General features: G+C 42.2%; 3 protein-coding genes and 1 long non-coding RNA gene across 7 annotated transcripts; 2 read left to right on the forward strand and 2 right to left on the reverse strand.

Annotated features, from left to right (window-relative positions):
• Positions 1–5,279: 5,279 nt before the first annotated feature.
• On the forward strand, positions 5,280–73,101 carry LOC137334227 (uncharacterized). Its single transcript, XR_010966101.1, has 3 exons — positions 5,280–6,031; positions 57,342–57,447; positions 73,032–73,101. It is a non-coding gene; the product is annotated as an uncharacterized lncRNA (long non-coding RNA).
• fezf2 (FEZ family zinc finger 2) lies at positions 13,539–16,251 on the reverse strand. The gene is made up of 4 exons (XM_067999124.1): positions 15,400–16,251; positions 15,111–15,245; positions 14,593–14,725; positions 13,539–13,795 (listed from the first exon to the last, which is right to left on the reverse strand). The coding sequence occupies exons 1-4, from the start codon at positions 16,207–16,209 to the stop codon at positions 13,539–13,541; spliced, it is 1,335 nt and encodes a 444-aa protein (XP_067855225.1). The 5' UTR covers positions 16,210–16,251.
• Positions 53,049–469,752, reverse strand: cadpsa (Ca2+-dependent activator protein for secretion a). Of its 4 annotated transcripts, XM_067998838.1 has the most exons (29): positions 468,921–469,752; positions 392,495–392,608; positions 384,764–385,096; positions 299,054–299,134; positions 291,779–292,015; positions 290,241–290,362; positions 233,039–233,150; positions 226,205–226,344; positions 200,922–200,988; positions 188,060–188,168; positions 181,002–181,214; positions 166,479–166,615; positions 161,744–161,931; positions 160,580–160,750; positions 155,038–155,139; positions 152,830–152,893; positions 152,420–152,543; positions 136,756–136,862; positions 127,216–127,372; positions 126,146–126,287; positions 120,111–120,245; positions 117,403–117,558; positions 116,688–116,835; positions 111,904–111,978; positions 111,096–111,179; positions 109,896–109,928; positions 102,959–103,066; positions 64,967–65,071; positions 53,049–54,338 (listed from the first exon to the last, which is right to left on the reverse strand). In XM_067998838.1, the coding sequence occupies exons 1-29, from the start codon at positions 469,254–469,256 to the stop codon at positions 54,159–54,161; spliced, it is 4,080 nt and encodes a 1,359-aa protein (XP_067854939.1). In that variant the 5' UTR covers positions 469,257–469,752; the 3' UTR covers positions 53,049–54,158. The 4 variants fall into 4 exon arrangements, with proteins under 4 accessions (XP_067854939.1, XP_067854937.1, XP_067854936.1 ...); XM_067998836.1 differs by lacking the exon at positions 160,580–160,750 and having other exon boundaries at positions 111,904–111,975; positions 468,921–469,751; XM_067998835.1 differs by lacking the exon at positions 160,580–160,750 and having other exon boundaries at positions 468,921–469,751.
• Positions 469,753–495,261: 25,509 nt separating this feature from the next.
• Positions 495,262–546,261, forward strand: nampt2 (nicotinamide phosphoribosyltransferase 2). The gene is made up of 11 exons (XM_067999125.1): positions 495,262–495,409; positions 514,518–514,653; positions 515,883–515,986; positions 520,031–520,159; positions 521,529–521,687; positions 534,735–534,865; positions 539,077–539,302; positions 541,869–541,988; positions 542,087–542,227; positions 543,560–543,685; positions 544,721–546,261. The coding sequence occupies exons 1-11, from the start codon at positions 495,353–495,355 to the stop codon at positions 544,880–544,882; spliced, it is 1,491 nt and encodes a 496-aa protein (XP_067855226.1). The 5' UTR covers positions 495,262–495,352; the 3' UTR covers positions 544,883–546,261.
• The last annotated feature ends 30,455 nt before the right edge of the window (positions 546,262–576,716 follow it).

Below are 576,716 nucleotides of genomic sequence, written 5' to 3' on the forward strand. Positions count from 1 at the left end.
GACCACTTTGTACAGGCTAAACGACTGGTTAGATTTATTTATAATTAAAATAATTCCAAGAAGCAAAAAGAATATTGGCTTAATATTGAACAGCACAACTCATATAATGAATATTGTATAGAATGTTACACCACAGAAACAGGCCACTTGGTCCATCAAATTTGTGCTAGTGTTTTTCTCCACAAGCCACCTAAACTAATTCACTCTTTTGTCCACTCACTTTTTCAAGCAAATATTTACATACCTTTTAAAAGATTTTATGGACTCAGTTTCAACAGGTTTGTGGCAGAAAATTCCACATTCCAGCCACCCTCTGCGTAAAGAAATGACTTCTAACCACCCTTTTAATCCTTTTTATGATTATCTTAAATTTTGTATTTTCTTTTTACTGTATCACTGATCAGTGGAAACAATTTCAGGACATACCAGTGCAATTTTCCATACTGTCTGATAGATGCCAGTGTTGTGGCTGTACTTTTTTAAAATTCGTTCATGGGATGTGTGCGTCGCTGGCGAGGCCAGCATTTATTGCTCATCCCTAATTGCCCTTGAGAAGGTGGTGGTGAGCCGCCGCCTTGAACTGCTGCAGTCCGTGTGGTGAAGGTTCCCCCATAGTGCTGTTAGGAAGGGAGTTCCAGGATTTTGCCCTGGCATCGATGAAGGAACGGCAATATATTTCCAAGTCAGTATGGTGTGTGACTTGGAGGGGAACATGCAGGTGGTGCTGTTCCCATGTGCCTGCTGCCCTTGTCCTTCTAGGTGGTAGAGGTCACTGGTTTGGGAGTTGCCGTCGAAGAAGCTTTGGTGAGTTGCTGCAGTGCATCCTGTGGATGGTACAGACTGCAGCCACTGTGCGTCGGTGATGAAGGGAGTGAATGTATAGGGTGGTAGATGGGGTGCCAATCAAGCAGACTGCTTTGTCCTGGATGGTATTGAGCTTCTTGAGTGTTGTTGGAGCTGCACTCATCCAGGCAAGTGGAGAGTATTCTATCACATTCCTGACTTTTGCCTTGTATATGGTGGAAAGGCTTTGGGGAGTCAGGAGGTGAGTCACTCGCTGCAGAATACCCAGCCTCTGACCTGCTCTTGTAGCCACAGTATTTATATAGCTGATCCAGTTAAGTTTCTGGTCAATGGTGACCCCCAGGATGTTGATGGTGGGGGATTTGGCGATGGTAATGCCGTTGAATGTCAATGGGAGGTGGTTAGACACTCTCGTTGGAGATGGTCATTGCCTGGCACTTGTCTGGCGCAAATGTTACTTGCCACTTATCAGCCCAAGCCTGGATGTTGTCCAGGTCTTGCTGCATGCAGGCACGGACTGCTTCATTATCTGAGAGGTTGCGAATGGAACTGAACACTGTGCAATCATCAGCGAACGTCCCATTTCTGACCTTATGATGGAGGGAAGGTCATTGATGAAGCAGCTGAAGATGGTTGGGCCAAGGACACTGCCCTGAGGAACTCCTGCAGCAATGCCCTGGGGCTGAGATGATTGGCGTCCAACAACCACTACCATCTTCCTTTGTGCTAGGTATGACTCCAGCCACTGGAGAGTTTTCCCCCGATTCCACTGGAACAGCTTGGCTAGAGGTGGGGCTAGTTGTGGTGCTCAGGTCTTCAGCACTACAGTTGGGATGTTGTCCGGGCCTGTAGCCTTTGCTGTGTCCAGTGCACTCAGCCGTTTCTTGATATCATTTGGAATGGTTTGCCTTCAGACAGGAGTTGATGCAAGAGCAAAATTTGCTGCATCCTTTGAAGCCACTATTTAACAGCCTGCAGGAACTGGCGAAGAAGGTACAGATGTACATCTGTGACATCAGTCTTCTGGGAGTGCTTTACAGAACTGCAGAGAACCATGGAATGAGTGCATTTTCATGGCCATCTGCGGGTGCCCAAATTAGTGAGGGAGGAAGTGTTGAACAGTGTTCTGTCATGAATGCCGTGACTAGTGCCATGAAGATCTTCTATACTCAATTGGACAGACTGGGTGATTGTTTGGAAACAGCAGTTACAACGTGCTTTATTCACTCTACTCACTGCTCTCATGCAGCCTGCTGCCCATTCTTCTGGGTGTCCATCCCCAGGGCTATGGCAGTTGAAGGATCTAATAAGATGGCATTCTCACAAGATGGCTCTAAATCCTCCACCTCCAGCCAAGCTCCTCAAAGAATTGAGAATGTGTCTGAGAGTGGGCAAATGCTAGCAGCTACTATGTTATCAGATGTGACTCTAGCTATTGTAAGGACATTGCATGACTCTGCAATCAGAGGTTTAAGGCAACAGACAACAGCATTTCTGACAGAGCAGCACCACCCAACCTCAATCTGCCATCACTGTTGCTTCCGCTCAGAGAACATACAGATGCAGCCTAAGGATAGAACAAGCAAATTGTTTAGGGTGACCAAAGGGAAGCACAGGCATAGGACTACATTGCCCATGTAAAGATCACAAAATAAATATTGATCATTTTATTTCTCCTTTTTATGACAGTGTTTGGTAGGGTATGGGAAGATGATAAGTGATGGGAAAAGGCTGAAAGATGGAGGGAATGTTGAACGTTCTTGAGGCAACAATATGTGCGAGTTCTTTGGGAATAGAAGGTTGTTAAGTGGTAGGGGTGGTCCATTTCTGGAAGTAGTCCTCACAAATAGCCCTGCCTGTATATCATCTTTATCCATATTGCCACCCTCTACTTCCTCATGCTCTTCTGTGGACCTGCTCCTCATCCTACTACATGCTCACTCCTCTTTGGATGGAAAAATTATGCAGCATGCAGCAGACAGTGATGATTTTGGAGCCACATTCCATCTCAGGTGTCCAAACATTGGAATTGTAGCTTTAGTATTCTTATGGTGTGCTTGACAAAAAGCTGGGCGATGGCGTGGACCTCATTGTATCTACACTCTGCTACTGTGTGGAGGTTTCTAATTAGGATCCTGAGCCATGAGTGCAAAAGGTAGCCCTTGTCTCTCAAGAGCTATTTGTTCATTCATTCAAGACTAGTAAATAATGCAGGTACCTTGCACTACTGCACAATAAAAGCACCAAGACTGTTCCCTGGATAATAGGCATTGATGTGCAGGGTCCCTTTTCTGTGGTCTGAAATCACCCGAGTATTTATGGAGTGATATCCCTTCCTGTTGATGTGTGTATTGGGATTAATCTGTGTAGTCCCAGTGGCCACCTATATTGCCTTGTGCCCTTGAGAAGCCTGCCAGACAGTGAACGTTCTGTGCCTTCTGCAGTTGGTGTCTCTTTTCTACTGAAAAGATGATAAGGGTATTTCCCCTGGCAAATATAGTGTTAAACAAGTAGAGACTGCTTTTATTTTATTTTTTTCAAAATCTAGCAACAAAGTGTGCAAAAACTCAACCAATTAAATCACTCAAATGTCCAAAATCCAACATTTTTTTCTCAGTAACTGAAATTTCTAATGCCAAAAATAAGGTTTGCAACTTAAAACATTAAAAATTATGTATTTTACAATAACATTATTAAACTTAGAGATACAAAATACAGTCTATATCTAAGTATCTTCAATAATATTTTAACTCAGGGGCTTCAGCTTTTTTCAAAAAGCTAATGCACAGGTACAAAAAGTAATCAAAAAGGTTAATGGAATCTTGGCCTTTATCTCAAGGGGGCTGGAATACAATGGGGAGAAAAGGATGCTTCAGATGTACAGAGCCTTCGTCAGACGACACATTCCCTCTCCCCAATCTGACATAATGCAGAACTTCTGGATGCATTCACAATAGGTAGATTCTGAGAAAGGTATCATCAGGCTTGACCAGCTCTTCAACAAGGGCTAGATTATCCCCTTCCAGCAGTTCTCCAATTCCAGTTCCCCAAATATGACCAATACTGCTACTAACAAAGTAAACACTTCCTCCAGGACCTAGCCAGACTGTAAAAGCTTCAACATGAACCAACCCCCCCCTGGAACTATACCTCAATTCTCCACAAACACATCATATCTTAGTTCTCCTTCAGCTGTGAAAACTGCATTCAGTTTTTGGCACTGAACCTCAGGAAAAGTTATATTTGCCTTGGAAGGGATACAACACAGATTCACCAGAATGATACCAGGGCTTAAAGGGTTGCATAAACTTGGTTTGTATTCTCTTGAGTTTAGAAAATTGAGGGATGATCCAATTAAGGTGTTTAAAACGATAAAGAGATTTGTTAGAGTAGACACAGGGAAACTATTTTCTCTGGTGGGAAAATCCAAAATAAGAGGTCATTACCTTAAAATTAGAGCTAGGCCATTTAGGAGTGAAATCAGGAAGTGTTTTCTCACACAAAGGTTAGTGGAAATCTGGAACTCTCTCCCCAAAAGGCTGTGGATGCTGGATCAATTGAAATTTTCAAGACTAAGATCGATAGATTTTTGTTGGTTAAGAGTATCAAGGGATATGGAACAAAGGCTGATAAATGGAGTTGAGATATACATCAGCCATGATCTAATTGAATGGTGGAACAGGCTTGAAAGGCTGAATGGCCTACTTCTGTTCCTATGCATAGGGAGTTTCAGGTATATGTTTTCTCCCCCGTATCCTCCATCTTAATCTTTGAAGAAGTGGCACAGTAACCATGTCATTCTCAGACTCTTTTAAAGCTAGCACTGAGTTGCCCAATTGAGAGTTGATAACTCACTTGGGCTGCAGTGATAATGAATGCCACTTTCATGCTAAGTGGTTTCAGGTATGCGTCAATGTGAAAGTAGCAGTATAATTCCAGAATTTGGTCACAATCTGAATGCACTAAAGCCAAATAGTACAAAACACGCTACAGAAGGTAATTTTACATCACTTGGACTTGGCACCATATGCAATATAACTAATACAATGTGCATCCAGGCTTAGAAAGTGCTGAGGTAGTCGCTTGGACCAATTGAGCACTATACAAACTTTAATAAAGGTCCTTAATGATATGAGAAAGCTGAAGCTTCCACCCATTCTTTACGAACATTAAAAATTATCTGCTAGCAAAGGGAATCATAGAATCATAGAAGTTCACAACATGGAAACAGGCCCTTCGGCCCAACATGTCCATGTCGCCCAGTTTATACCACTAAGCTAGTCCCAATTGCCTGCACTTGGCCCATATCCCTCTATACCCATCTTACCCATGTAACTGTCCAAATGCTTTTTAAAAGACAAAATTGTACCCGCCTCTACTACTGCCTCTGGCAGCTCGTTCCAGACACTCACCACCCTTTGAGTGAAAAAATTGCCCCTCTGGACCCTTTTGTATCTCTCCCCTCTCACCTTAAATCTATGCCCCCTCGTTATAGACTCCCCTACCTTTGGGAAATATTTTGACTATCTACCTTATCTATGTCCCTCATTATTTTATAGACTTCTATAAGATCACCCTAAACCTCCTACTCTCCAGGGAAAAAAGTCTTAGTCTATCAACCTCTCCCTATAAGTCAAACCATCAAGTCCCAGTAGCATCCTAGTAAATCTTTTCTGCACTCTTTCTAGTTTAATAATATCCTTTCTATAATAGGGTGACCAGAACTGTACACAGTATTCCAAGTGTGGCCTTACTAATGTCTTGTACAACTTCAACAAGACATCCCAACTCCTGTATTCAATGTTCTGACCAATGAAACCAAGCATGCAAATGTGTTAACAAGAATGCAATTCACAATCCACAATATAACTCAGGTCTCAGAATGGTGTACCACTACAACTTAAAAAGAACATAACTTAAAATTAGAGCTACGCTGTTCAGGGGTGATGTTAGGAAGCATGTCTTCACACAAAGGATAGTGAGATTCTGGAATTCTCTCCCTCAAAAAGCTGTTGAGGCTCGGTCAATTTAAAATTCAAAACCAAAATAGATTCTTGTTAGGTATGGTATTAAGGGATATAGCGCAAAGGTGGGTAAATTGAATTGAATGGCAGAACAGGCTTGAGGGGCTGAATGGCCTATTCCAGTTCCTATGTCCTTAGCTGTGGCCTTAGGGTTGGCAGATTGGAGTGTCACATAGCCCTGGAACTGGGAAGTGAGACCCTGAGTGAGTAGTGCTGTGTTATGAGAATTGTATGTTTACAATAGTATTTGTTTTTTTCTATGAACTTATTTTGTGAATATTACAACCATTGAAAAAGAAAACATAAATTTAGAAAGAATAAATCAATAAGGATAAAAACCTGACATTAGTTAGGTTATGCGTTTCTGCAACTATAGTTCGATCGTGCTTGTCAAATGAACTTGTCAGTATTTTTGTAAACGATTCTTTTGTAAAGCTTTTATGTAAGTTGAAGTATTGCCTCACCTTTTCGGGGTCCTATTGCCCCCTGTTGAATTAAATCTATAGTGAAATAGCTTTGCAGTTTGGATTTTTAACTGTTTAACCAATTGGTTTTCTTTAATAAGTTATTTTTGTGTAATTGCTGCAATCAACTCGCAACCACTTCCCTTTCAGCCGGGGAACATGAAATCGCTGCTTGTTAGGTTCTGAAACTGATCTGAAACTAGCCAGTAAATCATTGGAAATGGAAACTGCGTCCCAAAAAGTTCGAATGCTGTTTGTATCATTTTGCTTAGCAAAATATTTAATGTTCAGTGGTGCTGAGAATCCCCTGGGGTTTTGTATTTTATAAAGAATGGTTGGGCAATATATCCTTTATCTAGCATTTTTTAGGAATACATCCAAACGATTTGTCAGATGCTGAAACTCATTAACTTCCCCTTGGCTCTCCCAATGTGTCTGCTGAGCTCATTGTGCCAAGCTCTGGCGCTTTCTCTTCACTAATGCGACGCTTTTTCTGCTCGTTCGGGGAAACAAATTACTTTCCAAAAGATCGCGAGGGATGTTTTGATGAGAATTTCATTTGTACCGAGCTGGAAGGCCCTGTAGTTAACATTTGGTGGACTTAATTGGACTTTTCTTTTTCCCCTTTAAAATCTGAAGCTACTCTACTAATCCCTCATTTGTAATCAATTGTGTTGACTAAACAAAAGTATAGGTCGTTCTTTCTTCCTGTTCCAGACAATCCTTTGTTGAGTTTAAATGCCCTATTATTAAGTGATCCTGGTAGTATAGATGTACTCGATTGTTGACAGTTCATTATTGCGCTTTTGTCCATTTAATCATTCTCTCTGTGTTTTGCATGTGCATGCAATAATGAGCTCCGTTGTCAATTAACATGTTTCTAGGAGCAAAACTGGTTGCTCAGATGTTTTAACAAGAAGCGCAGAGAAAAGGGCAACGCGCTGTCTTGAGGTTGTTTACTTCCCAGCACTTTCTCAATGCACCAGGTTACTGCCAGTCCTGTCATTGACCCGGGTGCCGGGTGTTCCGCGCGGTCCTAGTGCATGATCTATTGAAATCAACAAAGAGCAATGGAAGACGATTTAATACAGGAGTCATACTGAGTTTAAAATTCGTTTTAAAGGACTGCTGATTGTAATTGGTCTTTGGTTCCAATTCATAATATTAGCAAATCTTTAGATCCATAGCACCTCAGAGTTAAACATTGAAACCCACTGTTAATAAACTTATTATGTTACTGTTTTTTACATTTGTGAATTTAACTATATCGATGATGTTTCAGCAGCTGAAAAAGATCATTTCCACTAATCTTGTTGGAGTTAGTCTTACACAGAAGTCAGATCCTTAAGGTACAATGACCTCTGAATTATAACTTGGTGTGCTGAAAGGTTCATAACTCATTTGGATAAGTGTCCTGTAGCAATGCTATGTACAAGGAACCATTGACGATCTAGACTCCATTGCATTGCATCCCCCCAAAAAGTGACACTGTGGCACAGGATGGCCCTAGTTAATATTACTTCCTCCATTGATATTGGTCGATAATTATAATTTTCATGAGCACGTAAAGTTTGTTTTTATAAAGGGTAGAGGGATAGATTGTAACTGGACTTCTGTGTAATGTGGGTGGTACCGCCGACAAGAACTTCCTGTCCTCCGAAAATCGTCACCTGAAAACAACCTTCAGTGAGAACGGCCCAGCTAAATCTGAGCACAATGTTGATTTTCAGCAGATCAGCCGGACACAAATACCATGGTGCAGTCCTTAGAATGGGAAGAATCTAAGTTTATGATTGTTGCAACAGTAATACCGTTGTTCAATGGTCTCTACGTTCGCGTTTTATTTTTTTATAATGTTTACCAATAGTCAAATTGTTCATATGTGATATGGGCTGTCTGTTTTACTTTTGTTTTCAGTTACGAAGAGCCCTTGATGCTAATAATTTGCGAGGGTTAGTGCTTCGCGAGGACCAGTATCACAACCGCTTCTGTAATTATACATTGCAAGAAATGTTAACTGCGGCAACACACAGTCTATCAGTACAAATCCACAAGACCCGTATTTTGAGAGAAGTCAATTGCGTGCAGTTATTTATTGTATTAAGGAGATATTCTTGCCAGATTTTTCTTTCGTCAGAAATATTTATTGAGTTTCTACTGAAGTTTACATACCCAAGAGCGGTATTTTCGTATATCTGCTCCCTAAAGATTTTTTTGAAATATTGTATTTTATACTGTTCACAGATAATGTTCATCTGATGTGCAAAAATATTGCCGTTGTCAATCTCAGACACCGGCCAGTTGCACAGATTAGTTTACTGTCATCATTGGTGTAGGTGTTATTTGTTAGAAGCTTTTAAAATTGTAACTCTGAGCGCTCTGTTATCATATTTAGCGCGAGTAAAAATGTCCATGGTTTGTAGTTTCTATGCTCTTAAAGGAATGGTGTAAATCGAATTGGGGTCATACATAGATCTTGTTTATGCTCAAGTACAATTTTTCAAGTACAGTTGCAAGTACAGTTTTCCCCCAGCAGAATTTCCATATCCTGGAACTTGAAACGCCTAATAATAAAACCGTTTACTTCAAATGAAATTGGGATTATAAATAAACTGTAATCAAAAAGATAAATGCGGGTTTTCTTAAAGAAATATACTGAATAAAACATCAATGCAAAATGAAGCACTTTTATTTGTGTTTGTCCGAGTGCGGGGTGTGTAGGTACAGGTAAACCTGTTATCATTAATCATTAAAGGAAATAATTCTGAAGAATTAATTGTAAATATTCCAGTGAAAATATGAACTCGATATATTGTAACAAAAGTTAATTCTTCAGCATAAAGTGAAGTCTTATTTGATTGTGTTTCACCGCGGAACCATTAGGATTCTTTCCGGGAAATTATCATTGTATTATATAAATTCTAACATATTATATAATTATAATACCCTTGTATTATAGTAGCATCTGCTATAGTGACTTCGGTATTTTCAAGTTGGCACATGCAAACCGTTTGATTTTTTTGCATTGTCAGTGAATATGGAACTATACCAACACAAAATGGTGCTTTAGCTCCGCTACGCTCTACGTGTCTAACTTAGTTTTCGCTTTTGGGAACTTAAAAACAAATCCTATTGTATTCATGCTACATTCCCCATAGACAAATATCAAAGCAAACACAGCTCTCAGCAATAAATGAATCCTGGAAGAAAATAAATCGAAATTTAAGGTCACTCTGTTGCGGGAATTTACATCGAATGTCTCTTAAATTGGCCGGAATTTAGCAGAATAAACTTTTCTTTGTGATCGTGAAGAAGCAAATCACTAAATTGTAGATACCTGCAAAAAGTCATAATGTTGGCATTATAACCTATAATATAACTCTAGAAGTATCATTGTATTTATAAAACTATTGATAGATATGTATGGATACCTATGGGTTAGGTTACATATTTGCTGAATGGATGTACAAAACAAGTACGAATGCATACACGTAGCATGTATGTACAGCAAGTGCGTGTATGTGCATGTATAAGAGTGTGTGTGCGTGTTTGGGATGCGGAGAGGTGCAGCAAGTTTTTGTCTTTTGCAGGTTGTAGTCTCTCCAGGTTTCCTCTTGGCTTTATCTCCCCAGGAAGCAAAAGTATCCATCAATTGCTAATTAAAACATGAGGTGTCAGTCAGCTGTATTTATGAATATGATGTAACTAGGGCTGTAAATAAAGCTGGGCATGTTTATTCCTTCTATCCACCCTGACCTGCTGTGACAAGTTTCCCAATGTGCGCTTATATGCTTAACGAATCTTACCAAGATATATTTTAATATGACATAGTATGTTTGGTTTAGGTAAATTAAAACTCATAGCAGTTACAACTGAAGGCTGCCTTTAGTTTTATTAATGTTTATTAATGTTATTAATGTTGTTAGTGTTTTTGAAAGTTGTCTTCCAAACACCTCAAGATATTGTAACTAGCCATAAAACATAACACCCTGCTATTTGTGAATGATAGTTCAATGAATTTTAAAGCATCGTAAAGAGCCTAGGGTAATAGTAGCTCTGGTCAGTTGAAAGTGTTGTTGCATCACTCAGTTTAATGGCAGTGCATAGTTTTGCACTCTGAGTGCAAACTCTCACTTTGGAATGCAACATCCGTGAATTGTTAATGCGATATTCTATAGAAAGACATCTTTATATGCACATAACGTCGAAATCTACGCCTGTGAACATATTTTATATGTGTGTACATATAGGTTTAACTTTTGAAAAGACTTTCCTTTCGCTGTTAGAAGTAGTTAAAATATGGAAACATATCCCCGAACACAGTCATATCTATTTGTAGCTGCCCGGTAGTTGCTGTATCTAAAAAGGTCCAGAATTAAAATAACTTCTGAGCATTTTTAAGAAATTAAGGGATAACTTCGCGATGAGTTGGAGAGAGCAATTTTCAGATTAGTATTACAGGCCTATGAGAGGTTTTATTTTTCAGAGCCTTTATTTTCAATAGTTTATATGAAAAGCAGCATTAAAGCGTGTATTCGCCACTAGTGACGAAAGTACAAAACAAAGTTAGAGCATGTTTACAAGCATTCCGCCGCAGTTGTACCTGTTCGGTTTGGTCTTTGCAAGCTAGCACACAGATTGCGGATGTGACCGTTATGTTCCAGTAGTGCAGAATAGATCATACAATTGCTTATTTCAGGATGTGACAATTGTCCGCAGTTTCCCTACTAGGACATAGTGCTTTGTAGAAAGAGTTACCAGTATTTAGAAATATCGCCCCTTGATCATGTATTGAAGCGGGTATTTCAGTCTTTGTCTATAGCTGTTGAAAGAATCAAGTCTGAGTGACAGTAACATTTTTTTGCAGAAAGCAGTGGAAATGTTATGAGGTACATTGGAGGCGTTATGGTCACGAAGAAGCTTCGAGAGCCCCAGTGAGGATTTGCCTTGTGTATAAAAACGTAGTAAATAATTTATAATTGCAATTTCCATCATCAGCGTGCAGCAAACTGTAATAGATCGAGCTGTAGTGGAGACTTTTGTGTCTAACGAGGTTCTTTAATATAATTAGCAAACAGCTTTTGTTTCGTTTTTAATTAAAAGAACACGTTTCCCCAAAAGCACATGACGGTATCTATGTAACCCAGTCTACGAGACGCTAAGATTAACCCACTCAATTAACTATAAAAAGGTGTACATGCAATTCCCTTCAAATTATTGGCCTTTTAATCAGTCCCTGGACAGTTTCACCGTTTACTGTTAACGGTTAATTTAAATTTCATTGAGAAACGTGGAGTGAGCAGCACGCAGCTGAGCTGAAATCAGAATTATGTTGGTACACTGTAATAATATTGTTCGTCTAGACGTGGGGAGAATAAATTATCCCGTATTAAAAGGAGCCAGACATGGGAAAAGGAGTTTTTGAAAAACCTAAGTACTTTATTATCCACTGTTACATCAAATTGGCTAATATGGAAATGTCTTCTCCTGAGAGAGCTTGGCTGATTACTGTTAGCACTGTTGAAAGTGTACTGTTTCTGCTTTTGATTTGATCATTTTCTGTGGATCAAGTGTAGGATCATTTCATCACTGTATTCTAAAAAAAAACTAATTTATTGCGGACAGCAGGTCGAGAAGAGGCACTTAATCTTCATGAGTAAAAAGATCAATTACATAAACTTGGTAATTTCGTATTCAATCGCCTAGAAAATGTCCCGTCGCACTAATAACCTCCAATTGCAACTATATCACGTAAATTCACAAGAACAAATGGGGAAATTAATAGAGGCTTTTCTAATCTCATGAAGCCCAAATTCTCTCACCACTGGATTTTATTTCTATAAAACGGCAAATACTGCGAATGGTTTCTATTTCCGAGTTTCTCCTTAATAATAAACTCCCTTCACCAGTCCTGTCTCCTGGTGAACGTATTACACATACCCCCTTAGAGGTCGCGAAGTTGTTGAAAGCGCCATCCAGATATTTCACGAGAACAGACGCATTAGAACTTTATGAAAAGTGCAAACTCGAAGTTCAGCCTTTCCATCTCGAGTGATTAAATTGAATTTTTAAAAATCTGTTTTGTCTTCTTAATTAGACTCTGACGCATACGTTGAGACACATTGCTAAAGCTGTTCTTTCAGAGAGGTGTAGATTTTTCTTTGCGTTAAGCTTCGCGTTTATTTTATTTAATAGGTCAAGTATATTTGCTTAAAATTCAATTAATTTGAACGATATTTGCAAATTACACTTTTATCTCCCTCTTTTAAAAACGAACTTAATGAAATGCTTATGTGACGAGAAGCAATCAGTTTGCGACGTTTATTTGGACAGTGGAATGTTTAGGGAAGACCAAATACTGGGAACAAATCCACTGACCAATCTTCACGTTAAAACCATCGAATTCGCCCATCTGCTGTGCGTGGGGACGTGATAACAGCTTCTGTTTTCCTGGCACAAACACGACTCGGTGTCACTTTTGGATTGCCAGCAAAAGTAACGAAGTAAAAGGTATCTGTTCTTTGAAACTGTTCTATGCTGCATTTGGTGCTAACAGCCCGGGTGTTTCCTAATCTCTACTGCTTTGTGTAAAAAAATGGTTTTCAGAATAAATATAACATTTAAACATGTGGAATATGTTATTGTTGATATTTCATCAAATGATATACGTTAGTATCAGTGCCCAAAGTAATATTCTTTTTGAATAAACAGATCAGCTGTCTCCCCGTTCCATTTATTTGTGAATGTGTGCAATTCCAATAAACGCATAATTGGAAACTTTATTGTTATTTTGCAGATAGATACGTTCAATTTTTACAACAGAATTTAAATTTACAGAAATGCAAACGAAGCAACGGCCTAACAAATACTTTAAAGTTTCAGATTTACCAATCCACGGTAAGTTTCAGATATAAAATACTACAATACAGAAAAAATAATGTGATATAAGACATTTAATTAACATGAATATTTACATTACTATTCATTCACAACACTTTTGGAATATTGTAGGGCCCAAGACATGCTGTCGCTTCTCGATATTTTTTTCTGCAAACAGAATTCAAGCCGTTTAAACATACAAATTCAAGTGTGAAACGTATCTTATGAGTTGTTCACCGTTGCATAACTGTGCGTGAAGTAAAGAGCATTGCAGTGCATCGAAAAATCTCAAATAGATCGTACTTCAAAATGCAATGTACAGAAATGATTGTCCACCAAAAAAAAACCCGAATCGAAGTCTGTAAAACTAGCTTTGCCCCACCCTTGAACGTTCGTTCGCTGGGGCTGTGGCGGAGTTACTATCGTGTAATTTTCTTATATGCTTCTTCAAGTCAAAGTTCCTGCAAAATCCTTTCCCACAAGTGCCGCAAGTGAAGGGCTTTTTGTCGTTGTGAGTGTGCATATGAAATGTTAAATTATAGACCTGATGGAATGCTTTGTTGCAGATATTACATTTAAACTGTTTTTCTCCGCTATGGGTCAGTTTGTGATTCTTGTAGTTTCCTAGCGGAAAAGAAAAAGAAAATCGAAGTTAGTTAAAGTTTCCCCCCCCACCCCTCCCCGGGTCAGGAGTTCACAATTAAGTTAATTTCAGATGAGGGAATTTCTATGTTAAGAAGAAGTAAAGCTTCATTAAGCAGTCTTGTGTTAGTGTGCGCGTATGGGAGTCAAGAAGTTGTCAAACTTTGTCTCAATCAAGCAAGGACTGCATAAAACTGTCAGATTAGGAATTAGATAGAGGTCAAGCTTCTGACCCACAACCCAAATTAAGGAGCCATATTAGAAGAGGGTTAGTTCAAAATGACACGTCTGATTTGAAATAGGTTGAATTCAGCCTGTCAGCTATACCTCAGACACGTTGGAGAAAAAAGTTTCTTAAGGATACTGTTACTTCCGATGACTTTAGATTTTTAAATAAGGAAGACAGGGCTTTTATAACGTGTCTACAACCCGCTAACATTTTCTATAGTCCTACTGAGTCGATAGTCCTATAGTTCTATATTACTGTATAATGAGACAATGTTTACCAATGGGACTTGCCAGATTAAATAAATACATTTTGTTAAATTAGCAAAGAAAGTAAATTATACTAAAGGGTTGAGGTAAAACGGAATCATGGGTGTTATATTGGTTTAGAAATCTGTTAACGTTTTCAGTGAAAATGACACGCATTCATACCAGGCACTAGCAAAACTGTACATCAACCTATGGGGTAAATATGATGGATTCACGGAGCCAAATGGATACCTGCTCGTGTGAGGATTCATTCAAATTAAAGTAGACTTTACTTTGAAAAGTACCTTTTTGGTGAAATCCTTTCCCACAGAACTCACAAACAAAAGGTTTGTAGCCAGCATGGATCCGAATGTGAGTGTTGAGAGTGGAGCTTCGGTTAAAAGCTTTTCCGCACTGGTTGCATTTATGAGGTTTCTCCTAAAAACGAATCATAGAAATCATTCGACTACCGACGGTCGGATAAACATAGGCAGAAATACATAGAACTGAGACAATTTCATTTATCTAACAAAGTCACAAGGCATGCGCGAATTTTAATCCTAAAACAGTACATTCAGAAACTGTTGTATTACATTTAAACCAAGGGACATATACGGAGATTTAAAAATTAACAACATAGAAACTGAAATGACTGATATTACTATTTAAATAGAACCCCGTACATTGTCTATACAGTGCATGTATGTTAGTTTCCATATATCACTGAAACTATATACTAGATAAGGAAGCGGCTAATAAGGCAGTTAATAAATTGTTTGCTGTTAAAGATTGCTGGATAATGAGGGAAGACGTGAGCACGTACCTGTGTGTGGATTATTTTATGTCTGCACAGGGTACTAGCCTGTCGAAATCCTTTCCCACAGACCTTGCACACAAACGGTCTGGCCCCAGTGTGCACTGGCATGTGACGGGTTAAGTTATAATGTGCATTAAAAACCTGGAAAAGGAAGAAAAATAAGACATGAAAATGTAATTTGTTTTTGCAGCCATACAGTTGATGTCGATCTAGTATTTTCTCCCTCTCACGAGAACGGTATCCATTATCAATGGTAAAACACTGCGGTAGAATCGCATTTTAATCTTCACGTTACCTTTCCACAAACTTCACAGGTAAAGTTTTTGGGTTTGCCGTCATTCGAAGTGTTGCTTAGTTTCTGATGATTTTTAATTACATTCTTTTCGACTGGAAAGCTGCTGCTTTCTTTGATCACTTGGTCCAGCTGTCCAGGGATACGTTCTTTGTGAGGAAATTGTGGGGTCGGATATTTCTCTGCAGCCAAGCTGGCAAATTTAGCATTTTCCAACAAAAGAAGTTTCTGGTGAGCAGAAAGCGAGGCTGGGGGCTGAGAGCCCAGGATATGAGATGGGAAGATGTGATGTCCATGAAGCAGCTCTGAAGGGTGGTAGGTAGCGTCCAGATAGTTGAAATAATAAAGGGAGCCGTTGGCTGGCATAGCGACTGTTTGGTTTATGACTTGGGGTTTGATCAGTCTGTTAGTAGCCATCATAGAAGGGCCTAAAGTTAAGTCAGTTTTGCAGCACATCCCACAGTTTGATTTACACATAGCCGTAGAAGTACAGAGTGACCCCCTCAGGTTAGTCTTCCATACCTCAGAATAGTTCAGGAGAGCTTTAGCTTGCAGGTCATAGGGAAATGGCTGGATAGGAAGCATACACGGGACAGGAGAGCACAGTTTCCCAATCTTTTTGCCTTCTGCTTTCTCCAAGCTTTGTCTTTGTTCAATGGGGCTCCTTGGTTCTGAGGTTTTGGCCATGATTCTTTCGATGGAGAAGGCCAGTGCCTTTGGGGTAGCTCCATTGCAGGTAGTGGCGGAGGCTCCATTCCTTGCAGTCTGCCTGGGACAGGACACGACTGTCTCCAAGTGACCGGAGCTTGCCATCCCAGGACTTGGTGTGAGCAGCCGCTGACTAGAGCCGCTCTGATCTCCCCTGCATTCCAGGAAAGCCAAGACACACATCAATTTAATAAGCACCTTGCGTTTGGCATGTCACCCATTTACATTCAAATCAACATCTCCATGAACAATGGCACCGAGGGGCACCAGATTAATGCTCATTAAGCAGCGAAAAAAAAACGAATTACAAGGACAGCGAAAATCTTTGCTGATAGATTTTAAAAGCTATACTCTATGCATAAGTCACCAGTTTGGTACTGGAAATTTCGATCACTAACTTACTGAGGAGTGATGTGCCAGACGCCACCGTCTATTCCTAACGGGTTCTACATTTACTAGAGAGAGCGGAGAAGATTATCCAAGGACTGCGTGTGGCTATGCTGTCACATTTTGATAGCACACACCCTCATCAGTGTGAGATCACTGTCTGTTGCATTTAGCTGACATCACATGAAGTCACTTAGCAAGGTGACATCCAAATAGCATCAGCCCATTCCAATCTCCCACCAGCACCCACAATGCTCGTGGGCGAAGGGGCTGTGGGGGTATGAAAAAATAATTGTGCATTTAATATGCTTTAATCTATCGGCTAGGTCTGTTTACATCGCTTATGGGCTACTTTTTAAATTGTTAGAAAATAGCCAGATCGAATGTTACAGCCTCATTATCAATTATTGTAATTACTTTATAGAAAGGATCATTTCCCAAAGTTATATTATTTTAAAAAAACATGAAACTTTCATTTGAACTCTGTCTCGTCACTCAAGCTCCGGATAAGACTTGAGAAAAGATTTCTTTAATGAATAATAAATGAAGCGTTTCTAACATAATACACCATGCACGGAACAAATAGGCAATTTATGCGCTCCCAAAACAATCGACTTCTTTTAGGCTGGACCTCCCCCCATTCAAAGTCCCAGTGAAAGTTAAAAAAAATAATAGCGCAAGCACGAAATTGTGGGTTATTCTGGTACATCGGAGTGTGGATATTGCACTGTGCTGCGTGGATTTTGGAGGCGGTTTCCTGAGTAAAATTATCCCCGATTTTTTAACTTGCTAGATCGTTATACGGAATGCAACTAAAAGTTCTACGTATTTTACTATCGTTATAAAGATGCATTTCTTTCTGATTCAGTACTCACTATTTGTATAGTTAGGAAAAAATAGTCCAGATTCCACCTGTGGCAAAAGCAGATTGCAATCTCAGAATCTCCCCAGGACCCGATTAAACGTTTTCCTCCTTCACCTATTCAGAGCAGCCAATTTTCCAAAGCGATTCATACTGTTGTGCCCTTGTAAAGCGGCTCTTTCAATTTTAGCCACTAAAGCACCGCGTGGAACCCGGTTTTGTGTTCTTTTTCTGTAGAAAAAAACGCGTTACGATGCGGATTAGGAACCGAAGAAAAAAGACTGCGCCTGGTCAGAGGTAAAAGCGAGCAATGAAAAGACTCATTTTTAACAAGCCTTTTTAGAAAGTTTCTGGAATTTACTCCCAAAAGTTCTGTGTTCTCTCTACAATGGCCAAGTGCCTGTTCATTTGGGGCCGTTTTAATTCTTCTGTTTGCAGACGATTTCACCTGAGAATCACAACAAATTATTATCGCAGAATTGACTGAGACTATACCAAAAAGGGCTAAACAACGAGACGGCATCAAAAGTGATCATGAAAAGAGCTTAACAAACGATCTTCGGACCATCGCTCTTGTATTTGCCCTTGATCGTTTAATATTCTTTCTTGTTTTGAAATCTAAACGAGGGTATTATATTCCCAAATTCCGTCTGTCCTGTGTTGCACCTTATTTCATATTACTGGCTAAAGGCGATTTAAGATTTCGCAGAAAGTGAATAGAGCGGTAAGGGGGTTTAAAGTGTAGTGTATGGGATATATTCCTTTCTAAGGTAATTGTAGGATAAATACTTCACTGAAATAATTAGAAGCAGACAAGAACCCAAAAAGGAGCTGCATGGTGGAAACATCTATTGGATTGATTGTTTCTCTTCTATGAGAAAACAAAATAAATACAGACTGCGTGGCTTTTAAATATTGGTATGTCTTTTTATGTTATGTTGTGGTGCGCTCCCTGCTAACTTTTGTTTTGGTTGTGTGTAACTGGGTATGTGGTTTGACATAATCATATATAAATCGATGCTTCATTATATGTGTTTAACACTATTGTGCAATACGGTGGCGATTCTGTATAATAATGGATCCCCATTGCTAAACTTTAGAAATAATTCATTTTTTAAAAAGACCCTAACTAATTAAACTGAATGGTAAGAGAAAGGAAGATTGACTGTAATGTTACATTTAAGTGCAATGAAACTACAGTACTTATGGAATGTGATTTCAAAAATGTTGCAGCAGCACTCCAAGGGTTAATGTTTAATCAGCGATGCTGTCTGACCCTTTTCTCTTTCTGTTGCACTAATTTAAGGGGCGGGTTGTTTGTTCTGTATTAGAATTGTAAATTCCTGCAGAGCATTAGACAGGTCCTGGCAAAGAGCAGCAAAAAGGGCCAGAAAAGGACCACAGGAATCTTCGAACAAAACACGGACAACGTTGTAGTTGACGCAGTCCTATTCCTGACTTTTGTTTTTGTATTAACCAATTTAAGTCTCAATAATAAATAAAAGCACAACGGTCGCTATTCCATTTCCTGTAATTACTTCAATGTTGTCTTTTTAAACTTTATTATATTTACACAATCTACATTAAACTATGTTTAAAGAGTGACCCTGTTCTGACTAGATTAAATACACGGGCCTCACTACTTTGTTATTTTAATGTAAATACTCAAATTGACATGTTGGTTGTGAGGGAAAGAGACACATTAACTGTAATTTAAGCAAAGATTAGTCGCAAACGACGTGCATTGTCTTCTTTTGACAAAGTCTTGCTCTTTGGCTATGAGATGATTGGAACAATTCTGAGAAACTGGAAGGTGGTTTACTGACAAGTGCAGTTCTTTTGTATCATACAACGGCTGTAATGGCTATGTTCCTGTACAGAGTTAGAATTGGTTGATTGTATAGAGAAAACACTTGCATTTATATAGAGCCTTTCACCACCTCGGACGTCCCAAAGCACTTCACAGCCAATGAAGTGTGGTCATTGTTGTAATGTTGTAATGGCAGCCAATTTGGCTACAACAGTAATAAGATAAATCACCAGATCATGTGTTTTAGGTGTTGGTTGAGGGATAAATGTTGGCCAGGACACCGGAAAAACTCCCCTGCTCTTCTTCAAACAATGCAGTAGAATGTTTTACCTCCACTTGTGAGGGCAGACAGGACATCGGTTTTAACGTCTCATCAGAAGGATGGCACCTCAGCACTGCATTGAGGTACCAGCCGAGATTATGTGCTCAAGTCTCAGAGTAGGGCTTGAACACCGGGCCTTCTGACTCAGAGGCAAGAGGCAAGAGTGCTACCACTGAGCCAAGACTGACACCTATAAGGTGTCGTACTGAAGCCTGCACACAGAGAAAACCATGCTTGGAAACAGATTGGGTGAAAGTATTTAGAAACTAGTGTTAAAACTATATTCTCAGTCCCAGGGCATGTCCGATGAGGTTGTAAGACTGGGGAAGCTTCAACCAACATTTTCATGGTACACAACAAACCCACACCTGCAAGTCGCATTCATCTGAGGATTCTAAACTCTATTTCACCCCATGTCAGTTGTATGTTAATTTATCTCTATTTCCAATTACAGTTTGTTCACGAACAGTTTGGGTTACATGGATCATTTTTTCTGTACTTTTAATATATCACTACACATTACCGCGTCCATTAATTAAGCAACTTCAATACTGACCATTAGTTCAAACGCTTTTAATAAGGAACTCCCCCTCTCCCCATAGGCATGGATACAAAGCTGTTTCGTGCGAATTATGCCAACATTCGAGTTTAGGATAATCGCGTAAATTCATGTGAAGTATATGAATATGTTAACAACGTACACGCATTGTAAAGGGCTTCCCATGGGTCACTTAATTCACCTTTTGGATACAACATTGAAATTAAGGTGTATAGAATTATTCAATCAATGGCGACGAAACTGAGTTCAGCGAAACAGTAGGAATTCAGGTCCTTTTCATTCAATAGCTTAGCTATTATCAGTCAAAATTTCTAATAATGTGCTTGCTATAAGTGTAAGGCGGAACTCATAAAATACCATAGTAAGAAATCGATTCTGTGTGATTCAGAACAGTAGAAAAGTAAAACGACCATTGTATCTCATCCATCAAAGATATTTGCAAACTTCACACTCTTTGGGCTACCCTTTACGTTTGTATGGTTTTAAATTTCTTAACACCTTGGAATGCTACACTTGACTACTCGGTATGTTCTTACATGTTGTCCCAACAGAACACTGACGAAAGGTTATTGACCTGAAACGTTAACTATGTTTCTCCCTCCACAGGTGCTGCCTGACCTGCTGTGTATTTCCAGCATTTTCTGTTTTCATTGCTGTTTAATTATATTGCCTTTCTTTAATATTTCAAGATATGTTAATAGCATGGTTTGATCCGCTTGTGTTTGTTTTTGCTAAGCTTTCACTGTGTGCTTTTTGTTAGACTTGAATTGCGGTTCCTTTTTGTGCCATATGGAAGCGTTTCTTGCTCTCTATTAATGTGCAGCACACAGGTTAGGTCTCCGTGTGAGGTTCTATATGCTATTCTACTGCGTAGAGGTGAGCTCATTGAGCGCAGTCTGTTCGTATCGGGGGAAGCAGCAGGTGCGGATCCTGTACCCTTTTCCACAACATTCTGCTAACACCGGCTCTCGGTTACATAGCAGCTCCTTGTCCTCTTACAATACTCTTTTCTGTCTTATTGTTGTTGTTGAACGTGGTCAGTGAACCTACCCAGTGATCAATTGTTTAACCCCCATGAGCATTCCGGAATGAAATCTGACAAACTCTCCAAGGATGGAGTAAACGAATCCGACTGTAAACACATGCTTTTTACACTTAATTGCATACTGACGTGTGGTTAAGCTGTTGAAAGTATTCATACGGATACATGATTTGAGAAATCCAAAATGATGTATAGTCCTCTCCTTGCACGCTTCGAACTTTACATGTAGCGTATCTCGTCAGCAGCCCACCCAGTCCATACTTATGGCCTAGCGGCTAAAGTTCTGTTTCTGAATGTTGTAAATTGTACAAAAAGCAACAAAAAACCTCTGCAGATGTTGGAAATCTGAAACAAAAATAGAAAAAGCTGGGAACACTCGGCAGGTCAGACAGCATCTGTGGAGAGAATGGAGGAGTTAATGTTTCGTGGGTGCGGATCTTCCTTCAATACAATTGTACCTGGGGGTTGGGGTTGTTGATGTTCATCGCTAATTCAATATTTGCTGTTATGTGATGAAATCTCAATGCAATTATATAGGATCATCTACTGGTAGAATTGTATTATTTAAACCACAACGTGCGATGCCAAGCCAATACATCTTAAGTTAAACATAAAATAGACAGTAAGTGGCTCTATTTTTTAGACATAAATAGCACTTGTAACTATTTCAACTATCAAAAGGTACAGGTAGTTACAAAAATATCTTAACATATCTGTGCCTGTCTTTCCTTAACTAATTCTGCAACTTTTAGTCATTGTAATCACAGACCCAACCTCTAACATTAGAATTGGGGAAAAACTATCTGATCTCTTGAGCTACCTGGTCTGATGTTCAATTGCCACAGAGCGAACCCCTAATATTTGAAGGGAGAAAAAAGTATCTCCTTCACTGAGCTATCGGGTCTGGTGTTCAAATGGCTTCATTTGTGAGCTGTTGAAAAGGAGGCCGGTCTGCTTTCAGGCAAGAAAAATTGTCACTAAAGCATCGCACTGAACATTGCAGCCCGTTAACTCTGTATGGAAGCAGAGTAAAACATATTTAAATTGATTATGTGAATAATGAATCTCAGTCTTCACAGTAGAACTGATATCTTGGGAGATATTTAGGCCCCTCTATAACGTGTTTACAGAATGGCAGCATTGATTTTGCAAAGGAAGTAGTGCTGCTTCTGTTCTACAATACAGAGAATACTAAAATTTTAGTTTGCTTTTCGGTGCATTTAAAACTTTACCAACACGAGCGAGCAGACGGATCGATATAGAAGTGGGCACCCGTATTTTTTGGATTCAAGTCTTGGGGCACTTATGAACCATTATTCCGCTTTTCGTGAATTATATCAAAGTTATTTTATTACAAGAATTTATAAGTTTAGAAAGGTAAGTATTTTTTTTACCTCGAAAATGGTATTGAAAACTAGTTAATTTTCCAAGAAGTACACAGAATCCTGGTTGCAGGTTTCCCCATGTTATAATGGCAGATAATGCCACGATTCGGTTTTATAGTCTAATAATTTGGAAATTGGCAACCTTATCGCACTCCAAGGAGCCTGTTAACAGGCACGTGTAAGGAACAGCCTGTTTGGGTGTTAACTCTGCGGCGCAGGCCTGATGCACATTCCGCTCCCAATCCATAGGTTTGCAGAATCCTCAACCCGAGTTAATTGAGATTTAACAGCAGGGCTGAGAGCACATTCTAGGCTGCTCGTCCGCAACTTGTTCTATAAAGTGGCGGCAAGCAGCAGAGAGATTAGAGAAACAAATAAAAGTGAATGACAGCACCGCACATGATCAGTGCTGATACAATTCTCGTGCTTGGTCTGCAGTTTTGAGTTTTCAAGGCAGCGAACTCCTCCACAAACAGAATTCCAATAGGTGTTTCACGCAACGACACTAGAAAAGTAACGCGAGAGACTCCGTGGAGCAATGGGAGACACTAATGATTCAATTCTAGTCACGAAATCTGATCTGATTTAGAGTGTAGAAGGTGCCGACTATTACCAAATTAAAGTGTTGGTGCGAACATGATCGAACACTAGAGGACTGAGGCGAAAACTGTGATGATTATTTTAGTTTCACAACAAAGCAATAAGTAACATGTGCCACCATAAGATTAAATCCCACCAGAAGTTACGATAGGAAAATGTTCTATATTATATCCTTTGATCAAATTGCCTAAGGATGAAAAAGGGCTTGGGGTACTTGAGGTGGAACATGATTTATGTCTCAATGCTCGCAACTTCTAGCTCCAAATAAATACATTATATTTAATGCACAAAACGCTAATCCAAAATGTAGATCTGACATTAAGTCAATTTATATAATTCACGATACACTGTATAAACAGTTTCACAGTGGGTATTTTCGAGTCAGGGATAGTAGTGACTGTTTGCCTTTTGCAACGAGTCAATGATGCTACACTGTTTGCAACTAAATGCAACTATGCTAACAAAAGAAGGCAACATTCAATTCAACGTGTTCTAAAATTAGTTTTTCTAATATATCAAACGGTATCATTTAGTGTTATAGCGTCGCCTTCCGAGGCTTCTGATACAATACCAGCTGAAAACATTTAATGAATAGTTTACAGTCAGCGTGAGGCAGCCTGGGATTTTAGTGAGATGGAAGTGTGATTCTGGACAGGTTTGAATTAAATCATCCACAGCTCGTGGTTCATACCCTCACAAAGTATTAGAAATCTCATGTGGTGTGCATGATCCCATCTGAATTACTTTGTGGGCCCATAGTAAGTGAACACAAAACGTTGTACAGTGGTTAAAGAAAAACTTCTGACTCCATATAATTTATGTTTAATGAACAAAACGCTAACATATAGATTTGACACCGAGTCAGTTTATATAATTCCTGATACATTGTATAATTTTTTTTAAAGTGGATGTTTTCTAGTTAGGGATGGCAGCCATTGACTGATTTAGTGATAAGCTGTATTTTGCAACCAGACGATGATGCTACATTGTGTGCTAATAGTGGCACTATTCAGAAAGATCTGTAAATAATAATCATAAAATAGTCTCTTTTAATATGTGATTAGATGGATACCAGTTTGTTCTGTATCAATTAACATTTTCTTTTCTGTTGAAGGAAATTAAGCTTTTAGGCACACAGAACTCCTAAATGTTTAGGTAATTCCAGTCATTAAGCAATGTGACATCAGTAGCTAAAGGTCTGCTAACTGATGCCAAAACAACCCCTAGCACTTTCATGTAAATGGGAATGTTTCTTTCTATGATGAACACAGATACTAGTTTTCATATATTACATTGAGTTTTGATTATATATTTAAAGGAGCACTGTGTTAGATCTGCGAGCATGATTTATGTCCCATGAATGGGCTGACTTGATATCCTATCAATAAGTAGTCCCAAATGAGTTCTGACCAGCATCGTATATGGGACATCATGTCCCATTGGCCTTGGTAATAAATTTGCTTCTCTCATACATTTAAGTAGGTATATAAACTATTTTAATTGTAATTATTTGATTGATATACTTAATGTGCATCATAGATTGATTTCGGGTTAATGAGTGCCCTGCTTTATGACGAGTGACTGAAAATCCAGTACGTTTCAACATTTTTTGCATAGCTCTGTTTTTCAATTTTGGAATATTTACTTTAAAACAAAAATTATGTTCGATGTGTCCGGTTTCTTCTGTCTCAACTCAAGATACCTTTCTCATTTGAGAAGATGGGTTTGGAAACTTGCTCGGAGGCCTTCACTAATGCTATTCTGTAGCCAGTTGCTGAGAGATGTGCAGGAGCTGCCTCTAGTGATTGCCCATTACACTGTTATGGTGTCACACACACTATAATATACGGTTCGGATTATAAACTGAAAATTTCTTTACTTTCTTGAATTAGTCACACAAACATATTCTGTGTAACACATTGAGTTATTTATTTTTTTCTTTAAATAAATCTTGAAATAAATTAATACTTGACAAAGCTCTGATCTGAGCTCTATCTCTGGCCAGGTGAAGGCTTGGGCCGTGCGGCTTCTATATGGATGGCATCCTTTCTATTCAAATCAACGTTATCCAAACTTCCCTATGCAATCGAGAACGTTCAGTACGACGACTATCAGAGTTCTATTTGTAGTTGCGTAGAATAAAACAATTTTCAAATTCAAACGGTGCTGTTAAGTTACTAGTATTATTAGAAAGTGAGAATTCGACATTCATAAAAAAATCTTACTCAGATGAACTCTAACCGAATTATTAATAATCATTAAATTTGATTGTAACTTACACACTATGTATTTATCTCGTCTGCAAAACGCCACTGTGGGTTTCCAATTCGTTACACTCATTTGTTGAGTTCATTTTAAATTATTTAAATAAAATGCCCAAACCAATCTATTAATACTCGCAATTTAAAGCAGAAATTAAATAGATGTAACTTTACCTCTAACTTTTCGCATTATCTACCTGTATCAACAAAGATTCGCTTTCTATTGTTAAACACGGCCGATCTATATTATACTTAGAAAGTAAAAATAAATGACGATAAAAACAAACGCAATAAAAGGCAATACAATATCGCCCCGTATTTTCCAGAGCCCAACTGGGCTAAGTATACAAATCGGTTCAAACAACTAGATAACTAGACTTCTTTCCAAATGCCAGTTTTTGCCGAGTTTCGTAATGCTTTAGCCGATGTAAACAGAGTTTCAGCAAACTACAAACATTTACTTTCTGACATTTATTGTAGCATTAATTCTACATGAACGGTTTATTTGAAGGTATTTGTGTCCATTACGTAACCCTGCAAATGAGTTTCCAATCAAACAACTTCATTTCGAAGGTTCTGAAATCAGATAGTGAGGCTAAGTCTCTTATCTGGCAGGTTTCCCCAGCAGTGTTAGATCAGAACACTCCTAGCTTGCAGAATATCCATCTCTAACCCTACTGCACCATTTACTTGTAGTCTAACAGCAGAATCAGCGCTGATAGGAGGAAAGGTCTGATGTGCCTATTTGGAATTGGATTCTGTGTGAAGGAGTGGATGTGTTTATGTGTTTAATAACATCTGCAATTAAGTGGTGATTTGGGTAAATTGTATAATGAACCATTTGTTTTAATGCAGTCGAGTAAAAAGTGTGTTCGAAGCTTGTTTTAATGGGACACGTTTTCCTGTATGTATGAATTAATTGCTTACAATCAATTACCATTACAAGAGAAACGCTACAGATGGCGTTTTGTTAAGTTTCTGTTTACAATAACATCGAACAGTTTCTTGAGGTGCTCGTTGTTAACTGGTTGCTTGATTAAAAAAAGTCACTAAACAGTTACCAGTTTATATTTTAACAGCAAGTGAAGTCTAAAGGGGATTGCGAAATAGATTGTCAGTTTGCTGCAGATTTCGTGAAATCGCCTGTCCTTTACCAATATTGTTTAACGACACTATCCTTATTTCATTATCATTGTAAACGGGCCAGAAATAATAGAGAAAACAAATCCCGAATTATTGAAGGTAGTGTTGGAAACATCGCGGGTATACTATCACGTACATAAGCATCAAATGGATAAATATGCATATAGAAGCATAGATAAGATACACATCAACATCTATTAAGTATTAGCAGCCACGCAGTCAGGAGAGATTCACCAGGAGACAACAATATAGGATTGTATTAGATTCAGATTTTGGTTTTGGACGCACAATCGGAAATGTGGGACATTTTACAAGGTACTTATTTCAGTGTCTGAACCCAATATTCAATATGAGCACAACCCCCACCCAAGGGTCTGGGGAAGAAGATTTAAAAGATGAACCAGCTCAAATCGTGATCATCTAATCTCCTCTCCCATTAATCTGACGTGATACTTGCTCCTGAGGCACTATTTCGCTCAGGCGTGGATGATGTGGGAAATTAAAGATATAACATTTCTACTTCAACTCGAGTTTCAGAGAAGGAGCTGTCAGGATTCTTGATTAAGAGCAAATCACTTGTAATAAAGGCACTGTAAACTACATCAAATTAGTACTTACCTATAACATACAAAAAAGTGTTTTTGACACAATAGTAACAATTCCAATTTACTCTTTCCATCTCCACTTAACGCCACCTGTATTGCTACTGAAATCGCTAATACATTTCCATTTCTGTCACCTTAATGGTCAACATTCGCTGCGTCGATATTTTTACGCAACTTATAGTGGCTTGTTGGCCTATTCATGACCATTAACTACATAAATACTTTTACATCCTAAAAGATGCACATTTTGTAAAATTTAAAGTCTTAAGTTACAAGTATGTTAACACCATAGATTGAATATTAAACTTTTAGAGCATGAAAAGTTTGGTGTCTATACACTTGAAACATATATTGTGGGTACTATTATATGTAGTAGATAATAGCTTGACATTGCCTTCAAAGTACAGGATCCCAATATCTGGTTTATAACAATAAGGATCTATACATAAATCATTAAGAATCATTTTACCATGTGGCTTTTTTCCTTCTACATATGCATTTGACTCAGCTTTATTGTGGCACAGTTAATCTTTTGATCTATGCACTTTATATTTTAATCTTGGACTAACTTCTGTTCAAGATGTTTCTTCATTTGACCTCAAATGATTTTAATCAGACTAAGGAAATCCACTACCAGATTGTATTTCATCTTTAAATTCATTTTTGCAATCTCTGTCTCGTCAGAAACACCAAAATCGCAATATCTTTAATCCACGGAATTAATTTGATCCAAACCTATTTCTTCGTCAGCTCAGGACACAGGACAAGAAAAGGAGAAGATATTTACAACATTAAAACTTAAATATTAGATGAATATCTAAAAAGCCTGAGGATGTTTACATGTTTGAGTATTTTTCATTTTTGATAATTAACAGCCAACATGTACCCTCAGGTGGCACTGATGTCTTGTAGCGACTCCAGGGTACCCACAACTCTCTAAATGATATACATTGCACATAGAATTTCCTAGAATTCCATTCTAAATTTATTTTTTATAGTTGTTTATTATTTTTGTGAATGTCATTGTGCATCAAGGATCTGGAAGTCAGTGGCAGTCAAAATCTACATTTGCAGCCAATGACTAAACAAAAAAAAAGACCACAAACAGAATTATGGCCTTAACCTGTTCATTTCAGTTACTGGATTATTACATTTTCTGCTTATTTTTGCGAACTACGAAATTTAGGATGAAGTACAGTTTAGTAATGAAAAGCAGTAACTTGTTAAAAAAAATCCAACAAAAAAATATAGCTGATCTGAGGTTGTGATTTGTGTTTCCACAGTTGCAAAATGTATCAATATATATGTATGTTTGCAGTTACATAAGTCCATGCATATTTTATAATTATGTTTTCTTGCAGAGCTGCCTGGAATGCACAGGCCTGAATATCACTCAACTGGATAATACAATCAAAATAGGTAAGTAGAAAGAAATAAATGTTTTGCATTTATATAGTGCCTTTCATGACCTTAGGATGTTCCAAAGTGCTTTACAGCCAATGAAGTACTTATTGAAGTGTAGTCACTGTTGTAATGTAGGAAATGCATTGTTGTAATGTGCGCAAATGCCAATTTGCGCACATCAAGGTCTCACAAACATCAATGTGATAATGACCAGATAATCTGGATAAATATTGGCCAGGACACTGGGGTGAACTCCCCCGCTCTTCTTCAAAATAGTGCTGTGGGATCTTTTACGTCCATCTAAGAGGGCAGCTGGGGCCTTGGTTTAACTACTCATTTGAAAGACTGCACCTCCGACTCTGCAGTACTCCCTCAGTACTGCACTGGTGTCAAGCTGGATTTTGTGCTCAAGTCTCTGGAGAGTGACTCAAACCCACAACCTTCTGACTCAGAGGCGAGAGTGCTACCAACTGAGCCATGGTTAACACCTTATTTTTACCGTAGAAAAGTAACTTATTTTTACCACAGTGATTTAGGCTGCAGTTATTCTGCCATTTTTGCATTGATGTGAAGGTTTTGAGTGTGCATCAACACAAAATTGGCAGTATAAAGAAAGACTTGTAATTATAGAGTGCCTTATCACATCTCTCAGAAATGTCTTAAAGTGCTTCACATTACAAGGAATTACTTTGAAATGCAATGGCTGTTCTCATATAAATACAAGTAAAATTCAGATCCTGGTCTGACTCTTGAGTGCACCAAAGCCAAAGGGCATGAGACCCCTTCCACAAGTCTGTTTCATAGCAATTGAGTTTCACATTGAGTGATGTGAAGCCAGGTTTCAAAAGTGCTCAGATTCCCACTTTGGCTCTCTTTATGAAAATGGCATTCAGTCTCTTTAATATTATGAAAAAACAGATGCTACCAAATAGGTCTAGGAAGCAGAGTTATGTGAATACATAACTCTGCTTCCTAGACCTATGTGTAAAACTCTTTCCTGGCAGGCAGACTGTGAATCATTGCTTTTAGTATAGCTCTGGTCTTGCTGGGTATGCTTTGCGCGCTACAGTTTCTAGCCTCAAGACTCATAGAATCATAGAATGTTACAGCATGGAAGGAGGCCATACAGCCCATCGAGTCCATGCCGGCTGTATCATGAGCAATCCAGCTAGTCCCACTGCCCCGCTCTATCACCGTAGCCCTGCACATTTTTTCGTTTCAAGTACTTATCTGGTTCCCTTTTGAAGGCCATGATTGAATCTGCCTCCACCACTCCCTCAGGCAGTGTATTCCAGATCCTAACCAGTTTTTCCTCATATCACCTTTGGTTCTTTTGTCAGTCACCTTAAATCTATGTCCTCTGGTTCTTAACCCTTCTGCCAATAGGAACAGTTTCTCTCTATCTACTCTGTCTAGACCCTTCATGATTTTGAATACCTCTATCAAATCTCCTTTCAACCTTCTATGTTCCAAGGAGAACAATTTCCAGTCTAGCTTCTCCAGCCTATCCATGTAATTTAAGTCCCTCATCCCTGGAATCATTCTAGTAAATCTCCTCTGCACCCTCTCTAAGGCCTTCACATCCTTCCTAAATTGCAGTGCCCAGAACTGGACACAATACTCCAGTTGTGGCCGAACCACTGTTTTATAAAGGTTCATCATGACTTCCTTGCTTTTGTACTCTATGCCTCTATTTATAAAGCCCAGGACCCCATATGCTTTTTTAATCGCTTTCTCAACCTGCCCTGCCACCTTCAATGATTTGTGCACATATACCCCAGATCCCTCTGTTCCTCTACCCCTTTTAAAATTGTGCCCTCTAGTTTATATTGCCTCTCCTCATTTTTCCTACTGAAATGCATCACCTTGCATTTTTCCACTTTAAACTTCATCTGCTACATATCCGTCCATGCCACCAGAGTGTATATATCCTCTTGAAGTCTATCACTATCCTCCTCACTGTTCACTGCCCTTCCAAGTTTTGTGTCATCTGCAAATTTTGAAATTGTGCCCTGTACTCCCAAGTCCAAGTCATTAATGCATATTAAGAAAAGCAGTGGTCCCGGCACCGACCCCTGGGGAACATCACTGCACACTTCCCTCCAGTCATAAAAACAACCGTTCACTACTACTCCCTCTTTCCTGTCATTAAGCCAATTCTGTATCCCTGCATCTATTGCCCCCTTTATTCCATGGGCCGCAATCTTAATAGCAAGCCTACCATGTGGCACTTTATCAAACGCCTTTTGAAAATCCATATGCACCACATCAACTACATTGCCCTCATCTATCCTCTCTGTTACCTCATCAAAAACACTATCAAGTTAGTTAAACACGATTTGTCTTTAACAAATTGTGCTGGCTTTCCCTAATCAATCCACACTCATCCAAGTGATTGTTAATTCTGTCCCGGATTATCGTTTCCAAAAGTTTTCCCACCACCAAGGTTAAACTGACTGGCCTATAGTTGCTGGGTTTATCTTTACACCGTTGGTGTAGTATAACTCCAGCCTTAGTTACTTTTCTTTGAAAAAAATAACAACACACTGGAGCAAAATCTTTAGTTGTCATTCATGCCTATTTTGACTATTTGTCTGAGAAAAATGAAAGTAAAATTCTCCCCACGGTTTTCAGATGTTTCAGGAGAAACTACCCTAACTGATACAACACACAACCCTTGTTCCTAAATTATCCTATTGTTATTCACTAGCAACGTTTGTTAAAATGCAAACTGGTATGGCAGGACTTTAAGTGAACTCTGGCTAAATCAACTTTTGATCCAACAACATCTTCAAGTTAAATTCCCTGAAAGTTTTTCAATGTGCTGCTTTATTCTGTGTAATGTTAATGCATTGAAGGTAAGAGAATTCTCAAGGTTTATCAAGAAAAAGTGGCCTTAAGAAATTTATCTCCTCATTGTAAATTCATCCTCTATCACATCTGTGGCATTATGTATGTCATTACCCATCAGTGTTCTGAAGCTGTCACTTTGAAGATTTTGATGAGAAACTCTGTGCCATAAGTAACATTACAGCTGCTGTCTCCTCAGTAAGTTCTGATGTTAAGTATCTTAAGATGTTATTAACTCAACTGGATCAAAGGTTTGGTAACACAGAGAAGAGATCACTAAGACAAGTGCATTGTAGAACTTAAGGTCAAGTGAGAGTTCCTGGTGCAAAAGGACATGTCGTTACTGTTGAAACTAGGTGTTTCAGAAAATTATAACTGCAATAACCTTCAACTGCTTGATCTGCCTGAGGTATCAGGAAAGCATAACAGTACTCATGTCACCACTAAAATCCTATGAACTTGTTGCAAGACTTCTCTGGGACAGGCATGGCATATGGCATTGTGAAGGGGCACTGCACCCTTTCACCTGGATCCCAGAACTCTCCCCACCTGGAGTTAAAAAAAGTTCTAATGAGCAATCTTTGAATGTAGTGTTAGTGGGAACCTAAAAGAGGGCACATATGATTTTCAGACCAGATAAAGAGATGTGCAGTGTTTGTGCTTTCTCTTTGATGGTATTTCTTGTGAAATTTCCAGCAACATCCTCCTCCCTCACTTTTGTTTCTCTCTTTCACTTGTTTTTCTTTCTCCTCTTACTTTTCACTTTCTTTTTTTCTTCTCTTTCTTATCTATGTCTCCTATTTGCACTTGCAACAGTTTTCTTTTCCTTCTATTTTCTAAAGCACTGGGACTGCCACATGGGAAGACTCCAGGAAACATCAATGAGAAGATAAGGAAGCCTTATGGGTCTCTCAATCAGCAAAGGAGTTGGACTTAAAAAGGAGCTGGAGAGTGAGCTGGTGCCCAGCTTGTGCTAAATATTAGGAGTCGCACAACACCAGGAAGACTTCACCTGACGAAGGAGCAAAGCTCCGAAAGCTTGTGATTTCAAATAAAGCTGTTGGACTATAACCTGGTGTTGTGCGACTCCTTACATTTGTCCACCCCAGTCCATCACCGGCATCGCCACATCATGTGCTAAATATTGGTTGGGACTTTCTTGGCTATCCCAGGCAGTGTTTGCATCAGTAGATCGAAGGGTCAAAGCCTGCACTCTGGCTTCTGTGTAAGTAAATGTGCATTCATCATGCAGGTTGTTTATATTGTAAGGATGGTTTATCGGTACATCTTTTCAAATGGTGATGCAACAACAGTTCTAGTTTGAAATGGCAATAATAAAATATATCCTGCTGCAGAATGGACGTGCATGTGAGGCTTGGAAAGACCTGGGGTTTTTTTAGAGCTTAGCATGCAGCTACAGTCATGATTTAACAGGATGAGAGCACACACTTTATGGCAGGTGTGATTTGCCCATCTACTTGATATAATGAGCTAGTCTTATTTTGGAAGATTTCCCATGGCTAATAAACTTCTTTCTCCTCTGTACCCATGTCCTTTGGCTATTGGATTCAGCATTTACTGTGTTTGACATCTCATGCAAAGCAAACGGTATGCTTTTCTTTAGGGAGGTTACCCTGGTGTCCCAGACAGGGCAACTTTTGCTACACTTCTTCCAAAGCAGCCTTTGAAAATGAAGGTGCTCTGTTGTTGGCCAGCTATTTTAAGTTTGCTGCACAGCAATAATGATTCAGCCCCACTAAATAGCAGCCAGAGCTTTTAATAATAGCAGCTATGCCTTTTTTCCCACCCGTTACTGATAGTGAGCACCTGCCTGCAGTCCCAATCCTGCTCGGGATTGTGCATACGTAATGAGGCCAACCTTGGGAAATCCCAGAAAATCAACTGTATAAATTAAACAGGTCTCATATCTGTATATAGTGCTTAGTTTGCTTAGTTAGGTCACTATCTAAAAATGATTTATGTTGACATGCCTTCATTTTAGTTCCTTATATAGTATACCCTGTTGGGAAAACAATGCCAGTGAAAAAAAACTTTAAAAATGCAGTAGGTTGATGTATAAATGTGCTGCTCTGCAGAGTGTTGAGTCATGGGTACACCATTGTGATTCCCTACATAGTGAGGTCATGACCATGGCCAGGCCATCGGGGGAAGCTACAGAGAAAGGACCATGTATTTTCTTGCCAGGTCACGTCAGTTAACAAGAGACCGATGACTCCTCTAATTGAGTCACATAATTCAAACATAAGCGCTATTAAGATTTATTAAGATTTATGTGTGTTTGGGGACAATATCATAACTTGAATATATTGTCTGTGAGGATTTTGTCAAAGTGGAAACAGTTTTTGTTGTAGAGATTGAAAATCCTTCTGTACTTTTAGTTTTTTAGCACCGATATCAAATATGATCTTAGTTAATCTTTTATATATTATTTTGTTTCCAGTCAATACAATTCCATCCACAGCCGAAGAGGCTGGCACTGGCCCATTGCAGCACATTCTCAGTAGGCCAATTCAGCACTCCTCAATTAAAGTGCAATGAATGGTGCTTTTGTTTCTGGGCCTTTCAGCCACATAGGGTCATTTTACAGAATAAGAAATGATAAATTATGTGCAAATGGATACAGCCTATTGTTGACGAGACATCAATTTGAAATAAAGTGGTTAATCAAGAACCTCTTAAAACTCCTGCTTCGATCAGACTCAGGTCATGTTTGGTTATTATCACCATCTAGCAGTGAAACACACTAATTAATGGTACCTACTAAACTGAACCACAGCAATTTTGTCACTATTTTCTAAAATTAACAAACCATATGCATGTTATAAAGATCAATAAAAAAATTCTCACTGTCCTGTCAAGTGAAGCTTAACATTAAAATTCATTGAACTGTTAATTTCTTTCACAGTGGGTTTTGTGAAGACATTTCTGATAATTTACTTTCTAAGATCAATTTTAAGATGTTCCAACCTAACATTGACACAATTTTAATTCTTTACAAGATAACTTTTTACTTATTGGGGGTCATTTTGATTTTGTGTGAAAGTGTAAAACGGGCGATAGCGAATTGGCAGCCTGTTTTACATTTCTCCCGATTTTTATTTCGGTTGACTCTGTTGTCTATTCTAAATTAAATAATTTCCATAACTGCTTTCTAATGGTCCAAATTTTTCTTTTTAAAGCACATTACTAATTCACATATCAGAATATTGTATATTTAAAAGATAGAAATGCTAAAAAAAGAGGTAGATTGGCAATATTGGTTAAATGGAGAATACTGCTCTAGAGAGGATTCTTGTAGACAAGGAAGAGGCAGAGACAGAGTCAATCAGTTTGGAGCTGAAAGATAAAAAAGAACTTGATACATTAAGTAGGGGTGTACCACAGACCTCCAAATTGTGGAATCAAAGAGGGAATCTTCAGTCAGATTAGAGAGTAAAGTAGGAATAACAAAATTATTGTTCTGGGAAATTTTAGTTATCCACTTATCAATTGGGAGAGAGGGAGTAAATGGAAAAAAGAGAATGGAATTCCTAAAATGTGTACAGGACTCCTTCCTCAAGCAGTATGTTGGTAGGCCGACAAGGGAGGAGGTTTTGCTAGATCTAGTTATGAGTAATGAAATAGATTAGATAAATGAGCTAAATGGGGGTAAGCACCTTGAGAGTAGCGATCACAATATGATAATATGGTCACAATACGATCCAACTAGAAAGGGGAAAAATCAGTACAAAAACTGGAACACCAGATTGTATAAGGGCAGATTTTGGAAAGATGGGGAGTGAGCTAGCTGAGTTAAGGTGGAGAAATTGGTGCACTGGACTGTAAAGCAACAGTGGGATGTTTTTAAAAAAGAGATTGCAAAGGCACAGAGTATTTTCCATTAAAAAAGAGGGAAACTACTAGTAGTTTTAGGATGCCATGGATAAATAAAGAGGTTTAGAAACCAATTAAAATTGAAGAATGGGACCCAGGAGAACTATAGTAATAATAATAATAATAATGAAAAACCTAAAAGAGAATACAAATAAGAAAAGAGGTTAAGAGTGGAATAAGGAAGGCTAAGTATGAGGAAAAAAATTCAAAAAACATCAAAAGGAACAGTTTCTAAAGGAACAATTTTCTAATACATCAGTAAAAAAAAATGTTAAAAGTGTGGTGGCATCCCTGAGAGGAGAGGATTGTCAATTTGTAAAGGATAATGAAAAAATGGCAGAGGATTTGATAAGTACTGTGCATTGGTCTTTACTAAGGAGGATATTGGTGAGGAGGTGAATCCTGAAGTGGTTGAGAGTGAGATGAGTGATACTGTGAAGAATAACATTTTAGATGTGTCAGTTAAGCTAAGGGAAGACAAAGTATTAGGGCTTGACTGGAAACTATATCAACATCCAAGGTTAGATTGGATAGGTGGATGAAGGAAAAGGGGTTGAAAAGATATGGGAACACGATTGGTAAATTTGATTACAACTATTTGCTAATGTGGAGGGTAAACACTGATGTGGACTGGTTGGGCCGAAAGCCTGTTTCCGTGTAGTAACTTCTATGTATTTTTATGTATTGGATATTGTTCCATTAGCAACTATCTAGTAAAATGCCCAAGAGTCTATTCATCATTGATGAACCTAAAGAGTAAATATCAGCAGACTATTCAACCACTGGAGGGACAGCACAGCTAAACCTGCCCTCATCCAGCATCCATATACATGGATTTTCCAGGAGTAGTCACTCAATAGTGGTCAGGAGTGGGAACCATGGCTAGTCCTTCTCCTTAGACCAGGAGGACTGAGACTAATTCTAGCACCCTGGCACAGACATAGAACCTTCCTGATCTATGTGACTCAGTATCCTCCCAAGGTGTGGATTTAACCTCTGAGCCATTGAGTGAGCTCACAGAAATTTTCTAAGTCTTTTAGTGGAAGTGATAATTTCTGAAGACAGGAATGTAATTATATGGTTATTGTACGTACGTACCTACAATTTTACAGCCATGTTAACATATTATCATATGACAATTAACAACGTTTCAGTAACCTCAATATTTTCTTACTGCAATTTTGCAGAAATATTAATTTATGTAGATTATGGAATTAGATTACCAATGAATAAAACATCAGACATATAAAATGTTAGCCCAATGGATACTGCAAAATCTGAGTTTTACAACTTAACATAAAACACCGGGAATTTCTTCGAGGCTCCTCCCGATCAGGTGCTGTAACTTCAGTGGAAGATCGGCCAAAACCTCAGATACACCACACAAATGTGGTTTCTGCCAATCTTCTGCTGCAGTTACGGCAAAAACCCCGAGGAAATACACGGCAAAAATGTTGGTAGCAGTTATTAATGTTGAGGCATTACTGTAGTTAATTATCAATTCTAATGTTACACTCATTAACAGTTTGTTTAGTCACCTTGATAAATGAGTATACTAGCTACATATGGCAGCTAGTTAACATAATTATTAACATAGACAGGAATATTACATAGGGAATAAGTGATGGCTGATGAGTGAATATGTTACAAAGCTATAAGACACTCTTGGAGCTTGGATAGCTATATAAAGTCATTGTTTCACACTTTATAGGATTCTTCCTTTTAAAAAAATTCTAGAAATTTTTCAGCTGTTATTTTCAAAAAGTTCATGTAAAATGTAATATATAACTAGCAGAACTCCTGTGAGGAGTTGGAGGATACACTGTTTTATAACTATAGGAGTGTTTATGCCATGTAAGGGAAAACAGCATTGTCACTGATTTACAGTGACTGAATAAGTCAAATTCTATTTTTATTAGGTGGCGTTCTGGGATTTTTAATGGTGCTTCGAGGTTTGGATTTCATCAAAATGTCCACTGTTCTATGAAAGCTGAAAATGAATGGCATTTGCAAGTTTAAAGCTGAGAATTGGCACACTGTGGCTGCAGTATATACTATCTACAGGCTGCACTGTAGCAACTCGCCAAGGCTTTTTCAGCAGCACTTCCCAAATCTGTAACCGCCACAACCTAGAAGGACAAGGGCAACAGGTGCATGGGAACACCATCACCTCCAAGTTTCCCTCCAAGTCACACACCACTCTGACTTGGACATACATTGGCGTTCCTTCATCGTCGATGGGTCAAAATCCTGGAACTCCCTACCTTACAACATTGTGGGGGCACCTCCACCACACGGACTGCAGCATTTCAAGAAGAAAGCTCACCACCACCTTCTCAAGGCCAAATAGGGATGGGCAATAAATTCTGGCCTTGCCAGCGATGCCCACATCCCGAGAATTAATATATTACAAAAAATTGGCAGGAAAATGATATGCAAGATGTACCAATTGGAGCTAGATATCTGGGGGCCGAAAATCCATAGGGGAACATCCCAATGTAAGTGTTGGGATCTTCCCACCTGGTTCCTCTGGGTCTATGTCAAAATTCAGGACAGGATCCTAATATCAAACACTTGGCACAATCAGGATCCTGCCAATGGTGGGCGCCTGCACTGCTGGGGTGTGTTTAGGGCACCCACCTCCCCTCAAATGTTGGAAAATTGGCCATTTATTGCTGGTCCAGTGTAGGGGCTGGGTTTTCCCCCAGGAAGAAAAATTAAGTGTCCCAATCAACCCCTCTTTGTAACAGAGACATATTTAAATACATTTTTTTAAAGCCTTTCTTTCTTCGGTGTCCATGATCAGATGGGGCTACATCCACATCCAGTAGCTTGGTACACCTGCTTTATGTTGGAAGTGTGTTGAAGGACCGCAGATTTTCAGCTAGCTGATATTTACAGAACTGGGCAGGGGGAGTACGGCTTAACTTCACGAGGGATGGTTCATTTTGGCAGCTTCGGGGATGGTCCTGGGTTTTGGGTGCACTGGGATGGGGGTGGGGTGGGGGAGGTCCTGCACTTTGGTAGCACTAGGGGATGGACCTGGCTTTGGTAGAATTGGGGTGAGGATCCTGGAGTTTGGAACACTGTGGTGAAGCTGTTGGGGTTTGGCAGCATGTGGTGATGCTTTGGTTTGGCTTCACTGTGGAGGGTAAACCTGGGGTTTGGCAGAACTGTAGAAGAAGAACCTGAGGCTTGGCAAACTGGGATGGAATCTGAGGTTTGGCTCATTAGTGGATTCCCAGTGTCTGTTAGCAGTGAGGGGAGGGCAAGAACCTGAGAGAACTGTGGGGGTGGAAGCATCCCAACTCTGGCAGCACATCTAAGAGATCTCTACAAACATTAAATTTGGTGTTTGTGATTGGTTCTTGGAAGTGTATCTCTGTAAATGTACCTCTCTATCTGTTTACTTGCTTCTCTTGGTTTCTGTTTCTCTGTGTCTCACATGCATCAGTAATTAGAATGACTAAATACAGGTGATAATCAGGCGATAAGTAGAAGCTTTGCTTGCTTTCAAAATTTAATTCATACACTCTTAGAAAAGCACTCAAATGAAGAAAAACACTCCGTCTGGCTGTGTCTCTCCCTCTCACTTATTTCTCCCTCTGTGTCATTGTTTTTATCCATCTATCTTACAGTTGTTAATAATTAGAATATTTACATCTTCTATCAATGTAACACCAGTGATAATCAGGTCATAATTAGAAGATTTTTATTGGTCTTTAAAATTTAATTCCTTTGTTTTTTTAAAAATAAGAACATAAGAACATAGGAAATAGGAGCTGGAGTAGACCACATGACCCCTCGAGCCTGCTCTGCTATTTAATCGGATCATGGCTGATCTTCGACCTCAACTCCACTTTCCTGCCTGATCCCCATATCCCTTGATTCCCCCAGAGTCCAAAAATCTGTCTATCTCAGCCGTGATTATATTCAATGACTCAGCATCCACAGCCCTCAGGGCTGGAGAATTCCAAAGATTCACAACCCTCTGAGTGAAGAAATTCCTCCTCATCTCAGTCTTAAATGGCCGACCCCTTATCCTAAGACTACGCCCTCTAGTTCTAGACTCGCCAACCAGGGGAAACAACCGCTTAGCATCTACCCTGTCAATGCCCCCAGAATCTTATGTGTTTCAATTAGATCACCTCTCATTCTTCTAAACTCCCGAGAGTATAGGCCCATTCTACTCAACCTCGCCTCATAGGACAACCCTCTCATCCCAGGAATTAATCTAGTGAGCCTTCGCTGCACCGCCTCTAAGACAAATATATCCTTCCTTAGATAAGGAGACCAAAACTGTACACAGTATTCCAGGTGAGGACTCACCAAAGCCCTGTACAACTGTAGTAAGACTCCCTTACTTTTGTACTCCTACCCCCTTGCAATAAAGGCCAGCATGCCATTTGCCTTCCTAATTGCTTGCTGTACCTGCATGCTAATTTTTTGTGTTCCTTGTACGACGACACCCAAGTCTCTCTGAATACCAACATTTAATAGTTTCTCACCATTTAAAAAATATTGCGTTTTTCTATTCTTCCTACCAAAGTGAATAACCCCATATTTTCCCACATTATGCTCCATCTGCCCTCTTCTTGCCCACTCACTTAACCTGTCTATATTCCTTTGCAGACTCTTTGTGTCCTCCTCACAGCTTGCTTTCCCACCTAGCTTTGTATCGTCAGCAAACTTGGATACATTACAGTCGGTCCCTTCATTTAAGTCATTAATGTAAATAGCTGAGGCCTAAGCACAGATCCTTGCGGTACCCCACTAGTTACAGCCTGCTAGCCTGAAAATGACCTATTTATCCCGACTCTCTGTTTTCTGTCTGTTAACCAATCCTCTATCCATGCAAATATGATACCCCAAACCCCACGAGCCCTTATCTTGTGTAACAACCTTTTATGTGGCACAGTTTACATGCCTGTAGAAGACAGTAAACGAGTAGTAAGAGAAGGGGTGGGGCCGATTAGGGACCATAAAGGAGATCTACTCATGGAGGCTGAGTTACTAAATGAGTACTTTGCATCTGTCTTTACCATGGAAGAAGATGCTGGCACAGTCTCAGTAAAGGAAGATATAGTTGAGATACTGGATGGGCTAAAAATTGATAAAGAAGATAAGTCATCCTGTCTGGATGGGATGCATCCTAGGTTGCTGAGGGAAGTAAGGGTGGAAATTAGCATGAAGAAAGACATTCTATTTGTGCCACTCTTTCTTTCATAGTTTAGTACACTTTCTGAAGTTTATAGAAAATAATGTGAAAACCAACTGAAGCCACAAAGTAGTGGGTCATTTTGTTTTCTTTCTCTCCCTCTCTCTCACACACACACTTCGCCTCTCTGTGTTATAAAAAAAATGCTCAATATAAATTTTACCTGAATATTGTTTTAAAATATGTCCTATAGGTTTTCTCCAATTGATTTTGAAAAACAACCAAATAGATTTTGTCATAGACTTGGCTAGTTTAAATGCTACCTATGCACATAGGAAATGGTACATATTGCACATGCTCAGACTGCCAGAACTGTCTTCAGATAACAGAGTCATTGATCTGGGCAAAAATGTTAAGCCGAAGCCCAGGCTTTTGGGAAATGCTGAGGCCTTAATTAAAAACTTTAAGGAAGATATTAAAAAACACACAAAAAACAATTCAACTGATAATTCTAATCAGGCTTTTGTGGAATATGTCATTTTTGATTTTTAAATTTTGTTTAAAACCTTATTTTGGATATTTCAGTTACTATGAAAAAAATTGTAGTTGAATTTTTTTTCAAAAAGCATTTTTAATGATTCAATTGGTTCACAAACAAATCATGATGGTGAAAACTGAGATGTGGTTTTCCTATTAAAAATGGTAGCATGATGTTAGCATGTATTACCATTGTGATATCTTGACATATGAGTTTTCCATTATAAAGGTGTGACACAGGAAGTACGGTTAATGTGTACAGGAAACGCATGCCATGAGCAGGATTTTTAATAATATTTAGATATTTTGTATTTTCAATTTTTACATTTAAAAATATTCCTGGAATTTTTCAGTTTTCATTTGCAAAGATTAAAAATTCCAGTTCTTTTAAAGTTTTGGCTAATTGTTTATCAACTCTTTCTCCTTCTTTCCTAAAGGTGTTGCTGGGGTCTGGTTCCAGAGAGTGCTGCAGGGCTCTGGTACCTTATTGAAATGACCATTCTTCATATGCTAATTTAAACAATGTGTCAGCAGATTATTCTGCTATGGAGAGCATCGTAGCAGGGTCACTTAGTAGCAATCAGGAATGGAAATCCTGACTGATTTTCCCTTCGTCACCTGGGGTGCTGAGGCTATCTCCACTGCTGCCCTAATTCGACACATGTAAGGAATCTTACAACACCAGGTTATAGTTGGACTGTTGGACTATAACCTGGTGTTGTAAGATTCCTTACATTTGTCCACCCCAGTCCATCACCGGCATCTCCACATCATGGCTACTAATTCGACACATTCAGGGAACTAAACTTGAGACATGGCTTTAAATTGAACTGAATGGTGTCTTTACCCACTGGTCTATCAAGAAGCTTAAAATCCAAGTTTAAGTAGACATAGAGCAAAAAGAGATCAGTTATCATTACTTCAGAAAAATCATGTCCATTATCTCTTGATGCTATCTACTCGTATAGATAATTCGTACACACTTCAGCATTTTGTTCTTCTCTGTTATAATTCAGGCAGATGGTTCTATTTTCTGGTCCTTGTATGTGTGAACATTGTCCACTGTGTCCATGAATAATATTGGAGATATTATGTTCTTTGTGACACTTACAGTTTGCAGATCGCAAGTTGGGTTCAAATGAAGAAGGCCCTTTGCCCATTTGATTTCATCTCTGCAGAATAGCAACCCTACCATCTCCCCATTACAGCATGTGGGTAATTCCTAAATTAGTCAAATATCCTGTTCTGGCCTCAGCCACTAGCACTGGGATCTATTACTTTTCAGTTTGGCTCAGTAAATGCTTATGGTTAACCACAAACCTTTCTGATCCATTTTATTTATTCAACTTCTTCTCAGACTATGTTCCCTGGACCTAGTCAGTCTGTAGACGAACAGCCCAGCATTGTAAGGACGCATCTGTAGCTAATTCTTAACTGTTTGCCTTTATGCGTTTGCTAGACTCTTGATTCACAGAAAATTGTCATTTTGCTTCCATCAATGAAAATATTTTAAACCATTGCTTAACTTTTTGGCAAAATATGTGCAAGCAAATTGATCTCAGATCATTGGATAATGTATATGATATGCCTACGCTAAAAAAACCTAAAAATCCTAAAAACTCTGAGGTTTTTAACAATGCAAGAATCTTTGGAACATGTTTGAAAAACTCTGGATTGGTGTATTGCTGTTGCAAAGGGTCAATCCATGGTCCATTCTACATGTTGGTTCTTACAAAGTACACATCATTGGAAAATACCAGCTGAAATTTGTATATTTGGTAGGAGGCTCAATGGACAGACAATTTGTAAGTATCCTTGGCTAATGGTAGGAAGGTTCAGAAACTTCACACTGCACTCGTGGCAGTATATGCTAATATTCTTGTTACTTTCTTCTGTCTTTCCAATTAGCACGTGAAACAGTTGTCTTTTTAATTCCATGGAATTCAGTGAGTCTTTTGCCTGGATGATGACTTTTTTAGTCAGCGAAGTATCTAACATGCAGACTCTTATCACCATGCATGTTTGATGACACTAAGTTAGGAGGAACAGTACATTGTGTAGATGGGAGCAGGAAGTTACAATGGGACATAGACAGATTAAATGAATGGGCAAAGCTGTGGCAGATGGAGTTCAATATGGGGAAGTATGAGGTAACACACTTTGGAACCAAGAAAGACAAATCAGAATATTTTCTTAATGGCGAGAAACTAGGAATTGTGGCGGAGGAATGGGATTTGCGTGTCCAGGTACACAAATCGCAAAAAAACTAGTGCATAGGTACAAAAACTAATCAAAAAGGCTAATGGAATGTTGGCCTTTATCTCAGGGGGCTGCAATGCAAAGGGGAGGAAATGATGTTTCAACGGTATAGAACCTTGGTCAGACCCCATCTGGAGTATTGCATTCAGTTTTGGGCACCAAACCATAGGAAGGATATATTGGCTTTGGAGGGAGTACAGTGCAGGTTCGCCAGGTTAATTTATGAGGACAGGTTGTACAAACTTGACTTGTATTCCCTTGAATTTAGAAGGTTGATAAGTGCTGTAATTGAAGTGTTTAAAATGATAAAAAAGGATTCAAGAGGGCAGGTACAAAGAAGCTATTTCCTCTGGTGGGGGAATCCAGAACACGTGGGCACAATCTTAAAATTAGATCTAGGCCATTCGGGAGTGAAATCAGGAAGCACTATTTTACACAAAGGGTGGTGGAAATCTGGAATTCTATCCCCCAAATGCTAGTAAATGCTGGGTCAATGAAAGTTTCAAGACTGAGATCAATATATTTTTATTAGGTAAGGGTATCAAGGGATATGGCTCAAAAGCAGGTAAATGGAGTTGAGGTACAGATCAGTTAAGATCTAATTGAATGGCGGAACAGGCTCGAGAGCTGAATGGCCTACTCCTGTTTCTATGTTCTTATGCTCGAGTCTCCAAACAATTGAGAAATTCATTTTGAGTTTCTGCTTGCCTGATATAGGGTGTACATTCTCACATCCCACTTACCTAAGCTTAGAGGACTTAGGTGCAGGCTGCCAAGAACCAAGCCTGAGCCAAATCCAAAGGCTCGATTTTTTAAACAAAAGTGCGGGTGTGTTGGGGGCGATGGGGGGGGGTGGCGGCAAAGAAAATCGCGTTTCCCAGGAGCGGGCAGAAATCCCGGCTCCAACATGCCAAAGAACGTGCACGACCCAGAGTCATCTGGGTGCGCGCGCTGTTCCCAAACCCAGAAGTCCTGCCGGCAATTAAATCCGGAGGGTCGATATTTAAAGCAGCAATTGAACTATTTAACCTAGTTTAAAAATCCAAAAATGCAATTAGCTATGAAGGCAAGCGATTTCAATGCTGCCTCAGCGTGTTTCCCATGCTGTGTGAAACACGCCATGGGAAACGAGTCGTGGCAGCCATTTGGACATTTAAATCCCTGTTTGACAGATGGGGATAAAAGGTCAGTTATTGCAGCAGGGCACTCAGTTTTCTCAGACAAACTTTTGGCTGGGAGATCTTTGTGTTTAGACTGAAAATTCTTGGTTTTCACTCAGAATTGTTCTGTGTACACATATTTACTAACTTTTCAGACCCCCTCATACTGACGCCATCAGGATGGGGGCACGAAGGCTGCATTCACCAGTACATTCGAGGATGAGGAACATCACCATCCTCGCCAGGCAGGGCGTGCACAGCCGCCACTTGTAGCTCTACAACACAGTGCTACGCCACAGGCACCTGCACAAGAGCACAGAGGGGAATAACAAAGGGAGCAACATCGCAGGAGGCACTACCCTCGTCAGAGGGTCTACAGACCGAGGCTCACTGAGGAGCAGTTTATACGGAGGCTGAGAGTGAGTCGCCAGATGGGCACAGACATCTTCAGCCTCCTTCATGCCGAGCTGCTCCCGGCTGAGCCTGGCGGCATCTCATTACCCGTCGCAGTTAAAGTGATCACTGCCCTCAACTTCTTCGCCTCCGGGTCATTCCAGGGTGCCACTGGTGACATCGCCGGGGTCTCTCAGTCATCTGCACATGTGCATAAGGCAGGTCACTGACACATTGTTTCACAGGGCCTCGCAATACGTCAACTTCCCTATGGACGACATCAACCAGACAGAGAGGGCAGTGGGATTCCACCCTGTGGCTGGCTTCCCACATGTACAGGGTGCAATGGATTGCACGTATATCTGAGCACCTCCACATGAGCCAGAACTGTTCATCAAGAGAAAGGGGTATCAATCCATCAACGCTCAGCTCGTTTGTGACCACCGCAAAAGATTTCTTCACGTGTGCGCCAGATTCCCTGGTAGTTGCCATGACTCGTTCATTCTGAGGGAATCCAACATCCCAGGCCTCTTCCACGCACCGAACACCCTTAAGCCTTGGGGACAAGGGATACCCCCTGCACATGTGGCTCATGACACCTCTGAGGAACCACATGCGAAAGGGCTGCTGAAGATGCAATTTTGGTGCCTCGATGGTTCTGGGGGAGCGCTTCAATACACACCAGTGAGAGTGGGTCGCATTATAGTAGCGTGATGTGTCCTGCACAACATGGCGCAACAGAGAGAGGTACCGGTTGATGGGGCCCCATCCCCTCATCCACCATCCACATCTGCCATCCACATTGAGGAGGAGCAGGAGGAGGAGGAGCAGGAGGAGGACAAACCCATGGGCAGAGCAACGGCTCACCTGGCTGCTCGTGAGGCCATGAAGTCACTCATATGTGAACGGTTCTCGTAAGATCCGAAAATGAGAAGCTCAATGGAGGCTAGCCTTCTCTCCATCGTAAACATTCCTGCACTTACCTGCGACACTACCTCAGACATTTCCGCAGTTACCTGCGATACCATCTCAGACATTTCCTGCGACGCTATCTCAGACATTTCAGCAGTTATGTGCGACACTATCTCAGACAGTTGCTCACGTCCCTGTGACACCATCTCAGAGATTCCCTCACGTAACTGTGCCACCATTCAACTAATACAAAAGTTGGACTCCTCCATCCTCTGCGCTATTGTGGAGAGTGTGCGTGGCATCTGTTCCAGTACCTCGCAAATGTGCTGCTGTCCCTTGATCATTCTCCTTTAAAGGATGGCGCCCGGTGTTCAGCATCAGCGTCCAGCTGAGCAGAGCCTGGAGAGGAGTGCGCCCACTGATGCCCCTGTGACCAGTGTCTATTCGTGCTCACTTGTGTGTGGTGACTCATCAGGTGCTAACCCAACTAACTGACTACTAGGACCCACCGAGGTGTAAGTATCTGCGCTGGTGGATGGCTCGTTATGATGTGACGGTGCGCGCTCAGAGGCCGGGAGCTCCTCTGAGGTATCGCCCTCTCCATCACTGCGGTTGTTGAAGGGCCTGTAAGAGAACAGACGGCAATATTAAGCCTCATCACAGATGTGTCACGTTGTGATGAGCATTCTGAGATGTTCAACATGCCAAGCATTGTTAACATCAATTCATGTGTGTGATGAATGTTAAAGTTGTGTTACCAGATGTTTGTGGGTGCCAGTCACAGTGCCCTGATGGACAGGCACTCGAGGGTGTGGCTGATCTGCAGGGTCTCCTCTTCCACCTCTGTGAGGATCACTATTTGTTGTGGCCCCCCTGCAGTCCTCGCCATCTCGCGTGCATTTTGCGCTCTCTTCTAGAAGGGGAGAGATGGTGAAGTGGTCAGCTGATGAATGCATCGGTTTGGGTGAGGCTGACCGTGAAAGAGGTGCATCAGAGGGTGAGTATGAGACAGAGCCATCACACTGGATGAGGATTGGGGTGAGTGGTAGTGGTGGGTCACAAATGGGGAGGTGAGGAAGTGCTCAGGAAGTGAAGGTAAGTTGAGGATGAGCCATAAGTGGGTGTGAAGTGATGTGATAGAGTAGTCTTGGCAGTGCAGAGTGAGTTGGGGGGTGGGGAGGTGGGTGATGTGCAACACGGATTGCAGGAGAATCAGTAAGTGTACTCACTTTTGCTGACCCAGTTAGGTCATTGAAACGCTTCCTGCACTGGACCCAAGTGCGGCAAATGTTGCTCCTGCTGGTGACCTCCTCTGCCACCTCGAGCCAGGCCTTCTTGGTGGCAGAAGCAGCACGCTTCCTCCTGTCAGCCAGGTAAAATAGTTCCCTTCTCCTCCTCACCCCGGCCAGTACCACATGAAGTGAGGCATTGCTGAATCTTGGAGCAGCCTTACCCCTGTGCTGCTCCATTGGGTTTTCTTGCCCTTTGCTCCAGCAAAATCCATTGGAGCAATGGCCCTTTAAATCTAGATGCTGCAGCTGACAACCGGTCATGCTCACTGTGCAGCTTTCGGTTGGCAAACCCGGAAACAAGATTAATGGCATGGGGAACTGTAAGTTTTTATTATTTGGGTTTGACCCCCTCCCCCGCTGCCATCCCGCCACCCCTTTTAAAATCGAGCCCTAAGTGTACATCAGAGAACTGCTGGCGTTTAACCCGCTAAAATTATGCAACTAACCAGCACAAAGTACTGGTAAGCTTTCAGTTGCATCTAGCTTGAATCACCCTACCCTAACTGTAAGGACCATCATTTTGAAGTTCTATTAAAGTTAGTTGTTTGAGTACCGGAGAGGAATGGACTGTATGCTGCTTATTAGATTGTTGTATTCTGAGATAGTGCTGTCCCACAATATCCTTGGCAAAGATGGTGCTTTGTGGGGTGGCTGAGTTTCAGCCTATGCTGAAAGAATTGAGTTTCAAAGAGCTTAAGGGCCTGACGGATGCAGATTATTCTGGATGACTGGTTGTGAGGCAAAAGTGTCTGTGTCTTTTTTGGATGCGAAGACCAATGCTTCACATTTCACAGTGAAGTCACTGTCTTTACTTTCCTTCTTGGAAGTCAACTTGTGGTTTGATTGTGAAAGTGATTCTCCTTTGGTCTTAGCTGGCACCCAGGGAATCCCTATGGGATAAAATGTCACCCAGATGGGAGGATGACACTCTCATCTCGTTATTACACTGCTCTTGTTTCTTCCAGCAGGCATGTGGGACAGAAAAGTGTCAGTAAATTTCCATGTTATGTTGCAAGCTTGGGAGCTTCAGGCAGCAGGCATAGAGGTCAACTTTTTAAATGGAACTCTGCAACAATTGCAAGGCTTGAAGTCTCTCCAATGTTACATAAACTATGAAAGACCCTTTTCCTCTTGTGGATGGAACATTGCCAAAAAGGCCATTTATGACTTTTATTTCAAAATACATCCAACAATAATCCTCTGGTGCTGTGCCATTCAGAAAAAAAGAAATAAATCTGACTATGCTGTGCAGTATAGGAGGTCATGTGCAGCACAACAGGGAAGAGGGATTAGATCAACGTGATTGAAGAATAATAGTGTGTGAATGAGACCTAAAGTGAAGGGGAGTGTGTTTTTTCTAAAGTTGGAAATTTGGATTGATAACTGATCCGAGAATGTTACTATGTCAGGACACTGTCCCTTTACCTTAAGGGCATGTGTTTGAAGTCAACCAGAACAGATGGAATTAAAGTCTCTGCTGTCTGAAAGCTAGATCTTGACTCTGACAAATTTGGCAGACTTAATCTAGATTTCAACATCTCCAAATTTAACTTGACCTAACCAAGGCACCTTCCTGTCCAAAAGAACTGTGTGGGAAAAGGAACTGCCTGGCAATTAAAAAAAAATTACATTAAAAAAAAATGCAATGTTAAAATATCACAATTGGCATGTTCTCTTCTGAGGTCCATTCTTCACACAATATGAACATTGCATCTGACTTGTGCTATGCTTTGTTTGAACTGAGACAGCTTAATGCCGTCAATGTGTATAAAGTGAAAAACATATCCATTCTTACCTTGCTATGCACACAAGCACAACAAATGAAATGATAGTCATGCTTGTCCAGAGATTCATTTGTTCAAATATTGATGAATTAAAATTGTTATTAACACCTCACAGCTTAAGAAACTTGTACAGTGATCAGATACAAAAATATAATCTTCATTCTTTAATATTACTTGTAAATCTTAAATAATTCACTGGTCAATTGGCAAGGTTGAAGTTGCATGTAAGATTGTGAATATAAGGGTAACTTCAGTGTTCCAGTGCTCCTGCAGAAAGACAGAAATAAGGCTACAACACTATAGCGCCACTTCTCCAACTGTGCTCTCTTTGAACTTACTCTATAGAGAATAAATGACAGTATTCAATGGTTTAGTTAAAAAAAGGTGACATTTGACAAATAATAGTGAGTGATGGAGACCCGCCTTACTAATGGTTTATTTTTCTGAGAACTATTGACTTGTGTGTGTCATGGGGCTGGTGTTCCAAGTTCATGCTGCCAGCCAGCACGGCTCTATGCCTCTAAAATTACCCCCCATGTATTGACTGAATTTATGAGTTTAAGTGATTTGTTTTAAATATAAAGTTTAAAAAAATTGTTTAGTAGAGTGTTTGCATGACAGAAGGCTATGCTTTATGACACAGTTGCTGTAATATGATATTGTTCTGTGGCAGTTGGTGAATTCAGTGAAGAGACTTGCAAGGTCCTGTGGCACAGAAGAACACAGTGGTCAAAATTTTCTTGTTGTTTATAATTGTCAAAAAATTGAATGTTGTAGGGATTGGGTGCTGCATTTGGTTAGATAATGACTTTTCACCTTTGGAACCTGGGTTCAAATCTAGCTCGGTCTGATGGGATGAGAGTCCTCACTGTTGCATGCAACAATCCTATACAAATTTAAGCACTCTCAATCCAGTTTCCAATATGCACAAGCCCATGGCACAGATTTACTCCATATCAAATAATGCTATCTGAAACTTGGGAGTGTCCAAATTGGAAATTGTTCCATCCCCAGCACTAGCATCCTTTACACACAAAAAAAATAAAAATAATTGAATGTAATAGAAAAGACTGTAAGTGTTAAAATGTTGGTGTGAGGCAGGCTACCTTTAATCCCTAGGTATACATGATTGTTGCACCTGATGCATCGCATAATTTCAGGAGTCAACATTTTTTTCTGGTTTCAGAAATAATCCTTTGTAAATAAGCCATTGATATTTATGAATGTTATAAAAACATTGAATTATTACAGTAATGGCGTCAACTTGGGTGATACACTGGGGAAGCAGAGCTGAAGTGCACCCGTTGTCTCTGCATGCCCAATTATTGATTCTGCCTGCCTGATTACTGATGCTATGTCTGGCTCTCCCTGCCCAACTTCCAATGCTGTCTGGCTTCTCCCCTCCTCCCCACCTGCCCAACAATTTTTCAGTGCTGTCCCTCTCCTCCGGAATAGTTGATTCCAAAGCTTAACTCTGCAATTCCCAATGCTCTGCATGTCTTCCCCTATCGACCTTCCCATTTGTTGCCCTGTAGTTTGTCTCTTCCCCTTACCTGATTCCCGTTGAACTGCCTCTTTTTCTTTGCCTGATTTTCAATGATTGCACTCATCACATCCATAGTTGTAGAAGTCACCCATGTGGCAGTTTGGAGTCAAGAGGACACCCACAGAACTTGTGCACAAAAGATGTTTCTTAGGTGGTAGTTGAGTCACTGATGCATTTGAATCAGTTTATGCAAATGTCCTGTGTTTCCTTGGCTATCCTGATCATTCTTTTTGGTGGAGTTTTATTGCTGGCAACCTGCTTGTCCATGTTTTCAGCCAGTTGAATCAGTTGATTCAAAATTTTCACCCTTGGTGGAGTCACAGTGACTAATACAACAGCTCCCTCAGCAGCAGAAAATTTGGATTGGCTGCAAGAGACAAAGTCGCTGGATAGCAAGTTTAGCAATGAGCCTCTGTCCTGACCAAGGTAAAGGCAATCATCGAGGATTGGGATGTATATTAACAGTGTGGCAGTGGCTCCCCCTAAGTTGGTACGTTTATTTGTTTTGGCCCCCTTTTCTGTAGCTTTAACATTATTTAATTCAGTCCTCTCAATAACATTTTATCACCAGGATATATTGATTTCCCATGGAATGCCCACAGATGAAAAGTTTGTTGATGAACAAGTTGGAATAAGGTATTGGAGGTAGGATTGGGAGGTGCAGGGATAGGAGTGAACGATCTAGAAGAATGAATATTTGATAGGTTATTAGATAAGAGTTTTTTTATTGTATTCTGTTCAGGTTCTGTGTGAGAGGTGTTAGCACATGTTTATATGAGTCTGATCTATTGTATTTATGTGTGTATATGAGTAAGCATGGATAGGTGAGTAACTGTCTTATTATGTATCTGGGGCATATGACATTATAGAAGTGCACTGTGCTGGGATATGATGACAGTTTGAATGGCAAAATTGTGGAGAAGTAGGCTGGTGATGATCTGGAAAGATATGAGATGCTGTTGATGAGTAACATCTAGGTACTAACAGATAGGATAGTTGTGCATTGATAGACTTAATTGAATGTAAAAAGAACTGATCACAGGATAATAATGAGGATCATATTTCAGAAAATAAAGGTGTACTAGTATTAGGAGTGAGAGGGTTTTAGCATGAATACCATATATGGGCCCAATGTATCTCAAATTGAAAGGACAGATCATAACCTTGGTATTGCGGAGAGAACTTTTTCAATGTGTACTTTTAAGCGGCATACCTAGGCCGACAGTATCCTGGATTATAGGAGAGAACTGTTTCTGGCAACAGCTGTCGCTACTCTGGGCTTCATTTTTTTGAAAGCTTGAGTGAGCAGGGACCTGTTCAGGGAAATAACTAGAGGCAAGCAGGCTGGAGTGAAGATCCTGAGTCTGCTTTGAAAGAGGCACCAGCTATTTGCGCTTTCGTTTATGGTGCAGATGTGGTTGCTCAGTCACTTTGATGTTGTTGTTGTTGTCGGTGGCCCCTTAATCTCACTTAGAGAAATACTGAGAAGGAGATGTGATAAAGAAGATGGCGGATAAGGCATCCTGGTCTTGCTGAAAACTACTTGAAACATAGTTAATGCATTGAAAAATAGAGGTGCAGGAGGAAGAAACAGGGCCTTAAATTAGATGGAAAGTTCTTCTGATTGTGAGTCAGAGATGCAGTTGGGAGGATGAGCATCAAGTGGGAATGATGTGTGGATGTCTGGCAAATAAAATTTTAAAATTAGATTAGAATAAATTTTGGACGAATTGTAATTAATTTGATTACAATTAAGAGTGAGTGAGAACCATGACTGATTAGAATGATGGAAAGAAGTGTGACAGGAAGTGCTGTTTATATGCAAGACTTTTAATATATTATAGATAGAGGAGGTGAATCTCCGCAGGTGTTTCCCCACTTGACCCTCGTAACTTAGGTGGAAAAGTCACAGTTGCCCTGTTAAAACTGCAGTGTTTACGCCATTTCTCTGAGGTCACTGTGGCTCTTCTGCCAATGTTACGGTGGATAAGCAGGAGAACCCCCACGGAAAAGTCACCCCCATAATATATATTATTACTGTAGTACATGAATGATGTGCCAAATTAGTTCTGCACTTAACAGAGATACACCTAGCAATATTCCTGTATATCTCACATTAGAGTTATCACACAATGCAACATGTTTTAATTGAGGTTGATAAACAGATCAATAGTAGGGCTTTAACAGCCTTTCTGTCGTAGCAGTAATCAACAATATCAATTTATACTAACTGAAATAAACCAGTGTTGTCAGGTTACAAGCGTTTGTCTCAGATATTGAACATATATGCAGGTAGTAGCTATAAAATAATTTCATAAATTTGTGATATCCATATTTATACAGATGCTCTGGGTCCATTTTCCAATATATGCGGTCAATTGATCTTTTTGTAGTGAATTTCCTGGATGTTTAATATTGTGTGAAACAGGACCTAATACAAATGTCATTATCATCTTGGTTTACTGGATCTTAGGCACAAATGTACAGTGTCACTTTGAAATAAAATGATTCAGCAGTTTTAGTCAATGTTTACACAGAACTTTCACCCACAGCTGAAATTATTCCAAAGTAAGATTTTGTAGATTATTAGTCACGAAACTTTTTAAACACACTAGTGGTAAGTCAGCTTGAACTCAATACTCCCCCTGGTATTTTCTGTTTCAGTCAGTCAGTTTCATTCTGAACGTTGTGCATACAGAAAAAAATATTGTGTAAGGACATTGCGATGGCACAGAATTGCATTTGGATAACACGATTTAAAGAGCACGAGTGATAGATGTTTGTACAATTAATTTACTAAGAATCCACAGTTTGCCATGTTACAGCTGTGGGCTTTTATAAGGCCAAAGCGAGATGGTTCGTTCCACCACCAGCTACTTCACACAGAAACTAACAGCTTTTGGAGGAAAAGGAGATCCCTTTGTCATGCAGCTACTTCTCCAAATGCATTATACAGCATTATATATACAAGAAACCAACTGTGAAACAAAATATGTGGAAGAAACGGACAGGCTACGTGAAGATAGCTCACACTACTCAAATTAATCATTTGAAAAGAAACTTGTTCAATGGGGAACATTTAAAAATCACTGTAGCTTAAAATAAAAAGGCAGATGAACAGATTGAGTATATTTTTGATTTTTGGGGGTAATTCATTAGGAATGATCCAATATGCATAGCAGATTATTACTTTTCATAAAATAAATAAAATGGAGTGTTTTTAATTTGGGCATAAACACACCATTTCCAAAAGGAAAAACTCAATTCAGAAGTACCTTAACAAAAGAAAACTGTTGTATCACCTTCTTCTGCATGCCTCTTCTGCATACATAGAAATGCATTCAAGAAGGAGGAATTTGATAAGGAAATACACAAAATTGAAAAATGAATGTCAAACAAAAATGCAATTGGGTTATTAATAAAATGTATGGATCACACTAATATAAAGGGCATTTTCTTTTTAAGCAGTTGGCAGCCAGTAAAGAAATATAAATAAATAAATAAATAAAGTTACCTAATTCACTCATCTCCACAACATTTTACCATCAAGATATATATATATACATTACATTGATGAAGCGCCAAATAGGTTCTGCATTTAACAGGGTCACACCTAGCAATATTCCTACATATCTCACTTAACATTATCAAACAATGGTTACTCCATATTGCTTATGAACATATAGAAATTAATTTAGAAATCAATGGTTCAAATAAGTGCTAAATTTTTCACACAGCTAAAATTTCAATCTTACTTATAACAGTTCCCTCATTTCCACTAAGAGGAGTTGAAAAATAAGATCCTACTGTGGCTAACTGAATAACAGAGTGGTACATGCATTTGTCACCAGGCTATGTCAAAATTTCAGCCTCTAAATCTAACTCTGATCTAATCTTCCTCCTCGTCTTCTTCATCACTGTCTTTCATTGTAATCCCTTGGAGACCACCACCTTCTGAAACTGATGCTGTGGCTTCTTCTACAGCGAGTCTGTTCCGCACTGTGTCATAGGTCTTACTGTTCAAGATCGAATCCAGTACTCCCTGCAGCCGAAAGTCTCGGTATGTTTTCTACAAGAGTCCAAAGATATATAGGAACAGGTGTAAAATATTACATTCAATACTTAAAAATGACAACTTCTATTAACTGGCAGAAGCATCATTATATATTAAGAATAATGCTTTACTAATACTATTTCGGACAATTCACAGTAATTTTAAAGTCACATCCAATCAACTGCACACAACAGCACTTTAAATCCTTTTCATACAGTAAACTTAATGTTAAGCATTGCACATCATTAATGTTATAAAGATGTATGATCAACATGCTTACAGATTTTTATGTGAAGTGCCTCTTAAGGATATTTATCACTGGATGGCAAAAATGAAAGTGTCTTAATTACAAATAACTGGGTTAATATAAACCTAAACTAACTATGCACTTATTTTCTTTTGTTCAATGCTAATTTGAAAGAATATTCAACACCTAGTGTATGTGCAAACACAGTGTTTGTGGCACCAAGAGTACTGGACAGAGTTTCTCTGTTCCCGCCCGCAGACATTCACAATCTATCCTGGAGTTAGATAGGATACAAATCTAAATAGTAATGTGACTCTTATGCAAGGCACTGTGCATTTTTTTGTAGGGATAACTTAATTCAACTTGGACACAATTTTCACGATGGACTGAAAAAAGTGATAGCATCAGGAAAGGGAAATATTTGGGCCCATCATGCAAATATCCACAGGAAAATTATACATATGTGAAATATATTACTTTTTCCTTCATTAAGTACATTTCCATCTGAGATGGCAAGTGGACAACATGCTCCCTGCCCTCTGCTTTACTTTCCGAATCCCAGCTCCCAGTAACAGGTCTATCTCTTCAGGTTTTGTTAATGAACTAGATTGGCTGTTCAATCATCAACATTTCCCTGGAATACTGCAGACCTGCCCGGCCCATGTATTGGAGTAGAGTTTGCTGCAGTTGACTGTATTTCAATCTTCCATTGCCTGGAATGTTCTCTTGGAGCCACCTTGACCCCAAACAGATCCCAAAGAGGATAGTCACTAGTTAGTCATTAGAAAACTTACAAGCATAGACTTCAGTCTTCATCAAGTGGACAGCAGATACCATGAGCTCCTTATAAGTGACTGGTGAGGAGCACAATACACCAGAAAATGTGTGAGTGCATTCTTCTTGGACACAGTGTGGACACACACCATAAGCCATTGAATAGTGGTGACACCAGCTGGACATCTGGAGCTTCAGTAGCAGATGCAACTCAATTGTGGTAGCACCAAACCGTGGATATGCATTCTCATATCCAACCTTCAAGTAATGCCTTCAAACAGCTGTCGTTCTATGTCTCAGTTTTTTCATCAGCTGTATGATAGACCTCTGCCTTCAGCATTATGGAAGGACCTCTACAGCGCAGTTTGTGATATGCCAGCCTCGTTAATGTCTTAGAAATCCAAGTGTCATACCACATACCAGACCTACTCATCATCACCTGTTTAATTCAGGTCCTCATGTGAGAGGCATTGGGAAATAGTTACCTCCAGAGGTACTCTGTAGGAGGAAACCCTCCTTCCCAGTCACTAGTTCCCTTTTTTTGCCACAAATCCACCACCCTGCTTGTTCTGGATCTCACACACAGGCTAAAGAAAGCCCTTCAGTTGTATGCCAAGGAATTTTGAAACACGAAGCAGAACTGTTCGGGCACGTCTTATACGCCATAAACTTAATCTGCATTGGAACTTTGCGGTCATTGAAGAAAGACGAGAAAGACTATTGCGCCCGCAGTCCTTCTCAGTGTGGTCCCACATTACTGTGTCCAGTTGGCATCTACCAGGTATTGATATGAATAATCAATTGTGATAAATGCCCCTTGTATCTTCCAATCAATACTTGTTTTTCTTAGTGGCTTTGTTTAATGTTGGGATGCCCAAATTAAAATGGGTCAATTGAGACAAATGCAGCCTACCCTGAAGTTCTCTATGCCTGGGGAACTGTGCATGGCCCAGGGAGACTTCTAAGAAGAGAAACCAAAATGAAAAGTAAAGATTAGGAAGCAAACACTTTGATCTCATTTGCAGGCTGATTAAATACCTTGCTACTGCCATGACAGACTTATGTTCTGCATTTTAAAACTCTGGATTACTGACCTTTATTTTATAGAGTTCAGTAATGAATCCAAATGATGTTTGAATTTAAGCAGGCTGGGTTCTGAAAGATTTAACACTGAGTGACCTTGGAATTTTGTGCCAGTAACTTATTTATTTATTTGTTATTTTTCTCCTTTTATAAAGCAGTTTGACTCACAGTCTCCCTGTGCTCCCATCAATAATTATGATGACGTGCTGAGCCAGTTGTGCTAGCTTTTACTAGCAAAGTGTTCATCTGGCAGCCTAGCCAAGAACTCTTGAAATTTGCAGAAAGGGATGCTTGTGTGCCAGTTAAGGCTGAATTTAAATCTGGTTTGGCATTTAGAACTCTTCCGTGAGAGTTACTAGACTTCAGCAGGGGTAATCTTTGTAGTGCCTTCTGGTTTGAAATTCCATTATGTGATATCAGTACTGAACACATTAATGGGTTTATATGAAATTCTTTGATGAAGGCATTAACACATTTATCTCAAATGAGCTAATACCTATGTTACAATAGCAGACAGAGGAATTTCATTTAATGCATTCATTTCTAATATTGCACAATGTTATTTCAGCCCATTTGTATAAAGTGAATTCTGCAAGGAATACAGAACTTGAAACATACAACATATTAACAGTTAAATGATATAGTAGCATATCTCCTGTGGTGTTGTTTGCAGTGAGTCAGTAGGTGCACTGTTTTTTAATAATGAGGTGTTATGCCATGCAATGTACACTATATTATTGTGAGGGCAACTGATTTAAGGTCATATTACATTTTTTAAAAATGGCATTCTCGGATTTTCATTAATGTTTTGAAGATCAAGTTCTGCGATTCTGTCCAACATTCTGTGAACAACAGTGGCATTGATTATTATTATATGTTGGTTTACTTATGCTTTTAATTTTAATTTTTTGCAGCAGGGGAAGGAGGTGAGAAAGACAGACAGAAGTGAAGAAGAGAGCACTGAGGAGATGAGAAATACAAGGGAAGGTGAGAGAGACAACAGTGAAGGAGGAAATCAAGGTAGGAACAAGTGAAGGAGAAAGGAGAAGACTTTTTTTTCCAGGCTTCAGTATCACCATCCTTAGCAACATTGCGGAGTGCGAGAGGGGGTTTGTAGAGGTGGGCATCCTGTCATAAGTTTAAGCCTTTTTGCATATTTGTGATGTTGAAATTTAGTAGCTGAACTGCCTGAACAGTAAGTAACTTGCGTTGTAGTTCTTAGTCACCAGGAAAAAGGGACATTAATAGTGATTAGTAAGGACCACAGTGCAAAGCAGCTCAGAAAGCACTCTATTTATAAAGTGTGCCACTTTGCATTGTAGGAAAGTCATTTTGCACATACATGGATTTGGGATTTACTGCCCCCCCCCCCCCCCCCCCCGCAAGCTGATTGCTCCATTCTGGTGCTGTAGCTTCTTCACATTCTGCATGCTTTTTCAGTGCTTGCTCTCACCGGCTGCTTCATTGGACCCAAATTCAATATCCCATTTGGTCAGCAGCCCTTGCTTGTTTCCATCAGCTATCTGGGCTGCTTCAACCCACAGTTTCCCCACACTGCACTGAATAGGAGAGACAGGTATGAAAAAGTTTAGTAGGAAAGTGGAGGAGAGAAAGAGGAGAAGGAGAGAGAAAGAGAAAGGAGCAGCAAAGAGCAAAGCAGGGGAGAGAGTAAAGACAGAGCATGGAAAGAGAGAATCAGAAGAGAGAGAAACAGAAGATAGTGAGAGGATAGAGAGAAGCATACCAGATATGGAGAGAATGAACAAGAAAAAGTGAGACAGCAACCCAGAAAAGGAATGAGAGTAAAGCAGAAAAGGGAAGGAGGAGAGAGTGAAAAGGGAAGGAGGAGAGAGTGAAAAGGGAAGGAGGAGAGAGTGAAAAGGGAAGGAGGAGAGAGTGAAAAGGGAAGGAGGAGAGAGTGAAAAGGGAAGGAGGAGAGAGTGAAAAGGGAAGGAGGAGAGAGTGAAAAGGGAAGGAGGAGAGAGTGAAAAGGGAAGGAGGAGAGAGTGAAAAGGGAAGGAGGAGAGAGTGAAAAGGGAAGGAGGAGAGAGTGAAAAGGGAAGGAGGAGAGAGTGAAAAGGGACAGCCAGACACAAACAGGAAAGAAGAGAATCACACACAGATTTCAAAGAGAGAAACAGAAGAGAAGAAAGATGTAGACAGATGGGAATGAGGAGAGTCAAACAGACAGAGGGAAGGTCTAAACACAGGGAAGGAGAGAGAAAGAAAGAAAGACACACAGAGGGAAGGAGGTGACTGAAGGAGAAAGAGAAACAGGAGGGGAGTAAAAGGCAGAAGGGAAGGAGTGGAGACAAAAGGGAAGAAAATGAAAGCAAGACAAACAGGTAGGGGATGAGAAAGACATAAGAATTACTTGGAATTTACAGCACAGAAACAGGACATTTGGCCCAAATGGTCTGTCGGTAAGAGAATGAGGTGAAAGAGAGAGAAACAGAAGGGATGGAGATACAGAGAGAAGTGAAAGACAGGAGAAGGTGAGAAAGACACAAAGGAAGGAGGTGAGAGACAGAGAGATGTGAAGGCAATGAGACATAGAAGGGCAGGTGAGAGAAACAGAAGTGATGGAGGAAAGCAAGGAAGAAACAAGTGAAGGAGAAAGGAAAATAATTTTTTCCAGACTTACCAATATCACCATGCTTAGTTTTTTCATGGAGCCAGTTGCAAAGAAAAGTAAAATGTTTTTTGAACTACTGAATTAAATTGCTTAGATGATACTTACTGTTGAGATTGATGTGTGACTGAGCCACAAGCAAATGTGGGTTTAAAAAGTATAAAAATAAAATTTTGCTCTGGCAAAATCAGGTGTACCCACTCCTGACTTGGCAGCACTGGGTGATGTCCTCGGCTTAGTAGAATTAGGTAAGGGGTGCTGGAACTTGGAAACACTTGGTGGGGGGTGCTGAGGATTTTCAGGACTGGGGGTATTGTGGTGTTTAGGCCTATAGGGGTTCTTTAGGTTTGGTAGAACTAGGGTTTCTGCAGTGCGGCAGACTGGGGTGGGAAGTGTTATGTGGACTGGCAATACTGGAGGAATATTTTTATGGTTCAGGTGGGGTGAGGTGGTTTGTTAGAAATGGCATCCCCCAAATCTGTAAGCATTGGAAGGGGTTCTGGGATGTCACAGAACTGGGTAGGAGTTCCCGGCATCTGGAAATACTCAGACTGGTGGGACTCAGGGTTTGGTAGCACTAAGGAAGTTCTAGGATACAGGTGCTCTGGGAAAGGTCTTGGAGCAGTGCATGAGAGGTCTGCATTCTAGGAGGATTGGGGAGGCCAGATCCAAGGTCCAACATCCCCCATTCACAGCTCCCAGACCCCTCCCAGTGCACCCGTATCTTAGGACTCCGCTAATGCTACCAATGAAAGTGGAAGGAATGGGGAAGGGGGTCCCAAGGATTAGGATTAGGAGTCTTAGAGTAGTAAGGGGGGCATGGCATGACAGATGGGGTGGGGGGCAAGTATTAAAAGGGAGGGGGAAGGGTCCGAAGAGAAAGTGGCCCATCATCCCTCGGCTCTTTTAGTGTCATCCACTGGCTCCACTGTGTTTGCAGCACTGACCACCATTCCTGATCCCCTAACCAACCCACAGCCTGAGAAGTGGCCTCCCCAATGATTTCCCAGCTATTAACCAGGAATCAGTTTCAGCTCAGTTTAAATGCTTACTGAACTTTTTGTGTGTTTCCTGACAGTGCACACTAAAAGTACACTAAGCACTTTCAGATGTTTCCTAGCTGATAGCCTGAAACCCAACAGGGAGACCATTTTTGGGCCTTAGAAAGGTCAACAATGATGGCTGGGAGGGGTGGATACACAGAGATAGCTGAGGCCGTGAGGTAGAATGGGCAGCAAACTTGGTAGGCGTGGGAACTGATTCTTTAGTTGCAGGCAGGTTGGGTCGGAAGCAGCATGGTGCAATAAGCACTTTAACAAACTTACCGGCTAGGAGCATGGTGGGAGGCCAGCTGGGTAGCGGGGAGAGGCAGCAGCAACTTGGGTCGGTGAGAGGCCCGATGTTCACAGGCCTCAGGTAGGCTGACCTGTTGAGAACATCGCCACCTGCAGCTCAGAGATGCAAATCGGCAGCTGGGAGGACCAGAAATTAAGTGAGTCACATGGAAGAATGAGCCAATCAATGGTAAGTATAAGAAATCGGGTTAGAAATAGCAAGTTCAAGCATGGCAGACTGGCGTGACGGAAATAGAGTGACAGAAATAGTGATGGAAAACAAGTGACAAGAAAGTGTTACAGGAGTAAGTGTTACAGTTAGAAAGAAAGAACTTGCATTTATATAGCGCCTTTCATGACCTTAAGATGTCCCTAAGCGCTTTACATCCAGTGAAGTACTTTTGAAATGTAGTCACTGTTATAATGTAGAAAACGTGGCAGCCAATTTGTGCACAGTGAGATCCCACAAACAGCAATGTGATAATAACTAGATAATCTGTTTTTGGGTGTTGGTTGAGGGATAAATATTGTCCAGAACACCGGGGAGAACTCCCCTGCTCTTCTTCAAAATAGTGCCATGGGATCTTTTACGTCCACCTGAGAGAATAGATGGGTTTAACGTCTCATCCGAAAGACAGCACCTCTGACAGTGCAGAACTCCCTCAGCACTGCAGGGAAGTGTCAGCCTACATTATGTGCTCAAGTCTCTGGCGTGGGACTTGAACCCACAACCTCCTGACTCAGAGGCAAGAGTGCTATCACTAAACCACGGCTGTTACAGGAAGTTATGTGATTATATGTGAGCATTTTAATACATTAAAATATCGATATGTTCAATTCAACATTTGCTTTATTTGTCATTTTGAATGGTCAATAAAGAAGCTCATAACAGCTCTCTGTTAGCCACTTCAAAAAATCTTTTACCTAATCTTTCTGCTTGTTTTCTGCAGCCTTTGAAACTAAACTGCTCAATGGTTAAACAATCCTCACCCCCACCAGCACCACTACCATGCATATACAGTGTACATTACAACTTATGTATTTCATTTCATATCATTGTATTAAGCAACACTTAAGCTCAGATATTTCTGATGGAGATACACACAAACACACACACACACACACACACACAAAAATCACATTTACTACAGCAATGGCCCTTTCATTGGCTAATGTACAATGGGAGAGACAGAACTGCTATCATTGAACCAGACCCATATATAGTCATTTTGTTAAAATAAATAAAAGTTAGCCTATATACTTTTGGGGCCTCATGAAATTTATGTGATGTTGAACTAAACCTGTGAAGAAAAAGGGATAGAAATAGCAACCATAAAACATTTTATAAAGGTACCATTAATACATGTAGGATTTCAAGAATTCAATAGCTGATCACTGTCACAGGCTGAAGCAAGCTACTTGGTGTGCTTCAGTCATTTATTTTCTGTGCACCACTATTTACCTGTTGTGTGTATATATGTATGTATTATTATTTATAATGCATGCCCTGTTTCACGTACCTTTAATATTTCCTTTAATCATTTAATTCTTTTTATAATTTTTTTCACTAGTTCAGGAGCACTTCGTTCCATGGATTCAGGCTGTTGCTTCTGTAGTGACACTATGGATCCAGCAGGGTCTACAAACCACTGTCTGTAAAACACTGCTGGAATTTGTACACGGGCATCATAAACAGTATGATTGTAGTTAACTTTGAGATAGAGAACAATTCTTTTGTCTAGAAAAAAGACTGAGGGGTGACCTGACAGAGGTCTTTAAGATTATGAAAGGGTTTGATAGGGTAGATGTAGAGAAGATGTTTCCACTTGCTGGGGAGACCAGAACTAGGGGCTATAAATATAAGATAGTCACTAGGGAATTCAGGAGAAACTCCTTTACCCAGAAAGTGGATAGAATGTGGAACTCGCTACCACAAGGAGTAATAGAGGCGACTAGCATAGATACATTTAAGGGGATGTTGGATAAACATATGTGAGAGAAAGGAATAGAAGGGTATGCTGATAGGCTTAGATGAAGTAGGTAGGGAGGAGGCTCGTGTGGAGCATAAACACCAGCATGGACCCGTTGGGCTGAATGGCCTGTTTCTGTGCTGTACATTCTATGTAATAATGGTGCAAGTCTATGGGAGCGTAAATTTAATTTCCACACTCATGAGTTTCTAATCTCAGCTGCACTACCACAGGAGAGGTCCCAAATGGAACTCACCATAATTCCCACTGCTTGTTTGGCTCCTACCAGTTGGCTCAGACAGGCATCACGATGACATAGGAGCAGGTCACCCAGCTTCTCATTAGGTTCCATGAGATCACAAGGTAATTACAGATGAGGAAGGCAATTCAACCCATTTTAGTTCATCCATCCAGAGATAACCTACTGGAGCATCCAACGGATCTTAAATTATTCCAGAGCGATATTGGATCGGCTGCCGTTGTACACCTCCCATGATTGTCCTTTCCATTGAGCGAGGTGAACAATGGGCAGCCTATCCCATATCACCTGTTTTACACTATCAACAAAAGTTAAAATTACCTCCATACTTCTCCTTTAACTTCAGAACACCATTCATGGAATATGTGCGTCACCCATTTTTCCTTCGTATGAGCAGTACTTTATATTTGTTTGAGATGAGTGACCAGAGAAGAGGAATGAAACTGGGGAAAATATAGAGGGATCTTATCTCTCTTAAAAAAGGTTGGCTCCAATACCTCACCCAAGTGGCCATTTTTCATATGTGAGCCTAGCCGGTGAGTTTTGGCAAGCTATTCCTTCAGAAAGGGGGGGAGGAAAGAACAAAGGTCAAAATATAGTAAACAGAAGGCGCAGAGGAGATTTACTAGAATGATACCAGGGATGAAGAACTTCAGTTATGTGGAGAGACTGGAGAAGCTGGGATTGTTCTCCTTAGAGCAGAGAAGGTTAAGAGGAGATGTAATAGAGGTGTTCAAAATTATGAAGGGGTTTGATAGAGTAAATAAGGAGAAACTGATTCTACTGGCAGGTGGATTGGTAACCAGAGGACACAGATATAAGAAATAAGGCGAAAGAAAGAGGGGAGATAAGAAGAATTTTCTTAAGCAGCGAGTTATGATCTGGAATGCACTACTTGGAATTTGATAGTAACTTTCAAAAAGGAACTGGATATATTCTTGAAAGGGAAAAATTTGCAGGACTATGGGGAAAGAGTGGGTCTAATTGCACAGCTCTTTCAAAGAGCTGGCATAGGCACGATGGGCTGAATGGCCTCCATCTGTGCTGTATGATTTTATGATTCTTTGCTCAGGGATAGTGAAGCTAACTGGAGCACTGTACTGTCACACCAACTGAAATCAGGCAACTCAGTCAGTGCAGATTGTGAATCAAACCTGGGATCTTCTGGTCTGTATTGCTCAGTGACAAGCCGCTTTTGCATGAATCACTGGGGGAACTGCAACTTATTCCTTTAATTCCATTTAAATGTACCTATAGTGCTGGCCCATAGTCAGTAATAAAAACTCCAGTTTGTGCTTCAGAAATATTTAAATTAACTGAAAGTATGCTCCCTAAAGAGTGCGACAGGACCAATTTGTAGTGCCAGCACAAAAAAAGTCAAGTGGCAAAAACTGGCACAAAAAATAAAACTCAGCCCATATTTGCTGCAGTCTCTAAAATAAAGGGACGCTGCCTCTCTAGCTATTTACCCTTAATTGAAAAATTAGTATGGGTTTTGTTGTTTATAGATGAAGCATATTGGTACACATTTGCTGTGAAAATACCGCTGAGGCTAATGGTGCTCGCCGTTATGTATGCACAAATGGTACAGCAAATTCAAGAGAGGGGCAGATGGGCAGTTAAATGCGGAAATCCAAAAGTTGCTGTTCGAGTTGTGCCGCTCTGCCGTTAGCTTTCTGAAAATGGCATCTGAGTGTCTGCCTCACCATTGAAATGCATTGAATGACATGAAGTTGCTGTATTTTCATGGGAGACATGAACTAAACTCACCAGAGAGAGTTAAGTCAAGTCACTATTACAAGTGTGGAGTCTCATTCCTTCAGGTTTTAATTGTTGGAGATTTTAAAAATGTAAAATTAAAAGTATTAAATTTTTTTTGACTTCTCCTTTCTGTCTCTTTTTTTTCTCTCTCTCTTAATCCAATCTTTCTTTCCCTTTATCTGATTTGACATTGAGTTCACCCACTCAAATTTACACTTCCTTCTCAGTCCTTGCGCTGTTAATTTCACAATCCTTCAATCTAATTGGTTAAGGAGATAAACAGTTGCTTGTCCTGTTCACTCAGATCCCAGAAGCCGTTTCCCTCGCACTTTCAGCAACTTGCCACGTAAAAAATTTAAAAACCTAAAAGTGCAAGGACAAGTCTAACTAACAGACAGCGTTAGATGCCCTGCAACAGCAAGTTATCGCCCAATATAGCTGTAGCATTTCCAGTTCTCTACCATCTGAAATGGTTGACAGGTTTACCAGGTTATTGAAATGGTGACATGGTTCTCTGGATATATGCTCACTATCTTAAAAGTCAGAGACTTATTTGCTACATTTATCAAAATGGTTTTCTCACCTTGACGAGCCTGATGAGGATTTTTAGCTGGTAGATGTGAAGCTGCAGGTCCATGCGATCTGTTAGCCAGGTGCAGACAACATTCATGGAACTCGTGTACCATTGCTGAAAAAAAAGGCAACATTCTCCAGCATAAGAATTACAGTGGGTTATATACTGCTGAGATATATATTTAAGTACACTCAGTATTACATGCTAAATAGCAGCAAATGGACGGATATATTTGCTGAGGGTAACGCGTTTGATGAAGTGTACATGGATTTTAGCAAGGCTTTTGACAAGGTCCCACATGGCAGACTGGTCAAAAAAGTAAAAGCCCATGGGTTCTAAGGGAAAGTAGCTAGTTGGATCCAAAATTGACTCAGTGGCAGGAAACAAAGGGTAATGGTTGATGGGTGTTTTTGCGACTGGAAGGCTGTTTCCAGTGGGGTCCCGCAAGGCTCAGTACTGGGTACCTTGCTTTTTGTGGTATATATTAATGATTTGGACTTGAATGTGGGGGGGGTCTTGATCAAGAAGTTTGCAGATGATACAAAAATTGGCCGTGTGGTTGATAGTGAGGAGGAAAGCTGTGGACTGCAGGAAGATATCAATGGAAGGTCAGGTGGGCAGAAAGGTGGCAAATGGATTCAATCCAGAGAAGTGTGAGGTAATGCATTTGGGGAGAGCAAACAAGGCAAAGGAGTACACAATAAATGGGAGGATACTGAGAGGTGTAAAGGAATAAAGGGACCTTGGAGTGCATGTCCACAGATCCCTGAAGGTAGCAGGACAGGTAGATAAGGTGGTTAAAAAGGCAAACAGAATACTTTCCTTTATTAGCTAAGACATTGAATATAAGGGCAGGGAGGTTATACTAGAACATTAGGGATGGGCAATAAATGCCGGCCTCGCCAGCAACGCCCACATCCCATGAACGAATAAAAAAAAACTGTATAAAACATTGGTTAGGCCACAGCTTGAGTACTGCATACAGTTCTGGTCACCACATTACAGGAAAGATGTGATTGCAAGTGTGAGGGTACAGAGGAGATTAACAAGGATGTTGCCAGGGATGGAGAATTTTAGCTATAAGAAAAGATTGGATAGGCTGGGGTTGTTTTCTTTGGACCAAAGGAGGCTGAGGGGAGATTTAATTAAGATATATAAAATTATGATGGGACTGGATAGAGTGGATAGGGAGGATCTATTTGCCTTAGCAGAGGGGTCAGTGACCAGGGGGCATAGATTTAAAGTAATTGGTAGATGGATTAGATGGGAGCTGAGGAGAAATTTTTTCACCCAGAGGGTGGTGGGGGTCTGGAACTCACTGCCTGAAAGGGTGATAGAGGCAGAAACCCTCAACTCATTTAAGAAATACTTGGATGAGCACTTGAAGTGCCGTAACCTACAGGGCTACGGACCAAGTGCTGGAAAGTGGGATTAAGCTGGATAGCTCTTCTTCGGCTGGCACAGACACGATGGGCCTTTCTGTGATTCTATGCGACTCGCCAGGACTTGGCATTCCAGGCACAACATATCTTAAATAACACAACTCAGGTTGTAACTCAGCATCGGCACAAACTTCTTTGCAATTTATGAAATAACTTTAAATGTTGCTCAAAATTTGTACTCAGCTGTTCCAATCACATAAGCAAACAACTCCAGCACAGTAGTTACTTAGAAAGAAAGAACTTGTGTTAATAAAGCACCTTTCACGACCTCAGGATGTCCCAAAGTGCTTTACAGCCAGGGAAGTACTTTTGAAGTGTCGTCACTGTTGTAATGTAGGAAATGCAGCAGCCAATTTGCGCACAGCAAGGTCCCACAAACAGCAATGAGATAATGACCGGATAATCTTTTTAAAAATAAAATTAGTTGTCATAGGGACACATTTACAGGAATAAGCTCACACCATTTGTCCTGATTGTATTCTACCTTAAGCTGATTTGGCTTTAATTTTCAACTGTGAAAAAGGGGAAAAAAAACTAATTCCACTATAGTCAGTGCAGCACAACCTCAGTATCCTAGATTCATGAATGCAGGTCATTTGGTGTTGCAAATACTGTTACACTGTTTAACTATAGCTCCCATGATGGCTCAGTGGATAAATGCACTGAGCCATACAAACCAGGAATGTTCAATGGTTGATTTCCTTTTTTGTGCGGAGTTAGATGGTCTTAGCTGGACACAGTGGTGGAAGTGATACCAATCGGCCTAACCAGCCTTAGATAGGGAATGGAAAAAATGTCTGCTGGAGTTTCTGTTCCTGGCCTATTCCCATGCTGGAATGTGTGTCTGTGGATGTTGGGTGAGGACAGGATCAGGTTCAGCCGCATGGACTCCAAAATCAAATCCTACTGGCATTCACTTTGTGGGTTCACCCATGAAGAATGCCCACCTTGGTGAAGTAAAAAACTGCTGAACTGAAAGTGCAAAAGAATGATGTTAGATGAAGATGACTCCTCAGAAAAATTTCAGTTGATCTGTTTATATTTCCCTCTCCAGGCTGTCGATTCACATAATTAACCCCATCATTTTTTAACATGATCACTCAATAGCTCTGATACCCCTAGTGCAATTCCAGTTGCAACAGCTTGGAATGTCCATTAAACAAAGCAATGTAGGTTTTTCAGAGATCTCCGATTGTGGTTTGTGAGGAAACTGGATGCAGTGGAACATTTCTCCATACTAGTTTGCTCCCCATAATAAATTCTAATCACATACAATATTGAAATTAACAGCATTAAAAATTTCCACTTTTATTTCTCTTTGCTGAAGAGAATTACGGCATTTACCTGATACATGCTTAAAAAAATTATGAGTAAAATGAAAGGTACATTTTTCAGATGCCAACATGTACGGCATTATTGGGACACTGCGCCATTGTGGTGACCTTGCATGCTGGTTTCAGGTTAGGAACAATCAGACCAACCTTGTTGTTCATTGTAATGAAACTACTGTGAATGCTGTAAACCTTACAATTGGATTCATCTTATATCACCTGCCTCCAAAGATAATACTGTATAAACATGAATATGTACAGCACTAATACTGCTTTCAGAGTGGCCTCTAAGAGCAGCCTGTCAGTGGATTGGCACTACATTAGTAGTCTTCTTATTGCTGCTGAAATGGACTGAAGGTACCAAATTGGGCTCACTGAGATCAATAATATCACACCACTATTTATTTTCCAAAGTGTTTTCGTAGAGGTCAACACAACTCTTTCAGTCCTGCACCATACTTATTTCTGATAGCATCTTACAGCACTCTGCAAATTTTCATATGGGATTCAACTGCTGTACACTTCAATCTATGTGAAAATTTTTTCTAGTTCTTCACAAATTTAAGAAAAAATGGCCTAGAAATACAGGCCTAGTAAAAGGGGTGCCTAAGCATCCAATATGGTGAGTGGCTTGCGCATGCACATTCTGTGCCAGAAGTACGCTGCCCGCCATATTGGTAAAGGATCCAGTATAGGTGTCCATAGCCCATGCCTGAAGCAGGCGTTAGACCCTTTGCATACGCACATATAGGGCCTAATGCCTATTTTAGGATTCCTTCCCAAAATTGGGCTGCCCAGGTCCTGAAAGGCCGCCACCAAAAAGGTAACAATTGCAAAAAATACCTAACTGATTGTGAAACTGGGAAGAGCATTCCTGCTCCTCTTGGCTCCACAGCAGTTCCGAAGACCATTACTGGCCCCGACTTGGCCCCCTCCCGATCGCCTCCCTCCCATCCCAGGACCTACCTGAGGGCCGCTGCCGGTGTCGTAGCGGCCCGAAATTGATGTCCACTTCACTGGTTTAATTTAAATGAGGCCCGAAGTTCATGGGCCTCAGGCCTACTAGTTCCGACACAAGGGTTGTTCCCTGCGCCCAGTTTGCACCGACAGGCTGTCGCTATCCAATTTCTCCTCCAATAACTTTCAATGTTTGTCGGGATTGCTTTATTAACATCTATATAGTCTGACCCACTTACATTCTATTTCTACCATGCTACCTGTACCTGGAGATGAATATTGGACCGCAAGTAATACCTTAAGTGGAACAAATATAGCTTTCAGAATTATTCACAAACACCTGAAATTGGCCCATTTTGGCTTAAGAGGTGTTTTTTTGGTAAAAACTATAAAAAGTGCAGCGACAAGTGCATTGGTTCCTTGGAGTAAGATATAGACTTGTACCCACAATTCTCAACATGGTGAATTCTGAATTTTGGCTGTGTGACCAGGGGAGGTGCTGAGTGAAGAATGGGCAGTTTCTTAGGGGCAAGGAAGGAAAATTAGCAGTGGCGTCATTGCAGACTGCTCTTGCACTTCATCTAGTGGCCAGCTGAACAGCGATATTGGGAGAATTGGGGCAAGGTGGGTGGTGCAAGGGGACCTAAAAGACAGAGTAAAAAATGGGGAGGAAAGTCAAAACATCCATGTGTACAAAGATAATAGCATTTCAATTGTCGCACCACAATCTAGGATCATCAGAGCATTTAGCTCAGAGTGGAAGCATGTAAGAAAACATAAGAAAGATCGGGACAAGAGAAGGCCATTCAGTTCATTGAAGCTCACTCCTCAGTACTCTAACTCTCTCATCAAAGCATCCAATTGAATTCCGAATGTCCATGTGTTTTTATTTCTATGGCTCTGCTGGGTAGATAATTCGTAACATTTAAAGAAGTAAAACATTTAAAGTAAAGAAGTTTTTCCTAATATGTGTTTTAAATGGTCTACTTTAAAGTAATATTCTGGTTTACCTTATCCAGACCATGTCATATTTTCCATATGTTGCTTGGGTCTCCCTTTATCATCTTTTTCTACATCATATTTCGAAGTTCCCTACTTTTTGTTCACGGCTCATCACCTTTGAATTGGAGATTAGTCTAGTTGCTCTTCTCTGTACCCTTTCCAATGCCTGTACATCTTTTTTGTGGCATGGGGAGCAGACTGACGACAATACTCCAAATGTGATCTGAGCCAATGCATTGTAAAGCTTAAACATAATCCCTACACATCCTACTGTTCTGGCTATATATTCCAGAATCCTATTGGCATTTTAAATTGCTTTTTCACATTGTCTAATCATTAAAAGTGACAAGCCACTGGGCCAGCTGTGTTCACGATAACCAGGTTGACATGCAGCCCCCTCCATCAGACACCTGGTCAAATACAGGCCCCACTTGTCCTTGTTATTTCAGGTGTAAAAATGCTGTATTCAGGGCAGGGGTGGAAATTGGAACATTACCTGGTTATACTGGGTCACCGCCGCTTTTTCTGCCCAATTTCTGCTGGAAGTGGGAGCAAGTGCTTCTTGTGCTCGCCCCTATCCTAGTGGACATCAGTAAAACAAGCAGTAGTGGTGGGATGAGGTCATCCACCCAAATCACTGTCAGGTCCGCCTCATTTGCCCCAGTGCAATGTATGCCTGCTTTGTCTGGTAGAGACAGAAACCCTCATCGCATTTAAAATGTACTTGGATATGCACTTGTAGTGCTGCAATTTACAAGGCTATGGACCAAGGGCTGGAAAGTGGGATTGGGTTGGATGGCTCTTTTTCGGCCGGCAAAGACATGATGGGCCGAATGGCCTCCTTCTGTGCCATAAATTTCTATGATTCTATGATAAAGCAGGCGTACTTGTTTGCCAGAACCTGAACCTGGTGGAAATGGGCCCATCAATATTTTAAAAGGCTGGTTTCCCGATGGCAATCGATCACAGAATGATTGGTTGCAGTAGGGAAACTGACCAATTTGGAAATGGGGCAGTTTTTCTTTTGCAACTTTTCAACTCTTCAACCTCCACAGATGGTTCTCTAATGCCTTGTGAGGGTCTGCAGCCAGTTTCTATTCCCCATCAGGTGGGCATCCCAACTGCTTTGCAAATGGCACAGGGGCCTGCTCGATTTATACAAATGACCCTTAGCCCTGAAAAATGGTTGGGGTAAAAGTGGTGGGTGAGAGTGCTGCTCTACCATACTTATGATGGCAGGGTGGGACCCAAGGAAATTCGGGCCACAAAATCTATATTTTGGTGTAATTGCATCAAAACATGCTGGGACATTTTCTGTGAGTGAACCTGGATTTTAACTCCATTTATATATACAGCGACAGAAATAAAGATGCCAAATCATGATACACTACAGTCAAAACATGCTTCACTATTGTCACATCACTTCCCCTCTTCGGACTCGACAATGCTATTGACAGGATGCTCATAGGGATCAAGCTGCATTTATTTCAGATATAACAGTGCATCAGCAATACTCTTTTATGAGCCAGGAAGTTGTTGAATGACCATTCTGCACCCTTGCAGGGAGATGGCCCATTCCAAAAGGCATGCATTTTTGTCAATGAGTCGAATGTAACCACATTATCAGTTGAGGTCAGAATAGACAGGCCCTTATATCTACAGTTGTGGGTTCTGCAGCACATAGTTGGCACTTAGCCATTCTTTTATTACGTTCGTCTGAGGATGGTACGGAGTGGATCAAAGTTGTTTTATTTGGCACTGTTGCCACAAAAGAGTGACTGTCTGAGACATAAAACTAGCTTACTAGTCAGAAAAATATCTTCTGGGAATCCAACTCAAATAAATATTTCTAACAATGCACTGGCCACAACATCTGCATCCATTGGCACAATAACTACTGCCCAGATACGTAGATGTGCAGTCTCTTCTGGTTAATATGTATTGTTTCCCTGACTGACTCCTTACAAGCTTGGGGTCTATAATATCTATGCCCACCCTCTTGAAAGGTTCATTAATAATGGGTAGGAATTGCAATGGCACTTTATTCTCAAGAAAAGAGAAGGCTGAGGGGTGACCTGATAGAGGACTTTAAGATTATGAAAGGATTTGATAGGGTAGCCGTAGAGAAGATGTTTCCACTTGTGGGGGAGACTTTTAAGATAGTCACTAATAAATCCAATAGGGAATTCAGGAGAAACCTCTTTACCCAGACAGTGGTTAGGATGTGGAACTTGCTACCACAAGGAGTAGTTGAGGCAAAAAGCATAGATGCCTTTAAGGGGAAGCTAGATAAACACGAATGAGAAAGGAATAGAAAGTTATGCTGCTAGGGTCAGATGAAGAGGGGTGGGAGGATGCTCGTATGGAGCATAAATGCTGGCATAGACCAGTTGGGCTGAATGGACTGTTTCTGTGCACTACTTTCTATGTAATTATTGGGATCCCCCAGTTTAAGCATATGTTAGCATTGGTCACACATTCTACAAAATTCAGCCACGTGTTAAAGATACTGGTTCTCTGCTGCTGCTGCTTCTCTTGCCCACCCTGTCCCTCCATCCAAATCAAACTGGCAATAATAGCACCTTTGATAAGCACAGAGAGTTTACTGGAGGTAAGCAGGCAAAAATTATCAGAAAGGAGCAATCTGGAAGCTGGAAACTCTTCTGGCAATCCAATCAGCACAACGGCACACAGATCCCATGATCCAATTACCTGCAGCTGAGTGCCCCTTTAAATACATCATCTCTGACAGACCAATCCAACTAGGTTTTACTGGCGGGTTGGGTGCTGGGCAGGACTGCCGTCATTTCACGTTAAAATGGCATCAGCGTCCTAATTATGTTACAGTACCCTGAATTGCAAGTATTGATGAGGCGCCTGCCTTCCCCTGGTGGACACTTCAGTCGTCTAAAAACAATGCTCATTTAAAATGGCGGCCGCCGGGAACACAGCAGGAATGGAGCGATTAGTACTATACAGCGATTTTAACTACCTGCTTCCCCGCCCCTGTGGTAGTATTTAATATAGTCAAGCCAGATCTTTTGGTGAAAGACTAGTTTGTGATTGCCTGAAATGGCTAGAAACTGTTACCAGCTCAAAATGAAAAGATATTCAATTTGCAGTGTTTTTGGTTTCTGTGAAGTCTCCCAATAAAGATATCCTTTAAGGAAAATGCTGACAACACCTCAGCAATGAACATGAAGAATGGAGCAAAATACATCTGAAATAGAAGTAATTTAATACTGAAATATTTTCCTAACACTACACTGTTCACAGTTATAGTCATAGGTAATAAGAATGTCTAGTAAAAAAATCTAACAAGTGTTCTCTTTTAATACACAGGACCTTAACTTCAGTAGAGGATGAAGACTGTTAAACAGAACATCATAACTTACACTAATGCCATACTGATCTCTGAATATGTAAAATAAAACTTGATTTGAATAAATCTGCAAGCAGCACACTGATTATGGCATTCATTCGTGAAAATAAGGAGAAGGAAGCACTGGGTTCCTGTGTTCTCGGGGAGCTGGTGTCATTACACTTACACAGGAACATCTGCAACCTTGTTCTACAGCCAGATTTGAAAGGCTGTCTGACCTCCTGCTTCAGCCTCCCTGCTCCCTGCCATGAACCTTGAGTTCACACTCATATTTTACATGTTACAGGAAGCCGCAACTCACTCCAGGGGTGCCGCAAACAGAATGCATCAAGCCAGATGCAGTGCCACAGCTTAATGCACCTGAAGGAGTTGTGTTTCTCATTCAGAACATAAATTCTAGTGGCTTAAGGTCACTGCAGCTTTTGTATAGTCTAAAACAAAAACAGGAATTCTAGTAGGGCTGAATTCTTAGTGGGGAAGTGGAAGGATTACAAGCAACCTGTGACTCTGCCTCTTTCTGCCTTTGCTAGTAATTTTGTGTGTGTGTGCGCGCTACAGAACAGATTGGGGCTGGTATAAAGGCCTGGGACTGTGCAAGAGCACCCTGCTGGGCCCCAGCTGTGCTTGCAATTAGCAGGAGGCATGAAATGATTGTTATTGTGGTGACTGACAGCAATGTGAAGTGACAAGTTTTGTGGGGGAGGCATGCTGCAGCGTGGAAGTTCTGCAATTTTTGTAAACTATTAATGTGTGGGTAAAGAAATGCAGTTTAGTTAATGGTATCCTGTGTTAGAAGATCTCATGGATTTGTTATGCAAGTGCTATATTTGGCTCATTTTATTTTTGGAGGGTTTTCATGAGTTAAGGCTTTTCACTACACTATTCAGCAGCAAATCTGGCCGTTTGCCTCAAATTAGCAAGAGGCCTGTAGTTAACGGATGGAGATTAGGCTTAGAAAATGACACAGCAGGTGCCTGTAGGGTGGATTTGGGGGGTTGAGAAGTCTTTAAATCTGACTACATCACATTATATACTTCCGACAAAAGGACATAGTAATCCTACCTGCTTGCTTTAACCACTGTTGTTTGTCTATTATTATGTGCTTTATTGCTCATGAGAGGAAAACTATTGGCAATACTACTCAATTACCATAGAAACCCACACCAGTGACCCCTCATTTCAGAACCTTCTATCCAACTGAAGGCAATCCAAGCAGTTCAAATCTACTTAGAATTGTGATAAATAATGCACTAGGGAAATCCAGGGCCAGTCTGGTTTCTTCTCACCCAGGCCATAGATTTGCATGGGAAAGCTGAATGGGCATCTTGAGATAATCTCTGGATCCAAGGTGTCAGAGAAATGCTAAAGGATTCAAACTGCTGTAATTGCCTCATTGACACAATGTGAGCAGCAGGGGAGACTACACAACTTGAAAAAGGGGTTACAAATAAAATTCGTTAGAAAGACAGCATAATGCAAACTTCTAAAATGGGAATCGTTTGATGATCGGCTCCTACTGAAGCCGACTCTTCTACAATATCAAAGTAGAGCTTTTGCTGAAGTTTTTTCTAAAAGGCAGCTTTTGTGTACACAATACCCAGTCTAAAATAAATAATACACAGCATACATCCTTGCACAGGGCTTTTCTGCCATGTATACATTGTCTGAGCTAAAAAGGGTGGGTGTAACTCCTACAGAAGTGCACTTTGTATATTACAGTTTCATGTTACTAGGGAACAGTGATCAGCAAAAATCAACCTTTATGGAATGGGGTCTGTCAGGAATTCTTTGTGATTAATTTCATTGCTACAGTTTATCAAAGGTCTTTCAAAAGCTTCTTTCAAAAGCTTCTTTTTTGTAAAAATGGTTCTTGCAGTTGCACTTTGCAATTTTTGTGAAAATGCTGCTATTTTCAGTGTTTTCACACACTGCTGTATGATGCCAATCAGACTCCCTGTGTAAGTGCCATTGTGAAGAGTAATTTGCTGCACTCGGAGGTTAATTCAGTTTTTTTATATAGTTCCTATAGGCATAGAATGTGCAAACATCAAATACCTGGTAAAGCAGAAAAACCTCAATCTTTTTTCACCCTCTCTTCAAAAGATGAATTTGAAAACTGACCTGTAGGTTTAAAATGCTTGATATTTTAAACATTTTAATTACCTGGATTTATTTTTAATGGTGTATCACATAAAAAATAATTGGTTTCTGTGCAGATTATTGTGCTGTGGCAGTGCAAGCTTTTAAAAACAGTTTCTGCATTTTTTCACACAATATTCCCTTTCTTATATTGCATATAGATATGGTACACATATGGCCTTAAAATACAATATAGAAGTATTGACTAGAATTTTTGTAGGTGAAAAACAACTGAAAGCTAAACTCTTAATGTGTCCCAGTAACATCTGAAATGAAAGTACACATTATTGCAGTCACATATTAAAAATAAACCACATCAAATTTGGCCATACTTTGTACAAATAAAAACAACAACCGTTCAACTATTACAGTAAGAACTGATGGATACATTATTAATCTGCATTACCCTAATTGTTTCTTCTCTGTAATTTTTACATAATTTATTATTTGAAATATTTTTCCTGCTGTTGCACACTCACTCATTTACACACAAAAATAAATTCTAAAAAACTGAAGTGTATTAAAATTTAGAAGAATTTGGTGAAGCAAAGACACTGGAACGTATGTATGAAAAACAAATCTATTGTAAAGCAGCTTAAAACCAGCAGAAAGACAACCCTATATTGGATCTTTTCCTGGAAAGGTTTGAGGTAGAAGAAAAGTTTCCCCCAAACTCAGTTCAGGAGCAGAACTTCAATGAAACATGTGTGGTGTCAGCCTCTAGACCAAATGAAATTAAATAAGCGACCTAGTACTCGAGATTCACACTGTGCATCTTAATAGAAGAAACCTCCTAAGTTGAATAGCTTGCCTTTTGGGACCAATTTGTCTCTTTTCACTCTTTATTTTTCCCTTTATACTGACAGATGTACAAAGGCGGAACCGCACTGTGCAGCTCATCTACATGCACCCGCAGCAGCTGTCACTTTTGTCGAGCAAGTTAATCAAACAAATGCCACCATATCCTGCTTTGTACAAGCAAAAACCACACTATAGGGATACACACTGTATACAGAACACTTCATTTCTGAACGAAACCCTTGTTCCTTAAAATAAATCGTTGTCACAAGAATCTTTACTTCTTTCCAGCAGGTATTACGAAACAAATACATTCTATATTATTGTTGAATTTTAAAGACTGCGTCTCCTTGGACACAGTAAACCATGCAAGGCTGTTTAGTGATGAAGATAACTGTGCTTACTGACATTAGCTGATTTGTTTGAGAAAGAAACAATAGAGCTCATTGAACACGAGCTTCAAGTTATTCTAATTCCACACCACAAATTGAGGTTTGGAGGTTAACTGGCACATGATTTGCTAATTAAAAAAAACTTAATTTCCTCCAAACAAAAACCTTTATTAAATGGATATCTCACAACTGCTCATGGCAGAATGCTCTTTGTTAGTGTCTCATCCGCATTATGAAAGCTCCCAGTCTATTTATGTTATTGGACGAAGATCAATTTTTGTTTGGGATCAATGGTGTTTGGCAAACTGAAAGTCATCGTATCACAGTCCGATTGTATTAAGAGCTCTGAAAAATTGCTTTGTGCTTTGTGCCAACAGAACAAAACAATTGACTAAAATCCAATATACTGAGATTGCTGCTAACTATTCAGATTTTTCTAACTTTAAGTTCATAATACTGAATTGGGGCATCGGGAATAAGTCTGGGATGGGGAAACAAATCATAAGTAATAAAACTGAAAGACATTCTCCCTGAAACATATTTTAAACATGAGATAAATAACAGTGAGTAATGAGCTTCCATGATTATCAAACAACATAGACTACAACCCATGCCCATTCTTACAACTTACTAAGTTTGCAGTAAATTGCTGTGGACAATCTGTTATCAGACATCAAAATTAATAGTAGCTACATAAAAATATTTTGGATATCATCACAATGACAGAAGAAGAATTTGAAGAGGCACAGACAGAGGCTTGTCATCAGGGAAGGTGTTGTTTGATGCTGTGTTGAATGGCAGGCTTCAGCTGGTTCTCAGCATTTCGAGGAATCAAATTGATGGCAGGAATTTGAAAGATAGGCTTGGAAAAATCCAAATAGTAAGAGGGGATCAGTAGTCTTGGGAGTAAGACTGAAGACAGTGACATGGGGAGGAGAAACCTGGAGGGAAAAAGAGTGACAAAAATGAGAGGGACAGACTTAAAAAGAGAGCAGCGATAAGTGGAACAGGTCAGTAGGGGGAGAAGAGACTGGAAGAGAAACTGCTGAACAATGAGAGGGAAAGATTATGTTGCGGACTATTTAAAAGGTAAGATAATTTCTTTCACTTGTTTTGTGGGTTGTGGCAGAGTTTGAATTGTGTGTTTTGTGCTGTCTGTGTCCCCATTCTGATATTGTCTATGAGCAGGACTAAAGGGAGGGACAGCCAGATTCTTCTTCCATGTTTCTCTCGTGACCCCTGGAAACCTAATCTATTGGTATGTCATGGATACACCGCCAGGCCTTGAGGCCCTGTGTCTCTCTCAACAGTTTGAAATTGATAGAGAGCTTGGACTATAGGTACTTCTGATGCATGATGCCACATTCCTGGGTCTACCACAATTAACTAGTGTCAGGGCTGGTTCCCAGCACTGGCAGTGAGTATACACCTGACGAAGCATGACTTATTCCTCCACTCACTCACTAGCACACAGCTGGGTTGTTATAGGAGTTCCAATGGTCTCCTTGAAGGACTTGACTTACTGCAGCAGCCAGTCCACTGGGTCTCACAGCGAATTTGTGTGCCCCTTTGCTGGTACCCATTCACATCCTGTTCAACGTGCCTTATAGGATTTTCCCTCCATCCCTCAACTAAAAAAATTAAAACTACCCTCCCTTTTCTTCTTTTTGACTATTTTTCTCCCTCTCTTTTCCCCTTGTTTCTTCCCCTCACAATTACTTCTTACTTCTCTCTCCACTTCACACCTTTTTCCTCTTTTCTTTCTTGCTGCTTTTCTTTTGTATTTTGTTTTCGTATTCTCTCCTGCTGTGGTTCCTGCTTGCTTGCTTCTCCTCTTCTTTGTTTTTTATGCTGTGTTTCTTTTCCCCATCCCAAACAACTGAACTCACCTTTCCCCAGTCTCAGGCTTACACTCTAATAAGTTTTTCTTCTCTCTCCACACACTTTCTCTGTGCTCCACTGATTTTTTTTGACTCTGAGCAAAATGTGTTTCCAGGAGCACAAATGTCCAGCTTTGAGTCGTGCATGCACAAGTTGGCAATGAGGAGGAACTGATAGCCCATATGCGTAACTACAAAGAGTAGTTGAGGTGAATAGCATAGATGCATTTAAGGGGAAGCTAGATAAACACATGAGGGAGAAAGGAATGGAAGATTACACTGACAAGTGGGAGGAGGTTCGTGTAGGGCATAAACACCGGCATAGACCTGTTGGGCCGAATGGCCCGTTTCTGGGCTGTAAATTCAATGTAATATGTAATATGTGTATGTGTGACAAAAACGATGCAAAGCTTTTCTGCATGTTCTTCCATGTCCTATTTTACAGTTAAAACATCTTGTACCATCTTTCCCTGGCAGCTTTGAATAATATATTCAAATGAGCCAAAGCAGTAAATTGGGGGTACTGTTGGCTAGCTTTGGTCCAGTAATGGCACAAAAACATCAATTGTGCCAGTGGCAGAAAATGTACCCTGTAATTGTTTGCTGCATTCACTCATCATCTCACCTGTTGTGGATTGCATGCTGCTGCCTGGGTTTTATTGTAAGTCTTGGAGCAAGAAGTAATTCTCACTTTTTGCATTCTGTTTCAAGAAGACAGCCCATAATAGTTGAGAATGAGATGCAACAGGAGGAACCCCTCCAAATCTCAGACCTTTAACCTACCATGAGGAGGAAGCATAAAAATCCTGGGAAGAGAAGGTGTCTGAGATGGGGAAGCAGGAATGCATGTGCCAGCTAAAGGTTCACCATGCAATTCTACTTCTCTTCCTATAGTGTCCTGCATTAATTGTCTGTGAACTATATCATGAAACTCTCATCACTTCTTCAACTGAAAGTGACATGTGAACTCCATTCCTCAGGACACCATTCTAACCTCTTTTCCTTTGTTCTTCCTCTAGATGTGCTACTGCATGACACAGGCTCCTCAGCACTTCACAGCACACACTGTGACTCTGTATCCATCCCAAGCACCAGCTCAGAGATATACACCGCAGGCAAGTTAGAGAATGAGCCAGAGAGAATTACACTGAGTGATCCACAGAACACAACTGAGCAGGAGCAGCTGGTGGGAATGAGATCTGATGTTGCTGCTTAAATGGGCAATAGCAGCATGAGGGGAAGCAGGCAATCTTGGCGAGAAGGATGACAGCCAGATCGAAGAGGCGAACAGCAAGCTTCAGGGAGTATGACCAGAAAGTCCTCTTAATGGAGAGACAGAGCAGGAGGGCTGGGCTGTTTGGAGTTAGTGGCAGGAGACCTGTCCAGCTTGTGGCTGTGGCAGTGAGTGCCATATTCTTAACCCCTAGGACATCTTTGCTATTCAGGAATAAGTTTAACGACCTCACCAGAGCAGCCAAGGTAAACAACCTGCTCCCCCAACCCTTTCTTGCTGTCTCTTTATATGTGCGCTGCTTCTTTGTTCATTACTCTAATGGTGCTCTACGACTATACTCTGAACCTCTGATCCCTTCTCCCTTCCTGTGTCACCTATTACCTAAAAATGCACTTTCTCTCACAATATGCCATGCCTGAGTAAGTCTCCTTAACTCAAATAATTGGCCTTTCCTGCTTTCTGCCCCCTCATAACCTTAAATGTCAAACAATTGTGACAAAAGTGTTTGCCCAGCCTTTGCTGCAATACACATGTCTTCGCTTGTCTTCACAGAAGGTGGCGCATTGTCATCAGGAATCTCAAGCCATGGGTGGTGATTGGCCCCTCCTCCCCGACAACAGACCTCTGAACGCTCATAAAGAAGCAGCCTTGGAGATTCTGGGAAGCCATTCATCCAAACCTTTCAAGGATAGAGACATAGGAAGGCCAATGGCAGCTGGTGGTTTGTCTGGACCATTTGCAACTTGCCCGTGTACTGGTTTGGGAGCACAAACATACCGGCAAGAAACATGATTGGGCACCTTCAAAAGCTACAGAGGAACTAACATGGTACCCACCTAATATTACAATTTCCCTTCATTTTCTTTTCCTCTAGAAAACCAAAAGCAAGGTGCCACTGAGGAGAAGGAGAAGGATATAAGCGAGCAGGCTTCCACCTTTGCCCAACCAGCCACATCCTCACCCATGCCATCACACTCACTAGCCCTAAAAAAATCTACCTGAGCTGATGTGGATAGTTCTGGTGAGGTTCACACAACACAAGAAAGAATTAGACGTGAAAGTTGGACCTAACAGTGGGCAGCAGAGGCTCCACAGAAGTCAGCCCTGGCTCCCCTGTGTGTGGTCTCAGATCTCTGGGATTTTGCTCCAAACAGGATGCTGGATGAGCATCAACACATGCATTTATATAGCACCTATAACATAGTAAAATACCCCAAGGCGCTTCACAGGAGCATAATCAGACATCAAGCAACATAATGAGATATAAGGAGAGGTGACCAAAAGCTTGGTCAAAGAGGTAGGTTTTAAGGAGCGTCTTAAAGGAGGAGAGGAGGAAAGTTAGAGAGGTGGAGAGGTTTAGGGAGGGAATTCCAGAGCTTAGGGCCTAGGCAGCTGAAGTCACGGCCACCAATGGTGGAGTGATTAAAATCGGGGATGTGCAAGAGACCAGAATTGGAAGAGCACAGAGAGGATTATATGACTGGAGGAGGTTACAGAGATAGGGAGGGGTGAGGCCATGGAGGGATTTGAAAACAAGGATGAGAACTTTAAAATCGAGGCGTTGCTGGACTGGGAACCAATGTAGCTCAGCGAGCACAGGGGGTGATGGGTGAACGGGACTTGGTGCGAGTTAGGATACAGGCAGCAAAGTTTTGAATGGTCTCAAGTTTATAGAGGGTGGAAGATGAAAGGCTGGCCTGGAGAGCATTGGAATAGTCAAGTCTAGAGGTATCAAAGGCCTGGATGAGGGTTTCAGCAGCAGATGAACTGAGGCAGGGGCGGAGACGTGCGTCATTATGGAGGTGGAAGTAGGCGGTCTTGGTGATAGAACAGTTATGTGGTCAGTAGCACACCTCAGGGTGAAATTGGACGCCAAGGTGCGAACGGTCTGGTTGATGTTCAGATGGAGGCACTGAGAAAAAGCTCAGAGGACCTGAGGCAGATAGCAGGGGTCACGGCACATTCCAAAGCCATCCTTAGTGAAAATATCCAAGAAGAATTCAACACAATGCAGTGCTACCTGGAATGAGGGGTAGCACTACTAGCATTTGTACCTGTCTCCCCTGATAGAGAGGCCTACAGCTTCGTCAGTGCATCTCACATGGATGCTTTGACCACTGACTTTCAGGCCTTGGGGAACGATTTGGAGAGAATGATGGCAACCAGCTTCCATTGATCAGTTGGCAGTCAGATCCAAGACCCAGCACAACTAGTGTGCCTAGAATCCATCTTCATGGTGCTTCCTTTGTCCTGGTAGCAGCTCATGTAACCTTTTTAGTCAACTTTCTCAGATGTCTGCTCATGTAAGTGTCAGGACCAGACTGCCAACATGCCTACAATGGTGACATGGCTTGAAGAGTCCTTCTGAAACTCAGAAGCCCTGAGATGAGGACACGTCAGTCTCAAGAGACTCATGATATCACAGGACGGCCAAGCAAGATGGAGTTTAGAAGAATGAGAGGTGATCTCATTGAAACATATAAGATTATGAGGGGGCTTGACTGGGTAGATGCTGAGAGGTTGTTTCCCACGGCTGGGAAGTCTAGAGCTAGGGGGCATAGTCGCAGGATAAGGCATCGACCATTTAAGACTGAGGTGAGGAGGAATTTCTTCACTCAGAGTGGTGTGTGAGGGTTGGAATTCTCTACCCCAGAGGGTTGTGGATGCTGAGTTGTTGAATATATTCAAGGCTGAGTTGGACAGATTTCTGGACTCTAGGGGAAATCAAGGGATATGGGGATTGGGCAGGAAAGTGGAGTTGAGGTTGAAGATCAGCCATGATCTGATTGAATGGCGGAGCAGGCTCGAGGGGCCATGTAGCCTACTCCTGCTCCTATTTCTTATGTTCTTATGATGTCCCTGGCCTGCAGCACCAGGGTAGGTTTAAGAACAGTACATAAAGGCACCAGAGTTACATATGGTGGTAAAAGAAGCACTTGCTGTTAAGTATAAATGTGCACAGTAAAACCACTTTGTGTTCTTAAGTATGTCTGTTCTTTGTTTATCGTATTTGGGAGGATGTTTGGAGGCCAGTTTGCAATGGAATTCCTTCTGTGTCTCTTTACTGAACTGTTGCCCGCTTAAGTAGATCTCTTCTGAGACATCATCTAAGGAGCAGTGTGATTTGTAGACGCTAATGGAAAGTCTTCTAGTTGGTCTTCTTCTCCTTTGGTGTATCCTTATCCTGTGTGCCTCTGTCATTTCATCTACTACAATCCTGTTCTGCTTCCATTATAAGTACATGTACGGGAATGCTCTTAGTGAACCCTATGGTAAGGACAGAACAGTGGGATGAAAAATATTTCCCTGTCTGAAACTGCTAAAAGGCAGCTTGCAGAATCCTTTCTTAGCAGCACAGCTGAGAGATTTTTTAAATTGCTGCAGTCAAAGCTGATGTTTCAGACAAAGTTTGTGGACATTCAAAACCTATGAACTCAACCATTTTCTGATTTGACAAGTCATGCAGGTAACTAGCCCCTCTTTTCCACAGGCTTAAGTTAAGTCAGGTTCAATTCTGGTATAAATGGAAAATTTCTGGGAGAGCAGCTTTCCCTGTCATTTACACACATGAACCGCTTTGGGTTGGATGCACCTTTTGTCAGCAGCCAATTCTACCGTGTATTTTAGAATGGGTGTAACTCAGGCATATCCGAGTTATGCCCCAATTTGCAGCCTTCTACGCCAGAACAACAACACTTTTTGCCCCAAAATGACTGCATAATTTCAGACCCACCCTTTAATACTGCAACATGCTTTCCCCTTATGCTCATATTGTGGGATCTTCTATTTCTACTGAAAAGCCCAAAACTGAGAAGGAGCAAGAGGAGGATAAAACCTGTTTCTTGGCTCAGCAATGTTCAACTCAGCATCATTCACAACATTTGTAGCATCCAACAGCTCAGGCACAGGCATTCCAGAGGGCCTTACTGACTTGGCAGAGGGAAGATGGAGTGAGTCACACATCACTGGCATAGGGGCAAAGTGAGGCTGAAGAAGGCTGACAGTTGTTGAGAGTAGAATATTGTATAATTCACACACTCTTCTTACTATAAGGTATAACCATAGAAGTTTTAAAAGGCCAAAGGTACATTTGATATTTCTGCCTTACAAATATGTATAGTTGTAAGCCCTTTTATGATAGGAATGGAATTTCACACAGGTCTTATCGGTTATGTTTGGATTGAGTAGTTCTTGTTTCCCAGGAACCAACCTTGCAATCTACCCTCGCATTCAGACTCTGGTGGAACACTTGGCTTCAAGCGGAATCCGTCCATTGTAAGTATTGCCTAGAAAATGGCCATTCGAATGATGTATTTTCTGACAGTGTCCATGTACCATTTGAGTGTTTATACCTCTTGCTATTGATAAAAAAACTGCATGAGTGACAACATGTGTGTAACAAATGGTGTTTTGCACTCAGGAAATATCACATACAATTGTGTCTGTTACCTCAGTTGGAACCTAATACCAATGTTCATCCTAACGTATGCTGATGTGTGTTCAAACCAGGTGTCTGCTATTGGCTTGACAGAGATATAAGGGCCAATTTTACAAACCCACATTCCTGGCATGGACTCTCTCCAGCCATGGGTGCATTTCGGGAACTTAATAGATGGAAAAATGTGGGGATTATGCATGTTATTTCCTGCTGTATGTTCGTAATAGGTGCGGCTCTGTGCAAGGAGTGTGTTTTTGTAAAATTGGCCCGGCAGTATATATTGTCTGACCCTAGCGATATTTCCTGCTGGTGCCTGGAAGAACCCAATGGTGTAGAAGTTCAGTGTGGTGGTGACTTTGATTTCAGCTGACGGTGGAAGCCAGATGCTGCTCTGATATGCTCCAAGACTCTATCTTCAGTCCATGCCTTTTATTCATCTACATGCTGCTTCTCAATAATATCACCTGTAGACATGGGATTAACTTCCAAATGTACGCCGTTGATACCCAACTTTTCTTCTCCACCACTGAACTAAACTGTCACCATATTGTCAGACTCCCTGCTGAATATCATCTGCTGGATAAGCCTGAATTTTCTCCAGTTCAGCACTGGCAAGAAAATTTGAGTCTTAGGTGCTGATTCCATCCTCCTTCCCGCTACTCTCTCTAGCTTAATACAACAGTGTGTAACCTTGGTGCCTTATTTTACCCTCAGCTGAGCTTCAAGTCGTTTATTTGGTCTATCATCAAGACTGCTTACTTCCACTTCTGTAATACTGGCTCCAACATCCCTACTTCACCTGCCTTTGTCACTTCAAGGCTTGATTTCTCCAACGTTTGCTCTTCAGCCTCCCAAGTTCCACTCTACATTAACTTCAACTTATCCCGAACTCTGACATTTTATCCTATACTAAATCCAGCACACCTATCACCCCTGTGGTCACCAATCTCCACTGGATCCCCTATTCCAAGCTCATCCTTATTCTTGTTTTCAAATCCCTCCATAGTCATGGACCACCCTTCCCCAGAATCTTCTCCACCCCTACGTTTCAGCACCTTCCACTCTTACGACTCTGATCTCCTCTGTCCCTTTCATTGGGCCACCATTGATGGCAGAGCTTTCAGCCATCATGCCCCTGCACTCTGGAACTCTCTACATAAACCTTTTTACCTTGAAACCTCTCTCTCCACCTTCAGAACCTTTCACTTCAGCCACCTCACCTCCTGCAACTTCTTTCTGACTTGCTGTGCAGTGCCCCTGCTTCCTAAAAAGTGACTTGGGATATTTGTGACACTAAAGGCACTATGTAAGTGTAAGCTGTTTTTGTTGGCTGCCGGATTGACTGCAGGAGGTTTGTGATTACATCCTCAGATTGATTCAGCTTCTGCACACATTGTTCCTCTGTGAGGTCCAGATATCTGGCACATCGGAGGTCCTCACACTGCATTGGCTGGAAGTGAATGCAGATAGCTCACTTCTTGTGCACTAGAATCTCCGGGGTTATGTTTGCTTGACTTCTCCTCCAAAGTACTCAGCAAAGACATACTAGCACGAGACCCGTGATGTTGTGTTCAGTAAGGCTTTCTGTTTTAAAATTCTTTGAGCTCACTCCGATTATGCTCACCAACTCAAACTCTTCAGCTCCCTCTGCTGCTATAACATCTGCTTCAAACATGGGCATTTAGCACACTGTGCAAATGAAGCTGCAGCGAAGCAAATTTGTAAGTTTCCCTTTAATTGCTGCTTAATAAGCGCTTAACAAGCTAATGCTCAGTCAATGCAATAAGATGCACTGCACCTGCTTATTTCCAGGAGCAAATTGTGGAGTGTGGACAAAATTTAGGACACGCTCTATAAATGCAAATCCACAAGTTTGTTATACAGTAACATCTGATTAACGTGTGCATATTAGAGGTTCTTTCTGAAAATCTCAGCAAACCCGACGAACAGGCAGTCGGACCCGCCTGCCAGTATACCGAGTAGCATCAGTTAGAGAGAGATCAGAGATGGTCTCTAACATGCACTAGCTCTAACAACACCCATTGAACCATATTCTAACATGAGTCAGAGCTTACAGGAGAGGAGGGGAGAAAAATGGAAAAAAAAAATCCTTGCCTTATAAACAAAGTTATTCCCATCTTTTTTCACAAGCCTACAAGGACGATTGTTTTGCTTACCCATCCCTTAGGAATACATTTTCTGTGTGATATTAGTTTCAAGGGAGTAGGACTGCTATTAAGGAAGAGGTGGGTACTGATGTTTATAAGTAGTACTGGAATAGGACTGGCATTTTCTACAGAATAGGAAGCAGCAGACAAGTGATGCCAAGAGATCAGTGACGTCAAGAGAGGAGCAACAAAGTAATGAATGAAACCTGGTGACTTTTCTATGGATCAAGATTAACATGACTGTAGCAGCAAAAGTATGATTTATTGAGAATGGATTGTGGGATTTTGTATTTAATAATGTTGTAAATTCTGAAACTTTGAGATGTCAAATGCTATTTCATTCGATTCTTCTTGAGGAGTGGGGAAGAGAAGTGAAACCTATTGTAGAATAATTTGTTCTTAGTTAAAAAACAAAAAAACCCATTATCCTCCTGTTGTAGGATGATGTAAAAGTGAGTTCTCCTTGCAATGGAAGTGAAGGAAGAAGACATATGGGGTGAAATCATGCAGAGTGTGCTACATGATTGCTTTAATTGTTGGTGCTGAATTCAACTCTCTTTATTGAATCTGAAAGCCAGGGTATATTTTTAAAACGTTGGTGTGGAGCTGAAGTTTCAGGAGCTGTACCCTTTGAGAAGTATAGGGTTAAATTATGAGAGATTACATAAACTAGGCTTGTATTCCCTGGAATATAGAAGGTTAAGGGGCGAATTGATTGAGGTTTTTAGGATTTTGAAAGGAATTGATACGGTAGACAGAGTGAAACTTTTTCCGCTGGTGGGGGAGTCTAGGAAAAGGGGACAGAATCTTAAAATCAGAGCCAGATCATTCAGGAGAGAAGGAAATACTTCTTCACAAAAAGGGTGTTAGAAGTGTGGAACTCTCTCCCACAAAAAGCAGTAGATGCTAGCTCAATTACTAATTTTAAATCTGAGATCGATAGATTTTTGCTAGTCAAGGGTAGTAGGGATATGGAGCCAAGGCGGGTAAAATGGAGTTAGGGCATGGATCAGCCATGATCTCAGTGAATGGCGGAACAGGCTCGAGGGGCTGAATGACCTACTCCTGTTCCTATATCCAAATTTCTCACAAGTAATCAAACTATGTTAAATTCCACCAGTGAGTGTGAATCTGTTTTTTTCTACTTTTCAACTTTGCAAATACATTATAAGTGCTCATAATGCTTTGAAAATTGAAGTGTCTGTTTCCAAAATGGTAAAGATTAGACAGAAGGGGCAAGCTGCTATAGGCATAGGCCATTTTCAAAACCCGGGAAGATTAGGCAGCTGGCTTGGCAGCAGGAGGAAGTGGCCTGGGCCACTTTAAAATGAAAGTGGCAAAGATCAGGCATTAGGCATCAGTGTGCTGGCAGGTGGGTAACCTTTTGAAAAACTTTTGAAAAACTTTTGGATAAAACTGTTGGGGGAGAAAGGGATGGTGGTTGAAGAGTGGTTAACGTTTGGTGGTTGGAAAGGGATGGGGATTAAGGTTGATGGGTGAATCAGGACAGGGAGATGAAGGAAGATGAGCAGTCGATTCATCTGGGGATAGGCGAATAGTTAGATAGGTAGTGTTAAAGAGAGTAAGTTAGTAAAATTGAAGGGAGGGATGGTGGGCGTCAGTAGGTAGGGAACATAAATTGTAAGGCAAAAGCGTAAAGAAGTGAACAAGGAAAGGATGTAGGAGAGTAGTAAGGAAAACAATAAGTGAGAAAGTGGTAGACAAAGAAGGGGAATAAGGCTAGAAGAGTGGGAATGCAGAGGCTATGGGCACAAAGGGAGGAGAGTGGAAACATCAAGGTAAGGGATAGAGGGTCATTGGAAAGGGATATGAGGTGAGTCAGTACAGAGGAGAGGAGGCACATAATTAGAAAGCAGACTGTGATGGGAATGACACACAAATGGATAGGAGTAGCTAATGCAGCCTGCACCCATCACAACAAACCTCCCACCCAAAAAAGAAAGATAAAAGAAGAAAAAGGAGTGAAGGAGAGGATTACTGAGAAGCAAGAAAGAGAAAGGGAAAGAGAAGCAGAAGAGGAGAGAGAGACAGACAGAGAACCAGCAACATAAGGTAAGCGGGAGATTGGTGGTAATTTTAACTTTTAGCGCAGGGTGAAAAATGGGTGGTAACAAGTGGACAGCCCGTTTTACATCTCACCTGATTTTCTTCTCTAGTCTACTATAATAGTAGATGTGACCTTAATATAAAAAAAAGTTTTTAATTATACTTCAGACATCACTGACAATCTTTAAAAAGCAGCTGCTCGTTTTCAATTTATATCAAATCTCAGTGACTCATTCTATGGATTGATGTGGTGTCTGCAGTCATACAAAAATAGATTAAGTGGCCTGAGTTTCATAATCGTACTCTTTAAATCTCTACATTTAACAGAACTATAATTTGAATAGAAATTCTGTGAAAGTTGCATTCATTTAAGATACATCTGATGCCCCGATAAATAATCTAATTAAAAAATAAAGAACACAAAGCAATGTTACACTTATGGTAGTTCACACAGCTGAAATAACAAAAATATGGATTTCTGAGCAGGGAGCAATCTGAGCTTATGGAATGTATTAAAGGGAATTAAACCACTACAACAATCTGTAAGTATTGAACAGTTTGAGGGTGAATATCCACTGGGGTGCTCCTGCTCATCCACCGTAACTTTGGTAGAAAAGCAACAAACCCCGGAAAAACGACACTGTTTCTCTGGGGTTTCCGTGGTTCTTCTGCCGAAGTTACAGCAGATGTTTGGGAGAACCCCTGTGGAAATGAACCCCCTTTGTATCTATGCTCGCATGCACTGAGCACTCTCCTTGATGGTTAGAGTTAGCGATTCTGGTGATGTGATGTGCCCTAATGTAGGAAAATAAGGACATTTCATAATTTTAGTCTTTGAGAATCACAGTATCGTTTTATAAAACTAAACATTGTGAGACTGCAAATGTTCATGGTTTATTTGCAATATATTGACTTTTCCTTTTGTGTTTCACAATTTGTTCTAATGGTCTTCTATACTCTATTAATTATGTATTTTAATTTAAAGAGGCAATACTTTCATTTGCATAGCACTTTATCATGTCAAAATATCCACTCATTTCATACTGAGTAATAAAAATTATATTTTATTTTAGATGTGCAAACTTTTAGCTGTTTAATAAAAGATCTTGAAGTAAAATACAATTCAGGCTGTTTGCATGGCATTATTAAATGCTGATATAATTGTGTTTCAAAAGTAACAAATAATACTTGTATTTATACAGCACCTTATCATGTTGAAAAACACTTCACACAATGAATTAATTTTGGAATGCAGTGACTGTTATTTTGGCTATTCTGTGCCAGCACCATCCCACAAATGGCATTAAGATGAACAACCAGCTAATCTTGATTTTTTTTGTGTGATGTTAGTTGAATGAGGAATCATGATGGGTGACATTTTGTTTTTCAGAAATTAAAAATAATTTTAAAAAGATGCAAGTGGGACAAGATTGAGCTTAGCTGTGATGTACACTGTAGTTGAATTGCCTGTCAACATTCACTGTATAGGTTTACGCATAAAGAATGAGTACCAGTGGGTGGCCATGCAGGTGGAGATGCACTCCAGCATGAGTCAACACCTTAAGAAGGGGAAAAATTAGAGGGGATGGGTGAGGAAATTTAAAAGTTACAAAAAAAAGCTTCAAATAAAATCATGTAAATGTGGCCTTTATCCATTAGAACTGGAATTCTATAAATTTGAAGCTGTAAAATTGCATTTCTGTCTCTTGGATGCATATGCATAATATTTCAGCACTTGGCACATTGACATTAAGCCCAATCAATGAATGATTAAGTGCTTACTGGACCAAGGGAACCTAGCATATCTGGTAACTGTTAAGGTCAAGACATATGCAGAGACCAAATCAATGACCATCTAATCCTCCAAAGGCAGATTAAGTATATAATTGACCTATCTAATCCATGTATCATCTCCAGTCAAGTTTTAGAATCTGTCTGTTTCAAACTGGCACCTTGCCTGTAAGAAAACTACCGTACAGATCATAGCAGTGTATCTGATGAAAGCTAAAGAGATGGCTTTTGATCTGTAATCAAGGAGGCTGCTAGATTTAAGCAGATGAGCTACAGCTTAGCACAGCTGTTTAGATCCTTATCTCTACACAGGCTGTTCTTCCTTGACTACATGAAGCAAAAATAAATGAATTTTTGTATTACCTCGATAACCTTAAAAGCTTTACAGTATGATCTGTCCCATTCAGATTACTGTTCGGTAGACCCTTACCATAATATTTTCTAATATCCCCATTCGTCTATATATTGCACACTGATCAATGCCTCGTTATGAATAGAAAATCCATACAAAGCACTCGCCCTATTACATGCTTTCATATGGGTTCCAAACCAATACTATGGAGGGTATATTAGAAGTCTTTGTATGACAACTACATTTGAAACAAAGAAAGAAAAATACAAGCAAAACTGTTTCTGCTTTTTGGTGTATATGACCTACCTTCTATAATAAAGTGAGTATAGTTAGACTGAACAAGGTGCATCTCTTTCACACATGCTACTTACAAATCTTTTGTCTCAAAGAAATATTTCACTTTACTGTTTATTTTTTAAAGTTATATATGTAGGAACAAAGGAACGTACAGAACTGGAATAGACCATTGCAGTCCATCTGGCCAATCTTAGTGAAGTTTGCAGTTTTAGATCCAAACAAAAACTGAGGACCATTATTTGCTTTTTTAGTATATTCAGAAAATTGTGATAATTTTATATTTGCATAATTGCATGAACATCAGGGGAAATTATAATAGAAAAAGAATAATTTAAAAGTGTGTTTTTAGAAGTATATATAAATGTAACTTGCTTAAGATTCCACCCATATTCTTTTGAGTATTTCAATTTCCAGTAAGTTTCCTTTATATTTTCATAACTATTCTTTCTCTTTGCACATTCAAGCACAACTAATGGACTTTATTTTTAAAGATTTTGTTGCTCCATTTTCGCAGCCTGAGATGAGATCATAAGCACATGCCACATTACTATATACTTAAATGATAATTAGTCAGATACTGCTAGGGAGTAAAATTTGTGTGACCGCCACTACCAACAGGTATATTCCGCAACTTGCAAGAAGTTAAAAAAAAGGAACAAAATATTTTACTGCCCCAGTGCGACCTAGATATGATTACTAGTTCACAAGGGAAGGTTCTATAATGACTGCTTTTTTACTTTGGTGTTAACACCAAAAAATACTGACGACATTAGAGAACTCTGTACAGCATTACTGTGCTTACAGCAGATCTGTGATCAGAGGGCAGGATGCAGATATGCGCACACCTTCATTCAACCAACTCATCGTTCTCCTTTATGTTTTAGTGTTCTCCACACATAATATTAAATGAATTATCTATATCAAAGCCTATCTGGCTTGAAACTCCAAATAAAAAAAAACTGGAATTGAAGATTAAACATGGCTACAGAGCCATGCGTTCAAAAGCATGAGCTTGTAAAAAACTAGGTTCAATTTCTCTAGGTAGTAATAGCCTTATGAGGAGCTCTGGTCCAGATTCATTTCACAAAATGTATGACAGCATGGAATGAATCCTTACTGCATTTCCTCGCTCTGAGGCATGGCAAGCTGAACTAGCTGTGACGTGCATACTGACAGAACTGGGCTTGAGTCCAGATTCTACCAAACTACCTCGATACTTTAGAATCACAGGGATACAGCTTAAGACAGACCTTTCTCATGACCTCAACAACAGAGCGCAAAGCTATTATTCCTTTTTGCTAAACCCAGGCATTTATCTTACCTATTGAACTTGAGGCTGGAGAGATTTGGGTGCCAAACCTTCCTTCCATCTGGGAGGGAAGATCTCTCCTCCAAGTTGCCTCTTCAGTAAGAAGAACCATGAAATTCCATCTTACCCCCTCTTGATCTACTGAGGAATCGGGGTGATAAAAATGCATAAAATAGAACTAGTTGATTACCCTGACCCAAATGATGGAATCTGGAGTTTAAGGTGTTGTATTGTCGGAAATATCTGCAGTAAGTGGTACTGATACTGGAGCTCTAGTCATTGTGCTGGTGTAACTGATGTGGAGGCTAGTGTCTTATAGCCATATATTCATTCTATTTCCCAGATGAGTCCCGAGTCTTGAAAAGTTATATCCATGTCCAGGAAGGACAGAGAAAGGCTTTGTTAGAGCTCGATCCTTTTCACCAAATTGTCTCTTTGGAGTGATAATTCATTTTAATGAATTGGAATGGATGTATGTTACAAATTAATTAAAGAAGCCAGGATGTCCTAGTCATTCTAGCACAATTACTGTCATTGGTTGGGTTTGGAATTTGTGTAAGTTGTTTTCTGTCCATCTTTTTACTCAGGCAGCCTGCAGCCAAATAAACACTCTGGTAGCTACAGGATGCAGTTTAGTGAGAAGTTGGTTGGGAGAAATAAATAATTGTAGAGGCAGTAATTAGTATTTGGTGTAAGAGTAGTATGGACATAAAGAGTACTTGAGGTGAATGACTAGTCAATACTTGGAGAGGGGGTATCTGAAGGGAGAGCAAGAAGTTTGTACGATGAGTAATGGGTTTTGGGGGTGGGTGGGGGTAATGGGCATTGGGAGATGAGAGGGTAGTTGGGGGAATGTGCATGTTTGGGAGATGGGTAGTGGGCGTTGGTGTAAGTAGGGTGAAGGATGGGACAGAGGTAAGAGTTATGGTTTGAATATAAATATAGATGGAGAATAGACTTAGATGGAAGAAAGGCCATGGAGAGACAGCAGGGGTCAAGTGAACAGAAGGAGCCATTGAGCAGAGGAGAAAAAGTGGGGGCAATCAGACAGAAGGAGTCATTGGGAGAGGTAGACCATGAAGGAGTGGAGAGAGGCAAGCCAAGTAGAAAGCAATAGACGTGGAGGAGTACACAGAAAGTGAAGCTGAATACAACAAAGCCAGAGAAACAGAGTAAGATCACAGAGGAATGAAGAAAGTAGTTAAAGAGGTGGGGGACTGAAGAGAAGAGGCAGCCACAGATGAGTATAGACAGTGTAAGACCAAAGGGGGAAGAGAGTAGTGTGTAAACAGACAGAGGGAGCCATGGAAAATGTGGGAAAATGTGAAGTCATCCACTTTGGGAGGAAAAATAAAAAAGCAAAATATTATTTGAATGGAGAAATACTACTAAATGCTGCAGTACAGAGGGATCTGGGTGTGCTCGTACATGAAACACAAAAAGTCAACATACAGGTGCAGCAGGTACTCCGGAAGGCAAACGGAATATTGGCCTTTATTTCTAGGGGGTTGGAGTATAAAAGCAGGGAAATCATGCTACAACTGAACAGGGTGCTGGTGAGACCACACCTGGAGTACTGCGTACAGTTCTGGTGCCCTTTTTAAAAAATTCGTTCATGGGATGTGGGCGTTGCTTGCGAGGCCAGCATTTATTGCCCATCCCTAATTGCCCTTGAGAAGGTGGTGGTGAGCCGCCTTCTTGAACCGCTGCAGTCCGTATGGTGAAGGTTCTCCCACAGTGCTGTTAGGAAGGGAGTTCCAGGATTTTGACCCAGCGACGATGAAGGAACGGCGATATATTTCCAAGTCAGGATGGTGTGTGACTTGGAGGGGAATGTGCAGGTGGTGTTGTTCCCTTGTGCCTGCTGCCCTTGTCCTTCTAGGTGGTGGGGGTCGCGGGTTTGGGAGGTGCTGTCGAAGAAGCCTTGGCGAGTTGCTGCAGTGCATCCTGTGGATGGTACACACTGCAGCCACAGTGCGCCGGTGGTGAAGGGAGTGAATGTATAGGGTGGTGGATGGGGTGCCAATCAAGCGGGCTGCTTTGTCCTGGATGGTGTTGAGCTTCTTGAGTGTTGTTGGAGCTGCACTCATCCAGGCAAGTGGAGAGTATTCCATCACACTCCTGACTTGTGCCTTGTAGATGGTGGAAAGGTTTTGGGGAGTCAGGAGGTGAGTCACTCGCCACAGAATACCCAGCCTCTGACCTGCTCTTGTAGCCACAGTATTTATGTGGCTGGTCCAGTTAAATTTCTGGTCAATGGTGACCCCCAGGATGTTGATTGTGGGGGATTCGACAATGGTAATGCCATTGAATGTCATGGGGAGGTGGTTATTTAAGGAAGGACATACTTGCATTGGTGGCAGTTCAGAGAAGGTTCACTAGGTTGATTCCGGGTATGGAAGGGTTGTCTTATGAGGAAAGATTGAACAGGTTGGGTCTATAATCATTGGAGTTTAGAAGAATGAAAGGAGATCTTAGTGAAACATACAAGATTCTGAGGGGACTCGATAGGGTAGATGCTGAGAGGATGTTACCCCTCATGGAGGAATCTAAAACTAGGGGGCATAGTCTCAGAATAAGGGATCGCCCATTTAAGATGGAAATGAGGAGGAATTTCTTCTCCCATAGGGTCGAGAATCTTTGGAATTCTTTACCCCAAAAAGCTGTGGAGGCTGAGTCATTGAATACATTCAAGGCTGAGTTAAACAAATTTTTGATCAGCAAGGGAGTCACAGGATATGGGGAAAGGGCAGGAAAGTAGTGTTGAGGTAAAAATCAGATCAGCCATGATCTCATTAAATGGCGGAGCAGGCTCAAGGGGCCGAATGGCCTACTCCTGCTCCTATCTCTTACGGTCTTATGAAGGAGCACAGCCAATGTGGACAGAAGGAATCACGGAGGAGTGGAAAAAGAGATAAGATCAAATGGACAGAGAGAGCTACTGAGAAAGGGAGCACTGGAAGAACAGAGAAAGAGCATGGTCAGAGGACGAGGACCGAAGCTGAAGTGGACAGAAAGAGGTGTGAAGGAGAGAGGAACGAGCAGAAAGAGGAGCCCTTGGGACAGGGAGCCATAGAAGGCTAAAGTGAGAGGAAGACCAAAGAAGAGCTAGGCAGCTACAGATGAGCACAGAGAGCATGGGGCCGAAGCTAACAGATAGGAATCCAACAGAGGCAGCCATGGAGGAGAGCCAGCTACATAGTGAAATCCAAAATGGAGAGCACAATTAAGTTTACAAATCAGATTAATTGAATTACAAACAATATGAAAAGGTAAGAAAGTAACAAATTAAAGAAGGAAAAGGAGAGAAGATACATTTAGATACAACATATTTTTTACTCTGTTTAAAGTCGAAGAAGATTCTAGCAGGAAGTGGGAAATGGTTTCAGTAAACCTCAGGTGGCTGGAGCTGTGGAGCTATAAAGTATCGTACTTTGGCCACAATGCCAACCTAACTTGGAAATGCAAATCTTGGGAGCTAGGAGGCCTGCGAGCTAAGTATAATCTAAGTATACGTAAGGTTTAGACCTCAGCAGCTCAAACTTTATACCTTCCTGATCTTCCCATAATTGCTGGAAGTGTGAACTATATGTAAAACTGCTAATATATTACAGATATATAGTTTAAAAAAGTAAGAGTCCAAAGTTAAACCTGTGGGCTACCCTGCATTTAACCCATTTTCAGCTTTAAAAGTTCTGGCTTATGACTGTTCTGTGTTTCCTGTTTCAAAGTGAACTATCTATAAAGTATCATACTATGGCCTTTATTCAATGAACCTTAGCATTAATCACCAAAACAGAACCGTCAAAAGTTCTCTGAATATCCAAATGTTATATTATGTCAACAGCATTTCTCTTACCCATCACAGTAGCAATTCTCTTTAAAAAGTACCAGCAAGTTAAACACAACTTCTCTTTCCTGAATCCTTGCTTACTTGCCTTTTTACAAGCTATATTTTTCTGAAAGTACTGCCTTATAGTTTCCAGCTATGTCTGGAAAGCACGAAGCAGAAGCAAATAGAGAAAGGGAATATGAACATTGGAAAATTACTACCCATTTGCTACCGTAACATCCAAGACATTGAGGACGATTTTAATTCATCCTGCCTGGTGGGAACGTGATGGCTGCACAGTTAAAATCACCTCAAAAAAATTACCGCTCCGTTCCCACTTGATTGTCGCCCATTGCTATCTTAACTAGGGCTTTTTTTTAGGAGGCCATGGCCTTATTAATGCATGCAAATTTTCAGCAAGCAATTAGGAAGGCAAATGGTATGTTGGCCTTTACTGCAAGGGGTTTGGAGTGCACGAGTAAGGAAGTCTTGCTGCAATTGTAAAGGGCTTTGGTGAGACCACACCTGCAGAACTGTATACAGTTTTGGTCTCCTTATCTAAGGAAGGATATACTTGCCTAAGAGGCGGTGCAACAAAGGTTCACTAGATTGATTCCTGGGATGAGAGGGTTGTCCAATGAGGACAGATTGAGTAGAATGGGCCTATACTCTCTGGAGTTTAGAAGAATGAGAGGCGATCTCATTGAAACATATAAGATTTTGAGAGGGCTTGACAGGGTAGATGCTGTGAGGCCGTTTCCCCTGGTTGGAGAGTCTGAAACTAGGGGGCATAGTCTCAGGATAAGGGGTTGGCCGTTTAGGACTGAGATGAGGAAAAATTTCTTCACTCAGAGGGTTGTGAATCTTTGGAATTCTCTACTCCAGAGGCTGTGGATGCTCAGTCGTTCAGTATATTCAAGACTGAGATCGATTGATTTATGGACTCTAAGGGAATCAAGGGAGATGGGGATCGGGTGGGAAAGTGGAGTTGAGGTCGAAGATCAGCCATGATCTTATTGAATGGCAGAGCAGGCTCAAGAGGCCGTACGGCCTACTCCTGCTCCTATTTGTTATGTTCTTATATCCTGTGATGTCATTCGGACCCTGATAGAATTGGAAAGGAAAATGAGTTGGGTTTAAAACAGGCTGCCAATGCGTTATCGCCCATTTTGCGCTTTCGTCCATTTTGCGCTATTGTCCAAGACGAATTTCACTCCCAAAGTTCTACCAATCGTCCTTGTAGGTAGAGCAGTAAAACTGATAGATTATTGACATATTAAACTCTGGAAGCTATTATATAATGGTGCAGCACAGATCCAAAAATATGTAGACAAGCTGTATAAATACAAGCAGCCTTTATGGGACCAGTCTGTAGGTGACATATCCTAAAGTACATCACAAATCAATGCCAGGTAAATTGCAGCAACATGTTCACAGTCTTATAAATTATCTTTGCATAATGAGTTACGTAATAACGGAAAAATACAGGTAAGTTACCTCTACACAACAGAGGTTTTTGCAAGTGACATGCATATCAGCTATACATATGATATTATACTTTTGAGCTGTCACAGGCTTCATTTTGTGTGCCAAGTTATGCTGCAACAGTGAAAAATAGCTGTGGTTATTATAATCTTCATTCAAACCAAACAACAGGGGGCCGAGGTGCATCTTGTTTCTGCCAGTTATATGAGTGCAGAATCGTCAGGCGGAATCGTCTGAACCAGCGCAAAAGATCGGGGAATTTTAAACATAAGTGAGTTACACCCTAAACCACTTATGTTCCTGTTCTCCACGATCTTTTATTCTGGTTCAAGATTCAATTTGCCCGAATCAGGCCCCGCTCACAAAACTGGCCACACACCCAGGTCGACAAAGCGAGATTCTGCCGATTGGGCTGGTTCGGGAAGGCTCTTCAAATTGCTTTCATTTTCTTAGGTGCATGGGCACTAGTAGAAAAGATTTTTCATATCAAAAAATATTTAATTTACTAAGAAACTGACTAGTGAATCACTATTAAATGGTTCAGTATATATTTTTTAAGTCATTTACAGTGATTTTAAATCCGATTACGTTATGTTACACTGCCTGATTGCGGGGATTTGTGGAAGATTTTAAGTTTGTGATTATGCAAACGAATTTTAGCGAAAACTCAAAGTCTAACCTAACCAGAGCATTTTACTCGCAATTTCCCAATGCGCCCAAAATGGAAACTCTACCCCTGAACTGAATACAGTGACTGTTGCTAAGATTTCAGACCACTGGATTTCGAAGAGTTTGCCACATATCATGAAGTAGGGTACTAAAAAAGTTTTCTGAAGCAAAAGAAAATCCTACATCATTTACCACTTTTCATGTAATTTAAACCAAAAAAACACTGTTCATTTGAAACAAAAATATGAATAATTAAACAACATTTAAGGCATATTTCTCTGTAATTGGAGCACAAAGCAACAAGTTGAAAGTTATAACAATTCAAACATCTAAACATAGTCCTGGTGCCATTGTGTAATAATATGTTTAACAAAATTGTAGTACTTACAGTCTTTACAGTTGTAATTATGCCACTCACTGCAAGTCTCTTCCCACTTATGTTATTTTCATCCAATAAACTGTACCACTATACTGAAATACTGCATAACACTGTTATCAAACACAATAACAACAGGTCATATTTGCCAACTATTGCATTCTAAGTGTTCCATGGATAAAGCTCTTTCAAAGTGCAATCTATAGGTAGCTGTTTAAGGATACTGTCACGTATCTACTTACTTGTAAAATAGAAGAAGGAATGGGCAAATTCTGACAACAGTTTAAAAAAAATTGATACAAATACTTTTAATTTGTTCACTGCTTGCTGAACACTCTAAACATTAGACATGCTATGGCTATTGTTATCTGCAGAAAAGCTTGTACTAGTATAAGATATTCCTTAGAATAGTTAATATAAGTATTCTGTCATGTTTAACCAACTGATTTTGGTATCAGTTACACCTTATTAGCTCTTGGTGTAAGTATAGCATCATACTCACAATCATCTTCCTAGCATTCAGTTTCAAATACAAAATTCTGACTTATCAGCAGACCAAAGGTTGGATTAGGACCTTTTTGTGCTATTCAAATGCTGAATTAATCGAGAGTAAAATCAGACAGGATTTAAAATTGCAGCTAACTCGCACTTGCTCGTTTCCTGCCTGTCGGGGCAAGTTAATATTACCCCCTATATATGCGCAAGCCTGAAAGTCCTTCAAAATATCTTGCTCTGCAGCACCAATCAGTGTTAAATTTATAACACATGGATACAGATATTTATTAATAAAATATATGTGTTTGTTTTTCAAAACTCTGGCTGCGACTCACATCTCCAGTTTTATACTGAGTTAAACTGAACAGAGTGGACACTAGAGACTAAGGGAGTAGCTAACCCCTGCAAAGTTGTTTAAAAAACAGAATCAAACTCTATTAATATCGCAAGTCTATCAGACACTAGTACCTGCTGTTTTCTAAAGCAATGGAATAACTGTCCTATTTCTGAAGCAAAGTACAATGTATTAAAGTGATTTCTGTGATCCTGAATACAATGATGAAAGGAAATTATGAGGTACAACTGAATTCCAAAGTTGATTTGGTCACCTAATTTCCTTACCAAAGAAGATTAAAATAAAGAACATGGAAAGTAATATTAGAAGCTACATAATCTCCTGAAAGCACAGATATCTGAACAGCACGATACAGCAAAATTATATACAACAATATAACACTGCTTGCTTAGAGATCCCTTTTAAACATGTACTTTGATAAAAAATAAAACAGTGGAGTGATTAAAAGAATTTATGAATAGCGAGTTAAAATTCAAGTTCTCAAAGGATTACCTCAAATATTCTCAGGTACATGTCAGAACTAACATCATCCATCCTTTTTTAAAAGTGGAAAACAAAGAGGGTAAATAACAAAAAGTAAACACTGGAAGTGGCAGTGGTGGGGAAAAGAAAGGAAAATAAGGGAAAAAGATGCAAGGTATTGCAATTACACAATGATTCCAAAATTCAGCTGCATTAATACCTACAAATCCTAACTGGTTCATTTTATATTCAGGGTAATTTGAGCCAGTTGAGTTATTTCTCTATGTTAGCTTTTACTGTGCCCAAAGAAAATCAGTTCAGTCCATTCACAAATGAAGGAAGCTGGCTGTTTCCTATTTTTTATATTATGGTCAATTTAAGTAAATTGTATTCCAAATAAATTGTATTTCTTATAACTTAACTCAAAATAGTGGTATGTATCTGGTCTCATGTGTGCTAATTCTTTTTCATGTCTAATATATTCCTTTAGTCATGACCAGTCCATTTTTTGTCAACCAGGGATATAAGTATGATCTACTCAAGAACATTTCAATTCATAACCTGAAACCAGTTGATGTTCATTAAATTGTAATTTTACAAAATATATGTAGGAATTAGCTGTGCCAGTCATTGTGTTCTGATGTACTGTATAAACTAGAAAAAGCAAACACACTGCAATGTATCAATCGGTACTTAGTGCACACGTTTATAATTTCAGAAACATTGAGTAGTTTTGTGTTTTTTGCACAAACCCCCAAATTATTTAAATAGAATTTAATACTGTAATTGAATTTAACTGTAATAACAGTACAGGAAGAAAATATTGAAGCTGTTCCCACTAGCTTTGCTCCCAGTTGGAAAGACACTGCCCAGCGAGCATCTTTAATTAATTTTTGCCAATCATAAATTGATTTTCCAAATTGCTCAGATACCACTTTTAAAGAGAAACGTTTTGAAGGAAGTGGTTAAACAGTGAATGCAGCTAGGAACATGGCTAAGTGACTTCAAACCTTTTGCAAATTGCTCAAAATTGGTCTCTTTCTATTGCTTAGATTGAGTTTCAGATATTGGAACTTTCTTTTCATTAAAGTGGTTGTATACAAATGCAATGCATCAAAACACAGCACCAAGCAAGAAATTGTTTGGACATTTTAAATGATTTTGTTATACCTTAGCAAGTAAGGTATAACAAAAAGATGAACATCAGGGGACATGTAAATGCTAGAGCTGTTATCTTAAAAATGTAACATAGCTGTTTACTTAGAATTACACAATTATTGAGCATCATTTGTTATTTGTAGACCAACTCATATAATGTTTTAGTGTTCTCACTGCACACGAACACACAGACCATAAAGATAGCAGATACCCTGGCTGCAATCGTGTTACAGAAGCCAGAGTATTCTGCAGTTCAAGACAACAATATAGGAATGCAGTAACTAAAAAGTGCAATAGGAAAGGGCTGGAAACTTCTGCAGATCACTCAACTCTTAACTGCAGACCATGCATTTAAATCTCAGGGGTACTACCACTGGAACATGACTCCTTTGTTTGGTGAGTTTTACTAGTTCTCACACATGCTATTACCTCTCTGAAGGGAGGATCATAAGCTGATAAGGACTAGCCCCACCCTGCAGAAGCTTATCTCTTGTCAGCCAGATATGTTGCTGTACCGATGGTGGTGATGGATAAATATGCAACTAGAGAGCATCCGGCCGGCTGGCAGCTGGCAATGGCAGGGACTTAAGAGGGTGGGGGTGTGGGGGGGGGAGAGATGGAGGAATAAAGTAAAAATTTTAAAAATGCATTAGGGAAGTTTATTGCAACACAATTGAATAAAATGACATACTAACTAGACATTAGACAGAATCAATCAACATAACTGACTCATCATTGAACTGCTTGGCTGTCAATATTTACTCAACACTAAAACTAATGATTTCCGTGGTACAATGGCAATAGAAAGTGAGTCATTTAGTTGGATTGACCATGTCTACAATGTCTACCGGATGGGTGATCTTTTCCCCATTTCTTACAAACTTTAAACTCCCTGTTAGGCATCCATGCATAGAGCTTTGAGGAGCTCTTAATGTGCTTTATGCATGTATGAAACATTCTTGTAAGATGTGGGTCATGATAGTAGATGTACACAGGAAGATTATTTGACTGAAAATCGTGCCACTTGATACAATGTGACAAAACACTAGATATGAGAGATAAGTTTCATTTTTATTATTGGAAAATGGATGAAAGAAAGGGTAGAGATGGAAAGCAATTAGAAAGGAATAAAGGATAGGAAGGAATTTTGCCAACAGAAACTGGACATTTGACATAGCAATAATAAAAGCATATGAGCAAGATAACTTAATATGAAACTGCACTAGTATACAAAGCCTTCAATCAATTTTTTACAGATCAATGCCATTTAAAGTAGAAACCAAAAAAAAATAAACATTATAGCAAACAACTTTAAAAATCTAATGTAATACTTTGCAGGAAAGTGCACTGCCAGATATATTCCTTTAAATACTATAGAAGTATTGCTAAAATCTTACTAAATACATAAGCTCTAAAAGACAGAGTAGCAATAACAATGAATTATAAAAGAATGAAATCTATGTGCACATTGCAAACCACAAAGCGACAGAAAGCAGTGCTGTACCAAATGGTACGATGGACAAATAAGTTCTAAACATTCCACAGGTATTCTAACTAAATACACTAATGTATTAAATTTCATTAATAATTCTGTCAATGTTGTCTTAAATATTTAACAACAAATAATAACCTTGGCTACAGTTTATCTATTCCGAATGTGAAAAATATACTTTTGCCATTTACTGCTTGAATGTCTCTACATTAAAGGTTCACATGAACATTTAGCTTCCATACTATGGATTCACTACTATAAGTATTCTAAACATTGGTGATACTCGAGAACACAAAAGTAGATTTCCTTGTGGGTATTTAATAGTTACAGTAAGATTAAAACAAGCATCTAATTTTTATATTACATTATCATATAGATTCTGTGTGCAGTGGGGAAAATACTGTTTCATCTCTTACAAAAGTTGCTCATAGACTTGAGCTAACAAAACCTCCTTATAAGAAAGCACTGTGACAGAAGTCACATGCAGACAGACCAGGAGCTGACACAACATACATGGTAGACTACAGTGCAGAGTCAGAACAGAGAGAGGCAGAGAGGAGCCTGAGTCAGAGGGACAGAAAAGATCTGAACAACCACTGAATTTGTCTCAAAATGTGACTTATCCCTCTTTCTTTCGTATTGTCACATTTTGGATGGTCTCCTCCCTGACTAGCAAGGAGGAGAAGGCATTTACTTACATCAAATAACCTTTCTATATACATCTCCTCATTGACCTTGTCACGCAGGATATCCTGACTCTGGCGCACAAAGGTCACGTAGGCATCTGCCAAATCCATCCCAGGTTTCTGGTAAGAAAAAAAGAAATGCAAAATTACATTAGATGGTTTGCATTTTTTAAGGCTATAACTCATTCTCTTTGATGACTACTAAAAGAAGAGATTTCCTGCACCAGCCAAACAGCAGACAGTTTAATAATATGCAAATGAAGTTTCTGATGCTGACTGGACTGTAGAAAAAGCAAAGCCTATTCAATGTTATAGCAACCTAATTTGACACATAGAAGGTGCTTTCAGCTATTTAGTCTCCAAGAAAAAATAGAAAGCTCTCTAAAATTATTTCAAAATTATCACATGCACAGAAGTTTTCAGATAATCTCATTTTAGCCAATCTCTTTCTTTCTGTATATAAATATATAACCCATCATATCCATTCTTGTTGTTTCTATACTTTTCATTATAAAGTGAACATTTTTGTAAATGACACATTCTCCACTCCTTATAGCCTATATAGTCACAGTCTGCATTCTGCGTGCTGCTGCACAGTTATTATCTGACTCACTGCAATAATACAGGTTATAACAATACAATCAAAATTAACAGCCATGATGGCACAGGATTATAGCTTTTCAATGTACCATGCAGTGATATGACATTGATAAGTGCTTATGATTTCCCAAATGGCTGGCTCCCAACTTCAGCCATAGAATCAGGGAGAAACCAATTTAAGACTAGACACAAAGAGGGTGTGAGTAACCCAGGCCACCCTCACCCAGCTCCTAGAAATCAAATCCCAAGCAAAATGTACATGTGCAGGAGCAGGTTGTCTACTGACCCTTTCAACAAGGTTGAAGGGTGAGAGAATCTGAAAAGTGGAGGGTAGAAAGTAAAATCCAAATGAAGAAGCCAGAAGAATTTATAACTCATTGCTTTAAATTTAACACATTACTGCACTTAATTCCTCTTGCTAAATACATTTTGTTCGGATTTCATATTTCATTTTCACTGGACAGTCATAAATATAAAGTAGGCGTCTGACTGTGAGAAATTGTCAGATTTCTCAAGCAGTTTACAAGATTCAAGTAAATCATAAAGTAGGATACTGCCTAAAAGCTCATAGCCAGGTGCTTTAAATGGTTAGGATTGTATATACATTGCTCAACAATTTACTAAGGTTAGTTTGTTCATGGAGAGAAGAGCTGTTTTTTTTTATTCGTTCACGGAATGTGGGCGTCGCTGGCAAGACGGGCATTTATTGCCCATCCCTAATTGCCCTCGAGAAGGTGGTGGTGAGCCGCCTTCTTGAACCGCTGCAGTCCGTGTGGTGACGGTTCTCCCACAGTGCTGTTAGGAAGGGAGTTCCAGGATTTTGACCCAGCGACGATGAAGGAACGGCGATATATTTCCAAGTCGGGATGGTGTGTGACTTGGAGGGGAACATGCAGGTGGTGTTGTTCCCATGTGCCTGCTGCCCTTGTCCTTCTAGGTGGTGGAGGTCGCGGGTTTGGGAGGTGGTTGTCCCTAAGGGATGTGACTGTATCAACGCCGAATCCGATGGCCAAGTGTTTTAACAATTAGGAAAAGAGATGGGATTTTTAATGATTGAAATTAAGATAATGATGAAGATATTCAGAACATTTTTAGTGTTTTTATAACTGAACAGGAAGAGGTGTTTGAAAATCTCTATTTATTTGCAAACACGCTACACATTTATGTAGGCGCCAATTTTCCTGACCTTTGCCTCCAGGGAATGTCCCATTTTTCTAGGCACAAAAGTCAGGAAAAGGGACAGAAACTAATTATGCTGGTCTCTGCTTTATGATACCCCAAGATTTCCAGGGCAGGGAGGTGGGGGTGCAGGCCCTTTGCTGAGTTGTCAGTGAGGTGGGAGGAAGCGTTCTTTGCCTTTTGTCTCAATTTCCTGCTGCAATGTTCAATGAGCATCCAAGTGTAAAGGCATGAAACATGGCGCCATGGCCTGCCTCCAGAGCTCCACCCAGCATAGAATGAGAACATGGGAGTAGAAGAGAGAAAGAGTGTTGTTCTTCCATGGAAGAAGGGTAACCAACTGCCTTCAGTTAAGGAGCTTAGTGATCCAGATCTCAGGGGCTCAGTCTTCAAAAGAGCAATGTTTCAGGAGCATTGATCTCAAGTGAAGATGGTTTCCACACATTTGGTTGAGATGATTGAAAAATGGGGGGAGTCCACTACCCACATTTTAAACGGGATGGGCAGGAAGTTTCTCACGGCTTGCAGAACACCCTGGTTGGTAGCAGCCCAGGAAACTGATGCAGCGTCAAGATTCCAGGAGAACTTTTAAGGACATTGGTGGCTTCCAAAGTGGCAGCTACCAATGCTTCAATAGATAGTTTGAATAGAACACTTTCACAGGGTTACCAAAACCTCATTGGAACTATCAGATCTGTGATGACATCACCCAGAAGCACTTCTAAGCCTGTGCCCAGCACCAGTGGATTGCAAGGAGCAGGCACAGACGTCACAATCTCTCTGGAGGGCCTGCTTCCTTAAGGCCCCCTCCAATTCTTTCACATGAAGGAGCTTCAGACATGGGCCTGGCACCCTTTGCTATTGCAAGTGCCAGGCTGCCAGAAGCTGGTCCTATGGGAGAGCAGTTACCCTGAAATGAGAGTTGCTTTAAGTCTCTCAGACTCCAGGGGAACCATCCTGCCATTAACAGCTCAATGTCATGTCACTTAGGAGGAGTACATTAGGAACTAGAGTAAGTAAATTGGCTGTCACAACAGTGTTAACTAGTTGTAGAGAGGGTGAATGGATTTCTGCGACAATTCCTGTTAGTGTTATTGTTTAAAGTAAACGGGACTTGATCACATAGAGTTCTGAGTTTATTTCTCTGTCCACTTTCAACTTTTGGGAGTTGGATGATGGCAAGGGAATTATGAAGGAATTTGGCAGAAGTCTTGGAAAATGAAGGACTTTTGAGAAAGTGGGTGTGGGAGGTGGAGATGGGGAGAACAAGCAGGTGTGTAGTAACTAATTTTGTTGAATCCACCCTCAGTTCTGGGCTCTCATTTGCACTCTCCTTGCTTTAGCAGCTGCTTGCTGGCTCACCTTTTTCACTTCCTCTCCTTGTGCACACTCCTCGTGCTGTGGGTACGTTTAAGTAAGACCTTCTTGGCCTGCAGAACAAAAGTAAGTGAGGCCCCCATTTTAAAAGGGGAATGGGAACGATGCACATGAGCCCCAAAGTGGGCGGCGCACCCCAAGAGTCCGGGGACGTGGAGGTCCTGCCGATCCTAACTTAACATAAAAGTTCCAGGTCCACTACCTGGCCGGCAGGTGGGAGCCGGAATTCGGTGGCAGGAGGCCGTAAAAACGGTCCCCGCCAGTTAGTGGGAGCAGAGATTGCAGGGATTGGGGGTTACACTGCGATCAGAGTACGGCCGGGGCTGGGGGTTCCACAGCGATTGGCGGGAGGCCAGGGCTTCGGAGGTCCAAGAACTCCTTGCGGGACTTGTGGGGAGAACTCCTGCTGTCAGGCTGCAGATAGTTCGCGACCCCTCTGACGTTTTGTTAAGATTATGTTGCGGCCCCGTTGGTGTCATTGGGCCGTGACTTTTGAATATTAAGTAGGCCCCCGCCTGTCTGTAGCGTGCGACTCGTTGGACTTGAAAGTTGGCGAAGATAAGATGGCGCTGGACGGTAAGTCTCACTCAGCCTAATTTTAACCCCTCTCATGCACCATTCTCTCTGGGAGCCCTGAGCGGCGACGTGTAGGGGAGTGATACCTTTGGTGATGCCTCACTCTAAGAGTCTCCAACGCAGCTTCTTCCATGTGTTCAACCTCCTCCTTCTCCTCCTCACATCAAAATAAAGGTATTCCCATTGAGAAATCCATGTTTAGAGTGCAGAGCAGTACTTTGAGCAGAGCTGAGTAAAAGTAGCAGCAAAGGTCCTGACTTAAACCCCACAGTACTAAAACCATCACTATGCAGACAAAGTAACACCAACCTTCAGTATCAGCACACAAAATGGCCTCTTCAATGTGGAATCCGCCTCAGGAATATCTTGCAGCAACTCTTAGTGTCATGGATTTGGTGGTGGTAATTATTTGGGGATGGTTTACAGCAGAAATGGAGGGGAATGGGGTGGTGAAGTTAGTCACGCCCCTTTACTATATTTAAATGTGGCAGAACGGGCTCGTGACAGACCTCAAAGGGAATTGGTGGTTTTTTGGGAGGAGAATTCAGCTGCAAGTTTTTGTGGAAGTAGCCTTTAAGAACACATTTTCCTCTGTTTACTGCCCCAAATCTGTTCCAAAACAGATGTAACTCAGAAGGGAATCCAGGCCATACAGTCTGTCAAAAGTGTTATTTGTCTATTAGCTAGAAAGGTTCAATGTTACTGTTCCTAATGTACACACTAACATAAAAGAGTTTGAAGATAAATGTGTTTATTATTTGCCTGGGCCATGCTACCTTCCAGATTACCCTGAGTATGGTCAACTTTTGGGTAATCCGAAGCATGCGCTTGCCTGTGGAAGTCCTTTGCACTGGGCACAAAAAATGTATCTGTAGAGTGTTCAAATCATAGCAGTGACATTTTATTAAATAGTCAAAACTGGTTAAAAAAAAGTTAAAAATTAATTTAATCTCTCTTAAAAGAGGACAGTTTCTATACAATGTAGCATTTGAAATTTAGGTGCCTGTGTATAGTACACTGCTATTGTTGGCAAATGCCATCCATCAGCATGGCAATGAAACAAGACATACTGGCTCAGGTTTTCTGATCGCAATACCTGCAGTATCCCAATTAAAATGAATGAGCTATTGTTAGCATTATGATCGGAAAACCTAAGCCACTTATGTACATTAAGCTGTATAACCCACACCTCATTAAATAGACAGAACTGTGTACGACTGTGAGATCTCTTTGAAGGTTAACAAGATGCTTTGTACTTATAATTCATTTTTATTAGGTCTGACAGAATTATAAAATTAAATTTTCCTGTGTTTCTGACCAAGACAGTTCATTCACACAACTTTGTCAGTACGAGATAATCAACTATCACCTTTTTTCTCCCCCAAAGCAGAAAATGTCAACTTTAAACCCACTTGTGGATTTGTAGCTCTCTAGTACACAAAATAATCATATAAACTCATTAGCAGGCTGTGGTATCGGTTGTTTTAAAGTGCTGACATTCAGATGTCTACAGTTTCCACCTGAAATATATGCTGGTAAGCCATTGCTGTGAATTGGTTTTGCTAATAAGATATACTTAAGACCGCAGGGTACCCATTCTCTAGAATATTTGATTGTCAGTCACCATAAATTGCAGTTAGTTAACACTTCAGTATAGTTTCAAGGGTGCAAATGAGCATGGTTTATGAAGGGGTATGCCTGCAAGATTTTTGTATAAAGCAGAGCAGAGGAACAATATTTGGCCCTCAGGACCGTGGCAGTATTATTTGCACCTGCTGCGTCAGTGACAGGGAAATAATTCAATAATGCATCAGGTGAAAATGTTTTATTAGTACAAGCTACCTCTCAAAGCAATTTACAGCTAATTAGATGGCTAGAATATTCTATTAAATCACTTTGTTTTTCCTCAGCAAACAAGAGTTACCTTTATTAAACTATCAATAGACTTATTTTGCAAAATTTATGCTAAAAAACTACAAGTTTTTAGAAAAGGGGAGAATATTTCCCAAGCTTTCATCATTTGGGCTTCTTGGCAGAATTGAAATCTATTCCTCTGAAGAAATCCATATGCAGAAAGCTCAAGAAAAATCCTACATTTTCTGATATTCTTTCATCATAAATATACCCCAGCCACACAAACACCTACATCTACTGGTCCAGAGAAAAAAACCATTTAAATTAGACTTGATTCACCATATCAAGTGGAAAATTTATAGCATTTTCCAGAGAACAATAATCACACAGCCTTTTAGAGTATTTTCATGGAATCATAAGTGAGTTTGTCTTCTTCCACGGGTAACAGATATATAGCAATAATCACATTGATTCAGTATCCAGCAGAGTCAGGGCACAGAGAAACTTTGGTTTGGTTCTCAGACTTGTGGACAGTATTCACTTCCGTGTTCATTTACCTGCAGCAGGTGGTGTTCACTGAAAAATTTCCTTAGCTACTCTACACATATTTCCAAAACCTAAAAAGTATAACCTGTTATTGGGAAAAATAAGCTGCTGAATGTTGATTAGGGAATTAATAATGGGTGGATTGTAACTGCAAAGTGCAGTGCACACTTTCAATCTCAAGACACAAAACCCAATTTAATTTAAGCTATTAGCAGCGGTGCTTAAGCCCATGCTCCAAACAGAGAAGTATAGTGTAGATCCAGGAGGCTAACTTGGGCGGTGAAGACATTTCTCATTGTGTACTTATAGCTTAATAGTGGATAATTAGTACTACAAATTGCCTCAATGCCCTTGGGCTAGCGAGAGGAAATGTCAGCCAGTTTTTCCGGGGTTTACATGGCCCTTTCGCCAAAGTTATGGTGGAGCCCGCAGAAATTCACATCCGACACATTCAGGAGTGAAGGTGAGAAAACTAGGTGAAAACTGCCTAAACTTGACTGTTAACGAATATTTTTGCATATAAGAGGGATTGTTTTCTCCTTATAAGCTCAATTCTAGTCAGGCTGAAACAAAACATTAATTTGAACCAATTTTAAGGACAGAGTAAGTCTCAGCTTGTTTCATTAATCTGCAAATTTATCATGACATATTAGAGGTAATATTTACCTGAAATTACATGGAGCCTGAGTTTTACAAACTTTTAATTAAATAAAATGTGTGAACTTTTCTTTCATTATCAAGTATCTATATCTTTCTGAATTCAGGGATTTGATTTGCATGTCAACAGAGAAGCTGATAGAATTATAGTCATACTTACAGGGACATCCACATACTTGGAGGCTGCTTTCACCTTTAAAACAAAATAGAAAGAAGGGCGATGACAAAAAAAATAATCCTTGGAGTAAATCCACAGCAAAAATATCATCTTAACTTGTTGAATACTTTGGTAGGAACAATAGAAAAACAGAATATTTTTTAAATGATGAGACACTATTAAATGTTGGTGTTCAGAGGGATTTACATGAAACACAGAAAGTTAGTATGCAGGTACAGCAAGCAACTAGGAAGGCAAATGGTAGGTTGTCCTTTATTGCAAGGGGGTTGGAGTGCAAGAGTAAAGAAGTCTTGCTGCAATTGTACAGGGCTCTGGTGAGATCACACCTGCAGTACTGTGTACAGTTTTGGCCTCCTTACCTAAAGAAGATATACTTGCCTTAGAGGCGGTGCAACGAAGGTACACTAGATTGATTCCTGGGATGAGAAGGTTGTCCTATGATGAGAGATTGAGTAGGATGGGCCTATACTCTCTGGAGTTTAGAAGAATAAGGGGTGATCTCATTGAAACATACAAGATTCTGAGAGGGCTTGACAAGGTAGATGCTGTGAGGCTGTTTCCCCTGGCTGGAAAAGTCTGGAACTAGGGAGCATAGTCTCAGGATAAGGGGGCGGCCATTTAGATTGAGATGAGGAGCAATTTCTTCACTCAGAGGGTTGTTAATCTTTGGAATTCTCTACTCCAGTGTGTTGTAAATGCTCAGTCATTGAGTATATTCAAGGCTGAGATCGATAGATTTTTGGACTCTAAGAGAATCAAGGGATATGGGGATTGGGCGGGAAAGTGGAGTTGAGGCCAAATATCAGCCATGATTTTATTGAACGTGGAGCTGGCTCGAGGGGCCGTAAGGCCTACTCCTGCTCCTATTTCTTATGTTGTTATGTTCTAATACAGTTTTTGAGAAATTAAGAAACATTTTCTAAAACACAATGCCTTAAATAACTGTACTTTGTAACCTCCATTGTCTGCCACAAAATTCTGGCAGATAATCAAGAAGGAGGATAATTGGAGTATGGGTAATAGAGGTTCTACTGTATGTCCTACACTGTAAATACAGCAAAATTGGATGAGAACTGAGAATATTTCCAAATCAATTATTTTCTGAACATGAAGAAATGTCTGTTTTCATATTCTCTAAATCATACTGAGACACATAAATGAATATAAAGACTTTTTTCTTACAGTGAATGACAGAAAGGATGAGAAGAGAGTCCCTTCATCGTATCTGGACAGTTTGGATAGTACTCCTTCCAAAATAGTGACAAACTAATGGAAGAAAAGGATTAGAAGCAAATGAAGTTATTTGCTCTTAAAACTTTTAACAGTTCTGTTTCTTCTGATCTTAAAATAGATAATTGTTACCTGACAAGGTACATGTTGATGAATCTAAGTTTTAACCTGCCTCTTGTTATATTGCAGAATACGTAATTCATATGAATGAGCTACAAGAACATGACTTGCTACTTATATAGTCCAATGCACTATTGTATATATCTCACTACTGCTGAAAATTGGATCATTAATTTTCATAGGAATATGATCTTGACCAGATATAGTACCACCATTGCTCAGTTACGTTAGTAAATTGCCTCTCTGTTTAACCCATTTCCTATAACTGAATCAAAATGACTAGCAGAAACACCTGCAGTGTGATTTTTTTAATTCTGGAAGGTTCATTAACACTCTGTTGAAGTAGTAATGTGTTTGGCATCAATTAAGTAATACATAACAATACTTACAGTGATAACCAGTTACTTAGTAATCATTCCATTAAACATTTAAAGAAATTAGAGAGCAGGAGGTGAAAGATACATTTTCAATGTGGTGAATCTATGAAACTAGCCACAATCTATTCCAGCTGAGATTTAAGATGCCCAATTGTGAATATTGCCTGCATGAAATTTCCCACAGAGATCAACTCATAAGGCGGAGTCTTAATTAAAATTTCACATTTCCAAAACATTGTCCTAATAGCGATTCTGCACTGTACCTTTGCAACCATGAGGGTTATCATTTCTTTGACAGTTTCTTCAATCAACTCATCGATTTTAGAATGGTATTGCCGCTGAAAAAAATAGAAAAGCACATGGGCAAAATGCGATATTCACTTTTAAAACAACATGCTGGCCTAGACGTGTCAAGTCTTCACCTACTAAAATGTACACATTTTTCTCCTTTACTTAGCTGAGGTTTGGGGAATGTTTGGCGGTATCGTAATCAAATTAATGTCGAAGTATCTGTCCTAATTAGTTCTGTCCAAAAACATTTAAGGAGAAGCTAAATAAGTACATGAGGGAGAAAGGAATAGGGGGTTATGTTGATAGGATTAGGTGAAGAAAGGTGGGAGAAGGCTCGTGTGGAGCATAAACACTGGCATGGACCAGTTGGGCCAAATGGCCTGTTTCTGTGCTGGACATTCTATGTAATTCTAATATAGTTTAAAATAATTTGCTATTTTGTTGTTAATATAAACAGTCTTAATACCTTTTCTTCAATAGAATGCATCTCCCATTACCTTCTTCACTACTTTCAGTCCCTCAAGGAGATGTGGATGCAGAACAAGGTTTGCATATTTATTAATCAAAGCACCATTAACAATATATGCTTCTTTGCAAAAAATTATGTTTCTCTCAATCTCACCCTCTCTAGAAAAGGATTTAAAAGATACTGGCCTAGAAATTCCTAGTTGCTTTTGTCATCATTTCAGCATATGATCAGGGCAAGTAAATTTTTCAACAGCAACATGGGGCGGATGCCATTTATGCTGGGCTTCTGCCCCATAACTGACCTCTTGAATTCCCTCTCATGTTTTGGCCCTGCTTGCGATCTGTCTGCCGAGTCCCGAGTGAGCTGATTTACATATATTATAATGAGGGCCGGTGGCTTTGCAGCTGATTTTCCTGCTCCCACACTTGCAATGTAATCGGGGTAATTTAAAATGAGAATTACAAAGTGCAGCTGTTGATAGGATAAGCTGAGACAGGCAGAAGTGAGGAATTTGTAACACTGAAGAGTGTGCAGAGTTTCAATAGCTGAGAATGACTTTTTGCAGTGACTTTTTGGCATTCTACCTACCTGGATTTCCTCGAACTGCTTCTGACAGTGAGAGACCACTGGGAGATCTTGATCCCTCCCCAATCACAGTGAGGGCTTCTCAGCAGCAGGTACGGCATTTGCTATGAGCGTACCCTTGTTTGCCATTATCATGGAGGAGGAGAAGGGGCAGTACAGGATGGAGCAAAGGGAGTCAGAAAGCATTTAAGGAGGATAGACACAACCAGATATTACTCCTCCCATAGAATATATAACCAACATGTCTACAAAAGTTGTCGTCAAGAGGACCCCTGGGTCTTAAAGGAACACCTTCACTGACTAGCCATATCAGAAGGGGCTCTGCAGTGTGCTCATGGATCTCTCATTGTTGTAGCCTGCTGTGCCCTGCAAAACTTTGCCATACAAAAAAGTCTGGACTTTGATATTGCTGGGGAGGTAGCTCTAGCTGCTATGGAGGTAGACGTACATGGAGGAGAGCGTCAGGATGACCTTCACTCAGGGGACTCCTCAGTGACTGCTGTAAGATACATCAGAGCACATTCCATCACTGAAGTCTCCTGTTTAACACAGTCAATCTTTGATACCAGATCCTTAGCTCCCTTTCTTCCACCTTAACCTAAGGGAACAATCTTTCAATCCAGTACTCATCCTAAAACATGACAACACATTAGCCTTCTTTACCCCTACATGACAATGCCAATAATCATCTCTTGATTGAAGATGTTAGCACCAAATAAATGCATCCTTTCCTGTATTATTCTAAACTCCATGAATAACAAAGAAGAAATAAGTACACATTCTATTATAATACAACAAAGTCAGAATGAACAAAAGCCAACCTGCTCTCCTGCTCTTTCCTAAGATCATGCATCCCCTGGGTGAATAAATGTACCTTTCTTTCACCTATTCTATTGCTTCTCCTAGGTGCAACCTGAGACCTGGTATCGTGAGATGGTTGGCTGCTTGTGTTCAACAGACAGCATGGGACTGAGATGTCCCTTCTCTCATGGCAGCTTGTTCCTGGCAGGGAGCTGCTACTGGCTGCATCTCTGGAGCTTGTTCTTGAGCAGCCAGGTGTTGCCTTCTTTATTCCACTAGTGTGATGCTCTGAAGACCAGATGCCTGGCCTGTGCTGCCGTTCTGAGAAATAACAGCCTCTGAAGGGCAGCCCCAGCTGTCACCATTCCCTGATACCTGGTTTTGTGTCTCCATTGATCAGAGGGATGGCTGGTCTATCGTTAATGGTGCTTTGATTAATAAATATGCAAACCTTGTTCTGCATCCACATCTCTGGGGGCAAAAGTCAGAAAAATTGGCCCCACCATATTACACGATTTCAAACTGAAGGTGAATGAACAGTTCCAAGAAAGGGATATGTGACAGGCACAATTTGAGTTTAAATCACCCATAAGCCAGGGCACCTGCTTCTGGTCACAATCCAGTGACCCATGCTGGAAAGTGTGTGTGTGTGTGTGTGTGTGTGTGTGTATAGTTGTCTGGTGAGGATGGGATTTGGGATTGGCTGTGATGTCCTCCTCGCTTAAGTCAACAACAGACTGCCGAGGTTCTAACTTGAAGAATGGCCAGTGGGTCATGTAGAATTGTATATCCAAATTTGCAGATGACACCAAGTTAGGAAGTACAGTATGAGTAAGTTGTATAAATGGACAAAGACAGACTAAATAAGTAGGCAAAACTATGGCAGATTAAGTTCAATGTGGGGAAGGGTGAGATCATTCACTTTGAATCTGAGAAAGAATCATAGAATGGTAAGACAAGTTTTGCACTTAAGATTCTTCATTTGTGGAACTCCGAATTTGGACAACTATTGAGGAAAAGGTGAGTGGATGCTAAGTACTTCCCCACAGTAAGGAAGAATCACGGCTGAAACATCTCATGGCACCATTCATGCACCTCTAACTGTGTTACGGAACACAACTGGTAAAGACCTGAGAGCAGAACATCACTTGTTCTCTACATCTAAACTTAAAGTATATGTCCCTGTGGGATGCTGGCATCAAATATTTAATGCGTTGCCTCTATCTGCTACTTTAGTTGAAGTGTAAGCCTATTTAATGTAAATGGGTAATGCCTCTGGTAAAATAGTAAAGAGAGGCATTTCAGATGAACACATTTAAACATTTGTATGCTAGTGTCCAACAGTATAATAGGGTCTACAAAACTAAATTCAAATAAATATTAAATCATTAAAAATAAGTTCTAAAGTTATAGCTCTTATTTTATTAAAATTATACTTCATCTCTATACAATCTATTCCAGTGATTCTGTCCCAACAATACATCCATTGTAATTCATTCAGAATTATGTTTAAAAAATTCACAAATCAACTTTTAAATGAGAAACTGTGGAAGATTCTTGTTACATGTGCAGAGTTACCTATTAATTGCCAGAGAGGACCTTTCAATGTGTGAATTACTTCCTTCAGGATATAACATGTTTCTGATAGGTAACTAGCACAGCCAGCAATAGTTCAATGTCTCCAATACATATACTTTACTACTAAGTAATTAATCTGTTAATTAAACAGATGAACAATGGCACTATTATTTCTTTACTTTGGAATAAAGCCATATTTATTCTCATCTGATTTATGCACAGCTCACTTTTTAATTAGCCTTATTAATTAACTGTAATTAGTTTGAGATAGTAAAAGGAGTGATGTGCAAATCTGATTATAGATCACCATTCAATAAGAGGTTGCTATCATTTAATGTAAGGAAAGCATTGTCTATATAAAGATCATGGTCCTGAAGTTCCATGGGCTTCTCTCAGTCTCCAAATGTAAATGTGGCAGGAGACTGGCAGATCTTCCAGGGAAATGGTGTGCATGGCTGAAAACAGCAATTTCTGGAGACTGGAAGAATCCCCACGGAATTTCAAGGACCCTATCTTTGATAGTTTTGTCATATAGGTGCATTGTTGATTAAAAATGTTGCTAAAAATTAAAATATTTAATATACTCAAGGAAACCCATTCTATCCCTGAACTGGGGCCTCAACGATTTGAACTTGCACTCTGAACTTAAAAAATCCAGCTTTGAATATTTGCCGAATTCTGCTTCAAGTGTTTGTAGCCCCACCGAGCCCCATGTATAGGGATAACACAGTGAGATAACAGGTTAATCTTCAAATAAATAAATTATATGAATGAATTATTCAAACAAATGAAAGCTAAATAAACACTTATCGGAAATTGTTAATCAGGGGTAACCAGATTAAACTTTGGTTATTGAATAAGATTTCAACATTAAAAGAACAAAATAATTTGAAGGATGATTGGCGATCCTACACTTCCAATGGAGGGCCCTGCTGAACAGGAGAACTGGGATTGCTATTTTTAAAAATGTGATTCTGTTAATTCTGCCAATTCAGAAATATTAAATAGTTTTATATGTTTCTCTAATTCTACTTTGTATTATTCTACAATGAAATTGTAGAGAAATTAATCTGTGCAGATATTCTTTAATAAAAATACATTTATTTTTGAAAACTATAGCACAGATTTAGTATTCAAAGGGTTAAAGTATTAGAAGGTACTGTATTGTTTAAAGACTTTTACAGAACATGTCATCTTTATATGCTGTATAAATATTTTGCTTTAAATATTATAATTTGTTAATAGTGTGCTGCAAATGAATCTGAATTATATTGTAAGCTCCTGACTGGAACTACTTATTTTCATGGAAAAGTGTTAACTTACTTCCTGGCCCGCCTCCATGCTGCAAAGCTTTATGGACTGTGTCTTGGCATCAACCATCACATTAAACATGGTGCATATTGACTGTGGGACACGGAAATCTGTTGACCTGCTTGTCTTCTGCAGCTTGGCTTCAAATGCAATCCTAGTCCTATCAAAGGAAAATGGATTGTTTTAAAATCTGAAACACAAAATAGTGTCAGGGGCCATCTGTCAGGGGACATCAAGCGTACAAATAGTACTTTTTATTCATAAATGTTTATTATTTTTATTATGTATTCATCATACCCTTATAGAAAAGATGTAAATTATAAATGGCCTCCAAACATACCTTACTATTCTCCTGTACATGAAGTAATTCTCTAAAATATTCCAATTACTTTTTTACTTCTACATATAATGAAACTAGTAGAAGCAGCTTGTGAGATTCTAGCATCATACTTCACACCACCTTTCTAACTATGTTACCAGTAAGCATTCCCATGTAATATCCAAATCAGATTACGTTTGTAAGTGAACATAATATGGAATTGTTGACTGCAATTGATTGACGTGCTATGTCAAGCATGCCGCTGTAATACAGCAAGGGTTCCTTTCTTTCTAAATTGGCAATCGTTAACTATAATTAAATCTTACAGATAATCCACTAAATAGGGATTATGCTCTCAGACAAATACTTGTTGGGTTTGCTTTCCATTCCCTCTGTAGAAAGCCTAACCTTTTAACACATGACTCAATCATATCGCTGGACATGAGCTTTAGTCTTTGCTCCAGGTGTTTTGCAAACTCCTCCTCTGGCCAATGCAGATCTCTAATGAAGGTCTGCAGAGCATCCAGTTTCCAGAACAGATCTTCTGAGGTTCCTGAGCCATTGCTGAAAAAACAGGGAAAACAGCCATCAAAGTCAGTCTCAGGCCACTATCACTGAATATGGAGCCTGTAGCTCAATGCCTGGGGTGCACAGCAGTCTTAAGCAAAGGAAAGATGTTGGGTATAAGGTCTCCATAGTCAGAGCATTGGATTTTTTTTTATCATACACCTTGTCTGGTTTGTTGTCTCATGTTATGTAATACTTAACAATTCATCGACTGCAAAGAAAAAGTTTTAGAAATTATTGGAGAACAAGTATGTTTATTAAAAGTGTATGGTAAAAAGTAGCCTGGGTTTATAACCACAAGGGTGTGTGTGGTTATTTTATGTTGTGATTTCATGCATACTTCAAAATATGTCTCTCAAAAACAAGAAGAACTAGCTGCTGGGATCAGGTGGCTTAGTGGTAACTAGTGGTGGGCGAGGGTTTGCTGTTCCCTTGACCCGTAACAATTCAGGCCACTCAGCCAATAGCTGTCATATTTTGGGGGATTATGACGAAATAATTTTGAAATATATCAAATATGCTTCTCCACAGAAAATCCTGAACAGCTCAGGCCATGGGCAGTTATGACTAATACCCTTTGATAAAACGTACCCTTGTAATTCAGAATTCTAGCAGCTTGGCTTCACTGTGAGATTTGGAACACATTTTCTTGTCTCATGAAATGCATCCTCGCAAACCACTAATGCCAACACTGTACTTTTTTTTAGATGTTGTACACACCATGCATTACCATTACTGCTGGCATCATCTTCAGAAACAACATATGGCAGCGTGCGTTTCCAATGTGATGGATGCCAGCTGCACTGAAGTAATGACTGCTTCAGAGCGTGGAGAAAGCTACTGTGGGATGAGACCACATCCCAGCATGCCAAGGTAACCCTCACCTTGTGGGAACTCTGTGGTGACAGGAACATATTCCTAAGAGGGTTCATTTATTTTTGGGACTCTTATCAGTTGTCTACAGAAATCACAGTTAAAGTAATTTATCTATTGCATGAAAGGGGTTGGAAATATTGCATGAAAGGGGTTGGAAATAGTCCAGTTCCATTGGAAAGATATAGAATCAAGCATTTTGTAGTCTACTTAATTTTGACATAACATATCCGTGTCACAACAAAGCGCTTTCTGCGAGCAAACTGAAGTTTAATGCCATTACTTCTGGAGAACCAAGAACACAACCACACAACGAAGGATAACGAGCTGTATATGTTATCAGCCTAATTTCTCTCAAGCACTCTAAAAAGTACACTCCATCCTCAATATAACAGTCCTTGGGAGCCAAGTATTGTGCATGTTATAATGAGTTGCATGCTATAGTGAATGTCTCATAACAAAGTATAAAATGTACCACAAACAAATTGTGAGCCAACGTCCAGTAGTCTAATGGCAGAGATAGTGCTAGAACTGAGAGCCTTGTAATGAGGGTGGGGTGCACTCTAACAAGATTTTACTGTGGTTGTTGACTTAGCTTTCCTGTAATGATTGATCCATATCTTTCCAAACTATCACACAGCATGCAAACAGAGGAAAATGGAAAAGTATTTATGCTTCCATTTTCATATGTTTCCTAATCTAGTCTTCCATATAGTCAACCTGGCATGAAAATTGTTTTTCTTGTCTTTAGAATGATTCCACTTGCAGTGCTGTATACTGTGCTTTGACCAATTTAAACACATTTAAACTGTTAAATGTGCATACAGTTAACAACTTTACACATCACTTTGTTAAAATGTTTCCTTTTAAATAATTCAAATTAGGGCATTTACAAAAATGCACGAATACAAGGGATCAACATCAACCATCTTTGGGAACTGGAACTAAAACCTTTTGTTCTTATAGCTAGTTGCTAAGTTCCTAATTATACAGCAGTGCTATTGGCAGCCATACATTGGTACAGTTAAACCACTGGATAACATGTCTAACTCAAAGATTTAGGGGTACTGAATTCTGTCTTGTATCATAACCAATAAAATGTTAAAGCTTTTGCAGGAACTTTTGATAATCTGTGAGACACTGAGTAATAAGATGTTTATATTTCAAGTATGTCTATGAGGTGACTTGCAACCACACAGGAGTTGCGCTAGTACTGCACATTTTTATGAATGTTGCTGATTAACAAAGTCTGATACAATATATCATCATCATTTGTGTGAGACTTGCTGGGTTGTATATTGCCTAGCATATACATGAAAGTGAAAAAAATTGCTAAGAGAATTCCCCCCCCCCCAAATAGATGTGGGTATCCCAGGATTAGATATTTATAAACTAGAGGCTTTTAAAATGATATTGGTTCCAAAATTTAAGAAAAAATGCTTGTTCAAAATTTAATGTAAAAAATGAGAAAGGGCAATGTTAATTATTTGAGTATGCAATTAACTATTTGAGTAGCTATTTTTCTTGAGAAATCTAAAAAGGACATCCCCATTGAAGGGTTAGTGGCATTTTTGGTTTGATTTATTCTTATCCTTAATTGAAAAACAAGTAAAGGACAAATTCATGCCAGGTTACTATAGGTGACAAATCAGACCTAACGTGTATTGAATACACACTCAGCGTCATATATAGCAGCGATCCATGACGAAGCAGAAAAACTAGGCATTTGTGGGAGGTTAACTGGTAGATTTGGTACTTTGGGGAGATTCACATTTGGTAGATTCACATTGGGCAGATTACTTGTTAAACTCCTGTGGAAGAAACAGACAGAAAGAAAATACCATAACAGTGACAATGTAGATGCAGATGTGGAAGCATGTAACACCTCTAAATAAATCTGCAAAACTATCAAAAAATTCACAGCAATAAAAAATTAATTACAAAAAAAATTGTGTTCTTTAAGCATGTGTATGTGAGATGCAAGCTTGCTGTGGATTTTCTGAGTGTTGCAATAGCAAGAAACAAGCAAAGTCAGAGAAAATAAGAAAGAGGATACCACGCATCAAGAAGCTTAGAAGCAAATAATTAGATTATTGGCAGAAACAAAAAAACATAGCTTGTGGCATGAAATATGTTATTACATTTAAAGAATCACTAAATGAAATCCATCATTTTGTTCGTTCACAACTTCCCTGAATGTGGAGTACTCTTTGATTTGTGTGTATTGTTACCTGCCATTATAATCCCCTAGATTAGTAAAATATTTTTTCTTTAATTTTATATGCATAACAAAATTAAACGCCAAAGTTGTTTGTCTACTCCCAAGTGCAGTTCTCAAAATAAAATGTACAGCTATACAGAAAAGTAGAAAAAGTCTCAACCATTGTGTTGTAAGTAGGCTAAGGAAATTTCTTATTCTAGAACTGTCATCGAATTAATACTTTTTGTTAGGGATATATTTAATATTCATTGTAAAATGGATAATGAGGATCTTTTGTGTATTAATTTGTAATGGGTAACTAATCTTAATAGGTTTATATGCATACAATGAATTGTTAATGGAAATGGGAGTTAAATACAATCATTTAGAATTAATATAATTAATGCCTTTTAAAAATGCTAGAGTTGCATAATATAATGAAACAGCTGCAAATCAGAATCTTTGCAATGTCAGAAGAGCACAAGAATAAATCACTAATGGAGTGAAATACATATATTCAAAATTCCTGGCTATGTTAGCAAAAACCCTTACCTTTAACCTTACTGGGTATTTAAAAACATGAACAGTACATGTCATTCTGATCAGATTGACTATAAAACAACCAAAAACATAAGAGAAATGGGTACTGGATTGGAACCAGAACAGCCAAGTTTTTCAGTATCTTTTTCATAGTACCATGTTTACAGTCAATAAAATGCATTCTTTTAGTATCTGCTAGTGGAAACCGTTCCCACTAGAAACTCAGCCAGTGTGGGTTTTCCATCCGTGTTATTTTCATAGCAGTATTGATGTGATGTTGGAAAGTGCCTGTTCTGATGCCAGAGTTAGCCTTTCATCGGTTGCATGTCTCCAGGCAATGATGAACCTCACTTTGGTGATAGATTCACTACACTGGTGCCAATGGTATGCACCTGAGTATTTGGATTTAAAACGTCTCAGGTTCAGCACTGCATAAATCCTGAAGACCTTGGACTTATACCCTAAGTTCAAGGAAAAGGAATTCAACTGGGAACCATCAGGAGCAGCTTGATCAATATTGACCCCTAGAGCTCTTAACTCATTACATTACAGATTCTAAAGCAACAAAACTATTTTTTATTTAAAAAGCCAAAAATAAAGATCTATCATGACAATGCCAACTTGTTTCTTAAGATGAATAGTGTCTAAACAGCATCTCAGGAATCAGTAGCATCGGGTTTTTAATGGGTCAGTTTGCCTGTGAACTACACTTAGCGCTGTTAGTTTGGCTGCAATACCCTCTGACGTTCACTTGCATGAAATTTACATCACTGTGCCCTCTTCAGACACAAGTCAGTAATCGACAGCAGAAAAACCACTGAGGAAGTTTGGGTGCAGTACCATTCAGGGGCAAAATGGGAAAAGGATCAGTACCCATTTTTCCTCTGCATTATTACGATTTTTGAGGTACCATGTGGCAGCAAGGCAGAGGAAAAGAGGCCCCAAATGGTCCTTTAAGTAGGCAAAAATGGCATGAGTTTCACAAGTTTGACAGTATTGCTGAAAAAAAGTGACACTGGATCTTTAAATTGCAAAGTAATATGCAGGTTGTAAAGTAGTTTAACAGCATCCCAGTAAGATACATTACAATCACTGCTGGGATATCTAATATTCAGCTATGTAATTAGAAAATGTACCTTATAAGCAAATTACAACTATCGAGGATCCTGGGCTTTATAAATAGAGGCATAGAGTACAAAAGCAAGGAAGTTATGTTGAACCTTTATAAAACACTGGTTCGGCCACAGCTGGAATATTGTGCCCAATTCTGGACACCGCACTTTAGGAAGGGTGCGAAGGCCTTAGAGAGGGTGCAGAAAAGATCTACTAGAATGGTTCCAGGGATGAGGGACTTCAGTTGTGTGGATAGACTGGAGAAGCTAAGGTTGTTCTGCTTAGAGCAGAGAAGGTTAAGAGGAGATTTGATAGAAGTGTTCAAAATCATGAAGGGTTTAGATAAATAAAGAGAAACTGTTGGCAGAAGGGTCAAGAACCAGAGGACATAGATTTAAGGTGATTGGCAAAAGAACCAAAGGCAACATGAGGAGGAACTTTTTTACGCAGCGAGTGGTTATGATCTGGAATGCGCTGCCTGAAAGGGTGGTGGAAGCAGATTCAATCATGGCTTTCAAAAAGGAATTGGATAAATTCTTGAAGGGAAAATATTTGCAGGGCCATGGGGAAAGAACAGGAGAATGGGACTAACTGGATTGCTCTTACAAAGAGCCGGCATGAAATTGATGGGCCGAATGGCCTCTCTGTGCTGTAACCATTCTATGATTCTACTTATATGTAGAGTTGCCACAAATACTTGCGCTACCTATTAGTTCATTTAATTAAAACTTTTGGACCTATATATTTAAGACAAAACAAAAAAATAATGATTGCACTTTATCTTGAAGTTTGAATTAACATATAATTTTCCTATTTGCTTAACAAAAGATCACAAATAGAAACTTTACCAGAATGTATGCAATCCATTTAAGTCAAGGGTAAAAATATCATGAACTTTGGGTATTAATGTATTCTCAGAAGAAATCAAACTATGAGTGGGTGACTTTGTGGGATGACTACAGCATGAAAATGATAGCTCCCGTCATAGCTACACAGATCAACAGCATAGGCAAACAACTTTGGGGTGATTTTAAGCCTACCCACCCAAGCGGAAACTGGGTGGGTGGGCAGTTAAGATGCCCCAGGTTACTTAATCCGCTGGAAAGCCACCTGGATCACGTTGACTGCGGCTTTTACTTAGCCTTTTTAATGGGTGGCTAAGCCAGCAGGGGCCTCCTATAAATATGCAGATCGGGGTCTGATGACTTCATCGGGTCTCAACTGCGATTTTTAGCTCAGGCCTGAGCAGGGAAGTGGCTCCGGCTTTCCTGCCAGGCTGAAGAGAGTTAGGACCTACGGAGAAGGGGAATAGGCCCAAACTGGCAAGTTTTTCACTTTCCTTTGTGGGGCCAGGAGATGCTGGAGTGCTCCTGCGAGCTCCACAAGGAAAGTTGCACCCTCCCCTGACCTGGACTCCCTCGTCCCCCTTCCCTCTTGCGAGACCCTCATGGAACCCCTACTCCACACCTACCTTCATGCCGGTGGGCAGCCAAGGGCTGCATGATTTTCCACAGGAAATTGGCTGACAGCATGATAATGAGGCCCGGTGGTTAAAATAACCGTGGCCTCATTCTGCTGCAGGCGGGTAGGAAATTAAATCTCCAGCATGGTTTCCCGCCGCTAGTTAAAATCTACCCCCTGATTTTGGCAATGTCCCTTTTAAATGCCAGCAGAGTATTTTATTTTCAGACTGAAGATAGATTGGTTAAAATTTTGTTATGTAAGTCTGCAAAAAGTTTTTTGTCTTTTGAAGCTCTCATTTTACAGCAAATGCTAATAATTGAACCAAAGCTGTACACCAGTAAAACACCTGAAAAGCAATACAGCTGTCATTCAGCACATTGTGTACAGTTATTGGAATGTTGAACCATTGATAAACTGCTGATTAGTTTTTTTTATTTTTCTAATTGTCTTTTCTCCTATTTTCCTGAAATTGCTGGCTTGTGGTGGTGCACTATTCCATATGCACTGATCATCCTCTGATATCTTGTCCAAATGGCTGCTCTTCATGTGTTAGTCTGGACAGTGAGTGCTGGCAGGCTTATTGTTCATGGGAGCCTCAAAGCCAATGCACAGTCCTGTCTTTACTTGACTTTTACTCATACACACTTGCAACAGCAATTACTGGATAGTGATCATGAGCAGGAACTCTGGTTGATTTTTCCTCTCCCTAATTCAGGGGCAAGAAGGGCAATTGCAGCACCCAGTCTGAGACCAGCAAACTCAACAGGCTAAGCCTTTTTTTTATTTGGCAGAATTTATTGCCCATCCCTAGTTGCCCTGAGGGCACTGAGAGTCAACCACAAAGTGTGGGACTGGAGTCACATGTAGGCCACAGTGGGTAGGAGTGACGGATTCCCTTCCCTGAAAAACATTAGTAAATCAGTTGGATTTTTACAACAAAACAGCAGCTTTAATAGTCATTTTTGCTGCTAATCTGCAAATTATCAGATTTATTCAATTCACTTCCCCAACTTTGCAGGAGTTGAACTTAGAACCTCTAGGTTGCTAATCCAGTGCCATAACCACTAAACTACTGTACCTATACAAAATTAGGACCTTGCTGGTCATATTGGCTCATTTTCATATTCGAGAGTTTGTTTACTAACTGAGGTATTAGAGGAAAATGAGAGAAATTTGTCAATATAAATATGTATTTGCTCTACTCTCGTTAGCACTTTTACCAGGAGAAAGATGCACGGAGGTATTAATGTACATTGCTAAATGTTATAAAGTATAGAAAAACACTCAATATATATTGTACATTAATTTTACATCTTCATTGCACCCGAGTGGCAGCTGTACACTACATAACTGGAAGCATACGGGGTAATTTTCACTTTGGGCGTGGGTGGAAAACTGGCGGTTGTGGATCGGCTGCCCGTTATACACCGTGTCTGATTTTCATTTCTATTAACTGCATTGCAAAAGAAAACTAAGCAGGGATATAACGGGCAGCTGATCCACAACGATGGTTTTCTTCCCACGGCCAAAGTGAAAATTATCTCCATGATTTGTAATTTACGTATCTTTATGTATCACTGCTTTACATAACTCAATGATTTTATTTTATGCTTAATTAAGTTTGCTAAATGCAATTTCAAAACTTAGTCAAGCTCTCTAGGTGTGAAACATTTAAAGGAACACTCCAGGCTCTATTTGACCTTTTCACATTTAAGTTTATGATCAGAACTTCAGTACTTTACCTTCAAAGCTCGCCCACTTCTCATTTTACTTTTTTATTTCAATTTACTGGAAGCAGTCATCTCTTCCTTTTCCATCAAATTACTTTCATAATGTACCTCACAGTACTGACAATGTGAATTTTGATTGGCATGTCAGTACCCAGACTTTCCAACCAGATGAATCTGTGTTTCAATTATGTCAACTGTACAAGTGAAATACTGTATAATTTTCCAGTTATGCTCCCATTCATGGCAATAACAGGTTTTGACTGCCTTTGTTTTGGCACACCTTTTACAATCTAGGCACTTGAGTTTCTGCACTATGACACCGAGTGGCAGGAGAAACAGAAGGGTGGAGAAATCTATCTATTGAATGAAAATTTATTTATGCCAAGAAAACATTCTGGACAATGTGGAAACAACCAGAACACAATCAGCAAAAAGATTATAGCAAACTGAAAATATTTCTAATTCTACAACCTGGAGTTTTCCTCTAAGTTGAATGCTGATAGTTAATTTAACTTTGTATCAAGAAGTTCGGTTTGAAGACTCTATGCTTGTTCACATAAAATGTGATATCTTGGCACTGACTGCAACAAATTTAGTCACCACTTGTGTAAATCTTCATCCATCAGCATCCAAACCCAAAATATATCAAAGGAGGTGTCCTTACTTTACAGGTTCCCATGATTCTCGGTCAAAGCCCCTGTGAATCGACTGTGCAATTGATGACTCCATCAAGTCGACATATCTAACCACAAGAGGAGCGAAGACATCTTGAAGGTGTTTGTGGAATTTTCCATTCAACAGATTATCTAAAATTAAGAATAAAGAAACAGGTTTATTAGGTTGCATTAGTAGGAACATAGGAACATTAAGAACAGGAATAGGTCATTCAGCTCCTGGGGCCTGCCCTACCATTCAATTAGATCATGGCTGATCTGTTTTCTATTTTCCTGCCTTTGCTCCATATCACTTGAAACCCTTACCGTAACAAAAAATCTATCTACCTCATCCTTGAAAGCTCCAACTGTCCAGGATCCATAGCCTTTTGGGGAAGAGAGTTCCAAATTTCTACCACCCTGTGTGAAATAGTGCTTCTTCATTTCACTCCTGAATGGCTTAGCTCTACTTTTAAGATTATGTCCCCTTGTTCTTGATTCCCCCCACCAGAGGAAATAGTTTCTCTGTATCTACCCTATCAAACCCTTTTACATTTTAAACATCTTGGTCAGATCACCTCTCAATCTGAAGGGAATACAAGCCAAGTTCTCATAATACCTGTTCTCATAATTTAGCCTTCTTAAGCTCCGTTATCCAAGCTCTGGTAAATCTGTGCTGCACCCCCTCTAAGGCCAGTTTGATAACAACATCAGGTAATAATTCTCTGAAGAACCTAAATGGTAGACATTTAGGCTGTCGCTCATGACGCCTGAAAAATGGCCCAACCCAATATTGGGTTGGACGTCTTTCAGGCATCCTTGGGTTCGGGACGTTGGTCTCCAAAATTGTCCCTCGTTGCACCCGTTTTATTCCTGTACAGGTCCAATTTCTAGGCCTTTTACTCCACTGTGTACTCTAACAATCTCACCTCATATTCTCAAACCCATTGAATTTCTAGGGTCTAACATCAACTGATCAAGATTTATTGTAATAGAGACGTGAATTGATAAAGTTAAGAATTAATCAAGAAAATTATAGTAAAACAGTATATTAAACTTTTTATTAAAAAGTGATACATACAGTCACTCCTCAGGAAATCATTGAGCAGCTGAAATAATGGGAAGCTGTCCCAGGTGTCCGGGGCCTGTGCCTCCAAAGCAGTGTCCATGTCTACCGCAAACAGTGACAGGAAGGTTTCTGCATGTTCAACCATCAAATCTGACCACCAAGCAAAGGCCTTTGAAGGACAAAGCCAGAGAAAAAAACAATGAATACAAATAAAATCTCTCAACCATTTCATAAAGCTCTGCAGTAATCTGGATTGGGTGTAACTCTACAGGGTAGATGTTCATACTATGGAACCAAAGGAGTTATTGTAAAGAAACAAGCATCCTGATATGTGGTCTCAATAACAGAAGTATTCTAAATCTCTTTCTCAATCCAATTCTTTCTGATGGAGAAGTTAAGTAGGGTCTGTCTTCCTAAACTTTGAACAACATAGGATGTTGCAATCATTTGTAGTCTGAGCAACATATACAGGTAAAATGATCCAAATACAGTAATAGTTTGATTTTTTTTTGCTGTTCTCTTAACAATAACTCACTGAAGTCATGCCATTTACCAGCTTACTACAAGACAATGCTTCTTTAGGTATATTGGCTATTTTTAGTTGGCACTCCAGATATTCATGCAGCTAGGACTTGTGCATGCTTTCCAGCCTTTTAGGCAGGCTTCCGATGAGTTTTTGGGAGTTACATTCACATCCTTGGTGACTGAGATGTGAATGTGTTGAAAATGCATGCATGTTTGTCGTGTATCTGTTGCTGGCTAGTAACATGCAACATGAGTGGTGCCAGCAATGGAACTTTATACAATAATGCTGGGGCAACATAATGCCAGTCTCATTTTACATAGATTGCTTTGTATATTTTTTAAGGTGTGATATTACACTAATTAACATAACATTTTTAGTAACTGATCATGAATACGGAAATATGAAATTATATTTGAAATTCTGGTTGTAATTTAAAAAAAATAATTGTTGGAATGAATTTTATGCTCATTGTCTCTCCTTGTATAACCTTCTGAGGTAGCTCGCCCTGGAGTCCAGCTGGGATGACAAGTGAGTGATTCTGCGCATTTCCATGGTCTCTGGTAATGTTGCTCCATGGTCTGGGAGTAGGGGTTTCTAAGTCACAACCTGAAGTAGAACCTCTAACAAGTCCCTTCCTATCCTGTCAGTTTGATACCTCACCTCTGCTCAGTGCTGTTGGCCAATGACCTAGTAAAGATTGGTACTTAGCGTTTTAGTAAAACTCAAGTGGAAATGTCAGCCAAGGCTGGAAATCAAACCTTGGTCTCCCAATCTGTGGCTTGGCAAACTGATGGATGGCACCATCTAGCTGAAATAAACTAAATAGAATTGCCTTGAGTGTGACTGCAATAACCAAATGTAACCAGTCACCTATATTTAATATCAGCAATTATCATGATATTCCATTATCTAGTGCAATGACATTTAAAAAAGGGTATTTTACATTTTAAATTTGCTCGATCTTGTATTATACACAAGTCTAATTTGGATCCCTCTCTACTTTGTCCTAAATGGTAGTCAAATCCATAGATGAATCCTGATGTAAGCAAATTATTTACAATACCTGATACACAGAAATGGTTAGCAAACCCAGATATTTTCTTTATAGAATGTAGCCAGTCCTGAAATATTCAAATCTGGTTAGCTGCAACTTTTTGTCTGCACTACAGACACATAAAAGAATTCCACTGTGCACACAGATGGGTGGATAATGTCTATCTTGTCTACTTGCACTTAAAGTCTAACTTTTCCCTGTTGATAGCTAGAAGAAAATAGCTGTGAAATTTACAGACTCTTACTGAGAATTTGTTTTTTATATGCATTTGTTTTTTATATACATTGCAAGCTTTGCGTCAATGTGATGTGATTCCCACTTCACAGTGATGTTAAACCAACAGTGTTAACTTGGAGTCAGGGCTGAGGCTGACTTAGCAGTGAAGCAGAACTCCTGGAGGAAATAGTCTCACACCACTTCAGTTTGACACCACATGGAGTGTAAATCCAGTGCAGTGTCAAATGTGGTTTGCAAAATGCTCACGGTCCTACAAGCTGCTCTATAAATCTACCTGACCTTAATTTAAATGTTTAATTTGCAGAATTCTTTCCTTCCTACTCACTAAACATGTAAATTTCTAACTTTTAGGAGACAGTTCTGTACATGCTTGGATATAAAACTTCATATTTAAATATAAGTATTAAAGGAATATTGATTTAATTTTGAAAGCCTCAGTGAATTACTTATAGATGGTGGGTTTGTCCATGCCTTTACCCTCTCCAAAATGACAACAATGCTCTTTTTGAAATCCACTTGCAGGAAATCTCTTTAAAATCAACTTTGGTTTATCAAAAAATTAGATCTTAACTTGATTTCAAATCATGGGCTGCATAACTATTGAAAAATGAGCCAAATCAACTGCAAACACAATAAAAATAAATATAAAATGTGTAGTTTATAAAGGTATCTGAAAAGGTACAGAGTAGTTACAATAACATATATGTGGTATATATTTGGTGGTTCCTTTAGTGATTAGTGATGAAACTGTGAACAAAAATTTTAAACTAATTTATGACCTCAGTAAACTCTAAAACAGTAGAGAAGCACTGATTGAAAGGCAAGTCCTTGGTGGAAATTTTACTCCAAAACAAGTCGGATCAAATGAGAGAATTTCCAAGTGTGAGAGTTACAAATGGGCCAGATCAGACCAAGTGAAATACTGATGCAAGGCATCAGTGAGAAAGAAAAACTGTGAGAGAGACAATGTAAATGTGCTAGAAGCACTGATCAAAAGCTGCAGTACAGTCTTATAAACTCACTTGTCAGTTTTACTAATTCAAACTTAACCCTTGTCCTCACCGGAACAGTAGCCTTTTCTTGGTAAAATAGAAGGTAATCTTCATGAAAACTTTACCTCAGAAAATGTTGGTATCTTAATAGGAATGAATTAAGGCACTGGAAAAGCTTTCATTACATTGAGATAATAGACCCATTTACTTCTTTTCAGCGGGGAATTTACAGTATCCTCTATGTATCCTTCAGGGCACTTTTTTTTTAAAAACAGAAAGTTTTAACTTATTGAAAATATTTGTTCCATAGGCTTTGATGCTCATGACATTTTAAAAGTCAAAGTTTTAAAAGTTAAATATTTGTGAGGCAATAATTGAATTAGACCTACGAATGATTTCTGGAAAAGAAAATGCTGCAGCTAACCAGGGGTGCACAGACAGAATTGAAGCATGCATTTATTTTTCCTTTAGTACGTTCTCCTCTCTCCAGGCCCCCCTAGTGCATGCAGTGAGGGTGGACAGGTGGTCTATTCTCAGTCCTTTGCCAATGCACTCTGTATAATATCTGGTGACTTAGCCTCCGCTCTTAGCTCCCTCCCTCCCTCCCTGTGGGGAAGCTCCTGAACTCTGCTTGGTGCCTTCCTCTGACAGCGCAGCCAATACCAGAAACTCAGCAGGTGGGCATTCGCAGTCACAAACCTGCATCCTACCACTTTGTGACAGCATGTCCAAACAGCAGCTCTGTGTATCATCTACAGTGTTAGGCTTTATACTCCGAGGAATCCTAAAGATATAAAAAGCTACAATAGAATCTTTGAGTTACACCCCTTGATGTTCCTGACACTCTGATATAATGGGTGCCTTGGGAGAAGGAAAAGGTCGAATTTCATGTTATTTCAACATGTCTGGACTATTTCAACATTCCATGGGGCCATGAGTTTCAAAACCGTGATAGCAATGTTTAAAGTATAATGATATTTTTTTAATAAAATGTTCTTGGGATATGGGCAACACAGACAAGGCAGTATTTACTGCCCATCCCTAGTTGCCCTAAAGGCATTAAGGTCAACCACCTAGTGTGAGATTGGAGTTCACATGTAGACCAGAACAGTAGGGGTAGCAGGTTTCCATCCCTGAAGGACATTAGTGAACCAATTGGGTTTTTAACAGCAGCTTTCATGGTCATTTTCTGGTGCTAGCCCACAAATTTGTTCAATTCAATTTCATAACTTTTTATTATAAATAACACTGACATAAAAATAAAGATTAAAATGAATTTACTACAGAAGTGTGACTGTTTCAAGTACTTAAGCTGCGAGTCATTTGTAAATAAATCACCATAGGGGAAGATTTCCTCCGTGTCCTAGGTTGTAAACATACTATTTATCACTACGTCTAGCACACAAGGGAATCTTCCCCACGTGAGAAGTAAATCATTTAATCCATAGAAACAAAAGCAAAATACTGTGGATGTTGGAAATCTGAAATGAAAACAGAAAATGCTGGAAACACTAGCATCTGTGGACAAAGAAACAAAATTAATGTTTCAGATCGATGCCCTTTTATCAGAATGCTAACTGACACCACTGAAATCTTGGGCACCCAGACTACAGGACTTTATCACTGCTGGATTTCACAGACTGGGGAATCATTAAAAAAGTATGGTGGCAGTGGCCTTTACCTACATCAGAGATGCCATGCAGATTGCTCTCAAGATCTTGGAGACTTTGGCTAGATTTAGTGCAGCACCCTGCCTGAACACTCCAAACAGTGAAAGTATTGCATGAGCATGGTATGCCCCACAGTAATTTGGGCAGTGGCATGGGTCTTGTATCTGTGATTTGACGCTGTGTGAGAGTTTCTAGTTGGGGTCTTGAACCAGGCTGCATAAGGAGCTCTACTCTCCTAAGAGCTATCTATTCATTCTCTCAGACTGTCAAATAATGCAGGCATCGTGGCCTGCTCCAGAGTGAAAGCATCACACTACCTCTCCATGTAACAGGCAATATCACGCAGGATAATATTTCTTTGGTCTGAAATGGCCTGCACATTTATAAAGTGGAACTCCTTTCTGTTAATGTATACAGTGGAGTTGATGTGTGCAGCCTGATCCCACATAGATCCCCCCAAAAACACCAGGGATATTTAGCAAGCCTGCCAGGTGGTAAATAGGTCTTTCCAGTTGGTGTCGCCTTCCCATTGGGAAATTAATAAAGGTGCTTCCCCCTAGCAAACATGGCATCAATCACTTATTTCATAGAGGAATCGACTGTGTACTAGCATTTCTGGCATATGTTTCCTGTAGTGGTTTGGAAGGATCCTGTGGCATAGAAGCCTAATGTTGTAGTGACCATGGCAGTTCCAGGAAGAGCAGTCCAATTCCTTGACATGGTCTGTAGATCAGCCTGCAACAGGTGGCATAGCTTGTAAAGCAGAAACACCAAAGACAAGTGACCTCTGATATTCTCAGGTAGGATTGGCGTAGTTTGTTATCTAATTTTGACCTGTGGCTGTCCCTTTAAATCTAGTCACAGCCCATAAGCCAGATGCACCAGAATCTTGTATCAAAGCTTAACTGAATACCGATGTTTCAAGTTTTGTTCAGTTTTCTGCAAAAGTTAGGAAGCACCAAAGTTGATTTAGAAAAAACACTGACTGTATGATTCATTCAGTTACATTGAATACAGTTATTTTTGATTGTGGACAACAGTTATTCAAATCCAGGGAGTCTTAGTAACTATTTTTGAGGATATTTAAGGAGCTGTAGCTGTTTGAATTTTATAGCTGGTTTGCAATTCTCAAGAAAGTAGTCTAAGCCAGTATTAGCTCCCACAGTAGTAATAAATACAAGAAACATTGTGCATATAAAAGTGTTTTATAAAAGAATAGTTTAGCATTAGGTTGCAACCTTTAGCTGCTTTCCTATGAAAGAGCGACATAGAAGGCTTTTTATTGTAAATATATTCATTATATCACCGTTCTTTACTCATTTGTTCATCTTTTGTAAAATAATTCTATTATAACAGACCTAAAATGAGGTCCGAAACTGCAATGTCTGATCATTTATTAAAGATGGTAGAGAGATCCTATGGAGGATAATTCCAGCAACTTAAACAAAATTTGTTCTCTTCATTACCAAAAAATTGCCTAGCTGTCAAGGCTAGTGTAGATGCTCTCGAAGACATAGGGAGTTGGGACTCATCTATGAGTGTGATCCAAAATATGGAGGCCAGAAAATCAAAAGTAAGGAGGACAGAAAAGACTTAAAAACACAGGTCCTGTAAACATGAGTCCTCAAGTGGCGACAGGTGAGAACAAACCCCCTGAGGTGCATTTGTACCTAAAGATGATGCCCAGGATTCTCCTCTTTGGGGTGGAGTTCCAACGGGGCGTGACTTCCATCCACCCCTCCAATTCCACGCCATTTCCCTAGGTTTGGGGTCATTAGCAATGCATGGCAGGCTGCTGGTGGGATTCCCGCCACCAACAGGCAGCCCAACAGTGTGAAGATAACAAACTAGACGGTGCTATAGAAACGCTCCAAAGATCGGAACCAGTGCCCCATTGAGGGCCTCGGCCAAAACTGCAACCATTAGCAGGTAAGTGTTGAGGGTGCAATGGAGGGAGAGGAGGATGCTACCAGGTCCTCTCCCTCGATGGGGGGATTCCCCAGGGGCGTTACCATTACCGACCGGGCCTTCTGCCACCTCCTTCCCTATGGTGACCTCAGGAACCACCATTGTATGGTTCTGAAAGTGCTCTGCTTAGGGGTCTCTTTTTTTGGCCAGATTCAATTTTGAAACAACCATGGACAGATTCTGGTCTGAAGAATCAGCTGCAGAGCTGGTGTCTGGGGATGTCACAGCAACTCTGCACTATAGTAATGTTCCTACTTGTACTCCTAGTGGGGAGCCTCATCCAGCAAAATGCATGTTGGAAAATTACCTCTGATGTACAGACTGCATATGTGGTGCAGAACTTATTTTAATTATATGGATTGCATCTATTTTATCTTAATATTTATTTACTTTTTTCTTGGTTTTAATGCAACAATTACCATAGTACTACAGCCCCTTTATTAGAAATCATAGTAAGTTTTTCCTTCCCTTTTCCTTCCCTTCTCTTTTGATAGTATTGACTTTTGCTGAGGTAGGGTTCTACATCTGCACCGAAGTGGCCAATCTTCATTACTAAGCCTATACAGCAAATGATAGTAGGCTATTTCGCTATAGCAGCGGAATCAAAGATTAATGCATTCGCATAAAGTTCCTATGCACTGTACTTTAATGGAGGCACTAACCTGTTCATATGCTAATAATCAAACTGCCTAATTTCAAGGCAGTTGTGTCAGGAGTTCTTACAATTCATTTGAGTTTAATTCACTTATCTCTTTATCCAAATCACTTTTTTTTTAGTAAATTACATAATCTTGCAACAATATGGTGGAATGCATGACTCATAATCTATGTTCACATTGGTAGAAACAGCAAAAACATATTAAAAAAAATTAAAAACTGAGTGCTGACTCACATCAGAACGATTCTATATTTGAGAACTGATATTTTAACATAATAAGTTAGACATGAACTGGTGCTACATTCTGTATTATAAAACAAAACTGGGATTCAAAGACATCAAATCTACGCAGACATATAGTAGATTCAGGGAAGTTTCCAGAGGGTGAAGAATGGTGGTAGGATGCAACTGCAGTGCTTGACATAGCATCCAACAGTACATGCAGAGGCTGTTTAGCCAGCCCAAGCAAACCATTTCTGTTACTCATTGCAAATAACAGTTTTACAAGCACTGTATCGGCAGTTGGTAGTAGACTGCTTGGAATAAGAGTAAGAGCAGGGAAGGCCCAGGTAAAATCCCATTAGGAAAGATGATATCTTTAGGACATGCACGAGACATGAGGGGAGGCGACTCATTTCATTCAGATTAGTCACATACCTCTTTTCCCTGTAGTAATCCAACATTGATTGAACAGTAGGGAGGAAATTTGAATATGCAAATCAAGCATTAGTTGGGACTGGTGCATTATCTTTGTACCATATAATAAAGGCACTATGGATTCAATACTGCAGTTTCACACTCTTCTTTAGGTTAACAAGAACATGTTCTCTATATAAAGTTAAATTTAATGCAGAAATGTATAAATAAACAGCAAAGACAGTGACACTGGAAAATGAAGCAACATTCAAAAGTATTTAAAAACAAAAGACACCGTTAACAATGACAAAACAAATGTTTGAAGCTACGACAACAAGGAAAGAGGCCTTTTTGTGGAATTTACTTATTGCAGTAATATTTTGAAAAATATGCCCAAATTAATTTCACAAATGAAATAAAAGCTTTAATAGATGGAAATATTTCAGACCCACTAAAAATCCTTGAGGGCAGATAAACCTTTTACAAGTTTCAATGTGGAGTAATTAAATCTGCTTACTTCTTTAAAAATCAAATTAAATGATATGTACAGAAGCTATGAATTCACACATGTACTCACACACAGAGTGAGTAAAAGGCAGCATATTCCATTATCATGTACATCAGTCTGATAAACAGGGAGATTTTACTGAAACAAACAACAATCAGTTTTGAATGCTACCCCATTGTTGAAGTGCTTAGCGTTTAACATCATTGCTTTCATTATATTCACAGGCAAATTATCTAATAATATAAGGGGTGATTGCGTGCTCCCAATGGGGAAGCCAAGCTTGAAGGGAATGTGTATTGGAGTCAGAGCTACATCATTGTTGCCCTGATTTTCCAACATGAAATTCCTGTAAGTGTTGGAAGCATGGGATCTTGAAATCACCCCTAAATACCAAAGTGTTGGGCTACCAAGGTGATTGGGATCCAGTTATTTCCTACCCAGAAATTATTGCTGTATTTAACTTTGAAAAAATGATTACAGGTCAATGTCAAATTTCACAAGAAACTTTAAAGCAGCACTGGGACCTGGGAGAGGATAGGGAGACTGTGGCTTGGAAACAGCTTGGAATAGTGAAATCCAGCATCAGTAGTGATGTACATACAACAGCTGACTCTAAATCTGTTGTAGCCTTTTCAACCATGCAGTTTTTAAAGAACTTAAATAGTGCACTTTTCAGAGAAGCTTCTGTATCATTATTCCATCACTTAAAATCTTTAAAGCTAGCATTGCTGAAAAGATCATGTAGGAAGGGGGTCGTGGGAGAATTTCACAGAGCCTTTATCTTCTCAGAAGTTGTACCATGGTGATTCACCTCCCTTGGGAGATTAAACAAGTTGGGTAGTATCCATGGCAGTGCAAATTGTACAAGATCCGTTGGAAGAAATGGAATTGATGCAGTAAATGACCATACCTTGTTCAGATCCAGGTACTTTGATATAAACCATCTTATTATTGAAGAACTTCAAGGTGTAAGATTTCATCTGGTCATTGTGTTTTAGCACCATAAATATAGCAGAAAGATGTTTGTTATTTCGAGCAAGATCGTAAAAGCATTCTAAAATAACAGCTTTATGATTTCACTGGAAATTCTAATCAAGAGGAAATATTCCTGCTATGTTTATCGTGGTGCTATTATAGCAACTAGAGGAAATCTTTACCTCAGGTAAATAAAGGTATACAAAATGATTGGGGGTGAGAGACATTAAGGGATTATTAAACTGATCTTATCTCATTAGGAGCAATGTTCTTAAAATGGCTTCAAACCATATAACTTAACATGTAATCTAGAACGTGCAACACTCACCTCTGCATGGTGCTCTTCGTTTTGCTGTAGCACCTCAATAACCAGTTCAGCAAGACGAATTGTATCTTCCAGTTTTTTGGCGGGAATGACTAAGCGTCCGACATTTTCTGTGGTAAATGGTATTACAAATGAGTAACATAATATAAACTACATTTTCTTCAAGTTACACTCCCCCTTAATTAAGAAGCCAATTTCTAAATCTTTTTACTTTTATCCTTTAAGTACTTAACCTCATACTTAACAGAGAAACATTTTGCAAAAAATTAGATAAAATATACTATATCATTTATTCTAGTTTACCAAAGATGTACAATGCTCCAGCTAGGATTCTATCCAGATTAAGTTCATGGGACAGGACCCACGTTCACAGTCTGATTTTAAAATGTCCCATAATTCTATGAATTGTAAATATATCATAGCACATTAATGTGGGGGAAGCAATCCAATTTCTGTTGAGCCTCACGTTCCTGTAAATTCTTACATTTTCTTTTGGACCTATTGACATATTTTTGGGGATTTGAATGGCGAGTTTCATTAAAAATCCCACAACTGTTTCAAGAGAACACTAGGTAAAAAGGCAGCATTTGAAACAAAGAACTAGAACACCAAAGAAAAGAACTAACTGGAGCACTGTTGGCTGCCAAAATGATATTACCTTACAACACTGTTTAGTAAAAGCACTTAAACTCATCATGCAATATGTTAAGCAGCAACACTGTTAGTTTGTGCTGACATTTATATTTGTGAATGTTGTGTGCACCAAATGCTAAACAAAGAAGACAAGTGTATTATTTTCTAAGTTCTAACTTGAAATTCAACCGATCATAAAAATGAAACAGTAAATTCTTGCATTAGTTTCTATCAGACCACATATTTCTGCAACAAACTCAATATAACCAAGGTAAGTAAAAAAAACTGTTCAAAAGCAACAAAGTACAAAAAAAAATAAAATAAAAAGCTGTAACATTACTTAGTGTTTGTTTAGGCATGCCTCTGAGTCTCTGATTAAGAATGCTTTGCGGCGTTTTTATGGGTGGAGGTGTGGACGGTGGCTTAGGCCAAGATCGTCGTGCTGCCATGCATGAGTGAAAGAGACAGGAAAAGTAAGCAAGCAGGTGAGAGAATGAGCAATGTTACAAGTAATGAAAAACTCATATAGTGAAAGAAACATATGATTATTTATGACATTTCAAGAGGTAATCTTTTAACTGCTAATGACAGTTGTAATTAGATGTTTCCAAAGATCGCAACAATTCACCGTATAGCAGATATTTTAAGCACAACACAAGACGTGAAATTTGTCTTAAATATCACAGTCTGAGGATATGCCACAAACTGCCGAATTCTCTTTTTGTTGGTGTCGCTTTAATCCAGTTATGTTAAATAGCGCAGTTCACCCAAATACTCAGCTATACGGCTTTCTTTACAGAAACTATCAGAATTTAGTAATGAAATGGCACAGGAAATCAAAATTCTAAAAATAATTCTACCCTAGAAAATAACCATCAAATCTATTGTTAAATCAGGTACTTTGTTTGTCATTTACTTCTTTGCAATGTGTTTGTTGTTCATTTCTTCAATGAGTACAACTAGGATCAATAGGGATCATTTTCAACTTCGCCGCATGGTCAGTAACCGAGCAGAATGCTTGCTCACCCATTGTAGAACCTGCCCCATTTACATCCTATTGAAAACAATGAGATGAAAATCGGGCGGGTTCTACAATGGCCTTGCGAACTGCTCCGCCAGGCTATCACCCAGGCGTTGATGTTGAAAATTAGCCACTTGTTATCTACATTTCATTTGCTACAATTTGTTCAAAAGTATATGTAATGTAAATCTAAAAAAATGCAGTTTATAGGTGATGGAAAGAAACAAAAATAATAAAATACTAAAATCACAGGCCAATAAAATACACTGTATAGTTTTCTATATAAGATTAGGTTTTCAAAATGCTTATCAAATATTATTATATCAAAGAAGATATTTTAAGGATAAATAGGGTTGACATTCCTCTGTTTGTGGAGCTTTAAGATAAAGTAGATATGCGAAGATTGGTGAAATGATGATAGAAAGCAGCACTGAATTAATCCATGCTCTCGGTATCCCTGTCCCTTCAAAACTAATAAGCTGGGGGGGGAAGAGCAGAGAGGAAGAGCAGGATTAATGAAGCTATTGCATTAGAAGCTGAAGGTTTAGATACTATCAGAGGAGAAAACTACTATCAGAGGAAAAAGAGAAAGAAAGTGGGCCATAAGGTAGTGAGAAATAAATAATTTGTTGTAAGGGATATCAAAAAAAATTTAAATCAGGAAAAAGAATATGGGTCAATGTTCCAAAATATTAGAGAGTTAGATGCATTCATAACTATGAAGAGATAGGACATGGAGGCTATAATGAGGCTTAAGTTTGGACAGGACTAGGAATTTAATATTTCTGTTCAATAACATTTTCAGGATAGGGAGGAAGAAAGGGAGTGGAGTGGCAGTGTTAGTTCTTACAGTGCGCTCTGCAAATGGACAGTAGTATTTTCTTTTGGAGATTAGTAAAATTGCTTATCTGCTATTTGCTACACCTGTTTAACTTTTGCTATGTACCACATTTATGTTTTATTTGTTTGGCATTCGGACAATTGATGCTTTATTTTCTGCACAATGTCAGAATGATGGGCTGCAAAATACAGTAACAGAGAATTAACTTGATTATGTACTGTGGTGCTGGTGGTGTACAGGTTTGATGTGTTTTGCTGCCACATTTGCTCCTTGCGTGTTGTGAACTTCTTCATGCTAGTTATGGGTTAATTACTGTCCTAGTTGAAGGAGTGGGACTGGTAGTGGATGGTTGCAGACTTGCAGATTGTAACTAGTGGGGAGTTGCAAGGATCCATGCTTGGGCCTCAGTTGTTTACAATATCTATCAATGACTTAGGTGAGGGGACTGAGTGTATCCAAGTTTGCTGATGATACAAAGCTAGGTGGAAAAGTAAGCTGTGAGGAGGACACAAAGAGGCTGCAAAGGTATACAGACAGGTTAAGTGCGAGGACGAGAAGTTGGCAGATCGAGAATAATGTGGGGAAGTGTGAAAGTATCCACTTTGGTAGGAAGAATAGAAAAGTAGAATATTTTTTAAAAGGTGAGACTGTAGTAAATGTTGGTAGACAGAGGGTTTTGGGTGTCCTTGTAAATGAATCACAGGAAGTTAATATGCAGTTACTGCAAGCAATTAGGAAGGCAAATGGTATGTTAGCCTTTATTGCAAGGGGGTTGGAGTATAAGAGTAAGGAGGTCTTGCTGCAATTATATAGGGCTCTGGTGAGACCATACCTAGAGTACTGTGTACAGATTTGGTCTCCTTACCTAAGGAAGGATATACTTGCCTTAGAGGGGGTGCAAGAAAGGTTCATTGAATTGATTCCTGTGATGAGAAGGGTGTCCTATCATGAGAGATTGGGTAGAATGGGCTTATACTCTCTGGGGTTTAGAAGAATGAGAGGTGATCTCATTGAAACTTATAAAATTCTTAGAGGGCTTGATAGGTAGATACAGAGAGGCTGTTTCCCCTGGCTGGAAAGTCTAGAACTAGGAGTCATAGTCTCAGGATAAGGTGTCGGCCATTTAGGACTGAGATGAGGAAAAATTTCTTCACTCAGAGGATTGTGAATCTTTGAAATTCTCCATCCCGGAGGACTGTGGATGCTCAGTCATTGAGTATATTCAAGGCTAAGATCGATAGATTTTTGGACATTAAGGGAATCAAGCGATATGGGGATAGATTGGGTAAGTGGTGTTGAGGTAGAAAATCAGTCATGATCTTACTGAATGGTGGAAGAGGCTCAAGGGGCCGTATAGCCTAACATTTCTTATGTTCTTATGTACCACCCCGCTGCTCCCCTGGTATAACCAACTTCATACTCTCAAACCCAAGGGTCAACAAGCTCAAGCAAACATAACACATGACTAATCTGGTCATGGCTCAATTAGCTGTAAATGTATTGCGTGTCCCCCTGTCTACAGCCAAATTATCTATCTACTCTGAGATAATCCTGAAGGGCAACAGAAGGCTAAAACTCCTCGGCTGCAAAAGTCTGCAGGACCATCCACACTATATTTGCTCCAGAGGGACGGGACTTCTACCCATTGGCCGCAAGTGCCACTGATTCCGCTGGAATTCACAAAGTCAACTCAGTGCTGAAAGAAGTTCAATAACCAATGATGGTAGACAACGTTCTAGTCACACACCATCCCGACTTGGAAATATATCGCCGTTCCTTCATCGTCGCTGGGTCAAGATCCTGGAACTCCCTTCCTAACAGCACTGTGGGAGAACCGTCACCACACGGACTGCAGCAGTTCAAGAAGGCAGCTCACCACCACCTTCTCAAGGGCAATTAGGGATGGGCAATAAATGCTGGCCTTGCCAGCGACGCCCACATTCCATGAACGAATAAAAAAAAAACGTAAGAGAACAGCCACTGTTTCCTTCTCTTGGGCACCAAACTGATCACCCTCACTTCTTAAATTGAATGATAAGCCAGCATGCATAGGATGTTATGGTTCAATGGCTTTCTACTTCTTCCACCTGCAACCTGCGTTTGGAGTTTTGCAGGTGACTAGAGTCCCTCACTGTGTCAGTTCAAAGCTCATCCGACTATCTCCGAAAAGCAAAACAAATTTTTAAAATACGCAGGTAAATCTGAGATGTGGGCAAAAGTTTTAAATGTGACAATTCCATCATGCAAGCTACTACAGGGGTGAAGTTCTACAGGAGTTCCCCCACCATCCATTGTACTTTGGAAGAAAAGCCCAAGAAATTCTGGAAAAATGGCATAAACACCAAAGTTACAGTGGACAAGCAGAAGAACTCCCATGGAAATTCACCCTCTATATCCTTTTATCTGGTTCTTAAGTTACGCTGATTGAAAAGGGGGTGGAAATGACAAGAATTATGGGCCTGGAGTTTGACATGGAGCTGGGAAGAGAGTGGGGGCAGGGAAGTTTATCGGACGCCAAACCTGGAAGTGAAGTTGGCGGGTCGGAATCAACTGAATGATAAAATCTTTACTTCCAGGTTTCGGGCCCGGCAGCTAGCCAGATTGAGAGACTGGCTGAATGTCTGGTGGGAAAGCAGCCAGGGAGAGATCAAAGTCCTCAGCATTTGTATGGGGGAGGTCGGGGAGGGATCGGGATCTTTGGGGGTTGGATGGGGGGAGGTGAGAAGTTGGCCATCGCGGGAGTGAGAAGTCGGCCATCAGGGGAGGGTCACGGTCGTTGAGGGGGCGGGGTCTCGGACTTTGTGGGGGGGGGGTTGGTCAGCCGAGCTTGTTGGGCCTGGAGGAAACACTCCTGCTCCTCCTGGTATACAAGCAGTGCAATAAAGGCATTTACCTCATGGATCTGGCCCTTCTCGCCTCCTTTCCACTGACGAAATTCACGAGCTGCGGGAAACTACCTTGCTGGAGGCGTTAAATTTAAAATTAATTCAAATTCAATTTAAAAAGACCTACTTATTGTCTCACAGGGACGTTAATTGACGCTATTAATACCCGCCCCCCTGAACTAATTAAGGTATCGACTGCGGTGAGTAGGTTACTCGCACGCATCCAAAGCTGCTCAGATAAACCCGGAAGTAGGCGCCTTGGAGCCGGATTGCAGTCACGCTCCAATAATCAAATATTTTAACTACCCACCCACACCCAACCTACCCGTTCTTGGGGGTTAAAATTCCCCCCTTGATGTATTACAACATCCCATTATTTCCATCTTATTTGTATGTTTGTGCTGCTGAAGGGGTGGGTGGATGAAATGGCGTCCCAACTGGAATGGAATTTTTAGTGAATGGAAAACAGAGTAGAAACCTAGCAGGAATGTTGCCCCAAAATCTGTCCCTGAAAATTGAGATGCATTATGCCCCTTTATCATCAATGATACTGTGGAATTATGCGGCTCTCTTCTCCACTACTGAAAGTCTCCTCTGAGCTACCTCAATTATCATTTCTGATGCCAGTTTGAGGAGCTCATCAATTGCTTTTGTATCCAAAATTGAGGCTATCACTACCACCTCTACTCCTTCCTCTCTAATGCTGAGCACCTCAGCCGTTGCTTCCTCATCTTCCTTCTCATCTGGATCAACATCTGTAGCTCTATGTGCATTTATGCTGGTGTCTGCTTCAAATGGAGGTGGTGATGGTTAGTGTTCAGGTGTGTATATGACTGCACCTGGTGGTTGACTGGGTTTGGCTTGATTTGTGGAAAGTAGATGGTCCATTGTGAATGCGTAAGTACGCACCCATTTGAGTACTTCATTGGCATTTCTTGCACTATTATGTACTTGTACACAATCAGTGTATATAAACACAGTTATGTAACATGTTAGCAAGGTTCTTAGTCCTCGCTTGTGGCTAGGCACCTCACCTGCTGTCAGTGCATATTGCAAAATCACAGGCAACATGCACAAGATTTTCTGAACTTGCTGGTGGTGGATGAGATACCTTGCTATAGGCGTGCACTCAGAAAATCTACCTTATTATGGAAATTATACAATATCTGAGGTTGTGAAAGGTGCCATGTAAATTCTGTCTTCTATGTGCAATTTGCATAATTCTGCTGTTTTCATTTCTAATACTTACTTGCTATATTCTTGCAAACATTTCTCTCTCAGCACAGGATTTGTTTTGGACATAGTGTTTCACAAGTAAAACTTGCTCTCATGTACATTAAATGTCTTATTTTATAGAAATATTGGGCTGGAAATTGCTTGTAAAATAACTGTGAGCTCACCGTTATTAATGGGCAAATCCGGCGCCCGCACATGCGCAGTTAAACACGGAAATCCGGAACTTGCCTTTTCTGATTCACCGGTGATGAGAAAGCTTCACGTTAAAGGGACCTCGCTGGCTGCAATCAATGGACCAGCATGGACTTGCTCGCCTGCCCAGCTGGAAACTAACTAATCTCGCCACAAAAATGATAGACTGAGGTTTTAGATCTAAACTAACTTTTAAAGGCGAGGTAAGTATTAACGATTGCCAAACAACCTCTCTGGCACTGAAAATTAACTTTAAAAATGTGGAGTTTCATTACTCCTGATTTTAATAGTTTTTGGACATTTAACATTTTAAAAATATTTTAAATTTGTTTTTAACTTTTTCTTTCTGTCTCTTTTATCTCAGTCTTTTAATCTTACCCTCTCTTCATTTCGCTTTCTCTATCTCATATTATAGTATATTTAGTAACCTTATTGGGCACTTGCTGGTTTTTAGTCTACAAGGTTTATCATTGAGTTTCACTTCCTGGTTCTCACAGCGTGGCTTGCTTCAAGCTGATTGGTTAAGGGGACATACAGATCCTTTCCCTGCTCACACTGCCTGGGGAAAGAACACTGCTGTTTTTTGAACTTGTATTTCAAGGGATTTGCTGCCAAAAGGAACGTGGTAACTTAGTATATGAATTTAAATTTAATGAGCAGCGAGCACTATTGGTTCGCCACTCAGAGCAATCTACAGGCCATTCTTTATCTTTGTGTTTCTCTTTAAATTGTGTACCTTCTCCTGGGCTTCCTGTTGTGTTCTTTGAATAGAGGACAGTGCACTGACTCTGTCATTGACATATTGCCATGCTTAGTGCCACCAAGCCTGGGGGGCTGTCCTCCCCCACCAAAAATGTACTTCCATTTCTAAATAACTATCGTCACCAGCAGTGGCAGAGCACCTTGTTGAAATTAACTTTGTGCTGCTATCATTGAACCATTTTCCATCACTATTCTGCACTTCACATATAAATCTCTGACTTCTCAAAATTTCTAGTACTCAAGTTGCTCAATAGTTGCTTCCAAAGCATGAAAAGATCTTTACTGTGAATACATCATTTTTGGCTGCTGCTTGTTCATTGCCGTTTGTGAATTTGCATTTCTTATATTCCCTACGAAGCAATGTGACACTTTGCCAATTTCATTAGTGAATCTGTTAGAGGTTTGGACATGTTTTGTGTCTCATTTCTACAAACTGCGGAATGTCAGACCCACATTGGTGATCAATATCTGAATATTTTTTAGGTGTTACATGATGCAAGACAAAAGTTATTACTAATTTCATTACATAGGACCTCAACATATTGGATCTGTGATGTAAGACCTGAAGGCTTTATGTTATAGGAAACGTAGTGTTATCTTTTTTTTAAACAGTAGATTGTTGGAAGAAGCACCATCTCCCTCGTATTATAAAAAAATTAACATCGAGCCAAAGAAGGAAACATTAGGTGACCCAAAGCTTGGTCAAAGAGATAGGTTTTAAGGACTGCCTTAAAGGAGGAGAGGTGGAGAAACAGAGGTTAAGGAAGGCAATTCCAGAGCTTAAGGCCTAGACAGCTGAAGGCACGGCTGCCAATGCCCGTGATAAGCGTGGACGATTTAAGTAGTGGGGGTCTGTATCTGAGATACCAAGATATATAAACACTCTCCATAAAATTACACAACACTGTATTTTCTTATTATTTTTAGTGTTGAGATTCTAAACATTCGGAGTTTTCTCCAAGAGACAAGATTGCTTCTCCAGTTATCTAGTGAACAATTTTTACAATTAAACAACCTTGCAGCAATGAAAGTAACTATAACAAGTAAAATAATCTCAGTACAAAAGCTGCTTATAAAGTGTCCTGTACAATTACTTCAATGTTTTATAGTATATATTCAAAATACCTGATTTAACATATTTTAGAGATAAACCCAATAGTTCACATGCACTGTGAAATAAGACCAAGGTTAAAGCCCTCGCCTTATTCTCTATCATTGTAACATAACATCTGAGCCTCTGAGGAAACAGGAGAATACCAATAATGTTTACAAATGGTTTCTTATAATAGGGACTGCATTTCCAAAACCTCAAAGTACATATCCATCTTGTTTCTACTGATCTGTATCAAAGTTTGGGGTAGGTAAGTTAAGAACTAACTATAGCTCCATTGAGATTGCAAATGAAAGGGCATGTCATTTAACATTAAAAATCTAAAAAAAATACCACTGCCTATGTGTACACTATAGAAGTACCAGATCAGAGAATCATTCTTACTTTAAGGCACTGTCACTAGGTTGATTTAATTGAAAACCCATATGTTAACCATTCTCAACGCAATATAACGTGGGTATTTATACTATGAAATATAATTACAATGGGTTACTCCAACTACCGGAATGGAGGTAGTTATTGGATTTTCGACACGAGCACAAAAGTATTTTGGCTACAGTTTTGCAAACATGAAGTGATTTGAACTGTTAATGCATCTAGGTATCAATGTTCCAGGATACCTTGTTGATTTCTGATCTCTACAGAGGAGTTTATCGGTTTATAACAACAGCTGGGGCTTTTCCTCCTTGGACCTGGCAGAGTTCTGCTTATATCTTTTACCATCGTAACCAAAATGATATGTTTATCACCGTGGTATAGTGATGCCAAGTTAGCATAATCATAAATATTTTAAAGGAATTTTAAGTCAAAGGAATCTTCATTTTCTGTTTCCTCTATCACTTTCCATTTTTCAGTTTTTACATTGTGTGATCTCAGCCACGTTTGTGCTGTTTCTGACATAATGGCCTCGAAAAATACACAGACCTGGTCTGCCGGCATAAGTGTGTCAAAGCAGGGGCTGGTGACCTCCACTCCTGACCCCACTGAAGTACCTAGGGTCAGGGAGAAGTCACTTCACTTTGCCCCCATTAATATGGACACATCTTGAACACCTGCCAAAGGAGGTGTGGGGAATGGGAAAAGTGGCGCTAGCCACCTGCTCTTTTGCCTGCCAATGTCACTGGCCATTTGACTGCCCTGATTAGTCCTTTTTCGAAGGGGGCTGAAAAGATTACTGCTGCTGGGAACCAGGCCTGGACCCCCAAATGAGCCCTACTTACGCCACTAAGCCGACCTATGTACTGGTTCCAAGTCTGAGGGTCTGCATCAAACAGGCCCCAGTGAAAACTAGCAGTGTGGACTAGGACTCAGAATATCTGAGTCCTGACTGATTTTCCACCCCTCCACTGCACTTCTGGCTGACTTATGCCGAGAATGTGTCGCTGGGCCTGTGGAGTTTAGGGGCCCATGTCTCAAGAGTAGGTCAAACAGCATCAGAGATTTACAACTGAAATTCCACAAGTACACCGAGTGATGACTGGTTTGATTAATGCCCACAAATGATAGAATCTGTATTAACCCCAGAAGAAAAGGCAAGCATAGTGCTTTATAATTACTTACTCATTGTAGCCTTAATATTGCAATGTATTTGAAATGTTTTGGACTGAATTACATTTAACACACTCATGTACGGAATTTCTTAATTCCTGTCCTAAAGTGAGACCTAATAATACCAGAATTTTCTTGTCTAACTATTAGGTACAACTACTGCAGAATGGTTCTACTATGAATCTGTAATGCACTAATGTAGGCTCTGTACAGATTGTTTTGGTTTAAAAGGTACATTTGACATTTTAATCTACCGTATCCACAATAGGAAGAAAGATTTCCTTGGCTCAGATGATACATACACACTGTACCATGATTCAGAGAAGAGGCAAAGATCCTTAAAAACTAATATCAGTAAAATAAAACACAACTGAAACAAAACTTTATTATAACTGCTCTTCTTGTACAGGTCAAATATTACATTGTACAGAAAACTATGCTGCAATTTGTGCACATAAATGCATTATGTGGTGAACTATATTAAAAATAAAACTGCAAGTTGCACTCTCTCCAGAGCTAAGTTTCAGTGTATAAGTTAGTTCACGGTGATCATTCAACTAAAGATAGTTAAAGTGATTAACAAGTAAACAGCAAAGGCGTTGTACTCTTCATTCTAACAAATATCATATTCATTATTTGTGTGTGTTAAATATAATTGTTTACACAATTTATATTTGATCTGCTCTCAGTAATAACATTGCTTGTTTTAACATGTGGCCATTGGAATATTTAGGAGCAAAAATTACTGAATGATTATATTAGTAAAATGTCACATACTACATTAAAGATAGCTATAGTTGCCACAGCTATTTTGATTGTTGAAACATAATTTGATGTGCATACATTAATTTTTCCCTGCATAAGAAAACTCTGAAGATGATGTAACTTGCAAACTAATTGAAATTCCTGAATGTTTATTTCTAAAGCTATAAAGTAGTTGTCTGCTAATACTACTCCATACTATCTATAGACAGCACAAATTAACTCCTTAAGTGTTTCTACCCCAGAGACTCATTAAATATTAATTGAGCCTGCTGAAGAGCACCTCAGAAGGAGCTAGGCTGCTCAAAATAACTTTCAAATGAAAGAAATAATCTAATGATATTGTCCTACTACATTAAGATGTAGAATACAATAGTTCACCTGGATCCTTTTGATTCTCTATATGAAAGAGAGAGCAACAAGGAGAGAAAGAGAGAAAAACAAGACAAATATGCAGGATTAATGAGCAAGTGAACCAAAAGCTACACCCGAGATGTGTGGCACCAATGACTTGCAAAGAGATTGCCCGATGCCTCCGACTACCCTCAACAAGAATGGATGTTACTATAAAAGCCTTCCGCGCAAAGGGCAACAGTGGTGCACCACACAGATGGACAGTCAGCAATTAACATTCTGAGATGAAGGCAAGCAATGGGCTCAAGATAGAAGCGAGTCACTGAATCCTAAAATGTTAAAAATCAGATGATCCATCAGCAGCTTGAAATTGAGAAAAGGTTAGGGTATGTAAAAAGAACATGTATGTATATGATTACATTTGTTTAATTAGTCACAGACAAGACAGACTAAGGTTAAAATATCCACACAGATCTAACAGAATGCCTTTATCTACAGTGAATAAACAGCCCATTTCTCACGGCCAGTTGCATGACACTGGCTACGTATGCGAGTCCTGGCTTTGTATAGTGTACCAGTGACAAGTGCTTACAACTCAGGAATACACAGAAGCAAAGTAAAAATGCATTCAAGTCACAGACAATAACAGTAACTTAAAAATTTACAGATATTTTGAGTTCATCACAAACAATGGGCCATGTGTAAAAACCTGGCTTAGGTCAAAAACAACTGGCGGGAACTCAAACATTCGAGATCACAAACAGAAGCACAGACAAGGGGGCTGAGGGACGAAATGTGCAAGAGTGGGATTGGTCAGGGGCTGGCTTTGACTGGCTTTAAAATCATGTCAACAGAAAGAGCGAGAGACAGTGTGGAAAGGATGTGGTAAGTACTCACGAATGGTTAAATCCATCACTTGAGAGGCCAAGCAGAAGACAGGATGCTCATACATTTCTCTCTTTTTCCCTATAAAAGAGGATTTGGGCATGCAAGAAGCTTAGGTCAGAAGTAAAGAGATCATAGGTCAGAGGAAAATTATATTAGGTCAGAAAGAAAAAAAGCTTTGGTGTTGTTTGGGATATTCATAGGACAGCAGAAAAAGATATCTGAATTTGTAGGTAATTCAGGTTTAACCATTCAGCATGCTCATGAGTCACAAAAGAAGCTGTGACCATGATTCTGACAAATCTCTTCAGATTTTATAATCTGTTAATGATAAAACATAATGAATAAAGGAAAACAGAATTTTGTTGATTTAGGCTCCAAGATACTAAATGCAGATGCTTTTAGTATCTACACCACTCTCAGGTATTTCTTCATAGGCATAGTCTTAAGCACTTTCCCAACCGATTGATATTTCCACAGTTAGCTCACAACCACTGTATTAATAAGCTGCTTTTTGATTTTGATTGACTGCATGGTAAACCATATTTGCAAAAAGATATCAACTATAGCCAATTCAGCTTTGAATAAAATCCTTGCATATCAATAATGAAATAACTGGGAAGGGAACATACTGGTCTATTTTAAAATTTCAGGCTGTGTATTTGAGCTATTTTCAATAAAGCACAGAATGGACTATGCCCATGTAAGGAAGCCTGATACATGCAGTTGGTGAATGCTGGGTTGCTGAGACCACAATCCCTGCATGCTGGCCACTAGGTGTTTCTACAGCCACTTTTTTAGAAATATAAAAAAGTGACTACGTCAATATAAAACAAGAAAGGAGAGAAGCAGAAAAGAACAGGTAGTGCGGAATGAATTACTTCTCTGAACAAAGAGCTGGAAAAAAAGAGTTTGGTTGCTTCATAGTATTCCCAGACCTAAAAGTCACAGTGCAAAAGAGGGTACATTAACGGAACCAGAAAGAATTGAGGCACAAAAGGGAAATAATCAAACACTATGGGATCTACACTGGAATTGAATGCATTTTTACTTACACATACCCATCATGTGCTCAAGCTTATTAGAAATGCACTCAGCTCTGTCTAAACTTGCAGTCAACTGCAGATCTCACCAGCTAAGTAAGAATCTAACATTTTCAAACAATAAAAAGATGTTAGTTTATTTACATCATTCCACAACTTTATGTTACTGACAAAACTATAAGAAATATAATTTTAAACCTCAATGTAATATCAAAATAAATTAAACTTAAACTATTGCTGCAAAATGCCTTTAGTGCCCAATTCTTAACTCAAACATTTGCTCTATTTGTTGTCTAACTACTCTCACTAAATGAAACTTGTACCTTTAGTACACAGTTAACATTGTGACAATAACCAGATAAAATAAAGGATGCTGTTACCTTACAAAATATAAGCACTGTACTTTAAGCAACTGTTAGCAGACTTTTACTCTTCAAAAACTAGAAATTTCCATTAAGATACAATTGTGGTTGGTTGTCATTTGCTGAATCATTCTAAAAGTCTTAACACTAAGAGATGCCATAGTTTATATTCTTATCTACGTGTCAGGTCTGTTCAACTAACAGCAATGTCTTACTCATATCAGGACACAAGAAACTAGTGATTCACCCGTACAAATTGTAAACCTGTAATGGTGTAAGCAAGGGAGTGACGACAGACTAGTCAACTTTTAAAAGCAATTTGAAGCATGTCAATCATTAAAAACATTTGTAAATCAAAATGAAAATACATTGGTATATAAGGACCATAGTCAGCAAGATCAGGTGCCACTTTCATATCTTGCTTTGAAAGTAAAAAAATTACACTCTCCCCATCTTCACATCAACAGTATAAGAATTCACAAAATCCTGCTGAATAGAAGGCTAAAAATCTGTGAATACAACAAATATAAACAAATCAAATACGAATTTGACTTCAACAGACACTCTGCTAAAACTATCATCATATGGATATTCATTTTAAACAGATTTGAATTAGAAAGCATGAAACAATCCTTCCATTTTTTAGATGATTCTTTCTTTTAGGTATCTTATGTCTTTTGAGGGTGACTTTCTATTTTGAATGTTTGGGGGTGAATTTCCACAAAGTTCTCCTGCTCGTCTGACGTAACTTCAGTGGAAGAGCTGCGGAAATCCTGAGAAAATGGTGTAAATGGTGTTTTTCTGAGGTTTCTGGAGCTCTTGTACTAAAATATGGCGGACAAGCGGAAGAACCCTTGCAAAATTTTGTTGGCTTTGTATTTACTTTTCTTCCCTTCCCATTTCTTTTGTTCTATCCAAGCCCTGCACCAACCCTGGATGGGTGAGTGGGTGATCCTGTCCCAGGTTGTCATCAATGCTTCTCTGATGTGGCTTCTAACATGGTGTGGCCTGTGGATGCCTCCCTGTCTATTTTCAATCCCTTTGTGAGGAGGTGCCTGTCTCTTCTCAGTGCCATCAGACAGCAACATGGCTGAAATCAGGAACTTAGCAAGTGTGGGAAATGAAACGCGTGTCCCTTCATTCTGTGACACTGTGCATTAATGCTCCAATATGGTGCAGCACCATTACATGATATTTCTGACCATTACATATTTCTGACCTTCTTGGTCATGAATATAAATAACAATAGATCCAATGTTACCATTCTGTTTTATCTCACTTTGCAACACAATATAATTTATAGCCCTTTGGAAACCTTTCAAATTCCAGTGATGATACAGAAAAAGCTTACCTTCTTTTCATAACTGCAGACGATAGTAAAATGTTGTTTAAACTGTTAAATAACGTACTCAAGATTTCTGTTTTTGTTGCATAGTGTTTCTGGTAGTGAGGGTCACTTTCTATACATATTTCCAAATCTAAACTACTGGATTGTGATAAATCACGTTACTGGCGGTAATTTATAATTCTACAGCTATTGTGATTCGAGTTTGTGTATATTGTGTGTTGAAACACTGTGCTCTAAAATTTGTCATCAATTCCCAAATTTTTTTTAAAAACCTGTTTCAGATATAGGTTACTATGATTACCTGACACTATTAACAATAATATTGACATTGCTTCACCTGTCAGATCTGCAATGCACAGCCCATAAATCATTTAGTGCTAATGTATATTTGCTAACTTATCACTAAACTAAACCAAGCCAACCATACAAATAGCCTGAAGCTTGTTTTGAAAATAAGCAAACGATTCTAACTAAATAGTTTAACAATATTTAGTAACTGTACATCATTAAGAAGTTTTTAATTTGCTTATAAAATAGAAACATTTTATTTTTAGGACTATATATTCTTAAAAAATACAAAATTTCTGAATCAACACTCATTTACATATGAATTTTTCTTAATAATCTGTCTCCAAGTGTTTCACCTATTGAAGCGCATTCATAAGAAGCCTTTCTGTTACTTACCTTCGATTTTGGCATATTCAGAAAGTCGTGTATAGTTCACTAGGGCTGCTTTCTCCAGACATTTCCGAATGACAACTTTAACTTCTTCTTGAGGAACAGGAGTTACTATATCTTTCATCAGCACCTTTGCAATTACAGAAATGGTAGTGCATTATATATATGTCCTGAGTTAGGGAAATGGAAATAATGGTTACCCCATACTCTTTATGACTTGTCCTATGGGACTTTTCCTGACACCAGAAAAAGTTGGACTGGACAGCAATTTAGATTAGGGCCAGGCAATTTCTAACTGGGGTATTTAGGAGGAATTTTTAGATGTATGGATAATTATACTTTAAACATGCCTGGCACATTAACAATAAATTACTCCTGATATGTAAACTTCAGACAGTAAAATATTAACTACTCACCCTCTCCAGGAGAGACAAGGTAGCCTTTAGTGCACCCTCAGGTCGTCCAAAAGGAAAGCAGTACCTGTCGGCAAGACAGATTTTATCAATTACTTTTCAACAAAATGTTTTTAAAATGTTCAGTATGTATCCTAGTTAATTTCCTGGACCACAAAAAGCACAATTCACAGGATAACCTCATCCTTCTTATTAGTTTAGATTAACACAATGGTAACTTATTAAGCATTACAATATCTTCCAATACTTGCACATTCATGTAGTGCTTATGTAAATAAGGTGAACTAAAGAAGCTAGATAGCTGAATTGTCTTGGAACAGTTTAGTACTATGCTATACAGGGTATTCTGGGCTGTATAACAATATTACGTATGTTCACTGGCCTAGGAATTCGATGGGGAGTGTTGTTTCTTGGGCACTAAATGCGTCTAGGGCCACGCTTGAAACAGGCGTTCAGCCCTTTCCACATGCAAATAAGGAGCTTGACGCCTATTTGAGGCCCCTGTCCAAAATTGGGTTGCCCGAATACAACTGGCACTGGACCGGCTGCATTCAGGAAAACCAGGTTTACATGTGGTCCAACCGGTGGTCCTTAAAGTCACCGCTGCAGGCAGTCACCGAAATGGTAAGTTTGTAAAGAATACAAACCTGAATGTGAAGCCGGGAGGGGCAGGAGTGCTCCTCCCGACCGCAAATTAAAACTGTGGGCGGCTGCTGGCCACCGCTCTCACCCCCTCGCGATCACGTCTCGACCCACTTCCGATTGCCGCCTCGACCCCCAGCCCCCCTCCCCCACCCACCGTTCCGTTGTCCCGTACGTCCTCCCTTTCACGGTCACCCTCCTCACAATTGACCCTTCTCTCCCAGTCGCCCCCCTTCTGATCGGCCCCCTTTAAGCACTTACCTGAGGGCTGTTGTCACCAACACAGCAGCCCGAAATACAAAACCTCTTCGTCAGCGAGCTGCCTGGAATGCCCAGAAGGTGTCCGCAGTTCACCGATGTCATTTAAATGAGGCCCAATATCGGGTGCGCCTCGGGTATACCCACTCAGGCGCAGGGATTATTCCTTGCACCCAGTTTGCAGGAACACATTTCTAGGCCACTATGTCTTAAGAACTGTCAGCTATTCCATATACTATAAATCACTGGTTGTAGATAAGGGCTACGCAGTCAGGTGGCTGGATAATGAAAGGGTGGCTCCCAGAGGCTTATAGCTGTCAATTAGGGGGAGAAAGCACAGCCAATGGTCAAAAGGAGTAATGTGCAAGAAGATATCACAGTCTGTTCTGACCGGTAAAGCAACTGGTCTTTGGCACTGGTCATCCGTCAGTAACTCATCCAATATGTTAGCCTAGGCAGTGAATTTTGACAGGCTATTTGATAATGGCGGAGGAGGACCCTGTCCTCACACGATGTTCACACATGTATTTCCAGCAGAGGTCAATGGCTAATGATCAGGAGTACGAATCCGAGCTATTTTCTTACCTTCCTTGTCCAGGAGCTCTAAGGCTGTCCCTCCTGAAATTATCTAACTCAACACAGACTGGGAATCAAATCTGGGACTTTCCTGGTCTGTACGGCTCCATCCAAGACAGTGCACAAGCCGTTGGGCGTAACTTCCACAGTACGTAGTTTAAAAAAATAGCAGATCCATGGGACTAATTTCAAGGTAGCAATCTAATTTGAGATATTAGATAACCACAATAAAGAACTTGAACTTCCATTTCATGGTTTATGTCTTCATCTGAACCTCACAAATGAGAATGCTGCTTTGTAATCACTTCCAGATTTTACAGTGATATTAAATCTTATTGACTGGAAGGAGTTAAAACTAGTCCAACTAATGTTTTGTTGGGCAGTACAGTATATCATTAACTGAGTTCTGAGGAAGGTTCCAAAACGTAAAACATCTTGTCTGATTTCTCCACAGATGCTGCCTGACCCGTTGAGTGTTTCCAGCATTTTTTGTTTTTATGTCATTAACTCATTTCTGCAGATGATGCTACAAACATTTTTTCTGGTTCTTTATTAAGTTATACAGAGCTGGCATAAGATTTTACGGTAACATTTAATTCTTATCAGAATAGCGTGTCCTGAGAGATATTAAGTTGTCTGTTCCTGTACTCATCCATAAAATCAAACAGCCTTCTACTACTTGCAATAATTAGAAAGTGTATCAACTAGCTTGACATTATATCTGCTTGTGCTCACCTAAAGTGAGTAATCTGATTCTCAAGCAGTAAAAGCAGTCTCTCCTTGATCTCCTCGAAACGTTCTTTTTCTTCCACTGTTACAGTTCCTATTCCATCGGGCCTGGAAACAAAAAAATGACAGTTAGCAGTATTCAGAGCAAGCCAGACCAGTGTGTATCATAATTCTATGCACAACCAAAAACTTGTGAAGTAACATTCACTCACTTCTATCTTTGCAGCATTCAGTTCAGTATTTAATAGTATACCCACTTTTTAGGGCTGTGGTATAACTTCTATACATTTTTATGCGTTTATATGGAAGTTCTCCAGGAATGCAGGAAAGATGAATTTCATTGGGAAGATCTGCTTTTAATCAGTTACTGATTTATTTGGGAATAGATTAGCAAATTATAATTAAATAATATTCAGTCTTATTTTTGCCATTAAATATGTTTTTGTGAAGGTGCTAAATAGTGTTCATGTTATGAGGCAGAAATACTGTTCAACACCTTACTGATTAAAAGACAAAAAAAGACAACCATTTTATATTTTGTTATGGTTGTACTAAGTTTTGGTGCGTAAGCCCTTTGGGGGATGTTGCCTTGTGGAAACAATGCCCCAGTTTGGGGCTATAAATTTATTTAATGTTGTTCTGGCTATTAAAGAGACATTGGGGTGGATCTTCCCTCCGAGTGGACTTTGGGCGACTAGCAGGCAGAAAGTACCTGCTGGCCACTATCGGTGGTCCCGACATGAGGCCTGGTCCATTTTGAGGGCCGGGCCAGGCCGGGCCTCATTAGCATTGGGCGGGTGGGCTGCAGACGGATAATCGAGGGCTCCGGGGCAGCCCGCCGGCTCCAGGCCGCTGCAATATCCTGGCTGCAGGATGGTAAGTAGGAAGGGAGGGCCTGATATCTGGGGCGGGAACGGGGAGGGGAGGGCGAGCTAGCGCAGCAGCGGCCCAGCCTGGTTTTGTGGAGCCTGGAGAAGCTCTTCTGCTCCTGCCCCACAAAAATATTGTTTAAATTACCTTTCGGCTCCTCTTAGGCCCAGCCTCCAGCTGATACTGGCCGGAGCTGCAAGACGCACGCTCTGTCCAGTTCAGTCCAAAAATGGCATTGGAATCCTATTGACATCATAAGACCCCGATTTAAATACTTCAATCAGCTGGGCGCCCTCTTTAAGCGGTTGTTCGCGCTACTTACTCACAGGACCCCAGCAAAATGTCAATGGCCACCGCGTGCGGCAGCAACAAGCCGGTAAGCTAATACGCTCCATTTTCAGGTCCCTACCATCTTGTTTCCACTGGGCGGGAGGCCTGTAGGTTCAACCCATTTACTGATGAGCAAAGCGTGCTGACATTACATTGCCATTTTTTTTAAACTGACGGTGCCTTTCCTTCAAAGTTTTAAACCTTAAAATAACATCTTTGCTACTGACGCTAACCTGTAGCCACATCACTGGAACACTTTCACAGTAATATGATAGTACTAATACAAATGCTTTAAGCATACTTTGTGCTGCTGTAAATTGTGACTATAAAATTAAGCATTTAAACTGTCCAATCAAAGGGTATATTTCATTTTCATTCAATTAAAAAGAGCTTAAAATTAAAAAAAATCTTTTTTTCGCCTTTCATGGATTTTAAAGATGACAAACTGCAGTTTTAAAAAAATGTCTTCACTGCACAATTCAAAGATCTTTGTGTTAAACACTCAGTGCCACTTTTTGACCTCTTCTACTTAGTAAGCAGGGAACATATCATTAAAACTACGAGAAGGTTGCTTTTCCCAGGCTATTTCCCATATGGCTTAGGTTTTGGATGAAGTGTGTTTTATAAAAGAGAACAAATTCAGTCCTGCACAAATAAGCATTTCCTTATTATTTCACAACTTCAGGCTAAACAATATGGATAGTTCCTGAATATTTACACCAGCCAATAATCCATAATAAGAGGGAAAGAGGCCGACCTAATCCTTTCACGAAAGGAAGCAACAGCCCAGACAAACAACATTACCAGGTTCTTCAGTCAAAAGCAAAGTAGAGGGATTTGTATTTTACTATCCAGTCTACACTAGCTCAGTCTCCCTTTCTGTAGTGTGAGTAGACTGTGAATAGAATAAACAGTCCTTTTCCATAGGCCTCCTTCAGTGTACACTTTAAGCTGTGCAAATCCCCAGCACCAGCCTGTTTGGCAACACAAAAGCATGATAAGGGATTACAGAACCTCTAATAAACCTCCTGTCAGGGGTTAATTGGTCAGCTTTATTTCTCTTTATTTGCAAGCATCAATTGTGACCTTAGGCTCAGAAATTACAATCTATACTGCAGTGCTGCAGTGACCAATAAGATAGAAAGCTGTTAATACGGCAAATCATCCCACATGAAATCCTACTCTAGAGCTAGGGAAGCAAATTCTTTTTACGCTTATTTTAGTGAAGCTTATTGAGCTACATCTTCCGTTTAAAACAGTAAAAATGTCAGTGCGAATATAACGTTATAAATATGTCTTATACTTTCAAGGCCTTTGAATAATGTACAGATTTATTTGTCTAAACCAAAAAAAATACACGTTGGATTAAAGGCTTTACAACTCTGAATACTCGTCCCTTCTACTGTTAAAAGTACCATGTGATGCATTTCTTTTTTATTCAAATAGAAAAGGATGAGGTCTTTAAATCATTAAACTAAACCTTTGATTTGAGATTTAGAATTCTCACCTGCTAATAAAGTGCTAATCATTAAAGCATTTCTAAGATATAAATGAAAATGGGCTATCACCTACAAAAAATATCAATATTTGCATACTGGAAATATAAACTGTACATAATGTACATTTTGGTTTAATCTTGCAGTGGAATGGAAACCCCTCGCAGCACATTCAGTTACAGAACATTTGGGTACCTGAGATAAAATCTGTGATGAATATGTAACACAATATGACATCTATAGTATTGTTCAGATAATGGAATGACTGGACTGCATTTTGTTTTTTAAAACATTTAAGCTACACAGTACACTTAATAGGGACTGTGTGTGTTAATAACAAAAGTAAAACAAAAACACATCAAAAAATTAAACTAGAGTCCGTTTTTAAAATCCAATTGTTTATAATAATTGCAGAAATCCAAGATTTTTTTCAAAGCAGATGCTAACAGCTAGCTATTATGTGGCAGGACTAGTGATGGGTGCCGAGCATTTGACCACAAGAGTAGTACAATCCACAGGTCAATTGTAACCATTTTTGGAGTGGTTTTGATGTCTCGGAGGGCCTGCCAACTGAAACCCGTCATGGCCACTAGGATTTCCTTTCTCAAACAGCTGCGGACTATATTACATCTGACATGATGAGCGTCTTTCGACTCTACCTTTCAAAACTTCGGCAAACCATTTTCTCACTGTCGTTCACAAAGATGACATTTTCGGCAGCGTGATAGGAAAGATGTCATGTTGGTTGCTTTTCAAGTCTTTGTCACAGTGGTTAGCACCAGTTCTGTCAGCTTCACTCTCCTCACAGTCTCCTATCTCGGGCCATGTCACAAATAATAAAATTTCCAATGCTTTTTGTCAAAATTTACAAATAATCGAGCCCCCGCTATACTACTTTTTATAGCTTTCGTGGCTTAGTGGATCTTTCCTACAAAATGATGGGAAAATGAGAAAGAGAATTTTTAACATGTTTGAGCGTGCAGAGTTGCATCTGGTTTCGTTATATAAAAATCTGGTTTAGTAATAAGAATTAAAATTGAATTTTAAAAACTAAATTAGCACAATAGCAAAACAAAAGACTATACACTATTAGAGCTACTGTCAATATTTATTCATATAAAAGAAGGGGGAAATACTTTTTATACAGATTTGGAATTGTCTTACAGTGGTATTTGCTACAAAAGTGTTTCTGCATAGGTGATTTAAATGGAGTTACGAAACATTACTTTTTAAAACAATATTAATTTCATTGTTTGTCAGTTCCTTTCATGATAGTTACTGAGTTTCATGATTTTAAATATACCTATTTCTTTTCAATTTTCTATTAGCTCTCCCACTGAAAAGTATGCACGGAAATCTTTTGCATTGCATAGGTCAAACAATTTTAATATGTCATTTAAGGTTTGTAAATAATAACATACATTTTTTGTACAGAAACCTTTGTTACTTTCTACATTGACATTGATCAGATAGAAAGACCATTTCAGTGTACTGGAACCTAGGACACCAGCTAGTTAGTTTCTTCTTGGTGACAGCTTGTCATTCTGTCAGTCTTGACCTTCAGGCTGTCCTGTAACATCTGAATCACATTCGCTCTCTACTCTCTGACTGACTGCAAGCTACTGTTGTCTCACTGTCTAACCCAATAATAACACAATACAAACAGACAACTTACAGCAACTCCACCACACGAAAATATAATGTCTATCCCTGGCACATATTAAAATCTACATGCAGTTAGACCTGCATTTGACCCTGTTTATTTCAATATAAATGCCTACATTTCTATTTCAACTGAAGCCATCAAATGCTTGAATAACAACTTTTTGCTTTCTTAGCTGTCTTTTAATGATCACAGTGGACTTGAACAAGTCTGAATTTTAAAATGACTATTTCCTTTGATTTTAAGTTTAACTACCAAATGTTACCTGTCATTTGCTTTCATGAAGCTCATGACTAGGGATACACTGGTAAACCAACACTATGATTACTGGTTACTGGTTAAAGGCTAACATTTGGGTATGACTTTGTTCCATTTCTAGTACTTACAAATCTTTCTTCAACATTAACATCAGTGTTTCTGTTTTATGTCCATATTTTTGCTAACATGAACATCTCATAATTGTTCTAACTTTTTATGATGCATTTATGCAAAGGACCTCTTGTAAAACAGTGACACGTGGAGCTGGCTTGATGACCCTGCTAGCTTATTCTTGGATGGGTTACTTCAACAGTACAGACTTCAGTTATAAGAGGTTTTCTTTATCCTATGTAGGTTCCTTCAAGAGTACCTTTTATATAACACAACATATAAAACACTTTAAGTACTGTTAGACGTATGTAAAAGTGAATAATGCGTCAATGTACCTGCTTGGGTGGTTTAGAGACTCAGGGAATTAGTGTACCAATTTGCTATGGTGGGATATGCTTTGTGTTTGTAATTCTTTATATGGCAATTCTGAGATGTCAACTGTCAAAGCTAGGCACAGCACAAAAGTGAGGCATCTACCCACAAGGAGAATCAGAGAATTGGAGGTCAAGTGAATTAGGGACTAATCTACACACCTCCTAAAGGCCAGCTACAGAGCAACTATAGCAGAGGCCTTGGAAAAGATCTCTTGGTCATCTTCTTAGTCAGGGAATGGTATATAGTGTAGTACAAGGAGGAGGAGGAAACTAAAGAACGGAAATAATGAACAAAATCAATATGGAGAGGAAAGAAAATATACATGTATAGAGGTACCTGCTGACACTTCTTCTGCTGATATTTGCTACCATAGTTACTATGTAAACTTGTGCAGCTTTTATTATTCATTAACACCACCTTTAACTCTGCACAAAATGGCACTTACCTTTTTGGCTCAGGTTTTGGTTGAGACTTGGCATCCTTTCTAGAACCTTTTCTAGACTCCTTTCTGTCCTTTTTTAGGTCACTCTCGGGCTCATTTGCTGAGGGATTGGGTGATTTGTCCCCCTCACCATCTACACTTGGCTGTGACACAAGTAATTCTGGCACTTTCACACTTTAAAGGATGGTTGGTTTGTAGAAAGCCAGAAACAGAACCAAGGAAGCGTGAAAGAAATAAAGAAAAATCAAAGTACAACAAACTAAAGAAAACATGAAAAGGGAATGATGAATAAATGAGTGGAAAACAGAAGCCAACAGAAGCACTTCTAAAATAAGAGTTACACCTGTAAACAAAAATCCAACTGAAATGAAATATATATCTTTTGTAGAATCATCCAGCATACCTCTAAGCATTAGTTTACGTGAGGTGTTGAGTAAATCCAAACGGAACTAAACTATGCTTAAATAAAAAGTGGTATGGCTCCATACATACAGAATTTTAGAATATGCCACCGAACCGACATTTATGTATTATGTTGGAGTGTGTACTGATTGCTATAAATTGCAGCATGTGAGTCATCACCTACTTCAAAATCTTATAATACAATCTTTCTATAAAAAGAACATTTTCTATTGTACTGTGCAGCCTACACTGTTAACACATGCTTGTACACTTCAACACGGCAGGAGAGATGTCTGCGTACTTGCCTATAATGTGGTCTATTGGCGATATATATTGTTCAGTTTCCAGAAGTGAAGGCATTCATGGGATTTGTTCTCTCCATATGACCATTTCATATTTTAAATGTATCTTCTACCGTTCGATTTGGGTAGTGTCACCTCCATCTAATACTTTAAACAGCATGGATAATACATACAGGTTGTATGTCTGATAAACATATTGTTTGGAAATAAAACAAAGATAAAGAGAAGGGTATTGCTGTACTAGTACCATGTTATGTGTCAGTGTGGAATGGAAAATATGGATACAACCATTGAATGGAAAAGATCCTCTTGTGTTCTCAGGAATTCATTTTCTTCTTGTCTAACGCTGACAAATATTGGAATGTAAATGTTTATCCCTCCTGCATCAGGCTAATACAAAATCCTCTGTTCTGTCCATCACAATGACTATGGTCTCTTACGTTACATTGTTATTGAACTCTACCTGTTGCCGTGAACATGTGAAGCGCAGAAGGCAAAGCTGTAGTGAAGCAGGGTTGGGTCAATCATTGCTCCGTTTTCTGCCCTTTCAAGCAAATCATTGAGGTAGCAGAGATGTCTGTGACAGCCTCTGGTTCCATAACGTGCACAGTATTCATCCAGCACGAACACCTGGCCAGGGCTAAACCAGCCCTGTGGAATAGAAAATCAAAATCTCTCAGAAAAGGCTTTGTAAACAGATTTGCATGTTATTAACTGACTCTACGGAACACTATTTATACTAAATAAACATGTGAATCAATAATTAGTTGTAATTATAATTAAAATACAATTTAAAATATCATTCAGTAACCTACATTAGATAACAGAAACATTTATTGAACAGAATCTTTTATGACAGTTTATAGTAAAATTAAATCTCAGCATCTGGAATAGTGTGCTGTAGGAAAATCATAACACTTTTTTGGGGGGGGGGGCGGGATTTGTATTCATCAATGTGAAGGATTTAATGATAGGAATGGAACAATTTATCATTTTGAGCATCAAGTACTGTCAGCTCTGTTTTCCCATTTATAAAATAAAGCTCCTTTTACTCTACTGCTTTGAGATTGCCAAATTAGTGCAAATTTATGACAGATTGTGAGCAATTTTGTTCTGTGGACCTATACCCACTAGATACATAATTGAGACTACCCAAACCCATTCCACCCAGACGATTACAGTTGGCAGAGAAGAGACTTGGTGTAGGGGGGAAGGGATTTTTGACTTCCATCTGAAATGGGAATGAAGTCGGCATAGAGGCTGTGCTGCCTGCCTATAGCCAGCGTCGGGAGGCCCAAATTATTTTCAGGTTTGGGCCTCATGTGAATGTATCTGGCGAGATGTGGGCAACAAACGAGAGCTTCGCTGCAGCTTGTCGTTTGTGGGAGGGCAGGAAATCAGCTGGCTCCTACGCTGAGCAGGCCGGCAGATCGGGAGGGAAAGCCGATCCTGAGAGGAGCAGGTGAGTACGTGCTGGAAATGGGCTGTAGTATTTTTGTAGAGCCAGGAGGAGAAGGAGTGCTCTTCCTAGCCCCAAAGAAATTCCCTCCCCATAATCTCTGGGCCTTTTGTAGAGTGGTTTTCGGAGGTCCCTATATGGATCATTGGTTAGGCTGCTCACTGCGTGGTACAAATGGGCACAACATGCATAGCGCATGCTCTGCCCATTTGTACCTGAAAATTAAAAACTTTTGCATATTTAAGCACTCTCCCGATGGAAACAAACAGGTGTGCTGTTCACCCATCTATGAGCCCCCTGAAAATTGCATCAAGTAAGTCTTAGGCATCCATGGGGTGGCCAAAGTGCCCTCCTGATTTTCAGGTGAGAAACGGGCATTCCAACAGTCCAGGCTAGGTTCAAACCCAGGTCCTAGAGGGAAAATGTCAGTGAATTGATAAAACTACTGATTTTATTCACAATAAATAAAGGCTATAGTACTTTTAATTTTCTGAGTGACAATATCAGTCCACTAGAAGTATAAAAAGCTCCTTTATATTTAATCATTCATATAGATTGTGTGGATGGATGAAAAGGTGGTGATGAATACACACAACAATAACAAGTTGCATTCAGGAAAGAACTTGCATTATACAACGGCTTTCATGTCCTCAGGACATCCCAAAGCACTTCACAGCCAATGAAGTACTGTCGTAATGTAGGAAAAAGTAGCAGCCAATTTGCACATGGCAAGGTCCCACAAACAGCAATGAGATAAATGACCAAACAATCTGTTTTAATAGTGGTGGTTCAGGGAAAAATGTTGGCTAGGACATTGTGAGAACTCCCTATCTCTTCTTTGAATAATGTCATGAGATGTTTTACGCCCACCTGAGAGGGTAGACAGGGCTTTGGTTTAACATCTCATCTGAAAGATGTCACCTCCAACACCCCCTCAGTACTGCACTGAAGTATCAGCCTAGATTATATGCATGCGTTTCGGGAGTCACTCTTGAATCCATAACCTTCTGCCTCAGAGGCAAGGGTGCTACCTCTCAGCCAAGGCTAATACCTTTTCGTATAGCCCATTAAAGTAGAATATCATCCCAAAATTCCTCGCAGAAGCATGAGGAAAAAATGTGCCGAGTTGATAAAACGATATTAGGAAGGATGACCAAAAGCTTGGTCAAAGGTTTTATGGACGGTCTTAAAGGAGGAGAGCGAGGTGGAACTCAGAGGGGTTTAGGAAGGGAATCCCAGGTCATGGGGCCTAGGTGGCTCAAGGCACAGCCACCAATGATGCAATGAAAAGAAGGGAGGATGTTGAAACAGCCGGTGTTACAGGAATGGAGTGTTCAGCGGGACATTTTAGAGCAGGAGATTACAGAGATAGAGAGGGGCGAGGTCATGGAGGATTTAAAAACATGAAACATAATTTGAAATTTGACACATTGGGGAATCAGAAGCCAATATAGGTCAGTGAGGGCAGGGGTGACTGGAATAGTCGAGTCTGGAGGTGATGAAGGTCTGGATGAGGGCTTCAGCAGCAGATGGGCTGAGGCAGGGTTGGCGATGGTCGATGTTATAGAGGTGGAAATAGGTGATCTTTGTGAGGGAGTGGATATGCGGTCGGAGCTCAGCTCATGGTTGAATAGAATGCGAAGGATGTGAACAGTCTGGTTCAACCTGAGACCGTGGGGTGAGGGTATGGAGTTTGTGGCAGGGGCAAAAGATGAGGGTTCGGCCTCTCCAATATTTAGCTGGAGGAAATTCTGTCTCATCCAAACTGAATGTTGGACAAGCAGTTTGACAGCACCGAGGCAGTGGAGGGATTGAAAGAAGTGGTGGAGAGGTAGAGTTCGGCATCATTAGCATGCATGTGGAAGCTTACGGTGGGGCTCGATTTTAACTCCCGGGTGGGAACGCAGCAAAACAAGCAGCATGCCCGTTTGGCAGTGGCAGCAGGCAAGCTCGGCCTATTTTAATGGTCAGGAAGTCTGCGGAATGTGGCTGCCCATCTTTTAAAATTGGGTAGTTTCTGTCAGGTTTTTCCTGGCGGGGAGGCCATCACAGCTCTGCCACTCAGGCCTCAGGTTAAAATAGCAGATTGGGCCTTGATCTCTTCATTGGAGCCCAATCTTCTTATTTAAAGAGGAATCCGCAGGTTTGAGGGCATATCCTTGCTGCCTGCAATTCAACATTGCAGTCGGCCAGATTGGGATGGGAAATGAGTGGGTAAGTCCCCTGCTCCATTTTATCTGCCCGCCCACCTAGGTTCCATCAGGCGGGGGAGTTAAAATCAACGCTCATATCTACGGATGACGTCACCTATGGGTAGCATGTATTTGAAGAGAAGATGCACAAGGATGCATCATAGGGAGATTCATGGTTACAGTGCAGGGGTGGGAAGAGAAGCCTTTTGTAGAGATGCTGTGGCTATGATTGGATAGGTATGAGTGGAACCAGGCAAGGGTAGTTCCACTTAGCTGGATAACAGAGGAGAGGCATTGGAGGAAGATGGTGGGGCTGACCATATCAGAGGCTTCAGAGAGATCAAAGAGGGAAATGCATCACAGTCAAAGATACTGTTGTTCATTAGGGCCTTTTATGTGCTGTGGGAGGAGTGAGGGAGTTTCAGGAGAGGTGGGCACAGGTCTGGGAAGCAACAACGTGTTTAAGGACTTTAGAAAGGAAAGGGAGGCTGGAGATGGGGTGGTAGTTTGCAAAGACAGAGGGCTCAAGGATGGATTTTTTGAGGAGGTGCTGATGACTTCAGTTTTTAAAGGGAAGGGGACAGTGCCTGAGGACATTTAGAATGTCAGCTTGCAAATTAAACTTTAAAACACAATTCTATTTTTAACAAATATTTTGCTACTTTGTTATACTCTATGAACCCAATGTTAAAGTTAATTAGAAGTAAAGATTTAGGGTTAGATTTTCTTTAACCTGCCCCTACTGGGACAAACCAGGACTTCCACCTGCTGTTCCAACCTGCCATGACCCCCGGCGCAGTTTCCTGGGTCGGGGTCATTATGTATTCACGGCAGACTGCCACTGCAGCAACTGAGAGGCGAGAGGCTAGTTTAAATAGGCAGAAGGACTCCGAAGGCTGTAGCTAATTGTCTACTAAAGTCCAAGGCCAAGATTGAGGCTTTTCAGTTGGTGAGAAATCGGGAGAAAAATGGAGGGAGAGGGGGCCGCGACTAGGTACCTCCCTCTACCAGGAAACTTCTGGGCCTCCCCGCCGCCAGCCTGGAGAATACCACCAGGCTCCATTCACCTGGTAGCCCCGGGCAGCTGTGGTACAAGTGGCGGATGGCAAGCAAATGAGCTGGCAACCTGGGCCCTGCCTCTCTGCCAGCATTTGCATGCAGCAGGCAGGGAAGAGTGGCCAATGGCTCTCCTGATGGGGGTGGGGAAGAGAAATTAAGGTTTGGGCGGAAAGGCGGTAGTAGGCCTTGACCCCTGATTTTCCCCTCTATTTCCACCACAAGAAAATCCAGGCCTGAAGTGTAGAAGTCCACAGCAAAATTGAATAGCAATAGTTTCATGAAACAGAAACAAAATCTCCTACAGACTTACGAAATAACTTTTGTGTTGCCAGTATGTTAATAAATACATCATTTTGATTGTTCCAGCTCAGTGTATACTTTTTGGTCTTTTATGTTTATTTAAAATAAAATGACAAATATGTCAGCTCAAATAATTCTCCCACTGTTTTAGAAAGCGTTATAAATTTATAAATAAGCAATGTACTTGCCAAACAAGAATAGGAATCATTAAGTCTGTGGTCCAGAGTCAGCCTTTGTAGCATTTCAAAGAGCGTAGCGTGATCAAACATACAAGGATTGGCAGAGATAAATTCATCCATCCCATGCTTCTGCGCTCTGTCTGCATCTGTTTGCCAGGCACATATACAGAAAAGAGTATACTTAGAGAAAGACTACAAAGCTGTCAATTGAGAAGACAAACTGAGCAGGCAAGCTCTTTAGGATTATTTACCCCCCCTAACTACCCTGGGCTTGATTCATCTTTCATTTATTGCTTTCCAAAAACTTTTCATGCAATAGATTTAATCCCTCTGGAATATTATATTCAATTCCAGTACAACATAAATATAAAATATAATGCACACTGCACACAACCCCTATATCCAGCTAAGTACCATACTAGGTGGACTGATAACTAATTATTAACATATTTTTACTGTATGATATTATTTTTCACAATAGATTCTGCCATTCCACAGAATGCAATGCTAGTTCAGATTTTATTTAAGGATTGTTTTGCCGCTAGGTACCATAAAAACTAATAAAACCAATATTGTTTCCATTGTTGGTCCATTTTAGTCACACCAGTTTTCATATCAAATTTTAATTCTGAGAAGTTAAGCGAGAATTTTTTATTTGAAAAAGTGCATACTGTATATCACAAAAATGGGATCACAATAGTTTTACAATAGAATCAGTCTTAAAATGATATGCTGGTGCAAAACTAAGATTAGAACCATAATAAGGCCCAGTCCTGTCCAGGGAAACTTTACTGAAACCTGATTTCAAACAATAGTGAATGTTTAGATTGGGTATTATATATTTTTGATTCTTAATTGCACTTTCAAAATTAATTATTTAGAAATATATAAAATGCCCAAATAAACTGGCAAGACATGAACATATCAATAACTTTGATATCGAGCATCAATACAGGTGACGGAGGAATTTGCCAGACCAGGCTGGGATACCTGAATGTCGATCTTTTTGCTTAAGTGCACCTCCTGGTGGATTGACTGAGGAGCTGCACTGACATCATCTGTGTTGGTCTATTCCATATACCCGATCAAATTTATTAGTACGATTATGGGGACTAACTTATGTGAAGGAGGGACAAAACAGGCAAAAGATAACAATACAATCAACAGAAGGAAGTAGTGGTATCAAGTGGAATCATTTTAAATACATACAGATTACATTTTTAATATGCAAAAGTTATTGCTTAAATCAAGTTAATGGCATCAATTAAACAGAAGATCATTGCAATTTTTACAACTCAAATGAGTTAAGCTATGACTGTAAAATCATAGATGGTTAATATATGCAATGAAATTATTCATAATACTTCATTGCAGATTAAAATGGATTCATGACGGAAAACAGTCTGACACTTATATCTGTACAGCTAAACAAAAAGACAGAAAGGACTGGCACAGCAAGGTTACATTCTGCTATTTGCTATGAATTAATGAAGTAGGAGCATTCATGCTTTCTTTTCAAACTGAAGCCTGTAGGCACAACCACCTAGGGACTAACTAATTAATCTCAACATGCGTAGCTAAAATACTATAATCAGCCAAAGAAACAAAAACAGAAGCCATTCTGGGTGTGGTCAGATGCACCCTAGTCACTGGTATTTTCTTGTATGCGTCAGTCAAATTAAGGACAAGATTTCACGGCCTATTACATACAGTCAGTTTCCCATTACATGGGCTTTCTCCTCAAATGCTATGCAAATAAAGATGCTTTTTAAAATCCCTCTCCTTCTTACCGCTGTCTTGTGCATCCCTAGCTTTTAGTTTACATACAGGTCACAGGGTTATCCACTTGTATTTCCCAAAGTAGTAATGCTTTATTAAACTTAAGACAAGTGAGTTTTGACAAGTGTTATTAATGGTCAAGACTAGCATTCTGTTCAGGAAAATCAATTCATAAAGAAGCAATGTTTCATTACTTAGGTAAAATAAATAAAACAATGGTGTTTTGAAATGTAAATGCAAATTTAAAAGAACAAAATGTAATAATATAAGAAGTATTACTGCAGACATTGGATTTATATTCTTCTCATTTTGTGCTTGTACCCTATTCAGTAAATTTTAATTGAAAACTGCAAAAAAAAAGGTTTTAAGTGTCATCCACAAAGGTTCAAATATCCCATCAAGAAAAAAAAATAGTAATACTTATCGGTAATATGCAATTGTTCAAATGCAATTAATTTTCAGTGCTCTGGAGTCCATCATTTCTGTAACATGACTATTATTTCTCATTCAGATTTTTATATTTGAATAAAATAGGCAAATAAGTAAGCATTTATCATTAGTGCGATTTTTTAAAATCAATTGGTGATGACATGAAAAGAATGTAACTGATGTAGGTATTTTAAATCCAAAACTGGAAGATCATGGCAAAATTAAAATTTTAAGAGTGTTGAGAGACAGTTAAAGATACTTTGGACAGAAGCACCATAACATAAAGGCAGTCCAGCAGTTTAAATACCTAAGTGTCGAGTGAACAGATAAACATGGAAGTTTATATTAAACTGCTGCTTTTTCTGAAAAAAACCTCTGCTGGTGTATTTTTACAGCTCAGTGTGGACAGTAATGATGCAGTTTTATGCCACAACACTACTGTTAAAAGATCCAGACACATTAATTGTCCACATAAAGCCACAGCTAATATTGAAAGAGAATTATACTCTTTAAAAAAAAATTTCCTTCCATTTTTTAATGCAGGACTTTTCATGCACACTAAGTACAGCCTTTCCGCACCAAAGTAGAGGCAAGAGTGGTACAGTTTCATATGCATTACTGAGGCAGACACAGAAACACGTGAGTGAAGTTTGCTATGCGATTGGATTCAGATAGAATTCTACAGCAGGCTTGCTGATATTTTAATCCGGTGATACAGTATAAAGAATGGCTTCTCTGGGTCATGTGTGCTATTTGTATACCTCAGAAAAGATTAATCCTTTGCGTGCTATGCTCCCTTTTACAGCTTTCAAAATCTGAATATGTATCTGTGAGATTTGTGAAGATTATTTTTGGTAAATAATCTATGGTTAACATTATAATGAGCAGAATTAGAAAAATGTATAAAGCAATTAATTTGTTAATTTATAGAAGTCTATGGATAAATTAATCATATTCATGTCTTCTTTATTTTGATGCAGAAATATTTCTGCATTACCCGAGGAATGAGTCTGACTCCAGATAATAAGACAATTATATAAAGAGGCAAAGGCTTGTGCTTCGCATTCATCTACAGGAAATAATCAGCAAATCAATTTTAGCATTATTAATAATCAGTAATCAGTAATATCAGTAATCACAGCACTAACATCTATAATGATGCTTAGCGTTTCAAATAAAAAAATCATTAATATTAACCTTTTGATACATTTTACAGATTAAAAAATCACTAGTTCTAAGACATAAATCCAGAATGTGAATAACTGCAATAAATATCGTTATAATTATTCACATTCTATTTGTTTAATAATACTGGAAATAACCCCCAAACTTAACAGGCCTGTATCTGTGTGGTGGCTGTTCTAGAATGTTGAACTATTAATTTTTAGGGCACTGTGAATTATTACTAGGTACAAAATCTGTTTCTTATTGTTAATTACACATATATATAAAGATTACAAATGATGATTATATTTTTAGAACACCATCAATTTCCAATTAATACAAAGCTGTACTAGAATTGCCCATGTACTGTACACAGTATACATGCTGCATAATGGCAGATTTTATAATCAGTTCACTTTAAAGGATATCTTTAAATTAATTTGAATCTTTTAATCTGTAATAAGTTCAACTGTGTTGCCCCAATTTGGACCAGTCTCCTTTCCACTGGTCTGCTTAATGAGTCACACTGATAATTATCTGTCTCTAAAAACAAAAAGGATGTTTGAATTAAACAATTGCAAATTTATGAAACAAAATTTTAATAATAAACTTGCTTTTTTAACTCAACTTAGAACCTATTAGCTGTCATAGGGGATGTGACGATATTTGAAGGCTTTAAATTATAAATCATTTGAATAAAGATTAATCTTCCTAATATAGGAATTCTCAACTGCAGTGCTTTTTAACTTGTTAACAGCAGAGACAATTAATTTGATGTCATACAAATGTATTAACATTTCCTGCAGAAAGTTCACAATGAGATGTCAGACATGAAAAAGGTGACTTTCTATCACAGTCCTCTGGTAAATGCGCACATGTCATATCTCTTTGACATTAAAAGAATGAAGATCTGTTTTGGACAATAACAAACAATGACACTAGTCAACCTCAGCTGGAGAAGTGAAAAGAAGAAATGACAATGATTGATGGCAGCTATCCATTTTCAGATACTAGCTGCGAGAATGTTCTGTGGGGACTGAAGCTCTAATGAGAAACTGATCTACATTATTTTCAGCATTCTAAAATGTAAATATCAAAGATACATACCTTTTTACTTTCACCATCATAGTTAGTGATTTATAAATTCATCAAACAAATCAAAAAAAATTAAACAAAACTACCGTGGCATATTTCTGATGTTTTTCTTATTAAAATATAATATCTGTTTTGTTGGCCTGGATGACAGTCGCCTTGTCACGTCCCAGCATTCTGATAAAGGCACATAACAAGAACATGGCGGGCATACTGCAGGACACCATCATTTCCTAGTGGCCAAGAAGATGCTAATTCTATCTTTTTATTTGGATCCTTTAAGGAACTATAAGTGGTTTGCTTTAAGTAAATGATGGAAAATATTACAAAATGTGGGGCAGATGAGATAGCCAGCAGTTTTCAAAGTTAGTCACAAACAGGGCACTGACTGTTTATTTGATACTGATTTATATTCTGAGTAAAACTTATTTTAGATCCTTCCTTAATTCCCAAATATCAATAAAAATGGAATTATATGAATTTGTAAAATTCTAAATTAGTAACTCATGTATTTGATTGGTACCTTTAAATTAAGTGGCTTATAGTGTACTGCAGTTAAGAAAAAAACATGCACACTAAGTGAATTGATTAAATTCACTAGATTGTGGTACTGCATTCCTCAAATGTAGCAATTGCAATTTGAAAATACTAAAAATATTACAGCAGTATATTGATGATAAAATATGTAGCATTTAAAGCATACAAAACTACCAAACCAATCTAATAGGATAGCAACAAGGTTTGGTGCAAATACATGGATACTGCTTTGCATTTTTTGTTATATGGGAGTCTGAAGCACCCTTCCAAGTTTCACAATTACCTTGTATTTCCACCAAAAATGCACTACAGCAAAAGAAAACAAAATACAGAATATTTGTCAGGCATCAAACAGAAAAAAATAAGATCTGTCTTAAGTGCTGGAATTTTCTGCCTGTTATCCAACGGTAAGTCTATGAGTAAACAGGAGTATTTTTCATGATAAGGAGGGATGGCATCACCTACTCCTCGGTTTTGCATTCGGAATACTCCAAATACATATTTGCCAACTCCCACAACCTTTGCTATTGTCTCCTATGAGTAAAACCGGCATTAACTAAACTCCATGCAGTAACTTCCAAAACTAAAATCTCTTGAGGCTTAGTGTGATATCTTTACTAAAACGGCCGTAACAGATATTAGTAAAGTAAATGGAGTCCATTGCAGTGGATTTTAACACCAATCGCCCCAATCCATTTTTAATGCAAATCCTACCTGGGAAATCATATTTCAAGTTTTTTCTTGGATACAATGAACGACAACTGCTAATTCAAGAACACTGGGATCATTAATATCTTAAATAATTTCAATGCAGTATAATGCTTATCTAAGGTTAATTTTGGAGCAATGTCATAATACCTCTGTTTCCACACGCATCGTAAACACTTTACATACTAACATTCATGTGATACAACACATGTTGTTCGATAAGTATGGAAAGAATACAGAAAACCAGAGCTGGTATATAAATGTGGAGTTTATTTGTTGTGCTTATCCTGGCAGTAGACTATAATTACCACAGTGGTGCTAATCATTGCTGTGAAGAAACAGGCATTATGATATCATTGTGTAAGGCAATCTGTTTTCAAGCATTACGCAGTCAATTAGCTGTAGAGATAATTTGAACAAATATATTATTGACATCTTTTTGTGATGTTAATTCATTGTTTACATTGCATGGAGGTTAGAAAATGTTAAGAAATATCTAAGTCTTACTAAGAGGAGCCTTTGACAACAATATAAAAGCCAGAGAGAGGGCAATTATGCAAATACCGCATGCATCTGGATTTGCAGTATGGAAGCTTTCATGTCAAACCTAAATTCAGGAAGTATGAGTATTAAACTACAGAATTCTAAACATGATAGATTTTAGAAAAAAAACACATTGCATTTGTCAGATAATCAGTGTTGATTATCTGACCTGTGCCAGCTACAGGGAAGCACTTACCCTTTAGTCCAGCTAGAAGTTAGCAGGGTAAGAAGGAACAAACCAGAACAACATAAAGACTAGCAACAAGGCTTAGGAAAGCAGATAGGAGCCCTAACCTAGCAGCAGGTAGTGTCATTCAAAGTACTAGGGTTCAAGCAAAGAAAAATAAAACAAAAAAGAAAAGACAACAGAACATCTAGCAAAACACTTCTCTTGTGGTTAAAATCACCAAGAAATGTTATATCATACAGGTTAAATTGTAACAGCTTTGCATACATAATATGTAAAACATAAGATGTCCCAGTTTGCAAGCTACTTATTGCTCAACATAATTTCTACTGTTGTGGAACTGTCATTGAATTGACCAAAACCGAATTCAATAATTATGTAAAATGCAGGATTTAAAAAAAAATATTACTGTATGACTATCAATGAGTACAAACTGTCTGTTACATTCAGACAGCACTTTGTAAAGGAGGCCATAAATCAACACGGAAACTTTTGATAATCTATGAAGAGTAGCAAACAAAACTCAATGTAAAATATTTTTGAAATGATGCAACTTTTTCTTGCTTCATTAAATATGACTAATTGGCAGCATGAAACCCTTCTACTGCACTATATATCTGTATGTTAGTAACACAACAGATGTCATTTGAAACAGATTTCTTTAAGGTGAAATATGCCAACATGCAAGAATTTAATTATCATTAAATAAACAGGAAAAGTAGACAGCTGGCTGAATATGTATTAGAAAAGGTCACAGAGAGTCTAACACAAAACATAATGATCAGTTTTGATGAGGGTTTTGTACAGTAATTGCTTGTTGATCTTTGAAAATGTACTTTCACCGTGACTTTTTTCATTTAGGTTCTATTTTTAAATCTTTTATATATATATAAAATAGTAAGTATAATTATGTGTTTGGTGCTCCATTTAGTGCCGTTGTAAATGTTGAAAGGGCATTTAAACACATTTCATGAAAATTCACTGTTAAGATCAAAACACAGCAACACTGTTTACTTTCGTGTGAGTGTGTGTGATGGGCCATATGGTCCAATAGGGCAGGTAAAATAAGAGTTACGATTGGCAACAAAGAAATTGTGCTAAGGATTCAATGACCTACATACTGCAGATAATAATGTACAAAAAAACTTGAATCCAACATGCACTACTTATAACAAAAACAGAAAATGCTAGAAACACACTGCAGGACAGTCAGCATCTGTGGACAGAACAGATACGTTTACTTTTCAGGTGCAGATCCTTCTTCAGACTGAAAAATAAGAGGGAGATAGGCAGATTAATACAATCAGAAAAAAGGGGAGGGAGAGGAATCATGAGTGGAGTGATTGAATAGTCATCACAGTCAAGCAGCAGACAGAAGCATTAAGGCATTACATAAACAGAGGGTGTGTAAATAGCTAAGGAAGTGGGTGGCCTGGGAAATGTGAGAAAATGGGAGATGGAAAAACCTGGGGTCAGGTATCAAATTAAAATAGGTTTGCAAATAATGATAAAGCTAAACTCTGAAGTTACTGCAGTCAATGTTCACATCGAAGAGTTGCAGGGTGCTGAGGAGAAAGATTCAATATTGTTCTTGAAGCTTGTTGTGAGATTCTTAGGAACAGTGTACAAGATCAATGAGGTCAGAGTGGGAATGGGAGGGGGAGTTATAGGAGCGGGCTGTAGGAAGCTCATGATCACACTTGCGGACAGAACGGAGGTGTTTGGTAGAGTGGTCACCTAATCTTAATTCAGTCTCGTCAATGCAGAGGAGACCAACTGTGAGCAGCGGATACAATATGCTAGATTAGAGCAAGTACACATAAGTTGCTTTCTCACGTGGAAAGAATGTTTAGGGCCCTGGATAACTGTGGGGGAGGAAGTGAATCAGTAGGTGTTGCACCTCCTGCATTTGCATTGGAAGATGCCATGAGAAGGATAGCTAGAAGTAAGGGTGGTGGAAGAGTGAACCAGGGTGTTGTGGAGTGAACGCTTCCTCCGGAAAGCAGAGAAGGGGGGGGGTGGGAAGGGAAGGTGTGTTTGGTGCTGGGATCATGTTGTAGGTTCCTTAGCTATTTACACATCCTTTATGTCTTTAACGTCGTAATACTTCTATTGCTTAACCAAGATGATTCTTACATTATTTCATTCTTGATTCCTCTCTGTGTTGGTCTGTGTGTAAGTATATGCATATTTTTTCCTTTCTCCCATTTTTCTGATTATATTAATATAACCTCCACCTCCTATTTTTCAGTTCTGAAGAAGGATGTACACCCAAAATGTAAACTAGTGTGTTCTCTCCACAGATACTGACTGACCTGCTATGTGTTTCCAAAATGTTCTGTTTTTGCTTCAGATTCTCATCATCTGCAGTTACATTTAACATGCACTATTTATATATGCTATATAAATTTTTCACATGATTTGCTTGATCTATCTTTTGTAACCCTGTCACTCCCATGTCATCAAAGTACAACTGTTACTTGAAACAGTTAAATTATATTATAGACTTAAACTAAATATCTAACTGACCCCCACAAGAGCTTTATAAAGTAGTGGCATGAGGCAGAAACCTAGTGCTGAGCTATTGTACATAGGGGCAGAGCAGAGTAAAAGCTGCAGAGGTGTGGTTCACTTTGAGAATAATGAATAACTGGGAGTGATTACAAGACAGTGACCTAATCAAGGAGTTCAAATATTCAGATAATGTCAAAAACCACGGCAGCAAACCTTGAGCTTCGATTAGAATACTGCCTCACAGTCACTCTGAGTTATCTGTTATATATTTCTTATAATATGTACTGCTAATTTCATTGTGGTGAATTTATTCAGCTTTGGGACTCATTTTACCTGACACCAAGTCCTAGACCACTCTGTGTCATTACTGCATGATAATATTCACATTGGAGGATTTGTGATTGTGATGTTATTGCAGTATGATTATTGAAAAACATCTTATAGTGGAAATTATATGACCAGTATATATTATAGTCCAATCTTAGTTCAAGTATAGGTCCCAAAATATTTTACAGTCAACTTCGTTCCTAGTCTACAAAGGTTATCAAATGCTTGTGTGTCGAATTGCCTCCTTTTTAACCCTTTGACTGGGGTATGGTTAGCTGCATACTTTTAATAAAGCCTATTTTTGTGTAATCATGTCCCTTAGGTATTCTATCAAAGAGGTAATGTAAAAATTATAAGGTGCATATCTCCACAGAAATCATTGCACACTGTCATACCAGAAATGCTCATTACATAGCAATGCTTTAAGCACGAAAATGCCCAATGAATTCTCTGCAAATAAGGGCCTAATCTTCTGGATGATCCATGTTCTTTCTTTATGGGAGTCAAAGGGTTAACAGACAGGATGTTATCATACTGCCAAATCTTCATGGATAACTATTAAACAGTAAACCAAATGAAACATTTTACCTGTTAATAAACATCATCTTCTGCCAATAAGGCATTTTTTAAAAGATCTAAAATTCTGAACAGTGGCAAAATGTTTAAATATATATTAAATCTAATAGCTTTCATTTAAAATGTCCCTCTTATAATTGTACTTATACTCGATTTATTAAAGCTTCAATGAAAGTAGTACTTTTTTCGATTTTATGATGATTGCTGCGTTGCACAATTTCCCTCAAAACCAGCAGGTACCCAACTTTAAGTTAAATAAGTAGACAGTTCACCTTCCAACTGTTACATCAAATGAACAGTCAATACAGATTTAAAAAAAAAACTTGCCCAAAAAAATTTACAGTTTAAACTTGGAATGTTAGTTCGCATGAATAGCAGGATCTATTATTTTAAGCTTGGACAATTTAATGTTTTATAAACCCAAAGGTCATATCATATATAAACCTAATAATATTGCCTATCAATGCAGTTGAATTTATTTTGAATCGCAACATTAATTTTCATTAATTTTTTTTAGCTACTTTAGCTGTTGTCTTCTTGTGATTTTGAAATCAACAGTTCAAATTGTTGACATATCGGCCTAGAAATTTGATGGGGCTTAGAAACTGTTGCGCAGGGGCTTATGCGCATGCTGCACGGGTCTGTTCACATGGCTACAAGGACAATGTGAAATTCATGTAGGCAGCTCAATATAATAAGTTAGGTGTGCAGCCAGCGATACCTACACTGCTTATTGGCTGCGTGTCTGTTTGGGGGGGTGGGCGGGAACTCGGGCGTCTCTGATGCCATTTAAAGGCAGCCAGCACCTCTTAAAGGGGAGGTGCACTCTGGCTGCAGACAGCAGGGACATTTCACAGGTGGAAAAAAGGCAGAGGTCACCCAGGTTCTCTGATGCAGCGTTGTAGGCCCTGGTTCAGGCAGTGGACAGGAGGAATCCTGTTCCCCTCATGGGGTCAGAGAGCCCTCAAGGCAACACCTCCACTGCCAGTGGGAAGAGGTCACTGAGGAGGTCAATGCCAGGAGCTTAGCTCCCAGGACATGGCTGCAATGCCGAAAAAGTTCAAAGACCTCACCAGAATTGTCAAGGTAAAAATCTTACCTCTCATCTCAATTACTCTCCCCTCACATCTGCAGCCACACTGCTCACAACACTCCTCACCCCCGCTTCCCCTCACTCTCCCACAATCACCGCACCACACTTTACACCTCCTCCTTCTCCTCATACTCACACATTCTGCACCTCCTACTCTTACCACTATTGCAACCCTCATTTCCCCACACCTCACATCTTGCACACAATGTACGAATGATATGACTATGACAGGCACATTCTCAAAACAGCTCACAAGGCTGTCACTAACACCCTGTCCTTACCTCTTGCAGGAGAAGGTAGCACACAACATGAGGCAGAAGACCGGAGAAGGCCAATCTGGCTGTACACCCTTTCCCCGGAAGACGTGCTGGCCATCACAGGCAGAGTGGGGGGGGGGGAAGGAAAGTCCTGGCCATGGAGAGAGTGGCAACACTGGAGGAGATGTCGTGCAGGATTTCTTCATAACTTATCATCTGTTTCCCTTTTCCTCCATCTCACCCTACACACTCTCCATGACAAACTTCAGCTGCTTCTAGCAGCCAGTCATCTCTCTCTGCTCTCCCTTCAGACTAAAAGCTAGCCTTTGTCCCTCTCTTTCATTTCAGGTGGTGAAAATGTTGATGCTCCTGTGCTGCTTCAGGAGCAAGAGGCCAGCCTTACCGAAGGTGCAGCATCTGAACCTAGCAAGTACCAGCTCAGAGACAGGCACCATGCATACTTTAAAGGGTAGGTCAGATAAGTGGTCTTTAAGTGACAAATCACTGGCCACAATGTGCAGAAGCTACGGCAGGGGGATAGGGCGCCACAGAAGCCAGTTCACTGGAGGGAGAGATCACATACTAGCCCTGCTGCAGAGGACTCAGGTGCTGACTTTGAGTGCCCAGCCTACCGAAGAAGGCTGATGGGCAAGCACCAGAGAATGCTAGGTACAGTGGGCAGCCTGCCAGTAAGCTCGCGCTCAGTGGCTCAGAGCACGGAGGAGTGCAGCTCCTACTTGTATCTGGGTTTCGTGCAGAGCATGGAGACCGTTCTGTCCAACATGAAGGGAGTGGTTAGATCTATAAACACGAAAGTGGCATCCACCATGATGGAGCCGCTGCTGACAGCTTTAATGGCAGCTCACACCGCTGCTTCGGTGATCTCCCTGATACAGTGGTGAACAACAAACTGGGAGATTTTGCTGATGTAACCTGCTGCAGCCTGGAAACAGCTTGTTGCGTAAATTATACTGGCTACCGTGACCTTGATAGCCACATGTAGTGCTGTCCACGCCCTGGTTTGAGGCTCCAGTTGCGGCTGAAGCTTAGAACCCTTATTTAAATATTATAATGAGCCTTTTAAATGCTTTCGGAGCACACTCTGGAACCTACGGAGGAGCCCGATCAGATATGGCAGGCGGTGCACTTTCAGCACGGAATGAGCGCAGGCATCCCACCCGACATATTGGACCCTTAGGTGCCCGTTTCACGCTCATAAAATGGGAGCAGCGCGATCCAAATTTCTAGGCCATCAGCTTTTCTTCATCAAGATGAAGTATCTTTCCATTTACAGCTATTATACTATTTACAGGGAGAGTATATTCTAAGGATTTGTTCCATACCTAAATTTATAAAAGGAGATACCTGTGTACCTATTGGTGCCTTTTGATATTTTCTTGTGCTCCATTTTCTGCTTTATAAGTTAACTGTTGGTCAGAGACTGCCTGACTTTTTGTATCGAACTCCCCTCTTCTGACATCATGAAATTCCAGTCCGATGATTACTGTCAGGATATGATACTGAATTGGTAGGGATACTGAATAGATACTTTGCCTCAGTTTTCACTGAAGAGGCTAACAAAGAGGAAATGGAATAGTAGAAGAAGTCAAGGGGGATATTAAAACAGTTCAGAAAGAACAAAAGAAGAAACTAGCAAGACAAACTAGCCAAACTTTACATAGAATCTCCAGCAGAAAAACAGGCCATTCGGCCCAACTGGTCTATGTCGGTGTTTATTACCAACATGAGCCTTCTCCCACTCTAATTACCTCTTCCCACCTACCCCCGTACCCTTTATTCCTTTCTCCCTCAGGTATGCATCAAATCTCCCCTTATATGCATCAATGCTATCTGCTTCAACCCTCCATGTGGCAGCAAGTTCCAAATTCCAACCGCTCTCTATGTAAAGAAATTTCTCCTAAATTCTAATGAAACATCATCGACCTGAAACGTTAACTCTGTTTCTCTCTCCACAGATGCTGCCTGACCTGCTGAGTGCTTCCAGCATTTTCTGATTTTATTTCAGATTTCCAGCATCCACAGTATGTTGCTTTTGTACTCTTAAATTCTTTATATGATCTGTTTGTGCCTATCTTATATGTGTGCCCCCAATTCTGGACTAAGCCACGAGTGGAAACAGTTTCTCCACATCTACCGTATCAAACTGCTTCATAATTTTAAAGACCTCTATCAGGTCTCCTTGCAGCCTTCTCTTTTCCAAAGAAAAGAACCCAATCTGCTCAATCTTTCCTGATAGTTGCGTCTTATCAATTCTGGTAAGAACATAAGAAATAGGAGCAGGAGTAGGTCATACGGTCCCTCGAGCCTGTTCCGCCATTCAATAAGATCATGACTGATCTTCTACCTCAACTCCACTTTCCTGCCCTATCCCCATATCCCTTGATTCCCTTAGTGTCCAAATATCCATTAATCTCAGTCTTGAATATACTCAACGATTGAGGATCCACAGCCTCTGGGGTAGAGAATTCCAAAGATTCACAACCTTCTGAGTGAAGAAATTTTTTCTCATCTCATTCCTAAATGGCTGACCCCTTATCTTGATAACCTTGTAAATCTTTTCTGCACTTTCTCCAGTGCTTCAATATCCTTTTTGTAGTATGGAGGCCAGAACTTAAGAAGGACAAAACCCCAAGTCCAGCTAGATTGCACCCAAAGAAACTAGAGAGGAGATAAAAATTCAAGACAAAGTAATAGTGCGAGAGGACTGACAGACAGCAAATGTAATTCCTATCCTCAAAAAGGGACATGGAACTAATCTAGGGAACTATAGACCAGTTGGTGATAGGAAAAATACTAGAATCTTTGCTAAAAGATGAGATAACAAAACATCTAGAGACAGAGAATATAAGAAAAATTGTCAGCATGAATTTCTAAAAGGAAGGTCAACAGAAGTTAATGATGTCACAGGAGTTGGTGTTCCATCCAAAGTATCTGCAAGCAAGCTGCTTCCTATCAGGGTTGAAAGCATAAAATGGGGCAACAAGCAGCAATTGAGTAACACCGCTAAGTTTCAGGTAACTTCCTTTATAACATTTATGATTATGAGGCAATTCCTGAAAATATGCTTCCCCTTTAAGCACCAAAAAACTTCATTCAAATAATTTTCTTGTCCTAAATTTTCAAATTAAATACTGGAAATAGACACACATTCTAAAAATACCTGAGGGACATGGAAAGCCCATTCTGTACTATAGTAGCATCTATCAAATATCTTAGTTTTGTGCCCATTACGTTTTATTACCAAAAGAACTACAACTAACAGTCATGCACATGCAATTTCAAAGTAAATATAGTTAATAACTTACAAAACTGGGAGATGGGAGCATCTAGCTGCGGTACATTTCCTCCCTTGGCATTGAGTTTTTGGACTTGAGTTGGAGGTACAGGCTTGTGGGATTGACCAGTTGCACGGTACATTGCCTGAACCCAAAGGATGCGATCCTGTTCATCATCGCTGGCAAAGATCACAGTGTCTCCTTCCTTAACTGCATTAAAGAATGTCCTACCACCCTCCAAACCTAGATGGTGAATTATTTAATAGTTATATGAGAACACTGTACAATTGCATTTCTAAATCAGCAGACATTGCTACATGTATCTTTGAAACAGTTCAGGAACTGCATTAATTCTAAGGTTTCCTGGGCTCACACAGTTATTGCCAGTTTTGAGACACCTCTCCCAAATTGACTCTTGTTCATACACAAGTCAAAATTTTATGATCACACTCCTTTTATTTATTTGGAAATACTTTTAAAAACCTAGTAATGGAAGTGACATAGAATCCACTGCATAAGATGCCACTGAAATATAATGAAATTTCACCCATGTTGCAGCTTATAAAAACTTGTGTGATACATACAATGGACATTATCACTTATTTAACAGACTTTAATAACTGTGCAATATTTATTTAACATATTGGGGCAGAATTTGCTGTGAGCGGTGAATGAACGGAGACTTGCACTTGCCCATAGACTTTCTATGGGGTTTTGCACGGCAAATTGCTGTCAATCGAAGAGCCAAACAGCGTGGTGCCCTCTAAAGGGACCTGGGACCTGTGTGAACAAGGCAAGCAACTGCGTGTCTCCTTAACCAATCAGATTGAAGAATCGTTAATTATCAGCGCAGAGTCTGAACCAGGAAGTGTAAGTTAGAATAGTGAATGCAATGTCAAATCAGGTACAGAAAGCGAAATAGAGGGAAAGAAAGATTAGATTGAGAGAGATGTCCGGCATGGACACGATGGGCCGAATGGCCTCCTTCTGCGTTCTATGATTAAAACAGACAGAAAGAAAAAGTAAACAAAAAATGTATTTAATTTTTAAAAAATCTCCAACAATTAAAAGCTGAAGGAATGAGACTCCACATTTGTAAAAGTTAGTTTTCAGTGCCAGAGAGGTTGTTTGGCAGTAATTAAGACTTACCATGCCGTTAAAAGGGTGGCCTGACTGGAATGGGCAAGCCCTAACTTTCTGTGGCGAGTTTAGTCAATATCTACGACGTCAGCACAGGAACTTCACGTCGTTCAATACATTTGAATAGGGAGCCAGACGGCGAAATGCCGTTTACGCACAGCTTATGGAGGAGCGGGGCATCTCGGCTCACCACCACCTTCTCAAGGGCAATTAGGGATGGGCAATAAATGCCGGCCTCGCCAGCGACGCCCACATCCCATGAACAAATAAAAAAAAATCTCGGACAGCAACCTCCAGATTTCCACGTTTAACTTCACGTCTCCGCTTGCCGGAAGTTGCTGTTCAATTCGCGCATAAATATCGGTGAGTGGTGTTAGCCTCACCGTTATTTTGACAGTAAAATCTTATCCATTAAAGACCAAGAAGCCAATGCCAATTTGCACTCCTTTCATTTTTACATCACTATCTCTATTTTCAAACCACAATATATGTTTCCTTTTGGCTCAGAGTCTGAAAAATGTATTTAAAATGAAAAACTCAGGTCTTTAAAGCTCAGTCTCAACAGCTTAACATCGACGAAATGTTTAAAGGGGAATTCAATCCAATTTTACCAATGGAACTTTCAGTAGTTTACTCACAGAATCACCTGTCAAGTGTTCTCACCACTTGACAGGTGATTCTGTGAGTAAACATCAGGCCACTGCATACAGTCTAGCAATTTGCTATTTAATATTGCACAGAATTGTGGCTCTTTGAAACATTTTTAAACAAAGCAAAATATTACAATAAGAAATCATTTCCATGATTGATTTTGCAACATATTTATTATAATTTTATTGGATGGAAAATTATGTGGGGTGTTCTCTCTGCTGTCAAATTGCTGTCATGTGGCGGTCTGCTGTGGGAGCTCTAATTAATAAAATCCAGCCCTTTTATTCTTTTAAATTCTGAAGCTTTTGGAAGCAACTCTATTTTCTCTTCCCTTTTGTCATATTGTTCTGAAGGTGGTGACTCTTACTAAAGTAGCTTTTCAAAAGTGCTGGCAACCCTTTGATGCCTTCTCCCAAGTGCCCATTTTCACGTTAACCCAGTGAGTATTGGCATGACCATGGGGGAGGGGAACATCATAGCTGAGCCCTTTCTTGTCACGACTTGACGTCGACAAACATGTGCTCATTTCAGGAGGGGTCACTGGATATTATCGAGAGCAGGAAACATTTCTGATTTTTCCCTTGCCTGGCGAGGAGCATTGAGGTCAACTGTATGGAGATCGCCTTAGTCAGCACAAACTGAGGATAAAACTCAAGACCTACTTGCTCTATATTACAATGTACTACACCGCGTGGTGCATTTATGCAGTGATACACCAGGGGATCTTCTTATTCTTATTTTATAAATTCTTACCCTTTCTCCATCAAACTGGTTAATGTTGCGAGAAAATGTTTTCTCTTTCATAACGGGAACATATCACCAGAGATACACAGAACCAGAATACTTTGATCCCCGTATTCTCATCTGTGCAGCAATCCCTTTGTTTTAGGGGATTTTCCTAAGAATGTGGATATAGACAATGAGATGCCACAATGTGCAGGATTTCTAGTGCGGAGTAAAACTTAAGCTCTTGATGCCGTGGGGCTGGATAGTATTCATCTGTTGGTTCTGAATAATAGGGACATATGGATGTTATTGGTACCTGAATCAATATGAAGTATAGTGCCACAGAAAATAATGAAGGACTTTCCATGACGCAAGGGGTAAACTCCCCCTCAAATGCCATTAATGGACTTTATCTCATACAGAAGATGAGTGGGAGAGACTCAATAAAATGAGCCAAGAGCCATGGAAATCCTGGAAGAAGGGGATTAAAAATTGCCTTTTATTCACCTCCTAGGATTTAACTAGAGACCTTGAGAGAGGGAGCTGAGGAGTGGGGTGGGGAAGCCAGAGGTCAAAAAAACAGGGAGCATGTGGGATAGGAATAGGGAAGTAAATCAGAGGGGATTCTTCAAGAGGGAGGTGGAGGCATAAATCTGTTGTAGCAATGTGGCAGAAAGAAAGGAAAAGTAAAACAAGGGTCAGGTAAATAGCAAAGAGATTAAGGCCCCTAAATTTGTTAGCCGAAACTCCGCAATTCCAGCAGTATGAATTTTTGGTGCACCGGAACAGAGAGGCTCAAAGAACTAACTAAATTTGTCGTCGAGCCTCATCATAATAATTTAATAATTCAGCCGAGCTGTGGGCGCCAATTAGGCGCCCTGATGCAGCTTGTCTGTCAGGGCCTTATCAATTTCGCCCTGTGCCAAGGCCCTGACAGACTGGGGGGGGGGGGGTGGGTTTTGACGATTGTTGCGTGGTGGGGGGGGTCGAGGATTAGTCGGCAGGGCCCACAGTTGTTTAGTGAAGCCAGAAGGAGCATTCCTGCTTCTTCTAGCCACAAGAAACAACATTCATGTAAGTTTTGAGGCCTATTTTTGAGCAGCCTCCAGCAGCCCCTTTAAAGATCACTGGTTAGGCTGCTCAAGGCCTGGAAATCCTAGTTTGAGCTCGCACAGCACGACGTGGCAGTTGAGAGGCCCGAACCACATTCATTTTCAGGCCTCATTAACATTCTGTGGCGAGTCGCAGGCACCAAATGGGCACCCCGCTGCAGCATGCCGGTCTGATGATGAGGAAAATTGGCTGGTTACTGCATGCAGCTGGCAGCAAGTAAGGCCTGTTGGGAGGGGGCGCGGGAGGGGGGGAGGAATGGATCGTCAGTGGGCTGGAAGACTTCTGTGGGGCCCAGAGGAGCATTCCTGCTACTCCTGACCTCCCAAAAATCTTTTAAAAAAATTAAAAACGTAGCTTTTTGGAGAGGCCTCCAGCGATCCCTTTAAGCACTGCCGGTTAGGCCTCTTAACGCCTGGAGAAAGTGGTACTGATATATGCCATTCATGCTCCATCTATTTCTCCGTGAAAGTTGCAATAGAGTTGGTTGGAGCTCAAGGATTTTGCTGGAGGCTGAGGAACGAGGAGATCCAAAACTGAAGTGCTATAGCACCACCACTGGAGGGAGGATGTAATTACAGTGTTCACAATTTCACATAGGCAGTTTTCATTATAAACATGGACAATAGGAATTTAAAATGGAAAAAACGTTGACATGAAAGTGTGACAAATACATAACAATAAGGGCTTGGAGACAGAGAAGTGCATTCACATGTAAGGCATAGAACCCCTATTTGCGTATTTAAACAGCCTGTTTTGGTTTGGAGTGCAGGGCACCCATTTAAAGACCTGCCTAAAAGTTGATTCAGGCTGGAAAATAGGTGCACAAGGTCCCCATCAGATTTTCAACTGTCCGTCGCCCGTTTTTCAGGTGAGAAACAGGTGGTTGGTAATTCAAAGTCTCCCCCATTATACATTTACACTTATGAACTTTACAATTGTTTTTTATGAAGTTTTTTTAACATCAGCCTAAATTCGGGCCCTGTTTTATAATTATTACAAAACACTGTAGTCTACCTGCAGCTACTTCACTCTGATGCAACCGCACACAGATTTCATCACAGGAAAGGGAGGGAATGGCACAGCTTGCTCAGGTGCAATGTTAGAACTGAATTTAACCATGAAACAGCAGCACCTAGCTCAAATCGTTCGGCATAGAAATGTGAGTCCGAGTGAAGTAATTAGCTAGATTATAAAGGTTAAAGAATTAAACCAGTGCTCAATAATAATTATAAACATAACTTCTGTTATACAGTTTGCTTCTTAGCGTAGGCTTCTTTTTACTATGTTAAAGGCGCTATATAAATGCAAGTTGTTGTTGTTATTCTGATTTGTTATTTTCGCAGATCAGACAATGACCAGCATACTCCCAGGCACCACCAATGCTGTCCTTAGCCATTAGCAGGAGGACATGACAGAGCATTGGTAGAGACTCCTTGTCCGGTTTTCCTTCCTTCTATTTGTAGGGAGGAGTCCAGCATTTGTTTTCGTCTTACGTAAGAACTTAAGAAATAGGAGCGGGGTAGGCCATACGGACCCTTGAGCCTGCTCCGCCATTCAATAAGATCATGGCTGATCTTCTCCCTCAACTTCACTTTCCCGTCCTATCCCCACATCCCTTGATTCCCTTAGTGTCCAAAAATCTAAAAAAAATCTTCCTGTAGCAGCATGGCTGAGATTGGGAATTGAACCTGCATCCCATGCCTCCAGTGCATTGAGCACTAGTGGTCCAAAGTGCTGTATCACCCCTGAATAACAAAGCTATTCAATAGTATTATTTACACCTAAAGCACAGTGCATCTATACTTGTACATTTACAGGTGAATAAAATTAGTCCACAGAAGCCAGAAGCTGACCCAACAGTCCTGTCCTTTTTCATAGGTCAGCCCATACACTTACCTTCTTCCAATACCCCTCAAGGCCTCAGTCCCAGAAAGGCATCTAATTGATTCTTGAAACATTAATATTTTATGAAGATAACAGATCTCCTGTGGCATTTTCAACAGTGAGTGAGAAGATCCAGCAAAAAGTGATGGCTAAAGTGTAACAAAGAAGTAACTGTGATGCTAACAGGAAATGTGTGCTATATGCAAGACCTTTAATATGTCACTAGTTGATCTCCCATGGTGTTGCACATGTGAGTGAAGACAAAATGTAATCTTGAGATGAAGTGGAGTCAGAGGACAGGAGATAATTACAACAGGATGTGCAGACATAATTCAATCCACATTTTAAAGTCATATTCCTTATTTTTATATAATATACTTTGATTTGACATTATTTTATAGTTAAATGTCAAAACTGCTAGAAATTTGGGAAGCAGAGAAGTAGAGTTGATTGGAGCTTGAGGATTTTGCTGCAGGCTAAGGAGGTGGGAGATGCAAAACTCAAGCACTATAGCACCACCACTGAAGGAAGGATGTAATTAGTGTTCACAAGTTTACATAGGCAGTTTTCATTATAAACATGGACGTAGAAATTTATAATGGAAAACAGCTGACAGGAAATTGTGGCAAAAGCATGATAACAGGAAGTAAAGTTTGGAAACAGGGAAGTGCATGCACATGTAAGAATTTTATATATTATAGATAGATGATGAATCAGGTGAAAAAAAGATGTTACCTTACAAGATTTTCAAACCTTTTGTCAGGAACTTTTGAGAAGTTAACAGGATCAATGTACCCCTTCTAAAATTTCAAAGATTTTGCTTTTCACAGATTAAATTTGATTTGCATTACAATGTTACAATGAAAACTTGCAATTATCTAGCAGCTTTAATGTTCCAAAATATCCCAAAGTGCTTTACAGAGATGAGGATGGACACCAAGCAGTAGTTGGTGAAGATTTCATGGAGGGACCAAATGTGATAAAAAGGTAGGTTTCAAGGAGGACTTTGAATGTGTTAGAGAAGTAGTAAGACTGAGAAGAGGTTAGAGAGAGAGCTCTAGATTGCAGGACTAAGAAGGCTGAAATCTCTGCCACGGAATATAGAGCGGAGGGGAGATACAAAGAAGGTCAAGAATCGGAAAAGCGAAGAACATGGAATGACATGTACGGTTAGAAAGGTAAGGTGGGGTGACATTGTGGAGGGGTTTGTAATTTTTTAATTCAATGTGTTGTGCGATGGGGAGACAGTGGAAGTTGCCAAGAATAGGGATGATAGAGGAGTGAAACTTCTACCAGGTGGGTTCTACAAAAGGGGTGTGATCCATCCTGCCAGATTACTGCCAAGGCGGTGAAGATGAAAATCTACTCCCTGATGTGGGCAGTGACATGTTGAGTGATTGACGTTACAATATGAATAGCCCATTTTTTAAGTTATGGTGGTGATATTACAAAATAATAGTTGGAAAGTGCCACAGAAAAGCCAGTTGCTATGCAGTGATGTGTTTTATGTTACATCACTTTCTCTAGTTGTCAGTGTTGAATTGATTTAATAGTTGTGCAGTGAAGCCTTTCACCTGGCTGTGGGTCAGTGTAATCCACTGTGTATCCATCCAGTTGCAGCAGTTCCTGAGGCTCAGCTTTTTTCTCCCGGTAACTGCACATTGCAAATGTATACTGACTGACCTGAATAAATAAAAAAAAAACAGATGAATATAATTGTGCTTAAACTCACCAAGCTCCAACATAAAATCTACACATTTGCTGAAATTTTCTGAGCATGTGCCAGCGGTGAGGCACCTTGCCGGCTGTCAGCACATGTCGGAAAACCTGAGGTGCACCGCCCGTGATTTTGAAAGCAATGGATGTGTTCTGGTGGTGGGTGAAGTTCCTCACTAATGGCATGTCCTCCAATTAATTAGTCACTTCCTTAAAATTGAGGAAGCACAAACACAAAACAGATGGACCAAGATGTTTTGATGTAAAAGATTAGCACAGTTAATCTACAACAAAAATATTTCCTTTTAAAATTAGGTTTTGAAATTCAGGAATCGTTACAATACTTCATAGCAACGCCTGTGCTGTAATGCTATTGTAGCAGATTTAAATCACAGTAGTAGTAGTCCTGCTAACCCATACGTGTGATGTTTGTTGTCAGTTTTTAGCTGGTTTGTTAGGTGGCATGCCCTGACCTTGTCAAAAACCTGTTACTTCATTCATGTTTACCTTCTGGAAAGTGCAGCTCCTCTTCAAGTGCAATGGAGCAATACAGACAGTAAGAGCTGGCTGAAGGAACAACTTTTAAAAGGGAATGAATAAAAGGAAAAAAATAGCCAAAATCAAAAGGTAAAATAAGGTAATTCCTCGGGAAGCACAATTGGAAAGGGACATTGGGCAAATTGACATAGCAGCCATGATAAAAATTCTCCTGAATACTAGTCATTATCAGGTATAATCATAAACTATGCATAGCAATCAGTTAGGCTGCAAAGCAAAATAAAAACACTATTGTAAAGAAATGCTGAATTTCCTATTGCTTTCTAAAATACTGTATAAATTAACCTATGTCTTGTAAAATATTTATGTAGCATAACTGTCAACAACCCAGAGCCGCTCACCTTGTGAATTCCTTTGAGGATAGCACTTGCAAGGACTCTGAACTAACCTATAGTATTGTGTTGGGGCTACAGTTTGTGCTGATGTTTGTGCACTCTTATCTTTCAGATCAGACAAGGTTAGGAGTGACACCCTGTCACAAACAATGTGAGTTGAGCGCCTTGGTGCCAGTCATGTTTAAGCAATCCTTAAATCTCAGTGATCAGCGCAATTGTTGTCAGAACTGCTATAAATGGCAGCTCTCACTCCTCTTAGTTTGCTTCTGGATGACACGATGAATTCAATGTCATGTTCTTGATGCAAGTCATTGAGCTGTAGGGCCTCTTTCAGGCTCCGTGAGCCTCAATACGCCTTCAGGACACCATCAGGCCGCATCAGACCCCAGCCAGCTTTTGGCAATGAAGTTTTGGATTGTCTGAAAGGAAAGGCTGTTAGAAAACACAGGATTCTCCATGCTTCAGGCTAGGTGCTTACACAGCGTTCCACTGTTTAAAGATTTCAAAAGTATAGCGATTAACTTCTACTGCAAATTAGGTTCTTTGGAATACCTCATGTGGTTTTTGGGTTACCTCATTTTTTGTGTGTGCCATCTTAAGCTCTACAGACTGAGTGACTACAACTAACTCTATCAAGAACATCTTAACACTTTAATTGCCTCCCACTCTACATCACAGCCTTCGGATAATCTGTGAACAGCTGAAGCTCTTACTTAGATATTTAGCAAAAAGGGTACAAGCCATTTCTAATGATAGACTGCATCAGAATTTTGTAGATCATTTTTTCCTAATGATTTATGAGGACAGCTAAATTGGGTCCTGTTGTGCTGGCAGCAAATGCCACGTACATATCACATGTCTAATACATGAACACTGCAGTCTTGAATTCTATGAAGCTCGTTGAACACCCACTCTGATATATTGGCTGCAATAATAAATGATAAAGTACATACCATTATTATACATACACTGCTCAGGTGGGATACAAACCAATAAATACATTTTTGTCGCTCCACCATCTTGTCCAGACTTAGTAGTGAAGTTATTTGTCACTATGGGAAAATGTTTTAATATTTTTCTTTCACTTTCTATGGGCTTGATTTTGGGTAATTCTCTTCTAATTTTATCCTCCTCTGGCTGATTATAGAATTATTGGTTGTCACAGTAAAAAAGGAAACCATTTGGTCCTTTGTGTCTGGCAGCACTGTCTACTTAGTCCCAATTCCCTTTTAATTTTTTCTTTTTCAAATATTTATCCACTTCCCTTTTGAAAACTATTATGCATTCTGTTTCCACCACTTTCTCTGGTATGGCATTCCATGTCCTAACAGCCTTCTGCAAAAAAAAAATTTCTAACCTCTCCCTTCATTTTTTTAGTGATAATCTTAAATTTATATCTTCTGACCACTGAAAATATTTTTCCTTATTTACCTCATCAAAACCCTTCATGATCTTGAACATCTCTTTTGGATCTTCTCTTAATTTTTATCAATAGCAGTTATCATGAGGAAGTTAGTAGCTTTCCAAGCTCTTCCAGTTCCACTGGAGTCTCTCCCACTATCAGTCACTATTTTCTCATGTTTTAGCCAAAGAACATTGTACAAAATGACTTCAGTACATTTCAGATATCAGTGATTGACAGGATAGGTGAAACTAACCTTAATATTGTAAGAAATCTAGAAGATAGAACTTGCACTTATATAGTGCCTTTCATGGCCTCAGGATGTCCCAAAGTGGTTCACAGCCAATTAAGTACTTTTGAGGTGCAGACACTGTTGTAACGTAGGGAAACGTTGCAGCCAATTTGCGCACAGCAAGGTCTCACAAATAGGAATGAGATAAATGACCAGCTAATATGCTTTTTAGTGATGTTCGCTGAGGGACAGATGTTAGCCAGGACACCTGTAAAATTCCCCTGTTCTTCTTCAAATAATGCAATGGGATCTTTTACGTCCACCTGAGAGGGCAGATGGACTCCAGTTTAACACCTCATCCAAAAGGTGGCACCTCTAACAGTGCAGCACTCCCTTAGTACTGCACTGAAGTGTCAGCCTAGATTATGTGCTCAAGTCTCTGCTAAGCCAAGGCTGATACCTTTAGAGGGACTAAATACCATATAAACTTTTGTTATTTTATGGAGTGGCTCTTTTTAAGATACAATTTAAAAAAAAGATTGTGACTCCCCAAATTGATCAGTATGTATCAGGTGGTGTGGTACTGAGCAATACGAACTAGGAATGCTCCATATTTTTCCCTTGTGTGTGCTATCTCAGGTGTGGTGGAAGTGGAGTCATGGGAATCATGGGAAGGAGGCAATGACATAGAAGTATTAGAGTCCATCAAAGTCCAAACAGTCTGTTATTCCTGACCCTAGAGCAGTAACTTTCCAATTGTTCAATGTTAATCTGTGGCAAAGAAATTCACCAGCTTGACTAGCTATCTGATGAATGGCATGGTGACCACAGCAATGCCGTGCTCACTCATGGATAACTAATTGCAAATTCTGCTCGTAACAAGCCAATGCCTTTCCACTTGGTCCTCAAATAACTTCTTCATATCAAGAGAAGCTCTAAAATTATGTTACGGAGCTTCTGAGATATGCCAGACAATTCTTTGGCATCCGGGTTCCCTCTTGATTGGGATTCCATTCTTGATTACTATCCGTTAGACCCTGCTGGAACATGTATGTGTGTTGATGTTAGATGATGACATGATTGGGTTTCACTGTGATATCACCTATAGTCAAATAGTTTGGCGATGTTCACTGTCAAGGTTCACATTTGAAGTATGGCCAAGGTACCAGAGAGCTGAGAGTGCCTTTAGAACTATATCGTAGCATGAATCTCCGCCTTCAAGAAGAGGAGGGGAGTAAATTTGATGGCCGACAGAATGAAGGCATCTCAAACCTGAATGGTTAAAAACAGACATGGAACTATAGTTGACAAAAATTGCAAACAGAAACAGTGCAGTAAAACTGATCCTTGCAATAGCAGTCCAAGAACTGGAAATGGGCATGTGTGAGGGAACCTTTAGCTCATCTAAGAAGACAAGTGGTACTTATTGTAAGCACCCTAATGAAAGAAAATCAGAGATAAATAACAAGAAAGGTGAAACAACCCATAGTAATTATAAGAATCCAAAGGGAAGGGTGGGTGGGGGGAATCAAAGGGCAAACACAGCAAAATAGTTGTGTAGAATAGACACTTGCTAACAAACTGTCAGTCATCCGCAAACTACCAATAAATATACATCACTTGTCACACTCAATCATATAAGCTATATATAAGCAATATGTTTCAATATGTAGGATATCGGAACACACTGTACTGAAAAAACAACTGCAACACAGAAAATAAGTTTGGGAATAGGAATAAAAGCAATAACCACCCTGATGGTTTCCTCACTAATCTTATCTTATGAGACATGAAAAAGAAATGCTAAAAGTCCCAAATGAGCAGAAGAGCTCTTAAAGGTCATCAAAAAATGGAAAAACTCATCATACCAACAACTACTGATGAAGAAGATACTGCAAGGTGAAGTGTTGCAACCTACTATTGAAATGTGCTAATAATATCCTTCTAATCCAGAGTGTACTTGATATAAACAGCTTACATGCTACAGCTAAATCACTGCATCAACATCTATTGCCTAGTGCACTCCACACAGATGCTATTGCTTAATAGAGGGCCAGCACACTTGAGTAAAATGACAATATAAAAATGTGATAAAGTTGTTTAACCAAGAGTGCCATTTTATGGTGAATAGGCTCACACGTTTTCCCAACAGAGCTGGAAGTGTACTACTTTGGCAACTGTCATAATTTTTTAATGGTGGGGAATTCATTAGCAAGTGCCATTTCCATTTGACAAAATCTAACAATATTTTGACCAATGACACACACTGAACTTGCACACTTATACTGTAGAGTGCTAATAACCACACAAAACAACTCATAGAAATCAAAAAAGATCCAGTATAAAAGAATCTGAAAAAACTAACTAAGTAGCAGGCATTGTACTTCTTAGTGAATAAAATGTAAAGGGATACAAGAAGGTTAATTTTTTCTGGTTTTTTGGAGTACTGATGAATAAATGTCTATAATATTAGCATATGGTTTGGTAATGCAATGTAGAATGTGATCTGTATAAACTAGAAAGAGAGGTTGCCAGTGTGCTTTGACCATATTAATTCAGTGCTACCACCTACTGTTCATTATACACTGTTGCAAGTAACAGCTTACTCAATGGACACTTTCTTTGCTTTTGGTGTCCTGACTTCTGCATAATTAAACCATTTGTCAAAACCCGGAAGGTTTACTGTGGTTGTAATGAAGCGGTGGGAAGGGAGGGACAGGAATCTGGGGCTTGTTTGCTTTGCTACATTGTGAATGCTGATTAGTAATGAAGCAATCAGAGTCAGTAGCAATAATAACAACAAGTGGCATTTATATTGCAGCTTTAACAGAGAAAATCACTTCAAGGCACTTGACAGAGATGTAAGGAAAATGGACATTGAACCAAAGAGGGAGTGATTAGGTGAGGTTACAAAAAGTTTGGCTAAAGAAGTGGGTTTTAAGAATGGTCTTAAAGGAGGAGAGGAGAGCAGAGAGATGGAGGGGTTTAGGGAGCGATTTCCTAGGCAGGCTGAAGGTACGGATGCCAATGGTGGAGCAAAGGGAGTGGGGATGCACAAGAGGCCAGAATTAAAAGAATGGAGAGAGCCTGAGGGGAGGGGGCATGAGTAGGGCTGGTTAAGGCTACATAGATGGCTGGGGGAGGGGGCAGGGGGGGAAATGGCTACGGAGAGATTTAAACACAAAGATGAGAATTTTAAATTTGACGCATTGGGGGTTCAGGAATCAATGTAGATCAGCAAGGATGAGTGCGATGGGTGAGAGGGACTTGGCATGGACTAGGATATCGGCAGCAGAGTTTAAGATGAGCTGAAATTTACAGAGGGTGGAGAATGGGAGGCTGGACAAGAAAGCATTCGAGTAATCAAGTCTGGAGGTGATAAAGTCAAGAATAAAGGCTACAGAGACAAATGGGCTGAGGTAGAGGGCAGAGGTGGGTGATGTTGCAGAAATGGAAATAGATGGACTTTGTCACTTCTGCCTTTTAACCAGCTCTTGTTTTCTACTTAAGCACTTTACAGTTCATTCTATTTCCTCTCTTACGTGTCGTGCACATTGCATGCACGAGTGTGTTCCTTTTCCCTCCCCTTTCCCTTTGTTGTTTCTTTTTAAATGTTGTTCACCTGTAATTTCTTCCAGTTCTGATGAAGGGTCCACACCTGAAATGTTAATTTGTCTGTGCTCTCCATTGATGCTGACTGACCTGCTCAGTGTTTCCAGCATTCTCTGTTTTTACATGTGGTTGGATGCTAAACTCACGGTTGAACAGGGCACTGAGGTTTGGAGTAGTCTGGTTCAGACTAGGACAATGATCAGGGAAGGGGATGGAATTGGTAGTGAGTTTATGGATTTAGTGTCAGGGGCCATCTTCCCAATGTTTAACTGGAAGAAGTTACTGCTGAACCAATACTGGATGTTAGACAAGCAATCTGACAGTAAAGGTAAATGTGAACTGATTACATTGTTTATGTCGAAATGTTTTATGGCAACTTAAAAAGGATGATTTTAAAATGTATCCCCTTTTATGCTGTCCTCTTTGAGCAAAGATGGGACAGTCTGGACTGTGGAATCTCAGAGTTGCTGAGAAAAAGCTTTATCTTTTCAATGCTGAAGTATGAGCTCTGAAAGGCAGAACAGTTCATGTGGTATAATCTTTTTAAAAAATGTACTCACTTTTTACTCATGGCTGTTCTGAAATTAACAGATTGGAACAAAATTTGAAATAAGAATTAACTGTAATAACTCAGAAGGTCATGAATTTGTCATGTTTGGGATCAATTTGTTCAGCAATCTGAGGTTTATATGAAACAATTCCTTCAAAACAAAGTCATTCTTTTAATTATGTTGTAAAATGTAATAATTTCCTTTCAACTTCTTTCTGGGCGTTTACAGTTAGTAGTGTATGAGATGAAGTAGGTGGTTTAAAGCCGGTTATTAGTTCTCTTTTTGTATTTCTTGACATTTCGTTGTGGACTATGCCTCAGACTATCTGACCTGGAGGGAGTGTTTGAGATTCGAAACAAAGGTGTCACATGAAGGGTGTGTTCTGTGTAAATTTCGGAGTTATCCCAATAGGTGATACTCTGTAACATATATTATAGTTTCAACATATTTTCAGACATTAAAAAAAAGCCTAATTTACCGCTGGAAATTGGCTAACACAGTAAACAAATGTAGCCCACCATGGGGCCAATTTTCATCCCCTCTGTCAGGCAGGAGCGGGGCAGTAGTGCGATTATAATAGCAGTACAGCACTTGCCGCCCCGTTCTTGCCTACGTCTGGGTTGTCACTATTTTGGTTGGGGCCTTGAAAAGAGCAGCCCATGAACTTAATGGTGGGCGCCTCATTAGCCCATTCAATTTGGGGTCCAATGACATAATTAGAACCTTAATGCAATTTTGAAGTACCAATGGCGTGTGCCATGCATGCTCCACCCATTGGTGTTTGGCACTGACCAACCTAAGCAGTGGTCCTTAAAGTTACCACTGCAGGCCGCTCAAAAAACCTCACAGGTAGGTTTTAAAGTCATTTTTGTGGGGTCAACAGAAGCAAGCCTGGCTCCACAAAAATCAACCCATGCGATGCTCAACCCTCCGTTACCCTCCCTTCTAGATCGTCTCCCCCCCTTTTAACTTACCTGGATTGGCTGCACTCCATGGTGCAGCAGACAGATTTTTGGCCGTCTCTGATCAGCGAGCTGCTCCAAATATGCAATCAGCTCGTCGACGGAATGGTAACGATGCCTGATCATGATGGGCCTCAAACTGCTTCCATCGGGCAGGTGACAGGCTCACTCTGCCAGTCACACAAAAGTCCACTCCTATCTTTGTACAGAATTCTTTCATGTTGAGCAACATGAGAAACGTCAGTGCTGGGAATGGAGCACATTTCATCTCGTCATCCAGTGTCAGTATCAAGCATTCCCAGGTAAGCAACAGAATTGGTCCGATGCTGGATAAAGCTCTTTTTATTCTACCCAAGCAATGTACTTTAACCTCCAAGCTCAGAATCCCAACCCTATTGTACGAGGGTAAATTTTTAAATTTTCCTCGGCAGCCGTTCTCACATTCTTGCTAAATGAGATTGCCAATTTCATTTTAATTTATGCCAAGTTATGGGTCGTTTGTTGCTGTAGGCTCATGCCCACTAGGAACAGAGTTGTCTGCCCAAACACATTTCATTTAGGACCCTGACAGCTGGTAGAGAGAGAAGACTCTGTCAGTCTAGGCTATATTCAAACCAGAGGTGTCCTGTGCACTATCCAGTTTGCAAAAAATATAGTAACCGTCCATTTTATTCAGCTCAATTTCCTCCACAATCACCCATTCACAATATGCAATATTTGGAGATTTAACAACATTAAAAATAAACTTAAATTGCCTCACCTTTTGCATTCAAGTCTAAATATAATGAAAATGATAAATTATCCTTTTGGGATATAACAAGCGTGTGATTGAAGAGGAGATTGAACTCAATCAAATCATAGTTAAATTTGGTATTTATTTTTTAAATTGATATCAATTCTTCTCAGTATTGTCAATAAATGAATGCCATAATATCACCATTTCATCATTCATCTGTGCTCTTGCAGTATGTGATGTGCTTTCTGCAGGGTTCTCAAGTGTATGTCTTAAATAGAATCTACAGCACAGAAACTGGCCATTAGGTTCAACTGGTCTATGCTGGTGTCTATAGTCCATACAAGGCTCGCTCTAATTACCTGTTCCCACCCTATCTGCGTATCCCTCTATTCCCTTCTCCCTCATGTAAGCATCAAGCCTCTCATCAATGCTATCAGCTTCAACCACTCCATGTGGCAGCAAGTTCCACATTCTCACCCCTCTCTGTGTAAAGAAATTGCTCCTTAATTTGTTTATTTGATCTGTTAGTGGCTATCTTATATTTATGACTCCCTCTTCTGCAATCGACAATAAGTGGAAACTGTTTCTCCATATCCCCATTCATAAATTTAAAGACCTCTATCAGGTCTCTTCTTAGTCTTCTCTTCTACAGAGAAAAGAGACTTAGCCTACTCAATCTTCTCTGACAGTTGCATCCTTTCAATTGTGGTAATGCCCTTGCAAATGTTTCCTACATTACAACAGTGACCACATTTCAAAAAGTACTTAATTGGCTGTAAAGTGCTTTGGGACATCCTGAGGTCGTGAAAGGCTGTATATAAATGCAAGTCTTTCTTTTTAAAAAAATATTTTCTACACTTTCTCCAGTGCTTCAATATCCTTTTTGTAGAATGGAGCCTAGAACTACACAGTACTCCAAGCATGGTCTGACTAGGGTTCAATATAAATTTAACATTACCTCCCTGCTTTTGTATTCTGTTCCTCTTGAAATGCACCCCAGTGCTTTGTTTACACTCTTTCTGACCTTATCAACTTGTGTTGCTACTTTTAGCGATTTATGTATCTGTATTCCCACATCTCTTTGCTTTTCTACCCCATTTAATTTCTTACCTTCCAAGGAATGAGCATTCTCCTTATTCCTCCTAGAATCATAGTCATAGAATGATACACCACAGAAGGAGGCCATTTGGCCCATCATGCCTGCGCCGGCTCTTTGAAAGAGCTATCCAATTAGACCCACTACCCTGCTCTTTCCACATAGCCCTGTAAATTTTTTCCCTTCAAGTATTTATCCAATTCCCTTTTGAAAGTTACTATTGAATCTGCTTCCATCACACTTTCAGGCAGTGCATTCCAGATCACAACAACTCGCTGTGTAAAAAAATGTCATCATATCACCTCTGGTTCTTTTGCCAATCACCTTAAATCGGTGTTGTCTGGTTACCAACCCTTCTGCCACTCCTTATTTACTCTGTCATAACCGTCATGATTTTGAACACCTCTATCAAATCTCCTCTTAACCTTCTCTGCTCTAAGGAGAACCACCCCAGCTTCTCCAGTCTCTTCACATAACTGAAGTCCCTCATCCCTGGTACCATTCTAGTAAATCTCTACTGCACCCTCTCTAAGGCCTTGACATCCTTCCTAAAGTGCCCAGAAGCACTCCAGCTGAGGCCTAACCAGTGCTTTATAAAGGTTTAGCATAACTTCCTTGCTTTTGTACTCTCTGCCTCTATTAATGAAGCCGAGGATCCCATATGCTTTTTTAACAGCCTTCACAACTTGTCCTGCCATCTTCAAAGATTTTTGTACATACACCCCCAGGTCTCTCTGCTCCTGCACTCCCTTTAAAACTGTACCATTTAGTTTATATTGTCGCTCTTCATTCTTCTTTGCAAAATGTATCACTTCACACTTCTCTGCGTTAAATTTCATCTGCCATGTATCTGCCCATTTCACCAGTCTGTCTATGTCCTACCTGAAGTCTGTTATTATCCCCCACATTGTTTACTACACTTCCGAGTTTTGTGTCATCTGCAAACTTTGAAATTATGCCCTGTATACCCAATTCCAGGTCATTAATATATATCAAAACGAGCAATGGTTCTAATACCGACCCTTGGAGAACACCACTGTTTACTTCCTTCCAGTCTGAAAAACTTTCTGCTTTCTGTCCCTTAGCCAATTTCGTATCCATACTGCCACTGTCCCTTTAATCCCATGGACTTTAATTTTGCTTACAAGACTATTATGTGGTACTTTGTCAAACACCTCTTGAAAGTCCATATACACAACATCAACCCCACTGCCCATATCAACTCTTTCCGTTACTTCATCAAAGAACTCAAATCAAGTTAGATTAAATATGACCTATATCATGAGCCTTTTATGTGACACCTTATAGAAGGTCTTCTGAAAGTTCATGTATACCGCATCTATTGCCCTTGTCTACTCTTTCTGTTACTTCCTCAAAGAATTCAATACGGTTGGTTAGACAAGACCTTCCATTTAGAAATCATTGCTGACAATTTTTCTGATATTCTCTGACTCTAGATGTTTTGTTATCTCATCTTTTAGCAGAGATTCTAGTATCTTTCCTCCCACTGATGTTAAGCTAACTGGTCTACAGTTCCCTGGATTAGTTGTACCTCCCTTTTTGACAATAGGAATTACAATTGCTGTTCACCAGTCCTCTGACACCATTCATTTTTCTATTGAACTTTTATATGTGGATACTAGTGCCTCTACTATCTCTTCCCTAGTTTCTCTGAGTATCCACAGGTGCAATCCATCTGGACCCAGGGTTTTGTACTCCTTAAGTTTAGGGAGTTTGTCTAGTATTGCCTTTATTTCTACCTTAACTGTTGTAATATCCCTCTGGACTTCTACTGTTATCATTTTCTCTTTGTTAGCCTCTTTGGTGAAAACTGAAGCAAAGTATCTATTCAGTATCCCTGCCATTTCAGTATCATCTTCTGTGAGTTTATCTTGCTCATCCTTTAGTGGCCCAATATCTATTTTAAATCTCATTTTGTTACTTATATGCCTATAGAACACTTTACTATTTCTTTTTATATTCATTGATATTTTCATTTCATATTTCCTTTTTGCCTTGCTAATTGTCTTTATAACCTCTTTCCTAACTCATCATATTCCCTTTAGTCATTCTCTCCTTTATTGTTTATGTACTTTACGTATGCTTTTTTATTTAGCTTCAATTTTACTTATCCATGGCATCTCATTCTTGGCTAGTGTATTCTTATTTTTAGTGCAATATATTTTTCTGAAACTCTATTGATCTCTTTTTAAATAATGCCCTTGTTCTACCTCTTTGTCTATCAATATTTTTCTCCAGTTTACCTTCCTTAGCTCCATCCTCATTCCCTCATCGATGGCTTTTTTCCAATCTTTTACTTTGGTCTTTGTACGACCTATATCTCTCCCAATCATTATCTTAAACCTTATTGTATCATGATTACTTCTCCCTAGATGTTCTGCCATGTTTCCTTCTCTTATCTGCTCTGGTTCATTTCCCATTACAAGGGCTTCCACCCTTGTTGGGCTTCTTACATATTGGATCACAAAAGAGTTTTGTACACACTGTGAAAGCTCCATCCCCTTCTCCCCTTTCCCTGTCAGTTTATATGTGGGTAGTTGAAATCCCCCATGATTATGATTGTGTTTTTTTACTTGTTTCATATATTTGCTTTCATATTTCTCCTTCCACTTCCTTTTCACTATTTGGTGGTCTGTAGCATACCCTTAATAGTGTGACTGACATCTCCATCCATATGAATTCTGTTTATATCTCTTTGTTAGTTACATCCTTCCTTGCTACTGCCATTTCTGATTATTTCTGATTAACAGTTACCCCACCACTCCCGTCTTCCTTCCTTATCATTCCTAAATACATTATAGCCTGCAGTATTTAACTGCCAATCCTGTCCTGTTTGCAGCCATGTTTCTGTTATCCCTATTACATCCATTTCCTCACTTTCTTCTCTTAGCAACAGAAAGACACTTCCAAGCCCTCATACTGTTTCTGGCAGCCCACCTTATGGACAATTCTTGGATTTTGGCCAAGCACAGCTGAGTTCTCATATACTTGCTACGTAATGAAACAACGACGTGTCACAGCTGTCGGTCAGATGGCATTTTTAACACAAGCAAGTGAATGAATGTACTTAAAAGTGAGATTGTGGATTAATAAAAAAATACATTTTGAAGTATATTTGGCAGTCTTTTTTTTGGCAATTTGCTTCACTAATTTATGTTCTTAATCCTGAAAAAGAATGAAGTTCAAAGACACTTGGAGTATTCATTTTCATTTACCTGCACCAGAACAAAGAATCTTTTTTTCCATCTTTTCCAAACATTTTTACCGATGGTCCACAGATATCTAGAAACAAAGCCACAGAAATGTAAATTCAGAAGCAGATAAAATGAAGCAAATTTATGAAATGGTTAGCATGTGTTTCATTTTAAATTTTGAGTATACATTTAACAATCCAATGTTAGACATATTTACTGGTAAGCCTGTGATTAATTCTTAAAAAAAAACTAGCAGGTCTTCCCTGGAATTGTACATGGTAAGTCAAATGATAGGTTGTTTTATAATGACAGGAGTGTTATACTGTGTAATGCAAAATGTATTATTCTGTTGCTGAGGCGTAGCGGTGTTTAACCATGCCTGTCCCTTTAAGGCCCAAAAGTCTAATTGCTGTAAACAGGATACTGTGAAGTCAGAAATTAGAATATTTGACTGCCTTTATTTTTGTCTTGTTTGTATTTTTGAATGTGAAAGACTTAATATTTTTATATTGATACATCTACAGACAGAGAGAGATAAAGAGATCGATATAAAGATAGATAAAGGATCACAGAGTTGGAAATGTAACAACCTCTTGGGAAATTTATTAAAATGTCGTATTTTCTTTTTAGATTTATAATTCCTCTGTTCTTCTGTAGAAAATATCCAATTTGGAGTTCAAAACCTGGTAGTGAGAGTGAAACTACCTCAAGTAAACTCATAGGAAGTACTTTCTGCATCTCTACATATTAGTAAATGAAGAGCAACTACCTGCTTGAGATCATAATATCAGGAAAGTGGTCCTGAGACCCAGTGAACACGACAGCACTTAATACTAGCAAGAACACTGCACTGTGCCACAGAGTCTCTAGGGCTAATTTTAACTACCGGTGGAGACCTCGGGGGGGGGGGGGGGGGGTGGTGTGCCGGGCGGAGCACGCCACCCACCTGCCCATTCTTGCCGTCGTCAGGCTCCAGCCATTTTGAGGCTCAAGCCTCAGTTACATCCCACCAGTGAGCTACAGGTACCAACCAGCCCCCTCTTTGCAGCTCGCTGGTTCTGGGAGGGCAGGAAATCACCCGGCCCCCACGCTGAGCTGGTCGACAGTTGGTGCTGGGTGGTAGGAGAGGTGATTTCCACGAGGTGTCGGATGGGCTGCCAGTGGCCTGGAACTGCTTTTGATGGGGGGGTGGGGGGTGGGAGGGGATGTCAGAAGGAGCACTCCTGGCCCCACCAACAAATAAAATTAAACATTTCCTGGCCCATTTGTGAGTGGCCTTGAGCAGTCCCTTTAAGGACCACTGGTTAGGCACTGGTTGCCTGGTACAAATTTGCATAGCATGCGCAGCACATACTCAGCCTATTTGTACCTCATTTGGATCTTGATTTGCATATTACCTGTAGCCTCCCACCTGAAACAGGCAGGTGCTCAGGCCACCCATCTCAGGACCTTACCCACGATGGCGGCAGCCTGAGCGGCAGTGGGATGAGCAGTAAGTGACCCGATACCATTTTTGGGCTGTTTACATCGGGCGGAGGGAGTTAAAATTGGCCCTGTATGTCTGATAACATCATTAGGAACGTCCAGTATATCCCTGCTCCAAAACAAGTATCAATGCTGAGATAGTTTTGATTCATATACTGCAAATGTGAATACTTTTGTGGTGTAAATGTGATGAGGAGACATTGAACATCAAAAGTTAAATTCATGACCTGCTGACACTATCTGTTTGTGATTCACACCCAGCAAGAGACTACTGCAGGATTTGGCATTTATACAGAAAACACAACATAAGAAAGATAGATCAATGGTAGGAATTGCCACTTACCAGGAGATGGCTCCACAAGTCCTTTGCTTGTACAAATGACCATCATTTGGATGGTTATTGAATATTAATTTGCCATAGTTTGGAGACAGTCATAAAAAAGCATCAAATTTATGCACCTGGATGGGAGTCAGGCACTTTCAAACCCATACCTTGGTACCCCCACATGAGCATGTGTCTCAGAGATGAAAATAAGGCTCAGAATAACTTGAGACTTTCCCCCTTTTGCTCATTCTGTTCCACTGAATCCGCCCTGTTTCCCTCTCCTATTTGTGAGACTGCAGTCATTTGATATCAAAGAAGGCTGAATTCGGTCAAATAGGAAAATCTCTGTAGAAATGGGAGTGTTGATAAGCGTAGAGCCCCAAACAACTTCTGGAGTAAAATCACATCTGCATTGTATCCTGATCAGCTATTCTGCTCATTTCATCTGGATAACATTCACATTCCATGGGTTCAATTTTAAAATGGAAGTGCGGGTGCGTTGGGGGCTACAAAAATCAGGGAAATGAGGAGCGGGGAACGAACCCGGCTCCAACACGTCTCACAAAGACGCATCTGGGTGCGCGCGCCGTTCCCGAGCCCGGAAGTCCCGCTGGCAATTAAAGCTGGCGGGACGATATTTAAAGAAGCAAATATACATCAGGTACTTAAGGTACTTTATTTCTTACGTATTATGTAGTTAAAAAGATTTTCAACTTACCTGGGTGGCTTTCCCGAGGCTTCCGATTCACGCCTGGTTTCACAAAGTAAAAAATAAATAAACCTACCTTTGAAACGATGTCACCCGCACCCCCCTGCTCCGATGTCCGATGTCTCTCTGATGTCTCCCCCCCACCGATGTCTCCCTCTCCGGTGTCTCCCTCTCTGATGCCTGCCTCTTTGATGTCTCCCCCACTCCGATATCTCCCCCCCCGATGTCTCCCTCTCCGATGTGTCCCCCCACAATATCTCCCTCCGATGTCTCCCCCCCAATGTCTCCCTCTCCGATGTGCCCCCCCCAATATCTCCCTCCGATATCTCCCCCCCGATGTCTCCCTCTCCGATGTGTCCCCCCCCAATATCTCCCTCCGATATCTCCCCCCCAATGTCTCCCTCTCCGATGTGTCCCCCCCGATGTCTCCCTCTCTGATGTCTCGCCCCCCCAATGTCTCCCTCTCTGATGTCTCCCCCCCCGATGTCTCCCTCTCTGATGTCTCCCCCCCCCCGATGTCTCCCTCTCTGATGTCTCCCCCCCCTCCGATGTCTCCCCCCCTCCGATGTCTCCCTCTCCGATGTCCCCCCCCACCGATCTTTGCCTCCCCCCCCTACTCTCTGTTGCAGTGTTGGATGAGGTCTCTCTCGCTCTGTCTTTCTCCGTGCCCCTCCCCCTCCACCTCGGTGTTGAAGCTCCTGTCGGCAGCCAGCCTGTCAATCAGGGCGGCTGCCGGGCACGAAACCTGTGATCAGTCACCCCGCGACCGCGTGGGGAAAGGTATGTTTTTATTTGTCGGGTTTGCTGTGTGCCCAGTCACCCCCCCGCTGCCATCCTGCCACCTTTTAAAATTGAGCCCCATGTATTCTAGTTTATAAGCCATACACATTCTTTAAAATAAGTTTTTAACACACGTAGTTATTTAGACTCTGGATATTTTTCAATAATAAGCTTGTTGACAGCATTGCAAATAGAATATCTAAATTTTCAGATTATACAAATCAGTATAGGAAAGCAGGATGATAGATATCATTCAAACAGATTGTCAGTTGCGTGGTAACTGGGTTAGATGAACAACAATTATTATTTAGCATTTCTGCACTAAAAATAGAAAATATGATGACACAATGCAGGATATATCATTAATATGCAGCAGGAAAAAGAGCTGGGTGTTCAAATTGTCAACGTATTGTACTGCAGCAATTGCCAAGGCAAATAGAATATTGGGGTGTATGAGGAGATTCACAGTGTTAAAATCCAAAGTGGGTTTACTGTTACACAGTGAAGCATTAAGGAGGTCCCATTTGGAGTATTAGGATATACTTTCCAATAATCACTGTTGATGATGGTGGCGTGGAATGGCTGGTCATGAGTTGGTCAGGAAATAGGCAAAGAAACCGATTGCTAAGTCTCTGCCCATACTGTGTGTGAGACGTGTGCACACACACGAGGGGGGAGAGGGAAAGTGCACAATGCTCTCACCAAAAATAGAGAAGAGCTTTATTAGAGTATTAAAATTATTGTTAATGATCTGCATATCATTAACAATGATTTTAATATTGTAATGCGGTTCTTGCCTATTTTCAGTGAGAGGACTGTGTTAGTCTCACATGTATAACTCACATGTATGACTTACAGGAAGTCAGCATTTAAGGGGATACTCATGATTTTGCAATGCTAGAACATGAAACTGAAATCTGAGTGCTGCAGATTTATTCTACAGGGGATTTTCACGGAACACATGGCAGATATCTTGAAGTAGCACTTCTGGTAGCTGGACAGATCTGGTGGGGTGAGGGGGGGAGGTTGCTACAATACAGTCCTGCCAATTTCTCCAAGGTTATTGCTGTATGCTGTGTGCTGCACAGCTTTGTCATCCAGAGACATAACCATGGAGCTGGTGAAGTAGGAAGACATCCAACCACAGCCAAGAGGTGAGCAAGTTGAAGACGAGGAACCAGAAAAGGTTCTTGCTGAACACTGTGAAGGTAGCTACAGCCATACATCAGGCTCTTATAGATGAGACCTTCACCCAAGTACAACCTGCCCAATATAGTAATGATCCTCTCTAAATTTGCACTATGCAGTGAATAAAAAACATCTCTCTGAAAATGACATCTGCACTAACTTGACAACCATGGATCCCATTCCCCTCATCTGTCAAAACCTTATATTACTTTATCCTGAAAATCTCTCTGGACACAGATGAATAAATTTCAACCAAATTTAATTCAGCAGAGCAGGTGGTTAGTGCCTTTTACGCGGGTCCTTCCCCTTGATGACAGAGTATGATTTGTGTGCTCTAGAACCTAACGTAGCGTTTCTTCCAGGTGTTCCCCCAGCTGCAGCATCAAGAGGTTAGCTGCTGGGTCTCAGTGGGGGGTGGGGGGGGGCCCTTGGGATTGAGGTAGATCTCTGTCTCCTAGTACTGGGTTATGAGATGGCCCTGCAACGACTCGCTCTATCTTCAATATTGCAGAGGCTGCTCATTTTCTGTCACATCTAAAGTCATTTGAGTAGGGTGGCTGGAGAAGCTTGATGTTACGTCACCCTGAGAGTCAACAGCCTCAATAGTGCCTTAACCAGCCCTGCTCCTCCAGCTGTCCAGTGATTTGTATAGGAGTAGGACGCAGGGTAGGAATGAGAAGAGTGAAGCCATGTGTAATGGCTCTCTTCATCCAACCCCTCTGCATGTTGGAGAGAGCCAGTTGGAGATTGGAGTCCAAGACTTCAATAGTGTGAGCAGAGACAAGAGATTGTCCCACTGTGCTGCATACTAACCGACAGACCTTCCACGGTTCCTAGCAAAATCTGTAATGACTGTAGAAAATGTTAGTGCTTCAGACAGCATCCTTGTTTTAAACGTAGGGCTCATCAAGGTGGGATCCCTGAGCTCTGCAGCTGAGGATGTATCTGAGCTGTCCCTGCTGTCAGCAGATTCTTGCTCATCCCCCGTTTCCACCACCTATTCCTGATGGCTCATGCTTCGTGCTTCACCCAATAAACCCAGCTCATCCTTTTTAAAATTTGTCCTCAGGATGTGGCACTCCTGCTCCTCCCAGCTCCACATTCAGGTAAGTAAATGTGAAAAACTTATCCTATAGGTTGCCGGCTGTCTCAAGGTCTGGTTTTACTGAGTGCAGTCAGAGCTGGCACCGGCTGCCTCAGGACAAACCAATCTTGAAGTGGGGGCCTCAAACAGGCATATGTCCCCTCATTTGCACATGCAAAGGGCCTAACGCCTGCTTCAGGCGCGGGCCCTGGATGCCTATTTTTTTCTTTCACCAATATGGCGGGCGGTGCACCTCCAGCTAGAAATGTGCGTATGCTTCCTACCCGCCATATTGGGGGCTAAGTAGGCCAATTGGCACCTGAAAAATGGATGCTGCGCAGCCTAATTTATAGGCCATACCGTAAGATCCTGAGTTAGTGCCCCCCTTAACCAGAGTGCAGTGTGAAAGGTTAGCTGCGCTGCTCTTAATTTAAGGGTAAAGATTGTGCTGGTGCCCAGGGAAGAATAGAGAAAATGGTTGGTGTGTTATCTTGCCTGCTCTGGTCAGATCGCTGAACTTCTTGTAGTATTGATACACACTTCTGGGGGTGAGAGAGTTGGTACTCAGTGCCAGTATCATCTCCTTCTGCATGGCACAAGACACATTTTTTTTAAGGTTTACTCTCAAGGAGACCAAGCAGTCTGTCTCTCCTATGCTCTATGTCTTCATGGAGGTTTGGAGGTCCCTCTCACAGAAATGGTGTGCTCTTCTTCTGATCCTCTTTGCCATGTCCCTCTTTCAGCTGTCAGTGCTAGATGCTGCAGTGATAGACATTCTTGAAAAGTGCGACACAAACACACGAGCTGTGCAGTGCAGCTACCTGACAGCGAACTGAGTAATCCAAACATTTTGCTGCTGATCTGTAGCTCTCCCAGCCTGCTGCTGCAACCTTTAGCCAGAACCGTTTTTTTAAAGCCCGCATTCTAATTTTCGAGCACTCCAGCACACCACTCTCATTTTACACAGGATTTGCACCAACAGATCTACCAATGTATATGCAAATGAGCTGGCCCATGAAATTCTGGTCTATTCAGCTCTCCACACTATGCGTGGGTGCATTGGCACAACTCACCACATGGAACTTTCGGGGCTGAGGTGTAACAACTTCAGGGTTAAGAGTTGTTAGTGCCACTTAGTACAGGGAGCATGTATTTGCTTGAAGCATTCAAAACTAAAATGGGCAGATTCCTGAATCAAATGGGTACCAAACAGACGGCAGTTTAGCACCAAGGCATGTGGCTCCTATATGTCATTCTAAATAACATGGATCTAAAGAGCAGGGAAAGTATCAGGATGGCTTTTTGCTGTTCCACCTATATCATGCTTTTACAATACTGGATATTTGAAAGGCAAGATCAAAATCAACAGTCAGAAGCTTTGTTGAAACTTCGAGCATTATGTACCTAAATAAATGCACCTCAGAATTGAGTGCCGTTTTACAATTAATTACTTGACATTTCAGTATCCCAACAAAGATCAGCTGCATAATTTAACAAAATTATAACAATAACTGAACTAACAAAGCTCATCACAATTGAGAACTACGAGCGTAGCACAGCCCTGGAACGGGATCTGAAAATTCTGGATTATCATGATAAAGATCATAGGAATTAATAACACGCATCATCGATCTCTTGATTAAAGATTGACAGAAAATTGTTGACCTGTTTAGCAAAACTAATTGCACTGGCATTTCACACGTCATTCTTTACGTACAATGCACTGAGGCAGAAACTAAATGACTTTGGTATGAGGCAGGAAATGCTTGTTTGCATGAAAAATAAAAGAAATGATTCAGTGAATTTGATTAAGCCAATGAATTTGTGTCTGCTCCTGCTCAACTGCTGAGCAAACCAAGACTGCCCTCTACTGGATGGAAAGAGGAATGAAACAACTCAATTGAAAGAGCAGAGCTGTGCAGCTGGTGGAGAATTCTTGCAAAAATACAAATATATTTATATACTTCATCAAAAGTAATAGAAGAATTCCAGCTTATTCGATAAGCAGTCTCATATTTCTTAGTATATTTTTAGAATCAGTATGAGGCACATGACTCTATTGACATATTAATCTGATTCACGAACAATAAGGCGCTAAATAAATGCAAGTTGTTGTTATTATTCTCCACCTGATAAAAAAAGTGCAGAAAAGATCCCTGATTATACTTATTATAGCTCTTATCTGGAACATTATTTTGCTTTATTATTATTTCTATCCAAGTGACTTTTAGAGTTTCTTGTTCCACTATACCTTCTCAGAGCTCTCAATTAATCCCACTTTTATTACAAGCCTCAGTGCAAATCCGATCTCTCTTACTGTGCACGGGCTTAGCTCCCCACTGAGAGGAAGGTTTTTTTAACTTCCTTCAGAAGGAATGGGAAGGGACTGCATTCTTCCAAGAGATCTATCGTGATGATATGGAGGATAATGAACTCCCCAGAAACTGTGTGGCGCTCTCCTCTCACGACTCCTCGAAGTAAAATCTCATATAGTGGCTCGAAATTTCCTCGGAGCTGCTCCTGCTCCGTTACTGAAACTTCTCTGGAAATGCTGTGGGAACCGGGTTTCCGTCATACTTCCAGGTAAGTTATGGCGGGAGAGCGGGAGCAGTTCTGAGGACATTTTCAGCCTTTGATGCATATCTGGGGCCCTCTGCAAATATTGGCACATTCCCAGGACTCCCTGTTCTAACTTGTGAAAAAGAGTACCAGCTCCCCAAGGGGAAGCAGTACTGTCATTACAGAAACTGTTGTTAGTTTTCAACAACAGAAAAAACATACCAGTAAATCAATAAATACAGAAAAATATAGAAATCTGATGATGGATAAATGGAAAACTAATGACCTCAGGGGCCCTGGGACCCCCACTTTGAAAACCTAAGTACTAGCAGATGATGAAGGACTCAGTTCACATAACAGAGGTTACACCATATAATGCTTATGACCTGAATACTGATTCTCCTTCAGTTACCATCAAGCTGTTTTTAATCTTATTCTCAGAAAAGTGGAGACTGTGCTCTAAATCTTCAAGTGGATAAAATATTTAGTGGTAGAACCACACCCTAGCAGTTGGCTAAGGCTCTGCCCATCATTGAAGTCTTCTCTTGTGTGGAACAAAATCTGCCTTTGACCCCCACAGCCTTACCTTCTTCTTCCCCTCTTTCAAATAAAGGAACTGTCCCTCAAACCACTACTCATCCTACAACGTGACAACACATCAGTTCTCTTTGCCCCTACGTGACTGTGCAAATCATTGTTGCCTGAGTGAAGATATCAGCACCACATAAGTGCATCCTTTCCTGTATAAGTCTAACCTCCATCAATAACAAAGTGCCAAGTCAGTGCACATTCCATTTTATTACAGCGAATTCCAAAGTGCACACAATCAGCCACCACTTTCTTAACACGATGCTTTCTATGGGTGCCTACACGTGCTTTTTTTTTAAAACCTATTCTCTTGCTTCTTTTAGGTGCCATCTGAGGCCAGGGTCATGAGAAGCAGTTGGCTGCTCATGTTCTACAGAAGGCTCTCGGGGCTGAGGTGGCCCACATCTCATGTCAGCTTGCTCCTGGGCAGCCTGGTGTCGCCTCCCACATTCCATGGGGTGGTGCTATGAGGGGGATGGCTGGATGCCTGGCATGTGCTGCTGTACTGGGAGACGGCACTATCATGCAGCTGCGACTTCTGGCTGGCTTACATCTTCATTATCTTCTTCCTCCTCCTGTTCCACCCATTACTGTGGTGGATCTGCCGGAAAGGAGGGCAGAAGTCAAGAATGAGTGAACATCAAACCCTTGGGATTTAAAAATATTGATTCCAAGGATGTTTGTGTCACTGACAAGGCCAGCATATATTGCCCACCCCTTGGGGTGGTGAGCCTTCTTCTTGAACTACTGCAGTCTGTGTGGTGCAGGTGCTCCCACAGTGCTGTTAGGTTGGGAGTTCCAGGATTTTGACCCAGCGACAATGAAGGAATGGCAATTTATGTACAAGTCAGGATGGTGTGTGACTTGGAGGGGAATTTGGAGGTGGTGGTGTTCCTATGCACCTGCTGCCCCTGCCCTTCTAGGTGGTGGAGTTTGCAGGTTTGGAAGAAGCCTTGGCGAGTTGCTGCAGTGCATCCTGTAGATAGTACACACTGCAGCCACAGTATGCAGATGGTGGAAGGAGTGGATGTTTAAGCCAGTGGATGGGATGCCGATCAAGCGGACTGCTTTATCCTGGATAGTGTCGAGCTTCTTGACTGTTTTTGAAGCTGCAGTCTTCCAGGCAAGTGGAGAGTATTCCATCATAGACCTGATTTGTGTCTTGTGTTAGAGAGGCTTTGGGGAGTCAGGAGGTGAGCCACTCGCCGCAGAATACCCAGCCTCTGACCTGCTGTAGTAGCCACGGCATTTCTGTGGCTGCTCCAATTCAGTTTCACATCAATGGTGACTCCGAGGATGTTGATGGTGGGGGACTCGGCAATGGTAATGCTACTGAATGTCAAGGGGAGCTATTGGGGACTCCCAGGGCCATTCCCCCATCTCCGACTGTATACAACTATGCTCCCATCTCTGATGGGTCTGTCCTGCCGGTGGGACAAGACATATCCGGGATGGTGAGGGAGGAGACTGGAATGTTGGCTGATAGTTATGATTCTGTAAGTGTGACTATGTCAGGCTGTTGCTTGACTAGTCTGTGAGACAACTCTCCCAACTTTGGCACTAGTCCCCAGATGTTAATGAGGGGGACTTTGCAGGGTCGACTGGGCTGGGTGTGCCTTTGTCGTGTCCTGATTCGATACTTGGTCGTAGCCAAGTGAGCCAGCCGGTTTTATTCTTTTATTCCTTTCTAGCCGTTTTGATACAACTGAGTAACTTGCTAGGCCACTTCAGAGGACAGTTAAGAGTCAACAACATTGGTGTCTGGAGTCACATATAGACCAGACCGGGGGTAAGGATGGCAGGTTTCGTTCCCTAAAGGACATTAATGAACCAGTTGGGTTTTTAATGTCCATCCGACAGCTTTATGGTCTCTTTCACTGATACCAGCTTTTTAAAAATTGAATTAAAATTCTCAAACTGCCATGATGGAATTTCAACTCACATTCTCTGGATTGTTAGTCCAGTAATATAACCACTGCACTACCATATCCCTAATTAAAGAGACTGAGAACAAGGTGGAAGGTTATATCTGTTGCATGGTGTTTCACATGGATGCGAAGGCGACAGTGTAGGTGCTCAGTCATTTAACTGGTGGTGGCAAAATATTGTGACATTGTCATCCTCCATGGCAAGAGCTGAGTGCCTCCCCAAGAGCACTATGGCCTTCTCCTCAAAGGGAGTGAGGTACTAAAGGTTGGGGAACCCCTCCCCCCCCATCGCCTGTGCCAAACTGTCTTGCAAGAAGATAGAGTGAATGACGGTAAGGCTCGGAGTTGAGGAGTGTGTGCCATGTGGCATGGGAAAGGTGAAATATGGGAGGATGAGGCTGTTAAAGTGAAGGAAGGGGTTTTAGAGTTGTGCATGTACGTAATTGCTGTGAGGGGAGTTGCTAGGCTTTGTGTAAGATGTTGAGTTGGTGCCCTCTGAACCAGAGAATGAAGAATGTGCTGGTGCCCAGGGTGAGCAAGATAGGAGAGAGAGGTGTGCAAGTGTGTACCCTTGCTTGCCTTGCTGAAGATGTGCAACCTTTTGAGGCACTATTCTGTAGTGCTGGGACTGAGGGAGTTGGCTGTCAGTGCTAGTGCCACCTCCCTCCAGGTGGCATGAGTGATCATTTTGGGTGACTTGGTGGATCCACACCCAGGAGGCTGTTATGTTCTGCCTTCAACCCAATCACCCTGGATTTTATTTTCTTCCTCATTTTTCTTCATCACATTTTTTGACCAGAAACTAAACTGGACCAGCCACATAAATACTGTGGCTATAAAGAGCAGGTCAGAGGCTGGGTATTCTGCGGCAAGTGACTCACCTCCTGACTCCTCAAAGCCTTTCCACCATCTACAAGGCACAAGTCAGGAGTGTGATGGAATACTCTCCACTTGCCTGGATGAGTGCAGCTCCAACAACACTCAAGAAGCTCGACACCATCCAGGACAAAGCAGCCCGCTTGATTGGTACCCCATCTACCTTAAACATTCACTCCCTCCACCACCGGCGCACAGTGGCTGCAGTGTGTACCATCTACAAGAACTGCAACAACTCGCCAAGGCTTCTTCGACAGCATCTCCCAAACCTGTGACTTCTACCATAGGCGCATAGGATCACCACCACCTGCAAGTTCCACTCCAAGTTACACACCGTCCTGACTTGGAAATATATCGCCGTTCTTTCATCGTAACTGGGTCAAAATCCTGGAACTCCCTTCCTCACAGCACTGTGGGAGAACCTTCACCACACGGACTGCAGCGGTTCAAGAAGGCAGCTCACCACCACCTTCTCAAGGGCAATTAGGGATGGATAATAAATGCTGGCCTTGCCAGCGACGCCCACAACCCATGAATGAATAAGATAAAAAATTTGCCAACCATCAGTTCCACACAAAAGGCTATCAGTTAAACTCAAAGCTGTGGGGATTCAGGGTACCTTGGAATGGATAAAAAATTGGCTGAAAGTTAGGAAACAATGAGTACTCGTTAGATAAGTTATTGAAGTAAGGGGAAGAATTGAGGTGCCTTAGGGCTCGGTATTGGGATCACTACTGTTTCTAATTTACATAAACGACCTGCATCCAGAAACACAATGCAAAATGGTCAAATTTGCAGATGATACCAAACTAGGAAGGATAGTTCCGAAATTACAGAATGAGTTGGACAAAATATGAAAGCTGCGCAGAACAATGGTAGATATTAATGCAGACAAGTGTGAAGTGCTGCACATAGGAAGGAAAATAGGCAACACGTGCACTCCATGAATGGTGTTGAAATACCCCTCCCATTAGGGAAGCTCCCTGTGCAAGTCACGATCCTTACAGGGAGGTCTGAAGTTTTATTTAAATTAACTGACCGTGCACTATCCGGTGAGGTCAGTGTTGAAATAAATGTGCATTCCCAGTGGGCACTGCAACCTGGTCTACTGCACCATGACAGGAATATCTATCGTCTGATGTCATCAACATGTAGCTAGTGGATCTTCATACACAGCTAGACGAGACTGACAGCACACCACTACACACCCCATCTAATTACACAAAGATAAGTACACATGACGCAGTCGATTCAGCCCAACTGTAATTTGATACAGGACCATTCCTCACACCACCTGAGGCTAAGTTCACCAATCCCGCACTCAGCAGGGAGCAACACTCAAATAAGTTTGGGTGCGAGAGACTTCTAAAACACTCACACTCAAAGGTAGCACAGATTCTCACTTTCATTACCTTCTAGCACAGATCCATGTTGAGCACAAGGTCAGTGAATTTACCTATGGAAAGAAGCGGTCATACCTCTAATTTTAAAAGGAGAAATGAGAGCAATAATTCTTATAATACACCTGAGTAATTTGATTGCTGAACTAATTAATCCAGCTCAGAGAGAACGCTTCTGTGGAGACACTCTTTAATATTACGAATTCTTCTGGGAAATTGTCCAGTCAAACAGAACCATTATATTCTTGCAAATATAGTCTCCCTTCTTGCCATATTGCTTGTGGCTACTGGTAGAGCAATCTCAACTATAGAATGTCTCTAGGCTCATGGATGAAATTATTTGAGCTAAGAAGTTTCTTTCAGCACCTCCATATTGGGCATGATGAACATCTGGTATAGAACTGTGCCTAATGTAATTGGTTTTCTTTCCCTTTTTGACTTTCCTTTTATTTACATGAGCCAACAGACCTTTGGATAAAAGTGAACATTTATGACTCAGGATTCAGTGCACTGGAGGTCTTCATTTTATGCTTCAATACTTGATATTCTAACAAGAGGAATGAGGCATCTTCCAAAAGTCCTTAGCTGTAGTTCTTCCCAAATTAATCAGTGACATCTGCGCATTCTTATAAGACGGAACGCCTTGGACATTGTGTCAATTTTTAAAAGCTCTTGCACATTCCTGGCTCCCAAAATCTCAAATATTCACAATATAAATTATATTAGAGGTGCAAAATGATAAGCAAATAATTCATATGGCCTGAAGTAAGATTTTATAAACTAAGGATTCATTTTAAAGGCTGCCCTGATGACTCAGTGGGTTTATCCAGTGAGTTGTAGAACGATACGCACCTGTAAGTTCCCAGGTATAATCCCAGGTCAGCCTTGAACTAGATGATATCAATCGGGGCAGTTGGGCCATGGTTACAATTAGTATTAAAGTCTCTGGATTAAGAAGGAGAAAATCAGCCAGGGTTCCATGGAAGTTCATGTCTGGTGGACACAAGGTGAGGACAGGATACCCCTCATGGTTGAAGAGCTTGCTGACATTCAATGTCAAAGCTCATACATAAATAATCAGCAGTGGTCACTTGGATATGGCATCAGAGGGTGTCTGGTGCCTATGGATCTGTAGCCTCACCTACAGACAGTGCTTTTTGGGAACTTATGCATAAGTAGCCCATGATTTTCTACCCATTAAAATGAATGAATGAAAAATCAAGGAGTGCCCATATGCTCAAGTGTGGGGTTTCCCAAAATGATCTCTTCAGGGGCAAGGCTCTATGCTAGAAATGTGTAAGTGGAAAATGTACCCAGCAAGAACTCTGGAATTGTCTCTCTAAACCCATCTGCTTTGATACATCTGTCCACACCTTCAAAAGGAGCTACTTCTTTGATGGTCTGATCTAATCTTTTCCTAACTGCTGCTCAGTGACCAATCTGCCCTGTGTGACATTTTGCCACATTAAAGTTGCTATATAAGTGTAAGCTGTTATTGTTGGAGCAGTGCTGAGAGTAAACCTTTACAAGTCACTTGTTCTGCTAAAATCAAATTATAAATCCAACAGTGCAAAAATAATTGAGTACAAATGTAACAAATGATTTTGTCTTAAATTTACATACAGACATTGCTAATAACGTCATCCAGATTGTTAACTATTATAGTGGGAGGACATGCTGGACTAAAACATCTAATAGAACAGATAGTCTTGCTTCAGAAGGGTGGGATTCGGGTAATTGTTTTTGGAAGACAATAACAACTTGCATTTATATAGCGCTATTAACGCAGAAAACATTCCAAAGTGCTTTACAAAAGGGGGAAATAAAAAAAATAGATAAATGGAATAAAGGTGTAGATGCTGAGCTATGTTGTGAGAGGTTGGAGAGGTAACCAAAAGCTTGGGCAAAAAGATGGGTTTCTGAAGGTGTAGTGGAGAGGCAAAGGGGCTAGGGAGAGAGTTCCAGAGAATAGGAAGGCTTTGCCACCAGTGGTGTGAAGAAAGAATCACAAGACCAAAGGGTGAAGGAGGGGTTTTAAACCATGGAGAGGTTTGAAGACGAGGATGACATGGAGTCAAATAGGTCAGTGAAGATGGTGTATAAACTGATATTAATAGCCTTTTAATAAAATACTTGGAATTTCACGGGTAATTTCACTCCTAGAGATTGATTTATGTTACACGTGATAACTTATTTAGAAATTTGCAATGAACCAACAATCCTTCATTATTTTCCATTAAACATTTGTCATGGTATTACATATTTTTATGAGAGAAATTAGAGATATAGAAGTTTGATATTTAGGGTCCCATGAAAATTAGCTCCATCTATTAACTGCAAAACATCACAATTCTGTAGCTTGCCACCTTCAAACACATTTCTAAATTCTTAATGCAAAATCAAAAAAGACTTCAGCCCCTTTGCTCGCATCCTTCCAAAAAATGCATTTGTCCAGCTTCCCATCACTACATCCAGTTGTTTCTTAAGTGAGTTCAATGCCCTGGCCTCAGACAGCCTTCCTGGTATCCTATTCTTGCTGTTGATGGACTCTTAAATCAAAACTTAATCACCAGAAAAAAATTATTACCTTTTCATCCCACTGCAGAAGGAGTATCAGGGATGGCCTTGAACATCAGTCTTACTGTTTCACTAGGACTGACCCGCCACTTGTGTTGTATTAGATTAAAGCCTCAATATAAGCAACAAGGTGGTATTTGTTTAATAAAAGTTTTCTTGAAGGAAGCTATCCTCATCGTTGATCATCAAACATGGACTGTACCTGGCTCGCAGTATAGAATTGCTCCATTCAATGATGGGATTAGAAGAGTAGGGCAAAGCGTCAGATACAACTTCCACAGAAGACAACTTTTAACACTAAAATGTACTTAGATATCCTGCAAATCTATTGGTTCCTGAATGTTATCACTCTCTTAGGCCATTTTGAATAGAGTATAAATTTACACATTGGAAGGATCCTTGTTGTTTTGTAAATGGCATGATGAATTATTTAAGGTTACATATAAATTGTTTGAAGCAATTTATGAAGCACTTCCAAAACATTATATTGACATACATTCAGCTTTTAAACAAAATAAATTGAAACTACCGATTTATAGAGCAAATCCCATATAAAAAATGGTTTTGATTGTTGCAGATAATCAGGACTAGAGAGAAGAGTTTAATTTAATGTAATTTCTGATTATTTGGTATAACGCACTATGTATTTTTGGTCTGCATTATTGGGCTAGCTAATTATTTTATATAAACGTGAACATTCCTTTGATGCAAATTATTAGTAATTTAAATATTTCTCTTGGCTATGAATTGTTTCCCAATACAGTGAATCAGTACTGCTTTTTTTTCTTCTTTTGAGCTAAGGTGATATATACAGTGCTTTGATCATCAATTCTTTGGTGGTTGTACCATTGTATGTATGCAGTTTTATTTCAAAGAATAATTATTGATTCCCATTTCATTATTGAAAGCACAAAATTACAATGACAGTGATCTGCATTTTCAAAACCAAATATCACCTCTAATCTTTGTACATTTTCTTGAGGTGATGATTCCTTTTTCTTAACTGCCAGCTATTTACAAACTTCTCAATACACAGCCAGTAAGCTTCCATTCCAAGGGGTGCTAACCTGTTCTTTTTATGTCACTTTGTCTGTAATAGATATGAAACAAAACAAAACTCTGAAATGAATTGCAGTTGAACGGCAAATAAATCACCAATTCTTGTCTAGACTAGGTCTCCTCCACCTGACATCTAGTCGTGTACAGAATTAGTGGACAGCGTGCTGCATTTGCGGTAAGCAGTGCTCCTAATGGTGACATTGTGGAACGACCTTGCCAGTACACAGCCAGTAATGAATATAACACATGCATGTATTGTGTTACAAGTCAAGTAGTCTGGGAAGAATGTCAGAGGGTATTTTATGGGCATAGATTTTGGCTCTGTCGTACAAAGAATAATTCCTTGTATTTGTGAGGACTTGTCCCTGTATCTATCACAGTGATATGACCTTGCTTGAGTCTGTAGTAAAGCAACGCTGGCACCAATTGAACCAGACTTTGGAGCAGGAGAAACACGTATTGGTGACAATTTGAATTTGCAATTTCAGAGGCTATTAATCTCCACTATCAAAAGTCTAGGTGCTGTAGTCTGACGAGTTTGTCAGAACAGTGGAGGACTGGGTTTTTTATTCCTATAATACATGTTAACTCCAAGCTTGCCAGAACAGCTACAGTTCAATGCTTTTATATTCCAAGTTATTTTTCTCCCCTGAACATTTTCCTTCTCACTTTCTCTCACTTTTCCCTGCAGTCTGCTTGCCACCATTTATCTTCTTCAAGTCAGATGATGTGGACTGCAGACTATGCCACAATTCCTGCCAGTGGTCCATCCAGAAGCCTCTCATACAACAAGTACAACTTCATCAGCTAAGACAATTGATTGCTAGTCCTGGGACTTGGACATCTGACCTGTGACCGAGACTCAAGTCCCTCATTACTGGAACCATCAAAATGCCATAAATCAACTTCATTAACAGGGGAGCCATTTTTTGATTGGTCTTTTACCAGGCCTTTCCTGTGTTCCCAGCATAACATCAAACATTTTCCTGTGAGCAGTCAAAAGCTAAGCATAACCAAAGGAACACTGAACCATTGCAATTGTGGTGCTGTTTTGCTAAACACTAAGGGACTAACAGTGAAATGGAAAGCCCAAATTAGTGAAGCATTTCTGGTGCTGAAGCCCCAAGTTATCGGCCTGAGGCCAGATCACACCCCATATGCAGGATGCACAGCAAAGAAAAGCACAAAACTCTGCATAAGACTAATAAAGGCCTCTAGCTTAATGCAAATGGAAGCTACCTCATAATGCCTGAACAGAATTCCAGCTATTTGGAAAAGGCACTTCAAGGGAAGCCTCCAGAAAGATTTTGCTATTTATTGCTGCATGTCCCTGTACTCCACATGGGGCCACCTTTGTTGCAGGACCTCCTTCCACAAAATCTCAAACAACCAATCTAGGAATTGGGCATTCTGCCCCAAGCCATTTTTTATAGAAAAACACATACACGGCTTTATGAGCACCCAGCAGTCCTTTAGTACCTGCTGGCAAACCGATAAACCATCCCACGACGGCAGTGGTTTCCTAGCATGTCACGCGCGAGACACTGGGAGCTCCATCGAAATCAGTTTGCAGCTCTGCTGAAGCAGCTAGCACTTGCTGTGCAGCAGTCCCTGTGACATTCTGCCAGGACCTCATTATCAGTCCCTGAATACTGTCTAGCATATTTGCCAATCTGACTGAGTATTGCGCAAGCTGCAAGTAGAATGGTGAAATAACACGAGAAGTCTGTCAGGGTTCAGTCGAGGAATACTAAGAGGTCTGTTACCACATTGCGAGTATGTTATAGACCAACAAAAAGTGGGAAAGAAATTGAAGATGAGATTTGTAGGCAATTTAGAGAGCAGCAGTCATATCATTATATTAATGGGGTCCTCAACTATCCTAAGGTAGACTTGGATCAGATAAACATTTGCGGTCAAAATGAGCAAGGGTTCTTAGCATGCATCGAGAATGTTGTACAAGGAAGTATGGAGTGCTAGATCTGGTTCTGGGTAATGAAGCGGGTCAAGCAAGCAACCTGAAGATAATGAACACGTAGAAAATAGATACCATAACTTAATTGGGTTCACATTGAAAATAAAGAATCAGTGTGAGAGATATTGGGCCTGATTTTACCAGGCCTGCGGGTTTCCGGCGGGTTGGGTTTCGGGTGCGTGGCCTCCGCGCCCGGTGAAATTAGTGGGTTGCCCGCGCGATCGTAGCAGGCAATCCACTAATTGGAGCCACTTACCTGCTCCTCCGGGGTCCGCGCTGCTGGTCTGCGCGTCGGGCGGGCTGCGCATGCGCAGTACGATCTGTCAGCTGGAGGCTCTCTAGTTAAAGGGGCAGTCCTCCACTGACAGATGCTGCAACCAATGGAACAAATTACAGCATGGAGCAGCCCAGGGGGAAGGCTGCTCCCAGTTTAATGATGCCTCACCCCAGGTATCATTAGATGGGGTGAAGAGGAGGGGGAGGACACAGATCTTCCACCCGGCGGGCGGGAGGAAGCGGCCTGCCTCTGCCACCAAGAAGGCCTGGCTCGAGGTGACAGAGGGGGTCACCTGCGCCACCAACATATCGCCCACCTGCATACATTGCAGGAGGCGCTCCAATGACCGCAGTAGGTCAGCCACAGTGAGAACACGTGTTCTTTCCCCTACACTCCGTCTGCCACAACACTGCCCCCACCCCACATCTCCTTCGGCACCGCCAACACTACTCTGTCACATCACCCCTCATACCCACTCAAACCCCATCCTCATCTTACCTCCACCTACTCACCTCGCCAGTACTCACCCCGCCACTAACACGCAACCCAATCCTCATACAATCTCATGGCTCTATCCCATACTCACCCTCTCGTGCATCTCCCTCACAGTCAGCCTCACTCAACCTGCCACCACCTGTGCTGCAGCCACAGGGCATGCATCACATATGTGCAGTAGGCAGCGTAAGGCAAACGTGTCGTGAGCATGAAGGGGATGCACAAGGGTGTCTGAGGGTTTGCCACGGGTGTTACCTATATTGAATTTCAGAGCAACAAACATCACACATTATATTGGCACCACCACTGCCATGTCTCCGCGAATCCTGTCTGTTGTGTCCAATAATGCCCGCTCCTGGGTATCACTATGAGGACCCACCACTGATGCCACCCATTGTGTTACTGCAGAGTAGGTGCAGGTGTATTTGCAGGGCTCTTCCGCGCTGACGACTGAGAGACATCGGCGGTGTACCCGGCTGCACCCTGGAAGGATGCGGAGGAGAAGTTGTGGAGGGCAGTGGTGACTTTGGCAGCGACAGGTAAGCAGATGGTGCTGGGGCCAGCCAGGAGCAGCTCAGCATGAAAGAGCCTGCAGATGTCCACGACTACATGTCGAGTGAATCTGCGCCTCCGTGTGCACTGCTGCTCGGAGAGGTCCGGGGAGCTGCGCCTCGGTCTGTGGACCCTGTGGCGAGGGTAGTGCCCTCTGTGACACATCTCTCTCTGCGGTTGCCCTCCCTCATGCTGTGCAGGTGGGCGTGCAACTGCACCGTGTTGGGGGGCTCCACGTCTCTGCGGCGGACGGCGTGGACTGCGAGGCTGCTGGGGCTGGTCATGCTGTTCGTCCTCCGAGGGTGTCCACGCACCACCCATCTGGCAGGTGTTGGTCTGAGGGGTTGTGCAGGGTAGGTGGGTGGTTCCTCGGACTGGGGCTGCGGTTTCGCGTCGGTCTGTCCTCTGGCTTGGCGGGGGGTGGTGGGGGGCAGGGGTTGCCCTATGTGACGCGGTGGCCTCCTGCGTGGGTGAGGGCTCTTCCCCCCCCCCCCCACCCCTGTGGAGTGCACCTTGGCAGCTGCCACAGGCTGCTGGCTGCAACACGCCTGGTTGGAGGGAGACTGTTTCCCCCAGTGTGTGAAACACTCTGCGTTGAAGGTAAAATCCCACACTTCCTGTTTTGACAGCTGATTCAGCTCATTTAATGACCTCAACAAGCAAGGTAAGTACACTCAAGTGGAACCCCGCTGGCTTTAATTGCCTGCGGGATTCCCACCAGCGGGGGCCGCGCACGCAGCCCCGCACGTCATCGGGGAACCCGGAAGTGGTCGGGATCGTGGCGCGATCCGGTCACGTGACTGGATATCGGGATTTTCGGGGCCCCCCCGCTGGAAACCCACAGGAAACCCGACGGTAAAATCGAGCCCATTGAAATACAAGGTCGATAAGATACAGATTAAATACATTCTGATAAGCAGTTAAGGCTGGGGTTACATGGATGGATAGGCAGATCAGAGCAAAATCGAAGTTTAAAAAAGCGATATAAGAAATATAAAAAGCATAGAAGGGAAGTACAAAGGGAGATAAGAAAGACTAACAGGTAGCACAAAGAAGACTGATGGTCAACTTAAAGAGAAATAGCAAAGGCTTTTTATAAACACATAAGAAGTAAAAGGATAGTCAAAGAACAGATCGGATCATACAGAGATGAAGGGTGTACTTAACAGTGAAAAAACAACAACGGTCCTTAAATAGTACTTTTCCTCAATTTTTACAGTGGAAGATGAAAGTGGGACTGTAGGACTAACCAGGCCCAGACAGCAAGTGTCCCACAGTCCCGGAAGGCTGGGGTGGACATAATGGAGACACCAACCATAAGGTTTCAAAAATCTTAGGAAATGGGAATTTTAACAAGGGACTGGATGATGTTACATCCCTGCTTCAGAAAAGGAGAAGGGATAAGCGAGAAAATCATAGGCTAGTTGTCTTGCCTCAGTTTTTGGTAAGCTTCTAAAGCTAGATTTTGCAAAATCCTGTGTACTTAGGCCTTGCACACAGCCAGAGCATATTGAAAACTCATGTTTTCTGTCCACTAAAATCAATGGTCAGAAAATTGTAGTGGGCGTTGGAATTTCCAATATGCACTCTGAGGGGGTGAGGCTCCCTGCTCAAGCACAAAGGCAGAAAATTATCCCAACGTGTTTTTTTTAGTGTAAATTAACTATGACCAACAACTGGTTTGGAAACTCTTAAACAAGCATTATTTACCCATATCACTGGGATCCCTATTTGTCTGCATGGGAATCCCAGGGATTAAATTTTTCCTTCCTGGGGATAAAAAAAATACTAAATTATAAATAGTAAGTTAACGCGTTCTAAGGTCTCAAAACATTATAATATCCAGGACTGCTTTTCCTGTGAATGTCTTTTTATAATATGCGTGTATTATATAAATATAACAATACCACAATTTAATGGTAGGTTTTCTGAAAGTAAAATTCAACCAAATCAGTGCAATGACCCACATAAATCTGAATTGCTTTTCTTTTTGGGGCTGATCAGGATACAAGTGACAATTTTTGCACATAACTAAAGTGATACATTAGCACTAGACACTGCACTCTTGACAGTACTGCACTGCTCTAAAATCCAGCCACGTGCTCAACTGTGGCAAATAAGATGTACATGTTGGCTCAGCTGTCCAGACACAATTCTTTTTACCATTTTTTAGCAATTAAATTCTTCCTTCATATATTAGCTCCATTTGCCAATGTGATCATTTCTTATCAAATCTGTCCAGTTATACTGCAGCTAAACCTCTGTGTTGATTCCTCTGCTGGTCCCTAGCCATTCCTTAAGGCCCCATTCCCTTTTTGTGCGCAGATCACTATGACTGAAATACATCTGCAATGACCCAGTTATTCCTGTAGCGATTCATACTCTGCTCACGAACTCTTCATTGAGTTTATCTTTTAATCGACTGAATGTTCCCTTGCAAATTATGTACACCTTTTTCATCATATTAACTATATTTATCACGATATCCTGCCAGTTAAAATGCTAAATGTCAACAATGTAAAAAACATCTTTAATCATGTTCTTTGAACAAATGAGGGTATTCATTCCAAGTTACACTCTTCATTGTGGTGTCAATATTTTAATAGGATCAGGTAACCAACAGCTGACTTAATACTTTTACCAAACTCTGTATTACTATTAGCAACACACTTAGAAAAAAGTAATTATATAAAAGGGAGACAAATATGGGACTTGTCCTTCTATTTTATATTCAGTATACAATCTGATCAAATTGTCATACAAGAGACTAGCTGGAAAAATTGACTGTTGCATGCAGTTCTGCACAATCTGTAAACTAACTATTTTCTGTGTTTTTGATGGAAATTGAAATGACTGTCATTGCAAGCAAGGGAAACAATGGTGATTAAACATTGCATCGTTTTCATGGCTACAGTCAGCATCTGAATACTGTGATTGAATTCTGTGTGGAACTCTGATTAAATGACAGACCTGAATACATTAGCAGTGGTAAAACAGAGGAAATACTGATAATACCACAGAATGCAAAGCTTAGCTGCTCATCTACCTCCGTTTGTTGTTACTGTAATGTTCTAATTAGGGGATAAAACTCCTACTTTACCAAAAATTAGGAGAATGCCTGATTTATTTCACTGATGAAATCGCAAGAACTTGTAACTTTAAAATGTGCGATTTTTTGAGAATGTAATTTCATTAGTGAATTGTTACTTATGGAGAAAAATAAGCATTTTCCCATTTCTCATTAAAAGAGGAATTTTACATCAAGGAATTCAATATTTGAACACTGGGATTTAGAGAAGTACAACTAGGTTGGAGCAGGTTCAAAGTCTAAATTCAGTCTTCAGCCTTCAGAAGGTCATTTAAGTATTTCTGAATGTGAAGTATGATTATTTAATGGTGTAGTACGATATAGCTGCATATAATATTCATCACAATGTAACTGGTAAACTAGTGTGTAGCTGACAGTCAGTACAGCATCTGTAGTTGATACCTATTGCAAGAATCATTGCTTGTAGAAAAACCTGCAGTAACCTGACACCATAGGGTTAATGTCTCTACAAGGATACAGAAAGATTCAACCAGATATATAGCACATTTAAATGTTAGGACAGAATTTCCTCTTTAGCACAGGGATATAAAGCATCACCTGGAAGGAGCACATAGAAGATCTGACAGGGAGGTCTGCACACCCATAAGGTAGCTATTTCGACAGATGTATTTATGTAGTCTTAGTAGGGATTCCCACTTTAATGAGGAATGATTGAATTAGAATCCTTTAATCTGGATAAGTTAATGTAGTTAAATGGAAGGTGTTCATCTTGTTTCTAGACAGAAGTAAATTGTAGATAAAAGTACTGTTATAGAATGTTAAGATGATTAGATTGTTTTCAAGTTTCCCTACAAGCAATGATTCTTGCAATAGGTATCAACTACAGATGCTGTACTGACTGTCAGCTACACACTAGTTTACCAGTTACATTGTGATGAATATTATATGCAGCTATATCGTACTACACCATTAAATAATCATACTTCACATTCAGAAATACTTAAATGACCTTCTGAAGGCTGAAGTCTGAATTTGAACTCTGAACCTGCTCCAACCTACTTGTTCAAGTATGGTTCAGAGGGTTATCCAACAGTTGTAATAGTTTATAGTGATATGTAGAACAGTTAATTTAGTAATATAAATTAGGAGAAGCATTAAGATAGATAGTATAAAGTATAAATATACGCAAGATACTAGCTAGAATCAAGGAAGAGATTACCAAACCAGGAAGAAAGACGATAACAGAGGAAAGACACCTGCAATTAAACTGTGATCTGACCTAAGAGGTTGTTGTCAGCACCCTCCTCCCAGCGGCAGTGCTTCAACAGAGTGGGACTTCCTCCTGCCCCTCCGACATTGCTTCAACCCGGCCCAGGTTCATCAGGTATGCATGGGGCTCCTAGTAGGGTCCCCACCACCACAAGGGTGCCCGCCATTGCCTGGCTGCAAAATCCTGGTGCTGGTGCAGCAGGTCCGCCATTACAGCACCAGAAGAGGCAGCCAGGCCTTTAAATGGGCAAAAGTTCCCTGAAGATCTGCGAAGAGGCTGCCTTATAGACCACACGGGTCTACACAGCAGGTAAGTGGAGGCCAGAATGGAGGGAGCTCAGAGCCGTTAACACCGCTTGTGGAGGAGACTCCAGCCTTGTACGTCTTTACATTAATGTCATCCAAGCTATAAACGGGAAGTGAATGAGAACTGCCTACAGATGCCTAACATTGCCAATCAACTACTGGAATCTTACCGTTATTCTAGTTAAGTTGAATTCAGCGAAGACTGAGATACTGTCATTCCGAATTTAAACAGCAAATACAATGTTACAGTAATTCCAAAATCAAGTTATTGTTCTGGTTATAATGCCAGATTGAAACTGTATTATCTGTAACTACATAGAAGCAGTGAAATAAAGTAATTTCCAGTATTACATCAAGTTGTGTATCCTGTTCAGTATTGTTAGGAAGAGCCAGTAGTTAAATGATGATCAACCAGTGCAGCACTCCTGATGGTGTATGAGCTGTGGCTAAATTTTTTTGATTGAGTTAGTTTGTATAGGATGACTCAAGAACCAAATGAAGCATCGGACATTAAACTCCTAGAAATAAACCTACATTTTGAACCATTATTCCTACACACTGATATTTAACACAGTAACTAAAGCTGATACCTGTCCCTGCAATTGTAACTGAGTCATGAAGCAATCCTGTAACCGCACTTATTTCAAATGAACAGAAGTGCTGTCGAGGGTCTGAATTGATTTTAATATTTGGAAATGACTTAAGAGGTCAGATATGATAGTTAGACAACCAAATGTCATGAGTCTTAAGTGATATTATTCTACCTAAACCAACATCGCCATCCCTTATTTTAATTACTGTCATTTATGGGCTACATACTTACCCACAGTGTTTCATATTCTGTGGTTTGTCCATCCGAACTGCCAATTTAATTTTCAGATCCTGATCAGTGCTGTTTTTCGAAACAACCATTTTGTGCAAATCGGCTGATTTTGGACTGTTGGGTGTAGGATGCAAGACAACCTGAAAAAGAATACACAAATAATGGTATTTCACTGACTGGAGCAGTGTAACTATGAACTGGATTACAGTCATGGGGAAACACATAACTGCAGTTAATTTGCCAAGAAAAAAAATTTGGGGAGGTGGAAAATTAAACAAACATTATTAACGCTCAGATTTGTATCGATCTGGCTAAAGGTGACACAACTAAGGAATAGTATGCTATTCATTCTTCGATTCTAAGATAGATACAATAGCTGTGTGGCTGAGGTCTGTATTGATATGCAGGGTTATAGAAATCTGATGAACACAATAATAGCAACACAGTTGGTGTTTATCAATAATCATTAAAAAAATAAAAGCATTTCTACAAAATGTAGTAACATTCAGCCATGGAGTATGTTAATGAGAAGAAATATGTCAGTTAAGATAATTTGGTTTAATTTTATTGTCATCAGCCGGACTCATATATGTTTAGTTGTGAAATTAACGGCATGGAATTTTCACCTGCTCCTCCACCATAACTTCGCCAAAAACCATGTTTAAGCGGAAAAATAGGATTTACGTCACACTAACTGGTGTATCAGTTTGTTACAACTGTATTTGTGCATTTATCTATTCCTGGTGTACCTATCGATTACAGCTGAACTTGTGTATCTGTTACTGGTATTCCTGTCTGTACAGTTTTACGTGCGCATTTATCTATTACTGGTATTTCTGTCAATTACTGGTACATCTGTCTATTACTGGTGTACCTATCTGTACAGTTCTACATGTGCATTTGTCTATTGCTGTTGTAATTGTCTGTTACAAATGTACTTGTGCATTTATCTGTTACTGATATATCTGTCTGTCTATTACTGGTATATCTGTTGTACCTATCTGTACAGTTCCACATGTGTATTTGACTATTACTGTTGTAATTGTCAGTTATAGATGTACTTCTGCATTTATCTATTACTGGTATATCTGCCTGTCTGTCTATTACTGGTGTATCTGTCTATGACTAGTGTGTCTGTCTGTTGTAGTTGCTCTTGTGTGTCTGTCTATTACTGGTGTATCTATCTTTCTGTCTATTACTGGTGCATCTGTCTGTCTGTTACTGGTGTATCTGTCTGTCTGTCCATTATTGGTGCATCTGTCTGGAAATTACTGGTGTATCTGTCTGTCTGTTACTGGTGTATCTGTCTGTCTGTTACTGGTGTATCTGTCTGTCCATTATCGATGCATCTGTTTGTCTATTACTGGTGTATCTGCTATTACTAGTGTATCTGTCTGTAACAGTTGCTCTTATGTGTCTGTCTATCACTGGTATATCTGTGTATTACTGGTGTATCTGTCTGTCTGTGTCTATTCTGGTGTATCTGTCTGTCTGTGTCTATTCCTGGTGTATCTGTCTGTCTGTCTATTACTGGTGTTTCTGTCTATTTGTGTCTATTCCTGGTGTATCTGTCTATTACTAGTGTATCTGTCGGTTACAGTTGCTCTTGTGTCTGTTTATTACTAGTGTATCTGTCTGTCTGTCTATTACTAGTATATCTGCCTGTCTGTGTCTATTCCTGGTGTATCTGTCTATTATTAGTGTATCTGTCTGTTACAGTGTTCTTGTGTTTCTGTTTATTACTGGTATATCTGGGCCAAAATTCCTGGGGTGGGAAAGAATGAAACTGGGGCAGATCAACCATGGAATCAGCCAGGAAATAAGAGCAGAACCCGGATTCACTAGGTTGCTACCCCATTTTGTCTGTTTCAAATCCTAATCAGTGGGGGAAGAGGGGAATGGGGGGGGGGGGAGGCAGCAAATCTTCCACTGGCTCCCTCCTTACCTCTATCAGAGATTATGGGGGTAAGTCTGGGGTCATTCCTGAGCTATGCTGGGAATTCTGCCAATTATGCACTCCTTTGGCCCAGCAGAAGCTACGTCTGCTGAGAGTAGGTGTGGTTCTGTACCAGGCCTTCCCAAGACCCAGAAATATTTCCCAGGAGTGGAGGGATCAATTACTTTAAAGAGAATGCTCCGTCCATTTCCCTTCGGGGAAAACTTAAAAAGTTTGTGTCAACCTTGCCGGCCAGATACCGGCATCTGGCTCTCCCCCATCTGCTTTCTAATTGCTGGAATTTATTATGAATGCAAGGCTGGTCCCACTAATTGGCATTTTAAACATTTACAACAGAAAGGTACATCACCTTGTGGACATTATTCATCACTGGATTCAACAGTCATTATTCTTTAAATTAACATTCTACACACAACGGAAAAAATCAACCCATTTTCTCTTTCAGATGCTGAGAAATATACTATGCTTTTCCAGCATTTTCTACTAATATTTTAGATTTTGATCGTTTGATGTCTTGATGGCTTAACTGTCACGACATAGATGACAGGTTTAATATTTACAAAGCATTTTCTTATAAAGATACAAGTTGATCGCCCATGGTATTGTTCATGGATAAAATACCCTCTAATTCTTCCTGACTCCTTCTCCCTGCCTTTCTGTTTGTTTTACAATTTTCTGACAGACACTTGGGGGGGAGTTGCGTCTGTTGCACCTATACAGTCTTGGATCAGCTGTTCTACTAATTAAAATGATCCTGTCCCCGAGATTTGGGATGATGTCCACGTTCTCTGAAGCAGGTGGCCAAGAGTCCCAGTCCGCTGCATTTCCGGTGGTGAACAGGGACCCTGGAATTTTGGATCCTGTATTACTGGTGTCTGTTATAGCTATAGTTGTGTATCTATCTTACTGATGTCCTGGGTTCTGAAAGTACACTGTGGGACACGGGGTACGAATAATTAACGTGTTTGTATGAAATTCTTCTTTCCACTTAGCAGAGGGATTAAATGGTGATACATGACTCTGCCTGTCATTGGCATCTCTGCCTGTTACTGGTGTTTCTGTTACAGTTGCACTGATATCTATGTCTGTTCCTGCTGTCACTGTCTGTGACTTATGTCTCTGTTACAATTGTAATCGTTTCTATGACTATTAATAGCATCTGTCTGTTAGTGGCGTCTCTGTTACAACAGTACTGATTCTCTGTTATTGGCATCTCAGCTTGTTAATGACTTATCCCTTACAGCCAATGTCTCTCTCTATTTGTATTGGTATCTCTGTTACAGATGTAATGGGATCTCTACCTGTTGCTGTTGTCTTTGCCTGTGGTTGGGTGGTTCTGTCTGTGACTAGCGGCTATATCTGTGTTTGGGTGGCCTTATCAGTGAATGGGTGGAGCTGTCTGTGACTGATGGATCTATATATAACTGGATGGCTCAGTTGATGACTGGGTGACTGATTCTGTTACTTTTGTATCCAGTTAGAGGACAATTGGTTGGTAATTCTGAACAAGCAAAATCATCTGCAGTGCAGACAACTCATTAGTGATTATATAATCACCATATTGCAACTCCTTTCTGATTGCAGATCATTATTTTGTATGCAAGACTGGCCTTGCTTATAGGTGTTTTAAATATTTACACCAAAAAGGTACATCACCTTCTGGATATTACTCATCATTGGATGGAAGTCATTTTCCTTTAAATTACAACTGTACTTGTGCACTATGGACACGTTAACCCATTTTCTTTTTCAGATACTGATGAATATCAGCATTTAACAAGAAATTGATGTATTTAAAGGGGAAGCTAGATAAGTACAAGAGAGTGCAAGGAATGGGAGGATATGCTGATTGGGTTAGATGAAGTAAGGTGTGAGAGGGCTCGTGTGAAGCATAAACACCGGCATTGACCAGTTAGGCCACATGGCCTGTTTCGGTGCTGTAATTTCTATGTATTTCTATGAATATACCGTGCATTTCCAGCGTTTTCATTGTTTGATGTAAATGACCAAATTGGTGCATTAATGGCCACAACATAGACTTGATGTACATAAAGCATTTTCTTCTAAAGATACTTATTGATCACCCATGTCATTGCTCGTGAATATAATACTCTCTAATTCTTTCTGACTGCTTCCTATCTTTCTATTTGTCTTCTACTTTTACTGTCTTTCTTTCTTTAGCCCCTCTCTGTATGCCTCACACACTTTATTTTTCTTTGTTTCTTTATTATCCTCCAATATTCTCGTCTATAATACTTTTCATCTTCAGGATATATTGGGAATCACAATTGCAGATGTTTATGTTTTAAATTTGTAGGGTGTTTTTGCGACTGGAAGGATGTTTCCAGTGGGGTCCTGCAAGGCTCAGCATTAGGTCGCTTGCTTTTTGTGGATTATATTAATGATTTGGACTTGAATGTGGGAGGCTTGATCAAGAAGTTTGCAGATGATACAAAAATTGGCCGTGTGGTTGATAGTGAGGAGGAAAGCTGTGGACTGCAGGAAGATATCAATGGACTGGTCAGATGGGTAGAAAAGTGGCAAATGGAATTCAATCCAGAGAAGTATGAGGTAATGCATTTGGGGAGGGCAAACAAGCAAAGGAGTACACAATAAATGGGAGGATACTGAGAGGTGTAGAGGAACAAAGGGACCTTGGAGTGCGTGTTCACAGATCCCTGAAGGTAACAGGACAGGCAGATAAGGCGATTAAAAAAGGCATATGGGACACTTTCCTTTATTAGCCAAGGCATAGAATATAAGAGCAGGGCGGTTATGCTAGAACTGTATAAAACATTTTTTAGGCCACAGCTTGAGTACTGTGTACAGTTCTGGCCACCACATTACAGGAAAGATGTGATTGCACTAGACAGGGTACAGAGGAGATTTACGAGGATGTTGCCAGGGCTGAAGAATTATAGCTATGAGAAAAGATTGGATAGGCTCGGATTGTTTTCTTTGGAAAAGAGACTGAGAGGAGATTTAATTGAGGTATATAAAATTATGATGGGATTAGATAGAGTGGATAGGGAGGACCTATTTCCCTTAGCAGAGGGGTCAGTGACCCCGGGGGCGTAGATTTAAAGTAATTGGTAGAAGGATTAGATGGGAGCTGAGGAGAAATGTTTTCACCCAGAGGGTGGTGGGGGTCTGGAACTCACTGCCTGAAAGGGTGGTAGAAGCAGAAACCCTCAACTCATTTAAAAAGTACTTGGATGTGCACTTGAAGTGCTGTAACCTACAGGGCTACGGACCAAGTGCTGGAAAGTGAGATTAAGCTGGATAGCTCTTTGTCAGCTGGCACGGACACGATGGGCTGAATGGCCTCCTTCTGTGCCGTAACTTTCTATGATTCTATGATTCACTGTCATTTTGTTGTTTTTTTCCTTTTTGGTTAATACATTACAGAATTCTAATATTGGGGTTGGAATTTGCTGAGTTATCACTACTTGTCTTTTGGAATAATTAGAACATCTTAAATTTAAGGCCCGATTTTAACGTCCCCCCTCACCCGGCAAGAATGGAGTATGTGAGGGATTTAAAATTGGGGCAGCGTGGCATTCGCCTTCTTTGCAGCGCACTTGCTCTCCACGCTAATTTAACAGGTGGGTTTTGGGCAGCGTCAGAAGCCCTTGCTGCAAGCAGGTGAGGACCTCATAAATATGCAAAAGTCAAGGTCCTATAACGTAAGTGGGATCCCCACATGATTTTAACGTGCAGTTGCGTGTTTGACACCCAATGCCAGCCTCATCAGGGAAAACTGGCACCAAGCAGAGCAGGTCCAGAACAAGGCCAAGAGGATAATTAAAAAAATTATGTTTCCTTGTGGGCGGGGAGGAACAGGAGTGCTCCTCTGGGCCCCACGTGGAAACCTTGGGACTCAATTGCCCTAAGCAACCCCCTCCACAGACTGCCATCGCTTCTGGAGTTCCACCGACGCACTTACCTGACTGCCGGGGTCTGCTCTCGTGCATCCCTGGCGGTGGCCTCCAGTCACCTGAAATCCCGCTCCTGCCTACTGGCGAGGGACTGATTCCTGCTGGGATCAGGCAGAAGGCTCAACAGCGAGATGGGCAAGTGGCCCGGGACTTAAAATGATCCAGGCCTCACTCCAGTGGGGCCACATGTATCTTGAGCTGAAATCGGGCTTTTGTTTCTTTTTTGTAAGCCATTTGTTTAGCCAATGTAGGAAGTTATAAATGTTGCTACTTGTGTTCTACAATTATGTTATGCTGCAATACATAATATTTATTTCAGTGGCATATTTTGCAGCGAGTGAAAATTGAGCCAAGATTGACCCTATGTATTATTTTCTAATATCCTTTAGCACTGCGGAGACTAAAGCCCCGATTTTAACTCAGGACTACAGGTGTACTGGTGGGGGCCGAGGCAGGTTGAAAAGTGTCCTGATTTTGGCAGAATGAGGCCCAGGAGATTTTAAAGACAAATCTCCCAGTTAAAGTGGTCTGGTTGAGTAGAGAATGTGTAACGAATCATAAAGCAGTGAGTGAAAGGCTCTTATACACAGAGTAGTATGTGCTTGTGTTAAGGGATGAACAGACAAGCATATCAGTGCCAGATTTACTGGCTGCCAGCTGCAATATTCAGTATTATACTGATCACAGCACAGAAGATGAGTCCCTTATTCAAGATGCACCCATTGTGGTCCAATCAAGATGTTTTTAACAGCATAGGAAATAAAGGCAGCTTTACCCGTTTGTTATTTTCTCAGAGACCTTTGGGCAGTGATATGTCGTGAGTGTGCTATAGGGATTGAAAACCACTCCTTTGGCAGCAGACACTAAATGCAATCAGTACAGACTTGGCACTGTCTCACTGGCATAAATCATTAATTGCAGGAAGTAAGAAGCACTTACCCGCCCAAGCTCTTTGTCCTCCAGAGCCAACACGCCAGTGCTCTCTGTGAAGAGTTTCACCTTTACTGCAGGAAGTGGGTGTGTGCTGGTGAAGTCACCTTGGGTACCCCAGCTGGAGAAAAGAAACCATTGTAGAAATGTTAAATTTAGTCTCTTTTAAATATCAGATTTCCAGATCAAGCAACTAATCAGCCTTTGACATAACGAAATTTAATCTATCGTTTTAAAATCAGAAGTTAGGCTTTTAAATAACTTAAAATGCTAAGCTCATCCACAAACATAATTTATTTTCATTAAAAAGCACCCTCACAGAAAATGCTAATTGCAAAAAGTCTAGGTTGTTAGGAATTGAAAGCTAAGATTTAATGCACAGCTGGAGAATGAAATAGAGTTAAATCAGGAAAGGTCACATGGAATAAAGTGAAAAGAGAAAAGCTTTAAGCATTCAGGTAACAGTCACAACATTTAAGCTTGAGACAGATGTGTACAGAGTCACAGTAAAGTAGGGAGGAGAAACATACGGTCCTCCCCTAAAACATGCTGTCTCTAATCTGACAGAATTAGTTACTGTAATGTAGCCCCTATGCTTGCTGATTAGGATATGTGAAAAAGCTCCATGAAGGGACAATGGCAGGGGGAAGAGATGATGCCAATCTAAGCAAACATAACATTAACCGCGCATTTTTGTAGATGACTCAATCAAGAAGATTGCTCCCATATTTTGATTGTGACATATTTACTTTCCTGGCCTTTATTATCTCCCATCTCAAAGCAAATTCCGATTCTCACTCTTTTCGTGTAACAGTTGCACCGTAGATATTTGTAAAAGTGCAAATTCACAAAATAGAAGCAGATACGGGTCCATCAGACAGAAATAACCAATTGAAAATACACGCTGCTGCTTGAGCATCTGAAAAGGTCACCACTCCGGAAACACTGTTTCATGCTATCATGATCCTGTCCTTTGCAGCCTTGGTACTTGCCGAATTCTGATGACCAGATTCAGTGGTAAAACTTTACATATATTTTCCCTTTGATACTAACATTCACTAAGGCACAACAGCAATAGCTTATGAAATACTGTAATGCTGGCCCTCATTTGCATTCCTGACCCTGCTCCACCTCCATTCATTCAATATACACCTGCTTCAATATAAGCTTTTTTTAAACTTCATTGTTTTCTTTGGGTTTTTGCCATGTAGGCTGAGATCCTATTTTCCCTGTGCAGTGTTAATAAGGACACCTCAAATTTTAACTGTACATAGACAGTAAGATCATATCCTGTTTCATTGTATAGCGTTCTTTATTTCTGGTATTTGTCACCTCAAATTAAATATTTTCTTAAGCTTCTTCGCATCAAACATCTGACCAAGAAGGCAAGTGTTTTCTCATTATTACCGTGTAGTGAGAATAGATTATTATTTAATAGCAATAGAATGAGCCGTTTATGGGTATGCTTTCCCATGTGCAAGGGCTTGTCACATGGAAAACAGCTCTTGGTCTTCGCCCGGGCTATTTCCATACATGCCAATTGTCTGTGTTTTAAGCTTACAGACAGCCTTTCAATGTGTCAGCTATCGAGTTTCACAATAAAAGTCAGCTTTTTCCACTGGGATTGGAGGTTGTCAATATTAACTAGTCAGACCAGTTGGAGGGTAGGATTTTTGGCACATTTTTCTAAATAACATGTAGATTTGTGTTTCTGCATTTGAAAATTGAACCTTCCTGTAAAGTTACATTGAAATCTGTACCACTACATTTATTTTCATATTTAAAATATTTGTAACCCAACCAGGACCATTTTTGGTTTGAAAGGTAGGTTCCAAAATATCAGAAAATGAATCAAATAAAGTGTCAAGAATCAAAGTTTTCTGATGACATGGCCCAAGGCCCTAAGAAATAAATCGTGTGCTTTCAGTGCTCACATCCTCCTTCAGTAACTTCTAAATCAACCACTGCTAAAAACTGTGCACTTTATTTTTTATCTCCAGCAATAAAAGTGATCAAATGGTGGGCAGACCTGAAGTTTAATTACGGGAAGCCTATGTTCCCACTGTATTTTTCATCGAACTCAGTCAATCTTTTGATCTGTTACTAGGCTTATATTTGAGGCTATTTTTGAGCTGTCAGCTTTTTTCAGGCTTGTGTCAGCTTTTTGGAAACTGTTGGTTAGTTTTTGCTAGTTTTCTAGGTTGGTACGAATGGATTTTCTGCTAAGCAGTTTGGCCCATATTTTTAAAATCATTGCTGGTAGAGATGAAGCATTGTTTAACAGCAAATCGTGAATCCTGCTTATGTTCCTGCTGAGCTGGAGACAAGACTGCAACTTTTCTAGGTTTTTACTCAAAAACAGAAACTTTAGGGGTGATTTTCAACTGCCCTAACAGGCCTGTCCTGCCAGCAGGCTAAGCTTGGGAGCCAGCCAATTTCCCCTCTCCCACAACTGGCGAGCTACAGTGGGACACCTGCAGTTCGTTGGCGACATATCGATGAGGCCCAGGCCTCAAAATGGCTTGGCCTCAAGCTGCCACTCCACCGACTTCACTCCTGTTTTGGCAGAAGTCGAAGATTACCCCCTTTAAGTTCACAGAACTTTGTGTTGGCCTGAACATTGCTGCATGACTTAAGTGTGCTGTTAGCAGTGAATGACAATAACTGAAATCCCATCTCCAATTTATGTGAAATGCCCACAGGTTCATTAAGCCCATGGTATTTAGTGGGAATGGGTGTGCAGGTGGCAGCCTGCTGCTGTTTGAGATTAATGAGATTGTAAATTTACCTTTGTCCCAGAGATTGGCTCTATTAACACCCACAGTGAAGACAGGATGAGCTTTTTTCTGCATGCAAAATGAGTAGGATACATGATAATAATAAGGGGCAATAGGTAAAACTACACGCAGTTACTAAGAAAAAAACAAGAAAAATACCTTCAGCAAAATTATGCAGCACATATTTACATCCTACATGTAACTATTTTAAAAGATTCAATATTTGCAATAGTAAGTTCAACTGACATATAACTCATATTTTCTCTGTTAATAATTGATCACTTTTAAAAATTCGTTCAGGTGCAGGGATCAATCCCCTTGATAGAACAAAGTCATGTAACAGACAATGGTGATTCTAGAGACTTTGCTAGGACTGGAGAGAAGCAACCCACTTGTGCAGTCCAAACAAGAGAAGTGGTGTCTCCTTTCCATTTGGAATGTGATAAAGGTGTTTCCCCTGCTAAACGTACTGTCAGTCACTTGCTTTATGCAGGAAACTGCAGACTGGCTTTTGTGGCAGATGTCCTTTCCAATGACCATAGAAGCTTAATGCCGTAGTAGCCTTCACAGTTATGGGAAGAGCTGTGGCAGTCCTTGAAGTTGTCTGTAAATCAGCCTGCAACAGGTGGCATGGCTCAGTTACTGTCTCTGCAATGAAGCATAGACATTGAAGACAGGTCTCCCCAGGTAACACACCCAGGTATAAATGATGTGGTCTGAAAACATTCATCGTTGGGTATTAACATCAGTATATATGGAGGATGTGGAGGAGAGGGCATGAAAATATACTGGCAAGTAAAATCAGGGAAAACCCAAAGATGTTTTGTAAATACATGAAGAACAAGAGGATAACTATGGAAAGAGTAGGGCCTATTAGAGACCAAAGGTAACCTGTGTGTGGAGGTGGAAGATGTGGGTATGGTTCTTAATGAATACGTTGTTTCTGTCTTCAAAAAAGAGAGGGACAATGCAGACATGGTAGTTAAAGAGGAGGAATGTGAAATATTGGATGGGATAAACATAGTGAGGGAAGAAATAGTGGATTAGGATCTTTGAAAGTAGATAAATCGCCAGACCTGGATGAAATATATCCCAGGCTGCTAAGAGAAGCAAGGGAGGAAATAGCGGAGGCTCTGACCATCATCTTCCAATCCTCCCTGGCTACAGGCGTGGTACCGGAGGATTGGAGGACTGCTAACGTTGTACCGTTGTTTAATGAGGGAGAAAGGGATAGACTGAGTAATTACAGGCCAGTCAGCCTAACCTCGGTGGTGGGCAAATTATTAGAAACAATTCTGAGGGACAGTATAAAACTTCATTTGGAAAGGCACTGATTAATCAAGGACAGTCAGCATGGATTTGTTTAGGGAAGGTCGTGCCTGACTAGCTTGATTGAATTTTTTGAGGAGGTAACAAGGAGGGTCGATGAGAGTGGTGCGTTTGATCTAGTCTACATGGATTTTAGCAAGGCTTTTGACTATGTCCCACATGGCAGACTGATCAAAAAAGTAAAAGCCCATGGGATCCAAGGGAAAGTGGCAAGTTGCATCCAAAATTGGCTCAGTGGCAGGAAGCAAAGGGTAATGGTCAACGTGTGACTGGAAGGCTGTTTCCAGTGGGGTTTCGCAAGGCTCAGTACTAGACCCCTTGCTTTTTGTGATATATATTCATGATTTAGACTTAAATGTCGGGGGCATGATTAAGAAGTTTGCAGATAATACAAAAATTGGCCGTGTGGTTGATAGTGAGGAGGAAAGCTGTAGACTGCAGGAAGATATCAATGGACTGGTCAGGTGGGCAGAAAAGTGGCAAATGGAATTCAATCCGGAGAAGTGTGAGGTAATGCATTAGGGGAGGGCAAACAAGGCAAAGGAGTACACAATAAATGGGAGGATACTAAGAAGTGTAGAGGAACAGAGGAAGTTTGGAGTGCATGTCCACAGATCTCTGAAGGTAGCAGGATAGATAGATAAGGTGGTTAAGAAGGCATATGGGATACTTTCCTTTATTAGCCGAGGCATAGAATATAAGAGCAGGGAGGTTATGCTAGAACTGTATAAAGCACTAGTTAGACCACAGCTTGAGTACTGTGTGCAGTTCTGGCCACCACATTACAGGAAAGATGTAATTGCATCAGAGAGGATACAGAGGAGATTTACGAGGATGTTGCCAGGGCTGGAGAATTTTAGCTACGTGGAAAGATTGGATAGGCTGGAGTTGATTTCTTTCGAACAGAGGAAGCTGAGGGGAGATTTAATTGAGGTGTATAAAATTATGAGAGGTCTAGATAGAGTAGATAAGAAGGACCTATTTCCCATAGCAGAGAGGTCAATAACCAGGGGGCACAGATTTAAAGTAATTGGATTAGAGGGGGGCTGAGGAGAATCTTTTTCACTCAGAGGGTGGTAGGGCTCTGGAACTCACTGCCTGAAAGGGTGGTAGAGGCAGAAACCCTCATTGCATTTAAAAAGTACTTGGATATGCACTTGAAGTGCCATAACCTAAATGGCTATAGACCAAGTGCAGGAATATGGCATGAGGCTGGAAAGCTCATTTTCGGCTGGCACAGTCATGACGGGCTGAATGGCCTCCTTCTGTGCTGTAAATTTCTATGATTCTATGATGTGCAGTCCACACACAGAGAAATGCGCAATTCCAAAAAAAATAGATGTCAAAACACCCAACAACTACAATCTTCTTTCGAGAGAAACTCTAAAGCAGGCCAGGCCTGTTTACATCACAAGCTTGTTTAATATGGGTAAGCTGTCCTAAGTCGTGAAATTCAACATGGTACCTCATTTATCTACAAACATCACTTAAATGAAGCTCGTGCTTAACTGTAGCATGGTCTCTTTATTTTCCTGGAAAATTCGGTGCACAGTAGATCAGACGTGCAAAGTCAGGGGCCTGATTTTTCAAACCCTGCCCACCACCAGTGAGGTTCGACTCTCTTTTCAGTGCCCTGAAAGTCAGGGCTCAAATTCAATCCCAAAATTGTGCCTGGTTGGCTGATATCTGCCTGGGTGTTGTTGGGGGCGGTACAATTGGCTTCAGTATTGGGGAAGTGAAAAATTCAGCCAGCGTTTCCACTCTTGATTTCTATCTGTGACTCTTGCTGGAAATTGTGTGTGTGTACATCAGTGAGGGCAGCACTGGGGTTGGCTAAAATGCTCTTCATGATCAAGTAGCCTAAACACTCTGATTGGCAGAAACACTGGAGGAGTGGCCTAAATGGCTGTTTACACCGAACCCCCACGGCAATTACTGACGTCACGGTTTAAGCTCACAAATGAGTATGGCCTCTTTGGTGAAGTACCAGAGGACAGCAAGTGCCAATGGAACCAGGCTCTAGTGGAGAAAATTGGACCAACAACAATAATAATAGAAAAGTGATACATGTGGTTAAGGCACAAATGTTTGACTTTCATTTTTTTGCTAAGTGACAAGCTAGATGTGCAAATTAAGATGCTAAAATCTGATACAACTGCCTTTGCTCCAGGGCCAAGGCTGCCTTTGACAAAGATGTGAAAAGGCTCTTGTGGGATGAGGCTTTGATCCTGTTTTGTAGCGATTTTGAAACCAAAGACTCTGCATGAGAAAATGCAATGTGTTCCAATGTTTGCTCACATACAAGATTTCAGCATTTCAAGGCACAATTCTAGTGCTGGAGTGGTTTCTAAAGGAATGAATGATACATAAACTTCATTTCTTGACCTAGCATGAGTTTCCAGGAGATTAATGAAATCCATAGAGAGGACTAGAAGAGATCTTAAAAAGACAGACAGAAAGGGGAAAAAATAGATTACTGGAAATAGGTTAACAACTGCCAAGGGGAGAGTTTTTTGGATGCAGGACAAAATCTTAAAGGGAGTCTGTCGTATAATTGTTTTAACATATGAAAAGATGGATTAACCAAACCGCAAGCAAAAGGTTGCCATTAACTATCATTAACTACCATTACTCAGGCATTATCAATCCAATATGTACTACAAGAATAGTAACTCCCCACAGGAGCTAAACTAACCCATAATTTGGTTCTATATGCTACTACGAATGTTGTGACCTTTAACAATCTGACACATGGGGGGTGAAATTGGTCTTTATCAGTCGTGCAAAAACAGGCAATAATGAATCGGCAGCCTGTGTTACAGCCCACCAGACGTTTTGCCATTGACTTCAATGGAAAAGAAAATTGGGTGGGGTTTAAAGCGGACTGCCGATTTGCTAATACCCATTTGAGCTACCACTGAAGACCAATTTTACCCCCAATGGATTTTTGAAACTTTCAGTCACTGAATTTAATACCACTAGTAGGAACTTATGCCTTAGATTTAAAGAGCTAGCTTTTGGCTTTGCATCAGTTACACTGCAGCCAAAGTACAGCATTAGCAGTATGAGACTACCAAAAAACTAGGCTACACCAATGCAAACATGTAATTAACTGGGAAATTAAATAACACACAATAAACTCTTGCACTTCAAATCGCTCATGGTCCATTTAATGCCCATGGACTGTCACAATAAATAAAAGGCGATGGATAGACTATTATCTTACTGTTAAATAGGGTCACAGCAGATGATGTTTTTGGTTACGAATCAAAAAATTATCATTTTACGAACATTGAGATGTCATGACATACCAGGCTTGTGAACTTTAAGCACCACATCCTGATAGCTGAAGCATTATGTATACAGATGAATTGACTCCTAAAACAATAATGTAATAATACAGCAGAGTATATTTTACCGTCACTAAGGTCAGTGGCACTAGAGCAGAACAGATGCTGGGGAGCTTTCTGTTTTGTTAAAAAAAACGTTGGAGCATTTGTTTCTTTCTCCCAACAGAGCATAATGTCTACGGGAAACCTAAATAACCAGATGTTGAATGTAAATTCACTGGAAAGCCAACTGTAATTGAAATTGAAGCACTTGTAATGCCAGCAGAACAGGATTAGCAAAAAAAAAGCAGACATGAAAGAAGAGCTCTTGCAATACAAACTTTCATAGGGGCTAAAGCAAGGACAAGGCATTTAAGTGACCTGCCCCATGACAATCGGCATGACAAGTTAAAATTAACGATAGAGCTTGGTTTTGAAGCATCACAATTACTCTATTTGATACAAGATGAAAGAAAGAATGTCAGGGAGGTCAGAAGACACCAGGATCAGACTGGCCACACTACTATAATGTACCCAACCATATCTGTAGGACCTGGTACACCTTTCTGGCAATGACCATGGGGATTTGATTTTGCAAGCTCTGGAACAAGTTGAAAGTCTGTGCTATCTGTTGGAAGGACACCTGCAGTTGACCTATAGGGGCAGTACTGCCAATGGCAGTTAAGATAACTTCCCCCTCAACTTTTTTGTCTTTGCCTCCTTTCAGGCTAGATTAGAGTTCATCTGCAGTATGAACCAATGTGATGCCCAAACATGTATCAAACAGATGGCTGATGCATAGGTCAGTATGGCCAATACTTTTATCTCCTTTCCCAATGAATAGTAATAAGAGCACGATATGGCTAGCCAAAGTCAGCACACCACTGAATTCTCAAAGTACGGGATACTAACGGCAGTCATGTGGCCATCCTGCAGCCCATCCTGTGTGTCAGTTAGTGACCATGCGTCATACAGATATGTTGTATTACAATGATTGTATTGGCAAAGCTCTTTGAAGATGGGAGTGTGTCAGGGGCTCAACTGTAAGTTGCAGCTTGAATGTGTGCTGTACTTTAGTATGAGCATGCACTATAAGTAATGAAGGAACTGTGAGTTGTATGAGGGCTTGGTATGGGCGACCAGTAAATATGCAACAGATTTGACAGGCCACACTCTGTGGCATACATATTTGGGTCACCTGCCTGGTAAATGGAACTGTTGGGTAGGTTTACCTGGGTAGCTTCTTTAAGGTGTGCCAATTTTTTTAAGGAGACTTTGTTCAGTGTATCAAAACCAATGCCTGTCCCTTTAAGCTAATGCAGACCTTTTAATCCTGCTGTGACAAGCTAGTGCCTGCCCTTCCCCAATGGGTGAACTCCTAATTAGAGGAGTTGTTGATGCTTGGAGCTCGCCCAAAATATTTTAGTGACGCTGACCATGAAAATTACTACAATGGCCAGCACACATGAGGTGCTCCGCCCTATTTCCAGTCGGGACCACACGAATTGGAAAATCTAGGCTATACACTTTGCACTACCTTAGATAAACGGTTAATCCCTAGCTATTAGTCAAGAGACAGGCAGTCCTCTTAAACCTGGTGAACAGGTTACAATGTCGTTTCAGAGTCCAAAAGAATGTGCTGTGTTAATGCAACAGGTCGTATTTTTCAGATGCATAAAACATCTGCAAGCTGAACTAAACCTTAAAAAAAGAGAATACAGTAATATTTACGTTTAGTGATAACTGTTTGTGGTGATCATGCGGATGTAGCTCTTAGCACAAGATTTCCTCTTTACTCTTTATACCGTTTGTGTTGGGCTCCCTGGTGATGGTTATCTGTTGGTCCCATCATTAAGCGCAGCTGCAAACTTCAAAGCAGCTCTACAAAAAGGCTTTCAAATAGCATTATAAAGAGACCAAAGTCCATCTGTTCTGAATAATGACTCACCATCACAGCTGAGTGACCGTCACTTTTTAAAAAACTTTGAACACTTTTAAACCTTTAGAAACAGTCTTAGGAATGGGGAATACCAGAAGATCATGGGCTGCCTGCTTTCTGTTTTGGTGCTCAGATGCTTATAGTGATCATTTGCACTACTTTCTAAACTAACCGCTATATGCAGATTCTAATGTAATGTGTCAGCAGCAAGTGTACCGAAGCAAAGGAAAATTAATCCAGGAAACTTTTCAGTGGAGCACGGTTTCTAATCTGTGAATCTTTGCATATTCTGGCATTTCTTACTCAGAGCTGCACACTTGTTGAAACTTCAAAGTAAATTAACATTTCACTATAACATTTTCTGGTCTACCATGGTGTCTTGATGACGCACACCATTTATGGCCCTCTCATTATCGGAGATCTTGTATAAACACTTATATTACAACGTGGTCCTCACTATTACATGCTCTCTGTGTAGATTCCAATGTTGGCTTTACAGATGGGGGGGAGGGGGGGAGGGGGGGAAATGAATGAAGTCACTCACTACCCAGAGTTTTAAACATATCTCAAAACGAATAATAGTTCTGGAAGTTTCTAACATCTGGTTGTATACATGAAATCAGAATACCTAATGCTGCAGTGCAGTACTGAGGGAGTGAGGCACCCGTGTTGGAGGACCATCTTTCAGATGAGACTTTAAACCGAGGCCCCATCTGCCCTCTCAGCTGGACGTAAAAGATCCTACGGCACTATTTGAACAAGAGCACAAGAGTTCTCCTGGCCTATAGTTATCCCTCAAACAACATCACTAAAACAATATTTGGTCATTATCACATTAAAGTTTGTGGGACCTTACAGTGTGCAAATTGGCTGCCGTGTTGCCTACATTACAACAGTGACTTACCCTTCAAAAGTACTTCATTGGCTGTGAAGCACTTTGGGACGTCCTGAGGCCGTGAAAGGCACTATATAAATGACAGTCTTTCTTTCTTTCTTTCAAACATAAAAATGTTTTGAACAAAATAAGTTGGTTCAGCTCATTGAGCCTGCTCCTTATAGCAGGCCAGATTTAGTTTGCCTTTTCATGGCCTGTCCCAAAATAATTTAACCTACTAATGCAGCTGAACACCCACAGGTAAAACTTTGATAAGATAATATAACAATAACTTATACTCATACAGTGCCTTTACTCAGCAAAACATTCCAGTTTTGGGAGACGGACTGAGGAGGTGACAGAAAATTGAGCCTGGAAGTGACAAAGGGGTGGAGAAGGGATCACAGGCAGTGAGGGTGAGCCGTGAGAAAGATAGTCAATGTTTCAAAGGTAAAAATAGGCAGTCTTGGTGATGCACTGGATATGAAGTTTGAGGTTCAGCTCAGAATTGAGCAGGACACGTTCAGGTTCAGCCTGAGCAGGTGGTGGGGAACAGGGACAGAATCAGTGTATGGAGTCTTTGGCAAACAACAAACAAGATGGTATGAACTTTCTCATTAAGTCTGAAGTGAGTGAAAATTTCATAGCGTTAAATATTGTAACATTATTCAACCCTGACTGGTTGCATTCCATTGATATTTCTGTAGCCTTAGCAGGTCAGTAAACATTACGAACTTCATCATTTCTGTTTGTACCTATCTTTAAAACCTCCGGTCCTGTTCTTAACCAAATATTCTTCCAGCTCCTTTTTTGAAAGAGTCAGTCAATATAATACTGAAAGGATTTTGTTGGGAGTCTATCCCATATATCTCCGTGATATAAAAAAGAATTGTTCCAATATAACATTATTCTTGTCAATTTTGTACTCTTGTAGTACTCAGTTCTGTGATCACACTTTAACTAAAACAAGTTGCTTACAGCTACAGTACTAATATTTGTCATGATTAGTTTAAAGGCTAGTGCCCATGGTCTGTCAACACAGTATACAGAAACAGCCATTTCTTGACTCCTGTTTAAAAAAATCAGTAAAACAGTTTCGTTTTCAGAATTTATGGATACGTTCCCAAATTTTGACCAGTAAATAGTGAATAACGCCAATGCTGTTAAATTCCGTGATCAAGTGAATTAGTGGTTAAAGAAAAAATCGGTTTCTAAATAATGACTTCATGTAACTAGGGATACTGTCATGTGATGTCACTCACTGCAGTCAGATCAGATTTGCTCAGCTGCATTAATGACACCATCTGGCATTTTTTTGGGACCGAAGTATTGAGTGGGAATGATTCCAATTTAAGTCTTTAACAGTTTACATGAAATGGTATTCTTTAAAATAAAAAAAGTGTGGCAAATTCTTTAATTTCTCTTAAATGCAAGAAAAGTAAAAGAAAGACGCATAAAACAGTTGAAGTAATGAATTTATCTGCCACAAGCACAATTATCTGGCTGCTGTTCGTTTTACGTAAAAAATAACACATCTCTTTTTGGCTGAAGATCACCAGACCATATGCCATTACTAGGTGTCCAGGCACGCACTACAACAATTGTAATTTCATAGCACTTTCTCTGAAAATAAAATATTGAATCTCAAGGTCATAAATCTTTGAAAAGGGCAGTAAATATCACACTGCAACTCTGTAAACATGGCACTCAATGCACATAAATACATCCAGAAATAAAATATCAGGTTCAAATTAAAATTTCTGTCAATGGAATTTAAGAACCTTTCAAGGACTGGATTTAAAGATGAATGGAATGTAGAATGATGTCATTAGTTACCATAGCAACAGTCAGCACTGGGCCATGAATCTGTTGAAAAAAAATCTAATTTGTATTCATAAAGAATACACAGCATATGTGCACAGGATTTAAAATCTATGTAGTTGCTAAATTTAGCCAGAATCACATCTAGGTTACTGGAAGGAGACATAGTCATCTGTAAAGCATTTTCAAAGAGGTGCCTGCATAGCTAAAAGGAAACTACATGGTGAAGATCAAATAGAAATATAATTAGTTCCCTTTAGATATTCATTAACATAACTTCATTGTCAATATCTACTATGCACACAAGGATTTCCTGTCATCATTTCTGATTGATTGAGTGATCGATTTTGAGGCCTACTATCTCATTTGTAACTATTTTTGATTACACAAATTTGCTAATGATTGAATGGGCTCAACTATGGCATGTAGCAGTATCAAAACTTACAACTGAAAAATGCAGCTAAATAAATTCAGAGTTCTCCCCTCCCACCTGTGACTTTCAAAGGCCGCTGATCAAGTTAATGGTTACAAATAAAAGACAGAATGAGAAGAATTGGAATGCAAGCATTTTTTGAAGTTTTAGTTTATTCATATATCTACCTGCACCACACGTTCGACAAGAACAAACCAGGCAGAAACACAACAATATAAACAGAAAGTGATATTAATATGTAGCAGGTCAGTCAGCATCTGGGACTCTTCATTACATAGTGGGTGCTAATGGAAGCATTGATCTCCTTTCTCTTTCAGGGACCTGTTGTGTATTTCCAGCATTTTCTAGTTTCATTTCAGATTTTCAATAATTGAAGCTTTTCTTTTTAGGTCAGAAACACAGCAAGTAAGTTTTGATATTTTTTGGTTATTATGGAATTGATTATTTCATACTTCATTATGATGGAAATTTTAGTATTTGGAGCAAAGCAAATACTTTGGGTCGATTTTTATTCCCGGGCAGGTACGGGGCTTAGCGAGCGTCCAGCCCATCTGGGAGCAGTAGCAGGAAGGCTCAGCCGATTTTAATGGCCAGGCCTCAATAGCAAGCCGCTTACCCACTTCCTGACCAAAATGGGCGAAGCGGCTGCCCGGCTGTTAAAATCAGGCAGCTCGGAGGCCACCCCCGGGGACCCAGGGGAAAGGACCCTGGCACAGGGCAAGTAACATAGAAATTATAATATGGAAATAGGTCGTTCAGCTCAACCAGTCCGTGTTGGTGTTTATCCTTCACATGAACAGAAGTTCTAATTCCATATCCTTGTCCTGTTTCCATATCCTTTTATTCTCCTTTCGTCCAATTACCTATCTAACTTATTCTTGAATCTTGACGGTGGCCGGATTTTGCTTTGAAAATAACGGCGAGCCTAACAGCCCTCACCATTATTTCAGGGCAAATGGTAGAGCGACTGCACATGCACAGTTAAATACAGATATCCAGAGGTTGCTCTACCAGATGCCCTGCTCCTCCCTAAGCTTTGTGGGAAGGACATCACGTCGGCTCACTCACTATTCAGGTGAATGGAACGGTGTGAAGCTCCTGCACTGCCTTGATGGATACGAGGTAATCCCGCCAAAAAAAAGCACATCAAGTTATTTAAGTCTAAGCACACTTTTAACGGCGTGGTAAGTCTTAATTACTGCCAAACAACCTCTCTGGCACTGAAAATTAACTCTTACAAGTGTGGAGTCTCATTCCTTCAGATTTTAATTGTTGGAATCATAGAAATTTACGGCACGATTCGGCCCGTTGTGCCTGTGCTGGCCAAAAAAAAGCCATCCTGCCTAATCCCACTTTCCAGCACTTGGTCTGTGGGCTTGTAGGTTGCGGCACTTCAAGTGCACATCCAAGTACTTTTTAATGTGATGAGGGTTTCTGCTTCTACCTCCCTTTCAGGCAGTGAGTTCCAGACCCGGACCACCCTTTGGGTGAAAAAAATTCTCCTCAATTCCCCTCTAATCCTTCTACCAATTACTTCAAATCTATGCCCCCTGGTTTTTAACCTCTCTGCTAAGGGAAATAGGTTCTTCCTATCCACTCTAGGCCCCTCATAATTTTATACACCTCAATTAAATCTCCCCTCAGCCTCTTCTGTTCCAAAGAAAACAACCCCAGCCTATTGCCTCTAGCAATCATAACCCTAGCTGTGGCCTAACTAGTGTTTTATATAGTTCTGGCATAAGCTCCATGCTCTTATGTTGTTGGACATTTACAAAAAAAAGTTTTAATTTTTATTTTCTTACCTTTTCTAACTGCCTCTTTTATTTCAGTCTTTTAATGCAATATTTCTTACCCTCTCTTTATTTCACTTTCTGTACCTGATCTGACATTGAATTTACTATTCTGACTTACACTTCTGGATTCTGACTCTTCTGGTTCTGGGGATACACAGTTGCTTGCCCCTTTCACACAGGTCCCAGATGCCCAGGAGAGGGCGCTGCGCTGAATTGAGGGCCCCATGAGAGGAACTTGCCGTACAAAAGCCCATGAAAAATCTATGGACAAGTGCAAGTCTAACAAAGGGCGGGTGCTGTTTATTCGCCACTCAGAGCAAAATCCGGCCCGTTATCTCTGCTTCAATCACTAACTTGGAAATGTAGTAAACAGTGAGGAGGACATAGACAGACTGGCGAAATGGGCAGACACATTGCAGACGCAATTTAACGCAGAGAAGTGTGAAGAGATGCATTTTGGTAGGAAGAATGAGGAGAGGCAATATAAACTAAATGGTACAATTTTAATGGCGGTGCAGGAACAGAGAGACCTGGGGGTGTACGTACACAATTCTTTGAAGGTGGCAGGACAAGTTGAGAAGGCTGTTAAAAAAGCATGTGGGATCCTTGGCTTTATACACAGAGTCATAGAGTATAAGAGCAAGAAAGTTATGCTAAAACTTTATAAATCACTGGTTAGGCCCCAGCTGGAGTATTGTGTCCGATTCTGGGCACCACACTTTAGGAAGGATGGCAAGGCCTTAGAGAGGGTGCAGATGAGATTTACTAGAAGAGACTAGAGAAGCTGGGGTTGTTCTCCTTAGAGCAGAGAAGGTTAAGGGGAGATTTAATAGAGGTGTTCAAAATCATGAAAGGTTTTGACAGAGTAAATACGGAGAATCTGTTTTTAGTGGCAGAAGGGTCGGTAACCAGAGGAAACAAATTTAGGGTAATTGGCAAAAGAATCACAGGTGTGATGAGGAGAATTTTTTTACGCAGCATGTTATAATGAGCTGGAATGCACTGCCTGAAAGGGTGGTGAAAGCAGATTCAATAATGACTTTCAAAAGGGAATTGGATAAATACTTGAAGGGGAAAAAATTGCAAGGCTATGGGGAAAGGGCAGAGGAATGGGATTAATTGGATAGCTCTTTCAAAGAGCCAGCACAGGCACAATGGGCTGAATGGCCTCCTTCTGTGCTGTATCACTCTATAATTCTAACTCCAGTAATGCATTCCACAGCCTCACAACCCTCTGTTTAAGAAGATTTCCTCTACTTTCTGTCCTAAATCTCTAACATTTAATATTGTATCTATGAGCTCTCATTCTAGACCCCTCAATCATTAGAAACAGTCTATTTCTACCTATTCTGTCCCATCGCTTCAGGATTTTAAACACCTTTATCAATTCACCCCATATTGTCTTCTGTTCCAATGAAAACAGTCCCAATTTTTCCAAGTCTTTCTTTATATTTGCATTTCTTCATACCAGGCAACATCCTAGTAAATCTTCACTGTTCCCTCAACATTCTATAGTGTGGAGCCCAAAATTGCACACAGTATTTCAATTATGGTTTACTAAGGTTTTATATGGATTTACCATCACATCTCGACTTTTATGTTCTATACCTCTCGCCATAAAATCCAGTATTCCATCAGCTTTTTTTTTATGGCCTTATCCACTTGAGGTGTTGCTTTTAAAGTCCGGTGAACCTGAACCCCCAAATTTCTCTGCTCATTCACATCACCCAACCTGCCCCCATTCAAAGTATACTTCTTTTTAGCAAAATGCACCACCTCACATTTGCTGACATTCAATTCCATCTGCCACTTTCTTGCCCATTACACCATCAATATCTCCATACAGCTTCCTTTGGTCCCCAGAATTATTTACTATGCCTCCTATTTTAGTATCATCTGCAAATTTAGACACCACTCCCTCGAGCCTATATCCAATTGATGTACACAGTGAACACCTTTTGATGTTCCAGAACAAAACCCTGTGGCACACTGCTACCCACTTACGACTCTGAGAAATTGCCCTTAACTCCCAATCTCTGCTTTCTCCCTTCTGACAAGTTTTTAATCCAATTTACTACCATCTCCCTAATTTTATGCTCCTTAATCTTCTCCAATAGCATCCAGTGTGATTTTCTATAATTCATTCTTGGGATGTGGGTGTCACTGGCAAGGATGGCATCTATTGTCCATCTCTAGTTGCCCTTGAGAAGGTGGTGATGGTCCTTCTTCTTGAACCACTGTGATGAAGGTCCTCCCACAAAGCTGTTAGGAAGGCAGTTCCAGGATTTTGAACCAGCAACGATGCAGGAACGGTGATTTATGGTGTGTGACTTGGAGGGGAACTTGGAGGTGATAGTGTTCCCATGTACTTGCTACCCGTGGTGAACGGCATGGGTTTGGGAGGTGCTGCCAAAGGAGCTATGGCAATGTGTATGCTGTAGATATTACACATTGAAGCCACGGCATGTCGGTGATGAAGGAGGTGAATGCTTAGGATGAAGTGCCGATCAAGTGAAGTGCTTGGAATTGGATAGTGTTGAGCTTCTTGAATGTTGTTGCAGCTGCACCCATCCAGGCAAATTCAAATTATGTGGCATTTTTGAAAGTCCATATTCTCAAAATCAACTGCACTTCCTTCATCATCCCTCTCCATTATTTCATGGAAGAACTCAATCAAGTTTGTCAGACATGACTTGCCTTTAATCAAGTCAACACCCAATTGGGAATTTTTCACACTTAATTCATCAGGACTAGCCACATGCAGTGTCAGTCAAGGCTCGGACTTTTGATGATAATCAATCCCATTCAACACAATACCTATTGGTACACTACCTAATTTCTTTTTAAACTGCTCAAAACATCCCAAAGCACAACCTCTTCGTCAGTGAATTTGGCATTTTCCTTGTACAAATGAATTCCTCTATTCTTTACAATCTTCCTCTGAAGAAAACGGATTAATGTTGCCCTTTTCATCAGCTTCATTACTCAGTATTATAAGGTACATTAATTTTTTTGAATAGCCTATTTGTGAATGCATGTAAATGCAGACCAATATGCAAAATAGTTTCAATGCAGAGTTGAAAATATATCCTCATTATTATCTGTAATTTAGAAAGCATTTAAGAAAAACAAATTACTGTTATCATACATTCATGAATAATAATTGTTCCTAGCAGACAGTGATGAGGAATTTCTGTCTGCTGCAGTAAATGATATACTTTTGCTACCAACAAAATACATCAATTTGATTTATTTAGTAAGATAATAGATATTATAGGAAGATAGGAACAGGAGTAGGCCATTCAACCCCTTGAGCCTGTTCTGCCATTCATTAGATCTTAGCAGATCTGTACCTCTACTCCTTTGGTCTATATCTCTTGATGCCTTACCTAACAAACATCTATCGAAAATTTCAATTAACACAGTATCCACACCCTTTTGGAAGGAGAGAGTTCCAGATTTCCACAACCTTTGTGTGAAAAAGTACTTCCTGATTTTCGCCCCAAAATGGCCTAGTTCTAATTTTAAGATTATTCACTTTTGTTCTGGATTCCCCCACTAGAGGAAATAGTTTCTCTGTATCTACCCTATCGAATCCCTTTATCATTTTAAAGACTTTGATTAGATCATCCCTCAACCTTCTAAACTCAAAGGAATACAAATTAAGTTTATGCAACCTGTCCTCATAATTTAACCCTTTACTCCTTAGTATCATTCTGGTGAATCTGCGCTCTTCTCCCTCCAAGGCCAATATATCTTTCCTCAGGTTTGGTGCCCAGAACTGAATGTAGTACTGACCAAAGCTCTGTACTACTGAAGCATCACTTCCTCACTTTTTCATTCCAAACCCCTTCCATTAGCCTTTTTGATTATCATTGATGCCCAAGACCCAGTGACTGCAATTTTCAGGCGGGCCTATAAATGGCAGGAGGCTGCTTACATATGCAAATCGGAGTTGTAGGACCCTGATTTAAATTTTTAGGTAACACTGGCACGGTCCGCTCAAAAAATAGCCGAAGAAATTTTTAATTTTTATTTTCGTGGGGCCAGCAGGAACAGCAGTGCTCATCCTAGGTCCTCAAATAAACTCCCGCCCGCTACCGGCCTGTGCGAGGCCCTCCCAGATATTGCTCCCTACCTCCACCCCCGCCCCCGTTTCCATATTACACAGAAGATTCTAGAACTACTACAGAGACAAGCAGATGACGGCAAATGTAAAGTAGGAAGAGTGGCACATGGCTGTCACTCTCCTGACTCAGAAACTATAAGGGTAAAAGTGCCGACAGGGTGAGCAAGTAAGAGTGTGGACTTCACCACAGCTCAAATCCATATTCAGTGGAACAGTTCAATAGACTCGCCTTTGGAGCTATGGCATCATTTACCTGGGAAACAACAGATTCACCACATGTGTGACTGGCAGGTCACAGGGTCAAACTGAAGGAGAAATTGATCACACAACCACAGAAAACAAATGCAGTCACTGCTACAATATATAGCGGCTCCCACAAAATTCATCTGCAGAAATATTTTTTAAAAAAGAATATATCATTGGGCAAAACAAACACAAACAAAAATGTGACCATTTGTATCCGATTGTCCCAAAGGTCATGAGGGTGACTAACTTTGTGAATTGTTAGCTGCACCTTTATTTTTTCATTCCAAAAACTACTAAAGGTCAGGGCCCCGAAATTACATTGGTGTTGCACACTTGAGCCAGAACTTGGAGCCGATGATCCTCTCCAGCACTGATCCTGCTGTAAATTGTGGGCAAGCTCATTTAAATATACATTTGTGATTCAAACCTCGTAAAATGGGAGTCGTGCACTGGGGGTGCTTGGAAACTAAAGAATGGCTAGAGAGTGCAGCAGCAGGCTGGGGGAGCAGTATATAAGTAGGAAAGTGGTTTGCACAGTGAGTTGACCCCGTAGCCAGAGGCAGAGCTAGCCTGGCAGATGAAGGTGGCTCCAGGTCTCAATGTAGTGTCTAGCACAGCCCCCTCTTGCCTCTTGGTGAAATGCACTCTTCCAACACAAAGCACTCACTAACTTCTTCATAGGGTTTGTGTGGCCTGTAGATTCTTCCTTTCCTTTCTTCCATCCTCTCCTCCTCCTACATTATAATGGCAAACAAAGGAATGCCCATTGGGGATCGCATAATTGGTTCTCAGAACCTCTCACTGTGGTTGGAGGCAAAACATATCCTGGTAGTCTCACAGTGTCAGAGGCAAATCCGGTGCTGTCTAGGTAAAAAGTTAAATTAAAATTCTTTAAAAGTTCTTTTCCAAATGCACTAATCAAGCTTCTGCAAGCGTCAGGCTCAAAGGTTGCTCACTTCTTCTAATCTCAGTTGTTACTGGAAACAGGTATACCTCATTCATCTATCTTTAGTTATCCTTGGTGCAATGTGACCATAACCTCTGGGACTGTGGTGCATCAGCACCACTGACCCCTCATTTAAATAAATGTAAATTAGCTCCATGGGGTTCGGCAGGCAGATCGCGGGAAGGCCCATACCTGGAGGAGACTGATTACCTTCTCTCGACAGAGTGGCTCCGATGGAAGCTGAAGAATTTTAAAAAAATCTTCAACCCATTTGAGCCTCCAGAGGACTCCTCTCTGCCTTGGAAGGGTCGACTAGCTCAGATTGAGACTGCAGCCGCTGATGCACCCTGTCAAGTGCTGAAGGCCCATTCCAGCTATGGAAATTATCCTGTCCCCGGAATTTGGAATGTAACTTTGGGCAAGGATGGGCAGGGGTCCCGTTCCACCAAACTTACGTTGAGGAGCAGGGCCTCAAGAACTTACAGACCATTGTTTTCTGAGATTACAGTACCATTTATTCAACTTGAAATTAGCACAGCAAAAGTACAACCCTCCTTAAACTGCACTATTTCCAACAAACAGAATGATTTAGCCTGAAAATGTTCAACATGGATAATTGTTCTATAGTTTCTTCATTATGATTGATTATAACTTACACTGCTGTCCCTCATTAAGTCCCGATATTTACGGGGAGGTGCAGAGGGAACGGGGACGACTTTTAGCGGCTGGAGAATATTTTTTTCGTTCATGGGATGTGGGCGTCGCTGGCAAGGCCAGCATTTATTGCTCATCCCTAATTGCCCTTGAGAAGGTGGTGGTGAGCCGCCTTCTTGAACCGCTGCAGTCCGTGTGGTGAAGGTTCTCCCACAGTGTTGTTAGGTAGGGAGTTCCAGGATTTTGACCCAGTGACGATGAAGGAACGGCGAAATATTTCCAAGTCAGGATGGTGTGTGACTTGGAGGGGAACGTGCTGGTGGTGGTGTTCCCATGTGCCTGCTGCCCTTGTCCTTCTGGTGGTAGAGGTCGTGGGTTTGGGAAATGCTGTCGAAGAAGCCTTGGCGAGTTGGTGCAGTGCATCCTGGGGAGGTCCTGACGAATTTAACGGCAGGACCCGATTTGAATTTTTTTTCTCCTATTCCCATATTCCCGGCCGGTAGCCAGCCAGGTTGAGAGGCTGGCCACTGCCGGGTTTGAAGGTCTGCAGTACAAGGCCACAGCCGGGGAGCGAAGAGGGAGGGAGAGAGAGAGAGAGAGAGAGAGAGATCGCAGGGCTGGGGGAAAGAGATCGCGGTAGGGGGGAGGGGGTCGGCCTGGAGATCGCGCGGGGTGGGGGGCGGAGTTGTCAGATCGCGGGGAGGGAGGCAGATCTGAACTGCTGGATCCGGCAGTTCTTGCCTCCCTTCAATTGCCGGGTTTTCCAAGCCCGCCCCCACCCCAACCCGCCCCGGTTAAACCGGAATTATATTTATTAGTAGTCACTGTATTTATTAATGATTTAAATAACACAATATAGAGCTATATATCCAAGTTTGCCGATGACCACAAAGATTACTGGTAATCTTTGAAGCCGCGTAGACGGGAGCATAAAGTTACAAAGAGACAATGATAGATTACGTGAGCGGGCAAAACTGTGGCAGATGAATTTCAATGCAGCTAAGTGTAAGATCATTCATTTTGGACCAAAAAAGGATCGATCCGAGTATTTTTTAAATGGTGAAAAGCTAGGAACAGTGGAGGTCCAAAGAGATTTAGGGGTCCATGTACACAGATTACTAAAATGTAGAAGTCAGGTAAAATAAATAATCAAATAGCTAATGGAATGTTAGCCTTTATATCTACAGGGCTAGAATATAAAGGGGTGGAAGTTTTGCTATAGCTATACAAAGCCCTGGTTAGACAACATCTGGAGTCCTGTGTACAGTTCTGGGCACTGCATCTTAGAAAGGATATATTGGCCTTGGAAGGAGTGGAGCGCAGATTCACCAGAATATTACCAGGGCTCCGAGGGTTAAATTATGAGGCGAGATTATATAAACAAGTCTTCTATTCCCTGGAACATAGAAGGTTAAAGGGTGATTGGATTGAGGTTTTTAGGATTTTGTAAGGAATTGATAGGATAGATGGAGAGAAACTTTTTCTGCTGGTGGAAGAGTCTAGGATAAGGGGATATAACCTTAAGATCAGAGCCAGGCCAGTCAGGAGAGAAGTTAGGAAACACTTCTTCACGTAAAGGGTTGTAAAAGTGTGGAACTCTCTCCCACAAAAAGCAGTAGATGCGAACTCAATTAATAATTTAAAATTTGAAATGGATAGATTTTTGCTAGCCAACGGTATTAAGGGATATGGAGCCAAGGCGGGTGGATGAAGTTAGGATACAGGTCAGCCATGATCTCATTGAATGGCGGAAAAGGCTTGAGGGGCTGAATGGCCTACTCCTGTTCCTACGTTCCTAAGTAGGCGTGTTTGCAGCGGGTTGGGGTCGTGTTTCATATTTTTAAGAATTTAACCTCCACCCTGCCCTTCTCCTGTCCGTCCTGGGGGGGTTAAAATTCCTCCCCAAATGTCTGGGCTAGCATTGAAACATATCCAGCACTAATTTTTCATGGAGATTATAATTCCAGCATTCTAAGAGTTAATTCTGAAACAGCTGATTCAAATATATGTATGGACGCAAGTGGGAAAAATCACGCCATGTAAAATTAGTAAAACATGAAATTTATTTGTCCACCATTTTAATGAAGGTGTTAATTCATTTATTTAATGTATTCATTACTAATATTGAACAGCAGTATTTTAATTCAAAGACTTTTTAACCAGTTTTATTGAATTCTCAAAAATGTATATTGACGTGTATTTTATGAAGTTATTGTACATTTTGATTGCACAGGAATATGCTGATACATCCAGGTTTCTTCACAAGACTATGCTTGTGCTGGGATCAAATGGGTCAAGGTGTTAGGTCTTTATTTCTCGTGATTAGTTAAGCCTGGGGACCAGAGGTAGGCAAGAGGAAGGCCCTGAAAGCTAGATGTCATGCCAATTGGAATTATTAACCTTCATGGTAAGTGGGTGGGTTTACTGTGCCTGGGGCAGGGGGCAACTTATGCTGAGTGAAGCTCCAAGAATGGGCTGCAAACCACTCAGTACTTCATTAATTCCAGACGGAGGCTCAATATCACTTGTTCTGATTTGGATCTATGGTACAGTCACATGTTTTCTGTCAGGAGGGCTGCACTTCACCACAGAGGAGGGATGTGTCTTCTTGCAGTGAGTAGTAAGAGTTGTGATGTGGAGATGCCGGTGATGGACTGGGGTGGACAAATGTAAGGAGTCTTACAACACCAGGTTATAGTCCAACAGCTTTATTTGGAATCACAAGCTTTCGGAGCTTTCCTCCTTCGTCAGGTGAGTGGCGGAAACACGACCCCAACCCACTGCAAACACACCTACTTAGGATCGTAGGAACAGGAGCAGGCCATTCAGCCCCTCGAGCCTTTTCCGCCACTCACCTGACGAAGGAGAAAAGCTCCGAAAGCTTGTGATTCCAAATAAAGCTGTTGGATTATAACCTGGTGTTGTAAGACTCCTTACATTGGTAAGAGTTGGGTTAGCCTACTTATGAATCATAGAATCATAGAAGTTTACAACATGGAAACCCTATCTATCTTATTTATGCTGGTGGGTCTTCACTCTCCAGACCCAACAAGCACGCAATGGGTTCCTCTAGATTAACAATCTAGAGCCCCGATTTTAACCCCCCACGCCAATGAGAACGGGGCAGGGGAGGTTAAAATATGGCAGCGTACTCACTTCCCCATTTACACTGCACTCCAGTCACCACCATTTTAACTCCAGGGTTTCAGGAGAGGACCAAGGAGCTCACCGCAGGCAGGCGAGAGCCTCATAAATATGCAAAACCCCAACCCAATTTGGCATAGTGAGTTGACCCCACAGCCACAGACAGAGCTATTTCCTGGGGATTGACTCAAACCACTTCAACTTTGCATTGGCTACAATATAGCTGGTGTACAGTGAAGGTTAAAGAGTTACGACAACTTTTGGCTAACATTAAAGGTTAACCAGTATGCTCCTCTGACGGCTCAGTAAATTTATCCAGTGAGTACTGAACCATACAGTCCAAGAATGTCCAAAGATAGTTCCCCAATCTGAACTGAATTAGCTGATGTCAGTTGTGATGGCAGTAGGCAGTAGTGAGGCCTCAGCACCCCTCATTAAGAGGAGGAAAAAAATCACCTGGCTTCAGTGCTAACCTGGAATTCCTGCTGAAAGTGCAACGGTGTGGAATTTGGTGAATTTAAACCAATGTGCATTTAAACTCACTCAAATTAATTTTCATTCACAATAAACTATCACTTGAACTTATACTTGAAGGAATGAATGCTTGAAATTAATAAAATACATCTAAGTATCCAGCAAAAATCAACTATTTTTGCTGTGGTAGTGTAATAAATATCGCACCCTTCCCACTTTAAAGTCAAGACAGAAGGAACCCGCTTGCTGCACATAACTGACAGCATTCAGCTTTCACAATTTGTTAAAATGTACATTATATATATTTATTAAAAACCAGAACTGCTTTATGTAATATAATTTCTTTTGGCCCTATTCATGATATGGGTTCTCTGAATCTGTAAAGAGATAAAACAATAACTACTTGCTTTTAACATAATAAAACATCCCAAGGCATTTCACAGAAGCGTAATCAGACAAAAATAGATGCCAAGACAAAAGAGATATTAGGAGGGGTGATCAAAAGCTTGGTCAAAGAGGTGGATCTTAAGGAGAGCCTTAAAAGACGAGAAGACATGGAGAGATGGAGGGGGTTAGGGTGGGAATTCCAGAAGCGTGAGGCCTGGACGGCTGAAGGCACGGCCAGCAAAGGTGGGGCGAAGGGAGGTGGAATGGGTGGAGTCTGAGGAATGGAGAGTTGGAGGGGGCATTTAGGGCTGGAGGAGATTAGAGACTGAGAAGGGGCAAGGCCACAAAGTGATTTAAATACAAGGATGAGAATTTTAAATTGGAAGTGGTAGGGGACCAGGAGCTAACGTGAGTCAGCAAGAACAGGGGACATGGGTGTGTGGAACTTAATGTGGGATAGGATATAGCAAGCAGGGTTTTGGATGAGCTGAAGTTTACGAAGGGTGGAAGATGGGTGGCTGGCAAGGAGAGCTTTGGAATAGTCTAGTCTGGAGGTGACAAAGGCATGGATGAGGGTTTCAGAGGCAGATGGGAAGGCAGTGGCAGAGGCGGGCGATGTGTTGGAGGTGGAAGTAGATGGACTTTGTGATGAAGAGTATATGGGGTTGGAAGCTCAGCTTGGAGTCGAATAGGATGTTGGGATTGCAAACAGTCTGATTTAGCCTGAGACAGGCCTTGAAATGTTTTCTGAAATAGGTTAGACAGCCATAGCTGTAACATTTGACACATGCAACTGTTTCTGGCATCTATTTAACTTCTTAGATCTATTGCACAAATGACGTACACCTCTTATCTGAATGTCATATATCCTAATAAGTCAGTATGTACTGACCCTTACAGGTGCAATTGGTCACATTGTGTGGGCAACATCAAGCAGAATTTTTAGGTGACTTTTGGCAATTGATACATAAATACTGAGAAGTCCCACTGTATGTTCTGAAGCTTACTCTAATGTGTTTTGTCAGAATACATTTGCTTTACTAACATAACAGAGCCTGGGTATGCCATTATGAAATACACCTCTAGATGGCATTATAGTTTCTAATTATACAGTCTTGTCATTTTGCAGCTACTATAGTAAAATTTATGTAGGAGTTTTCAACTTCAGCAAAAGCAGATCGAGCAGTGAAGCAGCAGTTTGTCAATATTTCTCTTTTCTAATTTTATAAAGTATGGATCTAACTTTTTGAAGAAAATATTTAGCTGTGTTTCTTTTGCAGAAATATGCCCCACATTTATTCCACTCTAAATGTTCCTTTCGACATGCAATTTAAAAATGCATTTATGCTTATAAGTCTCATAGATAGAAATCTGCATACGCCCAGTGACGAATACAAAAATATTATGTTCCCAAGCACTATCTACATGGTGCAGAGGAAAGTAATCCCAGTCCCGCAGATGAATAGAATCATAGAATCATAGAAGTTTACAACACGGAAACAGGCCCTTCGGCCCAACATGTCCATGTCGCCCAGTTTATACCACTAAGCTAGTCCCAATTGCCTGCACTTGGCCCATATCCCTCTATACCCATCTTACCCATGTAACTGTCCAAATGCTTTTTAAAAGACAAAATTGTATCCGCCTCCACTACTGCCTCTGGCAGCTCGTTCCAGACACTCACCACCCTTTGAGTGAAAAAATTGCCCCTCTGGACCCTTTTGTATCTCTCCCCTCTCACCTTAAATCTATGCCCCCTCGTTATAGACTCCCCTACCTTTGGGAAAAGATTTTGACTATCTACCTTATCTATGCCCCTCATTATTTTATAGACTTCTATCAGGTCACCCCTAAACCTCCTACTCTCCAGGGAAAAAAGTCTCAGTCTATCCAACCTCTCCCTATAAGTCAAACCATCAAGTCCCGGTAGCATCCTAGTAAATCTTTTCTGCACTCTTTCTAGTTTAATAATATCCTTTCTATAATAGGGTGACCAGAACTGTACACAGTATTCCAAGTGTGGCCTTACTAATGTCTTGTACAACTTCAACAAGACATCCCAACTCCTGTATTCAATGTTCTGCCCAATGAAACCAAGCATGCTGAATGCCTTCTTCACCACCCTATCCACCTGTGACTCCACTTTCAAGGAGCTATGAACCTGTACTCCTAGATCTCTTTGTTCTATAACTCTCCCCAATGCCCTACCATTATCGGAGTAGGTCCTGGCCCGATTCGATCTACCAAAATGCATCACCTCACATTTATCTAAATTAAACTCCATCTGCCATTCATCGGCCCACTGGCCCAATTTATCAAGATCCCATTGCAATCCTAGATAACCTTCTTCACTGTCCACAATGCCACCAATCTTGGTGTCATCTGCAAACTTACTAACCATGCCTCCTAAATTCTCATCCAAATCATTAATATAAATAACAAATAACAGCGGACCCAGCACCGATCCCTGAGGCACACCGCTGGTCACAGGCCTCCAGTTTGAAAAACAACCCTCTACAACCACCCTCTGTCTTCTGTCGTCAATCCAATTTTGTATCCAATTGGCTACCTCGCCTTGGATCCCGTGAGATTTAACCTTATGTAACAACCTACCATGCGGTACCTTGTCAAAGGCTTTGCTAAAGTCCATGTAGACCACGTCTACTGCACAGCCCTCATCTATCTTCTTGGTTACCCCTTCAAAAAACTCAATCAAATTCGTGAGACATGATTTTCCTCTCACAAAACCATGCTGACTGTTCCTAATCAGTCCCTGCCTCTCCAAATGCCTGTAGATCCTGTCTCTCAGAATACCCTCTAACAACTTACCCACTACAGATGTCAGGCTCACCGGTCTGTAGTTCCCAGGCTTTTCCCTGCCGCCCTTCTTAAACAAAGGCACAACATTTGCTACCCTCCAATCTTCAGGCACCTCACCTGTAGTTGTCGATGATTCAAATATCTCTGCTAGGGGACCCGCAATTTCCTCCCTAACCTCCCATAACGTCCTGGGATACATTTCATCAGGTCCCGGAGATTTATCTACCTTGATGCGAGTGACAGTTGAATAAAACCTAGGGCAAGGGAGGCCGAAGGCTTCCTTTTGAGACCCGGAGGAGCACTGCTCCTCTTGGCTCACAAGGAAACCTAAAAAAAAATAAAAACTTACCTGCCTGGGCCTCTCCCGGCCCACGATCCCCTCCCTACAGGTTTGGCCTGACAGGGAAGCCATCACTGCTTCCCCGCTCAGCCTCGGACTAAAATAGCAGATTGGGTCCCGATGACATCATCAGGTTCCAATCTGCATATTTAAAGAGGACCCGCCAGCTTGGGATGGGTGTCCTGCTCAGCTACTCAAAACAGCAGGTTAATATTTGGAACATCAGGAAGGCAGCAGGATCGGAGGGGTTAAGTCATTCTCCTCATTTTAACTTCCAGGCTTCCGCCAGGCGGGGAGAGTTAAAATTGGGGCCATAGTTTCATCCATTCTCATCCGAAAATTTCAGGAGTGATCCTTTCATTACAAAGCTGAAATTTGGCAACCCCAGTACAGTAGGAAGTACTGGGCCTTTTTGCTGAGCAACAAGATATTAATGTTAGTTTCTGTGGCGGTAAGCAGTACAAAAAATACTTAACACTAAGCTATTGACTCAGACTTTCATGTCTGGGAGGTGCAGAATAACTAACAAACCTGGTAAACACGAGTGAGGTATATTCAGACCTCTATCATATGCTGAGAGTGGAGCTGTGCAATGTGCAATGTGCAATTTGCACTTGCCCAAATTTGGCACATTCAATTGCACTGTAACTTCCAAGTTAGAGCTTAATATGTATGCATAGCGAGCTGCCAGTGCAATTTGAGCCTACTGTCGGGCGCTTGCACAGTTGGGGAGGTGGGAACCCTGCATAGGTGCAGCAGTTTAAAGGACTGTACCACGTATTCAAGGGCAAATTCATTTACTGCAGAGTTAAAGGGGTACAGGCTGATACTTTAAAAGTGAAGCTGTTAAGGAGCCGCATCACGAAAAAGCTGCACAATTTATAGATTCCAAACTGGAGCAACTGCTGCAAGAGATGTGCCAAAGGAGGGTTGCTCTGTTCAGCACTCTAGGGCACCATCTCCATAGGTGATGCCGAGGAGAAGATGATGGCCTTTATGAATGCCAACTTACTAAGTGCCACACATGGAGGTAGCTGCACAAGAAGTTTTCAGGCATCAAAAAATCTGCCAAGGTAAGGCTATGGAACATTTCCTATAGCAAATAGATGGGCAAATTATGCATGTCACAAATTGTTTCCTCTGAACCTGTTACACATTAACTTTGACTGTACACAAGGCATTCGGACAACTGCATAGCTTTCTTTACTTAACAGCTTTGCCGATACTATAACAGAGCACAATTTCCAACTGCAAATCACAACTAGAAATCTTATCAAACGAGATGTTCCCTGAAGAATTTCTTCCAATACAAAAGCCAGCTTTTTTAAAATTCGTTCATGGGATGTGGGCGTTGCTGGCGAGGCCGGCCTTTATTGCCCATCCCTAATTGCCCTTGAGAAGGTGGTGGTGAGCCGCCTTCTTGAGCCGCTGCAGTCCGTGTGGTGAAGGTTCTCCCACAGTGCTGTTAGGAAGGGAGTTCCAGGATTTTGACCCAGTGACGATGAAGGAACGGCGATATATTTCCAAGTCGGGATGGTGTGTGACTTGGAGGGGAACGTGCAGGTGGTGTTGTTCCCATGTACCTGCTGCTCTTGTCCTTCTAGGTGGTAGAGGTCACAGGTTTGGGAGGTGCTGTCGAAGAAGCCTTGGTGAGTTGCTGCAGTGCATCCTGTGGATGGTACACACTGCAGCCACAGTGCGCCAGTGGTGAAGGGAATGAATGTTTAGGGTGGTGGATGGGGTGCCAATCAAGTGGGCTGCTTTGTCCTGGATGGTGTCGAGCTTCTTGAGTGTTGTTGGAGCTGCACTCATCCAGGCAAGTGGAGAGTATTCCATCACACTCCTGACTTGTGCCTTGTAGATGGTGGAAAGGCTTTGGGGAGTCAGGAGGTGAGTCACTTGCTGCAGAATACCCAGCCTCTGACCTGCTCTTGTAGCCACAGTATTTATATGGCTGGTCCAGTTAAGTTTCTGGTCAATGGTGACCCGCAGGATGTTGATGGTGGGGGATTTGGCGATGGTAATGCCGTTGAATGTCAATGGGAGGTGGTTAGACTCTCTCTTGTTGGAGATGGTCATTGCCTGGCACTTGTCTGGCGCAATGTTACTTGCCACTTATCAGCCCAAGCCTGGATGTTGTCCAGGTCTTGCTGCATGTGGGCTCGGACTGCTTCATTATTTGAGGGGCTGCAAATGGAACTGAACACTGTGTAATCATCAGCGAACATCCCCATTTCTGACCTTATGATGGAGGGAAGGTCATTGATGAAGCAGCTGAAGATGGTTGGGCCTAGGACACTGCCCTGAGGAACTCCTGCAGCAATGTCCTGGGGCTGAGATGATTGGCCTCCAACAACCACTACCATCTTCCTTTGTGCTAGGTATGAATGACTCCAGCCACTGGAGAGTTTTCCCCCTGATTCCCATTGACTTCAATTTCACTGGGGCTCCTTGGTGCCACACTCGGTCAAATGCTGCTTTGATGTCAAGGGCAGTCACTCTCACCTCACCTCTGGATGATTCAAGTCCATTTCCTCATGGACACGCTAAGTGGGCAATTGGTGTTAATTGTATCCATGTGATTTACATCAATTAGTGTATTCAGATGGTGCGTATCAATTGGGAACTCTCTTGCATCCATTTATAAGAGAGCTGATCTCGGGTGTGGAGTATGGTAATGTGGATCTTTGTGAATAAAGGCTTGGAAGCAACTGAAGACCAGGCTCTAGTATTCTATGCTTCATCACCTAGCTATCCAATTTGTAACAATTGGGAGTTATGACTTGCGTCCTTGAGACTTCTAAAATTTCAACACTACTTTGCTGCTGGCAGAGAGGTTTGGAGATAGATCGCTCAATTTTAAGGCCTTGAGTTCCCTTGAGGAAGCTGTTGTGGAAGTCATTGTTGATGAGCAATGGGGATGGGTGAAGCTAAATCATAATACCATCCATTTTCTATAATTTTTTTCTCCCCATTTTGCAACGTCACACTCCAGCCAACGCCCAGTCTTAACCTCGGACAGCCGAACAGGACTTAAACGGTATGAAGGACCCCCCACCAGCACTATTTAAAGGGATCATGAAGTACTGACAGGTTAGTTGCTGGATTATTATTCTGGCTGCTGGTGCAATTGTACGTGTTTTTGGAGGTTTCCTATACTTGGCTAAAGATGCAATATTCTATAGAGAGTGGTCTGGCTGGTCTTGCAGTGCTTTTAGTTGCATTTAAAATAGTGTGCTGAGAAAAGTTGCTTCCAGACACAGGTGGCCTGCTAGGGCTTCCTCTGGGAATTGAGCCTGACTGGGAGAATGAAGAGAGGTCACTCAGAGCAAGACAAGCTGCTGGAAGAGGGAGGAGGAGGAGGAGAAGGGCACTCAGCTGGAGGCCATATCAAAGGAGGGTCTTCAGGGACCAATTCTCTTTCCTCAACTTCAGCAACGACCAGTGCATCAGACGTCTTCAGTTCACTAAAGAGGTTGTGACTAAAATTTGTCAACTGCTGCAGCCACAACTGCAGCTTCAAAGCAGAACAAGGATAGCATTGCCTGTGGCTGTCACGGTGACCGTGGCTCGTAATCTTTATGGCTCTGGCTCGTTTCAGGCTGCCGATGGCGATATGAGCAACATCTCACAGTTTGCAGTGCACTGCTGTATAAGGGAGGTCACTGAGGCTCTCTATACAATGAGAAACACATTCATCTCATTCCCTCTTGCCAGAGATAAGCAGGAGGAGCGAACACGAGGTTTTGATCGCAATGCAGGCTTCCCCATAGTGCAGAGTGCCACCAACTGTATGCATATTGCCATGCGTGCTCCACATTTGAACTCGGCCATATTCATGAACAGAAAGGGGTTCCACTCCCTCAATGTGCAGCTGATGTATGACCACATGCAACACATCATGCAGGTCAATGCCCGCTATCCTGGCAACAGTCATGATTCCTCCATCCTGCGGCAGTCCAACGTGCCACCTATATGTCAACCAGCATGGCAAGTCAAAGGCTGGCTACTGGGCGACAAGGGTTATCCCTTCATGACATGGCTCATGACTCCGGTAGGAACCCACGCACATGTGCACAGCAGGCCTAAAACGAGAGCCATGCTGCCACATGGAACATCATAGAGCACATCATAGGCGTCCTCAAGCAACGCTTCCGCTGCCTGGACTGTTCTGGAGGAGCCCACCAGTACTCAGCTGAGCGGGTATCAAGATTTGTCGTTGTATGCTGCATGCTGCACAACCTCACCATTATGAGGAACAGCCCTTGCCACTGGCTATCAGGCGAGAACCTGAGCAATAGGCAGAGAAAGAGGAGGAAGAGGCAAAGAAGGAGGAGGAAGAGACGGAGAGGGAAGTGGAGGAGGAGGAGGAGGAGTAAGTGCAGCAGGACGTGGACGAAGAGGCTGGGAGGCTACAAGGTAGACAGGCCCTGTCTGTCAGGGCTCCACGTGATCAGATTATTAATGAGCAACACCATTCACCAACAGTCCCACACTCGTTACCGTTCCTCTCCCACATGACCATCAAATCGTCCTCCTTATGATTACACATTGCTTCCTCTCTCAGCTCATTGCAGAAATAAAAACCAACATCAAATGCAAATTCAAATCCGCATTTATAAATTGACATATGAAATTATGCAAACAAAATGAGACTATTCACCATTGTGCATTCCCTTAGTGCCTATTGTTTGTGTACCTTTACCTTTCCTAGTGCTCCTATGAGGTGCGTCCCCAGTGGCTGGAGCATGGGTGGTGGAAGGCTGCTGAACTTCAATTGAGGAGTGTCCAGATAGCCTTGGAGGACAACCTCAAGCAGCTCTGGGCCGGGAGGGCCCGGCTTCAGACTGCACCATCTTGGCCTGGACCGCAGCAGTCTGGGCTGGCTGGCTGACAGGCAAAGCAAGGACACTGGTGGAGTGACAGCACGAATTATGTCATCCTGAGCGAGGACAGCAAGTTCATCTTCCATGGCGCCGCTGCCACTCTCCCGGGGCGGCGCCTCAGTAATCCTGGTGATCTGTTGGAGAACAGATTGCTGTGATGCCCTGAAAGCCCCTTTCAACAGTGCTACCCAGAGCCACGATAACAACAGTCTGAGCTCCAAATGCAGCAGTCAGACCTTTGATGGCAGAAAATTGTGCTGCAATGGAAGCTGTGACGTTGGTCATCACCCGCTGCATCATGGTGGGTTCCACAGGTCTGCTGATGGAGGTGACCACCCGTTCCATGTGGGAATGGATGGGCTCCAAGCTCTGCGTAAAGCCCTGTGCCAAGTTGGAGTTGGACGCCTGCATGCCCCTTGACATTATGCGCAGGCTCTGTGGCAGGCTTTGCAGTGCACCTAACATTTGGTTGTGTGCACCAATCAGCCTTCTTCTGTAGCCTGGCCCATCAATGTCATCATCTGACTCCTCTGCAGCAGAGCTAGTGTGTGACCTTGCCCTCCGGCGAGCTGGCACCTGCGTACTTGTGCCCAGTTTCTCATCCCTCCTTTATCCTAGCCTCTAAAGTATGCGCAGTATCAGTCTCTGAGCTGGTAGCTGCGAGTGTAAGATCGAGTGACGGTGTCTCTTCACCATCACTGTCATCTTCCTCTGCCTCCTTTGACTGGGCAGGTTCCAGTTCTTGGGTATCTGAAATGACAAAGGGACATGGGTTGAGTTGTGGTGAGGGGAGAGGAGAAAGTAAAAAGTGCGTGATTATACCATCTGCAGCACGTGAGTCAGAAAAGATTGTGGGATGAGGGAGAACTGGGAAGTGAGAAGGAGGATTAGGTATGCAGAGACCCTGCATCAACATCATCATCGCATCACCCTCAGCACCGCAGTGGCCATGGCCTCATGGACCTTCCCATGATGGCCAGCACTGTCTCCTCCATGGGAGTTAAGACGTGTAGGCACGTTTGTCCTCCAGTTCTTTCTTGCTGCCTACTGTTATGCGCTACCTTCTTCTGCAAGGAAGAGGGAAGTGTGTCAGTGAGTGTCTTGGAAGATGTTTGGGTGATGTGGCTGTCATGGTTGAATAGCTGGCAGTTTGTGTGCCCTGTGAGTTGTGGGTGTGCGGCTTGCAATAGTGGTGATGTGTGAGGGTGAGATGAATCATATGATTTGAACGGTTGAGAACTGATTGAAAGAGATTGTTGGTAGGTGGGTGATGGGGTGTGGTGCATTGAGCAGTGGATGACGCTAGTGGTGCAGTTGGTAGGATATGCCACTTGAAACTTGAACTTACTCACCTTGACAACTTGTGTTAAATCACTGAACTTCTTCCTGCACTACATTCATGTTCTTGGAGCTATGCTCCTGGCATTTACCTCGTCCACTACTTCCTCTTGAGCATATTGCTGGAGGGCTTCCTGCCCCCTCTGTGGATACAGGATACCCCTCCTTCTCTCTACCTCTTGCACCAAGGCCTCTAGTGCACCATCAGAGACCCTCTTGGTGCACGCTCTCTCGCAGGCGCAGCCATTCTTCAAAGTATTAGAGCACTGAATCACTTCTCGAACGACTCCCACCATTTCTTGCAGCCACAGTGCACCTCCCCTTTAAGAGGTGCAGTCTGCTTTTAAATAGCGCTAGCCACTCGCGATATCGGGACCAGCGCTAATGCAGGCAGCCAATCAACAGCGCAGGTAGTGCTGGCTGCAGGCAGCAATCATTTAAAACAGCAGGCAGCACGAATGTTACGTGCTGCCTGCATCGCAACAAATGGGTGTGGATTAATCGCGTACCGTGATCCCAGCTCCTGTTTTCGGGGGTAACCCAATTTAACCTCCAGAGACTCCATGTTAATCTACAATTTAAAGTCAGTGAACTAGACGTGTCAAGATTTGGACACCACTCTCAGTGTCCAGGTTGCTTACATCAATAATGTTGAATCAGCACCCAAAAAACAGCAACAGCAGCAACAACAAAGACCTAAAAACGTAGATGGGCTGCATTCAATTTCTGCCTTGGGGATGGAAAAGCAATAGCCCTTGCAGGGTGCAGCCGGGTATGACTCCCCTCCCAAACCAAAATATAGTTAGTCTACTTAGGGGAAGATTTTCCAATTGTTGCAAATATTTATTATACGTGTATCGGGTATATGGAGACCAGGAAATCAGACAGGGATTTGCTGGAGCCCCGCTCGACTTACATTGAGCAATAATTTTTGGCTGGGCCTTTTGGCCAACATAAACTGAATGTATCAGAAGACCATTGTAATCAGCAATCTCATGTAAATCACTTGGAAATGAGGTCAGGTGCAAAATCCCATTCTTTAAAATGGGGCCCTGATGTGCACATAGCCTGCCCTGATGCAACTGTGCCATTTGCTGCATTCTGACCTGCAGACAATCTCCACCATAAGGACAGCATTGCTGGTGCGAAGTAAGATCACCATCACTCTCAACTTTTATGTTTCCGGCTCTTCCCAAGCCACCGCAGGTACACTTGTATCATCAGTCAATACTCAATGCAGTCAATCAAGCACGCCTCTAATGCTTTGTTCACCAGGGCAATCAACTCTATTACATTTCCCATAGAAAAACAACAGAGAATTGAAGCTCACTGCAGTTCTTTAATCGCAGGATTCCCAAAGTCCACGGGGTTATTGATGGAAACCATGTAGCCATCCAGGTCCCTAGATACAATGCCATCGTGCTCATAATTCTGACAGACTTCCATTTTGTCACTATTCAGGTGATCAGTGAGCAGCAAAACATGATCCTGCAGAGTGAAGCTTGCTTCCCAGACAGGTGGTATGGTTCTTTTATTTTGAATTAGAATCATGACTGCTCCTTCCGGCTCAGCAGCACCCCAGCCTGTAATCACCCCCCTCCTGTTCTTCTCCTCTCCCCCTTCCCCCCGAGAACGACCTGAGGTTTGGGAGGCAGCTGACTCAAACTGACCCTGGTCAAACTGGCAAGCTGCCTCTGGGTGCCCAATTGGCTCCTGCACCTCACCGGAAATATGCTGATGAGGTCCGAGGCCCAATTTCGGGTGAGTCTCAGGCCTTCGACTTCTGGTGCGTGCTCCCAGCCCACAGTCAATTAAGCGCCCAAAAGAGGATCTAATCGACTTTTTAGCCCTTTACCTACTTTTACACAAATCCCCAATGGTAAAATAAGGGCTGAATTTTCCTTCTCCCACCCAGACAGGGTCAGGGCAGGACTTCTACATGCTGACCCAACCCTGCCATAACCCTAGCCAGCAAATGAGAGTCTGCCAGTTGCCACCAGGAATTATAGAATCATAGAAAGGTTACAGCAAGGAAGGAGGCCATTCGGCCCATCGAGTCCACGCCGGCTCTATGCAAGAGCAATCCAGCTAGTCCCACTCTCCCGCCCTATCCCCGTAGCCCTGCAAATTTTTTCCTTTCAAGTACTTATCCAATTCCCTTTTGAAGGCCATGATTGAATCTTCCTCCACCATCCCCTCGGGCAGTGCATTCCAGATCCCAACCACTCGCTGTGTAAAAAAGTTTTTCCCCATGTCACCTTTGGTTCTTTTACCAATCACCTTAAATCTATGCCCTCTGGTTCTTGACCCTTCTGCCAATGGGAACAGATTCTCTCTATCTACTCTGTCTAGACCCTACATGATTTTGAATACCTCTATCAAATCTCCTCTCAAACTTCCCTGTTCCAAGGAGAACAACCCCGGCTTCTCCAGTCTATCCATGTAACTAAAGTCCAACATCCCTGGAATCATTCTAGTAAATCTCTTCTGCACCTTCTCTAAGGCCTTCATATCTTTTCTAAAGTGTGGTGCCAAGAACTGGACACAATACTCCAGTTGTGACCAATTCAGTGTTTTACAAAGATTCATCATGACTTCCATACTTTTGTACTCTATGCCTCTATTTATAAAGCCCAGGATCCTGTATGCTTTTTTAACCACTTTCTCCAGCTGCCTTGCCACCTTCAACGATTTGTGTACATATACCCCCAGATCACTCTGTTTCTTTACCCCTTTTAGAATTGTGCCCTTTAGTTTATATTGCCTCTCCTCATTTTTCTTATCGAAATGCATCACCTCGCATTTTTCTGTGTTAAATTTCATTTGCCACGTGTCCACCCATGTCACCAGGCTGTCTATATCCTCTTGAAGTCTATCACTATCCTCCTCACTGTTCACTAGCCTTCCGAGTTTTGTGTCATCTGCAAATTTTGAAATTGTGCCCTGTACACCCAAGTCCAATCATTAATATATATCAAGAAAAGCAGTGGTCCAGCACCGACCTCTGGAGAACATCACCGTACACCTCCCTCCATTCCGAAAAACAACCGTTCACCACTACTCTCTGTTTCCTGTCACTTAGCCAATTCTGTATCCATGTCGCAACTGCCCCCTTTATTTCACAGGCCGCAATCTTGATGACAAGCCTACCACGCAGCAGTATATCAAACGCCTTTTGAAAGTTCATATACACCACATCAACTGCATTGCCCTCATCTACCCTCTCTGTTACCTCTTCAAAAAACTCTATCAGGTTAGTTAAACATGATTTGTTTTTAACAAATCCATGCTGGCTTTCCCTAATCAATCCACACTTGTCCAAGTAATTGCTAATTCTGTCCCGGATTATTGTTTTTAAAAGTTTCTCCACCACCGAGGTTAAATTGACTGGCCTATAGTTGCTGGGTTTATCCTTACACCCTTTTTTGAACAAGGGTGTAACATTTGCAATTCTCCAGTCCTCTGGCACCACCCCCGAATCTACGGATGTTTGGAAGATTATGGCCAGTACCTCCGCAATTTCCACCCTTACTTCCCTCAGCAGCCTAGGATGCGTCCCATCCGGACCGGGTGACTTGTCTACTTTAAGTACAGCTAGCCTTTCTAGTACCTCTTCTTTATCAATTTTTAGCCCATCCAGTATATCAACAATATCATCCTTTACTGAGACTCTGGCAGCATCTTCTTCCTTGGTAAAGAAAATGCAAAGTACTCATTTAATACCATGGCCATGTCCTCTGCCTCCATGAGTAGATCTCCTTTATGGTCCCTAATCGGCCCCACCTCTCCTCTTACTACCTGTTTACTGTTTGCATGCCTGTAGAAGACTTTTGGATTCCCTTTTATGTTGGTCGCCAGTCTAGTCTCATACTCTCTCTTTGCCCCTCTTATTTCCTTTTTCACCAGTTGGTGCTGCAGCTTCACCAGATGAGGCAGGAAGAAACCTTTAGGGGCCACATGGCCCCAAAGACTGCATCAATTTGTTTACTGAAGGCTTTGCCCCAGGTAAGCCATCAGGACAATTGGAGGGTGATGACGACTCCATTTGCTTGAGGCCATTCCTGCCGCTGTCCTGGGCCTTCTAGATGCCTTACTGGGAAGTGGCAGTAGGAGGTGTGGACGGGAAGGAAATTGGCCAGGAACCTGGACCCTGATCCCCTCCCCCCTCCTGCCGGCATTTGCATGTGATTGACAGGGAAGAGATGGCTAGCAATGGTCCTGGCAAGGGCAGTAAGCGGGAAATTGAGGTCAGGCTGATTATCTCTGCTTTTTAGGCCACTATTCTGCCTGATTTGGGGTTGGATAGCCGAGGAAAATCCAGGCGATTCCTCGGAGGAGCTCAATTTTAGGCCACTATTCTGCCTGATTTGGGGTGGGATAGCTGAGGAAAATCCAGGCGATTCCTCGGAGGAGCTCAATTCCTCTGAGGGTGCACCATCACATCATATCCAGCCATGCACCAGTGCAGATACTGTCACTTTGGTGGGTCCTGTTAGGCAGATAGTTGGGTTGTCACCTGGTGGTTCAACACTTACAAGTGTGCATGAGCAGACACTGATGGCAGGGGCAGCTGTGGAGAGTCTGCATCGGAGGAGCACGCTCATCTCCAGGCTCTGCTCAGCTGGACCCAGATGATGAATCCCGGGGGACATCATTGAGAGTGAGAATGATCGAGGTACAGCTGCACCTTTGCGGTGTAATGGAAAAGGTGTCACGCACACTGTCCACAATAGCGGAGAGGATGGAGGAGTCCAACTCCATTACTAGTGGATTGGTGGTGCAGTGAAGTGCGAGAATGTCTGCGATATAGAGAGTGGCAGCCTCCATTGAACTTCAAGCACGGCTCTCAAATGAGTCCATTCAGGCCATGACAACAGCGGTGCAGACTCTGGATGCCAACAAGTCTGCCACCTTAAACAGACAAGACAGAAACTTCTTCCGTGGCCTTAGAAAGTGCCACATCTCCTCACCAGCCTGCTGTCCAACAGAGTGGTGAGATTGATGATGCGCCGGTCCTGGAGAGGGATGATGGCGAAAGGGGACGTGGAAGTGGGGACTCCACTTAAAACGTTTCCACATCTCACCCGTTGCCCCCCCTCCCCCACCAGCACTCGCAATGCTGTCTCCTCTCCTGACGTCCGAGTCTGCCCCTGCACAGGTGCAGGTGGAGCAGTCTTTGGCAGGGCCCTCACTGGCTCCAAAACCCTGTCATAGGCCAAACGCATTTAAGCAGTAAGAGCATGAATCTGAGCAACTTCTACAGAATGCCACAGGGAATGCACCACGTAGAAGAGGAAGAGGAAAGCAAAGGTATTGTAATCACCAAGGGTATGCACAAGGGTGTCTGACAGAATGTCGTGTTTCTCATTTATATTTGTTTTTTGTTAAATGCACATTAAATGATATAATTCTCACCACCACTGCCGTGTCTTGCCCATTCATGAGTCCCTTTTGTGAAAGCGTCCTTTCGTGTGCTTCATTATGAACGGCAAGACTTAATGTCACCCCATTGGCCGCATGTACAATGGGTTTATGCGTGGTTGAAGGACTGGTTTGTGCAAACGGAGAGGGGGGGCTGGTGTTGGTGGTTGTTCCAGGTGGTCTGAGTAGTTCACTATCTTCACTTCGCAGATCTCATTATGAGAACCTGTTAGATATGGCATCACAAGCAGCCATGTGCGCTGCTGAACTGGCAATGGGTTCCCTATCTTCGTCCTCCTCCTCCTCCTCTTCCTCCTCCTCATCACCTTCTTCAATATTGCAGGCAGATAAGGATGCTTTTTGAGCGCATTCGAACTCCTCCACCTGTAACCCCCTCTGCTGAGCGATGATGTGCAGGACAAAACACACCACTATTATTCTTCACACCCTCGCTGGTCAGTACTTAAGAGCTCCCCCAGATCGATCCAGGCACCTGAAGCGCATCTCCAGAATTCCTATGGCTTGCTCAATGACAGACCTGGTGGTGATGTGACTGTCGTTGTACCGCTGCTGTGCCTCATTGGTGGGGTTGCCCACAGTTGTGATGAGCCATGGCTGCCGGGGGTATCCCTTGTCTCCAAGAAGCCATCCCTTAAGTCCGTCTTGTGTGCGGAAGAGGGCTGGGATGTTGGACTCACGCAAAATGAAGGAATCATGGCAGCTGCCAGGGAATTTGGCACACACCTGCAGAAACCTCCTTCGATGGTCGCACACCAACTGTCCGTTGATGGAATGATATCCCTTTTGGTTGATGAACAGTCCTGATTCACGTGGCAGTCACTGGATTGCTAGGTGTGTGCAATCAATTGCCCTGCCCCCGTGGGAAGCCAGCGAGAGAGTTGAAACCCACTGCCCTCTCAATCTGGCTGATGTCATCGCAGGGGAAGTTGACGTAGTCGGATGCCCTGGCAAACAAGCCATCCATGACCTGTCATACACACTTATGAGCAGACGACTGAGAGACCCTGGAGATCTCACCAGTTGCGCCCTGGAAGGATCCAGAGGTGAAGAAATTGAGGGCAGTGGTGACTTTGAATGTGACGGGCAATGCATGGCCACCAGGCCCAGCTGGAAGCAGCTCTGCATGAAGGAGCATGCAGATGTCTGCGAACGCCTGGCGACTCAATCATAGCCTGCGTAGGCACAGCTCCTCAGAGAGGTCCAGGAAGCTCAGCCTCTGCCTTTACGCCCTCTGACGTGGGTAGTGCCTCCTGCGACCTCGGCCCCTCCGTTGGTTCCCTCTCTGCTCTTATGCAGGTCCTTGTGGCGCACCTCTGACTTGTGCACCTACAACCCCCAGAATTGCACGCCGTGCCTGCCGCGGATAGTGATGTGCCTCCTCCCCAGATCCACTGTTGAATAGATCCAATGCGCCCCCCCCCCCATCCTGATGTTGTCAGTTTGAGGGGGGTCCAAATTGTGGGTAAATATGTCTGAACACAAGAATTCTCAGTGTGAACAAAGAAATCTCAGTCTAAGCTCAAAGAACTCGCAGCCAAAGGTTTGTCTGAGAGAACTGAGTGCCCTGCTGCAAAAACTCACCTTTTATTTGCATGTGTCAATCACTGGTTTAAAGGTCTAAGTGAGGGTCGGCTCCAACTCATCTCCACTTCCACAGCATGTTTCAGAGGCCACGGGAAACAGGTTCAGGGAGTGTTTCAATCGTTTGTGTAACACAATACACAAAAGGTTAATCCCCTTAAGTGCTTTAAGTATGTAAATTTGCCCTTTTAATATCAACCCGCCAGCTTGAAGTGCCGGTGGGACTTCCGGGTGTCAGAAGCACACACGCATCCAAACGTGTCTGGGTCAAACCCGGAAGTGGGTACGTTGGAGCCGGGATGTGGTCCCAATCCGAATTCTCAGGATTTTCACTGCCCCCCCAACCCTGGGGGGTTAAAATTTACCCCTGTAAGTTAGAAATGACTGTTAGTGATATTAATAAATGGACATATGTGTTCATATAGCATTCCTCTGTTTGCTATTTGAACAGATGCACTAACTAGTTTATTTTAAATAGGCAAATGCCTACATTAAAATAGCAAACAAAGGATGTCATACTCAAGTCTGCTAATATTGCTGACAGTAATATCTAGTCTTCTAAATGAACTGTCGGGTAATCTGGCCTGAACAAATACAGGATTCACAGGCATTAAATATGGGCGTTTCAGAATAATTTTCTTTTTTGTGCAGAGAACATAAAGCCAGCATAGATACCCGAGTACCAAATTCCTTTAATAATACCCTTCTGAAATAAACTACTACAGTGCAGCTTATGGAAATATATATTACCTTATATATTGTGATGTTTTCAGTTTTCATTTTGAACAAAATCTTCTGCCATAATGTCAAACAGAAAACAAACAGGACAAGAGTGGGTTGTACCCAAGAGTACAGCCTTGAGTGCTGATAACTGTTCTTTTGGCATATTGTACAAATGTAAAACTGGGATCATTAATGATAAGGTTGTTCTGTTAACACTAGAAGTGACTCACCCTGCCTTCAAGCGTGCTGGCAATGCAACAGCCTTTTCTAATATTTTCTGAACACTGGAAATGTGCTTATCTTTTTATTTGGAGATGTGATGCAGTGATTAGTGGCATGCTGCTTTTAACACGTAGAAAAATTGTTAGCTGCAGCGACAAAAATATGATCACATTAACCTCTGGAAAATCTCTAATGGGCAATTCAGTGTGGTGCAGTTGAAAGCTCACACTGTTAATGCAACTTAATCCACCCACTTTGCACTTGAATGTTATGATAATTCAATGACTATGAAACTAGTCCTAATGCACACTTATACACTTTTCCCCATTACTCAGCTACAAAACAATATCTAGCAATATTCAGCAATGACATTGCAGACATTAATTCCTTCTGAAAGTGTCATTAGACATCAAGGCCACTGTATGTATACTGTTATCTGTCATTGGAACAAACATGGTTAACAAGCAGGAAATAATAAACTAGGAATAGACATTGTACATATGATTATAAAACAGCCGTTACCAGGGCGTGAGGTACACGCTTGTAATCTGATCTCGATGAACAGATGACATTTCTTAATCACTCATAAATTCTGACATTAGCTGATTACATTCTAGTCTGTACTGATGCAAGGCATGATGTGGCTACAAGAATCCATCAACAGTCATTGGTAGTGGTAGTACTCTAGTATAAGCTGTACTGTTTGAAGTACTTAGAATTACATAAAATTACATAGAATGTACAGCACAGAAACAGGCCATTCGGCCTAACGGGTCCATGCCGGTGTTTATTTTCCACACAAGCCTCCTCTCTACCTATCTAACCCTATTAACATATCCTTCTATTCCTTTCTTCCTCTTGTGTTTATCTAGCTTCCCCTTAAATGCATTTATGTCAGTCGCCTCAACTACTCCTTATGGTAACGAGTTCCACATTCTTACCACTCTCTGGGTAAAGAGGTTTTTTCTAAATTCCCTACTGGATTTATTAGTGACTATCTTATATTTATGGCCCTAAGTTCTGGTCTCCCCCTCAAGTGGAAACATCTTCTCTACGTCTACCCTATCAAACCCTTTCATAGTCTTAAAGACCTCTATCAGACTTCTCTTCTCTTTTCTAGAGAAAAGTGCCCCAGCCTGTTCAATCTTCCCTGATAGGTATAACCTCTCAGTTCTGGTATCATAGTAGGTACAGCGCAGGAGGAGGCCATTCGGTCCATCATGCCTGTGCCGGCTCTTTGAAAGAGCTATCCAATTTGTTCCATTCCCCTGCTCTCTCCCCATAGCCTTGTAAATTTTTTCCCTTCAAGTATTTATCTAATTCCCTTTTGAAAGTTACCATTGAATCTGCCTCCACCGCCCTTTCAGGCAGTGCATTCCACATCATTACAACTTGCTGCGTAAAAAAATGTTTCCTCATGTTGCCTCTGGTTCTTCTGCCGTTCACGTTAAATCTGTGTTCTCCTTATTTATTCCATCAAAACCATTCATGACCTTGAACACCTCTGTCAAATCTTCCCTTAACCTTCTCTGTTCTAAGGAGACCAATCATATTATGGAAAAGAGGATGGTCAAGAGCAATGTGGGCACCTTAAAAACTGGTAATGATGATATTGTAAATGAAAATAAGGAAATTGCAGACATGTTAAATAATTACCTTGTGTGGTCTAACCAGGGCTTTGTATAGCTGTAGCATAACTACTACCCCCTTGTATTCTAGAACTATAGATATAAAGGCCAGCATTCAATTAGTCTTTTTGATTATTTTTGGTACCTGTCCATAACATTTTAATGATCTATGTACATGGACCCCTAAGTCTCTTTGGACCTCCACTGTTTTGTGCTATTCACCATTTAGAAAGTACTCTGATCTATCCTTTTTAGGTCCAAAGTGGATGACCTGACACTTTCTAGATGAATTAAACTGCCTGTACAGCAATATACCCAGTGTCCAAAATAAAATGGGGGAACTGGAGGCAATAATCCATAACGAGGAACCAGATGTAGTAGGAATAACTGAAACATGGCTACATGAAGAACAGGACTGCCAACTGAATATTGCAGGTTATAACATAATCAGAAAGGATTGGGAAGGAGGTGAGGGGTGAAGTAGCTGTATTAATTAGAGATAACATAATGACAGTAGAAAAAAAGGGCATAACTAACAGAAGGATAGAAACAGAATCCAAATGGTTTGAAATAAAAGATAAGGAGTAATAGGAGTAACACTAATAGGAGTATACTACAGACCACCTAATAGTGGAAAGGAGGTGGAGGAAGAAATGTGTAAGCTAATATGCAAAATGAATAAAGGACATAGAATAATAATCATGGGAGATTTTAACTACCCTCCAAATAAACTGGCAAGAAAGACATAGGTAAAGGGGTACAGGGAATGGAATTTTTACGTGTGCAGGACTCCTTTCTTACCCAGTATGTAAAAACCCAACCAGAGAGGAAGCACTGCTGGATCTAGTAATGGGAAATGAACCAGAACAGATAAGAGAAGTAAGCATAGGGGAACATGTAGGCAATAGCGATCACAACATAATAAGGCATAAGATAAAGATTGAGAAGGACATAAGTAAGACAAAGACCAAAGTAATAAATTGGAAAAATGCTGTTGTTAATGGATGAGAATGGAACTAGGGAAAATATAACCCTAGTTCGTGTAATCTCTCCTCATAATTTAACCCCTTGGAGTCCAGGTATCATTCTAGTAAATCTAAGCTGCACTCCCTCCAAAGCCAATATATCCTTCCTAATGTGCGGTGCCCAGAAATGAATGCAGTACTCCAGGTGTGGTCTAACCAGGCTTTGTATAGCTATAGCATAACTTCTACCCCATTGGATTCTAGTCCTCTAGATTTAAAGGCCAGCATTCGATTAGCCTTTTTGATTATTTTCTGTACCTGTCCATGACATTTTAATGATCTATGTACATGGACCCCTAAGTCTCTTTGGATCTCCACTGTTTCGAGCTTTTCACCATTTAGAAAGTACTCTGCTCTATCCTTTTCAGATACAAAGTGGATGACCTCACACTTGCCTACATTGAAATCCATTTGCCACAGTTTTGCTCATTCACTTAATCTGTTAATTTCTCTCTGTAATTTTATGCTTCAATCTACATTGCTTACAATGCTGCCTATCTTTGTGTCATTGGCAAACTTGGATATGTGGCTCTATCCCATCATCTAGGTCATAATAAATACAGCGAATAGTTGAGGCCCCAACACAGATCTCTGTGGGACACCACGAGTCACATCCTGCCAATTTGAGTACCTGCCCATTATCCCTACTCTCTGTCTCCTGCCGCTCAGCCAATTTCCTAACCAGATCAATAATTTGCCCTGAATTCCATGAGCTTCAACTTTAGTTAACTTTATCGAATGCCTTCTGGAAGTCCATATAAACAACATCCATAGACATTCCCCTGTCCATCATTTTAGCCACCTCTTCAAAAAATTCAATCAGGTTCATCAGGCATGACCTACCCTTTCCAAATCCATGCTGGCTCTCTCTGATCAGCCGAAAATTTTCAAGGTGTTCAGTCACTCTATCCTTAATTATAGGCACCAGTAATTTCCCAACAACAGATGTTAGGCTAACTGGTCTATAATTCCCTGGTTTCCGTCTCGCACCTATCTTAAATAGCAGAGTGACATGTGCAATTTTCCAATCTAAAGGAACAGTTCCTGAATCAGGAGAACTTTGGAAGATTATATTTAGAGCTTCCGCAATGTTCTCATCTACTTCCTTTAAAATCATGGGATGGAAACCATCTGGTCCTGGAGATTGTCACTCCTAAGTGCCATTATTTTCTTCATTACTGTTAATTTGCTTACGTTAATTATGGTGAGTGAGTCCCCATCCCTGATTCAAAATTAGCTTCCTTGGGGCGTCTGGCATGCTTTCCTCTTCCTCTACTGTAAATACTGACGCAATACTGACATGGACCACGACAACTGGATTCTCCCCCTCCTGTAAGAAAAGCATTATACAAGCTTTCTGTTTAATATTGTAAACCTTGTTAGGGAAAAGCATTATGTCAGTTTTCCCTGTGAACCAAGGCTGTCTATTTATCTAAAACAAGCTGTTTATGACCTTGTGCAAGAGAGGGCCTCTGAGTAATGAGCATCTGCTGTCATGCTTATTTCCTGTTCATAACATGGGTAAAGGGAGTTATCCATACTTTGGTAGTAGTGCGAGATGCTTTAGACAGAGATAAGAGTTATTAATAACCCGGAGACAACTAATCATGGGGGAGGTGGTAAAGTCAGATGATGTGTGTATAAAGGAGTAGGACTGATGGCAGCCCCATGAGACAAAGGATGATTGATGGGAGGCCCATATACAGCTGATTGTGTCTAAAACTTATATCAAGTTGGGAGCTTCTTCGTATTGATTAGAACGTTCTTGGAGCAAGGCTGGACCGCTCAACTAATCAAAGACCTTCGAGAGGTGCATCTCTAATCTTTGTACAGTGATACACTTTGTCAGGTTGTATTATATTTAATTGTACTCTTGTATTTCAACAACTTTTACTTATTATAACTTCTTAATAAAGTTATTATACTTTGGAACAAAACACCTTGCAGCCTTTTTGCTTAAAGGCTCGAACAGTAAAATATATTACTAACATTCCCTTTCCAAGTTCCTCTCCAGTTGCTCCGAGATGTCCTTCACCCGTGCACCAGATAGGCAAGACACCCTCCTGGACTCTCGCTCGCGACTGCAGAAGATGCTATTTATTCTGATCCTTCCCCCTTGCTAAGCAACTCTGATCTTACCTATTCCTCTGTACATCTCACCTTACTGTGGAATAAAGCAGCTTATGATTTGAACCATACTTTGCCTCATCTGATGTAATTGTTCTGCCTGCAAAGAGATTGAAGAAACACACGTGCAAAGAACACAAGTATCCGGTTCATATTGCAAGGAAATGCTATTTTTACATCCCCGGGCTACACTATCGTACAAGTAGATATAGGGTTATATGAGTCAACTATCATAATACTAAGATGTTCAGGCATCTTATGGGAACGACTGATGCCGCTGAACCCTTGAAGCTGTCCATGGCAGACCTGAATTCGTAACAACAATAATCTCTCCGAATAACAAAGAATAACAAAAGAGCACATTCTCCTATAATACAACAAATCCAGTGAACTTAAGACAAATTCATCTTTCCTTGCACTTACTTCCCCAGGGTGTGCCCTGGCATTGCTTCCTTTGTGTCACACTGGCTTGGTGCTCTGAGGGGAAATCAAAATACCTGGCATCTGTTGCTGTACTAAAAAATGGCAGCCTCAGCCAGCCATTGCCATTTCACTGGGCCCTGGATCTGTGTCCCAACCGATCACTGGCTGGCCTAATGGCAGCTATGAGATGAGATGAAAGCCCCGAGAAGCAACTGCCTACATCTTGGCTGCAGAGTCTGGAAGCCAGTATACATGGTACTACATATACCAGCATGTGTACTTCCACAGAGGAGGAGGTATTGACTGGTAACAGGCCATTTCTGAGGTAGGGACTGTCGCAGATTCCAATGAAGCTGCCACACATGAGAAAAAACAGGGAATTACAGACCAGTTAGCCTAACATCAGTAGTGGGGAAAATGCTAGTCTATTATAAAAGATGTGATAACAGAACACTTGGAAGGCATTAACGGGATTGGACAAAGTCAGCATGGGTTTATGAAAGGAAAATCATGCTTAACAAAACTACTGGAGTTTTTTGAGGATGTAACTAGTGGAATAGGTAGGGGAGAACCAGTGGATGTGGTGTATTTAGATTTTCAGAAGGCTTTTGATAAGGTCCCACACAAGAGGTTAGTGTGCAAAATTAAAGCACATGTGATTGGGGGGAATATACTGGCATGGATTGAGAACTGGTTGACAGACAGGAAACAGAGAGTAGGAATAAACAGATCTTTTTCCGGGTGGCAGGCAGTGACTAGTGGGGTACCGCAGGGATCAGTGCTTGGGCCCCAGCTATTCACAATATATATCAATGATTTGGATAAGGAAACTAAATGTAACATTTTCAAGTTTGCAGACAACACAAAGCTGGGGTGTTATGTGAGCTGTGAGGAGGATGCAAAGAGGCTCCAATGTGATTTAGACAAGTTGGGTGAGTGGGCAAGAACATGGCAGATGCAGTATAACGTGGATAAATGTGAGGTTATCCACTTTGGTTGTAAAAACAGAAAGGCAGATTATTATCTGAATGATGATAGATTGGGAAAAGGGGAGGTGCAACGAGACCTGGGTGTTCTTGTACACCAGTCGCTGAAAGCGAGCATTCAGGTGCAGCAAGCAGTTAGGAAGGCGAATGGTATGTTGGCCTTCATTGCAACAGGATTTGAGTACAGGAGCAGGGAGGTCTTACTGCAGTTGTACAGGGTCTTGGTGAGACCACATCTGGAGTATTGTGTGCAGTTTTGGTCTCCTTATCTGAGGAAGGATATCCTTGCCATGGAGGGAGTGCAACGAAGGTCTACCAGACTGATTCCAGGGATGGCAGGACTGACGTATGAGGAGAGATTGGATCGACTAGGCCTATATTCACTAGAGTTTAGAAGAATGAGAGATGATCTCATCGAAACATATAAAATTCTAACAGGACCAGACAGACTAGATGCAGGGAGGATGTTCCCGGTGGCTGGGGAGTCCAGAACCAGGGGTCACAGTCTCAGGATACGGGGTATGCCATTTAGAACCGAGATGAGGAGAAATTTCTTCACTCAGAGGGTGGTGAACCTGTGGAATTCTCTACTACAGAAGGCAGTGGAGGCCAAGTCATTAAATATATTCAAGAAGGAGATAGATATATTTCTTAATGCTAAAGGGATCAAGGGATATGGGGAAAAAGCGGGAACGGGGTACTGAGTTAGACGATCAGCCATGATCATTTTGAATGGCGGAGCAGGCCCGAAGGGCCGAATGGCCTACTCTTGCTCCTATTTTCTTTGTTTCTATGCCATTGATGCCCACAACAAAGAACACGCTTCTCTGATGTTAACACAAATGAGGGCTGGAAACTCAAGAGTCACAGCTGTCATTTGCTACACAGCCTCGGAGACCGACCTCAGAGCTTGCATGTAGGTGTGATCTCCCTCGCGCATCCTTCTATTCAGGAGTTCAGGGTCCCACAACTCCGATGCCATGGGCAGCCTTCTCCTCAGCCTCCGCTGGGAGGTGGCATATTGGTACCCATTCCCCATTCCTCCAGCTCCCTTGTGCACTGCGAATCACTTGGTGTGACATCCTCACCTAAACTATCTACGTCCCCCGGGTAAGTCTCTTAGGTGGTGCGCAAGGGTAAAAAAGCAAGCGACAGAGGGGGTGAGATAGATGGGATTGTATTTTGCTGGGTGGCAGGGAGAGAGAGATTGAGGTTAAATTTGATAAGGCCCAAAACCGGGCGTGGGAGTCGCGGTTAACCCGTGCCCGGTGTTAGCGATGCAGGCAGCACACGAGATTCATGCTGCATCTTCATTACCATGATTCCCATGTGCAGCCAGCTCTACCCGTGCTGTTGAGTGGCCGAACGCACCTGCAGGAGGCTCGCCATGGGGCATGGCCAGCACTAGGCAAAGGCAGCCTGCACCTTTTAAAGGGGAGGTGCACTGTCAATGGAAGCAGTGCAGGATGACAGGCAGAATGGCTGGAGCGGCAAGAGAGAGTGCCCCGAGGTTCTCCGACAACGCACTGGAGGCCTTAGTAGAGGGAGTGCAGGAATGGAGGGCCATCCTGTACCACAGGGTGGCAGGAGACCCCCCCAGACACTAACTGCGGAGACAGTGGAAGGAAGTGGCCGTGGTGGTGAACGGCAGGAGTATAGCACCATGCACCTGGATACAGTGCCGGAAAAAGTTCAATGATTTGACACGAATGGTCAAGGTGAGTGAACGCAAGTGTCGAGTGGCACATCCCACCAACTGCAGCACTGCTCCACGCACGACACCCCCCATCACCCACCCACCAACAAATGCTGCCCATCCGTACGCTGCACTTTGGATGCTGCATCTCACCCTCACATAGTACCACACTTGCAATCCACACACCCACTCACAGGTCACACACACTGGCAGCTATTCAACCATGATGGGTACTTCACCCAAACACACTGCAGGACACTCACTGACACACTTCCCTTTGTGTTGCAGGAGAAGGTGGCGCGTAACAGTCAGCAGACCGAAAGACCCGAGGGAGGACAGGTAGGCCTACACGTCCTCACCCCCTTGAAGGAGACCATACTACACATCATTGGGCGGGAAGTCGCCGCGGCCGAGGCCACTGACGACACTGGAGGTCCCGACGAAGGTGGTCTCTGCATACCTAATCCTCCTTCTCATTACCCACATATCCCTCTTCCCACAATCTGGTGCATGTGCTGCAGATGGTACCAGCACCCACGTCTTACTCATGCCTATTGCCGCGCCACAACTCAACCCATCTCCCTTTGTCACTGCAGGTGCCTAAGAACTGGAGCCGGCACCGTCCGAGGAGGAGGAGGACGCCGATAACAAAGCTGCATCGTCACTCGATCTTACACTCGCATCCATCGGCTCAGAGACTGACACCGTGTGTATTGTAGAGGCTAAGTTAGAGGAGGGATCTGCACATGGTGAGACACCGGGCACAAGTGTGCAGGAGCTGGGACGGGGGGGGAATGGATAGCACAGCTGCCAGCTCACCGGAGGGCGAGGTCGCACAATTGTTCTGCTGCCGAGGCGTCAGATGATGACTTTGATGGGCCAGGCTACAGAAGACGGCTGATGGGCGTACACCACCAAATGCTTGGTGCACTGGAAAGCCTGCCAGAAAGCCCGTGCACAATGTCAAGGGGCATGGAGGAGTCCACCTCGAACTTGGCACAGGGCTTTGCGCAGAACTTGGAGCCCATCCTTACCCACATGGAACAGGTGGTCATCTCCATCTGCACACCTGTGGAACCCACCGTGATGCAGCGTCTGATGACCGACGTCATGGCTTCCAGTGCAGCAAAGACCAATGTCATCAAAGGTCTGCATGCTTCAATTGAAGCTCAGACAGCTGCTATGGCAGCTCAGACCGCTGCTTTGGAAGTGCAGACTGCTGCTATCATGGCTTTGGCTACCACCGTGGAACGGGGCTTCCAGGACGTCACAGCTCTTCAGCAATCCGTTGATTACCATGAGTGCTGAGGCACCATCGTGTGAGAGTGGCAGTGATGCCATGGCAGTCGAACCTGCTGTCCTCTCTCTGGACAACAGCATTCTTGCTTCCACCCCTGCCACTCCTCTAGTACCCTTGCTGTTGCTTGTCAGCCAGCCAGGGCAGACTGTTGCAGCCCAGGCCGAGATGGTGCAGTCTGAAGCCGAGCCCTCCTGGCCCAGAGCTGCTCGAGGTCGTCCTCCAAGGCCGTCTGCCGCTCCTCCATTGAAGACCAGCAGCCTTCCACCTCCCATGCTCCAGCCACTGGGGATGGACCTCGTAGGAGCACTAGGAAAGGCAAAGGCACACGAACGACAGGCACTGAGGGAATGCACAAGGGTGAATAGTGTAATGTTTGATACTACAGTTAATGCGTTACGTTAAAAATTTGGATTTGAAGTTGCAGTTGGTGGTGGTTTTTATTCATGTGATGAGCTGCGGGAGGAAGCAATGTGTAATCATAAGGAGGGCGATGTGATGGTCATGCGGGAGAGGATGGGTGGGGAGTGTAGGACTGTTGTTGACTTGGGAGGTGTTGTTGAGGTTGTGATATCACTCACGAATAAGGTGAGCACGCAGAGCCCTGGCAGATAGGGCCTGTGCACCTCATTGCCTCCCTGCATCTTCCTCCTCCTTCTCTTCCTCTTCCTCTTCAGCCTTCTCCTCCACCTCTGGCTCAGGGTCTTGGCGTATAGGCGGTGACAAGGGCTGTTCCCTCATAAGGGTGAGGTTGTGCAGCGTGCAGCATACAAAGACGAACCTTGACACCTGATCAGCGGAGTACTGCTGGACTCCTCCAGAACGGTCCAGGCAGTGGAAGCGCTGCTTTAGGAGGCCTACAGTGTGCTCGATGATGTTCCGTGTGGCAGCATGACTCTCATTGTATGCCTGCTCTGCACGTGTGCGTGCGTGTCTGACCGGAGTCACGAGCCACCTTGTGAGGGGGACAGCCCTTGTCACCCAGTAGCCAGCCTTCGACTTGCTGAGCCAGTGCAAAGATAGTTGGGACATTGGACTGCCTCATAATGATGGCATCGTGACTGTTGCCAGTAGTGGCCAGGGGCTGCAGTAACCTGAGATTCCCAGCTGCTGACACGCAGGCAAGAGCAACTTTTGAACTGAAGTAACCTGAGTTCAGTCGCTGGCCTGAGCTGGCTGGAACCGGTTTGAATTAGCTAAGTTTTGTGAAAGGCAAAGGAGATGTGATAAGACATAAGTCCATATTTAGGAAAGGAGTAATGAGGTAATGCTACCTAAGTCCTTGGGACAGAGCCAATGAGGAGAAGACACAGACTTAGGCGAGCAAGCCTAAACCAACGGGAGAGACTGCACAGCTTGAAAAGATAAGATTCGGAATAAGAATGAAGAAACTGGGGCGTGGAGCCAGAGCGAAGACTCCGGAGACCAATCATCACGGAAGTGGAAGAACCTACGTAGAGACGACGTCGAGAGAGAGAGAGAGCGGAACGCCTGGCCAGCGTCAGCTCTCCTCTTCGGGTATTATCCTTTATATTCTGTGACCACTCAGGGAGCGTCAGAGAAACCTAGTGGGTGTGCGTTTAGATCCTAGTTTGGGTATAAAACTGTATCACCTGGTGCAAACTGCATGTCTATATCTAACCAGACGTATAAGCTATATGTATATGATCTAACGGCGTGAATAAAGCGAATTGAGAGTTAAGAGAGAATTGACACTTCTCCTCTTTGTACTAAGCCAGTAACCGTAACCAGTGACCTCCGGTCAACACCAGGGTAGCGGGCATTGACCTGCATGATGCACTACAAGTGGTCACACACTGGCAGAGTGGCAGGGGTGGGAGCAGGAATGCTGTTGTCCGGAGAAAGGACAGCGGGTTCGACCGCCATGGCGCCACTGCCACTCGCACGGGACGGCGCCTCAGCACTCCTGGTAATCAGCTGGAGAACCCCTTTCTGTTCATAAAGTTGGCCAAGTTGAGATGTGGAGCACGCATGGCTATATGCGTGTAGTCAATGGCACCCTGCATCATGGGGGAGCCCTCGTGCTCACTCATCCTGCTTCTCTCTGTCAAGAGGGAATGTGATGAACCTGTTGCACAGCTCATACAGTCCCTCTGTGACCCTCCCTTATGCAGCAGTGCACTGGAAACTGCGCGATGTTGCACATATCGCCAGCAGAGGCCTGAAAGGATCCAGAGTGGTAAAAGTTCAGCATCACGGTGTCCCTGAGAGCCATGGGCAATGCTGTCCTTGCCCCGCTGAGGCTGCAGTTGTGGCTGCAGCAGTTGACAGATCTCCATCACAACCTCTTTGGTGAACCACAGCTGTTGGATGCACTGATCTTTGCTCATGTTGAGGTAAGAGTATTGTTCCCTGAAGGCCCTCGTGGGATATGGCCCCCTGCTCAGTGCCCTGTGCCTCCTTCTCCTCCTCCTCCCTCCCCTCGCAGCTTGACCTGCTCTGCGTGGCCTCTCTGCATGCTCTCAGCCGTGTTCTATGCCCAATGGGAGCCCTAGCAGGCCACCCATGGTTGCCGGGAATCTTGTTCAGCACTCTGTTGTAGATGACACCAACAGTAATGCAGGTCCTGCCAAACCACTCTTTATATACTATAGCAACACTATTCAAATACAGGAAGCTTCAATAAACATGTACAATTGTACCAGCGGCCTGAAGCAGTAACCCAACCATTAGCCTGCAACACTTGTATGATCCCGTTAAATAGCGCTGATGTGGGGGGGGGGGTCCTCCAGGCCGTCTAAGACAATGTTCAGCTGTTCATGGTTAAGAAAGTTCGTTGGCTGGAGTGTTGAGTGCCAAAATGGTGTCTATCCCTTTAAATCAGCATTGCACACAATCTTTCGCATATTCTCCCTACTTTACATGATGCCAGCGTTCGTTATCTGCCCGTGCGCAAACGCCTTTACCAAAATGGCTAGGAGCGTGCGCGCGCATTCCGGACACCATATTGGGACCTTAGGAGACCGCGTAGCACCTGAAAAACAGGCCCTAAACGGCCCAATTTCTAGCCCATTATTTTGGGAGAATGCTGATTAAGAGCTGTATAAAATGACTTTTATTTAGTCATCAAATTTCATCTCTTGCCATCATTTATTTACACTATATCACCTGGTGTTACTTTGCAGATCCAATATTAACAAATATAAATATTCCACAAGTAGCACCTCATTATCCTATTTTATATACTACAGATAATTATTACTAGAGTTTTAAATGATTTAGGTATTGAGTATGTGCTTTGATAGCCTGATAAAATACAGTGAAATTACTCTAACCTGAAATGTCTGTGACTTTAGCCCAAATTTTTATAAAGGTACAAAAAATGTACATGCAAAGACATTTAGTAACCACAGTAACACCTAAATGTAATGTTTTGCTGTTCAACTAGTAAATGTATGTATGTGTAAACACAGCCACAAATATATACACTGAATAACAGAAATGAAAAGATGACTAACTGCCTAGTATTATTTTTAGGAATTCAAGGTGACATCAGGATATCATCTTGAGAATATCTGCACCCAACACATTCTTTTATACATTTACATACAATCTGTAGTGTGTCACGTTCTACCAGATTGCTAATGCACGTGCTTATAAACACATTGATTCTGCTAGCTCCCTTGATAGCTCAGTTGGTTAAAGCAGTGTGTAGGTGATCCCTGGTTCAATTCCTAATCTGCGCAAACTATTCCCAGCAGATGTTACTACAGCACCAGCTGAAGTGGTGTAATTGGCAACAGTATCTTTAAGCAAGGGCAAATCATCCAGCGTTACTGCTCCTGATTACTGGAAGCACGCCTGTGTGGATATCAGGTGGGGACCGGATTGGGCTCTGCTGCAATGCCGTACAAGGTTAAATAGCCTGTCAACACAAACTGCCAAGGCTCATAAGTGAAGAAACTGCACCCTATCATTGAGTCATTATCTTCAAGAGGGAAACACAGGAAAGGAAACTGGCTGGAAAAAAGTTTTACTGTGTAAAACTCAAAACTACAACTGCAGACCTCGAGTGCTGTACAGTAGTAAATTACACATATATAAAAACAATAGCATCCAGCCTTTGATGAACAGACATTTCATTACAAGTTTTAGATGTGGATCTAACAAGGCTAAATCAATGACTTTCAGTTAGTGATTCTGTCTTTATGACTACATGCTGATCATCATGTACATTAACTAAAACAGTAAGTCTATTACCACCCAAATTTGGAAAGTAATAATAATTTATTCCTATATTCCATCACTTATTGATCAGAGCTGAGTTTTAAAAAAAATTATTTGCAGTCTTCACCCCAGGACAAAGCAGCCCGCTTGATTGGCACCCCATCCACCACCCTAAACATTCACTCCCTTCATCACCGGCGCACTGTGGCTGCAGTGTGTACCATCCACAGGATGCACTGCAGCAACTCACCAAGGCTTCTTCGACAGCACCTCCCAAACCCGCGACCTCTACCACCTAGAAGGACAAGAGCAGCAGGTACATGGGAACAACACCACCTGCAAGTTCTCCTCCAAGTCACACACCATCTTGACTTGGAAATATGTCACCGTTCCTTCATCGTCACTGGGTCAAAATCCTGGAACTCCCTTCCTAACAGCACTGTGGGAGAACTTTCATCACACGGACTGCAGCGGTTCAAGAAGGCGGCTCACCACCACCTTCTCAAGGGCAATTAGGGATGGGCAATAAATGCCGGCCTCGCCAGCAGCGCCCACATCCCATGAACGAATAAAAAAAAAATTTCACTGGTCTCCATGTCCCAGTGTTTAAGCACTCAAACAAATCAATAAATAATCTGAAAAACCTTTGATGGTGTTCGTACAGCACAGAATTGTGTTCAGTTTAATTAAATCAAATGAAAGCCAGCTGAGTTCAAGATTACAGAGTTCTTCAAATCAATAAACTGGGGTAACCTGAAAATTTGCCATTTTGATGTGTTATAAATCTAGGATGATATTTAAGTAAAAATCCAAGGGGATTATGATCATGAAAATTAACATTAAAAAACTATATATTTTAAAAGGAAAGGAGAAAAAACATTCTATATTTATCACTGTAATCTGAAAGTCACAACTTTTACCAACCCACTACAATTGAAAAAGCTATTGTTATGCAAGTGAATGCAACTATATGTTTTTCACATGTTGCACAGGTTGCACAAAGTCCCTGAAATTAGGGAGATCCTGTGAAACTTATCAATGAATGTCACCGTGTTTTACATTGATAAATTTCTCAGGGTTTCCTTGATTTCACGGAACTTTTAAGGAAACTGGCCAAGATATGCAGCCTATTAAAAAAATGTACTATCCTACATACTATGAAAAAATAAAACCAGAATATGCAGTGCCTGAAAACTAGTAGCTCAAAAGATAAATAAAGCATTAATTTAGTCAACATCCAGTTGCAAGAAAATCTGCAGAAGGCCTGACTCAGGCAGATGCCTCATACGCCTGAAAAATTAGGCATTTTAAAATCGGAGTGGAGTAGGAATGGAGTGGGTATATCATCCAGTCCATTTTAACCGCTAGTCTGCCGGGGGAGCAGAAATTCCCCTCATTATCTTTATGTCTGGGAGCGAGAACAGCCAGACAGTGACGTACTGTTTTTGTTATGATAACTGCTGACAGAGTGGTGACATTTTTGAAATGCAATGTCTTGAGGCAAACTGCGACTGAATTTCTGTCAAACAAAAGATTCCCAGCAATAAAACCTGTGCCCCTTTAAATGATAAATATATTGAAACTAATTTTGAAAGCTAAGAAATAATATTCTTTCAAAAACATGTGCTTATCATGATGACGAATCATTTCTGGAGGCAGCACCTCTGAGTTAGTCACACCAGATCACAACGTGCAGCTCTCATCATTCTGACAATGTTTCTTAATCTTAGCCTCGGAAACCATGCCCTACTGCCTCTTTTGTGTTTTTTCCATTTCCAGTACCGTCTACCCTCACTCACTGCCTCAGATTGCTCAATACTGCTCATTCCATAAATTTGAAGCAGTTTTGCACTGCTAGTTTACTCACCACAGGATTAAAACTGTTACTTACTTTAAGCGTTTAACAGCAATAAAAGCATAAACGGAGATTTTCATTTCAATGAGATTGAGTTGGATCAAAAGACAACATTCTACCCTAATGCTCCAACCAATCCCCCTAGGAACAGTAACTGCACACAGCCTTTGTGTAAATTGCCCTGCAGACACACATGGCATGAAAATCAATAATCTTTCAGGAAGGGTCCATGGATACTTGTGAATTTCCCAATCATGAAATACTGAATCCCAGTCTGGAGAAGGCATATAGTACCTAGCTGGAAAAAAAGACATGCTTAATCCACAGTACATGTAAAAAGAAATTAGAAAGCTACTCACGTTGGTTTAGAAGCTTCAGCCTGATCAGTTTGCAGTTTCTCTCCTCCCTCCACTTCCATTGTACAATACACAATGCGATTTGGAGCTAAAGACTTTAGACCCTGCACTTCCATGATCACTACCTACAAAGTAAAACCATTCAATAATGCAATTTCTATCTTTCAAAGCATTTTTCCTTTTTATTTTAGTGAAATTTGTAAACATTAAAGAGAGTATCATGCTCTCCCAGGTCAGGTATAGCACATTAATAGCACGTCTTGCCCCCAACCTCAGAAGGATATCTACTACTGCACCAAAGTGATTTTCATTTCCCACACTATCCAGCCTTGTAGCCTCTCGAGACTGCAATTAATGTCAGTTTATGGGCAGCTTCATAGGCTCATAGTCATTAGAACTTGTACTGAAATTGGACAAGCTTATTTTAATAGAGGACTGTTAGATCCATCAGAGAGGGGATTCTTTCATCCCATCAGTTTGAATGAATTCAACCTAGATGCTAGAAGTATAAAGACAGCGTGCTAACCCACTGAATTCTTCACCTCCCAACTTCAACTTCTTAATTTATTCACTAAACAAATGCAACAAAATTTCCACCATGGAAATCTTCAATTGATTTCTCCCCATGTTTGCAGTCATTTACTTTCATGACAGCTTCCTATAGTTAGGAAGGTATAGTAGTCAACAGCATTCACAGGAGGCAATGACCTCCATGATTTACTGATAGAGGTACTTGTAGCAGTTCGAACTTAACAGTGGCTGTTATTCCTTTGCTCAAGGTGGTTAACCAAGTACCATATAATCTCCACATTGAGCTCAACAGAGAAATCTTTAGGAATCATTTCTATAGTTTGTAATTTGAGGAATGTGTTCTAAAGTGTTTGGATCTCAACCCCATTTAAGGTTGTCAAATTTGAGTGTCAAGCAGCTCTGGGATTCAAACCAATGTCCTCTTGACTATAAAGCATTCTGGACTCACAAACAATTGTGTTTAACATTCAGCACATAGTTCATTATCAAAACTACTTTAAAATCTAACTAAAAATCTAAAAAGGAGTTTATAGGATTGGTGAGAAAAACTTGCAAAAAATCATAGTTGAGTTTTGACAGGATAGTTTGGTAATAGAAATATATCCAAGCTTCATGGTCCTTTTCTTTGTTAAGCTATTTTACGTTGCAATTTCATAGAATGGATGGCCCTAGGTTCTTCCTTCATGAATTCCTTAGCCAAGTAACTTAGGCAGATACTAAGCCAAGCCAATGCATTCCTCTGAGGTTTGGCTCACAGCAAAGTAAAACATTTCATCTGAGGACCAGGGGGAAAGAAAATCAGTGGGCAAGTTAACTACTTCAAAGTTAGTCACCTAGACAGAGGCCTGAAATATACCACATGTCGAGTCAGTTAGTCTTGGGTGGACCTAATCAGGCTGTAAACAATATCATAAAATGGGAAGATCAAAAAAAAGTATTCTTGCTTGACAAATCCTATTATTCTGGCTTTACAACATACGATACATAACTATTGTTCGTTGTCCTCTCACCTCAAGTGTAAAAGACAGCACAACATCAGATTTGGAGAGCTGGTTTTCATTTTCCTCTCCCATGTCAATGATTGAGGTATTATGACTGCGTTTCAGCTTCTGAAGTTTGAATTCCGAGCCTCCTTTGGATACAGGCATACTCTCCAGATTTGCCATCAGTAGATTTACGGACGACTTAAGCTCCTCAATAAACATGTTTTCCATTTCTTTTGACACAAACTTTAGAAACTTGCGTTCCTACAAAACAGTGAAAAAAATGTTATGCAATGTAATTGTATTTATCACACAAAGCAGAAGAGTGTACTATTCACCTTACATGGAGTAATCCTCATTCTTCAAAAAAGTTACCTTCTACAGACCATGAGTTAGACCAACTACTAGTGAGGAAATCACAGTGATCTTGTCATTTTAAGGAACTTCTACTATCCATGCGACCTTCCTATTCCATACCCTATAAATGGTACACACCGCCTGAGGAAGGGGAAAGCCCCCGAAAGCTTGTGGGATTAAAAATAAAATCGTTGGACTATAACTTGGTGTTGTAAAATTGTTTACAATACCCTATAAAGGGATCTTTTCCCAGAAGAGGCAAACCAGCATAAGGTTTGGCAATGACTTAGCCTTTTGAAGTTTTTTTAGAATTAGGTTGTTGGCAAAGAAAGTCAACAAAATAAGGTTAGTCCATAGCACTGAATCAACATCTCCTTTTTCAGTGAGAATCCCAAAGAATTCAGCGCCTTTTTGGGGGAGCCAGTCTGCCCCTAGGAAGAGTTAGAACAGCTCTGCCTTTATATGTTTTATGTGATGTCTTTTTTAGTGGTCAAATCAGAGCAATAATCTCAAGTGAAGGTGTGAGGCTTAACCCAAATGGTTGCATTGTGACTATCCTTTGAAGCTATTTGTTTGAAATTGGCTCAGGTAATAGCAATTGCCATAGTGGAATGAATTCCAACCGAATCAAAGTAGGGGGTGGACTGTTTGGCAGTAATTATGCAGAATGCAATAGTGAACATTTACATGGTGAATTTTATGCATCCTTACAGGTTGATATGAAATGGGAAAAAATATAGCACAGTTACTTCCAGAGTCAGGTGAAATGAAAATATCACCCTCGATAGGAAGTTGGAGTGAGGACCAGCTCATTGTAATGTTCAACAAGACAGACAAGTTCAGTGATTGGGTACTATTGAGACCTCTCAACCTCTGAAACAGCCAATCAGTGACATATGGTCAAAATCAGGTACTTTCAAATATTGCAGATTTAAAAAAATTTGTTCTCAAGATGTGGGCAACACTAGTAAGGCCTCATTTATTGCCCATCCCTAGTTGCCCTGAGAACATGACAGTGGGTCTTCACAATGAACTGCTGCAGACCTTGTGGTGATGGTGAACTTCATAGTGATTGTTTATAACTAGGTGGCTTGCTAGGCCCCTTCAGAGAGCATTAAGAGTCAATGCCATAGAGTAGGACATGAATCACACATAGGGCAGACCGGGTAGCGATGGTAAGCTCCCTTCTCTAAAGGATATTAGTGAACCAGTTAGGTTTTTACAACAATTCGGAAGCTTTCATGGTTATTTTTCTGGGACTAGCCCATAGATTACCAGATTTATTCAATTATTTTCACAATGTGCCACGGTGGGATTTGAACTTAATACCACTAGTCCAGTACCACAACCACTAGGCTGCTAACATATGTTTTTTTGTGCAGGATATAGGACTATGGTTATAGGCCATGCATCTGTGATGGACGACAGAGGGCAGCAATTGGCAGCTTCGATCATGTGGCTATAACTGCTCCTGATTGTGAATAGACAGTACTGAAGTTGAATTTCTACGGGGGTTCTCCGATCATCCACCATAATTTTGGCGGTAGATCCGCAGAAACCCCAGAAAAAGGACACTACGCCGTTTCTCCGGGGTTTCCGTGGATCTTCCTGGAGAGGTTACGGTGGACGATCAGGAGAACCCCAATGGAAATTCAACTCCTTAGTGGACCATAAATTAACATTTCCAACAGATGATTTGATTATGAAGTTTGGTTATCTGGTATTCCAATGCTGATAACAGAAACATGTTTACATGTTTAGACCTGGAGTGGGAAGATTTTCTCCGTGAGCTGAACCTGAAGGAAAGTCTTCCTTTCCTCATTGGCTAACTTCTCACTGTAGAAGTGCAACTGGGAATTGAGAAGAGGATGACTTGTGATCATGCTTGTGCTTTTTGATCTTAACAATTGCAGTTTTAAAGACTATCCAGCTTTAATGGTGTCCTAAAGAAACTGTATCCTTTATTTGCCTTCCTAACGGGGTCTGACCGAACAAGTACATAACAAAGTTGTAGACTGGAAGAAAGCAATAGACATGATTGTTGTTCAGTGGAACGGCCTTCCTGTGATTGACGCTAATTTAGAAACCAGGGCTTGACATGCATCAGAAAAGTTATTTTTATTTTTAAATCAAGCAGAAACTCAAAAACACTATAGAGGCCACGGCCTGGGGATGGAAGAAGTACATTTCAGAAAGTGCTCAAGCTGATTGCAGAAAAGTAGCTGGGTTTGGCAGTGGGGAGGGCAGGGGTTGGTCTTATAGGTGAGAAAAAAAGAATTCATATAATACGACACTTACTAAATAGACCGTAAAGAGACAGGAATCTTCACTGGATTGGTACTTAATCCAGGATATGTGTAAGATGTAGAAGAAATCGCATTCATTGTAAATGTACATTGTTCATTATTTAGAACTGTGTTTCAAAAAACACATACACCTACAATTTCAGTGCATATACAGGAAAAGTATTCTTTTGGGGGTGGGAGTCATTTACACAAGGTTTCCACCCCAGAATTGATTGCCACCCAAATTCTCTTGCGCTTTTTGGCTTTTCCTGCAATTCGCCCGGCCGAGTCCCGAGTGAGCTTATTTACATATGAGGGCCAGCGGTTCTGCAGCTCTGAGTTTCCTGCTTTTACACATGCAATATACTTGGGTAAGTTAGACCCCAATATCAGCCTAGGTACAATACAGGCATCCATTTGTCAGGTGGCTGCAGTAATTTACTGGAGAGCTGAGGAATTCATTACCATTGGCATTACAGCAAGACAGAGCAAAATAGGGCCATCCAGTTTTACAGGGTTTCTGGCTTTCCAAAGTCCATGTTGCAATATATGGCACCCACGTTGCTTTGCGAGCTCCTACAGAAAACCCTCTCAACAGGAAAGGTTTCCACTCCATGAATGGACAAATTGTATGTGACAACGTATAAAGGATTCTACATGTCAGTGCTGGAAGTTGTCACAATGCATTCATTCATACTTCATAATTACATCATCGAGTTACATCTACAGCACAGAAACAGGCCATTCGGCTCAACTAGCCTATGCCGGCGTTTATGCTCCACACGAGCCTCCTCCCACCCCTCTTCATCTAACCCTATCAGCATATCCTTCTATTCCTTTCTCCTTCATGTGCTTGTCTAGCTTACCCTTAAATGCATTTATGTTATTTGCCTCAACTACTCCTTGTAGTAGCACTTTCCACATTCTTGCCACTCTTTGGGTAAAGAAGTTTCTCCTGAATACCTTATTGGATTTATTAGCGACTACCTTATATTTATGACCTGTAGTTTTGGATTCCCCCACAAGTGGAAACATTTTCTCTACGTGTACCCTATCAAACCCTTTCATTACCTTAAAGACCTCTATCAGGTCACCCCTCAGTCTTCTCTTTTCTGGAGGAAAGAGCTCAAGCCTATTCAGCCTTTCCTGATAAGTCTCCTCAGTTCTGGTATCATCGTGAATCTTTTTTGCACCCTCTCCAATGCTTCTATATCCTTTTTATAATTTGGAGACCAGAACTGTGCACAGTAATCCAAGTGTGATTCAACCAAGGTTCTATACAAGTTTAACATAACTTCTCTTTTTTTCAATTCTATTCCTCTAGAAATGAACCCCAGTGCTTTGTTTGCTTTTTTTAAATGGTCTTATTTACCCGTGTTGCTACTTTAATGAGTTGTGAATGTGTACCCATAGAACCTTTTGCTCATCTACCCATTTAGACTCTTATTATCCAAGCAGTATGTGACCTCTTTATTCTTCCTACCAAAATGCACCACCTCCCACTTATCTATATTGAAATTCATTTGCTAATTACACGCCCATTCTGCAAGTTTAATGTCTTCTTGTATTTTGTCGCATTCATCCTTTGTGTTAACTACAACCCCTAATTTGGTGTTGTCCGCAAATTTTGAAATTGTACTTCCCATTCCCGAGTCCAAATCGTCTTTATAACTTGAGAACCACAGTGGTCCAGGCACCGATCCCTGTGGCACACCACTTGCCACCTTTTGCCAGTCTGAGTAGCTACCTCTACTTTCTGTTTTCAGTTTTGTAGCCAGTTTGCTGTCCATTCTGCTACCTGTCCCCTGACTCCACATGCTTTGACCTTAGTCATGAATCTACTATGTGGTACCTTATTGAAGGCCTTTTGAAAATCCAAATATATTACATCTACTGCATTAACCTTGTCTATTCTTTCTGTTACTTCTTCAAAGAATTCAATAAAGTTGGTCAAGCATGAAATCTGTGTTGACTATTATATTTTCTAAATGTTTTTCAATTACATCTTTGAGTAAAGATTCCATTATCTTTCCTACCTCTGATATTAAGCTAACTGGTCTATAGTTCCCTTGACTCGTTCTATCTCCCTTTTTAAAACTAGGAATCTCATTAACTGTGAATTTGGCCTTTCCTGACCTTTTCAGAGAATAAAATCAGATCAGCAGATCACTTGTGGGTGACAAAACTACTCACTACTCCCATGGATAATAACCCCACTAAGAGTGGCCCAAACAGTAGCAGAGGAGCACTACAATGAGACTCATGACTCTAAAAAAGTGGCCTTAAAGGGATGCTTTCATTACCTAGACAGGACTGGAGGGGCTCTGCAGTGCGCTCTGGCTCATGTGTCGCTCATAGCCAGCTGTGCCCTGCATAACTTTGCCATACAAAAAGCCCTGAACTTGGACATTGTTGGGGAGGCAGCCCTAGGTGCTTTGGAGCCAGAAGTACATGGAGGAGAGCATCAGGATGATCATTACTCAGAGGACTCCTCAGTGACTGCTGCAAGGGTCATCAGAGCACAACTCATCACTGAAGTCTTCTCTTTGGTTTAACATAATCTACCTTTGGCACCAGTGCCTTAATTGTTTCTCCCCCAATTTCGAATATAGGATCAAACCTTCAATCCACCACTCGTTCTAGAGCATCGGCACTTTTCGCCCCTACATTGCCATTCCAATAATCACATCTGATTGAATAATCAGCATCAAAGAAGTGCATTCTTTCCTGTATGATTCTACCTCAGTGAACAACTAAACATGACATAAATTTGCATTATATTTTAAAGTGGGCAGCCTTTGTCTCTGCCTCTGCTGGGAAGGTGCCACAAGCACACCCACTCCCCATTCCTCTGGCTCCCTTGTATTCTGTGAATCACCCGGTGCTGTATAAAATATTTGTGACCTTTAGTTTCTCGAACTGTTGAATGATTCTTTAGCAAACTGTGCGGAAACATCATTGGCTGATGGAGTATAAAAATTTACACAAATTAGTGAAATTATGAATTAAGTGTTTAGTGTCAATGTGCATTTCTGGCACATCTAAACTTTGAATAATCCATTCCAATGAGCACAATGTTTATTGATAACTTTACCTTTTTAATTTCAAGTAAAAATAGTGAGTTAGTAAATGCTGTTACATACGTAATGTATCCAGTATCTTCAATATTACACGTAATGTCAATATGTGACATACATATTGTCATTTTGAAGGCATAAAGGGCTGGATTTTCCTGCACTATGCCATCCAATGTTTGTGCACTAGTGTGCATCTATTCCAAAAATTAAAACTAAAACAAGAAAGGTGACCCCACAGATACGGAGGAACAAAGGCCAGGATTTTCTCAGAGCTGCTCCCGCTCCACCGCCGTAACTTTGCCAGCAGTGCAGTAAACGGGGTAACTGCCGCACTTTCAGTAAAGTTATGCCAGTGAAGTGGGGGCAGTTCCAAGGAAATTCCCAGCCAAGGGTGTATTTGGATACTGCATTGTGTGCATGTAAAGGACTGTTAATGCATTGGCCAGATGGGGCACTTGGATGAAGGTCTTGTCAATGATAGCCTGACACTGGTGCTGCATTATGCTGTACCGCTGTACCACTGCACCACCAACTGCTGTTTATAATCAACATGTGTATCATTATTTTATCACGCATATAAATTATCAAGAGCTTCTTCTGTGGTCACGAATAGTATAACAAAACATGTAGGATAACGTATGGGCTGGATTATGTTTTAAGGTAGTACTATGATAATGATTCAGATGATGCTAGAGCCATTCATCAATTACATCTAAGCCCAAGATATTTTCTGTTGTTAATACATACTCAACTGGTGCAATTTTATTCTGTTGAGATTATTTTTGCTGGTGACAAATGCCACGATGTACAATGGTGGATGGCAAGCTTCCAGGATTGAATCACTTGTTTTGAATCGAAGTGCTAATGGGTATTATTTCACTGCATGTTATAGAGTAACAGTATAGCATATGTACACTATACCATGATACAAATGACAACAGCACTATAGAAATCAACCACTATCTTTATATCTAGAGGGCAAAAAAGAAATCAAGTTGCAGCGTTGCAGCTGAATTTTAAAGGAAATTCTGAGGGTAAATGTTTGACTGTTTTTTTCAAATTAGGCATGAGCTATTTTTACTCAGTTTGAAATTGCAGTGAAGCTAGACAAAGAAAAAAGGTTCACCATAAAAGATTAAATTTAACAGCTGGATTATATAATGGTTCTCAGCATGTATTTATTTCTCCTGGATGTCTCTGAAGCCATGATGTGCTGGCAGTGCATTCACCAGAAACCACTCAAGGAATAAATCTTGACAGTGTAGGCAGTAAGCTCTAGCAAGTGATATAACTTGCTGTACAGTCAATCATTTGCTCAGGATAATAGTCGGTGCTCAAGTCACAGTTTTTAACTTTTGTGGGCTTTTCACGAATCAGCATAGAGAATTTCCATCATAAACAGTTAACTATCCGAATACATTAAGATTCTCTGAAGTTACAATATTTCATTAGAATTTCAACTAAGAGAGATGAAAATTAAATTGGCTTTGCACAGATGAAAATGTAGAAAGAACAGATGGAGGAAAACAGTGCAAAGAATGGGGTGGAAATCTGTTGGTGTTCTGTGCTGTCTTTATACTCACCCTTGCTATTTGATCTGCCATCTGAAGACGCCCATCCAGCTCCCGTCTGATTTGAGCTGCCTGCTCATCTGGATTATCAAGCTGTAAATGCAATAAAGCAATTTTAAATTCTGTTTTGATTCACTGTTACTGCTGTGAAAGAGAAGCAAATTAAGAACCATGACTTTTAATGGTCACTGTTGAATCACATTTTGTATACAATGATGCTTGCTATGACTAACCTGACATCGCCTGCCCTTATACCAACAGTACATGAGTGGAAACAAATGTTAAACAAGAATTTTCTGGAACACTTCAAGACCCATAGTCCTTACTCTCATGACTCACTGGTTGAGAAATATGATGTTATACAGAATTTGGTCAAAGGTATTGCAATGTTTTTCTTTGTTGTATTATACATTCATATTCAATCATTTATGATCCATTATTATGTTTTTCATTACAAGGGCTATTTGCTACATGGATGAACTAACTGTTTCTGGTTATTTCCTGACATATTAAAATGCAGGGAATGGCTTTTTCCAAGGGTAAGAATGTAATCTTGAACCAGCTGTGATATATTTGCCTCAAGCTCCAGTGCCAGAGATTAAGCTATTATCAATGCAAAGGGCTTAGTTTTCCTTCTATTAACACTTTGGGAATCATTATGACTCAGCTAATGCAGAGGAAGGAGAGTGAAAATGGAGCATAAATTTGGCTCCAGCTTGTCTCAAGTCTGTGGCATCGAGACTTGGTGTAGAGAGCAGTCACTGAGCCCCTGTGTGATTAAGCCGGGGAGAAATTAAATTAAATATTAGATTTTTTAAATTTTAAGACAGATATTATTGAAATAACCTATTTTAGAAAAAATTACAACATTTTCTACCCAAGAATGCGAATTACATCAGTTACTTCCCCCATTCGTAAAGTACTAAGGTGGACTGCTTTTGTAATGAACTTGCATCAATTTACCCCCACCTTTTACAGCATATCATTATTCACGTTTTCTCTGCTGAAGGCACGAGTGATGTATAATGATGAAGCAATGATGCCTAACATTTGTGCTTCAAACTGATATGCTAATTGTTTGATGTAGTCTTAACAATAAGGAAATGTTTCTTTGTTTTACATAATGATATTTATCCAACATCTCAAAGGACAGCTCTTTTAGTTTTATAGATGGTAGCAGTGACTTCTTCATTGGAAATGGATGAATGAGATTTGCCGCCAGGATGACTGGTGTGCCAGTTACTTGTAGACAACTTGTTCAATTAAATGTGTAATGTGACTCCTACAAAACCAGTCCAGCCTGGCCCTGTGCTATATGGCATTTCTTCAGTCCTTTGAGGAGGCCAGCTGGGTTGGTCAAAGGTAGCACTGCCTCAAAAGGCAAATGAGTCATCTATCTTCCGCTCCCCTCCCCCCCCCCCCACCCAATGTTAACACGTGATCAAGACCTCTTGGTTGTTGATGGATATTAACAGCCAGAAAATCCTTCTCCTGACAACTGAAGCTCACTTTCCAGGTTGGGCCCATGCCGGGGTTTTCCTAGGCCATGGTAATGGCCCGGGATAGGGAATCCTGGACAGAACAAGAGTAGTAGACTTTGGTTACCCTGCTCCTGTCCAGGTGGGGAGGCAGGGGACGGGGCAGGAAAACCTGCCCTATTTTCTTTTTATATGCACCTACACTGTACTTACTGAGACCATTTCACCCTATAACACCCAAATTTGCAGCTGAAGACTCATATCTTGTTGATTTAATAATAAGTCACTAATGTTGTACGCCATCAATGATAAACATGAATATTTGGATCAGATTCAACTCAATCTCACCTTTACAGGAAACAAGAATTTAGGAGTTAGGAATAAAGAATTATCAAGATGATAATGGCCTAATTCTGTAGAATTTAATTTGCGCAAACATGAACTCAAACTACGCAGGGCAGCCAACCCACACAACAAGCTTTACATACCATTAGGGATTCATTAAATGTGCCTTCCAGAAATTGTATTTCTATGATGAGTAATTGCCTTTGTTTCTCTTTACAAAAACACTAAGTGGTAATGGTGTCATGCTTACAAATTCCTAATAAAGCAGGATTGGTGAATCTGTGAGGAAAATATTGAAAGATAGAGGCAAGCTGGAGTTTAATAAGGTTGAAGTGTAATGCACAACAAAGAGCTCACCATAAACACATCAAACAAACTGTCCACAATTTGACCTTACCACGTAGTGTGTGTTTACTTCTCAACACCAATTCTCTTTTACTAACTTGAATATTTAAATAAGTGCAGCTCATAATATTCCCTATCCACCCACTGGTACTGGGCCACTGCAGCTTCCAAGAGCCATTGACTAATGCCAGTGAGCACCTCCGATATTATTTTACATTATAATGAACTTGTTTTCTCTTAACATCCTTTGATTGTTGATTATGCTCCGCTGCAAAAATAAATGATTTGATTTTTTTTCAATTGAAATTTTAAATGAACATGTGCAGATATAAAATGTGCTTGAAGCAAATTTGATCTCTGGACAGAACCTAGGGCTCCTATTTCCATATTCTGGGAGGGAAGGGTAATTGCAAAACTGGTTACAAGATGTGAATCCCCACTGCAATTCGAGGCAGCACATTCTGTGCCCATGCCAACATTTAGACATCCTTGTGCCCATGCTGGGGAATGAGGAAACAGATCAAACCTGCATAATGTCAATGATTTTCCATTTGTACATCCAGGATAATTAGGTCAAAGTATCTCCGTTCAATTTCAGAGTACAGTTTGAATAATATTCAGTTACTGATTATAACAACAACTTGCATATATAGTGCCTTTAGTGTAGAAAAAATTCTCAAGGCACTTCACAGGGACATAAGCGAAAAATATAGGGCTCGATTTTCGGACCCCCGAGTGGGTGCGTTCGTGGCAGGGGGGCTGCGAAAATCGGGGATTCTCCGGGTTCCCCAGTGACGCACTGACATGCGCACGCAGCCCCTGCATGTGGCACTCCCGCCGGCAATTAAAGCCGACGGGGTGCCACTTGAAGTAATTAACCAGGTATTTCAGGTCGTTTACAGACCTGATTAACCTGATATTTTAGGAGGGGTGGGATTTTCAGATCAACTTGGAGTGTTTCCCGTACTGCGGGAAACACTCCCAGTTCAAATGGACGTGTTGCAGCCATCAGCCTGTGGCAGCTGCAAAGGTCCATTTGACAGATGGTGCGGGGAGACCGTCACTCATTGCAGGAGGCCACTCTGTCACTTTGGACAAAGTTTGGTCTCCACCACCCTCCTCCTAACAATAAAATTCACCAACTTGCACACTTACCCCGGTGTCCAGACACATTTACATGCCTTGCGGACCCCCTCAAATGTACATCTTCCGGATGGGGGCCGCCGTAGCTGCAGTCATGACCTCCTCGGAGGACGAACAGCATCACCAGCCTCGCCGGCCACGCCGTCCAGCTCTGACATATGGAGCTCCACAACACAGTGCTGTGACACATCCACCTGCACAGCAGGAGGGAGGGCAACCGCAGCGAGAGATGCGTCGCAGAAGGCACTACCCTTGCCACAGGGTCCACAGACCGAGGCTCAGCTTCCTGGACCTCTCTGAGCAGCAGTGCACATGGAGACTCAGAGTCACTCGACATGTAGTCGTGGACATCTGCAGCCTCCTTCATGCCGAGCTGCTCCCGGCTGGCCCGAGCACCATCTTCTTACCTGTCACTGTCAAAGTCACCACTGCCCTCAACAACTTCTCCTTCGCATCCTTCCAGGGTGCCACCGGGGACATCGCCGACGTCTCTCAGTCGTCTGCACAAAAGAGCCCTGCAAATACACCTACACCCACTCTGCAGTGACACAATGGGTGTCATCGGTTGTGGGTCTTCATTGTGATCCTCAAGAAAGGGCATTATTGCACAAACCAGACGAGATTCGCAAAGACGTGGCAGTAGTGGTGCCAATATAATATGTTATGTGAGTTGATCAGAAATTAAATATAAGGAAAAAACCATGACAAACCCTCAAACACCCTTGTGCATCCCCTTCATGCTCACAACACGTTTGCCTTACGCTTCCTACTGCACATATGTGATGCATGCTCTGTGGCTGCAGCACAGGTAGTGGCAGGTTGAGTGGGGCTGACCATGAAAGAGATGCTTGAGAGGGTGAATATGAGATAGAGCCATGAGATTGTATGAGGATTGGGTTGAGTGGTAGTGGTGGGATGAGTACTTGTGAGGTGAATAAGTGCAGGTAAGATGAGGATGAGCTATGAGTGGGTGTGAGGAGTGATGTGATTGAGGAGTGTTGGCAGTGCAGAAGGAGATGTGGGGTGGGGGCGGTGATGTGGCAGACGGAGTGTAGGGGAATAAGTGTACTCACTTCGGCTGACCTACTTAGGTCATTGAAGCGCCTCCTGCATTGTATGCAGGTGGGCGATATGTTGGTGGTGCAGGTGACCTCCTCTGCCACCTTCTTGGTGGCAGAGGCAGGCCACTTCCTCCCTCCCGCCGGGGTGAAGATCTCTGTCCTCCCCCTCCTCCTCACCCTATCCAATTAGAGCTGGAGTGAGGCATCATTAAACCTGGGAGCAGCCTCCCCCCTGGGCTGCTCCATGCTGTAATTTTTCCTATTTTCTGCAGCATCAGTCAGTGGAGGACTGCCCCTTTAAATAGGGCTCCTCCAGCTGACAGCCTATGCTGCGCATGTGCAGTCTACCTGCTGCGCAGCTTTCCAGCGCGAAACCTGGAAGCACAGGTAAGTGGCTTCAATTAGCCTGCGATTGCTGTGGAGCACCCCGATTTCACTGGGCGCATTACCCACGCGCCCAGTTGACCCCCTGCTGTGAACCCGCCGCCCTCCTAATATCGGGCCCATAGACACAGAGCCAAAGAAGGAGATATTAGAAGGGGTGACCAAAAACTTGATCAAAGGGATGAGTTATAAGTAGGGCTTCAAAGGAGGTGTAGAGGCAGAGGGGTTTAGGGAGGGAATTCCAGAGTGTGGGGCCGTAAGTAGCCGAAGGCACGGCTTCCAAGGGTGGGGTGAAGGGAGTGTGATATATATAAGAGGCCTGAGTCAGTGGAACGCAGAATTCTGTGGCAGTTGTAGGGCTGGAGGAGGTTACAGAGATAGGGTGGAGCTAGGCCATGAGGAATTTAAACACGAGAATGAGGATTTTAAATTGGAGACGTTGGGAGCCAATGTAATAACAATTTAGAGTCTTGTTCCAATAAATAATTAATATCTTTACATACCCATAATGGGTGTCCAGGGAAAAAAAGGAACATAGGAACAGGAGCAGACCTTCAGCCTTTTGAGCTGGTTCTGCCAGTCAATGAGATCATGCCTGATCTGTATCCTAACTCCATTTACCTGCCTTGGCTCTGTATCCCTTCATACCCTTGCTAGCAAAAATCTATTGATCTCAGCTTTAAAATTATTAATTGAGCTAGTATTTACTGCTTTTTGTGGGAGAGAGTTCCACATTTCTTTATGCAAAAGGTAGTAGAAGTATTTCCTAACTTCTCTCCTGAATGACCTGGCTTTGATTTTAAGGTTACGGGTTTCTCTCTATCTACCCTATCAATTCCTTTCAAAATCCTAAAAACCTTAATCTGATCACCCCTTAACCTTCTATATTCCAGGGAATACAACCCTAATTTGTGTAATCGCTCCTCATTATTTAACCCTTGGAGTCCGGTAACATTCTGGTGAATCTGCGCTGCACTCCTTCCAAGGCCAGTATATTCTTTCTAAGATGCGGTGCCCAGAACTGAACACAATATTCCAGATGAGGTCTAACCAGGGCTTTGTATAGCAGTAGTAAAACTTCCTCCCCTTTATATTCTAGTCCTCTAGATATAAAGGCAAACATTCCATTAGCCTTTTTGATTATTTTTTGTACCTGACCACTACATTTTAGTGATATGAGCATGGACCTTTAAATCTCTTTGGAGCTCCACTGTTCCTAGCTTTTCACCATTTAAAAAATACTCAGATCTATCCTTTTTTGGTCCAAAATGCATGACCTCACACTTACCTGCGCTGAAACCCATCTGCCACAGTTTTGTGCACTCACTTAATCTATCACTGTCTATTTGCAATTTTATGCTGCCGTCTACACTAGTCACTATGCCACCAATCTGTGTCATCGACAAACTTGGATATATGACTCTCTATCGTGTTACCTAAGACATTAATAAATATAGTGAATAGTTGAGGCCCCAGCACAGATCCTTGTGGGACACCACTAGTCACTTACTTCCAATTCGAGTACATACCCATTATCCCTACTTCTACCATCTAACCAATCTCCTAACCAGGTCAATAATTTGCCTTCAATTCCATGAGCTTTAATTTTAGCTAATAGTCGCTTATGTGGAACCTTATCGAATGCCCTCTGGAAGTCCATACAAACTACATCCATAGTCATTCTCCAATTTACTATTTAATTACTACCTCAAAAAATTCAATTAGTTTCGTTAGACATGATCTATCCTTTACAAATCCATGTTGGTTCTCTCTAATCAGCTCAAATTTCTCTAAGTGCTCAGTCACTCCGTCCTTAATTATAGATTCCAATAACTTCCCCACAACAGATGTTAGACTAACAGGTCCATAATTTCCTGGTTTCTCTCTCTCACCTTTCTTAAATAATGGAGTTACATTTGCAATTTTCCAATCTAAAGGGACAATTCCTGAATTGAGAGAGCTTTGGAAGATTATGGCTGAAGCATATGTAATTTCGTCACCTATTTGCTTTAAAACCCTGGGGTGGAAACTATCAGTTTCTGGGGATTTGTCAGTCTTTAGTGCTGTTATTTTTTCTAATACTGTTTTCTTGCTTACATTAACTTTAGTGAGTTCCAGTCTTTGATTCATTATTAGTTTCCCTGGAATGTCAGGTATATTATCCTCTTCTTCTACCTGAAGACTGACACAAAGTAATTATTCAACAAGTCTGCCATTTCCTTATTTTCATTTGCAATATTACCTGCATATGTTTTTAAAGGGCCCAACATTACCATTGACTACCCTTTATCTTCTAATATAATTGTAAAAGCTTTTTGTATTAATCTTGATATCCCTCGCAAGTTTCTTTTCGTGTTCCTCTTTTGCAGCTCTTACTATCTAATTTGTCTTCCTTTGCTCTTCTTTATCTCTCTCCCATTTCCCTGGATCTACACTATTCTTTGCACTTTTGTAAGCTCTTTCCTTTAGTTTTATGATATCTCTCACCACTTTTGTCAACCATGGCTGTCTTATTTTGTAAGTAGAGCTCTTATCCCATAGGAGTATATACTGGTCCTGTATTATGTTAAATTCTTTTTTTTAATACCTCCCACTGTTCATCTGTAACTTTTACCCGATATCAGTTTTGACCAGTTTGCTGTCATCAGTCTCTGTCTCATCCTGTTAAAGTTAGCCTTATCAAAATCTAGAATCTTAGCAACTGTATTATATTTCTCCTTTTCAAACCTAGCATTGAATTCAATCATATTATGATCACTGTTGGATAAATGTTCCCTTACTATTAGATTATTAACTACATCTGGCTCATTACATATTACTAAATCTAGTATGGCCTGCCCACTTATTGGTTCTAGAACATATTGCTCCAGAAAACTATCTTGAATGCAGTCAAGAAATTCAGTACCTTTCTGTCTTGAGTTACTCTGCTCTTCCCAATCTATACGAAAATTAAAGTCTTCCATTAAAACAACCCTGCTTTTGCTACAAGCCTCCCTAATCTCTGAATTAATACACTCTGCCACTTCATTGCTGCTATCAGGAGGCCTGTGGACAACTCCCATTACAACTTTAAGTCCTCTCTTATTCCTCAAGTGTTATCCACCTGAAACACAATCCTAGAGCATGGTCTTTTTACTGGTAAACAGGCCTTAACACATGTAGAACTCATGTACTCCAGCAGTACACTGTTGTATTGAGATTCCCAGACATAACAAAGAGCAATGTTGGAAGATTTCCTCTCGTCCCTATTTGTAGTGAAATCGTAAGTCCAAGTGTAAACAACAACAAGCACTGAAGATTTGATGCAGGTAACAAACAGATGAAATCTCCTAATCACATTTATTATTTTGCTATGAATAGCAAACAGAAGAAATCTTCCCATTAAGAGTGAGTGCCTCTGTGAGTTATACTTGTTTCTATGAGATACCAGATTGTGGCTCATTAGATTACCGAAATGAATATGGTTACAAATTTATTGCCACTTCCTACTTCTGCATAAATGGCTGTGGACCAATGAACATGAAAGCAATCCATTATGTGCATGCTTGTGTCTTTTGTAATAGCAGTAATATTTATATTGGGTAAGTTCTAATTACAGCCTTAAAGCATAGAATCAGAGTAGAATACGTAATTTCTGCCAAGGTGCTGTTTGTTAAATCAATGGGCATTATAGTGTATATCCAATGTCCTTGTAGGACTAAGTCCAATAAGATTTTGTTGGAGTATACATTGGTCCACCTACATCAAACTGAAATGATGTTGACTACAGAACACCAGTTATATAGGGTTATATAATTACATAATTAGAATAATTACTATAACTTGAGTGGCCTTAGAAGTGATGGTTTATTCATAATGATTTCTGTCTGGATTACTTGCCAGAGTAATCTTGGCATCAATCATATATGCATCGGTTCATAAACCAAATCTCCGATCCCTTCTCTTGCTCGAGCACAATTCCGTGCCTCTCCATGTCATCAATCTCACTCAGTCTGTATCCTTGCATCCATTATTTTCTCTTTGCAATTCTCTCTTTACTCTGTGCAGTGGAATCTCAGAATCAGCCTCAACAAAGTTTTGTTTCTTCTCCTGCTTCCCCCATGTCCTCTATTCTCTTCTCAGCAAGGTAAACAAAACTGGGGTCTAATGACAAGAACTGTGCTGCTCAACACCTCTCCTGATGCTAAATGTGTATTAATTGTAAGGGGATGATTTTTACCTCCCACGATGGGCAGGGGGGATTAAAAATTTGAAAATGGGAAACCCGACCCCAACCCACCTCCAACCGCCCTCTTCCGGTTTTAACCGAGGCAGGTTGGGGGGGGTGGGGGGCGGGGGGCGGAGGCGACTAACCTCCTCTCCAGAGGCGGGTCCCTAATTTAAATATTTTAATGAGGCTGTGTGCCTATGATTTTATCTGTGTTTCAGATTTAACGCTGGCTGGCTGGTTTTCCTAGCCCTTGGGAAACCCGACAGCTGAAAGGAGACGAGAATGACTGGATCCAACAATTAAGTGCCTTTCCAGCACTGCTTGTGGGCCAGGAGGAGCAGGAATGCTCCCAACAGGCCCCCAAGAAACCTGCTTCCAACCCATCGGACGCCCCACCTGTGTGATGGGACCCCCCCTCCACCACGCACGATTGGAACCCCCCCCACCCTGGCGATCGGGACCCCCCCCGGCGATTGGATTGGATCCTCCCACTGCGTGATCCGACTCCCTCCGAGTGATCGCACCCACCCTGAGTTAGGACCAATCTTTCCCCCCCCGCCCCCACGAACGTCCTCCCTCCTATCTGTTCCCCAGCTGAGGCCTGATGCCGCATGCCTACCTGCCCGACAGCCAACCAACGTCTCAATCTGGCTGGCTGCGGCCAGGAAACGGAGTTGAAAGGTGTTCATCAGGTCCTGCCATTAAATTCAGCAGGATCTCAGGTTCCTGACCGCTAAACTTGCCTCCCCCCTCCACTGCTCCCTCCCCGCAAATATCGGGGCCTATATCTCTGCTCCCTTCCTAGTAAACAGCATGTAGAATACTTAATGTTTTGTTTAATTTTTAAAAATCGACCACTAATTTCAAAGTTGCTTTTTCCCTTCTTTTATATTTGACCCAAGTCATACTTCATTATTGGTTCAGAGGTCAAGTGACCAGCTCTTTGGCCTCTGTAAATGCTACCGTGAATTTGCTGGTAGGTGATGCTGACAGCAGTCTAGGTCATTTACCCTCTACTTTTATCTTACCTCCTTGTGTAAAAACGGTCTAATCTCAATTGTCTGGTCAAGAAAACCCTGCCCTTTAGGAAATCATGCATCCCACAGTGTAATGTTTTGGTATTCCAAAATGTTGTCACCAAACTGCCGTAATCAGTGTTATAATCAGTTATCTTGTGACCTAGGCGCTGCCCCAATAGCTTAGTGGATAAATACATTACCTGGTCTGGTACTATGCAGTACAGAGCAGGAAGGTCACAGGTTCAATCCTTGGTCTGTGTAATATAAATCCAACTTTTCTTCAAGCTTGATACAACTACTGTATGTTAACTTTGCTTAAATTTTGATAAATGACTGCATCCTTAGTGGCACGCTCAGGGCAGAAATCTCATACACGTTGATAAATGGCTCATTTGTTGCTCATTTATTTCCTCAGGCCCTTTCATGTATTTCTTGGTGTTTCCATTTATAATAACCTATTTTACATTATCTTTTTGTATCAAAGCCAGTTTTTTTAGGTGCCAAACTTGTATCATAGTAGGTACAGCACAGGAGGAGGCCATTTGGCCCATTAAGGGCCCTTTGAAAGAGCTATCCATTTAGTCCCATTCCCCTGCTCTTTCCCCATAGCCCTGTAATTTTTTTCCCTTCAAGTATTTCTCTAATTCCCTTTTGAAAGTTACTATTGAATTTGCTTCCACCATAACCTTGAAGCTTTGTGGTGTGAGTTTGAGTAAGAGTGAGCTATTGTCTTACTCAGCACTATCCAAATGTTACAATGTGTTGTAAACTTTAGGATCTGCCTTACAATAGAACTTGACAGGGAAAGTTAGTTTAAAATATCTAAATAAATTATAAAAATGATCTTTGTTGTTTTCACAGTACCATGATCAACAACAGTACTAGAGTTTAGTCAGGGAACAGATGATGATGAAAGTTTGGCAATTACTTCTGCTGCAGTTGTCTCAGTCATCAGGGGTATCGCTCTAAAACATGGACATGCTGCACACCTGTAGAGGAGCGCAGAGGGTGTAGAATAAGAGAAAGAATGAGGGTAAAATCACAACAAAGAACGAAGCATATTGTTTTAAAAAATCCAGAGATTCAAGACACTTAACATGGGTCAGCCATACTGCCAAAGCATCTGCTGGCAAGAAGCTTGGTGTTTTCCTGCAGAAAAGGAGGGCCACTCCCGTCGACCTCTTAGCTATTAGAATGACACAGGCAGGGGCCTGGCAAAAGGATGCCTACCTGTTGTTGTTAAGGAATGGTGTACAGTATTGGGGCACGAAGACAAAGAGTGACTGCAGACAATGACTTTGTGTGCTGCATGGATATGTGAACGGCTGCTATTATTCATGTGGGGACCCTTGAGATGCTTGTAGTTTCAACCATGGTCCTGAAACTCCTTTTTAGGCCTTCCAATATCTGGTATAACTGCTTGTGCAAAGCAAGCTGTTTTCTTCTCCTGGCTGGGCCCTTGCAGTCCTCATTTCTATCTGGGGACTTGACCATGTGCAGACCCCTCTAACTCACTCTCTAACCCGGCCAGGGCGCTAATCTCTGCGCTGGTGCTTGGGAGTGATGCAGAGTGTCATGAAGCAGCCTTAGGAGGATTCTCCTCATTTGAGGTGTCTTCCTCTGCAGCCTGTGGCTGCTGAGAAGGACATAGAGGAAAGAGAAAAGGGAGAAGATTTAGCATAGCACAGAGAGGCTGGGCAGTAGCAGATGACAGGCATCACAATGCCGATTGGTGAAGTCAAGCAGTCTGATTGTGTGTTTTTCCGATGTTCACAAAGGGGTATAAATAATATGCTGACACCTTGCTCAGATAAGCCCCCAGGTTCGGAATCTGTCTGATATCAAAGCTGATGTCACTATATAAGAAAGAAACGCAATACATGCATTATGTACTCCATGTATAGCCTGTAAAGTGTACAACATGGCGTAGAATTTCCACAGGGGCTCTCCTGATCTCCTGCCTTAACTTCTGTAGAAGATCAGTGGAAACCTTGGAGAAACGTGTAAATGGCCATTCACACCAGAGTTTCAATGAGAATTACAGCAGAACCCTATGGAAATTCCAGGCATGTGTTCTATTTAAAGATATCTGTGCTATATTACATAATGCATCAGATTTTCTTATTTTTAAATCAAAACCAAATTTGAAAGGAATGAGCAGTAAGAAAAACTATTAAAGAACCAGTCAGAAGAAATACTGGCTGATAGGGTGACTCCTGTAGTATCTTCTTTCTCTTCCAAACTTTTTCAACCATACAACCCAACCAGTCCATTCGACAGTCAAATGTGGCTCTTTGATTTATATTGTTAAAATTAAATAATGCTTTCAAGTTCATAGCTATCAATTTTATTATTGTGCGTTTTATAGACAATACACTTTGCTGAATGCTTATCGTCACATTTGTATTTGTCTTCTGAAAAATGTCATACAATCATGTAGTTATGGTGTACGTTTTCAGTTTTGCAGTGAGAAAATTGCTAAGTTCTATAAACAAGAAATACCTGAGAGCAAATGCAATGTTCTGGAAAGCAAACAAGAGATAACTGAATTGGCCCTAAGTCAGTCAAATTACATTTTTGGAACTTGTAGTTCTCTATAGCTTGGATTTGACATTATTCAATGAGATTCTATAAATCCCCTCAACACTTTCCCATCAAGACATCAAATGAATTCACAGCTTCAATCTGTAGGGTTTAAAGCTTTTGCTAACCACAGCAAAACACTTTGAGGGCAATTTTTGCCTGCCTACCATCTAGTTCACACTAAAAAGCGGGGCGGTAGACAGACAATTTTTATTAAAAATTTCCTGCTCACTGTCCGCCTAAAGTACACCCAACCCAGAAATCGGCCCATTTGAAACTAAAGTAATTGATTCCAAAACTGACTGTACAGTCATTCTAAGATTCATGTATTACAATTGTGGTCACTGATTCCCAGCTGTGGCTTTGCTTGTCTAATACCAAACATTAGCATAGAATTGATGCACCAAGTAAAGTTAACATTAGATGTACATGGACAGTTCTACTTGCTCAGAGTCATGCATCTATCAATGCTTTTGGAATATTATGAAGATGTATTTATGGTTAATACTTCTCAAAAAGAAATCAAGAAATAATAAGCACAGGTGCAGGTTATTTGGCTATTTAAAGGTGACTGACTGCACAATCTATTCTCCATATCAGAAGCAGAAAATAAGCATCTCCAGAAGTAAAGAAAAAATTAGTTTAGTTAGAAACATTTTGAAATTTTGAGTCCCAAACACATCCTATGTCTGGGTTGATTGATTGAATCTGTCATGGTCAGCTGCAAGGAAGCTTCACACTACTGCGAGATTAATAGATGAGGAGCCAACTGACAAGAGACAATGGAAAAGTGTTTTGTTTGTTCAAAGGTTATCTCAACACATAAGCCCTGATTTTGAGAGACAGGCAAAAATGGAGTTTGCTAACCCATGGTGTAAGCACATCTGCACCAGCAGCTCAGGGGGCAGGTTGCATCAAATTTTACAATGGGAGTCCCTCCCCTTCATTTGAATAGATGCAGGGAATGCTTGCCCGGAGAGATTGGAGTGCAGCACATTTGGCTGGGAAGTGCAAAATCTGGCAAAGGAGCAGCTCTTAAAAGTCTATAGTTCACCATTAAATGGGCAAGTTATTTTCTTTGCAGAAAAATGAAGTAATTGTTCATCATGTCATAGTAGAAACATGTGGGCAACAGTACTCACTTTAATGCTATAGACTTAGGTGCTGCTGCAGAAGGTGCACCAAAAGAGGCGGGCCCTCAGATGTTGACCAACCAAGTCAATGCAGTCACCCAAATCCCTGTCCATGGCTGCAAATAAGGAAGATTTTTTTTTTATTCGTTCATGGGATGTGGGCATCGCTGGCGAGGGCAGCATTTATTGCCCATCCCTAATTGCCCTCGAGAAGGTGGTGGTGAGAGAGGTTAGAAGAAATTTATTTGAAACAGAGAAGGATACAGGGTTATGGGTTTTGGATTTCTCCAGTAAAAAGCTGGCACAAACTCAATGGGCTGAATGGTCTCCTTCTGTGCTATAAACATCTATGGTTCTTTGTCCAGGTTCTTTGTGCAGGTCATGTGACAGGGATGGGTGAGGCCAGAACAGCTCAATTTTAATGTTGTACCTACATTTGTTGGCCCCTCATAAACTTCTCTTCTTCATCTCAATTTCAACAAAGTATTTGCAATCCCTTTGTAGATGAAACTTAATTATCACCAATAACCAAGATTAATGGAAAAAAATATTAACAGGGAAAACGAAAACAAAAATGGAGGAGTACTCAACAAAACTAATGCATCCAAATGCAGCTAGGGGTAATTAGAAATGCAAAAAAAAACCTATACCTGGAACAGAGACCTCCAACTGCCCTTAAAAGTCCTAATTGAGAAAGCCATGTCCTGTGACTCCCACGTATCTACTTTTTATGGGCGAGGCCGAACACAAGAAAAATTCAGCTTAAATTCAATTTAGATGTTAAAATGAGGCCACATGTGCTGGTAGCACAGCCTCATCATTTGCCTCCAAATTACCCATCAGAAAATCAATTGCCCATGAATTTATCGCAAGGTCGGGCACTGGATTTTCCAACCTGTACTCACAGCTTGTGAAGTCCCGCACCACTGGTGGGACATTTGAAAAACTGGAGCTAAAACACCTCATTTTCTCTGTAGACTTCATCACTTGCATCCAACCAGCACGACGCCAGGCATGATCTGTTCACCGTAATTAAATGCAATAATATATATTTTTTTAAAAGTTATCTTCAAAATCAGAAAACTTTTTGAATTTCTTTTAAGTGAGCTCTTTGTTTTTTGAACAATAAAAAGGTAATACAACTTTTGTTACCAATAATGCTATATCTAGGAGTGATTCCACATTTCCCGTGTGCAGCTGCACTTTACAGAAGCACGGGTCAGAAAATCGGAGTTACTGTTGTTGTGTTATGTCCACCCTACATTCCCTTTAAGTGGGGCTCCCTGCTAAAAGACAATTTTATATAGTTTCATTTCCATCCTTTATATTTACAATATTTTGGATCTAAGTAACAAATTATTCATGTTGTGCATGGCTCTTCGCTGCTGTATTATTGGATGCCCATTGAACAAACCACACAGAAGGAAGACAACTAAAGAACTAATGGCTCATTTATTTTTTATGTAAAGGAGCAAAGAGGATAGAAAAGAACATTTCTCTTCATCAGCCCAGCATCTTAACAGCAGTTATTCATCTTTCCTGAATGCACTTAAGTGATCGGTACTAAAAACGAAGGTTTTAGAATCACAGAATCATGGAATGGTTACAGCATAGAAGGAGGCCATTCAGCCCATTGAGCCCTTGCTGGCTCTTTGTAAGACCAATCCAGTTAGTCCCATTTCCCCGTTCCTTCCTCATAGCCCTGCAATTTTTTTTCCTTCAAATATTTATCCAATTCCTTTTTGAAAGCCATGACTGAGCCTGCTTCCACCACCTTTCAGGCAGCGCATTCCAGATCATAACCACTCGCAATGTAAAAAAGTTTTTCCTGATGTCGCCTTTGGCTCTTTTGCCAAACACCTTGGGCTCGATTTTCGCACCCGCAATCGGGTGCGTTCGTGGCGGTGGGGGGGGGGCTGCGAAAATCGGGGATTCCCGCGGCGGCTCGGGAGCCCGGCTCCAACCCGCCCCATTTCCGGGTTCCCCACTGACGCGCTCACATGCACGCACAGCTCCCGCATGTGGGACTCCCACCGGCAATTAAAGCCGGCGGGGTGCCACTTAAAGTACTTGAACAGGTAGTTCAGGTTGTTTACAGACCTGATTGACCTGTTATTTTAGCAGGGATGGGATTTTGCAACTGACTGAGACTGTTTCCCGTACTGGGGCAAACACTCCCAGTTCAAATGGACGTGTTGCAGCCATCAGCCTGTGGCAGCTGCAAAGGTCCATTTGACAGGTGGGGGGGGGGGGGAGTGGGGAGACCCTCACTCATTGCAGGAGGTCACTCTGTCACTTTGGACAAAGTTTGGTCTCCACCACCCTCCTCCTAACAATAAAATTCACCAACACTTACCCCGGGGTCCAGACACATTTACCTACCTTGCGGACCCCCTCAGATGTACATCTTCCGGATGGGGGCCGCCGTAGCTGCAGTCATGAACTCCTCGGAGGGCGAACAGCATCACCAGCCTCACCGTCTACCTCTGACACGTGGAGCTCCACAACACAGTGCTGTGACACATCCACCTGCACAGCAGGAGGGAGGGCAACCGCAGAGAGAGATGCGTCGCAGAGGGCACTACCCTCGCCACAGGATCCACAGACCGAGGCTCAGCTTCCTGGACCTCTTCTGAGCAGCAGTGCACACGGAGGTTAGTTGTAGTCAATATATATATATAGTGTTCAAAGAGCATTTCTTGATGCACCAAGGATTATGCATGATTAGTTATGTTTCTTAACTGTGGATGCAGTGCTGTGCTAAAACTGTTCCAAAACATTTCAACTCACTGCCTTGAGTCTTATTCAGCTTCTGACGGGCCTTCAATAAAACTGCCAGGCTTAAATCACCATTTAAAATGAAAATGAAGGGAGCAATGCTCATATAACATGACCAAATATCTAATTTACAAAACCAATCACACTCCACTAGCAGAACAGCTGATAACTTTAAGGAAATCTATAACAGCACAGCCACAAAGGAAAATCACCTGAATAAGTTAGTGCACCTTAGAAACTGAAGTAGACACAGGAAAGAGATGCAGACACCCTCCTAACAAGAATGAAAACACACTCACATATGAGATCAACCAGAACCACTGTTGTGGTTCACTCCCACATGTCCCAACAGAGCCAACTTATCCTAGTCTATGAAATGGCTTCTTCTCCTGCCCCTGTAATCTGTAGCATCTCACGGTTCCATCCTTACCTCCCCTTTTCCTCATTTATGTTACCCTTTGTCAACATTATCTGTAGGCATATGTATGCTGATGAGACCCAGCTCTACCACTTCACCACCACCCTCCACTCCACAATCACTGATACTTTTTCGGACTGTTTGTCTGACATCAAGTTGTAGATTAGCCACAACTTCCTCCACTTAAACACAGGGATGAGCGAAGCCTTTTTTCCTTCCAAAACTTCCATATTCTTGTCCCCAACTTCATCCCTCTCCCCAGCTGCTCGTTCAGGCTGAACAAGATGGTGAGCAACCCCATTGTTTGCCTTGAGCTGAGCTACAAATCCCACATCTTATTCATCATCAATCCTGCTTATTTCCATCTCTACATCACCCACCTCTGTTCATACCTCATGTCCCCCCATTGCCACCGAAACTCATACTCACATTTTTGTTATCTCCAGATTTGATTTCTTCAGTGATCCCCTTGCCATCATACACAAATTCCAACTTGTCCAAAACTCTGCTGTTTGCACCTTGTCCCACACTAAATCCCGCTTGCCATTCACTCTTACTCTTATTGACCTTCATTGACTCCCAGTCACCCAACACTTTGAATTCAAAATTCCACCTCATTTACAAGTCTCTTCATGGCCTTGCCCCAACCGACTGCAACTGCCTCATGTCCTACATTCCACCTTGTGCACTTAGGTCTGGCTATATATGACTCCGGTCCCACACCAAAGTGGTTGATTCGTAACAGCCCTTTGAAGTGGCCTAGCAAACCACTCAGCTGTATCAATCCACTTATCAGAGGTTCAAACAGAAGGCTCACCACCACCTTCTCAGGGCAATAAATACTGGCCTTGCCAGCAAAGCCCACATCCTGAGAAAAAAAATAATGACAATCAATGGATGTGAGTTGGTAAAAGTGCAAAATAAAAAAAGGTGCAGATTAACAGGATAAATACACATGTTCTGACATAAGAACATAGAGATTTATAGGAACATAATTTTCAGAAATACACCGAGATTGTATGTGCAGCATTATCAAAGCAATTAAAGTCAAGAGCCTACAGCAATCTGTAGCATGCAAATGTCAAAACCCCAGCTCTATGTACAAAGTTCTAGTGTGTTCTTTCCACCTGCAAAAAATTAGCAATGGATTTGATATTGCACTTCTTCCTTGATTTATATGATTAACTTTTGTCTTTTGCTACTTTATTCAGTGGGTATAATTGTTGATGCAAGATATTACACATCTTCATGTCATTCAAGTTACTTCTAATTTTTAAAAAAATCACAGAAAGCAATAATGTGCTCGTAATGTGGTTTTCAGTGGCAACCCGTTTGGAATACTCTTGGATTGTGTACTTTTACTCTTTTTCTCACAAACAGTTCTGGAACATTACTTTGGGCTGCATCTACATGCATTAGGGCCAGAGCAAAAGAATTAACTAGGTGTGAGGGAAGTGTGTGGAGCGTATAACGCAGCACAATATATCTGTACTCAGTGTATATAGGTCGAGACTGATGATTTTTTAGTTAATTCAAGTGCCTAGATCACGAGACGGATAACAAGGATGCTAAAATGCAGATATAGCAGGATGCTGAGTCATGTGGTCACAAACCATATGTCAGATATAAACTTTTCTGAGCAAGCAAAACGTTGGTCAGCAAAACTGAAACCTAATGAGTAATTTGCTCATCCGCCTGAATTAAACTCAATCACTGAATGCTATACCAAATAAAGACGGGCAGTGAGAACATTTTCAGCTAGAAGACAAAACAGAATGTGGAAGACAGTAATACGTATCTGAGGTAAGATTTTATACTTAAGAGGTTCAAGGATTTCCTCATTAATAATTAATATTAATGAGTGAGTTGAAATCAAGTTAGCTGCTCTAACTGATTCTAAGTGTTGTACCAGACCTTGGGGACTGAACTCACGTTCACACATACACGGTGAGGGACCTGAACTTCACTTTGCCATCAGAACTTCTTTCAAATATTTAGAACCACAATGTACACAGTATCTCCCTGTAACTTTAAAACACCCTTAATGAATCACTATATGTGCAAAGTCCTTACCCTACTTAATAAACAAAAGCTCCATACAGTTAACAGAACAAATAATACCGCTTTACAATTTTAAAATGTTTCCTCAGTTTTTCACTTGGAAATATATCACCGTTCCTTCATCGTCGCTGGGTCAAAATCCTGGAACTCCTTACCTAACAGCACTGTGGGAGAACCTTCACCACACAGACTGCAGCGGTTCAAGAAGGCGGCTCACCACCACCTTCTCAAGGGCAATTCGGGATGGGCAATAAATGCCGGCCTCGCCAGCGACACCCACATCCCATGAACGAATTAAAAAAACTCCACCTCTCCTAAAAATACTGAATCACATGGGGTAAAGGATTCCAAAGACGCAACATACTAAGTGCCCAAGTGGTCACTCTTCAAGTGTGAACCTAGATGATGAGTGTCAGCAGGCTATTTGTGTTCAGGGCATCACAGCCAAGCCTGTTCTGGTCCTGACTCAACATCCACATACATGAATGTTCCAACAGGAGTCACTGGATAGGGATCAAGATTAGGAACCTTGGCCAATTATTCCTCTCGTTCACTCACAGATGCTGAGGACAATTATAACCTCAGTTGAGATCTGATAACTGCACAGACTAGCACTTAGGTGGGAGAGCATCAGCGAGGGTTTCCACGCCTGGCCGCTATCCAGTGATCCCTGTGGCAAAACGGTTGTGTGTGGATATCAAGGGAGGACAGGGTCTGGATTGCCTGCAATTCTCTTCATGGTTGGATGAACATTTACACCTGGAATTTCTGCAGAAATTCTACCCATTACAGTCCAAGCTTTTCTTACAGAGTGGCTAATTGGTGGTGAGATAGTGGAGGATCACGGACCTGTACCCCAGCAAAGGTCAGTGTCTTCAGGAGGGGTGGGGAGAAACATGGAAGAAAATTGGTTGGGGAGGGGAAGTCTGCCCTACATCAAAATAGAAATTAATGAAATTGTATTCTGCAGTCAAAGGGATCCTGATGTACTGTTTTTATTGAAAGGCAATGCACATATGCCACAGAATCCTAATTGTTACAAAGTGAAGTAGCTCTTATCAGCGAGTCTCATTTTGTTCTATGATTTAAAACTGCTAAGTAAATGTGAGGTAGAGAAAATTCCCACTAAGGCACCATCATGAATTTCTACTCCATTGACAACTGGAATAGTGATAAATGGGAGTCACTCCCCCTCCAGGTTATTCATGATCTCACATCAGGAGCAATTTATCCAAAATATTTGTTGTCATGATGCCTCTACCCTGCAGTTGTAAAGCATAACATAGTGCGAAGAGACAGGGACAGAGATACATCACTCAAGTGCACAGCTATCTTGTTTTAAATTTAGGATTACATGAAATTCAGTGGAACACTTGCTCTGTAAATAAAGAGCATGGGAATCCTCATGGTTACAAGGTACTCAGTTGTTTCTATTGTCATAATACCTCTCCCTATTTGTCATAAAAGCCTGCTCCCATTAGATCCATGGCTATGCTCCCTCTTCCTCCAAGGCTCATAACTGCACTACTTCCAGATTATCTCTCCAAAGCACCTTTTTCTATATTTCCTTCATTTCTTCTTTACTTTTCCTGTGTTTTGACTTTCTTTTTGTTCTTATTTTCTCAATTGTGGTCTGAGAGGGATAGTGAACATGGGTGCGTGTTCTGAGAGAGCATGGGTTTGTGCCTGAGAGGAAGAGGCAGCATGGGTGTGTGTCTGAGAGAGGGAGAGAGAGCACGGGCGCGTGTGTCTGAGAGGGAGAGAGAGCACGGGCATGTGTCTGAGAGGGAGAGAGAGCACGGGCGCGTGTGTCTGAGAGGGAGAGAGAGCACGGGCGCGTGTGTCTGAGAGGGAGAGAGAGCACGGGCGCGTGTCTGAGAGGGAGAGAGAGCACGGGCGCGTGTCTGAGAGGGAGAGAGAGTATGGGTGCGTGTGTCTGAGAGGGAGAGAGAGCACTGGTGTGTGTCTGAGAGGGAGAGAGAGCACGGGTGCGTGTCTGAGAGGGAGAGAGAGCACGGGTGCGTGTCTGAGGGAGAGAGAGCACGGGTGCGTGTCTGAGGGAGAGAGAGCACGGGTGCGTGTCTGAGGGAGAGAGAGCACGGGTGCGTGTCTGAGGGAGAGAGAGCACGGGTGCGTGTCTGAGGGAGAGAGAGTACGGGTGCGTGTCTGAGGGAGAGAGAGTACGGGTGCGTGTCTGAGGGAGAGTATGGGTGCGTGTCTGAGGGAGAGAGAGTACGGGTGCGTGTCTGAGGGAGAGAGAGTACGGGTGCGTGTCTGAGGGAGAGAGAGTACGGGTGCGTGTCTGAGGGAGAGAGAGTACGGGTGCGTGTCTGAGGGAGAGAGAGTACGGGTGCGTGTCTGAGGGAGAGAGAGTATGGGTGCGTGTCTGAGGGAGAGAGAGTACGGGTGCGTGTCTGAGGGAGAGAGAGTACGGGTGCGTGTCTGAGGGAGAGAGAGCACGGGTGCGTGTCTGAGGGAGAGAGAGTACGGGTGCGTGTCTGAGGGAGAGAGAGCACAGGTGCGTGTCTGAGGGAGAGAGAGCACAGGTGCGTGTCTGAGGGAGAGAGAGCACAGGTGCGTGTCTGAGGGAGAGAGAGTATGGGTGCGTGTGTGAGGGAGAGTACGGGTGCGTGTCTGAGGGAGAGAGAGTATGGGTGCGTGTCTGAGAGGAAGAAGTGCAGATAAATGCCTTGGAAAGAGAAGGAGCATTGCTGTGACTCTAAGATGGATAGGCTTTTCTGACAGTAGATAGGGTGAGGTATTATGAATAGATCCACAAAATGGTGCATGGAGAGGGAAGGAGAAGGAATGGAGCTGGTGTTTGGGTGGTGCACTGAGAGCCACACGCTAACCCGAAATTCAGCTTTGGGCCCCATGAGCATACAGCTGGTGAGCTGCGGATGCCATTGGCTTGATGAAGAAATAGTTGGACCGGCAGTCTCACCGGCAGTGGTCCTCATGGGAAGGGGGCGATCATGGGCCAACAGCCACCTTCAGGAGTGCTGTGCAACTGGAAGGAGCACTCCTGCTCCCCCCAGCTCCACATAAAGGTAAGTTTTAAAAAATGTACTTACCTTTGTGCTTACCTTTAGGCCGTGTTAGGAACCAAAAACTAGGCACAGCAGGCCCAACCAATTTCACGAAAAGGTCCTTAATCAGGCATTAGGCCCCTCCTTAATATATTCAAGGGGCCAAACACCAGTTTGGCTTTGGACGTATTTCAGGTGTCCTCGGGACACAGGACACAGCCCTGCAAAATTGTTCCTTTTTGCCCCCCTTTTCCTCCCGGAAGAGAGGCACAACGAGGACCAATTTCTCCCCGGATGATTGTCTGCTTCAGGGCTGAAGCAATGGTGAGGGAGGGATGGAGTTATCTGTGGAGTTCATTAGGTCAAGTTAAATGATGCAGATATAAATATTCTAGGATTTTGGCTGATTATCTTTGAGGATGAGGAAGTAATTGTGCTGGACTTTCTCTCAGGAGGTTAACTGGGCAGTATAGAGTCCATGGCCCCGATTTTCTAATGAAATTGCGGGTGCATTGAGGGCGGGGGGGGGGCTGTGAAAATCGGGAAAATCCCAAGTGAGTGAGAAAGCCGGCCCCAACCCGCCGACTTCCGGGTTTCCCACAGACTCGCCTGTGTGGGCATGCGCTTCCCGAATGCTGAAGTCCCACTGGCAATTAAAACCGGCGGGATGATAGTTAAAGAACCAAATGTAGCTCATTGAGGTACTTAATTTCGGATATAGTAGATAGTTAAACCGATTTTAAACTTACCTGGGCGGCTTTCCCACGGCTTCCGATTCACGCCTGGCGAAAACCAGACATGGGCTGGATCAGGCATAAATAAATAAAAAAATCTTTGCACAAAGTTAAAAAACAAAATAAACCTACCTTTCCACCAATGTCACCTGCACCCCACTGCTCCGATGCCCGATGTCCCCCTCTCTGATGTCCCCCCTCCCCCGATGTCCCCCTCTGCGATGTCGCTCTCAGCCCCTGAAGTCTTCCTCTCCGATGTCCCTCTGAGCCCCCAATGTCTTCCTCTCCAATGTCCCCCTCTCAGACCCCGAGGTCTCCCTCTCCGATCTCCCTCTCCCCCCCCCCCCCACCAATCTCCCCCTCTCCCCTCTCCCCTCCCCCAATCTCCCCCTCTCTCTCCCCTCCTGTCAATCATGCTGGCTGCCGGGCGCAAAACCTGGATACAACTTTAATCACCATTAATTACATTGCGATCGTGTTGGAAAAGGTAAGCTTTTTTTAATTCGGGTTTGCCACGCGCACCTTCACAACCCCCCCACTGCCATCCCGCCACCATTTCAAAAACGAGCCCGATGACTGGGTAGAGTTTGCGTGACCTGTGGAAGGTGTGGGCTGGATTACTTTTCCCCATTCTATGGTCTTTCTGTTCTTGTGCACCATTAGCTCAAACTCCTTCTTGTGCCTTTTAAAGGTGTTTAAGAAAATAATTTTCAGATTTTTTTGGCAGTGTCATTTACATAAATTATATATAAGTCTAATTCCTCTGTTGGTGAGGGACTTCACCCACCAGCATCGCATAGCGGAAAATCGCACTGTGACGTGTGCTCATGGTGGAAGAGGATGTATTCAGAAAATTACCCCCCTGATAATTGTTGCACAGAAACAACAGTTCTGTGAATCTGTGCCATTCTCACACATCTTTGTTTTATTGGCTACCCAGGCAGTAATGAAAGACACTTTCTATGTTTTAAGTTTTGCAGCACAACGTAAGCATCAGCTCCCCGCTAACTAGATAATTTTACTATTTTATTATCAAGATGTGAATAGGCATGGCATTGTAATCAGGCAGATCAATTTAAACCATTAATCTTGTCCATTACTGCAATAACTAACATATTCTCCTATCCCTCAACTAAGTAGATATACTTTATTGATTCCTTTCTGTCATACCAGCAGGTAGTCTTTGTATCAAATTATTTCCACTGTGTTCAGAAAGCTAGAGCAGAAGGATAATCTGAGCAATTTAAGGTGAAGCCCAGGATTGAAAAGGCTTTTCTGTACAGACAGCATTTTCGTTAATAATTTAAATCCTATTTTACAGTTCACAGATTTTAGATCTGCAGCTAGAAAGTATACAGAAAGATTTCTTGCTGCAGATACATTAGTAATGCTGAAGTGCATTCTTAAGGTGATGGGCAGATGGTGCATTTACTGATATAGTGGACTGGAGTCTGTTTGTTGATTTTACATAGAATTTACAGCACAGAACAGGTCATTCTGCCCAACAGGTCTATGCAATGTTTATGCTCCACACGAGCCTCTTCCCATCTTACTTCATCTCACCCCATAAACAAATCCTTCTATTCCTTTCTCCCTCATGTACTTATCTAACTTCCCCTTAAATACACCTATGCTATTCGCCAGTTCCACATTCTCACCACCCTCTGATTAAATAATTTTCTCCTGAATTCTTTATTGGATTCATCAGTGACTATCTTATATTTATGGCCCCTACTTTTGGACTCCTTCACAAGTGAAAATATCGTCTCTATTTCTACCCTATCGAACCCCTTCATAATTTTAAAGACCTCTATCAAGTCACATCTCAGTCTTCACTTTTCTAGAGATAAAAGCCCCACCCTGTTCAGTCTTTCCTCATAGTTGCACACTCTCATTCTGGTATCATCCTTGTAAATCTTTTTTGCACTTTCTCCAGTGCTTCTATATCCTTTTTGTAATATGGAGACCAGAACCGTGCACAGTACTCTTAAGTGTGGTCTAACCATGGTTCATATAAGTTTAACATAATTTCTCTACTTTTGAATTCTGTTCATCTAGAAATGAACCCCAGTGCTTTGTTTGCACTTTTTATGGCTTTTTAAGACCTGCATTGCTACTTTTAATGATTTGTGAATCAGTATCCCAGATATGTTTGTGCCTCTACCCCATTTAGACTCTTATTATCCAAGGAATAGGTGGCTTCCTTGTTCTTCCTACCAAAATGCATCACCTCACACTTATCTATATTGAAATTCATTTGCCACTTTTACACCCATTCTACAAGTTTGTTAACGTCTTCCTGTATGTTGTCACAGTGTTCCTCAGTATTAATTATAACCCCAATTTTTTATTTAGGAACTGTGCCAAACTGAACCTTTATTGAAGTTCAGAAGCACTAATTACAACTCTCAGACCACAGTACTCCAGCACCACAGGATAACAAAAAAAGTTGGCATATTTAAGGCCTTAAGTTTTGGATCGCTGTGCACTTACAGACAGGACCTTTAGGACAAGTAATAAGTTTTCATTACCACGATCACAATTATAAGCTTTACCTGTACACTTTTGTAAAGAACGGCCGCAAACTAAAATGGTATTTTACTTTACTACACAAGCGGATGGAGTGTCTGTCAGTAGAAGCCCATAAAATAAATTCCCAACACAAAAACACACTGAAAATAACCAACATATAATTGTATGACTGCTTCCTGAGGCAACTCCTTGGTGAAGAAAATCTTCACAAGAAAGTTTGCTGAATTTCTTTTCCCTTCTGAGAAAAGTATCTTCAAAGGCACTGATATAAGGTTCTGAATTTCCAGTCTAGGTTTTCTCGTTAAGATGTTCTCCAGCAAAATCTACAGGATTAATGCTTTTTCTTTTTAAAACTGAAGTGATGGGGGCTGAGGCAAAGAAATGTGAGGCAATATGGGAATGGAGGCATTGGCCAAATCGACAAGTTCTTTCTGGAAAATATTAAAAATTGCCAGCAACATCTTAGGAGTGGATGGTGAATGTTCAACACAAACAAATCAAAATACTGTTTTTTTAAATAAAGGGTTGTGATCCCTGATAAAGAATCGGAGCATTGGCTTATTGCATGGAAAGATTACTAAATATGAGCAGCCATGTCACATGCCTTTCTACAGCTACCATTCTGTACTCAACACGTTCTAATTTACAAACTTGTAAGTTCCTCCACAACTATCATTTCCCTTCTTGCCACTTCTTGCTGGTAAGGTCGTGCTGTTTTGTTGCTGAGATCACTGGGGTCTTGAGGCTGCATTTGAATTGACAGGGCTACAGGGATGGGAGTTTTTCATTTCAACATGCACATCTACCAAGTAAAGAACTTCCATTGAGGGATTCAGAACAGCCATGTAGAAAATTGTTAAGTTGAATTTTTTTTTTGGGGGGGGGGATAATTGCTTAATAATTAAAGCTAATAAAATAAATGTGTACAGATTGTGACAAATGTTTGATGGGGTAGAAAAATCCGAGTTGGGAAACTGCTGGATTGTGGTTGGGGAGATGTTCAGAGCAAAGATGGTCCAATAGTTCCACTAATTCAAAGATAGATAAAGTGATTTTTGAACTGTAACGGGAAATCAATTTTAGTCAGCAGATTTTTAACAGTAGGAAATTGCCAAGGATTTTAAGTTGTGAAGGCTGTTTCTCACTGTGTTTGAAAGTGTTGTTAATCAAACTGAAGTGTTTGGTTTATACATAGTGGGCGGTTTATATAAGAAGTAATTTGGTTTAGAGAGAGAAAATAATGGTTTCTACAGCGTGGAGGATGTATTTTATTATATTAATACTCCAGTTCTTATTGCTGCAAACAATGACATTTGTCATCTACCGATTCTGCAGTATCTGGATTCAGTTCTCTTGATTTTGAGTGCTGGATAATTTGAACTAGCATTCTACAGCATGCAATGCCTGTCCATGCACCACAATGTGGGTGTGGCCTGTTATGGTGCACAGGCATGTCTACCTGTACCTCACTTTATATTAAACAGGGATCAAACTGCCGTAAGTGAATCCACTGTGACCAGTGGGGTATAAACAAGGAGCAATTTATCAGTTATTGGTAGATCTGAGTGTTGCAGTAACACTGAAGCTTTTGCAACAATTTATAAGTCATAAAGCTCAAGACAAGTCTCGATTTGATTCCTATTTTGTGCTAAGTTAGCCAATCTGAGCTGGGTTTGTTGAGGAGACACTATACAATAGACACTAGTACCTAGAGAAGAAAGAGTTGATAATTTCCATTCTAAATGCTATTAAAAATGTGCATCAGTGAATGTCAGGTGAGGAAAGGATTGGGTTGGTCTGTGATATCTCATATGGTTGAATTGCTTGCCGTCACTCACTGTCTGGGCTCACACATGAAAATTTGCCATTTGGGGGAGGTACCTGAGAATTTCCAGGACTTTGTTCCCCAACAAGAAGTATAGAGAAAATTGGAATATTTTATTCACTCTCTGTATGAAAGAGCTCAGCTTTCCTGAAGGCATTGTTGAATCAGAGTGACCTATGGTAGATATAAGTATTAGATTAAAGCAATAGTAATTAGTACTGATACAGTGAATGCCACTAGATAATCTGTATCATAAATTCAGTTGTTGGTTATATGTTTCATTATTGGTGAGTGCTGTAATTAAATAATTTTCTTTCTAGTGCACTTTTTAATTTGCTAATTTTGAAATTAATTTTTCTCAGCAGTTCTCTGAATTAATTATGATAAAAGATTGTAAAGAATATAGATTAAACACTGATTATTGTAGTTTGCTTTTTGTTGCTAAATTGTAGGTCGAGGCATAAATACATTGTACTAATCAGAAATTTATAACTGATATACAGGGACCTGTAATTTAATTTTGTTAATGCCTATTGACTTGTCAGTTTGATTCCTCGGTTTAATCTGTTAAACTCAAGCTAATACCAGGAGAAGCTTTTCTCCCTGTCCCATTTACCAAACCTACAGATTATCCTCAGGAAAGAACCACTTGAATAAATTACTCAAGGAGCCCACACTCTTACAAATTGGCAGGTAGTTAATCATATTGTTCCATAAAGTATAGAAATTAAACAGCACCAGGTAGCTGGTGTGACTAACCTGTCTGTAGAGATGCAAGACATTAACATATAAGAATAAATTCATGGACCCTGTGCTTCCAGTAGGAAACTGCACTTGATGCAAGGGCGAGTCAGAGAATTGCCAATGCAGTGTTGTGGCCCTATCTCTGATCCACACTCCCTTCAAGCATGGCTCCCTGCTGGGAATGTGGTATCAGTAGCCCCGATTTTATCTCAGGGTGCGATCGGGACAGGCAGGGTGTGGGGTGGTTGGGAAGCCCCCATGGAGAGTTGAGCATGAGGCCCAGGCCATTTTAACTCCCGGGCCTCATTTAAATACATCAGCACAGTCTCCCGCCCCAATCTGGAGGGAATGCTGTCCCTGCCGGCAGGTGGGAGCAGGATATTGGGCAGGAGGCAGACACTGCAGGGGTCTCAAGGGAACGTTCCCAGCATATGGTTCGTGCTGGGAGGGGGGAGGTCTCCAAAGAGCTGCTGGCGGTGGGAGGAAGAGGGAAGGCCGGGGCTGGGGAGGCCCAAGGATTCTTTCCAGGGCCCAGGGGAGCATTCCTGCTCTACCTCGGCTACAAAGAATCCTCACAAATCTTTTTTTAAAAAAAACTTACCTTGGCTTCTTCTGGACATTCTGCTGTGTCCCGCTGGGTTTAGGTGGCGGGTTTGGTGCTGTGCCGGACTCCCGCAATATCAAGTAAAAATCACGTTGCAGCGGTGATGACACCATTGGGACACAACTTCACCATATTAAGTAGGCCCCCCCACCTGCCTGGACCTGGCGGATCTCCCTGCCTGAAATTTCCTTGGTTAGAATGGCAGCAGGCCATTGGGAGCCACTGCAAGCTAACATTACCAAACAGATTGACATAAATTTTACTGAAATACATATATGCAATCCCTAAGTGTGATGCCATTGTGTCAAAAAATATGCACAAACATTTTTCACAAAGTTAACAACCCTTTAAAATGATATTTCTCTGCATTTTTAAAAAGTCCCTGCCTTTAACTGAGGAGCATTTGATGCTAATAGTCTGAGTTTGTGCTGGATAAATCTGAATAGGAATTTTAAATAGACACTACCCTATAAGCTTAGCACAAGAGTTATAACTCACATTTTGGTGATACCTTTCTCAGAAATTAATCATCAGTTTATTAACTTAACAAAACGTGGATGACACTGCACTGTGTGATACTAGTTACCAAACTGTAAACATGCTTGTATGAAATATCGCTGCTCGCTATTCTAACTGAAGCATTAGCATCTTCAATTAAATTAGAGGATAGAATGCATATGTTATTAATATTACACAGGAAATCAGCCTTTATAAATCAGAGGAAATTGTGGCCAATCTATACAGTGCTCTGGCCAGATCACACCTTGAGTACCGTGTCTAAGTTTGGTTGCCAAGACACAAGAGAGACATTCAAGCACTGGAGGTGGTGCAGAAAAGAGCCACAAGACTGATTCCTGATATCAATGTTCAGGGTAATGGAGAAAAGACTAGAGAAAGTTGGGCTTTTTATCCTGGAAAGGAGGCATCCGAGTGGTTATTGTACAGAGGCGTATAAGATAGTTAAGGAAATGGAAAAGGTAAATTTGGAAGATTATTTTAAGTTAAATTGTGAGAGTAGGATAAAGGGAACAGCTTGTTCAAGCTTGTAAAGATAAATTTAGGACTGATATTAAGAAATTCTTCTTCACACAAAGAATGATCAATCTGTGGAATAGACTTTCAGATGGATGAATGAAGGTGAAAATCCTGGAATTATTCAAGAACCAATTGGATGCTGCAATGGGGTCTTTCTGGATGGATGAACTATGATGGGTTGAATGTCTTTCTCCTGTAATTATCTTGTGGTCTTGTGGTAGTGGGAAAGTTTCTAGATGCCACAATTTGAGATAAAATTAATACTCAAAGAAAAATATGGGCTAATTAAGGACAGCCAGCACAGATTTTTGAAGGCAAGTCATGTCTGACAAATTTAATAGAGTCCTTTGAGGAAATAATGGAGTGTATTGATAAAGGAAATGCAGTGGATTTTCAAAAGGCTTTTCATAAGGTGCTACATAGAAAGCTTCTTGACAAAATTAAGCACATGATATTAAAGGGAATGTGGCAATATGGATAGTAAGTTGGTTAAAGGTCAGAAAGTAATGGTTAATGGGTGTTTTATGGACTAGAGTAATGTAAACAGTGGTGTCTCTCTTCGGTCAGTGTTGGGAACATTGTCCATCTCAAATTTTTATAAATTATCTGGGTTTTGGTATAGGAGGCACAATATTGAGATTTGTGGATAATACAAAAATAGAGGGGGCAATTTTAACCTAGCCTTTCTGTTGGAAAACTGACGGGATGAGGTGCCCACTACTCCAGGATCATCCTGAAAAGCAAAGATAAACCCAGCTTCACTTTTCCACTGTCAACCATCGTCTTAAACTCCACTTCTCTGCACCCTCCACCTTATCCTCCAACAAGTGTGAGGAGCACAAAGACATCTTTGTCACTAAGTTTGAGGTCATCCTGCTGCTTCTGCTCCTTTCCCCTCTTCCCCTTTCCTACCAAGCAAAACATCCCCCCAAACCTTTGCGCTTTTATAAACACACGTCTCTCTCCAGTTTCTTTTCTAGCTCCCTACATGCCCTCTCCAAACTCATCTCATCCAAGAGACCCACCTCCTGCTCCCTTGATCCTATTCCCACTGAACTGCTGACTACCTAACTCCCCTTCCTGGCCTCTATGCTAGCTGACAATGTAAACTGTTTTCCTGTCTACAAGTATGTCCCCCTCCCTTTCAATACTGCCATCATCACCCCCCACCCCACCCCCCCGCTTCTCAAAAAAGCTAGTCTCGACCCTTCTGTCTTCGCAGACTACTGCCATCTCCATTCTCTCTTTCCCCTCCAAACCTCTTAAATGTTATTGCCCCCAAAACTTTTTACTGAGAATTACACAAGAATGCATGAAAATGTCATATCAATTATACTTAAGGAATTAAGGTACTGTGCAATATAAGCAGGTATTTTAAAATAATACTCCAGGTTTAAACCTTAGAATGGATTTATTCTTGAGTTTCAAAATTATTTGGACGTTAAAAAGGAGTTTTTAACAAACTCTCATGTAATGGCTGCCTTTCTGATTAGGACTTCTATTTCTGTCATTTCCAAAACAGGAATGCTGAAACATGTTGCTTGTGGCTTAGCATTAAATCCTATTATTCTCTGGCTCCTCTACTCAAAGTAATGAACAGTTTAAAATTTATTTTGAAATGATCAAATATATGGTGTACTTTTCAGACAAACCTCAAGGATACTGCCATTGTAGGAGTTTATTCTGGAGTATTCTTTCACCAATCCCTTGGACATTCAATAGGCAAGCCTCCAGTAAGGCAGGGTACTTGTAGTTGGAGGCCAGAACAGCATTTATGTCATCAAAAAAGATCTTTGCTACAATCAAGACTGCCTAACGCTACTTTAATGTCAGATGCCAATGCTATGCTTTATTTCTCTGATGATGATTGATATCCTGGTCTCCACTCCAAGTCCTATGAAACCAGATGCTTTAACATACACAACAAGAGTACAACAGTTGGGGATTATAGGATCAGGGCTCATTCTGCTGTAACCAATAAAGAGGTCATAGTTGGATTGGTTCTAATGCTAGGTAGGACAGCCTACAAAATCAGTAACAGTTTTCCTAATAATATCAAGTAACACATTGGTACAGGTTCTGACAAATAATGCGACATAGTATCAAAATTACAGATGCTGCCTCCAAAGTTGGCACTACCCCTTAGGGACTTGCTCTCCTTCTCCTAATAAAGTTTTCCTCTCTAGGGAGAAGCATAGGTCAATGCTCCAGCAATATTACATTAGTGATGACCCCTAAAGTGCCATCTCTACACTTTTCATAGTGACATGCCATCTCTGTACTTTCCAAGAGAGTAGCGATACCCACCAGGACATCCACTAATGCCAACTGTGGTAAAGGAATTTACTGGCTATGAGGCAGTTTCAGAAACTTCTCTGATACTGATGTAAAGAAAAGAAAGAACTTGCATTTATATGGCATCTTTCATGACCTTGGGACAAACCAAATCACTTTGAAGCCAATGAAGTACTTTTGAAATGTAGTCACTGTTGTAATTTTAGAAACACAACAGCCAGTTTGTGCACAGCTACAAACAGCAATGAAATAAATGACCAAATCATCTGTTATTCTTTTAGGTGCTGGTTGAGGGACAAATGTTGGCCAGGAGAACTCCCCAGCTTTTCTTTGAATAGTGCCATGGGATCTTTTACTCCACCTAAGAGAGCAGACGCGGCCTCGGTTTAATGTCTCATCTGAAAGACTGCACCTCCGACAGTGCAGCACTCCCATGGTACTGCACTGAAGCTGACTGCTAGCCTAGATAATGTGTTCAAGTCTCTGGAGTGGAGCTTAAACCCAGGACCTGCTAACTCAGAGGTGAGAGTGCCACCACTGAGCCAAGTCTCACATCCACTATGAAAGCTAGAGGATTTCATCTGAGTTGCAAATGGGTTCCTTCATAAGACACTGGACATAAATGACAATGCAGACGTGGCCCCGAAGGGAGAGCACTTTTTAAAAAATGTATCTTTGTCAATGCTTCCTTTCCACTTTTCCTTCGTGGAAGTGACAAAGGACATGGAAAGAGGGAGATTTGTATGCTAGCTTTTTACGTTACTTGCATTGAAAAATGAAATGAGGTCCCAATTAATAAATTTTGGAGTTGATAGACCTTTGAGGTATTTATGGCCCAGAATTTGCAGTAGCAGGGCAACGGACGCCGCCCGCCATTAGTTAGACTTGCCCGTGCCTGTTTAAGTTCCATGAGATTTAGCACTGGAAGTTGCAGGAAATGCGAGATGGAAACAGCGCAGCGCCCTCCACAGGGCATCTGGGATCTGAGTGAACAGGGCAAGCAACTGTGTATCTCCTTAACCAATCAGATTGAAGGACTGTTAAATGAACAGTGCAGTCTGAACCAGGAAGTGTAAGCTGGAATAGTGAATTCAATGTCAAATCATTACAGAAAGAGGAATAAAGAGAGGGAAAGAAAGATTGGATTAAGAGAGAGAGAAAAAGGAGACAGAAAAGATAAAGTTAAAAAAAAATTTAACTTAAATTTTAAAAAATCCCCAACCACAATTAATCCACATCCAGTCGTGAAAGGTGATGGGCAATTAAACAACTAACGGGAGGAGGAGGCTCTGTAAACATCCCCATCTCAATGATGGCAGAGTCCAGCACGTGAGTCCAAAAGATAAGGCTGAAGCTTTTGTAACCATCTTGAGCCAGAAGTGCCAAGTGGACGATCCATCTCAGCCTCCTCCCGGTATCCCCACCATCACAGAAGCCAGTCTTCAGCCAATTCGATTCACTCCACGTGATATCAAGAAACGGCTGAGTGCACTGGATACAGCAAAGGCCATGGGCCCCGACAACATCCCGGCTGTAGTGCCGAAGACATGTGCTCCAGAACTAAACGCTCCTCTAGCCAAGCTGTTCCAGTACAGCTACAACACTGGCATCTACCCGAAAATGTGGAAAATTGCCCAGGTATGTCCTGTCCACAAAAAGCAGGACAAATCCAATCCGGCCAATTACCGCCCCATCAGTCTACTCTCAATCATCAGCAAAGTGATGGAGATGTCGTCGACAGTGCTATCAAGCGGCACTTACCCACCAATAACCTGCTCACCGATGCTCAGTTTGGGTTCCGCCAGGACCACTCGGCTCCAAACCTCATTACAGCCTTGGTCCAAACATGGACAAAAGAGCTGAATTCCAGAGGTGAGGTGAGAGTGATTGCCCTTGACATCAAGGCAGCATTTGACCGAGTGTGGCACCAAGGAGCCTTAGTAAAATTGAAGTCAAACGGAATCAGAGGGAAAACTCTCCAGTGGCTGGAGTCTTACCTAGCACAAAGGAAGATGGTAGTGGTTGTTGGAGGCCAATCATCTCAGCCCCAGGACATTGCTGCAGGGGTTCCTCAGGGCAGTGTCCTAGGCCCAACCATCTTCAGCTGCTTCATTAATGACCTTCACTCCATCATAAGGTCAGAAATGGGGATGTTCGCTGATGATTGCACAGTGTTCAGTTCCATTCGCAACCCCTCAGATAATGAAGCAGTCTGTGCCCACATGCAGCAAAACCTGAACAACATCCAGGCTTGGGCTGATAAGTGGCAAGTAACATTCACGCCAGACAAGTGCCAGGCAATGACCATCTCCAAGAAGAGAGTCTAATCACCTCCCCTTGATGTTCAACGGCAATATCATCGCCGAATCCCCCACCATCAACATCCTGGGGGTCACCATTGACCAGAAATTTAACTGGACCAGCCGCATAAATAATGTCGCTACAAGAGCAGGTCAAAGACTGAGTATTCTGCGGCGAGTGACTCACCTCCTGACTCCCCAAAGCCTTTGCACCATCTACAAGGCACAAGTCAGGAGTGTGATGGAAAACTCTCCACTTGCCTGGATGAGTGCAGCTCCAACAACACTCAAAAAGCTCAACACCATCCAGGACAAAGCAGCCCGCTTGATTGGCACCCCATCCACCACCCTAAACATTCACTCCCTTCACCACCGGCGCACTGTGGCTGCAGTGTGTACCATCCACAGGTTACACTGCAGCAACTCGCCAAGGCTTCTTCGACAGCACCTCACAAACCCGCGACCTCTACCTCCTAGAAGGACAAGAGCAGCAGGCACATGGGAACAACACCACTTGCACGTTCCCCTCCAAGTCACACACCATCGCGACTTGGAAATATATCGCTGTTCCTTCATCCTCGCTGGATCAAAATCCTGGAACTCCCTACCTAACAGCACTGTGGGAGAATCTTCACCACACGGACTGCAGCAGTTCAAGAAGGTGGCTCACCACCACCTTCTCAAGAGCAATTAGGGATGGGCAATAAATGCTGGCCTTGTCAGTGGTGCCCACATCCCATGAACGAGAAAAGAAACACCCTGAATGAATAAAAAAAACACACTTTGATTGCAATGGAGAAGCCCTAATTTTTTATGGCGAGTTTAGTCCATATCTACGATGTCAATACAGGAACTTCATGCCGATCAGTGTATTTGAATGGTGAGTCAGTTGGTGAGATGCCGTTTTCACAAAGCTATCGACGGAGCGGCGCATCTCGGACAGCAGCTTACAGATTTTCACGTTTAACTGCGCATCTGCTCGCGCCTGAAGTTGCTGTTCGATTTATCCATAAATAACAGTGAGCACTGTTGGCCTCAGTGTTGCTTTGACAGCAAATTCTGGACCAATATCTCTTCTTCAGCTTTCTCTGGAAGCTCCAACAGCATTTATACAATTAAAAAAATCATGTTTTAATGAAAGGTGCCAGGGGAATAATTATTGGTTACAAGAATTTTTTTTTAGCTGCAGCAGATTTAAAATAGGAACTTGGCATAAATCAAGCAGTTGAAATAAAATATGTAGGACAAATTCTGCGATGGAGACAGTGCTACAACATTTGAGCCCCAATTCACAAACTTGTTCTGTTACTGATGATAATTCTAATTCTCCTCGTTGGGCATATGTCAAAAAGAGAGATGGGAATATCACAGAATCATAGAATGGTTACAGCACGGAAGGAGGCCATTCGGCCCATTGAGTCCGTGCTGGCTCTATGCACGAGCAATCCAGCTAGTCCCACTCCCCCGCCCCTTCCCCGTAGCCATGCATATTTGTTCATTTCATGTACTTATCCAGTTCCCTTTTGAAGGCCATGATTGAATCTACCTCCACCACCCCCTCTGGCAGTGCATTCCAGATCCCAACCATTCGCTATGGAAAAAACTTTTCCTCATGTCTCCTTTGGTTCATTTGCCGATCACCTTAAATCTATGCCCTCTGGTTCTTGACCCTTCTGCTAATGGGAACAGTTTCTCTCTATCTACTCTGTCTAGACCCTTCATGATTTTGAATACCTCTATCAAATCTCCTCTCAAACCTTCTCTGTTCCAAGGAGAACAATCCCAAATTCTCCAGTCTATCCACGTAATTTAAGTCCCTCATCCTTGGAATCATTCTAGTAAATCTCCTCTGCGCCCTCTCTTAGGCCTTCACATCCTTCCTAAAGTGCGGTGTCCAGAACGGGACACAATATTCCAGTTGTGGCCGAACCAGTATTTTATAAAGGTTTATCATGACTTCCTTGCTTTTGTACTCTATGCCTCTAGTTATAGAGCCCAGGACCCCAGATGCTTTTTTAACTGCTTTCTCAACCTGCCCTGCCACCTTCAATGATTTGTGCACATACACCCCCAGATCCCTCTGTTCCTCTACCTCTTTTAGAATTATGCCCTTTAGTTTACATTACCTTTCCTCATTTTTCCTACCGAAATGGATCACCTCACATTTTTCCACGTTAAACTTGAAGTCTATCACTATCATCCTCACTGTTCACTATCCTTCCAAGTTTTGTGTCATCTTCACTCTCCTTACAAGTTTTGTGCCATTATTAGTACATTGTGTCAGTATATTAACAACAATATACAGACAAAAGGAGAAATAATTTGAGTTGACCACAAAAGGTACAAGGAGAGGAAATTCCATATTTCCAATTTCTTTAGGCCTTTAAAAGACAGATGTCAATTGTGATTTCCATAATTGATTTGCCTTATTTAACCATATTTTGCGGAGGTTAGTCACTGAAGAATGATTAATGGAAACCTACGTTTAGTACTTTATTTGATTACATACTAGAACTTTTTTTTAAGATAGTCTCAGCAGTCTTGTCATGCCGCTGAAGTGAATTTCTACAATCTAAAGTCAATACACTTTCAACATAGCAATGTTTTTAATCTCCTAAAGCTCCAGTAAAGGAAAATGTTAATCTGCAATAAATTCATGTCAATCAATAAAATCTTCTAATTGCTAGGTTTAATACAAAGAAGTGTCAGGATTTCTTCTATGATAATGTTGGCTCTTTTTTAAAGAACTACACCTGATAACTAAAATTAAAACCAAAAAATGCTGGAAATACACAGCAAATCTGTCAGTCTCTAAATAAAAAGACAGATGAATATTTCTGTTCCAGACCCTTTCATCTGGCCTGTTCTGACATAGGGTTTGCATCCAAAACATTAACCTGTCTTTTCTATTTTCAGATGCTGACAGACCTGATGTACAGCCCCATAATTTTTTGTTTTTACTTCAGGCTTCCAACATTCAAACTTTTCTTTTTATCTATATTAGACAGCCAGATTTTTCATGAACGTTTTTAGTGATAGTAAAAACCTGTTGAAAAGCATGCTGAATTCATTACATGTTAATGTTTAAATCACAGCCTGAATTCACCCAAAAAGCAAGATAAATTGCTTCTGTTGCTTTATCGAACAAAATTCACAAATGTTCTTGACCTTGTTGAGAAATAACTGTGTGCAGTTCAGCTCAGCAGCCTTGTAATATTAATTTGTTACAATTATACAGATAAAGTTAAAGAAAACCAACCAAAGATTAATCTAAACATGCAGGAGTATTAAAAGTAAGGAAGCTTACTAATCCTGATACCACTGCACAGTTTGCAAGGCTTAGTAGCAGTGTTACCACTTTGTGATCTTGTCAGTGCCAGGTGTAGGATTAATGTAAGGACTTGCACAACACCAGGTTATAGTCCAACAGTTTTATTTTAAATCACAAGCTTTCGGAGCTTTCGTCCTTCGTCCTTCACTCACCTGACGAAGGAGGAAAGCTCCGAAAGCTTGTGATTTAAAATAAAACTGTTGGACTATAACCTGGTGTTGTGCAAGTCCTTACATTTGTCCACCCCAGTCCATCACCGGCATCTCCATATCAGGTGTAGGACTGTCGGTGTCACATACAGGGGTTGGTATCAGCAGCAGCAGGGAAGAATACAACCTCAGCTGTTTCCTCAGAAGATTAGAGCTTAGCAGAGTCATATTGAGCTGGAGCAATCAAGGTAGGATTGGTAATTTCTTTAGATCCAGAATATAGATCTACTGTGATATCTCTACATAGATTTACAATGTTATTGGTAAGGACAACAAGCACAACATTACTCCAGATTCTGACAACTATGCATAAGTATGTGTCTTCATTCGTAAAATTATGGGTTTCTTATCATTGCGGCAGGGAATCAGCCACTTCAGTCTACAGCAGGCAAACTGTGGTATTATTAGCTCTTAAATGTTTTTAATTCTCCCTTCCAAGAAGAATAGCAAAATGTACCCATGAGTTTATTGCAGTATTTGATATGTTGGTCAGGTATCTGGTGTAATGGAACCTAGCCTCATGCCTGATATAGCAGCAGCTGGCTGAAAGTGCTAGTGCATTCATGCTTGTTGGAGGAAAAAAAGTCTGTGTCTGTGAAGGAAGTCAGTAGAATTCAGTAATGTGCTCCAAAGATAACTCAGGTACACTATGCTTTTCTGGAACAGTTTCTAAAGAGGACCACTAATATGTTAAAACATAACTAAAGACCATCTCATTAGATGTCGTTTATACAAATATTATTAATTGCAGAAAAAAAATGAGTTTTTAAAAGAAATTTTCCTTCCCTTCCTTGATGCAGTTCTTATATTTGCCATTAATCATCTTTATCACATTTGCTACTTTGGTCTGCAGTGTGGTTTAATAGCAGCATCTGAGTTTGCATGGTCAGTATGTCATTGATATAGAAGTTGGCTGAATGGTTTCAATGTTCTTTAATGCAGGATTAAGGGAATGGTGAAGGATGTAAAAAAGACTATAAATGCAGAGAGGTTCTGTGTAACTGAGGAATGAGAAGATCACCGAATCACTGAGCAATGAACTCATCCCTCACATCTCTTGTTGCAAGGCGTTGAAGTGGCCCTCATTCTTCTGCTGTTTCCTTGCCTTCCCCCGGTCTTCCTTGTCCAATGAGGACTGCTGCTGCTGTGCCGCCTCCAAATGCAGGTCTCTATAATGCAAGGTTGTGCAGGATGCAGCATACCGCTACGATGTTGGAGACACTATGTGCCCGATTACTCCCCACAAGAAATTTCACCCCCATGTTTACAAGGAGCAACACCTTTGTCACTTTTATTGTGAAAAGGAGGCATCAGCTGGACAGAGGGTGTAGCTTTCACAAAGTGGCAGAGTTCGTTCAAGTGGAGCATGTTATAGATGGCAACCATGTGGACATCAGAACTCTTCACAACAACTCATGGCTCGCATGAACAGAAAGAGTTTGCAATCAATTACAGTTCATGTGGTATTTGGCCACAGAAACATCACTATGTGTGCTAATGGCCATTATCTAGGAAGCAAAAATGACTTTTGTGTATGGCAGTCCACTGTGCCTGCATTATTTGAAAGGGAAGAAACTAGGTGGATGACCTTTAGAGAACAAGGGTTATCCACTGCATCCATGGCTGCTGCCTTCACTGAGAAACTCCCTAACAGGAGAATAGCACATCAGCCTGGAAGCTTCAGCACCTGTTTGAGCCTCCTCAGCTACAACCTCCATCTTCAAGAAAAATACACCATGCAGCTTTGGCACAATGTAAGAGTGTGGGCAAAAGATCAGCGGTTGTGTACAATGCTTCAAATGGTACCTCGCAGAGGATGTAGCAATTTCCAACTTATGTTGTGCTATGGTCTTTATAGTGGACATTTTCTTGGAACGCAGTTCATTTCACGCTATAGTTGATAGGCTTCGTAAGAAATGTGAGCCAAACAGTGGAGTGCAGATACACTGACCTTCTTCCTGTTAGCAGCAAACTTCATTCTCAATTTCAGCCAATTAAGTGGATGACTGCATTAACTCAGTGACCTTTCTCCTTGCAGTTTGCACCCATGCTTGTACTGGAGGGTAGTCTTCAGCCTCCTTCACTGCATCGCCTGCAAAGTGCCCTCCAAGCATTTAACCTAGAAAGTAGAACTGCTGCCCACATCTCTGCTGTACCATTCTGAACAATTGATCATTTTTTCTGTCACCACCACAACTTGCCCTTTAATGTTGAGTTGGAGCTCTTGAAGTGTTGCTGTTTTACCATGTTTCCTGCTCCCTAGCTAAGTCTGCTACAGGCCAAGTTCTCTGAGTCATCTTTTCATGCGTCATCAGTCGACTATTCAAATTAGGGGGAGGAACTCCCATTAGAAATTTGGCATCACCCATTCACTGAGCTGCCAGTGCAGGCCATGGGGAACTTAAGCCCTCTTTTGCTGGATTTGAATAAAATCTATAAAATCGACTAATTGATAAGTTTGGAATGTAGTTAAAACTACGAAGGCTAATGTTCAATAACTAGTCCAAGTGGATTGTTCCATTTTAATTAACTATACACTAATCCTTTACAATCAAAGGGAACAAACTAGCTGCAGGTGTGCACTTGTTTTTCCTTCAACCTTTATCTAAAATTACTATATACATGAAATGAAAAGCACAACCCAGCTGTGAACCATAAGAAAACACCCACGAGGCAAGGACGATTAGAATGCCAAGCACTCTAAATCCCTGTTCAGGCAGGAAGAGAAAATGAACAAGGCTTGTAATATGGGCCCCGATTTTAGAATGGAGGCGGGATGGCAGCGGGGGGGTGCATGGGTGTGTAACCCGACCAATAAAATATGTCCGTTTCGCATGCGATCGCAATTGAATTGGTGCCTCTTAACGTGGCTTCCAGGTTTGCCGTCGGAAAGCTGCGCAGCAGGCGGACTGCGCACTCGCATCACAGGCTGTCAGCTGGAGGAGCTCGATTTAAAGGGCCATTGCTCCAAAGGATTTTAGCTGGAGCAAAGACCCAGAAACCATAATGGAGCAACATACGGGCAAGGCTGCTCCAAGATTCAGGAAGCCTCACTCCAGGTGCTACCGGACGGGGGAGGAGGACAAGGGAAGCGTTTTAGCCCGCGGACGGGAGGAAGCAACCTGCCTCTGCTACCAAGGAGGCCTGGCTCGAGGTGGCAGAGGCGGTCACCAGCAGTAGTAACATCTGCGCACTTGGGTCCAATGCAGGAAGCATTTCAATGACCTAACTAGGTCAGCAAAAGTGAGTACACTTTTCTCCTACATTCCGTGTTCCACATCACCCTCGTCCCCCCAACTCACTCTGCACTGCCAAGACTACTCCATCACATCACTCCTCACACCCATTTATGGCTCATCCTCAACTTACCTTCACTTCCTGAGCACTTCCTCACCTCCCCATTTGTGACCCACCACTACCACTCACCCCATCCTGATCCAATGTGATGGCTCTGTCTCATACTCAACCTCTGATGCACCTCTTTCATGGTCAGCCTCACCCAAAGCAATGCATTCACCGGTTGGCCACTTCACCATCACTCACTCATGTCTGCTCTTTCTCCCCTTCCACGAGAAGAGAGCACAAAATGCACGCGAGAGGGCGAGGACGGAGGGGGTCCACAACAAGTAGTGGTCCTCACACATGCAAAGCAGGAGGCGCTGGTGATCAGCCGCACCCTCGAGTGCTTGTCCGTCGGGGACGCCGAGACTGGCACCTCACAAATGTCTGGTGGCACAACTTTAACATTCATCACACGCAACATGAATTGATGTTAACAATGCTTGGCATGTTGAACACCTCAGTATGCTCATCGCAACATGACACATCTGTGATAATGCTTAATATTGCCTTCTGTTCTCTTACAGGCCCTTCAGCAACCGCAGTGATGGCAGAGGGCGATTCCTCAAAGGGCCTGGCGGCCTCAGGGTGCACCGTCACATCTTAGTGAGCCACCCACCAGCGCAGATACTCACACCTCGGTGGGTCCTAGTAGTGAGTTAGTTGGGTTGGCACCTGGTGAGTTACCACACACAAGTGAGCACGAGCAGACTTATTGGCAGGGGCAGCTGTGGAGAGTCCGCGTCGGTGGTAGCACTCCTCTCCAGGCTCTGCTCAGCTGGACGCAGATGCTGAACCCCAGAGTCCATCCTTTAAAAGGAGAATGATCGAGCGACAGCAGCACATTTGCGAGGTACTGGAACAGGTGCCACGCGCACTCTCCACAATCGTGCAGAGGATGGAGGAGTCCAACTCCTGCATGAGTAGAATGATGGCACAGGTACGGGAGGGAATCTCTGAGATAGTGTCGCAGGGACGTGAGCAACTCTCTGAGATACTGTCTCAGGTAACTGCGGGAATGTCTGAGATAGTGTCACAGCTGAGTGTAGGAATGTCTGCGATGGAGAGAAGGCTTGCCTCCGTTGAGCTTCAAGCACGGCTCACAAATGAGTCCATTCAGGCCCTAACAACGGTCGTTTGGACTCCGGGTGAACAACATTCTGCCGCCTTAAACAGGCTGATGGATACTTTAGAAGTGGCCTTCCAAAACATCACATATGTTCACCACACTGTTCTCCAGCAGGGTGGTAGGAGTGGTGCAGGTGGAGAAGTCTTTGGAGGGGCCCTCACGGGCTTCAAAACCCAGAGGACGTAGGCCGAAAACATCCAAGCAGCCAGGGCATGAACATAAGCAACCTGCCACTACCTCTGCTACAGCCACAGGGGATGCACCACGTAGAAGTAGTCGGAAGAGAAAGGCAAAGGTTTTGTGAGCACGAAGGGTATGCACAAGGGTGTTTGACAGTCTGTCATGTTTTTCATTTCTATTTCTTTTTTTGTTAAAGTCACATTAAATGCCATTATTCTCACCACTACTGTCACGCCCATTCTTGACTGGCTTTTGTGATAGGGCCCTTTCATATGCTTAACCATGAACGTCAACACTTGATGCCACCCAGTGGGTCACTTTTCAGTGGGTGTATGTGTAGTTGCAGGACTGTTTTGTGCAGGGAGGGGTGGGCATGCTGGTGTTGGCACTGGTCTTTCCAGATGGTATGAGTACTGAACTCTTCCCACTGTCTGATGTTAGGAGAACCGTTCACATATCAGTGACTCCCTGGCCTCACGAGCAGCCAGGTAAGCCGCTGCTCTGCCCATGGGTTCCTCCTCCTCCGTCTTCTCCTCCTCCTCCTCCTCTGTCATCTCCTCAATGTGGATGGCAGATGTGGATGGGGCCTCACCATGTTGTGCAGGACACAACACACGACTATAATGCATCCCACTCTGTCTGGTGTGTATTGAAGCGCTCCCCCAGAACGATCAAGCACCTAAATCGCACCTTGAGCAGCCCTACAGCATGCTCAACTGTAGACTTGGTGGCGAAGTGGGCTGTCTTGTATTGACACTGTTGCTTGCTAATGGGGTTCCTCAGAGGTGTCATGAGCCACGTGTGCAGGGGGTATCCCTTGTCCCCAAGGAGCCAGCCCTTAAGGGTGTTCGGTGCGTGGAAGAGGGGCGGGATGTTGGATTCCCTCAGAATGAAGGAATCGTGGCAGCTGTCAGGGAAACTGGCGTACACGTGAAGGAATCTTTTGCGGTGGTCACAAACGAGCTGAGTGTTGATCGAGTGATACCCTTTTCTGTTGATGAACGATCCTGGCTTGTGTGGAGGTGCTCGTATTGCTATATGGGTGCAATCAATTACACCCTGCACCCGTGGGAAGCCAGCCACAGAATGGAATCCCACTGTCCTCTCCGTCTGGCTGAGGTCATCTACGGGGAAGTTGACGCACTGCGAGGCCTTGCGAAACAAGCCGTCGGTGACCTGCCTTATGCACTTGTGTGCAGACGTCTGAGAGACCCCGGCGACGTCTCCAGTGGCACCCTAGAATGATCCGGAAGCGAAGAAGTTGAGGGCAGTGGTGACTTTGACAGCGATGGGTAATGAGATGCCGCTCGGCCCAGCCGGGAGCAGCTCGGCATGAAGGAGGCTGTAGATGTCTGTGACTACTTGGCAACTCCCTCTGAGCCTCCATATGCACTGCTCCTCAGAGAGGTCCAGGAAGCTGAGCCTCGGTCTGCAGACCCTGTTGCGAGGGTAGTGCCTGCTGTGACGTCGCTCTCTGTTGTTGCCCTCTGTGCTCTCGTGCAGGTGCCTGTGGTGCTGCACTGTGTTGTGGAGCTGCAAGTGGTGGAAGTGCACGCCGTGCCTGGCGAGGATGGTGATATTGCTCGTCCTCGGATGTAGTGGTGAATGCAGACATGGCGCCCCTCCCATCCTGATGGTGTGAGTTTGAGGGGGTCCGAAAAGTTGTTAATTATGTGCGAACAGAAGAATTGTGAGTGGAAAGTAAGAATTTTCAGTGCAAACACAAAGATCTCCCAGCCAAAGGTTTGTGAAAGAACTGAGTGCCCTGCTGCAATAACTCACTTTTTCTCCCCATCTGTCAAACAAGCATTTGAATGTGCAACTGGCTGCCGGCTGAAACACGTCCGTTAGAACATGGAATGTTTCCCACAGCACATGAAACACGCTGAGGATCGGAAAATCGTTTGAAAATTGGACCCCTGCCTCAATGTGCACAAAATTAAGTACTTCAAGTATTCAATTGCCGGTGTGACTCCCGCATTCTGGAGAAGCGCGCGCACCCGGAAGCATCAGTGGGGAATCCGGAAGTCGGCGGGTTGGAGCCGGGTTCCGAACCCGCCCGGGATTTCCCCGATTTTCGGAGCCTCCCCGCCCCCAACGCACCTGCATTTGGATTCGAAAATCGAGCCCATGGGGTCTGACTGTGTGACAGGCATCACAAACATTAAAGATCTCATGTCGTGATAAACCACAATTACCCTGCTGCTTCTTTTAACAAATTGGAACACATTTCAAACCCTTACGAGAGCAGTAATATCAGACATCTTTGTTACTATACTATTGCTGAAATTATGTTTTGTGGATTCACCCTGAATATATTAACACTCAGAAACAGTTTGGTGTTGCACTGACACAACCACAATGTATTATTCATATGTTAGATGTATCACATAACGTATGATGCATTTAAGGAGGAGAAGCTAGATGATCACGAGGGAGAAAGGAATCGAAGGTTATGTTAATAGGGTTAGATGAAGAGGGGTGGAAGCAGGCTCGTATGGAGCATAAACACCGACATAGACATGTTGGATCGAATGGCCTGTTTCTGTGCTTTACATTCTATGTATTCACAAGCCTGATGTTCTTTTCTGGTTATTTACAGCTGATCCAAGTTACATCAGACATTAATATTTTTCAATACATACAAGTATTATTCATTTGAGTTTCCAGATGATCTCTAAAACTCTCATGTTTTCACTATTTTATACTTGCAACTAAATTTTCCACTCTCAAAATTAATTGGGGGAGAATATACTCGTGCGTTGTATATTGTTCCTATCTAGACCCTAAACGGGTCTTTTTCAGGTTGGCAGACTGTGACTAGTGGGGTACCGCAGTGATCAGTGCTTGGGCCCCAGCTATGCACAATCTATATCAATGATTTGGATGAGGGGACCAAATGTAATATTTCCAAATTTGCTGATGACACAAAACTAGGTGGGAATGTGAGTTGTGAGGAGGATGCAAAGAGGCTTCAAGAGGATATAGACAGGCTAAGTGAGTGGGCTAGAACATGGCAGATGGAATATAATGTGGAAAAATGTGAAGTTATCCACTTTGGTAGGAAAAACAGAAACGTAGAGTATCTTTTAAATGGTGAGAAATTGGGAAATGTTGATGTTCAAAGGGATCTGGGTGTCCTTGTACATGAGTCACTGAAAGCTAACATGCAGGTGCAGCAAGCAATTCGGAAGGCAAATGGTATGTTGGCCTTAATTACAAGAGGATTTGAATACAGGAGTAAAGATGTCTTACTGCAATTATATAGGGCCTTGGTGAGCCTACACCTGGAGTAATGTGTGCAATTTTGGTCTCCTTACCTAAGAAAGGATATACTTGCCGTAGAGGGAGTGCAATGAAGGTTCACCAGACTGATTCCTGGGATGGCAGGATTGTCATATGAGGAGAGATTGAGTAGACTTGGCCTGTATTCTCTAGAGTTCAGAAGAATGAGAGGTGATCTCATTGGAACATACAAAATTCTTACAGGGCTCAACAGGGTAGATGCAAAGAGGATGTTTCCCCTGGCTGGGGAATCTAGAACCAGGGGTCACAGTCTCAGAATAAGGGGTAGACCATTTAGGACTGAGATGAGGAGAAATTTCTTCACTCAGAGGGTGGTGAATCTTTGGAATTCTCTACCCCAGAGGGCTGTGGAGGCTCAGTCATTGAGTACATTCAAAACGGAGATCGATAGATTTCTAGATATTAAAGGCATCAAAGGATAAGGGGATGGTGCAGGAAAATGGCACTGAGGTAGAAGATCAGCCATGATCTTACTGAATGGTGGAGCAGGCTCGAGGGACCGGATGACCTACTTCTGCTCCTATTTCTTATGTTCTTTTGTTCTAGCACCATTATAGTTCGGAATAGTTTAAAGGGGGTGGAGTTACCATAATAAACTAAGCATTATAAACAAAATTTATTCATGACCTTTTGAGTTTCTTATAAGTTATAAAAGTAAGGAGATCAAATGCCCATCTATGGTGTATTTTTCTCAACCATGATTACATTTTTCTATTGTGAAGATATTGTGGAAAATCATCACTTGATTATTTTTTATATATTAATCAGGCTTACTGTTGCCCTCAATAACCTTTAATTCTCTATGAAACCAAAATCCAAGCCTTGCATACTACTTACATACCCGAGGACGCTCAGAGAGAGCCAGCATGGATTTGTAAAGGGTAAGTAGTGCCTGACGAACCTGATTGAATTTTTTGAAGAGGTGATTAAAGTAGTGGACAGGCGAATGTCAATGGATGTTGTTTAAATGGACATCCAGAAGGCATTTGATAAAGTCCCTCATAAGAGACTGTTAGCTAAAGTTGCAGCTCAGGAAATTGAGGGCAAATTATTGAACTGGTTAGGAAATTGGCTGAGCAGCAGGAGACAGAGTAGGGATAATGGGCAGGTACTCAAATTAGCAGGATGTGACTAGTGGTGTCCCATGGGGATCTGTGTTGGGGCCTCAGCTATTCACTGTATTTATTATGACTTAGATGACAGGATAGAGCCACATATCCAAGTTTGCCGATGACACAAAGACAGGCAGCATTGTAAGCAATGTAGATGGAAGCATAAAATTACAGAGATATATTAATAGATTAAGTGAATGGGCAAAACTGTGGCAAATGGATTTCAATGTAGGCAAGTGTGAGGTTATCCACTTTGGACCTAAAAAGGATAGAGCAGAATACTTTCTAAATGGTGAAAAGCTCAAAACAGCGGAGGTCCAAAGAGACTTAGGGGTCCATGTACATAGACCATTAAAAAGTCATAGACAGGCACTGAAAATAATCAAAAAGGCTCATGGAATGCTGGCCTTTATATCTAGAGAACTAGAATACAATGGGGTAGAAGTTATGCTACATCTATACAAAGCCCTGGTTAGGCCACTCCTGGGGTACTGTGTTCAGATCTGGGCACCGCACCTTAGGAAGGATAGATTGGCCTTGGAGGGAGAGCAAAGTAGATTTACTAGAATGATACCTGGACTCCAAGTGTTAAATTATGAGGAGAGATTACACAAACTAGGGTTGTATTCCCTGGAATTTAGAAAATTAAGGGGTGATTTGATTGAAGTTTTCAAGATATTAAGAGGAACTGATAGGGTAGATAGAGAGAAACTATTTCCACTGGTTGGGGTGTCCAGGACTAGGGGACATAGCCTAAAAATTAGAGCCAGGACTTTCAGAAGTGAAGTCAGGAAACACTTCCATATGCAAAGGGCGGTAGAAGCTTGGAACTCTCATCCACAAATGTCAGTTGATGCTAGCTCAATTGTTAATTTTAAATCAGAGATTGATAGGTTTTTGATAACCAAAGGTATTAAGGGATATGGGGCTAAGGCGGTATATGGAGTTAGGTCACAGATCAGCCATGATCTCATTGAATGGCGGAACAGGCTCGAGGGGCTAAATGGCCCACTCCTGTTCCTATGTTCTGAAACCTCTCTTGTACTCCTGAGAAGGATACAAGAAGCTTGTTGATCGATAGGTGAACTTTCTCCTAGCTCTCGCCTCCAACATCTCTCCTACGCAACCGTTCTCGTCTTTATTTTATCAATACTGAAATTATCATTGCTACTTTGAATTTTCTACCTTACTCCTACTAAGCCCCAAGGACAACATCCTATGAGATTTTTCTCCTGCCTCATCCTCACTGTGTTGGAATCAAGATTTGCTCCACTGTCTCTGACTGTAAGGCCTCAATATTAACTCTCCCATGATGGGTGGGGAGGGTTAAAAAGTGAAATAAGCAGAACGAGATCCCAGCCTGCCGCCTTTTTTACGGCGGTGGATATTGGGGCGTCAGAGTGTCCTGCCGTGGGGAGACAAGACAGTCATTAACATATTTAAATCGGGCTCCTGCAGTGCAATTGGAAGCCTGATTTGAAATTTACTGCTGCTGCACAGATTTCCCAGGGGTCGAGAAACTCAGCAGTGAAATGGAGATAGGAGCTGCTGGCTCCCCAAGGTAAGAACCTCTTTCAGCACTCCTCGTGGGTGAGGAGGAGCAGGAGTGCTCCCCCAAGGCCCCCCAAGGACGTCTTTAGGCCCCCCCCCCAGCCCCGATCGCCGACCTCACTCTAGGCTTCCTGATCGTGGGCCCCTCCCTATTGCGGGCCCTTCCCCCTCCCTATCATGGGCTCCTCCGCCTCCCGATTGCGGGCCTCTCCACCTCCCGATAACGGCCCCTCCCCTCCCGATCACGGGCCCCTACCCTCCTGGGCCCCTCCTTCTCCTGATCGCGGGCCCCTCCCCCCCGATCATGGGCCTCCCCCCCTCCCAATCACGGGCCTCTCTCCCTTCCCGATCGTGGGCCTCTTCCCCTCCCGATCGCGGGCTTCTCCCCCCCTCCCAATCTTGGACCCCCCTCCCGATTGCGGGACCCCAGCCGGGGCTCTCCTCCTCCTGATTCCAGGCCCCTCCCCCTCCCGATCGCGGGCCTCTCTCCCCTCCCGATCATGGGTCCCCTTCATGATCGATGGCCTCTGCCCCCTCCCGATTGCCAAGGGTTAATGAGGTCTTGCCATTAAGATCGGCAGGACTTCCACATCCCAGGCCTTGCCAGGTTCTTCACCCGTTTTCGGCCTCACCTGCACTCTCCCCGCCTCCTTGTAAATATCAGGGCCTAACTCATTCTTTTCAAAAACCTTAACTTCATGTTTGCTGCAACTGGGAGGTCACTGACTGAGTCAATGCAGTCATCAACTTATTTGGGTGAAAATGAGGAAGAAGTTTGCTGCATCAGGAAGGAGGTCAATGTAACTGCACTCCACTGTTTGGCTCACACAGTTTGGAGTCTACCAACCATAACATGAAATGACCTGGGTTATGAGAAAATGTCCACTATTATCAGTATTTGGTTACACTGTGATGTAAAGAACATGGTGCATGAGTTCATATCGTCTGATGTTTTCTTTCAGATAAAATGAATAACTTGATTATTGTAACCAGTCCAGGTGGATTGATATCTTCCACTCCGTTACTATCATGATGTACAAAGTTAAAGATTTCAGGAAAAAAGTATCCTATAATATCTTTTATCAGCATGTTTTTCTTTTCCTCTCGCATGAAATTATTCATAATTTTGGGGTCTGCTTTGATATTTCTTGTGACAGCTAAATTGTGTGTTTATCATCTAATGCAGTGCAAATGCACCTTAATCTAGTTGGAAATTTAGGAAAAAATGGCGTTTTGTTCACATGCTGGGGTTTACAATTACCATGGTAATAATTTCAGTTGTTGGGTGGATTACCCCCTTTTGCACCACACCTCATTTTATATTTCTATGGCTATCATAAACAAATTTTCAATGGCAGCACACATAAGACCATGGTGGCCAAGTGGGAATACTACGTTACAAAGTCTAATTTCTTTTTAATTTAAAGAAAAATTGCTGTTAAAGTAATCATGATCACATCTGGGCTGCTTTTCTTTTCATGTATAAAAAAAATCCTTCAAAATACCCATGGGTAATAATCCCTATGAACTTAACTGCCATTCCTCTCTGGTACAACAATCAAGAATGTCGACCATTATGCTCTGCAACAGCAGGAGCCTCATTAAAACTTAATTATTAAATATTTAAATAACATTGCACAACAAATACAGTATGCATACTTTGCATAAAAAACAAATAGATTGGTGCCAGAACCACACTAATAACAGATAAACTTCCTGGCTTTTCTGGAAATGTAGTTCTTACTGAGAATTCTTATGGTTTATGCAGGGAAACCATTGTTGCTGCAGGGAAAGGTCATTATTAATGTTGGAAGCTGTTTAGCAAGTTGATAGACATCCTAGAAATCTATTATGCTCTCGCTGTTTTTGTGATCATGGTGCAGCTGTTGCAGTTTGATTTTCCCCTCCCTAACCCAGTAATGCTGTGACCAAATTGTAACAATTCTAACGCTGCAGTGATGGACACTAGTCAACTTCGGTATCAGACCTGAGACCCTTCCTGGACTGTATGGGTCAGAAATAGGGCTTATACCTTTAAGCTGTATTTTGAGTTGCCAAGTTTTATTCTGCCACGTGGAAGGTCCCTTAATTTTTGCTGAATATGGGTTTTAATTATCTTTTTGGTGGAGTGGATGCTGTGAGGGAGTGGGGTTATGCAATTATGTAAATCTATCACTCTGTTTATTTACATTCAGCCATGTTACAAATAATGTTTAGGTATTCATATGGGTGGTAGAAATATTTTGTTTATTTAATGCCTAAATGTCTTTAATTATAACACAAATTACTGTTTGTTTGCTGGTAGCCCCTTGCTGTTTTGGTCCGTAAAGACATGCCAAAGATTGACCTGGACGGCTGTGAACTGTAATTCTTCTGTTTTTTGGTTGGATAGAAACTTGCTCCAACCATTTTTTTTCAAACCCAAGTAAAACTTTTTTTTTGAAAACTACTCCTACCTCCAAACAGTTCAGTTCAATCCAGCCGAAAGAAGATAGGAAAAAAGTTTTTAAATCAGTTTATTTTAGAACAGTAATGCATAGAAAAGATAAATGAAGGTGAGAAGAAGTTTGGAAAGTTAAAAAATATAAAATAGTACTGGGAAAGAAGAATGAGGGGGGAAAGAAATCTGAAATGACGAGTAGAATTAAAAGCATTTGAATTATTTAAAGTTAGTTTATGTAGTTTCTAGTTTGTACTAGATTGTTAATATTACAGTAATAATGCTACTCCAGACATTTGAGCAGCCTTATTACTGTAACATTGGTGTTTGTTTCTTCCAGTATCACAGTACATGAACTAAAAGCAGTCCGTTACGAATTTGCATCTGCTGTAGATCCATTCTTGGTTCAATTATGTCAGTTGCTTCCATAAGTAGTCTGACCATTTTACTTTCATGGCAGTTGACTGCCCTGAACACCTGTATCATAATGTGACCCAGGTATGTAACGATAGCATCCCCCTGTGATGCATGTTGTTTGGACTTGTATTTCTTCAATTACTCCGAAGGCAGACGGTGATAATACTTGAAGTGAGGCTTGATATGAATCATTAAGCTGCTTTACTTCACAGCGCCAATTATGATCAGACTAACTTATTTAATCAATGCAACTTTTCTTTGCATATTGACACAACATTAAAAATAAGCCATGTTTCCCCACATTAGTTGGTAGTGTTGCTTGGCTTAAACAAGATGGAGGCGAAATTGGGCCGTGTACCACCCGTTTTGTAGGCGCTACGCAGATACCTAAGCCCTGAAAATGGCGTCCGTGATGCACGCGCACATGTCCGACGGGAAGTGTGCAGAACGCGATCTTGGTAAAGAGGTTTGCGCACATGCTGCTTAACGGCCACCGGCAGCATGCAGAGTAGGGAATGCAGAACGCAACGATGATTTGAAGCAACCGGCGATATTTTGGAACTCCAGACTCCAGCTAACACAGTGTCTTAACCTCGCACAGCTGAAGAAGACTTAAACAGCATGAAGGACCCCCCCCTCTCCCCGCCCACCAGCGCTATTTAAAGGGATCATGCATGAGTTGCAGGTTGTTGCTGGATTATTTATTCTGGCTGCTGGTGCAATTGTACGTGTTTTTAGAAGTTTCCTATACTTGGCTAAAGTTGCAATGTTCTATAGAGAGTGGTCTGGCTGGTCTTGCAGTACTGTTAGTGGCATTTAAAATAGTGTGCTGAAAAAAGTTGCTTCTAGACCTGGGAGGCCTGCTAGGGCTTCCTCTGGGAATTGAACATGACTGGAAGAATGAAGAGAGGCCCCGCAGAGCAGGACAAGCTGCTAGAAGAGGGAGGAGGAGGAGGAGGGCACTCATCAGGAGGCCATATGGAAGGAGGGTCTTCAGGGACCAATTCCTTTACCTCAACTTCAACGACCAGTACATCAGACGTCTTCAGTTCACCAAATTTGGCAACTGCTGCAGCCACAACTGCAGCTTCAGAGCAGAGTAAGGACAGCAATGCCTGTGGCTGTCAAGGTATCCGTGGTGCTTAATTTTTATGGCTCTGGCTCCTTTCAGTCTGCTGCTGGCGATATAAGCAACATCTCTCAGTTTGCAGTGCACTGCTGTATAAGGGAGGTCACTGAGCCTCTGTACGCACTCAGAAACAGATTCATCTCATTCCCTCTTGCCAGAGACAAGCAGCAGGAGCGAGCATGAGGGCTTGCTCATATTGCAGGCTCCACCATGATGCAGGGTGCCATTGACTGCACGAATATTGCCATGCATGCTCCACATCTGAACTCGACCATATTCATGAACAGAAAGGGATTCCACTCCCTCAATGTGCAGCTGATGTATGACCACATGCAACACATCATGCAGGTCAATGCCCGCTATCCTGGCAGCAGTCATGATTCCTTCATCCTGCGGCAGTTCTCTGTGCCACCTATATTTCAACCAGCACGGCAAGTCAATGGCTGGCTACTGGTCGACAAGAGATATCCCCTCATGAAATGGCTCATGACTCCGGTCCAGATCGCACACGTGCACAGCAGGCCTAAAACGAGAGCCATGCTGCCACTCAGAGCATCATAGAGCACATCATAGGCATCCTCAAGCAATCCTTCCGCTGCCTGGACTGTTCTGGAGGAGCTCACCAGTACTCAGCTGAGTGGGTATCAAGATTTGTTGGTGTATGCTGCATGCTGCACAACCTCGCCATTATGAGGGACAGCCCTTGCCACTGGCTATCAGGTGAGAACCTGAGCAATAGGCAGAGAAAGAGGAGGAAGAGGCAGAGAAGGAGGAGGAAGAGACGGAGAGGGAAGTGGAGGAGGAGGAGGGGGAGTAAGTGCAGCAGGACGTGGACGAAGAGGCTGGGAGCTACAAGGTAGTCAGGCCCTGTCTGTCAGGGCTCCACGTGATCAGATTATTAATGAGCAACACGAGTAACCTCAACGACACCTCCCCATTCACCAACAGTCCCACACTCCTTACCATTCCTCTCCCACATCACCATCAAATCGTCCTCCTTATGATTACACATCTCTCAGCTCATTGCAGAAATAAAAACCAACACCAAATGCAAATTCAAATTCAAATCCACATATGAAATTATGCAAACAAAACGAGACTATTCACCATTGTGCATTCCCTTAGTGCCTGTTGTTTGTGTACCTTTGCCTACCCTAGTGCTCCTACGAGGTGCATCCCCAGTGGCTGGAGCATGGGTGGTGGAAGGCTGCTGACCTTCAACTGAGGAGTGTCCAGATGGCCTGGAGGACGACCTCGAGCAGCTCTGGGCTGGAAGGGCCCGGCTTCAGACTGCACCACCTCAATCTGGGCTGCAGCAGTCTGGACTGGCTGGCTGACAGGCAACAGCAAGGACACTGGCAGAGTGGCAGGGGTGGGAGCCGGAATGCTGTCATCCTGAGAAAGGACAGCAAATTCATCTTCCATGGCGCCATTGCCACTCTCCCAGGGCGGCGCCTCAGCAATCCCGGTGATCTGCTGGAGAACAGATTGCTGGTCTGCTGTGACGCAGTGGAAGTGCCTTTCAACAATGGTATCCAGACCCACGATAGCAACAGTCTGAGCTTCAAATGCAGCAGTCAGACCTTGGATGGCAGATGTTTGTGCTGCAATGGAAGCTGTGATATCGGCCATCAGATGCTGCATCATGGTGAGTTCCACAGGTGTGCTGATGGAGGTGACCACCCGTTCCATGTGGGAAAAGATGGGCTCCAAGCTCTGCACAAAGCCTTGTGCCAAGTTGGAGCTGGACTCCTTCATGCTCCTTGACTTTGTGCGCAGGCTTTCCAATGCACCAAGCATTTGGTTATGGATGCCCATCAGCCTTCTTCTGTAGTCTGGCCCATCGATGTCATCATCCGAATCCTTGGCAGCAGAACCAGTGTGCGACTTCACCCTCCGGCGAGCTGGCACCTGCGGTACCGTTGCCCCACCCTGGCTCCTGCACACTTGTGCCCGGTTTCTCACCAGGTGCAGATCCTTCCTCTATCCTAGCCTCTAAACTACACGCAGTGTCAGTCTCTGAGCTGGTGGCTGTGAGTGTAAGATCGAGTGATGGTGTGTCTTCATCATCACTGTCATCTTCCTCTGCCTCCTCTGACTGGGCAGGTTCCAGTTCTTGGGTTTATGAAATGACAAAGGGGCACGGGTTGTGTTATGGTGAGGAGAGAGGAGAAAGTAAGACGTATGTGCTTACACCATCTACAGCACGTGAGTCTTAAAAGATTGTGGGGAGAGGGAGAAGTGGGGAGCGAGAAGGAGGATTCGGTATGCAGAGACCCTCATCATTGATACCTCCAGCACCACCAGTGTCCACGGCCTCAGCGATGGCCCTTCCAATGATGGCCAGCACTGTCTCCTCCATGGGAGTTAGGACAAGTAGATGCACCTGTCCTCCTCCAGTTCTTTCTTGCTGCCTCCTGTTATGCGCCATCTTCTCCTGCAAGACAGAGGGAAGTGTGTCAGTGAGTGTCCTGCAAGATATTTGGGTGATGTGCCTGTCATGGTTGAATAGCTGCCAGTGTGTGTGACCTGTGAATTTTGGGTGTGCAGTTTGCAACAGTGGTAATGTGTGAGGGTAAGATGAAGCATCTGAGTTGAAGAGTTGAGTACTGATTGAAAGAGTTTGTTGGTAGGTGGGTGACCGGGGGTGCAATACGCGGAGCAGTGGATGCGGGTAGTGGTGCAGTTGGTAGGATATGCCACTTGACAGTTGCACTGGGAATCAGGGGGAAAACTCTCCAGTGGCTGGAATCACACCTAGCACAAAGGAAGATGGTAGTGGTTGTTGGAGGCCAATCATCTCAGCCCCAGGGCATTGCTGCAGGAGTTCCTCAGGGCAGTGTCCTAGGCCCAACCATCTTCAGCTGTTTCTTCAATGACCTTCCCTCCATCATAAGGTCAGAAACGGGGATGTTCACTGATGATTGCACAGTGTTCAGTTCCATTCGCAACCCCTCAAATAATAAAGTGGTCTGAGCCCGCATGCAGCAAGACCTGGACAACATCCAGGCTTGGGCTGATAAGTGGCAAGTAACATTCGCGTCAGACAAGTGCCAGGCAATGACCATCTCCAACAAGAGAGAGTCTAACCACCTCCCCTTGACATTCAACGGCATTACCATCGCCGAATCCCCCACCATCAACATCCTGGGGGTCACCATTGACCAGAAACTTAACTGGACCAGCCATATAAATACTGTGGCTACAAGAGCAGGTCAGAGGCTGGGTATTCTGCAGCAAGTGACTCACCTCCTGACTCCCCAAAGCCTTTCCACCATCTACAAGGCACAAGTCAGGAGTGTGATGGAATACTCTCCACTTGCCTGGATGAGTGCAACTCCAACAACACTCAAGAAGCTCGACACCATCCAGGACAAAGCAGCCCGCTTGATTGGCACCCCATCCACCACCCGAAACATTCACTCCCTTCACCACCGGCGCACTGTGGCTGCAGTGTGCACCATCCACAGGATGCACTGCAGCAACTCGCCAAGGCTTCTTCGACAGCACCTCCCAAACCCGCGACCTCTACCACCTAGAAGGACAAGAGCAGCAGGCACATGGGAACAACACCACCTGCACGTTCCCCTCCAAGTCACACACCATCCCGACTTGGAAATATATCGCCGTTCCTTCGTCGTCGCTGGGTCAAAATCCTGGAACTCCCTTCCTAACAGCACCGTGGGAGAACTTTCACCACACGGACTGCAGCGGTTCAAGAAGGCAGCTCATCACCACCTTCTCAAGGGCAATTAGGGATGGGCAATAAATGCTGGCCTCGCCAGGGACGCCCACATCCCATGAACGAGTTAAAAAAAACTCACTCACCTTGACAAATCATTGAACTTATTCCTGCACTGCATCCATGTTCTTTGTACTATGCTCCTGGCATTGACCTCTTCTGCTACTTCCTCCCACTGCCTCTTGAGCGTATGTCTGGAGGGCCTCCTTCCCCCCGCGGATATAGGATGGCCCTCCTTCTGTCCACCTCTTCCACCAAGGCCTCTAGTGCATCATTTGAGAACCTTGGTGCACGCTCTCTCACAGGCGCAGCCATTCTTCCAACTATCAGAGCCCAGGAATCATTTCTCCCACCATTTCCTGCAGCTATAGTGCACCTCTCCTTTAAGAGGTCCAGACTGCCTTTAAGTAGTCCTAGCCACTCCTGATATCAGGACCCCCTGCTGATTCGTGCCGCCAATCAACAACCCAAGTGATGCTGGCTGCACGCAGCAATCATTTAAATCATCAGGCAGCACAAACGTTGCCTGCTGCCTGCATCGCAACGAATGGGTGCGGGTTAATCGCGCATTGCGATCCCAGCGTCTGTTTTCGGGGGTTATCCAGTATAACCCCCATTGTCTTCTAACTATCTTCGAGCATGTCTTACCTCTTTCTCTAAAAGAAAGCGCTCACAGCTTTTCCTTTCCCATGCCTGACTGCCCTTACAGCCTTCTTGTTTCAAAAGCCTGTCTGCTCTGCATGCCTGTTTCTCTCATCTTTTTTTTCAGACAGAGATCAAAGGGTTTTCCAATACCATGGGTGTGAGGTGTTTTTCAATAAACAAGCTAATGAATTATTTACTGTTTAGACTCTGGACAAAAAAACTTGTGTTTAGTATATGAACCACCTTTAGCTTCTAGGTGCCCTTTTTAAACTCATGAGAATATACATTGGGGTATACATTTGTCTTGCCAGTAGACTTCAATGGGAAAGGAATTCAGGTGGAATGCAAAACGGGCTGCCAGTACACTATCGCCCATTTTGTGCTATTGCCTGAGATGAATTTTTATCCCTTTTTTAAAAAAAATAGCTCTTTTTTCAAATCCTTTCTGTGAACAAATCCGGAAACATGACTACCACCAGGTAAACATTTATTCTACTCAAGTTTTTAGATTGAAAAGAAAACACAGAATGTGCTGTAGGGATCAGTGTTGAATTCAGTACATCTATTACACATCACTGCCACGTGTTTTGCAACCCAAACTGTCAGGACTACATTGGGAGCCAAAAAAGAACCAAGTTTTGATGCACATAGTTGTGGCCTCTAATATCTAAACCAAACAAATTAAAAGAACAGATTAGCAAGTAACATAAAAGGGAACCCAAAGGTCTTTTATAAACATTATAAATAGTAAAAGGGTAGTCAAATGAAGGGTGGGGCCAATTCAGAACCAAAGGAAATCTTCTTGTGGAGGCAGAGGTACTAAATGAGTGCTTTGCATCTGTCTTCACTCAAGAAGATGATGCTGCCAATGTTACAGTAAAGGAGGAGGCAGTAGAGAAATTGAATAGGATAAAAATAGATAAAGAGGAGGTACTTAAAAGATTGACAGTACTCAAAGTAGAAAAGTCACCCGGTCCAGATGGGATGTATCCTAGGTTACTGAGGGAAGTAATGGTGGAAATTGCGCAGTCTCTGGCCACAATCTTCCAATCCTCCTTAGATATGGGAGTGCTGCCAGAGGACTGGAGGATTGCAAATGTTACACCCCAATTCAAAAAAGGGGAGAAGAATAAACTACAGGCCAGTCAGCCTAACATCGGTGGTGGGGAAACTTTTAGAGGCAATACTCTGAGACAAAATTAATTGGCACTTGGAAAAATATGGGTTAATAAATGAAAGCCAACACAGATTTGTTAGCGGCAAATCCAGTTTGACTAACTTGATTGAGTTCTTTGATGAAGTAACGGAGAGGGTTGATGAGGGTAGTGTGGTTGATGTTGTGTATATGGACTTTCAAAAGGCATTTGATAAAGTGCACATAATAAACTTGTTAGCAAAAATGAAGCCCATGGGAGTAAAGTTGCAGTGGATGCGTGGATATGAAACTGGCTAAGGGACAGAAAGCAGAGAGTAGTGGTGAACGGCTGTTCTTCAGACTGGAGGGAAGTATACAGTGGTGTCTCCCAGCGGTCAGTATTAGGACTACTGCCTTTTTTGATATATATTAATGACCTGGACTTGAGTATACATGGCATAATTTCAAAGTTTACAGATGATATGAAATTCAGAAATGTAGTAAATACTGAGCAGGATAGTAACAGACTTCAGGAGGGCATAGACAGACAGGTGAAACTGGCAGACACATGGCAGATGAATGTTAATGCAGAAAAGTGTGAAATGATTTATTTTGGTAGGAAGAATGAAGTGAGGCAATATAAACTAAATGGTACAATATTAAAGGAGGTGCAGCAACAGAGAGACCTGGGGGTGTGTGTACACAAATCTTTGAAAGTGGCAGGACAAGTTGAGAAGGCTGTTAAAAAGGCATACGGGATCCTTGGCTTTACAAATAAAGGCATAGAATACAAAAGCAAGGAAGTTATGCTAAACCTTTATAAAACACGGGTTAGACCCCTGCTGGAGTATTGTGTCCAATTCTGGGCATCACAATTTAGGAAGGATGTCAAGGCCTTAGAGAGGTTGCAGAGGAGATTTACTGGAATGGGACCAGGGATGTGGGACTTCAGTTATGTGGAGAGACTGGAGAAGCTGGAGTTGTTCTCCTCAGAGCAGAGAAGGTCAAGGGAAGATTTAATAGAGATGTTCAAAATCATGAAAGGTTTTGATAGAGTAAATAAGCAGAAACTGTTTCCAGTGACAGAAGGGCCAGTAACCAGAGGACACAGATTTAAAATAATTAAATCAGATGTGACTAGAGGAGAATTTTTTTTTACACAGCAAGTTGTTATGATCTGGAATGCACTGACTAAAAGGGTAGTGGAAGCAGGTTCTATAGTAACTTTCAAAAGGGAATTGGATAAATACTTGATGGGGAAAAATTTGCACTGTTATTGGGAAAGAGCATTGGAGCGGGACTAATTGAATAGTTCTGTCAAAGAGCCGGCACAGGCACGATGGGCTGAATAGCCTGCTTCTATGCTGTACTATTCTATGATTCTATGAAATCTTTCTTTCTTTATGGGGAGCTTGACGTTGGGGTAAGAGTGGGAAGTGAAATCTGATGCTGTTGCAGCATTAAACTGGCTGCAGCAGTTTAAAGGGGAATGACAGCCATTTTTGCCTTTGATGACTGTGGAAGACAAGATAGCAATATCATGGGAACACTGTCACCCCCAAATTCCCCTTGAAGTCACACGCCATCCTGACTTGGACATATATCAGTGTCTCTTCATCATCATTGGTCAACATCCTAGAATTCCCTACCTAACATGGGTGTACAATCACCACAAGGGGAAGGCCCACTATCACCTTCTCAGAGCAACTAGGGATGGGCAATAAAATTGGCCATCCCAAGAACAAATTAAAAAAACATTAAACAGCAAATTGCAGAAGATACCACCAATACCTTTCAAACCCTTCCTTCCCCTGCAAGTGTACCTTCATCCACAGCTGAACATGTAGTAAAGCAGTGACTCAAGTGATATGTATTTGCTTGTTTCTTGCACCTGTTCTCACCCCTATTAAGAAATGATTTATGACACCTGGGTTGCATTCCTTATAATGACAAGCAGAGTGCTATCACACTCTCTGCTTTCTTTTTAAAGGGGAAAATGGCCCACAACCAAAGACAATGGGGTAATTTTCAACTTGCCACCTGGGGTAAAACTGACATTATGGATCAGCCACCCATTATAGAAATTAAACCACTGTGGAAATGAAAATTGGGCAGTTTCTATAATGGGCGGCCAATCCACAACCCCAGTTTTATGTTCGGGCGGTGAATTGAAAATCTACCTCAGTAAAGTTCACCAAGGCTCCTGCTTGAAAGCACCAGCCACCTGAAACCTCCTGCCACTAATGGTGCACCAAAGAGAAGTCGGACTGGAAGAAAGGGCACACAATCGTAGGTATGAAGAGGAGGTACAGTAGTAAAATAAAAACAGCAGAAAGGCATACAGATTTGTCTTCATTAAAATGTTTCTAATCACTAATTGGATGTATGCAGAATAATGTGGGGCAAGATCATAGAAAGGTTACGGCACGGAAGGAGGCCATTTGGCCCATCGAGTCCGCGCCGGCTCTATGCTAGAGCAATCCAGCTAGTCCCACTCCCCCGCCCTATCCCCATAGCCCTGCAATTTTTTTCCTTTCAAGTACTTATCCAGTTCCCTTTTGATGGCCATAACTGAATCTGCCTCCACCACCCCCTCTGGCAGTGCATTCCAAATCCTAAACACTCGCTGTGTAAAAAAGGTTTTCCTCATATCACCTTTGGTTCTTTTGCCAATCACCTTAAATCTATATCCTCTGGTTCTTGACCCTTCTGCCAATAGGAACAGTTTCTCTCTATCCACTCTGTCTAGACTCTTCATGATTTTGAATACCTCTATCAAATCTCTTCGCAACTGTCTCTGTTCCAAGGAGAACAACCGCAGCTTCTCCATTCTATCCACGTAACTAAAGTCCCTCATCCCTGGAATCATGCTCGTAAATCTTTTTTGCACCCTCTCTAAGGCCTTCACATCTTTCCTAAAGTGCGGTGCCCAGAACTGGACACAATACTCCAGTTGTGGCTGAACCACTGTTTTATAAAGGTTCATCATGACTTCTATACTTTTGTACTCTATGCCTCTATTTATAAAGCCCAGGATCCTGTATACTTTTGGGGGGATATCTGTGAGTTGGGGGAATATCTGTGAGAAAGAGCAGCAGAATCATTTCCAAGCAGAAGCCTTGTTAATTGTGGAGAAGAGCTACATGTCTGCAAATGAATGAGTTATCTATTCGCCAAAGGGGGACCATGACGGCAGGGCTAATTTTATAATGGGCATGGATCTTATTTAGGTGAAGGTGTCCCTTCTGAGCTGTGCCCCAGCTGTCTGGCAGTTGGCAGTAAATTCTCTTGGATGACTTCTTCCTGAAGCAAGGCCTCAGCTGCCTGCTTGCCTTGCCACCCTTCTTCACTTTCCTTTTCCTCCTCTTCATAACACAGATACAGAGGAATCCCTAATGGAAACACCATTGTTGTGTTTTGTGCCTGAATGTCCAAAAAAAAATCCACAGCGTCAAGTCAATATTGACAGTATTAGTAAACTGGAGATAGAAATAGCCCCCAAATGGCAACAAAAAACATTCTTTACAGCAAAGTTTCACCAAGTACACTACCCTAATAAGGTGACCTTTAACAGTACATCAGCCCAATGTTGCCTAGCAAGCAGGAATATCTCTTTCATACAGGTGTTAATTTTTTGAGACAGGCCACAGGTGGTAGGGGTGGAAAATTCAATGTTGGACAGCAGTGCATCATTTAAGTCCCATAAGCGTGCAGTATGGCAGGTGCTATGGTCTGCCCACATCTAAGGTGAAGAAAAAATGCAATGGGGTTTTTGACTCCCAGGGAATTGGTGGTAGGCATCTCTGCACCAGTTTGCTCCATCATCGACCCCGAAATGGCCACAAAATGGCAAACAGGATGAAAATCTAGACCACAGTCTCTATCAAATCTGAGCAATATGGCTAAGGTAAAGGATTATATTAATATGTAAAAAGATTACCTCTTTGAAACTAACCCACACTGTCGCTATTTGCTTTGGTTGAATGACCTCTCCTCTTACCCTACCAACTGATCATAGTAGAGAATACACACCACATATCACCTTGGGAATTCTGCCCTGGTCGGCATGCACCCACACAATGGAACTCATGGTCCTTTTCGAATTTAAAGGATGGACAGAAAGAATCGGTTTCATGGAACAGGTGGAGTTTCATTAATACTTTCAGAGGAACTTCGAGCAAGGTCTGAGAGCCGCCCTATTATGAAGCCAATTAAGACTGGAGGTGCCCACTACCAGACCTTGTAATTTATTGATTGTCCCAGCAGAAACCAAAATTACTAATAGGGTGGACTCCAGCTTTCGGTCAATATGGTACTTTTCACACTTACAAATGTTCCTATTATTTCACATGTAGAGTTGTTAATTTGCTGAATTGACTTCTTCTCTACTACAAAAAAGTATTCAAGATAAAATAAATACGGCGCTAAGTTGGATCGTGCCCGTTGTTTCGGCGCTACACAGCCTCCCTGAAGTGCCAAGATGGCATCTTGGCTGCGCACGCACGTTTCCAGCGTGACATGTGTCGGACGCTATCTTGATATAGGAGTTAGCGCAGGCGCAGATAACGAAAGCCGGAAGCATGTAAAGTAAGGAGAAAATGGATACAATCAATGTGCAATGCTGATTTAAAGTGACAGACACCATTTTGGGACTTAACGCTCAACTCAACGCACAGTCTTAACCCCGACCATCTGAACGTGTCTTAGAGTGCCTGAAGGACTCCCACCAGTGCTATTTAAAGGGACCACGCAGGATTTACAGGTTAGTGGCTGGATTATTGCTTCTGGCTGCTGAGACATTTGTACCTGTTTTTGGAGGTTTCTTATACTTGAATACTAGGACTAGGGGACATAGCCTAACATTTAGAGCCAGGGTGTGCAGGAGCGAAGTTAGGAAATCCTTCTACATGCAAAGGGCGGGAGAAGGTTGGAACACTCTTCTGCAAACGGCATTTGATGCTAGCTCAATTGTGAATCCTAAATCTGAGATTGATAGATTTCTGTGAACCAAGGGTATTAAGGGATATGGGGCTAAGGCGGGTATATGGAGTTAGGTCACAGGTCAACCATGATCTCATTGAATGGCGGAACAGGCTCGAGGGACTAAATGCCACTGTCACTTGCTGCCTCCTGATATGCACCACCTTGTGCAAGAAAGCAGGACGTGTGTCTGGGTGATGTGCCTGTCATGGTTGGATAGCTGCCAGTGTGTGTGACCTGTGAGTTGTGGGTGGGCGGCTTGCAACAGTGGTAATGTGTAAGAATGAGAGGAAGCATCTGATTGGAAGAGTTTGTTGGTGTGTGTGTGATGGGGGTATAGTGCGTGGAGCAGTGGATGCAGCTAGTGGTGCAGTTGGTAGGAAACACCAATTGACAGTTGACCTCACTCACCTTGACCACTCATGTCAAAGCATTGAACTTCTTCCAGCACTGCATCCATGTTCTGCTGCTGTGCCTGGCATTGACTTCGTCCCCCACTGCCTCCCACTGCCCTTTGGGTATATGTCTGGAGGGCCTCTTGCCCCCTCCCCACCCGCGGATATAGGATGTCCCTCCTCCTGTCCATCTCCTGCACCAAGGTCTCTAGTGCATCAGCAGAGAAGCTTGGTGCATGCACTCTCGCAGGTGTAGTACCAACTCAGATCGGCAGATTGGTGAGGTCTGGCATGCAGATTGGAGGATGTGGGATTTAGTAGTGCGCAACCTTTATTCAATGTTTTAACATAACTCATCAGTTTGTAAACATAGGGACGGGAGCTGCATCTGTGTTTTGCATGTTCAATGTCTGATCTCCGTTCAGACTCCGTGCAGACAGCAGACTGTTATTTTCAGCAATGACAGGTACCAGCTACCTTTAAGAGATTTTTAAGAGCTAGCCTGCCTTTAAGAGATTGGCGCTCCCCCTGCTGGTGAAAAGTGTGAATTCCATAGAATCCTTGTTCAACACTGATTTCCAATGGAGATTGCAGGTAAGTCCTCAGGCCTCACGAAAGTCTCGTCCTGCCTGCGCAGGGGCCAATGGGCGTGGGGTAATAGCAGATCGTGGTAACCCCCGCCCAAAAACAGGCCCTATCCAATTTTTTTCCCCCATAGATTCTCAACTGGTTAGGAAAACATGGACCATACTCGATGGCGCATACTCGATGGGCCGAATGGCCTCCTTCCATGCTGTAACCTTTCTATGATTCTATGGTTCTTGTTGTCTTGATCCCTGTGAGTAATCCTATGTATAATAGGGTTTTATTTTATGATAACGATAGGGCATGACTTTAGTATATTCTTTTTATAAACACTAATTTTATTAATTCTAAACCACAATTATTCATTTTTGATTATCTTTTAAGGCTAGGAACCAGGAATAATTAATCTGATGATGTCCCAAATATGCATATATGGCTATTATTTTCAGTTTAGAACAACATCGATGCTTATAAGATTAAACATGCACTAACACATAGGAAGTGTTGATAGCTCCTACTCTATATTATTGTTAGAGCTATGCTTTTTGCAAGGACAGTACAAAATCTGTGAAGTTCCACAAAGTCAGAGGAGCCCCACAAAATTTATAAATGTCTCTTAAAATCAATGTAAAACATCCACAAATTTATTGGAGTTCATGGACTCTGCATAAGCCTACAAACATACTGCTCTCATTATTTTCACAAGGAAGTGCCCGTCTAGCTTTAAGTTAAGAATTTAGTACAGAAGACAGAAGTTGACAGAAGTTATACTAACCATGCATAGGGAACTGGTGTGTCACATATGTATGTAGCATTGCATACAAATTTGGGCACCCTACTTCAAATGCCATTGATAGCCCCAATTTTAATGGAAGGCGTGAGTGTGGCGTGCAGGGGCCTGGGGTGAACAGCAAGCTTGCATGACGGTGCCACATGAGGAGAGATTTTAACTATCAGGCCTCAGTTCCAAATGGGAAGTTGGCCTCCCACCAAATCCGACGGGATTTGCTACCTCGCTGGTGGGCGGGAGCAAGATTTTGGGAGTCAGGAGGCCACTGCCAGGTGCTCGAGGGAACACTTCCTGACATGAGGTAAGTGGTGGGGGTAATCCAAGGTTTCCTTGTGGGGCCCGTAGGAGCAGGCTGGTGACCCCAATGCAGCCAAAAACTCGTCAGTTAAAATGGCAACGGGCGGGAGCATGTCAGGAACGGAGACGGAAGTGCATGACCATCATTTTAACCACCTGCCCGCCCCATTCCAATCGAGCAGACAGAGTTAAAATCAGCCCTGATGTATTGGAGAAAGCATAGAAAAGAGCATCAAAGATAACTGAATTGGGTATATACTTGAAAAAGAGAAATTTGTAGGGCTATGGGCAAACAGCAGGGAAGTGGGTCTAATTGGATAGCTCTTCCAAAGAGCTAGAACATAAGAACATAAGAAATAGAAGCAGAAGTAGGCCATACGACCCCTCGAGCCTGCTTCGCCATTCAATCAGATCATGGCTGATCTACGACCTCAACTCCACTTTCCCGCCCGATCCCCATTTCCCTTGACTCCCCTAGAGTCCAAAAATGCTGAGCCTTGAATATACTCAAAGGCTCAGCATTCACAGCCCTCTGAGGTGGACAAGATAGGCTGAACGGCCTCCTTCTGTGCTGTAGGATTCTATGAATTCTGGGACTTAAGGGTCTCGGTTATGAGAAGAGGATTGCAGAGTTTAATTTAATTTAAAAAAAGATGAAACAATGCTCCTTGACACTGGGACCAAGAATTCAGATGAGGGTGGGAGATGGAGAGAGGAACTGATGGCTGTGAAGGGCAGAAAGCCAAGGTTAAATAGTGCAGATGTGACAATATTCTCATGTTTTGTTTGATTACCTTAGGGAACCAGTGAGTACTTACGCAGAACTTTCCCTTGACACATTAAATGGGTTGCGAGGGGATAATGTACATGGTCAGTGGAGGAAGCAGGCTTAGCCTTTTTTCATTTTTCATACTTTTTATGTAGAATGATTTTATAATCATAGTCTATCCCTCAACTAAAAGAAAACTACCAAATGATCACTGAATATTAATATAAACCAACCACATTGGGCCAGAAATCGCTCCTGAAATAACAGAGGAGCTCAACAGCGCTCTCCGTTGTTAGTGGTGAACTGAAGGAGCAAGTTCTCGCGTTCGTACATGCGCAGTGAAACACGGAAATCCGGAACTTGCTCCTAGTGGTTCGCAGGGAATGTGACAGCTTCGAATTAAAGGAACATCGCACGCTGCAATCAGAGAAATCATTGAAAAAGCACCAACTTACTTATCTGCCCAGCTGGAAAGTAACTAATTATGCCACCAAACAGGTACTCCTAAAAATACCAGGTCTAAACTAAGTTTTAACAGTGTGGTTAGTCTTAATGATTGCCAAACAACTAAAAATTAATGTTTAAAAATGTGGAGTCTCATATTAGTCCTTATTTTGATAGTACTTGGTCATTAAAAAAAAATTTCTAAATTAAAATATTAAATTTTTTTTTTACATTTCTCTTGTCTCTTTAATTTAATTCAATTATCTCTTTGTCTTTTATTAAAAAAAATTAAAGTTTGTATTTACAATGACATACAGAATACTAATTTTAAATGAATGAAGTCTGCTTGCCTATTTGAGCAATGCAGCCTGAATCTGTGGGCGTGCCTTCCCTTCCTGACAGATTCTGGGGGCGTGTCTTCCCTTCCTGACAGATTCTGGGGGCGTGTCTTCCCTTCCTGACAGATTCTGGGGGCGTGTCTTCTCCTCACAGACTTTTCCAGCCGCGCGGCAACTCACGCTGCTCAGAGGCTGAGTTGATAGCGCACGTTTTATTTAAAGTTCAAATTCAAGAAATTCGACGCCACAGAGCCCGCAGTAAGTATTTTCATAGAGTCATACAGCATGGATAGAGGCCCTTCGGCCCATCGTGTCCGCGCCGGCCATCAAGCCCTGTCTACTCTAATCCCATATTCCAGCATTTGGTCCGTAGCCTTGTATGCTATGGCATTTCAAGTGCTCATCCAAATGCTCCTTGAATGTTGTGAGGGTTCCTGCCTCCACAACCCTTTCAGGCAGTGAGTTCCAGACTCCAACCACCCTCTGGGTGAAAAAGTTCTTTCTCAAATCCTCTCTAAACCTCCCGCCTTTTACCTTGAATCTATGCCCCCTTGTTATAGAACCCTCAACGAAGGGAAAAAGCTCCTTAGTATCCATCCTATCTGTGCCCCTCATAATTTTGTACACCTCAATCATGTCCCCCCTCAGCCTCCTCTGCTCCAAGGAAAACAAACCCAATCTTCCCAGTCTCTCTTCATAGCTGAAGCGCTCCAGCCCTGGTAACATCCTGGTGAATCTCCTCTGCACCCTCTCCAAAGCGATCACATCCTTCCTGTAGTGTGGCGACCAGAACTGCACACAGTACTCCAGCTGTGGCCTAACCAGTGTTTTATACAGCTCCATCATAACCTCCTTGCTCTTATATTCTATGCCTCGGCTAATAAAGGCAAGTATCCCATATGCCTTCTTTACCACCTTATCTACCTGTTCCGCCGCCTTCAGGGATCTGTGAACTTGCACACCAAGATCCCTCTAACCCTCTGTCTTGCCTAGGGTCCTCCCATTCATTGTGTATTCCCTTGCCTTGTTAGTCCCTCCAAAGTGCATCACCTCGCACTTTTCCGGGTTAAATTCCATTTGCCACTGTTCCGCCCATCTGACCAACCCATCTATATCGTGCTGCAGACTGAGGCTATCCTCCTCGCTATTTACCACCCTACCAATTTTTGTATCATCAGTGAACTTACTGATCATACCTTTTACATTCATATCCAAGTCGTTAATGTAGACCACAAACAGCAAGGGACCCAGCACCAATCCCTGTGGTACCCCACTGGCCACAGGCTTCCAGTCACAAAAACAACCTTCGACCATCACCCTCTGCCTTCTGCCACTAAGCCAGTTTTGTATCCAAAGTGCCAAGGCACCCTGGATTCCATGGGCTCGTACCTTCTTGACCAGTCTCCTGTGCGGGACTTTATCGAAGGCCTTACTGAAATCCATGTATACCACATCCACTGCGTTACCCTCATCCACACGCCTAGTCACCCCCTCAAAAAATTCAATCAAATTAGTCAGACATGATCTTCCCTTGACAAAGCCATGTTGACTATCCCTGATTAATCCTTGCTTCTCCAAGTGGAGACTAATTTTGTCCTTCAGAATTTTTTCCAATAATTTTCCTACCACTGATGTTAGGCTCACTGGCCTATAGTTCCCCGGTTTTTCCCTACTCCCCTTCTTGAATAATGGTACTACATTAGCGGTTCTCCAGTCCTCTGGCACATCCCATGTGGCCAGAGAGGTTCTGAATATATGTGTCAGAGCCCCCACAATCTCCTCCTTTGCCTCACACAGTAGCCTGATTCTCAGGAGCTGCGGTGAGCGCTGCCTCGCCACTCTGCGTGATTTCTGGCCCATATTCTTTGCTTTTAAGAAAACATGCAAAAGGGTGTAGAAACAGCACTAATAAAATTATAACGCTGCTCTTGAATTTAAATGACCATTCCTCAAATGTAATCCACCATCATCTATCTGAAATTCTTCGAGATATTGATCGGCTCTCACTAGAGAATACATTATAATGATGAATTTAATTTATTTTGTTCAATGGAACAGCAGGTTTGCCTTAAATTTAATTATAAAAAATTGGAGTGCAACATCTGCATGTAGTGCATGCAGATCAGTGATCAACCTTTGTGCAGAGGACTCAATATACCTTAAATCACATTTTCCAGCAATGAAACAACAGAATGTTTGATAGCCAAGTCATATAATGCATATATGGGCATTTTTCAAACAAATATAAAATTATACTATAGCATAATTGCTGTTTTTTTTTACATTTTACTAAAATGCATGAACACATATTGTAGGTGTGACAAAGTCTGTGTTGTATATTACCTAGACCATAATGTTCAAAGGGGTCTTTGATCTTAGATCAGATTGGTTCATGATTTAATTTGCAGGTGGTTTCATTGACTTAAATAAGACTTTCCTGTGACAAAAATCTGATGCCTCCCATTGTGAACATGATGTGGAGATGCCGGTGATGGACTGGGGTTGACAAATGTAAAGAATCTTACAACACCAGGTTATAGTCCAACAATTTTATTTGAAAATCACAAGCTTTCGGAGGCTTGTGATTTTCAAATAAAATTGTTGGACTATAACCTGGTGTTGTAAGATTCTTTACATTTCCCATTGTGAAGACTTTGATTCAATTAACTATTTGACGTGTATTAGGAATTGCTTTTCTGTGTATTTCAGCAACAGAATTGTATATTCCTTTTATATGTGGTGAAATCCGACTCTCTCCATGTATACTTTCGTATAAACCGATTCCTCTACATTTAAATCTCTACAAAACTGAAAGGAATTCCAATGTGTAATCACTGGTTTTCCAAATAGATTTTTATACTCTGTTTATTCCACATGCTACCGTCATTGAAAACAAATAGGAAGTGGGAGTCTGTTAGCCTTAAAGGGGGGAATGGGAGCCTGAGAGAAAGGTGCAAAAGACCAGGACCACAAAAGAAAGGGACACGCAACTGAAGAGCAATTTTTCATTAAAAGAAGAATTTCATCCCAATATTTGAAATCAGGCATAAGCTAAAAATGGCATTCATTCTCCAGGATACTTTGTCCCCTCATGAACTATTTTAATGCAAAACACCCCATTGGAAAACCGAAAACTGAAAACTAACTTTATGCTGCTTAACAAAAACGGAGTTTTTGTGACATTAACAGTTTTCAATAGCGGGGGGCGGGCAGTGGGGAGAACTGCTGCTGGTGGTGATGATAGGGTCTTCGTTAAGTTAGAGAAGAATAGGTGATTCTAATCTCAAGGCTCTTAAAAAGACAAGCAGAACTCCTAAGTTGTTTTGGCTACCTTTCTTGAGCAAAATAATTGAAGAAAAATCTACTAAAAAGTGAGGGACAACAAATAATTAATAATGTGTAAATCTAATCCGCACTCATCACACAGAGTCACAATACTTTGCATTCTGCATGTAAACAAACTGACCTTCTTTGCTTTGGACACTTAACAACGTAGTATAATAATAGATCACTTGAAGTGATGACTTAAAACATAATGCATAAAGCAACAAACACAATCCTGTCGCAATATTGCCAACACTCACAATTTCACTAATGATTTCTTGATTTTTGCATTCCTATTTTAATGCATGCAACTCATCCAAATATAATGGAAAAAGAAGAAAAAAATTATTTTATCCTGTTAAATGCATTAAAACAATAGTGCAAAATTAATAAATCATTAACAAAATTGCAAATGTTGACAATGCTGCTATAAATCATTTGTGTTCCATTAGAAAGTATGCAGAAATAACCAGCGCCTGAGTAAATTGTCATATTAAATGAGCATTTCCATTAACAGGGTTCCTCAGGGTGCCAGAACTGCTTTGTGCAGCAATGCATCACAACAGTTATGCTAACAAGTGATAACACCTGACATTTTATTTTTAAAGGTTACCTTCCCCACTCCCTAAAACGGAAGTGAAAGAGAATTCCTATTCTTTCGTAAATGTCCCGCCAATTCGGCCATATCAGCCTGAATCTGTTGCACCTGCATGCTCTTGGCCATCTGCAGCCTGAACATACGTGGCCACACGTTAGCTCAGCACAACATCTGTCAATGCATTTGACCCAGGAAACTTTGGAGTTCTACTAGAACTGATATTTATGCACCACCATAACATGCAATTTTAGAAGAGAATGAACCTAAGGATAACAATATTTTGAAATTTAAGAAATTAAAATATGCTGAGACTTGCTAACACAGTGGAACAGAACACTTGTCCTTTCAGCTCAGCTACCTGGATAAGATACCAAGTCCAGGGTAATGGAATTAAATTGTCTTCTCTTTGATGGCTATATGTAGCCTTAAAGTGAGAGAATCTGAACCCAGTTCTTAGCAATCGAGGATCTGCAGCATAAACATGCCAAAATTTAGCATTAATACTAATTAGCAAGTTCACTTAAAAAGAGGGCAGGGATGACTTATATGGAAATGGAAATGTCATACTGTCACAGTGAGGGTGCTTTTCTGAAATCAGGGTTAGGGTTAACTTTGATGGTTCTCCCATAAACAAAACAGAGTTGGACGAGAGCAGACTGAAGCAGCAGGTTGTGGGTTCAATGGATGAGATGTGTTTAATTAGAAACAGATGGTGTATGAAACTGTGGAGTATGGGTTGGCTGGGGTCTCACTCAGGAAGAGGGCAGGAAGGATGAATGGGAAGAGAAGTTACAAATGACATCTTTGTAACTGTGGTGCCTTATCTCTCCTTGTCCTCCTCGACCTCTCTGCAGCCTTTGACATGGTTCAACATCCTCCTGCAACACCTTTCCTCTGTTGTCCAACTCAGTGGGATTGCCCTCGCTTGGTTCCACTGTTACGTATCTGACTGTAGTCAGAACATCTCTAGCAATGGCTTCCCTTTCTGTACCAGCAGTGTTATCTCCAGGGTCCCCCAAGAATCTGTCCTTGGACCTCTCCTTTTCCTCATCTACATGCAGCCGCTTGGGCATGTGATCAGCTTGCACATGTACACTGATGACACCCAGTTCTACCTCTCTCGATCCCTCCACTGCTTCTATATGAACACTATTCAATTCATTTGATGGCCTTGATAACGGGCAGTTGGAAAGATTATCTGTAATCACCAGGCATTGTTCTATGACTATATATGCGGTAATTTTCAATGAATCTCGACACTCACCTGACGAAGGAGAAAGCCTCCGAAAGCTTGTGATTTTCAAATAAAACTGTTGGACTATAACCTGGTGTTGTAAGATTCCTTACATTTGCTTCTATATTGTCAGACTGCTTGTCTGATATGTATTCTTGGGTGAGCTGCAATTTCCTCCAGTTATACATTGGGAACACTGAAGCCATCATCTTTGGCCTCCGTCACAAATTCCATACCCTTGCCATTGTTTCCAACCTCTCCCATATCACTGTCTCAGCCTGAACGAGATTCACAATCTGGGCATACTATTCGATCCTGAGCTGAGCTTCAAACCCCATATCCTCTCCATCACAAAGACCGCCTACTCCCACCTCCGTAACATTGGCCACGTCCGCTTCTGGCTTACACCATCTTTTGCTGAAACCCTCATTAATGCATTTGTCACCTCCAGACATGACTATTTCTATGCTTTCCTTGCCAGCCTCCCGTTCTCCACCATCCATAAACTTTAGCTCATTCAAAACTCTGCTGCCCCTATCCTATCCCACACCAAATCCCATTCATCCATCACCCCTGTCCTTGTTGAGCTCCAGATGTCTCCCAACACCTCAAATTTAAAATTCTCATCTTTGTGTTTAATTCGCTTCATCGCTTTGCCTCTCCCCATCTCTTTAATCTTCTCCAGGCCTATAACCCCCGCCCCATCGCGAACTCTCTGTTCCACTTACTCTGACCTCTTGTGTAACCCCTCCCCTTTGCCATACCATTGGTGGTTGTATCTTCAGATGTCTAGGCCCCACTCTCTGGAATTCCCTCTCTAAACTCTTGTACCTCCACTTTCCTTTTGTCTTTCCTTAAAGCACACCTTTTTGACCAAGCTTTTGGTCACCCCGCCTAATATCTTTGGCTTGGTGTCCATTTTTTTAAATTGCACCTCTGTGAAGCACCTTAGGATGTTTTCCTATGTTAAAGGTGCTATATAAATGCAATTTGTGATTGTTGTTGATGATAAGTTGGAGAAGGCACAGGCAGCTGTTCAGATGGCTTTGATTTTGGATACAAAAAGTCTATGGGGTAGATCTTGACTTTGTGCGTTGGTGTAAAACGAGAGATAGCGAGTTGGCAGCCTATTTTACATCTCTCCCGATTTTTATGTCCATGGAAATAAAAATCGAGAGAGATATAAAACGGGCTGCCGACTTGCTATCACTCGTTTTACACTATCACGCTAAGTCAAGATCTACCCCTATGAGTTCTTTGCATTTATTGCCAGTAGTCAATATGAGGATGATTAAAAGAGATAGTTGATGGTGGTCAAAAGGAACTTGTTGCTGTTTCTCCTCTCCACCCTGTAAATGTCTTTCTGTAGGTGAGGAACACCAAGCTTTGAGGTAGTTTGTAGCAAAAAGGAGAATCGATCACAAGATAATCTGTTTTAGTGATGTTGGTTGAAAAGAAAGAAGAACTTGCATTTATATAGCGCCTTTCATGACCTCAGGACGCCCTGAAACACTTTACACCCAATTAAACACTTTTGAAGTGTAGTCACTGGTGTAATGTAGGAAACGCGGCAGTCAATTTGTGCACAGCAAGCTCCCACAAACAGCATTGTGATAATGACCAGATAATCTCAAGGGCAATTAGGGGTGGGCAATAAATGCCAGCCTCGCCAGCGACACCCACATCCCATGAACAAATTTTTTAAAAATCTGCTTTTAGTGATGTTGGTTCAGGGATAAATATTGGCCAGGATAACGTGGAGAACTCCCCTGCTCTGCTTCGAAATAGTGCCATGAGATCTTTTACGTCTCGCTGAGAGGGCAGATGGGGCCTCAGTTTTAACGTCTCATCTGAAAGACGGCACCTCCAACAGTGCAGTACTCCCTCAGTACTGCCCTGGAATCTCTGGACCCTCAACTTCTGACTCAGAGGCGAGAGTGCTACCACTGAACCACGGCTTGGCCAGGACACCGGGAGAACTCCCCTGCTCTTCTTTGAATGGAGCCATGGGATCATTTACATCCGGTGTACAGGGGCTTGGTTTAATATCTCATTTGAATGACGGCACCTCAATCAGTGCAACACTCCTTCAGTACTGCACATTGGAAGTGTGCAGTACTCCCAAACTGAAGAATGCCCTTTGACTGCAGCCCCTCCATTTATTTTGATATCCCAAACTTCCTGTTTAGAACAAGCTATTTTGCTTATAAAAACAATTTTCAGTGCCACTGCATCCTAACAGTCAATATTGGCCACAGACTGTTATATCCTCTAGCTTCCCCAGAAATCATCAAGTCCAAAAAAAAAGCCTTAGAAAGGATCAAAGTCACACAATCATCTTGCCCCCAAGAAGTGAGAAGAAGCTGATGAAACTGTCTTGGTTCAATAACAAAGATCATGATGCACAGAGATTTCTCAATGAACAATAAAGTATCAATACTAAGACTTATAATGATGTTAGGTTTGTTATAAACTTTAGGTGGAAAATAAGTCTTTAAAAATAATACATAAAGATACTCAGTGAGGACCAGCAGCACACAAAATTAATTTAATGAGCAAGTGGACAAGTTTGTCCCGGATATATAATTGTTTCATATATACAATGGAACCAAACACTCGTTTAAATGCTTGGAACTAACAACTAGATAATAACAATTAAGTTATAAGCCAATAGTAAGCAGCACAATTACAGATGCAGTGCAATACTAGTTTAAGTACTGGGTGATGATTGAATTTCATGTCTTTCAAGACAGGTTAATGCTGTGGCTTCCTTTCTGAAGTACAACTGAATGTGTGTAAAAATGATAATGAAAGCTTCTACATTTAGATTAATGTCAGTTTCCAGTATGTGCCAATCACCTGTTAAAAAGTATATGAATGGCTTATTTTAGAGGATCACAAGATGTGCACAACAATTGATCAGACTACTGTAACCTTTAAGACTTCTAATTTTCCACTGAGATCACACTGGAAGATAATTGCTCCAGCTGCCTTTGTATAGCACTAGAACACTCGTGATCACTTTCTGGATCTGAATTTTCATTTACTGTAGCTTTATCAGAGCTGGTGAACTGTAGTAACACAATAATGATATGTAATGTCCAGAATTCAGTTTTGACAGATTTATAATAAATGTTTAAAGGGTAAGTATGATCTGCTGAATTGCCAATACAGTCTACTCCTCTTAATGCAATGCCACTTAATTCAAATTATCTGATATTTCAAAAAGTTTAAGTGACAAATTCCCTCTTTGCTATGTTATATACATTGCTTAATTCAAAGTATTGGATAATTCAAATTTTTAGAGCAAAAAATGACTTGAGTAATCAGGAAAATATCATTATCCTACATCTCAAAGAGAGATACTGGTTTCTCTCAATCAACTCTTGGGAATCCAGCTTTCGAACTGCTAGCTCCAGGTTGCCTGCCTGTAGACATTCTGTGTAGATCTCTCCCTCCTGTGACAGCACCAGATTCTGCTTCACAAATGACAAATGCACTAATCCACTATCCTCATTTAAGATGATGTGGAGATGCCGGTGATGGACTGGGGTTGACAATTGTAAACAATTTTACAACACCAAGTTATAGTCCAGCAATTTTATTTTAAATTCACAAGCTTTCGGAGACTTCCTCCTTCCTCAGGTAAATGTCACTGCATCAGAACTTCACAACGTTCCTTGAGTATTAAACATAGCAACAAAAGAAGATTGAGAAACTGCGGTAAAATATTCCTTTATCATTTTGTAACAATTCAGTAGAATATCTTTTCCTTTAATTATGAATACACCAGGCTAAGCCTGCAATGTTTTGCATTTACATGCAGATATAATTATTTACATTCACCATCAAATAAGGTAACTATTGTTCTAATGACAATTTGTAAGAGAGGAGCCCAGGGCTATCATTGCAATCTGCATTATTTGAAGAGGAAAATTAGATTGAGAAATATTTAATCTGGGGCAATGTTATTGCTTTCCAGTTGCACCGATTTCAAATTGGAGGAAAAACAACTTCCTCTTTATGCGTCACTGGCCACAGTAGAGATCATTAATTTCTCTACCAGAGTTTCTATGAAAAGACCATGGTGGTAACCGCAAAAGTGACAAAACCAAGGCTGACTGGTGCAAACTGCAAGCATTTTGTTGCAAATAAAAACACAAGGAGTCGAGTATAATTGGACTTGATAACTACATAAGGCTTTGCTTCAAGTCACAATTAAGTGGTGTATTTTCATGGCAAAGTGTACTGCGTTTCCACCTGCAGCTGTTGATTTAAAAAATGACGACCCATGGAGTGGTTCATAAAGGTAATTGCCAGTCAATACCAATTTGGGAAATTAATGGGATGATATCCAGGAGACTGCAATTTTTGAAAATCCTAAATTTATGAACTATATTGGTGATATCTTTTTCATGCTACAATCTCAACCATTCTCAGCAAATGTTTTAGGAAGTTTTTCATTAAACTACAGTGGGGAGAGAGCTGGCAACCTCAAGAGTACCTTCAGTAATTTCCCAATCTCTCCCATGCTGACAAGAGTGAAATATTAATGCAAGAAATGCTTTCATACTTCAAAGACTTGCAGTAGCAAATCTACAGAATGTCCAGAGACGGTTTGACAATTAAACATTACCATTTGTTTGGGTCATACTCCAAATACAGATGTGCCTTATTTGACCATACATTCTCTATTTGAGCAATACAACTTTACGGCAAAAAGAATAATACTAATAAACCGTTCAAAAGTTGCCTCTGATTTAGATCCGTACGTCTATCATCATCTCTTACTTTGTTTTTTTGTTTTGGGCTTAATGAAGTCACAAGTTCCCGCCTGCTGCCATTTTAACCACGCATTTATTTTAGTCAGACAAGGCGTTCGCCATAGACAGGCAGGGGCCGAATGAATCCGAGTAAATCGGAATTCTATAATGCAATGAAGACCCCAAAACCATTTTAAATGAGAAGTTGCCAGTAAAATGTGGCGGGTGGGATTGGTCTCTCAGAGCCACTGAAGCAGTATTTAAAGGGGCACTCACCTGTAGGCAAGGATCATAGGATCTGCGTACCATCACGCTGTTTGGATTGCCAGGAGAGCTTCCAGCTTCCAGATTGCTTCTTTCTGACATTTTCTGCCTTACTTACCCTCAGCAAGCTCTATCTGCTATTAATACCAGTTTCATTTAGATGGAGCAAGAAGTGGTGCAAGAGGAGTAGCAGCAGCAGCCTCAGTGGCCAGCACGAGCAGCAGCAGGGCCTATTAGAAGACAGCAGGGAAGGGGGGCTGCTCATAAGAGGCCATACCATGCACTGAGGGTGTACAGGCCAAGAGTCACTCTTGGATCTATCTGAGGAGCAGTACATTAGGCTGCACTTCTCCAGGCAGGCTGCTGCAGACCTCTGCAGCCTCCTGCAACAGGACCTGCTGCCTGCTGGTCCAGGGGGCAAGCTTTGCTAGTGACTAGTGCTGGGTGTTTCACCATGTGCAGATCCCTCTAGCTCACTGTCTAACCCACACGGAGTGCTAATGTCTGCGCTGGTGCTTGGGAGAGATGGAGCGCAAAACAGTGCGTGTTCTGGAGGATTGAGAGGTATCTTCTTCTGCAGGGTCCAGGTGCTGTGAAAAACCTAGAGGAAAAACAAAAGGGACAAGAGTTAGAATGTACATTAGCAGGTGACAGTCTTCAGAATGCAGCTTGAAGTTGTGAAGCTTGCTGAATATTTGCTGAGGTGAATGAAGGATTATATTACTTAAATGAAGTAATATGCAGAAACTCTGCTCAAATTATCCGCCAGCCTCACCTTCCCCAATGGCCACGGCTTTTCCTGGGCTCCTAATGTCACAGGATTTGTGCTATTATGTCTGGTAATCTTCCCCTGGTCTTGTTCCTCTCCCTGGCATTATGCGCTCTTTTGTCCTGCAGAAAGACAGCGCGGAAGTTAATGAGTGGCTGTTGAAAAAGTAAATGGAGATGTGTAGGGTTTGTGCTTATAGTGCATCTGTGGGAGAAGAAGAAAGATACAGTGTTGTTGAGGGAGGTGGAGGAACCTAGGAACAGGACTAGACCATTCAGCCCCTTGAGCCTGTTCCACCATTCAACTAGATCATGGCTGATCTGTATTTTAACTCCATCTACTCGCCTTGGTTCCGTAACCCTTAATACCCTTACCGTACAAAAATCTATCAATCTCAGTTTTGAAATTTTCAATTGACATGGTCTCAACAGCTTTTAGAGGAGAGATTTCCAGATTTCCACTACACTTTGTGTGAAGAAGTGCATTCTGACGTCACCCCCCCCCCCACCCCCGAACGGCCTAGCTCTAATTTGAAGGCTATGTCCCTTTGTTTTTTATTTTTATTCGTTCACGGGATGTGGGCGTCCCTGGCGAGGCCGGCATTTATTGCCCATCCCCAATTGCCCTTGAGAAGGTGGTGGTAAGCCGCCTTCTTGAACCGCTGCAGTCCGTGTGGTGACGGTTCTCCCACAGTGCTGTTAGGAAGGGAGTTCCAGGATTTTGACCCAGCGACAATGAAGGAACGGCGATATATTTCCAAGTCGGGATGGTGTGTGACTTGGAGGGGAACGTGCAGGTGGTGTTGTTCCCATGCGCCTGCTGCTCTTGTCCTTCTAGGTGGTAGAGGTCGCGGGTTTGGGAGGTGCTGTCGAAGAAGCCTTGGCGAGTTGCTGCAGTGCATCCTGTGGATGGTGCACACTGCAGCCACAGTGCGCCGGTGGTGAAGGGAGTGAATGTTTAGGGTGGTGGATGGGGTGCCAATCAAGCGGGCTGCTTTATCTTGGATGGTGTCGAGCTTCTTGAGTGTTGTTGGAGCTGCACTCATCCAGGCAAGTGGAGAGTATTCCATTACACTCCTGACTTGTGCCTTGTAGATGGTGGAAAGGCTTTGGGGAGTCAGGAGGTGAGTCACTCGCCACAGAATACCCAGCCTCTGACCTGCTCTCGTAGCCACAGTATTTATATGGCTGGTCCAGTTCAGTTTCTGGTCAATGGTGACCCCCAGGATGTTGATGGTGGGGGATTCGGCGATGGTAATGCCATTGAATGTCAAGGGAAGGTGGTTAGACTCTCTCTTGTTGGAGATGATCATTGCCTGGCACTTATCTGGCGCGAATGTTACTTGCCACTTATGAGCCCAAGCCTGGATGTTGTCCAGGTCTTGCTGCATGTGGGCTCGGACTGCTTCATTATCCGAGGGGTTGCGAATGGAACTGAACACTGTGCAGTCATCAGCGAACATCCCCATTTCTGACCTTATGATGGAGGGAAGGTCATTGATGAAGCAGCTGAAGATGGTTGGGCCTAGGACACTGCCTTGAGGAACTCCTGCAGCAATGCCCTGGGGCTGAGATGATTGGCCTCCAACAACCACTACCATCTTCCTTTGTGCTAGGTATGACTCCAGCCACTGGAGAGTTTTCCCCCTGATTCCTATTGACTTCAATTTCACTAGGGCTCCTTGGTGCCACACTCGGTCAAATGCTGCCTTGATGTCAAGGGCAGTCACTCTCACCTCACCTCTGGAATCCAGCTCTTTTGTCCATGTTTGGACCAAGGCTGTAATGAGGTCTGGAGCCGAGTGGTCCTGGCGGAACCCAAACTGAGCATCGGTGAGCAGGCTATTGGTGAGTAAGTGCCGCTTGATAGCACTGTCGACGACACCTTCCATCACTTTGCTGATGATTGAGAGTAGACTGATGGGGCGGTAATTGGCCGGATTGGATTTGTCCTGCTTTTTGTGGACAGGACATACCTGGGCAATTTTCCACATTGTCGGGTAGATGCCAGTGTTGTAGCTGTACTGGAACAGCTTGGCTAGAGGCGCAGCTAGTTCTGGACTCGCCTCACCACAGGAAATAGTTTCTCTCTGTCTACCCCATCAAATCCTTTAATGATTTTAAACACCTCAATTAGATCACCCCTTAATCTTCTATATTCAAGGGAATACAAGCTTAGTCTATGCAATCTGTCCTCATAATTTAATTCTTTCAGCCCTGCTATCATTCTGGTGAATCTGCACTGCACCCCCTCCGAGGCCAATATATCCTTTCTGAGATGCGGTGCCCAGAACTGAACACAGTACTCAAAATGGGGTCTAACCAGAGCTCTGTACAGCTGTAACATAATTTTCACCCCCTTGTATTCCAGCTCTCTTGAGATAAAGGTCAACATTCCATTAACTTTTTAAACTATTTTTTGTACCTGTCCCCTTGCTTTTAGTGATTTCTGTACTTGGATCTCAAAATCTCTATGCTCATCCACAGTTTTTAGCTTCTCGCCATTTAGAAAAAAACTCTGATCTATCTTTCTTAGGTCCAATTTGGATGACCTCACACTTTCCCACATTGAAGTCCATCTGCCCACTCACTTAATCTATCAACATAGAAACATAGAAAATATCAGCAGGAGTAGGCCATTCGGCCCTTCGAACCTGCTCCGCCATTCAATATGGTCATGGCTGATCCTCTATCTCAATACCATATTCCCGCTGTCTCCCCATACCCCTTGATGCCTTTTGTGTCTAGAAATCTATCTAGCTCCTTCTTAAATATTTTCAGTGACTTGGCTTCCACAGCCTTCTGTGGTAGAGAATTCTACAGGTTCACCACCCTCTGAGTGAAGAAATTTCTCCTCATCTCAGTCCTAAATGTCCTACCCCAGATCCTGAGACTGAGACCCCTCGTTCTGGACCCCCAGCCAGGGGAAACATCCTCCCTGCATCCAGTCTGTCTAGCCCTGTCAGAATTTTATATGTTTCAATAAGATCCCCTCTCATTCTTCTAAACTCGAGTGAATACAGGCTGAGTTGATCCAATCTCTCCTCATATGACAGTCCTGCCATCCCAGGGATCAGTCTGGTGAACCTTCGCTGCACTCCCTCTGTGGCAAGTATAATGTCCCTTTGCATCTTTCTGTTCCCATCTACACTATTTACTGTGCCACCTGATTTAGTGTCATCTGCAAACTTAGATATACGGCTCTTTATTCCTTCATCCAAGTCATTTATAAATATAGTGAAACACTGATGCCCCAGCATAGATCCCTGGGGGACACCATTAGTCACATCCTATCAATTTGAGTACGTACCTATTTTCCCTACTCTCTGTCTCCTACCTCCTAACCAATTCCCTATCCAAGTCAATGGGTTGCCTCCAATTCCGTGCGCTCTCATTTTTGTTAATAGTTTCTAATGTGGAACCTTGTCAAATGTCTTCTGGTAGTCCATATAAATAACATCCATAGACACTCCCTTATCTACCACGTTTGATACCTCCTCAAAAATTCAACTAGGTTCATTAGACATGACTCACCCTTTACAAATCTATGCTGGCTCTCTCTGGTCGGCTCATAATTATCCAAATACTCAGTCACTCTGTCACTAATAACAGATTTTAGTAACTTCCCTACAACTGACGTTAGACTAATAGGCCAATAATTTCCTAGTTTATCTCTCTTAAACAATTCCTGAATCGAGAGAGTTTTAGAAGATCATGAGTTACACACAAACAATTTCCTCACCTGCTTCTTTTAATATCCTGGGGTGGAAACCATTGGGTCCTGGAGATTTGTCTATCTTTAATCTCATTAGTTTCTCCATCACTGTTTTTTTAACTCATATTGAATCTAGTTAGTTCCTCCCCTTGATTTATTTTTTACTTTTCGTTGTATCTCTGGTACTTTATCCTCATCCTCTACGGTGGTGACTGAGACAAAGTAGCTATTCAGAAAATCTGCCATTTCCTGATTTCCAATTGCAATTGGAGAGATGAAGAGCTGTACTCACCCTTGCTGCTTTTGTGAGGCCACTGAACCTAGACGCTGCTAGCGTTGACCCTCTCAGCCATCTCTGTCCAGGCCTGCTGGATAGTCATTCTGGGGATGCTGGGAAACAGTACCTCCCTCCTTGCCCGATCTCCTCCACCAGGACCTCCAGGGAGGCATCAGAAAACCTGGGGAAAGTCCTCCGACTCATTTCTGGTAGCAGAATTCTGTCCAGCACTGTCGTAATGAAAGCTCAAAGCAGGAAATACAACCTCCCTTTAAGAGGTGCTTCAAATAGACCTCAGGTGGCCTGCCGGAAATTGCAGCATGATTGGGTGAGCAGCCCGACAATCCTATTAAAGTGAGCCTCAGGAGTTAAAATCGCCCGGGCCTCATGCTGTCGATGTCATAATAACATAGGAACAGGAGTATGCCAATCAGCCCCTCGAGCCTGCTTCACCATTCAATTAGATCATTCATGATCAGTACCTCAACTCCATTTGCCCATCTTAGCTCCGTAACTCTTGATACCCTTACAAAAATCTATCGATCTCAATCTTCAAAGCTCCAATTGTCCTAGCCTGCACAGCATTTTGGGGAGAGAATTCCAGATTTCTACTACCCTTTTTGTGAAAAGGTGCTTCCTGATTTCCCTCCTAAGTGGCCAAGCTCTAATTTTAAGATTAGATTCCCTTGTTCTTGATTTCCTCACCAGAGGAAACAGTTTCTCTGCATCTACCCTATCAAATCCTTTTAACAGTTTAAACACCTCAATCAGAACACCCCTTAATCTTCTACACTCAAGGGAATACAAGCCAAGTTGATGCAACCTGTCCACATAATTTAACCCTCTAAGCCCTGGTATCATTCTGGTGAATCTGCACTGTACCCTCTCCAAGGCCAATATATCCTTCCTGAGGTGCTGCTCCCAAAACCGAACAAACTACTCCAGATGGGCTCTGACCAAGGCTCTTTACAAATGAAACATAACTTCCTCCCCTTTTATTCCTGCCCCCTAGAAATAATGGGAAAAATTCCATTAGCCTTTTTGATAGCTTTTTGTACCCGTCCACTAGCGTTGAACGATTTGTATACTTGGACCCTCAACTGCTCATCCACAGTTCCTAGCTTTTCATCGTTTAGAAATTACTCCGATTTACCTTTCTTAGGTCCAAAGTAGACAACCTCACTCTTGCCTACACTGAACTCCCATCTGTCATAGTTTTGCCCACTCACTTAATCTATGTCCCTTTGCAACTTCCTGTTCCCATCTGCACTACTTATTGTCCCTCCTAATTTATCTGCATCTGCAAACTTGGATATACAACTCTCTATTCCTTCATCAAAGTCATTAGTAAATATGGTGAAAAGTTGAGGCCCCAGAACAAATCCCTGGAGAACACCACTTGTCACATCCGGCTAATCTGAGTACATGCCTTTCATCTCCACTCTCTGTCTCCTACATCCCAATCAATTTCCAACCAAGTCAAAAGACTACCTCCAATTCCGTGCGCTCTCATTTTGCCAATAATCTTATGTGTGGTACTTTATCGAATGCCTTCTGGAAGTCCATAAAGATAACATCCTTAGTCACTCCACTGTCTACCTTATTAATGAGTTCCTCAAAAAATCTCCACCAGATTTGTCAGACATGACTTACTCTTAACAAAGTCATGCTGGCTGTCTCTAATCAGCTCATAGTTGAACAAGATTTAGTAGCTTTCCCACAACTGATGTTAGGGACTTTTCGTTCGCCCTTCACCCATCCAATTCCCACCCGAGTTAAAATCAAAACTACATTTCCAAGCTTCAAGGTTTCGTTACTGTGGGAATTTAAGTCTTTAAGGCTCCGACTGCTGCTAGTTGCTGTTTGGCTCAAAAGTAAGATGAATTAATTTGTGGGAGGAAAAGCAACTTCGTGTCTGGTAAAGAGAGATTGGAACAAGGGGATACAAGAGACCTAGGCTGGGATCATTGTGCCATCAATTTATTAAGTAATTATTTTAATACATGCTCAAAAAATCTTGCAGAGACAGCGCTGAACCAGTCCGGTCCCTTTTAAGCTGCATTCAGGCTGCTTCCTCAGAACTGGTCTGAGTTGACATTGCATCATAATCAGCTTGCTTAAAAATATTAGGCTTTGAAATGATGTTACGGGATAATAGCAAAAGTTTGTCTGAAGTTTCTTTGCGCACTATTTCAGCAGAGCATTAACCCATTTCTTTTAAGCATTTGTACACAATTACCCACAATGTAATTTTATGGCCCTAGTCTCCATCCAGCCACAATGTGAAAGTGAGAATCAGGGAGCATCACATTTACACCTGCAAACTTAAATGTCACAACATCCATTTAGCAGACCGTCACATGTCCAACTTGAGATCCTAGTCAGGAATGACTGGCCCAAGTGAATCTAAATTACGATCCTTCAGCCTGCATCGCTGGCTCTCTAAATCCTGTACATGGGTTCGAAGCGCTCCCAGAAAATGTAGCAATTTGTATTTATTATAGGAGCAAAAGTGATAGTTGTATTTTTTTCTTATTTGCTTCTTTAAGCACTGATCCAAATTTGCAACTAAAACACATCCACACAAACAACTGCATTAGTGTTTTATGTCAAGAGGGCAAAACACTTACAAAAGCCAATTAACATGCAATCCACAAGCACAAGCTGCTGTATCACCATGGATATAAATCTTTGGGCAAAAATACTTTCTGAAACTGTTGAAAACAGTTGACAGGAAATTTCAAATAAAAACAAAACATGCTGGAGGTGCACAGCAGGTTAGTCAGCATCCGTAACGCAAATTATGATTTTTCACGTGTGTGCCCTTCATCAGAACTGATGACGGGTACTTTCCAGAAACATTAAGATGTAATTTCTTCTTAAGGATGCTGACTGGCCTGCTTTATATTCCCGGCATTTTCTGTTTTATTGCAGATTTCTAGCATTTGCAGTTTTTTCTTTTTATTTGATAGGAAATCCCTTTGAATTATCAGAAAATAAAGAAAGAATTTTGTGACTAAAGGCTCCCGGCTTGGACTATCAAAAATATTACTTTACATCCTAGTCCTAAAACACTGTGTACTTGTGGAGTCAGCCACTAATAGAGAAACACAGTATTTTGACAGTGATTTGTACTGGTATTTGACAGGTATTTATACTGCTATTACTCTGACTAAAACATATTGTGTGTATACTTAGAATAGGAGTGGTTTTATGCTTGTGTTTCAAAACTTATTCATGAATTAAAAACAAAAATCACACAAGAAAATTTCACTCATCAATGTGCCTGCGTGCTTCACAGTACAGAACACATGTTGATACAGGTTAGGACACAAGGTACCAAGTCTATTATTCTGAGTTATAATCAAATTCTCCATTTAAATGACCCAGCATATAAAATTTGTTTTGCTCATTTTCCTATTGCTTAGTTTCTATTTGTTCAAGTGAAAAACAGTCTTTAATTGTATTACTTGATTTAAAAATGATTGATGTGACCTACTGGGGGCTCCATTGAAAACATAAAATACATTTTTTACTTGCTTAATTGCTGCTGCCATCAAGTGTTTCTGGCAGTGAATATTTTTAATTCTCATTACAATAATACTTGGGGCATTAAGTGGCCTGAGCACAGTTGACTTCAATGGAAAAGAAAATCAGGCTGAGTGAAAAACTGGATGCTGATTCTCTATTGCCCATGTTGTGCTACCATCCAACATGAACTTATACCCCATTGTGCTTAAAAAAAAGTGTACTGACACATATTTATGAAATTTAAAAATATTCATCCATGAACAAAAAGTGAACATTTTTTTTCAAAAAGCAGAATTTCGGAGCTATGTGACTAAGCAATGTTTTGTTTTAGTTACCAGATAAAACATACAGTAATAGGACAATTGTAAACAATTTTACAACACCAAGTTATAGTCCAGCAATTTTATTTTAAATTCACAAGCTTTCGGAGACTTCCTCCTTCCTCAGGTAAATGTTTACCTGAGGAAGGAGGAAGTCTCCGAAAGCTTGTGAATTTAAAATAAAATTGCTGGACTATAACTTGGTGTTGTAAAATTGTTTACAATTGTCAACCCCAGTCCATCACCGGCATCTCCACATCAGTAATAGGACAGACAAGACATTCAACAGCAAACAAGATGGACCCTGGAAACCTGGACATCTTTAACAACATTGTGAGTTGGAACTTTCTTGTGACATCACTCTAAAAATAACAGCTTGCGGCTAACATCTCTAAGACATGTAATTGTTTCCTCTTTCTTATCTCTACATTGTAACCAAATCAGACCTCATGATCATTGTCTCTAAAAGCTGTTGCCACTGGCTAATCTACAAATCGGAATCAGAAAAAATTACCAGAGAACTGAACCTAATAGTAACAGCAATCTGCTTTCCTTCAGTGCATTGAGTCAATAGGGTCAGCCACAGTAGAAAACAAAAAATGCCTTCACCTGACATGCGTTGTACAGTAGCTGATGCTCAAATTTTTTGATCCCCAGGATTTGCTGGAACATTTCATACAGCTGCTCCTTGCTGAGGATCAGCTCTGATGCTGCACTAGCTGTCATTCGGGCTTGTTGCTTGCGTGGATCCTCTTCACCACGGTATATAGCATCAAACTTTGCCATCCAGGAACTCAGGACTGTCTCCTTGCTGAGGCCATCAATTTCTGGCAAACTTCGAACTCGCTTTTCAATGTGTTTCTTAAACACCTCTCGAGAATCGTTGGCGGAGCACCCACCACTTTGCACCATTCTGGACACACGATCGCTTTTCAGAAACACCTAGAATGTTAAGTAATTTAAACAGTTACTGCCATGAATCCTTTTAGGTGTTACTAAAAAAAAATACTTTTGGAATTACAATGCTTCAAATTCAATTCTCAAATATTTCACAACAAAATACTAACTGATCTGTCCATAGCAGATAAAGAAGTTTACCTGTATAATTAAATACACTCTGATAATTTCTATTAATCAACTATGGATTATAATTCGAGACATTTCCAGTGATTATTCTGTAATACTTGGGCAATAGATGCTTTTGTGCTTTTGTGAGTTAGCATGGTTCGAGACATTTCCAGTGATTATTCTGTAATACTTTAGTGCCTTTGTGAGTTAGCATGGTTCGAGACATTTCCAGTGATTATTCTGTAATACTTTAGTGCCTTTATGAGTTAGCATGGTGGGCCCTTTCATTTATAGGACCTGAGCTTGAATCTCCATCAGACAGAAGGAATGAAAGCCTTCTTTATCACTCTGCTAGATATAAGGTCTCTATATTAAATGAATTTGGGCTGTCTCAACCCAGCTTCTAGAGGGCATGGGTGGTGCAATTAGCCACCAATTGGCAATCTGTTCAAGAGATAGCTGGTGCACAAAATGAAAACAACACTCTGCTGCAGTAGGACACGTTCTTCTGAGATTGGGGTTGGACCCTATTATTAGGACAGCTTTATTCTCCACCTGGGCTATACTATTTCTAATCGGAGAATGCTTGCTTGACTCAGGCATTAGGTAGAAAAAGTATTTAAAATCCTCAACAATATGCCTCACCTTTATAATGCCAAATAAAATTCACTCCAAAATATTGTTTAAAATAATTCTTCAGTGTGCATTGGCCTTCGCAATCAACATAACAAACCACACCATGAAAGTTAAGCAGACCCAAAAGAGAAATCAAACCATCTCATAACTTTTACATTCTTTATATTATAAAAATTAACTAATAAAAAGGAACAATTTCAAAGCTGTATTCTCATTTCTTTACTCTTATGATTTATAACATCATCTGAAAACTCGCAAAGAGATTACTGCCTGGTAATCACTCCCAGGTAGTCAATGTTCTTTTCCTTGTGTAATTTGTTCTAAAAGAGTTTTTGCAGTGGAAATCAATTTCAGAATGCACAGTATGTACGCTCACAGACTTGATCTCCAAGCTTTGTCCCTCAATCCTAACTCAGAGATTGACAGCTAGCCAGAAATAAAAAGTGGGGACACCAGTACAAACACACAATCCACATGAATTGACTGGGGAGTGAATGTGCCAACCACACATTCCTGAAAGTAAACCAAGTGAATGTATACAAGCCAATGTGAATTTGACCATACAAACTGCACTTGAAATTGATCACTGCGAAAACTTAAATCACTTCTGAACAATACAACTGTTGTTCCAATTGTCATATTTAGTATAATTCACTACATATTCTAACCATTTACCTTAATCTAATTGACATTAAACAGACAAAGAAAATATTACTGTTCATATATTTAGTTTGATTTCTAAATCACTATTACCAAATAAACAGAAAAGTACAGTAATTAAATACCAGCTGTTGCAATTACCGGCTTTAATTGAACCATGGCACATTCTGCTGAATTCATATGCAATGATGGTTTTTAGCTGGGATGTTTTATGTAGAGGCTCAACGAAGCTGGAATGTTTAACTTCAGGTCATGAAGAACATTGAGTGAGAACAGGATCATGCCCCGCTATGACACCTGCTGAAGCTGTCTGGGCTCACACATGAGAAATGGCCATTTAGGAAGCTACTAAAGGACTGTCAGTATGGAAATGTATCCAAGGATGAGTCAGTACGCTCAGGATGGGAAAAAATCAGAAGGCATGGTTGTGGATTCAAGTAGTTCCTACATTCCTTTAATTAAATTTAAGAATACTGGTAAATCTCACACAACAGTGAGTCATAAGATATGTTATTTATTGATGTTGTCCTTCTCAGCACCAATATTGGCAACCATTCCTCCCACTCCCAACAGGACCATTGATGCCTTCCCCACAACTTTCTCTCCTCTCTTCCAGGGACATAGCCAGGCATATACTCTGCAAGCAAATCTGTACATTTTCTCCCTAGGGTGGTAAATCTGCTCCAAGCTATCTGGCCAGAAATCCCTGTTGCTCAGCGGTGATCCTCTCACTGTTAATTCTGGATGCAACTTGCAGCTGGTTTGCAGGCTATGTGCTGCAAATTGCAAATAGAAATTACTGGTCCCAAAAGTAAATTTGGGATTTACTTTTGGGACCTGCAGCACAAAGTCCAATCCTGGATTGAAGCTGTACCATTATATAGGATCTGCAACTGAGACTGGCAATGAGAAGATCATCAAGGAGGGAGAGGGTGTTTGTGAACTGGGAGTGGGGGCGAAGGGGGGTGGTGGATGCTAGGGAGTCAAAAATGCCTCTCATTGATCGTCTGAATGTGGGAAGGGGGGAAGGAAGAAAGGAAGGAAGGAAGGCAGAGAGGGAGGGAGATAGGGAGAAAAGGTAGGAGGGAGAGAGGGAGGGAGCGAGATAGGGAGATAGGAAGGAAGGAATGAAGGACTTGCCTTCATATAGCATCTTTCTTGTCCTCAAGATGCTTCACAGCCAATGAAATACTTTGAAGTGTAGTCACTGCTGTGATGTAGGGAAATGTGGTAACCAAGATCCCACATACAGCAATGAGATAAATGACTGGATAATCTGTTTTAGTTTAAGTGGCTGCCATGTTCCCCCTTCCTCCTTCAGCTAACCTCTGCCAAACCTGTTCAATGGCGCCCCTACTCCCATTGTTCTCCACAGCTACAGGTTCTGCTCCATGGAATTCTGTAGCTCCAGGCTCCAGTTAACTTATGTTCTTAAAATCTCCAGATCCCGTTCCCTAGCTCTCGGCCTGATTGCTGCCACTCCCCAGCTCCAGATCACGTCCCTCAACTACAGATCTTTCCCAACCTTCATTCAAAGCTAGACTTCACTGCCGCCAATTCTCAGCACTGGACTTCATCACTGCCAGCTCCCAATGTTGTACTTTACGGTCACTGTTGGAGTGAGCAGACAGGATGGGCTGGGAGATGGAAGCAAAGTGAGGGCCCTAATATGAATATAGATTGGCAGTCCATTACAGGTATTATTGCAAAATATTTTAATAAAATCTATTTTATAACATATTGAGGCTTTGAGGATTCGGTCACATTAAAAAAATGATGCCTGTATTGGAATTTTACTCTATTTTATGTAGGGAGGGGGCACTGCACTTATGTGTCACCTCTCAGCCTCATACATTGCTACCATTTGTTAGCACCAAAAAGGCTCCAGCATCCCTGCTTGCTCTTTCCTGGAACCAGGCAGGCCTCAGCCTCTCTTCTTGCTTACTCTTAGACATTACGTCACCGCTCAATCCAACCCCAACAGTTCCCTTTCAGCCCCAAGCAGACCAGTGTCCCCATTTACACCCTCTTGGCCGTTTTTAGGTAAGCCCTGCCTTTTCAATTCCTAATCCTGGCTCCGGCCTTCCTGTTCATTCCCTCCTGACCTGGAAGAGAGCAGGGGTGGTAGCTAGATCTCTGAAGGCTGGAACTACAGGTTTGTGGCCTGAGGCTGAAATATGCAAGAAATATATATACAACAAGACAAATATGGTGGCCCACAGTGCCAGGTAAAGACAAGATCATTTCTACAAATGAGGTATAATAGCATAGTGGTTATGTTACTGGACTAGCAATCCAGAGGCCTGGACTAATAATCCGGAGTCATGAGTTCAAATCCTGCCACACCAGCTGGGGAATTTAAATTCAATTAATTAAATAAAATCTGGAATTAAAATACTAGTATCAGTAATGGTGGCATGACACTACCGGATTGTCGTTAAAAACCCATCTGGTTCACTAATGCCCTTGAGGGAAGGAAACCTGCCGTCCTTACCCGGTCTGGCCTACATGTGGCAATGTGGTTGATTCTTAATTGCCCTCTGAAGTGGCCGAGCAAGCCACTCAGTTGCAAATCTGAGTTAAAAAAAAGTTACATTAAGAATAAAACCGGACGGACCACAAGGCACCGGACACGACAAAGGTAAACCAAGCCCAGTCGACCCTGCAAAGTCCTCCTCACTAACATCTGGGGGACTTGTGACAAAATTGGGAGAGCTGTCCCACAGACTAGACAAGCAACAGCCTGACATAGCCATGCTCACAGAATCATACCTTTCAGCCAACATCCCAGACTCTTCCATCACCATCCCTGGCTATGTTCTGTCCCACCGGCATGGCATTAGGTCAAACATGGGCAAGGAAACCTCCTGCTGATTACCATCTACCGCCCTCCCTCAGCTGATGAATCAATCCTCCTCCATGTTGAACACCACTTGGAAGAGGCACAGAATGTACTCTGGGTGGGGGACTTCAATGTCCATCACCAAGAGTGGCTCGGTAGCACCACTGCTGGACGAGTCCGAAAGGAAATAGCTACTAGACTGGGCCTGCGGCAGGTGGTGAGCGAACCAACATGAGGGAAAAACTTACTTGACCTCGTCCTCACCAATCTACCTGTCGCAAATGCATCTGTCCATGACAGTATTGGTAGGAGTGACCACCGCACAGTCCTCATGGAGATGAAGCCCTGTCTTCGCACTGAGGACACCATCTAACGTGTTTGTGTGGCACTACCACCGTGCTAAATGGGATTGATTCAGAACAGATCTAGCAGCTCAAAACTAGACATCCATGAGGAGCTGTGGGCCATCAGCAGCAGCAGAACTGTATTCCAGCACAATCTGTAACCTCATGGCCCGGCATATTCCTCACTCTACCATTACCAACAAGCCAGGGGATCAACCCTGGTTCAATGAGGAATGTAGAGGAGCAGCACCAGGTGCACCTAAAAATGAGGTGCCAACCTGGTGAAGCTACAACTCAGGACTACATGCATGCTAAACAGCGGAAGCAACATGCTACAGACAGAGCTAAGCGATTCCACAACCAATGGATCAGATCAAAGCTCTGCAGTCCTGCCACATCCAGTTGTGAATGGTGGTGGACAATTAAACAACTAACAGGAGGAGGAGGCTCTGTAAACATCCCCATCCTCATCGATGGCGGAGTCCAGCACGTGAGTGCAACAGACAAAGCTGAAGGGTTTGCAACCATCTTCAGCCAGAAGTGCCGAGTGGATGATCCATCTCGGCCGCCTCCTGATATCCCCACCATCACAGAAGCCAGTCTTCAGCCAATTCGATTCACTCCACGTGATATCAAGAAACGGCTGAGTGCACTGGATACAGCAAAGGCTATGGTCCCCGACAACATCCCGGCTGTAGTGCTGAACACTTGTGCTCCAGAACTAGCTGCACCTCTAGCCAAGCTGTTCCAGTACAGCTACAACACTGGCATCTACCCGACAATGTGGAAAATTGCCCAGGTATGTCCTGTCCACAAAAAGCAGGACAAATCCAACCCGGCCAATTACCGCCCCATCAGTCTACTCTCAATCATCAGCAAAGTGATGGAAGGTGTCGTCGACAGTGCTATCAAGCGGCACTTATTCACCAATAACCTACTCACCAATGCTCAGTTTGGGTTCCGCCAGGACCACTCGGCTCCAGACCTCATTACAGCCTTGGTCCAAACATGGACAAAAGAGCTGAATTTCAGATGTGAGGTGAGAGTGACTGCCCTTGACATCAAGGCAGCATTTGACCAAGTGTGGCACCAAGGAGCCCTGGTAAAACTGAAATCAATGGGAATCAGAGGGAAAACTCTCCAGTGGCTGGAGTCATACCTAGCACAAAGGAAGATGGTAGTGGTTGTTGGAGGCCAATCATCTCAGCCCCAGGACATTGCTGCAGGAGTTCCTCAAGGCAGTGTCCTAGGCCCAACCATCTTCAGCTGCTTCATCAATGACCTTCCCTCCATCATAAGGTCAGAAATGGGGATGTTCGCTGATGATTGCACAGTGTTCAGTTCCATTTGCAACCCCTCAAATAATGAAGCAGTCCGAGCCCGCATGCAGCAAGACCTGGACAACATCCAGGCTTGGGCTCATAAGTGGCAAGTAACATTCGCGCCAGACAAGTGCCAGGCAATGACTATCTCCAACAAGAAAGAGTCTAACCACCTCCCCTTGACATTCAATGGCATTACCATCGCCGAATCCCCCACCATCAACATCCTGGGGGTCACCACTGACCAGAAACTTAACTGGACCAGCCATATAAATACTGTGGCTACAACAGCAGATCAGAGGCTGGGTATTCTGCGGCGAGTGACTCACCTCCTGACTCCCCAAAGCCTTTCCACCATCTACAAGGCACAAGTCAGGAGTGTAATGGAATACTCTCCACTTGCCTGGATGAGTGCAGCTCCAACAACACTCAAGAAGCTCAACATCATCCAGGACAAAGCAGCCCGCTTGATTGGCACCCCATCCACCACCCTAAACATTCACTCCCTTCACCACCAGCGCACTGTGGCTGTACCATCCACAGGATGCACTGCAGCAAGTCGCCAAGGCTTCTTCGACAGCACCTCCCAAACCCACGACCTCTACCACCTAGAAGGACAAGAGCAGCAGGCACATGGGAACAACACCACCTGCACGTTTCCCTCCAAGTCACACACCATCCCGACTTGGAATTATATCGCCGTTCCTTCATCGTCGCTGGGTCAAAATCCTGGAACTCCCTTCCTAACAGCACTGTGGGAGAACCTTCGCCAGACGGACTGCAGCGGTTCAAGAAGGCGGCTCACCACCACCTTCTCAAGGACAATTAGGGATGGGCAATAAATGCCGGCCTTGCCAGCGACGCCCACATCCCATGCACGAATAAAAAAAAACAAATATCATAGGGTTGAAGTCCTTAGCATCCAGAGCTCTGCGAGAGAAAAGAGGAGGGTGAGAAAAATAGGAGAGACATATGGAGAGAAAGTGTGTAAGAGGTACACAAAGAGTTTGGGAAACAGAACAAAAAAACATAGTAAAGTGACTTACAGAAAGAGGGAGAACAAGAATAAGAACAAGAGTCAGGCAAACAGAGATATAGAGACGTCAATGAGAGGAATTATATAAGAGGCATTCAGAGAGAAAAAAGAGTGTGACAACAAGAGTCAAAGACATAATGAGAAATTTACGGTAATATAGATACTGATAGTAGGTATGTGTCACAATATAGTGAGACTGTACATTTTAAGTAGGTGGACAATCATATCTCAGTAATTGTGATATAACAGAATAGTTAATGATACCTTATAAAGGGCATTGAAATCTGGATGAAGGAAGTTATATTTCCAGAAACAATGACCAAATAATGACATCCAGCAGTATTAATTTATTTTTTTCAAACAAAGGTGAGCAATGATTGAGCAGAAAAAAATACTCTTACATTCTAAATAATGCTAGCAAAATAATCTTACCTCAAAATAACTTTGCACAGCATTGATAAAAGCCTCATCTGCCACAATCTGTGTCTCTCCATTCAGGAAAGCCTGGAAGCGATCTTTGACTGTCTGGAGTTGCTGCTTATTTATCTAGAAAAGACAGACAGGAAGATTAAAGAATTATATAAATATTGAAACCTTTAAAAGCCATCCAGTTTGAAGAGGCAGAAAACTGCTGTCAGTCTAGACACACTTTGCATCAGTATTGCTATATAAAAAGTTTTGTTTTAAATCTATTTTTGGTGGCATTCTCCCTAAATAAATCATTCTGGTCGTCCACTGGGCCTTTCCATTTCAAACTGCAATGTTATAGGCCTTTTGGATCACCATTAGGTATTCTCCATGGGCTGATATATTTTGTCAATAGCTGAAATCTTGACAGCATATTTATTCTTCCGGGGTTTCTTCAATTTGAAGTAGTATGAGGAAAGAAATTGAGCGTTGTGAAGGACAGAGAGAGCCCCAACCCCTCCAACTAATCACCACCACCAAAAACACAGAACAACTGTCCTCACTGGACCAACCTATTCTTTTCCTCATGTGGAATTGGGTGTGTGCTTCCTTTTATACAACTAACCATTTAAAGTCATCAGTAACCTCTATATTAAAGGCGCAATATTAATACAAGTTGTTGTTTCTGATCTCAGCCTTACCTAAAGCATTAGATCAGAGCTCAAATCCCAGTCGTGCCCTGTGTTTGCAGTCGCTCTTCCCATGGGGTGGCGTGTTTGCTAGTCGCAGCTAAATAATTGGAACTACACACTGATTTTTTTTAACTGGAGTGTTAATATCCCCATGGTTTATCACTGTAGATATGGTGTAATGTTTTTGTTTTTTTCTTCATGATTGTTATTACAGTACTGTATTACTGAATCGCTTCCATGGCAATTGGACTTGTTTTAAAGGTGATATCATATATAGAAACCTTATTTTCCCCTGTTTGAATTTCCATACCATGCACCTTCGTACTGAGAGAATTGGTTGCAATCTTGATACTGCCAATTCCATTCTACAGCCAGTTGCTAACAGACTGCAAGAGCAACCTGATAAAACGGGCCCTCCAGTTTCTTCCTCACTGTAGGAAGCGTCTGTCCTCCAGTCATAGTGGGTAATTTTAACCTAACCCGCCCGTCAGGAAACTGACAGGATCGGGGGCTGGTTTTATGCCCTGCATGATTTTACTCTCCATTGAAGTCAACGGAGAATAATATTGGGCGGGGTACAAGACCAGCGTTCTACCCAATCTCATGGGTTTCCCGTCAGGTGAGTTAAGTTAAAATTCCTCCATAGTCTCCCCCTGGTATCACAGCTGAGGAATCACAGGTATCCTTGTTGGATTTAGTTATTTATTATGCTACCGGTTACTTCAGACTGGTGCATTTTCTTATTGAGCTCATGGCAGATAAACAAGATACCGCATTAATCAAAGCACTATGGATGCTATAGAATTCAATTACTGAGGAACGCAGTATTTCAAAATAGTGACAAAAATTACTTCCAACTCTGAAAATGAAGCTTGTAAAGTTGACAAATGATGTCAGAATCTACTTTTCTTGTCTTCGCCCTCCATTTTAAAAAATGCAGATTTGACCCATGTGACCTAGTACGATGACATCATCCAGCTATGCATCAGGAGTGAGAGATGGAAAGTGATTTAACAATGGAAATCAACTGTGTTTTATTGTCTGCAGGGATTTTATAACCATAATAATTTCAAACATTGTGCTTCAAAGTATTTTTTCAACATGTGCACTTGATGATTTTAAATATCTCAATTAGATCACCCCTCAATCTTCTAAAGGAATATACCTATCCTCATAATTTAATCTTTTATGCCCTGGTATCCTTCTGGTGAATCTGCACTGTGTATACCTTCCAGAACCAATACGTCTTTCCTGAAGTTCGATGCTCAAAACTGAACGCAGTACTCCAGATGGGGTCTATCCAAGGTTCTGTACAACTGAAGCATGATTTCCTCACTTTTGAATTCCAATCCCCTTGCGATAAAGGCCAACTTTCCATTAGCCTTTTTGATTACTTATTGTACCAGTACACTAGCTTTTAGTGCTTTGTGTACATGACATCTAAATCCCTTTGCTGCTCCACAGCTCCTAGTCTCTCACCATTAAGAAAATATTCCGATTTGTCTTTCTCAGATTCAAAGTGGATGACCTCACCCTTCCCTACACTAAACTCCATCTATGATAGTTTTGCCCACTCACTTAGTCTGTTTATATCACTTTGTAACTTCATTCTCCAATCCACAAAATTTACTGTGCCTCCTAACATAGTGTAATTTGCAAATTTGGATATACAACTCTCTATTCCTACATCCAAGTCATTAATGTATGTGATGAAAAGCTGAGGCCCCAGTACAGATCCATGGGGACCACCACTTGTCACTTTATCCCTACTCTCTGTATCCTACCTCCCAACCAATTACAAACTCATGTCACAAGTTTACCTCCAATTCTGTGGACTCTCATTGTTGCTAATACAGACCCCAGCACTTATGGCGCCCACGTTTATCGCAGGCAGCCAGCTATATCTGGCAAATGGCGCTAACCATTTGCCATTTCCACTGAAATCAATTACAAAGGCACTGCTTATAACATTAAGTACACCGGCTATCTCGGGCAGTTTAATAAGCTTTTCGCACTTCGTTAAAGTGCGATTACCTTAATTATTTAATCCCCTCTCTTTACCGTTTTAAAAGCTCCACTGATTTCAGGCAATTTGAAGTGTTTATTAAACGCCTTTCATTTGGTACTGTTAATTATTCACCTGAGGAGCTGAGTGCCTCAATATTGCCATGCCGCTGTTTATGTTCAGGAGCGTGGTGAAATAATGGTTGAGTGACGGGATTACATGTATTTATCAGCTATCACTCAGGCTGCAAGATTTCATTGTCTTTAAAAGTACTGTGTCCCTCTCCTCTTTAGGACGTTGATGACTCCTACATGATCAAGGTGGAGCTGGAAGCCAAAAATGTTACTGACACTGTTTTTATTCGATACTTCATGGTTTTACCATCCATTGCTATAGCGGGCAAATCGCGTTAACACCAATACGCCTGCTATAAGCGGTGGGGACTGTAATCTCTTTTTCGGAATCTTATCAAATGCCTCTGGAAGCCCATATAGACAACATCGATAGACACTCCCCTGTTCACCATGCTAGTGATCTACTCAAAAAACTCAACTAGATTAGTCCAACATGACGTACCCTTCAAAAATCCATGCTGACTTTCTTTGATCAATTGATACCTGTCCAAATGCTCAGTCACTCTGTCTCTGATGATAGATTCCAGTAAGCTCCCCACAACTGACGTTAAACCGACAGGCCTGTAGTTACCTGGTTTCTCTCTCTCTCTCTCCCTTCTTAAATAATGGAGTGACATTTGCCTTTTTCCAATCCAAAATGTATAATTGCTGAATCTAGAGAGCTTTGGAAAATTATGACTAAAGCATCTTCAATTTCCTCACCTATTCCTTTTCATACCCTGGGGTGGAAAGCGTCAGGTTCTGGAGATTTGTCTACCTTAAGTCCCATTATTTTCTCCATTACCATTTTTTAAACTTATATTAAATCCACTAAGTTCCTCCCCTTGATATATTTTCAGGCTCCCTTGTACCTATGGCATTTTGTCCTCTTCTTCCACATGCATACATCGTGCGAATATGAATAGAGATCACATGCCCAACATCGGTGTCTATTACTCATTTTTTATTTACTAATCAGAAATGCAATTTGCCACATCTTGATTCCCAATTAGCCACATGAGGTTAATGGCTAACGTATTGGATAAAACTGGTCTAGCCTATGCAAAGTTGCCAAGTGTGAAGACATATAAGTTGACTTTTTTGGTATTTTTTTTCTTTTCATCAGAGGAGGGATGTTAATTCTGGGGATGGATCACTTTTCCATTTCCGCACAGTATCAGCATCAGACACTCCCAGCTCTGGTATAACATGAGTTAGATGCAGTCTACTCTATTGTAACAATTTGTTTCATCCTTAATATTATAGTCAGTTTTGTGCTGTACACCTGCACTAACTGGAAACTGCGTTGAGTGTTTCCAAATTCATCTCATACTCATGCATTTGGCAGGGAAAGCTGATTCTCATCCCAGCACCCTCAGGTGGATTCAAACTCAGGCCCCAAGGATGCAAGGACATAGTTATAACCTGTTATTGAATCCTCAAAACAAGAATAGATATTTTTCATTACTCCACACCAAAGAGAAAAAAGTAATAGACTTTTAAGCTGCAAGGTGAAAGCAGCTCAAAATGTGGATAGATACCTCTCTTTTTGGAACTATAAGATATGATACCAGAATACTGGCACCTAGCGGAGCCGATTACTACTTGTACTATAAATTTTGCTTTCATGACAGTCCACAGTGCGTCACTGCTGGCGAGAACTGTACTTCAGTTATCAAGTGTCAAATAATGTAAGAGAAAAATGTAACAATACTGTGAAAGCAATCTTTTAGCCTTCTCTTTCTCCTAGAATAAAGCGCTGTATGAAAGTCGATGAGAAGTCTGAATAAACAGAGCAAGACATGCTGCAGTTTAATTTTGGCACACTGCAGGAACGATGTAAAAAGTATCTCAGTACAATGCTAATCATGAATTATATGAACCCTGCCTTCTTCCAGGAATATTTTTTCTCTATAGTAAAAGAATTATACTACAATTGTACAATGTGCATTTACCATAATTATCATGGTTTAGCATTGTCATATCAGGGGAATACAAAAGGACACGGAGGGGGAGGAATTACTCTGATCACTATGTGCAGTGACACGGTAAACACCTTCAATTTGAATGCACTTAGCAACCAGAGCAATCCTTCCTCCATGATGACTATCATACATTTTAAACATCATAATGTGTGGCGGATATTATAAAACCCAGTTTCTGATCACACGTCACCTCTGACCCTGACCCCCTCTCCCCGCCCCCCACCTTGAGACATGCAGGTCACACAAATCTTCATGAAGGTGTAACCTTTGCAACACATTTTATGCTACACCATCTAATCTGAGTGCTCCCAATTAACACAGCATGATTTCTATAACTAAATACTCAAGCACCAGATGTTTAGATGCATACATTATAAAACCACCAGTGAGGAAAGTACTATTGAGATTTCTGGGTGTGTTACGAAAAATATATTTCTTTTCAATATATTCCCAAATTCTACCATTAAACAATTTATTCATTAGATTCTGAGCTCATGTGTATGGTTGTAACCATTAATGGATAATTGTCCCAGGTCAAACAAAGAATACCTTTTGCCATATAGAACCATGGAAACTAGATAATTCTCCAGTGCTGTGATGGATGTTCTAAACCTGTTTGCAGATCACTGAGGTTCTTATCACATGTAAGTACCCTCAAGTGTACAAATTATGTGAAGATTCTTCTCTTTCTGCAAAATATAACTTTAAGCTTAGTCATAGTTTAGTTCAAAATAGTCCCTCAAAGAGATCTGACTTTTATTGATACACTTGGACAATTTATAAATTGTTTCCAAGTTCCTTTACAACAGCTCTTTTGCAATACCATCAAATCGTTCCTAAATCCTTGGAAAAAACTGATTAGCTCAATCAAAAAACATGATAATAGCATTAGCAAATAAATCCAGCATGGCTTTTTTTCAGGTTTATAATGAAGAACTTGTGTCAAACCTGAGCGGTTATACCTATCAAGAAAGACTGAACAGGCTGGGGCTCTTTTCTCTAGAAAAGAGAAGACTGAGGGGTGACCTGATGGAGGCCTTTAAGATTATGAAAGGATTTGATAGGGTAGCTGTAGAGAAGATGTTTCTACTTCTGAGGGAGATCAGAACTAGAGGCCATAAATATAAGATCCTATAGTGGAATAGATCCAACACTAATAAATCCATTCGGGAATTCAAGAGAAACATCTTTATCAAAAGATAGTCGTTAGAATGTGGATCTCACTACCACAAAGAGAAGCTGAGGTGACTAGCATAGATGCATTTAACGGGAAGCTATATAAACACATGAGGGAGAAAGGAATAGAAGGATATGCTGATAGGGTTAGATGAAGTAGGAAGGGAGGAGGCTCATGTGGAGCATAAAAACCAGCATGGACCTGTTGGGCCGAACGGCCTGTTTCTGTGATGTACATTCTATGTAATCTGATCACCTACTCTTCCCACAAAATAGTACCCGGAAGTGAACGCGCAATCTGATGCATTTTGCTGAGGTTATCACAATCTATTTTTTTTTTGGCGGGGTGGGGGGGTACCACAGTAACTATTTAAAGCAGATAACTGGTATTTTAAAATTGGATTTTTTTTTCCATATACAAGCAAAAAAGGCCACATTTTATTGTCTTAAGTACTTTACCACTGATTGACATGATTCATCTGGCCCACTATTATCATGGTGGGGGAATAAAGATATTTTTCATGAACACCATGGGCTTTAGGACACAGAAACTGGAGGTTTCAATAAGACGTCAACACATCAAGGAGTGAAGTGATGTCATAAACCCAAGGGGTTTACCATGATATCCATTCTGAAATGTGTTATGTTTTTGAAACACATTCCAGCTTATATTATACTTTATATAACATATACAGATAAAACTCATGGCGGATACTTTCATTCCATTTTCTGTATGTTTTTCTTTTTCTAATAAGAAATTTCACACAGTGACAAACACCAGGCCCCATTGATCAAATCATACATACTGAACACAACGGTAAATCCAATAATGTTGTGCTCCCAGCAGGGAGTTGTACAAAGACTGGCACCACAAGTACTTTAGAGGGTAAGTTACAGGAGGGGCTTTCACCTGGTGAATCACCGGCCACATGTGAGCAGGGGGCTAGGACACCACAGAAGCCAGTTCGCTGGACAGCAAGATTATGTACTAGCTCTGCTACAGAGGACTCAAGTGCTGAGGGCTCAGTCTACCGAAAAAGTCGGATGGGCATACACCAGGAAATGCAAGATGCACTGGGCAGCCTGTCAGTGAGTTTGCGCACAATGGCTCAGAGCATGGAGGAGTCCAGCTCCAAGTTGTGTTGGGGCTTCGCACAGAACATGGAGACCATTCTGTCCAACATGGAGTGAGTGATCAGCTCCATGAACACAACAGTGGCACCCATCATGATGGAGCCTCTGCTGACAGCTTCCATGGCAGCTCACACTGCTGCCATGGAAACAGACGGCAGCTATGTTGGCTTTGGAGGCTAGTGTTGACAGGATGTTCTCACACAGAGTGCTAGGAGTGCTGAGTCGCAGTCCCACGAGAGTGGCCTTGGCTCCATGGGAGAGGCACCTGCTGTCCTCTCTCAGGATCACAGCATGCCTCTTCCCCCGCCACCCACTCCACCGGACTGCCCTGGCCCACGCCGAGATGCTGCAGTCTGCAGCCAGGCTACCAAAGCCAAAGCTGGTCAAGGTTGCCCACCATGGCCAACTGAAGTGTCCTCAATGGAAGCTCAGCAGCCTTCCAGCTACTGGGGAAATACTTCATAGGAGTACTAGGATGGGTAAACAAGCACTAAAGATTGGCACTTAGAGGTTGCACAAGGCTCATTCTTAATTATATGGCTGGATTGAAGGAAGGCAACTGAATGATGGTAGTAAGGATGGTGGTGATAAGGATTGCGGGACTGTTGGTGTATTGGGGATGGGAGGGATGGTTCAGGTGAAGCACTCTTGGCTGACTTGCTCTCTAAGAGCTCTGGAAGTTAGGTGTACTGGTGGCTGATGTTGCTCATGCTCTTCCTTCTCTTCATGTTGCTCCTTTTCCTCCTCCTGTTTCTCCATTTCTGTCAGTGTCAGTGTCCCTTTCTGACCTCAGTGACTGGTTTATGGAAAATTGGGCCCGATAGTAGGAGGGAGGCGGGTTGGCAGCGGGGGGTCGACTGGGCGCGTGGGTAACGCGCCCAGTGAAATCGGGGTGCTCCGCACGCAATCAAAGCCTAATTGAAGGCACTTATGCATGCTTCCGGGTTTCCCATTCTAGACCTGTGCAGCGGGTGCACTGCGCACCAGCATCACAGGCTGTCAGCAGGAGGAGCCCTATTTAAAGGGGCAGTCCTCCAATGCTCCTCCTGCAGCAAATAACCAAATTGGCAGCATGGAGCAGCCCAGAGGCAAAGCTGCTCCAAGGTTCTCAGACTCCTCACTACAGGTGCTGTTCAACGGGGTCAGGAGGAGGAGGGAAACGTTTTTCCCAGTGGACGGGAGGAAGTGGCCTGCCTCTGCCACCAAGAAGGTCTGGCTCGAGGTGGCAGAGGAGGTCAGCAACAGGGGTAACATCTCCCGAACCTGGGTCCAGTGCAGGAAGCGCTTTAATGACCTAACCAGGTCAGCCAAAATGAGTATACTTACTCATTCTCCCACACTCCATCTTCCACATCACCTCCACCACCACACAACTCCTTCTGCACTGCCACCACAACGCTCTCGCATCACTCCTCACATCCACTCAACCATCATCCTCACCTTGCCTACACTTACTCACTGCCCCAGTTCCCATTCGAACACTACCACGCAACCCAATCCTCATACAATCTCATGGCTCTGTCTCACACGCATCCACCTTCACCCACATCAATGCATGCGGCAGGTCACCATGCAACCATCACTCAAACACGCCTCTCTGTCTTTTGCCTTGATAGGAGAAGAGATGCCAGAAGGCCCAGGAGAGGCAGGATGGCGAAAGGGGACATGGAAGTGGGGACGCCACTCAAAGTGCTTCCACATCTCACCTGTTGCCCCCCTCTCAACCAGTACCTGCAGTGCTGCCTCTCCTCCAGGTGCTCGAGTCTGCCCCTGTACAGGTGCAGGTGGAGCAGTCTTTGGAGGGATCCTCACGGACACCGAAACCCAGAGGGCGTCCGCGCAAAGTATCTAATCGGTCAGGGTATGAACAAGAGCAACCTGCCACTACCTCTGCTCCAGCCACAGGGGAAGCACCACGTAGGAGTAGTAGGGAGTGTAAGCCAAAGGTTTTGTGAGCACAAAGGGGATGCACAAGGGTGTTTGAAGATTTGTCATGTTTTTTATTTATATTTGTTTTCTTTCACATTCACAATAAATCTTATTATTATCACCACTACTGCCATGTCTTGCCCATTCTTGACTGGCTTGTGCAATAAGTCCCTTTCATGAGGTTCACCATGAACATGCACACTTGATGCCCCCACTGGGTCATTCTACAGTGGGTGTAGGTGTAGCTACACCACTGTTTTGTGCAGGGGCCAGGGGAGGGGGCTGGTGTGGCCGCTCCTCTGTGCAGGTGATGAGGACTGGACTCTTCACACTGTCTGATGTTAGGAGAACCGTTCACACCTCAGTGACTCCCTGGCCTCATGAGCAGCCAGGTGAACCGCTGTTCTGCCCATGGGTTGTTCCTCCTCCTCGGCCTCCTCCTCCTCCTCAATGTGGGTGGCAGATGTGGATGGGGCCTCCTCCAGCGGCACCCCTCTCTGTTGTGCCATGTTGTGCAGGGCACAACAGACGACTATAATGCGTCCCACTCTATCTGGTACGTATTGAAGTGCTCCCCCAGAACGATCAAGGCACCTGAAGCGCATCTTGAGCAGTCCTATAGCGTGCTCAATTGTAGACCTGATAGCGATGTGGATGTCATTATATCGACGCTGTGGCTCGGTGGTGGGGTTCCTCAGAGGTGTCATAGGCCACGTGTGCAGGGGGCATCCCTTGTCCCCAACGAGCCAGCCCTTACGGGTGTCGGGTGAGTGGAAGAGGGGCGGGACGTTGGACTCCCTGAGGATGAAGGAATTGTGGCAGCTGCCAGGGTATCTGGCGCACACGTGAAGGAATCTCTTGCGGTGGTCACAGATGAGCTAAGTGTTCATGGAGTGATAGCCCTTCCTGTTGATGAACAGTCCTGGCTCGTGTGGAGGTGCTCGTTTGCTATATGGGTACAATCGATTACACCCTGCACCCGTGGGAAGCCAGCCACAGCGTGGAATCCCGCTGCACTCTCCATCTGGCTGAGGTCATCCATGGGGAAGTTGATATATTGTGAGGCCCTGCAGAACAAGCCGTCGGTGACCTACCTTATGCACTTGTGTGCAGACAACTGAGAGACCCCGGTGATGTCCCCGGTGGCACCCTGGAAGGATCCAGAGACGAAGAAGTTGAGAGCAGTGGTGACTTTGACAGCACCAGGTAAGAAGATGCTGCTTGGTCCATCCGGGAGCAGCTCATCATTAAGGAGGCTGCAGATGTCCGCGACTACCTGGCGACTGACTCGGAGCCTCCGTATGCACTGCTGCTCAGAGAGGTCCAGGAAGCTGAGCCTCGGTCTGTAGACCCTGTGGCGAGGGTAGAGCCTTCTGCGACGCATCTCTCTCTGCGGTTGCCCTCCCTCCTGTTGTGCAGGTGGATGTGTCACAGCACTGCGTTGTGGAGCTCCACGTGTCAGAGGTGGACGGCGAGGCTGGTGATGCTGTTCGTCCTCCGAGGAGGTCATGACTGCAGCTATGGCAGCCCCCATCTGGAAGATGTACGTTTGAGGGGGTCCGCAAGGTAGGTAAATGTGTCTGCACACCGGGGTTGAGGTTCCAAGTTTGTGAATTTTATTGTTAGGAGGAGGGTGGTGGAGGCCAAACTTTGTCCAAAGTGAGAGCATAGCCTCCTGCTATGAGTGAGGGTCTCCCCCCCTGCCCCACCTGTCAAATGGACCTTTGCAGCTCCCACTGGCTGGTGGCTGCAACACGTCTATTTCAACTGGGAGTGTTTCCCCCAGTACGGGAAACACGCTCAGTTGAGATGAAAATCCCACCCCTCCTAAAATATCCTCCCAATCAGATCTGCTCGTGACCTGAAGAATCAAATTAATTGGTTTAAGTGGGATCCTGCCGGCTTTAATTGCCGGTGGGAGTCCCGCATGTGGGCGCTGTGCACGCATCTAAGCACGTCATTGGGGAACCCGGAAGTGGGCGGGTTGAAGCCGGGCTCCGCACCCGCCCCGGGAATCCCCAATTTTCAGAGCCCCCCCCCGCCACGAATGCACTCGCTCACCCATCCTAAAATTGACCCCGTTGTCTTTGAGACTGGCAACGTGTTCAATAATGAATTCAATCTTCTCAAGTCCGGTTCTCGTTGTCACATCTGTGTTGCGGACGGAGTCAAACTATCTAATTCCCAAAGTCACCCCTGACAGCGCAGATCTAGTCTCTTGATGACTTGCTTAAGCAACATCCATGTTTTAGATCCACACAAAAGTATTAGAAGAGCGCAGGTCTGCTAGATCTGTGCTTTTGATGGGATTTTCGCCTTCTTTTGACTCCAAACCCTATGCAGGTTCTTCATTGCTAAAGCTTCTAAGCCAATTCTCCTCAGTATGTCTGGCTCTCTACACCCAGCCAATGACAGTTTGCTACTCCAGATCTGGAGTAAGGCAGGGACACACTTGCAACACAACGTCAAAATGAGCCTGAATGACGTTATCAGACCCTGACTTTTGCGTGTCAACGAGGCCCTTGCCTGCCTGGGGCTAGGATCTGCACATGCTGTCCAAAACAAGCCGCTTAAAATGGTGCAGGGGACAGGTGAGGCGTGGACAAGGTGAATACCACACTGAAAGAAAGACTTGCATTTATATAGCGCCTTTTATGACCTCAGGACATCCCAAAGTGCTTTACAGCCAATGAAGTATTTTTGAAGTGTAGTCACTGTTGTAATACTGCCACAATTTAAACCCCCACCCCACGGACCCCATTCTCGTCAGGAGCGGGAGAGTTAAAATCCACCCTTACATAGCAAAACATCATCTGAGTTGAATACCTTTTCAAGAAACAAGTCGATCTCCTGTGGGGCAGCACATGGGGAGTCAAGGCCAAGAGCACTTTTCAGGTCAAGCAGGGTTAGATGGTGGGGGAAAGGAGAGAGAGGGGTAGATCTTGACCTTGTGTGATAGTGTAAAATGAGTGACAGCGAGTTGGCAGCCTATTTTACATCTCTCACATTGAAGCCAGACAGTGGGGGTTGATGTGTGGTTCCAAATTTGGGATCCTTATTATTGCTTTGAGTCACATAAATTTATGTCAAGTAATATTATATTCAAAGGGGTTACAGCTTCAATACCATTAGAATGTTGAGACCACACTCTCTTCTTAACATATAACAGATATAAAATAATGAAACTGGCATTTAAAGTTGCAATCAACATAATTCTTCTATGAAATGTTTATTTACATTCTGGCTGATCTCCCATATCACATCATGAGTCTGGAGATGGTTGTTATGTTTAACATGGTGTCATTCTGAGGTGAGAATGGCTTACAGTGGGGGCAGCAAGGAGCAGCAGGCGGGGCAGCTTGGGATAATAGCAGAGAGGAGGGCTGAAAAGCAAAGCATAAGGAAGACGAGGTGGGGTGTTAAAGTAAAATTTAAGCTGTTGGGTTAAAGGCAAAGATGACCTTAGGCGACTAGTGTGTGCGTGGCTGCGGTCACTGCCCCGAGGCCACACTGAAATGCGTCTTGCATGGACCAGACTAACCATAATTAAAAGCTTAAACATAACATATGATGATTAACAAATTAGTGTACTGCTAAACAAAATGGACTCTGCTAAACAAAATGGACTCTGTGAAAATACATTTTAAAATGCTGACTTAGCACAACGAACTGATAAAACTACAGGACAGATAAAGACCAGACTGTCTTAAGTTGATAACAGTTGTTTTAATGTGATTGGAGGTCAATTGTTACTGTCGGGGCCTAATTGGCTAATGTGTAACTAAGCAAGGCTAATAATGTAATAAACTGCTGAATGTCTGTACTTGTAAAGTATAAAAGAAGCTCAACGACCATTTTAATGTTGAGAAGGTGACTGCGTACACTGCGGGGTGCCAAGCGCTTCTCCCAAAGCTTTGTCCAATAAACTGCATGTTGAATCTTTAAGTCTGACTCCGAGTGGTGATTTCCCACAACAAATTGGCGTAGTCGGCAGGATCTCACTGCTGGTGAGTTGATCGGTTGGCCTCGATCAGCGAACTGGAGTAGAGATTATTGAACTGTGGAAGTCAGACTGAGCCAACCATGCAGTTAAAAACGGGGGAAAGTTAGGGGAAGTTATGGGACTGTTGGGTAGAAACAGGAACTGATTGCTTGTGCTGATCGACTAAGGACAAGGAAGTGCCTGTCTCAAACGCGCAGCCTTAGACCAGTTGTTAAGAGGGGAGATCCCCCACGCGATGGTCAGGACCATGAAGTGGGCGTAGGGGCACAAGGGCACTTATGATCGTGAAGCACAAGTAGTCAGGACCATCCGGCATCAAACTCTGTAGTGGCGAACAAACGCAGAGATAATTAGAGCATAAGAATTCACAATGTGTACTGTCTGAAGTTTTAATGTCCGAAGTTTTAAGCAGTGAGGTATGGATGTGGTAAGGAGCTGATCACCCTGACCGAGAGCCGGGCTCCGGTGGAGGAAACACGTTACCAAAACGGTAATCGTGGCCGTGAGTAAGTTGAGTTATCCGATGAATGGCCGGGAGTTAAGTTGAGTTATCCGGTGAGTGGCCGGGAATTAAGTTGAGTTATCCGGTGAGTGGCCGGGAGTTAAGTTGAGTTATCCGGTGAGTGGCCGGGAGTTAAGTTGAGTTATCCGGTGAGTGGCCGGGAGTTAAGTTGAGTTATCCGGTGAGTGGCCGGGAGTTAAGTTGAGTTATCCGGTGAGTGGCCGGGAGTTAAGTTGAGTTATCCGGTGAGTGGCCGGGAGTTAAGTTGAGTTATCCGGTGAGTGGTCGGGAGTTAAGTTGAGTTATCCGGTGAGTGGCCGGGAGTTAAGTTGAGTTATCCGGTGAGTGGCCGGGAGTTAAGTTGAATTATCCGGTGAGTGGCCGGGAGTTAAGTTGAGTTATCCGGTGAGTGGCTGGGAGTTAAGTTGAGTTATCCGGTGAGTGGCCGGGAGTTAAGTTGAGTTATCCGGTGAGTGGCCGGGAGTTAAGTTGAGTTATCCGGTGAGTGGCCGGGAGTTAAGATGAGTTATCCGGTGAGTGGCAGGGAGCAAGTAAAGATGACAAGTGGGGAAACTAAGTGGGGACCTACGGGTTCCCTTATTGATAAATATATGACAGACAGACACTCATTGATTAAGCAGATGCAAAAGGATGGCTGGGATGTTTCTCAGACCTTAGAACAACAGAGGAAGTGGGTAGATGGGAAAAAGAAAGACAGAACAAAAAAGGCAGGGGTATTACTAGTCCACCAACTAGCTGGACTAATAGGACAAGTAGGCGCTTCCACTAAAAAGTGGAGCGAAGACAAGGACAAAATTAAGAAATTAGAATCTAGGGTAAGGGAATTAGAAAAAAGGAATCAATTAAAATGTTTAAAAGACAGAGACCCGGAAAAGAAAGGTTCTTTTGTTTTTAGTGTACTGTCTCTTTAAAAAGCCTGTCCTGATTGTGAGTGTTTTCTGTCGGTGTCGTGGGCCACGCCCCCTTCTTACTGCGTCTTACGTGTTTTCTTCTTTTGTGTAATGTATCTGTTTTGTCTTGTGTTTAATTCTGATATTGCTGAATTAAAATTGGAGTTATTGAGGTTAAGTGACCTATTAAATTCTGGTTCTTATAAAATGTGAGCATGTCAAATTCCAGACATGGGATCTTCTAAAAAATTGGCATTTTGAATTTTTACCTTGTGATTGGCTGTGGTTAAAAAAAGAGGTTAAAGAAAAATTAACGGGACAGATAAAAAAAGCTATCTGGTATCACCGTGATAGGAAAAGTCGGAAAGATGGAACAGCTCGGAGAGTTGGTTATAATCATACCCACGAAAAGTATGTAAAAAAAAATGAATTGGACAGCAAATTATAAAACTTACGAAGCAATGTGAAAATTGAGGGGTACCTAAAACAAAAGTTGATATAAACTAAATTGTACGATGGGAGATGTTATTTCCCAGTATGAATTTTTTTTTTTAAAAGGAATTTATGTGAAAATTACGTTGACGTATGCTGAGAACGCTGCGTGAATCTGATTTCTGGCTCCGTTGTTTTGTTACTGAAAAAAAGGTTAACCCCTTCCAAGGACACCGACATCTGTTTTCAATTCACCAAGACAAAATGAGGTTTAATTGTAAAATAAAAGATAAAGTGCAGATTTAAAGAATTACAAGTTCAAAATATATAGTGTAAAGCAATCCACAAATGAAAAAAAAATCAGTCAAACCTGTGTGAAGAGAAATTTTGAAGGTGGAATGTGGAAACTTAATCTCAGAGGGAGAAGTATCAAATTACTGCTACCACGAGAGCCAGTTAATGTTAACCCCTTCCATCCCAAGAAGCCAGACTGTCATGCCAAGAGCAGTTCAAACAGATAGAAATGACCCAGTCGGTTGAGAACTGTCTGAGGCTTGCCCAGAACACAGGTGAACATGAGGTAACAATTGGTATAGGTTATATTATTAAAATTGACCCAATTACTCGGAAATGCCAAAGGCTACAATTGACTAAGATATAAGTTTCCACACAGACAATGCTACAGTGAAAAAAAAATTGATAAGAAAGGAATGTAAAACAAATCGTATGAAGAGAAAGCATAGGTTGGACAATTGGAAGTCCATTACTTGAGCTATGTACTGACACAGGGTACTAAACGCCTATCAGTTTTACACTGCCACAGTATGATAAGGAAGTTCGACAAGTTCTGGGGCTATTCAATTTTATTTGAAACTATTCACGAATAGTAGCTCCAATACAAGATCTGACCAAAGAGGGAAGACCTTCCCTGACAAATTATATAATTCGCATTGAGAATGCTAAGAAAACTATAAGTGATATAGCAACTGCCTTTAATACGGGTGCCTCAGTTGTTAACACCATTGATTTGGCAACATTAGATCAAAAGGTCAGAGATTTAGGGTCTCGCATTAAAGATATATTTAAAAATAAATGAAAATACAGATAAGGAATTGTCTGAGGATCAAATGCTGACCATACATTTGCAAAGGATAGCTACAGTGCTAGAAATACATGCCCAAACCATTAATAAATTCTTAATGTGGTTACATCTTGAAAACACAGAGATTAGGACTTGGAGTTGGAAATTCCAGTCTGCAGTCCTACGTACATCTGTATGTGGGAGCTCCAGAGAGAGAGAGAGAGAGAGGGACTCGGCAATTTCTCTCTCCTGTTTTGTTTTCTGGATTTGTTTTGGGTAAAGGGATTATTCCTTTGGACAAAATAAATAATAAATGATGATTTGACAAATTAACCCCTTGGGCTCTCAAGAAGAGCCGCAATGGATTTTCTGTGTTTCTTTTAAAACAGGTGACCCTGGTTTTTGGGACCACGTGAGTGTTGATGGTGCAGGATTACCAAGAGTAGTTCTTTGACATAAAATGGCTTTACAAGGTTATGGTGCAACCTTTGCTGGAGAAATTTGGTGCAGGAAACGATCCAGTGGTGTTAAAGATTTAAGACTTTAGCTGCAGACATCAGCAGATACCAAATGTCACAACGTGGTGATATCAACCTGATTCTCTTCTTTTGAAAACATTTTGATTTGTTTTGTTTTAACCCATTTATTGTCTTCCGAGACAGAGTGCTCGAGGTGGGGAGATATGGGAGTTACATCCAAAAGTAATTACGAGCACTTCATCTCTACTATAAAACCACAAAGCCTGGACATAATTTGTTCTGAAATTGGAATTGATAAGGAAAATTTATATGAGTTGCTATTCAAGCACTCGAGAAAGAAAAATTTACTTGTAATTTATGGGGATAATCAAATTATATTTTAAAATAAAAGGAGTCCAGTCTAAACGGTTCCTATTGAATGCTGTGTATCAAGGATCTTTCGGAAAGGAAGAAAATTTTACATTGACAAGTCCTGTCAGTCCAACAATACTGCTCTCAAGTTGGGATAATTGTGAAATGATAGAAGGGACTCGGGCACAATGTAGTGGGATATTTGGGGAAATGAAAAGCGGTTCAAGAAGAAATTACGTAAAATAAACACATTTTGGGATATTGGACCGGACTGTAAATATTGTATCAGACAGTAACGTTCCTCCAGGGCTCATGATAGGTAATATAATGGGTTATGTAAAATTGGATGAGAGGAAGTGATTGAGAATTAAAGTAAAGAAACAGAGAAATTACACCAAATGGGAATTTCTCTAAAGTCATGGAACTGGGCATGATTTACCAAAAAAAAATATCAATCTGGCATAAATATACAATCTAGTGAAAGTCGGGAAAGTGTAGTTGAGAATAGTAAATTGATAGCTTTCTTGTGGAGATATTTGTGTCCTTGCCTATAATGAACAATGAGAAAGCTACATTCAATAGCCTGGCCACTACCCTGACATCGGGACCATGCAGGGGGAGATAAGCACTCTAGACACCCCTGATCTTTTTGATAAGATAACCTGAAAACCTAAGAATGGCTACAGTGGACATAAAAGATACAAATGTATGTTGCCATCATCTGAAATGGAGACCAGGATGAAGAACATGATTACAAAGGCCTAAGGCCTGGTGAGCTAGTGGAACCACTCTTTAAACAAACCAGTTGCTTTTACAGGACTGAATCCTACTGGACATATGATGTGTGCCATGGAAAACACGTTCGGAAATACCATGAGGAAAAAGAGACTGGCCAGCAAAAAGTTAATATCCAAGACAGGCTCAGTTACTTGACAACAGCACAACATGAAATGGTTAATGTGGTCCAGGCGAGTGAGAAATCCTTTTAAACAAGGCACTGACACATGGTCCATAGAGAAACCGACTAATTAATGAAACAGTCAGGAAACACTGGTACCAATCAGAAGGACTGAAATTAAAGTAAAGAGGGACATAGTAATTTGGATTTCCAAAATTCAGGGTTAGGTTCCCATCAGTTAACAATGAAATTGAGAGAAACAATACTTAGAAGATATCCACACGATGGATACAAAATTACAAAATTATGAGGGGCCCAGACTAGACACGCTGTCACTGTATGTCCACATAGTGTTGGACACAGCCCAGAAGCACAGGGTGGGATAATTTAAATGCGTATGTGCAGCCCCAACAGCCGAATAGCATAAAGATAGGGCACTTTGCACCCAAAATTAGAACCTCTGGGGACAGTCGGAAGTCCACAGCCCACTTAGACCAAAAGAGCAAATGGCTCAGATAGATAGGTGATGCCAACAAAATAAGGACATTAGATAAGGCCATGTGAGGTCACCCGGGGTTGTTGGAGGTTAAGATTGAAAGACTGAAATGAAACACTGCAATGCTAACATTGAAAAAGGGACATCTACCCTTTCGAATCATGCATGGAAACAGTATAAAATGAAGGACAACATCCCTGGGCTAGAATTCTCTTCTAACCCTTGCTCAGTTTGTTTTACCAAGGTATGAACCTAAAAGGAATTTTCCTGTAGGCTGAACAGGAGGGAATGTAAGAAAAGCACTATACAAGCTTTCTACATTATTGTAAACCTTATGTTAAAGTAAAATATACGTTAGTTAGCTGTGAATAAAGGGCTTGCTGTCTTTATCAAACAAGCTTTTTACGACCTTGTAAAAGAGCAGGCCTCTGTGGCTGATAAGCACCTAGAGGCCATCAATCATTAGGGAGGTGGCAATATCACTGGAGGAATGTACAAGGGAGTTATTTGAAAGTTTATTATGCTTGGTTATCGGATATTTTAATGTCTGCTGTGAAGTCTGTAACATGTAACCTGTGAGTTACGGGTTAGGCATACGCACGGAACATCACGGAAGATAAATACCCGAAAAGGCTGTGTATTAAGTGCCGGACCAATGTTGCATGAACTCTATCGTTATTGGTCTAAATGATTATTAAGCCATAATCATGACCAAAAGGGGGGACTGTTAAAGTAAAATTTAAGCTGTTGGGTTAAAGGCAAAGATGACCTTAGGCGACTCGTGTGTGCGTGGCTGCGGTCACTGCCCCGAGGCCACACTGAAATGCGCCTTGCATGGACCAGACTAACCATAATTAAAAGCTTAAACATAACAAATGATGATTAACAAATTAGTGTACTGCTAAACAAAATGGACTCTGCTAAACAAAATGGACTCTGTGAAAATACATTTAAAAATGCTGACTTAGCACAACGAACTGATAAAACTACAGGACAGACAAAGACCAGACTGTCTTAAGTTGATAACAGTTGTTTTAATGTGATTGGAGGTCAATTGTTGCTGTCGGGGCCTAATTGGCTAATGTGTAACTAAGCAAGGCTAATAATGTAATAAACTGCTGAATGTCTGTACTTGTAAAGTATAAAAGAAGCTCAACGACCATTTTAAAGTTGAGAAGGTGACTGCGTACACTGCAGAGTGTCAAGCGCTTCTCCCAAAGCTTTGTCCAATAAACTGCATGTTGAATCTTTAAGTCTGACTCCGAGTGGTGTTTTTCCCACAACAGGTGTGGAGCTCGGGAATAGACAACAGCTAGGGAGACAGGGAGTGGAGCACAACTGAGATGCCAGGGGATGGACCACAGCAAAGAGTCTAGGCAGTGAGCACAGCAGGGGGACAGAAAAGTGATTATAATACAAATTAAAAGCCCTGAACCGTGAGAGAAGGAGGCGTTTACCTGTTTAATAGTGCCAGCATTGCAGTACACTATGACACCAGCTGTGGTGATAATTTTATTTTCCCCTCTGGATCTAACTTCCAACCAGAAACAGTGTATTGGACAAAAGTTTTTTTTATCCGTCCAATCATAAAATCAGGACACGCTTAAAGTACATACTCAGAATGCACAGATGTGGTTCAAAACTCTAACTGGTTTGAGGTAAAAATATCCAGTCAAAGCTAGGCTTTTGAGATTGACCTAATCCTTGAGGTAGACATTTTAATTATTAAAAGAGACAACCAACAATTTCGTAAGTAAATGTAATAGTTATTGTGAAACATGTAATTCTTTCTATATTGTTTAAAACTTTATTGCGGACTGGGAAAAAAAATTGCAGACAATTTTTTTTCCAGAAATAATTTTGTGTAATTTGATTGTTTCATCAATAAACCACGATGAAGGAAATGGTTACATCTTTAGAAAGGGCTTTCCCCATTATAAATGTCTACATAGGAAATTTCAATGTTAAATGCTGATATAAAAAAGATCAATCAAAATCATGATAACACCCAAGTAAGCTTTGTGGTCAAGAAGTGCCAATATAATCTATATAGATATAGGCTCCAAATTTCGACAAGATGAATTGCACTGCCAATGGAAAATGAGTTGCACTTGGAGTCTTGAGAAGAATTTAGCAGGTAAGCTTCCTTAGATATTCATTGGAGTAGTGATTGGTGTAAAACTCATGTGTAATGAAAGTAATGTACTGCAGTGCATGGAAATTAATGCAGCCTTTAAAACGCCAATTCTGGTTGAAGTTTGCACCAGCAGCCTGGGGGAGCAACATATACATAACAAACAGTGCTTGACTCAGAACTGACTGTCAGCTAGCTTGACTAAATGTCTCACGACCGTTTGCTTTTGTGTGACTTTACAAGAATGTCTAACACAGGAGAACCTGGAAGAGGCAGGCAAAGAAGTTAGCAGGGAAGAGAAAAAGATATCACAATTTCATTAAATCCAACCTGAAAACTGTGCTGGATGAAATAGAACACAGGAGAAATAGAGTACTGGGTGCCTGTGGCAGACACCGGCCAAAAAGGTCACTCATGCCATGTGGAGGGAGGTGGCATTGGAGCTAAGTGAAAACTCTCTCACCCAAGGACTGAAAACCAGTGCCAGAAAACATTCAGTGACTCGATCAGGACACCAGCACACTCTTCACCCTCTCAAAATAACAGCAGCGCAGGGACAAACTAGAGAGATCCAGCCAGAAGCGGCTCCCTTCCAGAAGCTGCCATGAATGCGGGGGGGGGGGGGGGGGAACCACCTTCATCCCATGATCCTTTGTAGAACATGACCAGCCAACGATCTCTCATGATACTGACCTCAGGTTGTACCTAAGAGAAGCAATAAAATATGTGAAAGAAAGGCAACTTTAGCCACCCACTGGAAGCACAGTGCTAGGAAAGAATAGGTTGGCTTGTGTTCACTTTGGACTTCGTTGTATTAAAGTAGAATGTGGACATATGTTTCTTATTCATATGAAGAAAGGGCTGCTGATGTGTTATGTCTAGGATGGCTACTGCATTGATGGATTAGCCCTTTTTTTCAATTTGAGGGAGGAAGACGGTGGTGTCAAGGGTAGACTGTGTTAAACAGAAGAGAAGTCGTCAGTGATAAGATGTGCTTGGATGTCACTTGCAGCAGTCATTAAGGAGTTCCCTATGTGAGGGTCATCCCGATGTTCTCCTTGATGTACTTCTGCCTCCAAAGCACCCAAGGCCCCACCCAGCAATGTCTTCCAGGATGTTTTGTATGGCAAAGTTATGCAGGGCACAGCAGGCTACAATTATGCATGGCACACAAGCTGGAGCATGCTGTAGAGTGCCTCTCACCCTGTCGTGGCAATGAAAGCGCTCCTTTAACACCCCATTGGTTTCTTCAATGACAATTCTTGTGGAGGTATATGCCTTGTCGTAGTGTTCCCTTGCTGTAGTTCAGGCTACTCTTGGGTCATTATCCACAGAAGCAGGGAGGAGGCTTAGTCACCCACAAGCCATCCATCAACATGATTTTTTTCCCCTCAAGAGGTCAGGGATGGCAAAATTTTGAAGGACGAATGCATTGTGATAACTTCCTGCATATCTTGCATTGATGTGTAGGATCTTTTGCATGTTGTCATACATAATCTGTATATTCAAGGAGTGGAAGCCCTTCCTGTTGAGGGAGCTTTCTGTAGGAGCCATCTATTGCATCCTGAGCATTGGGAAAGCCAGTAACCCTGTAAAACTGGATGGCCTTATCTTGCTGCTGCCTCGCTATGATGTCAAAGATGATGAATTCCCCAGCATTTCTTTAAAGTGTGTCAGTCAACCGACTGTGGCTGCCTGAAATAATCCTGGGCCATAAAAGTGAGTGAGGTCATCACCTTCGTAGCCACAGAGAGAGCATTGCAGACAGATGACTATAGCTTCAGGTCCTCGTGCAGTTGGTGGCAGAGATGCCCTCCTTCCTCTTTTATGAAGTACACTCTTCTTATACACAGCTCCTTACTAAGATCCTCATATGACCTGCATTGCCGGTACATTGTTTTGGAGGAGGGTAATATCTGGTGTGGTGTGTCCTACTTACATGCCTGTGCAGCTCCTCCTCCTCCTTCTCCTCCTCCACCAGCTCTATGATAATATCATACAACGGTATTCCCATAGGATACCTGCTCCTGAGAAGGATGGGGGTTTGGGAGGTCAAAATCTCCCAGTGGTCTTACACTCTCAGAAGCAAGTTCAGTTACGTCTAGGCAGATGCCAACATTTTTTTTAAATTAAAAAATTAAAATCGCTGCAGAAAGTCGGTCCCAGCTGCAGAAATAGTTATTGTCCTCACTCATCAGGCTCACAAACTCCTCACTTCCACCTGTCTCAGCTGATCCTGGCAACAGCTGCATCTTATAATTCTTATTCTTATCCTGATTGTACTGCAAGTGTAAAAGCAGGAAACTTGGAGCTGCAGAGCTACTGGCCCTCATTACAATATATGTACATGAGCTCATGTACAATATGTGTACATGAGCTCACTCGGGATTCAGTGGATGGATCATAGGAAGGGCCAATTTAGGGGGATCAGTTTTGGGGCGGAAAGACGGTGTAAATGGCTTCAGTCCCATTTTACTGTCAAAAAAAAAGTTACTTGCCCCAATTATACACTGAAACTGCGTTGAAAATGGCATGGGATTTGTATAATGCTTCCATCAGTATCAAACATCATAGGGGAGATTTTAACTCCCTACCCCCATGGAAACAGGCAGTGTTGGAGTTAAAATGGAAGTTGTGGACTTACCACTCCATTCCTGCTCCAATGTCATTTCCCTTGGGGATATGTGCTGGGCAGCCGAAGAGCTCGCCTGAATTAGGCGGGATCTTCATTAATCTATGCAAATCACAGTCCTGAGACATAAATATACTCCTGGTGCAATTTTAATGGCATACTGAGCCAGCAAAACCTGATGGTACATCAGAAAAGGCCCAAAAAGGTAAGTGTGAGAATTATTTTGTGGGACCTGGAAGAGCAGGAGTGCTCCTCCGGCTGCACTAAAATAATATGGGCCACTGCTGCCCCGGGCTCCCTCACTCCCCCTTCCGCAATCACACCCCCCCACTAGGCCTACTGTCCTGCCTGCGAGCAGAATGCCCATTCAGGGCGTGCAGCCAGCAGCATGTTAATGAGGCCCGGCCTCCTGGCTGAGGAATCAGGCGGCTGGCCCACCCGCCATCACATCCTTTCACTCATTGTGTGCAATGCCACGGATGATCTGGCAGTACATTATAAAAATAATGGAGATATGGGCATGATTTCAAAGTTGTAATTTAATCTGTGGGTTTACAGCATCGACTGAGTCATTCAATGACATTGTTGCTTTGTAATCACTCCTGGCTATCCATTATTCCCCATTTAATATCCTTTTCAATTATCAAATACTTCACACAAGAACAAGTGACAGATCTCAACAATTATTTGTAACTCTTCCATATAGGAATATAGAAAAACAGGAGTAAGCCAATAAAATGTCTTTTGACTGATGAGTGCAAGAGCATTAGGCATGTGACAGACATTTTAATTGTATAATGAATTCTGACAAATTGATTGTAATTTTCAAATTAGCTTTGAAACACAATTTGGCTCTGCTCACTCAGCATATGTCAAGTCTTTTGGTCTTTCACATTTGCACACACACCACTTTCTTTTGCTTGCACAGTGCCATTAAGTAATGAAAGTCTTCTAATAGCTAAACAACACAATATCATGGCATTGGCATAACCTTCTAGTAGTATAATTTAGGAAGACTGATGGTGGGTAGGAAAGAGAATGATATAGGAAGCCCGGATAGCACAAGCTATTCATCATACATTTCACGGTGTGTATTCTAAGTTACATATGAAAAACTGAATTAACACATAGTACAAATTCTCAATAAATCAATTAGCTACAGTAGAATAGGGCCATTACCTCTGTCCCCAATGTGGTGCCATATTTGCTTTGTAATCCATTCTGTATTGTGTGTTGTGATACGTGCTATGATAGGTACCATGACTGTTACCTTGCTCAAGGCTGGACATTGGAGATCCCTTCCTGGACTTCTCTATCTCCATTTCTGAGGATAGGTTGTCCACCAATGTTTAATATAAGCCCACCAACTTCGATTATAATTCCTCCCACCCCGTTTCCTGTAAGGACTCTATTCCATTTTCCCAGTTTCTCTGTTTCCGTCACATCTGTTCTGACGATACCACCTTCCACACCGGAGCTTCTGAAATGTCTTCCTTTTTCCTCAGCCGAGGATTCCGCTCCACCGAGATTAACAGGGCCCTCGACTGTGTCCGTCCCATTTCTCACAATTCCGCCCTCACCCCTTCCCCTGGCACCTTCCCATGCAAGTGCAGGAGATGCGACAACTGCCCTTTCACTTCACCGGGGTGGGGATCCCCTATCGGTACGCAGCCAGTGGGATGGTCTGCACCCCTTGGGTCTATCTGCCTTTCTTCCACCTCATTCCCGGGCCACGGGAGCCTTCTCCTCTTTGCCAGATTTTCCATGCTTCCCTCCCCCTCTGCTATTTTGCTGTAAGGGACCAAAGTTCCTGTTTTCTCAGGAAATAGGATAAATGGCTGCATTTTGTTGAAACTGATGGACTTCTAACAAAATCGTAGGAATACACATAATTTAAATGCTATTCATGTAATGTAAATATATCAGTCAATCACGATGCACCTGCACCGATCCCTTAACCCTTCGCAAGTGGGCAATGATCCACCCAACGGGTACACATGTCAGTAAGCTTGTTAATCCACCTATGGAGTACGTATCTGTCATAAAGAGAGCATTTCAATAACAAGTGAGAAAATTTCATTTCATTGATTAGGTGCTGCAAGTTGTGTTTGTATATGAACTTTGTGGATTGAAAGATCCATCTTTTACGTCATCTAACTAAAGGATAATGTTCAGAGTACTGTATTTTCTGCTGGCAATTGCTTTCTGGTAGAAGTTGTATGTTTCTATTACCTCTTCGGAAAAGCAGGGAACACCTAGAACATGCAAGCAGGTCTCCACTTCGCTTTGTTTTAGTCAATGTGGGGGTGGTCTGCAGGAACTCTTCTGAGCATTTTAAGGAAAGTACAAGTAGGTAAGGCACTTGGCGAGCATGTCACCTAAACAGGAAATCAAACAGGCCATTGCTGGGGCATCTGGGGTTGCACAAGGATGTCAGTAGCCACATCTGTAGGGAGTATCCCTTGTCCCCCAGCAGCCATCTGGTCACGTTCCTCACAGGGTCGAATATTGGGGGGATGGTAGACTTTCTCAGGATAAATGCATCTTGGCAGTTCCCTGGGTATCTCTCACAGACCTGCATAATGGTGTCGCTGCAATTGGCCACTAGCTGCACGTTGATGGGATAGAATCCTTTCTTATTCACAAATGCTGCTGGCTGGTGTTGCGGTGCCCTGATGGCAGCATGTGCACAGCCAATTACGGCCTGCACATGAGGGAAGCCAGCCACTGCAGCAAAACCCTGAGTACTCTCCTGTTGACTGCTGAGGCCAGCGGGGAAAGAGATATACTGGGTGGCCCTGGTGAACCGGATGCAGCTGTGCACTACATACGGTGTTATACGGCTGACGTCTTTTAGAATTCTAAAAGAATAAAGTGGCAAAGAAAATTATGTGCTGTGGTGACACAGACGGAGGCAAAGCATGCCCCCCGGGTACCCACCCCCAGGTAGCAGGCAGCAAGTCCTGTTCCAGGAGGCTGTAGAGGTCTTCAGCAGCCTGTCTGGAGAAGGAGGCCATTTGGCCGGCGCGGACACAATGGGCCGAATGGCCTCCTTCAGTGCCGTAAATTTTCTATGATTCTATGAAGTGCAGCCTCCTCCTGCACTGCTCCTCAGATAGGTCCAAAAAGGTTAATCTTGGCCTGTAGACCCAGTGTGCTGGTTATGGTCTCCACTGAGCAGCCCTCCCTCATCTGCTGTCTTGTGAGAGGCTCAGCTGCTGCTGATGTTCCTCGTCTTCCAACTGCTCCTCCATCCAGAATAGAGGAGCAAGAGTAGCCTTGATAATAAGCAGCTAAAGTTTACTGAGGACAGAAAATTGTGAAAAAAAGCCATCTGTAAGCTGGAAAGTCTCCTTGCAAACCAGACAACAAAATGATTCTCTGAAACACAGAACTGCAGCAGAGAGCTCCTTTCTACACACCTTCAGGAGCTCCCACACACCAATCCTGTCAGGTTTCGCTGAAAGGTCCAGGACTGGGCGGGGATTTGTCGAATTTAGGTTAAAATGGTGCACGGGTCTGGATGACGTCAACAGAGCGCAACCTTTACATTTTAATTGGGCCCCCGCTTGCCTGGGGCCGGGTCCCGAATGGAAACAAAATCAGCAGTTAAAATGGCGACTGGCATGAACGCTTCGTGAACTATGTGGTTAGTGCCCAAACGCAATTTTAACCCCCAGCGTGCACCATTTCTACCAGCTGGGCAGGGTTGAAATCGGAGCTTTATTTTATGTCAAATCAGTTTTTTCTGATCCGATCTTTATATAATAATACAATGACTTGATTCAATAATTCAACCAGCTGGGTGATTACCAATGATTTTTTTGTAATTATGGCTTCTATGTGTGCAAGGTACAGTTAACTTGAATATTGAGTTGTCTAGTCTTCTAAAAGAGGCAGTATGCTGAAAGCATAGACTGCTTATTCTATAGGGAATAATCAATTTGATGATGAGATTCTCAGCTAACAAGAAAATAAATCTGACTATCTCAGATGTTCACTTCTGTACCAAACAAAATGAACTCAAATTGAATGCATTTCGAATTATATCATCTACTAACATGAAACATTTCTGGATTTCATAGGCTTTAATCAAAGAATATCAGCCCATATTGTATTATTTTTTAAAAGGGCTCAGTACTGAACCAACGATTTCTCCCTCATGCATGAGGAGCAAATTGAAAACATTTATGCTGGGGACTGGGTAACACGATGAGTTAAAATACTGGGGGTGAAATTGGTCTTCAGCGATTGCACAAAGCAAGGAAAAGGAAACTGGGCGGGGTGTAAATCGGGCTGCTGATTTGCTATTGCCCGTTTTGCACTACTGCCCTAGACTAATTTCTCTCCCACTGTTCTTTTCTTAACCTTTGAGACCTTACCATAGTTCACACAACTTCCCCTAAATTGGGAGTCTCACTCAAGAGAGACCACAATGATAGCAAGAAAATGGAAATATCACACTGATATACTGGGTGCTCTTTTCAGATGGCATCTAAAGGATGTCTGAAATAGGAAGTTAGTCCATAATCCAGTGCTACCCTTCTTTGCCTTGAGCATAAAACTTGATGAAGGAGAAAAACCTCGAATAAGCAGAAACGTTTGCAGATAAAATTAGATCCATACTGGAATTTGCTTGGGTCTCGTTCCCAAATTGCTATTTCCCTCCATGACAACATATACAACGAGGAGCGCCTTCATGCCAGTCAAAATAAATCTGAGGACTGTGTGCATCCCTTTTTGGACCACTCCATTGTTCAAAATTAATGGTGCTGTTGGCGTACAGACGCAACAATATTACAGATTTTTTCAAAATATTAGCTATAATGAGGTGGGCTCCCCATATACAGAACAAAATGTAAGTAAAGCTAGGGTGTGGGCATGTACAAGACAATAATAATAACAACTCGCATGTATGTACAAAAACATACCAAGGTGCAATCAAAAAATGAATGCCTAGCCAAAGAAGGAGCTATTAAGAGAGGCAACCAGAAACTTAGTCAAGGTAGTGGGTTTTTGGAAGGGGGGGGGTAGAGAGGCAGAGGCGTTTAGGGAGGGAATTCCAGACTGTGGGGCTTACGCAGCCGAAGGCACAGAGATTTGGATAAGCTAAAGTTTACGGAGTGTGGAGGCTGGTCAGGAGAGCAATGGAATAGTTGAATCTAGAGGTGACAATGGCATGGATGAGGGTTTCTGCAGCAGATGAGCTGAGTTGGGGTGGAGGTGGGCCAATGTTACTGAAATGGAAGTAGGCGGTCTTTATGACGGAGAGGACCCATATCAGCACCTATCTACTTTGGCTCCCTGTTCCCTAGTGCATTAAATATAAAATCCTCATCTTCGTCTTCAAATTCATCCACAGCCTTGCCACACTCTTTGTCTGCAGCTTCCTCCAGCCTTGCTCTCCTCCCACACCTTTCAGCCCTTTAACTCTGGACTTTTCCTCATCTCTCCCTTCCTTTGTCCCGCCATTAGTGGAAGAACCTTCAGCTGCCTTGGTCCTACCCTCTGAAACTCCCTCCCTAAACTCCTGAGTCTCTCCTATTTTCCCAAAACCCACCTTTTCAAGCAAGTTCTCGGTCACTCTTTCAAATTTCTTCCTCGATAATCTTTCCTCCATCTATTTTCCATTTATGAAGCACCTTGGGACTCTTTCTACATTAACGATGTTATCTAAATGGCAATACTACACAGCATAATTTCCATAGATAAGATTCTTCAGGGTTTCTTTCTATACCCCAAAGGTAAATAAAGCAAAACTCCAGATTCTCTGCTTAACCTAAATGAGAAATGTTTAATTTCTAGGCCCAATATCCCTCAATAGATAAGCTAAAAACTCACAAGGGAACACTCCAATTCTTATTCTTGGAAGAAAGAACTAATAATGCCTGTAAGTTACCAGGTCAAAAGGTTTGAACAAGAGTGAAGGGATGAAGTTTCGGGTGGGATTGCAGCGGGAAATGAGGGAAAATTTATTTCTGAGGTTTGCCGGTGCCTCATCATCCCAACAGGATTTCCCTCCCCCCACCCCACCAGGACTGCCGCTGGATACTCCTTCCCTGGACGTTCCATGGGAATGGTAGTGAGGGAGGGAGGGTTGGGTCCCAAGTGCCTGGAGGATTTCCCACTTACCCATGCTACTTACTGTCGCCTCCCGGAGCTGCCATCTGTAAGGTAGCAGTAGGCCTTGGAAAGACCTGGTAAAGGCCTTAAAATTTCAACGAGAAAAGAGAAGGCTGAGAGGTGACCTAATAGAGGTTTTTAAGATAATGAAAGGGTTTGATAGGGTAGACGTAGAGAAAATGTTTCCACTTGTGGGGGAGACCAGAACTAGAGGTCATAAATATAAAATAGTCAGTAATGATTCCAATAGAGAATTCAGGAGAAACTTCTTTACCCAAAGAGTGGTAAGAATGTGGAACGAGCTACCACAAGGAGTAGTTGAGGCGAATAGCATGGATCCATTTAAGGGGAAGCTAGATAAGCACATGAGGGAGAAAGGAGTAGAAGGGCATGCTGATAGGGTTAGATGAAGCAGGGAGGGAGGAGACTCGTGTGGCGCATAAACGCCGGCATGGACCAAATGGACCGAATGGCCTGTTTCTGTGCTGTAGTTTCGATGCAACTCGATGTTACCTGCTGAAGGCCTTGGCCACAGCCCTGCTGGGATTTTCCACTCCCACATTAGCAAGCTCCATCTTGGTGATGAGAATCCTGCCTGGAGCATGTTGTGCACCCAGGGTGAAGCTCAGCCCTAGAAAATGGGTCAGGGTTGGGTGGATCTGGTGGGGTAGTGAAAGATTTCTTTGCTAGCTAGAAATAATTCATATTTGATGTTGCACCATCATCCCTTTTGTCATTTAATCACTCCTGCCCTCCACCCTATCAGAGACCTTCCCTTTTGCTCTTTCCTCCCTTTCCTTCCTCCCCTCCCCGCTCCTTTGTCTGGCTCCGTACTTGCTTAACAACTGTTAAATCTTTAACTTCTTCCAGTTCTGACGAAAGGTCATCGACCTGAAACAGTAACTCTGTTTCTTTCTCCACAGATGCAGCCTGATTTGCTGAGCATTTCCAGCATTTTCTGTTTTTATTTCAGATTTCCAGCATCCGCAGTATTTTGCTTTTGACGGCAATCACTTTGATGTATCAAAGTACTGCTTTTTTGGCAGATGAGTCAGACAGCATTAAAGGCAGTCAGCGCAAAACTGACCCATCATTAATTCTTCTATGTTAGCTACTGTCAAGCTTTTTTCCCAATATTTTTTCCTTTCTGAAGAAACATTGGCTCAAGCAAATAGGGAAAAGGTGAAAGAAAGAAGGAATACTTGGATACAAATCAATGAAGGAATGCTACCCTGAACACTCTGAGCCGGGAAACCAACAGTGGCCTCAGCACCAACTCCATGCAGAAAGCCACCTAAATACTGCAGGAGAAACATGTCAATTCACATGGAACAGACGGGGAGATGCACAAGAAGACAGCAATAAGAACCCAATTCCAAGCCAGAAACCATCAAAAACCAGTGGATGAGCAACAATCAGAACCTCAGACAGTGGGACTTGTATAGAAACAAAAGCAGAAAATTCTGGAAACACTCAGCAAGTCAGGTAGGATCTGCAAAGAAAGGGAACATGTTGATATGCCCTTTATCTGAACAGTTTTCCTTTCTTTATCGATCCTGCCTGTCTTGCTGGGTGTTTTCAGTATTTTCTGCTTTTGTTTCAGATTTCCAGCATCTGCAGTCTTTTATTTTTTGGGACTTTTTAAAAAAATTTTTTAAAATTCATTCTCGGGATGTGGGCATCACTGGCAAGGGCGGCATTTATTGCAATCCCTAGTTGCCCTGAGAAGGTGGTGGTGGGCTGCCTGCTTGAACCACTAGGTAGCAGTTTGATACAACTGAGTGGTTTGCTAAATTACTTCAGAGGGCAGTTTAGATTAGGTACATAGAAACATAGGAACAGAAGTGGACCATTCAGCCCCTCGAGCCTGTTCCGCCATTCAATTAGATCATGGCTGATCTGTATCCTTACTCCATTTACCTGCCTTGGTTCCATATCCCTTAACATTCTTGGCTAGCAAAAAACTATCGATCTCAGATTTAAAATTATTAATTGAGCTAGCATCTACTGCTTTTTGTGGGAGAAAGTTCCACACTTGTCCCCTTGTCCTAGACTCCCCCACCAATGGTAAAAGTTTCTCTCTATCTACCCAACAATTCCTTTCAAAATCCGAAAAACCTCAATCAAATCACTGCTTAACTTTCTATATTCCAGGGACTACAAACCTAGTTTATGTAATCTCATAATTTAATTCTTGGAGCCCTGGTAACATTCTGGTGAATCTGCGCTCCTTCCAAGGCCAATATATGCATCCTAAAGTGTGGTGCCCAGAACTGAACACAGTACTCCAGATGTGGTCTAACCAGGGCTTTGTATAGCTGTAGCAAAACTTCCTCCCCTTTATATTCTAGCCCTCTATAAATAAAGGCTAACATTCCATTAGCCTTGTTGATTATTTTTGTACTTGACCACTACATTTTGGTGATCTGTGTACATGGACCCCTTAAATCTCTTTGGACCTCCAATGTTCCTAGCTTTTCACCATTTAAAAAAAACTCGGAAATGTCCTTTGTTGGTCCAAAATGGATGACCTCACCCTTACCTACACTGAAATCAATCTGGTACAGTTTTGCCCACTCACTTAATCTGTCAGTGTCTCTTAGTAATTTTATACTCCCATCTACACCACTTACTATGCCACCTTTCTTTGTGTCATCAGAAAACTTGGATATATGGCTCTCTATTGTGTTATTGAAGTGATTAATAAATAGTTGAGGCCCCAGCACAGATCCTTGTGGGACAATAGTAACGTCCTTCCAATTCGATTACATACCCATTATCCCTACTCTCCGTCTTCTACTGCCTAACCAATCTCCTAACCAGTTGTATGTTTGCAAACAAAAAAGTGAACATTTAACAAGGTGCTAATACCTCTGCAGCCGTCATAAATTTTAGCTCTCTTGTCTACAAAAGCCCATGTTTTTTTATTTTAACAGCATCTGATTTTGTGTGTCACACTGCATGACCTTTAAACTATTAAGTGCAATTTGCAGATCAAATGCACAGGTCTTACGGAAATGTTTGACAACATTTGCTTTCGACCTGCAAGATTCAAAAAGCCTCCAAAATGATAACTTACTCAAAACAAATGCAACATGAGGCTAGATGTGCCAAAAGTAGAAAAATAATTTGGATACAGGTCAGATGGGGAAAGATGTCTAAATTTTAATTTTTAATTATTTAACTGGCTATATATTTTAATGAAATAAGAAAAATCAGCTACTGAATAAGACTATTCCCTTCAGAAAAAATCAAGCAGAAGCTCCAAATCTTCATAAATTATTATTGCTTATACCGATTTTATTACAGCAATCAACTGACTATGAATTAAATTTGTTGTTCAGCCAATATTAGTTTCATTGTCCTTATAATTTTCAAAAATCTTATGTCTAATTCTTTGGGTCAACCTAAGATGATTAATAGTGTGAGTTAGTTCACAACAAATGACCAACATACTCTTATCAAGTTACAACATTCATATTCATACTACAAAAGCTCAAAAAAGCCAAAATGTTCCTTAATTGATGATGGAATACAACACCCAGATATTGTTATCGATATGGTGCAATCAGAAAAGAAAGACACATATTATACCTTCCTTTTAGATTTCATCCCACACCACAATATAGGCTACAGCACCATTACCCTATGTGGAAGACTTGCATAAGAACATAAGAACATAAGAAATAGGAGCAGGAGTAGGCCAATCGGCCCCTCGAGCCTGCTCCGCCATTCAATAAGATCATGGCTGATCTGATCCTAACCTCAAATCTAAATTCATGTCCAATTTCCTGCCCGCTCCCCGTAACCCCTAATTCCCTTTACTTCTAGGAAACTGTCTATTTCTGTTTTAAATTTATTTAATGATGTAGCTTCCACAGCTTCCTGGGGCAGCAAATTCCACAGACCTACTACCCTCTGAGTGAAGAAGTTTCTCCTCATCTCAGTTTTGAAAGAGCAGCCCCTTATTCTATGATTATGCCCCCTAGTTCTAGTTTCACCCATCCTTGGGAACATCCTTACCGCATCCACCCGATCAAGCCCCTTCACAATCTTATATGTTTCAATAAGATCGCCTCTCATTCTTCTGAACTCCAATGAGTAGAGTCCCAATCTACTCAACCTCTCCTCATATGTCCACCCCCTCATCCCCGGGATTAACCGAGTGAACCTTCTTTGTACTGCCTCGAGAGCAAGTATGTCTTTTCTTAAGTATGGACACCAAAACTGTATGCAGTATTCCAGGTGCGGTCTCACCAATACCTCCCTGTTTTTATATTCTATCCCCCTAGCAATAAATCTGCAGGGTGGATTTTAACTCTCAACGAGAAGCCGGAGGTTAATTTCCTGCCTGCACGTGGCAGAATGTGGCCACAGTGATTTTAACCGGCTTCCAGCCTGTGGCACGCCGGTAAGTGAGAGGACGAGGGTTCCGGGGGCGTCTTGCAGTAGGGAAGGGGAGGGAATCTGAGGCAGGAGAGGCCCTAACGTTCCTAGTGAGGTCTGGAGATGCACTCCTGTTCCTCCTGGCCCCACAAAGAAAAGTGAAAAACATACTTTATATGGCCTCTACTGCATCCAACCCTCTTACAATAGGCCTTCACCTGGCAGGAGCTCTGCAGCGGCTTCCTGCTCAGGCTGGAGTTAAAATTGCAGTTGCCGCCCAATGAGGTCATCGGACCCCAATCTGCATATTTAAAGAAGGACCCCGCTGGCTTTGGGCGGGCAGTTTAGCCACCTATCCATTAGTGCCGATAAAAATTGGCAATGGCAGGATCTGGGTGGGACATTGGTATGTAAATCACCCAATGGATTTTAACTGCTTACCTGCCATTTTTGCCTGGTAGGTAGGGTTAAAATCCTTCCCTCCCACCCCATTGGTCTGAACACTACACCATTTTGCCTCCCTCTGACTTAAATAGCAATGAGGTTGAACAGAGTTTTACATTGAAAAGTAGCCAATATGTCTGCAGTGAAATTAAATATTATTTAAGTGCAATCTGGTCCATTTTTTGATGAGACATCATTCACCATTAGTAAATGGTCTCAGCACTGCAGCATGAAGTAATTCTATTTGAAAAGCTTTGACTATATTTATATAGAACACTTCAGTACAGAGCTTTAATCTGTGTAAAATCACCTCAGAGAAGATTTCATTCAGGGAGGGAAAAGCAATTACCATTTAATTTGCAAACTGCACGCCTTCCTAACTATCCATTTATCAGGGACAGAGGGTGCCGTCACCATACGTGTCTACATAGACCACTGGTCCATTTTTGTGATGCTTGTGGATTCAGTATCCAGCCAGAATTGATAAACGTAAGCCATCTTTTTAGTACAAAACCAACAAATTGAAAATGTCCCTGCCAGATGTTACATAAGACATGAGAAAAGCAGAAAAATAATCCAAGATTAAAGAGATTATAAAAAAGACTAGAGTCAGATTTTTACTACAACTGCATATTTCAGTAAAGTCAATGCTGGGCCGTAGGTCACGATTGCATTAAACATTCAGACATCAATTTTGGATTATGAGCTTAATTTTTCAATTAGTTAGCCAATTAGGTCCCAAACCCATGTTCATGATAGTCAAATCAAATGACCAACTGTCAAATGGATAGGTGCCCAATAGGTACTGCAGACAAGAGATCCACGGTGGCCAAATTGGATAACCTGTCAACATAATAAGAAAAAATAAAGGTAGGCACCAGGAGCATGATTTTAGCATGGTGGTGGGATATCAGCGGGTGGGAGCTTTTGTGCGTGGGGAACCCAGAGGCAAAATGAGCGCGTTTAAATTTGCGATCGTATGTCGATTGCAGTCAATTACCTTTGCTTCCAGGTTTACGCATCTCCAAGCTGTGCAGTGGGTCCACTGCGCAGCCAAATGATGCGATTTAAAGCCAATTATTTAAAGGGCCAGTCCAAGAATAGATTTTGAAGGAGAAATGGAGTCCAGGAAAGCAAAGGCTGCCCCTAGATTTAATGATGCCTCCCTGGGTGTACCGCTGGCTGCAGTGAGAGCCAGGAGGGGGTAATGTTTCCATAATAAAGCATAACTCCAGATTCTCTGCTTAACCTAAATGAGAAATGTTTAATTTCTAGGCCCAATATCCCTCAATAGATAAGCTAAAAACTCACAAGGGAACACTCCAATTCTTATTCTTGGAAGAAAGAACTAATAATGCCTGTAAGTCACCAGGTCAAAAGGTTTGTACAATAGTGAAGGGGTGAAGTTTCGGGTGGGATTGCAGCGGGAAATGAGGGAAAATTCATTTCTGAGGTTTGCCGGTGCCTCATCATCCCAACAGGATTTCCCTCCCCCCACCCCACCAGGACTGCCGCTGGATACTCCTTCCCTGCACGTTCCATGGGAATGGTAGTGGAGGTGGGAGGGTTGGGTCCCAAGCGTCTGGAGGATTTCCCTCCTACCTATGCCACTTACTGCCGCCTCCTAGAGCTGCCATCTGGAAGGTAGCAGTAGGCCTTGGAAAGACCTGGTAAAGGCCTCAAAGTTCCCATGAGAAAAGAGAGGGCTTAGAGGTGACCTGATAGAGGTTTTTAAGATAATGAAAGGGTTTGATAGGGTAGATGTAGAGAAAATGTTTCCACTTGTGGGGAGTCCAAAACTAGAGGTGATCAATATCAAATAGTTGCTAATAAATCCAATAGTGATGTGGAGGAGGAGGGCTTGGAAATAAATCAGATGGTCGCATGCCTATCCATCAGAGATGGAGAAACTGGCAACCCACAGATGGCTGGTGACTGAGCTTTAACATCTTTCACACACATGATGAATTGATTTTATCAATGATGTAACTGTGTCAGACCTCTGTATAGTCATTGGAAAGATCGTCACTTTTGCGAAGAATCATTAATGTCGCTTTCTGTTGTTTTCCAGGGCCTTCTCGAGTAATCAGCAGAAAAGGAAGAAAGCAATTCGTCATTCTTTCTGTGAGTGTACCATCACAAGACATACAGCCATGCACCAGTGCTGATACCCGCACTTTGGTGGGTCCTGTTAGACAGTTAGTTGGGTTGTCACCTGTGATTCATCACTTGCAAGTGAGCACGAGCAGAAACTGGTGGCAGGGGCAGCTGTGGAGAGTCCCCATTGGGGGGGCATACTCATCTCCAAGCTCTGCTCAGCTGGACATAGATGCTAAACCCCGAGGGCCATCCTTGAGAAGGAGAACGATAGAGGTGCAGCAGCAACTTTGTGAGGTAATGGAAAAAGTGCCACGCATACTCTCCACAATAGCGGAGAGGATGGAGGAGTCCAACTCCATCACCAGTGGATTGGTGGTGCAGTGAAGTGCGAGAATGTCTGCGATGGAGAGAATGATAGCCTCCATTGAGCTTCAAGCAAGGCTTTCCAATGAGTCCATGACAACAGCCGTGCTGACTCTGGATGACAACATGTCTGATACCTTAAACAAGAAGACAGATGCGATAGCCTGACAATGCAGCACATTTGCTCACCAGCCTGCTGGCCATGAAAGTGAGGACTCCACTCAAAGTGCTCCCACGCCTCATCCATTGCCCCCTCTTCAACCAGTACCCGATGGCGAAGCCTGCCCCTGCACAGGTGCAGGTGGAGCAGTCTTTGGCGGGGCTCTCATGGGCTCCAAAATCCAGAGGTCATAGGCACATTGCTGCCCGTGATACCACGGATTCCCTCATCTCTAACAGGTTCTCATAATGAGATGTGCAAATTGAAGACTTTGAAATATTCAGGATGCCTGGAACAACCAGTGGGAGAACCTTCACCACACGGACTGCAGCGGTTCAAGAAGGCGGCTCACCACCACCTTCTCAAGGGCAATTAGGGTTGGGCAATAAATGCCGGCCTCGCCAGCGACGCCCACATCCCATGAACAAATAAAAAAAACCCCACCACCACCAACTCCCCCCCTCCCTTCCACATAACACTAAAAGTTGAGTACCTAAACTGTTTGAACTACCTGAGTTGGTCCTTTAAATATCAGCCCAAGTAGGGACGGGACTTCCAGGTTTCTGATGTGCGAGAGCATCCTAATGCGCCTGGGTTAAACCCGAAGTGGTCGAAAGCATATCAGCAGTCAGGGCAGAGATCTGATCAACCTGCCAATACCTCTGCTGAAGCCACAGGGGATGCACTATGTAGAAGCTGTAGAAAGAGAATGGCTAAGCAATTGTAATTCACCAAGGGCATGCACAAGGGTGTTTGACAAGCTTTCATGTTGTTAATTTATATATTTTTTTGTTATGGCACATTAAATTTAATCATTATCACCACCACTGCCACGTCTTGGCCATTATTGAGTTCCTTTTATGAATTTGCCCTTTCATGTGCTTCATCATGAATGCCAAGACATGATGCCATCCATTGGGCATGTGTACAATGGGTGTACGCGTGGTTAAAGGAGTGTTCTGTGGAAGGGAGGGGGGGGTTGGTGATGGTGATTGTTCCAGGTGTCCTGAGTATTTCAAAATCTTCAATTTGCACATCTCATTATGAGAACCTGTTAGAGGCGAGGGTATCCCTGGCAGCAATGTGCGTGGCTGCTCTGGCGATGGGTTCCCCATCTTCATTTTCCTCATCCTCAGATTTACCATGGAATCGATCCATTGCACCCCCCATCCTGATCTTGTCAGTTTGAGGGGCTCTAACATGTAGGTAAATTTGTCTGAACACAAGAATTCTCAGTCTCAACAAAAAAATCTCAGTCTAAACACAAAGAACTCCCAGCGAAACATTTGTCTGAGAGAACTGAGTGTCCAGTTGCAATACCTCAACTTTTATTGAGATGTTTCAATCACTGGTTAAAAGACCAAATAAGATACTGCTGCAACTTGCCTCAGTTTCAATGGCGTGTTTCAGAAGCCATGGGAGACACGTTCAGGAGTTAGATCTGTTTCTGTTGCAGAATCCACTAAAAGTTAAGTACCTAAGTGTTTGAATTACCTGAATTGGCCCTTTAAATATCGTCCCACTGGAACGGGACTTCCGGGTTTCTGTTGTGCGAGCGCATCCTAAGGCGTCTGGGTTAAACCCAGAAGTGGCTGCGTTGGAGCTGGGATGCAGTCCTCCCACCCACCCCCAACCCACCTGTTCTTGGGGGTTAAAATTATCCCCCAGATGTCACTACCATACTTGCTAATCCCCAGTGCACTACTTACAAGTTATCTTGTCTGGAGTGCAATTAGGTTGTAAGCATCTCAGATGAGATAACCCGAGGTAGTGCTGCTCTATTACCATTAGAAAATGGTGTCAAAGAAGAATTGATGTATCAAAATGGCCCAATTCATGTTCATGTAGAAGTTTGTTAACTTGACATTAAGCCTGGGTAAATGCGTCTCATACAAATAAAGGGTTCAGCCAACCAAATAAATATCTAGCAGCTTAAGTTTCATAAAATAACGCATTATTAAATTAATTTACAGCATATACTGTCAATTCAATGCGTTGTGAATAGATATAACTCATGCGAACGCACTTGAAATGAACAGGTACCATTGCATATCACCATCAGGCTTAGATCTCTGTAAAGACTGTCAAAAGGTAACTGAAACTGAATTGAAACAGATCCCGTTTCTGTAATTACTGATGCTGAGGTAATTAAATGCAGTTACTTCTATTTTTAGAAATAAGATCACAACACTCTAAATGGAGTTTCATTCTACACCGTACAGATCAAACTACAGTACTTCACAATCAGTTATTATGAAACTCTCCTAACCTTGCACATCAGCAAGAAAAAGAAATAGACGCATTTAAAGAAGGTTAATGCATGCTTTTAAAAAGGACAGAGGCTGGAAATTACAAAATACTGGCAAACTGCCTCATCCATTAGCAGCTTTCACCGCACATTAATTTGGTAATGCTTTTGCAGAGGTCTTCCGCTAGCTCATTACTCAGACCTGTGAGCTTTGGTAGAACAAGTCTATTCATCTAAGATTTCCCAGTCAACGAACAAACAAAAGGTTGGTGTTGTACTGGAACAGTTCAAACAAAGCAGCAAAACCGTATGGATTTCAAAAAGAAATAAAATTGTAAAAATAAATACTCAGATAAACATGATGTATGTGACTTTTTTATAATCGTATAAAGCTAGCACACTTATTACCTGACACCATAGCATCACAACAAATTATTATAGTTCTGCTGCCAAATATTACTAATTCTATTTTCAAAACAAATTTTGTATTAGAACCATACAGCTTACCACTTTGCTTTGCAGCCAAGTTCTCTCATGAAAGTTAGATGAACAATAAAAAATACCAGGCAACACCAAATTATACAAAATTATACAAAAGCTCACCCATGGTAGCATACAGCAAAACTAACAATATCCCATCCAAATTTGAATCACTAGTTTTCACAATGTGCAATATATTAATTATGCAAGTATTTTCTAAATTTGAATATATTATACAAGCTATCTCCCTGAAGATTTGGAGCGTTTTGATTAACTGTAACTTGAAATGCACCAATGTTGTATATATCTCATCAGAACTGATCACAAAATTAATACCACTGTCCACTACAAAGTATCATTAATTTTGCCTGGTTAATTGAGAGGGCTGTTCCAAGTAAAATGAAACAGATGGATCAAGCTCAACCATCTCACAATTTGATAAAATGTGGATCATTTGCTTAGCCATTTTTAAATGCCGTTATGAAAATTGCTAAGCTGGTCATTAAATATTTTTCTTTTTTCAACAACAGCTTCTTTAAACTAAAGAATATGGAACTAGATTTTACAACTGCCATGTGGCAGTAATGGTGATATCAGCAATGTATCTCAGTCTCCAATTTCCAGCTGTTCCTCATGTTCCAATTGATAGACGTTTTATTGGCAGTCCGACTTATTTCCCACGCATCAGCCATGGGTGGCAAGATTCTCCCATTGTGCCAACTGTAAAGCAACTGGAATGTTAATTCTGCAGTATAATGGAATTTATCCAAAGCTGTTACTTTATCATGTGCAGCTGATGATTCTATAACACTATAAAACACCAGCTATAGGCACAAATTCCATTGCCTCCATTGTGGTAACAGAAGAGAGGAAACCCATACCCTCCTGAATGATTATATGGTATTCATTGTACAACGTACCTGCCTCTAAAGAAAATACCTTAGGCTGGCTGACAGCCCACCAAAGGATGAGGAGCTGTGACATTGCTGGAGGATACAATCAAAACTGTCAGGCACATTGGAACTTTGTGGTGCCTCTAAATCTACAGGTGCAAGGCAATGCAAAACCTTGTAAAAGTTCTGCATTCCATGTCTGCGGGGCTGGGACGAGGGAATCCAGTTTACAACAAACTGGATTACTAGATTGATCAAAAATCTAACCTAATAATTCAGTTTCCCTGCATTTAGTCCATTTCAGTCTGAATGAGTATCCACCAAAATGCCAAGTCAATATATTGTTGGACAAATTCCTTTGTATGCACCCTGAAGAGATCTGAATTTAATGCAGGCTCTACCTAAATCAAAGTCAATGAGATGCCTTCCTTTGCCTTCAAGATACTTAAAGTCTTCCCTAGTTCAATGGTGTTATCTTCTGAATTAATGGCTCCTGTCTGGTAGCATCATGTTAGTTGGAACTGAATGATATCCTGTGGATCCATAGAAGTTTGTGGAGTTTCAAAAGTGCTGTTGGATTCCTGCAGATGTAGGTAGGTGTCCCATTTAGTGGGACCCTACATTGCCTAGCTACATTTGTGTAGTGATGGCAGTGTTGAAGTTGAAGATGGGAGCTATCTTGTGCGCCTAATTGATCTTTACCCGACAAATTGTATTGATGGCTAAGGAAGTTCTATGCTGTACGTTTTGGCAAGCATGAGGACTTTATATAACCCGACAGATTTAATGTGGTGCTTCAAGGCTTCATCCATTAATATCTTGACCATACTTTAATTGAAGCCCTGTTTCTTTTGCTTTGGGGGAGATTTTAACTCCAGGCATAGAACAGGTAGGCAACAGGCAAAATGCTGGAAACGGACCAGGCCTCAATACCATGCCGCTGGCAAGCTGCACAACCCGATCGGGCGTCTTGCTGCAGCTCACCAGCGGAATACCAGGCAGTCCCGAGGCCAACCCAACAGCCAGGTAGGTTCGGGGATGGCGATCGTGATGGGAGGGTGGGAAAGCCCAGTGCAGCAGTGGCCCACATTATTCTTACGGAACCTTCCTGCTCCTCCTGAACCCACAAAAATAATTATTTACTAATGTTTTTGGGCCTCTTCCTTTTCACCGCCTCGTTCAACTGGGCAGATTGTGCATGGTGTACACTCCACCCACTTATCCCTCGACAATATGTTATGGTGCTATGTACATCAGAGGACTCCAATTTGCATGCAATAACGAGGCCCCTGCCTGATTCAAGTGGGTGCCTGGGCCACCAAGCAGTAGGCCCCAATAAACAAGGTGGTGGAGCAGTAACGAGGAGGTGCACACCGATTTTAACTCCTCTACTGCCCCATCTCCACTAGTTGAGCCAAATTAAAATCAGCCCTTTTGTTGCCTGCTGTAATGTTATTTTTCACAGTCTTGTGCTGGCAGTATTCCCATGTTCATGGAGTTCACCAAGTTGAGGTTATTAACTAGGTTGTCTGCAGATCTGTGTGTATGGACTGGTGATATGGACCAGTAGTGGTAATACTGGCACTCTGGGGAAATACTACTTAACTATAATGGCAGCAATTCAGTTGATCTACTGCTGAACTCCTGCCAGAATAACCGCTAATGCTGCCAATAGGAATATCTAGCCCATGGGAGTCTAATATTTTCATAGCATTATGTAATGATGTTAATCAAACTAGTACATTGTGATTTTATACACCTGTTTTAATGTAGTTACTATGAAGTAATCAATGGGATACAATTTATAATTTGTAAAATTATCCTTGCATATTCCAGTTTTAGTTTATAATTCATTTGGGAACTGACACGCCTATTCTGTATCACGGCTTGTGTAGTTTGCATGGATTCTGCAAAATTAATCTTTTAAAAAATACACCATAAAAATAGTCAACGCTCAATGCTAAACAACTTAGATTTCTATTGCACTCCTCACTATAAAGCACTTTGCTAAAATTGCCAGCAATGTGTTCAGCGAAGTCCCCGATTGCAATTGGTGCACCCACGTCTATAGCAGCTATGTGTGCATTCAAATCAGTTACAAACATGAGTCTATGTATTTTGCTTTTTATGTGGTTACTAAGCATCTTTTGGGTTTCTGAACGACTTGCCTGCACACATCACAACTGATTTTAGCAGTGAGCTTTTGCTATGTTAGAGATTTTTCTGTGTTCTAAAAATGTGTTTTCCTAAGTTGATTCTCCAGGTTCTATTAAGCTGCTTTCTATTTTTGTTCCCCCTACTGCATTTCCCAAAATTGCCTAGCTTGTTTAACTTCAATTTAATATATTTATGTTAGGTCTGTGAAATTAATCTTTTCTGACCATATAAAATCGTGAAACTTGACTAAAAGTCCTGACAAACATATATTCTTCATTTAATATGATGTAATTTAGTATAATTTGATCTTTTATTCTAGATTGAATTCTCAATTGTACTCTATCGGGTTTTGTTAAAAAAATGTACATTTTATAAGATATATCCTGGGACATAATAAGCAATAACCTTTGAGGGGTATTCTTTCTGATCAACTCAAATGCATACAACCAAATGTTACTGTGGAGTTATCCAGCACACCTGCACAGAAATTATAAGGAACATAATTTTAAACACCACCTATTAAAATGTGGAGCATATTATCACATTTATAATACAGAAGTGTCTACTTTGTTGAAACAACAGCCCCTAAATTGCACAGATGGCAATCCCAGCATTCGCACCAGCCAGTGTCCTCTAACATTGACCCCCACAGGTCAGTGGGAGGGCATTATATTTGCATGGGGCCAGTTGGCAGAAATGCCACTTCCGGCAGCTTCTTTAATCGTTGTCAAGGCACACAGAGAAACTGTATCCAGCAGGGAATCCATGCCATTAGAAGGGGAGGGCAAGACATTAGCAAGGGGGGGGGGGGGCGTGGGTGGGGGGGTGGAAGTGGCTTATGACTAAATAAACACAAATTGAAAAAGAGTCATATTTATATGACGGGTACCGGTGACAAGTGAGAATGTGATTATACAAAGCTAATGGTGGAAGGCCGGTGAGCAAAATAAACAGCTATGTAAAAAAATTCTCTCTTTTGGAGAGTCTCTGTTCAGGTAGTTATCTCATCAATGGTACTGCCAACTGTTGCTTAGATAATAATAGGTTTAAAAGGCATTTAACAAGACAGCAGTACTGTTCTGTATGTCCATGGCCAATAAATCACTTTTGATCACCTGTGGCTTAGAGTTTTATATTTCAAAATATAAATATTAATACACCCAAAGCTCTGATTCTAATCAATGCTCAACAACTTAAAATAGATATAGCTCATTTAAACTGGTTGATTATAATTCAGTTCCAGACGATTTCAACATACTTTACCTTCAGCTACAGACAAGTGTTTTTAGCACAGTTACATATTTGCAAAAGGGAGTAGGATATATACTTGAAATGGATAAATTTGCAGGGCTATCGGGAAGAGCAGGGGAGTGGGACTAATTGGATAGCTTTTCAAAGAGTTGGCACAGATACAATGGGCTGAATGGCCTCCTTCTGTGCTGTATAATTCTATGTGTTGTGTATTTGCTTTGAACTCTGACTGCATCTACTCCTGTTAACATAGCCATCTGCTAGCTTTGCACTGAATAAAAACAGCTTTCTTTTTCTGCTGAAGAGGGCTGCACATGCCTTGTTAATCTATATTAGGCCTGGACAAATGGCATCTTTTGAGTCATATGTGGCTCTTCTGTGTTTGAAGTTTGGCTCTTTGAATGCTTTGTTAGCTATCCTGCCCACACAATCAGTCCTTATGTTAAAAAAGTGCAGAATAACAAAGTCCATAATTAGCCAGAAGAAAGCAGGCAGTATTCTTCCACTATGTTGAAAAGCAGAAGAATGTAGGGGGATATGATCAAGGTTTTAAAATTAATAAGGGTCAGGGATGTAGAAGATCAGTCAGGCTATCTGAATTGAAATGAGACAGCAGAACAAGGGGACATGAGTATAAGTTGAAATGTGGTAGATCTGGCGTGAAGGAATCATTACAGAGAAGATGATTGGTTTACTGTAGTTTACCAAGGGAGGCTGTAGCAGCAAGTAGCTTAGATCTCTTCAAGGTAAAATTGAATAAGTACTTTGAGAGAAACATATTATTGGGTAAAATGTAGGACAGAAGGAAAGTAGATTACATAGATCTATGGTTTCTTCCAGCCTTGAGATTTTCTAAATTTTTGAGCCAGCCAACCTATAAACTTTGAACTAACTGTAATATATCAACTACGTACCATCTTTAGCTATATCACAACATCCTAATGAAGATAGGGTCTTAAATTCAATGTCATATTTCTAAAAATAAAGCTGTATTTTCTATGATATGCATTTTTTTAAATAAAAGCAGAAAATGCTGAAAATTCATAACAAATCAGTCAGTATCTGTAAAGAGAAAAGACAGTTTATAACATTTCAGGTGCATACTATTCGGGTATACACCCAAAACTTTGGGGCCTAAATTAGGCTGCGTAGCGTCCATTTTGAAGGAGTTATGTGGACAATTAAGCCCTGAAAATGGCGTCCAAGATGCACAGCACACTTCCAGCGTGACGTGCGCAGGATGCCATCTTGGTAAAGGTGGTTGCGCACACGCACCTAACGAAAGCTGGAAGCATGTAAAGTAGGGAGATTATGACATAAATCAGTGTGCAACGCTGATTGAAAGTAGCCAGCGGCAATTTCGAACTCCCCGCTCCAGCTAACGCACTGCCCTAACCTCGCACAGCTGAACAGGAGGTAAAGGGCATGAAAGATCGCCCCCCCTTCCCCCCCCACTACCGCTATTTAAAGAGAGCATGCAGGAATTACAGTCTAGTTGCTAGATTATTTATTCTGGCTGCTGGTACAATTGTGGGTGTTTGTGGAAGTTTCCTATAGTTGGAGAAAGTTGCAATATTATATAGAGAGAGTGGTCTGGCTGGTCATGTAGTACTGTTAGTGGCATTTAAAATAGTGTGCTGACCAAAGTTGCTTCCAGACATGGGTGGCCTGCTAGGGTTTCCTCTGGGACTTGAACATGGCTGGGAGCATGCAGAGAGGCCACGCAGAGCAGAACAAGCTGCCAGAAGGAGGAGGAGAAGGTGGAAGAGGAGGAAGAGACAGAGGAGGAAGTGGAGGAGAAGGTGGAGGATGCAACAAGGTAGACAGGCCCTGATCTGATCAAATGATTAATGAGCGATACCAGAAACCTCAACGACACCTCCCCATTCACCAACAGTCCCACACTCCTTACCTTTCCCCTCCCATATGACCATCAAATCATCCTCCTTATGATTACACATTGCTTCCTCTCTCAGCTCATCGCAGAAATGAAAACCAAAACCAAATACAAATTCGTAACCAAATTGATAGATTTACACATCAAATGATTCAAACAAACTGATACTATTCACCCTATGTATTCCCTTAGTGCCTGTTGTTTGTGTACCTTTACCTACCCTAGTGCTCCTATGAGGTGCATCCCCAGTGGCTGGAGCATGGGTGGTGGAAGGCTGCTGACCTTCAATGGAGGATTGTGCAGATGGCCGTGGAGGACGACCTCAAGCAGCTCTGGGCCGGGAGGGCCTGGCTTCAGACTGCACCATCTCGGCCTGGGCTGCAGCAGTCTGGGCTGGCTGGCTGAGAGGTAACAGCAAGGACACTGGCGGAGTGGCAGGGGTGGGAGCAGGAATGCTGTCATCTTGAGAGAGGACAGCAAGTTCGTCTTCCATGGCGCTGCCACTCTCCCAGGGCGGCGCCTCAGCAATCCTGGTGATCTGCTGGAGAACAGATTGTTAGACTTCTGTGATGTCCTGGAAGCTCCGTTCCACTGTAGATCCCACAGCTAGGAAAGCAGCAGTCTGAGCTTCCAAAGCAGCAGTCAGACCTTTGATGGCTGATGTTTGTGCTGCAATGGAAACTGTGACATCGGTCATCAGATGCTGCATCATAGTGAGTTCCACGGGTGTGCTGATAGAGGTGACCACCCGTTCCATGTGGGAAAGGATGAGCTCCAAGCTCTGTGCAAGGCCCTGTGCCAAGTTGGAGCTGGACTCCTCCATGCCCCTTGACGTTGAGCGCAGGCTTTGTGGCAGGCTTTCCAGTGCACCTACATTTGGTTGTGCGCACCAATCAGCCTTCTTCTGTAGACTGGCCCATCGAAGTCATCATCTGATTCCTCTGCAGCAGAACTACTGTGCGACCTCGGCTTGGTTCCTACATGCTTGTGCCCGGTTTTTCACCATATACAGGGCCCTCCTCTATCCTAGCCTCTAAACTACGTGCAGTGTCAGTCTCTGAGCTGGTGGCTGCGAGTGTAAGATCGAGTGACGGTGTGTCTTCATCATCACTGTCATCTTCCTCTGCCTCCTCTAACTGGGCAGGTTCCAGTTCTTGGGTATTTGAAACGACAAAGGGACACGTGTTGTGGTGAGGAGAGAGGAGAAAGTAAGAATTGCGTGTTTACACCATCTGCAGCACGAGTCTCAAAAGATTGTGGGACGAGAGAGAAGTGGGAAGCGAGAAGGAGGATTAGGTATGCAGAGACCCTCATCATCAATACCTCCAGCACCACCAGTATCCAAGGCCTCAACCACAGCCCATCCAATGATGGACAGCACTGTGTCCTCCATGGGGTGAGGGCACGTAGGCGTGACAGTTCTCCGTCCGTTCTTTCCTGCTGCCTTTTGCTGTGTGCCGCCTTCTCCTGCAAGAGGGAAGTGTGTCAGTGGGTGTCCGGCAAGATGTTTGGGTGATGTGGCTGTCATGGTTGAATAGCTGCCAGTGTGTATGACCTGTGAGTTGTGGGTGTGCGGCTTGCCAGAGTGGTAATGTGTGAGGGTGAAATGCAGCATGTGACTTGAAGAATTGAGTAGTGATTGAAAGAGTTTGTTGGTAGGTGGTGATGGGGGATGTGGTGCATTGAGCAGTGGATGAGGCTAGTTGTGCAGTTGGTAGGATATGCCACTTGAAACTTGAACTCACCTTGACCACTCATGTCAAATCATTGAACTTCTTCCTGCACTGCATCCATTTGCGTGGTGCGACGCTCCTGGCATTCACCTCCCACAGCCTCCCTTATGTCTGGAGGATCTCCTGCCTCCCTGCACATATAGGATGGCCCTCTGTGTGTCCACTTCTTCCACCAAGGCCTGTAGTGCATCGTCCGAGAACCTTGGTGCATGCTCTCTTGCCAGCGCAGCCATTCCTCGGTATATTCCACCACAGATTCACTTCCCAAAGCACTTCCAGCATCCACAGTGCATCACCCCTTTAGGAGGTGCAGGCTGCTTTTAAGTAGTCCTAGCCACTCCCGATATCGGGGCCCCTTGCTGGTCCGTGCAGCCAATCAACAGCGCAGGTGGCACTGGCTGCACGCAGCTATCACTGAAATCATCAGGCAGCATGAATGTTACGTGCGCCCACAACATTGCCCGTTTTCGGGGGTTAACTAATTTAACCTATAAATGACACAATCAGAGAGACAAGGAGAGAATGAAAGAGAAAGGAAACCCCTTTCCCCAACCCCCTCCACCCTGACCTCCAAATAAAAGTGCGAGGAACTCATGGACTTCTTTATCACTAAGATTGAGGCCATCCATTCAGCTGCCTCTGCCGCTTCCCTCCCTTCCCCTAGCCCACCAAACCAATTTTCCCCTACAGGTCCCCCTTGCCGTAGCCCTGAACTCGTATCATTCTCTAGTTTCTCTCCTATCTCCCCTCATGCCCTCTCCGAGCTCATCTTGACCATGAGACACACCTCCTGCCCCCTCGACCTTATTCCCACTAAACTGCTGCCCACCCAACTTCCCTTCCTGGCCCCCATGCTAGCTGATATTGATAACAGTTCTCTCTCCTCAGATACTGTCCCCCTCCCCTTCAAATCTGCCATCATCACCCCCTCCTCAAAAAACCCACCCTTGACCCCTTTGTCCTTGCAAATTACCGCCCCATCCTCTCCAAAGTCCTTGAATGTGTTGTCGCCTCCCAAATCCGTGCCCATCTTTCCCGCAACTCCATGTTTGAATCCCTCCAATCAGGTTTCCGCCCCTGCCACAGTCACAAATGACTTTGTAAGACCATAAGACCAAAAGGGATAGGAGCAGGAGTAGGCCATTCGGCCCGTCGAGCCTGCTCCGCCATTTAATGAGATCATGGCTGATCTGATTTTTACCTCAACTCCACTTTCCCGCCCTTTCCCCATATCCTTTGACTCCCTTGCTGATCAAAAATTTGTCTAACTCAGCCTTGAATGTATTCAATGACTCAGCCTCCACAGCTTTTTGGGGTAAAGAATTCCAAAGATTCACGACCCTCTGGGAGAAGAAATTCCTCCTCATTTCCGTCTTAAACGGGCGACCCCTTATTCTGAGACTATGCCCCCTAGTTTTAAAATCCTCCATGAGGGGTAAAATCCTCTCAGCATCTACCCCATCGAGTTCCCTCAGAATCTTGTATGTTTCAATAAGATCTCCTCTCATTCTTCTAAACTCCAATGAGAATAGACCCAACCTGTTCAATCTTTCCTCATAAGACAACCCTTCCATACCCGGAATCAACCCAGTGAACCTTCTCTGAACTGCCTCCAATGCAAGTGTGTCCTTCCTTAAATAAGGGCACCAGAACTGTACGCAGTACTCCAGGTGTGGTCTCACCAGCACCCTGTACAGTTTTAGCATGACTTCCCTGCTTTTATACTCCATCCCCCTAGAAATAAAGGCCAATATTCCGTTTGCTTTCCGGATTACCTGCTGCAACTGTATGTTGACTTTTTGTGTTTCATGTACAAGGACACCCAGAAGCATTTTATAGTATTTCTCCATTCAAATAATATTTTGCTTTTTTATTTTTCCTCCCAAAGTAGATGACTTCACATTTTCCCACATTATATTCCATCTGCCAAATTTTTGCCCATTTGCTTAACCTGTCAATATCCTTTTGCAGGCACTTTGTGTCCTCATCGCAACTTGCTTTTCCACCTATCTTTGTATCGTCAGCAAATTTGGTCACAAGACACTCTGTTCCTTCATCTAAGTCATTGATATATATTGTAAATAGTTGAGGCCCCAGCACTGATCCCTACGGCACCCCACTATTTACAGATTGCCATATTGAAAATGACCCTTTTATCCCAACTCTTTGTTTTCTGTTAGTTAGCCAATTCTCTTTCCTGCCAGTATTACACCCAACACCATGAGCTCTTATCTTGTGCAGTAATCTTTTATGTGGCACCTATTGAATGCCTTTTGGAAATCCAAATATACTGCATCCATTGGTTCCTCCTTATCCAACCTGCCTGCTACTTCCTCAAAGAACTCTAATAAACTCTAATACCCTTCGTCGTCCAGTACTTCCCCGGAGCGGAGAAACTACGCCATGTTCTCCGCAGCCTTCAACATGTCATCGATGACGACGAACACCTCGCTAAGGCCATCCCCACACCTCCACTACTCGCCTTCAAACAGCCACCCAACCTCAAACAGACTATCGTTCGCAGCAAATTACCCAGCTTTCAGGAGAACAGCGTCCACGACACCACACAACCCTACCACAGCAACCTCTGCAAGACATGCCAGATCATCGACATAGATACCACCATCACACGAGAGGACACCACCCACCAGGTACATGGTTCATACTCCTGTGACTCGGCCAACGTTGTCTACCTCATACGTTGCAGGAAAGGATGCCCCGGAGCATGGTACATTGGCGAGACCATGCAGACACTGCGACAACGGATGAACGGACACCGCGCAACAATCGCCAGACAGGAGGGTTCCCTCCCAGTCGTGGAACACTTCAGCAGTCAAGGACATTCAGCCATCGATCTTCGGGTAAGCGTTCTCCAAGGCGGCCTTCAAGACACACGACAACGCAAAATCGTCGAGCAGAAATTGAAAGCCAAGTTCCGCACCCATGAGGACGGCCTCAACCGGGATCTTGGGTTCATGTCACGCTACACGTAACCCCACCAGCGAATAAAAGTTATCTGTTTTTAATACAACGGGTCATTCTCTGTCTTTCTCTTCCTTTCGGATGTTTCTCCCTCTCTCTCTCTGTCTTTTGTTCTGGCCGTTCGTATATTCGGTGGTCCTGTAGGTAACACCTCTCTGTCTGAACACTTTGATTGCCTTGACAACGGGCAGTTGGAAAGATTATCTGTAATCACCAGGTATTGTTCTCTGACTATAAATGCGAAATGTTCAAGGAATCCCACACTCACCTGACGAAGGAAATAATCTCCGAAAGCTTGTGATTTTCAAATAAAATTGTTGGACTACAACCTGGTGCTGTAAGATTCTTTACATCTAATAAATTTGTCAGACATGATTTCCCCTTCATAAAACCATGCTGACTCTCCTTGATTGTATTATGAGTCTCCAAATGTCCTGCTACTACTTCCTTAATAATGGATTCTAGCACTTTCCCAATGACAGATGGTCTATAGTTACCTGCTTTCTGTCTCACTCTCTTCTTGAATAGAGGTGTTACGTTTGCGGTTTGCGGTAAACTATCCCTCCTCATCCTTCTCGACCTGTCCACAAACTTTGACATGGTTGACCACACCATCCTCCTGCAACGCATCTCCTCCGTCGTCCAGCTGGGTGGGACTGTACTCGTCTGGTTCCATTCTTATCTATCCAGTCATAGCCAGATAATGACCTGCAATGGCTTCTCTTCCCGCTCCTGCACTGTTACCTCTGGAGTCCCCCAAGGATCTATCCTTGGCCCCCTCCTATTTCTCATCTACATGCTATCCCTTGGCGACATCATTCAAAAACACATCAGATTCCACATGTATGCTAACAACACCTAGCTCTACCTCACCACCACCTCTCTCAACCCCTTCACTGTCTCCCATTTGTCACATTGCTTGTCCGACATCTAAAATTTCCTCCAACTAAATATTGGGAAGACCGAAGCCATTATCTTTGGTCCCCGCTGCGAACTCCATTCCCTAGCCACCAGCTCCATCCCTCTCCCTGGCCACTGTCTGAGGCTGAACCAGACCATTTGCAACCTTGGCCTCCAGTTTGACCCTGAAATGAGCTTCCGACCACATATCCACTCCATCATCAAGACCGCCTACTTCCACCTCTGTAACATCGCCCGTCTTTGCCCCTGCCTCAGCTCATATGCTACTGAAACCCTCATCCATGCCTTTGTGACCTCTAGACTGGACAACCCTCCATAAACTTGAGCTCATCCAAAACTCTGCTGCCCGTATCCTAACTCGCACCAAGACCTGTTCTCCCATCACCCTGTGCTTGCTGATCCACATTGGCTCCCGGTCCTGGAAGGCCTCCATTTTAAAATTCTCATCCATGTTTTTAAATCTCTCCATGGCCTCACTCCTCCCTATCTCTGTAACCTCCTCCAGCCCTACAACCCTCTGAGATCTCTGCGCTCCTCCAATTCTTGCCTCTTGCGCATCCCTGATTTTAATTGCTCCACCATTGGCCTAGGCCCCAACTCTGGAATTCCCTCCCTAAACCTTTCCACCTCTCTCTCCTCCATTAAGACGCTCCTTAAAACCTACCTTTTTGACCAAGCTTTTGGTAACCTGTCCTCGTACCTCCTTATGTGGCTCAGTGTCAATTTTTGTTTGATAATCGCTCCTGTGAAGCACCTTGGGCGTTTTTCTCCATTAAAGGCGCTATATAAATGTAAGTTGTTGTTGATAGAGAATAAAAGAGAGGGGCAGGGAAAGAGGGAAGAAGTGAAGGGGACATGGATAGAGGGAGTGAGAGGAAGAAGGAAAGAGAAAATTAACAGGTATGGAGGGAATGTGAAAGACAGTGAGAGAGGGAATATGAGAAAGGGATATGTGGGAGAGACGAGAAATGGGAGAGAATTAATATAGGAGGAGAAGAGGACTGAGAGATTGCAATCCAGATTTCAAGTAAATTGATGAAAACAAAGCATGTCAAAAGTCATATTGATGGTCTGAGTTTTAAAATTTCTTGCGTAGTTGTAGTTGCAGTCGGAATATTTGTGAGACTCCTAGTATACTATATTTAAAATTTGTGGCTCTTAATCGGTGTACAATTTCTTTTCCTGGCTCTTGGTTTTTGATAAGTTGGCCATTTCTGATTTACTATAGTTTCAAAAAAAATCACAAACAGCAGTCACTGCAGTCCCCCAGTCTAGCCCTGGATTTCACTCACTAACCACCCTTCCATTTAAAAAGTCTGATGTAATTCCCAGTGTCAAATGGGAAGTCCTACTTCGCTAAATGAGAACCCAGTTTGGTTGCACCTACTTTAAACATTCTTCGGTTGAAGATAAATTCTAATTTATGTTCAGCGATTTATTATCATTCTGACTTTGTGTGAAAAAAGAATTGGAGTCAGATCACCATATCACTAAGTCTCCGCCAGCTCTGAGGTACTATGAAGCTGTGTTTGAATTTTATTTTTGTTTTGTTTGTTTAAAAAAATTATGGACATTATTTCAAATGTTTTTACATACTTTTTGTCCCCTCAACTGTATAAAACAAAAATATACTCTATTCTGTCCAGAAAGTATCTTAATTGATCTTGGAGTTTTATTGATGTCAATGTAGACATGGCTTAGGACCTCAAATCTTGATTGCAGTAATCAGTGAACACATCTGCTACTTCAACGTTCAACTAAACAGGGACTTTCATTATAAGTAGTCATCTGAATTCAGTACATCATTATTTAGTAATTAATCAAATTATGCTTCTTCATTTGTTAATGTATATGTGACATAGACAAATGTACTGTGTGTATCTGGAAACTAAAAAGGATTCCCTAATGGACAAAACAGCTGTCATGTTCAAAAATAAAAACAAAAGAAGATATGTCTTGTTTGCTTCTCTGCAGAACAGTTCCATCAGATTCTGACATGCTGTTACAGAACCATTCCTTGCAGCTTCAGACCAATCTGCTTAAGAGAAACATCAACTAACACAATGCTTCAAAACATAAAGAATTTCTGCATGTAATCACACAGCGGCAACTGAGCTACATTGGTGTTGCAGCTTCCAATTAACAAAGCTATTTGTGTATATGGGGAGCCCAGTGTATCCAGCATGAAGCTGTGTAAATTAAACATCAGTTCCTTTTATCATCAAGTGCAAACACCTTGTAATCATGAATTATACAAGACTGAATTAGCTGTCGGATAACAAAAGGAAATAGCTGTAGCTAATCCACAAGAAAATACTTACAGGCATACACTCACTACTGTGCATACTACAGCAATAGGGAAAATACCGTTATTAAATATATGCTATTATAGTTAACAACCTTGTAAAAAATTCTTGTAAGGCAGTGAATATGCCACAAAGAACTCTTAACAATCTTGATGTGGAGATGCCGGTGATGGACTGGGGTGTATTCTAACAATCTTGTCTGTCACATTATCCCCTGTATCAGTATTCAATGCATACTGCAGAATAATGCCAGTTTACAGCCAAAGCTAAAAATGTGTTTTAATATTTGTTTTCACATTCAATGAAAACGACATATACTACAAGGAACTAGGGGTGAACAAAATGTGATAGGTTAAATATTGTTTTACTTACAGGTAAGAAAGTAAAACAGCAAACTGTTCAAACATGATGTCACTGTCATCACTTTGTGTATTGTGTGAATTTCCTGACGTTGTAGTGTCACAGGTAACATCAAAAAGAAATTTTATTGCCAGAAAGAACCTGAAATGTTCCATGCTATCTGAACAGTTGCACTAATATCCCCAGGAGAATTTAAAAGACATTTCAAGGCAATCTCAAGGTTCACATGGGGCTTATCAATTGTATGAAGGGTCGCTACATGAAATATTTACCTGTATTTTCTCTTAGATGTTGAAGAAATACACATGCTGTGTATTTTCAGCATTTCTATTTTACCTCAGATTTCCAGTGACCCAGTTTTTCTTTGTTTAAAACTTTTTGTGGGATACTATCTATGTAATTCATGCCTGGCTATACATAAATCATTCAGTATGTCCAACATAATTTCCACATAAACCTTCCTACAAAGTAGAAGGATTTAGTGTCATGGTAAAGGGATAATTTTGGTAGCAAATTACTTTTAAACTTGTCGGTGTGTTGGTTGATATTTTTGAGTGATCACGACTAAATTATCCAATGGGGACAAAGAATTGTATTGTGTTTTAGCTATATCTATTCAGTATTTAATAACAAACCACTTTTTAATGTTTTGGGATGCTTTCTGAATTATAGGGCCCGATGTTAGCAGGGCTGCGGGTTCTCGGCGGGGGGGCTATCGGGCGCATGGGTATCGCGCCCGGTGAAATTAGTCAGTTTCCCGCGCAATCGTAGCAGACAATTGACTAATTGGATCCACTTACCTGCTCCTCCGGGTTCCCCACTGCTGATCTGCGCGTCGGGCAGGCTGCGCATGCGCAGTAAGATCTGTCAGCTGGAGGTGCTCTATTTAAAGGGGCAGTCCTCCACTGACAGATGCTGCAACAAATAGAAAATATTACAGCATGGAGCAGTCCAGGGGGAAGGCTGCTCCCAGTTTAATGATGCCTCACTCCAGGTATCAATACATGGGGTGAGGAGGAGGGGGAGGACAGAGATCTTCCCCCCGGGTGGGCGGGAGGAAGCGGCCTGCCTCTGCCACCAGGAAGGCCTGGCTGGAGGTGGCAGAGGAGGTCACCAGCGCCACCAACATATCGCCCACCTGCATACAATGCAGGAGGCGCTCCAATGACCTCAAAGGTCAGCCAAAGTGAGTACATGTAGTCTTTCCCCTACACTCCGTCTGCCACATCACTGCCCCCACCCCACATCTCCTTCGGCACTGCCAACACTACTCTGTCACATCACCCCTCATACCCACTCAAACCACATCCTCATCTTACCTGCACCGACTCACCTCGCCAGTACTCATCCCGCCACTACCACTCAACCCAATCCTCATACAATCTCATGGCTCTATCTCATACTCACCCTCTCGTGCATCTCTTTCACGGCCAGCCTCACTCGACCTGCCACTACCTGTGCTGCAGCCACAGGGCATGCATCACATATGTGCAGAAGGCAGCGTAAGGCAAACGTGTCGTGAGCATGAAGGGGATCCACAAGGGTGTCTGAGGGTTTGTCATGGTTGTTACTTATATTGAATTTCTGAACAACTTACATTACATATTATATTGGCACCACTACTGCCATGTCTTCGCGAATCCTGTCTGGTTTGTGCAATAATGCCCGCTCCTGAGGATCACTATGAGGACCCACAACTGATGCCACCCATTGTGTCACTGCAGAGTGGGTGTAGGTGTATTTGCAGGGCTCTTCTGCGCAGACGACTGGGAGACATCGGCGATGTCCCCGGTTGCACCCTGGAAGGATGCGGAGGAGAAGTTGTTGAGGGCAGTGGTGACTTTGACAGCGACAGGTAAGAAGATGGTGCTCGGGCCAGCCGGGAGCAGCTCGGCATGAAAGAGGCTGCAGATGTCCACGACTACATGTCGAGTGACTCTGAGCCTCCGTGTGCACTGCTGCTCAGAGAGGTCCAGGAGGCTGAGCCTCGGTCTGTGGACCCTGTGGCAAGGGTAGTGCCCTCTGCGACGCATCTCTCTCTGCGGTAGCCCTCCTTCCTGCTGTGCAGGTGGATGTGTCACAGCACTCTGTTGTGGAGCTCCACGTGTCAGAGGTGGACGGCGTGGATGGCGAGGCTGGTGAGGCTGGTGATGCTGTTCGCCCTCCGAGGAGGTCATGACTGCAGCTACGGCGGCCCCCATCCGCAAGATGTACATCTGAGGGGGTCCGCAAGGTAGGTACATGTCTCCGGACCCCGGGGTAAGTGTGCAGGTTGGTGACTTTGACTGTCAGGAGGAGGGTGGTGGAGGCCAAACTTTGTCCCAAGTGACAGAGTGGCCTCCTGCATTGGGTGAGGGTCTCCCCCCCCCACCTGTCAAATGGACCTTTGCAGCTGCCACAGGCTGACAGCTGCAACACGTCCATTTGACCTGGGAGTGTTTCCCCCAGTGTGGGAAACAGTCCCACTTTGTTCTAAAATCCCACATAATCCCTTAATCAGATCAGTTAATGACCTGAAATACCTAAATAAATACTGTCAAGTGGAACCCCGCTGGCTTTAATTGCCTGCGGGATTCCCACCAGCGGGGGCTGCGCGCGCACGCCGGCGCGTCAGCGGGGAACCCGGAAGTGTGCGGGTTCGAGGCGGGCTCCGGTACCGCGCCGGGATTCTCCGATTTTCGGAGCCCCCCCGCCAGGAACACACCCGATAGCGGGTGCTAAAATAGAGCCCATAGTTTTTTAAATGAGACGCCTATTAACAATGGTTAAAAATGGATAGAAGTGTATGGAGGCAGAAACATTTTGTATTACATTAAACATTACTATTTTGTTGCGGTTTTTGCAGGATTAAAAAATTACGCATATTTGAAGGTACAAAACACTGGAAGGTGGAAACTGAATGTATTCAATGATTAGTGCTTCGTTAAATAAATATATATTCCTTCCATTTTTGAAAGTTACTTTTAATTTCTCTTTTATTCTCCTCTCTCACCACTCCCTGGTCAAACTTATAACTTGCTCCCAGGCCTGTGCAAAAGGTACTCTTAATTTGATCACTAAGAGGCACATATGAGTAGCCATATATTACACAGCTCTATCCTCACAGGACACCTGACCTCCAAATTGTAACTCTGCTAGTAGCTTCACTGAAATAAGGAACTCATCTTCAGTAGATATTTGTAACGAAAGAGCACGTGTAAATACTCCAAAAACCAGAACTCAACACAAGAAAAGTCTTTTAAAGTAGCATTTCTTCATACATGAGCTTTCAGATACTAAAATCACTTCTGCATTGACTCAGAATAGCTTCTCAAGCAGATTTTAGTGCGGCTGTTTTAATTACAACAGAGGAGATTAAGGCGCGATTTGATGGAAGTGTTTAAAATTTTGACAAAGTAGATGGAAGCAAACTGTTTCCACTGGTTAAGGGGTCTAGAACAAGGGGACGTAGAAGGTTAAATGTAAGAGGTTTAGGAGAACAGGAGAAACTTATTTTACACAGAACGTTGTGAGGCTGTGGAATGCACTACCAGAGTTGGTGATTGAAACAGAGACCATGGGCCCGATTTTAGCAGGCCTGCGGGTTCCCAGCGGGTGGTCCTTCGGGAGCATGGAAAACGCGGACGGCTAAATGAGTGCGCCCCCCCGCGCGATCGCGGGATAATTGATTCCATTAAGCCGTGGTTACGGGTTCTCCGCTCCCCAGCTGCGCGCCGGCGGGCTGCGCATGCGCATTAACGTTATCGCGATGGAGGAGCTCCATTTAAGGGGCAGTCCCCCAAAGCCCCTCCTGCTTCAAGCAAGAGGCATCACAGCATGGCGCACCCCAGGGGCAAGGCTGCGCCACGGTTCTCCGACTTCGCGATGCAGCTGCTTCTGGAGGCTGTGAGGAGGAGGAGGGAGACGCTGTTCCCGACGGACGGACGCAAGTGCCCTGGCTCCGTCACCAGGAAGGCATGGGCAGAGGTGGCGGCGGAGGTCAGCAGCAGGGCCAACACCCCCAGGACATGGGAGCAGTGCCGCAAGCGGTTCAATGACCTCACTAGGTCCGGCAAAGTGAGTACACTAACGCACCCTCCCACAACCCGTCTCCAACATCACGCCAAACACATCACAACCCCTTCTGCACAGCCACCACAGCGCTCCCGCAGCAATCCTCACAGCCACTCACTCACCATCCTCGCCGTGCCCGCAAGTACCCACTGTCCCTGTCCCCACTCGAACACTACCACACACCCCAATCCCCATGCAATGGGATGGGCATGTGGCACACGCATCCTCCCATCCATCTGCCCCACGCTCAACCCACCCACACCGATGCTTGAGGCGTCTCACTATGCAATCTGCACTCACTCACGCATCTGTGTTTTGCCTTGACAGGAGAAGAGATGCAAGAACGCGCGAGAAAGGGCCCGCACCGGAGGGGGCCCGCCGCACGTGCTGGAACTCACGGATGCAGAGGTGGAGGCGCTCGACATCAGCGGAACGCAACATTGCCTCTCCGTGGCGGATGGCGAGTCTGGCGCTGCAGAAACGGCCGGTAAGGGAAAGCTGACACTCAACACCCATGATCGCGAGTGACCGTATCATCACCTGCCATCAGGCGCACCGTAACGTTTGTGCACATGCCTCATAGTGCCCTCTGTTCTCTTGCTGGGCCGTCTGCGAGCGCTGTGTGTGAGGAGGGCGATTCCTCAGAGGACATGCCGGTCTCTGAGGGTGCATCGTCACATATGAGCCAACCATCCACCAGCGCAGAGACACGCACCTCGGTGGGTCCCCCTCGCCAACTAGTTGGGGTTGCACATGGTGATTCACCGCGCACGTGTGAGCATGAGCAGACCCTGGTGGCAGGGGCAGCCGCGGAGGGTCCGCGTCGGTGGGAGCACTCATCTCCAGGCTCTGCTCAGCCGGACCCAGATGCTGAACCCAGGGGGCCAACAGTCAAAAGGAGAGCCGTCGAGGGGCACCAGCACATTGCCGAGGTACTGGGAGAGGTGCCACGCGCATTGTCCACGATCGCGCAGGTGATGGAGGAGTCCAACTCCTGCATGCAGGCATTGGTGGCGCAGGTACAGGAGGGTATCGGCAACATAGTGTCGTGGGTAGGTGCGGGAGCGTCTGCGGTGGAGGACAGGCTAGCCTCCCTCGAGCGTCACGCACAGCTGAACATCGAGTCCATGCAGGCCCTGACAACGGCTGTACCGATTCAGGCTGAGCAACATTCCGCCGCCATAAACAGGCTGACGGATACACTAGGGGTGGCCTTGCAAGGCCTCACACATGCCATCCAAACTGTCGTCCAGCAGGGTGGAAGGGGTGATGTGGGCCGAGGCCACAAGAGGGATGATGGTGAACAGGGACATGGAAGCGGGGACGCTACTCAAGGTGCCCCCACGTCCCACCCGTTGCCCCCCTCTCAACCAGTACCCTCAATGGTGCCTCCTTTCCAGGTGGCCGAGTCTGCCCCTGCACAGGTGCAGGAGGAGCAGTCTGTGGAGGTGCCCTCACGGGCACCGAAACCCAGGGGCCGTCCGCCAAAAGCATCTACCCGGTCAGGGCAAGAACAGGAGCAACCTGCCACTACCTCTGCTGGAGCCACAGGGGTAGCACCACGTAGGGGTTCCCGTAAACGAAAGCCAAGGGCGTTATAAGCACAAAGGGAATGCACCAGGGTGTCTGTTCATTTATACACTTTTTGTTTATAGTCGTTCACCATGTACATATTAAACATAATCGTTCTCACCACTCCTGCCACCTCTCGTCTATTCTTCTGCGGCTTGTGCAATAGGTACGTTGCGTGCGGCCCATCATGACGGCGAACACCTGCTGCCGCCCATTGGGCACACTACTGTGGGTGCAGGAGTACTGGCAACACTCTTCTGTGGAGGGGGCTGGTATGGCCGCTCGTATGTGCAGGTGATGAGATGTGAACGCCTCAGACTGTCTGACTCTAGGAGAACCGTTGACATATGAGTGCCTCCCTGGCCTGGCGAGCATCCCGGTGAGCCGGTGTTCGGCGCATGGGTCGTTCATCATCCTCTCGCGCGGCCTCCCCCTCCCCCTCCCCCTCCCCCTCCCCCTCCACCTCCCCCTCCACCTCCTCATCGTCGTCCTCAATGTGGGTGGCGGGTGTGGATGGGGCCTCCTCCAGCGGCACCCCTCTCTGTTGGGCCATGTTGTGCAGGGCACAGCAGACAACTATGATTCGTCCCACTCTGAATGGCGTGTATTGGAGCGCTCCCCCAGAACGATCAAGGCACCTGAAGCGCATCTTGAGCAGCCCTATGGTCTGCTCAATTGTAGACCTGGTAGCAATGTGGCTGTCATTGTATCGACGCTGCGGCTCGGTGATGGGGTTCCTCAGAGGTGTCATGAGCCACGTGTGCAGGGGATACCCCTTGTCGCCGAGGAGCCAGCCGTTGCCGGTGTTGGGTGCGTGGAAGAGGGGCGGGACGGTGGACTCCCTGAGGACGAAGGCATCGTGGCAGCTGCCGGGGTATCTGGCGCACACGTGTAGGAATCTCTGGCGGTGGTCACAGATGAGCTGGGCGTTCATGGAGTGATACCCCTTCCTGTTGATGAACAGCCCTGGCTCATGCGGAGGTGCCCGTATGGCGATGTGGGTGCAGTCGATTACACCCTGCACCCGTGGGAAGCCAGCCATGGCATGGAATCCAACCACCCTCTCCATCTGGCTGCGCTCGTCCATGGCGAAGTTGATGTAGTGCGAGGCCCTGTGGAACAACCCATCGGTGACCTGCCTTATGCACTTGTGTGCAGAGGACTGACAGACCCCGGTGATGTCCCCGGTGGCACCCTGGAAGGATCCGGATGCGAAGAAGTTGAGGGCAGTGGTGACTTTGACGGCGACGGGTAGGAAGATGCTGCTTGGTCCATCCGGGAGCAGCTCTTCATTAAGGAGGCTGCAGATGTCGGCGACTACCTGGCGATTGACTCTGAGCCTCCGTATGCACTGCTCCTCGGAGAGGTCCATGAAGCTGAGCCTCGGTCTGTAGACCCTGTGCGGAGGGTAGTGCCTCCTGCGACGCATCTCTCTCTGCGGTTGCCCTCCCTCCTGCTGTGCAGGTGGGTGTGCCGCAGCACCGTGTTGGGGGGCTCCACGTCGATGAGGCGGACGGCGTGGACTGCGAGGCTGCTGGGGCTGGTGATGCTGTTCGTCCTCCGAGGATGTCGAGGCGGCCCCCATCTGGCAGGTGTTGGTCTGAGGGGTTGTGCAGGGTAGGTGGGTGTTTCCTCGCACTGGGGCTGCGGTTCCACGTCGGTGTTTCTTCTGGCTTGGAGGGGGGTGGTGGAGGGCAGGCGTTGTACTATGTGACGGAGTGGCCTCCTGCGTTGGTGAGGGGTCTCCCCCCAACTGTGGAGTGCACCTTGGCAGCTGCCACAGGCTGCTGGCTGCAACACGTCCGGTTGGAGTGAGACTGTTTCCCCCAGTATGTGAAACAGTCTGAGTTGAAGGTAAAATCCCACACTTCCTGTTATGACAGCTGAATCAGGTCATTTAATGACCTGAACAAGCAAAGTAAATACACTCAAGTGGCATCCCGCTGGCTTTAATTGCCTGCGGGATTCCCACCAGCGGGGGCTGCGCACGCAGCCCCGCACGTCAGCGCGGAACCCGGAAGTGGCTGGGATCGAGGCGCGATCCGGTCCCGCACCTGGGGATCGGGATTATCGAGGCCCCCCCGCCGAGAACGCACCCGAAACCCGGTGCTAAAATCGGGCCCCATGTCAACATTTAAGAATAAGTGGTTGACAGATAGGGGAATAAAGGGATATGGGAACAGAGTGAGCACATGGGATTAAGACTGTTGCTCATATGGAGGATAAACATCAACATGACTGGTTGGGCTGAACGGCCTGTTTCCATATTGTAAATTCTATGGGCATAATTTTAGTCTGGAGGCGGGAAGGTCGAATTGCAGATGGGAAACCCGGAAGTACGGGTTTCCCGGACGTCCTTACGATTTTGACGTAAGGACATCTCTTATTTTTTTTGGATGGTTTCCCACCTGACAGGCCGGCCTGATTGACAAGCTGGTCTCGGTCGGACGGGAGGAGAACAAGGAAGAGGTGAGGGTTCAGGTAAGTCTTAGATTGGATGGATATGGGGTGGGGGGTGGCATTTAGTCATCGAGGTTCAGTCACGGGGTAGGGGGGGTCAGTCACCTGGTTGGGGGGGGGGGGGGTTGGGATCGGGATCGGGGGTTATCGCGGGGGTTGCGATCGTTGGTGTGGTTGCGATCGTTGGTGGGGGGTCGCGTTTGTTGGTGGGGAGTCGCGAGCGTTGATGGGTTGGGGGGGGGGGTGGGGGGGGGAGGTTCGCTGCAGGCAGGCTTGTTGAGCCTGGGGGAAGTACTCCTGCTCCTCCGGGCCTACAAGTAATGCTACAAAGGCACTTACCTGCAGTTTCGGCTCTTCTTGCCGCCTCTCACGCGGTGTGAAGGAGAAGGCCCGGGAATCCTGGCCTCCAGAGGCTAAAATCACAAAATCTGAAAAACTGGAGGCCCGTAACCTCCTTGAAAGGTTTTAGTGACCAACCCACCCCCTGAGAGCGGGTCGATTGCCCACCCCTTGTCCAGCCTCCGTGAAAACCGGAAATGGCCGGGTTTGAAATTGTTGCAATTTTTAATGCCCCCCACCCCCAACCATTTTTCCAGGCTAAAATCATGCACTATATGTCACTCAATACTGCAACCAATACATGCATAGTAAAGTTCAAACATATGTCATTACACCCTTGCCTTATATAAGCAAGTCTACCATTTTGAAAATGTTAACAGGACTGAGACCTGAAGCTGCACTGTAGACATTTGGCAGAGCCTATAAGGAAGAACCCTTTAAAAGCAACTCCACCTGAACTAACTATGGAGACAGATTAATTGTCATTTGGTTTATAATCAACTAAACAAAGTTGGTGGAATTGGCAATTCAGCATGATCATGAGTGAATTCAATACATTTATTTTGAGGTCAACTGTTTCTTGACTGATCATTAATATTTCTACACAGCATCACAGTCAAGTAAACCAGAAATGTCATGCTCCCCACTGAGTGTTTACAATCTGTTTATCTGCCGCTCAGTGGCACATCTATTTGGTATATGTGATGATTCAAGTACCAGTGAGAGGACAGGATAGTTATGCATCAACTAAACCATTCCTGATAATGGTAACTAGTCCAGGATACTGAAAAGATATACGTATAAATGATATGTATATAAAAGAAATACATATAAATATGCTATAAGCCTTTTATATACTCACCAATAAAGCAAGCTGGCTACCTATATAGTCATTTCTAATCCTGCTGTTATTTCTAGTATGCTATGAACAGACTAACAATACCAAAATAGCAACATTATTAAACACTGGGGGACAAGTCAAAATGAGAAAACTAATGTTTAATGAAAAGCCTAATTTTGCTTGCATCGTGATTAAAATGCCTACAATATCAAAAATGATTTTAATTAATAATTTCAAAAACTCTGCTTTAGTTCCTGAATCACCATCTTTTTTCTTACACTTTACAACCTTGGTGGTTTTATGTACTATTGGTCTTAGCCCTTCATCTAGGTTTTTCAATAAAAAAGATAGCGCATCTTCAAATAACCAATTTATTTTTGAAGTCTAATATTATCTTTAAATCACTACAGGCAATAGAATTGGGAAAATATGTAATGTCTGAGTAAGATTTTTAATAACTGTTTAATTTAGCCTATCTACGTATGATAAGATGTTGCACTGTTGTGATCTTTGACCTGCTCTGGTTATAATCCCTTGTCTGACAGAACACTTTATTAAGCACAATTAATTCCCTATCAGTGTGGAGCAACCTCAAAATTGTTTAGTAATTATATCATACTATCATAGTATGTTACAGCACAGAAGGAGGCCATTTAGCCCATCATGCCTGTGCCAGCTCTTTGAAAGAGCTATCCAATTAGTCCCCGTCCCCTGCTCTTTCCCAATAGCCTGTAATTTTTTTTCCCTTCAAGTATTTATCCAATTCCCTGTTGAAAGTTATTATTGAATCTGCTTCCACCACCCTTTCAGGCAGTGCATTCCAGATCATTACAACTCGCTGCGTAAAAACAGCTTCCTCATGTCGCCCCTGGTTCTTTTGCCAATCACCTTATATCTGTGTCCTCTGGTTAATGACCCTTCTGCCACCAGAAACAATTTCTCCTTATTTACTCTATCAAAACCGTTCATGATTTTGAACACCTCTATCAAATCTCCTCTTAACCTTCTCTGCTCTAAGGAGAACAACCTCAGCTTCTCCAGTCTCTCCACATAACTGAAGTCCCTCATCCCTGGTCCCATTCTAGTAAATCTCTTCTGCACCCTCTCTAAGGCCTTGACATCCTTCCTAAAGTTTGGTGCCCAAAATTGAACACAATACTCCAGCTTAGGCCTAACCAGTGTTTTTTTAAAGGTTTAGCATAACTTCCTTGCCTCTATTAATAAAGCCATGGATCCCATATGCTTTTTTAAACAGCATTCTCAACTTGTCCTGCCACCTTCAAAGATTTGTGTACATACACCCCCAGGTCTCTCTGATCCTGCACCCCCTTTAAATTGTACCATTTATATTGCCTCTCCTCATTCTTCCTATTAAAATGTATCATTTCACACTTCTCTGCGTTTAATTTCATCTGCCATGTGTCTGCCCGTTTCACCAGTTTGTCTATGTCCTCCTGATATCTGTTACTATCCTTCACATTGTTTACCACATTCCTGAGTTTCATGTCATCTGCAAAGTTTGAAATTATACCTTGCATACCCAAGTCCAGGTCATTAATATATATCAAAAAGAGCAGTGGTCCTAATATCCTGGGGAACACCACTAAATACTACCCTCTAGTCTGAAAAACAACCGTTCACCACTACTCTCTGCTTTCTGTCCCCTAGCCAATTTTGTATCCACACTGCCAAAGTCCCTTAAGCCCCATGGACCTTAATTATGCTTAAAAGTCTATGATGTGGCACTTTATCAAATGCCTTTTGAAAGTCCATATATACAACATTAACCGCACTACCCTCATCAACCCTTTCCGTTACTTCATCAAAGAACTCTATCACGTAGGTCAAACACAATTTTCCTACAATAAATCCATGCTGACTTTCATTTATTAGCCCATACTTTTCCAGTGCCAATTAATTTTGTCCCGGATTATTGTCTCTAAAAGTTTCCCCACCACTGACGTTAGGCTAACTGGCCTTTAATTGCCGGGTTTATCCCTCTCCACTTTTTTGAACAGGGGTGTAACATTTGCAATCCTCCAGTCCCCATATCTAAGGAGGATTAGAAGATTGTGGCCAGAGCCTCCGCAATTTCTACCCTTACATCCCTCAATAACCTAGGATACATCCCATCTGGACTGGCTGACTTTTCTACTTTGAGTATTGCCAACCTTTTATGTACCTCCTCTTTATCTATTTTTATCCTATCCATATCGCCACTACCTCCTCCTTTACTGCTGCATTGGCAGCATCCTCTTCTCTCGTGAAGACCGATGTGAGGTATTTATTTAGTGCCGCAGTCATACTCTCTGCCTCCACAATAAGATCTCCTTTTCTATCCTCAATCGACTCCTCCCTTCCTTTGACTACCCTTTTACTATTTATATGTTTATAAAAGACCTTTGGGTTCCCTTTTATGTTAGCCACTAATCTATTCTCATACTCTCTCTTTGCCCCTCTTATTCCCTTTTTTAGATCTCATCTGTACTTTCTGTATTTATTAATTTTCCACCTAATAAGTTATCAAGAAAACTTGAAAAATTGGTTCTAATAAAATGTTTCTGTCTACCGTTGAAAGTGATACGTGAGCTGTGGGTAGCTGGGCACAGCTCTATTGAGAGATGTAAAATAGCATCACTCTAAGGTTCAAAAATCAAGTGTGCTATATGCAGTCTCTGACACCAATTGATAGAAACATAGGTTTTTCTTGATTTCTTCAGAGCTGAACTGATTGCCAGATGCTTCTGTGTGAGTACTGGCCACACAATGATCAAAGGTAATTTTGGTATAACTTTTTGTGGCTTTTCTAAAGTTCTCAGTGGTTTGCATGTTCCTAAGTTTTTTTCCACTTTGTGAATTTCTCTTTATTTTACAACTAAAATAAATAATGTATTTTAATCTATTTTGTGATTAGTTATTCATGCCACATCTGTTAAAATCTTAATTTCAGATGATACACAGTAATCAATTATAGATTTCTTCCTTGATTCATTCATAGATGTCACAAGTTAACATCACTGTGAATATGATCACACATCAAGGACATGAGGTGCACAGATAGCTGCAGCTGGCACAAAACTGATTAGAACTGAATCAGCACTCTCTCCCTCCCCCTGCCAGATCAGAATATTATGTCTTATTATAAAAAAGAACAGGCATAAGGAAATTAATACAAGGCTACAGATTACAGTGATGAACTGCCTGAACCTTCCCTTCAAAGCTTGAAGTCACTATCGGAATACCGTAGATTACATCTTTGTAATCACTCGCAGGTATTCATTATTTCACATGTAAGTGATTATGCTTATTTTAGACTGCATAAATTTATTATATGATAAATTCAATTTGTAGAAGTTTAGAATTATGAAATCTTTGGAACTAAAACAGATTATTCTGCAATGAAAGTGAAGAAAGAAACAAAGGAAGGACCGACAGAGTGAGTATTTATACAGTGCCTTTCATGTCTTCTGGATGTCTCAAAGAACTTTTGTAAACAATTTTACAACACCAAGTTATAGTCCAACAATTTTATTTGAAAATCACAAGCTTTCGGAGGCTTCCTCCTTCCTCAGGTGAATGTCAAGAAATCCTCGAACCCTGGACTGGTGTTGTAAAATTGTTTACAATTGTCAACCCCAGTCCATCACTGGCATCTCCACATCAAAGAACTTTCGAACCAAAGGGTAACTTTTGAAATGCAGTCACTGTTGTCACGTAGGCAAATATAAAGTACATAATATGACATCTTGAAAGGGTTGAGACAAAAGTATTTATCAGTTTAAAGGTTATATAACTAATAATTTGCAAACTGAATTCCTCAAATGTGCCTATAATTTTACTTAATCCCATTTTGTTAACATATAACAATTACTGCATGGAAGTAATTAATCCTGGGATATCTGAAGCTAATTGCTCGCTATTTAATACTTTTGCAGTTTAAAATATACTGGAATATTTTCTTCAGATGACTATTTTTAATAAATAAACCAGTTCCCCTGGCTCAAATAGTGGGTGCATTTTAGCCTTAACTACAAGTTCAAGCTGCAAGTTTAAAGTTACCTGGGCCCACTGCCCATCCCCCGACCCACTGCCCATCCCCCGACCACGCCTGCTCTTTGTTTTCATCAGTGAGCGCTGGATCTTTGCTCAAATTTGGCTTCCAAATTCCCGGACTTCTCTGCCGTCAAGACTACGCTACTCCACTGGACTACACTGTAAGTCTCAGCTGCTGTGACTCTGATCTGCTTTTCAATTGTTTAGGTTTTAAGGCAACTTTGTCTAGCCTACAGCCCATCCCCCACCACTGCTGTTACCTGCTGAGTTTATGACTGACCTACTGGTCCTACTGGTTTTTCAGCTTTATTTTGCTACACTGTGGTTCCTGGCCAGAAATTCACTCTGCCAGGCCGTAGTCCATTTCTCCACCGTTTCTAGATCTTATAGTGACCTTCAGTTTTTCTGCCCCGTGATCGGTTCTGTTCTTCATTCCATGGAAATACCTCCAGCAGTGCGTCCTCCAATACTCCACCCTTCGAAAATAGCTTCTGGGCTCACTCGCCCTCCATGCCTGTCTCCGAACCTGGACATCAGTTTGTCGATGCTCCAAGCCGACGCCACCCTATCTACGTCAACTTTATCCCACCATGGGACCTCCGACTTTAACTTTGGACTCCCTCCTATTGTCTCCTCTCTATCTTGCTATGTAACCGCGCCTATGTAACTTGAGTTTCCCTGAGTCCATTCGCGTGCGCATTTTGGCTGCAGCTCCGGACTCGAGCCCATCACTTCTATTTCCCCTTTCTTCACCATTTTTCTTCTTTTCTCTTTACCCCTCCTAGGCCCCTCTTTCTTATTGCCATGCCTCCTTTCATTTCTCCCCTCTCAGGTACTCTGCCCCCACCCCCGCCAAATCCCTACCCCAACCTTTCAGCATTCCTCGACCTTTCTACTCTCCTGCCACCATCCCAGGCTTGACTGCCTCTTAGTTAAGCCCACAGCTTCCCTCTGTGCCTCTCTTGACATCCTCCGAAGGGCCCATCAAGGCACTCGTCACTGCCTCCGTAAGAGCAGCATCCCCAGCTGCCCTATCCTACTCTCTCACTGACTTTCCTGCCCAGCAGGCCTAATAGGAGCTAATCTTTTCAATCTCCTTCCCATCCCACTCACCCCTCCCAATGCTGAACCCGTGGACTCTGCCAGCAGATCAGCTATCACTGCCCCTCTCCGCATCTCTCACCAGAATGTCCGTTCACTTGGACAAGGCCCTTGCCATCCGTGAGCTTATTGTGAATGATTGCGTGGACACCATGGCCTTGACGGAAACCTGGCTGACGGGTGATGACACCTTCCCCCTTAATGAAGCCACTCTGCCAGGCTATATCTTCCAACACTCGCGCCATCCAGGCCACCACGGTGGTGGTATGGCCCTTATCACTAAAATCACACTTTGGTCTCTGTCCCTTCCCTTCCTTTGAGCATCTCACCTTGTTCCACCCCTCTTGCCTTTCCTTTAAAATCCACGTTCTCTATCGCCCACCAAAGTACCACGCCAAGTTTCTCACCGAGATATCTTCCCTGCTTTCCTCCCTCAGCCTCTGCACTGAGCGACTCCTCATCATCCATGACTTCAACCTCCATCTCAACTCATCATGCTCTCTCTCCTGAGTTCACTGTCCTCCTATCCTCCCTTAATCTCACCCCCCATATAAACTCCCCTACCTATATTCACGGCCACCCCTTCGACCTTGCCATCTCAAGTGGCCTCTCTACTCCCATCGTGTCAATCATGGATAAGGCCATCTCTGATCACATCCTTGTATCCCTCTCCAACCACATCCCCCTTCCTCCTCCCAACCCACTTTCTCTGTGTTCGCCCCTGGAAAAAACTCTTCCCCAGGTCACTTACAACGGCACTTTCAAATTCCCAACTGTCTAGCCTTTGACCCTCCATTCACCAAGACATTTCTGCAACTGCCGATCTGCTCAATCACACCCTCACCTCCACCTTTGATGCTCTTAAAACCATTACTCTCTTTCACCCTGGTCCTTCCCCCTGGTACGGCCCTCATCTCAACTCCCTTAAGTCCAAGGGACGCAGACCTGAACGTTTATGGCAGACAACGGGTTTAGACATTCATCGCCAGATCTGGCTGGACCACATAAAGCCAAAACTGCTTTATGTGCCAAAACTGCTCAGTATTCCAGGATCATCCTGGAATGCAAAAATAACCCCCGGCTTCTTTTCTCCACTAAAAACCATCTTCTTAAACCCCTCTCCCCTGCCCACTCCACCCTCACCTCCAACGAAAAGTGCGAGCAGCTCATGGGCTTCTTTGTCACTAAGATTGAGACCATCCGTTCAGCTGCCTCTGCCGCTTCCCTCCCTTCCCCTAGCCCAGCAAGACAAATTTCCCCTAAGGTTCCCCCCTGCCCTAGCCCTGAACTCGCATCTTTCTCTAGTTTCTCTCCTATCTCCCCTCATGCCTTCTTTGAGCTCATCTTGACCATGAGATACACCTCCTGCTCCCTCGACCCTATTCCTACTAAACTACTGACCACCCAACTTCCCTTCCTGGCCCCCATGTTAGTTGATATTGTTAATGGTTCCCTCTCCTCAGGTACTGTCCCCCTCCCCTTCAAATCTGCAGTCATCACACCCCCTCCTCAAAAAAAACATCATTGTCCCCTCTGTCCTTGCAAATTACCGCCCCATCTCCAGCCTCCCTTTCCTCTCCAAAGTCCTTGAACATGCTGTTGCCTCCCAAATCCGTGCCCATCTTTCCCGCAACTCCAGGTTTGAATCCCTCCGATCAGTTTTCCGTCCCTGCCACAGTACTGAAGCGGCCCTTATCAAAGTCAGAAATTACATCCTACATGACTGTGACGATAGTAAACTATCCCTCCTTATCCTTCTCAACCAGTCTGCAACCTTTGACATGGTTGACCACACCATCATCCTACAACCCGTCTCCTCCGTCGTCCAGCTTGGTGGGACTGTGCTCGCCTGGTTCCATTCTTATCTATCCAGTCGTAGTCAGAGAATCACCTGCAATAGCTTCTCTTCCAGCTCCTGCACTGTTACCTCTGGAGTCCCTCAAGGAACTATCCTTGGGCACCTCCCATTTCTCATCTACATGCTGTCCCTCGGCAACATCATCCGAAAACACAACGTCAGATTCCACATGTACGCTGATGATACCCAGCTCTACCTCACAACCACCTCCCTCGACCCCTCCACTGTCTCTCATTTGTCACATTGCTTGTCTGACTGGATGAGCAAAAATTTCCTCCAACTAAACATTGGGAAGACCGAAGCCATTGTCTTTGGTCCCCAACGCAAACTTCTTTCCCTACCCATCTCTCTCTGTCTCCATCCCTCTCCCTGGCCACTGTCTGAGGCTGAACCGGACCGTTCGCAACCTTGGCGTCCTATTTGACCCTGAGATAAGCTTCTGACCACACATCCGCTCCATCATCAAGACCGCCTACTTCCACCTTTGTAACATCGCTCGTCTCCGCCCCTGCCTCAGCTCATCTGCTGCTGAAACCCTCATCTATGCCTTTGTTACCTCCAGCCTGGACCACTCTCCCTAAACTTGAGTTCATCCAAAACTCTGCTGCCCGTATCCTAACTCGCACCAAGTCCCGTTCTCCCATCACCCCTGTGCTTACTGACCTACATTGGCTCCTAGTCCGGGAACGCCTCGATTTTAAAATTCTCATCCTTGTTTTCAAATTCCTCCATGGCCTCGCCCCTCCCTATCTTTGTAACCTCCTCCAGCCCTACAACCCACCGAGATCTCTGCGCTCCTCCAATTCTTGCCTCTTGTGCATCCCCGATTTTAATTGCTCCACCATTGGCAGCCGTGCCTTCAGCTGTCTAGGCCCTAAGCGCTGGAATTCCCTCCCAGAACCGCTCTACCTCTCTTTCCTCCTTTAAGACGCTCCTTAAAACCTACCTCTTTGACCAACCTTTTGGTTACCTGTCCAAATATCTCCTTATATGGCTCGGTGCCAAATTTTGTTTGATAATGCTCCTATGAAGCGCCTTGGGACATTTTGCTATGTTAAAGGCGCTATATAAATTCAAGTTGTTGTTGTTGTTGAAAAAATGGGCAAGATTATAAGAACAAGTCTACTTTTGTGCTAAAATTGGCCAACAGAGAAAAGCATACCACTATCTAAAGGACATGATAAGTAGTTCAACATTTCACACAGTATTGTCGCAAAGCAGTTTGGTCTTCTAAAATTGGCTGTATTTATTGCTGAGGCATTGGATACTTCTCACTAACATTTAATGGAGGAGACATCTTGCATATTAACTCGGAATCTCAGAAAGCTACGGTTACTAGTGGTTTCAGAATATCTATGCTTTTTTTTTTACTTTGCATTCTCAGAACAGTTGTGATAGGTAAAAGGGACAAAAATAACTGAACTGCAATTTTGTCCAGCTAACATTGGTAAGACCAAAGTCAATATCTTCCACCCTGCCACAAAATATGCACCCTTGCCATCAATTGCAATTTCACCCCGCTCCCGGCCACTGTCTCAGGTTGAGCCTGACTGTCTGTAACCTCAGTGTCCCCGACTCCAAGCTGAGCTTCTAATGCTCTTCATTACAAAGACCACCTAATTTCAGCTCTAACATTGATGGCTCCACCCTCACCTCAGTCCATCTATTGCTGAAACCTTCATCCATGCCTTTGTCACCATTCCAATGTTCTCATGGCCAGCCTCCCATCCTCCACCCTCTGTAAACTTCAACTCATCCAAAACTCTGTTGCCTGTATCCTATCCCACACCAAATCCCGCTCATCTATTGTCCCTCGCTGACCTGCATTGGCTCCCAGTCCCTCAATGTCTCAAATTTAAAATTCTCAATCCCTTTATGGCTTTGCCCCTCCCCATCTCTCTAATCTCCTCCAACTCTACAATCCACCCCTCCAAACCCTCAGTTCCTCTGATTCTGGCCTCTTAGGCATCTCCCCTACCCTTTGCTCCACCATTGATGCCAGTGCCTTCAACTGCCTAGGGTCCCACTCTGGAATTCCCTTTCTAAACCTCTCCACCACCCTCTCCTCCTTTAAGATCAGCCTGAAAAACCACCTCTTTGACCACGGCTTTGATCACCACTCCTAATATCTTCTTCTATGGCTCGGCACTTATTTTTTCCTTATGCCTCTGTGAGGAATCTTAGTACATTTTTTCAACGTTGAAGGTGCTATATAAATGCAAGTTATTGCTACTCCTGTTCATCTGAAATTTTCTTAAATGCATTTAAATGGAGGATGCAAAATGAAAAGCAATGATTTATCATTGGAACACAAATCCTTCAGTTGGTAGAAAACAATCAGACTTCAAGATGTGCTTTAATTTTCCAATAAAGCACTGTAACATGTGCACCATTGTGATACTTAAAGATGTTTCAAATCATTTGATTAGAAGTAAAACTTTGTCCTGTCTTCTGCAATTGTAGTATGGAAGTGAGCAGTGATTCAGGTATGATGTTGGGTAACCTGACCTACAACAGCTGTTTCAAAGCCTGGTCTCAGTTTCTGAATGGCTGCTGAGCAGAAAAGGGCGAGAGAATTGTAAATAGGACTGGAAAAAAGGAAGGAGATTGGGTTGCAGAGGAAGCATGAATAAAAGCAACAGGAAACCAAGATCTGTATGAATACAATGTGGATGCAACACATAACAAAATATGTATAAATACAATGCAAATACATTTAGAAGTCAAAGGATAATTTGAAAAGATTATATATAAAAAAGCTCCCAACAAAAATAAAATTATGCATTGATTAAATAGAGAATAATGGACATCTGAGAGTGATTGCAAAGGAATAATTTAATCAATGAGTTCAGGCAACATCATAAAATCTGACTAAAAGTCAAGCAGATTATGACAATCAGATGAATTCCAAAATGAGATCATTGCTTCAACATCTCATGCTGGGATTTCTTATTCTTTAGAACATCTAGTCTAGATTTTTCTCTCAATAAGATGTAATGAATTTTAATTTTCTGGCAGTCACCCATCTATGATAATATACAAGTGTCTGCTCAGAGGTATTCTGGCAATGTTTAGACCAACTTTCATGAGATACTGTTCAAACAATTAAAATATATTTGCTGGAGTCTTACCCCACTGAGGAGAGGATTCCAGCCTTGTTGAAGAGGAGAGTATCTTTTTTTAAAACTGCTGATACCAGAGAATTGAGATTAAGCTCCAGCTGTCTTTATCTCCAGTGGCACTTTAAAATGGAACAATGGAATAAGGGCGAGTAATTTTATTGACTTGCCTCCAGTTATCCTATTCTACCATTACTGCCAGCATTAGTACCCAAAGAAGGTATTTTCCCCTTTTTATAGCTGTTTACTTACTGCCCAGTGCAGAATCCAGGCTATGCTATTTTGTTTCAGGTCCGAATTTGTGTCTGTATCAGCAATTAGTGTGGATGATGATTGTCAGTGTGCTCTGTGTTGTTGATACATGAAGATGCTCACACTGCAGATTAAGATATCTGTGATGTCATCATTATAGTATATCAAGAAATAGCCAGCAGTTGGTTAAAGTAAAGCAATTGTAAATTCTATATCCAGCATATCATAAAACTATAGATTGATAATAAGCATGCTGGGTGCCCTAACAGTGAGCTCCAACCACTAAATTTATAAATTGTGCTTCTAAGCTCTTAGTAATTCTATGGGTCATGCAGAATTTAAATCTGAATCCATGCGTCATTCAACTCAGACAATCAAACCGGTTCATATTTATGCTACAGACTTATTTTAACTGGGATCCTTAACAACCTCCAAAGAACAATAATGCTCACCACTCATTACCAAATCAAATAATAAAGTTTAAACATCTATTTGTGCATAAGACTAGAAATTTATGACCCCGATTGGGGCAAGAAGGGGTGGGGGGTTGTTGTCTTATCCCAAACCATATTCTGCCTCAGATTTCCCTACTAGCAAAGGATGCTACTCCCAGCAGCAATGCCATATCACTGCATCGCTATCAGCTGCTACCGTTCTGTGGCTCTAGCACTCTGTTTCCCCCCTCCCAAATTCAGCATAAGCTCCCACTGCTGATTTAAAATCAGACACAGCCTAGCAGGATAAATAAGGGAAAGGCAATTTTATTTATTTAATTGAAAATGGGAGGAAGAGTTGTTATTTAAATGTAATGGCACTGGAGGGGTTGAGCAACAGTGAACAGGCACACTCTGTATTGAAATGAGAAAGAACAAGAAAATCTATTTGTGAATACCAGAATACCAACTGAGATGAAGGTGAGAGTTTGATGGATAGAAGTTCTATAATATTGACCTTCATCTTCTACGACCATCATGGATTTATCCTTTTTTGGGAGGAATTTTGGGGGCTGTCACCTTATTTGTGGATCACCTAATATGCGAGTATTTATGTTTTTTCTGTACGTCCTACCAGTGTTATAACTCTTCAGTGACACAATGCAATTCGCGAAGCGATGGTTATTTTTTGGACATTATTTCTACAGTACAGGGCATAAATTTAATCTGACAGTATATTGAATACTACTGTTGTGCATAAAATTTGTACTTCATATCAAATTATGCAGGACCCGATGAGTATTATATCCTTATTACGAATGAGAAGCCCAGCTAATTCGCAGATGAAGTTTTAGAGCAACCATGATTCTTACTGAAAACCTGGCTCCTCCATTAAGAATACTGACCTGTAGAATTCTTTAAAAGTATAATTACAACATATTATTTCAATGGTAATAGTGCTTGTATGCATAAACCATTTATGATCTTGGTTTCAGTGTACCTATTGGCATATTTGAATTGATTGAATTCTCTAAAGGCCTACCAAAGCAGACCAAGAGTGTTTTGATCTTTAACCATTACATTTAATTGTGACTGTGTTTAATTATTTAACTAGTCTTGAATTATTTTGTCATTCAGATCCACAACAATCTAATTTAAAAAGAGTTTTAATCAAATATTGATTATATCAATATCACTTTTTCACTCAAACAGCATTAAATTGTCTATTTCTTCAGAGCCAGGGATTCACAGTGACTTTAAATTACTAATTTATTGTTCAAGCCTCTCAGACTAGTGGGTTTACATTTAAATTATTTTGTTGCAGAATAATTCTTCATCTGCTACAAAATATGTATTATACCCAAATAGCATTTAAAATAATTGTTTACAATTAATACTCAAAATATGTGTTACCAGTAAAGAAAGTACAGTATAAATACTCCAAAAAAAGTGTGGAACACTAGGATTCGTCCAGCAAGAGCAAAGCTTTTTCAGTTCTCCACTTTCAGAGATACAGGTCTAAACTAAATTACAAAGAACAAGCATAATATTTCCTAAATCTTCAGCAAACATGTGAATCAGACATTTCCAGATTACAAGTGTGCCAATGGGGACAGTAAGTACTGAATGCAGTACAAAGGCAGCAAGGGTCGTCATCCCAGGGTACCATGAAATGATCTGTGGCAACAGCCAAGGAAATGGCCCGTGTTACACACGGTGACATGCCAGTGCTATTCCATAAAATAAGGAGTGCTCTAATTTTTAAAAAAATCTGCACTAACATACTCCTTAATTTATATACAGCATCTGGAAATAATATTGTATTTGAGTTGGACATAAGCTATTACTAGTGCTGATTTTGAAATGTATTAGCACAATGACGCTGTAAGTAATAACCATTTTCAGCGCCACTTGGTGGTGACAGCGATGAACACATGAGGACGATGACGCCCCATGTTGTATCTCGGAGTGCAGGTGTGATTATTTGTCTGTTAGGATAGAGTTCCTAAAAAAAAATAAATGAACAGGTCATCCACGTCACAAATCGATCTTGAGTTTGTTTAATGGCACTATTTCATTCGATATGTCAGTATGTACTGTTAGGCAATGATAAAAATGCGCATCTGAGAACAAAGGGCAATTCACAGACCTTTTGATAGCGATGCGTTCTAAATCAAGTTTTTGCATTAGCTGGGTAGTTTGGCTTGATTGCAATTTCTGAAACCGAGCCACAAATCCAAAGCAACCGCAAAGTTGCCTTTAGCCTCCCCGCTATGATTAAGAAGTCACCTTGACTGCTAATTATTGGTTCTATTTAAGGACGCAAGTGCAATAAAGTACTTCCTTGCAGACTGGCTCCTCTGGGCGCCCTATAACTGTACGAGTACCGCTACTGCAGTGATAAGCAAAATAAGCACTCAGATCGATGAATTTTCAGCATCTCTGACGGCAGACCTAAGACATCAGCAATGTCAAAAACTGCTTGTATTTTTGCCATCAGCTGATTAACACGAGGTTAAACCTGTTCCAGAGGACGAGGTGTCCCTTTGTAACTAGAATGGCTGTTGATGCTTTGAGGCAGGACATGTTTCGTCCTCCTTAGCTGGCTTACCTTTTGCTGCCTCCTCGCCATGTCTGTGGGCTGCTTGGCATTGAATGGGTAGGCGATGCATCTCATCACAAAGACGTACAACTGAAGCTTTCTCTTTCTCTCTTCCTCTTCTTTCTGCAGCCTCTCGAGCTCTTCTTTCTCCTTTTCACTCACCACCGATGGGCTGGGGCTGGACGGTCGGATGCTGCTGCTCCGGCTGCTCGGTTGTAGTCCCCCGCTGCTCTCGCTGGTCCTGCTCGGGGATAATCGACTTCCCGGGGCCGGAGCTTGCACCTCCTTGTTCTCCTCTTCTACTATCTCCTCCGATTCCTCCTCACTAGACGACGGGTCCAACATTTTCGTGCGTTACCTGCACACACTCACTCACACACACTCACACACACAAAATAAAGCACAGGCGCCGTCAGCAGCTGGAAGCACGGTGTGAGTAAATAGAGGCAGAGGCGAGCTCCCCTTTGCTCTGCACGGATTGTCAGCAGGCAGGAAGCCGATTGCTTACGTTTTTGTGATTTAACTCTCCTCTCACCGACAGAAGGTATTAGGGATGTGCACAGTTCGGGATCGAGGCTTTATTCATCCACAATCCCTTTCTGCCTGCCGGATTCTGTCAATAAAATGTGATCGATGGCCACCACTTCCTGCTACAGGTCTGCAACGCAGCTAAAAGCAAAAAAAAAAGGAATGGTCACATCAGAGAACACCTATTAACTGCAAAGATTGTTTTCTTGAAAATCTGACTCGACTCATAATATGTAATAACATTGCACATGCACTGTACCCGAGGGAGGGCGTATCGCCGCCTTCCGTTGTCATTAGATACAATGCATGGAACTGGGACATTAAAATAAACAAACTAGTTTCATCAGAAATCAGCGATTCATTATTGCGTTTGAAACAAATAATCATCGGAGTTCAATCCCCGATTTATTTAAACGGGAAACTGTAAAATATTTGTAAATAACACAATGACAAAAGAAATAAACAAATATAATTTCCTGACTATTGGAATAAATTGGAAGGATTCAATTTTTTAAAAAATAAATCATTTTGAAAGCAGAGTTTAAATTCAATGGAACCGGCAAATATGAATTATGCTAGGTCAAATTACATTGTGTGAATTCAATAGTTCTCGTAAATAAAATACCCAGATCAAGAAGTTAAGTTTCGTGCATTCCCATAACCATATTACACACAAATGCACATTATTTGTTAGGGCTCATATGGCTTTGTAGATTATCGATTTCTGCACCCAGGCGAATTTTCATTAGAATCTTCATTCAATAACAGGACATTGCTTTTCTAACATCCTTTTACATAATTTAAAGTCAGTAGGCTTTCTACGTGTTTTGAAACACAATTGTTAACGGTTTCATATAAAACAACCCAACATTTGAATGGATTACTTTCACTCTAAAAGTAGTTCTCAACGTAATTCTACAGTTTAAGTCTGCGCCCCCTGCTGCAAAGCAAGAATATGGCAGGAAGTGCAAAGGATTTTAGACACCCATTCATAAAATGTGAAATCAATTTTCATAGCGCGTTATGATATTAAACAGCCGTCATAACTTGTTTTTCAACATATCTTCAGTTGTGCATACTTGGACTGGATTTTCTGCATAATTTTCAGGCAGTATTCTGGCAGGAGGAGACAGTAAATTGGGCAGGTAGTTGTTATGCCGGATCACCATCGATGTTTGCCCTTGCCCAATTTTCCATCATAATTTCTGGCCAACGGTGGAAGTGCTCACTCTAAAATGTCTTTAAATGAGGCGGTAATAACATCATGATGTCATACATCCCATTTTCGTCATAACCGTGTCATTCAACTCAGCACTAATCAAGCCCCGTTGATAGAAGTTGAAGAAAAGGCAGGAGATTTAAGGGCCCTACAGAAACTTAAAAATATTCACAGAAAGCTTATTTAGCCAGTTTTGATTCTGTTGACAGTTGATTTACCTTCGTGCCTTCTGCTGTGGGGCTCCACCCCACTCCCATTCTAAAGAGGCAAGAATGGGTTCCCCATTGGGAATTCCCCTGTATCTTCGTTTTTTGGAGGAAGATGAGATGGAGCAATGTAGGAAGTCCAGGCAGTGCCAGAAACACACAGCATACACCCACTGATACCCTCACATCAGAGTGTACAGATCGAGGTGCTCCTACCTCCAGTTGATCAATTGCAGAGTCTGTGAATCACAAAGGAAGCCATCAATAAGTTATGCCACATGCTTCAACCCAACCTATGGGCCACCTCCACCACAACCTCCTACAATAGTGGCTCATTTCTTCGGTGTTCAGAAGTTCTTCCTCACAATCCGCTTCTTCCTCCAAGTAGCAGATGTACATAGGATCCCACCCACCGTGCCAAGGAGTGGAAGAGTAAACACACTAGGTAGAATAGTTATATACATGTTAACTGTAAGTAGTATTTGTAGGGGTTAATAAGGATGAGGTCAGTTTCTGAGTGCCAAGACAAGCAGGAGTCAGTATCGCAATGAGGAAAGATGTAAGAAAGGAATGTTATGAGCGGGAATGGTGCCAGCTAGTCTAGATTTAGAAGGGAGTGTAAGGAATGAATGGGCCTCTCTCTGTAATAAATATCAAAGAAAGACAGATGAATGAAGGCCATGTCTGACAGCTGTGGTCACTCATATGGAGAGAACAACAAACAAAGAATAGTAATAATACGCATACACGATTGCGGGGAGCAGTAAGGTCACTTGGTATAGTGACGTATCAGGTAAACCTACCCATGTACATAGAAGGGATGCGTTTACATAGTTATGTCACATTAGGGAAACATAGTTAACCCTATGAAGAGACCGTACCCTTAGGAACTTTTACCTAGTCGTGCTTAGGCTAGCATGAGCAGTCAAGACGACATGCTTACGAGACCCGATGAGTCCGTTGCCAGTGAATATTATTTGGTACCAATCTCATGGACACTGCATAGAATGGTTACGGCACGGAAGGAGGCCATTCGGCCCATCAAGCCCTTGCCAGCTCTTTGTAAGTGCATTCCAGTTAATCCCATTCCCCCGCTCTTTCCCCGTAGCCCTGCACATTTTATCCCTTCAAATATTTATCCAATTCCTTTTTGAAAGCCACGATTGAATCTGGTTCCACCACCCTTTCAGGCAGCGCATTCCAGATCATAACCACTCGCTGCATAAAAAAGTTTATCCTTATGTCGTCTTTGGTTCTTTTGCCAATCATCTTAAATCTGTGTCCTCTAATTCTTGACCCTTCTGCCAATGGGATCAGTTTCTCTTTATTTACTTTATCTAAACCCTTCATGATTTTGAACACTTCTATAAAATCTCCTCTTAACCTTCTCTGCTCTAAGGAGAACAATCCCAGCTGGGTTATATCAATGTTTTGATCAATAAAGAGTATTAATCAGACATCTCAGTATTTTCTGGCCCTCGAACTTGTATTAACGGAAAGGATATGTGACAATATCCTATAAAAACCCAACAAGGGGTATACTGGCAGCCGAAAACTGCAACCACAAAGCTAGCCTAACAATCAATTGGACTCACATAGTGCAGCACAAAGCACAAGTGCATCAAAAATATCCAAATAATTGTCAACCTTTCCAAAAATTGCCTTACTGTCAAACTCTAACTTTTTGAACTCAAGGCACAGCCTAGCAACTCAGAATGTCCAATCAACAGGTGTTCTTCAAAACTGTCATATGCTCAATGCTACTGTAAACAAATGATACAGAAGATGTTATTATGTCACTTTTGCATCATTTCCTTCTGATTTACATGCTCCCACTTGTTTCAGACAGGAACTTCTCGCACAGTGTTCAGTTCCATTCACAACCCCTCAGATAATGAAGCAGTCTGAGCCCGCAGGCAGCAAGACCTGGACAACATCCAGGCTTGGGCTGATAAGTGGCAAGTAACATTCGCACCAGACAAGTGCCAAGCAATGACCATCTCCAACAAGAGAGAGTCTAACCACCTCCCCTTGACATTCAACGACATTACCATCGCCGAATCCCCCACCATCAACATCCTGGGGGTCACCATTGACCAGATACTTAACTGGACCAACCATATAAATGGTGTGGCTACAAGAGCAGGTCAGAGGCTGGGTATTCTGTGGCAAGTGACTCACCTCCTGACTCCCCAAAGCCTTTCCACCATCTACAAGGCACAAGTCAGGAGTGTGATGGAATACTCTCCACTTGCCTGGATGAGTGCAGCTCCAACAACACTCAAGAAGCTCGACACCATCCAGGACAAAGCAGCCCACTTGATTGGCACCCCATCCACCACCCTAAACATTCACTCCCTTCATCACCGGCGCACTGTGGCTACAGTGTGTACCATCCACAGGATGCACTGCAGCAACTTGCCAAGGCTTCTTCGACAGCACCTCCCAAACCCGCGACATCTACCACCTAGAAGGACAAGGGCAGCAGGCACATGGGAACAACACCACCTGCACGTTCCCCTCCAAGTCACACACCATCCCGACTTGGAAATATATCGCCGTTCCTTCATCGTCGCTGGGTCAAAATTCTGGAACTCCCTTCCTAACAGCACTGTGGGAGAACCTTCACCACACGGACTGCAGCGGTTCAAGAAGGCGGCTTACCACCACCTTCTCAAGGGCAATTAGGGATGGGCAATAAATGCCGGCTTTGCCAGTGACGCCCACATCCCATGAACGAATAAAAAAAAAACCTGCCAATTTGGTTGCCAAAAATGCACACGTGCGAAAAAGGGGCACTACAGTTCTCCACCCTGTTTTCCTGTCCTTTTGCCCCATGAACTGATGTACATTATCATTACGGACAGCAAAATTGGGAGCACTTTGTCTTTGACTCAATTACTACAACATTGATCTGCATCAAAGAGGAATTCCAAGAGGAAGGTTTAGCTGTGTGACTGGCATAGTTTGGAGTCGTCTCAAGCAGGAAGTTGTAACGTTGGACTGGTCACCCATAAGATCAAAACACTAAAAGATCCAGATATCAATTGGGCTCCTATGAAACAGATCATAATTAGTGCTGCAGAGAAACATATTGTAGGTAATTTTCCATTATGTTCAGCTGGCAGGCAAGATCCCTCACTGCCAGCGTGTAATTGGAAAATTATCCCCATTCCATCCAAGTATTGGCTTGCAGCTCTGGTTTTATGAAATATATGCCTTGATAGAGGAGACAACCAGGCAAACAAAAGGACAGATCAAACATCAAATCCCACTTTGAAAGACCCGATAATCAATAAATTAGGGGTACAATGTCAACAGTTAACTCCAAACTTCACAATTCTCAGATGGGTTCCAAGTAATGATGAAAGTCTGTTTACTTGTAATAATGTTCCACCTTATATAGCCACATTAATACCCACAGCCCAAGTGAAGCTGTAAGGCATATATTTAGAGATTATAAAACTATGCATATTTCATAATCAGCACTACACTCAATGATGCAATTTATAACATTGTTTTAAAAAAATCCTAGTTTGATATGATGTTCGAATAGAATCAGTTTCCACATTCATTTGGGATTTCCTCAACACTTGCATGTATTTGACTGTTTACCAGGATATGTCTGGTACTGTAAAACAGAAAATAAGCTTGTGGCAATCTTAATTATTAGCAAAGAGCTTTTTAACCCATTTTGCCATATTGTAAAGACAGCAAGAATTGAGCCCAAGAGCATAATAATAAACAGCGATCATATGCAAGTTGAACTGTCCCTGATTCTAAATTGCTAATTATTCCCAATGGGTCAGTCCCTTAGTAATGCCTTAGAACATTCTTATTTGTGGTTTCAACCATTTCTATATGCATTCCCTAACAGTACACTGTTAGAATAAATGCCAGCCTTGCCAGCGATGCTCACATCCAGAGAATGAATTTTTAAAAAAAGGAGACAACCTATGATAAGCACTTCCCAGCTTTTATCAACCTTCTGTTACCACCTCACCTCCAACCTTGCCATTTCCCACAGACTCTCCTGCCTGTCCGCCTACGATGTCTAAGGCCTCCTTTTCCTGCGGAGTTTTGAGTGATGGCACTCCTTCCCCCAGCTGTGTGTTTCATTCAATCAATATGGAGAAGCTTCTCCTTTGGAGGGAGAGAAGTGAATGTTAAAAGCATGAGAGTGATGTGGACATTCACCCTTCATGAGCATACAAGATGATGACAGGTAGAGGTGCAATGTCCCTTTAAATTAAGTGTCCTTAAAGATTAGCTGAGGTGTTTGCTATGTGAGTAGTTACTATGTAGTAAACTATGTGAGTTGACAAAGTGGCTGTAAGTTGAGATGGTGCATGAGTGTTTTGAGAGCTTACCCTTTGCATTAATGAGTTGCCCAGAGACAGAATGAGTATGATAGTTAAGAGGTAGTGAAGGCAGTATGAGTGGTAGAAGATGTATATTGACACCAGTGCCTGGACCTACTTTAGCGACCCTTGCACTTCTTCCGGGAGTACAAGGTGACCGTTCTTGAGCTGGTGGAGGTAACACTGACTGACTCTGCCACCTCCCTCCAGACAGCCCGCACTACCATCTTGTGGGGCTTCCTGTGCAACAATCTTGTTCTTCTGGCCCTGACTTCTATCAAAAAGGTTCTCCATGGATATATCTTGAGAATCTGGGATATGTTCCAGTTGCTGACACGCCAGAATCTGCGGTTGCTTCAGACATTCTTGCAGTAAAGTGATGCTCCCCTTTAATTGGTTGCAATCTATTAAAGGCTACATCAGAACCGAATCTCACTCCCTCCAATTGGTAGAGTAGTCATACTGCTCCAACCCATTGTGACTAGCGAATGAATGCCCCAGGAGAAAACTGCATTGGGTTAGCGGTGGATTCACATGGTGGTGTGGTATTACTGGGGGAGAAGGGGGATAAGGAGTGAGGGGAGGAAGGGGAGAAGGGAGTGGGAGGGGGAGAAAGGGAGGGAGCAGGAGGGAAGAAAGGAGGGGGCATGAGGATAGAGGAGGGGAAAGTAGGAGTGGAGAGTGGAAACAGGATTTAAGCATCTAATTCAAAGGAGAAGAGGTAAGGGATGGGATCATTTTAGTATTGTCCTGTCCCCCTTCCTCCCTCATCTCTCTCCACCTTACAGCATCCCTCTCACCTCCCCTCCTCTACCTGAACCTTGGAAATTAAGATCCATAGGGGAGGGGACTTTAGGTGCTGGCCATGATACTCAGTGGGAGGGAACTTTGGGCGACAAATATGGGTGAGTAGGTGGTTGGGGCAAAGTATTAGAAATTGGGGTTTGTTGGAAATGAGTTATATACACCTCTATAGGGGAGTGGGAGCAAATGGTGAAGAACTAAGCATTTGTTAAAGTAGTTTTTAGCCACCATACAGTGCTGGGGTCTCACATTTCAGTTAAGAGAACGACAATACAGACAACAAAGCAGCAATGATTAGTGACAGACAGACTCAAAGAACGATTGAGGAAAAATTCAGATTTAAGTTTTTAAATTCAGATTCAATATAAGTAAAAATAAGTGGTAATGCAGAAAATAATGCGACTTAAGGTAAAGAAATCTATAGGTCTGATGGTTTCCAATCCAGGGTACGAAAAGAAATAGGTGGGAAAATTGCAGATACATTAGTCACAATTTTCCAAAGCTCTCTAGATTCAGGAATTGTGCGTTTGGTTTGGAAAATTGCAAATGTCACTCCATTATTTAAGAAGGGAGGGAGGGAGAAATCTGGTAACCACAGACCTGACCGTTTAACTTCAAAGGGAGGATACTGGAATCTATCATCAGAGACAGAGGGCTCGATTTTACCGTCGGGTTTCCTGTGGGTTTCCAGGGGGGGGGGCCCCGAAAATCCCGATATCCAGTCACGTGACCGGATCGCGCCACGATCCCGCCCACTTCCGGGTTCCCCGATGACGTGCGGGGGTGCGTGCGTGGCCCCCGCTGGTGGGAATCCCGCAGGCAATTAAAGCCAGCGGGATGCCACTTGAGGTTATTTATTTTGCTTGTTCAGGTCATTAACTGACCTGATTAAGGGACTGTGTGCGATTTTGGGGAAACATGGGACTGTTTCACACACTGGGGGAAACAGTCCTAGTTGAACTGGACGTGTTGCAGCCGTCAGCCTGTGGCAGCTGCAAAGGTCCATTTGACAGGTGGGGGCGGGGAGACCCTCACCCATTGCAGGAGGCCGCTCTGTCACTTGGGACAAAGTGTGGCCTCCACCACCCCCTCCGGACGGTCAAAGTCACCAACCTGCACACTCACCCCGGGGTCCGGAGACATGTGCCGACCTTGCGGACCCCCTCAGATGTACATATTGCGGATGGGGGCCGTCGTAGCTGCAGTCATGACCCCCTCGGAGGGCGAACAACATCACCAGCCTCGCCATCCACGCCGTCCACTTCTGACACGTGGAGCTCCACAACAGAGTGCTGTGACACATCCACCTGTAGAGCAGGAGGGAGGGCTACCGCAGAGAGAGACGCGTCGCAGAGGGCACTACCCTCGCCACAGGGTCCACAGACCGAGGCGCAGCTCCCCGGACCTCTCCGAGCAGCAGTGCACACGGAGGCGCAGATTCAATCGACATGTAGTCGTGGAGATCTGCAGGCTCTTTCATGCCGAGCTGCTCCTGGCTGGCCCCAGCACCATCTGCTTACCTGTCGCTGCCAAAGTCACCACTGCCCTCCACAACTTCTCCACCGCATCCTTCCAGGGTGCAGCCGGGTACACCGCCGATGTCTCTCAGTCGTCTGCGCAGAAGAGCCCTGCAAATACACCTGCACCTACTCTGCAGTAACACAATGGGTGGCATCAGTGGTGGGTCCTCATAGTGATACCCAGGAGCGGGCATTATTGCACACAACAGACAGGATTCGCGGAGACATGGCAGTAGTGGTGCCAATATAATATGTAATGTGCGTTGGTCAGAAATTCAATATAAGTAACAACCATGACAAATCCTCAAACACCCTTGTGCATCCCCTTCATGCTCACGACACGTTTGCCTTACGCTGCCTACTGCACATATGTGATGCATGCCCTGTGGCTGCAGCACAGGTAGTGGCAGGTTGAGTGAGGCTGGCCGTGAAAGAGATGCACGAGAGGGTGAGTATGGGATAGAGCCCTGAGATTGTATGAGGATTGGGTCGCGTGTTAGTGGCGGGATGAGTACTGGCGAGGTGAGTAGGTGCAGGTAAGATGAGGATGGGGTTTGAGTGGGTATAAGGGGTGATGTGACAGAGTAGTGTTGGCGGTGCCGAAGGAGATGTGGGGTGGGGGCGGTGTTGTGGCAGACGGAGTGTAGGGGAAAGAGTAAGTGTTCTCACTTTGGCTGACCTACTGCGGTCATTGGAGCGCCTCCTGCACTGTATGCAGGTGGGCGATATGTTGGTGGTGCAGGTGACCCCCTCTGCCACCTCGAGCCAGGCCTTCTTGGTGGCAGAGGCAGGCCGCTTCCTCCCGCCCGCCGGGTGGAAGATCTCTGCCCTCCCCCTCCTCCTCACCCCATCTGATGATACCTGGGGTGAGGCATCATTAAACTGGGAGCAGCCTTCCCCCTGGGCTGCTCCATGCTGTAATTTGTTCCATTGGTTGCAGCATCTGTCAGTGGAGGACTGCCCCTTTAACTAGAGAGCCTCCAGCTGACAGATCGTACTGCGCATGCGCAGCCCGCCCGACGCGCAGACCAGCAGCGCGGACCCCGGAGGAGCAGGTAAATGATTCCAATTAGTGGATTGCCTGCTACGATCGCGCGGGCAACCCACTAATTTCACCGGGCGCGGAGGCCACGCACCCGAAACCCAACCCGCCGGAAACCCGCAGGCCTGGTAAAATCAGGCCCAGAGTGACTGAGCACTTGGGCAACTATCAGCTGATCAAAGAGAGTCAGCACCGATTTTTGAAGGGTAGGTCATGTCAGACTAATCTAGTTGAGTTTTTTGAGGAGGTCACTAGCATGGTGGATAGGGGAGTGCCAATGGATGTTGTCTATATGGACTTCCAGAAGGCATTTGATAAAATCTGCACAAGAGGTTATTGGTCAGTAGTTAATTGGGAGGTAGGAGACATGAAATAGCGATACAGGGTTCATTCTCTGATTGGCGGGATGTGACAAATGATATTTCCCCAGGGAGCTGTAATGGGGCCTCAGCTTTTCATTATATATATTAATGACTTGGATGAAGGAACAGAATATATCCAAATTTACAGATGACACTAAGTTAGGACGTACAGAAAATCGTGTAGATGGGAGCAGGAAGTTACAAAGGGACACAGGCAGACTAAGTGAAAGGGAAAAGGTATGGCACATGGAGTTTAATGTGGGGAGGTATGAGGTCATTCACTTTGGATCTGAGAAAGACAAATCAGAATATTTTCTTAATATTGAGAGACTGGGAGTTGTGGAGGAGCTAAGGGATTTAGGTGTCCAAATACGCAAACCACTAAAAACTAGTGTACAAGTACAAAAAGTAATCAAAAAGGCTAATGGAATACGAACATATGGAAATGATGGGCAAGAAAAGGCCAGCTGGTCCATCAAGCCTGCTCCACACCCATGATGGCTGGAGCAACATGACTAGACACTTCCTAGCCACCCACAACCATGATCTTCTCGGAGAGACAAAAAAGCAGAGAAAAACCCAGGGCCAATAAGGGAAAAAATACTCTGGAAAATTCCTCTCCTTCTATGTAATGCGAACTCTGCCACAGTCAAGAACCGGTTCAGCTCGCTCCAGAAGGAATGCAGAGAGTCAGCACACACCTCATCAGCTGCCAACTCATTCCAGAGGCTTACTACTTTCTGGAAAAAGAAGAATCGCCTAACATCCAGTCTATTCCTACTTTTGCGTTGTTTAAAAGCGTGTCCCCATGTCCTCTCAATGTTGGTCTGTATCTTAAAGGGGTTTGAATTCAAAAGTGAGGAAGTGATGCTTCAGTTGTACAGACCCTTGGTCAGACCCCATCTGGAGTACTTCATTTAGTTTTGGACACCGAATCTCAGGAAAGGTATATTGGCCTTAGAAGGGGTACAGCACAGATTAACCAGAATAATACCAGGGCTTAAAGAATTAAATTATGCAAACAGATTGCATAAACTTGACTAATATTCCCTTGAGTTTAGAAGGTTGAGGGGTAATCTAATTGAGGCACTTAAAATGATTAAGGGATTTGGTGGAGTGGATACAGAAAAACTATCTGATGGGGAGGGGATGAAAATCAGCCCCTTTTTATTGAAATTGTTTCATAACTGCTTTAAATTTTGTGTAACCAGCTAACTGTTTGCCCTGCTCAAATAAATGGAAATATCAGACTGATACAACAGTTGACAATATTTTGAGTTATCCCTTAGCCCGTTGGGCTATATTTTCCACTTTTTCATAAAAAGGTCAATAACCTTCATTTTCTGTCAATTTAAATGCTAATCAAGATGCAGGTTGAGAGTAATTTTGCTGCAAACAATTTTTTTTCGACAAATGACAGTTCTGAGTGTGATTCCAGGGGGCGAATTTCCTCGAGGCCTATCGCACTCTGCCGCCATAACTTCGACGAGGAAGTTCAGCCCCCGGACTCATTTATTGCCAACCTCTGCAATTCTGCATGAATTTGTAATGATTTTCCTGTAGAGGGGCTTAAATAATTTTAATTAGCAACATTTTTTCCTCATTACTTTATTTTAGGGTGGGAACAAGGCTCAGAGTAATGGTATTAATGGATGAAAAGCATGTAACTATTCTCTACTGGTCTTTTTCTCCTGTTAACTTAGCTTGTTTCAGTTGGTAGAACACTTCGGGGGTGATTTTAAACCCCAAGAATGGGTGGGTTGGGGGCGGGTGGGAGTTGAAAATAGTTGTTTTTTTGGGTTGCAACCGCAAAATTTTCGGACTTTGCAATCCCAGTGGGAAGCCTGCACTTTTACACACCGACGTTAAACCGGAAATAAAGCGGTTGCAACCCAAAAAACAACTATTTTCAACTCCCACCGCCCCCAACCCACCCATTCTTGGGGTTTAAAATCACCCCCTTCATTTCTGTATTAGCCAATTGTGGGTTCAAGCTCCACTTGAGGGAATTAAGCACACAATCTAAGCTGATAATTTAGTACAGTGCTGCGGGAGTACAGCATTGTCAGAGGTGTCGTCTCTAGGATGAAATGTCAAACTGAGGCACCATCTGCCTGATCAGGGGATCAAAAATATCTCACGGCAGTATTCTAAGTTCCAAGAACACTTTCAGTTCTCCCAGTGTCCTGTCTAATATTTATCCCTCAGGGAACACCACCTAAAATAGATTAACTGGTTATTCATCTCATTTATTGTTCCTGGAACCTGGCTGAGCAGATTGGCTGCTGTGTTTGCCTACATAACAACAGTGACAGCACTTCAAAAGTAATTAATTAGTTGAGAATTGCTTTGTAAATCAAAGTAGTAAATTATTTTATCTCAGCAGGGCATACGAGTGCACCAATTCCTTTGTTCAATTGCAGAACTAGGTTCAGAGCATTGCAAATGGACTTGGTTCTCATAGAGATCCATGAAGGCTCCAGCACTTTATATTATGCCAGTGCTTGTCTGGGAGCTCAAACATATATCACCTCCTCCCACTAATTTGGCCAATGAACAGAGATCCGTTTGTATATTTAAGGCACCAGGGTATGGTTATTGTTGGACCCATCACTTTTTTTGCTGTTGTCTGCTGGTATGATACATGCCTGCCATCTATACCAAAATACAATGGAAATTGTTTATAACAAAGATGCCTTTAGTCAGGGGCATTCTTACTTTATATGTGATTTTTGATATATCAGATTAACATTATTTTCATTATTTGACAACACTTTGCTATTGCCTCTAACTCACACTCCTGATACTGCTACACTTGCTTGTGTCCTAATGTTCTGGAGGACGTACTATGTGGTACAATCAACAGCTGATATACATGAACGTACATTTCACTCACTGAAACTTGAAGTTCACATTTAAAAGGGTAGTCCTGGTGTCTCTAAAGCCATTCATTTCCGCAGGGGTTCTCCCAATAGTCCACAGTAATTTCAGCAGAAGATCCGCAGAAACCATGGAGAAAAAATGTAAACACCGTGGATCTTCTGCTAAAGTTACGGTGGACGATCAGGAGAGTCCACGTGGAAATTCAATCACTAAGGATCTGAGAGCAGCTAAAGTTTCTTATATTAAGCATGACAGAGCTCTTGGGGGTCATGTCGTTGGGTTTGCGATATTTAGTGTCAACTAATTTTGTTTTAATGGTTTTTACCCCTGGTTAAGTGATAGGAAAACAATTGTACATGGCAAAAATTTTGCTTTGAAGGGTTTTCTGTCTTAAGTGATTTTTTTTTGGTAAGTGGTTTTTATTGTAGATGCAGCACAGGCTGAGCATTAATGGACCCAGATAAAGTGAACTGTGTGAGATTTCATTTGATCACTATGCAGATTGAGACTGAGACCACAGTCACAAGCAATACATGCTTTATTGCCCAAAGTAAATTAAATAAGCTAACTATCTACAGAATCTATCTGCATAACTAGCAGTCTAAACCATTGAACAACCTGCAGTGACTAACTGATGGAAGTCAGTTTCACACAATCACTCAGAAAAAAATTCCTACAAATCTCTATTGCATACAAATTCTTGGTGGGTAGGTAGAAAGACTTGGATGTGATTGTTGGTCATTAACTGAAAGTGTCCATTCAACTGAGGCTGTTGTCAATAATGAAAATCAGGTCCTGGGATGCATCTCAAGGGTATTTGGTTACAAAGAAAAGGAGCTTATTTGAACTCTTTTTAACTCATAGGTGAAGCTACATTGTGTCCAGTTAATGTCACCTTAGGATCGATGTTTGAGTTCATATGTGCACCTAGCAGGAGGTGGGTTCACAGCTCTTTCCCTCATCTCCTTTAAACTAGCAGTTTAATCAGCTGCTTTCCTTTAACCACAGATTATAACAGTCGGAAGTACTGCTAGGCAGGACTTCTTTCAAGGGGCCTGCTTTCGGCCTCCATTAGCATGCTGGATGCATCCATAATTAGGTTTCTGTTCAAAAAGAGGGAGGATGAATTCAACTAGCATAGTCATAGAGTCATAGAGTCATAGAGTTATACAGCACGGATAGAGGCCCTTCGGCCCATCGTGTCCGCGCCGGCCATCAAGCCCAGTCTAATCTAATCCCATAGTCCAGCATTTGGTCCGTAGCCTTGTATGCTATGGCATTTCAAGTGCTCATCCAAATGCTTCTTGAATGTTGTGAGGGTTCCTGCCTCCACAACCCTCTCAGGCAGTGAGTTCCAGACTCCAACCACCCTCTGGGTGAAAAAGTTCTTTCTCAAATCCCCTCTAAACCTCCCGCCTTTTACCTTGAATCTATGCCCCCTTGTTATAGAACCCTCAACGAAGGGAAAAAGCTCCTTAGTATCCATCCTATCTATGCCCCTCATAATTTTGTACACCTCAATCATGTCCCCCCTCAGCCTTCTCTGCTCCAAGGAAAACAAACCCAATCTTCCCAGTCTCTCTTCATAGCTGAAGCGCTCCAGCCCTGGTAACATCCTGGTGAATCTCCTCTGCACCCTCTCCAAAGCGATCACATCCTTCCTGTAGTGCGGCGACCAGAACTGCACACAGTACTCCAGCTGTGGCCTGACCAGTGTTTTATACAGCTCCATCATAACCTCCTTGCTCTTATATTCTATGCCTCGGCTAATAAAGGCAAGTATCCCATATGCCTTCTTTACCACCTTATCTACCTGTTCCGCCGCCTTCAGGGATCTGTGAACTTGCACACCAAGATCCCTCTGACCCTCTGTCTTGCCTAGGGTCTTCCCATTCATTGTGTATTCCCTTGCCTTGTTAGTCCCTCCAAAGTGCATCACCTCGCACTTTTCCGGGTTAAATTCCATTTGCCACTGTTCCGCCCATCTGACCAACCCATCTATATCGTCCTGCAGACTGAGGCTATCCTCCTCGCTATTTACCACCCTACCAATTTTTGTATCATCAGCGAACTTACTGATCATACCTTTTACATTCATATCCAAGTCGTTAACAGAAAGCCCTACCGTAAATATTGTGGCACAGATTAGGTAGCTGCTGGGCAGGACCATGGCTACATAATTTGCTGGTCCTCACTCATCTGAATCCTGTCGACAGAGTTGATTTGGGATTCTTAAAAGGACAGAGCATTTTTCTGTGTTCAAAATGCAGCCTAAAAACCAGATGACCATAGCCTGAGAAGAAAGGGTAATGAAGAGAGCCGAATCCTACCCCTATGTCCACGATTCTTCTATGACTCAGAAAAGCCTCTTGAAAGACAAATCTCTCAACCTCCTCCAAGTTAAGGCCAGAGCCATTCCTTGTAAGGAAGCACTTTCCATCAAAACATTCTACAACACAAAATGCCTGTAGAGACAACCATTGATATATTTTGGGCCAAGGGCCCTTAGAATTACCAAATAGAACCATCAGACAAGACTAGATGCTCTGGCACTGCCAGGTTCATCAGTAGCATCTCAAAGGCCCAAAAAATTGTTTCCTGAAGTTGAAAATAAAAACAAAAACAAAGACCAAATCTTCAGATGGTTTTTGATCCTCAGATTTTAAAAAATCATGATTTTACCTCATTTTGTTAGCAATCAGACAAAGGAACACTAAAGAAATTGAGACACAAAAGCACAGTTAGAAAAAGTTGCAGTATAGTTGAGAAAGGAAAGACAGTTAGAGAACGGAAAGAACAAAACAGAAAATGCTGGAAGCATTCATCAGGTCAGGCAGCATCTGTGGAGTGAACAGATGATGTCGGGACTGGGAAATCGGACGTCTGGTGGTCTCACCCTAACCCATTGGACTCCCCTCCCTGAGCTGCGATGTGCCCGATGGCTTAATGTCTGCATGTATTGTTCTTGCAAAAGTTCCTTGGCATCTCTTCCACATCCTGGCAGGAGCAGGATTCAAGATCATATTTATGCAATGATGATTAACCAGTTATGGAACATTTGTGGTCTGTTATTCAGTATATAGGAACTGATTTTAATTCACTAAAATCAGTGTTAATGGGGTGGTAATGCCATCAAAATGGGGTCAGTGGACATACCACCACATTGATGCTGATGCTCCAACCACAGCCATCCCTGGCACCATTCTAGTAAATCTTTTCTGCACCCTCTCTAAGGCCTTGACATCCTTCCTAAAATGTGGTGCCCAGAATTGAATACAGTATATTTTCCTCCTTCTTTTTGCAATCTCCACTCACAGCGTCAGCATATTGAAGTAGTAAAATTTTGGAGGTCGGACATCCCAGCTGTGATATTTTAACACTGACCAAGCAGACAGATATACCAAAAGTCAAGTTTTGGAAAGCAATCAGATAAAATGAACTTGGGAGAAATGCTCTGTGTGGTAGCCATTTACAACATATGAATTTGGATCTGATTGAGAGGAGCCCAGGATGTGGTCATGAAATTAACTATAACCCATGTCAGAGCTCCTTATCAGTGAGATAGTAGCCATGGAGAATATGTTTTCATTTAGTTATCCTTTATTTGCTTAATGGTTTGCATAGGATCTTGTTTCACAGGAAATAAATATTTATCAGGATTTACAAAACTGTTCCATATATTTGACATAAATTCTGAAACCCTGTAAGTATCTACACAATGAAGTTGATGCTGTAATCTTGTCATACTGAATGAGATAAAATGACAGGATGATGATCTCCTGCCCTAAATGAAACTGACAGATTATCTGGGGAAGGAAGTTAGATGAGTTTTTTCCAACTCACCTCTCCACACCATTAATTTGAAAAGCTAGCTACTTTTTTATTTTTAATAGAAAACTAAAGTGAGACACATTTAAGAGAGGAGGTTTGGTCCAATTCAGCACTGGAGGAACATTTGGCCTGAAGCTGTAGACTGAGAAATGAGAAACTTTTATTTTATTTCCATAATGAGGAGTTATGTAGTAGTTGGTGTATACAAATGTGCTGAATGAGTGTGCAGTAAACTAGCGAGAGGAGCACGGATTAGGAGAGACTGCAGAGAAGGCTGGCTTTAAAATTTTATATGTCATGCAACAAAAGCTAGATACAATGTAAAAGGGTTACAATGGCAGTTGTAACCTTGCTGGATATAAGATATAAGAGTCCCTGGATGGTTTAAGCATCCAGGGCAACATACTTGCAGAAAGTGTCAAGAGCTACATTCACTCAAGCTCAAAGTTATTGAGCTTGAGGAAGAGCAGGAGACACCACCATATTTCTGGAATGCACTTTCCAAGGGGAGGTCATCCCATAAGCAGACAGAGGATAAGGATTGGAATCAGGTGATCATTCATCAAGGTGGGAAGAGAAGTAGGAAGGAAGTGCAGGGGTCCTGAAAACATTGCCTTGGTAAATAGTGAATACTTGTTTCAAGAATGACAACTTGGGGAAGGCAGCCATGGCATTGTGAAAAAAGTGGCTGCCCATGAGGGGAGAATTGATAGTGTGAGTGCTGTAGTAGTGGATGATTTTATAGTGAAAAGAGTAGGCAGTCACTTCTGCAATCATAAACATAACTCCTGAATGGCATGTTACCTCCCAGCTGTCTGGGTTAGATAATGTAATGGAACGGGCGCAGAAGCATTTGCTAAAGGAAGGTGGTGAACCAAAAGTCATGGTTCATATTAGAACCAATAATATAGAGAAGAATAGGATCTAGGTTCTACCAAGAAAGTTCTAGGAAGTAGATTAAGGAGCAGGTCCTCAAAGGTGGTAGTCGCAGGATTACTACCAGTGCATGTGCTAGCCAATGCAGAAACAGCCAGATTAGGGAGATAAATGCTAGAGATGTGGTGTAGGAGGAAAGGCTTTAGATGCCTGGGGCATTGGGAGCAGTTCTGGGGCAGGAGTTAGTTGCACAGATGGCATGACCTACACCCAAACAAAGCTGGGACCAATAACCTCACAGGGAGATTAACTAGAGCTGTGGAAGAGGGTTTAAACTAATGTGGGTGGGGGTATGAGAAATTAAAAGCATACTTCTTTTCTCTGTCTTGGATTCAATGTGGCTTGTACCTTGACCTAACTCTGCTAAGGCTTGCGGTTCCCTTCCCACAATCTTACACTGTTAGATTTTACAGTATTGCCTTATTATTTATGTAGGCCTCTACAAATAGTTCCTGCACAGCCTGCTGCTATAGTCACCAAGCTTTTGTACTGTGTGAAATTTTGATGATAATAGTAATACTGGAGGAATAATTGTGATTATGTTAGTCTCTGTCCAGACTGTTGATGCTTAACAATAAATTACACAATGTAAAATAACACAAGAAGGGTTCTTAACAGTACATAGTTTTGAGACCCTGTAAACATTTGTGAAGGTTACTGGCTTGCTTCATCCTTGATTTTATGATAGACCTCAGTGTTAAACTACAGACATATTACTTAAGAACCAGTTAGTGCCAGAGACTATATTCCCAGAGAGAATGACTAAATATGGACCAGTCAACAATTAGGCTTTACCCTGAATATATCAATGGATGGATTATTTTTCGAGAGTCTTTAATCATTCGCACATTAACTTATCTATCAAGCTACATATGTAAGATCATACAAGGTCATGTACAGTTGCATCAATATGTTGAATTAAGGTGTGATAAGTGTTATGGCCTGTTTCCTAGCCTTCAAAGAAAGCATTTGGGACTGGTGTCAGTACTGTGACTCACTAGGATCTAAGGTAATTGTCTTGGATATTGCAGTCACTGTTGCAGGAAGTGAGCCCTCTAAATCAAAAGCAGATTATTTGTTGCCTTAGTAGTAGACCACCATAGAATCATAGAATCATAGAAGTTACAACATGGAAACAGGCCCTTCGGCCCAACATGTCCATGTCGCCCAGTTTATACCACTAAGCTAGTCCCAATTGCCTGCACTTGGCCCATATCCCTCTATACCCATCTTACCCATGTAACTGTCCAAATGCTTTTTAAAAGACAAAATTGTACCCGCCTCTACTACTGCCTCTGGCAGCTCGTTCCAGACACTCACCACCCTTTGAGTGAAAAAATTGCCCCTCTGGACCCTTTTGTATCTCTCCCCTCTCACCTTAAATCTATGCCCCCTCGTTATAGACTCCCCTACCTTTGGGAAAAGATTTTGACTATCGACCTTATCTATGCCCCTCATTATTTTATAGACTTCTATAAGATCACCCCTTAACCTCCTACTCTCCAGGGAAAAAAGTCCCAGTCTGTCTAACCTCTCCCTGTAAGTCACTGCTAATCCCTTGGCCAACGGAGCACTTAGAAGTTTGACACAAACATGATTAATATGCATAAATGTACCAATCACCAGAGTAAACACAATGAAGGAACACACTGGGGCAGATTTTGACTAGTGTGTTTGGTCGGTGAAGACCAAAATCTACTCCATTGAATACTTACACAACATTCACTCAAACACCACATGCACTTAGATGTCACATGTATTGGTTCAGCAAGTAACATTATTTTACCTTTACTATACCTTGTAGTTTGAGTCATTCTTTCGTTGTGGAGTAAAAAAAGTGTCAAGTGTTCATAAAACAAACCCACAAAGTGTCCAACTCTTATGCATGGAAGGTCAATGTGGCATAAAAGTCAAGGGCAGTAGTGACCTTTACTATGACTGGTAGTGCTTGGCAGATGATTGACTCCATAGATTAGGTGTTACATTTCAGTCCATGTTTAGCCTGCAGTACGCTTCTCCCATGTGTAGATTGGTGACATTGTTGTAGTACCCCCACAGCCTTGGGCTAGTACTTGCAATAGGTAGAATAGCTCATTGCCTTCTGTAGTCCTGGGCCACCCTCTCCTCGAGCTGCTATGAAATAATTGGCAATGGCTGCTGTATCCATAAGGATGAAAACTGTTCACTTCTGTCCATTTTGAAATATTGAAATTGCGTCCTTTCTTCATAAAACTAACTCATAGATCTTAATATGTCACATATTGGGATTTTTCTTTACCATTTTTCCACAGAAAGCATCTGTAAAAGAGTTACATTTAAATATTGTTTTTAACGCAAAGTGTATTCCCACAAGTTTAAGAAAAGCGTTAAGATAAAAGGTGGTTAAAATGCTGATGAGCTAGGCATTAAAGTTGTTTCCCAAAGCCTTAAAACAATAAAGATTTTGTTAGCATCTTTTGGCAATCATTGTACAGCTTGCATCAAATGGTTGACTTCAAGACGTCTGGCACAGGTCTGTCGCCTAGTCTCAGAAGGTTAGGATGCAGAAGGGTACTTACAAGTTAATTTATTTAAGTCAAACAAGGTGACCCACAAATATGGGGAAGCGCATTGTGTTCATTATTTTGTATTATTATGCAAAGACATTTTGTACTGATTGAATTACTTGAGTCTGATTATAACTTGCTCTGTATGGTCACTTGCTGTCTGAAAAATAAAACTGCATGCTTGTTTTGGCTTCGTCTAAATAATCCACCTACTGAAAGATTGGAGAAGTTCATATGAGGGCACATGCAAAAGAGACAATATTCCGTTGTATGTCAAGGAGAATGCATAATTATATCTCCTGGGATACACCATCATATAAGTAGATATTGGACAGTGTGAGTCACCTCTGGAACATAAAAGACATGGGATTCACTTACAGGAACAAATGATGCCACTGAACCTGAGAAGATATCTACAGCAGACCCAAATTTATAACAGTGAGTTAAGAACTAAATTTTTGCTTCTATTATCCCCTCTGCAAGCATCCATAATTGTATCACTAAAAACTTTCGCAGTCGTGACAAGTGCTTTTTTGGGGAGCTAACTTTCGTATGGGAGCAAAACTCAGTAATAGTAAAAGGAGAATTAATGTCCAGAACCACTTTTAGTTTGTTTATTCACATTTAATTTTTGCTAATACTTTATACACAGAGTAAAGTATGACTTTTAAAAGAAAAAAAACTAACTGAAACATAACAGATATTGAGAAATGGACAGTTTATAAAATGAAGTTCCAGTATTGGCAGAGTATAAACTATTTCAATAAACATACATAACATAAATTATAGATCACAAAATATTGAATTACTTAAAGGTACACCATCTTTTTGAAAAGGAGTCTGAGAAACCTTTTGTTAAATTCGAGGCCTGGGAATAAGTTGATGTTTAGTGCAGACCCTTTGTCAGTTTTGGTGAGGCTCTAAGATAGTGTTGTTGACCCATTTTTTCTCTTCTTTGGATTGGTGAACCTGCAGGATGGGCGGGACAGTGGTGGAGGGTGTTCAATTGTTAAAAATGGGAAACCCGACCCCAACCCGCTGCGAATGCGCTTACTTCTGGTTTAACCGGGGCGGGTTTGGGGGCGGGCGAGTAACTTGCTCTCGAGAGGCGGGTCGGTAATTATAATATGTTAATGAGGCTCCGTGCCTCAGATTTTGGCAGCCATTTGGACTTAACAGCTTACGGGCAGGGTTTCCCAGGGCTCAGGAAACCCGGCAGCTAAAGGGAGGCGAGAACAGCCAGATCATAGAATCACAGAACGTTATGGCACAGAAGGAGGCCATTCGGCCCATCGTGTCTGTGCCAGCTGAGAAAGAAGTATCCAGCTTAATCCTACTTTCCAGCACTTGGTCCGTAGCCTTGTAGGTTATAGCACTTCAAGTGCTCATCCAAGTACTTTTTAAATGAGTTGAGGGTTTCTGCCTCTACCACCCTTTAAGGCAGTGAGTTCCAGACCCCCACCACCCTCTGAGTGAAAAAATTTCTCCTCAGCTCCCGTCTAACCCTTTTACCAATTACTTTAAATCTATGACCCTGGTCACTGACCTCTCTGCTAAGGGAAATAGGTCCTCCCTATCCACTCTATCAAGTCCCGTCATAATTTTATATACACCTCAATTAAATCTCCCCTCAGCCTCCTTTGTTTCAAAGAAAACAATTCCAACCTATCCAATCTTTTCTCATAGCTAAAATTCTCCAGCCCTGGAAATATCCTCTGTACCCACGCACTTGCAATTACATCTTTCCTGTAATGTGGTGGCCAGAACTGTCTGCAGTACTCAAGCTGTGGCCTAATCAATGTTTTATACAGTTCTAGCATAACCTCCCTGCATATTCTATGCCTTGGCTAATAAAGGAAAGTATCCCGTATGCCTTTTTAACCACCTTATCTACCAGTCCTACTACCTTTAGGGATCTGTGGACATGCACTCCAAGGTCCCTTTGTACCTCTACACCTCTCAGTATCCTTCCATTTATTGTGTACTCCTTTGCCTTGTTTGCCCTCCCCAAATGCATTACCTCACACTTCTCTGGATTGAATTCCATTTGCCACTTTTCTGCCCACCTGACCAGTCCATTGATATCTTCCTGCAGTATACAGCTTTCTTCCTCATTATCACTATCAGATCCAGCAGGTAAATGCTTTTCCAGCACTGCTTGAGGGCCAGGAGGAGCAGGACTGCTTCCCGTCAGCCACCCAAGCTAATCTACCATGATCTCTAGATCCTCCCCCCACCCCAGCCCCCCGGCGATCGCTCGACCCCCTGCGATCGGCTGACCCGCCCCAAAGATCTTCCGACTCCCCCACGTGATCTCTCCCCCTGCGATCACTCCCTCTCCCTGCCCCACCGCGATTTCTCCCTCCCTCACTCCAGCTGCGGCCTTGTAGAGCAGGCTTTCCAGCCCAGCAGCGACCAGCCTCTCAATCTGGCTGATTGCTGGGCAGGTGACTGAGTAAAAAAATTCTAATGAGATCCTGCCGTTAAATTCGGCAGGACCTCCGCCTTTCCCGTATTTCCCGAACGCTGACAGGAGCCCCGCTCCCTCCCCACCGCCCCATAAATATCGATGCCATTATGTTTTGCTAGCATTTTCTGTTTCAATTACAGATCTGCTCCTCTATTTTCTCAAGTTTTTGTGTTTCCCGTGTCTTTTCACCCTACAGTATTTGCACATTCTTTTGACCTTTTTTGTCTGAGTATCACCTCCCTAATTATCTTTTATATCATGTAACATTTTTTTGTTAAGCATTTTGCAGGTCATTCAACTAGGGTTGCCAACTCTGGTTGGAGGCATTCCTTGAGGTTTGTTCACATGACATTCTGAGCACATGACATCTGACCATGTGACGCCTGATCACGTGACATCTGCGAATGGTAAATTTAGCTTATAAAAGTTGGGTCCCTTATAGTCGAGTATCTTTGCTTGCGGTTTCATGTCAGCAGCTGTTGTGCAAGAAGGTTCGAGAACCAGGAGGCCATCCACAAGCAGGTGAAGAAAGGAAATCGAAGGTGGAGGAGCAATTTAGAGTGGAAACCAGAGGTGGAACTTTGGTTTCATCAGTGACTAATAGTATCTCACTGAAATTGTGCCCATAACTAATAGTAATACTGGTAACCCTCAGATTTATAACCAACAGTAATACAATAATTCACTGATAGTAATAGGTGTAATGTCCTATATCCCACTGATATTCACCTTGAAACTACAGCCAGAATCTCCCTGCACTGAACAAGGTGCGGTCAGGCTCCCTGGTTGTTGCCACTTTTAAAAGGCCTGATCTCCTTACCTATCTCCTTGGACTTTGGTCCAAATTCAGGTTCTGTGTGAAAGTGACAACTCTGAATTGGGAGATTCAGTCAGAGCTGATCTGTATTTGGACTTTACACATCAAAAATTGGCAGACACAGACTGACCTGAATCAAACCAAGTGATCGTAGAAAGGACAGCTGGTTCAGTGTTAGGGGCATTTCTCACAGGGCACGTTGTCAAATCTCAACATCAGAATTTCTAAACCACTCCCTGGGCTTGAAGTCAAGAAAGAAGATTTTTCATAGAATGGTAGAAATTATAGAGCAGAAGGAGGCCATTTGGCCCCCGGTGCCAGTGCTTGTGCTGGCACTCTCTACTATAACCCATTCCCCCAGATCCTTTTTATTTTCCTCCTTTTCAAATATTTATCCCGTTCCCTTTTAAATGAAGTTCTTGTCTGCATCAATAACCACTTATGGTGGAGCAACCCATGGTCTAACATTCTTCAGTTCAAGAACCTTCCTTCTTCTGTGGTTCTTCCAGTGAGAATCCTCGGTCTCCGTTCTCTTGTTCCTCATTTTCCCACCAGTGAAAACAATCTTTCATCAATCTGTTTACTCACAGAAAGATCCCCAGGTTTCACTCACCCCTTTACCAGATGCTCCTCTCTTGGTGCCGATCCTACTCACATCGTTGCTGCTGCTGCTTTTCCTGACTTTGCAGAAAATGCTTGTCCCCATGCCCACTCCACTGACCAGTCGCCCTCTCTTCACCTCGCTCGAGTCCCTATCTCCTCGACCCCAAGTCTACCTCCTTCTATAACCCTCGATTCCATGCTTTGCATTCTTCAGGCTCCCTATCTACATCCTGCTCGAGCCCCAATCTCCTCGATCCCCAATCTCCCTCCTTCCAGTCTCCCTCTCTCCCTGACCCTACAATTTGCCATCTCTCCACGATCCCTCATCTCTCCTCAACCCCTCATCCCCCCTCTCTCCCCATGCCCATTCTCCCAAGCCCGACCCAACCCTCCTGCCCCCCGACTCTTGAGCCCCCAGCCCCCATCCCTCGGTTCCCCCCGACCCTCGGTTTTTCCCCTCCCCCGACTCTCGATCCCCCACTCCAACTCTCTATCCTAACCCCTTGGATAATCCAAGTGAAACGTCCATCCTTTATTGAACTCTCCTTTCTAATTGGCATCTTTGGAATTTTCCCTTGCCACCCCGTTTGCTGTTAATCGGTGGTGACAGGGCCTTTAATTAAATCTCATTCTTCTGGCTGAATATAGGACACCATGGCCCATAATTGAGATGATTGACTGGGGAATTACCCAATCAGGAGTTCCTCAGGGCAGTGTCCTAGGCCCAACCATCTTCAGCTGCTTCATTAATGACTTTCCCTCCATCATAAGGTCGGAAGGGAATATTTGTTGATGATTGCATGGTGTTCAGTTCCATCCGCAACCCCTCAGATAATGAAACAGTCTGTGCCCGCATGCAGCAAGACCTGGACAACATCCAGGCTTGGGTTAATAAGTAGCAAGTAACATTCGCACCAGACAAGTGCCAGGAAATGACCATCTTCAACAAGAGAGATCTAACCACCTGCCCTTGATATTCAGCAGCATTACCATTGCCAAATCCCCCATCATCAACATCCTGGGGGTCAGCATTGTCTAGAAACTAAACTGGACCAGCTACATAAATACTGTGGCTACAAGAGCAGGTACGTATTCTGCAGCGAGTGACTCAACTCCTGACTCCCCAAAGCTTTTCCACCATCTACAAGGCACAAGTCAGGAGTGTGATGGAATACTCTCCACTTGCCTGGGTGAGTACAGCTCCAACAACACTCAAGAAGCTCAACACAATCCAGGACAAAGCAGCCCGCTTGATTGGCACCCCTTCCACCACCTTGAACATTCAATCCCTCCACCACCGGTGCACCGTGGCTGCAGTGTGTACCATCTACAAGATGCACTGCAGCAACTTGCCAAGGCTTCTTCGACAGCACCTCCCAAACCTCGACCTCTACCACCTAGAAGGTCAAGGGCAGCAGGAGCATGGGAACACCACCGCCTGCACGTTCCCCTCCAAGTCACACACCATCCCGACTTGGAAATATATCGCCGTACCTTCATCGTTGCTGGGTCAAAATCCTGGAACTCCCTACTTACTGCGGGAGAACCTTCACCACACGGACTGCAGCGGTTCAAGGCGGCGGCTCAGCACCACCTTCTCAAGGGCAATTAGGGATGGACAATAAATGCCGGCCTTGCCAGCGACGCCCACATCCCATGAATGAATAAAAATCAAGCCGGGAACCCATACTGTAAATGACTGGGATTGATTTTACGCACATAATTTGTATGTAACTATCCTCCACTCACTGCAATTTGGTGGAGAAATAATCCATTTGTAATATGTAACTATTCTCCACTCACTACATTTTTCTGGGGAAATCACCCTGCTTTTATCAGGAGAAGTTGCTGTAATTTCGGTCATGAGTTCTGTTTGCTGTAGTTATTAGAAACTCTTTTTAAACCGGTTCCATAGTGTGCTGTTTAACTGGACTGTCCGCTGAGCAAACAGACTTTGGTTGAGTCCTGCCTGAAGTCCCGCCCCGCCTCCAGCTGACACAGTGGTGTCAAATAGCCACTCCGCGGTCCCTTTTGTCTGTCACATAATCTGTTGGCCGTGTGTCCGTTTCCAGGACGCGGTGTTAATTTGGGTCAACACTGGAACCTGCTCTGGACTCAGCCGCTCTGATGACACAAGTGGCCCGTACTCCAGGGCGCCGCCCCTGCGCTGTGACGCTACGGCAGGGTTGACGTTAGGTTAGGGCAGGTTGGGGTCGGGTTCTGCCTGGTCCCATCCCATCTGCCTCCCGCTCCATCCCGTCCTCACGCTTCTATGGTCTGCGAGTGAGAGTGAGAGAATAGCGTGCAGGGGCGATGGCTGCAGGCGCTGCCTACGGCTTTAACATCTTGTTGGCGACCGATTCCTACAAGGTACAGTAAAGGGCTGGTATCGCCGCCAGCTCCCGGGCACTAATCATTGTGTGCTGAGCCGGACGTCAGGTGCTGATTGTCAGGGTGTTTATTACCTGTGTCTGAGGGGCGGGACGGGACGGCTTTGATCAGATAACAAGCATGAAATGAACAATAATGACACTTGGCACGTCTAACACTGGCAGTGATGGCAACTGCAATAAAACAGGAAAATGCTTACATTTTCTGTACAGAGGCTATACATTTTATGGCTACGAAGTCTAAGCATATAAAATGCCATGATGTGGAGATGCCGGTGATGGACTGGGGTTGACAATTGTAAACAATTTTGCAACACCAAGTTATAGTCCAACAATTTTATTTTTAAATCCACAAGCTTTCGGAGGCTTCCTCCTTCCTCAGGTGAATGTCAAGAAATCCTCGAACCTCTCGCATTTATAAATCACAGAACAATACCTGGTGATTACAGATAGTCTTTTCAACTGCCCGTTGCCAAGGCAACCAAAGTGTTCAGACAGATAGGTGTTACCTACAGGGCCACCGAATATACAAACGGCCAGAACAAAAAAAGAGAGGCAGAAACATAGAAACATCCGGAAGGAAAAGACAGCAATTGACCCGTTATATTAAAAATAGATAACTTCTGTTCGCTGGTGGGGTTACGTGTAGCGTGACATGAACCCAAGATCCCGGTTGAGGCCGTCCTCATGGGTGCGGAACTTGGCTATCAATTTCTGCTCGACGATTTTGCGTCGTCGTGTGTCTCGAAGGCCGCCTTGGAGTACGCTTACCCGAAGGTCGGTGGCTGAATGTCCTTGACTGCTGAAGTGTTCCCCGACAGGGAGGGAACCCTCCTGTCTGGCGATTGTTGCGCAGTGTCCGTTCATCCGTTGTCGCAGCGTCTGCATGGTCTCGCCAATGTACCATGCTTTGGGGCATCCTTTCCTGCAACGTATGAGGTAGACAACGTTGGCCAAGTCACAGGAGTATGAACCATGCACCTGGTGGGTGGTGTCCTCTCGTGTGATGGTGGTATCTGTGTCGATGATCTGGCATGTCTTGCAGAGGTTACCGTGGCAGGGTTGTGTGGTGTCGTGGACGCTGTTCTCTTGAAAGCTGTGTAATTTGCTGCGAGCGATGGTCTGTTTGAGGTTGGGTGGCTGTTTGAAGGCGAGTAGTGGAGGTGTGGGGATGGCCATAGCGAGGTGTTCGTCGTCATTGATGACATGTTGAAGGCTGTGGAGAACATGGCGTAGTTTCTCCGCTCCGGGGAAGTACTGGACGACGAAGGGTACTCTGTTGGTTGCGTCCCGTGTTAGTCTTCTGAGGAGGTCTATGCGATTTTTCGCTGTGGCCCGTCGGAACTATCGATCGATGAGTCGAGCGTCATATCCCATTCTTACTAGGGCGTCTTTCAGCGTCTGTAGGTGTCCTTCGCGTTCCTCCTCGTCTGAGCAGACCCTGTGTATTCGCAGGGCCTGTCCATAGGGGATGGCCTCTTTGACGTGGTTAGGGTGGAAGCTGGAAAAGTGGAGCATCGTGAGGTTGTCCGTGGGCTTGCGGTAGAGTGAGGTGCTGAGGTGCCTGTCTTTGATGGAGATTCGTGTGTCCAAGAAAGAAACTGATTCTGAGGAGTAGTCCATGGTGAGCTTGATGGTGGGATGGAACTTGTTAATGTTATCGTGTAGTTTCTTTAGTGATTCTTCGCCGTGGGTCCATAGAAAGAAAATGTCATTGATGTATTTGGTGTATAGTGTTGGTTGGAGGTCCTGTGCAGTGAAGAAGTCGTGCTCGAACTTGTGCATGAAAATGTTGGCGTATTGGGGTGCAAATTTGGTCCCCATGGCTGTTCCGTGTGTTTGGGTAAAGAACTGGTTATCGAAGGTGAAGACATTGTGATCCAGGATGAAGCGGATGAGTTGTAGGATGGCGTCTGGAGATTGGCTGTTGTTGGTGTTGAGTATTGATGCTGTCGCAGCGATGCCGTCATCGTGGGGGATACTGGTGTAGAGTGCCGAGACGTCCATCGTGGTGAGAAGTGTTCCTGGCTCAACTGGTCCGTGGGTACTGAGTTTTTGTAGGAAGTCTGTAGTGTCGCGACAGAAGCTGGGGGTTCCCTGTACGAAGGGTTTCAGGATGCCCTCGATGTATCCAGAGAGGTTCTCACACAGGGTTCCGTTGCCTGATATGATAGGACGTCCGGGTGTGTTGGCTTTGTGTATCTTTGGGAGGCAGTAGAAGTCTCCCACGCGGGGAGAACGTGGGATGAGAGTGCGTAGGATGCTGCAAAGAACTTCAAAGCATCCTACGTGCTCTCATCCCACGTTCTCCATGCGTGGGAGACTTCTACTGCCTCCCAAAGATACACAAAGCCAACACACCCGGACGTCCTATCGTATCAGGCAACGGAACCCTGTGTGAGAACCTCTCTGGATACATCGAGGGCATCCTGAAACCCATCGTACAGGGAACCCCCAGCTTCTGTCGCGACACTACAGACTTCCTACAAAAACTCAGTACCCACGGACCAGTTGAGCCAGGAACACTTCTCACCACGATGGACGTCTCGGCACTCTACACCAGTATCCCCCACGATGACGGCATCGCTGCGACAGCATCAATACTCAACACCAACAACAGCCAATCTCCAGACGCCATCCTACAACTCATCCGCTTCATCCTGGATCACAATGTCTTCACCTTCGATAACCAGTTCTTTACCCAAACACACGGAACAGCCATGGGGACCAAATTTGCACCCCAATACGCCAACATTTTCATGCACAAGTTCGAGCACGACTTCTTCACTGCACAGGACCTCCAACCAACGCTGTACACCAGATACATCGACGACATTTTCTTTCTATGGACCCACGGCGAAGAATCACCAAAGAGACTACACGATAACATCAACAAGTTCCATCCCACCATCAAGCTCACCATGGACTACTCCTCAGAATCAGTTTCTTTCTTGGACACACGAATCTCCATCAAAGACGGGCACCTCAGCACCTCACTCTACCGCAAGCCCACGGACAACCTCACGATGCTCCACTTTTCCAGCTTCCACCCTAACCACGTCAAAGAGGCCATCCCCTATGGACAGGCCCTGCGAATACACAGGGTCTGCTCAGACGAGGAGGAACGCGAAGGACACCTACAGACGCTGAAAGACGCCCTAGTAAGAACGGGATATGACGCTCGACTCATCGATCGATAGTTCCGACGGGCCACAGCGAAAAATCGCATAGACCTCCTCAGAAGACTAACACGGGACGCAACCAATAGAGTACCCTTCGTCGTCCAGTACTTCCCCGGAGCGGAGAAACTACGCCATGTTCTCCGCAGCCTTCAACATGTCATCAATGACGACGAACACCTCGCTATGGCCATCCCCACACCTCCACTACTCGCCTTTAAACAGCCACCCAACCTCAAACAGACCATCGTTCGCAGCAAATTACACAGCTTTCAAGAGAACAGCGTCCACGACACCACACAACCCTGCCACGGTAACCTCTGCAAGACATGCCAGATCATCGACACAGATACCACCATCACACGAGAGGACACCACCCACCAGGTGCATGGTTCATACTCCTGTGACTTGGCCAACGTTGTCTACCTCATACGTTGCAGGAAAGGATGCCCCAAAGCATGGTACATTGGCGAGACCATGCAGACGCTGCGACAACGGATGAACGGACACCGCGCAACAATCGCCAGACAGGAGGGTTCCCTCCCAGTCGAGGAACACTTCAGCAGTCAAGGACATTCAGCCACCGACCTTCGGGTAAGCGTACTCCAAGGCGGCCTTTGAGACACACGACGACGCAAAATTGTTGAGCAGAAATTGATAGCCAAGTTCCGCACCCATGAGGACGGCCTCAACCGGGATCTTGGGTTCATGTCACGCTACACGTAACCCCACCAGCGAACAGAAGTTATCTATTTTTAATATAACGGATCAATTGCTGTCTTTTCCTTCCGGATGTTTCTATGTTTCTGCCTCTCTCTCTTTTTTTTGTTCTGGCCGTTTGTATATTCGGTGGCCCTGTAGGTAACACCTATCTGTCTGAACACTTTGGTTGCCTTGGCAACGGGCAATTGAAAAGACTATCTGTAATCACCAGGTATTGTTCTGTGATTTATAAATGCGAGAGGTTCGAGGATTTCTTGACATTCACCTGAGGAAGGAGGAAGCCTCCGAAAGCTTGTGGATTTTAAAATAAAATTGTTACACATATATAATGTGTTCGATCTAAACTCATACAATGCTAATTCTTGTCATTTTAATTCTGACTGAATATACAATATGACGCTTTTATATAAATGTTTCTTCATGAGGGTACAATATTGATTCTTTAGAAATATTATTTTAAGTAGAGAATCTGTTCCCAAAATACAGCCAGCCCTGTTTCTCTCTTTGGGTCAGTTGGAGTAACAAGAGGAAGAGATACTGTGGTATCTGTCCCTTGTAGCATGTGTTGCTTGAGGTGGTTAAGAGTGCTGCTGTAGTTGGCTTAACTGGAGCATTATTCAAAATGATGGGTTCTCAGAGTATGATGAGTACCACTGTGGTAACAATTTTTTAAAAACAAATATTTGTTTCAAAATGTAAAAACGTTTTGGGTACATTTTCAAATTGCCACCTAAGTGGCATAAATCTGGAGTTGTGGATCAGCTGGCCATTATAGAAACTGTCCAATTTTCATTTCTATTAAGTGGAATTTTAACTCCCTCCACCCAGCAGAAACCGGGTGGAAAGGGAGTTAAAATCCCACGGTACACTTTTTTTTTGTCTGTTTTAGGCCCTCCTTTTGTAAGGGGGGGTTAGGCTGTGTTTTATTTAAAACAAATCATAAACCACATAACGGAGTCAAATAATTTTATTGTAAGGATCCAGGATGCACTCCAGTCCCTGCGATGCCCACCGGTCGCGGAAAGCCTCAAGTGTACCGGCAGACACCGCGTGCTCCTTCTCCAGGGCCACCCGGGTGCGGAGAATGCTGCGGAAGAGAGGCAGACAGTCGGAGGGACCGCCCCCACGGGCTGCGTCTAGCCTCCACGGTACACTTACTGCTCCATTCCTGCTCTGCGGCAATTTTAACTTCACTGTTTTCTTGGACAGCTGAGATGCTCATCTGAGTCAGGTGACAGATGTACGAATAACTGTAAATCGGTGTCCTATCACTTAGATAGGATCCCAAAGCAATTTGATCTGTCTGCGGAGTAGGCTGCTCGCTATGGATGCGCCGCTCAATAAAACCTGGCGAGCACCCAAAGGAGGTCCTGTAAGGTAAGTGTAAAACTTATATTTGTGGGGCAGGAACACTCTTTAAGGCCCCGCAAAGACATTTTAGGCCGCTGCTGCCCTGGGCACCCCCGCCACCCCTTCCCACCTGCCATATCCTCACAAACCCACCTCCCCCTCCCCCACAACTCACCCGGTTGTCAACCTGGCAGCCTTCAGGCCACTCAATCTTTGTAGGCCCAAAGCCGGTGAGCTGCCTCTGAACACCTGTTTTGGGGCAGGCAGTTTGCTGGTGGGATGTTTATGAAACCCAGCCATCAAACCATGCCTCCCATTGCAGATTCAGGGCGGGCGGCCCACTCATCCCATCGGATTCCCGGCCAAGAGTTAAAATTCCACCAATTTGATTACAATGGAAATGAAAACCAGGCGACTTCTTTCACGGGCAGCCAATCTGCAACATAATTTTATGCCCAGGCAGCAAGTTGAAAATCTACCTCCTAATCTCAGGACTACTGGTTTGTAGTGTTTGAACATGTTGGGGGAGATTTTCTACTTGGGTGCCAAACGGGTGTGATATTGGTGGTGCGCTTTTCACACCCACCCAATGCAGCAGTCATAGGAGTGAAACTATTTTTAGGTTCGGGTCTTGTTAGCATTTTCCTGGCGAGCTGCGAGTACCAAAAGCAGGCTGTGCTGCAGCTTGGCAGTTTCCTGTGGCGGAGAATCAGATGGCTGTGGCATGCAGCCGGTTGGCAGGTAAGGCCTTTTGGGGGGAGTGCAAGCTGGGGGGAGGTAACAAGAATGATCCGATAGCGGGCAGCAAGATTTCTGTGGGAGCCTGGGGCAGGTCTAAACTTTCCTCGTCTTTAAAATTTTTTAAAAATTTACCTTTTTGGAGACGCCTCCAGGAGTCTGTCCCCTTAACGATCTCTCGACACCTAAAGTGTGACTGGCATGCATGAACTGCCCATTTCTCCATGAAAATTGCAGTCGGAGTCCTACAACAGGCCCAAGATCCCAATCTGCATATTTAAAGAGTCTCCAGCCCATTTCAAGGCCTGACTGAAAATTGATTCAGATGGGCAAATGACTGCACAAGTTCCCCACCAGATTTTTTTCAGGTGAGAAATGGCAGTTGGCAGTTGAAAATTCATCCCCCTATTAAAATCTTTTTATTGTGTGGATGTTTACTGCCTTTTTGAGATTGTTCTGTGATTCTGCCCATTTTTCCATGCAAACTAGAAATCGGTGGTCCTGATTGTAGCTCTTAGAAATAATGAGTGTGTGTATGTGTGTGTGTATATATATATATATATGTGTGTATATGTGTGTGTGTGTGTGTGTGTATATATGTATGTATGTATATACATATAGTGTGTCTCTCTGTCAAAACTATTGCATATACCATTTGTGTGGTATAAAAAAATTATACCGCACTTGGCAGGTGTACAAACTGTTGAATAGATCATTTACATAATCTAATCAGGTGTAGGGAAGTTAACTTTCCTGTTATAGTTTCATAGTATGCTATAGTTTCATAGTATGATACAGCATAGAAGGAGGCCATTCGGCCCATCGTGCCTGTGCTGGGTCTTTGAAAGAGCTATCCAGTTAGTCCCACTCCCTTGCTCTTTCCCCATAGCCCTGCAAATTTTTCCCTTTCAAGTATTTATCCAATTCCCTATTTGAAAGTTATTATTAAATCTGCTGTATAAATTATGGCAATGATCATTATAGTCAATGATCTGAAAAGTCAGTAATTTGTTTCAGGTCTGAGTTTCTGTGTCTGAGTCACTGATATAAAGGTAAGTCCACTTCAAAGCAGGTAGGTTGGGAAGGAATGTAAGCATGGTATATCCTTGAGATAATAACTGAGGATTAGGCTATAAACTGGCATTGATTGAAATCATAACATTTATATTTCTTTTAACATTTAGTGTGCCAGAAAGAAAAATAAACCAAGCATGCTAACAGGGCATCCTTTATACGGTTTTTGAATATTAATCATCCCACTTGGTTGTAAGCAAAAATATTGACTTGATAAACCTGAATCATATGACAACATTGTTGAGCATTAATGGCATTATTACTACTTCTTCTGTACATGTCCGCTATGTGTTCATGCTGCAGGTGATGTCATTGTTATTGGAAACCACTTAGGCTATTGGAAAATTCTCTTCATCCTGAAATTAAAGCAGAAATTACTGCAAATGCGCAGCATCTGGAACAGAAAGAAAAGTTGATATTTTGGGGGTGATTCTTCATCTATCTTGTCCGTTCCTACATTTCTTTTTCTTTCCCATCCTCTACCCTATCTTCATTCTGTTACGTTCATTTCACATTTTTCTTCCCAAATGTATCATTACAACTACCTAGAACATAATATTTTACACACCTTCTTCCTGGCTTCCACTGTCATTGTTTAAAAACTGTCTTTAAAGTATTGCAGAATTTATTGCAGGTTTCTGTTAACTTGAGATGAGGATAAATGTTGAGATACTTCTAGGCTGGTTATTGCAGTGGTCTCAAGTTCTCTTTCAGGCCTACCTGTAATATAATAAACAATATCTTATCAATGATGCTGGATTCTTGGTATTTGATTTATAAAGGCAGAATGCAACAACCTTGCCATCAGTGGAGTGTCTTCTAGCATTGTATTTGGTGTGGAATTCCCGTCTTGGTATTTGGAAATGCACAATTTACAAAATGTTCGCTGTTATAGGCCAGTATTTAATGATTTATATTTATTGGGAAGTAAGTACAATTTTCAGTTTTAGCTCGTACTTTGTGACAGGAATTCCTCTTGATTAAAGATAGTTGCTTAGTTTTCCAAACACTTTTTAGGAGATCAGTTCTTTTTCAGTTCAGAGAAAACCGACTTGTAGAACTAGGACCCAATATGGTAGAAGTGACAAGGGTTCACATGAGCACACAGCGCACTATGCTGAAATATTCTGCTTTGGGAAAAAGAGATATTTTTGTGCCTCCATTTCAGTCAGCCAAAACTGTTTGCAATTGTGTAAAAATGTTGATGCATCATAAGGCACTGATAAAGTCCTACTTACTGTTAATGCTATTCATAAAGTCAACGTAAATATGTATAGGTTTTTAAAAGAAAAATTGTAATTTTTTTTGCTGCTGCCAAAGAAAGAAAAGCAACTGTACTTCATACTTTGCAGAAATATTTCCTTTTCACTCTCAAAGGAGTGTATATTGGTTTAAAGAAAATTGAATTTGTTCCTTGAACGTTGCATGCGAAAACTGCCTTTGGTTTCCCTTTCCTCCCTGAATTTCTGTGGATATCACTGTACTTCTAACTAGAGTACACCATTAATTATAGATTTTTTTTAGAAAGTGGTAATTTTCCTTGTTGATCAGATAGAGGCCAAAATTTTACCATTCACTAATTTTAGTGAAAACAGATATGAGTAAAAAGTATATTTTCCTTATCTCTATTTTTGAAGTGCTTTGGGGCATTTTTACAGGCCCTGTATAGATTTTTTTTTTAACCTTCCTCATTCTAATTTACTAGTCCTACCTGACTGAAGAGTGAAATATATTTCCAGATCAATGAAAATTAGTGGTGCTAGTCATAAACATCTGATGGATCTCCTAATTACTATTCATTTTTTAATGTATGTGGAACTGATGGTGTCCTGGCCAGCATTTATCCCTCAAGCAACATTACCAAAAACAAATTGACTGGCCATTCATCTCATTGTTGTTTGTGGGACTTTGCTGCGTGCAAATTGGCTACTACAGTTTGGCTACAAAACAACATTGACTACACTTCAAAAGTATTTCATTGGCTGTGGAGTACTCTGGGACATTCTATACAATTGCAAGGTTTTTTTCCTTTGAGAAAAGCTTGAGTAAGTTCTTTCACAGGCTGAATCTCATATATTTTCCAATTTTCAGTTCTGATGGCATTTCAGTTGGTCAAAGACTGAAGTGAAGGGTAGCAAAATATATTGTGACAGGAATAATTCTGATCTATTTTGGAACTCATTTGTTCACTTTCCTAATGAAAATGCTGGACAGAGCAAGGCACTCCTGGTCTGCTCCGATCAGAGCACTATACGGTTCAGTCGCAACTTCCTCTGACTTTTATGCTATTGTTTTGGCTACACAGTTCAACATTCTGTTGGCTTTGTTGATTGGATTTGCTGTTCTGCATTGCTTAGATGTTTTGAGCTGCAAGTCTACTGGACTCCGAGGTCTCTTTCAGTTTCATTCTTAGTTATTTCAACACCATTCATGGAGTGTGTGTGTTGCTTACTTTCTTTTCCTATGGGTGGTTGAGTGTAGACTGATGGGGCGGTAATTGGCCGGATTGGATTTGTCCTGCTTTTTGTGGACAGGACATACCTGGGCAATTTTCCACATTGTCGGGTAGATGCCAGTGTTGTAGCTGTACTGGAACAGCTTGGCTAGAGGCGTGGCTGGTTCTAGAGCACAAGTCTTCAGCACTGCAGCCGGGATGTTGTCGGAGCCCATAGCCTTTGTTGTATCCAGTGCACTCGGCCATTTCTTGATATCACGTGGAGTGAATCGAATTGACTGAAGACTGGCTTCTGTGATGGTGGGGATATCGGGAGGAGGCCGAGATGGATCATCCACTCGACACTTCTGGCTGAAGATGGTTCAGCCTTGTCTATTGCACTCACATGTTGAAGTCTGCCATCATTGAGGATGGGGATATTATCCAACTTGTCCTATAATTTCTGAGCAGGTTCCTCTGATTCTAATGTCCCTCCGACTTTGGGATTATCTGCAAATTTGACCACTTTGCATTGAGTTTCTGAATCCAAATCATTTGTGTAAAATAAAAACCATAATGGTCCCAACATCATGGTCTGAGGCATCCCACTCAGTACCTCCCCCACGCCCCCAGCCCCAGTCAAGCATCCTTCTGTTGAAAGAACTACTGCAGACTTAGACATTAACAGCCTCTGCTATGTTCTGTAGCTAACACCTCAAAAATATATCTATATATTTTTTTAATCTCATGCTCTGGAGAGCAGCTGTTTAACTGTCAAAGATGTAAAATTACTGCCAACTGATGCCTGATATGGTAGGCTCATTTCATTATCTTTTAACTAGAGAAGCAAGTTGCACAATATAGGTTGTAGCTGCATTTGCATGGGCAATAAGTGCAGCCTTGCCAGTCCACACCCCAAGAACAAAAACAAACAACTGCAGTGTTGGTGAATCCACAATCAGGACCCGGCCTGACTCTGGAGGGAAGTGGAGTAAGACTCCCTGGAGGATGCAGACTCTCTCCGCCTTTCTCTAGAGTCAAGTCGAGCCTTGTATAAATGTAGTTGTAGAAAAATATTAAGCTGCTTTCTCATCTCCTTTCACAATTTGCACCAACCACTGTACAAAGACTAGCAGGTGACTATTACAAAGCTGTGATACACTTGACAAGTTTGGATATATATCTCCTAAATCCTGAGGGCAAAGATTTTGCCCATTAGCAATCATGCTTAAATTTCTGGGTACAACCAATGTTGCAGCATTGAATTATTACTGCTTGAATACACTTACAACCATCTTGACATTTTATTTTCATGCTTTCTATTGTTGCCATAATAGCCACTGCACCATTTTTGTTGAATGCTAACATTTTTTTAATACAGAATACCTCTGCATTTTGGCAGCTGCATTTTGCAGCACAAAAATTTTATTACACCGGAAGAATCTTAACTCATTTTTTTGTTTCTTTATTATTGCGATAGTATCTTTTTAAAAAATTCGTTCGAGATATGGGCATCGCTGGCAAAGCTGGCATTTATTGACCATCCATAGTTGCCTTTCAGAAAGTGATGGTGAGCTTTTTTCTTGAACCGCTGCAGTCCATGTGTTGAAGATGCTCTCACAATGATGTAAAGTAGGGAATTCCATGATTTTGACTCAGTGCCGATTAAGGAACGGTGATATATATCCAAACCGGGATGGTGTGTGACTTGGAGGGGGACTTGCTGACCAGAATAGTTTTTAGTGTTGGAAATGAAGCAGTCTGCTGGGTTACAGGACTCCTGCTAAAAGCACAATTAATAAGTTACTTTATCAACCAGTTGTGCTCCAGACATGCTCAAGTCTGCACACCTTGGACTTAAGAACATAAGAAATAGGAGCAGGAGTAGGCCATACAGCCCTTCGAACCTGCACCGCCATTCAATCAGATCAAGGCTGATCTTGGACCTCAACTCCACTTTCCCGCCTGATTCCCATATCCCTTGATTCCCCTAGAGTCCAAAAATCTATCCATCTCAGTCTTGAATATGTTCAATGACTCACCATCATCAGCCCTGTGGGGTAGAGAATTCCAAAGATTCACATCCTTCTGCACGAAGAAATTCCTCCTCATCTCAGTCTTGAATGGCCAATCCATTATCCTGTGACTATGCCCTCTAGTTCTAAACTCTCTAACCAGGGGAAACAATCTCTCAGCATCTACCCTGTCAAGCCCCCTCATAATCTTTTATGTGTTTCTATGAGATCACCTATCATTCTTCTGAATTCCAGAGAGTATAGGCCCATTCTACTCAACCTCTCTTCATAGGACAACCCTCTCATCCCAGGAATTAATCTAGCGAACCTTCGTTGTACCGCCTCCAAGGCGAGTATATCCTTAGATAAGGAGACCAAAACTGTACGCAGTACTCTAGGTGAGGTCTCAATAAAACCCTGTACAACTGCAGTGAGACTTCCTTACTCTTGTACTCCCACCCCCTTGCATTAAAGGCCAACATGCTATTTGCTTTTCTAATTGCCTGCTGTACCTGTACACTAACTTTTTGTGTTTCTTGTACAAGGACACCCAAGTCTCTCTGAACACCAACATTTAATAGTTTTTCACCATTTAAACAATATTCTGTTTTTCTATTCTTCCTACCAAAGTGAATAACCTCACATTTCCCCACATTATTCTCCATCTGCCACCTTCTTGCCCACTCACTTAATCTGTCTGTATCCCTTTGCAGACTCTTTGGGGCCGATTTTTGGGGGACGGAGTGGGGGCAGGGGGGCTCCGAAAATTACTAAAATGCCGAGCGGGTTCGGAGCCCGGCTCCAACCCGCTGACTTCCGGGTTCCCCAGTGACACATCCGCGTGCCCACGCGTCTCCCGAATGCGGGAGTCCCACCGGCAATTAAAGCTGGTGGGATGATAAATTGCATAGTTTGTCCGATAGTTGAGGTACTTGAACTACTAGATTGATTAGACATTTTGGCAGGGGTGCGATTTTGAAGCATCCTCAGCGTGTTTCCCGTGCTGTGGGAAACACTCCCTGTTGCATCAGCCGTGTTTCAGCCAGCAACCAGTGAGAGATGCAAATGCCTATTTGACAGGTGGGGAGCAGGAGGGCACTCTGTCACTTCAAACAAAGTTTTGGCTGCAAGACCTTTGTGTTTTCCCTCAAAATTCTTACTTTTCACCCAAAACTCTGCTGTGCAAACATATTTAACTACTTTGCAGACCCCCTTAAACTCACACCGTCAGGATGGAGGGCCGCCATGGCTGCATTCACCATTTCATCCGAGGACGAGCAACATCACCAGCTTCACCAGGCACGGTGTCCACCTCCGCCACGTGGAGCTCCACAACACAGTGCTGCGCCACAGGCACCTGCACAACAGCACGGAGGGCAACAACAGAGAGAGCGACGTCGCAGGAGACACCCTCACAACAGGGTCCACAGACCGAGGCTCAGCTTCCTGGACCTCTTTGAGGAGCAGTGTATACGGAGGCTCAGAATCAGTCGCCAGGTAGTCGCAGACATCTGCAGCCTCCTTCATGGCGAGCTGCTCCTGGCTAGGCCGAGCAGCATCTCCTTACCTGTCGCTGTCAAAGTCGCCACTGCCCTCAACTTCTTTGCCTCCGCATCAGTCCAGGGTGACACAGGGGACATCGCCGGGGTCTCTCAGTCATCTGCACGCAAGTGCATAATGCAGGTCACCAATGGCTTGTTTCGCACAGCCTCGCACTACGTCAACTTCCCCATGGACCACCTCAGCCAGACGGAGAAGGCAGTGGGATTCCACGCTGTGGCTGGTTTCCCACGGGTGCAGGGTGTAATCGATTGTACCCATATAGCAAACGAGCACCTCCACACGAGCCAGGATCGTTCATCAATAGGAAGGGCTATCACTCCATGAACACTCAGCTCATCTGTGACCACCGCAAGAGATTCCTTCATGTGTGTGCCAGATACCCGGGCAGATGCCACGATTCCTTCATCCTCCGGGAATCCAACATCCCGCCCCTCTTCCATGCACCGAACACCCGTAAGGGCTGGCTCCTCGGGGACAAGGGATACCCTCTGCACACGTGGCTTATGACACCTCTGAGGAACCCCACCAACGACCAACAGCGTTGATATAATGACAGCCACATCGCTACCAGGTGTACAGTTGAGCATTCTATAGGGCTGCTCAAGATGCGCTTCAGGTGCCTTGATCGTTCTGGGTGAGTGCTTCAATACACACCAGATAGAGTGGGACGCATTATAGTCGTGTGTTGTGCCCTGCACAACATGACACAACAGAGAGGGGTGCCGCTTGAGGAGGCCTCATCCACATCTGCCACCCACATTGAGGAGGAGGCGGAGGAGGAGGAGCAACCCAGGGGCAGAACAGCAGCTCATCTGGCTGCTCGTGAGGCCAGGGAGTCACTGATATGTGAACGGTTCTCTTAACATCAGACAGAGTGAAGAGTCCAGTCCTCACCATCTGGATAGAGCAGCGCCCACACCAGCACCCTCCCCTCCCTCCCCCCCCCCCCCCACCCCGGCGCTGCATAAAACAGTCCTGCAACTACATATACACCCACTGTAGCGTGACTCAATGGGTGGCATCAAGTGTGGGCGTTCATGGTGAACCTCATGGAAGGGCCTTATTACAGAATCCAGTCAAGCATGGCCAAGACGTGGAAGTAGTGGTGACAATAATAATATTTAATTTGAGTTTAACAAAAAGCAAATATAAATAAAAAATATGACCAACTGTCAAACACCCTTGTGCATCCCCTTTGTGCTTACAAAACCTTTGCCTTTCGCTTCTGACTACTTCTACATAGTGCAGCCCCTGTGGCTGCAGCCGGGGTGGTGGCAGGTTGCTGTTGTTCATGCCCTGACCGATTAGCTGCTTTGGGCCTACGCCCTCTGGGTTTTAGTGCCCGTGAGGGCCCCTTCAAAGACTGCTCCGCCTGCACCTGCGCAGGGGCAGACTCGACCATCTGGAGAGGAGGCAGCATTGTGGGTACTGGTTGAGAGGGGGGCAGTGGTTAAGACGTGCGGGTGCTTTGAGTGGTGTCCCCACTTCCATGTCCCCTTTCGCCATCATCCCTCCCCTGGGCCAGGCCCACATCACTCCTACCACTCTGCTGGATGACAGTTTGGAGGACATGTGTGAAGCCTTGTAAGGCCAGTGCTAGTGTATTTGCTTGCCTGTTTAAGGTGGCAGAATGTTGTTCACCCTGAGTCCGAACGGCCGTTGTCAGGGCCTGAATGGACTCATTTGTGAGCCGTGCTTGAAGCTCCATGGAGGCTAGCCTTCCCTCCATCGCAGACATTCCCACACTTACCCGCGACATTATCTCAGCGACGCCCTCACGTCCCTGTGACAATATCTGAGATTCCCTCCCATCCCTGTGCAACCATTCCACTCATGCAGGAGTTGGACTCCTCCATACTCTGCGCAATTGTGGAGCGTGCGCGTGGCACCTGTACCAGCACCTCATAAATGTGCTGCTGCCCCTCAATCATTCTCCTTTTAAAGGATGGCCCCCAGGGTTCAGCATCTGTGTCCAGCTAAGCAGAGCCTGGAGAGGAGTGCTCCCACCAATGTGGACTCTCCACAGGTGCCCCGCCACCAGTGTCTGCTCGTGCTCACGTGTGTGGTAACTCACCATATGTGACCCCAACTAACTGCAGACTGGGACCCACCGAGGTGTGTGTGTGTGGTGGATGGCTCGCTCAGATGTGACGGTGCATCCTCAAAGGCTGGCAGGTCCACTGAGGAATCGCCCTCTGCTGTCACAGCGATCGCTGAAGGCCCTGTAAGAGAACATAAGGCAATATTAAGCATGATCATGTTGCGATGACGTTTGTCGGGTGCCAGTCTCGGCGTCCCTAACGGACAGGCACTCGAGGGTGTGGCTCGGCTCCAGCGCCTCCTGCTCCGCATCTGTGAGGATGACGATATGTTGTGGACCTTGCCATCTCCAGTGCATTCTGGGCTCTCCTATAAGGGGAGAACGTACAGACGCATGAGTGAATGATGGTGACGTGGCCAACCGATGAATGCATTGGTTTGGGTGCGACTGACCATGAAAGAGATGCATCAGAAGGTGAGTATGAGACAGAGCCATGACATTGTATGAGTATTAGGTTGAGTGGTGGTGGCGGGGTGACTAATGGGGAGGTGAGGAAGTACTGAGGAAGTGCCAGTAAATTGAGGATGAGCTTTGATTGGGTGTGAGGAGTGATGTGATAGAATAGTGTTGGCGGTGCAGAATGAGTTGGGGGGTGGGGGCGTTGATGTGGAAGACAGAATGTAGGAGAATGAGTAAGTGTACTCACTTTGGCTGACCTAGTTAGGTCGTTGAAGCGCTTCCTGCACTGGATCCAGGTGCGGGAGATGTTGCTGCTGCCGGAGACCTCCTCTGCCATCTCGAGCCAGGCCTTCTTGGTGGCAGAAGCAGGCCACTTCTTCCCATCTGCCGGGTAGAACACATCCCTCCTCCTCCTCACCCCATCCAGAATCACCTGGAGTGAGGTACTAAATCTAGGAGCAGCCTTTCCCCTATGCGGCTCTGTTGTGCTGTGTGGGTGTTTGCTCCAGGAGCAGCCATTGGAGGACTGCCCCTTTAAGTAGAGCTCCTCCAGCTGACAGCCTGTGATGCGGGTGCGCAGTCTGCCCGCTGCGCAGGTTTCGGACGGCAAAACCGGAAGCCACGTTAAGTGGCTCCAATTGACCCACGATCTCGTGAGGAACGGACAGATTTTATTGGGCAGGTTACCTACGTGCCCAATCGCCCCCTCCACTGCCATCCTGCCTCCCCGCTAATATCGGGGCCTTTGTGTCCTCCTGTCAGCTTGCTTTCCCACTTAGCTTTGTATCGTCAGCAAACTTGGATACAAACTTGGTCCCTTCATCTATGTCATTAATATAGATTGTAAATAGCTGAGGCCCAAGCACCGATCCTTGCGGCACCCCACTAGTTACAGACTGCCAACCTGAGAATGACCCATTTATCCCTATTCTCAGTTTACTGTCCTTCAGCCAATCCTCTATCCATGCTAATATATTACTCCCAACCCCATGAGCCCTTATCTTGTGTAACAACCTTTTATGTGGCGCCTTATTGAATGCCTTTTGAAAATCCAAATATATTACATCCACTGGTTCCCCTTTATCTACACTGCTGATTACATCCTCAAAAAACTCCAATAAATTTGTCAAATACGATTTCACTTTCATAAAACCGCGTTGACTCTGCCTAATCATATAATGAATTTCTAAGTGCCCTGTTACCACTTCCTTAATAATGGATTCCAGCATTTTTCCAACGACTGATGTCAGGCTAACTGGCCTGTAGTTCACTGTTTTCTCTTTCCCTCCCTTCTTGAATAGTGGGGTTACATTTCCTACCTTCCAGTCCACTGGGACCATTCCAAATCTAGAGAATTTTGGAAGATCATAACCAATGCATCCACTATCTCTGCAGCCACCTCTTTTAGAACCCTAGGATGTAGGCCATCAGGTCCAGGGGATTTGTCAGCTTTTAGTCCCTTTAGTTTGTCCAGTACTTTTTCTCCAGTGATATTAATTCTTTTAAGTTCCTCACTCTCACTTACGCCTTGGTTCCCTACCATTTCTGGTATGCTTTTTGTATCTTCTACTGTGAAGACAGATGCAAAATATTTGTTTAATGTATCTGCCATTTCCTGATTCCCCATTATAATTTCTCCTGTCTCAGTCTCCAAGGGATCAATGTTTACTTTTGCTACTCTTTTTTTTACATACTTGTAGAAGCTCTTACAATCCGTTTTTATATTTCTTGCCAGTTTACTTTCATATTCCCCTCATGCTCCAAGATCTTTTCTAGCCACGAGGCGATGTCCTTAACCCTGGGACCGGGCAGGCAACACAGCCTTCGGGACTCTCAGTCGCAGCTGCAGAGAACAGTGTCTATTCCCCTGGCTGTACTATCCCCTACCACTACCACATTCCTTTTCACTCCCTCCACTTGAAAGGCCCCCTGTACCACAGTGCCGTGCTCAGTTTGCCCATCCTCCCTACAGCCTTTGCTCTCATCCGTTCAAGTAGCAAGTACCTCATACCTGTTGGACAAGGTCAAGAGCTGAGGCTTCTCCATCACTAGATCCTGGGTCCCTATACCTGCCTGACTCGCAGTCACACCCTCCTCTCTCTGAACACTGAACGAATCTAAACTACTACCTAATCTAAGGGGTATGACTGCCTCCTGGATCAAAGTGTCCAGGTAACTCTCCTCCTCTCGGATGCATCGCAATGTCTGCAGCTCAGATTCCAGCTCAACAACTCTGAGCTGAAGTTCCTCGAGTTGCAGACACTTACTGCATGTGTGGTCCCCTGGATCACGCTGCTCTCTACCAACTCCCACATGCCGCAGTTATGACACACCACCTCCTGCCATCGCTTGTCGAACCAGAATTTATTTATATACTTTATGGAGTTTTTACTCTCTCGCTATTCTTAGTTTTATTAACTAATTAATTGATCTACTTAAAGTTATTGATTTAACTTCTTAGTTAAATACTTGCCCTAACTTAGAGAGAAAAAAAACGGTAATACTCACCAATCAATCACCTGCCTGCTGTCCTAAGACGTCACTCTTTCAATTTCTGCCTGTGGTGAGTTGACTCCAACTGTGTCTCACTCTCGCTCCCACTCTCGGGCCTCATCGCCTCCCGCTCTCGGGCCTCATCGCCTCCCGCTCTGGCTCGGTTCTCGGGCCTTATCGCCTCCCGCTCTGGCTCAGCTCTCGGGCCTTATCGCCTCCCGCTCTGGCTCAGCTCTCGGGCCTTATCGCCTCCCGCTCTGGCTCACTTGGAGCGAACAGGGTCCATACCAGGGAAAACGGAAAGGATTGGAGAGAGTAAAGGTGTTACTGTGGACAAGAGCATCAATGGTTGAGGTGAGGGAGTGGTTGACCAAATCGACAGCTACAGAAATCTCATGGTGAATGGAGGATGAAAGGTTGGGCAGTTGGAAGATTGAAAGTGCAGTTGTATGTGACTTGACTGTCATAGGACCCTATTTGCATATTAAAAGGGCCTACTGTCTGAAACAGGTGGACACTCTTGCTGCCCAGCGGAAGATCTCTTTGAGGATGGCAATGGCCAGAGCTGGTTTGTAATGTAGCAAATGGAATCAGTATCTTGATTTTTGCAGTTAGCAGGTTATACTAATGCCATGATTATGAATATTGGGTCTGCCTGTTAAATGATTTTGAAGCCAGTAGCAGGTAACAATACGGGAATTCTAGTTTGATATTTGACAAGAACTAAAACAGTTGATCGTTCTTATCTGTGTGTCCAATTGTGTAAATGAGGCTCTTCTATACGAATGCTCTTTATTTTTTTTTCTTATTGCTTGCTCTTTTGCTCTCTCTCGCTATCTCTTTCCCTTTTTATCTTGCGCGCGCTCTCTCTCTCTCTTTCATTCTGCACAATATGACAACTCAACCTTTTAAAAGATTGTGAGATATGACTGTGCTGCCTTTCCAATGTTTTATTTTGTTAGGAAAATTTTATTTTGGAACTTTGACGCTAAATATTTGATTTTTTTTTGTTTTCTCAGGTTACTCATTTTAAACAGTATCCACCAAACACCTATAAAATCTACTCTTATTTTGAATGTCGTAAAGGAAAAGCTGATGTGTTCAAAGAAATTGTGTTCTTTGGCTTACAGTATATTCTGAAGAAATATCTATCAGGTAAAATATTTGTTAACCAGGGATTTTTAGAAAAATTGAGTTTCTTTTTATTTGTTCATGGGATGTGGGCGTCCCTGGCAAGGCCAGTGTTTATTGCCCTTGAGAAGGTGGTGATGAGTCGCCTTCTTGAACCGCTGCAGTCCATGTGGTGAAGGTTCTCCCAAAAACAGATGAGCAGACCAATCACAATTTAGCATAACTTTTTTGAGCTTATCACATTTTTATTTCCATATGTTGACTGGGAGGTGGGACACAGTGGAACACACCCCTAACTAGCCCAAATTCACCGAAAAATCAGACTGGCCCCATATGATATACCAGCAAGAGATATATTCAAACCTTCTGTCTGTTACAGGGCTCTTGTAAAATGCTGCTTGCTGACATTGTGTATCGGTTATTCTAAAAATTGCTTTCAGGATATTTAATTTTTTTTCTGAATATGTTTCCTTCTACTTGTTTGCCTCTCTTGTGCCCCCCCCCCCATTACTGCCACCAATGGGGATGAGGATGTGGGTCTAAAAGTCAGTTCTGGGAGCAGAATAACTCCTAAATAGTTTTCCCAGGTTTTTGTCAAATTTTACCAGTGATCTTGTGGAACAGCATTAGAAATGAATGAACTTAGTTGGTATCCATTCTTGTTACATTTCCAGTGAGTTGAGAAATTACCAAGCCTTTGTTGTAATCTGGTTTCCATCTGCAAGTTGCAGTCGTAATTTGTCTCTGTCAAAATAACCAATCTAATTTCTATTGGAATTCAATAACTTAATATCATGATAGTCTGGAATTCTGTGGCCATTAGAGCCTAATCTCCATTTGCAATTGCAACAAAATAGCTCTGTGGATTTGGGAGGGTAAAGGAGATTTATTTTTCTCCCCTGTGCCCTTCTTGCCATGTTAAGCAGCAATGTAACTGAAGCAGTTTGCAGCTTGCACTGCTGACCATATTTTAGTATTTAATTTTCTTTTTCCTAAATGTAGCACAGTTTCAGTTTTGTCTTTTAACAATTGGTTGGTGCAAGAGGAGTGTAATTTAGATTGTGTCCCTTGTGGCTAGGGAGTACACTCAGTACCTAACTGTTTAAGTTGGTCCTGATTTATTGAATCATTTCAGGTATTTATTGAATGACCACTTTGTACTGTGGGCAACTGCCTCTTGGTAGACCTTCCTGCATTCGGGTCTTGCCCTGATGCATTACTAATTCTTCTTCTTGTTAACAAATCTCATACAGGTTCAGTTGTGACTGAGGAAAAGATTCAACAGGCCAAACAACTCTATGAGCTTCATTTCAAGCAGTCTGTCTTTAATGAGGAAGGATGGCGATACATTATAAGGGTAGAAAACTATCCCTTTTAAAAATAGAATATACTGGGTAGTTCCATTTGGATCAATCCTATGAGTATATCCTATTCATGATGCAGAATGTCTCTTTACCATTTTAATTCTATATTGGTTTCACAGTTAAATTATAAATGCAAATATGTAACTTTCAGTAATGTGATCTCATGCTTGAATACCAATCAATATACTTGCACCTTGAATTTGGGATGCACTTGTTAAATTTATTAATAGGGGATTATTGTTTTGGAGGTTTTAATAACCTCTCGCAGCAGTAACAGTTGTTCTCATAAGATACTTTTATTCCCTATGATCCAGAACCTGTACTCAATTTTTCCCCACACTGTCCTTGCAAAGATGCATCCAAGGGCAAAAAACTGTAATCTGTTATCTTGATTTCAATGTTTTCTACCATACTACAAAACTCACCTTGAAGTGGTGGGTATTTCTACACAGACCAGAGGTTTACAGGCTGAAACAATTGAAGAATTTTTAAAACCGGAGTATGAAGTATAATGAAAGGCTGAGTTTACAAGGCTCCATGGGTTGCAAAATTGAGAGCCCCACCTCGGGCAAAACTGTGGCAGATGGAGTTCATTGTGGGAAAGTGTGAGGTTATCCACTTTGGACCTAAAGAAAGATAGATCAGAGTATTTTCTAAATGGGAGAAGCTGGAAACTGTGGATGAGCATAGAGATTTAGGGATCCACGTACAGAAATCACTAAAAGCTAATGGACAGGTACAAAAAATAATTTAAAAGGCTAATGGAATGTTGGCCTTTATCTCAAGAGGGATGGAATACAAAGGGGTGGAAGTTATGTTAAAGCTGTACAGAGCTCTGGTTAGACCCCATCTGGAGTACTGTGTTCAGTTCTGGGCACCGCACCTGGGGAATGATACATTGGCCTTGGAAGGGGCACAGCGCAGGTTCACCAGAATGATACCAGGGCTAAAAGGGTTAAGCTTTGAGGACAGGTTGCATAAACCAGAGTTGTATTCCCTTGAATATAGAAGTTTGAGGTGTTTAAGATGATTAAAGGATTTAGAATCATAGAATCATCGAAGTTTACAACATGGAAACAGGCCCTTCGGCCCAACATGTCCATGTCGCCCAGTTTATACCACTAAGCTAGTCCCAGTTGCCTGCACTTGGCCCATATCCCTCTATACCCATCTTACCCATGTAACTGTCCAAATGCTTTTTAAAAGACAAAATTGTACCCGCCTCTACTACTGCCTCTGGCAGCTCGTTCCAGACACTCACCACCCTTTGAGTGAAAAAATTGCCCCTCTGGACCCTTTTGTATCTCTCCCCTCTCACCTTAAATCTATGCCCCCTCGTTATAGACTCCCCTACCTTTGGGAAAAGATTTTGACTATCTACCTTATCTATGCCCCTCATTATTTTATAGACTTCTATAAGATCACCCCTAAACCTCCTACTCTCCAGGGAAAAAAGTCTCAGTCTATCCAACCTCTCCCTATAAGTCAAACCATCAAGTCCCGGTAGCATCCTAGTAAATCTTTTCTGCACTCTTTCTAGTTTAATAATATCCTTTCTATAATAGGGTGACCAGAACTGTACACAGTATTCCAAGTGTGGCCTTACTAATGTCTTGTACAACTTCAACAAGACATCCCAACTCCTGTATTCAATGTTCTGACCAATGAAACCAAGCATACTGAATGCCTTCTTCACCACCCTATCCACCTGTGACTCCACTTTCAAGGAGCTATGAACCTGTACTCCTAGATCTCTTTGTTCTATAACTCTCCCCAATGCCCTACCATTAACGGAGTAGGTCCTGGCCCGATTCGATCTACCAAAATGCATCACCTCACATTTATCTAAATTAAACTCCATCTGCCATTCATTGACCCACTGGCCCAATTTATCAAGATCCCGTTGCAATCCTAGATAACCTTCTTCACTGTCCACAATGCCACCAATCTTGGTGTCATCTGCAAACTTACTAACTATGCCTCCTAAATTCTCATCCAAATCATTAATATAAATAACAAATAACAGCGGACCCAGCACCGATCCCTGAGGCACACCGCTGGTCACAGGCCTCCAATTTGAAAAACAACCCTCTACAACCACCCTCTGCCTTCTGTCGTCAATCCAATTTTGTATCCAATTGGCTACCTCACCTTGGATCCCGTGAAATCTAACCTTATGTAACAACCTACCATGCGGTACCTTGTCAAAGGCTTTGCTAAAATCCATGTAGACCATGTCTACTGCACAGCCCTCATCTATCTTCTTGGTTACCCCTTCAAAAACCTCAATCAAATTTGTGAGACATGATTTTCCTCTCACAAAACCATGCTGACTGTTCCTAATCAGTCCCTGCCTCTCCAAATGCCCGTAGATCCTGTCTCTCAGAATACCCTCTAACAACTTACCCACTACAGATGTCAGGCTCACCGGTCTGTAGTTCCCAGGCTTTTCCCTGCCGCCCGTCTTAAACAAAGGCGCATTTGCTGCCCTCCAATCTTCAGGCACCTCACCTGTAGCTGTCGATGATTCAAATATCTCTGCTAGGGGACCCGCAATTTCCTCCGTAACCTCCCATAACGTCCTGGGATACATTTCATCAGGTCCCGGAGATTTATCTACCTTGATGCGCGTTAAGACTTCCAGCACCTCCCTCTCTGTAATATGTACACTCCTCAAGACATCACTATTTATTTCCCCAAGTTCCCTAACATCCATGCCCTTCTCAACCGTAAATACCGATGCGAAATATTCATTTAGGTACGGTAGATAGAGAGAAACTATTTCCTCTGGTAGTAGAGTCCAGAACAAGGGGGCATAACCTCAAAATTAGGGATAGGCCATTCAGGGGTAATGTCAGAAAGCACTTCTTCTTGCAAAGAGTAGTGGAAATCTAGAAAACTCTTTCCCCAAAAAGCTGTTGAGAGTAGGTCAATTGAAAGTTTCAAAACTGAGATTGATCGATTTTTGTTAGGCAAGGGTATTGAGAGTTACGGAACCCAGGTAGGTAGATGGAGTTAAGATACAGATCAGCCACAATCTAACTAAATGGCGGAACAGGCTTGAGGGGCTGAATGACCTAATCCTGTTTTTGTGGTGTGCCAAATTCTGTGAGGTGCAAGTCTGCTGGGCCAAATGGGACTGTGCTTCAGTCAAGAGTAAGCATAATTTACATGAAATTTGGCATGGACCTTATTTAAATATTTATTCCATGACTTTCAGCAAAGCCCTGCCCCCAGTATAGACCTCACCCATATGAAATAGACACGTGACTGCTCCATGGGCCTGGTCGGGTTCAGTCTAATCCTTAAAGCAAGGGATTGCTATTGTTTTGAGTTGGTTGTAAGCTGTAATTTCAAAGTGTTCAGTTCATAAGTGGCTGTTATTAATCTTGTCACCACACAACTCCACACGTCGAGGGTTTTATTGCAAGAAGCCTTGGATTTCTTTTAGATTGGTTCTTAGGTTTGTTGGAGCTGGGAGCTTTAACTTAACATTTATATAATACAATGTGATTTCTTTTTCTGCTTCCTTCAACTAAAATCTCTCTGCTCGTAGTTCCAGTTTCTGCCAATAGTGTGATAGTTGGTGCAGTAAAATTCTGTGTCGAGTCCTTTTGGGACTTGATTTAAAAACATATTACCCATCCACTGAAGCATGTTAATGATCTGCAGCAGGTTAATGGCCCACAGCATCTGAATACCAATGTGAAGTGGAAATTTCCAGTGGTTAAAAAATCTATTTATATTTTCTAAAGTCTACAGAAACCTATGAAACTTTTTTCATTTTCTTTATTGTTTGCAAAACTGATTTGTCTTTTTTTTGTAGCTTGCTCTTTGTGTCTGAATTTGTAGCCTACAGTTTGATACCACAGTGTATTTGTACACCATGAGTCCATTTATTCATTTGGTTTTCATGTCCTATTGAGTGAAATAGATCTGAAGAGGACTCCGCATTGCGAGAAAAGACAATGAAGTACGACCCTCCTTTCGTTGAAACATGTTATCTGAAAGTGCATTACAATTTTCTTTTACTTCAGAAACACAATGGACATTTACCAGTTCGTATTAAAGCCATTCCTGAAGGAAGCATCATTCCTCGTGGAAATGTCCTTTTTACAGTGGAGAATACGGACCCCAATTGTTTTTGGCTGACAAACTACATTGAGGTTTGATTTCACTGCTTATCATTAAATCTTTGTCAAAAACTGTGTCAGCAATGTTCATTTTACTGTATACTTCATCTAGTTAGATCTGAGAGCCACTTCTAATCCTTTGAAGTACTAGCTATTCTTTGAATATTAATAGTATATGTACTTATGAACAAAGTGACTTTTGTATATTGCGTAAATACATTTTATGTGTTTTACAGATTAGTAGTGGGTCTCCTTTGATGTCGCTCAAACATAAATCAAAATGTTTTTAGGAACGCTTTGTATTATAGTATACTCATTCTGTACAAGAAGACCAAAAGCTATACCTTAACCATGCCTGTTTGTTTATAAATAAGTGGTGTAACCTGTAATTGCAGCTTGTAAAACTTGACTGGAGATGAAAACCAACTGCATTGGTGGAGCAATCTAAAGATGGTGGACCTGAAAACTGTGATGTTGCTCCATTGCTGACGGGGACTTCCGATGTGCCTCAGAGTAAAATGCTTGATCCTATCAGAATTCCTGGGGTCAGGCAATTTGCATAACGTTAGCGGGTGTCTGCACCTGTACTGGTACAGCTGGGGACCCCTTCTCGGGGAGGGGGTCAAGAAAATATGGTGGTGGCCAACCACTTAGGGGCAGAGCCAGGAGGTCTCATAGTATCTTAATATATAACAGCACAGTAGGAGGCCATTCGTCCCATCATGCCTGTGCCAGCTCTTTGAACGAGCTATCTAATTAGTCCCACTCCCCTGCTCTTTCCCCATAGCCCTGTAAATTTTCTCCCTTCAAATATTTATCCAATTCTTGTTTGAAAGTTAATATCGAATCTACCTCCACCACCCTTTCAGGCAGTGCATTCCAGATCATAACAACTCTCCACGTTTTAAAAAAAAATGTTTCCTCATGTCGCCTCTGGTTCTTTTGCCAATCACCTTAAAATCTAAAGATTTTAGTGAAAACTGGAAATCAATTTTAAAAGTAGCAAAATCTGCTTTTCTTCAGTGTTCCAGACCACGAAACTTGCCTGAATTACTTTTATGGGCCCTACTTCTGCCTGTTGCAGGCATACTGTATATTGGGAGCACTAGAGGCAGGACTAGTGGGAACTCCAGCGGGTGATGCTGTCCCACTTCCGTTTCTGATGTCAGGCTGCATGGGAGCAGATGCAACTACATCATGCCCCAGTTTCTACCACCACATTTTCTGCACCCCAAATCCATTGAAAACTTTACGAATTTTTAAGGCCAGTGTTGTTTAACAAGTGATAAAGTTCAGACTTGAGATTCTGTGAGTTAAAATATTCTGGATAGTCTTCATTATGGCTTATGTTTTCTCCAGTAATTATCTAGCAAAAATTAATCTGAATGGTTTCTCTCAACAGACAATTCTGGTTCAGGTCTGGTATCCTATCACTGTTGCCACCATATCCAGGGAATTTAAGAAGGTTCTAGCTCTGTACTTAAACAAAACATCAGGAAGTTTGGATGACCTGGAGTTCAAATTACATGACTTTGGTTACAGGGGAGTCTCTTCGCAGGAGGTACTATTATTTTAAATTTCAATTTGACGTTGGGTGTAATTCTCCTTCGGTGCTTTTATAATGTAATTTTGTTTTGGAATGACTAATAAATGATTCTGATACACATGGTTGCAATGATATTTGGGCAGTAAATAAAACCGATATGTGAACTTGGAGGTATTTGAATCAAATGAAACAAGATTTGGTGGGTTTTATTTAGATCATTTGTTCAAATAAGTTGGGTTTCACTGCCTCTGTCCTTTGGTGTGAGGGAGTCAGGGTTGTTATCCAAATGTGTCAGAAAATAATTGCTTTTACAACTTCTTCTGCATGGACGTGAATGAAAGGTTCTTTTTTTTGCAATGTAGAAATTTAGCTTATGAGAGAATGTTCCAGTGAAAATAACAAACGAATGTGTAGTGCTTACAAAAGAGGGGTGATTTTCCTTGATCTGCACCCAGGGCATTGGAGAACCTGGACGCATTGAATATCGTAAAATCGGGCTCGTTGGAACACATCCACCTGATTTTCCTCCAATTTAAATTAATGGAGGAAAATCGAATGAGTTCTTTTACAGGCGTGCGCCCTGTTTTCTGGGTGATCCATTGTGCCTGGGAGCAGGCGCTGGAAAATCTCCCTTATGTACTTATGGTAAATATGGTATACTTTTTCTTTGCTCCCTATAAATTTTAATAATTTTAAGGGTAGTTTGCTTCTGAATATATTTGTATGAGTTGGTTTTTAAGATTTTGGATGGAATTTCTTCCATTCGGTCCTCCCCCCACTCAAAAGAGTCTTAATACATGGAGGAAAATGTATTCCTTTTTGGTTGAAGTGGCTGTCAGCGCTTTTTCCTTACCTTAAATCAGTTGTCTGATGTATCAATTTTATAATTTAATTGACCATTTCAGTGTTGGAACAAAATGCAGCCCAGTGAAAGTGGTAGAAACTTATCTTCAAAAGTGAAGAGTTAACAATTGTCTGGATCCGATGGACTGAAATGAACTATTCAAGGTGTGAATCTCAGACCCTGCACTGGCAATTAAAAGCCTGCCTTACTAGGTTGGATGCCCATTTCTTAGGATCATGGACCCAGTCACAAACTGGCACATATACCAAATGAAGCTTTACAGCTTGTGATCCTGAAAAGACCTTTTGGGCAACATGCTTTCCGTGTAAACAAGTATCGCTTGTAAGATATCAATAAATAAAGCAGCACTCTATCTCAATCTTTGGAGATGCCAATTTTTGCATTTGAGGGAGCTATCTTCCTGTGGAAGGTTTATGCACACCCTTATGAGTGGACTTTTCATACAGAATCCATTAGAGTTCATCTCCAACATGTGTGTTTATCCATCAATAAATAGTGTTCAGAACAAGATGTTACATAAAAGTTTTTTTGCATGACTTAAGATGCTCTGAACTGTCTCTTGTTTCCTGGGAGGAAATATTTTGCTCCAATCCCCTGAATTCTGCTGAAGGCTCAGCCAGTGGGAACAATTTTGTTTGTTCAATATGATCATCAACTACTGGCTGACAAAAGCTAGGCCCTTAGATCTGTTAAAGCTGAAAATAACAGGATCTAGTTTCCACGGACTGGTTCTATTGTATCAGATTGGTAATTGTCAAAGCAATAGTCTCATTAACAGCATACCTCTTAAAAGGAACAGGCTACTGGGTGGTACTGTTATTTTCTATATAGATGTGGTCATAGCATCCAGTTAATGTACTCCCTCTAAAGGCATGTAATACAAAGTGGAACAAAATAATGAGGTCCGATTATAACCTGAAGCAGGAATCGGGCAGGTGACTGGGCAAGTCGAGCGCCAAACCCCCTCTGACCTCAGTGGCGTGAGGCATGGGAGATTTTAAATCCCGGGCCTTGTCACGATGCACCCAGTCAGCTGCCCGCCCAAAAAGCGGTAGCTGGCCGAGTGTAATTTTGGGTGACAGGAGGCTACCAGCCTGCACTGATGGAACAGCACCTGATACTTGGGTAAGTCGCAGGCAGTGGATTTCGGGAGGGTGTTGCTTTCAGAAAGGGGGAGGAGCCTCGATCAGGGAAGACATAAACGTTTGCCTTGGGGCAGACAAAAAACATTTTACCTATTTGGGCCTCTTCTGGCCCAGGCTTCTCTTCCTACTAGCATTATCTGGCGGGAAAGCTGCAATGACTTCCCTGCTCAGGCCATCAGTTAAATTGTAGTCAGGACCCAATGACTCCATCAGACCCTGATCTGCATATTTAAAAAAGAACTCTGCAGGTTTCAGGTGGGTGTCCTTCCCACCTACTCAGTTTACAATGGCAGTTTCTATTATAATAAAGTGTATGCTTTAAAAATGGAGTCTGTGTTACATCTCTGCATTCTGGTCCAATTATCCCCCAACTTGTAACTCCATTTCACCAGATGACTACACTTGTTCTCGACTCCCCATTTGCAATGCCATGGAAGATCAACTGATCATAGCCTAATAATCTTTGCTCACAGATCTTTACCTTGTTTTTTTAAAACCAAGCCTCATTTGGTGGCACTTTCAACCTAGCCATCTCTCTGTGGGTGGAAAAGCTGGACCTCATTTGCTGGTGTCAGTTTGTGAACCTTGTTGGTTCAAGGTGAATTGAAGGGTGTGTTCTTCAGGTGTCCTTCATGAACTAAGGATTTTCTTTTACTGAAGGACAAATGCAGCAACTACAAATGTTATGCTGTTTTCTGCCTGTCATCATATGATCTTGTGTTTCTCCTTCAGCTTAGTCACCTTGAGTTTCAGTACATCAAATAAATTAGCTTAAAGCTTTTGCATTGGATCAAGCATTTGTTTTATATGCCATTTTGTTTGGACTATTCTTGAGTTCTATCTGAATTTTTAAAAAATGCTATGAGTTTCACCTCTCCCATGATATTATGGTACGGTCACTCTATCCCTTAGAGGAGGTAGCCTCCGAAAGCTTGTGAATTTAAAATAAAATTGCTGGACTATAACTTGGTGTTGTAAAATTGTTTACAATTGTCTATCCCTTAGAAGTCAAGTACAGAATTCACTTGCAGGCAAACTTATTTCTAAGCAACCTAGTGTTGAATAGTGGTTTATAGAATTTATACCAGTTAATGGGTCAACAACTGTCAGATGAAGTTAAACTCTATTCCACCTTGTGGCCAATGAAAGTGGCTTAGAATCTGTCTGAAAGACAGCCAGGTGAAGCAATCCTGACCTTCATTTAAACATTCTTTAGATTTGTTTTCCAAAGAAGTGTCATTCTTTGACACATTAATCCTTAGAGATTTACCTTTGGTTCTACTCTGGTACTATCCTAAAATGTAGAAAATAAATGGAATAAAATGACCTTTTTTTCCCTGTATGTTTGTAAACTTTAAATTCAGGTTGGGAATCTTACTGCTAAAACTGGCAAGAACACCATAACTATTGGCTGGCACTTGATTTCCTAGTTGAAATTGGGTACCTCTATACCAGTATTTGATTTAAAATTTACATATTGGGTTAACTTTCAAATTTGGTGGCGGCAGAAAACTGGTGGTATCGGATTGGCTGCCTGTTATACAGCCTGCCCGATGGCCCTTCCATTGAAGTTGGGTGTTCAGGTATTAGCTTGTTCCTGCAAGCATTTCCTTTCGATGACTTGGCAATCAGAGGATTAATAAAAAATAAGTCCTTCGACATACTCACTCCAGCAAGAACCCAATTGATACTCTCTCATTTTTCCAACTAATGCTGACATTATCAAAAAAAGTTGCAGTGACCAGGTTTACCACTACCTCCGTAACAAAGATGTCCAATAAGTGATCTTCATATTTTTTTTTATTATTCGTTCATGGGATGTGGGCGTCGCTGGCGAGGCCGGCATTTATTGCCCATCCCTAATTGCCCTTGAGAAGGTGGTGGTGAGCCGCCTTCTTGAACCGCTGCAGTCCGTGTGGTATCAATGTGCTATTCCATCTTTGTCACCACTGTTATGTCCAGTAAACACTCAAGTTGGCGTGACATTGTAATGGCTCTATTTATTTTAGACTCTCTGGAATATTCTCCTCTAGATATAACAAACAATATAAGAGGATACACCGGAATGTAATTTCTACAAAGTACTTATCCTGTCAGGGGACCCACTAGAGTTCAATTAACAATATGCAAATACAGTACATATCGGTTGTGTACCCTTTTTCCTCATTTCATTGGAACAGTGTGGACACTATTACCTTGGGAGTAAAGAGTTGGAGGGCTGTCCCTAGGTTTTCTGGTGCTTCCTTGTAGATCCTAAAGGGACCACATGAAAGGAGCAAAAAAAATGTACACTACTTCAGTGCCCATGACAGGGCCTGGCACTGTGCCCTTCTAAACAATTTATCATGTAGTCTCTCAGCAAAGCTATACCCTTGACCATCTAATTTCCTCTCAAATCGTGCTCTCTGTGCTAAAGTTAATGGCTCCTCCTCTAATAATTTTTCCATTAACTACGGAGTTCCTCATGCCTCTGTCCTACCATGCTATTCTTCCTTCATATCAATGACCACCTCTGCTCTTTATCAAACCATATCCATTCTTTTTTCTATATTCACAACTTCTGTCATATTACATCCCCCCCCACATTTAGAACCTCCAGTCCAATGACTGCATCTCGAGCTCCTCCAATCTTTTTCAAGGGAACAGTAAAAATATTGTTTTTCTAATTCTTCCACGATCATGAGGTAGATTTTCAACTTGCAGCCCAGGAGTAAAATTAGCATTGTGGATTGGCCACCCATTATAGAAGGCACCCGATTTTTCATTTCCATTGCGATCAATGGAGATTAAAATAGGGCAGTTTCTATAACAAGCAGCTGATCTTCTGCCAGTTTTAAGTCCAGGAAACAGGCTGAAAATCTACTGCCATGTCCCTTCCGAATCTAACCAATTACCATGCCTCACCTTTGATGGCTATGTTCCTTCTTTCTCAATCAAAATTCTTGGCCATAACTCCTCTGACCTCAAATTGAACTCTCACATCTCTTTCATTGTTAAAAGCTATTTCCAAGAAGTTTATTTGCTTTTTCTTTCATGTCAAACACTTCTTTTAATCTCAATAACAACACTCTAGAAAGCCCAAGTCCATCCAATTCAGGAATGCTGCTCCCATATTTGGGAAACTACACTCACACATTCTCTTGCACTCCTGGGCAGGATACAATAGCAACAATGATCTATTAGACAATCCATCTCTTATTGTAACCTCCTACCTCTTCCTCTTTCTGGTCTTTCCCATTTTGTTGATAATCCTCTAAATCTTGTTCTTTTGGAGCTTCAAATTAGCTGCCTTACATGATTTTCCCGCTCGTGCTTTTGAAATCAAGTTTCATGTACACAGTTTCCTACTCTAAATCATTCTTTCCCAAAAGATGTGGAACATCCATAACCCTCTCAGTCTTTCCTTCCTCCTACAATCTTCAGGCTTTTAAAACTCAAGTTCATCACCTATTCACCACTTCCCGATTTGCCTCGTTTCTTTCTTAACCTAGCTGGAGTCCTGTACTATAGGCCTTGGACTCGGGCCTATACACTCAACTCTTCAGATCAAGCAGCATAGTGAGACAGATCAATCTATTAATTGCAGACTCATGCTCTTTTAGCTCTATACACAGCCCAATGTCAGTGTAACTGTTATTGGAATTAGTGATGTGTGAATATGGTGTTAATCAACTTGAGAATTATTTCATTTTAATTTAGGGTGAGTGAAACTGACAATAATTTGACATTAGGCAACAGCTTCTGATTCTATCTGGTGTGCAACATTGTGGCTGTGTCCATAAGACCATAAGAGATAGGAGCAGGAGTAGGCCATTCGGCCCCTCGAGCCTGCTTCACCATTCAATGAGATCATGGCTGATCTGATTTTTACCTCAACTTTCCCGCCTTTTCCCCATATCCTTTGACTCTCTTGCTGATCAAAAATTTAGCAACTTTAGCTCCTTTGGGTATTGCAAATGGAACTGGCCAAGTCATTTAGTAGGTCACTGAAGAAAAGCTCATTTCTGTTTATATCACTGTCCATTGATCAAGTAAAGGTGCTGCATGTCCCACTGTGTGACCCAATTACAATAAGTTAGTCTGTGCCGTATGGCCAAGGACTCCATAGGTCAATACAACTTATGAAAATGTGTGCACATATGGGGGATAGTGGGGGGAGCAAAACAGGGCAGGAAGAAAAGGGAAATCACACGTGTTTAGCATTCACTGAAGTCATATGATGAACTCTTATTAACGGTTTGGCTCAGAATGTGTAAAACATGAATGCGTTTTACTCTTTCATGCCAGTTGCAATATTTCCGATTAGGGAGCAAACAGTTACACAGCCTTGCCTTGGGTCAGGTAGGTTCAAATGAGCACATTTAGGATTTATTGCCTGTACTTTTCTATTTACTGAATAGGAGTTACATTTAGGATTCTGCCCAATTTCTTGTGTGTTATTACAGTCAGATTCCTGTGGCTTTTAAATAGAAACATTTTAAAAATGAGCCCTAAAGTTAATAAAAATGCTAACTTACTTAACTTTTGTAATCTACCACCCTCCATTAACTTGAACTCATCCAAAACTCTGCTGCTCATATTTTAACTCACACCAAGTCTCGCTCACCCATCACCCCTATGCTTGCTGATCTACTTTGGCTCTCGGTCCAGCAACACCTCGATTTTAAAATTCTCATCCTTGTGTTCAAATCCCTCCATGGTCTCGCCACCCCCTCCCGATCTCTGTAACCTCCTCCAGCCCTACAACCATCCGTGATCTCTGCGCTCCTCTTGTGCATCCTCAATTTCCTTCGTTCCAACAATTGGTGACCATGCCTTCAGCTGCCTAGGCCCCAAGCCTTGGAATTCCCTCCCTAAATCTCTCTGCCTCTCTCCCCTCCTTTTCAGTTGTTCCTTAAAACCTATCTCTTTGACCAAGCTTTTGGTCACTTGTCCTAATATCTTTATATGTGGCTCGGTGTCAAATTTTGTCTGATAATGCTCCTGTGAAGAGCCTTCGGATGTTTTACTATGTTAAAAAGGCGCTATATAAATGCAAGTAGTTGGGGATGGTTGTTAGCAATTTGTGCTATACTGCATTTGGAAGTCTTAGCTTTGGATGGATTTGTAGAAATTACTAGTATGATGAGACAATATCCTATTCAAGGATTTGGTCTTTCTCTTCTTTCTTGCCAATAGAAGGTTTGTAGAACCAGAATTACATAAATGCAATTGATGAATAATAAATTTAACCAAGCTGCCAAAATTTGCAAGTTATAGGAACCTTCATAAAAGATTAGGGAAACATCAGCACTAAAGTTCACAACTTGAAGGCTAGCGGCAGATTTTAGATGTTGATCTTTTAAGATCTCACAGCTGATCTCCAAATCTACTATATGCGACATCAAATTATATTTTTTAAAAAAGGACCATGGGCTACCTCTCAATTCTAAAACCACTGTAATTAAACAACTTTAATCCATCACCAGGTAATAAAGATGGAGCTACACAACTATTATATGTAATTAAAATGTGTGTCAAATATTGCAAGACAGAATAGTTTTACTTAATTAATCATGGAATAAAGTTATTGCTGTAGACCTGAAGCTCATCATCTTCTTCTCCATTTTTCCTTAATCTCTCCCCTTTTGAGGACTGTGGGGAATTCTACAGGCAGCTGTGGCCCTCCAGTATCTCATCTACTCATCACTGGGCTGCTTTCATGTACGAACCAAGGCAGTGGATATAATTGTTCCAACTTTCTCCTCCCCCAAAGTCAGTACATTATGCTGACATATGGTTCCACAGGCACACAATGCTTTGGTACCACACCTATTGGTCATTCATGTGAAAGCTCACAGAATAAGTGCTAGCAGGCATTTGACCATGGGGAGCATCACAGCCAAGCCTCACCCCTCTCCTGCTTCGGACATTCACATTCGCAAATTGGGCTAATACTAATGTGCCGATGTTACATTTTATTTCCCAGATTAGTTACCCTTGTGGCTTTTGAGGTGATTTTCATGTGCATATCACCCCATTTGCACTGGAAAACGGGGCAATCGGCAAAAACAATTCCCGTAAGCCATGTGGTGAAGGTGCTTCCACAAAATGCGGCATCCATTTCCTGAACTGTTCAAGCTAATCATGCTAATCAATCAGTTGTGGCGCGGTAACACTAAGGTGCCAAACTGAGAGAGTAGCCAACAAATGTGAAAAAGATACTTAAGGAAAAGGAACCATGTTTGGATTAAGGACTTCTCTGGTAGCTATGTTTATTTATTAAAAACCTTTTATAGGGTGTGCACTTCCTGTGTGCAAATCTTTATTTCCCGTTATCACTATTTTTTGGTCATGCTTTGTGTCAACACTGGTAAATATTTGCTCTGTTGCTGTTCCATAGCATGGTTGCAATATTACTAAAAATGATTGTAAACAATTTTACAACACCAAGTTATAGTCCAGCAATTTTATTTTAAATTCACAAGCTTTCGGAGGCTACCTCCTTCCTCAGGTGAACGATGTGGAAATGAAATCCTCGAAAATTTCCACATCGTTCACCTGAGGAAGGAGGAAGCCTCCGAAAGCTTGTGAATTTAAAATAAAATTGCTGGACTATAACTTGGTGTTGTAAAATTGTTTACAATTGTCAACCCCAGTCCATCACCGGCATCTCCACATCATGACTAAAAATGATGAACAGAGGATGTTTTCGAAAACCTCATTTAAAATTTTGCTACACAACACCGAGTTAAAATCTTAACGCCTCACTTCCCATCCGCCACCATATTCCCTCCAGTGTTTTCATGGGTGACTCGGGGTCCCCCTGAATCCTGTCTTATGACGTACATAGGACTCTGATGCCATTTTAAGTGTCTACTGGGCAGAGCATCCACTGTGGACACTCCACTCAGTAAAACCTGGTGGATCAGCTGAAGTGGCCAAAAAGTATGTGGTTGAAGTTACTTTTGAGGGGCCAGGAAGGAACAAGAGTGCTCCTCTGGGCTCCACGAGAATAATGTGGGCCATTGCCCCCTCCCCCCCCCCCGCCCCCCACCTACCCTTTTCCTGGCCAGGTTGGCCTCAGGCAACCTGATATTGTGCCGGCCCAGAGCCAGAGTTACAGCAGGACACCCATTCGGGGCATGCAGCTTGCTGCATATATGTCAACGAGCTCTGGTCCTTCTTCAGCAGCCAGACCACGCATTGCCCCGGCTGGATACCCAGCAGTTAAAATCCACCCTGTAGAATTAAGAATCCTTTCCTATTGTGATTGTCCATGTGATCTAGCACCGTACCACCAAATGTTTCTTGTGCAAATAAATTACTTTTTACATTAAATTAAAAGGGCTTTTTAAGACTTTTGTGAAGCATGAAGATGCTGCAACATAAGCAGCATCACATGTTCTAGAGTGATTGTACTGCTGTGAACTAAATGCCACAATTGATAACAGGCAGTATTAAGTATAAGTTCAACAAAACAATGAACCTCTATCCCTCACAAGCATGAATTCAACTGAACTGCCCTGCAGAAATGCCATTAACCCCCAATCAAAGAGGACAGCTCAACTGAGCGAGCCAGTCCCTCTTGTATCAGAATGAACCGCTATCAGTGCAAAGTGCAAAGATAAAAATTGTTTCTCTGCCCAAAATGTTACTGCTGCCTGTTTCTGGTACCTTTGTTTTTCAAATTATAAATACATTGCACATACATTTTGCAAAATTAAACAAATGTATCCTGCAATATACATTTTTATGCACTCTCAACTCAAACTGTTCCACTTTTGAGCCAGCACTGATCACTGACAATTCAGATTAGAACAAGTCTCAGGGTTGAAGGAGTTTCTCTCCCCTTCCCTAATGGCTGAAATTTGCAGCTACTGCAAGGTACTGTTGCATGATGCCGGATACCTATTATTTCTTGCTCCACCGGTCTTGCAATTTTCAATTTTGCAGTCCTTGAGGCTTGTGTGTTGTTGTCTGTGCAGGTATTGGTAGATTGCCAGTGCAGAGGACGATGTCAAAGCCTCGAGGACAGCAAAATTCAGAGGTGAAACTAGTGGAGCAAGAAGTAATGGATAACTGGGGGTAGTGTTTCCGCTTTGGGCACAATTGGGAAATTGCACCTAAAGTGCACTCAAAATTGCACTGATTAGGTTACAGCTCAAGTTTCTGCTAAAATTTATTTGCATAATCACAAACGTAAAATCTTCACTGAACCAGTGCAATCGGGCAGCGTAATAGAACGTAATTGTTTCTTTTCATCTAAAAAGTATTTTTTGATGTATTTAAGAGTGGCAACCTGGTGCAGTTTTATTATCACCAAAAATAAGCATTTTAATTAAGGGTGTCTAGTCCTCCAGCTGTGAGTAACCTGTTTTAGTTTCATTGGTGTACACTAGTCAGTTTCTTAGTAAATTAAATATTTTTTGATATGAGAAAACTTCTAAAACGTGCCTGTCTGCCTAAGAAAATGAGCTTAATATGTAGAGCCTTTAACCAGCGCAATCGGTGGAATCTTGCAATTTTGACCTGGAGGCATGGCCAGTTTTGTGGCCAGGGCCTGATCCGGGCGAAGTGAATGTTGAATCAACGTAAAAGATCGCGGAAAACACAAACTCACTCACTTTTAAAATTCCATGATCTTTTGTGATGGTTCTGCCGATTTCCACCCGATTTGCGCTGATATTACTAGTGCAAACTCTACCCCTGGCTTCGGGACAGTAGTGTAAATTCACATTTTAAACTTGCAAATTCACAAAAAAAATGTAAATAAATGGTTCTGTAAGAATGTGCTTTCAGAATTTTGTGCAGGAATTCAATCAAGGTTCCTTTTAATAAAGAGAAAGCTATTCCTCGTATATATTTGAGGAGAAAATGCATGTTTTTCAAGATATAAACTTAAATGCGATACTTGAATTTTTGTTAAAGATGAATTATGGTATCGGTACGTATCCCAGTATAAGGAAATACCTTTTCAAGAGTTAATATCTTGATGGGACTGAATTATAGGTGGTGAGGTACAAATTACACTCCACCTATATGCCGAAGTTGCTCTACCATTGATATATGATGTTAGTAACGGCGTGTCATGCAGCATATAATAACGTATCTAGAATTGGTGGCTGTGGCTGGACAAAAGTCATATAGCTGGAGCCATATTAAAAGGGATGGTTTACAGCGGAAAAGGTTTGTTGACTAAAAATTATACTGTCATTTGGGGTAAAATGTTGCTAGAGTTATAATTTGAGTTTCTTGTTTAGTTCCCTGGAACATTGCTGTAACTTTGAAGATTCTTTTTGCTTTTGTGTGTATTATATTTTTGTTTAAATTATGCCCTCATGATCAGAAATCCTACAAGTTGCTGCTTCTCACTCAAACATACAAAGTTTACATGATCCAAGTATGATGGGTAATGATTTTGCTGAAAATTTGGCTCCCACATACTCTTGGGCCTGTAACTTCTACAAAGCAATTCCACAGACACCATCAATGAGATGTCAATTATTTTGAGTTATCTTGTTTTGTAAATATTTGAGGTGGAACTTCCTATATTTTTTTTGATTTGTAACCTTCCTATTAAAAGTAGATATTAATTTAAAACCTATTTTCATTAAAGCATTTTAATGGAAAATTACAACTTAGTGCATATGAAATTAATATGGCTCCAGGACCCATTAAGTACAATCCCCAACATCTGTCAAATATTTTACTAAATACATAAATCTGTTCATTTATTCCAATAAAATGACTAACAAGGTCACATTTCTTGCTACCTCACTAAAGGATGAATGAAGTTGAGCTAGTGTGGCATGGTTTATGTATTTAACCATAAAATATTTTCTAAAATACATCTTGGAAGCAAATCTATCTTTTTCTGTGGACTAAGTGCTTTTCTTGTACATAACTGCCAATGTCTGAGCAAACGATTCATTTTCTCTACTTATCATGTACCCCCCTATGTGCTAAAATGTATTAATGTCTCTGAACCTAAATCGGAAGCAACTTGAACCCAAAAGTCACTTATGTTCATGTTCCATTAATTCGAACATCCGCTACTTGGTACTCTTTAAAAATGTTACTAACTGACACAACACAATATGGATCTATCACATTTGCTGTGAAAGTGAAACTTAACCCCCAGAATGCAATTTTTTGCAAAATAATGTCGGTAAATGTGTTTACAGTGTGAGGGAATGATTACTTTGTCTCTCTGGTAAATTGGTGCATCATAGAGTGCTTCCATAAAAATTGCAATTTGAGTGAAATGCAGTTGCTTTAGTTTAATTGTTAGCTTTTCTTTATCCTCTTGAATTGTACAGATCACATTTCACAGTTCCACTCTTAACCAGAAAAATGGCAGCCCCAATTCACTATGTGTAATTGTGCCTAATATGACAAAAGATTGAATACTCATTATTATGATAAACATTGTACTTCATCTCTTAAACCTTATGCTTGTGGGTTGAGGCACAAAAGCACACCCTAAATTTAAAATTGCGAATGAGATGTAATTCAAAATGTAGACATTAAGAACATTATTAAAACAACTAAATATTTTCATTTCAACGCCAGGACATAAATGTATTTTTGAGCTGGTTAACCAGGAGCGATTTCACAGTGCAGTATATAAGGATGCGCTGTTTGTACAATTGTCTTTCACTGTTACCTGTCTGGACAATTTAACCAATATGAGCTGAGAAATTATATTTGCTGATATTAACAGGTGGATACTTGATGAGCTCTGCTATTTTAGCAGAGGGAAATTAAATGGGTTGATTCCTATGCTAAGATTGCCTATAGAAGGGAAGCCATAAAAGTGCATTATTCATTTGTTGACCAATATGCCCAATAGTAATTTCCATGCGGCAAACACTGCCAAAATAGTATAGCATCTGATCCAATCAAAATTTGTAAAGGTATAAAATCTGATAACCAAAGAACTGAAACTGAAAAATATTTGAATAGTAAAGGTTTAGAAAAGCTCTATTAGTGTTTCTGACTCTCTACGGGTTTTGATTGATTGGTATTGTTTACTATTATTTTTGATTTGTTGTTTCGCTTTCCTTATAGTCTGCAGCTCTAGGAGGTGCGGCCCATCTGGTAAATTTCCAAAGCACAGACACAGTGGCAGGGCTTCTCATGGCTCAACAGTTTTACAGCTGCCCAATGGCTGGATTTTCCATCCCAGCAGCAGAACACAGGTAACGAGCAATATGGGACGGATTTTCCAGCAGTATCTGAAATTGGGATTATTTGCACACTTTGCGATTTATGAAGTGTTGAATCTTCAGTGAGCATATGATGGGAAAATACATTCTAATCAAATGTTTACAACCTAATTAATGCCCTTGCATATTTCTGTTCCTATTGCAGAATACCATTAAGTATTAACTTACTTGTGCATGCTTTCTCTTACACTTATGACTTCTGCTGTTTTTACAAACTATTTATTTTTAAATTGTTTTAAGGTAGGTAAAACATGAATTTAGTGAAATTTATTAATTCCAGGCATTCATTACAAGGTGCAAATGTGAATGATCTTACTGTAATTTTACTGCAATAATACAGTGGCAATGAGCTCAACTGCATGACTTCTGATGTACCTGGTTAGGTTGTTGTTTTACCTGTATCCTATGTTTTTATATATTACCTTAACATTATTCTTGTGAATCTTCCCAACAAGCCAAATTCCAATAACAATTGAAATTTGTTCTTATGTACAGTGAAATTAGCACCCCTCTGGTGTAAGGAAGGGACCATGATGTTAATAAATAAACCAGTAATTGAGTCAGGTTTGTTTTTTAAAGTGTATTTTATAACATTATTACCAGGAATTTATATCTGGCGAATAAAATAATTTCTTCTAAATTGCCTTAAAATAGTTAACATCTGTAATTGTCTGTACTACTGAATGTAATATTGCTGTGCAAAATCTCATCAGCCTTTTATAGTGAAATCTTGTTTTTCCACAAATTATCATTACAGGAATCTGCTGCACTGTGAATGTGGTGACTTCAAATTCAATTGCAGTAAACTATCGTTTAATCTTGAAATTGATGCAATCGTGAGCGTGGCTCAGTTGGTAGCACTCTTGCTTCTGAGTCAATAGATTGTGGGTTCAAGCCCAACAAGAATTTGAGCATATAATCTAACAGTACTGCACTGATGGAGTGCTGGTTGTTGGAAGTGCTAACCGATTGGTGAGATGTTAACCCATTGCCTGGTTTAGTTTACATTAGTATTATTTGTAGAGCATTGAATGTTCTTGGTATCTCAATCAATATTCTTCCCTGAATGAACACTATTTAAAAAAAAATACATTGCCTGGTCATTCCCTCTTTTGTGGGTCATTGCTGTGCACAAAGGAGACTTGCATTTTCAGGTTTGGACCTCATTTAAATGCCGCTGCGAGCTGCAGGCACCAAACGGATGCTCTGCTGCAGCTCGCTGGCTGCGGAATGGCAGGAAGTCAGCTGGCTTCCCTGGAAGGGCAGGGGGGGGGGTGGGTGGGGAAGTGGGGGGGAGAGTGGAGTAATTCCAAAAGGGGGCCGGCTGCAAGCCAGAAGTTTTTTATGGGCCCAGGAGGAATACTTTTGCTCTACCTGGCCCCATGAAAATTAAAATAAAAAGTTTCTTTAGCAGTTTTATGAACGATCTCCAGCGATTCCCTTTAAGGGCCACTGGTTAGGGCACTTAATGCTTAGTACAAATGGGAAGGTCTTGCACCGTGCATACTCTGCCCATTTGTACATGAAAATTGCAATTGGGCGCCGAGGTGCCCCCTCCAAATTTTCAACTAACGGTCGCTCAGTTTTCAGGTGAAGTCACTGGCCACAAGCATCTCAAATGCTCCATTTGGCCATTTAGCGTCCAGTTTGTTTTAGGCACTACATGGCCAACTAAGCCCTAAATGGAGTCCGAGATGTGTACGCACACTTCCAATGGAAAGTGCGCAGGATGCCATCTTAATAAAGGGGTTTGCGCGTGCGCGTGCCTGCATCGCCATGACTGGGCGCGGTTTAATCGTGCACCGCACCCCCCACGCCCATTTTCAGGGGTTATTCAATTTAACCCCCATAGAGTTGGGAAACCTTCCATACGAAAGGCACCATAGGTGAGAAATGAATGGAAGACAATTATTGCGTTGTCCATTAAATTCATCACCTTTATCACATTTTACACTTTGTTTTGCTGTAGTTTATAGCAGTTTCTGAGTCCGTATTGTGAGTATGTCATTGATATAGAAGTTGTCTGAATGGTTTCAATGTCCTTTAACGCAGGAACAAGGGAGTGGTGAAGGATGTAACTAGGAATGTTCATGCACAGGGGCTATTTGTAAGATTTCAGGGCAGGGGAATGAGCAGGTTACTAGGATCGCTGAGCAATTAACTCATCCCTCACATCTCATGCTGCAAGATATTGAGGTGGCCTTCCTTCTGCTTCTTCCTCATTTCTCTTCACTCCCCCCCCCCTCCCCCCGGTCTTCTCATCTAATGAGGACTACCACTATTACTATGCCTCCTCCAAATGCAGGCCAGTCTGTATGGCAAGGTTGTGCTGGATGCAGCATATCACTGATGTGGGAGACTCTTCATGGGGTGTTTTGCAGGGAGTGCCAAGACCTATTGTGACACATGAACCTCTGCTTCAGCAGCCCTGTGGTGTGCTCAATAATGATCCTGGTAGCCCCATGGCTTTGATTATACCTGAGGTGTGGAGGGCTGTCATGATCCACGTTTATAGGAGATATTGTGACTTGGCACCCGGCAACCATCCTGCCATGATCTGGGAAGGGTTGAATATTCGGGGGGGGTGATGGTTGATTGTCACAGGATAAATTCATTGCGACAGCTGCCTGAGTACCTTGCACAAGCTTTCATGATCCTGTTTTTGTGATCGGAGACTGCCTGGACATTACTGGAGTGATAGCCTCTCCTATTTACGAATGTTGCTGGCTGGTGTTTTGGTGCCCTGATGGCAACCTGTGCAGTCAACGACGCCCTGTACACGAGGGAAGCCAGCCACTGCTGCAAATTCCTGAACTCTCCTCTATTGACCTCAAAGATGATGTATTGGTTATCCCTGCTGAACAGGGCAACGGTGACCTGCTTTTTGCAGCTGTGTACCTCAGACTGGGAGATGCAGGTGATGTCCTCTGTAGCAGTTTGGAAGGAGCCAGTAGCAAAGAAGTTAAGGACTACGGTGATTTTGACAGCCTCTGGCAAAGCAGGGGCCTCTGGTCCAGCAGGCAGCAGGTCCTTTTACAGGAGGCTGCAGAGGTCTGCAACAGAATGTCTGGAGAAACGCAGCCTGCTGATGCACTGCTGTTCCGGTAGATCCAAGAAAGTGGCTCTTGGCCTGTACACCCTGTGTGCTGGGTATGACCTCCTACAAGCTGCCCCCTCGCCTCCTGTCTTCTAATAGGCACAGCTGCTGCTAGTGCTGGTTGCTGAGGCAGCTTCTCCTCTTGCCCAACCTCTTCCTCCATTCAAATCAAACTGCTAATAATAGCACCCACGATAAGCAGATGGAGCTTACTGAGGATAAGTAAGGCAAAAAATATCAGAAAGAAGCTGGAAACTCTCCTGGAAATCCAAACAGCTCAATGGCACACAGGTCCTGTGATCCACTTGGCCTGCAGGTGAATGCCACTTTAAAGACTGCTTCAGGAGCTATGAAAGACCAATTCCACCAGATTTTACTGATGGGTTTTGCGCTGGGCAGTACTTCCACGTTTATATGTTAAAATTGCAATAGAGGACCTCAATTTACAAGTATTCATGAGGCTCTGGTAAGTGCCTCGTTCGATTGAGGAAATTGAGTGGTTAAGATGTTGGTGGGCGGGAGCGCATCGGGAACTCATCGGTAAGTACTCTACCACGTATTTAACCACCTGCCTGCCTTGTTCCCATCGGATGTGGCAGAATAAAATCGTCCTTCAAGTATTAGAGTATCTGGAACACCGGCCTGGAATATACTTGCTTGGTTAAGTACAGCTGTTGCATAACATTCACACCAACAGGAGGATATAATTTTATTCTGGTTTTAATTTTGTCTCTAGCATGACTTTAGTTCCTGATAATACCATCCATTTTAGAATTTGAGATAAAAGTTAAAGGATTTTATTTGGAGGGGTATAAAGAATTTTTTTAAAATCTGACTTGTATTTTTGAATCCTGTGATAACTTTGTGTGACGGTAAACTTTTCTTGTTATTATATTATATAATATTGGTACAAGTCACCTTTTCAGTTGATCAAGACAATCACTGTTCCGATCAGCAGAGGCACATCCGTTCTTTTTAAGAGAACTCTTTTAGTTTTGGAAGTCGGAATTTGCTTACTTGCATGTTTCAACAGACAATTTATGTTTGCATTTTTAAGACATTTACGTTCAATTTGTTACTTTCACAGTACTATCATCTCTTGGGGAAGGTATCAGGAAAAGGATGCATTTGAATATGCGCTCAAACAATTTCCATCCACTCCTATTTCAGTAGTCAGTGACAGTTATGACATTTTCAACGCCTGTAAGCAAATCTGGGGCAGTGATCTTAAGGATTGTGTTGAGCAAAGGAACAAGGATTCCATGCTGGTTATTCGAACTGATTCAGGGGATCCTGTAGAGACCACTATTGAGGTACTTTAGAGACTAATATTAAGGAATCTATGCCATTATTTTGACTCTGATTTTGCACCAGATTTATGCCTCTACCTGTGGAATATTGTTTCCATATAAATGCTGGAAGTGACGGACAACGCAGATTCCAGTGCAGGTATATTCAATTTGCGTGTATTGAATCTGCTGTATACCTCCCTACTCGTACATGTTTAACCCCTCAAGTCAGCAGACTCCTGCTGCAGGTAGATATAACCTCTCTACGACTACATTACTTCCTACTTAGTCAGTGACTGCATTTCATAGTAAACTCATTACTGCATATTTGCAATGCAAATTTGAGTTTTGGTGTCAAATGAATCACCTCTTGCTGGCATGAATTGGTGATGTTATTTAATGCACTTCACTCATGCTGGTCAGGCAAATGCAGAACTGGATATAAAACATACGTTAAAGACTGGCACAAAGAGATTTACCATTTGATACATTTGGAAATTGTTTTGAATAGTTTAGATTATCACATCTAACTACTTGGGCATTTTACCATTTTACTATATTTTTTCTCTAGAAGGTTTCAATATATTGAATTGATTGTGTACTTCAGAGAGCTTGGAGAGCATGGCAGTCATTCATGGCCTACCCCAAAGTCTGCGGTCTTGGCCTGGTTGCCTAGGCAAGAGGGAGATATGGAGGGAGAGAAAACTAGCTTGGGTGAGAAATGGTTGCTGCACCTCCTGGAATATCAGTCAAAGTTTGGCAGAGAGTCTGTGGAGATGTCTACATGCTAGGTTCTGTAATGCTGACTGAGGAAATTGTGTTGCAGGGGCTGGGAAAGAAGAAAAACAGTACTGTAGTAAAAATCAACTATCTATATAATTTTAAGGTGCATTTAACCAAGGTTATGATGTCTGCATAATTAAAAATGATTACAGTTGTAGATAATATGGGAAGTTGTGACCATATGTGCTTCAATTACTGGCCAAACAAATAAAGTTTGTTGCATTGTTCTGTGTATGTTCTATTTTTTTTCTTGCTGTGTTGCTGATTTTTCAGGTGTCCTTCAGCATCATAGCTGCATATATTACACTTGCATCATTGTGTGATGTGCTTTTGTTTTTAAGCACAAAGATATATTGTCTGACAAAACACTTGAATGGTGTCCATATGAACGTTGTAAAACCTTGGCTGCTGTAGGGTTAGAAAATGATTTGCAGCTCCCAACCTGAATTCAGGATCAAAAGGATGCTGATCATGGTTGCATTTATTGAGATAATCGCACTCATGTCAGCTGCATGCTTCTTTAGTATGTTCGCAACCTGAAAGGCAGGAGTTGGGGTGCAGCTTTTTATGCTCTTCTGCAAGGCAAGAGAGATTTAAAAAAAACATTTTTGACTCCTTAAACAAGGCAAAACTTTGCATTAAAAGTATTCTACCCTCCCCCAAGTAACATTCTCCTTTTTTGGGATGTTTGTGCTTGTCCAGCGGGGCGGGATTAGTGCTGGGGAATGGAACATTTTCCATTTTGGGCATCAAGCAATAAAGTTGCCTCAGCTACCCAGCAATATATCCCAAACCCAACCTCGGGAAAACACCTTTACTACAGTAAGTGTGACTTTGTTTTTCCACACCTGTGAAGTCCTGGAGATTGTCAATTTGTACCCATTTGGGAGCATTTTTGTGTTCTAGGCTCTTGCTGTCTAGGAATTGGATTGAGACTGTTCAATCTCATTTTGGGTACGGTAGTGTAGCGGTTATGTTACTGAATTAGTAACTATGAGGCCTGGTCTAATAATCCAGAGAATGTGAGTTCAAATCCCACCATGGCAGTTTGAGAATTTAAATTCAGTTTAAAACAAAACCTGGAACTAAAAAGTTGTTACCAGCGACCATGAAGCTGTTGGATTGTCGTAAAAACTCAACTGGTCCTCTAGGAAAGGAAACCTGCTCTCCTTACCTGGTCTGGACTAATATGTGACTCCAGTCCCACACCAATGTGGTTGACTCTGAACTGCCCTCTGGTGGCCTTAGGGATGGACAGTAAATACCGGCCTTGCCAGTGATGCCGACATCTCAACATTGAATTTTTAAAAATATAGTGTCTTTAGTGTGAACAAAATGAGAAGACTTTTATCCCTTTTATCTGGACTGAATTTGAACCCAGGCCTATAAATGAAAAGCGAATACCTAACCCCTGTATCACCCAGTCGTCACATTACATACTCCTTTTATGTAGTAATTTTTCCCTTAATAGGGAAACTATTTAAATAATGTGGACAGAGGTAGTTTGCCTTATTCTTGGGTGGTCCATGCAGATTAGTGTGATTTACAAATTACTTAATATAGATCACCATCAGAATATTTTTTTAACACCATGTAAACTACGCAGTGCTTTTTAGAGAGCCAGCTGCTGCTATTGTCATGCCTAAATTATTAATTTCATTAACATTTATGAGGCAAGATGGCTAAGATCTAACAGAGGTGATGTGCAGGTTTTATGTAATCGTTAAAAATCAAAAAGGTCACAGTTTGATGTCTTAAGGTATTATTCAGCAAAGAATAAGCAGTGAGCATTTTGCCATACCTGCAGATCCTGAGAATTCTGGAAGAAGTCTTTGGAAGTACCTTGAATTGTCAGGGCTATAAGCTGCTACCATCTTTCATCCGGCTTATTCAAGGAGATGCAATAAATCTACATTCCATGGAAGAAGTACGTGGAATTTGTTTTCAGTACTTTTTAGCAGAGTCATGAATGAACTTCATCCACCAAAGTTTAATGTAAAATCTGATTTTTATTTTTTCTTGCAGATCCTAAAAGCTCTAAAAAATGAACACTGGAGTGCAGAAAACATTGATTTTGGATGTGGTGGTGCTCTTCTGCAAAAACTCAACAGAGATACGCTGAACTGCTCTTTCAAATGCAGTTATGTTGAACAAAATGGAAAAAGGGTAAAAATGCTTGCTAACTTGTAGATGTTAGTCACAATTAATAAGAAAATCTCAAATAAGGAGATCAAGACTTTGAGAATGTGAGTGGGTGTTGCAAGGAACAATCACCTGACTGGCCTCTGATTGTAGAGAGAGGAAAAAATGTGGTCTCACTTTGAATACAAATCTGTCATCTCAATAACTTTAAAACATTTCACCAGATTTTGATTGCTTTTGATGCATGGATATGATTTCCAGTTCCCCAGTACGTTTAAAATATATTGAGCTTTAGGCATAATTGTACAAGTCTATGGGGAGATTCACTCACCAACAGGGCAAACTGAACATTTGGGCGCACACTGCCTATGATTGTCCAGCCATTCAATTTAATGTTCAGATAGCTGTGGGCAGCATGTGGCTGAATTTCCATTATGCATTGCCAATGGGCGAGGCTCCCTGCCAGCAGGCCATGTTCCCTTTTAAGTAAACTTTCGTAAATAGCATTCACACTGTGCTGGATTCCAGTTTTCCTTAGACTTTTCAACTATTTAGTGCTACCACAAAATGGGTGTTTTAAAATAGTGTTTGAGGACAGCAGGCCTGTTTCATAGGTTGAATATAGTTCAAAAATTGAGTCTTTTGGTTTACATTTATATTTGTGTATACTTGCTTGTGAGGATCTTGACTGAGTCTTGAATGATTTCAAAACCTTCTACGTGAATAGACTTCACAGGATATTTTTGGGTGAGGCTGCTCATATTTTGAGTTAGCATGCACATCTTTTCATTAGAGAATACTGTTGTCTAGCTTGTCATGTTTGGACTTTATTTAAAATGGGACCTCCACTTCCCCTTGTAACACCTGACTTTCATGAGTAGAAGTATCAGTGAGCAGGAGGTCTGCCTTAACAGCAGAGCAAAAACACTAACCTCCTTAGAATTCTGGATGTGTGCTGCCTTAGGGTCTTGCTCAAAATGAAAAGAAGTGAAATTCACAAGGGGTACAGCCACAGTGCAACTGCCACAGAGCACATTTTCACCAGGGACTGGCCATAAGCACCAGCAGCCCAGTTTTCCTTTCCCTACTCACCTGAATTCTGTCGGCAGTGGACGTCACCGGACAGACGATCAACCCTACTATGTCTGCAGATGTAATCAATCATTTAGCAAATGCTGTTTTTACCATGAACCTTGCTTGCTGTTTGTGAATTTGTTGGTTTTTAAAGAACAATGGAGTGAGGTGATTTTAAATGTTTTGCTTATTCACCGATCAAGTAGGTGCTTTGCAAAAGTGACAAGTCAGCAACGCCTGACCTCGATTCAGCATTTAACTACTTGTGTGTGTTACCATTAGCTGGATGTCTATAAACAGCCAGTAACCGATCCTATCAAAGGTTCAAAGAGGGGCCAGCTAATTCTGAGGAGAAATCCGAATGGAATCATTGAAACAGTAGAAGAAGGGAAGGGGAATCCGGAGGAGGTATGGACAACTAACAGACTTTCGTTTTAGTAACCTGTCTTTTTAAAAGGAGTCTTTACTCATGGGGAAGGGGAAGGATAAGCAGAGTGAAGAGAAAGGGCAAGGTTTATATGCCTATAACCAAGATTAACAGCTGCAACTCTTTGACAATGAAATTTGGCAGCAAGTTTTAGATGAATCTGATTTTCCGCTTGAATAGCTCAAATCTGATCAAGCATTCATGAAAACAAAAAGGGTACCTAGAGTCAGCATTCAGGGTCAGATACAGCACGATATACACAAAGTTAAACTCCATGTAGGAGTGAGTTTCAAACTTTTCTACGTGGGGATCTCTATGCAACCATTGTCACAATCATGGGGGACCTCTGCCTTAAGTTTTAAAAGGTAGTGTCAGCTACCTGAAGGAAAACATGCTATTGTTGCAGAAACCATTTTAATATACAGAAACAACACACTACTAAGTCAATAAATGGAGAAAAAATATAGAATACAGAATTTTCAAGACACTGTGTTCAAGATGGGCAGTATGCCTGACTCCAGGCTAACTGAAATCTGATGACCTCAGTCTCTTGCAAGAGAAAGACCTTCATCCCTTTAATCTTTCTCTCTCTCTCTCTCCTCTTCTCCCCTTTACTCTTCTCGCTCAGCATATTCATTTGTAAATGCAATTTAAGCAGATTGTTGTAGCACTAGTATTGTTTGGAGGTTGCTGTATCCACTTCCTGGCTTTGGCACATTTGGCATCTGCAAGAAAGGGTTCTCTTGCTCTAAGCATTTCTGTAATATGCAGACGTGTTACTTGTGCTTGAACAATATGTAAAATACATATTGTGGTTAAATAGAGTTCAGCTTCTAAATTAATGGAATGATTCCAAGATTATTGCTTGACTAATTTTTTTAAATTAATCTAAAACTGGCATCTAGGGATAGAAATAATATAATTTGCCTTAGAATTAGGGCATATGTTTTAAATTGTGAGGAAAATATTATTGCAGTCTTATAAATATTTAACATAACTTTTTTACTTGTTTCTAGGACCTCCTGGTTGCTGTTTTTGAAAATGGAAATATTCTCCATGAATATACACTTGAGGAGGTCCGAGAAAATGCAAAGCTGCAGGATGATGACTTGCTGTGCCTCAAGCAGAATGGAGAGCTGCTAAATGGAAGTTTGTTAAACGGCAATTCACAGCATTAGAGCAAAATACACAGCTGTGCAGCGATCTGGAAGCATTGGCTAAAGTACTGTCGGCTGCTGAAAAATCAAAGGCTAAAACCAGCAAAGGCTACAGCCCGTGATTGAGACCAATCCATCAGAAAAAAGAAACTAGGTTTTAAGATTTCATCAGTTTAAAAAAAAATTCTGTAAGAACACAAAAATGAAACATGTTTTTAGTGCCATTTTGATAATACAGTTTTGTAATGTTTAAATGTTCTCAGGCAATGAGTCGATTTCTGTGCCGGTACCTTCTGGAAATTAATGCCCCAGTGAGTTTCTAGAGAAATTGATACTGTGAATATGTTGGGTTTAGTCACTATGGGGGGAACGTTAACTCTCCCACAATGGACGGGGGGTGGGGGAGGTGCGGGTGCTGTTAAATCGGTAAAAATGTAAAACCCGACCCCAACCTGCCGCAAACGTGCCTACTTCCGGCTTAACCGCGGCGGGTTCGGGGGTCAGGTGAGTAACCCCTTCTGGAGAGCCGGTTCCGTAACTATAATATTTAAATGAGGCTCCGTTCCTTAGATTTTAGGAGGCAATTGAATTTAACAGCTGCGGGCCAGGTTACCCAGGACTCAGGAAACCCGGCAGCTAAAAGGAGGGCGGGAGCTGCCAGATCCAGCAGGTAAATGCTATCCCAGCACAGCTTGTGGGCCAGGAGGAGCAGGAATACTTCCCCCCACTCCCCCGGCCTCCCTCCAAGCAAATGTTCTGCCGCAGTCTGCCTCCAAATCCGGGATCTTCATCGTGCCCTGATCTTCTCCAATTTCTGTTTGAGCCAAAGTTCTGTGGAAAGTTGTGTGGTAAAGACAACCAACATGTAGACAGGACATGGCAGTGACATTAACCATAATGCCCTTCCCCGTCAAAGATGCTGCTGCTTCAAATAATTCTGCTCTTCTTCTTCGTGCTGCTCACACAGTGACACTCCCCTGTAACTGGCTGCAGCCCATAACTGTATCTCCCTCTCTCCCACTGATGGTAAAACTTTCAGGAGCGGAATTACAACTCTAAACTCATCCTGCATATTAAATGAGTTTCCCATGAGTCGTGCATTCCCCACCTCCCTCTGCCCTGCCATTAATGACTACGTCTTGCCGCTTAGGTCCCATGCTCTGAAATTCACTCCTTAAACCTCTCCACCTGCCTCATCTCCTATAAGACCCTACTTAAAACCAAGCTTTTGGTCACCCCTCTTACTATATTTCGTCTTTGCTTTTCTCCCCAATTACGCCTCTTTGAAGCACCTAAGGCTGTTTTTCTATGTTAAAGACGCTATAGAAATACAAGTCACTGTTGTTTCACAGCTGGTTTTAAGTTTTTGAAAAGCTCAAATACAAACTTTTGTATGCAAACCGAAATGTAATTGTAATTATTTCTATTTTATATCATTGTTATCTGGAATTTAACAAACTAAGGATGACGTCAGTGCCAAATAATTCAATCACTTTGTTTTTCTACTGGTACCTCTAAAGCATTAAACAGTACTTTCAAAAAAAGCAACTTTTCAATCATCCCAGAAAAGATGTAACAACCATATATGACACATGCCAACTGCAGCAGTAACATTTTAGGGGGAATTTTAACCCACCCTGCCTGGTGAGAATGGGGCAGACACAGTTAAACCAGCTGGAAAAAGACTTACCTGCTGGTTCTGCTTTGAATGCAGTCCAGCGTTAAATCTTGCAGTTGCAGCCTCTTAATAACCTCCATGTTCCCACCCAATGAATTGTCCAGGCCTCCCAGATGCACAATGCCAACTGGGGCTCACATCTTTGTCCCGTCCAGCAGGATTAAATGAAAATAAGTAACAGAAATACTTTAATAGGTTTTATTAGTTAAAAAGTATATGTGAAGTTTTTATATATATATATTTTATACACACATTAAGGAAATAGGGAAGAACAGGTGTGCAGATGTGTTTAAAGTTTATTTCAAATTATTTTAGATGTTCATTTTTCAAATTACTGTCCTGGTTCTTGATGAAGTTTGAAGATCTCCCTGTAGGATGCAGCAAAGCTCTTCTGGGGCTATTGGTTGAACTACAGCCTCTTTATGCTTTACCACAGGGATATATTCAAGTAAGATCTTCTGGGTTTCTACACCCTGGAGGCTAGGTATCTGTGTTGGCCTGGATCTCCTGCAGTGCTGCTGTATGAGCCTGACCTCCCAGCTTCTCTGTTGTTCCTTCTCCAACATATATACCATAAAGAGGGGAATCTCAGTTAGGAACCCTTACCGTAGCCTTCTCATTCATTTTAGGAAAATTCTCCAAACAGGAAACTGTCTCAAGCGAGACTTCTAAATGAAGCTAAGAGCCTCAGAAATAAAGAGCAAAACAATTTTGACAAAAGACCAATCAAACAGCACATTGAAACACAGCAATCCATCTTTGAGATTCCAGCATCAGCCTTCACCAACTGCTGTTCTAAGTTACCTATGTTTCATAGTCAGATGAGTGGTTCTTAGGGAAAAATGACAGAATGTAGGACAAATGATGTCATCCTGGCCTAAACCCATCATTTGCATGACTGCACTTTTGCTAGAGTGAGGACATCTTACAGCCTCTGGCCAAAATTGGGGCAGAACCTAAATGGGGCATAAAACAGACAGATCCTCTCTCTTCCCGAAATACTGCCCTCAACCTCCCAGAACGATCCACCAGGTTTAAGTGCTACCAATCCATCAGAATTTCAGGACCCATGTTTTTCAGTCAGTCAAGTGCCAGAACGTTAAAAACTAAATCTGATTGTATTGTAATCATTTTTTTTTAGGGCAGGTTAATCTTTATTTTTAAAAAGCGGAGACCCATTACGATAGGACACCTTATCTGCAGCACCAACAGGGTTAAAAATATATATTCGACATATAAATAATTGGATAGGGAGGAATTAATTGGAATATCAGTTATTTTCAGCTTTATCAAGCTCATCAAAAAAGGAATGTCAATATTCGGGGCACATTTCAGGATTTTTTGTCCACTTTTCAAAGGAAAGGATTTGGAATGAGTTACAATGAATTGACTGCATTTAAGTTAAAGTGAATTCACAAAGGGTTAAAGCCCAGCTGCTAAGACTGGGATAAACAAAGTAGCATAGTCAAGTCACCTATGTCAATACCATTGAGGCTGAAGTCCGAATGATCTAGAACAGTAGGAGGGTCATTATCCTATCTCAGAGCTCCCACCAAACGTCCACACCTATCATTTTTTTATATATTCGTTCATGGGATGTGGGCGTCGCTGGCGAGGCCGGCATTTATTGCTCATCCCTAATTGCCCTTGAGAAGGTGGTGGTGAGCCACCTTCTTGAACCGCTGCAGTCCATGTGGTGAAGGTTCTCCCACAGTACTGTTAGGAAGGGAGTTCCAGGATTTTGACCCAGCGACAGTGAAGGAATGGCGATATATTTCCAAGTCGGGATGATGTGTGACTTGGAGGGGAACGTGCAGGTGGTGTTGTTCCCATGTGCCTGCTGCTCTTGTCCTTCTAGGTGGTAGAGGTCACGGGTTTGGGAGGTGCTGTCGAAGAAGCCTTGGCGAGTTGCTGTAGTGCATCCTGTGGATGGTACACACTGCAGCCACAGTGCGCCGGTGGTGGAGGGCGTGAATGTTTAGGGTGGTGGATGGGGTGCCAATCAAGCAGGCTGCTTTGTCCTGGATGGTGTCGAGCTTCTTGAGTGTTGTTGGAGCTGCACTCGTCCAGGCAAGTGGAGAGTATTCCATCACACTCCTGACTTGTGCTGTGTCGATGGTGGAATGGCTTTGGGGAGTCAGGAGGTGAGTCATTCGCCATAGAATACCCAGCCTCTGACCTGCTCTTGTAGCCACACTATTTATGTGGCTGGTCGAGTTAAATTTCTGGTCAATGGTGACCCCCAGGATGTTGATGGTGGGGGTTTCGGCAATGGTAATGCTGTTGAATGTCAACGGGAGGTGGTTAGACTCTCTGTTGTTGGAGATGGTCATTGCCTGGCACTTGTCTGGCGCGAATGTTACTTGCCACTTTTGAGCCCAAACCTGGATGTTGTCCAGGTCTTGCTGCATGCGGGCACAGACTGCTTCATTATCTGAGGGGTTGCAAATGGAACTGAACACTGTGCAATCATCAGCGAACATCCCCATTTCTGACCTTTTGATGGAGGGAAGGTCATTGATGAAGCAGCTGAAGATGGTTGGGCCAAGGACACTGCCCTGAGGACTCCTGCAGCAATGTCCTGAGGCTGAGATGATTGACCTCCAACAACCACTACCATCTTCCTTTGTGCTAGGTATGACTCCAGCCACTGGGGAGTTTTCCCCCTGATTCCCATTGACTTCAATTTTACTTGGGCTCCTTGGTGCCACACTCAGTCAAATGCTGCCTTGATGTCAAGGGCAGTCACCCTCACCTCACCTCTGGAATTCAGCTCATTTGTCCATGTTTGGACCAAGGCTGTAATGAGGTCTGGAGCCGAGTGGTCCTGGCGGAACCCAAACTGAGCATCGGTGAGCAGGTTATTGGTGAGTAAGTGCCGCTTGATAGCACTGTCGACGACACCCTCCACCACTTTGCTGATGATTGAGAGTAGACTGATGGGGCGGTAATGGCGTGGAAAATCTGTCCCCTCATCCCTGCCTCCTCTTGACATCAGGGCTGATGTTCCTCTGGTTACGCTGCGCTCCCAGCCAACTTACAGAAGATATGCACGGCCGGTTCCGAGAAAATTCAGGGCCCTCTAGTTCTTTGCATAACAATTTTATAAAATCCGTCTCTAAGTAAAGTCTCTTGAACATTTTAATCTAGTTACTTTTTCTCATTCTTTAATTTCCAATATGTCTAATAGATTGCCACCCATATAGGGAAATCATGGAATATCAACTTCCTCAGTCGAGCTACATATAAAGGTCATTCTAAATTTGAATTCAGTTCTTTTCCTGTGTTGCAGTAATCCCAGTACTGTTCAACATCATGAAAAACTCTTCAAACTTGTTTTTCATTTAGTCACTGTTTAATGGTTATTCCCTCATTTTTTTGGAAATCCACCATTGTTCAGAGCTATAACTTACTTAGGGCAGTCAAGGCACTCTAACCAAAAAAATATTGGCCTGAAGGTAAAGGAGTTATTTGTGTCCAAGGCTGTCCGCAAGGAAAACTGAGGGTTTTATTCTTCACAACTGTGGTTCCCAAGATGGTGGTGCTTTCTGACCCATACTGGAACTAAAGGTCTTGAACAAATTATTCACAAGGAAAAATTTTCTCTCATTATTCAGGCAATGTGACCAGGAGACTGGCCAGTAGCCAGAGACCTCATACATTCAATACTCAACCTTCAAAGATTTTTGATGGTCAAGGCATGAGAATATTTTTTTCCGACTTGGCTTGACATCAGCATGCAGCAGTACTTATCAGTCGTGGCAGGCTTCCTCAAACTACAGCACGTTCACGTCCACTATATTAAATGATTGGTTCTTTCAGGCTGTCTCTGAAAACACTACAAAGAATGCAGTTGAACAACTTTAGGAACAGCCTAGGAAAGCTGGGCTTCCTCATGGATTGATCGAAGATCAAACGGGAGCCAGTGCAGAATCAGTCTGGCTGATGCTTGGTTCTAAAAACATTTTTTTTAAAAATCAGGAATATTCCAAAGGACATTTCTTTACAACAGAAAATTAATAGCTTGTTTTTAACATGATTTGCTGTTTAAGATGTGGAAAGAGCAGCACTGTTGTTGCATTTTCATAATACCTGCCCCTATTTTTAGATTCCATCTCATCCTGTGCATCATTCCCAAATAAGTAATTAGAGGAGACCTCCTCCCACCCCCACAAAGATTCCTTGATCAAAACAGTCTCACCAAAGAAAATGGTGCCAAAACTGAGCCTGATCCATATATGGTGGAATTAAAGGGAATTCTCCGATTCAGTACAGGATAGATTTTTGGCCTTGCCTCAAGAGGTTTTACAACTGTAGTTCATTGATCAGTCAGAGGCAAAAAAGATAGAGTTTTACAAAGAGTTTCTATGCTGGAGAGTAAAATGAATGTACTCATGTAATGACTTTGAAAACAGGTCCTGGTGGAAGAAATCTCTGGATCAGGAATTACTGAAAAGGGGGGAGGAAAAAGTCTTCCTATTACATATTTTACTGGATTGTTTAGCTGCACACAGATCCTGATGCTTCTTAATACTACTGAGGCTCATCACATCAAGGCCATGGCCAGATTCTTCCATTTTCAGAACAAAGATAAAACACTTAGGGATAATGGCATGCTATTTTTTAACGGCCAGAGAATAAGGATGAACCAAGAATTCTTTAATGAAATTAGCAAACAATACACAGAGCTTTTCAAAGGCAAAACAGCACTGTGGGGTTTTAATTTAAATATGACCTTTTATATGAAGGCCTATTAAAAGTAGTGTGAGAGATTCCTCTGAGGTGTTCCATAACTGAGAGTAGTTTTATCAAGTCTTGGACCATCATAAAGTCCCATAAAGAATAAAAATGTGGAATAGCATGCCAATAAAGAATATGTTACTGACTATTTATAGATGACATAAGAACATAAGAAATAGGAACAGGAGTAGGCCATATGGCCCCTCGAGCCAGCTCCGCCAGTCAATAAGATGATGGCTGATCTTCTACCTCAACTCCACCAGGCGTACCTAAAAATGAGGTGCCAACCTGGTGAAGCTACAACTCAGGACTACATGCATGCTAAACAGCGGAAGCAACATGCTATAGACAGAGCTAAGCGATTCCACAACCAATGGATCAGATCAAAGCTCTGCAGTCCTGCCACATCCAATCGTGAATGGTGGTGGACAATTAAACAACTAACGGGAGGAGGAGGCTCTGTAAACATCCCCATACTCAATGATGGCAGAGTCCAGCACGTGACTGCAAAAGACAAGGCTGAAGTGTTTGCAACCATCTTCAGCCAGAAGTGCTGAGTGGATGATCCATTTCGGCCTCCTCCCGATATCCCCCCCATCACAGAAGCCAGTCTTCAGCCAATTCGAATTACTCCACGTGATATCAAGAAACGGCTGAGTGCACTGGATGCAGCAAAGGCATTGGGCCCCAACCACATCCCGGCTGTAGTGCTGAAGTCTTGTGCTCCAGAACTAGCTGCGCCTGTAGCCAAGATGTTCCAGTACAGCTATAACACTGGCATCTACCCAAAAATGTGGAATATTGCCCAGGTATGTCCTGTCCACAAAAAGCAGGACAAATCCAATCCGGCCAATTACCACCCCATCAGTCTACTCTCAATCATCAGCAAAGAGATGGAAGGTGTCGTCGACAGTGCTATCAAGCGGCACTTACTCACCAATAACCTGCTCACCGATGCTCAGTTTGGGTTCCGCCAGGACCACTCGGCTCCAGACCTCATTACAACCTTGGTCCAAACATGGACAAAAGAGCTGAATTCCAGAGGAGAGGTTAGAGTGACTGCCCTTAACATCAAGGCAGCATTTGACTAAGTGTGGCACCAAGGAGCCCTAGTAAAATTGAAGTCAATGGGAATCAGGGGGAAAACTCCCCAGTGGTTGGAGTCATACCTAGCACAAAAGAACATGGTAGTGGTTGTTGGAGGCCAATCATCTCAGCCCCAGGACATTGCTGCAGGAGTTCCTCAGGGCAGTGTCCTCGGCCCAACCATCTTCAGCTGCTTCATCAATGACCTTCCCTCCAACATAAAGTCAGAAATGGGGATGTTCGCTGATGATTGCACAGTGTTCAGTTCCATTCGCAACACCTCAAATAATGAAGCAGTCCGAGCCCGCATGCAGCAAGACCTGGACAACATCCAGGTTTGGGCTCATAAGTAGCAAGTAACATTCGCGCCTGACAAGTGCCAGGCAATGACCATCTCCAACAAGAGAGAGTCTAACCACCTCCACTTGACATTCAACGGCATTACCATTACCGAATCCCCCACCATCAACATCCTGGGGGTCACCATTGACCAGAAACTTAACTGGACCAGCCATATAAATACTGTGGCTACAAGAGCAGGTCAGAGGCTGGGTATTCTGCGGCGAGTGACTCACCTCCTGACTCCCCAAAGCCTTTCCACCATCTACAAGGCACAAGTCAGGAGTGTGATGGAATACTCTCCACTTGCCTGGATGAGTGCAGCTCCAACAACACTCAAGAAGCTCGACAGCATCCAGGACAAAGCAGCCCATTTGATTGGCACCCCATCCACCACCCTAAACATTCACTCCCTTCACCACCGGCGCACATTAGCTGCAGTGTGTAGCATCCACAGGATGCACTGCAGCAACTCGCCAAGGCTTCTTCGACAGCACCTCTCAAACCCGCGACCTCTACCACCTAGAAGGACAAGAGCAGCAAGCACATGGGAACAACACCAACTGCATGTTCCCCTCCAAGTCACACACCATCCCGACTTGGAAATATATCGCTGCTCCTTCATCGTCGCTGGGTCAAAATCCTGGAACTCCCTTCCTAACAGTACTGTGGGAGAACCTTCACCACACAACGGTTCAAGAAGGCGGCTCACGGCCACCTTCTCAAGGGCAATTAGGGATGTGCAATAAATGCTGGCCTCGCCAGCGATGCCCACATCCCATGAACGAATAAAAAAAAAACTTTCCCACCCTATTCCCATAACCCTTGATTCCCTTAGTGTCCAAATATCCATCAAACTCAGTCTAAATGTACTCAACGACTGAGCATCCACAGCCCTCTGGGGTAGGGAATTCCAAAGATTCAAACCCTCTGAGTGAAGAAATTTTTCCTCATCCTGGTTCTAAATGGCTGACACCATATCCTGAGACTATGGGCTCGATTTTCGCACCCGTGATTGGGTGCGTTCGTGGCGGAGGGGCTATAAAAATCGGGGATTCCCGGGGCGGGTCAGGAGCCCGGCTCCAACCCTGCAGTCATGACCTCCTCGGAGGGCGAACAGCATCACCAGCCTCGCCGGCCACACCGTCCACCTCTGACATGTGGAGCTCCAACACAGTGCTGTGACACATCCACCTGCACAGTAGGAGGGAGGGCAACCGCAGAGAGAGATGCGTCGCAGAAGGCACTACCCTCGCCACAGGGTCCACAGACCGAGGCTCAGCTTCCTGGACCTCTCTGAGCAGCAGTGCACATGGAGGCTCAGAGTCACTCGACATGTAGTCGTGGACATCTGCAGCCTCCTTCATGCCAAGCTGCTCCCGGCTGGCCCGAGCACCATCTTCTTACCTGTCGCTGTCAAAGTCACCACTGCCCTCAACAACTTCTCCTCCGCATCCTTCCAGGGTGCCACCGGGTACATCGCCGATGTCTCTCAGTTGTTTTGCACAAAAGAGCCCTGCAAATACACCTACACCCACTCTGCAGTGACACAATGGGTGGCATCAGTTGTGGGTCTTCATTGTGATCCTCAGGAAAGGGCATTATTGCACAAACCAGACAAGATTCGCAAAGACGTGGCAGTAGTGGTGCCAATATAATATGTAATGTGAGTTGATCAGAAATTAAATGTAAGTAAAAACCATGACAAACCCTCAAACACCCTTGTGCATCCCCTTCATGCTCATGACATGTTTGCCTTATGCTTCCTACTGCACATATGTGATGCATGCCCTGTGGCTGCAGCACAGGTAGTGGCAGGTTGAGTGAGGCTGACCGTGAAAGAGATGCATGAGAGGGTGAGTATGAGATAGAATCATGAGATTGTATGAGGATTGGGTTGAGTGGTAGTGGCGGGATGAGTACTTGCGAGGTGAGTAAGTGCAGGTAAGATGAGGATGAGGTTTGAGTGGGTGTGAGGAGTGATGTGACATAGTAGTGTTGGCTGTGCAGGAGATGTGGGGTGGGGGCGGTGATGCGGCAGACGGAGTGTAGGGGAATGAGTAAGTGTACTCACTTTGGCTGACCTACTTAGGTCATTGAAGCGCCTCCTGCACTGTATGCAGGTGACCTCATCTGCCACCTTGAGCTAGGCCTTCTTGGTGGCAGAGGCAGGCCGCTTCCTCCCGCCGCCGGGGGGACGATCTCTGTTCTCCCCCTCCTCCTCACCCCATCCAATGATACCTGGAGTGAGGCATCATTAAACCTGGGAGCAGCCTTCCCCCTAGGCTGCTCCGAGCTGTAATTTTTCCTATTTGTTGCAGCATCAGTCCGTGGAGGAATGCCCCTTTAAATAGAGCTCCTCCAGCTGACAGACCTTACTGCGCGTGTGCAGCCTGTCCGCCGCGCAGCTCAGGAGCGGGGATCCCGGAACAAGAGGTAAGTGGATCCAATCAGCCTGCGATTGCCTGTGGGGCAGACTGATTTCACCGGGCGCAAATCGACCCCCCGCCGCCATGGTAATATCGGGCCCTATGACTCCTAGTTCTAGACTCTCCAGCCAGGGGAAACAGCCTCTGAGCATCTACCCTGTCAAGCCCTCTAAGAACATTATACGTTTCAATGAGATCACCTCTCATTCTTCTAAACTCCAGGGAATGTAGGCCCATTCTACACAATCTCTCCTCACAGAACAATCCTCTCACCCCAGGAATCAATCTAGTGAACCTTCGTTGCACCCCCTCTAAGGCAAGTATATCCTTCCTTTGGTGAGGAGACCAAAACTGTACACAGTACTCCAGGTGTGGTCTCACCAGAGCCCTATATAATTTCAGCAAGACCTCCTTACTCTTATATTCCAACCCTCTTGCAATAAAGGCTAACATACCATTTGCCTTCCTAATTGCTTACTGTACCTGCATGTTAACTTTTTGTGATTTGTGTACAAGGACTCCCAAATCCCGCTGAATATAAACATTTCTTAGTCTCTCACCTTTTAAAAAATATTGTGCTTTTCTATTCTTCCTACCAAAGTGGATAATTTCACATTTCCCCATGTTATACTCCATCTGCCACCTTCTCGCCCACTCACTTAACCTGTCTATATCCGTTTTGCAGCCTCTTTGCGTTCTCCTCACAGCTTACTTTCCCACCTAGCTTTGTATCATCAGCAAACTTGGATACATTACACTTGGCCCCCTCATCTAAGTCATTGGTATATATTGTAAACAGTTAAGGCACAAGCACTGATCCTTGCAGCAGCCCACTAGGTACAACCAGCCAACCCGAAAATTTATTCCTACTCTCTTTTCTGTCTGTTAACCAATCCTCAATCCATGCTAATATATTACCCCCAATCCCATGAGCCCTAATCTTGTGTAACAACCTCTTGTGTGGCACCTTATCGAATGCCTTTTGAAAATCCAAATATACTACATCCATTGGTTCCCTCTTATCTACCCGGCTAGTTACATCCTCAAAAAATGCTAATAGATTTGTCAAACGTGATTTCCCTTTCATAAAACCATGTTGACTCTGCCCAATCATATTATAATTTTCTAAGTGCCCTGTTACTATGTCCTGAATAATAGATTTTAGCATTTGTGGTGGAGGAGTTTGCGTTGCTTCCCATTATGACAAGCCACATTTGACCTGTGCCTTATACCTGATTGGGTGTGACAATCTTTTGAGGGTTATATCATCTATCATTTTTATTTGATCATTATTAAATCTAATGTTTGGTAATTTAATTGTTTCTATAGTGACAGTTTAAAATGTTTGCAAATGGATGGAACATTTAACTACTTCCTCCTGTACACAACAGGTTTTTGGAATGCATTTCCTCTGTCCTTATCAAGAGTGAGGAGCTTTGGAGATTTGCTAAGTCGGCTCTCATTTGATTTTCATTCATTGAAGTTTCATTCTGTTTATATTCTTCCCTTTGAAAGGCTTCTTGATTTGGAGAGAGAAGGAATAGTTTCTCCCCTCTCCCTCCAAGCTTTATTTGTTGCAGTAGTCAAGGGACCATTTTATTCTTCATACAATGGCTAAAGATTAATAGTTAAAGGACAGATTCTATTTCACTTTCATGCCCTTATTGCTCCAGGCAGCCAAGTAAGCCTTTCGGATAACATTGCTTAATAACGCTTGCCAAATCCTCATTTTTTGAATTTCTAGGTGATTAATAGCCCAGTGAAGCACACTAAGATTTTGGATAGGTGGATGCTTCAATAATATCCCTTTAAGAAACCCATCTCACTTTGAACAAAGTTCAGTAACGAAGGAGAAGACTTATATATTCAGTCCCAGCATGCAGCTGTGTCTCCCACTGCAAAGCAGCATTAATCAGATTTTACAAGCTTCCATTGCATCTGTAATCTTGCTGACTTGGAAGACAGAATTACGGGAGAAGTGTCCAATTTATGCACTGTACTTTGGAATCTTGTTAATGTCTATGCCTCAGATTCTAGTTCAGCAGCCTTTCTTCCTGAATCTTGTCTCAATCTTGTCTCAATTCCAAGTAATTTAAAATTTTAATTAGTTCCTAAACAGACCTAAATGATATCACGATCTATCAAATGTATGTTACGTCCCATTAGATTCACCCTACTGCCATATCTCCCAACTGACTCAAGGCTGATATACTTGTAATGTTTTTCGGAAACCTACATACATTCGGCTTATCCTAATTTACTGGCGGTTTAACAAGCTACCAGTGAAAAAGAGCGAATTTAATTTCAGAAATGTGTGATAGTTAATTATTTCTGCTTATAATGTAGCTGAAGTGACCCAATCTTAACTATATTGATAATGACAATTTTGAATAATAGCTCATTAATATTTATTGGGCCACAATTTGCTGTAGCAGGGCATCTAATGGCATCTGCCGTTAGTTAGACTTGCCTTTGCAGGTACAGAAAGAGAAATAAAGAGAGGGAAAGAAAGATTGGATTAAGAGAGAGAGAGAAAAAAGGGACGGAAAGGAAAAGTAAAAAAAAATGTAGACATTTTAAATTTTACTTTTTTAAAATCTCTAACAATAATTAAAGCCTGAAGGAATGAGACTCCACGCTTGTAATAGTCAGTTTTCAGTGCCAGAGAGGTTGACTGGCAATAATTAACACTTATCACTTTGTTAAACTTAGATTGAAATGGACAAGACTTAACTTTCTGTGGCAAGTTTAGTTTGTACCTACCGTGTAAATACAGCAACTTCATGCCATTCAATGCCTGTCACTATCATGTTAAAATCTTACACTATGAACACTAGCACACGACTATGATTTTTACTAAAGTTTATTTAAAATATATGACTGATTCATTCAATGAAAATAAGATGATTTTAGGATTTAGCCTCAACTTAGCTCCTAATATGTACTATAGGTAGCCATTATAAATCCTCTAGAGAAAATGGGCTTACACTTTGGTGAGTTGATGCTTTCTTCAAAATCAGGAAGCAGATACAGAGTTTTTATTTATTACTTAAAATAAACTCATATTATATTTGCAAAGATGGATGCATTTGACCTGTGGAAGGATTTATATCTTTGATTGATTTTTCTGATTTAAGGCCTATCCATTAGGCTATAATTTCAATGGATAAGATACACAGGAAGAGTTTTTCCTTGGGGAAGATATGTTTATAGCTGTGGCATTAACGGCCAATGTCACCTTGAAAAGAGGATTTCTCAAAGAAAGCAAAACATGATCGAAAATTCTGATTTGCTAGGTAAATTTAGGGACCTCCATTTCATACAGTAAAGATTGGGGTTCAAAAGATTATATCAAGTTATATCGTGTTATATTGAAAACTACAGCACAGAAACAGGCCATTTGGCCCAACTGGTCTATGCTAGCATTTATGCTGCACACGAGCCTCCTCCCTCCCTACTTCATCTAACTCTATCAGCATACCCTCCTATTCCTTTCTCCCTCATGTGCTTATTTAGCTTTTACTTACATGTATCTAAGCTATTTGCCTCAAATACTCCTTATGGTAGTGGGGTGTTCATTCTTACCACACCTTGGGTATAAAGTTTATCCTGAATTCCCTATTGGATTCATTAGCGACTATTTTATATTTATAATCTTAAGTTTTGGACTCCCCACAAGTGGAAACGTTTTCTCTACGTCTAACTTATCAAACTGTTCCATAATGTTAAAGATTTCAAACAGGTCATCCCTCAGTCTTCTCTTTTCTAGAGAAAAATGCCCCAGCCTGCTCAATCTTTCCTGATAGGTATTACCTCTCAGTTCTGGTGTCATCCTTGTGAGTCTTTTTTGCACCCTCTCCAATGCCTCTATATCCTTTCTATAATATGGAGACCAGAACTGTGCACAGTACTCCAAGTGTGATCTAACCAAGGTTCTATAACCATAACTTCTCTGCTTTTCAATTCTATCCCTCAAGAAATTAACCTCATGCTTGATTTGCCTTTTCTATGGCCTTATTAACCTGCGTTGCTACTTTTAGTGATTTGTGTATCTGTCCCCCCAGATCCCTTTGCTCCTCTATCCCATTTAGACTCTGACTATCCAAGCAGTATGTGGTCTCCTTATTCTTTCTACCAAAATGCACCACCTCACACTTATCTATATTGAAATTCATTTGCCAATTGTACGCCCATCCTGCAAGTTTATTCATGTCCTCTTGCATTTTGACGCATTCTTCCTTTGTATTATACACCCCCCAATTTGGTGTCATCTGCAAATTTTGAAATTGTATTTCCAATTCCTGAATCCAAATCGTTAATGTAAATTGTGAACAACAATGGTCCTAGCAGCGATACTTGTGGAACACCACTTCCCACCTTTTGCCAGAATAAGTAGCTACCTTTTCTGTTTTGTAGTCAACGTGCTATCCATTCTGCTACCTGTCCCCTGACTCCACATGCTCTGACCTTGCTCATGAGTCCACGAAGGCCTTTGGAAAATCAGGATTACTATCTATGCGACAATAATGTTCCTTTACACAGTCATTTTTTAAGTTTCCTGAAAACAGCAAAAGGTAGATCAAATCATTTGTGGATAATCTTCAAAAAAATGCATTTGATTAAAAAGTATGTCATTAAATAACTGTAGCTACATTGCTGCTAATGTGAAAACAACCAGCTCTGGCTACGTATCTTAGCAACCAACTAACTCAATCAGATGATGTTCAATCAACTTTCCTGCATTCCTGAAGGGAGCAACTATTGACAGGCCCTTTGGCATTGAGGTTCTATGTAGCACATAAAATAAGGTATGTAAAAGTAGAACGTGAGGGACAACAATCATTCAAACCATTATCTAAGTGATCATTAAAAATTAGAGATGTATACATGGTGCCACTGCAATAAAGTAAAGATGATCAAAAGTTTTCTATTAAATAGATGTCATTCCAGTACATTTACAGAGTTCTGAAGGAAAATGATTCAAAATATATGATCTGGGTCTAAGACTAAATAGTGTACATAGTGCTTACTTCTTTCCTCTACTAATGCAACAAATTCAGCTGCCCATTACTTATGTTTCTGGTTTTGTGGTTACATTAAACAATGTTTATCTCTGCATAAACCGTGAGGATACATTTAGAATGTTGTATACCATGCTGGCATTATTTTTTGCCATTCACTTTTCTCTCTCTTTGGCCCTCTCGGAATCTCCCTATACCACGCACCTTCACTCACCAAGAGGAAAGGCTGGAGACCTCTCCCATGAGCCAATGAACATCACTCTAAACCCAACAGGCAAGAGGCCTGAAGTCACTGGTGGCTGCTTATTCACTTTTCTGGGTTCAGATGACAATTATAAGCTTGAGACTTGCAATCAGTCCTGAGTATCCATTATTCTTAAAGGCTTTGAAATTATGCTGTGGGGTACAGCATACAAATACTTAGCAAGTTCATCTGAAATTATTCTATCTATTATGTTAGAAAAAACAATAATCCATTTATTTTAAGCAGGTTAACACATCCATTAAAAAGAATCAGCCCATAACGATAACAGTGTTTAACTGGCTTCTGCTTTGGTGTAACAAAAAGTCATTTTACCTGTAACAAATGTGATATTTTTAAATTACAAATTACAAAAACAAATAGAACTTTGCAGTCTTTTCCCAACAGCACATTTTTCCTGGAAATGTGGTAAAGTGGGAAATAAAATTCAATCCATGACATCTGAAAATAGTTAGCCGAGAATGCTCCTGGCCAATATTCCTCCCTCAACCCAAAATAGATTAACTAGTAATTTATCATATTGCTGTTTCTGGGGTGAATCTTGCTATGTGCAAATGGATGCCCTATTTGCCTGCATTATATCAAATCACTGCACTTCAAGTAATTCAGGATATCTAAAGCACTTTGAGATGTTTGAGAGTTCTGATAAGTTGCTATATTAATGCAAGTACCTCTTTATTCGTTATAGACTCCCAGCTATCATTATGTCCATGTTTAATGATAAAATCAAGCATAAGAAAAATTTACATTTTTATTATCTGTGACGATGACAGTCTGTGAAACATTCATAGGTAGTCTGAGCCCACATCTTTGAAAATTTGTTTTAAATTAAATAATGGAATAGATTAATTGTAAAGAAAGATCTATGTACTAGCTGAATAAATAATGTCATCAGAAGATCCAGTTGCTGTGGTAACAAACACTTGACATACCATGAAACAATATTACGCAGTAAACCTCAATGATGCAGAAGATTGATATCAGTTTGCCCTTCTCAGAACAGTACTGATATTGCTGAATTTTTTTTGATTCATACTTTGGTACGTGAATCTATTTTAGGTTGTGCTGTTATGATTAGTCAGGTTTATAAAATTGCTAATTTGTTTATAACTTTTCATTGTTTCAAGTTATGCAAAGCACTATTATGCAGGTATAATTTTGATTCCAACAAGACTGTAATAATTACCATGTAGATTGTTTGCTAATCTAGAATTAAAATAAATTATATCAATCTTTCTTTGTTACAATTATAAATATGTATCTGTGCAAGTAAAAGCACACATGACCAAATACAAGTTTGGTAATTTTGGTGTAAGTGCAGCTACACTTCCGATGTCACCAAAATTCTGCAGAATTTCTAATATTTAATGTTGCATTATTAATCGATTCTGCGAAAATGTGATTTAAATACATTTAAATGGTGTTTTTGAAAAATTATTTCCTTCCCACTTCCTTTCATCTTACCGTAACACCATCCATGCATCATTTTTCCAGTTGAGAGTGGGTCATCAAACTGATAGGATGTTTTTTTTCTGCTTTCTCTGCTGGATGTGAAGATGACAAATTAATTACAATTTTCCCAGCTGATTCCCAGCTGTCACATATCCACAACGCAAAACTTCCTATAATTCGGCAATAATTAAATGGACACTAAATGGACAATCTCATTAAGAAAGGCCACGGGCATGGAAATTGGAGCATCACACCAATGCTGTAGACAGTGCTGTTTTGAGGTTGGACTTAATGAAGCAGGGTCGAGGGGACTTAACTCTGCATCTGGTCCACACTATAGCCTTGAATTTCCTTGGGGTCTGTAGTGCAATAACCCGGTAAAGGAGACAGAAGAAGCCCAGTAGGAGTGACAAATCAGGCAGAAGCTGAAAACGCTGGGTCTCCACCCCCAAGATGCACTGAGGGGAATTCGCACTGTGGCCTGGGGAAATTGGAAATTCTGTCTGTCCTATAGAAATCTCATAGGGGGAAATTTTAACCCCCAAGAACAGGTGGGTTGGGGGTAGGTGGGAGATGAAAATTGCTGTTTCTTTGATTGCGACTGCAACCTGGCTCCAATGCTCCCCAATTAGTGCTGGTGGGCGGGTCATTAGCGGGGCAATTAATGTAGTTAGTAAACGTCAAGTAGCTGTTCTTAAATTGAATGTCCCCCAATTTCAAATTTAATGGCCATGATTTTAGCTCAGAGCCAGGAACCCAGCACGTCTGCCAATATTTGCATGGGGAAGCCGGAAGCCAAACCTGCGAACGCCACTCAATTGGAGGTAAGTATTTATGCTTCCGGGTTTCCCATGTGCCAGGCAGCAGATTGACAAGCTGGCTGTCTGTCAGAAGTGAAAGGAGCCGCGAATTGGAGAGGGGGAGGGAGAGGTAGCGAGATCGTGGGCTGTGGAAGAAATCGGAGGGGTGGGGAGAGGTGGGGGGTCGTGGATGACATCGGGTGGGCCTTGGAGAAATTTGGGGTGAGGGGGTCCACCATGGCGGGAGGGGGGGGGTCCAGCATTGGGGAGGGAGGGGGTCAAGCATCCGGGGGGGTTCCATCCGGTGGGGGGTTGGCCGATCACGGGGGTCTGATCACGCCAGGTGAGCTTGTAAGCCTTGATGAAGCACTCCTGTTCCTCCAGGCCCACAAGCAATGCAATAAAGGCACTCACCTCATGGATCTGGCCCTTCCTGCCTACTTTCACACACTTTCAGAAACGATGGGAAATCTGAACATGTAAGGTTAAATTTGTTTTACATTTCTAATACACAAAAATTGAAGTGCCTCAACTATCGCAATGAGGTACATTGCCCTTTTACGTATCGGCCCACCGGCTTTAATTGGGGATGGGATGTCCTGGTTTCTGTTGCATGCGTGTATCCAAACGTGCCTTGGTTAAATCCAGAAGCAAGTGCATTGGAGCTGGGATGCAGTTCCACTCCAAAAATCAACTATTTTTACTGTCCACCCACCCGTTGTTGGGGGTTAAAATTACCCCCAATGTCTCCAGCACTGGTTTCCCGGAACTTCTCAATCTCGCCAGTGAAATAGAGGTGAGATCGTGCCGCAGTTAGAATCATAGAATCATAGAAAGGTTACAGCACGGAAGGAGACCATTCGGTCCATCGAGTCCGTGCTGGCTCTCTACAAGAGCAATCCAACTAGTCCCACTCCCCCGCCCTATCACCGTAGCCCTGCAAATGTTTTCCCTTCAAGTGCTTATCCAGTTCCCTTTTGAAAGCCACGATTGAATCTGCCTCCACCACCACCTCAGGCAGTGCATTCCAGATCATAACCACTCGCTGTGGTTCATGTGAATATTTAACCTTATGATTGCCCCATCTGAATGACACCTCAGCTGGTGCCTCATTTCCTCCTGGCAAAAGTTTGGCAGAGAGTTCTTGTCTTGAGACAGCTTTTGCAAAACTGATTTTGCCTTTCAAACAGACAAGATCAGAATGGGTGGCACAATGGACGTATTCGAGAGGACATCTGAGGAGGAAGAAAATGGCCATCCACGGCAGCCACGTCGTGCTGTGTTGGGAACTGCAGGTGCACAAGATGAAGTGCACAAAAAAGATGTGGAGAACAGTAGAGAGGGGAGCTGAGTGGAGAACAGCAGAGAGGCCGAGGCCACAGGAGGCACTACCCAAGTGAGAGGGTATACAGGCAGAAGCTGAGCTTCCTGGACCTCTCTGAAGAGCAGTGCTTTCATAGGCTCAGATTGAGCCAGCAGGTGGTCGCAGACTTCTGCAGCCTCCTTGAAGAAGAGCTGCTCCCTGCTGGACCTGGTGGCTGTGCATTGCCTGTCACAGTAACAGTCACCATTGCCCTCAATTTCTTTGCCTCTGGCTCCTTCCAGTCCATCACTGGAGACATCTCCTGGGTGTGTCAGTTGTCTGCACATAAGTGTATAAGGCAGGTGACGGATGCATTGTTTGCCAGGGTGTTAGCTTACGTGAACTTCGCCCGTGACAATAGCCAGAATGAGCAGGCAGTCGGTTTTGCCTCTCTGACTGGTTTCGTACAGGTGCAGAGTGCATTCCGAGGACCACCACTTGAACCAGGAGTTTTCATCAACTCCAAGAATGCAACCTCAAGAAGAGATTTCTACAGGTGTGCGCCAGATTCCCTGGCAGCTGTCATGATGCGTTTATACTGCGCCAGCCCAACATCCCAGACCTCTTCCAAACAGGAGACAGACTTAAGGGCTGGCTCCTTGGAGACAAGGGATACCCCCTTCAAACTTGGCTCATGACACCTTTGAGGAACCCCAGCAATGAGGCGCAAGAGTGCTCCAGCCAGAGCCACATGACCACCAGGTGTGTCATTGAGCAAGCCATCGGCATGCCTGGATAGGTCTGGAGGCGCCTTTCAGTACTCACCAGCGAGGGTGTCCAGCATAATCGTGGTGTGCTGCGTCCTACACAACATAGTGCAGCAGAGAGGATTACAGGTGGAGAAGGATGAAAGCGCTCGTCAATCATTCTCTGATGGCGACAACATTGAAGAAGAGGAGGAGGCAGAGGAGGAGGATTAGGAAGATGGGGCACCCATCGCCAGACCAGCCCCGCACATTAATGCTCAGAGTGCCAGGGATGCCCTCATCTCTCATAGGTTCTCTTAGTCAGCGTGGGAAACAAGAGATATTGAAATAATCAATCAGGCTCCTACCTCCACTACCACCAACTGCCTCCCCACTTCCCTTTTGCACAAAACAGTTCTTCAATCACGCATACACCCATTGCACATCTTCTAAAACAAATTTACTGGCTGAAGAGTGTTTTGGGATATCCTAAGGTTGTGAAAGGCACTTTATAAAAATTCAAGTAATTTCTTTCTTATTATTTGCTGCTCATAAATGGGGTTCAGGTATTTGCTGCTCCTGAGTAGGGTCCACACACTTGCTGCTCCTACATGGGCTACAGATACTTGCTCTGATGAATGGACAAAGTTTCCACCCTCGACATAAAAGTTCATGGCAACTTTTGTTTCAAGTCATCCAGGAAAAAGTCATCAATTTTAAATCCCTTTGACTAGACGAATGTGATGAATATTTTATTTTTTATTCATTAGAAAACAGAAATTCAATTTTCCCCAATTAAAAATAAGTGCAAGGTAATATTTTTGCGAAGTCATCTGCACACCATACTCCATAATAAAATATAACTAATGAAAATCATTCTTCATATTGAGCCAACTCTAAAGGCAGTGATGATTAGATTTCCGTATTTTAACTTCTGTGTTTTTGCTCACAAAAATTGATTGATTAAATAAATTTAAAAACTGTAACAAACTAAGCAAGGAAATTTGCTTCCAATGTTCCTAGTTTCAGTATGTGATTGAAAGGGCATGACTCCAGACTCTGAATTTTTAAAAACCCCTAACAAATATGAGCTTTAGTGTAATAGTATAATATTAGGATAATAAATTATAGGATGTTGTATAATATTAATACCATGAATATTAAAGAGATTGATAAACTATGTGATGTCAAAACTTAGTAAAATGGAAAGTTCTGAATGTAATTGTCCTACATATATTTTTAAAACTTTTTTTGAAATTGATTAAACAGTTGAATTACCCAGAAATGTCATTACATTTATCCTTAGGATTCCAGACTTTTCCCCTGGAAAATTAAATAACTTAATCAATTAACTGTCAGTTCTACTAATTCATTATTTAATCATGAAGATTGTATTTTTGAAGGGGGACGATTTTCATGAAAACTATTTACATGGTTCAAATCTTGTTTCATTTGGCATCTGTCCTTCAGATGAGAATCTGAGGCCCTATCTGCCTGTCTGGTGGTTCCTGTTTAACAGTAACAATCCCACAGATTTATCTGAAAAGAGGAGAGTTTTTTGGCCAATATTTCTCCCTCATCTAACACCAAAAGCAGATTAAATGGTCATTCATCTCATTGCTGTTTGTAGGAACATGCTGTGAACAAAATGGTTCCTGTGTTACCTACATAACAATGGCTCCACTTCAAAGTAATTCGTAATGTGTGAAACACTTTAAAGCATTTTGGGGAGACGTGATAAGGTAGTGTGTAAATACAGGTCTTTTTCTCCTTCGCTTCTCCCCAAATGAAAAAAAATTACAAAATATTTTCTTTTGTGAAAACAATGCCCCTTTATTATGAATGATTATGAAATAATGGCTAGACTTCTTGCACTGAGTTCCTTGCAAACAAGTAAATGTCTAAAATGTTGTGGAAACAACTCACCAGTGAGAAATTCAATATTTGACATCAGCAGCACAATGTGCTCAGAAAGTAAAACTGTATGCTGTGGTACAGAGCCATACAAACCAGAAAGGCCCCAGGTTTGATTCCTAGTCAATGCTGAGGTAGCAGTAGGTTGCTATGATTTGACTCAACACTCCCACTCCAGAGAGAAGAAAAATCATCTGAGGTTCACATTCCTGATTGCTATCCAGTGGTCCCTACTGGAAGTGCTGATGTATGGACTCTGGGTTATGGATTTTCCTCTGCAAATTCTAAAATTAGATGGGATAGGGGCAGAAAATGGAGCAAAATTGACAGCAAGACCTACCGCCACGTTCCTGCCCCAAGCTCAATTTCCCTCCCCCCCACCACCCACTCTAGGATAGCTGCCTGCTACCCATTCCCACCTAACAAGGTTAATGACGACGCAGAAATGGGCCCCCTCATTTCCCTACTTACCATCGTTGTCTCTGCCAACTCCAGGCATCACCTTGAGAAAGATGGAAGAAGGCACTGGGGCAATGGCAGTAAGTTTCCCCAAGTCAGTGCATGGAGAGAGAGAGCTGAGTAGTGTCCTGCTGTCCCTCCATACAGGCCCTAACTACTGACCTCTTTAAGCCTTGTTCTGGTCAAAGCCTGAAAAAAATGTTGATGCCATCTTTGGGGTTCTTTCTTTCCATTTAAATGTCTGGTCTTCATTTCTGATGCTGCCATTGCAATCCCGCAGCACCACTGATAGAATTCTCTTTTGCTGTAGTGTGCTCCCTCTTGGTGGCAGGGATTTTTTTTTTATTCATTCATGGGATGTGGGTATCGCTGGCAAGGCCAGCATTTATTGCCCATCCCTAATTGCCCTTGCTGTCTTCTTGAACTGCTGCAGTCCGTGTGGTGAAGGTTTTCCCACAGTGCTGTTAGGTAGGGAGTTCCAGGATTTTGACCTAGCGACGATGAAGGAACGGCGAGATATTTCCAAGTCAGGATTGTGTGTGTCTTGGAGGGGAACGTGCAGGAGGTGATGTTCCCATGCTGCCCTTGTCCTTCTAGGTGGTAGAGGTGGTAGATGCCGCTAAGAGTCCACCCTGCATGCAGGATAAACCCTAAGCTGGAAAAATGGGTTGGGGTCACAGCAGGGTCAGACTGGCAGGTGGAAGTTCTGCCCCTTTGCTATCCCGCTGAGGAGAGGAGAATCCAGCCCTCTGCTTGGCTGTGAAGGACTTCATGGTTTAATAGTTCATTATCCAGGCTCATACGTGAAGAATGGTCACTTGGATTAAGGTACTGAATGTCTGCTGCTGCTGATGGCTTTTGAACCATAACTCAGGATCACTAAAAGGTAGTGCACAGGTACAAAAAGTAATCAAAAAGGTTAATGAAATGTAGGCCTTTGTCTCAAGTAGGGTGGGATACATAGAAGAGGAAGTTATACTTCCGTTGTACAGAGCTAGTCAGACCCCATCTGGAGCACAGCGTTCAGTTTTGGGTACCGAACTTCAGGGAAGTTATATTGGCCCTGGAGGAGCTACAGCACAGATTCATCAGAATGATACCAGGCTTAAAAGGTTAAATTATGAGGACAGGTTGCATAAACTTGATTTGTATTCCCTTGAGTTTAGAAGTGTGAGGGGTGATCCAATCAAGGTGTTTAAAATGACAAAAGGATTCGATAGGATAGATACAGAAAAGCTATTTCCTCTGGTGGGGGAATCCAGAACATGAGGGGATAATCTTAAAATTAGAGCTGGGCCATTTAGAAGTGAAATTAGGAATCACTTTTTCACACAAAAGATAGTGGAAACCTGGAACTCTCCCTCCCAAAAGGCTGCTGATGCTGGCTCAATAGAAATGTTCAAGACTGAGATTGATAGAATTTTTTTGGGTAAGGTTATCAAGGGATGTGGAACAAAGGCGGGTAAATGGAGTTGAGGTACAGATCAGCCATGATCTAACTGTACAGGTTCAAGGGACTGAATGGCCTGCTTCTGTTTCATTGTGGAATGTGGCATAAGGGGATCAAACTGAAGAGAAAATGGGTGATGAAAATAAACAAATGAATAAATATTCAATACTGACTATTTTTTGGGGTACCAGTGGGGAAAAAAATTCAACACCTGTCCTACCTCAGTGCAGCTTTCAGTCCAGCAGCCTGTTTGAGAACTGATAACACTCACCTACTGAGGCAAGCCATCAAACCCTGGAACTTGAATTCATGAATATAGGAACATAGGAACAGGAGTAGACCATTCAGCCCCTCGAGCCTGTTCCACCATTCAATTAGATCATGGCTGATGTGAATCTCAACTCCATCTACCCGCCTTGGTTCCATAACCCTTAATACCCTTGCCTAACAGAAAAATATTAATCTCAGTTTTGAAATTTTCAATTGTCCTAGCCTCAACAGCTTTTTGGGGGAGAGAGTTCCAGATTTCCACTACCCTTTGTGTGAAGAAGAGCTTTCTGACATCACCCCTGAATGGCCTAGCTCTAAATTTAAGGTTATGCCCCCTTGTTCTGGACTCTCCTATCAGAGGAAATAATTTCTCTTTATCTACCCTAACAAATCATTTAATCATCTTAAACACTTCAATTAGATCTAACCAGAGCTCTATCCAGCTATAACATAACTTCCACCCCATTGTATTCCAGCCCTCTTCAGATAAAGACTAACATTTCATTAGACTTTTAAATTACTTTTTGTACCTGTCCACTAGATTTTATTGATTTCTGTACTTGGACCCCATAACCTCTCTGCTCATTCACAGTTTCCAGCTTCCTAGGATGACAAAAGAGATAGAGAGTAAGATGAAGCAGAAAAAAGGGGCATATGACAGATGTCAGGTTGATAATACAAGTGAGAACCGGGCTGAATATAGAAAGTTCAGAGGGGAAGTGAAAAAGGAAATAAGAGGGGCAAAGAGAGAGCATGAGAATAGACTGGCAGCTAACATAAAAGGGAATCCAAAAGTCTTCTATAGGCATATATACAGTAAACAGGTAAGTGGAGGGGTGGGGCCGATTAGGGACCAAAAAGGAGATCTACACATGGAGGCAGAGGGCATGGCTGAGGTAATAAATGAGTATTTTGCATCTGTCTTTACTAAGGAAGAAGATGCTGCCAAAGTCACAGTGATAGAAGAGGTAGTTGAGATACTGGATGCGCTAAAAATTGATAAAGAGGAGGTATTAGAAAGACTAGCCATAGTTAAAATAGGTAAATCATCCAGTCTGGATGGGATGCATCCTAGGCTGCTGAGGGAAGTAAGGGTAGAAATTGCTGAGGTACTGGCCATAATCTTCTAATCATTCTTTGATACGGGGGTAGTGCCAGAGGACTGGAGAATTGCAAATATTACATTCTTGTTCAAAAAAAGGGTGTACGGATAAACCCAGCAACTATAGTCCAGTCAGTTTAATCTCGGTGGTGGGGAAACTTCTGGAAACGATAATCCGGGACAAAGTTAATAGTCACTTGGACAAATGTGGATTAATTAAAGAAAGCCAGCATGGATTTATTCAAGGCAAATCGTGTTTAACTAACTTGATTGAGTTTTTTGATGAGGTAACAGAGAGGGTCAATGAGGGCAATGAGGTTGATGCGGTGTATATGGACTTCCAAAACGCGTTTGATAAAGTGCCGCATAATAGGCTTGTCATCAAAGTTGAAGCCCATGGAATAAAATGGGCAGTTGCAGCATGGATACAAAATTGGCACAACATGGCACAATTTCAAAATTTGCAGATGACACAAAACTTGGAAATGTATTGAACAGTGAGGAGGATATTGATAGACTTCAAGATGACATAGACAGGCTGGTGGAATGGGTGAACACGTGGCAGATGAAATTTAACACAGAAAAATGCAAAGTGAAATATTTTGGTAGGAAGAACAAGGAGAGGCAATATAAACTAAAGGGCACAATTCTAAAAGGGGTGCAGGAACAGAGAGATCTGAGGGTGTATGTGCACAAATTTTTGAAGGTGGCAGGGCAGGTTGAGAAAGCGGTTAAAAAAACATATGGGATCCTGGGCTTTATAAATAGAAACATAGAGTACAAACACAAGGAAGTTATGATGAACCTTTATAAAACACTGGCTCGGGCACAACCGGAGTATTGTGTCCAATTCTGGGTACCGCACTTTCAGAAGGATGTGAAGGCCCTAGAGAGGGTGCAGAAGAGATTTACTAGAATGGTTCCAGGGATGAAGGACTTCAGTTATGTGGATAGACTGAAGAAGCTGGGGTTGTTCTCCTTAGAGCAGAGAAGGTTGAGAGGAGATTTGATAGAGATATTCAAAATCATGAAGGGTCTCGACAGAGTAGATAGAGAGAAACTATTCCCATTGGTGGAAGGGTCAAGAACCAGAGGGCATAGATTTAAAGTGATTGGCAAAAGAACCAAAGGCGATATGAGGAAAAGCTTTTTTACACAGTGAGTGGTTAAGATCTGGAATCCACTGCCTGATTTTTTATCTTAACTCCATTTTCCCACCCTATCCCCATATCCCTTGGTGTCCAAAAATCTATCAATCTCAGTTTTGAATATACTCAACGACTGAGCATCCACAGCCCTCTGGGATAGAGAATTCCAAAAGTTCACAACCCTCTGAGTGAAGAAATGTTTCCTCATCTCAATCCTAAATGGTCGACCCCTTATCCTAAGACTATGACCCCTAGTTCTAGACTTGCCAGCCAGGGGGAGCAGCCTCTCAGCATCTACCCTGTCAAGCCCACTCAGAATTTTATACATTTCAATGAGATCACCTCTCATTCTTCTAAACTCCAGAGAATATAGGCCCACAATCTACACATTCTACACAATCTCTCCTCATAGGACAATCCTCTCATCCCAGGAATCAATCTAGTGAACCTTCGTTGCACTCCCTCTAAGGCAAGTATAACCTTCCTTAGGCAAACAGACCAAAACTGTACACATTACTTCAGGTGTGGTCTTACCAAAGCCCTATATAATTGTAGCAAGAAGTCCTTACTCTTATATTCTAACTCCCTTGCAATAAAGGCTAACATACCATTTGCTTTCTTAATTGCTTGCTGTACCTACATGTTAACTTTCTGTGATTTGTGTACAAGGACACCCAAATCCCTCTGAATACCAACATTTGATAATCTCTCACCTTGTAAAAAATATTCTGCTTTTCTATTCTTCCTACCAAAATGGATAATTTCACATTTCCCCACATTATTCTCCATCTGCCACCTTCTTGCCCACTTACTTAACCTGTCTCTATCCCTTTGCAGCCTCTTTGTGTCCTCCTCACAACTTACTTTCCCACCTAGCTTTGTATCATCAGCAAACTTGGATACATTACACTCGGTCCCCTCATCTAAGTAATTGATATAGGTTGTAAATAGCTGAGGCCCAAGCATTGATACTTGAGGCACCCCACTAGTTACAGTCTGCCAAGCTGAAAATGACCCGTTTATCCCTGCTCTCTGTTTTTTGTCTATCAACCAATCCTCAATATATTACCCCCAATCCCATGAGCCCTAATCGTGTGTGGCACCTTATCAAATGCCTTTTGAAAATCCAAATATACGACATCCACTGGTTCTCCCTTATCTATCCTGCTAATTACACCCTCAAAAAACTCTAATAGATTTGCCAAACACGATTTCCCTTTCATAAAACCGTGTTGACTCTGCCTAATCATATTATGTTGTTCTAAGTGCCCCATTACCACGGGCATAATTTTAACCCCGAAGAACAGGTGGGTTGGGGGCGGGGAGGCAGTAAAAATTGTAAATGTTAGGGGCGGAAACGAGTCCCGGCTCCAAGGTGTCGAAAAATTATTTGCACCTAGACGCATTAGGGTGCACCCACGTTTCGAAAACCTGGAAGTCCCGCCGGCAATTAAAACCGGCTGGTTGACATTTAAAGGGGGAATTAAGATAGTTGAATCAATTAAATTTGGGGGGATTGAGGAGACAAACGATTTTAACTCTGCCTGAATGTGTCTCCCATGGCCTCCGAAACACGCCATGGAAGTGGAGGTGAGTTGTAGCCGGCAGGCGTTTGGACATTTAAACCGGTGATTGACAAATGGGGATATCAGGTGAGTTTTTGCAGCATGGCAAGCAGTTCTCTCAGACAAACCTTTGGCTGGAAGCTCTTAGTGTTTAGACTCAGAATTCTTTGTTCAGACTCAGAATTCTTCTGTTCAGACATATTTGGACCCCCCCAAACCGACACCATCAGAATGGGGGGCGCAATTGATGTATTCAGCACTACATCTGAGGAGGAGGCACATCACCATCCATGCCAGGCACGGTGTGCAGTTCTGTGAGTTGCAGCTCCACAAGACAGAGGTGCGCCACAGGGACCTGCAGAAGAGCTGAGAGGGGAACAACGAAGGGGCAGAGGTCGCAGGAGGCACTACCCTCACGAGAGGGTCTACAGGCAGAGGCTGAGCTTCCTGGACCTCTCTGAGTAGCAGTCCCTACAAAGGCTCAGATTGAGTCAACAGGTGATCAGAGACATCTGTACGCTCCTTCATGCAGAGCTGCTCCCGGCTGGGCCTGGTGGCCACTCATTGCCCACCGCAGTTAAAGTCACCACTGTCCTCAACTTCTTTGCCTCTGGATCCTTCCAGGGTGCCATTGGTGACATCACCAGGATCTCTCAGCCATCTGTCTGTATATGACAGGTCACGGATAGCTTGTTTGCCAGGGCATCCCACTATGTCAACTTCCCCATCGATGACATCAGCCAAACTGAGAGGGTTTCTACTCTCTGGCTGGCTTCCCATGGGTACAGGGCACACATGCACATATGTAGCAATCCGAGGACCTGTACATGAGCCTAGAATGTTCATCAACAGAAAGGGATATCACTCCATCAAAGCACAGCTGGTTTGCGACCACCGGAAGAGGTTTCTGCAGGTGTGTGCCAAATTCCCTGGCAATTGCCATGATTCCTTTATTCTGTGCGAATCCAACATCCTGGCCCTCTTCCATAAGGGATGGCTCCTTGGAGACAAGGGATATCCCCTGCAGACGTGGCTCATGACACTTGTGAAGAACCCCACTAGTGAGTCACAGAAGCGGTACAACAACAGTCACAGCACCACCAGGTCTGTTACAGACCAAGTCATAGGGCTGCTGAAGATGCACTTCCGGTGCCTGGATCGATCTGGGGGAGCCCTTCAGTACTCACCGGCGAGGGTGTGCAGAATAATACTCATGTGCTGCCTCCTGCACAACATCGCTCAACAGAAAGGGTTACCGGTGGATGAGGTCCCATGCGCTCTACAAGCAGTTGCACCTACCATCAACATTGAAGAAGAAGACGAGGAGGAGGAGGAGCAGGAGGAGGAGGAGGAGGACAATGAAGGGCGAACCACCGGCGAAGCAGCGTCTCATTTGGTTGCTCGTCATGCCAGGGAGTCACTCATATTTGATAGATTCTCATAGGGAGATCTGCAAAGTGACTACAGCCAAGTACTCAGACCACCTGTAATGACTACCACAGCCACAACCCCCACCCCGCCTCAGGTTGCACAAAACAGTCATACAACAACAAATACACCCATTGCAAATGCACCCAATGAGTGGTATCAACTCGCCTTTCATGAGCAACCACATGTAAGGGCACTTTTACAAAAGAGACTCAAGAATGGGCAAGACATGGCAGTGGTGGTGAGAATCATTTACAAATCCATGATGGTTCTTTCTGATCAGCTTATATTTGTCCAAATGCTCAGTCACTCTGTCCCTAATAACTGATTCTAGTAATTTCCCCACAACTGACATTAGACTAATAGGCCTATATTTTCCTAGTTTGTCTCTCTTACTCTTCTTAACTAGTGGAGTGACAGTGACAATTTTCCAATCCAAGGGAACAATTCCTGAATCAAGAGAGTTTTGGAAGATCATGACTAGAGCATCTACAATTTCCTCACCTACTTCTTTTAATACCCTGGGGTGGAAACTATCGGGTCTGGGGATTTGTTCATCTTTAATCTCATTAGTTTCTCCATCACCATTTTTTTACTTCTATTAAATCTAGTTAGTTCCTTCCCTTGATTTATTTTTAGTTTTGTTGTATCTCTGGTATTTTATCCTCATCCTCTACTGTGAAGACCGATACAAAGTAACTATTTAATAAGTCTGCCATTTCCTGATTTCCAATTACAATATCACCTGTATCTGTTATTCAGGGGCCCACGTTCCTCTTAGCCACCCTCTTTCTCTTAATATATTTGTTAAAATCTTTCGCGTTGTCCTTGATATCCCTCTCATACTTTTTCTTGTATTCCTTTTTTGCAGCACTTACCACTTCCTTCGTATCTCTTTGATGTTCTTTATATCTCTCCCAATCTGCGGGATCTCTACTGTTCTTTGCCTTAGTGTAAGTGCTTTCTTTTAGTTTGATACTATCTCTCACTTCCCTTGTTGACCAAGGTTGTTTAATTACATGAGTAGAGCTCTTGCCCTTTAGGGGAATGTACATGTCTTGTATTCTACAAAATACTTTTTTGAACACCTCCCACTGTTCATCTATAGTTTTATCCATTTAGTTGGGAATTAAGTATTCGACTACTTCAAAAGATTGAGAACCTGTCATACAGCTCACTACCTGACTGCAGGAGCAGGTAGCCATTGCCAGAAAGGAGTTAGGGATTACTAACAAAGGGAAATGTAGGTTGGGGTTGCTTGCTTCTTATTTGATTTATATATTAGGGTTGTCTTTCAATGTACATTTCATGTTTCTGTATTTTTTTCTTTCCAATTTAGGTGATTATTATTTTAGTCAGGTACTTTAGTCAGACCTTTCAATGTAATTAGGGTATACATTCACTGTCATTTTTTTTCTGCACATTCCAACTTCTTGTTCCTTGTATTAAGAAAAATGCTTTTGGATTCTTCCAGTGTTAATCTTCATCACCATGTGTAAGCAATACTCCAGTATTTGTCTTTATTTTATAACAAAAAGGAAGTTTTGTGTGAAGGACAAGGTTAATGAAGTTGAAATAAAAATGTTCTCCATGGTCTAGTCATGTCAATAATTCCATTTAGGTAGAGGTTCCTCATTCCTGCACCCCCCTCCCCCACCCCAATGCCAACAGATATTCTGGGTATGGTAGTGTGGTGGTTATGTTACTGGTCTAGTAATCCAGAGGCTTTGACTAGTAATCCAGAGAACGTGAGGTCAAATCACACCTTGACAGTTTGAGAATTTGAATTCAGTTTCATAAAAAGCTGGTATCAGTAAAAGTGACCCATGAAGCTGTTAAATTGTTATAGAAACCTAACTGGCTCACTAATGTCCTATGGGGAAGGAAACTTGCTGTCCTTACCCGGTCTGGCCTATATTTGACTCCAGTCCCACACCAATGTGGTTGACTCTTAGCTGTCCTCTGAAATGGTCTAGTAAGCCACTTAGTTGTATCAAAATATCTACAAGCTCGGACTGCAGCAGTTCAAAAAGAAAGCCCACCATCACCCTCTCAGGGCAACAAGGGATGGACAATAAATGCCAAACTTGCCAGTGATGGTCATGTCCTGAGAATGAATTTTTAAAAATCAGAAACAGAGCTTTACAGCAAATTCTGCTGATTTATCCACTTGCATCTCTGCCAAGTTGGGAAAGTTATCACTTATCTCCCTTAGACTAATCAGTTTGAGATTCATTTCAACACTTTCAGCACAATAACACTTCCTATCTGGGAGTCCTGTTAGAAACAATACTTGTCAGCAATAGAAAACAGGATGGCTAACTGTATAGAGGCTAAAGATACTGAAACAATCCACATTTATTAGTGTAGTCGTTTTTTTTTAAAGCTTTATTCCAAAAACATCTTGATTTAACAAGCTCTTGAGTTGTAAAATAAATATTCATGAAAGCAATTGAAAACACACAAACCAATTGTATTTACCAATTAGACTAGTACCTCATCTAATACTAATCAATAACCATTTCAAGAAGAATACAAAGAACACTCCTAAAGAAAAGAAAAGGAGACATCCACGACATAGAGGATAACATCCATCACACAATGAAAAAGGATATGGATACCCTCCAGAACCAATACCAACAAAACATTGCAGAATGAGGAAA

Source organism: Heptranchias perlo, chromosome 17, assembly GCF_035084215.1.
Source record: "Heptranchias perlo isolate sHepPer1 chromosome 17, sHepPer1.hap1, whole genome shotgun sequence".
NCBI classification, from domain to species: Eukaryota; Metazoa; Chordata; class Chondrichthyes; order Hexanchiformes; family Hexanchidae; genus Heptranchias; species Heptranchias perlo.

What these genes read in the sequence shown, in the direction of transcription:
- cadpsa (XM_067998838.1), bottom strand. Translation starts at nt 469,256, where the DNA reads ATGTTGGACCCGTCGTCTAGTGAGGAGGAATCGGAGGAGATAGTAGAA. An exon ending in ATGATTCCTATTCTTGTTTG is followed by an intron (nt 161,932 to 166,478) that starts GCAAGTACATTG and finishes TCTATTCCACAG; the next exon opens with GGCTGGTTTAGCCCTGGCCA. An exon ending in GAATCATGGGAACCTGTAAA is followed by an intron (nt 120,246 to 126,145) that starts GTAAGGACACCT and finishes TTTCTTCCACAG; the next exon opens with GAGTTTAACAAGTAATCTGC.
- nampt2 (XM_067999125.1), top strand. Translation starts at nt 495,353, where the DNA reads ATGGCTGCAGGCGCTGCCTACGGCTTTAACATCTTGTTGGCGACCGAT. An exon ending in CTGTAGAGACCACTATTGAG is followed by an intron (nt 539,303 to 541,868) that starts GTACTTTAGAGA and finishes CCATACCTGCAG; the next exon opens with ATCCTGAGAATTCTGGAAGA. An exon ending in GGAAGGGGAATCCGGAGGAG is followed by an intron (nt 543,686 to 544,720) that starts GTATGGACAACT and finishes ACTTGTTTCTAG; the next exon opens with GACCTCCTGGTTGCTGTTTT.
- fezf2 (XM_067999124.1), bottom strand. Translation starts at nt 16,209, where the DNA reads ATGGCAAGCTCCGGTCACTTGGAGACAGTCGTGTCCTGTCCCAGGCAG. An exon ending in ATAAAATAATCCACACACAG is followed by an intron (nt 14,726 to 15,110) that starts GTACGTGCTCAC and finishes ATTCGTTTTTAG; the next exon opens with GAGAAACCTCATAAATGCAA. An exon ending in GAAAGGATTTCACCAAAAAG is followed by an intron (nt 13,796 to 14,592) that starts GTACTTTTCAAA and finishes CTTTTCCGCTAG; the next exon opens with GAAACTACAAGAATCACAAA.